The sequence below is a fragment of the Nycticebus coucang genome, chromosome 6 (assembly GCF_027406575.1).
Source record: "Nycticebus coucang isolate mNycCou1 chromosome 6, mNycCou1.pri, whole genome shotgun sequence".
NCBI classification, from domain to species: Eukaryota; Metazoa; Chordata; class Mammalia; order Primates; family Lorisidae; genus Nycticebus; species Nycticebus coucang.
The window spans coordinates 60,622,131-61,198,846 of NC_069785.1; the positions used below are offsets into that span (position 1 = coordinate 60,622,131).

General features: G+C 41.0%; 6 protein-coding genes, 1 long non-coding RNA gene and 2 pseudogenes across 18 annotated transcripts; 6 read left to right on the forward strand and 3 right to left on the reverse strand.

Annotated features, from left to right (window-relative positions):
• The first annotated feature begins 27,826 nt into the window (after positions 1 to 27,826).
• Positions 27,827 to 191,380, forward strand: LIPC (lipase C, hepatic type). Its single transcript, XM_053594723.1, has 10 exons — positions 27,827 to 28,053; positions 47,572 to 47,697; positions 162,962 to 163,149; positions 167,079 to 167,261; positions 167,798 to 167,915; positions 170,100 to 170,333; positions 173,064 to 173,306; positions 185,058 to 185,175; positions 186,792 to 187,013; positions 191,220 to 191,380. Exons 2-10 carry the CDS (start codon positions 47,613 to 47,615, stop codon positions 191,329 to 191,331), a joined length of 1,503 nt encoding a protein of 500 aa, XP_053450698.1. The 5' UTR covers positions 27,827 to 28,053; positions 47,572 to 47,612; the 3' UTR covers positions 191,332 to 191,380.
• LOC128588100 (uncharacterized) lies at positions 74,455 to 90,368 on the reverse strand. The gene is made up of 3 exons (XR_008380716.1): positions 89,588 to 90,368; positions 77,503 to 77,767; positions 74,455 to 74,553 (listed from the first exon to the last, which is right to left on the reverse strand). It is a non-coding gene; the product is annotated as an uncharacterized LOC128588100 (long non-coding RNA).
• Positions 191,381 to 200,879: 9,499 nt separating the features above from the next.
• LOC128588694 (pleckstrin homology-like domain family B member 2) lies at positions 200,880 to 209,340 on the forward strand (annotated as a pseudogene).
• A 5,671-nt stretch (positions 209,341 to 215,011) lies between these two features.
• Positions 215,012 to 396,804, reverse strand: ADAM10 (ADAM metallopeptidase domain 10). 5 transcript variants are annotated; one of them, XM_053594023.1, is made up of 17 exons: positions 396,544 to 396,804; positions 333,727 to 333,877; positions 314,026 to 314,144; positions 311,423 to 311,581; positions 281,332 to 281,432; positions 272,920 to 272,991; positions 270,240 to 270,389; positions 267,779 to 267,871; positions 264,551 to 264,734; positions 254,534 to 254,697; positions 247,703 to 247,886; positions 240,775 to 240,925; positions 233,498 to 233,681; positions 232,690 to 232,798; positions 231,999 to 232,219; positions 219,347 to 219,473; positions 215,012 to 217,265 (listed from the first exon to the last, which is right to left on the reverse strand). In XM_053594023.1, exons 1-17 carry the CDS (start codon positions 396,629 to 396,631, stop codon positions 217,171 to 217,173), a joined length of 2,352 nt encoding a protein of 783 aa, XP_053449998.1. In that variant the 5' UTR covers positions 396,632 to 396,804; the 3' UTR covers positions 215,012 to 217,170. The 5 variants fall into 5 exon arrangements, with proteins under 5 accessions (XP_053449998.1, XP_053450000.1, XP_053449999.1 ...); XM_053594025.1 differs by lacking the exon at positions 396,544 to 396,804 and adding an exon at positions 379,445 to 379,846; XM_053594024.1 differs by lacking the exon at positions 396,544 to 396,804 and adding an exon at positions 348,000 to 348,075.
• On the forward strand, positions 239,495 to 239,882 carry LOC128587644 (60S ribosomal protein L36a-like). Its single transcript, XM_053594038.1, has one exon. It carries the CDS (start codon positions 239,513 to 239,515, stop codon positions 239,831 to 239,833), a length of 321 nt encoding a protein of 106 aa, XP_053450013.1. The 5' UTR covers positions 239,495 to 239,512; the 3' UTR covers positions 239,834 to 239,882.
• LOC128587641 (60S ribosomal protein L7a-like) lies at positions 373,891 to 374,798 on the forward strand (annotated as a pseudogene).
• A 295-nt stretch (positions 396,805 to 397,099) lies between the features above and the next one.
• On the forward strand, positions 397,100 to 481,617 carry MINDY2 (MINDY lysine 48 deubiquitinase 2). Of its 2 annotated transcripts, none has more exons than XM_053594028.1 (9): positions 397,100 to 398,086; positions 414,028 to 414,085; positions 430,024 to 430,088; positions 433,948 to 434,106; positions 446,008 to 446,110; positions 455,767 to 455,909; positions 470,535 to 470,708; positions 472,641 to 472,835; positions 474,442 to 481,617. In XM_053594028.1, the coding sequence occupies exons 1-9, from the start codon at positions 397,247 to 397,249 to the stop codon at positions 474,568 to 474,570; spliced, it is 1,866 nt and encodes a 621-aa protein (XP_053450003.1). In that variant the 5' UTR covers positions 397,100 to 397,246; the 3' UTR covers positions 474,571 to 481,617. The 2 variants fall into 2 exon arrangements, with proteins under 2 accessions (XP_053450003.1, XP_053450004.1); XM_053594029.1 differs by having other exon boundaries at positions 474,445 to 481,617.
• Positions 416,709 to 417,169, forward strand: LOC128587643 (NADH dehydrogenase [ubiquinone] iron-sulfur protein 5-like). The gene has a single exon (XM_053594037.1). It carries the CDS (start codon positions 416,739 to 416,741, stop codon positions 417,057 to 417,059), a length of 321 nt encoding a protein of 106 aa, XP_053450012.1. The 5' UTR covers positions 416,709 to 416,738; the 3' UTR covers positions 417,060 to 417,169.
• A 19,437-nt stretch (positions 481,618 to 501,054) lies between the features above and the next one.
• Positions 501,055 to 553,449, reverse strand: SLTM (SAFB like transcription modulator). Of its 7 annotated transcripts, none has more exons than XM_053594013.1 (21): positions 553,157 to 553,449; positions 552,104 to 552,191; positions 539,997 to 540,061; positions 537,210 to 537,407; positions 536,272 to 536,319; positions 525,176 to 525,203; positions 523,374 to 523,788; positions 522,706 to 522,755; positions 520,265 to 520,383; positions 518,102 to 518,251; positions 517,782 to 517,885; positions 517,518 to 517,684; positions 516,971 to 517,056; positions 516,596 to 516,759; positions 513,729 to 513,909; positions 512,890 to 513,014; positions 511,102 to 511,272; positions 509,119 to 509,433; positions 508,874 to 509,021; positions 505,892 to 506,052; positions 501,055 to 502,114 (listed from the first exon to the last, which is right to left on the reverse strand). In XM_053594013.1, exons 1-21 carry the CDS (start codon positions 553,316 to 553,318, stop codon positions 502,006 to 502,008), a joined length of 3,054 nt encoding a protein of 1,017 aa, XP_053449988.1. In that variant the 5' UTR covers positions 553,319 to 553,449; the 3' UTR covers positions 501,055 to 502,005. The 7 variants fall into 7 exon arrangements, with proteins under 7 accessions (XP_053449988.1, XP_053449987.1, XP_053449986.1 ...); XM_053594012.1 differs by having other exon boundaries at positions 508,874 to 509,018; positions 523,374 to 523,842; XM_053594011.1 differs by having other exon boundaries at positions 523,374 to 523,842.
• Between the last annotated feature and the right edge of the window lie 23,267 nt (positions 553,450 to 576,716).

Sequence of the window (576,716 nt, forward strand, 5' to 3'; positions counted from 1 at the left end):
AGAATCAGCAGAAAACTCCAGGCAACATGAAGAACCAGTCCAGAACGACCCCGCCAAGGGACCATGAGGTAGCTACTGCAGAGGATTCCACCTATACAGAAATGTTAGGAATGACAGAAAGGGAATTTAGAATACACATGTTGAAAACAATGAAAGAAATGATGGAAACAATGAAGGAAACTGCTAATAAAGTGGAAAATAACCAAAGGGAAATCCAAAAACAGAATCAAATCAGAGATGAACGATATGAAGAATATAAAAAGGATATAGCAGAGCTGAAGGAAATGAAACAGTCAATCAGGGAACTTAAAGATGCAATGGAAAGATGCAATCAGCAACAGGTTAGACCATGCAGAAGAAAGAATTTCAGAGGTAGAAGACAAAGTTCTTGAGATAACTCAGATAGTAAAAGAGGCAGAAAAGAAGAGAGAGAAAGCAGAACGTTCACTGTCAGAATTATGGGACTTTATGAAGCGTTCCAACATACGAGTTATAGGAATTCCAGAAGGGGAAGAAGAATGCCCCAGAGGAATGGAAGCCATACTAGAGAATATTATAAAAGAAAATTTCCCAAACATCACCAAAGATTCTGACACACTACTTTCAGAGGGATATCGGACCCCAGGTCGCCTCAACTCTAACCGAGCTTCTCCAAGACACATTGTGATGAACCTGTCCAAAGTCAAGACAAAAGAAAAGATTCTGCAAGCTGCCAGGAGTAAGCGCCAGTTGACCTACAGGGGCAAATCCATCAGAGTGACCGCAGACTTCTCTAATGAAACTTTCCAAGCAAGAAGACAATGGTCATCTACCTTTAATCTACTTAAACAGAACAATTTTCAGCCCAGAATTCTGTACCCTGCTGAGCTAAGCTTCAAAATTGATGGAGAAATCAAATCATTTATGGATATACAAACATTGAGGAAATTCGCCACAACAAGACCAGCTCTACGGGAAATACTTCAACCTGTTCTGCACACTGACCACCACAATGGATCAGCAGCAAAGTAAGAACTCAGAAATCAAAGGACAGAGCCTAACCTCCACACTGATGCAAAAGATAAAACTAAGCAATGGACTCTCAACAAATAAGACGAATAGAACACTACCACACTTATCAATTATCTCCATAAATGTTAATGGCTTGAATTCCCCACTGAAGAGACATAGATTGGCTGACTGGATTAAAAAACACAAGCCATCCATTTGCTGTCTGCAAGAAACACACCTGGCTTCAAAAGACAAATTAAAGCTCCGAGTCAAGGGATGGAAGACAATTTTTCAGGCAAATGGAATTCAGAAGAAAAGAGGAGTTGCAATCTTATTTTCAGATACATGTGGATTTAAAGCAACTAAAGTCAAAAAAGACAAAGATGGTCACTTTATATTGGTCAAGGGAAAACTACAACAAGAAGACATTTCAATTCTAAATATTTATGCACCCAATTTAAATGCTCCCAGATTCTTGAAGCAGACCTTACTCAGTCTGAGCAATATGATATCTGATAATACCATCATAACAGGGGACTTTAACACACCTCTTACAGAGTTGGACAGATCCTCTAAACAGAAATTAAACAAAGATATAAGAGATTTAAATGAGACCCTAGAACAACTATGCTTGATAGACGCATATAGAACACTCCATCCCAAAGATAAAGAATATACATTCTTCTCATCACCCCATGGAACATTCTCCAAAATTGATCATATCCTGGGACACAAAACAAATATCAACAGAATCAAAAGAATTGAAATTTTACCTTGTATCTTTTCAGACCATAAGGCACTAAAGGTGGAACTCAACTCTAACAAAAATGCTCGACCCCACCCAAAGGCATGGAAATTAAACAATCTTCTGTTGAATAACAGATGGGTGCAGGAAGAAATAAAACAGGAAATCATTAACTTCCTTGAGCATAACAACAATGAAGACACAAGCTACCAAAACCTGTGGGATACTGCAAAAGCAGTTTTGAGAGGAAAATTCATCGCTTTAGATGCCTACATTCGAAAAACAGAAAGAGAGCACATCAACAGTCTCACAAGAGATCTTATGGAATTGGAAAAAGAAGAACAATCTAAGCCTAAACTCAGTAGAAGAAAAGAAATATCCAAAATCAAATCAGAGATCAATGAAATTGAAAACAAAAGAATCATTCAGAAAATTAATGAAACAAGGAGTTGGTTTTTTGAAAAAATAAATAAAATAGATAAACCATTGGCCAGACTTACTGGAAATAGAAAAGTAAAATCTCTAGTAACCTCAATCAGAAACGATAAAGGGGAAATAACAACTGATCCCACAGAGATACAAGAGATCATCTCTGAATACTACCAGAAACTCTATGCCCAGAAATTTGACAATGTGAAGGAAATGGATCAATATTTGGAATCACACCCTCTCCCTAGACTTAGCCAGGAAGAAATAGACCTCCTGAACAGACCAATTTCAAGCACTGAGATCAAAAAAACAATAAAAAAGCTTCCAACTAAAAAATGCCCTGGTCCAGATGGCTTCACTGCAGAATTCTATCAAACCTTCAAGGAAGAGCTTATTCCTGTACTGCAGAAATTATTCCAAAAAATTGAGGAAGAAGGAATCTTCCCCAACACATTCTATGAAGCAAACATCACCCTGATACCAAAACCAGGAAAAGACCCGAACAAAAAGGAGAATTTCAGACCAATCTCACTCATGAATATAGATGGAAAAATTCTCAACAAAATCCTAGCCAATAGATTACAGCTTATCATCAAAAAAGTCATTCATCATGATCAAGTAGGCTTCATCCCAGGGATGCAAGGCTGGTTTAACATACGCAAGTCCATAAACGTTATCCACCATATCAACAGAGGCAAAAATAAAGATCACATGATCCTCTCAATAGATGCAGAAAAAGCATTTGATAAAATCCAGCATCCTTTTCTAATTAGAACACTGAAGAGTATAGGCATAGGTGGCACATTTCTAAAACTGATTGAAGCTATCTATGACAAACCCACAGCAATATTTTACTGAATGGAGTTAAACTGAAAGCTTTTCCTCTTAGAACTGGAACCAGACAAGGTTGTCCTCTGTCACCTTTACTATTCAACATAGTGCTGGAAGTTCTAGCCAATACAATTAGGCAAGACAAGGAAATCAAGGGAATCCAAATGGGAGCAGAGGAGGTCAAACTCTCCCTCTTTGCTGATGACATGATCTTATACTTAGAGAACCCCAAACACTCAACCACAAGACTCCTAGAAGTCATCAAAAAATACAGTAATGTTTCAGGATATAAAATCAATGTCCACAAGTCAGTAGCCTTTTTATACACCAATAACAGTCAAGATGAGAAGCTAATTAAGGACACAACTCCCTTCACCATAGTTTCAAAGAAAATGAAATACCTAGGAATATACCTAACGAAGGAGGTGAAGGACCTCTATAAAGAAAACTATGAACTCCTCAGAAAGGAAATAGCAGAGGATATTAACAAATGGAAGAACATACCATGCTCATGGATGGGAAGAATCAACATTGTTAAAATGTCTATACTTCCCAAAGCAATCTACCTATGCAATGCCATTCCTATCAAAGTACCTACATCGTACTTTCAAGATTTGGAAAAAATGATTCTGCGTTTTGTATGGAACCGGAAAAAACCCCGTATAGCTAAGGCAGTTCTTAGTAACAAAAATAAAGCTGGGGGCATCAGCATACCAGATTTTAGTCTGTACTACAAAGCCATAGTGCTCAAGACAGCATGGTACTGGCACAAAAACAGAGACATAGACACTTGGAATCGAATTGAACACCAAGAAATGAAACTAACATCTTACAACCACCTAATCTTCGATAAACCAAACAAGAACTTACCTTGGGGGAAAAACTCCCTATTCAATAAATGGTGTTGGGAGAACTGGATGTCTACATGTAAAAGACTGAAACTGGACCCACACCTTTCCCCGCTCACAAAAATTGATTCAAGATGGATAAAGGACTTAAATTTAAGGCACGAAACAATAAAAATCCTCAAAGAAAGCATAGGCAAAACACTGGAAGATATTGGCCTGGGGGAAGACTTCATGAAGAGGACTGCCATGGCAATTGCAACAACAACAAAAATAAACAAATGGGACTTCATTAAACTGAAAAGCTTCTGTACAGCTAAGGAGACAATAACCAAAGCAAAGAGACAACCCACACAATGGGAAAGGATATTTGCATATTTTCAATCAGACAAAAGCTTGATAACCAGGATCTATAGAGAACTCAAATTAATCCACATGAAAAAAGCCAACAATCCCTTATATCAATGGGCAAGAGACATGAATAGAACTTTCTCTAAAGACGACAGACGAATGGCTAACAAACACATGAAAAAATGTTCATCATCTCTATATATTAGAGAAATGCAAATCAAAACATCCCTGAGATATCATCTAACCCCAGTGAGAATGGCCCATATCACAAAATCTCAAAACTGCAGATGCTGGCGTGGATGTGGAGAGAAGGGAACACTTTTACATTGCTGGTGGGACTGCAAACTAGTACAACCTTTCTGGAAGGAAGTATGGAGAAACCTCAAAGCACTCAACCTAGACCTCCCATTCGATCCTGCAATCCCATTACTGGGCATCTACCCAGAAGGAAAGAAATCCTTTTATCATAAGGACACTTGTACTAGACTGTTTATTGCAGCTCAATTTACAATCGCCAAAATGTGGAAACAGCCTAAATGCCCACCAACCCAGGAATGGATTAACAAGCTGTGGTATATGTATACCATGGAATACTATTCAGCCATTAAAAAAAATGGAGACTTTACATCCTTCGTATTAACCTGGATGGAAGTGGAAGACATTATTCTTAGTAAAGCATCACAAGAATGGAGAAGCATGAATCCTATGTACTCAATCTTGATATGAGGACAATTAATGACAATTAAGGTCATGGGGGGGAAGCAGAAAGAGGGATGGAGGGAGGGGGGTGGGGCCTTAGTGTGTGTCACACTTTATGGGGGCAAGACATGATTGCAAGAGGGACTTTACCTAACAATTGTAATCAGTGTAACTGGCTTATTGTACCCTCAATGAATCCCCAACAATAAAAAAAAAAATGGGAAAAAAAAAAAAAAAAAAAAAAAAGCCCATGATACTCCTTAGTTAGAAACAGATATGAGGCAGCTTTTCCTGTTTTCCCAGAAAGATATCTGTTGTATTAAATACTCTTTTCTTCCTTGACAAAAAAAAAAAAAAAGAAATATACCCTTGCATTGTGCACATTAGTTGAGATCCCATCAAATGCCCTCCCTCCTCCCATCAAACATCTCCCTTCCACTCCTTCCTCTCCTCCCTTCCCTCTTGTTAGACTGTGTTTTATCATTCATAAGAGAGTGCGTTTTTATATTGGTTTTATAATAATATTGAGTACATTGGATACTTTTTTTTCCATTCTTGAGATACATTACTAAGAAGGATGCCTTTCAACTCCATCCAGGTAAACATAAATGATATAAAGTCTTCATCTTCTTTTATAGCTGAATAGTATTCCATGGCATACATATACCAGTTTGTTAATCCATTCATGGGTTGATGGGCATTTGGGCTACTTCCACAACTTGGAAATTAGGAACTGGGCCGCAATAAACATCCTGGTGCAAATGTCTTTATTGTAAAATGATTTTTATTCTTCTGGGTAGATATCTACTAATGGAACTGCAGGATCAAATGGAAGGTCAACTTTTAGATCCTTGAGAATTCTCCATACTTCTTTCCAAAAAGGCTGTATTAGTTTGAAATCCCACCCAACAGTGTAAAAGTGCTCCCTTCTCTCTGCATCCATGCTCAAAAATGTTTGTTGATGGCATATAACTCGCTCATGTTCATATTAAGACAAAACAGAGAAAAAGAGAGATCAAAGTGGAGTTTGGTAGTCAGGGGATTCACAAAGGAGACAGGCTTAGTAGACACTTGTAAGTATGGGTAGAACACGGGAGGGCAGAAAGAATGGGAGACATTCCAGAAAGGAAAATCCACAGGAGCACTTGTGAGAGGTCCGAGGGTCAACCCCTAAAGAAACACTTCAGACCAAGGAGGTCTTAGTAGAACAGAACTCAACATCAAATCTGAATGAATGATATGATTTGGTTTTGAAAACCATTGGTATTATCTGTTGTAGGGGAGGGAGATTAGGAAAATAAATTAAATTTATCACCATTTTTATTTATATAACTAGCATCACTAATGTATTTTAGCACCATTTTACAGATGAAGGAGCTGAGACATGAAGACATTAACCATAAAGTTTGGAATATTTTTGCTTTATAATTTGATAAGTTTGCTTACAGGTGTCTTTTGGCATGAGTTGAGTGTTATTACTGACAATATTATTCACGTCCAGTATCACATGGTGTTTACAGCAGGGTCTCTGAGTGAGAAACACTGTTCTGGGTGTGGGAGAACTCAAGGGTGGCTTCTGATGGTGTTTCTCCTGCTGAGGATCTCATGGTCTTTTATGGGCTCAAAAGCTGGCTCCACCACGTCATAGCTCATGACCTTGAGCAAAGGGGTGGACTTATGAATACTAAGTTAGTTCATGCATGTAAAGCAGATAGAACAGAACTGGGCACATAGAACATGCTCAGTGATGTTGGTTGTTTTTATTACCTTCATTCTTTCAAATGCCATTTCCTCAATCCATGCCTATGTTTGAGTTTCTGCTGGATTCACCACCCAAATAAGCAGCATCAGTTCATCTGGGGATGGCAAAATGGGGGAGGAATGAGTGTAGGGGCAAAGGAGAAATTTTCCCCTTCTGAAGTTTTGCTGAAAAATCAAGTCACGAAAGGTAGATTAATTGGAGAAAAAGCATACAAAATTTGTTTGATTACAGTTTTATATGACACAGTAGCATTTGTAATGAAGACTCAAAGATACAGGGGAAATTTTCCATTTTATCACTTAGGTTCAACAAAGTATGGACAGCCCTGTAAAAATATGATTGGACAAAGAGGGTAGGATCTAATACTAACAGACTGAGTGGGGAAGCCCGGCGATGCCTGTCTAGATTCTTCTTGGCCTATCTGAGCATGAATTTCTTCCTTCTGAGTTTGGGGCAAGACCCTCTCTGGAATGGGGGTCTCTTGACCTACCGTCAAACAAGGTAGGTCAGATAACGTCTTTACAACCAATTTTTACACAGAAAGGCAGAAGAAAAGTTAAAGCATATTTTTAGGTTGGATGGCTGACTTTGGGGAAAAGGGCTTCTGTTTCTTTACTTAGCCCTGGAAGAGAATAGGGCAGAGAGAGCGAAGGGCAGGAGAAGGGCAGAGAAATACTTTTCCCTCTGAGTGTTCTGAGGGTTTGGTTTGGGGCTATTGTTTTCTAAACCTCAGCTTTAGTAAGTCCCTTTCAGAACTTCCCCAACTCTTTTCAATAGGATATTTTCACAGATTTCTTAAAACCATGAGATTTCCATGGCACCGTTTGAACTGAAGGCATCGTCTCCTGTTGTCTTCTTGTTAAACCTGTAGTTCAGACCAGGAAGCAGGAAAGCAAGAACGTGCAGGTGGCTGCTCTGAGCGCGGCCGAGCCATGACTCCTGCAAGAGAAGAGAGCATGTGTGCGTGGGCGTGTGCGTGTGTGTGTGTGTGTGTGTGTGTGTGTGTTTCAGAGAGGGGAATAAAAATGGATATACCCACCAGGACAACCCAAAGTTTCTGAGAACAGTGGAGACTGCAGGGGGCCGGGACCCTTATGGTTCCCAGCAATCAGCTTCTGTTTCCAATTTAAAAAAAATGACGTGGGCGGCTTCTCCATCAAAGTTACCTCCTTCACTTTTTTTTTTTTTTTTTTTTTGTAGAGACAAGAGTTTCACTTTATGGCCCTTGGTAGAGTGCCGTGGCGTCACACAGCTCACAGCAACCTCCAACTCCTGGGCTTAGGTGATTCTCTTGCCTCAGCCTCCCGAGTAGCTGGGACTACAGGCGCCCGCCACAATGCCTGGCTATTTTTCTGTTGCAGTTTGGCCGGGGCTGGGCTTGAACCCGCCACCCTCGGTATATGGGGCCGGCGCCCTACTCATTGAGCCACAGGCGCCACCCACCTCCTTTACTTTTAATGGCGCATTAAGTTGGAAAGGATCCAGAAGAAAGCCACCAAGCTGGGACCAGAGGCTCTGCCATTGAAAAGATCTGGGCAGATTCAACCTGGAGAAGAGAAAATAATGGAGCCCACGGCAGCTGCCTAGAAATATCAGCAGCGATGCCAGTGTGGATGGGAAATAAATATGTTGTGTGTGGAAGCAAGTTGCAGTGAGCAGGTTTTGGTACAACATACCAACGTCTTCCTGCTGCTTAGACTAGTCTAAAAATGTAATTCACTGTCAAGGAGTAGTGAGCTCCCCATCCTTAGAGTTATGCAAGCCGAGGCTGAATGATCGTTTGGGGGAGGATGTAGTAGACGTCAAACTTGAGAGTGATTTCCAATTATATAGTTCCCAAATGTAAAACTCACCTTGCCTGTATGGATGTGAGGGGTAGGCCCTGCTTCTTTCCTTCCCAATCTTCCCCAGGCCTGACTATTCCAGTGATAGAGTCTCCATCGCAAAGGCCAGAACTTGTTGATTATTGCTGGCTGACTGGAACACTCTGTTAGGAAGGTTTCCAAGGTTATTATGTAATATGACAGCTTAGTCATGTCTGCTAAGGGCAAAGAAAAGGAGAAAAAGAGGCCCGTTTTTCAGTTCTGTTATATATGCAGTATATGTAATAAGGATAATATTTTTGATATGATTTTTTTCCAAACAAGCAAAATGTTTCCCTTCCCATCATTATGTTTATGGCATGAGATTGACTGCCTAAGGGAAATGGCAGTTAGATCTCCCTAGAACAAAGAGTCTGTGGGATAAGGAAGAGGAAAGAGATAACACAGGGCCATTTCCAGCCGGCAGAGGGGACAGCAGAAGCCCTTCCCCAGAGGAAGCAGGGAGTTCTGGAGGAGGCTGGGAAGAAGCAGCTTCCTGAGCACTCCTCCCTCTCTGAGCTGAGGCTCAGGGCAAAGAGTGGAGCTGAGAGAAATCCTGGCCGGGAGGATCCATCACCCTTCCTCTTTGGAATTCCAAAGGGAGACCACCTCCCACTGCCCCTGCGCTGACACCAGGCAGCCACAGCAGGTAAAAATGACAGGGTGGCATGTTTAGGAAGAGAGAGGGCCAGAGTAGGTCTTCTGAATGTCTTGGCTCACACGTGGTGTGCATGTGTCCAGAAGTTCTCACGTGTACCCGGTGAGGAATGCAGAGTCAAGAGTGAGGGGCCTGCCCGGAATCAACCGACAGGGCTGATTGCCAGAGGACCCACAGGCCAGTGAGGGCTGAGACAGCATCACATCAACCAAGAAGACCACTGGGCCCTGAAGTTATCCCACCACGCACATGTCAGCAGCAGATGCACAAGGACAGAGGCTACGGCTGGAGAGAGTCGAGCCAGAGGTGAGAGGCAGCAGTGAGGACACAGAAGCCTCCCTTACTTGAAGGCGCAGGTGCATCGGGGAGGGAGAGGAGACCTCTGAAATCTCCCACAGGGGGCCTGAACTTTACATTGATTTACTAATTGCTGCAAAGGTCATGCTAACCCAGAAAAGACTGAGTTCCTTTTAATTGGTAAGTGTAAGTCCTGGTGTATGGCATGGCAGAGATGGAACCTCCCCTTCCAAACTTTAGTGTGGCCATTTCAGCCTCTCTACCGCCTTCCCCCTCAACACACACACACACCCCTAAGTACGTGTGCAGTCAGTTTCGAGAATCTGCTAAGGTGTAGCTGGAACAGAAAGGTCTGGAAGATCTCTCAAGAGCAGAAGGAAAGAGAGAAGATGATTGGGTGGGGAGAGATGATGGTAGCAGTGTAGGAAAAAAACAAAAGGAGGAATCCACCCAAAAGATAACAAACATTGGTAACTGACACTGTTACTGTTTCTCATGGGACAGTCACTTTACATCCTCACTACTCCGAGGGTGGTGCAGAGAGCAGCAAGTTATCACCCAGAACTTGTTAGAAATCTACCCTATACCTACTAAATAAAATCCTGCATTTTAACATGATGCCAGGTGATTGGAGTGCCCATTAGTGCTTGAGAAGCACACCATTACATGATTTAACACAATCAATTTCATGCAGTTCTCTGCGTTGAAGACTATTTTCCCATTTTCCAGATGAAAAAGCTGAGATCTGGCCAAGTTCACATATCTAATATGTGGTAAAACCTTGATGCCAACCCAAGTATCCTGAGTCTCCAGAGCCCACCCTCTCCACTGTACTGAAAGCATAGGCCACGTCACTGGTTTGTTTCTGGTCAAACATGGATTTACAGTTGTGCTGATGCAGCCCATAACATTTTGAAATGTTCCGTGAAGATACAGCAGTGACAAGATTTCCTTTTGCAGTTTATTTTCCAAAGTGAAACACCAGATATTCAATCCATGTCTGGCATTCTGCATGATCAAGTGCCCCCAGCATTTTAAACTTTTAGGTAATTCCTAGCTATAATGTCTAAATTGTTCTACTTGTTCTAAATTTTCTCTGCATGTGTACCTTTCAAGGTAAGTTCTTTTAGCTGATAAACTCCCAGTTTTAAATGCAAATGTGTTTTGAAATGTATCTGTTCAATCACCTCTCCCTCCAAATCATACTATAGCTGAATGACTCAAAAGGAATCTGTAATGAAGCACAGAACATTTTTAAGCATTAGCCTGTGGTGCTTTTCATCTAAAAAGGTGACTAACAGCTTGCATAAGCTTATAACCAGACTTAAAGCTTAAAATCCCTATGGAGTTTGCAAAGGGCATTGGAAAGCCAGCCAAACCTGGGAAACAGAAATGACTTTGCCTGCTGACTTATCTACCAGTCACAAAACCAGTCTGATTTTAAATTGCTGTTACTCATTTCACCTTCACAACCTCTATTTTCATGACAGGGAGTTGAAAAAGCACTCTTTCCTCTGTTCAGAAAAATAAGAAATGTCTCCTCCCAAATGTTAATTAGGTCATGCAATATGGTGAATGCACCCATATCTGGCATTGGATAGGTAATAATTAAACCTACTACGTTTGAAAAAAAAAAAGAATGACATCTAGTCCCAGGTCTGGAATTAACCAACTCTGTGTTCTTGAGGGAGGCATCTTCCTCTCTAAGTTCATTTTCCTTGGACTCAATGGTTTCCTATGAGTCCTTGCGCCACAATCCCAAATTTAAAGTCAGGTCTTAATTAGGTGCTAAGTAAAGTATAGCGTACTTAATTTGAAGAATGTCATATTGATAAAGATAGTTAAGATACCAAGACAGCATGGAAATTACTCATTACATAGTACGGAACATAAAATGTTGTTTATGCTCTCTGAAACTATGTAAGATTCTGTGCGCATTGGAACAAAAGGTGAAAGTTAAGAGGGGACGAGGAAAACAGAGTGAGATCACAGGGTGGGTGATGTTTCCTTATATTAATATTTCGATTTCCATTAGTTTTTTTTATGTTTAAAAACCATACTTTTAGGGAAGCATTTCTTCATGTTTTATAACTGTTTGCCTGGTAGTTCACTGTCATTGACTTTCGCAGCTTCCAAAATGGTGTTAGCCAGGTTGATCTCATTGCTATTTATGTACTGGGTCACCTTCCAAAGATCAATATTGTTTCCAAAGTTGTCACATGCCTGTGTCCCAGAAGAAGCAGCCCCTATCCTTTCAGCCCACACTCACAGGCACCACCATGACTCTACAGTTGTTTTTCTCTCCACTGCTGATGGGGACACAACAGGTATTAAAGAGAAGGGTCAAGTGGGAGCACCTCAGGGAGGAAGGGACCCCAGAGTTTGCATTGTCCTTGCTCTGAGGCAGTCCATTTAAAGCCTCACTGCCCCACTTCCATCACAGCTGAGGCCACAGCAGCCACTTTGGACAATGTGTCTCTGCTGGCCACCATGGCAGCATCTGATTGGACCAGTGCTGAGCACCTGACCCAAGATGACCAATCAGAGACCCTTCCCTGGACATTTGAAATTGAGACTAAGAAAAAGTCAATCTCTCTGGAGACAGTAAAATCCAAAACATGTCATTGTGGCAGCTGGGGTGCTATGGCGTATGGCCATGGGGACTGTAAAAGCAAAGAAAGTTCATACGAGGACTGTGATGTCAGATTGAGTCTGGAGGCCTTTCTGTGCCCTGTTCCAGCATCTTCCTATGGGACCGAAGCCCCTATCCTCTAGTCCACACCTACTAAAACAGCAGCTCTGTTGTCAGAGCCCAGCAACCTAGGTTTTAACGAGGCCTCCAGTTAACTGCAATGCATGCTCTAAACTCCTTATTACTCAATGTAATAAGCCTAAACAATTATAATAAAGTCCTCTTTTATCTTAAGCTAAGGCAAGTTGGGTTTTGTTACTTGCAATCAAAAGCCTGCTAATACAGATACCTCCCTCAGGTAACTGAGTGGCCACCTCCCAGCCTGCCAAAAGAGGCCTGGTCTCCATTCTGCATTTCCGCCCTGCTGGGCCCACTGGGTAGTGCTCTGGTCTCTGGGTTTTGCTGACTACTCTGCCTGAAATGCCGCCAGCCCACTAAGCTCCCTCCCCAGCCTCCCAGGCAGGTAAAAAAAACCTGGCTGCAAGGCCCGGCTTACTTCCTCTTTTTACTTTCAGCCTTGCATCTGATTAAAACACTCAGACAGACTGACCCCTGGGAGGCTGGAAACTGCTCTTTCTAGTCCATGCTCGCCAGGGCAGCCTTTGAGCTTGCAGAGGGCAGGCCCTCCTGGGGAAGCTGGGAGAGCCCAGTCTCTTCACTTCAGCCTGAAATGATGTTCTCATTAGATTTGGCCGCATTCTTTATTTATAAGGATTTCCTGAGCATCCAGGTTAAAGGCAGGCCATGCTCAGCTGCCCTGTGCTCACTGAGCACTCAGCAGCATGATGAAAATTCATGTGAGGACTTTGGCCTTCTACAGCACAGCACATGCAAAAAGAGAGCCCTTCTGGATATGCCTGGCGAGAGGAACACCTTGCCCCCCAAAAGATTTTCTGAAAAGCATCAGCAAAGGTGTACATTTTAAACACTGACCTAGTTGAAAGATGGTAACATTATATAACACAGACATAGTGTCGCACAGAAGTCATCCAGTGTAGGGAGGATTAGTATCCCTGACTTACAGATGAGGAAACTGAGGTACAGAGGTTGAGAAACTAGCTGAACTTACTCAGGGACAAAGTGGGACTCTAGATGCATCTGGCTCCAGTGACTAGCCTCTAACCCAGTGGTTCTCGAAGTGTGTTCCCTGGACCCACAGCAGCTGCAGCACCATTTTGGAGGCACTTGTTAACCTCAGTCCACACCAACTAAATCAGCAGCTCTGTTGTCAGAGCCCAGCAACCTAGGTTTTAACGAGGCCTCCAGTTAACTGCAATGCATGCTCTAAACTCCTTATTACTCAATATGAGTTCCAATCCAGCAGCGTCTGCGTCACCAGGGAACTGATTAGAAATGCAGACTGTCGGGCCCTGCCCCAGACCTGGTGAAGAGAGATCCTCATTTCAACGTCTCCAGGTGATCTGAATGCACATGGAAGTTTAAGAGTTAAAAAGTGCCACCCTTCCTTGTGAGGGACAAATGGTTGGCATTTAATAGAGTATATAATTTTAATTCTGTTTGAAGCCCGGAAAAGGAGGGGACGAGGATGGAAAGGTCTACTGTGAATCAAATCGATAAAATACAGATTAAGAGGCTAAAAAGGCATACAAATTTTATTAATGTTTTTAATTCACCATTCATGGGGGCTTCCCCAAAAAGAAGTGAAAAACTCAAAGAAGCAGTTAGGCTCAGGGACTTACATATCATTTTAACAAAAGGTGATGAATTGTGGAGACGTGACTAAACAAAGAAGGTTGATAAATTGTGGGAAATTGGGGTGATAAATTGTGGGAAAGTGACTAGGAAATATATGAGGAAAGATAAGGGCTATTTTAGTAAGGGTTCTCTCCGCCAGCCTTCCCTCACCAGTCATAAGGGTTGCTGTCCTTATCCTGGAACAGGAGGCTAGGTAAGGGGGACATTTATGCTCTGCTTCTGGGAAGATAATAAGAGGGCAGAGAACTTTTCCTGTATCTGTTAATTCCCAATTGCCTTCAGTTCAAAATAATCCTTATGCCAAAGTGGTGTATTTTAGGGAAGCAAATTCTGGACCCCTTCACAAACGAGATGAACAACCAGTAAGGCTCAAAAGGACAAAAAGTCTCCTGTGCAGCTTTCAATTCTGCTGCCACAGCAGTGAAATGGTCCGGTGGTGGTTAGAGTGGAAGTCCCCAGAATTAGTAGCTTATAGTGATCACTTTTCTTAAATTTTCCAGATGTTGCTGTGCAATATATGCTTTTATAAATAATCACTAAATTACCATAACCTCTTGGATGAGTGTTCATATCAAGAAATACAATGTAACCACTAAAATGATGCTGAAGAGCTTCACTTATTAACGTGAAAAATTTCTTGGCTGTGAGGCTAAATGCAAAGGAGAACATGGTGTGATCTAACATGTTAGGTATAGCGCCAACGAATTATAGATAGGTGTGCAGGTAGGTGACAGACAGATAAATAGTATCCTCATCTGAATACACAGGAAGACAAAGCGAAAGAGCCAACAAAATATTAACTCCAGTTATATTTTGGAGGTGGAGGCTATAGCTATGTTTTAGTCTCTTCTTTTTGCTTAAATAATTTTTAAATTGTCTTTTATTTTATTTTATAATAAAAAAGGTCTTTTTAAAAATCTTATGTAATAAGTTAATTCACTTTACTCCTGGATGTATGATTTTCCTTAAAGATTGAAGGTAATTCCTCATGTGTCTAACCTTTTTATTTTAATCATTTGGAGACAGCATATCCCTGAGCCCCTGCCCCTGAAATTTTCTCTACTGATCGTAATTGACAATGCTGATGACACAGTTTTGAGATTCCAGACTCCATTACTTAGCATATGTCTATGCTAAGGTAGTATTGAGGGCTAGCACACTTTGCCCCTCACTAAATGACCCCAGTTTGCTGTGTTTTTAGTTCTTGGATCTGCCTTTAATATTTTCAGTATTGTCAGGCATTGCTCCTTACGATGTCTGCTGTTATTCAGCTGTTTCCTCCCCTCTAGGCTGTGGCTACCAGTGTACTGAATCCTTGGGAATCAGATAAACTCTATGGTCATCACTGAATGTAAAGTAAAAGTAAACAATTCTGATTCAAGGCTCAAAGAAGCTTTCCTCTGATGAAGGCACGTGAGCTTCCTTGCCACCTCGCCTGCACACAACCTTTCATGGCTTGTCTCCCTGAGTATATTCCAAATTGGCGAAGTTGCAGGAAAGCTGAGCTCTGCGGACGTGAAGTGGTAGTGTTGCTCGTAACAAGTAGCTACTGGATTAAGAAATTGCAAGACTCTAAGGCTCTGGACAGCTCCCTCCAAGAGAAGAAGGCTGCAGGTGGCGAGAACAGAGCCAACCAGGGTCCTGTCTGCCCCCAGTCAAAGTGAGGCTATTTAAGTTCACCACCTGGTTACTGGATCTGCCAGATGGCGAGCCCGAGGAGCTGCTCGGAAAGGCAGTACCTCCCTAGTCCGTTCTCCCAACACAGTAGATACTGTGAATTTAACGTGGTGCGCGTAATAGTACAAAGCTTGGGTAATGAAGCACCCTGGAGCTGTCATCAAGGCAGCCATCTGGGCTTGTGGTGGGCAGCCGCATGCACGGTGGCCATGGGAACAGCCCAGCTGAGTTCTGCGGGGGCAGGAATGAGAAGGAGGTGTGGGTAGGGAGAGTCAGGTGAGGGAGGCAGGGAGCAGGGTAGGCGGCGACATGGGCTACATAGAAACAGTTTGGGCCACTGGAAAGCCAAGGCCTGCCTCTGAGACCTCCCTGACTCCTGCTCAACTTCACCTCGTTCCCAGGGTTGTCCTTTGTTATTTTCAATTTTTATGAGAAAGTAATGGCCTTTTTGCACCAAAGCAGAAAAAATAGAAATGTGACTGAAGTTAGCTTTGAACACTTTGACAGCGACAAAGGGGCTTTCCTTTAGGAAATGGTATGTGTGTCTGGGTGGGGAAGGGTCAGGGAAGGGTCATGTACTTTGGCTCTCCTCTGAAACAGGCTTGTGACAGAAAAGCTCCAATTGGTCCCACCAGAGCTATAGGTTGTGAGGCTGACAGCACAGGACCTGGGCAAGCACAGAGAGCAGGGCCCAGAAGGAGAAGCAGGTGAACCAGGCTAAGCCCAGAGTCAGCACTGTGAGCCTCACGAGGGCAGGAAGCATTTCTTGTCATCATCGATGTCCCTTTATATGTCCTCTTGTTCCCCAGGGAACCTGTATAGCCCTGCCCAAATCCGTTTCAGGTTCATGGTCACTTCATCTAGTCAGCAAATATTTACCAGCCGCTGGGCACTAGGAAAATAGCAGTAAATAAAGCAGAAATAGTTCCTTCCCTCCTGGAACTTAAAGCTGCAGAAGGAGGCTACAGACGGAAAGACTTGCAAGGAAAGAAAATGTAAGGCTGTTCTTTTTCTTATGCCTCTCTCGTACCGGGCACTTATCATAGATTATGGATGAGCCAATGAGTTTTTATTCCCACTTTACCGATGTGTAAAATTCCTATCTCTTTGAAAAAATATTCCCCCTTATGAGAATACGCCCTAAGGAAAACTCTTAGTGTGGTGGAGATTGCAGACAAAAAGATCTTCACTGGCGAGTTATTTATAAGAGCCAAAGAATGAAATCAAATCTTAGGTATTGTAGGCATGTTAATTATGGTATATCTATAAAATGGAATTTTATGTAGCAATTTAGAAGGTTTGTAAAGAATGTTTTATTTGGTTATACAAATGTTTATGATATAACATTGAGTAGTTAAGGGTGAGAACTGATTATTATAAATACACCAAAAGACCTGAGCTCACAGGTTCGAGACCAGCCTGAGCAAGAGTGAGACCTCATCTCTAAAAATAGCTGGGCATTGTGGTGGGTGCCTGTAGTCCCAGCTACTCGGGAGGCTGAGGCAGGAGGATCACTTGAGCCCAAGAGTTGGAGGTTGCTGTGAGCTGTGATGCCAGGGCACTCTACCAAGGGTGACAAATCAAAACTCAGTCCCCCCCCCAAAAAAAAAAGAATGTTTAAATATTAACAGTTATAGAGTGGGGGGCGGTCCTGAACTGCACAGTTTTCTGTATTGTCCACATTTGTGCCCCTCCACCCCCACCCCGTCTGCCTTATCCTTGAAGCTCACCTTATAGAAGGTGGGAAAAACTTCACTTTCACACTGTGGGTCCTTCTGATCATGAAACATAAGCAAACACATCTAATAAACATTTTGTTGTCCTGATATTTTTCTGTCCACTCAATTTTAATACTAAAGTAGAATTGGATGGATACATTTCAAAAATAGATAAAGGGGAAATATTCTAAAAATAAGTTTTACGGCAGTGAAGTCAGCCTGGGGAGGCTGGGAGGATGGAAGTGGGTGGAAGGCTGTGGAGGGGCAAGGCTGCCAGCAGGGAGCTGCTTCCAAAGCCAGGATCTCCCGTTCCTGGGAAGGTTTGGCCACACCTAGGTGGCTGCCTAGGTTTCCTCCCAAATCTTGGAAACTATGAGATGCTGATCTATTTTCAAAACCAGTTTTCCTCACTGGCTCTTTTTTCCACACTGACCTGTGACTACAGATTAAGAGCAACTTCATTCAGAGTCTCCACCCCTGCTTTTCAGAAGCTGGGTACTATTTCATGACCAAAGTTGTGAGACTGTCAGCTGGGGTGGGGGATGCTCTTGTGACCCACTTCAAGGAGCTGTCACTGTTCCTGACGCTGTCTAAAGAATGTCCTCCACCAAGAGCTGCTTCATGTTCCCCTCAAGACCAATAACTCACCACCCCTGGAAGAGAGGGGGAGCTTTAGGAGTAGAAGACAGTCTCCATCGTGTTGTATAGCAAGTATACAGAAAGGAACTGAAAACGCCAAGGAGAATGCAAGATACTCAACACTTGTATCATGGTTTCTATCGTCATGTACATGCTTACCTCATCTGCAATGCAGGTAACACCTGGAGTCCAGGGGGTCCCTGGACAGATGACGGGACACATAGGAGCACAGTCCTCCAGGATGTCAGAGAGGGTGGAAGGCCGAGTAGGTCTGCAACTCCCACCCTCTGACATGCGCCTCTTCTCTTCACACTCAACCCCACCGCGTCCAGCCCATGTTTACCCTTCTCTACTCAAAATGTTCTTTGCCTCCCCTCGCCTCGGCGGTACTCTCTCCACCAACCCCACACTTTTTCATCCTATTTTCATCACAGTTACACCATCTAGGTCTCAGTTCTAAAACAGTCTGTCCAACTTCTTTGTTACTCATTAAATCACAGGGAGCTGTGGGGTCTCCAGGCTCATAGTCTGATGCTTTCTAGATCCTGGGCAGCTGATTTCACTCCAAAATCATTCCCTCGGGGAGGAACCCAAAACAAGTCTCTCCCGGAGGCCAGCATGTCAGCTTCTAGCAATGTCTCTGCGTGTTTCTCATCTGGTGTGGTACAAGCACAGCAAGACCCAAACCAGGGAGAGCCTAGCATCTGCCAGCAGCAAGCGGCAGGCCCAGGGGTCTGGTTGGGACAGCAGGAGCTGACAAGTGGGTGTTTCTAAAGGTGAGCCACGGATGAGGAGCTGGGAGAGTAGATGATGTCACGGGGGCAAGCCTGAGGGAAGCCAATCGTTTCCTGGTTTGTCTGGCATGGGGAAGCTTTTAAAGACCCAGGTATAACTGTCTCCTTTTGCTCCATAAGGTCTCAAAGGCACCACCTGTCACCTGGCAGATGGTTGACTCAGCAGCCGGGGAGCTCGCAGGGGGCCAGCCTACTGTGGACACAGCCCTGCCAAGTGCACCCAAAGCATCTCACACAACAGTGCTGGGTTAGAGCCGACAGATGTCTTCACACCCTCCATCACAGAGAAATTTGGGATGAGAAAGGAATAATTGACAGTGTCCCTGCCCGAAAGAGACCATATCACAGCATCTTTAGTGGAAAATACATAAGAAACAAAAGCTGCAGGACCTGAGAAGAAGAAAGTATTTAATAAAATCCTTCAGGTTTTATCTGTAGTAGGTACTATATGGAGTAATTAAAAAGACCCAGCCCAACCCTCAGGTTGTGCACACCAACCCAACCAATGTTTACTGAGCACACCTGGGGTGTGCCAGGCACGACGCTGGACTCTGACATCATGCCGGAGCTGTCCTTTACAGCTCCCAAAGCAAGTTCACATACACACTCAACTGTGATCCTCATAAAACCAAGTGACCTGAGGTGGTGTTATCATATCCCCACTTTGCAGATGAGTAAATTGAAGCTCATCAAGGTCAGATGAATGATCTGAGGTCAGATGACTAGAACTTAGTATGACATCAGTCTCTGACTACCTAAACTTTTCTGCATTGGGAAAGAATCCCCAGGAGATAGAAAACAGAGAATCAGAGGACATCTTGAGATGATGTCTTCGATTCTGTGTCAATACCACTCGTGTTTAATAGTTCTAGATATCACCCAAGAGCTCCTTGTCTTCCTGCCCCTGAACACCTGTGGACTCTGGCCTACTCGCACCAAGAGCCTGCTCCTCGGCCTCCACAAGCTCTGCCCCAGATGCCTCTGCCTTCTGCCTACTGCACTCTTGGTGAGCAGCATTACGTATCAGTAAGGATGTGTTTGTTCAGCTCCGAACAACAGAAAACCCAACTGACATCGACTTAAGCAATAAGGGCATTTAAGTATCTACAAAACAAGGTTATGAAAGTAGCCAATTCCAAAGTTGACACCTTAGCTCAAAATCCTCATGGAAGAGCCAAGTTCTTTCCTTCTTTCCACTCCATCATCCTCAGACTTGTCACCGCATGGCTGTGGAATGGCTGCCATGAGTCGAGTTTCATATCCTCACAGGACTGTGGCCAAAGGCAGGTCTCAGTCACACGTCCACTCCAGCAGCATGAATTCTAGGATTTCTGACTTTTGGAGGGGTGGATGCATAAGGAGGAAAGTAGAGAGTGAGGTTATTAGATAGCTAATTAACAGTCTCTGCCACAGGTAATTTTCTGATTCCTAATTAGGGTCAGAACTGAAACTAATGCCTTCTGAGCAGAAATATGGATTTCTTGACACTATCCACCTCTTGCTGTATTCATTTTTTATTGCTTCATGATCAATAACCATAGACTTAGCAACTAAAGACAATATCCATTTGTTTTACAACCATTCTGTAGGCCACAAGTTTGGGAAGGCTTAGGAAAGTTCTCTGCTTAGGTACTTACTTACTTACAAGGCTAAAGTCCAATGTTAGGGGTGTCCAGCCCCTCACAGTGGGCTCTGGGGAAGAATCCACTTCCAAGCTCATTCAGGTTGCTAGTGAACCACAGCTCTTTACAACTGAACAACTGAGGTCTCCATGCCCTGCTGGCTGTCAGCCAGGGGATCAATCTCAACCTCCAAGGCCACTCTTAGTCCTGTCACGTGGCCCCCTCCATCTTTAAAGCCAGCAACAGTACATTGAATCCTTCTCGTACTTTGAACTTGACACCCCCTTCTGTCAAAGAAGGCTGTGTGCTCAGATTAGGCCCACCCAGATAATCTGTATTTTGCCATAATCACAGACATAACACAAAAGGTGAAGGTCATGGGAGCCATCTTAAAATGCTGCCTACCATACTTGTCACTAAAAAAAAAACAAAACATTTTTTTCTGGCATTCAAGATAGGATCAGCCTTTCCTGAATCATGACACAGGTCCGGCACAGGACCCCCCCAGTCAAAACTGGAATTCTGCAAGCAAAAAGTTAAAGGAGAGAATAGCTGTTGGGTGGGCAACTAAGAGTAACTAATTTGATTAATTTTTTTCTGTAAAACTGAAATATTAATCCTCATTTACTTAAACAGTAAAAAAGTCACCTAGCTGGTGGACATTGTTTTCTAAGAGAACGTGGTGTGTAAGATCTACTGATCGGGACAAGGATTCCTGCTTCATTTAACTTTCCCTGTCTCTCCTTCCTCCCACCCTCGCCCTCCCCAATCCTCTCTACAGCCTCCATCGTGCTCCCCCATGGAGTAGGAAGAACGCTGACTCACTGGGAGTTTAATAGGGTTTTTTCTCCTAAAGATAATGCAAGCTAAATTTTTCATGTTGATTTTTCACTAGTTTGTTTCTATCTGTTTAGAAAAACAGAAGCACAGGATTTATGGGAGGTGCATCTCTCAGTTTCCACGGAGTGCTTCCTAATGCTGCCCCTGGTGTTTACAGTGAGGCTTGGGGGGCTTTCCACGTTCTGGTGAGAAATCACGTTCACTCTCCTAGACTGCGATGCCTTAGTACCCGCTCTTTCAATGCATTGTTCTCTGTCCCAAGGCCTCCAACCAGACTCAGACCTCCTGTGTTCTTTATTTTGATTAGTTTTACCTGCTTTATCACATCTATTTGGATTTAACTTTTTTTCCCCCTCCACCAAAAAAAATCTAAAATCCCAGGTCAGACGTCTCCAAGGAGCTTATGCGTGTTTGCACAAACACGTGGAAATCCTTAAGAACTACAAATTATCAACCAGGAACAGCTCCGTGCCTCTCGGAATTCTTTACTTTGGCAGAGGCTTGTGTTTATCTTTTATTTTAAGTGCTGTCAAGCCGGTTCTCTTGAAGTACCTTGCCTTACCAGGAGCCCTGCTCGTTTGTTCTTGTTGCCTCCTTCATTCAGAAGATCCATCAATCAGTGTCTGAAACAAGCCAGCTCTGTGCAGAATCAAAAGCTGCCACATGGCAGCTGAAAGCAAGGGAATACAGTAGGCATTGTTATTTGTACACAGGCCTTCATCTCTTTGAGAAGTGTCTCTGTTTGAAATGAATGAGGCAGACAAGAGTATGGCTTCAAAAGCACCTCTCCCTCCCTGGGCTTTGCTCATTGGAAGTCCTGTGCAGCGCTGTTGCTAAAAGGTAAAGAGAATAAAAGGCAGGTTACAGGTCCCCAAGCAAGGGACTCAGCCCAGGTGTTTGTACCTGTGGACGTTTGCCTTCGCTTTGTCGATATGAGTTTGCTAGGTTAACATGAAAGAGGCTATTTTCTCCCAGTGATTATGCCTTAAAATTTCATAAACTCCCCTAGAGCCTATCGCAGAAATATGCGGGCTCCTGTCTTTGCTGGTGTCTCTGAAGGGTAGCATGACTGTTGCCCTGGTTACAGCTTCTAGACCAGAGCATCAGCTGATCCTTGGCCCAGCTCTTCCACCCAGCTCTCATTTCTTTTTTCTTTTTTTTTTTTCCCAGCTTTCATTTCTGCTGCACCAAGAAACCTCTTATTCCCCGATCCATTTTGTATTTGGCTGGAAGATTGGCGAGCACATAGTTTTCCATGGTGTTTATGACCCTTCTGTAGATTCTTAATGACCCTAATGTTGATTAGGAACTAAACTCTTAGGCTAATGGAAAAGTTAAAACAAAGTTCAAGACTCATATAGGTGATTATCCCAATAATTGGCTTGGAAGTCAACACCTTCGTCTTTTGTCTGCAGAGGGTTTACAAGGAGTGCTAGAGTTCAGAGCCAAAAATATCAGGCCGACAACTGGGAAGTACAGAGGATGGTACAACATGTACTTGATGTATCATTTCACCTACGAATGCACCACATCCTTTCCTACCCTCATTTTTCCACCTAAATTTTCTAGTTAATGTCTTGCATTCTTCCTATCTTTGAAAAGTATTTTAAATTCTTTTGAAGCAAGACTAAATATAAATAGAATATAAATCTTTTTATCAGAAATCCACTGGATTCTTCCTATTATAATGGGAGGAATAAAAGTATAAAGGCATTTGTGTCCAAGAAGGGAAGTTTGCTAGAACATACTCTGTATAAAATCAAATAGAATAATTTCACGGTATATTTTCTGTTGAAGAAAAACATATACACATGATTGGATTCAAGAAAACTAAGATTTAGATACCAATAAATAGAAATATATCCCAAAAAGAAAAAAAAAGAAAACTAAGATTTCTAGCCTGTAATCCCAGTACTCTGGGAGGCCAAGGTGGGTGGATGGCTTGAGCTCACAGGTTCAAGGCCTCCCTGAGCAGGAGCAAGACTACTGTCTCTAAAATTAGCCAGGAATTGTGACAGGTGCCTGTAATCCCAGCTAATCGGGAGGCTGTGGCAAGGGAATCGCTTGAGTCCAGGAGTCTGAGGTTACTGTGAGCTATGATGCCATAGCACTCTACCAAGGGTGACAAAGTAAGACTCTGTCTCAAAAAAATAAAGAAAAAAAAAGAAAGAAAACTGAGATTTCTGGAATAAGGGAGAGTTAAAGACTTGGCATTCCTAACTCAGGAAGCCCCCTGAATAATAAGAGGACTGATCAATAAAGTTGCCCACACAATAAATTTGGGCAGTTCCTTCGGAGCCTGGGATGAGCCATGTGAACACTCCTACCACCAGTGAGTTCTAAGAATCCCAGTGTTTTGCTCACAGTAAAAGCTTTACAAATATATGTCAAATAAATGGCAAAAAATAAAAATAAAAGAACAACAAACCCACAGCTAATATTTTACTGAATGGAGTAAAACTGAAAGCTTTTCCTCTTAGAACTGGAACCAGACAAGGTTGTCCTCTGTCACCTTTACTATTCAACATAGTGCTGGAAGTTCTAGCCAATACAATTAGGCAAGACAAGGAAATAAAGGGATTCCAAATGGGAGCGGAGAAGGTCAAACTCTCCCTCTTTGCTGACGACATGATCTTATACTTAGAGAATCCCAAAGACTCAACCACAAGACTCCTAGAAGTCATCAAAAAATACAGTAATGTTTCAGGATATAAAATCAATGTCCACAAGTCAGTAGCCTTTGTATACACCAATAACAGTCAAGATGAGAAGCTAATTAAGGACACAACTCCCTTCACCATAGTTTCAAAGAAAATGAAATACCTAGGAATATACCTAACAAAAGAGGTGAAGGACCTCTATAAAGAAAATTATGAAATCCTCAGAAAGGAAATAGCAGAGGATATTAACAAATGGAAGAACATACCATGCTCATGGATGGGAAGAATCAACATTGTTAAAATGTCTATACTTCCCAAAGCAATCTACCTATTCAATGCCATTCCTATCAAAATACCAACATCGTACTTTCAAGATTTGGAAAAAATGATTCTACGTTTTGTATGGAACCAGAAAAAAACCCGTATAGCTAAGGCAGTTCTTAGTAATAAAAATAAAGCTGGGGGCATCAGCATACCAGATTTTAGTTTGTACTACAAAGCCATAGTGGTCAAGACAGCATGGTACTGGCACAAAAACAGAGACATAGACACTTGGAATCGAATTGAAAACCAAGAAATGAAACTAACATCTTACAACCACCTAATCTTTGATAAACCAAACAAGAACATACCTTGGGGTAAAGACTCCCTATTCAATAAATGGTGTTGGGAGAACTAGATATCCACATGTAAAAGACTGAAACTGGACCCACACCTTTCTCCACTCACAAAAATTGATTCAAGATGGATAAAGGACTTAAACTTAAGGCATGAAACAATAAAAATCCTCCAAGAAAGCATAGGAAGAACACTGGAAGATATTGGCCTGGGGGAAGACTTCATGAAGAAGACTGCCATGGCAATTGCAACAACAACAAAAATAAACAAATGGGACTTCATTAAACTGAAAAGCTTCTGTACAGCTAAGGAGACAACAACCAAAGCAAATAGACAACCTGCACAATGGGAAAGGATATTCGCATATTTTGAATCAGACAAAAGCTTGATAACTAGGATCTATACAGAACTCAAATTAATCCACATGAAAAAAGCCAACAATCCCGTATATCAATGGGCAAGAGACACGAATAGAACCTTCTCTAAAGAAGACAGATGAATGGCTAACAAACATATGAAAAAATGTTCATCATCTCTATATATTAGAGAAATGCAAATCAAAACAACCCTGAGATATCATCTAACCCCAGCGAGAATGGCCCACATCACAAAATCTCAAAACTGCTGATGCTGGCGTGGATGTGGAGAGAAGGGAACACTGCTGGTGGGACTGCAAACTAGTACATACAACCTTTCTGGAAGGAAGTATGGAGAAACCTCAAAGCACTCAAGCTAGACCTCCCATTTGATCCTGCAATCCCATTACTGGCCATCTACCCAGAAGGAAAAAAATCCTTTTATCATAAGGACACTTGTACTAGACTGTTTATTGCAGCTCAATTTATAATCGCCAAAATGTGGAAACAGCCTAAATGCCCACCAACCCAGGAATGGATTAACAAGCTGTGGTATATGTATACCATGGAATACTATTCAGCTATTAAAAAAAATGGAGACTTTACATCCTTTGTATTAACCTGGATGGAAATGGAAGACATTATTCTTAGTAAACCATCACAAGAATGGAGAAGCATGAATCCTATGTACTCAATTTGATATGAGGACAATTAATGACAATTAAGGTCATAGAGGGGGAAAAAAAGCAGAGAGAGGGAAGGGGGGGTGGGGCCTTGGTGTATGCCACACCTTCTGGGGGCAAGACATGATTGCAGAGGGACTTTACCTAACAAACGCAATCAGTGTAACCCGGCTTGTTGTACCCTCAATGAATCCCCAACAATAAAAAAATAAAAAAACATTATGCTTGTATGTTAAATAAATTCACAGATAATCTTCAGATTAACCGAGATAGAAATGATTTAGTCCTACTGAGAAAATTGGATGTTATAAAGGGCTTTAGAGTTATTTTAATCCTCTCAGCAGCACTTAGAGGTAGATGTTTTTATCTTCAGATGAAAACATTCAGATGTGGCTAAGGAAGGTTAAATAATTTGCACAAGACCATATCACTAGTGAGTGAATAACCAGGATTTAAGCCCAGGGCCATGTGATTCTAAAAGCAGACTATTCCTGATGTCTACTCGGGTGTTTCCCAACTTAATGTTAAGAACATAAATCTTAGGCCCCATCCCAAGTCCACTGAATCAGTCCCCTCTGTCTGGGAGGGACTTGGAAACACTATGTGTAACAAGAGATCAGATGATTGTTACCAGAGATCTTTAAGAAAACTACTTGACATCTTGGCGATAGTGAACTGAGCTGCAATAACAATCTAGTACAAATGTCCTTATGATAAATGATTTTTTTCATCTTCAGGGTAGATGCCTAGTAATGGGATTGCGGGATCAAATGGGAGGTCTAATTTGAGTTCTTTGTGGATTCTCCATATTTCTTTTCAAAGAGGCTGTATTACTTTGCGCTCTCACCAACAGTATAAAACTGTTCCCTTCTCTCCACAACCATGCCAGCATCTGCAGCTTTGGGATGTGTTATATGGGCCACTCTCACTGGGGTTAGGTGATATCTCAGGGTGGTTTTGATTTGCATTTATCTGATGATCAAGGACAATGAGCATTTTTTTCATATGTTTGTCAACCATTCATCCGTCTTCCTCAGAGAAAGTTCTGTTCCTACCTCTTGCCCAGTGATAGATGGGATTATTTGCTCTTTTTTTGTTGAAACAACCTAAATGCCCACCAACCCAGGAATGGATTAATAAGCTGTGGTATAGGTACACCATGGAATACTACTCAGCCATTTAAAAAATGGAGACTTTACAGCCTTTGTATTAACCTGGATGGAAGTGGAAGACATTCTTCTTAGTAAAGCATCACAAGAATGGAAAATCAAGTATCCAATGTATTCAATACTAATATGAAGCCAGTAGATGATCTAATACATGCTCACATAAGAGAAAAACTCAATGTAATTCCAGTCGTGGGAAAGGGGAGGAAGGGAGTTTGGTATGTTCTCACTTAATGGGCACAATGCAAGGGTATATGGCACACCTCATGGGTGTGGGACACAACTACAAGTGGGACTCAATCTAAGAAATGCAAACATTGTAACCTAGTTATCTGTACCCTCACATTAACCTGAAATAAAAAAAGAAAAAAGAAAAACACTCCATTGTGATACAGATCTATTTCCCAACAGACCCATGTCTTCCTCTGAGTGATCACATAGAAGCCATCAGAGATTGAAGCTCATACAACTAGAAGTAAATCATGTCATTCTGGAGTTTATCAGATTATAATACAGACTGTTTATTCCTCAGCTTGTAATATAGCATTGTCTGATTTAATTTAAGGTTATCTGGATGCCAAAATACCAAGAACACTTTGAAAAATCAGAAATGGGTTCTCATGGCTTGGCGCCCATAGCTCACTAAGTAGGGCGCCGGCCACATGCACTGAGGCTGGTGGGTTCGAGCCCGGCCCGGGGCCTGCTAACCAACAATGACAACTGCAACCAAAAAATAGCCGGATGTTGTGGTGGGTGCCTGTAGTCCCAACTACTTGGGAGGCTCAGGCAAGAGAATCACTTAAGCCCAAGAGTTTGAGGTTGTTGTGAGCTGTGACATCACAGCAGTCTACTGAGGGTGACATAGTGACACTCTGTCTCAAAAAAAAAAAAAAAGAAAGAAAGAAAAGAAATGGGTTCTCATTTAAACTTCAGGCTTTTTGTTAGCTTTCCCCTCTACCTCTGTTTGGTCCTGAGGAGTAGAAGAGAATAAGAATTCATTCCCCGCAGCTTCCAGTGATACAGAGGTTCCAGCTGTGCAGGGGCAGGTCCCTGGGGAGAGAAGTGCTGGCTGAGAATCAATCCTCACATTTGGCTCCCCCCAGATCGCCTTTCACTAGATCAGGAAGTAGAAAATCTGTCATTGTGCTTGGCTGGGTCTTCTTAGTTTCAGTTTTTGCACAGTGAAGGCTGCAGCCTCAATGCCCATCATGAGAGCTAACAACTTATTTGTGCAATCTACACACTCAGTTAACTGCATGGAAGGCAGGGCAGTGATTCCTAACATGACAGCATTGAAATCAAGCTGTGATGCTCCCCAGTGTGGCCAGAAACGGAGAGGACTTGAACTGAAACCTGAGAACATCCAAGGGGCTTCGGACCGCTGCTCCTCAGCACTTTTTATTGTAAGTTTTTCCTTTTATCTCCGAGAGAAATTTAAGATATGACTGGAGAGCACAGAGCTGCTTACGCCCATTTTGAGCATAGATCTTTGTTTGACCATGTGCTTTTATATGCTATTGCCAAGAGAGAGATCTTCAGATATGATGCCTACAACAGCAAATATTGACAATTACATTTTATAAATGAGCTTAATGTGCTTTAATATGCTTCTTCTGCTCTTCCGTGTTCTTGGTCTCATTCAATCTTCACCACAATTCTATGAGGCTGGTACAATTATTAACATGATTTTACAGATGAGGACACCAGTAAGTGGCTTCCTCACAGGTTAATTAAGTAACTTGTAGAAAGTCCACAGCTAGTGGCTAAGTGCCCATCTCATATCACTACACTACCTGCATTCCAAAGGACATCTAGAATTTAGGCCATTCATTTCTGAAATGGCAAATCTTCATATTAGATTAAAACATTAAGACCCCAAAATATGTTAGTTGCTTAAAAATAGGTCTCTGTTTAAAAAAAAAAAATGCAGAAATGCTAAAATTTTTTAATTTCATTGAGGGGATTCATACAAAGAAAAGAAAACAATGGGTAGGGCAGCGCCTATGGCTCAAAGGAGTAGGGTGCTGGCCCCATATTCGGGAGGTGGAGGGTTCAAACCCAGCCCAGGCCAAAAACTGGAAAAAAAATAAAGAAAGAAAAGAAAACAATGAGTAAAGTTGATATCATATAAAGAGATCTTAAAACTAAAAACTGGGGGAGAAGGTGAAAAGAAGCTCCTGATAGTAGTAAAAAACATAAAATCAACTGTGAGGACATCAATGATCCAAGTTAGAAATGCAAACAGAAATAGAAGAAATTAAAAAAGAAACAATTGCGATGGGAGGTGTTAATTCATTTCAAGGCTAAGAAAAAAAAGGAGACAATCTTAAAAATGAAAAGACAAATTTAAATAGACAAAAATTTAGAAGATGTTAAAGATGTGACAAAAGTAGACGTAATTTAAAAACAATACAGAGGTTTGTACATTACAATTGGCATGTTAGAACCATTAGACATACATCGAACTCAATACCAACATAGATTACACAATATTTTCAACATGTAAGGCATTGGTACATGTATATGTACTGACTCTCAAAGTCCTAAAAAACGAGTCAAGAAAAAATAGTTTTCTCATTGCATGCAATAAAACTAAATGTTAATAATATAAGTAAAGCAATGACAGGAGCCTGAGCAATACAGCGCTCTAATGTGCAGCTTCAGAAGCAGACAGTTCGGGGTTTGGATTATAACCCCATCCCTTTGGAGATGGGCTGGTGTGACCTGGCCAGTTTATTGAACCTCTCTGAACCTTGGATTCCTCAGCTAAAAATGAGGCTGCTCTACCTTGCAAAGTCGTTGTGAAGATCATCCCTAAAGTATGTAAAGCAAATTGAGACTGAAAAGAGAGTTAAAACCGTCAGTCACACAAGATCCCACTTTTTAATGTACTCTTCTTGAAGTACAGAAAAAGTCTAGAGTTTCGATGACTAAAGGCAAAAGTCTAGAAAATATACATCTATGAACTAACAGTGATTATCTCGGGGCACTGAGAATTCTGGCAATTTTTGTTCTTTTGCTTTCTTCATATGTAATTTTCCTACCACGAATATATAGTCAGTACAAAAATATATATAGTAAGTACATAGTAAGAGTATGATAAATGTGCACTTTTTAAGAACAGAGTACAAAAATAAAATAAATATTTATATTTGGGTGTCCTATAGATGCACCCATCTCAGTTGTTTGTCATTTTAAATTCTAAAATCCTCTCAATCTTTCTATCTTTATATATCTAACACGATATTGGAATAACTGACAATTTGAATGTGGACTATGGGATTGGATAATCGTATTGGATCAATATGAAATTTCCTGATCTAAAGTATTAAATTTTTTCACTTTTATAAGAGAAAATGTCTATCTCAGGAAATACACACTGAAGTATTCAGTGATATATACATACGCAACTTATTCTCAAATGGTTCAAGAAAAGATACACATATGTAAAGACAGTGAAGGATAAAACAGTTAGGGGAAAATATAAACAAGTGATGAATCTGGGTAAAGGGTGTACGGGAGTTCTACATGGCAGTCTTAACATTTCTGTTAAGTTTAAAATTATATAAAAAAATTACAAACAAATAAATGGGTACCAACTTCCAACAACAAAAACTCTCCTAAGCAACAGGGTCAAGTAGGCAATTAAGAACATGATAATAGTTTGGGGGGTTATTATAAGATTGAAAACACAACATATGAAAAGTTAGGGGGATGTGGGTAAATCAGGGTGCAGAGGTAAATGTGTAGATCTATACGTACAAAGTAAGTGGAATAAGCATTTGACTTTCTTATGAAAATAAAACAGTCAACATAAAGGAAAACAGAAAGAAAATAATCTAGAATAAGGAAGAAATAAACTACAAAAGAGAAAATCAGTGGAAGTAATAAACTTAAATGTTCACCTCTGAAAAGGTAATAGGATAGCTAAAACCCTTGTAAACATAATAAATAAGAGAAAAGTTATATACCAACGAAATTAAAAACCAGACCAGTGATTTAATAATTGACATAAAAGATTTTAAAATACAAATGATTACAAGGCACAATTTATGGTAATCAACTTGAAATGTTTAGCCAAATGGACAACACAAAATGTGAAATTGGCAAGAAAAGACGTAGAAAACATGAGAATAATGATAGAAAAGAAAACAAGAAAAGTCATTAAAGAAAATCCTCATCCACCAGAAGAAATATGACCTATGTAAGTTTACTGAATGATAGTTCTACATGTTCAAGAACACAGATCTTCTCATATTATATAATCAGTTCCAAATCAGAAAAAAACAAGACCTGATATTCAATTCATTCTAAGAGATGAGTATCCCCATCCACAAATCTGAAAAATACACACAGGCACACACATAAACACATAGTCTTGGGATGGCAAATAGAATCGTGGCCAATACGACTGGTTTGTAAAGATTACTCACCAGGCTCAGGGATATAGCAGATTTTCAAAAAGAATTGTTGAATAGGGAATAAATGAATACATGGATATGTGAATGAAGTAAATAATGTAGCCAGTTAGCAACATGGACTAAGGGCATGAAAGGCAGGAATGATATGCAAATAGACCACATGGTACCTTTTATCATCACTTACTCCATGTCAGGCAGAAAACCATTTTTAACTGAGCTTATAGAATACAGCTCCAGCCAGGTGCAGTGACTCAGGCCTATAATCTCAGCACTTTGGGAGGCTGAAATAGGAGAAGCACTTGAATCCAGGAGTTGGAGACCAACCAAAGCAATATAGTGAGGTCCCTGCAAAAAATAAGAAAAATAAGCCAGGTGCTATGGCCTGTGTGAGGTCGATAAAGGTAAATTTTAGTAATGCCAGGAGATTACAACCAACCACAGAATACCTTTTATAAAAGAATTGCTGATTTTTTTGGTAAGACTTAAAAGAAAAAATGGAAGACACTAAGGATATTCCTGAAAGGAAAAAAAACAACTATAAATTTGTCTACAAGAAAATTTAAAATTCTTTTCAACAAAGACACCACAGGCAATGTGAAAAGACAAAATGCAAACTGGGAGGAGGGATTTGCAATGTATATAATCACCAAGAATTAAAATCAGTAATAAAATGCCAATGAGCTTATAATAATATGGACAGAGATATGAACAAGCAGCGTACAGCAGAGGAATTCTATGCAACCGGCGACACATATAACAAGATGTTCAACCTCTCCAGTAATCAGAAAGATGAAAATTAAAACAATGAGATTCCATTTCATACCCATGAAACTGGAGAAAATTAAATAATCCTACACTATCAAGTTTTGGTGATGATGTGCAAAAATGGAAGGAACATTCCTATTTTTTTGGTGATGTGTTCCCTGGGCTAGCCATTTTGGAGACTAAATTGTCAACATCTAGTAACACTGAAGGAATGCACATTATGCAGCCCTGCAATTACACTTCTAGGAATAAATTCTAGAAGCTTTCATTTGTGGATAATGCAATGTCTATGGCAACATGGTTTATAACAGCAAAACAAAAGAGTGAATAAATAAACAACACAAGTATCCAACAACCCAATGAACAAATTGTAACATATTCATACAATGGGACCTTTTATGGCCTTTTTATCAACAGAAATAAATCTCAACTATATAATGCTGAGTGAAAAAACAAGTTGCATGTTAATACGTAGAGGACAAAACTTTGAAAATATACAGAATAATGGTACAGTCAACTCTCCACATCCAAGGGTTTTGCAGCTGTGGATTCAATCCACTGTGGATGGAAAATATTTGGGAAAACAATTCCACAAAGTTCCAAACACCAAATTTGAATTTGATGCATGCCAAGTACTACATTCTATCCATAGGAATGACTATCCAGGAGGATGAGCATAGGTTTTATGCAAATAATATGCCATTTCATAGAAGGGACTTGAGCATCTGTAGATTTTTATATTCTTGGGGGATCTTGAAACTAATACCCCACTGATACTTAGGGATGACTGTATCTATTTCATACATAGCTCCATATATATGCTGCAAACATGGGTGAGGATGATAGACACCAAACTCAAGACAGATTTGCCTCTGAGAAAGGAAAGATGAGACTAGGTTTGGGAAAAGAAACACAGGTATCAGGTAACGTATTCTAATTCTTAACAAAACTGGGACATATATAAACCATACTATTAGGATCTGATGGAGCTGGGAAGGGAGTGATCCATAAGTATATTATGTGTGTGTTTAAAATTACTAAAATTTTTTAAAATGAGCATCTCAATTTCTAAACTATATTTTAAAAATATAAAAACCTATCAACAAGTATATAAAATATATAAATACACCTATCATGAACAGGTAAGTCATAAAGGAAAGACAGGCAATAAAAATGGGGCTGTGGTAAATTCAATTTTAACCCACTAATAAACAAAGAAGATTAAAATACGCACATGGCAACAAAGAGTTTAAATTCAGAAGAGCTGAGTGTTGTGACACCTGCTGTAGTCCCAGCAACTCAGGAGGGTAAGATGGGAGAACCCCTAGAGCCCAAGAGTTGGAGTTCACCCAAGCAACCCAGCAAGATCTCATCTTGATAAAAAATTTTAATTAAAATTTAAAAACTACTCATCATTTTGGCTTATTAACTTAGCATAAAATTGTGAAAATGTTAATAGATAACTTTAACAGGAATGAAAGGTTGGGCAGAAGGGGAGACCACACTAATTCACTCTTGATGAGAACATGAAATTATATAAACTTACTTCATTTATCGGTATACATGAAAAAGCGAAATATATTAATAGATATAGAGAAATGGAGGTATATAATAATAAAATCTCTGCCTCGGCAATTTTACTTTAAGAAATTTATACAGAGAAAGCAATCAGAAATGTGGACTAAGGGCCAGGTGCCGTGGTTCACGCCTATAATCCCAGCTACTCAAGAGGCTGAGGCAGGAGGATCGCTTGAGCCCAGGAGTTTGAGCTAGGCTGATGCCTTGGCACTCTAGCCTGGGCAACAGAGAGGTTTTATCTAAAAAAAAAAAAAAAGGAGGGCAGTGCCTGTGGCTCAGTGAGTAGGGCACAGGCCCCATATACTGAGGGTGGCGAGTTTGAACCCAGCCCCAGCCATCCTGCAGGAAAAAATGGGCATTGTGGCAGGTGCCCGTAGTCCCAGCTACTCAGAAGGCTGAAGCAAGAAAATCGCTGAAGCCCAAGAGCTCGAGGTTGCTGTGAGCTGAAATGAGATTCTGTCTCTAAAAAGAGAAAAAAAGGGGAAAAAAAGGAAATGACTAAGATTTACCTGGATTCTTATAGCATGACTATTCACAAGAGTGATATTATCCTGGATGCATTAAAGTTTGCAAAAAAACAAAAGAAAAGAAAGCCAATTATGATACATCTATAGAACATAATACTCTATTGTTATTTCAAATAATTTTTTTTTATGCAGAGCCTCTCTCTGTTGCCCAGGATAGAGTGTAGTGGTGTCATCATGGCTCATTACAATCTCGAACTCCTGGGTTAGAGCCATCCTTCTGCCTCAGCTTCCCAAATAGCCAGCCCACCATGCCTGGCTTATTGTTCCATTTTTTGTAGGGTTCTCCTACAAAAAAAAGAAGGGTTCTCCTCCTTGCCCAGGCTGGTCTCAAACTCCTGGCCTCAAGCAATTCTCCCGCTTTAGCCTCCTAAAGTCCAAGGATTATAGGTATAAGCCACTGTGTCCAGCTCTCAAATAATATTTTAAAAGATTATTTAATGTCACTGACATATGACACTAACATGTGTTAATACACAGCTTATTAAAGAATCTATACAGTCTGCTTATAGTTGTATTTTTAAAAATAAATATATACATAGGAAGAATGATTTGGAGTTATCCACATCAAACTGTCAACATTGGTTATCTCTGGATGTGAAATTATGGACCTATTTGTGTTTTTTTTTCCTTTTGTTCTTCATTCCTATTTTCAACAATAAACATTTATTGATTTTGTAATAGAAAACGTTATTAAAAACAAAACACAACAAAATAAGCTTTGGTTGATTAAAGATTTAAAGATAGAGTCTAATTAGGGAAGAATTTGCAGACAATTGAAAAAATATCAGCTTCTGGGAGAATTTTAACTTTCTCAGTTTTGAAGCAATGGAAATGATTGTACTATAAAAATTAGCATTACTAGAAAGTTTTTAAAAGAGAGAAAATATTTCTAACAAATACTACAAAAAATTAAGATCTATCATCAGTAGCTTATTCAAATTTGTAAAGTAAATGTTAAGACTCCAAAAGATAAATGAGTAGAAGACAGGACGATTCCCATAAGGGAAATACAATTAGTAGGCAAACAGAGAGAGGAAATGTTAATTCTCACTAGAAATCAAAGAAATGTAAATGAAAGCCGTCTGCAGATGACAATTTACATATTCTAAAGGAGCAACAAAAAAAATATGTTGAATGCTAGCATCCATTGATGGTGAAGCTGCCCAGAAATTAACCCATATATCTATTTATAACCCTATTGTTCCTATCCTTTTATCAGAAATGTTACCACTAAGAGTTTATTCTTAGAAATAATTTGCGACTGGGCTTAGTGGCTCATGTCTGGAATCCCCACATTTTAAGAAGCTGGAATTCCCATTAGCCAGGAGTTCAAAGTCACACTAAGCTGCGATCACACCTGTGCACTCTAGCCTGGGTAATAGAGTAGAACCCTGTCTTAAATAAATAAAAGAAAAAGAAAAGAGAAAAAAAGAAATAAAAGGAAGAGGAAGGGAAAAAAGACGAGAGGAGAGGAAAGGAGAGGAGAGGAGGAGAAGGGAAGAGAAGATAGGGGAGGGGAGGGGAAGAGGAAAGGGCAGGGAAAGGAAAAGGAAAAGAAAGGGGAAAACTGGCAAAAGCAGTAAGTTCCCTCCTCATCCCCTCAACTTCTAAATGGACACCCAGGGCTCAGTGCCTTGACGCTTACTTTTTTCCACCCACCTGCATGTTTGGGAAATCGTAACTACATACATAGGCCTCTCTCCTCACAGGTCTCCAGGGAGCAAGCAAACCAGAGAGAAATTTCCCTGGGATTAGGGTAGGGGGACCTTGAGGACATTTCAAGGACTCTGAACTCAGTCAGAGGACAATGAAGAAAAGAGAGACCAACAAAGACAGTCAGAGACCAGCAAAGATAGACAAAGATGGGCCTCATCATAATATCAACCCCTTGTGTAATAACTAAATATCCCAGGCTTTCTCTACTGGGGAGAGATCCCCAAGAATTCCCTAATTGCAGTAGCCCTGGGCTCACCTGCAGGCGGCCAGATCTCAGCTGTCTCTGACTCCCACCGCCAAAGTCTCAGGAAATCATCAAGAAACAGCCCGCTAAACAGCCCGCTCCTGTTAAGGCAGAAGCTATGACCACTGAAGGTTATGCCTGCTCTGATAGCCAGGCCCTGCTGGGAGCTAGACCTGTTCCTGGTCTGGTGGTCGCCCAAGTCTCTGGGGCACCAAGGTGTGCCCTGGTCTCAGACCAAAAGCAGAACTTCTTGGGCCCCCAGCAAGATCTCTTTGCTCCACAAACCTACTCAATCTCTAATCCCTGTCTGGAGCCTCTGCTTCACGTGGGTGAAGGATGCTTGGACTTTGACCATCTCTTCATCCTGGGGCTTCATAACCCCCGTTGTAGAAAGGTTACAACTTAACTGAGGCAGAGCTGGGCTCAAACCCACACATCTTCTGCCCTCAAACCCATGTCCCTCTCCATGGTCCAGGTTTGGCCCAGAGCTGATCTTGCCACACTTATCAATAGCTCACCAGTTCCCTCTTTGTTCATATATTGCCTGTGAAAAATGAACTAGAGCTAAACCAGCAGCTTTGCTCTGGAGATGATAATGGAAATAGTCGAGGAGGCAAAGAGCCCTCGGTAAATCTGCCTGCCTTCTCCTCTTGGCTCCGAGATCCCAATTCCACACTGGTTGACCTCTCAGATCTAATCATGCTATTTCTTAATGCATGGAAAGGATGTTTCCCTCTCTGCGTGTCCTCCACACAGCCCGAGAGTCAGAGTAGGTGATAGGAATGAAATTGTGGAGGGAATAATGGCTGTCTCCAGGGTATCACTCCAGTCATCATACATTTAAAAGAAGTCTGAACACAGCAACACAGTTGGTCTCCTTCCTATCCCTGAACTTTGCTCCTTCAGGACAAACCCTTGCTTCAGTGCCTGCCTCCCTTGAAGAATGCAGACCTCAGCACACTGTACCCCATAAATGCATTAATGTACACAGTTATGATTTAATTTGTTTTTTAAAAATGCAGACTGCTTAAGCAAAGGGGAAGACCCTAGGGGTTCAAACTGAGTCATCTGGAGGTTTCTCAGGATTCCAGAATTGAAATTGGGGCTGAAAGGGTCAATCCATCAGGCACCCAACCCTAGACATCCAGAAATTCCCCTCTGAGGTTGAAGACATCCCCCCTCCACCTGACCCAAAGATAAAAAACAAACTTCCCCGAGGCAGGTCTGTGACAGCTCTTCTGGGCAGGTCTGTGAGGACAGTTTTCTCAGCTGCTGGGGGTCTGAGGCATAACTTGGCCCCAGCCAGTCACCTCCAGCCATGGCATCCAGACCCTTCTGACAGCCTTTTCCTGTTCATCAACCTGTTTTGTCTGGCTATTGACTATGTAACCCAAGGAAATTAACCACTTGTTTAAATTTAAATTCAAGGCTTGGTGCCTATAGCTTAGTGGTGAGGGCACCAGACACATACACCAGGGCTGCCGGGTTCAAGCCCAGCCTGGGCCTGCTAAACAACAATGACAGCTACAACAAAAAAAATAGCCAGGTGTTGTGGTGGGCGCCTATAGTCCCAGCTACTCGAGAGGCTGAGGCAAGAGAATCGCCTAAGCCCAGGAGCTGGAGGTTGCTGTGAGCTGTGACGCCACGCCACTCTACCGAGGGTGACATAGTAAGACTCTGTCTCAGAAAAAATAAATAAATAAAATAAAATAAAATAAATTTATATTCAAGGTTAACTGGGCTAAGATAGGTAATAAGAATTACTCCAAAAAGGACCACGAATCCTGGGATGGGGATGCTTTCCTTTTACTTTTTTCTTTTTTTTTTTTTAATTTTGGGTTAATGGGAGGGTGCATATGATGAGGTTGATGGTTTCTTTCTTCAATAGAAAGGAATACGTCAAAAGGTAAATCATTTATTTTAAAATCAAGAACAGAAAACGTAGAGCCTATCTATAATTTTTTTTTAAAACACTGTAAATAATTTTCCTGTTCTTTACTATTTCAGTGAAATGAGCAGGAAAAGAGAAAGGGAAGGAACATGTAAGAGATGGAATGAACAAAAAGCATGTCAAACAAAACCCGGAGTAATAAATAAAAACAATAATAATTGCTATGCATCTTTCTGGGTACTATGGAAAGCCCAATTCATGGCTTTTCCCATTTAATCTTCCCCCAGATCCTATGAGATACATAATTGTATTATCCCTACTTTAGGATGAGGATACTGAGGCACAAAGATTAAATAATCCACCTGCTTAGTGAGACTGAGAAGGGAGAAGCCCAGTTTGGAAACTGAGTTCTCAGAGATCAGAAATTCTTCACTCAAGAGACAAAGATGCATTAGCTGGGCCTGGTGGCGAGCACCTGCAGCCCCGTGTACACAGGCGGCTGAGGCAAGGGGATCACACATGCCCAAGAGTGTGAGGTTGCTGTGAGCTATGACACCACAGAATCTCACACACAAAAAATGGGGAGGAAAAAAAAGGGAGATAAAGAGGCAGAAAGAAGAGATAGATTTTTCTCCCAAAGGAAACTTAGCCTGTTATCTTTAGAATTCTGTAGCTAACATTCATCATTTCATAACACTAAGAATTATAGGGGAAATTTTGTGTTTTGATAGAAAAGTACATTGTCTACACACAGCTCAGCCTTCCGGGCTGGCTGATTCTAACTTGACTCAGTCCCCCTGGAAGCATTTTATCCTTCTGCAAACTGGAGGTAACAGTCCTATCCTGCAGAAGTTCCATCGCCTTCTCTCCCGCGCTGTGGAAGAAATTAGGTTTGCTTCCATTTGCGTGTTCATTTCAACATTCCCTTATCCATATAAATTTGTGGGGGTTTTGACTTCTCCTTTGAACTGGCTATAACACCCTGACCAGTTTCCTCATTAATGACTTCAGTGAAATATTTGTCATGTGTTCATTTTTATATCTGAGTCATGATTTTACCTTCTTTAAAAAATTATCTGTTAACAGAATTATTAAAGTATATCAAAGTATCTTTCTTGTCACTTTCTCCAGGGCCCTAGACATGATCTAACTCAAATGGTTTCAAGAGTAATTGGTTGAGCAGTGATGGCATCTAAATTAAGTCTTTGGTAGCACAGCCTCGTCCTGACAACTTCCTGTCAAACAGGGCTCTGCCCATGACAAAGCTTCATGGGCAAAGGCTCTGTTCTCATCTTGGCTAATCTTCTTTACTGTTGATTGGAGAAAAGTAATCCGAATATAAATTACATAATTCTATCCCACTACGTCTTTATCATTTCTGTCTTCTACGTTTCACGGGCTATTTCCGAGTTACCTCCATTAAGTAGCAGACAAAGAGATTAACAACACGTGATTTTCAGATAATAACAATAAAGACTGCATTCATATGGTTACATTCCCAGGACCCCCAGATCTTTAGGGATAGATTAAGTAAATGGCTGATATGATCACGTCCAAAAGTGTCTCGAACCCAATGGAGCTTAGATTGAGAAACAAAGTTTATATTTTTTATCTTTTAATTGCATTTCTTCCACAAACTTTTTGAAGTCCACTCATCCATCCACCGAGAAATGGTTTATCCCTGGTCAAACGATCAAGCATAAGCCCCCAATACCACTATGATGATCTGCAATTATTTTTTGTCTTTATTTACCATTGTAATGTTTAAATTTTTTGTGAGACAATACATGTAAAAATTATCATGTTAGCTATTTTTAAGTATACAGCTCTGTGGCTTTATATATTCACATTTTTGTAGAAAGTAGTCACCACTCTCCATCTCTGGAAATATTGCATCATTCCAAACTGAACCTCTGTCCACATTAAACAATAACGCCCCATTCTCTTGTCCTTAGTCCCTGGTAACCTTTTCCCTACTTTCTGTCTCCATGAATTTGCCAACTCTTGGTACCTTATGAAAGTGGGATCATATGTTATTTGTCCTTTTGTGACTGGCTTGTTTCACTTGGCGTGGTGTTTTCAAGGTTCATCCATCCTGCATGATGTATCAGAATTTTGTTCCTCTTAGGAGACAAGTGATGTTCCAATGTGTGTATGTGGCACATTTTGTTTGTCCATTCATTTGTTGATGAATTCTTAGGTTGGTCTCACCCCTTGGCTATTGTGAATGATGCTGCTATGAACATGAGTACACAAAATAGTAACAATAATAAACACATGACCTACGTCTTCCTATGCAGTGCAAGAACATTACACAATGTTTTAACCTTAGATACACGGAGATCTGATGGCTCATCCCTACTATACTTGGCAGAACTACTTTTTATTGTATGGACTTTGAAGTCAAACATAGTTCAAATCCCATTCTACCACTTACTACAGTGTGGATCTGGACAATTCTGTAACTTCCCTGAGCCTCTGTTTCCCCCCTGTGTAAAGGGAATGATCATCCCTGCACCATAGGACTCTTTCTGCAGCTTAAATGAGATCACACGGAGAGTCTGGCATTGCTCACACACTTTGGAAGTTGCCCCTGGGTTGGTAACTCCTGACTTCTAGGACTGCCTAGGAATCAGTGACTGAGACCTCAGTAAGATACTGTCTTCAGAAGAATGATGAATCATTGGCAACGCCTCAGAATCTGAAACAGATTGTTGGAAATAATGGAAATTAGTTCCCAGGGCAGAGGGGCTTGGGCCATTTCAATCTGCAGATACCAGCCCTGCCCCATACCCAAAGTGAGGACAGTGTCCCTGGATATCCCATAGTCCGAAGCACCAGGACCCAGAGACAGCACCAGCATGTTGATGGCCCCCTTTCTAAACTGTGCTCTTGCTTTGCTATGATCAACCAATTCAATGACTGGCTTGGTTGGTCTCCCCAAGCAGCCCAGCATGATCACCCCTCACCAAGCCAAACCAGCACCCCAAGTAGCTGGAGGAAGCAGGCCCAGAGTAGGCAAGTGATGGATTCCAGTCTGCGCCCTCTTTCTCACAAAGGAGAAAATCCTTGGAAAACTTTAATGAAGCCAGCAATGCCCACTATCTATCTAGTTGTTCAAAGCCAACTTGAATCTTTATTTTCTTTTGCTTCCAAGCATAATACAAAGTGAGGGAAAGGGTCTTCCATTCTACTGGAACTAAAATCATAAGATGCATTCTTGGTGCCATGGTTCTACTTACAAAAAAAAAGACTGCTGTGGTTGGGGTGGTATTGCTTTGTTCTGTTTTCCTGATCATCCCACAAACAGGCAGCTGAAATCCTAATAGGGAGAGTCAAGAGGCCAACACAGACTAGGAGACATAAAAATAAGGGTAGAAAAGAGATCTCCGCTCTCTGTTGTTCAGCTGTGTAAGTCTTCACTTTAGACTTTGCAAATCCAGTTGACATTGATCAGGCATGTGACCCTGAACAAAGAATATTAGAGCCTCTGTTTTGTCACCTGTGAAATGGGGGAAATAATTCCACCTTAATTTTGTTACAAAAATTACATGAGACCTGACTATGCAGAGACTGCGTGATGATAATTTCATCTTCACAATCCCATTTGCCAAATGAGAAAACTGAGGCAGAGATAGGTTATAGAATTTGCTCAAGTTCACATAACTAGTTAGAGGCACCTCTAACTAGCTAATGCAAAGGTATCCCTAGTCACCAGGTGTGATTACCTTGGACAAATAAATACCTGCTTGAAATGCTTGAAACACTTAACTCTTTCAAATAGTCTAAACTATCCTCTGCAATCTTGTTTCCATCCTTCATTTGTTTGCATGTCTTTTCTTTTTTTCTAAAATAGATAAGGAAAGTCAAACCCATTTCCAAATGAGGACATGTTCCAAGCCAACTCAGATTTATGAAATTTGTCTACTTGTTTTTGCCGTATTCCACATGGCACAAGAATGTCCTTATAGATGGATCAATGACCCAATGAAAACTTGGTCATTCTCCCAGAGGCAGCCTGGCCCCAAGCAGGAGGAAGAATAGAGTCATTTTCCTATGGTATGATCCCTCAAACTTCATAAATTCCACCTCAAAAATGGAATAGTTTGAGGTATAGGAATGTTTAGTTTGGTGCCAAGGGAAGCCAGATATGCAGGGATTAAGGGCTTTTGGCCATTAAGGGAACTGACCCTGAACTCAGATGCCCAGATTTCCCCTCTCCCAGCCTTTACTGATGAGATAGTTTTGTGCCAGTTCTTAATCTCTTACATTTCAACTGTAAAATTAGGAAAATAACAGTGCCAATCCAAAGGGCATTGTTTTGATTACTGTTTTCTTAGAATGCCAACAAGAGCCTGCCTTTCTCAGGGGAGGGATCTCCAATCCCTGAAGAGAAAAAGAAGAAAACTCAATTCTGAATATAAAACTGTTTCTCTCAACAGTAAACTTCACCTTGGTCCCCTGGCTTCTCCTTCTTGAGATTTGCAGTCTTTATCCTTGTAAAAGGATATCTCTTTTCTCCTAATTAACTTTCTTATCACCATGACACAAAAGGAAAAGGTCTTACTCAGGTCACCAAATGCCAGTCTCTTGAAATCTCCGTTTCTTCAAGAAACTCTTCAAATTAAAAGAGAACAGGAACTGGGCAATTTTTAAAAATCTAATTATAAAACCATTATTACTTTAGGCCAAGGATTGCAGACCAGAGAGTACAGTGATACCCAAATTAGAAAAGTCTTGAAGAAATTGCAAAGGAAAAAGTCACCAGGCTGTGCTAACATGGCCAATGCTGGGAGCTGTGCTGGAGGCCCCTCTAAGATGCTTGGGCAGCTTGCCCCCACCTTTTAGTTCATGGAAATGAAAAGTCCTCCATAAACTGCTGGCCTTTCTTGGGCATGGAAATGACCAAAGATCCCATTAATAGATCTACTGACTGTTCAGATGCATTAATGAGGTCAACCACCTTCAGTCAGGTCTTGAAGCCATGGGAGCCATTCTGTTCCTCTAAGGCAGAGGCTTCACACTTTTTTGACAGATGCTCTTTGTAAGTTTTATTACAATTTGAGCACTCTCCCAAATACAGAGGGTGCCCCCAAAAATGCATACACATTTTAAGAAATAAAAAAGCATTAATTTGTAATACCCTATATATACCAATAACAAAAAATGAATACAGTCACATTGAGCAGTTCTTATAATTGCAAAAGTTAAATGTGACTTGAGTATTACAAATTTAATACAGATTTTTCCTTTCTCAACAAGTGTATACATTTTTTGACACCCTCTAGGTATGGATATTAATTTGCTTATAAATAATATAGCACTATTATAGATACTATGTACAAATTATATAGCCCTAATATATTAGAAACATTATGCATATACTAACAAAATTTTCAAAGGTAATGTAAAGAAAAATCCTTAAGATCTATTGTTTTCTTCTTGCACCCCAGGGGGTCTCTCAAGCCCTACTCTGAAATAATAGTTCTCAAACTGTGTGACCAAGAAACTTGTTTAAAATGAAGGTTCTCCAGGCCCAATCCTAGTTTTGATTCCATCATTCTGGGGATGAGCCCATAACTTGTCCTTGTCCTGAGCTCCTCAGCTGACTCTGATTCTGATACAGTTTAATTTTGAAACCACTGGTCTGGGAGCTTTTGTTTTTCTGCTCCATTTATTCATTTATTTATGTATTTATTTTTGGCTAAAATTATATCAGTGTGGTCTTGCCATTGTCTATGTTCTGGTGACCCTCATAATCCCCTACTTGAATTTGAGCATTAAAAATAATAATAGTAGCTACCATTTAATATTTCCTACTACCTAGGATTGCTGAGGACTTCACTGGCATTGCTTCACTCAATCAGATTAGGTAGGCATTATTCATCTCATCATACAGATGAAGAAAACCAAAGCTTGGAACATTAATGTCTGATCCAAGGTCACTCACCAGGGATTTGAACCTAAATCTGATTCCAACGCCTGGACTTGACCACCAAGTATGCCGCATACAAAATAAGTCACTATAACTTACTGAACCTCTCCTGTGAACCAGGTACTTGGCTGGACACCCCACACATAAATTTCTAATACTCGTGACATATATATGTTTTTAGAGGTATTAATTTCAGTTTAAAAATTTTGATGTACAGGAAATATCTTTATTTTCTATAACTGGTCTGAATTACTGATTCCAAATCCCTACTTCTAGGCCTTCTGGATTCCTTCTCCCTACCCCTCCTACCTCCAGTAAACCTCAGCTCTGCAGCAGACAAAATAGAGAGAAGGGCAAGTGAATTCTATCTAACCAGCCAAGACAATGGCTTCTTGGCTGGTTAGATAGAATGATAGCCGAGCATGGGTTCAGGAGAAGGAGTGTGACATAGTCCTCCATCATCCGTCCACATAGATGACCACTGAGAGGCCCGTCCTCCCATTATCATGACCTGCTGGCCCCAAGGCTCACTGTTCTCCCACGCAACTCTAGGCCAGAGGTATCTTTTGCCCAACTGCCAACACACACAGCCTTTTCCTCTCTGGATTGTTACCTTCCATCAGGGTTTCCGGGAAGCAAGGGACATCCCCCCCTGCTCTCAGACCCACGGACAAATCTCCCTGACCCCCGCTGTCTGTGAAGCCTAAGAGACCATCTTTCCAGCAGTGGTAAGGTGGAGGATTCCTTCTCCCTTGTGTCCCTTTAAAACATTTTAGACTTTTCCTTTTCTTGGCTGGTTAGCTAGAATTCACTTGCCTTAAGATCCTAAGATTTTGGAAGACAAAAGATGTGTAGTCTTCTCTCGATTTTGTCCCTCCTAAGTACAAAGGAGAACAAGGGAGACAGGTGGGGAGAAAAACAAAAGGTCAACATCTCAAAATATTATCTCAGGCAAAATATTATCTCTACCCACCTTGTCTAGGTAAGGAGCTGGGACTCACTAAGGTTATGGAAGTTGTTCACAGCTAGCAGATGGGAAGCTGGGGATGCATGTGCTCTGAAAACTCCACACTTTATGAAGTCTGCCCTCTGCTCTCCCAGGAGCCTCCCTGGCCAGTTTCAAGGAAACACAACAGAGCTTGTGTGTTCAAATCAGCATGGAAAGGTGGGAGCTGCTGATGGAGCAGGCAGCAAGAGCTTGGGTAGAGGTGAAAGCAGACACCAGCCTACAAGGGGACAGACATCTGCTCCTCCGTGCCATTTTCCAGGAGAGCCTCACAGAGCTTGAGTTGGCATGACATGGTAGAAGAATTTTTGGTGGTGCAAGTAATTATAAGAGCTAGAATGACTTTGAAGGCCTCTTTCCATGTAGAGAATGGTAAGAAAGTGTAATCTGCAGAAATTGGGGGGGTGGGGAGGGCAGTATTTCCCAGGCACTTGGATTCGCTGGTGCCTTTGGTGTGTAATTTTGTATATTTTGTACATAGAGCCAGACTCACTCCATTTTGCTAAGGACTTTGCTAGGGGCTTCCAACACTGTCCCTTTAAGCTCAGCTGAAAGCTGCTGAGTTTAACAAAAACTGCAAAATCCTGTGAAACCACAGCTCTCCCTTGTAAGCACTCCCCTTACCCTACAGATCTAACCTTGCAGGTGTTGGCTTTTATGAAACTCGGCTTGCATTAAGGACCCCCAACCCCACCCCTACCAAAAGCACCTGATAAAAAGTTTGTACCGGCCAATAAAGGACTCCTGCCTAATTCGGACTCTGTGCTGGCATTTCTCTATTCCACTGGCTTCGGGTATAACAGTTGAATCAACCTGCAGAGTGAAGTAGGGGCTGGGGTCCTTACCAGTAGAACCCAGAGAAGTGATGTGGGTAGGCCCAGGAGAGAGGCACCCAAAGCAGATAGTCAACTGGGTTTAGGTGCCAGCTTTACAGGTAAAAAGAAGTCCAGGCAGTGCCTGGGCTGTGGACAAGATAGTTTCTGTAGGTTTCTTCTTAAATTGAATTTCTATGTGAGTTGAAACAGGCACATTTAAAATCCTATTGTCTGTAGTAGCTCTGTTCATGTGAGTTGTTTGTAAGGCAGATGTTTGTAACTCAGGGACTGCCCATAGAACTTTCAGATCCAGAAGCCCTTGCTCAAAAATCCTGGGCCTGACAGGATATCCCCAAGTTGCAGCCCTTGGGAGAAGGTGCAACCACGGGTCAAAAACAGATGTTTTAGGCTGGGGACAAGAACGTCCAAATCTGCTTGTGGCTTCAGGGGGTCTTTTCAGTCAGGCTTATACTGACAATAGTCACCAAGTTATCCAACTGCCTGCTCCCAAATGCCACCTGGATGTCTAAGGGCTGCTCACACTACCTGTGGCCAAAGCTGATTCCGATCTGCCTCCGCCAAGCCTGCTTCACACGCAGTCTTCCCTTCTCAGCTGAAAGCAGCCCGTTCATCTACTCATCCACGCCAAAACCTGACATCCTCCTCAGCTCTGCCCTTGCTCCCCCATCTCACATCCCAGCTGCCAGAATATCCTATTGGATCCAGCACCCACCCACCACTGCCAAGTCCACTGTGGCCACCCTGGACCAAGCCACCACCCCTTCTCCCTGGGCCACTGCAACAGCCCTTCACAGAGCTCCCTGCTTCACCCTGACTCACCTGCAAACCAGAGTGATCTTTCACAACTATATTACAGATAATGTCACTCTGTTCTGAGCTCAGAACGGCTCCCCATATCTCACAGGGTAAAAGCCAAAGTCCTTAAAACGCTGGGTCCCTGCTCGCTGGCCTGCTTGCTATGTCTGGAACATACTAGGCAGGTTCCTACCTCAGGGCCTTTGCACCGATTGCCTGAACCTCTCCTCCCCATAATGTCCGGGGGGGGGGGGGCAAGTCCCTTACCTCCTTCAAACCTTTGCTCAAAGTTTAACTTCCCAACATGAGTCACTCTGACATTCTGTTTAAAGGTGCTAGCTGCTCCCCTGCCCCCTTAGCCCTGCTGTACCTTTTCTTTTTTGGCAGCTGTCCCTGCATTCTACTAGTCTACCCCACATTCTACCAGTCTAGACCCATCTAAACATTCTTTGTTGTGTCTGTTATCTAGTCCCTGACTGCTCCCACCCCTACCAGCGCACAAGCTCCACAAGGACTGGAATTTTTGCTTCCTTCACTTGTATATTCTACATGCCCCAAACGGTGCCTGGCTACTTAACACAGGGGAAGAATGAGAGTGTTCAGGCCAGCATCATCTCTCAGGGGGGCCTTCGCAGAGCTATCTTCGCTTCCCCGTCAGCTCCTTTTTGCACTGAGGTTAAGGGTTTTCTGCCCAGTTCAGCTGTAGAAATGTTGCCCCACCACACTTGGACCACAGGCATCAGCAATTTCACCAAACTCAACAGAAAATGGGCCGTCCGGGGGCTTTCCACAAAGGGGGAGGCCTTTTCTTTTGCTGTGGGCTCAGGCTGCAATTTCAAACACCACTTCCATGTGCCTGCATCCCCTCTGCGGTCTGCCACAGGGAGACTTAGGCAACCATGTGGAGGCCACTATCTCTGACCTTTGACAGAATTTCCAAATACAACACATTAACTTTAAATTGGTTAATTTGGAACATTAGCCCCAAAAGGTATGAATACATGACAAGGTATTTTGTCTTCAAAACATAGCAGGATAAAAAGTATTTTTCCCAATCTTTTTCTTTTTAATTAGATACAAGTAGATTTAAGGTTGGGGGCAGCTAGGAAAGCATCTGAACCTAAGATAACAGGGTGAAAGGTTAATTATTAATGGACAGCCTTCACTAGCAAAGTATCAATAGGCATTCTGGTCTCTTTGGTTTCAGAAATTAACAAGAAGACCTTGGACCCCAGTGAAACAGGAGAAATGGAAAGTATCCTGTGTGTCTCCATTTTCCTGGCTTTATGCATCTTTATCCAATCAAGTTCCCACGGACAAAGCCTGGAACCAGGTAAGAGCCTGTCTTTTCACCAGAGATGGGCATGGATTTTTGTTTTCTTTTTTAAATGCGTGGCACAAAGAATCCAAGGGTTTCTGACTGTGTGGGACAGAGGTTGCTTCAGCACACACCAGGTGGTTCTGTTAGCGGCATCACAGGGTCACAAAGACAAACAGAAGTCTGGAAACAGGACTGAAATTTTAGACAGTCACTCTGAGAATAGAAGTCTCCTACAGTGCCTGCAGCTGGCAGCAAAGTCGGTGGCGGATCTGATTCGGAAACTGTCACACTCAGACTTCTTCAGTGGAGAATGGTCTGAAAGAGTTTCACATCTTCCTGAGAGTTGGTTTGGCATCTGATTTGCAGTTGAGGAGCCCAACTTGCCATGAAATGCTCTGTCTTGTTGGGACTGGTTGCCTGATTCTCTCAGAAGAGCGAGAAATTTATGAGCGCTCTATTTTCGATCAGGTCTAAAGTAGAGATACCATTGCATGTTTTCTAAACATTATTTTCTGCCAAAGTTTCAGTTTGAGACTAAAGAATCCCACAGCAGTCCGCCTATTTTGTTTGTAAATTTGCCCACTAGGCTGACTGCCAAATGCTTCATCAGGTAGGTGGAGTCCAGGTTCCTGGATAGACAGTGCCTTTGACCAATAAATAACGGATGTGAAGTGAATGGAACAATTTGGCCAAAATAGGCCCGTGTTTGGTAGTTTGCTTTTGTGCTGGTTACTGGTCAGGAGGTAGTCAGGCTAAAGTAGAGACTTAGATTTTTCTTTCCTCAAAGTCTATGTTTAGAGGGAGAGTCAAAACGTTGAGAATCATGAATTGACTAACAGGAGATGTGCCTAAAAATTCTAGAAACTGTTTTCCTCCTTTGTTCCTTCGGTTTTTGGTTATTATTTTATATTCTTGGTCAGTTAATAACTTATTAGTAATATTAATTGTTACCATTCACTGAGCATTTTATGTGCCAAGTACTATACTAATTATTTGTCATACATCATTTCATTTATAAAGCTGTGTTCAAAAATGGCCCTTACATAATAATTTAGAGCCATCCAGGCAAAATTGCTAAAGGGTCTGAGCTGCCTTTTGTCCTTGCGTGTTGTACTGGCTTGTTTGTTTGTCTACCTTTTATTGAAGTATAACATATGTCTAGCAGAGGGCCTAGAGCACAAATCCTCAGTGAATTTTCATAAGCTGAACCGGTATCCCCTAAGCCTTCCTTGAGTACCCCCTTGAGGTTTAACATGAATTATTTGTCTTTGGGGAGACTTTGGGCGATGTATTCTGGAGATGTTTTTGATTGTCACAATCAGGGAGAAAGTGCTTCCCTTCTAGCATCGTGCGTAGAGGCCAGGTATGCTGTATAATATCCCACGGTGCACAGGGCAGCCCTCACAGCAAGGAATCGTCTGGTCCAAAAGAGTAATAGTGCAGACGCTGAGGAACTATGGTGTGTGCCAGCCTTCAACTGTCACTAGGCAAGGACCCTTCTTCCTTCCCCACCCCACCCCCAGCCTTCTTCTTTTGAGTATTTATTATTAATGACATTCTATTAATGGAGTTACTAATATACATGCACCCAGGCTGTGCCAGGCACTTGGCGAACATCTGAGTTCATCCTTGCCACATGGTCAAGTAAGCCAGTGAACGGACTTGCCAGAGGTCTTGTGGCGGGTCAGGGCAGGGCAGGAAGAGGTACCTGGAGCCTCCATCTGTCCACTGAGGCCACAGCCCCCTCCACTGTGCCCACGCCCAGTGATTAGACAGCCAGAGGTCCCCAGAAAGCCATTCTGCTCCGTTCCTCTCACATGGAGGCAGACTCAGACAGCTGATCCTGACCTTCTGCACTCAGGGGGACTGGATATGGTGAGCCTTTTAAAGCTCCCATGACACAGAGCTCCCGTCAGTCATCCCTAGTCCCAGCCCTCATTGCATGGGTGTTGTCATCAGAGCCAGCACCACTCCAAATGGTGGCTGCCATGCTAGACCTTCACGGGTCCCACTTTCAGGTGTCAGACCCACTGCCTACCAGTACCCACCGCTCCCTTCCATCCATTCCAGCCACAGGTGCCAACTCCCAGGACAGATGAAGCCCACCCATGCAGTCACTCAATAATGTGACAAGTGTCCACGAGCTTCTGGCACATATAAGGCAGAGCAACTCAAACATTCTCATCTCCAGATACCTTTCCTCTCTTAGAAATTATTGAGAGTCACAAAGAGCCTTTTTTATGTAAGATACAGCTGTCAATATTTACCATATTAGAAATTAAAACTGAGACATCTTAAGAATATTTGTTAAGGGCGGCGCCTGTGGCTCAGTCGGTAGGGCACCAGCCCCATATACCGAGGGTGGCGGGTTCAAACCCGGCCCCGGCCAAACTGCAACCAAAAAATAGCCGGGCGTTGTGGCGGGCGCCTGTAGTCCCAGCTGCTTGGGAGGCTGAGGCAAGAGAATCGCTTAAGCCCAGGAGTTGGAGGTTGCTGTGAGCTGTGTGAGGCCACGGCACTCTACCGAGGGCCATAAAGTGAGACTCTGTCTCTACAAAAAAAAAAAAGAATATTTGTTAATGCTTTTAAAAAGAACAATAATAAGTCCATTGCATGTTAACACATATAACATCATTATATGGAAAAATAGCTTATCATTTCCAAAGAATGATTTTTAAATGAGGCAGAAGAGTCACTTTGTTTTACAAAGAAACTTCACAACTCTCTTTAATGTCTGGCTTAACAGAAGACGGCTGGACTCTCTTATCTGTTTCTGTATTTCATCTTTTGTGATCTGTTGTTTTGTTCAAAGTATATGAAGAAAATCTGGTCTCCCTCGTAAGAAAAGGTGGGACATCCCTGGCAATCCCTTGGGGCCGTGGCCTGTATGCTGAAAACCACTGCATTTGTGTGATCAGCACTGTACATCCCGAGCCTATCCTGTAAGAACTTACGGTCACATCAGGGATATACACGGGTTGGGAGGAACAAGAAGCCAGCAGTGAGGGAACCACTGTCTGTCCAGAGAGGACTTAAAGTTGGTCTCGCTTTCATTATCACAATTCTGTTAGTGATAAAAACAAAATTCCTCCCAGAAAAAATATAATCTTTTTGGTGTAACTTCCATATACCATCTGTGGTTACTTTTGAGTTTTATGTTGTATATATGTAAACTCCAAATTATGGTAGTTCTTTTACTATGATGAAAATTTTGATTATGACTTATATGAATATTATGTTCTACATTGCCTTGAACTTAGAGAAGTCCCAGTCATGCAGTTGGCCCTTACACCCACACACTCAGTGACATATGCTTTTGCAGAAGTGAGTGTGCAATGGTTCAGAATCCTTCCATGTCCCATGTCTCCAAAGCCTGTGGTACTTATTACCTGTTCCAGCATTCAGACCAGTGGTTCTCAAGCTGTGGGTCGGGACCCCTTTTTAACCATGAAAATACATTGTGGCGTTAGGAAGGTTGAGAACCACTGATTTAGACAGTAGAATCAAAATAAAAAGTGATACTGGTGGGGTAGAGCAAGGAAAACACAAAAATAAATAAATACATTTTTTAAAAGTGATAATGTCATTATTCTGAAGACAAAAAAATCAGAACTTGAATGACTTCAATTCTGTCATCCTGTGTGGACCCCCTTAGAGTTTTTATTTCTATTTGGAATGTAAACAATAAAACAGATCGTAAACTGTGAGGTATAACATTTTATTTGGTAAATACAAAGGTAGGCTCATACAGGAAATATTTCTACTGCCTTTGAAAATCTTGAAGTTGAAATGTATTCATTGTTTTAATTGTTCAGTGCTTTTAAATTAAAGCACTCAAAAAAATAGCAATGAGGCTAAATTTTATTGAGAATACTTTTGTGTCACAGAGCAGTGAGCATTTAAATGATCCATTCTGCATGTCAAATTCAGTACATGAGGTATACCACTGAGTCTAATAAAGGAGATGAAACATGTATATAAATTTTTCCCAGCTAAACCGTGGCAGGTATCTCCTAACGAGGAGCAAGTGGAGAAGCAGAGACTTCCAAGTGTGGGGCCCAAAAAAAAGGCTTCTGGAAGGAGGCAGTATTTGGGTAGGGTCTTAGAAGCTAGTATCAGGACAAAGGAGCTGTCTGCATCCAGAAGGATACAGAGCTGATAAAGCATGTGTGTTTCCAAGCCCGAACACCTTCCAAAAATAAGCCATCTAGGAAAAAGAAGGAAAAAGAAAGGTGTTGATAGCAACAGCACTGGTTAAAATGCAATAAACTGGAAACAATTCTAGTGCCAACAATAAACTCTCAGGGATATGTAGTCCAGCTATTGCTAACTCCGTCACTGCACAAGCATTACTTTGAATACCTACTACTAAAAGTTCCAGAAACTTTTGAGGATAAGAAGGATGAGGTTCAAAAATAAACGGCTTATGGCTGGCCCTTAGACACGCATAGTTTAGCACGAGGATCTTCACCTAGCCCTAGATGGGTTTCAGAGAGTCCTTAAGCTTCTTTAGATGGCGCCAAGGCTGTTACGTATGTGTATTTTGAGTGGGGAATTGAGGTCATAACTTTTGGCAAATTACCAAAGAGATCTGTGTCATCTGAAAAGGTCCAGTAACAACCTTTTAAACCTTTTAACAACCTTTTAAAAGCTCCAAGAGCTTTTAAAAATAATAATGAGGAAATTTTTCAATGGAATCCTACTATTTTGGACAAAGATGCTTTCAGCATAATGTTTTTGAGATTCGTTCGTGTTCTTGCGTGAACTGTACGTCCTTCCTTGTTATTGCTGCGTGTTGAATGGCGTTCCGTTGTATGATTATTTCACTCTTTATCCGTTTTCCTGCTGTTGGCTCCTGGGCTGTTTCCAATTTGGGGCTAGTCTGAGTAAATGGATATAAACATTTTTATATCAAAGAAAGAAAAGGAAATTTTACAAGCAATAAGGTAGGGAACAAAACAGGATTAAAACACTTCCACATTGTATCATAACTATGAAAAAACTAGATACCTGGGCTGTATATCGTTAGAGATTAGAAATATATTTAAAGGTATATAAACCATTTTAAGGCCATGGAGGGTTTTTTTTTTTTTAAGTAGTTAAATATATAAGAAAATAAAATAAAATACCCTTAGCAGCTGTTTTAGATTAGGCCTAGATTTGCCATCCCAAGAGGGCCTTTGGGCAAGAGATCCCCCTGCCCCTTTGACCTGCCGCCTCCATACAGCCTCACGGGCTCTGCCAGGCCCAGAATGACTGCCCCAGAAGAATCTGCAAATTCCTGACAGGTGTCCACAATTGCAGTGAATCTCATCATGACTAATATTCGAGGTGGCATCCAGAGATGAAACTCATGTACCAGAGAGTGTACACAGATCTGAATCAGCAAAGGGCCAGCCTCAGCCTTCTAACCCTCTTTCCTCTGCATGAGACCCTCCATCCACTGCCAGACTTTGCAGCTGTGCAGCTGAGGGGGTCTGGAGCCCTGTACATGGAGGAGAGAGGGGACTCACTCCTGATCACCCCTGGAGAGGAGAGGGCACCCCTGAGCTGAGAGACCAGCAGTCTGCCTTCCACCTGCTTGCCTTTCACAGGGACCCAGGACCTGAACCCCTAGTCTTTCATTCTGAACCCCTAGTCATTTCCCCTGGGAAATAATCCATTTTACAGAGAGAAACTGCAGGGCTAACTGCAAAAGGCAAAGGGTGTGTAAGCTGACCTGAAAACACGGATCACACAGTCAGTGCCCAGCCAAAAGCCACCCTGGATCCCACTCATAGGTCCCCACCATGGCCTTCTCCCTGCCCTACATTCAGCCAGCTGCCACAGCCCTGCACGAGCATGCCACAGGGAGAAAGAGGGAGAGATTGGTCCAGGGGACAGGGCTGATGGGTCCCAGTGACATGATCCAAGGAGACATGACCACCTAACCTCAGCCTGGGTGTTCCCGACACCCATGAGGTCCATGAAGAGCAGAGAGCACAGCGCAATTCTCATGGCCAGGAAAGTGGCTGTGAACTGGTCCCAAGCAGGGTGGCCATTTGGGAGAGGGGCTCTTCAGCCAGGAACTGGAGAAAGGGCTGGCCAGGGCCAGACAGGAGCTCCAGGCCTCTGCCAACCAGGCCGTACTGCAGCCCCACTGTGAGACCCAAAACAAGGGGCAGAGCTGCGTCATCCTGCAGGAACTGGGGAGCCGTGATCAGGGGGGCGATTGGGGCTAGCTCAGGCACCCAGATTGCGGCAAGGGAGAGCCTCAGTCGTTCCCGCACTTGAGGATGAGGGCGCCAGCCTGGCTCCTCTGGGAAGAATGCAATTCTTAGATGTGGCCACAAGGTAGCGCGGTGACATCTCAGCTGCTCTGGGGTTGGTTCTGGGACAGGGTCTCAGGCTTGGGAGAATCCAGTTTCTGGAAGACTCTGGGGAATTCAGTGCTGTTGGCTAACCTCGCTTTCCTCTCTGTTTATGACCCTGTTTCCAGAAACACTCACAGTTTCAATTCTTCCCCAGAAGGGCTTGGCTGGGTGCTTGGGGTGCTTGGCAGGGGACCCTTGGGAAAAGCCAAGAGGATTGCAAGGTGGAGCAGGGGAGGTTCCTTGTCCGTCTGCAGAATTTTTACCTTGGTATAAGTTGTACAATGTACAAATTCACATTCTGAGTCTGGTGAAGGAAATTTGTGGCCCTTAAAAATAGTGAAGATATATAGGTGGTGATGCTGAATTATATTTATATTCCGACATTAAGTGGTAAAAAAGTCGTTTACCTAATTGTGTGTGTCCTGTGATTACAATTTTGTGAAAATACATGTCTTTGCTGGACGGAACTGTACAGAAATGTTTATACTTCACTGAACTTACATCTAAATTTTTGTCTCTTCCAAAATTTATGTAATGTTACAGGACATATGTGGTATATTTACTTAAATGACTTGAATAATTTAAAAAATACATTTGTTACAAAATAATGAAACCAAGGTGTTTGACTAGATCAGTGATTCTGTAACTTTAGTGTGCATCAGAAGCACCTGGGGACTTGTTGAAATAAGATTTCTGGGCCCTATCTACAGAGTGTCTAATTCATTGACCCTGGGATGAACCCAGAAATTTGCATTTCTAACCAGTTCCCAAGTGATGTTGCTAATCTAGGGAGCACAGAGAACCAAGTTAATGAAGAACCAAGACTTGAGCTTATTACAACATCTTTTGCTTCTGAATATTGACCTATCTCCTAGTAGCTACAACCCTGGTAACATAAAAACCCCAAGTTTTCATGAAAATGTATCCCTCCAAAATATCGGCATGCCAAAAAAAAAAAAAAAAGCAGCTCTTAAAATGAAGAAAAATTCCAAGCTGAGTGAACCTTACTTGTAATTGGTAGAAAAATAAGCACTGCAATAACTAATTAACTATCCACATTGAGCCACTCCTTGCCAGGCCTGAAAACATGATCAGAAAATTCTTTTCCTATGAGCTGAGCATGACCAAAGCTGGGCAGAGCCATGGGTTCTCAGTTCACTAAGGGTCGCCTTTCTATAACTACAAAAAGTTTCCAGCGACAAATGTTCCAGCTTCCTTGTCGTAAGAGAAACCAAAGTGGTGAAAAAAGCATACTGCTTTATACTAAAACATAACAAGATCAAGAGCAGCAAATAACAGTGTTCATTAACCACCTGCTGTGTTTTCATACAGGCCCCATGGTCAGTATGAAAATATATCCCTGAGGGTACAAAAATGGAAAAGCGTGCTTCCATTCACCAAGGAGCTCCCCCCACACAGGGTGTCCAGCCCTCCACTGAAATAGAAGGATGTTGCAAGCAGAAGGAAAAGCACGAAGCAGACTTTACTTGGAGCTTTGAAAATGGGTAGTGAAATTTGGAATCCATGAGACTTTGATATGGGTCAGGGTAGGACATGTAAGAAGAAGTAGCCAGAGGTGTGGGCCCTCAGGCCATCCTCAGGAGTTTGCCCCTCTCCTGGAGGCATGTGGACCACAGCTGAAGTTGATATTTGAAAAGAGGGTGGGAATGCAGGCTGGGCTGGTGGCCTTATCGCTCAGCCTGACACTCCCCAGTGGAGAGCAGACAGGCAGGGCTGGGGCTGGGCAGTCACTGGCCCTGTGCCCGCAAACACTCAGCTCTTCCTCTGAAGCAGACGTCAGCCACGGGCAAGTCTCGGAAGTTCTGAAGTTTTCTTGTTAATTGCTATACTTAACACTAAATCATAGGAGGGATTAACACCAAGAAACTGAAGCAGGAAGACATCATAGAAACTTAATAGGAATCGTCCATCTTAAAAACATCTTATTCTAAGTCTGAAAATAGAACCTTTTGGAAATTCCGTATCATACTAGCTTCTGGACCTGTACCAATGTCGACTTTGAAAATGTATTCCCACCTGCATGATATCACTTGATTCTCACAATAACCTGGTGAAGAGTGCAGGCAGGTATTATTCCTCTTTTACAAAAGTAAACTTTACAAACAAAAGAAACAACTGAGATGAAATGCAAGTTAGGTTTACTTGGCTTGCTGCGGCAAGGGAGAGCTGTACTCCAGTAAACCCGGGGGCAGCCCAGCAAGAGCAGGTGAGAGGTGCTTCCTGGAAGACCTGGGCTTGTGCTGGATGAGTCTAAGGAAGGCTGCAAAAGCGGAGGGGGGGGCGGAATTCCAGACTGGATTCCATCAAAAGGGAAGGCAATTCAGCCATTGGGTATCATAATAAATTAATAATGAATTATTGTTAACTAATTATTACTTAGTTTACCCTGTAATGACCTAGCTGATCGAGAGGTGAAAGTGAGGCTGAGAGGGCAGTGTTGATTCAGGAACACAGGCCACTCCAGTTATTCTGAGGAGGGGAACGGTCAGCCAAGCTCTTTGTTTTGGCCGTGGCCTTCCCTGTGTCTTGTTGCAAACACAATTGTGGAGGTCTGTGGTGCACATGTTCATACTCTGTGGGCAGTGTCTGTGTTCAGGGGGACACCATGGTCTGGCTGCCAGCAGGGCTGGTTTTTCTCTTTGGGTGGCGTTTCCAGGTTCTCTCACACAAAGGAATTTGGGTAATGTCTTTGAGCTCTCTTACTACCTACGTGCTAGCTGCTCAGCCTGTACCTCCTGCATCTCTGGTCTGAGTGACAGGCAGGGTTCCTTCCACACTAACAGTCTTGGTATCAACAGGACTAACGTGTGTGGTCATCACAGTGCCAGGTGACCTGCAGTGGTTACCATACCTGGTCCCGGTGATTTAAATGCTATCAGGAAACAGAAATACGGAGACAAAGTTCTATCCATTTTAAACATGAGACCTTGTACCCTAACTGAACCCTAGGTAACGGAATTGCCTTGAGCAATTTGAAGCTTCTACCACCAGGAAGACAGAGGCACAGTTCTGGAAGAACAACCCCAAGCAATAAATGACCATTATACCATTTCCTTCCCAGTACTCTTTTATATGAAACCAGATATACACCAGTTTTTGATCAAGTGCTGACAATGAAAATATATACAGTAGAACCTCTGTAAGTTGACCGTTCAACAGTTAACGAACTGGTCAACATACAGAGGTGGAGATGGTCAACAAAAAGAACTGGGCCTACTGTACTGATAAGTACATGAGGTGCATGTCCCATCTGTGAAAATTAGGTCAACTTAAGGAGGTGGTCCATGTGGGAGGTGGCCGACAATGGACGTTCTACTGTACTATCTATCCCTATTTTACAGATGGGGAAATTGGGGCTCAGAGTGATGAAGTCACTTGCCTTAAACCTCTCCAGAAAGCCAGAGAAATCTCCTCTCTGGGCAGCTTAAATGTGAACTTGCCTAATGGACAAAGGGACAGGAGAAGCTCCTAAGGTCCCTGTGATTCTCTGAGGCTTGTTTCTAGTGATGGGGGCACTGCCCTCAGAGCCCACACGGGTACCTTAGCCTTCAGAGATATCCCCTTAGGAGCAGCAGTACCAGGGAGCCAGGGACATATTAGCAGGCTCTCTGGGCTTCTAATTAGAAGTCTGTGCTCACCTTATACTACTGAGTGATGGGCAGGAGCAGCCTCATTGATCCAAGAGGGAACCCACACCTGGACACAATCCTGGTCCCTACACATCTCAACCTCTTCACAGCCCCTGGTTACCCAAAGTCAAGCTCAAAAACACAGGTGTGAGCCCAAACCCAGGCAGCCTAAAAGAGGCTCAAGCCTGAAAACTCTGAGCCAATTACAAGGTACCCAAAGATGTTCAAAAGGCTACAGCTTTTTCTTCGCCCAAGAGTCCTCCAAGTTCAAGGTTGTTTTTGTGAACTGAGCTGGGCTCTCCACAGCTTCTCTGTGGCTTGGTACTATCAGGACAACACCAGAGAAATCCCCTTCCATAAAAATCTCCTTCCTGCTAGAGACAAGGTCTCCGAATCATTAAGCCATATTGTTTCTGCCCTGGCCACCACCGTTGTGCCCCACAACAGAGGGGCTCCCCTTTCTGAGACAGATGTTGGGAAAGGGTGGGGGTCAGTGCAGGAAGAACTGCAAGGAGGGGCAGGTGGGGTCCAGCCTGTCCACCCATACCTGGGAGGTAACCAATCAGGTTCCCGATTCACACAGGGAAGCTCTCACTCAGAGGACGGCGTCTGGGTGTTGACTTACACGCAGATAAGCCACACACCAGCTCTGTGCCAGGCCTCATGCCAGGACTCCAGCGTGTTCATTCAGTTTTCTCACGCTATCTCAGCTGCTAGGGCTGCTGTGACAAAGGACCTCAGCCTGAGTGGCTTAAACAACAGAAATTTATTTTCTTGCCATTCTGGGAGCTAAAATTCAAAATCAAGGGTCGGCAGCTTCTCCCCGTGGCTTGTAGACGGGGCCTTCTCTTCTTTGTCCTCACACGCTCCTCCCTCTGTGTGTCCTGTGTCCCCAACTCCTTATCAGAACAAAAGTCACATTCAACTGGGGCCCACCCCAGTGACCTTATTTAATTTGAATCACTTCTTTAAAGACCATGTCTCTGAAAACAACTGTATTCTGAAGTACCCAGAGTTAAACTCCAACATGTGAATTCGAGGGGACACAATTCAGCCCCTCCCATCCCCCAAACACGGCTCAAGGCCCTGCTCTGACTCAATCCTGGGCCAGGCACTGGGGACACTGTGGACACTGCAAACTTATCTTTGTTCTATGTGAGCTTTACTACCTGGAGGGCTTCAGAGTTAGAGAAGAGGCTTCCAAACACACGAGAGTAGACAGCGGGCCAATCCCCACCAGGCCCAAACAGGGGCCTTTGCTGAGGGGGTGCAGGAAGCAATGGCCTGGCTGGGCCCACAGGAGCCAGCCAGCAGCTAGCGGGCGGGAAGGGGAGGGTGCCCCTGTCAACAGAGTGGTAAGATTTTCTGGCAGCACAAGCAGCAGCTGGCAGGAGACTAAGAAGGAGCTGTTTATCTGGCCGTGTGCGGCGAAGTGATAAACTCCCCCTCCGGCAGGCACTGAAGGAACCCTCATCTCTGCATGGACGTGCTTAGCGTGAGCCCCGACCTGCTCTCTCTGGCTTTGAGAGGTGTTTTTCCCACACAGGCTGACTTCGACCAGCCCGTGGCCTGGACTCCCCCTGGCCTTGGCCAAGGAGAAAGAGCCCAAACAGCTGCCACATCCTCACGGTGTGCCTGCCACCCTGCAGCCCCTCCACGCCCAGGAGAAAGGGTGCAGTGATGGCCTGTGCCCAAACTCAGGGCAGGGACCAGGGAAACAAACTCGTGGGCCGTGGGCTCCTGGCATGGGTCAGGGCTCTGGCACATCAGAATAAAGCATGGGCACCTGAGGGAGATGCTCAGCGAGTAAAGAAAACCAGGTTTGGGGTGGAAACACCTGAGTCCCAGCTACAGGCTGTCCCTAGGTTACCAATGTAATAGGTTCTGTAGGTTCTTAAATTGAATTTGTATGTAAGTTGGAACAGGTGCGGTTACCTATTACCAGTAATGTCCTCCGTTCATAAGTGAGAGTGGTACCTAAGTCAGATGTTTGTAACTCAGGGACTGACCGGACATCACTTACCAGCAGATGGTCTTGGCCAAATCCCTTAAGGTCTCCAGACTGATGACTAGAGACCCCTGGAGCTGTTCTGGGGATAACATGAGATCGTGTAAGTGGAAGCACTTTTGTAACTATTCATTGATGCTCATAAAACAAACATTTGTAAGCATCTATATACTTACTCCACTCCTGTCCAACTCCAGTGTTTTTCTCTACTTTTTATAACAAAGTGTGCAAATGGAGAACTGAGTTTAAAAGATGACACAATGAATCTTCATATTCTCCCCAGCGAGATTCGATAGTGGTTACCTTACGTTTTCAGGGGAGACTTGTGGTCTGGGGAGCGTCTCTCCAGATGCTCCTATACTCTATATAGTGCATATTTTTGTGTGCATGGGATTGTAGACCCATTAGGGAGAGGAGTGGGACAGGGAGAGGGAGAGTGACACACACATATATATATATGTATCCCTCAAGAGAGTTGTGGACATCCAGACACTTTGATTCTAAACAGGAGTACTTCAGCATTCATCTCCCTGTAAGGACATTCTCCCACATAGCCCCAAGGCCATTGCCATATATATGAAAATTAGAAATAATTTTGTATCATCCAATATCCAGTTCTAACTCAAATCTCCCCAGCTATCCAAGAATCTTGTCTGTGGTGTTTGCTAGACAAAGACCCAGTCAGTATCCTCCTGTTGCCCCTGCTTGTTGAGGCCCTAGCAGCTCCTCTGTGTCCCTGAGGTTGTGAAAGTCTAGGTCATTTGATGCCAACACTCACGCTCACCTGTGCTGTCCACTGTCCTGGGGCCTCTGTACACCTGTGCTCTGTGACACTTGACTCCTTGTCCCCGATTATCTGCCTGCACACTCACTAGAATGTGAGCACCTCGGAGACAGCGGGTCAGTTTTGGTCACTGTCCTATCCTCCGAACTGGCACAGTCCTGGTGTGGATGATGTACATGGAAAGTGATTTTCAAGGGTTTGAATCCTCCTAAGGTGAGTGAGTCTTAAGTGATTTCATCTAGCAAACACCACATTCCTGCTGGAGAAAATGGGAAACATCTTAGAGGTACAGGAGACCCAGCTCAGGTACGGCCTGTCTCCCCCTCTAGAAACATGGGGACTCTGCACTCACCTGGGCTCTTGGTTAGAGTCTGTCTCTATGTCTTTGCTAGGGCTGTGGGTTGAAAGGGAGAGATGTTCCCCAGACCACAAGTCTCCCCTGAAAACACAGCCAGGGTACGAGATGAGTTGGCTCTGTTCCTGCTGGGACTCTTACAGAGTGATTCTGAGTCCTTTGTGTTTCCATGGAACTGGGAAACCACTTCCAGACCGGTGAGAGTGGGATGAGGGGATGGGTATCATGTCTGCATTATTTCATTTATTTATTTATTATTATTTTGGAGACAGAATCTCACTTTGTCACCTTCAGTAGAGTGCTGTGTCATCATAGCTCACAGTAACCTCAAGCGATTCTCTTGTCTCAGCCTCTTGAGTTATTAAGCCAATTTAAGGGACTCCAGGGGCCCACCACAATGCCCAGACATTTTTAGAGGCGGGGTCTCACTCTTGCTCAGGCTGGTCATGAATCTGCGTTGTTTTCTTACAGAACAGTTCACCATGATACTCACAACCGTAGTGGGAGGCTCAGGCTTCTCCCAGCCTCAGATGATGCTTGCCAGAGTTCCTCAAGTTCTAATGTGCATGTGAAACACCTGGGGAGGCCAATGAATGGAATGTGTTTTTTTAAAGCAGATTTCAAATGGGCTCCAAGATCTAGCATTTCTATAATGTCACTGGTCCCTGAACTTCACTTTGAGAAGCAAAGTGGTAAAGGAAAGACACAAAACAGCACCTCCCTAAGCACCTCCTAGTAGATAGAAGGCAGTGTTCTAGCACTGGAGCAACAAGGCCAAGGCAAGAAATAAAAAGAACAAGGCACAGTCCTTTGACTCAACTCCAGCTGGATATTCCTTATTTCTCATCTAACATTTTGCTTAAATTGGCTCAATTCATAATCTGTACAGTGTATATTATTCTTCTCATTTTAACATGAGGAAACTGGGGCTGATGCAGCCTAATTGTCACGTCCCAGTTAGGGAAAGGATCAGTGAGGTTGGGATTGAGATCTGTTGTCCCAAGGCACGTCTCCAACACTTGAGTGTGACCCCCTGCTCGTCACAGCCTCAGATCTGAGGGAGCCCTGGGGAAAGGGTGGAGCTGGCAGCAGGCAGGAGGCTCCCAATAACTAAGAGACAGGGCAGCAGGACCTAGAAGGTTGCCCAAGGCTGCCCACCCCAGGCTCTTCTGTCTCTTCCAATAATACAGTTTCCTGACAAGGCTCAAACCCTTTGCATCAAGTCCCTAATATGGGGCTGCACTGCCAGCATTAGTAAACTCCAGCCATAAATAAGTTCCCAAACTTTGTCATCCAATGGCCATGTGACTTTAGATAGATCGCTCCCCTCAATGAGACTCAGGATTGAGAGCTCTTTAAGTCCCTCTGTCTCTGACAAGTTTTCTAAGCTTTCTTCCAGTTTTCCCAGCCTCATGAGAGATTGTATTGTGTCCCCACTCAGGGGCTCCCAGCCCCCTCTTTGCTCGGGGCTCACCCTGCATCCTTCCTCCTCTCCTCCCTGACCACACACACATTTATTTGTCCAGCACAAACTCTGCCTCAGACCGTGTGCTCAGGCCTGGGAAGGTGAAGGCAAATAAGATGCATTCCCTCCCCGGCAGGGGACCTAATGGAGTCCATAGGAGCCTGCAGCAGGGCCTGCTCAGATCCCAGGAGGGCAGAGAGGACCTTTCCCTGGAATACTTCACTGAATCTCCAGCAACCCTCTGAGAAAAGTACTAGTATTGTCCCCATTTTAAAAAATGAGAAAGCAGGCTTGAAGAGGTCAGATGGTCAGCCCATGTCGCGCAGGATTAAATAGATCTTGCATGCAAACGCCCCTAGCTGAGTGTCTCAGTGGTACCTAAAATGCCTTTTCCAACGGGCAGAGCAGGGCTGGGAGCCAGTGATCTGTGCTGACACCACAAACTGACCAGTGTCCCACCTAAGGACAAAGACCAGACTAAGGCCTAGGCCCAGCCACACATGTGATGAGAGAACTTTGGAGCAGAGAAGCAGAAGGGCCCTTGGCAGAGGGTTTGGCAGGCCCCAAGGTGCTCAGTGTACACACAGAGGGGCCACTGAGGCACTCTGGCAGAGGAGGAGCGGGTGGGGAGGGGAAGTAATCGTCACTCAGGGGCACTGCTGGGCCTCTGCCCTTCCTAGAGGGCTGCTCAGAGCTAGTCCATGTGCTCAGCTGCCCCACACTTCAGCCATCATCTGGGTAATGGAGCGCTGTGAAGCGTGCTGGGGGCCATCAATTAGTGCTTAACTTGTGGTCACTGAGTTGTGTTTCCAAAGATGCTCCACTAAGAGCTGCAGCAGAGGTGAATCTCTCTCCTTCTCATTTGATGGCTTGGAATTAAAATGCCACCCAACACTCCCTCCAAAAGAAATTGAGATTTATAGGTCACTGTCAATAGCAACAGGTGTTGTCCATTATGTGAAAGTCTCTTCACTCCTTGGGACTGATTGCTATTTACTCTGAAAGATAAATGTGGCTTCATCATCTGCGCAGGTTGCTGGGAGGAATGGGTTTTAAAGTGCATTTGTTTCTTCTCTTGGAGACTTTATTTCACGTCATTCTATTTTGTCTGGTGGTGTAAGCCCCACCCTGCCTCCATCCATCACATATTCCAATGTCCTCTGAGGCTTCTGAACAAAGACCAGAGGAGCCAGCCCAGGGTCACCAGGGTGACCTTAGCAGAAAATTGCCCGTCTTGTGGGCTGACACCACTAATATGTGCAAACCACTTTGAGAGATCACCTAACCCCCAAAACAATGGCCCACGTCACAAGATCTCAAAGCTGCAGATACTGGTGTGGATGTGAAGAGAAGGGAAAACTCATGCATTGTTGGTGGGGCTGCAAACTAATACACCCTTTATGGAAAGAAGTGTGGAGAATCCTCAAAGTACTGAAAGTAGACCTTCCATTTGATCCTGTAATCCCATTACTCAGTATCTACCCAAAAGAAATAAGGACATTTGCACTTGAATGTTTATAGTGGCTCAATTTATAATTGCAAAGATGTAGAAACAACCCAAGTGCCAATGGATTAGAGTTGAGACTTCCAAGGCGTTTGCTTGGGGAGCAATAGATGGTCCCCTCTTGAACACTTCTGGTCTTTTGTGTTGCTGGGTGTTGTGTGGAAACTGAGGCAGGAGCCGAATCACTTAGGTCACTGGTTCTCAAACTTGAGTGTGCATCAGACTCCTCTGAAGAGGTCTTTGGGAAGACGGGCTGCTACCCCCACTGCAGAGTTCCTGACTCAGTAGGCCCAGGCAGGGCCCAGGGACTTGCATCTCTAATGAGTCCCAGGAGATGCTAATTCTGATACTGGTTCTGGGTCCCACCTCAGCTCAAGAGTGGGAAGCATTAGAGACAAACCAGTGTTTGGCACTCTGGGAAAAGAATAGCGCTGTCTAAAATGGAATTGTATTAAGAATTTAATACCCTGGAATTTAAACCCTTTTTTACTAATCTTCGGTTTAATTTCCATCAATAAGCTGTGATATAAATTTGGATCTACCTATTTTGGAACTGTATTGAAGTTCTGAATGAGTCTGGGACCACCCAAGACTCACTGGTGGACTACTATGTCTAGGCTGCCCAATGGTGGTCCGCTATATCTAGGTTATTGGCAATGTCAAGGTACTGAACAGGTCACGGGCCTGCCATGGGGATGTTTTGACAACTACCCTGGGTTCAAGTTGTCAGAAGAGTCCAGTGTTGATAATGGAGCCTGCTGCGCCAGATCACACCAATAGTCCCTACTCAATTTTTCCCTGCAGTCGTCAGGGTTTGCAGGTGAATCTGGGCCCAGGACAATAACGGGGTACAGTCTAAAGGCTCTGGAACTTCCATCACAAACACCAGAAGGCCTTTGGGGGAAGATAGCAACTTTTTTCTACCAGGTGTCTCACATTATAAGTCATGAGAAGGCTGCATTTCCCCCAGGAAATGTGCTAAAGAGAACCATTATGTACTGAAGCCAGGCTGCCCCAAACCCTCCTCTTTAAAGCCCAGTGGACTGAGCAAGCGGTCACTTCAATTCATCATTTGGAGGTGGGTGTCCCCAGAGCAATCAAAGGCCTTGCCTCTCACAGGATTGGGCAACATTACTGCCAACAGTGACAGGCAGGGCTGTGGGGATGGAGGAAAGTCAACATATTTAGAGATACGATAAAGGTAGGTAAGAATACCCAGTGATTGCATTAGTTGGGACTTTGGGTCACAGAAAAAGAACTCCAACTCAAATTAAGGAGAATTTACTTACTTAACAGGGATATCTAAAATATAAGCTTCAGGTACAGCTGGGTCCAGCATGCTAATAAAGTCACCATGTCTCTTCACTGTTCCCCGCCCCCCCACCCTCCCACCCATAATGGCACTGGAGAGGCCCAGGCTTCCTTGGTCCTTAGAACTCAAAATTCCAAAGAGACTATACCTTAACCCATACCTCTGGCAAATGTTCCAGAAAAGACTCTGGCCAGGTGCTCGCCCCTGAAGACATGGCTGCAGGCAGGAGGATGGTTTGGGATCCACACCCACCCATCAGGTAGGATCAGCTTTACCCCAGCCAGGCTGAGCAGGATTCATGTAGGGCAGATGCTCCCTTGGAGGGTGGGTGCCGGTCAGACCATGGAGGGTGCTGCGAGGCATGAGGACAAGGCAGGCAAGGACAGCTCCTGCAGGGTGACTCCCCTGACCCTGCTCACATAGCCCTGGCTCAGCATATGGGGCTCCTGCTCAAAGGTGTGCTATTGAAGGTAAGCTACCTGGTAGAGCTGACCTCATGAGAATAGGGGAAATCTTGGATGGTATAACAGACTCTGCCAGTTGTAGGACAGAGGGATTTTCAATTAGTTCTGTTAACACATAGCAGGAACAACACTGCACCTCCCACAGGAAGCAGATGGGTGAAATAAATAAAATCAGCATCTTTATTGGCTTCCTAGGATGTTTAGGAGCCTATTTTCAAGGCTGTGTGTGTTAAATACACATGTCAGCAGTGCTCTAGTCAATTCCACAGTGGTTCTCAAATTGTGGTCCACAGATCAGCAGTGGCAACATCACCCAGGAACTTGTTTGAAATGCAAACTCTTCATCCCACCCCTGACCAAGGAACCAGCAACTCTGGGTGTGGGCCCAGCAGTCTGTGTTTGAAGAAGCCCTCAGGTGATTCTGATGCATGTACTAAAGTTTGAGAACCACTGATCTATGCATGTATTTGATCTAATCCACCAAGTTCAAAGGGACCACCTGCAAGGTTTATTCAGTCTGAAGTTAGAGGGATATGAACAGTTCTAGATGTCTGCCAGCCCTGCCTTCAGCCAGATGTTATCATCAGACTTTTCCATCCCTTATCAGCATCCTGAGCAGACTTCGTGAACTGGCCAGTTCCGTTATTAAAAGTCTTTTGATTTTATTTTATCCTAGAGCCTCAGTCTCACATCCGATCTTGCATCTTGCCTTCTTGTTCATGAACTAGGTTCAGGGAGCAGGGATTTGGAGGGAAGAGGGGCAGGATAACTCTACCCCTCCACCCTCCTTCCCAATTGAGCATGACAGGGTAGGGCGGGTGGGAGAGCAGGGTGAGGCCTGCTTCTGAGATTGTCGCCCCTCCTTTTTCAGGGCCTAACCCCTCAGGTTGGGAGCTAGTCATGCGGCAGACACAGAGTTCCTAACCCCTTGGATTGTCTGGTCTCACTCTGGTCCGCTCCAGTCCCATCTGCTTCTGGTGGCTTTGCCCTGCGAAGATGGTGAATGTAGTTGTCTGAGGGCCCTATCAGTGTGACCTCAGCCCATTTGTCACTGAGAAGGACAGCGGAGGCTTCTCCAGGGGTCTGTGCCCCTCCCCCTCTATCCTCTCCTATAGGCCCTCAGGAACTAGTTGGGGGGTCTTCTTCCCCACCTCCTGAGGACTGAAAGGAACTTAAATAGGGGACCCACTCCCCTCAGGCATGCACCCACAGTATCTTCTGCCCCATTGGCTGTGCCTTCTGTCTTCACATGGCTGAAGCCAGCGCAGCGTCCACATTCACACAGAGCCCCCCAACTCCTGCGGATACAGATCAAACTCTCCCCAGAACTCTGTCACTGTAGCCCCAACACCAGGTGGGACCAAGAGTTGCAACATCTCAGCAAGTGTCAAACCCAGAACGACACTACTGTTTCTGCCTCCTGCAGACCCCTTGCCCTGTATTCTTGATAAGTGATTCTGACCTCGTCCCCTAACTTTACCTAAGAGGAGACAAACAATGGGAGGGACAGAACTAAATTATTCTCCCAGTAATTCCTACTCCTCGCTTCTCCCGCTTGTCTGTGTACACGGGCAGGGAAGAGTGGCCCTGGCAATAGGGCCTGCTGCTTTGGAGTCCTGGGCTTGGGGAATCTGGCCCCAATCGCTGGCAGCTCTCACCAGCGATGTGGTTCCTTAGCACCTGGCCTTTTGATCAGCCCTTCTGAAGCCAGTCTGTCCTCACTGCCCTCTCGCTCTTGTGCTGTCATAGATTTCACATGCCTTATTTCAGTTGGCCCCATAACAATCCTCTGAGGCATTTAACTTACAAGGAAACAGGGCAGGGAGATAAAGTGACAAGCCCAAGGTCACACAGCTTCGTGGTAATAGTGGGATGGGAACCCAGCCTGGTGACTCCTGAGCACCTGTCCTCTCCCTGCTCTTTTCATGCAGATGACTCAGCCGCTCTTATCTTCCAGTTCTGGATGAACTTGAGGAAAACAGCCAGAGAAATGGCTTGTTTCCAAGGCCACTGAACAGCTATCAAGGGAGGGTCTGGGACATGGGATTTCCTTAGAGAATACACCACATAGTTCAGGTCAGTCGAGCCTAGAGGATGCCATGTGGGCCCTGAGCCTTGTCTTCCCTGGCCAAGGGTACATGCTCCCAGAGAACCCTGGGTTGGTTTTTAGTTGGCCAGTTCCTTCCTGAATGGGAGAAGTAGGGTGTATATAAACTGGTACTTCACTAGCAGAAAGCTGGGGTTTCAGGCTGCCAGGGCTGACTGTTGAGACCTTGTACTCAAGCTCCATAGAGAACCCAGCCCAGGTCAAATGGGGTGGGGGGCCATTTGTGCCATCTGGGTGCTCTGTCCGAATGATTCAGCTCTGCACATGGCAGGTGGAGGGTCATGGTTATCCTCCCCACATAGTGATCAGAGAGCATAGCCATTCTCTGGTCAGCAGATGAGATTAGAGCCCCTGCTACTCACAAGAGCCTTCTTTCTTCAAGTTTAAGACTTCTTATGAGCACGAGACACCCCCATGCTGTTATCCTGTGAAAAACCTCCCCACAGGACTGGGCTTTAGTGCAATGTGTCACCCACATGGGCTGGGAACATATTTTCCCCCACTGAAGGTCATAACCCTAACCCTTCACAAAGCCAACTGTTAAATTTTCAAGAATTGCACTAGCTGACTTTTAAACATGGCCATTATTTTTTAAATTAATTGTAAAACTGGCCAGGTTAGGTGGCTCGTGTGTAACCTGAGCACTTTGGGCAGCTGAGGCAGGAGGATCCCTTGAGCCCAGGAGTTTAAGGTCACAGTGAACATTGATGATGCCACTGCACTCTAGCCCAGGCAACAGAGCAGAAATTGTCTCTGAAACAATAATAAAATAATTTTTAAAAAATAAGTAATAAAACTTAAAATGCAATAAATGATGTTAAAAATCACAGTGGTAAATACTCAAAAGTCCTCTGCTCCTAATTATTTCACTCATTTTACTATTATCTCTGTCCCTAAGGTTGTTTACATTTGCTACCCTGTAGCTAACTACATGATGATGTGCCAAAGTGATCTCTTCTCAGCTCTGTGTTCAGTAACATCACACTGGGAGCTTAATAGCAGCTGTGATGGTTGTATTTACACATGGAGATTGGCAAACACTACAAATCAGGGTTTGATTTATTGTTTTGTTGATTGTGTAAAGCAAGGGTCAGCCAACTTTTTCTAAAAACAGGCCAGCCAGTGACTATTTTTCCCTCTGTAGGACCTAAGGCCTCTGTTGAAACTACTCAACTCTGCTACTGTAGCAGACGACAAATGAGCAAAGGGACCTGGCTGTGTTCCATTAAAACTTTGTCTATAAAAACAGGTGATGGGCAGGATTGTCGGGAAAATTGCTGGCCCCTGGGCTAGATTTAAGAAAGTGATAGAAAAAAAAAAAAAGTTACCAATGAAGATTAAACTTAGAACTATGTCATCTTATCTCGGTGCCTGTAGCTCAGTGACTAGGGCACCAGCCACATACACCGGAACTGGTGGATTCAAACCCAGCCTGGGCCCGCCAAACAACAATTACACCTACAACCAAAAAATAGCCTGGTGTTGTGGTGGGCACCTGTAGTCCCAGCTACTTGGGAGACTGAGGCAAGAGAATTGCTTAAGCCCAAGAGTTGGAGGTTGCTGTGAGCTGTGACGCCACAGTACTCTCCCCAAGGAGACATAGTGAGACTCTTTCTCAAAAAAAAAAAAAACTGTGACATCTCTATAGTGGTTCCAAAAACAATGATCTGATTCACCAAAAAAGTAGCTCATACCATTTTTTTTTTTCATTTTTTTGTGTTTTTGTAAGTTTTTTCAAAACTTACTGGTCTCACCCTGCAGCACAGGCTGGAGTGCAATGGTGTCATCACAGTTCACTGCAAACTTGAACTCCTGGGCTCAAGCAATCCTCCTCGCTCAGCCTCCCAAAGCGCTGAGATTACAGGCATGAGCCAGCACACTTGTCTCATGTCATTGTTGAATGATTCAACTTCTGATAGATGTCTTTTTGTTTCACTTTTGTCTTATCAATGTAAATAAACATATTGATCAATATCCATGTCATACACCCCCATAGGTTGGCTAGGGAGACAAGAACTCAGCAAAAATCAATGAAAGCTATAAAGTCTCCATCTTTTTATGGTTGAGTAGTATTCCGTGGTATACATATGCTACAGTTTATTAATCCATTTGTGGGTTCATGGGCACTTGGGTTGTTTCCACACCTTTGTAGTTATGAATAAGCTGCTATAAACATTCAAGTGCAAATGTCCTTATGATAAAATGACTTTTTTTCTTTTGGGTAGATACTGAGTAATGGGATTACAGGATCAAATGGAAGGTCTACTTTTAGTACTTTGAGGATTCTCCACACTTCTTTCCATAAAGGCTGTATTAGTTTGCAGCCCCACCAACAATGCATGAATTTTCCCTTCTCTCCACATCCACACCAGTATCTGCAGCTTTAAGATCTTGTGACGCGGGCCATTCTCTTTGGGGTTAAGCAATCTCTCGACGTGGTTTTGATTTGCATTTCTCTGATGATTAAGGACAATGAGCATTTTTTCATGTATTTTTTGGCCATTTGTCCTCATGAGAAAAGATTCTGTTCATATCTCTTGCTCAATTATCAATAGGGTTGTTTGCTCTTTTCTTGTTCTTTTATATCTTTTGTATTTACCTGGAAGGATTTGAAGAAGATTCTCCTAAGTAAAATATCACAAGAATGGAAAAGCAAGCATCCCATGTACTCAATATTAAGCTGAAACTAGTAGATTAACAACCACAGGCCCACAGAGAAAAACTCAATTAAATTCAAGAAGGGAGTAGGCTGAGGGAGGCCAAGACAAGTAGATTGCTTGAGCTCAGGAGTTTGAGACCAGCCTGAGCAAGAGTGAGACCCCATCTCTACTAAAAATAGAAAAACTAGCCAGGCATTGTGGTGGGTGCCTATAGTCCCAGCTACTCAGGAGGCTGAGGCAAGAAGATTGCTCAAGCCCAAGAGTTTGAGGTTGCTGTGAGCTATAATGATACCACACATGCTACCCAGGGTGACAGAGTGAGACTCTGTCTCGAAAAAAAAAAAAAGAAGAGGGGAGGGCATTCAGTAAGTTCCCACCTCTCGAGTATAATATACAGGTATATGGCATTCTTCCTGGGTGAAAAACACAACTACAACTCAGTCTTTACCTTACAAACAAAACAATGTAACCTAATTATATGTACCCTTGTATTAATCTGAAATTTTTGAAAACTCAACAAAAGGATTCTGTGAAAATAAATTGACTATTTGAAGCTTAAAGAATATTATGTATTTTAATAATATAGCATTATACATTTAATAATATACTATTCATTATAACGTAAGTAATACTCATCCTTGATAGCAATAAAATGTATAACATATATATATATATACATGTCTTCAAATAAATATGCATACACTTTTTTCCAGAGAGCCATTGTCAAGTATATACCAAGTCACCACTGCCTGAGGGGCAGCTGTATCAAAAGGCCCCAATAGCCCAGATCAGCACACAATGAGGACAGACCAGAGGCTGGTCCAGTGCTCAGGGAAGGGAAAGGGCTCAGGGACAGGTGGGCCATCAGGAAAGCCCTCCACGGTGGCCCTGGAAGGCTCAGAATGGAGGACAAAATAATGCACAGAGTGTGGCTGCGCTTGAGACAGGTGCACAGCACGCACACAGAGTGGAGGTGGGGGTTCCCTGGCTTGGGCAGGGGTGCCAAGAGAAGGGGGTAAGCCCGGGGAAGCAGAGGGAGATGAACGGAGGCCACATGGCGTTAACAACATGGAAACGTGCTATGAGGTTGGGTCCCAAAAAAAAAGGTTGTGAATTTTATGCATTTGTGTTAAGGAAAAAAAAATATATCCATCAGAAGAAAGTACACTTCAATGCAAATAGCTCCAGGTGAGAGGATTATAGCTGATTTTGTTTTCATCCTTCTTAACACTTTTCTATACCTTCCTATTGTTCTGAAGTAGTGTGTGTTGCTTTGATAATTGTAGAGGAAAAAATAGAAGCTTTTCGAGCGTGCAGGGCAAAACCACTGAACCAAACCTGAAGGTAGCCAAGGTCAGAGCACAGCTAGCCTGATGCAGCCGAGGCCCCGGAGGGAGGAGCTGAGGAGGGCAGAGTGGAGGCTAGGAAGTGACCTTCTCCTTCTGGGGGGATGGCAGGAGCACAGGGGTGGCCACCACCGATGACCCCCTCCTTCATGGGCCTGAATAGCCCTGTCTGTGCAGGGGACCTGCCCCTCACACCATAGCCTCAGGGCTTTCCTCTCTTGAGACCAGTTGGCAAAGTTTTCCACCACCACATTCACAAAGGCACAAGAAAGTGGGAAAAACAAGAAGGTCCACTATCGTTTTTTAAGTATACTTTACCTTGCATAGAATTAGAAAATGGGAAGGAACCCTAGGAATGTCTTGCCTGATTCATTAATTTTATTAATAAGGAAATGAAAACTGTGGAGGTCAAGTGGCATAGTCCAGAGCACAGAGGTCAGTGAAAACTACTCTCCAGCAGAGATGACACCGGACCCTGCCACCTCCCTTTTCAGCGGGAACATAACTGTCAGATGAGCTCAGGGCCTCAGCTGCAGGTGATGTGAGCTGAGCAACCCTGGGCTTCAGAGACATGACAGATTCCAATCCTTCCACAAAGTTACCAATGAAAAAAGGGATTGCCCCACACTTAGTAGGGCTACTTGGCCTCTCCAGGGCAGAGCTATAGCAGCAGTAATTTTTTGTCCTCTGTGCACCTTGCACCCTGGGAGTGCATAGGATCATTTCCAAGCCTCCCATTGTTAGATGAGAACAAAGGGATTAGTCACCTTTGTCGTTACTATCTTTACACCCTCCAAATCAGCCAGATAATCCCATCTGGTAATCAAAAGGGCTAGTAACATTGGCTCAGTAACATCCTTCATATAAACTTGACCAAACTGGATATAAAGTACAGATTTCCATCTTGCACGTAAACACCTATTCTCCTCTGCGATTCCCACAATCCCTCTTCCTCTTCATCCTGGGCCCATGTCTCCATCCTGCTGATGGCAGCTCTTTAGGCATTTTCTGAATGGCTTTCTGTGTATATGCCATGTGTTGCCACGTAGTTAATTTTAAATTATTTGCTTCTAGAGTCCAAGGGACATTCTGATTTATACTTTTCCTGATCAGGTGTATATGTAGCTAGAGGATTAAGAAGTAAGAACTAGATAATAAAAAATTAAATGGCAAAAGTCCTTGCTGTCCCCAGTAGCTGGGGAGTTATAAAAATAAATACATAAGCACCTGTTTCCATTTTTTACTCCTGCAGAGGCAGGGAAATTACTGGAGAAAAATTTGTGCCTATATATTCTGTGCTGCACCTCTTGGAAGAAGAATAAAATTCTAAATGGGGTCATCAGGAAGTGCTTATGAAATGTGAAGTTCACAAGCTGACCTTTGAAGTTTGGAATTGAACTTCCCTCTGAGCAAGGTCAGCATGCACTATTGTTAGACCAACAGCTGAGCCTCCCCACCATGCCTCACCACCTCCTGCAATTAAAGCGTAGCCCAGGCAGATTTTTTTAATGGGGTTGTTCTTTATATTGGTGGATATGTTGTTATAGTTAACAGCAAAGACATTATCCTCATAGCTGGCCTTTTTCCTCCAAGTCAAAACGTCTAGAGCCCAGCAAGGTGGCTCATGACTACAATTCTATCACTTTGCATCAGAAGTGGGAGGATCACTTGAGGCCAGGAGTTTGAGACCAGCCTGAGCAATACAGTGAGATCCTGTCTGTACAAAAAATAGAAAAAATTAACCAGGTGTGGTGGTGCACACCTATAGTCCAAGCTACTCGGAAGTCCAAGACACGACCTGAGCCCAGGAGTTGGAGGCTACAGTGAGTGATGATCATATAACTGCACTCCAGCCTGGGTGACAGAGACCCTATCTCAAAAACAGACAAGCAAACAAATCTAGGACAACATCATCCAAAGAATAAGCCTCCTTTGAGTCTTCCCTGTCTCTCCCCCTGCTGTCCTGGGTGCTGTCAACTTTTAGACTAGTTTTCCATAAGAGCTGAATAACAGTCTAGGGTTCCTTTCCCTGGGAGAACACTCAGAAAGCAAAGAACTCCCTGTTTCACAGCTCTTCCCAGAAGAATCTGGACACCCTCCTGTCCCCAGAATCATCCTGTAGCACCACTTCCTGTCCTTGTCCCACTTCCTATCCCTTGCCCTGCATCCTGGTTTCCCAATGGAAGTGGAAAAAGGAGATGATGGCCCCTTCGGCAAAGGGCCCCTTGCTGCCATCTCTCTGGTCTTTAGGAAATGACTAATTACGCCTTAGGTCAACCCCCAAACCTGCCATCCATTACACCCTGAGATCCTCAAGTCTATGGCTTTATTATTTTTCTCATCAATATTTCAGTGGAAAAAGTAATAGGTCATAGGCTGCGGAGAAGGCTATAAATCTCACTTTGAGAGGGAAAGACCGTGGGCAGGCTTCATAGTTTTTAGGTGAGGTGTGTATTTTCTAATACTGCTGGGACACAAACAGCCTTCAGTCATCGAAAGTCAATGGCGTAGTGGACATTCGGGGGGCTGGCTGCTCTCAGGACAAGAAGATTGCTAGGAAGTCTAGACAAAGCCTGGTGACAAACCTTCGACTTCTCCCAGCAAGCAGGAAGCGACACGGGAAGCATCTCTTAGAGACCTTACTTTGGAGAATTCTCACGGAGCAAATATTCGCTGTGAGCATATATTTTAGCCCTTTGCTAAACTTGAGTGAAACAATATTTTGGAGAACAGGCTTCAGTGTTTTGGTTTTGTTTTGGGGGGGGTGAGGGGGGGAGATCCCTGTTAAGGAATTAACAACACATACGGGAATCCAAGTTTTCAGGAAAGCAGCAGTTTCTGGAGGAAGTCGCACCCCATCCTGAAAACAGAAAAAATAAACCAGATGAGAGTCCGCTGGCAAGCAGTTGTGTGGTGTTCTCTCAAGTCACACCAATAGCTGTGTACCTTTATGGGGAAGCAAACACTGCCCCAAATTGGGATTGGCTCATACTGGGGCAGAAAACCCGGCGTATTTGTTCTGCGCTGTGTTCTGGCCACTTCTGCTGCATCACAGGAAGGGATCCACACCCCTTCCTGAGGACACCTAAGCTGGGACAGATGTCCACCCTGGGGAGGGCTGCAGTCTCGGGCCTCGCAGCCCCTGTGCAGGCTGCATGGCTTCCTCTCTGGCACACGGGCCCTGGGTAGGGCCACTGGGCGCCTCTGAGGTCAGACAACAACCAGATGGTAGATGCGGCTGACTCACGCCTACCAAGAACTGGCCTTTCCCTTTTTTCTAAGAGGGGAAAACAACTCTCAAGGCTTATCTGAAGGTCCCCAGGCCAGGCTGTGTGGGTCCCAGTCCAACTCGTCCCTTCAGGGCTCTGCTCTGCAAGTCCGGATCCATCCACCCCACTCCTAAACCCCTTCACGGCAGCTTCTGTCTTTAAGGATGTTTGAAACAGAGTTCTGAAACAAAGTGCTAGCTTTTTCCTGGAGTTCTAACTCTGTATGTGAAGCAGTGAGGTGACAGCTTTGGGGCACTCAGGAAGTGGAAACAGCTCATGGGAAAGGAGAGGCCAGGGCTGAGCTCAGGGGTGACTTAGAAAAGACCAGATGGGAGGCAGCGTGGGCAAGAAGTCATGGCAGGCCCATGGAACCAGGAATGGCCCACTGACCAGCAGAGGGGCTTCCACGGCTCAGAGTTCTGACCCCTGTGCCAGAGCACCCTTCACTAAGGTTACAATCTCATCTCCTACACTTATCCCCACCTGCAAGGAAACTGTTAGCATAACACCCCTCTCAATGACTGGGATGCCAGAGAGCTTCTTTTGTTCAAGGTCATTCCAAGAGCAGGGGGCAAGGCTCTGCTGCAAACTCGTAATGGCTGACTGTGCAGCTCCTGCATTTCCCACCCTCCACGGTGCCTCCCAGGGACCATCCAGAGAAGCTCTGGGGCTGGAAATAATGGGCACAGACAGGAGCTGGGGAGAGATGGCAGCCTGATGGACAGGCATGAGTGAGAACAGAGACAGAGGCTCAGAGCTCAGGCCCAGCCTCTTTGGGCTGGTCCTCTGGCGTCTCTGGCCCTCATTTTTCTCATCTGCAAGAGGACAAGGGGCCAGACGGAAGCTTCTCTGAAAGAGGACACACCAAGGCTTTTGAGCAAAGGAGTGACCAGAACATGATGCTTTAGGAGGCTCTGGTCAGGGTTGGTCCTCAAGTAGTTTGCAGGGAAGAAAGTAAGCCAGGAAGCCCAGCTCACAGGCTTGCAGGGACAGGAGAGACCAGAGGGGACAAGTCTCAAGTGCAAAGCTTGAGATCATTGTTGCTTTAAGGGGAGAGGTCAAAGTAAGACACAGGGACAACTTCAAAGCAACCACTAGCAGCATCTGGAGACTGGATACAATCATTCAATACTAAAAGCCGATGTCTACTGAGGGCTACACCAGTTACTCACCAATGGCTCAGCTACCGACCTTGATAACAGCCCCACTACACTGACTGTCATTGTCACCCCCCCTTTACAGATGAGAGAATGGAGACCTAGAGAGGCAAAGTGATTTGCCCATGGCACAGAGCCAGCAGCACCCAGAGCCTGTCTCAGTGCACAGCCTGTGTTCTTAACCCCCACGCAAGACTGCCTCCTCCCTGTGCCCAGACAGAGTGGCAGCACTCTCCCCTGGCCTCTGCCTCACAGGCAGGGCTTTCCTGGGATGCCCCCTCCCTAGTACAGAGTCCCTTCAAATTCCAGCTCCTTCTTAAAGCTTCCCACCCTGCCCCGTCCGCAGATCCATACCTGCCTCACACAGCCCTCTCCACAGCCCAGGCCTGTTCACGAAGGCCCCTCTCCTGCCCGGCGTCCTTACCCCTCCTCAAGCCACGTGACAGATATCTGTGGCCCTCTCTTTCCGCACTGGACCCACCTTACCTTCCTCTTTGCTTCTATCATCTCTTTTCCTACTACTTGGGTGATCACAATGTATTATACATTTTTTGTCTGCCTGTCTGTATGTTCACCTTCCCTATGGAATTGTGAGCACTTCAAAGGCAGAAAGAGGCTGGGCCCAGGCACAGCAGGCACTGGAGAAACACGATAGATGAATTTCCGGGAGTGATTGATTGGTTTGGATTGGATGAATGAACAGCTAGGCCCAAGAGAGTGGTCCTTCTGGCTCCAAACCCATCCTGCCCCACTAAACTGGATCCATTCAGTGTTTGTCATAAAGGCTTTTGGTGCCTTCCTGAAGAGTTGGTTTCACTGGTCCACTTTCCACCTTACCCTTCATCCATCCCATCAGCTTAGTTAGACACAATTCACACACAAACACACAGACACGATTTTCTGGACTCTGCACCATAAGCAAAGAAATAAAAGTCCCTTCCCTGCTTTGTTCCCACTTAGACAAATTAATTCTCAGCACAAGAAGACTGACCAGGGCTCACGGAGCTGAAGCCGGTGACTTCGGGCTCCTGCCAGCTTGGTCTGCGGGGCTGCTTGGCAGCTCCTGCTTCCCCCTCCTGTGTGGGAGGAGCACAGCCCCTCCAGCTTCTCTCCTTCTCCCCAGCAATCTTTAAAGCAGTGGTTCTCAACCTTCCTAATGCCGCGACACTTTAATACAGTTCCTCAGGTTGTGGTGACCCCCAACCATAAAATTATTTTCGTTGCTACTTCATACCTGTAATTTTGCTACTGTTATGAATCAGAATGTAAATATCTGATATGCAGAAGACCCCCAAAGGGGTCACGACCCACAGGGAACCCCCTTGCTGAGCTCTGGACAGAGGGACCCTTCCTAGACCCGCCAAGGTCCCCCTCTGGGCCCACCTGCAGAGACAGCTCAGCAGAGTTATTCTCAGAGCTCGCCAGCTCTCACTAGCTGTAGACTCCTTTAGTGCTAAGTGGCCTCAGAGCACTGCCGACTCATCCCTGCTTTTGAAGTCTTATAGGAGAATCCAAAAAGTCAATTCCCATCTCTTCTCTCCTGGTGGGACTCCCATTCTGGCTGTCAGAGAGGGTGGCAGGCGAGGGCCAGCTCTCCGTGGAAGGTGCCTCCTGGCCCGGCTGCTCTGTTCTCATCTTCCATGGGCCACTGAAGAGAGAGGGAAGATTGTGGGTTGTTCAATCCAGAGTCCTGCCACCCGCTAGCACAGAGCAAAGAAGGAAGGAGGGGCCTGTGGCCTGGGTTCTACCTTCAATGTGCTCTGTGACCTCAGGAAAGGGAGTCGGCCTCTCTGAACATCTGCAGGAGCCTGTGACTCAGACCGAACAAAATTGTAGGAGCATGCTCACTCTTTTCCTCCCTCCCTCCCACTCCTCTCTACCCTTCCTTTGCTGCGGTGCCTCCACAATGCCCAGGCTGACTCTGACTTCCTGCCTGCTGCTCCCCTTCAAGCCCCTGTACCCACTCTTGTGCCCCCAACTCCTGTATCCCATCAGACCCTGAACCAAACTGGGTCTGCCCTGCCCACCCTCTCAGCAGGAAGGAAAGAGAACCCATCCAGTCCCCCGTCTGTCTGAGAGTGAGCACGTATTCGTCTTCTCCTCCCATCTCCCCAACCTCGCTCCTTCCCTCTTCCTTGGGGACCTAGGCACAGGGCACTAACGAGCTTGCCCAATTTTCCTTCACTCCCTTAGGACCCCTCCACCGTTCTGCTCATCCGGGGAGAAAACAACCCCGTAAAAGTACTCCATCTTTAAATATCTGATTTTCCAGTACATCTGGCCTGACTCTCAAGTGTGAGGTCAACACAAACAAAATCATTTAAATTGCCTGATATTAAACATTTCTGACCTAAAAAGTAAAAATCCTTTAAAGTGATAGTTACATTGATATAAGCGTCACAATGACAGGTTTCAAAGATGAAAGTAATGGATCAGAAAATAGAACAGTAGAGAAAACACAGATGAAAGGCAAATAACCCCATTTGAAAATCCAAAGCTTTTATTTTTTTAAGAATAAAATTGCCAAAAGCACTATGCCACGTTGAGAAAAAACATCATGATGAAAGGAGCACACACTTGCTAACTTCCTGTCTCTCTATGTACTTGTCCCTTTCCGTCTTTAAGTGCCGTGGGTTTTGTTATGACCTTGTTAGCTCAAGTGTCCTAGTCTGGTGCTCCCCAGAGCCTGTCTGTGTCTTCCTAGGAGCAGTACCAGCAATGCAGGTGGCATCAAAACCTGTGGCCAGGCAGGCACTGTAGACACCTATAAGCAGGAGCTATGGACACCTGTGGGCAGGAGCTATGGACACCTATGGGCAGCTATCACCACCAAGGAAATGAATGAGTCTCCAAAGAGCCTGACTCCCCATCCACATGGTTAACCCAGTCAAAGACCAGCCTGCTTTCCCACACAACTAGAGTTCAACAGAGCTTTTCATTAAAACAACACATCATAATACTCAAGGAGTACAAATAAAGCATTTTACTTAGAGCAAGATATAAAGACGCAGGAACATTAAACATCAGAAACATATTGTTCTATAGTTGTTTTTCTATCACAGTCCTGGAGTTCTCTCAGACTTGGGCGGAATGCAATTTTCTAACTCACCTCCAACTTTCTTGGTGTCAGTTATTCCCAAGCTTCTTGTTTTTCTAGAACTTTTAGTGGCTCTACCACACATCAGGACACGTAAGGCTTTTTATCTACTTTACCTTTAAAGTCCAAACAAAGGACTATCATTATGACTGGTTTCCACTAGAGGAAAAAAGCCCATCACTAAATTCTCTCAGTTCCTTAGTGTGGAGGATTTGTCTGTGGTGTGCACCCTAATTTGCCAGTGTCACACCCCATTTTCCGATCAAAAACAGACCTTTCCTTCTCTTCACTGCCTCCTTAATCTCAGCTCTTTGTACTTTGGAGTAGGATGTGTTTAGTGATCAATGAGTATTTACTTACCATTGGTACCTCTTATGAATGCTACAGTTCTTACACTTGGCTTCTGACACAGACTATGTCCTTACATAGTCCTGGTGCAGACTGAACATTTTTTAAAATCATATTTATAGACAATTCCATGAAATTCCACATGAACCATGGAAAAGGTTTTAAATGGGACATTAAAGTGATCAATTAAAAAAAATAGTACGAAATTACTGGCATGCAGGATTGGGCTGGGCAGAAATGATAAAGACCAAATGTTTAACTAAGGGCAGAGATTGGGTGTGGATCATGGATCAGAACAAGAATGGATGGAATCCAAAGAGGATATAGTAAACTGGAGGGAACAGGTGAAAAGCGTGGGTCAGGCATTGCTGGGCCTAAGAAGTCAGCTAGGGAGGCTCCAACAAGTCCTGGGGGTGAGGAACCAGGAAGATGGCTGGAGAGGGCAGTCCTCACCAGGGACCCTCTCAGAGCTTCAAAGCTGGGAAGATAGCTGGAGAGGGCAGTCCCCCCCAGTGACACTCTCAGAGCCCCAAAGCTAGAAAGATGGCTGGACAGGGCAGTCCTCACCAGGGACGCTCTCAGAGGCCCAAAGCTAGAAAGATGGCTGGACAGGGCAGTCCTCACCAGGGATGCTCTCAGAGCTCCAAAGCTAGGAAGATGGCTGGACAGGGCAGTCCTCAACAGGGACCCTCTCAGAGCTTCAAAGCTGGGAAGATAGCTGGAGAGGGCAGTCCCCCCCAGTGACACTCTCAGAGCCCCAAAGCTAGAAAGATGGCTGGACAGGGCAGTCCTCACCAGGGACGCTCTCAGAGGCCCAAAGCTAGAAAGATGGCTGGACAGGGCAGTCCTCACCAGGGATGCTCTCAGAGCTCCAAAGCTAGGAAGATGGCTGGACAGGGCAGTCCTCACCAGGGACGCTCTTAGAGTTCCAAATTTCTGTGTCTTCTTTGCTCTCTGTGGTATGTTGTCAAACTAGGGATCAGCGCTCATAAAACCAGAGAGAGAATCATACCCCCATGTCTGTCATTTCTAATTAACTCAAGGGCAGAAGAGTTAGATCTTCTGCTGGAGATCTAAAAATCCTCTGAAGTTCTATCAAGCCCCATCTCCTGATGATTCAAAGCCAGTTCTAAAACAGGAAGACTCACTTCCAAAACCAACAGATGTTTGGGCTGTCAACATTATGCCTGTACTAAACTCAATTGTGTTTCACTGTCAAATCCCATCTCTGTAATTTATTAGGAATCGTTTATATAAGATTATTTGGTAGTTATGAGCTATCTATCCATCCATCTCAATGATTTGTCTTCTACAGCAATACAATGAGAAATTCCAAGGAAACCTTTGGTCACCCTTCCACCTCATCAACCTAAAAAGGTCTTGGAAATTCCCTACCCACACCCTTAAAGGTGGGCCTTTGTTAGGTACCTTAGATTCATGAAAGGTAGACTAATGTTTTCCATCTGGTATACAACATACATTTCCCCAAGTAGTTATAGGACCTTGGATAAGCCACTTAGCTCTCTGGGCCTCAGTTTTCTCATTTATAAAATGAAAGCAATCAGTAGATGACATGTTCTCTATGGCTTGTTTGTTCTAAGGATCTAGAGTTATTTTAAATATTTTGTTATCTGTCTTGACAAAAGTAGCATCACAGGAGAGGAACAGGCTGCAAGGTCTGACATTTTTCTCTGGCTTATACCCATTAGGTCAGAGCCAACCAGTTTATCTGTTGCTTAGGTTACTCTTCCCTGAACACACGATGGCTTTGTCTGCACTAAAGGTCATCTTCTATTTTTCTGCCCATTCATATGGCCCCATGAGACCTTCCATCATCTCAGTCAGTTGAGTATTCTACCTCCTGGAAACCACATGTATTCTTTCTTCTCAATTACTGCTTTTCAGATATCTTATCCAAATGAGTATTCTAATTGTTGTATATATCTTTATTCTAATTAAGAACTAGTTTTCAAAGTACTTCTCAGATTATCCATCGTTTTATCTGCCTCCTCACAATAACCTCATTTTTAATCATTTGTTTTACAACATTCTCACTCATGTATAATAGTTATAACAACTTCTTTTTTTCTTCTAGTGAACTTTGGCATAACATTTTGTCAGATTCTTTCTGACAGTTAAGTTTTGGTCCATTCACTGTATTCCTATCCCAGTGTTTACTGACCCTGGGAAACAGACCCAGTAGACCAATGAAGCATGAACTTGACTTACAGAGTGGTTAGAACTAAGGCCTAAAATGGACTTCTATACCTACCCACCCCTGACCACAGCTTTTGTTGGCAGTGACCAAGTCTCGGTGGGAGCTTCCTCACTTGAGAAGAAGAAATGCCAGATGGAAGGGTCCATATATCTGTAACTCCTCCAAGTTTGTCTTGAGCTCACGACATCTGATCTGCACAGATTGAGTCTGTGACTTCTCTTTGTCCGTTCACAGGAGCATTTTTTTTGCCCCTTTCTTCAAAGCTGCCCTTTCCCCATGATGGCTATACTTGCTCTGTTAATGAATCAGCTGCAGAGTTTGTGATCTGGTACCACCTTTTCTGGGAATTAGCTTTCCTGGGCTTAGATCCTGCTGTTAAAGAGCCCTCTGGTCTTCCCACCTTGCTCTGCAAACTTTTTCCTCTTAATTAATGCCTCTATCTTATCAGAGTGGCCCATTCTTACTGTAACTGAGTCACTGATGTGCTGTGTTTGTTGTGTTTTCTTTTGGGGCCTTTTGACCTGCCCAGCCCTGAATTAATTGGGTTTGCTCACTATTACACAGTGCCTCACACTCAGGTATCCTTTACATCCAGTCCTGACCACCACTTAGAAAAACCACAGTCAAAGCTTGTTTGGCAAGACTGAGTATTCACAGGGTGTTCCCACCAGGTGATATCACAGCAATTGAGAACTTGGGCTTGGGGTCAGCCAGAACTACCTCTAATAGATACAAAGACTGCCTTTTTCTTTTTTTTTTTTGAGACAGAGTCTCATTCTGTTGCCTTGGGCTGAGTGCCATGGCATCATCATAGCTCACAGCAACCTGTCTCTTGGCAGTTTTGAAGAAAGGAAAAAAGATCACCTCAAATGATCTTCTTGCCTCAGCTCCCAAGCAGCTGGGACTACAGGTGCCCACCACTATGCCACGATAGTTTTTCTATGTTTAGTAGAGATGGTCTCGAACTCTTGAGCTCAAGCAATCCACCCGTCTCAGCCTCCCAGACTGCTAGGATTACAGATGTGGGCCACCAGGCCTGGCCCAAAGACTGCTTGTAACAAAAACCAAAGCTTTGTGAATTTTAGTTTCTGAGTCTGTAAAATAAGAATAGTAAGACCTACATCCTAGAAAGGAAGAGAAGATTGATTGAAATGATGCGTGTAAAATGCCCAGTCCTTAACAAGAGCTCAATGAGAGTGTAGCTACTGAGTCTTCCGCTCAGCACTCAGGGACAGTCACAGCAGCTCATGGTACCTCAGATTATAGATGAGAACACTGGATGAAGAGAGATCACATGGCTCTATACTGGACACTGTGCTTACATGAGCCACAGAAAAGCCAGGACCAGAGCCCAGGTCCCTGCCACCTCCCAGACTCTCACTCCTTCCCCTGCCCCAGCGATGCCTCTCAGAGCCAAGACTGTGTCCTCCGTGACAGTGGTTCCCAAGTAGGTGCCCACACCAGAAGAATCAGCTTCACCTGGAGCTTCTTAGATGTGCTGGGGCCCAGCCCCGACCAAAGGAATCAGAAGTTCTGAAGATGAGGCCCAGCAATCCAGGTTCTAGCAGGCCCTTCAGGGGATGCTGACGCAAGTTCAGGTTTGAGAACCACAGCTCTGTGGAATAATAATTTGCTTTTGATCTCACTGTGCCATGACTCCAGAGGTGGGTAGTACACAAACCTCAGCATGATCCCTGATGTGAGTTAACCTTCCTAGCCCTGCAACATTGTCAGGGGATTTGTGGTTAATACGTACTGATATTGCTCGGTAGGCTCACCCAGAGAACCTTTAAAACAACACAAAAGCCCACCCCAGACCAGTCAGTGTTCAGTTCTAAAGACGCTCCAGACTGAACCACAGAGCACAGAGCCGCCACACAGACTCCACAGAGCTGCTAAGCCGGTCAGGTCATTACCTCATTAAGGTTTGTGTGTTTCACAATCCAGCTCAGTAAATTGGTTTCTCTTCCTCCTGTGAACCTTGGACTCTGCCTGGTCGAACCTCCACCCCATGCCCACTCGTTTGCACAGCTGCTAGCGCCCATGCAGAGGGGGTTATTCTGTACACCTCGGCTTCACTGCCCAGGCTTGTCCTGCCTGATCTGAAAGGTAATGACAAGGTATGGCAAACATCAAACACGGACTTGCCATCATTCTTGTTTTTCTTTTAATAACTTAGAAGGGCTTGAGGGAAAATAGTTTTACGGGCATGTCTGAGCATTAAGAGTCCTAAGCTAACCCCTTGGCCCATTAGGATCATAGCCGTACAGAGTACTAATACCAAGGAAAGAGCAATCTTTCTCTCCCTCACTATAGACAGATGGATTTGGCTTGGGCCTCAAACCATGGTAATGCTTTCTGTTCCATCCCCTATAAACTGAATATCACCAGCTTCCCAAAGACGGCCACCCCAATTTGCCCACCTGGCTCAGGCAGGGAGGCCAAGAAGCTCCCAGTCACTGGGGCAAATGGCCAGGTGAGAAGGCTGGGGACCTCCACGCCTGCCCTCAGGTGTGCAGGACCTAATCTGTGCAGACCAGACATCACGAGCAGAGGAAGGCCGTGGCCTTTATAGGACTCCTTGGGGTGAAGTGACTCAGTGGATTCCACTGACAAATAAGGTTCCTGGGGAAGAAGCAAGAAAGGGACAAAGAGAAAGGTAGGGGGTCCGCCCTGCAGCCTTTCCCCAACAAAACAGGTGTTAGCAGGCGTTGCTCATCCTTACCAATGCTGGGGGACCTTCCGTCATCCTGATCATCTTCATGGACTACATCCTTTGAATTTTAAGACTGTATAAAGAGAGATTTATTCACAGAAAAGGATGTTTCACATGTACAAGCTCAAAGATCAGCTTTCAATGTATTTTTTTTTTAATTAGTAGTATAGTCACATGGTCCACTGTTCACAAGATACAAAGGATCCATAATGATAAGGAACTTTTTCAATAAAATGCACTTTTACAAAATGCACCTACCTAAAGTAATACATACTTAACTCAAATTTTGAAAAAAAATATATATATAGGAAAAGTCACATTTAACTCCATCACCCTAAGCTGAAACTTGAGATCTTTCCAAATACCTTCCAAATGGGAGTAGATAAGGTGAGATGTGAACTTTTGTGTGCCTGCTTGTCATCTGCCTGGTACTTGGCACCTCTCTCATCCTGCTAGTAATGGATGAGAAATGGTCTTCCATAAGGAAAGGTAGAAAGAATGGAAGTATGGTAGTATTTTGTAGGGGAAATTATAAGCTTTGGGAATTTATAGAGGCCGCAGGAAATACCCAGTGCTCTAAGGTCTCAGCCAAAGTTAGTAAATAGCTTTCAGGCCAAGTCAGGCCTGCATTCATCAATGATGGCCTCTTTGCCGAGAGGAACTTTGAGATGACGCTAAGCTCAGGGTGACAGACACTGTCACTCATCAGCCAAGATTGTCATGGTTATATGAGTAGGGAGGGGCAGTGTGGGTGCCACACACTTCATAGTGGTCTAGGGGAGGCTGAATAGAGAATGGAGGTTTGCCTTAGAGAACCTTCTAGAGTCAGTGCTCCAAAAATGTGAATTGATTGAATGAATGAATTGAACCAAACAGATATGCATAACTATGCAGCTTCACTGTATAGAGAGGCTTAGAGAGGGTAGGCACCCGGATCCTCTCCCCCATCCCTGCCACCAGATCACAGCCGTCCTCACCACCCCAGCAGCCCAGCCCCTGCACTTTCCCTCTCTGGCTGGCCCTTTCACACCCCACTGAAGCTCCCTGCAGGACAGGGAGCCCAGCTTTGGAAGGCCTTAAAGCAGCAGTTCTCAACCTGTGGGTCGCGACCCCTTTGGGGGTCGAACAAGCCTTTCACAGGGGTCGCCGAAATACATCCTGCATATCAGATATTTACCTAACGATTCATAACAGTAGCAAAATTACAGTTATGAAGTAACCATGAAAATAATTTTATGGTTGGGGGGTCACCACAACATGAGGAACTGTATTAAAGGGTCGCTGCATTAGGAAGGTTGAGAATCACTGCCTTAAAGGTATCAGGCCACCCGCCTCAGCCCCACAGACACTGATGGGCACATCCTCTGATCTTTGTATTCAGGGATAAAGATGGTCTCTAGCCCCTTCCCTCAAGGGGCTCACAGTCTGTGGAGGAGGGAAAACACACCCCTAAATCATTATAATTAAATTGTAAACTAAAACTCTAAATGTTTTAAATACATTTAAAATACAATTATAATTAAATCATTATAATTATTTAAATTAGAATAAGAGCAGCTACGTGCCAGGCAGTGGGCTAGACTTTTACTTATGTACTGTGTTCCACACTCTCTTTACAATAGCCTTGTGGGGTTTACTAATATGATCCCCAGTCTACAAATAGAGAAACTGAGGCTTAGAACATTTGTGACTCACCACACTAAACCAATGTGGAAGCCGTGATTCAAACCCACGTATGTCTGGCTATGGCTGTTCATAAGAGGGCAAGAGAATCATTTCCATTTGGGTTTGACTAAGAAAGGAGCATGGCTTGCCACCACCACCCCACCCTCTAACATCAGCAAAGGGAGGCCGGACAGTGGAGGAGTCAGTAACAGCCACTGAGGTCCCAGCTGCTCTGACCCCGCCAACCTAGGATTGCCTCCACCTGGTCCTGGCCCAGGAGAGCCCACGTGGCATCAGCTCAGAGCAGAGAAGACCGCTGGGGCCCGCGCTTCCCGCACTTCCTGCGCTCATGCTGCTGGGGAGGGTGGGACGCAACCAGAGAGAAGCAGGGAAAACTGATGAGAAATCAGAGATCTGCCAGGGAATCGGAGATGAGCCACAGGAAATGCTATTGTCTAAAAATATGCCATTTCTGAAAGGAAAACAGTCATTAGAGGGTGTGAGAAGCCCCCATGGTGAGGAAAGCAAAACAGTAAGACTCACTGGGAGGCCAGTGGAACAACAGAGAAGCCCATTACCCACCCACCTTCTCTGTGATTAATGAGACTTTAGAGGATGAAAGGCAAGCAGACAAAATGACAACCCACAGACAGAACTCCAGGGGAAATATCCGGGGACAGCATCCGAAGCTGCAGCAGGGAGGTAGGAGGAGAAGAGACTGTTCCAGTTAATATTTTTCTGGCATCAGCTGGTTCAGCTATAGATTTGGCTCGAATTTCCTGTGCACTTACTATATGCCAGGCACAGCTAAGGGCTTTGCAAACAGCATCTCCTGCAATCCTTTCAACAATGCTATGAAGGAGGAAAGTGGGTCTTAGAGATTCAGTGACCTGTCCATGGTCACACCACTGGAAAGGGACAAACCTCATCCCAGGTCCCCTGACTCCAAATCTCTCACTCATTCCAATGTACCAAGCTGCCTCTCATAAGATTAAGACTCCTGACCATCCCCAACCTAGACAAGTGAGGTCCGGTCACCCCAATGTTCCCAGCAGACTGCAGCTGTTTTGCATTCTTTACTTTGTCTTGTATTAAAGCAAACCTGGTTAAGGAAACCCATCCCCTTTTCAATTAATGACTCATTGTCAGCTACAACACTTTGTAGCCACATCAGACACATGTATCCACCCAGAAAAGACAAAAAAACAGTGGGAAGGTAACATCTAAGCTTCTTGATCCAAAGTCCTTCTACATCAATCATGAAGCAGCCAACCCTCCTCTGCTGAAACTGCAGGATGGAGCAGGGAGCCTGGCACCTTAGGTGGGGAGAGAGGAAACAAAGCTGTCCTGATATTGAACCTGAATCCAGTTTGGCATTCAGGGACTCACAGAGATGTCCTCCACGGGGACACGTAGGCTAATGGTTAGATGACAGCTTTCTCAGGTCTTTCTAGGCCCTCAATGTTCCTGCTCAACGGGACAGGCTTTATTGGAGCTTATGCTTGAACACAAGGGAGATGGCACAAAGCAAAGAGGCCTCAGGCTCCCTGAGGGGAGTCCAGGGAGATTTTTAAAGAGGCCAAGGTAGGAAAGGGGAGCAGGTAAGCACTCCGAGGTGGAGGTCTGCTTGCACCTGCCTCATTCTATTACAGGCCTCTTTGAGCATTGCATGGCTCATTAGCATGTTAAATCTCCACCCCTGGGTGTGATTTTTAGCATTAGATGAGATTATAATGAGGGAAAAGTCAGGTTAAGGTTGTTATACCCGAAGCAAGTGGCATAGAGAAACGCCAGCACGCTGAGTCCAAATTAAGCAACAGTCCTTTATTTATCGGCCAGGCTGAAGGTCAGCTTATGCCTCAAAGTCTCTCAACCCCTAGAAGCAGGGGGAGAAAACCTTTTATAAGGTGCTTTCGGAAGGGGAGGCGGAGTTTCACAAGAACCAACACCTGGTAAGGGGAGTGCTTACAAGGGGGAGCTGGGGTTTCACAGGATTTTACGGTTATTACTGAACTCCTTCAGCTGAGCTTCCTGTTTAAAGGGGGAGTGTTAAAATCCCTTAGCAAAGGGCAACGCCTGTGGCTCAAAGGAATATATAGGAGTAGGCCCCATATATTCGAGGTGGCAGGTTCAAACCTGGCCCCAGCCAAAAACTGCAAAAAAAAAAAAAAAAAATCCCTTAGCAAAGTCTTTAGCAAGATAGAGTTAGGGCATAACAAAGGTCAGCTTGAGGGTGTCTCCCGGCTTGAGGAGGTGGGACCCAGGTAGGTCTGGTTCTTTTGCAGCCAGGTGCCACATTAGCCTGTGTCAGTATCTTGCCCCAGAGGCCCTGAACATCGTTACAAGGTTACGCTGCCCCATGTTGTCTGCCTTGGTGAGCAGTGAGGTCTGCCCCGTCTTGTCTCACTCTCGGCCCACGTTCTTCTCCACTCATGGGCCTGCCTGCCTCTCCTGGCTGTTCAGTCACCCTGCACAGAGGCGAGGAGCACTAGCCAGATCCCCTACCCACCGCCATGGACTCAGAGGGAGCAGCTTCCAGCTTTCCACGGCTTCAGAGCCTCTGTCCAGCTGCCAAAGGAGAGGAAGGCTCCATCTCCAGCTACTATCTGTTTAGCTTCTGGGGAAATTGATTTCTCAAATGCCATGTCCAGTGGCCCCTTCGCAGCCTTCATCCTGGGAGGCCTTCCCTTTGAGCAGGACTTGGCCTCAGTGGCAGTCACTGTGGGCTTCTCTCCCACCCCCAACTCCCTGCAGTCCTCAGCAAGTCCAGCCAACCCTCCTCCTGTCTGTCTCTCCAACATATCCCCTCGCTGTTCCCCCAGTGCCACTGCCCACTTCAGACTCCGGCCTATGCTGCCACTCTGAGACTGCAGCTGGCTGCCCTCTTTCACCCATCCTCCACGCTGGGATCCTAGGGATCTTTCTAAGAGACAGATTTAATCATGTTTCTTCTCTGCTTAAAATCTGTTGGTAGCTCCTGTCAATGCATCCAAAGAAAATGCAAAGTCAGCCTGGCCACAAAGTCATCTGCCCTGCCTACTCCTGGGCCATCCATCTCCCACGACCTACACCTTCCTGAATACACCCTCTTTCCCCACCCAGCCCCTCCTTCAAGACCCAAATCTCCATCAGACCTTCCTTGACCCTCCTGTCACGCCAGAGATGACTGTCCCCTCTGGTTTCCCATGACCACCCCTCAGGCGGTCTCAGAACTGCATTGCGGCCACTGGCCCACCAGTAAACCACTGAACTGTGAAGAGGTGGCCTCCTGAGCCGAGCCTTGAGCAATGAAAGGACCTGCAATGTAGAGAGGCATTGAGGGACCATTATTCATGGCATTTGGTCCCTAAGGATGGCCCAGGGCTGAGCAGGCTTGACTACGCAAAAAGTTACGTGAACAACAGGCACCAGTCTGAGTACTTACTATGTATCAGAAAATGTGTGAAGCTCTTTACACAGATTCCATCATTTAAAAGGACTGAAAGAGTTATAGGGCGGCGCCTGTGGCTCAGTCAGTAGGGCGCCAGCCCCATATGCCGAGGGTGACGGGTTCGAGCCCAGCCCCGGCCAAACTGCAACCAGGGAATAGCTGGGCGTTGTGGTGGGTGCCTGTGGTCCCAGCTACTCGGGAGGCTGAGGCAGGAGAGTCGCTTGAGCCCAGGAGTTGGAGATTGCTGTGAGCTGTGTGAGGCCACGGCACTCTACTGAGGGCCATAAAGTGAGACTCTGTCTCTACAAAAATAAAATAAAATAAAAGGAGTTAATTTATAAAGAGCGGGTGGTAGCACAGAGACTGACACAGTGTCAGCTCTAAACAAACATTAGCCATAAGTGAGCTCTCCTGCCAGGCAGCACGCCAAGGGCTTTCTGAGCACGGTCTCACTCTTCACAACAACCTGACAGAGAGGGGTACTCCTCTCTCTCCCCACTTGACTGATAAAGCTACTGAGTCTCAGTGACCTGCTCCACTCTTCAGCTCAGCAGTAGTGGACTCGGGCTTCCAGCCCAGACCTATCTGCTCCAGCACCCGAGTTCTCAGGGGCTCTAGGACAGCAGAGTTCCAGGTGCCCCCCCGAGTCCAGTGGAGAAGAAAGCAGGCCAACTGTTTCAGGCAGAGGCTAATGAGCTATCCAGGAGAAACACCTGATACTAGAGGCTTCCTTTTCTGTCCCCTTTAGTCTCATATTGCATTTCATCCTCCCAGGGACAGAATTCACAGGAAGCTGCGTCATCTGGTTCCTCCTGATTTCTCCTGTGTGCCAAGTAGTGACGCCTTCCTTCTGGGAAGCTGTGAGTTGGAGCCAGTCCCCTCCTTCATGCAGCTCAGTAAAATGAACCCAAAACAGTTTCAGTGACTCGTCACACAGAGCTCATGTACAGTGGGTTGATCGACCAGTGTGGCCCTCAGCTGGCTGGCTGCATTCCAAATGACAGTGCTGTGGAGCCAAGGCAGGTGCCTGGCGTGTGCAGCTGGACCCTCAGAAGCCCTAACTCTGCCAGGTTCTAGCCCCAGGACATCTTGGGCGAGCCGTTTAGCCTCTCTGAGTCTCCGTTTTCTCACCCGTGTAACAAGCCTGAGAGTTCGTTTCTCGCAGGGCTGTAGTGAGAATCAAGTGGACAGTGTGTGTCACTACGCTTGGGGGCTGTAAAATGTTCTGCAGTTGCCTGTTCACAGTGAGCTCAGAAAGCGTGTGGGCTTTCTGTTTCTGTCGGGTTGCACCGTGCTGGGGGCTCTCCCTGCCCTCTGACTCAATTCAGGCTCATCCTCACTCCATCTCAGATGCTCAGAACTGCTGGGTCTTGCACCAGGGTGACATCAAGCTAGGCTCCCATTCAGGCACTGTTTGCTCAGCTGAGTGGGATCTTTCCCCCATGCTCCTTCAGGCAGCCACGTTTTTCTTTTAAAGATACTTTCCCCTTCAACATAGTCCGCAAGCACTGGATGATGAAGCCAGCAGGTTGTCTGTGTGCAGACTTTCTTGGGGGGGGGGGGGGTGAGAATGGCTCTGCCTTCGCCTACCTTTTAAAGCAAAATCTGCCTTGATTTTCTCTGCCAAGATGTATCTTTGGATGGGTGAAGTGCTTCTGAGGCTGCGAGAGCTGTTACAGCTGAGGACAGATGTGAGAGGGGAAGCAGAGAGGAGACCACCACGCTTCCGCGGCTGGAGCCGGCTCCACAGAATCCCCAAAGGATCAGACTCCCGGAGACAGACCCGGAAAGGGTGAGGGAGAGGAAATGGGAGTGGAGTTCATAGACATTCCACCGGCCACAGTGACTTTGAAGTCTAACAATTTGAGGGGATATATTTGTTATGTCATCTTAAGGGGCGCAGAAGTCAACACGGACGAAAATGAAAGGGTTAGAAAATCATCACTAGTGTTTGTAGAAGACGCACGCGTCACCATGTCACCACCCACCCCGACTGTCCCCCTGAGAAGTCCCCACACAGACTTAGAGGCAGATGACGAGCAAGTCAGGAAATGCCTGTGTTTTCTGCTTGTTTTAATTTAGGTAATTGCCTAGATGAGAAGTGACTCAATTTGTAGTTTCTAGGATAAGATACATGATCTTCAAGGGAGCCGGGCTCGAGTGGATGATTTTTATCTTATCACTTCTAGACCTATGAGGACTGGCCTGATTCTTGGGGAAAATTCAAACTACTAGGCAGTCAGTCCACCAGTGCCTCTGTGATCTGATCTGCCTACCCCCCTCCTCCAGAGGAACCTGCATCCTGTACCCACCTCATGCCCACCAACCCCAGGCCCTGGCTTTAATTTCTGCCCCCTGAAAGACCCACCTCCTCCTCACAGCCTGGCCTATCCCATCCATTGCCTCTTACCTAGAAGTAATGGCTGAATTAAAATAAGAAGTAATCATAATGGCTCACATTTCTTGAGCTGAAAATCAAGCCCTTTACAAGCTCACTCTTATTTAATCTTCTAACAACCCTATAATGTCAGTATTACTCAGATTTAGCCCCACTTCACAGATGAGAAAATTAGGAGTTAGGGAGATTATGCAAAGTACCCAAGGTCATATAGTCAGTAAAGGTCAGAGCCAAGAGTTGAACTCTTGCCGCCTTTTCCAAGGACATCTTAGGCTACTAGAATTACCATTCAATTATTTTATAACATTTACAGGACTATAGTTCAGAGGGTGATAACTATTCATACCTGCAACAGCAGCGAACCATCAGGAATGTACAAATGAATGAAGAAATGCATGAAAAAAAATGCCCACCTTTCTAGAGAGTTAAGGCAACTTTTAGAAACCGTGAAAGGATATCGTGTTGTCAAAGATGCATGAAGCACCAACCATGTGGCCCACGTTCCAATGCAGTCTGGGCCCCAGCACTGAAGCCTGGATCCACTGGACTTTCAGATGGTCAATGAAGTCCCACTTCCCAACCTTGAAGACCCAGCCTTCCATCCAGCTCTGATTTTCAGTCTCCTCGCAGCTTCTCCGCTCATAATTGCTTGGCAAACAATGTGATTTATGCATGAGACACACACATTAAGATGCAAGGTAGTTATTCCAACTGTCATAACTACTAAATTGAATTGAATGGCAATCTGCTGATAGCTGAACCTCTGCAGAAAATAAAAAAAAACAATCAGCCTGAAAATAATCAATTCAATAGAACTGTAGTGACATTGTCGGAAACAACTGAACACTCGGTAGAAAAGGAGGTATCATGACTGCCGTTTGTTAATGCACAGAGTTCTGGTGTTCTGTTTGAGCTGAAGGCCGCTGAAATGTGAAGCTAATTTTTCCAAACAGAATTTTTAATAAATACCTTTGATTTTTCCTTTGTCCCTATCCTTTACTAGAGACAGGCAATTAGCAGCATTTGCAATATTACAAGCAAATGAAATTGGGTTTCTGCCTAACCCGCCTACAAAGGACTTCTATAGCCATAAAAATAATCAATTGGATTCTTCTTTTTCTCTGGGTTCATGTGATTTCCTTAATAATGTTAATGCAGATTGTAATTTGCAGGAAAAAATAAATACTGCTTGCATAAGGCATAACATTTCAGAAATGTCATCTTTTCTTACAGAATTGTTTTGTTACAAGGGTATGCGGCTTGGACAATTAGAATAGACCTCAGGTCTGGTGCCCAATTCATCTTTGATGGACTGACCTATATTTTATCTCCCAAATGTGTCTTTGTGTATTTCTCCCTCTTACCTTCGCTCTCCAGTGGGTAGGGAGGCAAAGTACAATAATCAGGTTCAGAAAACCAACATTCAACCTCCAGCTTGGCCAATCATTGGCCAGTCATTTAGCCTCCCTGGACTTTTTCCCTGTAAAATGAAGCAGAAAAATATGAAAGTGCCTACAGTCCAAGTAACCCAAGGCTCCTAGGACAATGCCTGGCCCACAGTAGGCACAAATAGCATGTATTGCTTGAACTGACCACGGTATCTGACATTGGCTCAGCACAAATTAACTGTTGCTTAAAACTTCAGAACATGTTCTTCATTTGTAACACCTTCTTCTTTTTGGCCCAGCAAAATACCCATTCTTCAAAGCAATGGCTGACTTGGGGCAGTGGGGCAAGAGGGCTTGGGGATCAGAGCAGAAGGAAACTTTAGACTAAATTCTTTAATAAGTGCCTGTACTATCTTTTCCTTAATTTAATGTTATTTTAACGAGGTAATACATTCACATGTATAAAATTATAAAAGGTACAAAGTGGTATGTGGTGAAAAGTCTCCCTCCTGGCCCTGTGTCCAGCCACCCCGTTTCCAGCCTCATCGTCCTCTCCAGCTCATGCTCTGTCCCTCTCTGTGTCCAGTCAAGTCTTTACACAGTTGTCTGCTCCTATGGAGTGGTGAAAAGAGTTTCCTCGGGCTTTGCAATTAGGCAGACCTGAGTCTTCACTATGTTATCTAACCTTTCTGGGCCTCATTGCTTCATCTGTAAAATGGGCAATTAATACCTACCTCTTAGGTCACTGTAAAGGTAAGAAACCATCCACAGAAAGCATGAGTCACTTGTTCCTAAGATCTGGGCACCAGCCCCCTCACTACGTGGGCCACGCACCCTGAGAAGAGTGTTCCAGGGGGCAGCCAGAGACCATGAGACCCCAGACATCCCCTCCAGCCCCCTGAGAAGTAGATCCCATATTTCTGAGTCAACACCTTACTGTTAACATCTGCAGCAAACAAAAAACTTGGCTGATGGTCAAGATCAGTCCCTCTCCCCGGGTTTGGGCGACTTTTGAAAGGGTTCTGGGTTAGACATCAGGAAACCTGTTTTTGAGGCCTGACTCTGCCACTCACTAGGCTTCCTTGAGCAATTCACTTCTCATTCCAAACATTCTACACATTGAATGGATGATTTCTGAGACCCAGACCCTAGCCAGCCACATCACCTGAGTCAAAGACGTGTTGGGGGGGCACTTTGTTCAGCGGGAAGGTAGCTGGGTGGGCCTTAGTGGTTTCCAGCCTCAGCTATGATCTTTCTACCAGGGATGTATAGAGCAAACTGAACTCTTTAAGGCTAACAAATTCAAGTCTTCAAAAAGGGAGTAAATATTTACATTCCTGAATTCATGTTAGCATGAGTGTTTAATGGAAATCACGTGGACGGCATAAAGCCTAGATACAACCCTTCCTCTGTCAAATACCAGGTTGCTAAAGTTATAGGGATTAAGAAATGGGAATGAAAGGTACAAATGCAGGCCAGTGAGTGGCAGCTGGGGAGTGCTAGTCTCAGATTCCTTCCAGCTCCAAGGGGCTCAGATCTGCTACTTGGCAAGCAAGCAAGTGACACATTGGCCCTGCAATTTACAAAGTGACTCCTAGGATTCTGAAGGCAGAGGGGAGTTTGCACCTGGCAGGGGCTTACTTGGAGCAGCACCACCACACACACACAAACACACCCCCCTGGTGACGTGGGTGGGAGTCGAGGAAGCCGCTGCCAGGGTGAAGGGAGAACCTCTGCTGCTTCTCTGTGTCTCCCTCACTGTCCTGTCACCATTCAGCATTCAGACGCCATTCCCCAAAATAAACCACAGAAACAAAATAGAGAGTTCTCCCATCTATTTTTTAAGTAAAATCTGGGGAGTTAAAGATCACAGCTGCCTCCAATAATACCATGTTCGTTGAGTAAAACTATCTCTTAGCAAGTTGTCCTCTATCAATTTTTTTTTTAATGAGACCTCTTTTTTTCCTACTTAGTATTGGTAATTTAATAGCTCTGCGAAAAGTGCTATTGAAGCAAGAAAACCGAGTATTTTCTCATTTATCTTTGGGAGATTTATCTGCTAATCAAGTATCTTCATTGGCTCCCTACTTAAAGGGGCCATTTTAAAGTGACAACTCTAGCCATTCCAGATTACTCCCGGAGTTTTATTGTCTGTTGTTTAATTTTTTTTTTTTTTTTTTGTAGAGACAGAGTCTCACTTTATGGCCCTCGGTAGAGTGCCGTGGCCTCACACAGCTCACAGCAGCCTCCAACTCCTGGGCTTAAGCGATTCTCTTGCCTCAGCCTCCTAAGTAGCTGGGACTACAGGCGCCCGCCACAACGCCCGGCTTATTTTTTTGGTTGCAGTTTGGCCGGGGCCGGGTTTGAACCCGCCACCCTCGGTATATGGGGCCGGCGCCTTACCAACTGAGCCACAGGTGCCGCCTGTCTGTTGTTTAATTTATGTGCAACATCGGCTCTCTTCTTGAGGACTGAGCTATTTCAGAAAATTTCAATAGAAAATTTGAGGGAATCTCCACAGTGATGTTCAATATTCCCAGGAAGGCACGTCAATATTCCCAGGAAGGCACGTCAATATTCCCAGGAAGGCACGTCACTAAAATCTGAAAGGTTTGACCCCAGCTTTTTGGCCTAGCATCTAACAGGTCTAATGCCAAGACTGGCGTTGGCATTTCAACTCCTCTTCAGATATGTTTCTTTCACCTCATGGCTCTAGTCCAAGTCCATCTGTTGATAATGCACTAGGCACCTGTATGGGTACCAAGCATACAGACAGGTACATGGGCATTAGGCACTGCCCTCAAAATGGCCTTTCAACCGAGGAGAAGTGAGTACAAGCCCCTCTGACTAAACCCAACACAACTTATGCTGCATCTGGGCGTGAGCAAATACTCAGGGGCAACTCTTCATGTAACAAATACTTAGATAGCCCTTACTGCAGGCCAGCTATGGTGCCGGTAAGCACCAATATTAATTCATTTAATCTTTACAACAACCCACCAAGATGGATACTATTTTATCCATGGGGAAACGGAGGCACAGGGCAGGGAAGGAACTTGCCCAATGTCACATAGCCAATATCAGCGCCAAGTCCTGGGCCCAGGCACTCTGGCTCCAGGGCCCATGCTCCCACCACTGGGCAACACTGTTTCTCAAAACCCTTTCTTCCCAAATTCAAAGACACTTACCCCAAACCACCTGCAAATGGAATCCCCAGACTGAGGATGCTGAAGGGTGGCGTTTATGCTAAAGCCTGAATGATGGACAGGAGTTAACTGAGCTAATTGGGGAGGAAGTGGGTTGCGAGCCGGGTTCTGGGTGGGGAAGGAGTGAGATGTGTTCCAGGAACTGAGTGAGGTCACCACAGCAGGGGTGGAGGACGAGGAGGAGGAGAAAAACAGCTCAACAGGGAGGCTGAAGGACGGGCAGGACCCACAGCACCCCACACCCACTCCCTACAGGACTAAGGTGGTGGTGTGGCCGGTCCTAAGAGTAAGAGGAATCTACCTAACAGCTTGGCACTACCCACAGATCACTCAGGCAGGTGGCACGTATGGGGGGACTAGGAGGGGGTGGTGTGGACACAGGAGACACATAGGGAGGCGGTAGCTCCCTAGCACAGGCTAGAGGCAGATAGAAGTGGACTCGAGAGCGATTTCAGAAGAAGCATCAACAGGAAATGCTGAGAGTTTGATTATGTTGGGTGAGGATGGGAAGGTGTCATTGACGGCTTGAAGATTCTAGGTACTCACAGGGTCAGAGGGCACTGGAGGGGAGGCAGGCTTCTTGGGCGGAGGTGAGGAAGAGGGTCCCATAACAGCCACACGCAGCATTCACCACCCCCCTTCACTCACAGGCTACTTGATGCTCCAGGACTTCCTCTGTGCCAACCCCCGGCTGAGAGCCCGCCCACAGTGGGCATGAAGTGGGAGGCTCCCGTCCCTTCCGTGCGTGAGCGTCCCTCACCCTGTGAGCATCTTGCTATGCTGAGTATGGCTCTAGGGCACGAAGACACTTATTTTTCATGCAACCTGCCCTCTAAACCTAAGGAGATGTCTTCATCTGGTAATCAGCTGGGAAAAACGCAAGCTGAGCCACATACTTGATGAGTCCTTCAGAGATCTGTACATCTTTTTTTTTTTTTGCATTACGAACCCCTGTGGGTGAAACTCTGGGTCTTCAAGTCAAACCCCCTGGCTGTGAGCCACAGCTGAATGACCTAGGAACTAAGCGATCTTAGGGAGGTAAATAACGTAGACCTCAGTTCTACTCTGGTGTAAATCAGGGGTGGTATCTGCCCCTCCCGGACTGACTGTGCAGATGCCATGCAGAGAAGGCATGCAGAATATTTCGCAGAGTGCCCGGCACACAGTAAGTGCTTAATAAACCAAAGCTATTATTTTTAGTAGTGGTAATAGCATTGCTTTTATTTGGCACTTAAAGCTGTGCAGCCAATCTGGGCACTCCACCAGGTTGCTGAAGCAAAAGACAGCCCCTTGTTAAATAGCTTCCAGACGGCCTGTCATTCAGAACTGACTGCATTTTTGTTCCTCCGTTATCGGTCATGTTATTTCCTACCTGACGGTCTTACCATCAGAGTGGCCCAAAACAAGCTGACTAATTATAGCAATTCCAGAGCACAAACCATCATTCAGAAGCAGCTTTCTCCAGAGCTGGGACTGAAATAAACGGGTAATTAGCAAGTTTAACAGGATTTTCTTTCTCCATCACTCCCCAAGTACCTCTAACACATTAAGCTGATCACAACAGTTATTTTAGGGAAAGTCAGCTGAGGTGTTTGTGGGGTTTGAGGTCATCTGTGTCCAGCATGGATATCTCACATGAGATCCTGCTGCCAGGAGCATCGCAGGAGTGTGGTAGGGAGGCTGCTGGTCAGGAAAGAAGCTATGTGGCTGCACCAGGCAGACCTTTGGGCCTCAGTTTTCTCAAGAGGAAAGTAAGGATCCCTAAGGTTCCTTCCAACTCAGGAATTAAATGGTCCTCAGAGACCGTGTCCATGCTGGAGCAGGCCACTGAATGACACAGAAGCATGTGCCTCGGTTTCCCTACTGATGCCTTTCACCCAACAGCTATTTATTAAGTCCCCATTGGGAACTAGTCCCTATGCTAGGTGTTTGGAAGAGTCACTCTCAATGTCCTTGCTCAGCAACCCATAGGAACACCCTCACTTTCAGAGTTAGGCTCCCTGGAAGCAAAACACTTAGTCCCAAATTCCTCCCTTCCCCTCTGTGTCTAGAACCATGAGGGTGGCCTCTCATTTTCTGAAATGTGTCACAAAACTGGAGCCCAAGTTGGGGTCTTCAGCACAAAGGGACCAGGTCTTGGGAGAGGGAGAAGTTTAAGGACAGAAGAAATCCTGGAATTTTTTTTTTTTTTTTTGGCCTCCCATTATCCAGTCTTACAGCAAAATGATTCTACAGATGAACATGTTCCTTCCCTTTAATAATTTCTATTGGCAATACCCAAGGACTCTGCAAGTCCTTGACAACCTAGGGATGAATTCTGTCATATCTCATTGCGGGGGAGAAAAATAGCATTTAGGAGACCTGGCTTTACCACACTTAACCTTGGCTTCTGGTTTTGTCCCATACAAAATGCATGCGGCCCTGATGGCTGCTTGATAAAGCTGTATGTGGGCCCAATGAGAGTATGCCTCTGAAAATGTGTTGTGAACTGCAAAATAATAATAATTGCACTCTCCCTTCGTGCCAATCCAGAGCTGACCACATAAATAAGCTGAAAAAGCGGCCACCTCCATAGCAAAATTTGAGCAATATCAGAAAGTTGCATCTCTCCAAAATTACCTTGCCTGGGGCCTGAAATTCAACCGTTATTCATTTCTTTGAAGCTTACAGGCTTCTCGGTGTTCAGCAGCCCCTTATTAAGTAGCTTTGACAGTTGTAACATGCTAAGACCATGAAGAAAATTTATATTTATTAGACCCTTGACATGTTCCAGGTCCCTTTGCAATACTATTATACCTGAAGCGAGTAGAATAGAGAAATGCCAGCACACCAAGTCCAAATTAAGCAGGCGTCCTTTATTGGCCGGAGGTCAAGAGCCAGAGCTGGCTCACACCTCAAAGTCTCTCAACCCCCAGAGACAGGGGTACAAACTTTTTATAAGGTGCTTTCTGTAGGGACGGGGCGTCCTTAATGCAAGCTGAATTTCATAAAAGCCAACACCTGCCAGGTTAGATCTATATGGTAAGGGGAGTGCTTATAAGGAGAGCTGTGGTTTCACAGGGTTTTGCAGTTTTTGCTAAACTCTGCAGCTTTCAGCTGAGCTTAAAGGGGGACAGCTGAAAGCCCTTAGCAAAGTCCTTAGCAAGACGGAGTAAGTCTGGCTCTATGCACAACATGGAATTAGAGCATCACAGTACTTAATTCTTTTCTTTAATATCAAACCAATCTGTGATACGTTTATTATTCAGTGCATTTAAAAAACTGGGAAACTGAGTCTTGAGTTTGAGAATCTTGCCAAAGGGTCATATGAGTAATGGGATCAAGGCTTAACCATGGGCGGGGTGGGGAAGGTGGCAGGTCCAGGGTAACAGGCCACTGGGTAACAGCCTCAGAGGTCTGAAGGGGAGAGGAAAGAGGTTCTAGTTCTAGCACCACTCAGACCACTTACCAACTTCCAGCCTGGTGCCCCTGTGGCCTGGGCAACACCATCAAGACAACTAGAACTGCTGCCGGGAGAGAAAGAAAACATCCACGCCGTTCATTTTCTGAAACAACGTATTCTCCAGCTAAGCTGAAAATATCCTTTCCAGAGCTCTCCAATGCCCCTTTGTAGCTGAGTGGGTGAATAAGCACATGGATATTGGGCCCTGCTGCTCCTCTGAGAGCCAGCCCCGCTCGCTGGATCATTACCCTGTTGTCTTCTCACCTCGGGAGGGAGTGCAAGGCGCCCTCCTTCCAAATCTGGCCCATCTCGCTTGCAACACTTATTTTTAGAAGCTGTTTATTCCTGATGGTTTCACAACCTCTAATCTGCCACTCTCCAGATGAATATAAATTAAAACACAACAACGAAATATGAAGAAATGTTTTCTCCCTCATCATCTCTAGCTCTCAACCCAGGGCCAGGAGTGGATGGAGACCCTGATTTCTCCCCCAAGCAACAGGAAGAGAGAGACAGGGAGGAGAGGTGCTACCTGGCCACTTCCAGCTCTGATGACGGCTGCCAACCAGTTATTAGGGAGGAGAGTGGCATTTGCTAAAATTTCAGGCCTTGAGAGTCCAGGGCCGGGGAAGTGCAGAGGGTTATAATTACACCCAGGTGGAAGCCTGACCACACTCACCTGCCAAGGAAAGAGTGATCCCATTAAATAGCAGGGAAGAAATGGAGTTCACAGGGGATTAGATTTCTAGATTGTGGCCTCAAAATCATTCTCAGATTTATCTCCTAAAATCTGGAGGTGAAAGAACAAAAGCACCCTTGAAAAACAGGTAGAAAAAGCCCTGTCTAAATTCTTAGCTCCTGATGCCGTGGCCGTGGGAGGACAGACAGCCCAGCCCCACAGCCAAGCCTCAAAGCTCGAAGCTGGGAGGCTGGCATTTCATAATAGGACAGCACCTGGCAAACACAAGGGAGCAATAATCACCTTGGTCCAGCAAGGCGGTTCCATAAAGGAGTCACAGCATGAGTCCGTTTCAGCCAAACAGTTGCAGGTTTTAATCTTGATTCTATTCTTAATACATATATCATCTTTGGTAAGTCACACAACTTCTCTGAGCCTCAGTTTCCTGGCCTGTAAAGTGGGTATAATTATAATACTGCTTTGAGGTGGAAGAGACCAGATGAATGCCGAGTGCCTAGCAGACTACTCGGAACAATGGGAGGTTTGAAAGCTGCTTTAAACTGTCTCTCTCCACCAGACAGGAAATTCCTAGTGGATTCCAAAATGGTATCTCTGGTAGATACTGGTGCCAGGTGCTGGGCAGGGCACAGTTTTGTAACCAAGTTTCAGGCAGCAATGACTCCACAGCCCTCCTTTACTTTTCAGTGTCTGATGCAGCTTCTGGGACATGAATCAGAAGCTGGCTTTCCTGAGAACCCACGAGACTGTCCACCCCAGTGAGAGCTCAGTGCTGCCAGCACACTGCCTGCCATGTGATTCCAGCAGATCCTACCTAGGGTGCCCACACTCTCACACGTGACCTGGAGCCAGGGACCCATGCTCCGTGGCCAAATTTCTGACCCAATTGGATACCTTGACTTGGTCCTAGCGGGCAATAGAGCACCCTCTGTGCAGCCTTCCCCAGCCCCAGGAAAGGACCAGTCCTGCCAAACCTAGAGGTACCACCCAGCAGCAGGGAGAGGCACCCCAGCCCTTCCACCCGAAGCTCAGCCACCTGCACCTTGGTGGCCTGGGGCCCACTCAGTTCCTGCACCATCCTCAAGCCTACCTGCTTTGCTGCTTGTGAAGGACGGGCAGGGTGGGTAAGTGGATAAAACCTAAACCATGCTCTCTGTTTATGGCCATGGAGACTTCAAAAGCATTATTATTTAAAAAAAAAAAAAAGCATTATTATTACCATCTAACTGTAATATGTTACTATTACTGCATTTAATTAATGGATATTACTGTAATATTGCTATTATAGCCATAATACAAGCAGATCATAAAGCTGTAATAGCTCATCTTTATTCTTACCCTGTGGAAGGTCTGTGCTAAGCACTCCCCCATTTTAAACTTCCCACAAATGTATTAGGTATAAACTACCCTTTGAACCCATTTTACAGATACAGCCAGTCCAGAGAAGCTAAATTACTTGCTCAAGGCCACAGTATGTACATAAGAACCCAAGTTCCCACTTGAGGCAGCCCAACCTCAGTCCTCCTCTCTCAGCGGCTGTGTCACCAGCTCTGTAAACGTGGCCTCCCAAACCCACAAGCCGATAGTGCAGGTGGCAGGGCTCTAAACACCGAACCTAAGGCTCTACCCTACAAATGTCACTCCATCTTGTCCTCACTTGCTTTCTGGAACTCTCTATTTATGTTCCTTTGTTTTAAAGCTTCATCCCCTGCTTACTCAGAAACACCCCTTGGAGAGGACTGAAATTCACAGCGATGCCTGAGCAGGACTTTACTCGCAGGCCTTTCCTCTGCGTAGCTGAGAGCAGCAGAGAGGGCCCTGGGCCAATCTGCCGTACCCACCAAAGCTTACTTCCCCTTTTGTGCTCTTCTCGTTTCCACACGTGCTTCCATTCTGCCGTGTTATCATCAGACCCAAAGTGCCCATACCCTCATCAGACGTGTTGTAGCAACATAAACTTCGTGTCATCAAGAAACTCACAAGCAAGGCAAGGAGGTTCTCTCCATCAGCCTCTCCCTGACACCCCCTACACAGCCTGCCCACTGTCTACCTCTTGGACTAGCACTGGGGTTGTGGGATCCATCGTCTCACTGCTCAACTTTAACACCACTGCAGTTGTGTCACAAAATTGGGCCACCATAGGAAACTTAGGGAAACCGTTAAGCAATAAAGATGCCATGTATACCTAGCCTCCAGCCCACATTTGGGTCTGGCCCAATATGCATACACTAGATCCTGGGGTTCTCAATTAAAAATCTGTGTAAATATACACTCACGTATATATGTGTTTATGTGTGTATGGGAATATATATGTGTATATATACATGGCCATATATAAATAGCTCACTGTAAAAAACAATCTGGAAGACTCTTCAAGCACTCTGATTTCATCTCCCAGGGAGGCTTTCCCTGTAAGAGGAATGCAGAGCTGGTAATGACTAACCCCAAAGAATGAAAGACTTGTGCGAGAACTTTGTTTACTAAAACAATCCCTAGTTGAAGAGGTTTGGGGAGATAAGAGGAGTTCTGGAGGAGTGGTTTTCCCCGCCTAGCAAAGAGGGTATATTAGTTCTCTATTGCTGCATAACAACCCCCAGATTTTGCAAATTAAATAGTAGCCATCTATCACCTCCCAGTTATTAAGGGAGAGAAATCTGGGAGGAGCTTAGCTGCGTTCTAGCTCAGGGTCTGTCAGGCAGTTGCAAGTGTGCAGGGACTGAGTTTGGAGGATCCCTGCGGGAGCTCCCTTGGGGGCTTGCTGGCAGGCCTCAGGTCCTTGCAAACTGCTGGGGAAGCCACTCCAGTTCTTTGCTGCGAGGGCCTTTCCCCAGAGCTGCTCACACACAGCAGCTGGTGTGCCCCAGAGATGGGGAAGAAAGGGAATCCAGGATGGAATCCCCGCGGTGTGAGAAGAGACCACACAAGGTTACAAACCCTGGGAAGCGGGGACCCTTGGAGAGTGGTTTCTCTAGAAGGGTACAGAGCGTGATGAGGACCGCAGCTGGAGGTGTCCAGATTGTACCGTATGGCAGGTCATCCAACCTCACTCAGGCTCTGCTTGCACTTACAGGAAGTCCCAGAGTTGCAGGAATCAATGATGTCTGTGAAAGCCCTTGAACAAAGTGAAGTGTGCTGCAGAGGGAAGGCGACGTCATTTCAGTTGTTAGTATTGGTAGCAGTAGCACACCGTCTGGAGACTCCTGCCCTGTTGAGCTAACAGGCCCAGCCCATCTGTACACCTCAGTGCTGGGGTGTGTTTCAGGTTGCCAGTACTCAACGTCAGATAATGAAGTGTTGCAAAATACAGCTTGGGTAGGATCTCTTTAATGACCTGTTAGAACTGATTTATAATTAGTCTTTTACCTGAATGCAAACAAGGAGAATGAAGTTCTTGCTAATTCTTGCTTAGAAATGATCTGTTATCTTTATTTGAATATCCTCTCTTAATCTGATTTACTTAGCAACCCTGGTTTTTCTATTTCAGTGGATAATACAAAAGTAAGCATCCATTCCGCCCCTCTCTGGGATATTGTGGGTTCCAAACCACCCAGCTCTGGTGCCACCAATCCCAGCCAAGACCCTCCTACCTATCCTCCGCTCCTCTGCTTGCTCAGGGCTCCCCTAAAGGCTCTTAGGGCAGACCTGTATAGGGCAAATAGGACAAAGGGAACTTTCTCACTTGGCAGTTCCTCTATCCAACCCCACCCCCAACCAGACAACAAGAGCACTGGACTAGGAGTCAGGAACCAGGGCACTAATCCTGGCTCCCCACGCCCCCACCCGCCGCCTGTCCTGGGCAGGTCACTTCCTGCTCGGAGAGATTTAGTTCTGATTATCAAAGACAGATGACTGTACTGTTATTCACCAAGCATCTCTAGGCCTTCTCTAACAGTTCCCTACTCCCTTGCCTGCCTGACGCTCCCCGGCAAAAACAAAGTCTGTGCAGCTGTCTGGGATTCTCCTCATACCTCTCTGTCTCCCTGTGGGCTTTTCTGCCCTTCTAAACGCTGGCAGGGTGTCCCTGTGTGTTTAGGCACAGCGTGTGAAACCACAAGGCCTTGTGTCTCACTTCACAACCACTTCAGCTAACCCTTCTGGGGCACTTGCCGTGCGCCAGGCACTGTGCTACCAAGTGAGAACTTCACAGCAGCCCTGAGGTGATAACGATTATCATCTCCATTTTACAGATGAGGAAACTGAGCCTCAGAGAGGTTAAGCAGCTTAACCAAAGTCAGTTAGCCCACGTGAGACAGAGCCAGGATTCAAACACAGGGAGTCTGGGACCAGAGCAGGCTGTCCTGGGGACTGGGATTTCTCTCCCCATAAAGAATGAAAACTTCTTGATTGCAGGCCCCATTTCTTTTACACACTGTAAGCATCTGTAAGTATTTGTTGACTGATTACAAGTTTTTGTCCTAAGCATGTGGAAAAGCATCAGCTCTGTCCTTATCTTTCCAGGGCATATGATTTCGTATATTACAGCAGATAAATCCAAAGTTTTCTAGAATCACAGGGTTTAGAAGGAATATTTTCTCAACTTTATTTTGCAAGTGAAAAAAGGAAAGCCTGGCTGGGCACAGTGGTTCATGCCTATAAACCCTAGCCCTCTTAGAAGGGGTAGGAAGGCCCAGGAAGGCCCAGGCAAGTGGATCACTTGAACTCAGGAGTTTAAGACCAGCCTGAGCAAGAGCCAGACCCCATCTCTACTAAAAATAGAAAAACTAGCCGGGTGTTGTGGTGGGCGCCTGTAGTCCCAGCTCCCCGGGAGGCTGAGGCAGAAGGATTGCTTGACCCCAGGAGGTTGAGGTTGCTGTGAGCTAGGCTGGCACCAGAATGACACCTTGCCTGGACAACAGAATGACACCTTGCCTCCTAAAAAAGGGGGGGAATGAAAGAAGAAAAGGAAAGGCTAAGGAGACTGCGTTGCTCTGACCACATCGCTTGCCTTCCAGTCCTGTCAGGAGTTCAGTCTGGAGCACTGGCACTCAGCGGCTCTCAACTGGGGTGATTTTGCCTCCTCACCCCCAAGACATCTGGCAATTTCTGGGGACATTTCTGGTTGTCCCATCTAGGAAAGAGGACGCAACTGGCACCTGGTGAGTAGGGTGCTGCTAGGTCTCCACCAGCACACAAGACAATGCCCGCAACAAGGGATTATCTGGCCCATAATGTCAATAGCTCAGAGGTCAAGAAACTCATTCTGTGGGACTCACCAGTTCCCATGAGGCTCTTTGTTCCTGTACGTTTCCATGTGGAAACCTACAAGTTGGTCACCTTGTCATAGTCATCTTTGGTTCTAGTGCTCAACAAAGTCCCTGGCATGTTGTAAAATCTCACTGAACAAGAGAAGGAGGAAAGGCAGGGGAGGGGGGCAGGAGAGATGGGTAGAAGGGAAGGAAGAGAGAATGACAGAAAAAGATGTCAGGCTTTCCTGGTAGACAAGGAAAGACCAGCACTATAAATCAAGACCTTCTGTTCATAAAGCAGAAGACTGCTGTCTGTTTGAAATCAATTCCTGCATATCTTCCCAGAGAGAAGACTGATTCTGAATACCTTAATTACGTTTTAGTACAATTTGAGCCAATACTAACAAAGTGAATCATGCACAGAACCCAAGTCCTGCTCCAGAAATTTTCCCCACCTCTTAAAGTAAGTCCTGACTGGCAGACGCAATGGCGTCGGTGAGGTACAAATGCGCTGTCTTTTAAAAAGACAACTGGTTCCTTAGAGGCGTCTCTTGGGAAAATTGCAGTAGTTACAGCTGCCACGGAGCAAGGCATAATAGACAGCTCTCATTCTAAGGCAGCCGAGGCTCCAGGGAGGCCTGGCCCCGAGTGGTCAGCAGCTGTAAATCCAAATACCCAAATGCAGTTCATGCTTCCACCCCCGACTGAATGACAAATGGCTCCCCTGTCAAACCAGGCTGGCAGGGGATGCACCACTCCTCCCTCCCCGCTACCCCACCATGGCACCATCTGTCAGCAGCCACTAATTCTCAGGAATGGACAGGGGAGGGAAAAGCCACTGGCGAGGAGAAGGGGTCTCTGGATGCGCAGACCTTCCTGGGACACGCAGCTCCTGCTGTTGTGGCAAGGCGGAGAGAGCAGAATTTCTCTGTATTCTCACCAGGCCTCACTCAGGAAGCACCTAGAAAATACCTCGAAACTGATGGGCGAAAGCATCCTCCTTCTTGAACTCCCAGCACCTGGAGCATAGCAAGGTCTTCCCTTCCGATCATCAGCAGCACGCTTCTTCCAAAGCCCTCGGATGCCTGCACCAGCTGCCTTTCCCAGCTCCCAGGTCTGGAGATGTGCTCCCCACACCATGCCCAAGCCCAGGTCCTCCCTCACAGGACCTCACCTACCCCTCAGCACCTAGCCTGCCCAGCCGCCTGCCTTCGTTCTGCCACCACCTGGGGGACTTCCTGGTGCCTGGCCTCCACACTATGGCTGACTTGCCATGGAGCCAATGGAGCTTAGGTTCCAAGATTCCTTGTCTGCACAAGCCCCTTCCAAAGCCCCCTACCTAATCATGTATCAGTGCTTTCCTTTAAGTGGACCTCCAAATTGCATCTAAGATTCAAGCCCCACAGAACCGGGCCCTTTCCTGCCTATGCTCTGATCTCCAGAGAGCCCTGTGTGCCTCGCACACACTAGGTGCTTCGTGGGGGCTGGAGGATTGAAAAGAGCGGATTCAGACTGTGCTTACAGTTAATTAGGAGTCAGTCTGTACCAGGAAAAGGAAGATCTCTGTTCCCTTCAGACGGATTTAGCAATTCTTCTTCTACCTACAAACTGAGAAGAACCTATAGCGTCCTCCATCTGTAATCCAGAACCCCTGGAGGGCTTGTTCAAACGCAGCCAGCAGGCCCTGCCCCTGAGGGTCCAGTTCAGCAGGTCTGGGGCAGGACTGAGAATCTGCATCTCTAACAAAGTCCCAGGTCCTGTTGCTGCTGCTGTCCAAGGCACCACACTTTGAGCCCATATTGCCCCCAGGAGGGTGACTTTGGTCTTTGGGGAGGGGTGAAAAACTCTTTTTATTATAAAGCAGATACACATATAGTACATAAATAGCTCTGGAGTAGGTGGAAAAGTCAGGGGGGAAAATGTCTAGGAAGACTCCTTAGAAGGCAATAATGAAAAAATACTGAGAAACACGGCCTGGCCCAACTTTCTCCCTGGTGCTGAGTCCGCAGCAGCCTGAGCCCTCAGGCCGGTACCTGGAGCCCCGACCAGAGCTGATGCAATGGAAGGAGCACAAGACTTGGAGTCAAAAAACCGGGGTCCAAATCCCAGCTCTGCCCACCCACCCAATAACTGTGGGCTCTTCCCACCCACATCCACTTTAGCTTCTGTACCGATAGAGAAAATTATATCGGCCACAAGTGCTGTGAAAGGGAGTGCTGTGCGTGGTTGGTGGGGATGCGTCAGTGAGTCATTTATGGGGAGGGGTGAGCGAGAGCCCAGAGGGCACAGCCGAGTAGCCAGAGTGGCACGTTCAGCCTCCCCCACGGAGCGTGGGCTGCCGACAGCCTTACTCTGCCGAGCTCTGGGAGCCGGAGAGCACGCATTTCAGGTGGAGCGGGACTCCTTGCCACGAGAGAGGTCAGGCTGGGGTGAGAAGGATGGAGGGTCAGTGTCTGGCGGTGACAGCCCAAGAGAGCAAGAACGCCACGCAACACACACATCAATCCTGATGTGGGCAGGTGTCCTGGGCAGCGGCGATATAAACTCCTTCTTCAACCCCCTGTGGAGTCTGCACCTTGTCTTGTCTTTAAATAATGCTCCTGGGGACAGTAGATTATTTGGGAATAGAGCCGAGAGTTGAGTCTACTTTAACGTTGCGCTGCCTCAAAAGCAAAGACTCACATGCAGGGCCCACCCGACTCCCGGGTTATATAGACTCGCCTACAGGGCCCACCCGATTCCCGGGTTATACAGAGACTCGCCTGCAGGGCCCACCCGACTCCCGGGTTATACAGAGACTCGCACGCAGGGCCCACCCGACTCCCGGGTTATACAGAGACTCGCACGCAGGGCCCACCCGACTCCCGGGTTATACAGAGACTCGCCTGCAGGGCCCACCCGACTCCCGGGTTATACAGAGACTCGCCTGCAGGGCCCACCCGACTCCCGGGTTATACAGAGACTCGCCTGCAGGGCCCACCCGACTCCCGGTTATACAGAGACTCGCACGCAGGGCCCACCCGACTCCCGGGTTATACAGAGACTCGCACGCAGGGCCCACCCGACTCCCGGTTATACAGAGACTCGCACGCAGGGCCCACCCGACTCCCGGGTTATACAGAGACTCGCACGCAGGGCCCACCCGACTCCCGGTTATACAGAGACTCGCCTGCAGGGCCCACCCGACTCCCGGGTTATACAGAGACTCGCCTGCAGGGCCCACCCGACTCCCGGTTATACAGAGACTCGCACGCAGGGCCCACCCGACTCCCGGGTTATACAGAGACTCGCACGCAGGGCCCACCCGACTCCCGGGTTATACAGAGACACGCCTGCAGGGCCCACCCGACTCCCGGGTTATACAGAGACTCGCACGCAGGGCCCACCCGACTCCCGGGTTATACAGAGACTCGCACGCAGGGCCCACCCGACTCCCGGGTTATACAGAGACTCGCACGCAGGGCCCACCCGACTCCCGGGTTATACAGAGACTCGCCTGCAGGGCCCACCCGACTCCCGGTTATACAGAGACACGCCTGCAGGGCCCACCCGACTCCCGGGTTATACAGAGACTCGCACGCAGGGCCCACCCGACTCCCGGGTTATACAGAGACTCGCCTGCAGGGCCCACCCGACTCCCGGGTTATACAGAGACTCGCACGCAGGGCCCACCCGACTCCCGGGTTATACAGAGACTCGCACGCAGGGCCCACCCGACTCCCGGGTTATACAGAGACTCGCACGCAGGGCCCACCCGACTCCCGGTTATACAGAGACACGCCTGCAGGGCCCACCCGACTCCCGGGTTATACAGAGACTCGCACGCAGGGCCCACCCGACTCCCGGGTTATACAGAGACTCGCACGCAGGGCCCACCCGACTCCCGGGTTATACAGAGACTCGCACGCAGGGCCCACCCGACTCCCGGGTTATACAGAGACTCGCACGCAGGGCCCACCCGACTCCCGGGTTATACAGAGACTCGCCTGCAGGGCCCACCCGACTCCCGGGTTATACAGAGACTCGCCTGCAGGGCCCACCCGACTCCCGGGTTATACAGAGACTCGCACGCAGGGCCCACCCGACTCCCGGGTTATATTGCTTACCCCCATTACTATGTGCCCAGTTGCCTGGGCCCCAAACCCAAGAGTCTCCACCACCTCCTGCTTCTCCTGTGGTTCCTTGTGTCCAGTCAGCCACTAATCCCTGTCTGAGGTTTGATTGAACGGGGTCAGGGCTTCTGCTCCCATCTCTCTGAGCACCTGGAACCTGGCCCTCTGTGACTCTGCTGGGAGCTTCCACTTCTTATCTTGGCTGTAGTTTTCACTGTCCAGCCCAGGAGCCTGCACAGACCCCAAAGCTGTCTTCCTGCAGCCCTGACAAGGATGAGTGTTATGTGGTAAATGGGAGGTGGACAAAATATTCCAAGCAGCAGCCCTTCTCCACACAGGTGGATGTCAAGGTCACAGGTCAAGGAGGTCTTATTTGATACAACAGATCCAGAAGTAATGTCCGGTTGGAGCAGGGAGGGGGTGTACAGCAGAGATGGGACAAGGTCATTGAATCCCAGAGGTGGGGCAGGGTGTAAGCTCTGGCTCTGACTGAAAGGTAAACATGGCCACATCCCTCAACAGCCCCGTACATGATGAGTTTGGGAGGCAGTAAGGAGGGGTGGGAAAAGTGTGGTTGGGTATCAGTTCTCCCTCAGGCAAACTGTGGGACCAGGGGCAATGCTGTTACTTCCCAAGGTTCAGTTTCCTCATTCGTAAAAAGGGGATGATAATGTCTGTTTCATAGGTTGGGAGATGTCTGAGTGCCATGTGAGCGCCCGATAGACCATAGCAGTGATGGTGCTGGGATCCAGTGACTGTCTCCAGCCCTTCTCCATCATGCTTGTCCCATCTGAACATGCTCCCATGTCTTAGGTTATGTCCACTAGCAAGTGCAAGGCTCCCTTGCCCCCTAACCAGCACTGAACTGCCACTTCCTCTCCCCAAACATGACACATGCTCCTGATGATGCAGTCTATAACTGTGTGACGGTTGGGAGAAAACCCTGCACAGAGTTTACTCCTGTTGGAAATTATGATCAACAGAAAAGCCCTGAGTCTTTTCTTTTCTTTCTTTTTTTTTTTTTTTTTTGGTTTGCACTTGTCATTGTTGTTAGCAGGCCTGGGCCGGGTTCAAACCTGTCAGCCTCAGCATATATGGCTGGTGCCCTACTCACAGAGCTACAGGTGCCAAGCTCAGCCCTGAGTCTTTTCATATGTGTGACTCCCTGACCTTGAGCAATTGGATTGAGGGTCCAAGTATAGCTGGTTAAATTTTTTCTCTTTCTCTCTCTCAATCCCTCCCGCCCTCCTCCCTTCCTTTCCTCCCCTCCTTCTCTCCCCTCTCACCCTTAGTGAAATTTTTAGATTTGGATTTTTTTGTTTCTGGTGTCATTTTTAGCTTCTCAACATCAGAAATTTGATGAACTCAGCCAGGCATGGTGGTGGCTTATGCCTGGAATCCCAGCACTCTGGGAGGCCAAGGAGGGTGGGTTTCTTGACCTCAGGAGTTCAAGACCAGCCTGAACAAGAGCAGAATGAGACAAGGATGGAAGGAAGGAAGGAAGGAAGGAAGGAAGGAAGGAAGGAAGGAAGGAAGGAAGGAAGGGAGGGAGGGAGGGAGGGAGGGAGGGAGGGAGGGAGGGAGGGAGGGAGGAATGAATGAATTTGATGAACTCATATCCTACGTTACTATTCAAGTCAATGGCCAAAGTGCTAAGACAAAGCCAGGAGCTGGACCCTAAGTCAAAACCCAGGACCCCTCCCTTCAAAGGCACACCTTCCCTTCAGTGGCACACCTTGGGTGCTCAGCTCCACTCAGGGGTTCGTTGGCCTCACCATACTTGCAGCCATCTTTCTGGATGGACGTTATGAAGAAACCTTATCAGATGTGCTGCCCAAGTCCTCTGCTCTGTCCTGTCCTACACTCCCTCATTGGATCGACCTCTGAGTCCCGCGGATCCCATCTCAGATGTCTCCTGCCTGCCCTCTCCTCTCCATCTCTACAGCTGCACACCTCACAGGCACTTTATCATCCCCCAGAGGCCAGTGATTCTCAAGCCTCCTAATGCCACGACCCTTTAATACAGTTCCTCATGTCGTGGTGACCCCCAACCATAAAATTATTTTTGTTGCTACTTCATAACTGTAATTTTTGCTACTGTTATGAATCATAATGTAAATATCTGGTATGAGGTGACCTCTGTGAAAGGCTCATTCAACCCGCGACCCACAGGTTGAGAACCGTTGCCCCAGACCATTGTGAGGGCTTCCTAATTGGTCTTCTCACCTTTAGATCTAGACTTTTTCTAGAAAAGACGTAAAACAGCCCAGCGTATGTATGTCCAAATGTCTCCAACTTGTCCCAGTGTGATCATTACCCAGAAGCAATTCTTACTATTTATTTAATGCCTTAAGCTCTTTGTTTTTCTTTTCTGTTTTTCAATTCTGCAATCTAGTATTTCTCTGGTGATGACAGATCTTCTCTCAAAATGGCAAAGAATTTAGGAACATTTTCAATTTATTTTTTTAAGTTTTTTTACTAAGTCTTTTGTACATAGATCATAAATACATTTATGCCATTTTCAGTATGTTGATTATTTGTACAAATTGGAGTACTTATTTTTAATATCTGCATCAGTGAACAAAGAACTCATGGTTGGTGACAAGGGATTAGGAGGGAGAGAGAGGGGAATGGAATAAGCCTTAGCTTTTCCAGGAACTTTCATCAGTGCTGGCTAAACTGGAATGTGACATCTGATTGAGTCTAATCACTAGAAGAAAGGGGACATTAAATTGCCGTGAATATATGTATCACTTTTTACAATACCATTTTTAAAAATTCTCTGCAGAAGCCAGTTTCCTTATGAGAAAGGAAATCTTCCTTACCCTACCAAGATACTTTTAGAATAAGCAAACCCAGAATTTCTTTTTTTTATTTTATTTTATTTTATTTATTTTTTTTTTTTTATTGTTGGGGATTCATTGAGGGTACAATAAGCCAGGTTACACTGATTGCAATTGTTAGGCAAAGTCCCTCCTGCAATCATGTCTTGCCCCCATAAAGTGTGACACACACCAAGGCCCCACCCACCTCCCTCCTTCCCTATTTCTGTTCCCCCCCCCATAACCATAATTGTCATTAATTGTCCTCATATCAAAATTGAGTACATAGGATTCATGCTTCTCCATTCTTGTGATGCTTTACTAAGAATAATGTCTTCCACGTCCATCCAGGTTGATACGAAGGATGTAAAGTCTCCATTTTTTTTAATGGCTGAATAGTATTCCATGGTATACATATACCACAGCTTGTTAATCCATTCCTGGGTTGGTGGGCGTTTAGGCTGTTTCCACATTTTGGCGATTGTAAATTGAGCTGCAATAAACAGTCTAGTACAAGTGTCCTTAGGATAAAAGGATTTCTTTCCTTCTGGATAGATGCCCAGTAATGGGATTGCAGATCAAATGGGAGGTCTAGCTTGAGTGCTTTGAGGTTTCTCCATACTTCCTTCCAGAAAGGTTGTACTAGTTTGCAGTCCCACCAGCAGTGTAAAAGTGTTCCCTTCTCTCCACATCCACGCCAGCATCTGCAGTTTTGAGATTTTGTGATGTGGGCCATTCTCACTGGGGTTAGATGATATCTCAGGGTTGTTTTGATTTGCATTTCTCTAATATATAGAGATGATGAACATTTTTTCATGTGTTTGTTAGCCATTCGTCTGTCGTCTTTAGAGAAAGTTCTATTCATGTCTCTTGCCCATTGATATAAGGGATTGTTGGCTTTTTTCATGTGGATTAATTTGAGTTCTCTATAGATCCTAGTTATCAAGCTTTTGTCTGATTGAAAATATGCAAATATCCTTTCCCATTGTGTAGGTTGTCTCTTTGCTTTGGTTATTGTCTCCTTAGCTGTACAGAAGCTTTTCAGTTTAATGAAGTCCCATTTGTTTATTTTTGTTGTTGTTGCAATTGCCATGGCAGTCTTCTTCATGAAGTCTTTCCCCAGGCCAATATCTTCCAGTGTTTTTCCTATGCTTTCTTTGAGGATTTTTATTGTTTCATGCCTTAAATTTAAGTCCTTTATCCATCTTTTGTTTTTTTTTTTTTTGTTTTTTTTGTTTTTTTTGTTTTGTTTTTTTGTAGAGACAGAGTTTTTTGTTTTTTTTTTTTTTTTTTTTTGTGGTTTTTGGCCAGGGCTGGGTTTGAACCCGCCACCTCCGGCATATGGGACCGGCGCCCTACTCACTGAGCCACAGGCGCCGCCCCCTTTATCCATCTTGAATCAATTTTTGTGAGTGGGGAAAGGTGTGGGTCTAGTTTCAGTCTTTTACATGTAGACATCCAATTCTCCCAACACCATTTATTGAATAGGGAGTCTTTCCCCCAAGGTATATTCTTGTTTGGTTTATCAAAGATTAGGTGGTTGTAAAATGTTAGTTTCATTTCTTGGTTTTCAATTTGATTCCAAGTGTCTATGTCTCTGTTTTTGTGCCAGTACCATGCTGTCTTGAGCACTATGGCTTTGTAGTACAGACTAAAATCTGGTATGCTGATGCCCCCAGCTTTATTTTTGTTACAGAGAACTGCCTTAGCTATACGGGGTTTTTTCCGGTTCCATACAAAACGCAGACTCATTTTTTCCAAATCTTGAAAGTACGATGTTGGTATTTTGATAGGAATGGCATTGAATAGGTAGATTGCTTTGGGAAGTATAGACATTTTCACAATGTTGATTCTTCCCATCCATGAGCATGGTATGTTCTTCCATTTGTTAATATCCTCTGCTATTTCCTTTCTGAGGATTTCATAATTTTCTTTATAGAGGTCCTTCACCTCTTTTGTTAGGTATATTCCTAGGTATTTCATTTTCTTTGAAACTATGGTGAAGGGAGTTGTGTCCTTAATTAGCTTCTCCTCTTGACTGTTATTGGTGTATACAAAGGCTACTGACTTGTGGACATTGATTTTATATCCTGAAACATTACTGTATTTTTTGATGACTTCTAGGAGTCTTGTGGTTGAGTCTTTGGGGTTCTCTAAGTATAAGATCATGTCGTCAGCAAAGAGGGAGAGTTTGACCTCCTCTGCTCCCATTTGGATTCCCTTTATTTCCTTGTCTTGCCTAATTGTATTGGCTAGAACTTCCAGCACTACGTTGAATAGTAAAGGTGACAGAGGACAACCTTGTCTGGTTCCAGTTCTAAGAGGAAAAGCTTTCAGTTTTACTCCATTCAGTAAAATATTGGCTGTGGGTTTGTCATAGATAGCTTCAATCAGTTTTAGAAATGTGCCACCTATGCCTATACTCTTCAGTGTTCTAATTAGAAAAGGATGCTGGATTTTATCAAATGCTTTTTCTGCATCTATTGAGAGGATCATGTGATCTTTATTTTTGCCTCTGTTAATATGGTGGATAACGTTTATAGACTTGCGTATGTTAAACCAGCCTTGCATCCCTGGGATGAAGCCTACTTGATCATGATGAATGACTTTTTTGATGATAAGCTGTAATCTATTAGCTAGGATTTTGTTGAGAATTTTTGCATCTATGTTCATGAGTGAGATTGGTCTGAAATTCTCCTTTTTGTTTGGGTCTTTTCCTGGTTTTGGTATCAGGGTGATGTTTGCTTCGTAGAATGTGTTGGGGAAGACTCCTTCTTCCTCAGTTTTTTGGAATAATTTCTGCAGTACAGGAATAAGCTCTTCCTTGAAGGTTTGATAGAATTCTGGAGTGAAGCCATCTGGACCAGGGCATTTTTTGGTTGGAAGATTTTTTATTGTTTCTTTGATCTCAGTGCTTGAAATTGATCTGTTCAGGAGCTCTATTTCTTCCTGGCTAAGTCTAGGGAGAGGGTGTGATTCCAAATATTGATCCATTTCTTTCACATTGTCAAATTTCTGGGCATAGAGTTTCTGGTAGTTTTCAGAGATGATCTCTTGTATCTCTGTGGGATCAGTTGTTATTTCCCCTTTATCATTTCTGATTGAGGTTACTAGAGATTTTACTTTTCTATTCCTCGTTAGTCTGGCCAATGGTTTATCTATTTTATTTATTTTTTCAAAAAACCAACTCCTTGTTTCATTAATTTTCTGAATGATTCTTTTGTTTTCAATTTCATTGATCTCTGATTTGATTTTGGAGATTTCTTTTCTTCTACTGAGTTTAGGCTTAGATTGTTCTTCTTTTTCCAATTCCATAAGATCTCTTATGAGATTGTTGATGTGCTCTCTTTCTGTTTTTCGAATGTAGGCATCTAAAGCAATGAATTTTCCTCTCAAAACTGCTTTTGCAGTATCCCACAGGTTTTGGTAGCTTGTGTCTTCATTGTTGTTATGCTCAAGGAAGTTAATGATTTCCTGTTTTATTTTTTCCTTCACCCATCTGTTATTCAACGGAAGATTGTTTAATTTCCATGCCTTTGGGTGGGGTCGAGCATTTTTGTTAGAGTTGAGTTCCACCTTTAGTGCCTTATGGTCTGAGAAGATACAAGGTAAAATTTCAATTCTTTTGATTCTGTTGATATTTGTTTTGTGTCCCAGGATATGATCAATTTTGGAGAATGTTCCATGGGGTGATGAGAAGAATGTATATTCTTTATCTTTGGGATGGAGTGTTCTATATGCGTCTATCAAGCACAGTTGTTCTAGGGTCTCATTTAAGTCTCTTATATCCTTGTTTAATTTCTGTTTAGAGGATCTGTCCAGCTCTGTAAGAGGAGTGTTAAGGTCCCCTGTTATGATGGTATTCTCAGATATCATATTGCTCAGACTGAGTAAGGTCTGTTTCAAGAATCTGGGAGCATTTAAATTGGGTGCATAGATATTTAGAATTGAAATGTCTTCTTGTTGTAGTTTTCCCTTGACCAATATAAAGTGACCATCTTTGTCTTTTTTGACTTTAGTTGCTTTAAATCCACATGTATCTGAAAATAAGATTGCAACTCCTCTTTTCTTCTGAATTCCATTTGCCTGAAAAATTGTCTTCCAACCCTTGACTCGGAGCTTTAATTTGTCTTTTGAAGCCAGGTGTGTTTCTTGCAGACAGCAAATGGATGGCTTGTGTTTTTTAATCCAGTCAGCCAATCTATGTCTCTTCAGTGGGGAATTCAAGCCATTAACATTTATGGAGATAATTGATAAGTGTGGTAGTATTCTATTCGTCTTATTTTGTGAGAGTCCATTGCTTAGTTTTATCTTTTGCATCAGTGTGGAGGTTTGGTTCTGTCCTTTAATTTCTGAGTACTTACTTTGCTGCTGATCCATTGTGGTGGTCAGTGTGCAGAACAGATTGAAGTATTTCCTGTAGAGCTGGTCTTGTTGTGGTGAATTTCCTCAATGTTTGTATATCCGTAAATGATTTGATTTCTCCGTCAATTTTGAAGCTTAGCTTAGCAGGGTACAGAATTCTGGGCTGAAAATTGTTCTGTTTAAGTAGATTAAAGGTAGATGACCATTGTCTTCTTGCTTGGAAAGTTTCATTAGAGAAGTCTGCGGTCATTCTGATGGATTTGCCCCTGTAGGTCAACTGGCGCTTACTCCTGGCAGCTTGCAGAATCTTTTCTTTTGTCTTGACTTTGGACAGGTTCATCATAATGTGTCTTGGAGAAGCTCGGTTAGAGTTGAGGCGACCTGGGGTCCGATATCCCTCTGAAAGCAGTGTGTCAGAATCTTTGGTGATATTTGGGAAATTTTCTTTTATAATGTTCTCTAGTATGGCTTCCATTCCTCTGGGGCATTCTTCTTCCCCTTCTGGAATTCCTATAACTCGTACGTTGGAATGCTTCATAAAGTCCCATAATTCTGACAGTGAACTTTCTGCTTTCTCTCTCTTCTTTTCTGCCTCTTTTACTGTCTGAGTTATCTCAAAAACTTTGTCTTCTACCTCTGAAATTCTTTCTTCTGCATGGTCTAACCTGTTGCTGATACTTTCCATTGCATCTTTAAGTTCCCTGATTGACTGTTTCATTTCCTTCAGCTCTGCTATATCCTTTTTATATTCTTCATATCGTTCATCTCTGATTTGATTCTGTTTTTGGATTTCCTTTTGGTTATTTTCCACTTTATTAGCAGTTTCCTTCATTGTTTCCATCATTTCTTTCATTGTTTTCAACATGTATTCTAAATTCCCTTTCTGTCATTCCTAACATTTCTGTATAGGTGGAATCCTCTGCAGTAGCTACCTCATGGTCCCTTGGCGGGGTTGTTCTGGACTGGTTCTTCATGTTGCCTGGAGTTTTCTGCTGATTCTTCCTCATGGGTGATTTCTTTTATCTGTTTCCTTGCCCTAATTTTCCTTTCACTTCCTCTTGCTCTTTAAGTTCTCGTGCCTGTGGAATTTGTTCCTGTTTCACTCAATGACAAAACTTACAGGACACCTGCACTATACCACATCGAGGATTTTTTCTAGGATCAAAGTCTTTCTGGGGCAACGCAGACACCGGTTGAGTGTGGTTGGGTAAGGAGGGAGGAGACTTGTGCCCAATTCTGAGCATCCCGCGGTGAGGAGTTTCTCTGCTGAAATGATCACAAACCAAATCTCAAGAGGGACGCAGTCTGAGGTTGCACTTAATCCAAACCCAGAATTTCTTTCTTAGCCTAACTCAGTTCATCTGCCTCTGAAACTGTGGTTCTCTGTGCAGACCCTGGTGCCATCTTGGAGCTCCTGGCTCTCCAGGCAACAGGAATTTTCTGCAGCTTGAAGTAGGCTGGAAAATCTGAGAATGTAAAGAAAAGCAAGACCCCCCCGGTGTCTCTTGATGTTAGGGGCTGGGAGTGAAATCCCAGCAAGGCCATACTCTTGGTTAGGCCAGACTTTAATGGGATCCTTGAGACATGTGGGCAGAGAGTGAAATAACAGCAAAGGACGAGAGAGCTGACCAAGTGACTGAAGGGCAAAGCCAGTGAGGGAGAGCCTCGCGTGGGCCCTAGTGACGGTCAGCTCCTGGACTGCAAGAGGAGGCTGACGCCCATGCTACCATCCCAAGTTTTCTCTTTCTCTGCTATTCCTTCATGCTCCTACCCGATTCAGAAACCACTGGCCCCTCCCTCCCCTCTCTAAAGCCCCACAGCACCTCGGCCCCCCTGGCGGCATTTCTACCTCCTGAGTAGCAATTCACAAGGACCCCACCTTCCCCACAGACTGGACACACCTGGACAACAGGCTTGTGACACACTCATCTGTGTAGCCTGCACCATGCCTGGCACAGGCCAAGTACTAAATGAATACTCCTTCAAACGAAAGGAAAGTTTGTATCACATCACTACTCAGCCCCTGCCCTGAGACTGGTTTATAAATTTTGTGTTGAATTCCATGTAACGTCCCCCTCTTTTCTTGCCAAATGCGTTATCATTTAGCTTGCCGTAAATCTTGCTTTGAGATCACAGATAGTTTATTGCATGTTGCTAATATGTGAGCATTGGGGTGTAATGTTCCCAAATCAGAAATAAGTTTTCTAAAACTCATGTTCTGATGCTGAAGAGACAGTAGAATATGAGCTGGGTCTGTCCCCTCCTTCATTGGTGCATTCGATGAGCAACTTTTGGGGCTCCCATGTGCCAAACAGCTTATTGGGCTTTGGGACACAAAGATAAAGAAGATAGGGGACGGAGGGAGGGTGATAGGTAGGATTACACCTGCGGTGCATTTTACAAGGGTATATGTGAAACTTAGTAAATGTAGAATGTAAATGTCTTAACACAATAACTAAGAAAATGCCAGGAAGGCTGTGTTAACCAGTGTGATAAAAATGTGTCAAAGGTCTATAAAACCAGTGTATAGTGCCCCATGATCGCATTAACGTACACAGCTATGATTTAATAATTAAGGGAAAAAAAAGAAGACGAAGATAGGGTCACTACGACCCCCAAGAAACACTCAGCCTCTAGACTTTTCCTAATTGTTCCACAGGCCTTGAATGAGCCATGAGGTGCCTCAACATCTCATGTGACCTTTTTTAATTTTATTAGAACACTCCTGTCACACGCGCCAGGCATCACCGAGGATAGTATGTAAACACTATAAATAATTTGCATAGCCACTTTATAAATATTAACTCATTTTATCTTCGTAGCAACTCTCTGAGCTATGGACAATTAACCCATTATTACACAAAGACGGTCTGTTCTTACCCTCACGCTGGAGTCAGGACAGTATTGCCAGTCCCATGCCGAAAATGAGGGAACTGGGGCTCAGGAAAGTTAAGTATCTTACCCACTGACTTTCAACTGGTGTGTCACAGCACGCCAGTGGGCCATGAAAAATTTTAGAGATCACTAATTAAATTATTTTTGAAAGAAATTCAAAGCGTAGTAAGTATATTCTTTAGTTACTCTTTTCTTTTTCTTGATTGACATTAAGTATGCCATGGAAGTGTAACTATAGGTTCAAGTGTGCCGTGAAATAAAAATGGTTGAAAAACACTAATCTTGCCCAAAGCCTGCTGAGTAATAGAAACAGGACTTTTTTTTTTTCCTGAGATAAAAGAATTTGGTCAGAATCTATTACAGGATTTACCAGCTGTTAATTTGGAGGCTGGCGGAGGAGGACAGAGGCCGAGGCAGAAAATTTGAAGGAGTCGGGGAGAGATGGTTTGTGATAGGAATTTGGAGGCAGCACAGCTCTTGGACAACAGGGACACTGTGGGTAGTACAAGGCGGCGCTGGAGGACCCACAGGAGGGCAGGGTTTGGTTTGCATGGGGTGGAGCCCCAATATTGGCACACACATGCCAGCCATGTTCAAACAGATACCAGACAGTGAGTGTCTCAGCACCTGCAGGTCAGCCTTCCAATTCACCAGCTCATTCAGGGCCAGTGAGGGGCAGGACTCAACAGGGCCATCAAGAGCAGAGGGCCCCTGAGTGCCATCAACACCTGTCTATGTAAGCCTGAGCAATAGGCCCCAGGGGCAGAGCCCAGAGCCTTAGGCACCTGAGGGCAAGGCCCCTGAACAGAGAAAGCAGTGGCAGAAACCAAGGGAAAACAGGCATGGTGAGCAGATGTCCCCAGGAGTAAGGACCCACACCAGCTGGACCCCAAGGATGGATGTCTGCACGCACCCAGACACACACACAGACCCCACACCAATCCTGTTTCCTCAGATGATCATTTTCATAAGAAAATCAACAAGCTATATTACTAAGCCCATAATCTGTTTCAAGATCTGACCAGGCACAATTTCTAAGTGAAGAGAAGAAAAGAAATTCTCAGAAAAGCCCTGTTTACCTACCACAGAACTCCATACACCAGCTCGACATCTTATTGCAAAAGACCAGGCTGGAGCGCAGGGCCCTGCAGCTGGGGTCAACGCACTCCCTCCAGGCTCCATCAAAGCTCCTGGCCCACCAGAATCAAAGGCTCCCTCGTTGATGGTGGGCCCATTCCAGCCTCACATGGGGTTATAACCTCTCAGAGAAGGGGAAAATAAATCTGCCAATGTCAGACACCCCAGGGCAGAAGTGGTAACAGCTGCTCATTCTGAAGTTTTCCTTTTTAGACCTTGGGGCTACCTTTGGACATTTCAGAAAAGAGATCATTTCTGAGCTTCAAGCTGTTGATTCTTTCAAGCTACAGAGAAATTCCCATTTCGACCAGTTCTACTCCTGGTAGCTAACGCCTCCCCTGTCTACACGTAGAAGGGGTCTTTCTCCCTGGTGGTCAGGAACAGCACGGGACAGGCTGGGCAGGTGGGACAGCAGTCTGGGGAACACTCTGCTTTGTCCACCAGCCCGGAGAGGCCGGAGCAGCCTGCTGTCCTCACTGCTCCCAACCACTTGTTTTCTAGTTTAGTTTTTTGGTTGTTAAGAATAAATTAGGATTTCTTTTCTTCTTTTTCTCCTCCCAGCAATCTCGAATGGGTCAGGAGAAAGGACATGTCTATCATTATTGTCAGAAACAAGACTGAGAGCACATGGCCCCATCAAACACCAGGATCCCTTTTACCAGACGGCAGCGCGCGGAGAGTGACAGCTCTCTGGGCACCGTCCATCACGTGTAAATCCAAATGGCCCCGTTATCATATCTTGAGGGGAGCTGGGCAAATTGTACTCTGTTATAAGGCCCGTCATGCTTCTTGCAGCAAAGAAATGATCTCTGTGTTCTTATGCAGCACTGGGGACACCAAGAATGGTTAGACAAAGAACAGAACTCACCTGGCCAGATGTTTTCAATCATACCAGGCTATGAAACCAGAGTCACACAGAAGTGGGGGGTCACGACTAAAGTGAAGAGAATGAAAACTCCCTGGTACTAGACATCAGAGGTCCCCAGTTTTCTGGAGCAGCTGAGACTTGATGTGACAACAGTCTAAGAATAGGCCAGGGACTGAAGAGGAAAGGATGTCACTCTACAGACATCCAGGGGGCTGCACCTGCTGGCCGAAGCCTGTGCTCCACCCTCACTAGTCCTGTGGCCTCAGGCAAGCAAGCCAGTCCCTATGCCTCAGTTTCCTCATCTTTAAGCAATGGGATAACGAAAGAGTCATGTGTTATTATTATTGTATATTAAAAGTGGTGAGAATGGGTCTCAACACATAGTAAATTCTCAATAATCCTGTTGTGACTGAACAGTCAGCCTAGCTGGTAGGCACGCCTATGGGGTGGGACAGACACTTCACACCTATGACAATGCCCTGTTCAGATGAGACGAGTCAACTGCTGTTTGAATGCTCCTCCCCTTGCCGTACCAAGATCTGTTCTCTTCATGCTCCACCCAGCCCCAACCAACTCTCCTCTTCTGTGAGTCAAGTATTCCTTTAATGAGTCCTCAAATGACAAAGTTTCCAGACCCCTCATTACTAGGTCTCCCTTTTTAGAGTAAGCTCAGATTGCTAAATATCCATCTTGAAAGCCGGTTCCCACCCAGACCAACGCCAGCACCTCCATCATGAGTTGAGTACACAGCTTCCGTTTTGAGGACCTCAGATCACACTCTTGGGGCTGAGGCTGATAGTCAGCCACGGGGAGCCGGCCCCTCAAGCTCCCTCCTCACAGGAGATGGCTTGGTGCCTCCTGGCCCATAATAGGGCAATTCCACCCTTACTCAGCCAGCATGAAGGACTTTCTTAGAGGGGGCCCCTGTCACCTCTGCTCAGTCCCTCCCCCTTGACCCTGTTGCATGCCATCTGCTCTGTCTAGGCTGTGCATGGACCCCCCTGTGGCACCTGTGCCTGCCCTGCTCTGGTCTCACACAGACCTGTGTGGGGCTCCTTCCCCAGCCCGGTGTCTTTCAACTGGGCTCTCCTTACCCAGGGGGTGAGAGGCCATCGAGGAGGGAGACTGCTGCCCTTCCTTCCCATGGCATTGTCAAGGGATGGGGGTGGTTTTGCTGCCTCTGTAGGTCTTAAAACCACACCTGTGCTGAAACACAGAAATGGAAGTCTCAACCAGCCTTCTTTGGCATAGGCACATCGGAGTGGGCTGTTCTGCTCTGGCTTAAATGGCCAGCTCCCTCAGATGCCACTTGATAGCTATTCTCGGGACAGCCACAGCTCAGAGGACAGGCCCTCATACAGGCAGGTGCTGATGCGAAGGCACAGCAAAGGTGGCCCAGGCTGAGAGGCGAAGGACCGAAAATGAGAGGTTATTCCAGACATGAACAAAAGGAAGCAGAGTCCAGATTCTGTGTGGGCAACATGGCCTTTATTCACTCAGTGCAAGCGGGCTGGGGTGGGGAAAAGAAGTCAGCATGTGGCTTAAGGCAGGTTGGGAATATAAGAGTTGGGGCGTGGGTAGGGATCAGGGATCGGCACACTCCTTCCTTCCTGGGCGGGACTTTCACGCACTTGTCCCTTCCTGGATTGGACGGTTCTATTTGGGTGGGTCCCTACATTTGTCCCTATCACAGGCAGCCCTGCTCATTCCCTCTCCTTCCTCTGTCCCCTCTGCTCAAAATTCCAAATCCAGACCTCTAGCGTCGGAAAAACCCACGCAGCACCAGTATTTTCTTTTCTTTCTTTTTTTTATTAAATCACAGCTGTGTACATTGATATGATCATGGGGCATCATTCACTAGCTTCACAGACCGTTTGACACACTTTCATCACACTGGTTAACATAGCCTTCCTGGCATTCTCTCAGTTACTGTGCCAAGACACTTACATTCCACATTTACCAAGTTTCACATACACCCTTGTAAGATGCACCGCTGGTGTAATCCCACCAATCCTCTTCCCTCTACCCACCTCTTCCCTCCCTCCCCTCCCTTTCCCACTTCCCCCATTCTTAGGTGGTAACTGGGTTATAGCTTTCATGTGAAAATCCTAAATTAGTTTCATAGTAGGGCTGAGTACATTGGGAAGAAGAAAAGCACCAGTATTGTCTTTCTCAAGATGAGACTGAGTGCTGAGTTTTCTCCAATAAAGCACCAGTTGATATACCTGAAGCGAGTGGAGTACAGAAATGCCAGCACACTGAGTCCAAATTAAGCAAGGGTCCTCCATTGATCAGCCAGGCCAAAAGCTGGCTCACGCCTCAAAGACTTGACCACTAGAAGCAAGGGCTGAAACCTTTTATGAGGGGCTTTCAGTAGGGGAGGAGGAGTCCTCAATGCAAGTTGAATTTCACCAGAGCCAACACCTGGTAAGGGGAGTGCTTACAAAGGGGAGCTGGGGGGTTTGCACTTATTACTAAACTCTTTCAGCTGAGCCTCCTCTCTTAAAGGGGGAGTGTGGAAAGCCCTTAGCAAGATGGGGTTAGGGCATAACACAGTGTTCTCATTGCACACACAGGCTTAAATGGTGTTCTGCTCAAAGCCAGCTCTGTCCCCCACTTTCTAAGCCCTGCCAGCTTCCTCCTCTGCAAAGGGAAGGTGCTACAGGTGTGCAGGCGACCAGGAAAACACCAGCACGTTTACCAGTTTCGATCAGCTTGAGATGAAATTAGTTTTCGCAGTGGCTAAATTGTTTAGAATTCCTTCTTTCTCAGTCCTCTCAAGAATCTTCTTAACCAAAAGAGAAAAATATTCCTGTTTTCTTTTTGCTCTCTCCTTCTGAAAAAAGAAAGAAAAAGAAAATATAAGCCAAACTGACTTAACTCATTATTAAAAATATGCACAGGATCATCATGGGATGATAGGATCTTGGAATGTGAGGTCTCATCTGCATGCAGGTCATGTGACAGATCTATGTTTAAATAACTTCTTTGAAAAAACATTTTTTTAAAAAATTACTTATTTGAATCAGGGGTCCCCCTCCCAACAAAAAGTATTGGTACTTGTCTTACTTTGGATAACCAAAAATGCTCACTGAAGGAGTCCCTCCTAAAATAAAGAAAGAGTAGCCCCAAGGGCAAGTTTCATTATCTACAGCTCTGGAACATAGATTGGTCAATTGGCCAGTAACTTTATTTTATTTATTTATTTATTTATTTATTTATTGCAGTTTTTGGCCAGGGCTGTGTTTGAACCCACCACTTCTGGCATATGGGGCCAGCGCCCTACTCCTTTGAGCCACAGGCACCACCCCACTAACTTTTTTTTATTTTTTATTGGCTGGGACTGGATTTGAACCCGCCACCTCTGGTATATGGGGCCGGTGCCCTACTCCTTGAGCCACAGGCACCACCCTGGCCAGTAACTATAAAGTCCAGACTACCAGGCATTGTGGAGGGACCCAGAGAAAATTGCCCCATTAGCCCTCTGAGGGTTCACTGGAAAATTAACTCACAAAAGGCAGATTAACAAGAGAAAAAGCACACAAATATAATATATATCACACAGGGCGGTTGTAGGAGAACATTGCCACCAACCCGGTGGGGTCAATGTTCATATACCCTTCTTCATAGAGGAAGGGGATATAGGCATTTGAGGTCGTTAATGGTTTGGAGAGAAATGAATAGACTTGAAGAATATATGATGGCCTGGAACAAAGTCTGCTGGGCTGGTAGATGATTCTCTTTGAAATACTGAATGGGACCAAAATAGAAGATGATGGTTTGCGACAAAAGTCTGTCCAGGTGCATTGGCAGACTTCAGTCCTTCTTCCTATGATGAGAGGTCGGTTAATGAACACTTAGGAAGAAACCATGGTCATTGTTTTCTCCTTTGATGGGTCTAGACTTTAGGCAGATAAGGAAACTTCAGAGAACAGCCTCATTCTGTGCTCTGAGAGAGGACTGGGGGACAGGCAGTGGCGTGAGGCCAGAGTCCTCGAGGCTGCTTCTTCAGTTCAGTGTGCCAAAGCATAGTATTTTGGGGTGGCAGTGTCTGAACCCCAATAACTGCCAAATAGTCGAGTTAAACCAATCATCCCCAAAGCAATAGTCAGCCCACCCCTTTCATGATGAGAAACCTGAACACAGGAATCAGCGAGTTCTACTATTCTCCGTGGTTACTGTGGGGACAGGTAGAGCCTTTACCCTTACACTCTGGTAAAACAGAAAATGCCTTTCCTGACCTGCTCTTTGCCTTTCCTGCAGGCCAGTTCCCCGCCTGCTTTATGAGTAATAAATCATGTGAGATTATGCTTTAATCTCATATGAACAGATTAATATAAAGAACATAGGGTGCATCAATTTTGCTCTAAAATAAAGATGTCTCCCTCCCTAAACACGGAGCTGAGTGCCGAGGGAGTGTCCTTGAGGCTGTAGTTGTTTCCGACAAGGTTCTCATCAGTTCCAGATTTTTGGACATTTTTTCTCCCCCTTCCTGTTCTCGTTCCCTCTCCAGCCTCTCAACCTGAGCCTGGTGAGACAGCTTTGGGTTTTTAAGCCCTGCATTCTTGCTAGTTGGTTTTTTGTTGTTGTTGTTTTGGTGTTTTGTTTTTTGTTTTTTTAAAAGAACGATTCTCCTCAGAGGTCTGACAATTGAGTTCACAAACTCATTTTTTTAAAAGTGCTACATCGTCATTGCCGAATACATATCACTATAGCTGACTTTGAAGTGCTCCCCTTGGCCGTCTGGTGACCATAGTGATATTCAGCAATGACGGATGCAGCACTTTTTCTAGGATGAGTTCTCCAACCTTAACATCTGACCTCGTGTCATCCTTTCTTCCCAGCTGGGCTTCCCACCCAGCGTGTCTCCCAAGTGCCCCTTGTAGACAGAGCCCCTTCGCTCATAACGTCCCCGTGCATTTGTCTTGTGTCAAGGCAGAACTTGTGCAGTCACTCTTTTAGCAACAGAGATGAAGGAACAAAAACAAGCCAAATAAGGGAAAATAAAGAGGACGTGTATGCAGGGAATGACTGGGAACGTGTCACCAGATCCTGTCATTGCTATCATACCCGAATCCAGAAGTTCTCCTCTGCGCTGTCTGAAACACCTCGGTCTACTGTGAACGGTTCAGGCAGGATAGACTCCACCAAGTTCACCAGCTTGACTCGCCCCAGACCATGAGCCACATTTTTCACTCTAATTCCAGCACTGGCCCTCATCTTCTCCAATGCCCCTCAGCTCCTAATAGACACTCGGAAAACCCAGGTTTTCTGAATCTGTGTGCAGTAGTTGGAAACAGATTAAATAAACCTATGCTAATTTTATAGATCTTCAGAAAATATACTTTTCCCTCCAAAACTCATTCACTGTCCTCGTTCTTTTATGCCTTTCTAAAGTATCATAGCCATCCTATCACTTGCCAGTTCTTCAGGGAGCCAGACTCTCCACGCATTCTGGTGCTTGTCACATCTTTTACATGGATGCAACACTGTCCCCTAGATTCCTGAATTACACTGCCTGGTGACCAAGAATCACAGGTGACATCATGTCTGTGTTTGGAAACTGGTAGTGTTATGTTAATACAAACCTACTTAGTAATATAATAATGCTATCCCTGAGAATCTATCACTATATTTACCAGTTACAATTTTAGCTCTTATATGGAGTAGTCAGTATTACCAATTAATTTAGAAGAAAGATGTTTTTTAAAAACAGCAGAAGCCATTTATACACTATTTTTCGTAAGATTTTAATCAGTTCCATAGTTAATAAAATGTACACGTACAGAATCATATTGATTCTTCCATGCATTTGACACATATTTGTTGAGTACCTTGGGAATGCCGACACAGGCTGGGTGCTGGGCACGTGGTCACAGACACAACTGACAAGGACTTGGCTCCCAGGGAGAGGAAACAAATACGTCATCAATTGTAAGGTGTGCCTTTGTTCAATATCTCTGAAATTGGAATATGTCTTACACATGCTATTGGGCCAAGATCGTGACATTGGTCAAAAGTGCTCACATAGCCATCATGTCACCTGAGTTGTGTGCATTGGCGAGGGGTATTTCATGGGTTGAGCTTTGTGAAAACTTTCTAACCTATGATTTACACTAAAAAAGGCCCAGAGACAGAGGTGAGGCACGAATTTGATATTCATTATCAGAGTGAGTGTCATCCTATATTTGTTTACAAAGTAACAGACAGAAATAAATAAATAAATAAATAAATAAATAAACAAAGTAACAGACAGGTGTTTTATGGAAAGATGATCACAATGGATGAAGCTGTGCTTTACTGCCCCCGTGCTGAAGGATTGTCCATCGTGCTCTAAACCAGGGGTTCTCAACCTTCCTAATGCCGCAGCCCTTTAATACAGTTCCTGTGGGTTGCGACCCACAGGTTGAGAACCGCTGCTCTAAGCAAAGCAACTGACTGTAGGAGAAACTGCAAACCCTTAAAGTGGATGAAAGAAATCACCAAACAGTGGCCAATTTATGCGCAGGCTATCATTAAGACATCATGTCACAGTTTAATCTGTGGCTTTCTTTGTTCCTTTTAGTGGTACATAAAACAATGGCATATCATACTACACATGGCATAGTAGATTCAATGAAATACTGTAATAATCAAATAAGCAAAATATAAAATCCTTACAGGTCCTCAAAGTGTTAGGAGACAATAAACAAGATGTTGTGATGGAGAATAACAGAAGAGCCTAACTCACAGAAGAATGGATACACATTTTAAGAAAAGCAAAAACTGTATTAAAAGTGTGATATCCAATAAATACCAATAAGAAAAGATGAATACAAGTCATGTCTGAACCCCTCTTATAATTGCAGAAGTCAAATATGACTTCAGGATTACAAATTTAATAAAGCTTTTTTCCTTTCTTAAACTGTATATACATTTTTGACACCCTCTGTGGATAGAGAGATCAAGAAAGGTCTCTCCCTAGGAAGGAAAGCCCAGGAGAAGCAGCCCTGAGAAGAACCAGCAGAATATTCCAAAGGGAAGCACCAGTGCAAAGGCCCTGTGGTGGGAAAGAGCCGGTGTGATCTGGGAGGACTTTCTCCCTGGCCATAAGGCCTGGCTTGCTTGCACAGGCATTGTATGGTCACAAGCCAGTCTGACCAATAGCAAACATTATGAAAACAATTGTACATTTTTAAGAATACTCATTATATCTCATCTGATAAATATGTGGCATCAAATATATCCTAATTATTCTGGCAAAGGTACCCTCTGTGGGCATTGCTGCCCTTGAAGAAATTCTAGAGTAAAGAACCATGGGGGGAAAGTTAAGAGCCAACTCAAATATGGCAAATCCCACTTTCTGCCTCTTCAGAGGGTTTTATTCTCCGAGTTTGTTTGGTGCCCTTATCTTGGTATCCTTCACGCCACACATTTTGCCAAAATGCCATAAATTCTTTCAATGAACAGATTGGATCCGGAGAGCGGCAAGAATTTAGAAAGACGTTAACTTCAAATTCATCAATGTACCTATAAATAAACTAGTTAATTTTTTCATTGCAAACTGATCTGCCACACCTCAATTGCCCCCTCTAGAATTCACTATTATTCACAAGGTTTTAGAGCCTCTTTTCGATGGCAATAAAAATCACTACCCAGGCTCGAGCCACAGCAGTTGCTGAAGCAGATTTACACACACCCTCTCGTACCATCCTCCCAACCTTTCCAGGATGCAAATACTAAGCTCCATGGAAGGACGAGGAAATCAAGGCTCAGGCAGGGCAAGGGACTTGCCCAAGGTCACACAGCCGATCAGAGCAAAGACGGAAGCCCAACTTCAGGGCTCTGTTCATTTCTTTAAGTAGGTGACATAACCTCAAAATTAAAAGAGTATGGGCTGTATCAGATTGGAGTAGCCAGATAATATACAAGACATCTAATTAAATTTGAATTTCAGATACACAATGAATGATTTTTTAGTATGTATGAATCCCAAGGAGTTCATGGGACATATTAATATTTTGAAAAAGTTTTCATTGTTTATCTGAAATTCAAACCTAACTAGATGTCTTGCATATTGATTGGCTGAACCTGGCAATCCTATCAACCCTGTCAGTTGAATGGATGTGGTCATTCTTTCTTCCTACCATTCTCCTCCTTTGGGCTGTCTGTGTAGTTAGACAGTTTCTCTCTTTCTCTTCCAGTCAAATTTCCTCTAAAGCAGGAACTCAGGCTACTGGTGCACTGCGTATCCATGGATAGAATTCAGGGAAGTTCATGAACTTGGGTGGGAACTCTCTATTAACCTCTAACTTGAATTTAACTTTTGTTTTCCATTACACATGTGGGCAAAAAAATACAGTAGATCACGTTACAATTGTTGCAGATATTCTTAAAATATCAGACATACTCACAACTACTTCCACATCATAGCCGTAACTAGAGTGGCCACTGGCTCTTAATTCATGATGCAGTCTTGATTCCCCAGGAAACAGATGTAGAGACAGAGGTTAGTGTGCGGGAGGTTTATCAGGGAGCTCCTTGGGGATGCTCACCTGTGGGGGGAAGGAGAGGGAAGAGAGGTGGGCAGAGGGAGAAATTCAGCTGCAGCGCAGGCTCAGCAGCCTCTACCGATCCCACCGCAAGATCCAGATCTGAAGAGACCAACAGAGTGTCCCACATTGGGCCAGATGGCTGGCCTTTAACTCCCCACCCAGATCGGTGAGGTGGCTCTCTGCAGCTGGAGCAGGCAGTAAGGACTCACAATTCGGGTGGCCCACGGACCACTCCCAACACCCAGGACAGCAAACCTTTCCTTGAAGGGGATCTGGGCAACGCATCACCATGACCCCCTCAACAAAGGAGCTCTGTCACCTTTCTCCTCTGATACTCTATTAGAACACCTATACCTGTCACATAGTTGCCACTCAATAAATGGCTTTTCCCATTGTTGCTGGTTTTTCCCCCCATGTGGCCCTGCCCCAGAAGAGCACCTTGTTTCCCTCCACTTCACAGATGAGGAAGTTTAGGTCCGGAGGAGGTGAAATGATTTGAAAGGTCACACAGTCACTAGGAGATCCTGCCTGGAGCCATGTCTCTCTTACAGGAAACCTAAAAGTCTACCGGGTGACTGTGGTAAGAGGACACTGCCCTCGCTATGCCCTTTGATCCAGTTTTTGATGACCTGCAACAGACAGGTCTAAACTCAGAGGCCCACGCCCAGCTGCCCTAAAACTCAACAAGAGCAATGCAGGTTGCTTCAGATTGAGTCGGTGCGGGTGTTGGCACTTCCCTCAGGGCACATTTTAGTATACAAAATGCTGACACACAAGAACGGCTCATTTCAGCATCTCAACAGCCACATCTGGAAGGCATGATTACTATGTATGTTTCACGGATGAAGAGCTGGGGCTCAAGTAGCTTGCGAGACTTCCCCAAGGTGACTCAGCTAATGCCTGGAAAGGCCAAAACTACAATCCAGAACTCCTGACTCCACATCTTACTTCTTTCATCTGCACTACAAGAAATGGTATAAAATGCAAAGTAATTTCATGTCTTAAGTTTAAATCTTTAATCCAGTGAGAGTCTATCTTAGTTAATGGTGAAAGGCGTGGGTCCAGTTTCAGTCTTCTATAGGTTGCCAGCCAGGTCACCCAGCACCATTTGTTAAATAGGGAATCTTTTCCCCACTGAATGTTTTTAATTGGCTTATCAAATAACGGTAAGTAGCTGGATTCATCTCTTGGTTCTCTATTCTGTTCCAGACATCTACTTCTCTGTTTTTGTGCCAGTACCATGCTGTTTTGATCACTATCGTTTTGAAGGCTATGTTAACCAGTGTGATGAAAATGTGTCAAACGGTCTATAAAACCAGTGTATGGTGCCCCATGATCACACTAGTGTACACAGCTATGATTTAATAAAAAAAATAAATAAATTTAAAAAAATAAAAAATAAAATGCAAAGTAAATGAGCGTCTATTATCTTATGTAATTGTGGCATGTCTCCAGCCAGCACTCCCCAGCTGTTGATCCGACTTGAAGGCATCCCTCAGCACTGCCCCCCACATTCCTCCTCAGCCCCTGGGCTCTGCCTGGGGAGGGAGTGTGGGGAAGGGGAGTAACTGAACCATCACTAAAGCCAAGGCCCTGGTCCAAGCAGATGCAGGCAGTCGCTCATCCACTTCACCTACCACAGGACGCTCCAGGGATGGTGGCAGGTGCTGCACAAGCATGAATGGTAAATACACCCCCAGGGGTTAAGTGCCAGGCAGGATCTCCTGGGAGACCTATAGGAACAGCTGGCAGCACCTACTGGCCAGAGGCCAAGGGCACCCTGTTGTTCGTTTGCATGAGTCCAGGATAGATTGGAGCTGACAGAAAATGAACCATTTGTATGAGGAGTCCTTCAAAGGTTCAGGTCACTTAACCTGGTCATTCTACTCTCAAGAATTAATTCAAAAAGTATTAATCTGGGATGCAGAGAAAGGTCTGAATGCAATTACATCACAATGTTGTTTACATTTTTTTTCTAAGTAGATGCAACTTAAATTCCAACAGTAAAGGATGGATCAAGTAATTCTGGCGTAACCACACTGGAATTCTCTGTGGTCAATTATTAACGTCATGGTCATTATTTCTGACGTTAACGTCAGAAGTGTTCATGAAAAAACACTAAGTTATAGAATCAGGACTCTAAATGAGAGGTAGAGTAATATATGCGTTGAGTGTGTGTGTGCACGCACACACTCATATGTTTACAGGCAGACACATATCCCATCTTTAAAACTAGAAAGAAACCGTAATAAAATTGCTCCTCTCTCTGATTAGGGAATTACAGGTAATTTTGGTTATTTTTCTTTGTATTCTGCTGTTTTTCTCTAAGTTGTCTACAGTGAACATTTTATTCCTTTTGGAATTTAGCAAAAAGCTTAGTTTCGCTTTTTGGCTTGTTTTATTTTGCTTTTTAGCAGAGGAAAGACCATACAAGTCAGAGGCAGAGAGCGATGTGGAAAACGAGGACAGGGTCTTTGAACCAGGAGCAGTATAGGAAAGGAAAAGAATGGCCCAGGCGGGCTGGATCTGGCAGAGGAGCCTAGAAAAGCCACAGGTAACTCCTCTAGGTCCAGCAAGCTTTGAAGAAGTCAGATGGAGTCTCAGGCCTGTCCCTCCTCATCTTAAAACACCCTGGCCAAGGTGTCAGAGCCTCAGCAGAAGTACATGCCCTGGGATGACAAATATGGGCTGGCTGTCAGCTGCTCTGGGGACCACAAGGCAGGGAGGAGGGTGGGGGGAGGTGACAAAAGGCAAACTGGCCCCTGTTCTCAAGGAACTACCAGTCAACGTGAGGAAGCCAGATAGCCGTACAATGATGACCCAGTGAGGGGTCATTCCACAAACATCCTCTGGACCCCGGAAGAAAACCTCCCTCTTGCAGCTCCATTAAGTTAGGCAAAACACAAAACACTTACAAATAAATAAACAAACAAACAAACGAAAGTACCTAGAAAAGGAGACTCGGAGGAATACAGAAAAGCAAATATCTCCTCCAAACTGATAAATGTTTCATGCCAAAGGACGCGCAACCTTTCTCGGGCATTCTGCCACAGAAGAAGTCAATTATTCACGGGCCACAGGCCCCAGATTCCGCCCAGCCCAGTCTGGAATCAAGGAGTTTATTTAATGGAAGCTTAACAGACTCAGATTTCTCTAAAATTCCACATCCCTCTCTGCCAAGAAGCTGTTTTGAAAGATGACACTCCCTTGATGTGAATTTGCAGCCTGCCCCATTAACGAGGCTTCAGTCAGAAAACATTTTTAGATCAACCCTGTTCCAGACACTTGCTCCCAAGGACAAAGTAGAAGGAACCCTGCACCAGCTCAAACCTTTCCGAGCTCTTTGATGATCAGAAATGAGGGAAAATATTAGAACGAATCTTATTAATCCAAATATTCTCAACAACCTTCAAAGCAAACCGTTCCTTTGTGCTGGGGGAAGCGGAGCTCATGCAGAGCCAGCCCCTTTGGCCCCAGCTCCTATTAGCCAAGCCAACCCCTTAAAAACAAACAGACCCCAGGACAGTGGGGGGACACTTTAAAAATCAAAGGTGAGGGAAAGAGAAAGGAAGAGGAAGTAGGTTAATGCAAAAAGAACAAGGATTGGAAAGCCAACTACAATTAACAGGCCTAATTTTATTCAAAAAAAAAAGCATAAAGTCCTCCAGGGACACAGCCCCCTGAAAAGAGGCCCCTTGATTCAGTCTTGCACAACTGAGAAATCAGGAGAAGCCCTGATGCAGCTGGCGTCTGCATCCTGGCCCCACTTACTGAGCACCCCAGAACTCTGCCCACCATATGCAACTACATTTCTCTGGGGTGTGGTAGGAGGGGTGCTTCTGTTTCCAAACCTCAGAGCCATTTGCTCTCATATAAACAAACATCTCCTTGGCCTTTGCCAACGTCGCCCAGCCAGAAAGCATAACATAGAATTAGTAGCATTTCAATCACTTGTGTGATGAGCTGGTGACAGGCTGGAATATGATGAGGGAAACCATCAGATGCTGTTACAGGAAAGGGGCCATGAGGAGAGGATGATAGCAGGGTGGCACAGTAATAATAACCACCGTAAAGGCTCCTGTTGACACGAGGTTTATAGGTGCCAGTCTGACAAAGCCAAGCAGGGCACCGTTAGCCACAGTTCCTCTCCTTTCTAGTGGTCTGACGTGGAGCTAGCTTCTAGACCTTTCTGAGCCTCTGTTTTTTATCTGTTGAAGGTGGATAACAACCTCTACCAATCTCTACTTAATAACATGTTTAGAGGTTTGCATCAAACGATGTCTGGAAGGCATTTGCAAAGCAACAGGAAAACCAGTAGCAGTAGAAAACAAAGATAGTGTTGGCATTATCAGTGGTATTTTCTATTATATCTACTAGTATTTTGTGCTATGTCATTTTCCCCTTACTTCAAATGGGAGGTATTTTTAACCCTATTTGGTTGAAAGTAGACAGAGACCCAGAAAGGTTAAATGTCTTTCCCAGGAAGTATAATAAGTTAATGGGGAAACAAGGACAGTACCTTGGTTTCCTGTTGCTTCTGTAACTGCACTACAAATTTAATAACTTAAAGTGACACTGTCTTACAGTTCTGGACGTCAAAAGTCCTAAAATCCAGGCGTTATCAGGGCTGTTTCCCCTCTGGAGCCTCAGGGAGAGTACCGTTTCCCTGCCTTCTTCAGCTTCTCAAGGCCACCCATTGTCTTGGCTCGCGGCCCCCTCCTCCCTCTTCACAGCCAGCCGCAAAACTTCAGTTTCTCTCCCTGACCCTCACTCTCCCACCTTTTTCTTGTAAGGACCATTTATAATTATTTTGGCCCATTCATATAAACCAGGATAATCTCTTTATCTCAGCATCTTCAACTTAATCACTCTTGCAAAGTCTCTTTTGCATGTGAGGTAACATTCACAGTTTCCAGGGATTAGGATAGGACATCTTTGGGGGTGATCATTATTCAGTGCCAAGTGCAAATTGGATCCTGTACAGCAGAATTTGGGGGGTTAGGTGGGTTGGGGGTTCTTGTTTGTTTTTGTTTTGCTTTAAACTTTTTTTTTCCTTTTCTTTCTTTCTTTGTTTCTTTTTTTTTTTCCGACAGAGTCTCACTCTGTCACTCAGGCTGTAGTACAATGTCACAATCATAGCTCAATGCAACCTTGAACTCCTGGGCTCTAGTGATCTGCCCAGCTTAGCCTCCCAATTAGTTGGGACCACAGGTGCATGCCACCATGCCTGGCTAATTTTTTTTAATAGAGACAGGGTCTCTGTCTCCCAAGCTGAAGTTCAGTGGTGTGATCATAGCTCACTGCAGCCTTGAATTCCTGGGCTCAAGGGATCCTCTTCCCTCAGCTCCTGAGTACCAGGGACTACAGGCGTGCGCCACCACACTGGCTAATTTCTTTTTTAATTTTTGTAGAAAAGGGGTCTCACTAAGTTGCCCATGCTGGTTTCAAACTCCTAGGCTCAAGCAATCCTCTTGCCTCAGCCTCCCAGAGTGCTAGAAGTACAGGCATGAGCCACTGTGCCCAGCCTCTTTCATGTACTGATTCTGCAAATGCTATAGAGCAACTAATGCACGCAGGGCATGTCTGTAACCTACCTGCTCCTGTCTACAGATAACCACGTCAGCACCAAGCTTCTTTACTGTGAAATAACAGAGGCCTTTACACATACATCCTAAAATCATTGATTGGAAGACCATTAGCCAATCCTCTTATTCTATTCTATAAAGGGGCAAACCCAGACCCAGAGAATTTCTATAACTTTCCCAACGTCAAACAGTGAGTTTGCGAGAGGTTATGAGGGCCTGAATTAGAATTATTGCGGGAAGCGCAAAGAAACTGAGAGGCATTTTGCAAACAGAATCGGTGGGCTCAAGTAGCCTGGCGATGGAGTGGGAGAGATGTAGGGGTCAAGGGTGCCTGGTGCTCCTGTCTTTGGGGTGTCATTCACTAAGCTGAGAACTGACAGCAGAGGAAGGCCACTTTCTAGGAGAAATAATCTATTTAATGTGTTCTAGAACATGGAGCTATTTTTAACATCACTGTGAAACATTCCATTATTCCTTCTCTCCTCACTTCCTAACAAGCATGGACAGTCATCGACTGACCAGCACTGTCCGTGCTCTGTGTCTTTGCTGACCCTGAGCTAGACTATGAAAGTGAAATTTTGTCCCCTCGCTTAGCAACTTGAACTTGAGCCCGAGGCAATGGGATTTGCTGCCCAGCTTGGGTTGTTCTTAAAGATGTTGCCCCACTATCTTCCGGCTTGCCTTGTTCCTGGGGAAATGACTATTAAGTTCTTATCTCTATCCCTTTGTATGCAGTGTGACTTTTTACTCTGGCTTCTTGTAGCATTTTTCTCTTATTTTAAGCAATTTGACTTTTCTGTGCCTTGGTGTAGATTTCTTCGTGTTTCTTGCGCTTTGGGATCATTGATCATCTTGGGTCTATGCATTTAGAGATTTCATCAGATCTAGACATTTCTCTGCCATTTATTTCTTTAAGCAATTTTTCTGTCCGCTCCCTCTTCTCCTTTGGAATCTTCGGTTACACAAAGGTGAGGCCTCTTAACATTGCCCCTCAGCTCCTTGATGCTGTTAATTTATTTTCAGTCTTTTTCTCTGTGTGTTTCATTTTGGGTAGTTTGTGTTACTGTTCCTTCAAGTTCACTAATCTTTTCTTCTCCAATGTCACATCTCACCCAGTGCGTGGCTCATCTCAGATGCTGTCTTGGCAATCTCTAGTTCAATTTAGATTTTTTTTATATCTTTCCTATTTCTTCTTAATATGCCTATACTTTCCTCTACCTTACTGAACAAGCAGAATGTAATGATAAGAACTGTTTTAATATTCTTGTTCACTAATTTTACCATACATAACAAAATATTCTTGTTGACTAATTTTACCATATATAACATCTCTAGGTTGATTCCAATCAATTTTTCTCCTTGTTATGGGTTCTCTTTTTCTGTTTCTTTGCACACCTAGTAATTTTTGATTTGATACCAGAGACTGTTATTTTTTCTTGTTGGTGCTGGACGTTATTGCATTGAACATTCTTTAACTTTGTTCTGGGGTGCAGTTAAATTGCTCAGAAAGAGTTTGATCCTTTTGAAGCTGGCTCTAAAACTTGGTTAGGTGGGACCAGAACAGCCTTTAGTATAGGGCTGTCACTCCTGGGGTGACGACCTTTGAGAAGTCTAGTCCAAGCCCTATGTTCACAAGGGTTTTTCACTCTGGGTGATGGGAACACAAACTCTCCTCAGCCCTATGTGAGCCCCGGGGATGGTTACAACCACTCCTTTCTGTCCCTGTCCTCGGGCAATTTTCTCTCACACCTAATCTTTACTCAGCTGAAGACTCTGGAACCCTCTGGAGATCTCAGGAGCCCACTCCCTCCAGTGCTCTTCTTTGTCAGCTCTGCCAGCCTGGTTGGCCTGAAATGCCAGCTCTATCTCCCATCCACAGAGAGGGGCCTGTCAGCTAGAAACTGGAGCAATTGTAGGGGTTTTCTCATTTGTTTCCCCTTTCTCAAGATCACTGGCCTATGCTGTTGCTTGCCCAGTGTTTGCAAAGTGTTGATTCATCTATCTTGTCTGGTTGTTTAAGGTCAGAAGATAACATCTGAACACTGCTGCTCCATCTTGGCTGAAAGCAGATGTTTTCTGCTAGTGCTTTTTGGATATTGAATATTGAATATTGAATTTGGAGTGGCTCACTTAAAAGGATTAAGGTCACCTTAATCTTGTTAAATTACTTGGAAAAGTTTACCTTTTGTTTTTCCATGAGACATAGTCATCCTGTCGCCCTGGCTAGAGTTTAGTGGTATCATAGCTCACAGCAACCTCAAACTCCTGGACTCACACAATCCTCCTGCCTCAGCTTCCTAAGTAGTTGTGACTACAGGCACCCGCTGGCTAAATTTTCTATTTTTTTCTAGATATAGGGTCTTGCTCAGACTGGTCTTAAACTCCTGGCCTCAAACAATTCTCCCACTTCAGCCTGTTTCAGACTTTTGAGGCTCTCTTTGAAACTTTGTTATTATAGGTATAAGAAAATGGGCTTTTATTCTTAGATTCCCAGGGTGACTGCTTATATTGTTAATAATTGCAACATGGTGACAACATATCCATGTCCTACATTATTCATTACTAAGTCTCCCTTCAACCAGTGTATTTGAGTAGAACTGTTTACTGTCTCACCTCATTCTCTACTAACTCACGGAGAAAAGTTCCCCGAGGTTTTCATAAACACTAACGTTTCTTTGGTGCTGGTTTTGCACAGCTGCGGGGCTCTTGGCTCTTCCTCCCGGGAAGTTGCACCCCTCTCTCCACTGCCTGGAAGAGCACACTGAGCTCAGTAATGTTCTGTTGGACTAACGCTGCCCAGACATATATACACATCCCCACCCAGGATGGGTGACAGCCCTAAGCCTCTCATGTGACAAAATCCAATCCAAAATTCAGCACTAAAAATACCTCGCTTTTCTGGAGAGACCCTCTTTAGAGGTCTCACAAGAATTTAAAAGAGAATTTCCAGACCACGAGTTCCAGCATGGAGAGCTGCAGTCTTAGGGAAGTGCAGGGATGCTTGAAGCCCCACCCACAGTTCCAGGAAACACCCTTTGCATGGGAGTTCCTTTCCCACACAATGGGGGCAGGAGGCCACAACCCTGGAAAGTGAACCCAGGGAATCAGAAACCCCGCTAAAACCATTCTTGCTCTGACATTAGGCACAAAAACACCCAGAGGCACTTGATTTTCTGTCACGATCAAATAAAATAATCACATGTACGCATTTCAGGGAGATTCCACTAACATTCCCACTCGTGCTCTCACAATAAGCCAGCAAGCAAGAAAGGCAGGCATCACGGTCCCCGGGTGACAGATGAGGAAATGAGCCTCCTGGAGGTGAAGCGGTAAGAGTGAGGTCAGACAGCCAGGTGGTGGCATAACAGGACCCTGAACCCAAGTCTTCCAACTCTTGGTCCAGAGCTCTTTCCATTCTTCCCACTTCCTCTTTTTCCATATTGGAAAAGGGAAGCACCACCAACTTCCTGTGTCAACCCCAGACCAGAGTTTCTAGACAGCAGCACTGTTGACGTGGGGCTGAGTAATTCTTAGTTGTGGGGGACAGTCCCGTGCATCAGAGGACATTAACCAGCTTCCTTGGCCTCTACCCACTAAGATGCCCCTAGTGCTCCCCTTGCCCCCAGTTTTGGCACCCAGAAACATCTCCAAGTGTTGCCATAGGCCCCAGGAGGAGGGGAGAGGAGGGAGGGGCACAGATTCACTGCCCTAAAGGATGCCAGAAGAATGCTTTCCACATGATCGAGACAGCAGCAGTGATGATGTTTGTTCTGTGAAACAAGAGACGAGATCAAAAGAGGAATTTGTGCTCATGCCAGTCCGTCTAGGACCATGGAACTCAGCAATGAGAGATGAAGAATTGTGCAGGCCCCCAGGGAGTTAGCTAAAAGTTCTCTTCTTAGCCATCCTCTGAACTTAAACTTTTGTATTCTCACTCCACCCTCTCAGGCTCAGTCAACTCTGCAAAACCCAAACCACTTTCTAAGCAACATTTCTGGAAGGCAACATGGTGTTAGTTAATGCGGCAAGGGGCCGTGTGGCACAGCGCTCTACATGCAACAATAGAGATGACACTCTCATGGATTTGGGAGAAAAGAGCCAGGTACGGATGAGCACCTACGGTATGCACACACTTCCACAAAGTCCAAGAACAGAAACAGATCAAACTCATCTCTGGTAATGGAAGTTTTGCAGTAGTATTACCTGAAGACAGGTGTGTAAGAAGGAAAACATTCTGTCTTAAGGTTTGTGTACCATGCTGTGTGTGAATACTTCATATAAATAAATAAGCTTCATCACCTTAAAAAAAAAAAAAAAAGTTGATTCTGAAACCAAACTGCCTGAGTTTGAGTCACATCATTATCATTATAATCATTATAAAGGAACCACACTTCAGCTTGGTGTCGGTGGCTCAAGCCACTAAGGCGCCAGCCACATACACCTGAGCTGGCGGGTTCAAATCCAGCCCGGGGCCCACCAAATAACAATGACGGCTACAATCAAAAAATAGCCGGGCGTTGTGGCGGGCGCCTGTAGTCCCAGCTACTTGGGAGGCTGATGCAAGAGAGTCGCTTAAGCCCAGGAGTTGGAGGTTGCTGTGAGCTATGATTACACAGCACTCTACCCAGGGTGACAGCTTGAGGCTCTGTCCCAAAAAATAAAAAAAAATACAAAAAATAAAAAGGAACCACACTTCTAACCACAGGCAACGAGGGATTAAGAGAGGAGCTTCTGAACCCCTTCTGCTGCCTGCGGCCTCACCCCACTGCACCCAGCACAGAGCACGTGTGTGGGAGATGGGCACCTGCTCACCCAGCCCCTGCCTCTGTAGGCATCCCCACCCCGGCCGGCGGACCTGCACCCGTGCAGCTGCCCTTCCCGTCTTCTTTAGTTCTCTCAGCCTCTCCCTGGAGGCTTCCTTGTGGGGGGCCCTATTTGCAGAGCTCTTCATCAATAGACTGAATATTTACAGAACACAGCAGTTTTGATTAAACAGTTCATTTCTCTGGAAACTGGGCCATTGTACTTTGTCTCCTTCAGAGTCATTTTTGGCATCAGCAGTCCTTGCTCTTAGCGTCGGTTTCTTTACATTTTAAGGCTGAGCAGAAGAACTGCAGTGAAACGGATCGGACGAGGGACAGATGGGATTTCTCTCCACCTTTCTTTCCCCCACTGTTTCTCGGTGGATTTGCAACGGCATCTTCACTGCTATTTGCTCCGCGCTGTCATTTACTCTTCTCTTTGGAAACCAGCTGAGTCAGAAGGAAATAAGCAACGCAGGCTTGTGTAGAAAGAGCGTTAGATGGTGCGGGAGACCTGGGTTCTGCACCCAGCATCCAGTTGTAGGATTGATTGGCGTATGTTTTATTTTTTCGGCACCTGGGTTTGGGGCTTTTTAAATGAAATGGTTGGTCCAGATTTGTGGTTTTTGAATATTTTCCTGCCATGGAAGCCTTCCCACAAACAGAATCTCAAGCAGAAAATGTTAAAACCTAAAAGTAAGGTTATTGGGGTTGAAATGGAGGTGGACAGCCAGGAGCCCACACTCTGATTTGCTGCACCCCCCTCCCACCCCCCCATAGCAGCCCCCTAAGTTCTGCCACGAGATCCTGGGGCTTGGGATCCTAAGGAGCATAATTTATAAACCATCATGAAACTTATCTATTAAAAACAAATCATTTCCTAGCCAGCTAAAATATTGCCCTAAAGTGTCCCATTTCTATTCATTCCACTAATAATAAGCAATACACACACTGTACTTTAAAAAAAAAATCATGTGTAAAATCCTACCTGACATGGAAAAGACTGGAAGGAACTACATAAAAAAGTAAAGTGAGGTCTCCTCTGTGTGATAGGAATGCAGCAACAATCATGACCGCAGTAGGATGCCATGAGGCTTTCGTTTTCCTACGTCACCACCTATAATAAGCATCACCCAAAGTGCCCAGACCTGTGTCCATGGGAGGCCTTGCCCCCATCAGAGCAGCCAGGACTAGCTCCAAGGCACCAGTGAACGGAGACGTGCGTACGCACAGGGCTGCAGGACACAGGCCTGATGGAAAGCTGTCCACAATCAAGATGTCCTCAAGTGTGTCCCGTGGACTGATGTCCCAGAAATGCTCGGCCCAGGAGAGGAAGGCAGAGGGCAGGGGTGACTTGCTCTGAGGTAATTAGGTTCAGAAGAACCACCCATCCTCTGCCCCCACTAGCGATTCCATGACAGTAGCTTCTTAGGGTTTCTCTCGGGCCAGTCGAAGGCCTGATGACTGCTGCTTAATACCACATGGTCCAATTTATTTTTTTCCTTTAACTAGTATTTTTTTCCACATATTAATTTTATTAATATCTCAAGAAACAGTCTGGGATCAGAAAAGGCTTCACAAGAGCCATTTTTAAAGAGTGAGTTATAAGGCTTAAAACAAACCAAGAATTACAGAGGAGGAAGGGGAAAGGGAGGATGCTGGTTTGGGGTCCAGAGCTTTGAGAAAAGGGCAAACAAGAACCACCCGTGATTCCAAAGAATGGCCAGGACTTTCACCTCATGTTAGTGCTTTTCCTCCCAGCACCTTCTGGGGGGGCAGACAGGGCAGGGATTGCTGCGTCAGTGGGCCGATAGCTCCTACCCCAGGAAGGGGCTCTGGGTATTGCGAGTGAGGCAGTGGGGCCCCTGCCTCTGCTCTCCCTCCCGGTGCTGGCTCACTGTGACAAGTCTTTCCGTAGGAAGGGCAGAAAAATGAAGTTACTGTGTTGAATCCATTCAGCAAATTACCCGCCTCTGTGCAGGCCTTGTGCTAGGTGCCAAGACGTGAGGATGTGTAAGATGCATTCTGAGCAGAGTTGTGAAGTCAGCAGTGAACAAAGAACCCCACCATGAGGTCGACCCGGGGCCTCCCCTGATGGCTGTCAGGAGAACTTTCCACATGTTCTAGTTCCTCAAGGTTGAGGGCCGAGGAGTAGGAAGGGGAGAGGGAATTGTAAGGGTCAAGGCAGGGAGGCGGCCGGGCCCTCTGCTCTGCTGAGCGGGTGGAGCCGGCGCGAGCTGCGGGGACTGGAGGCCGACCCTGCTGGAAACAGTCACATCGCACACACATGTTCATAGTAGGATGTCATGGGGCTTTTGTTTTCCTACGTCGGTGGCTGACGGCAGGAGGGGAAGAAAGAGGAAGAGGTAGTGGGAGCTGACTCATGGGGCGAGCGGCTGCCTGGAAGAGAGGGACGTGTGAGCAGAATGAGGAAGTTCGCACGAGCTGGCAGGGCTGGGAGGCGGGAAGACAGCTTCAGTCTTCAACAAGCTGAGAGGTTACATAAGAAGTCCAGGCATGGAGGATGCTGATGGTATCATGACGAGGATGATGACACAGACGACCGTGAACTCTCCTCTCTCTCTCCTTCCTGGTTGTGGGAGTTGTAAGGAGTGGGGGAAGCTGCCAAGAACAAGCATCAGAAGAGAGAATTGCATGTCTTTTACAGAAGGCATCTGGGCCAGGTAGAGTGGGTGCTAGCTTCTCCACCCCTCTCTGTCACCAACCCCCACTCATTTTTCTGCAGAAGATAGGCTGGGCTGGTCCAGCTGTGTCTTGCACCCCACCACCCCCACACCCCAGTGATCTGTATCTAGGATCCCTTCTCGCTGACACTCCTCCCTCCCCAGGACTGGCCTAAGCCACTGCCTCAGCCTCCCCCAGCCCCAGCCTCCAAGGGGCCTGTGAGGCAGAGAATCGGGGCCACTGCACACAGAACAAGGCTGGCTGAAAACAGAACACTCACGCACACTCCTCCTAGATGTCATCATCTCCAAGGCAGATGTTGAATTCTAGCAACACATTTCCTGGGGTGTTTTCAAATCCAGACATGCCAGAGCCTTGTTCCAGTCTCACTGTAGGCAGCCCCAGGCTCACCTCCAGCCTCCACCGGCAGCACTGAACAGGCCCCGGCTCTGAAGGCCCCAGTGCTGTGGCTGCAAGTTCTGCTGGCTCTGGCCTCAGGTCCCAGCTTGCCTGCTTCCCTGTCCATCCACTCCTGCCCCTTCCTGCCCTTGCTGGCTCTCAGAATGCCACTTCTTTCTGCCAAGACCTCAAGCATTGCCACGGCCCAGCCCCATCCTCACTGATCTCATGGTTCTTTGTCCCCTTGCAGAGCCCACCCCAATGCTACCCACATCTGGAACAGCTGGGAAGGAGCTGCCTGTTTTTAAGATGTCCCAGTTTCTTCCAAAGAGCCTGGCACATCTTAGCTGCCAGTGTGATCTATGAGCTCTCAGAGATGCCCATGGTGCTTTCCAACATTCATCACTTTTGACACATCTAAAATACCCTCATTCCCAGTGCTCTGTGAGCCCCAGCCCAGATGGACTGGCTACCGGGAAGCGGCAGTCTCTCCAGGCCTCTGGGAAGCCCTTGCAGGAGTGTGTGGGTGACTGGGGGTGTCCAACAATGCTTCCTGGCCAACAGCACCTGCTTCCTCTCGCTCCCTTCACTGCTCCCAAGCTGAGCCACAGAGTGGGCGCCTCTGTGCTCCAGCACAGCCCCCACATGACTTCCAAGCTCCAAGCCAGCTTCCTTCCATAGGATTCTTTGCACCTTGGCTCCCATGGCTTCAAGCACTTTGCCATCTGCTGGGTTCTGTTCTGCCAGAGAGGAAGATGCCTTCATGGGGAGTTCCCTGCAGGGCAACTTACCCCTTTCTCACAGGTCAGTCTTGGAAGGAGACTGAGCCTCTGACCTCAGCTGAAGTCAAGGGGTCCCAGGGCAGTTAAAGGCATGATGGTCAGACATGTAGCTGGACAGGCAGGGGGGCCAAGAAGACAAATGAGGCAAATAGAATTGTCTGGCCCCACAGCCAGGCAGTGACAGCCCAGCTCCTGGAGCCCTCAGGGGTGTGGGAAGGGGCTCCAGGGGCAGGTGGGCAGCAGCCAGCCAAGTGGACACCATGGAAGTGCCGGCAGCAAACAACAAACTAGGGCATTTTTCTTATTTAAAATTATAATCAAAAAGGTAAATCATTGCATGACTCATAAAGTAAAAGACTACAAAGTAGAATAGATTTTCAAAGGCTTCCCCTGCCCCTACCATGTCCCACCATGAGTAAGCACGTATATTAATTTCATCTTTATCCTTCCAACATCTCCTTATGCAAATACAAAAGCAAAGATGAATTTGTTTATTTAAGCCCCTTACCCTTCTGCAAAAGGTATCACCGTCTCTGGAGACCATTCCGTACCCTACTTTTGTCACTTAGCACTACGTCCTAGAGATCTTCTCAACTCAGCACAGCACAGTGTTTCCTCGGTCAAGGTGCAAAGTATTCCATTCAGGGATGTGTCCCAGTTTACTTATCTGCTGTCCAGATAGACACTCGGATGTTTCACGTATTTTACAATAACAGAAAATCCTGCCTGGAATGACCTTGTATTCCTTTCATTTCATATGTGTGCAGCTATATCCACAGGATAAATCCCCGGGCAGAAACTGCCAGGTAAAGAGTGCCCATCTCACCGTCAAAGTATGAGGTCAAATTTTGTAATGTTTACCCATCTGGTAGGTGAGACCTGCATTTCCGTAGAATTTTAATTTGTATTTTTCATCTTAGAGTGAGGTTGAAGATCTCTCCATATGCTAAAGCGCTATTTATATTCCTTTTTCTGTGAAATGTCTCTGCATCCTTGGCCCATTTTTTTCCTAGGTTGCTGGTTTTGTTCTGCTTGATTTCTAAGCCTTCTTTATGTACCAGGAAGATTAGTTCTTTGTGTTACAAGTTGCAGGGCAGGGGGGAGTAGGTTTTCACCTTATTATTCTTCTTTTGATTTTACTTACAGTGTTTTTTATTTTATTTTTTAATATACTTGGCCCTACAGAAGGTTTTGTTTATTTTAATGCAGTCTAATTGAACAATCTTATTCAGCCTCTAAATTTTGCATCACAGAGGGAGGTCTTTGCTCAAAAGTTTATAAAGGAATGTGCCCATGTTTTCTTCTAGTCATTTTATATTTTCATTGCTTCACTGAAAATTAAGTCCATTAGGAGTTTGCCCTGGTATATATTAATAGTAGGTAGTATGGATTCAACTTACATCTTTTTATCTTTTTCCAGGTCTCCCAATATTATATTTCTTTTAAAGTTCATCTTTACCCCACCTCACCAGTTTCCAGTTTGAGATGGCACTTCTACCAAACACTGAATTTAAATGTATACAGAGGGTGCCAAAAACAAATGCATACACATTTTAAATCTGAGTATTAAATTTGTAATACCTCAGTTCCTTTCACTTCTGCGATTAGAAGAGGTCCTCAACTTGTATTCACCTTTTGTTACTGGTATATATTAAATATTACAATTCTAATACAGATTTTTCCTTTCTTAAAATGCGTATGCATTTCTTTTTCTTTTGCGCCCTCTCTATATTTGGGTGTTCTGGATTTCTATTCTACTCTTGGGTCTGTCATTCTTGCACACAGTTTGAGTTATGGGACCATTATGATATGTCTTGATATCAACTAGGCCAAGCCTTTCCCCATGGTCTTTTTTTTTTCAGAGCTTCCCCGGCCATTACTGACAAACTGAGCACTGTCCCCGGCGCTTCCTTCTTGCTCATTGGCATGTTTTATTCCCCTCTGTTCTAAAAGGCAGCCAGGCTATACCTGTAGGCACCCAGCCAGAGGAAAGGCCAGCACAGCTCTCTCCCCCACCAAGTCAGAGACCGAGGAATGAGGCCTTTTAGAAGAGTCTCAGTAGGACATGTCTATGTACCTCTCTGAGGCTGGTACATTGGACAAAAGCCAAGTGGAAGACCTATATTTTCCCAGAGCCTTACACTATAGACTCTCAGCACTGATTTCCGGTCCATACACCTTATTTAAATGAAGGTGATCCCAGATTACCTTGACATGAAGACTTATCCCGTCTAATATTCTGTCTCCTCCTGATCTGTTACTGATGGGCTGTAGAAGGACCCCCACAAGGAGGCAGCTGTTACAGTAGCAACTTCAATCATGCCTTTGGCTATGGCCGATACCACCATGGCCACCTCTATTCATTGAGAACCTGCCATATACCAGACACCGTGGGAGGCACTTTACATATTTACCCCACGAGGAAACCATCTGTAAACTTGCCCAAAATTAAAGCTCATTAGTGTCGGAGCCAAGCTTTGGATCCCAGGCTGGTTCCAAAACTCATATTCATAACCACTGGGCAAGTTATTTTCAGAATGATGTGCCACCCTGGGATAATAGAAATTCCCAGTCCTCTCCAGATCTACTGAATCAGTTGCTCTGGGAATGGTGCCCAGGAGTCTGCACCTCAGACACATGACTCCATGAGAACCACTGCTCTCCAGTGCAGATCAGCTGAAGTAGTAAGGCACCTAGGAAGGGAAGTAGTCGCTTAGCAGTGGCACAGGGCAGAATGCTGGCTGGTGTGCTTTGCTGCCAGGCCATTATTTCCCTTCTAGCCTGAAGCTGCCTTTCTCTGACAGGGCGCCCCCTAGCTGGGCACCCCACTTTATACCCAGCTGGCAGAGGCAGGGACATCAGAGCTGCCACATAAAGCCAATAGATTTCCACTGCCCAGAAGAACCAGCCCAAGTGGGAGGTGGGAAGCCGAAATCCTCACTCCAAAGAGGGGCTTCCATTTCCTCACACAAATGCACGGCCCCGAGTCGTGCAGCTAAGGCAGAGCTCTGCCTAAAGCAGGAGCACAGAATCCACAGAGAGATGCTAGGTAGGATGGCAAAGACCTTGGTGGGTAAGTACCAACAAAGATCTGGAGGAAATCATGTCAGGTCAAGACGTGAGAAGGAAGAGCTCTCAGGTGAGTTTTAAAAGGAAAGGAAAACAGTTGCAAGCTCCAGACTAGCTATTTCATGAAGTTTCATCCAGTTCTCACAACAACAGCATGAGATGAGTCTTCAGATTTCTAATTGAGGGGAAGGAAATGGAGGCACCCACAGGCTAAGTGAGCTTCCCAGGGCCAAACAGTTAGTAAGCGCTACAGAGCAGAGGTGACTGACTCCTAACCAGTACCCTTAACCCCGCCCCACCCTGCCTCCACCTGGAAATTGTCAGGCTGCATGTCCGCTGTCTGAAGGGGGCAGCTGCAGGGCCTCCAGACACAGGTGGTGAAGGGGAGACCTGGGTCCAAAAGAATGTCTTAGAGGAAGTGGAGCCCATGCCCAGAAAAGTTCTACAGTCACAGAACCTAGACGTATGGAGAAATAGGAATCTGCCCTGGGTTGGGTTTTTAGCCAGCTGTGGGTCTTGGGTCAATCACTGAACCCCTCCTTATCTCTTCATACACAGGACAGGGATAGCTGTGCTGCAGACCCCAGCACTTGTCTAGCCTCAACTTTCTCATCTCAGAAAAATGGTCACTATTTAACCAAATAATCCCACACCAGGTAGTTAGTCCTAGTGGAAGTAATTCTCTCAAGGAAAAACTCTCTTTGTGAAGTTCATTTCAGTTTCATTTATAAAGGTGAAAAATTGGAAACACCCTGCTTATCCCGCGATAAGGAAATGGAGACATACTTTACCAAACATCCCCTCCATGGACTATTACTCAGCCTTTAAAAATGATGAGTAGGAACACAGAAAGATGTTTATTATGTAATGTGAAATGAGAAAAGCAAAAAGACAGTTATAGCTGCACAGTTACATGAAAATCATATTTGCTTCAGGATACAGAATAGAAACGCACAAAAAAAGAAGTCAGTCCATTAGGATGATGAGATGGTGAGTGCATTTTCTTTAAAATCTGGTTTTCTACTATTAGTCAGCTTTTGTGCAAATAGATTTTTAAAAGAATAAGGAAGGATGCTTGCTCCAGAAACAATTTAGCTGAAGGCAAGTTCCATCTGTGGAAAGACACCTGGCACAGAGCAGGTCCTCACGAAGTGTTGATGACTGACGAGAAGAGTGAGTAAACAGTGACTAAACGAGTGAGCAGAGAACCCCACCTCCGCGGGACGTTGCAGACCTAAGCCGGCACACACTGAGAGGAAGCACGTGCACAAGGCTTAGCAGACTGTCTAGCAAGCGGCAAACACTTGCACATACTGACCCCCCTCTGTGACCACCAATAGTGGACAGAACACACTGTTCTAGGACAGCCCCCCAGGGCCTCCCCTGCAGAGGTGTAGCATCATGGGAGGAAAGGCTGAATGGGGTGCAGAAGCTTCCAATCTCCTTGCTGTCCCTCACCACCTGTGTGAGCTCAGGCAAGTGAGTTCATCTCTCTGGGTCTCAGCTTCCCCATCTCCGCAGAGCACAAGAATTTATGGAGATAGTATTACGAGTTTACTTTCTCACCACCACCATCCTTCTCTAAGTTCAGAGGTGTTTTCTGGACTCAAAGCAGAAACCACGTGAATCTAACTTATTTTTCTATCTTCGATGAAAGCCTAATGGCATTACAGCGATATCCCAGGTATGACCGGGGAGATGAGAGAGAGTGCGGGGCTTAACTCCCTGACCAGGAGGGCCAGGGTAGCCAGAGTCCAGCCAGTGCTTCTGCATTACTCCTAAAGGAAGAGGAGTAGGGTGCCACCAGCCTCGCAGACTTCCTCACCACGAACACAGCCCAAACCTGGAGTGACTGCGCACTCCGACAATGGGCCTCTTGACTGGGCCTGATGTAAACAGTGACCTGCATAAACAGGCCTGTGCAAGAGGTTAGGGGACTCCCTGTCAGTACAACAGGATGCAGATTTAAATGCAGAGCCCCATTTAAGTTGCTATGAAGGGAATAAAGAAATGCACTCCTTGGGTTCAACTTACATTTTGGGTGCCAAGATCTTACTCAGTGGTGAGCTTGTTTTATAACTGGTGCTCTCTCTCCAAAAAATTAAATAGAAGTCAAAATTGGATTTTTAGCCTTTCCTGATTTCCGTAATGTAAACATTCCCACACAGCCCATTTCAAACTACCAACTTTAATTTATGGAACGTGGAGAGCTAGGAAGCACGCACACAATTGGCTCCTCTGGGCAGGGCCGGCCCCAGCACGCTACCAGGGCTCACACCACAGGAGCAGGTTCGTCTAGAAAGCACACAGGGGTCTTTCCGAGCATGAGGAATCCAGGATGCTAGGGGCTGATTAGTAACAATCAAAACTGTTCACTTTATCAAGTACGGTCTGCTGTTTTCATTGAAAGATGGCCTAGAGGGACTGTTTGACCCTCTTACTTCTGAAGAACACCCCAACAGAGCCAGCTCCTTTGTCGGTAAATAAACGTAAATGTTCCAGATTGAATCCATTCCTTCCTTTGATTAAGCAGTTTTGTGACTAAGAACAGGTCCTGTTTTGTCTTCATGGGTCACTGAAAGGACATCCATAAGTCATTCCTATAAATTCTTTAAAATGATATGTCTTACCTATATAGCTTAATTCAGTTAATTTGTAATAAGCTTGTAAGGTACATGCTATTGTTAGTTTCATTTCATAGGTGAGACAGAGAGCTGGGGTCCCACCAGGCAAGCTGGCTCTGGAGCCCAGGGGTCTAACGGCTCCGCAGAACTGGCTGTTGCCCTGCAGTACTGAGCCTCGCACGGGGTGTGGGTCTCTTGAGTCTCTTCCATCACTGGGGCCAGGTTGGAAAGCAGCCTCATCTGAGAATAGGTACCCAATTTTCCCCTTGGCAGCTGACCACAGAGAAGGGGGTCCTCAATTTCCTTTTATGGGTACCAGCACTGCCAATACTAAAGCAGTACCTGTCCCCACCTGCCAGCACTCCCAGTGTGTTTGTCTCCAGCATGACTCCCATATTCCTGGGTCCCTTGGCTGTGATGCCACATTAGGGCTAAGGTCCTCTGCCACCCTTGCCTTCCTCCTTGCCTTATAAGCCTCACTTGGCGATGGTGTAGATTGTGTCTGAGACAGGCAGGCAAGGGATAAGGAAGTCAACATCAGAGCTAGCACAGTGTTTTTCAACCTTTTTTATCTCACGGCACACTTGAACCTATAATTAAACTTCCATGGCATCCTTAAATTATGTTGATCCAAAAAAGAGAAAAGAGTAAAGAAAGGAATATACTTACTGTGCTTTGAACTTCTTTCAAAAATAATTTAATTAATGATCTTTAAAATTTTTGGCAGCACACTTAAGATCCTCTCACGGCATACCAATGTGAAAATCACTGAGCTGGAGCATCATTATAATACAATTTTGAAACAAGAACACAATTGAATTAATTTGCTAATGGAAACAGCACTTGGCAACTCAACTTTAAGCCAACATCCCCCATTGCAAAAATGGTTGAAAGGTCTGTGATTGTCCAGCTCCCAGGTGTCATAGGACTTTTAGTTTTTATTACCCTGATCACCCCACTTGTTTGACGATATTTCCCCCAGGTAAGAAAACACCCCAGACATTTGATTAAAGACACATTTCATCTTTGGCCACTGGGAGCTTTACTTGGAAGCATCAGCCTTTATAAGGGATGGAATGTAAGCCCACTGAGCTCTACAGGGTGATGGGAAGAGCTCTAACACATGGCAGGGGTGTGGATTGGGACTTCTGTCCCCCAGCACAGTAGAAAAATGGTAGGTAGTTTGAATGTCAGGAGAGCCCAGTGCTTTGGTTTCTGCTGTTAACTAGAGGCATGGTTTGGGACATGTCAGGTGGCCTCTCATTTTAAACCACAATGGTGTGAGCTACTGTGATGAGAGTTTGCCCAAGAGAAATTAAACATATGTTTACACAAAGATACAAGTGTTCATAGCAGCTTTATTTATAATAGCCCCAAATGAGAAACAACCCAATTACATCATGATGAAAGTTTTGAGATACACAAAAATCAAGAAAAGTAAAATCCATGTTGATGGAAACAAATGAAGACTTCCCAACAACACGGAAAAGCTGAGGAAGTTGAAATTTGCATGGGTGAATGAGAAAGGATGCGGTCTCAAAGCTTTCACAGTGACCCACGTATTTATCAACAGGTAGATGGATAAACATGTTGTGGTATATCCATTCAATGTAATACCACTCAGCAATAAAAAGGAACTACTGATATAGGCAATAACATGGATGAATCTAAAATGCAGACTTAAAAGGTTACAAACTATGTGGTTATAGACATTCTGGAAAAATCAAAACTACAGAGATAACAAAAAGACCAGTGGTTTTCTGGGATCCTAGAAAGGGGAAAAGGGAATCTTTTGGAAGGATGGAAAGTGATGTCTAAGAGACTCAAAGTGATGGTAATGGTTACAAAGGTGTTCAGTTAAAATTACATTGTAAGAATGATCCACTGTCAAGTAATAATGTGGTTTCTCCACGTTGCCCAGGAACCAGGGCTGCACCGTAGGCTGCATAGCAGGCTTTCTGTGGCAGTGATTTGCACGGTCTAGCCTGGGCTCGGCTGCTCCTGGTTTTCAGACCTGATACAACAGGCTGTTTCTGTTCCTCTGTAGGTTTGGGTCAGTTGCCAGGGATAGTTCCAGCGCTGACTTTGAACCAGAAGTCAAATGGGATGGACCCAGCTTTCATGGAGCAGAGTCCTAGGGAGATCTAGCATATCTGAAAGTCTCTCCCGGGTTCCTTCAGGCCAGGGATAGCCGGGGTTCCTGGAGCCGGGAGAAGGGTCTATTTTTTGGAAACTAAATTAACCAGTGAGAGGATTAGACATAAAAGAGACTCAGAGACCATGCACTGTTGCTGCACCCAAGCTTACAGAGGGCTTACATTCCATCTGTAAAGGCTGATGCTTCCAAATAAAGCTCCCAGGTGGGCAAAGAGGAAATGTGTCTTGAATCAAATGTCTGGGGCATTTTCTCATCTGTGGGAAATACCGTCATAGCACTCCAGGAAGCCTAGGCAGGAGGATCGCTTGAGCTCAGAGGTTTGAGGTTGCAGTGAGCTATGATGATGCCACTTTACTCTAGCCAAGGTGACAGAGAAAGACTCTAAGTCAAAAAATGAATAAATAAAATAAAAATTTCAAACTCCTTTCCAAAGTGGCTACAAGTAGTCTTCATTCTCACCAGCAAGCTATGAAGGGTTTTAGCTATTCCACATTCTCATCAATACTTGGTTTTCTCAGTCTTTTTAATGTTAGCCATTCTGGAAAAGGAGAAGTGATATCTCATTGTGGTTTAAAATTGGTACGCGCCTCATGACTGATATTAATCATCTTTTCTTATGCTTATGTGCCATCCACATATCATCTTGCTAATATTATAATTGGGTTGTTTGTCTTTTTATTCTTAAGTTATATGTTCTTTATAATTTGGCTTGGCTTTTCATTTACTAGTGGAAGAATTAAAAAAGCAGAAGTAAAAAATAAACATAAAACAAAGAGTAGAAGTATTTAATGATCATATTTTTTTCTTTCAACATCTGTGTTTCTTTTTTCTTTTTTTTTTTTGACATCTGTGTTTCTTGATGTCCTAAAAAAAAAAAAAAAAAAAATCTGTGCCCTCCAGAATGCCACAAAGATTTTCTCCTGTTTTCTTCTAGAAGTTTTATAGGTTTTTAAGTTTAGGTCTATAATTCATTTCAAGGTAATTTTAATCCCTCTGGCAAACAGATGTCTGTCACCACAGTGACCATTTATGTAGCACACACTTCATGCCTGTGGCTGTTATAGCATTTGACATGTATTAAGTCATCAAATACTCATAGCAATTCTACAAGGTAGTGCTATGATTTGAATGTCCCCTCAAAAACTCATGTTGAAACTTAATTGCCACTGTGACAGTGTTGAGGGTTAGGACTTTTTTTTTTTTTTTTTACAGTTTTTGGCCGGGGCTGGGTTTGAACCTGCCACCTCTGGCACATGGGGCTGGCGCCCTACTCCTGGGAGCCACAGGTGCCAGCTGAGGGGTAGAACCTTTAAGAGCCTTTATGAATAGATAAATGCTGTGGTTGCAGAAAAGGAGTTCCTTATAAAAGGCCGAGTTTGGCCCCCTCTTGCTCTCTCTTGCCCTCTCTTACCCTTCCACTTCCCACCATAGGATGACACAGCAAGAAAGCCCTCACAAGATGCTAGCCCCTTGATCTTGGACTGACCAGCCTCCAGAACTGGAAGGAAATAAATGCCTGTTGTTTATAAATTATCTGATCTGTGATATTACATTATAGTAGCACAAAACAGAATAAGACAGGCAGGTACTATTATTACTATGTATTTTACAGATGAGGTAATAAGAAAATTGAGTCACATAGTGGTTAAGTAGCTTGCCAAAGTCACACAAGTAGTAAGTTTTGGAAATGGGCTTCAAACCCAAGCAACATGGTTCTAAATCTGGCTGCTTAACTGCCATGCTTTACAGCCCCTGGCTTCACTGAGTGAAGTTTCAATGTGAGCAAAAACCAGACCAGCTCCTGCCTTTGTGTAGCTTACTACCTAATAGGGGAGAGAGATGATTCTATAATGACTATTGGAATATGAAATTACAGTTGTGAAAACACCTAAGAGAACAAATAATGAGATATGACCAAGTCAGGAAACGTGGAGAATTTCCCCTGGGAAAGGGAAGATAAAGTTTAGAATTGGGGAAAGAGTGGTATTAACTAGGAGAAGACAAAGAGCATTTTGGATTCAAATGACCAGACGGACAAAGACCTGGATAGGAAGGTATGTCTCACATTGAATGCTGGATGATCACCAAGAGGAGGAACAATTTCTATCATCTTTTTTCTTTTTTTTTTTTTTTTGTAGAGACAGACTCTCACTGTACCACCCTCCAGTAGAGTGCCGTGGCATCACACGGCTCACAGAAACCTCTAACTCTTGGGCTTACGTGACTCTCTTGCCTCAGCCTCCCGAGCATCTGGGACTACAGGTGCCCGCCACAACGCCCAGCTATTTTTTTGTTGCAGTTTGGCCGGGGCTGGGTTTGAACCCGCCACCCTCGGCATGTGGGGCCAGCGCCCTACTCACTGAGCCACAGGCGCCGCCCTCTATCATCTTTTTTCTCCGCACTTACTCACTCACTTGCCCTTGAACTAGAAGGACAGATTCATCCTAGTTTCTGGGATTTTCATGTTTGAACATTGAGAGCACTATGTCCCTGGAAACCCCTCAGTCTCCAGCAGATCAAAGGTTGTGGCCCTGTCTTGAACCTATCCAAGGGTGGAATGTGCCCATGACCTTGCAACCACCTTAGGGAAGTGAGGTTCCCAGAGGATTCCAGTACAAAAAGAAAGCATTTCTGAATGACATATTCTTTCATAACCAGATTTCTTGAAAGACAAAAATCACTCTGAGTCTAGCCAGGGTTGCAGGGGAATACAGGTTAAGATAAAAGTTCAGAGAAAGTAGAAGATTTTCTGGCCAAAAAAAGTCACCATAGACTCTAGTTACTTTCTTCCCTGGAATCCATAATAGAAGAAATCACAGTCTCAGGCCACAGGATGGCTAGAAAATCAGGCCAGAATGGACAAGAGAAGAAGAAATCAGACTTGTGAAAATGATTCTCCTTCCATTCCTTACTTCATCTTCTTGTTTGACAACTAAATGATAAAAGAAAAACAACAATAACAAATAATAGGTGAAACAGGAATGCCAAAGGGGATAGGAGGATGGCAGCCTCCAAAAGGTGATGTTATTTCAGCAGTTCCAGAACCCAAATCTGTTTTTAAAGAATAGCTAGAAGGGCGGCGCCTGTGGCTCAAGGAGTAGGGCGCCGGTCCCATATGCCGGAGGTGGTGGGTTCAAACCCAGCCCCGGCCAAAAAAAAAAAAGAATAGCTAGAAAATAAATCCACTCAAGACAAATGTAGCAATCTTTGCTGAGTTCAAGACAGCATCTTAATGACTAAAACGTTACCGCACCTTTACAGGGCACTTTGCTCACTTCTTAGGAGTGATTTATGCCTTGGGTAATTAGAGTTCAAAATTACAGACAAGTGATGCTAGAATGTCACGGCACAGGGGACGTTACCAAAGATTAGTAACTGTATTGTTCAGATTGAGAAATTGAGGCAGACAAATACTTGCGAGATAATAAGTAAATGGGAGGGTGGGATATACAGTTCAGGGCAAAATCACATTGGCAGGATGGGAGAAGCATTTCTTACCATGGCCCTGGGCAGAATGTTAATCACCAAACTTTCCCGATAGCCAGGAGATGAATCTGTGAAGGTCCAGCAGTAACTAAATTCACACACAGATTTTTCCATCCTGCCATATAGTCTAAGAAATTCTGAAGTGAACATTGCCCTTCTACAAACCATTGGCCTGACCACAGTGGCCAGGGACAGAGCTGTGGCTCCATTTATCTCATAGGATTGTTCCACCCTAAGCAGAGGACATGGCCTGGAGGGTTTTCAGGGCAATTATGAAATTATGGTCTTCCAGAGGATCCCTGCCAGGCCTGAGAATATTTCCAGCAGTGCATGTTTACAAGCAAAAGCACAAACACACACACATTAGCAGATCAAATAATGAATGTGAAGACGTCGTACAAAAAACTCAGAAAAGGGCGTAATAACACCTGAGGCTCCTGTCTTATGTACCTGCATCCCCAGAATGGACAAGAGAAGAAGAAATGTTTTTACAAAATATTGCCATGGATTTGAGCCTTATTGTTGATGCCACTGCTGATCTGTGCCGCAGGGCACCATTTCTCTCTCTCTCTTATGGTTCCCTCACACCACAGTCCCTGTTTAACACCTGTGCTGCTGATTCAGCACAGACTTGTAACAGCCCATGCCTCATCCATACCTCTTGAGAAAATGTGCAGGAGTCTAGGACCCAGCTTCTCCTTCTGACTAATTATGAAGATGGTTTTCCTGCCCCAGAGATTGCCGTCATTTAGCCAACAACTCCAGGCCTTCTCGGCCCATCATCTCCTTTTCTTTCCCCTTTCAAAACCACAATATCATCCCCAAATACTTATCCTCAGTGTGTCTTTATCTCTTCTAAAGACATGAGAAAAATGCCAGTTTCAGAAAATAGGCTTAGAAAAGGTGCTACTCCTATCTCAGACAACATGGAACCAATTTCTTCACTCATAACGGAATCATTTCTTTTCCTCACAGCTAATCATAGAGTTGTTGGGAGGTTTAAACAAGTCAGTACAAACAAGACTGTTAGAAAAGTGCCTGACACAGAGAAAATACTCAGTATTTATCAGGTTTAAAAGTGCTGAAAATCGGGCCAGGTGCAGTGGCTCATGCCTGAATTCCTAGTGCTCTGGGAGGCCAGGGTGGATCCCCTGATCTCAGGAGTTTGAGACCAGCCTGAGCAAGAACAAGATTCCTGTCTCTACTAAAAATAGAAAAAAAAATTGCTGAAAATCAATTTGGATATATGCATATATAATGAGAGATAAATAGCATCCTATTTAAGGAACTAATGATTCTACTTCTAGGAATCTATATTAAGAAAATACTCAGGGGAGGGAGGAGAATGGGTAGAGGGAGGGTATTGGTGGGACCACACCTACGGTACATCTTACAAGGGTACATGTGAAATTTACTAAGTGTAGAATATAAATGTTTTAACACAATAACTAAGAAAATGCCATGAAGGCTATGTTAACCAGTGTGATGAAAATATTTCAAATGGTCTATAAAACCAGCACATTGTACCCCATGATTGCCTTAATGTACACAGCTATGATTTAATAAAAAGAAAGAAAGAAAGTACTGATAGATTCAAAGGTGATCATCAAAGCAGTATTTGTAATAAAAAAAATCTGGAAACAACCTAAATTTCCAAAAATAATGGAAATAATGGAAATCCTCCTGTGCTACTGTAAATTATGCCACTTTTCAAAAGCATGTTTTTGAAAAATACTTGATACTGTGAGAAAATTATCGTGAAAGGTGAAGAGGGATATAAAATCGTTCATTTAATACGATCTCAATTATAGACACCCCAAATAAATATCTATAGAATAAGAATCTCCATAAGAAATTAAAAATATTCCAAATGTTAATTGTGTTTTTTCCCTAAAAAGATTTTTTATTCATTTCAGCATTTTTCAAATTGCCCATATAAAACAATAATGTAATAATTCTACAAAAAGAAAAATAAAATATAAAACAATTGAGTCTGTTGCAATACCACAATTTGGGCGGGAAAAACAAAAGGAAGAGGTCCCATATTAGGCCAGTGGTGGGAACAGAGAGGATAATTCTGAGGCTGAGAGGGTATAAGCTCTAAGCTTTCTGGCTTCAGCTACCTCATGGATGAATGATGGTGCTATAAACCACCGTAGAAAAATGTAGGAAGAAAGGAAGAAGGGTTGGGAGGAGGGAGAATAAATTCTCTGAGTGTGCAGGGCACAAAGAACAGGCAGGTAGAGCTGCCCAGGAAGAGTGTGCGGTACGCAGGGCTGAAGCTTGGGAGAGAGATTCCAACAAAAGTGCCAATGAGGCCACAGCTGGGAGTCCTTGAGGCCATGAGCTCAGCTGAGGAGGCCCAAGTGTTGTACGTGTGCCAGGAAGGGGCAATCAGACTGCTCCCTGGGGGGCTCAAAGACTCTGGTCCTGGGGCTCTACTCCCACCACCCAAAAGTGGCCCCAGCCTCCTTCCGTCTCAGGGACTGCTGTTTGATAATAGTGACTTAAATGCTATTTGGTAATGTGGCTGCTATTTCCACTGAGGATTGCAGAGCTTTCAGAGTTAACCACACAAAACTTGCTGTACTCTGTAAAAATGGTGTTCAAGATGACAGCCCCTGCCTCATCCAGTGACTTCATTTTTCTTTATGTATTCATGTATTTGTTTTTAGAGATAGGGTCTTGCTCCATCACCCAGTCTGGAGTGCAGTGGCACAAACACAGCTGACTGCAGCCTCCAACTCCAAGATTCAAGCCATCCTCTTGACTCAGCCTCCCAAGTAGCTGGGACTATAGGAGCACACCACCACACCTGGATAATTTTTCTGTAGAGATGGAGTCTCACTATGTTGCCCAGGCTGGTCTTAAACTCCTGGCCTCAAGCAATCCTTCCTTGACTTCCCAAAGTGTGGGGATTATAGGTGTGAGCCATGATCCCAGCCAGTGACTTCTTTTTATAGAAATGTATAGGGAAACCATCCAGGGTTTTAGGACCAGGAAAGTGTGGGCCCCTAGACACCATGAACCCTGCTCCTGTTTTCCTCTCTGATGTGGCTGACAGGATGCTTAGAACAAAATCTGTAGCCCATCTTCAGCAGCCTTATAGCTGATGCTATATATACGCATATACAGATGTAAGCTGGATCATACCCAGGGAACTAATGATTCTACATATAGGAACCTATAGCATCACACAGCGGCACATGGTGCGCATTTTAGGGTATTAATGCTCACATTGCTATCTGTGTTATTTTACTGCCCTTATTTACTCTTCATCTCAATTTTTCCAATGACACATTTTTGTGAACTACTTAAATTCAAAAATTTTCTCCATGTCATGCCTACCCATGGATTCTAACTCCTGAAATTGCACAAAATATCTCCAGTGCCTCCTCTCCACAACAGCTCTTCAAGTCTCATGTCATCCACTAAATATTATTTTTGGAGGTCCGAGAGCCCCACTTTCTTCAACAGCCTCTCATAAACTTGTGTTCCCAAGAATCTTCCTTCTAGACTCCAGTGATGATTCACCTTCTCTGGGTCCCTCCCCAGATCTCCTCCCCAGGAGATTCCTCCCCTGCAGCACAGCCGGCAGCCACTCTCCATAGCTGGTTTCCACACCTGCCTGCAAGACAGAGGCCAAGGCCTGCTGGACACCAGCTAGCACCTAGCCAGGGCCTGGGGCGCAATCCACACTTGCTCTGTTGTGGAAGTGAGTGAATGACTGACTGAGACTTAACTGTATTCGGCATGGCACACGTGCACAGCTTCCCAAGCAAGACATACCTGTGCACAGCACACGTTCCCCACTTCTTCACTCGTACACACGTCAAGGAAAACCAAAGTCCCCAAGAAGGGAGAAGACGGAGAGCCCGGCTCAGCTGTTTGTGGGCCTTTGCATCTGACAGCTGGCTCCCACGGTGGCTCCTGAACAGTGATGGAGCTTGTCTCACGGCTTAATCCAGAGTAAATACACATAAGACAGAGTTGGTCCTAGGAGGGCAACTGAGGAAAATTTTCACAGAAAGAAAGGATTTCACAGATTCAAAATGCAAGATGCTGGATGCTGCTGGTGGTGCTGATTTTAACAACGCACCCACTCCTAGGTGTTAATTACATGCGGAGCATTGTTCTGAGCGCTTTACTCTCTTATTTAACCCTCGCAACAACTTCCTGAGATGGGTACTATTTTTATCTGCATTTTATTTTCCTTCAGCCCTCTGAGCATTCCAGGCAGCTGTCTTGAACTGAAGAAAGGTGTAGCAACTATTCAGGTGCTGAACAAAAGAAAATCAGCTGCATTAGGTCCAAGGTGTGAATGGCTGTCGGGCAGCATGTTACCTTTGATCTGAGATCTGGAGCCTGTGGGACACCACGTGGCTTGCTCATGTTCAAGCTTGAGTGCCTCCCACATGCCCAGTTCTCCCACAGCTCACAAGCACACACCTGAACAAGCAAGCTGCCGCGCTGCAGGCAAGCACTGCAGGATCAGGAACGCAGGGCGGTGCTGAGAGCAGAGGGAGCCATCACCCCTGGCTAGATGAGAAGGCCTCACGGAGGTGTCAGTCAGCTTTAATGGATGGAACAGCAGAGCAGGAGAAAGGGTGCAAGGTCCAGGGTGCCAAGGGGCATTTAGGGAACTAGTGGGGGAAGGAAAAGAGGAATGAATGGGAGGGTATGGGATCACCATCCAGGTGGTGGCCGGGGCTGCCCTACCAAGAAGCTTAAAGTCACTAACAGGTAAACTCATTTCTGTTCTAAAAAGATTACTTGAGCAGCAGAGAGCAGGAGAATGGAGAGATCAGACAGAGAGACCAGTTAGGAGGCGGCTGCCATACACCAAGCAAGACACAGTGTGCACGGGAACGGGGGCATGGGATTTGAGGGATGCTTAGGAACTTCGAAGCTTTGGACTGGCAGGGAGGCTGGCATACGAGTACAAGGTGACTCCCCAGCTCTGACTTGGGTGGCTAGGAGGGCCGTGCATATAGTGACCTGGGAACCTGGGCTGGCAGCAGGCTCGCGGCAGCGAGGACAGGCTTAGGCAGTCTCTAAGCTCGGGAAAGCAAATGAGGCAGCAGAAATTATCTTCATTGTCTCTGAGAAGTTATTCAGATTCCTGCTCTCGTTTCCATTTAATAAAATATGATGCGTTTCAGTCTGTCATCATAGTGAAAAATCATTGCCCTTTCTGGGAATTAATAACCTTTTGAATTAATAACCTTTGGGTAGGAAAATTGGTTTCATTAATACCTCCCCACGGACTTTACAGGTTCATCATCACTCGGTCCTGCTGTCCCCTGAAGCCAAAAGCCCAAGACTTATTATTTGAGCAGCCTGAATGATTTTATGACAGAAAGAATGATCGGGGTCCTTAATGGTGCTGAACTGAGTTCACTGACCAAAAATGTCCATGTGGTCTTGTGTCTGCCCCTCAGCTGTAGGAAAACCCACCCTCCACTGGAAGGGGGATGAGCGCTTCCTCCCCCGGCTGTTGGCCTGATCCCTAATCCTGGCAGGAAAGATGTCACCCATCTTGACAGGCTAACCCCTGGAAACACAGTGCCTCCTCAGGCTTCTCTCTCCCTCGGAGCAGAGGTATCTGTCCCCAGCCAGCACCCTGGCCCTAACAGCTGTTGGGCTGCCTTCAGAATTGGATGACTACCCATTCCCACTCCAGACAGGCTCATGGTCAAGGTGAGCCTCCCCCGCCAAAAAAAAAGAGGGGCTATAAGACCCTTTGGTAAAACAACACAAGAGGAAATCTTCAAAACGATCTTTCTGTCTCTCTCTCTCACTTCCTGCACCTCTCCAGTCTATGAAAGACCACAAATGGATTTTCATCAGCCCTCTTCTGCTGAAAACCCTTTAGCAGCAGCCTATCATATAAAACATTAAGCCCAGACTCCTCAGCACCCAGAGCCCTCCAGACTGTGGCCTGCCCTGCCCTGACTCCGCGTACACAGTTTTCATGCCTCTAAGCCTCTGGGATGTCCTCAGTCCAGAAAGCCCTACTCTGCTTACCCCCTACCACGCACACACAAGGCTCCATCATCCTTCAAGACCAGGATTGTCAGGCATCACATCCCCCAAAATGGCCCCCCCAATGCCACCATCTCCCTAAGCAGAATCTATCACTCCCTGTGATCCTCCCCACACCAAGCCCACCTCAGCCTGCACCTTGCCCATACAAGACATGTGTGATATATTTTGTCTGCAAGTTAAGAACAAGGGAAGCCACATGAGATAATACATGGTGTCCTGATGAAGATTCTCTAGCCCTATCTCCCTGCCTAAGGATATACTGATGGGAATTGGAAACAGTGAGACCTGGGTTCAAATATTGACTCCATCACTTGCTGATAGAGTGGTTTGGGATGAGGTATTTGCCTTGTTGGAGCCTCCAAAGTTGCCTTATTTATATTCCTCATGCTTTCGAGTTACTCTAGTGTCTGACTGGCTGGTCACTGGGAGAGTAAGATGAAAGGATGGAAGGTCTGGCCCCTTTGACCTCTATGTTGGGTCCCCCTAAGTCACCCTCCATCATCTGGCCATTCCACTGGGAATGCTCTTTGGGGTGCCTCCAAGTTGGGCTCATTCTGATCTCCAGCACCTCACAGTAATCTCTTTGGCTTGAGCTCTAAGAGGCAGCCTTGGGTGGTCCCAGGCCTTGCAGAGGTGGAACAGAGGCCAAGAGAAACATCACCCCCAATCTTATATTCCAGAGTCTTTTGGGAAAAGATCTCAAGCTGTTGAAACAAAGAAAACACTGCAGGAGACGAAGACCAGGTTCCTGCTCTTTGAAGACAAAGCCAGCAAGGGCTGCCAGATTCAGCTCAACCTCCCAGACACGTTACAGGAGTGTGGCTTCAACTCCTCCCTGCCTTTGGTGTTGATAATCCACGGGTGGACGGTGAGACATGCTGACAGGCCTTTTTTCTCTCTGCCTTCACATTTCCTTTTGTTCTTCCTAGGGCATTCCATTTTAATAGAAAGACAGAGAGCTGATGATAACAACTCCATGCATGTTTGTAAAGCACGTTCTAATTTTCCAAGTGCCTCCCCACACACCGTCTCATTGATTGTCTCAGTACCATGAGTAAACAGAGTGGGAAAATATAATTGTCTCCATGTTTCAGATAAATTGTGGCTCGGAGGGGTCACACAGTTCACTGGGGTCTAGTGGGGATTACAGCCCACGCTGCGGAAGCCTCCCTACCCTGTATCTACACATTTTACAAGAGGAGATAGAAAGCCAGAAGATGTGGACTCCCAGTGAAATGTTGTATCAGTAAACTTTAAGTTCAGCTGCAAACAATGGAGACCCAAATTAGCAGTGGTTTAGATAAAATAGGTTCTTATCATTTCACACAATAGCCCTAAACTGGCTAAGCAGCTTTAGTGAATGAACTCTTTCCAGCTCACTGCTCTGCCAGCTTGAAGTGTGACTCTTACCTTCATTGTCCAAGATGGCAGCTAGAGCACTAGCCATCACATCTTTATTCCAGGTAGCACAATGTGGTAAAGGATGCACACAAAGGGGTCAAAAAGCAAGTTTTTTAATAAGATGGCTTTATCGAGATATAATTCACATGGCATACAATTCATCCATTTAAAGTATACAATTCAATGACTTTTAGTCTAAAAGAGTGTTCTCTTAGGCTTCCAGAGCATCTGTGGAATGCTTCCAATTACATGCATTGACCATACCTGGGTGGGTAAGTGGCTAGGGAGTATAGCCTCTTAAAGTAGATGTAGGCTGAGCACAGTGGCTCATGCCTGTAATCCTAGCACTTTGGGAGGCCTAGGCAAGAGGATCACTTGAAGCCAGGAGTCTGAGACTAGCATGATCATGAGCAAGACTCCCATCTCTACAAAAAAAAAAAAAGAAAAGAAAGAAAAATTAGCTGGACATGTTGGCACACACCTGTAGTGCCAGCTACTCGAGAGGCTGAGGTGGGAGGAATGTGAGCCCAGAATTTTGAGGTGGCTGTGAGCTATGAAGATACTACTGCACTCTATTCAGGGCAGCAGAGTGAGCCAGAGAGAGAGAGAGGGAGGGAGAGAGGGAGGGAGGGAGGGAGGGAGGGAGGGAGGGAGGGAGGAAGGAAGGAAGGAAGGAAGGAAGGAAGGAAGGAAGGAAGGAAGGAAGGAAGGAAGGAAGGAAGGAGAGGGGAAAAAGAAAAGAAAATGTACTCTTTTAATGATGCCAAAATTCTATTACTACACTACTGTAGAAGGAAGAGAGACAGGATACTGTGGGCAATGAATGATGTCAAATCACATGACTTTAGGAGGACACCCTGCCCCTTGGTTCCAAGTCTACCCATGATTTGAAGTTTAGTTCATGACTGGAAACCTAAGATTTTTTTTTTTTTTTGGTAGAGACAGAGTCTCACTTTATGGCCCTCGGTAGAGTGCCGTGGCATCACACAGCTCACAGCAACCTCCAACTCCTGGGCTTAAGCGATTCTCTTGCCTCAGCCTCCCAAGTAGCTGGGACTACAGGCGCCCGCCACAACGCCTGGCTATTTTTTGGTTGCAGTTTGGCCGGGGCTGAGTTTGAACCCGCCACCCTCGGTATATGGGGCTGGCGCCTTACCGACTGAGCCACAGGCGCCACCCACCTCCTAAGATTTTTGTGTCTATTTCATGACTTAGAAATCTTTCCCTGCCATCCAGTCAGAAAGTACTCTTGAAATTCCCACCTATCCTATCCTATCCTAGGAAAATGGGCCCATCCACCCACCTGCCTGCCCCTTACCTCTCCCTGCCTCCCCCATTTGATTCTGCAACACCCAACTCTTGAAGCTCTCTCCAACCCCACATGCTTTCTCTCTTCTTGGCCTTGGCTCAGGCTATGCCCTCTACCTAGAGTGTCCTTTCTCCTCCCTTCTCCTGTGAAGTCCCACTGTTCTGTAGGACGCAGTCACACACAGGCCCTCCTGGAAGCCTCCTTCAGCCCCATCCCAGCACTGCCCCAGGGGGCATCAGGTGTCCCCCAACCCAGAGCTCCCATGCCACCCTGAGCACTCTCTAGAGTGCTCTACTACTCAGCTCTGTAATGGTCTGTGTTTCTCTGCTCTACTAGGGTCCTTATTGGAAGGGATTCTGTCCTAGACTTGTCTAATTGACCACCATGGGCCAGTATCGTTATATTAGGCATTCCAAACTGTTTGTTAACTGACTTAATGATCAAATGAATGATTATTATTTACAAATACAGCATGAAGATCATGAGGTCCTCTTACCAGGATCCTCTTACCAAAATGCATTCTTCATTATCAAGATTCTATCCAGTCGAAAATATGTCTACTACTAGTAGTACTGATAACAACAACTGCAGTAACATTCACTGAGTCCTTACTGTGTTCCAGGCACTGTTTGAAGTGACCTACATCTATTAACTTATTTCATATTCACAATAATCCTAGAGGGAAAACATTATTATACCCATTTTCCAGATAAGGAAACTGAGGCACAGAGAAGTTAAATAATTTGGTTGAATCACTCAACTAGTAAAGGAGAAAGCCTGGATTTGAACTCAAGCGGCTACATGCATGTGGAAGTCACCTGAGGAGCATTTATTAAACAAATGAGTCCTACCCTGGAATGTCATGCAGGCCCTTGTAGAACTCCCCAGCTTCACTCCTGCAGTCCAGCCTTCAACCCACCCACCTTTCCTCCTCTCCCCATGCACCATGCTGCCTTTCATGATTCAGAGCCTCCGCAGCACCAGCTGCTCCTTCTGTCTGGACTTGCCCCAGATGCTGCCACCACCACCTCCACCTGCCCACCCTTTTTTTTTCTTTCTGCAGTTTTTGGCCAGGGTTGGGTTTGAACCCACCACCTCCAGTATATGGGGCTGGCGTCCTACTCTTTTGAGCCACAGGCGCCACCCCCTGCCCACCCTTCTACTGAATGCCTACTGAGTCTTAGAGACAAAGCACAAATGTCTGTACTCTGTGAGCTCGTCAGGAGTGCCCTACAAATTGGTTCTCACCAGCCACATACACAGAACTACCCTCCATGAGCATTTCTTTAGCTCCTATGATGTGCATGTTCAGTGCTTGTCCTGCCAAAACCAGCGGGATGCTGGGGGCGGGGGGTGGAACAAGCACTGTGACATTCAGAGGTGTCATAGGGCAGCCTCGTGGAGGAGGTGGTGTGGGGCTGGCAGTCAAAGGACAGGTCCACTTTCAGGACCCGATTTACCCAGACTTCAGCATTGATTTCAGGTGGGGAATATTTGGCAAAGTCTGAAGACATTTAGGATTTTCAAAACCTAATGGGGGAGTTACTGCTCCTGGCATCTAGTTGGTGGAGCCAAGGGTGCTGGCAAACATTACACAAGACACAGGACAGCCCCCCACAGCAAAGATTTATCTAACCCAAAATATCAGCAGTGCCAAGGCTAAGAACCCCATGGTGAGTCCTTCTCTTGGGGAGAAGGTTTCAGGATTATCCAAGAGTTGGAGAAGAAAAAGGGGTAAGGGAGAGAAAGGAAACTAGGGTAAGGGCTAGGCGAGGTGGCTCACACCTGTAATCCCAGCACTCTGGGAGGCCGAGAGGGTGGAGTGCTTAGGAGTTCAAGACCAGCCTGAGCAAGAGTGAGACCCCATCTCCAAAAATAGCAGGGCACTGTGGTTGGCCCCTGAAGTCCCAGGTACCTGGGAGTCTGAGACAAAGGATTTGAGCCCAGGAGTTTGAGGTTGCTGAAGCTATGATGCCACAGCACTCTACCAAGGGTGACAAAGTGAGAGATTCTGTCTCAAAAAGGAAGGGAGGGAGGGAGGGAGGGAGGAAAAGAAACTAGGGTGGTCCTTCTCCTGCCCTCCTCAGGTGGACGGCAAGCTGGAGAACTGGATCTGGCAGATGGTGGCCGCACTGAAGTCTCAGCCAGCCCACCCGGTGAACGTGGGGCTGGCGGACTGGATCCCCCTGGCCCACCAGCACTACACCATCGCCGTCCGCAACACCCGCCTCGTGGGCCAGGAGGTAGCGACTGTTCTCCGGTGGCTGGAGGTAAGACCTGCCCTCTCCTCCTCTGCCCACACCTCTTCGCCCCTCTCCCCTCCCCTAAGGTTGCATGAATTAAGCTGATCTCCAAAGCAGCCGGGCCAGGAGACCTGCTAATGCTAAGCTCGCAGGACCAGCCCCCAGGGCTCTCTTGGGTGCCTCCCTTGAACCCCATCTTTGTCTTCTCCCCCCACTCCTAATCCACTATTCCTTTTATGCTCACCCCCTAGGACATGCCAAGGGATCCAAACACACCCCGTCAAACCCCAGCACCGACAAGCAAGATCACTTCTGTAGGGTCTAGTATCCAAGGAAAGACAGGCGGGAGGCAGGAGGTAGTCAGATCCCGCAGGGACCCAGGTAGCTGGGCCTGAAAACAGGGCCAGCCGCTCTGAGAGCAGAGTCAGCCAGAAGAGAACCCCCTCTGGGTGTGGAGGATGAGGCAGGGGCAAAGAACAGGGTGGGTGCTGAACAGACGGCCCGCAAAAGGCCTTCACCCGGTGGCTCTTCTCCTCCTGTGACCGTCCGCCACTGTCTTCCAGGAATCTGTTCTGCTCTCTCCAAGCAAGGTTCACCTAATTGGGTACAGCCTGGGTGCCCACGTCTCAGGATTTGCTGGCAGTTACATGGGCCGAAAGCACAAGATTGGGAGAATTACAGGTAACCACGTTTGATAACTAACAAACTACTCTCCACAGCAGCACGGCGGTGTCAAGCGAGGAGCTGCTTTTCCAATAGTCTCATCATTAGAACGCCCCAACTTCTTTTGTGATGTGTTAGCATTCACAGGGGAACTTGTAACACTCCCTCAAACAGGACCAGCATCGTGGATTTCCGTTCCGAGAAATCTCAGCCTCTACTCCTGTTGCCTGTATGGGAATAAGTGCCTCTCAGAGAGGCTCCGATTTCTGTACACTTTTGTAGCAAGACAGAGTCTTATTTTCTATCTACGGTCTGCAAAGCCCAGTGTGGGCGAGTGAGGGAGAGAAATCACAGCCTTAATTTTCTGTAACACAGTGTCTCAGCTTCCATATTTGTAAAACACGTGGGTTTTTTTCTGTGACCGTTTGGGTTAAAGGAGGGAACTCTGCACCCAAACCTCACCCCAAATGCCACACTCACCCAGACATGGCCCTAGGTACCCAGGAAGAGCTGGACAAGTGTAAGAAGGTCCTTCTTCCCGGTGTCCCTGACACCAACCCCCTACACACAGCCCCGGAATTGGGATCTGAGGAACAAACAGCAGGTCAGAGTGTTCCCCAGCCAAAGTCTCTGAGGCCCACTGGTCCACATAGGGATGGACCCAGGAGACACAGGCACAGTGTAGTGACCGCAGAGTAGCCCAGCTTCTCCAGCCCATCCCTTCACTCCACTCTATGAACATACCATGACCTCTGAGGCTTCTGGGCCCTGGCATGGACTGTTCCCATCGCCCACCACGCATTCGCCCAGTCCTGTCCCACCTGCCCAACTTCTACTCAGCCTTCATGGCCTAGCAGGCTAAACACCATCTCACACCTAAACAAAGAACATTTTAGAGGAATGTCAGGGTTGTGATTTCATATTTTATCAAGTAAGAACATTTTAATAGCCGGGCGTTGTGGCAGGCGCCTGTAGTCCCAGCTACTCAGGAGGCTGAGGCAAGAGAATCGCTTAAGCCAGGGAGTTGGAGGTTGCTGTGAGCTGTGTGAGGCCACGGCACTCTACCGAGGGCAGTAAAGTGAGACTCTGTCTCTACAAAAAAAAAAAGAACATTTTAAAAACAACTTCACCCTGCTATTACCATTCCTTCATAAAATGATTTATTTAACATGAGTAAAACAGGAATAATGGCAGGCATTCAAACTGAATAAATCTGTCATTACGTGAACTCATTTCCTCGTTCCCCCACGGATTTAACCCTCAGTATCCCTCAACCCTGGGGATGAGCAGAAGCCCCACTGAGGAAAAAGAGTCAGAACCCCAGTGAGCTCCCCCACACCCCAGATCTCATCACACCAGGCATTACTAGCATAGGCCACCCACCTTAGAGCCAGCAGGAGGGTCCATTGCCCTCCAATCACTTTGTTGTTAGCCTGGTAAGAAAAGACTAGAAATCACACCAGAACACCTTTCATCTGTAGTAGGGTAGGAAGTCGGGGCTGAGGGGGACACCAGAGTCCTCCAGAGAAGGCAAAGGAAGACGGGCGGGGGCCAAACTTCAGTGCATAAATAGTCCCGATCTATAGTCGGCCAGGACCTGCCACTTAGTCTCATCTGTCATGTGAGGACCAGAGCTTTGAGCAGCCCTATTGTCTCACAATATTTTCACCCAGGAACAATGATGTCCCAAGGCTGTTCTGGACATTCCAAGGCAATGACATTAGTATAGGAGAAAAGACAGCTTGTTAGGGGAAATTATTGACAACATGTAAGCAAATAAATTCTTTCTTTGAGGGGTAGCTTTGAACTACTTATAATGAGCACATTGCCTTTTTTTTATTTTTACTTTTTTTGCACATAAACAGATGCTCTTGAAAGTAGCTTGAAGGGGACTTAAAATTGATTTGCTTAAAAAAAAAATCAAGCGTTTCCTCCTAACCTTATTTCTACCACTGGATAGTGTCTGCAAACCTCCTCCTCGCCTGGATAATGCCTCACCTGTGTCTAATTTTTAGGACCATGAATAACCGGGGTTTTACTGAGAATAGGTTATGGCAAGATTTTTTAGAGAAAGATTATGCCCTAGGTATTTCTTCTTCCTTCTGGCTTATCAATGTGTAATAACATCAAAAGGGCTAAAAAGCACCTTTCCCCTCCCCCCTCCTTGCTCCCCCTTAACCCTCACGCTTGCTTTCTAATCAGGGCTGGATGCCGCAGGCCCTTTGTTTGAGGGAGCTCCCCCCAGTGACCGGCTTTCCCCAGATGATGCCAATTTTGTGGATGCCATTCACACTTTCACCCGGGAGCACATGGGCCTGAGCGTGGGCATCAAACAGCCCGTTGCCCACTATGACTTCTACCCCAATGGGGGCTCCTTCCAGCCCGGCTGCCACTTCCTAGAGCTCTATAAGCACATCGCAGAGCATGGCTTACAAGGTAAGAGACAAGGGCAGCCACGGGCACTAGGGCACACTTCCATGGGGACTGTGGAATCTGGGGGGACTCAACAACTCTATGGTAAGGTGGGAAGAGTTCAGCAAGGGCAGGGGCCTGGGATGTAGGGGGAGGGAGAGTGGAGACCCCTGAGCAAGCTGGATCCCATGACAGGCCAAGCCCAGAGGCTGAGCAGAGGGCACCCACAGAAGCTCTGACTCCTCACCCTGGCCGGCATGCTGCAGCCTGGTCTCAGGGACACAGGCCCTTCTGAAAGTTGAGTCCTAACACCCCTAGTTCCCCCTCCTTCTCCAGAAGTCTCCTGACTCAGGGGGCATCCTCTGTTCTGAGCCACTCAGAATCTGCTCAATAGGTCACACTTCTCAACTGCTGATCTTACCCTTCACCGCCCTCCCCAGGAGGTTTAATCAGCTGATCCTCCAGGGCATGTCTGGGGTTCTTCCAGGGGGAAATTCTGCTTCAAATGCGTCCTTGTGACGTCCTTTGCCTCAGGGCAGAAACTGGGTTGCCATCACTTCTTCCTCAAATCCTAAAACCAAAATGTTAACGTGCACATTGATGACATGCACAGGATTAAAAACAAAAATGTCAGCAGAAACGGCACATTCCAGGGGCATTCCAGACCCCTCCACACAGGAAAATACCATCCTGATGAAAACTTGCCCATCACCCTAAGCTGACCAGAGACCAGCACCCCTGCACGTCTCTCCCCAGTCACCCAGTGGTGAGCCAGGATTGAGGACAGAAACATTCCCATGATGACATCACCACCCACCCCGCCAATATCAGAATGACCTTCACACTCCACAGAGTCTCATTTTGGCTGGACTCCCAGCTTCCACCCGCCCACGCCTCAGAGAGCCTTCTGGGAAGCCACCCATGTCGCCACTTACATCTGTGCCCTCCGGTCCCCACTGACCATGGGGCCCTCGGCACAAAGCCCTGTATAGACCCCAGGCTGATGTGTGGGCGCCATGTGCCTGGTAAACACACTCCAGACCCATGGTCACCCTTTGCTTGGTCATGCCAAACTTCAAAATGAGGGAACAAACTATTTGTGTTCAGCTTGCACAACCTTTAGGACAGTCATTCTCAGTTTCCTGCGTCCCTCTGTGTGAAAGTGTTCCCATTCCGGGGAAGTTCTCCCAGCCACACCTGACGGGTGGTCCCTAGATAACCACTTTCCCACCCTCACCACCGCCTGGCTGCGTAAGCCTGAGTGAGTTCATGGATGTCTCCAAAGCTCAGCATCTTTGGAGGCCAGCTGCCTCCAGGAGGCTCAGGGAAGACTCAGGGAGTGGAGGAGCGGAAGGTACTCAGCATACACCTGCCTCCTTGCAGGCGCTCAACATGCAGCACTAGTGAGCCCAGACGCCAGGACCAATCTTGGCCTTTAGCCTCCAGACGCCTGGGAGACAGCTTTTGGCCAAGTTACCTGTGCTCCACCTTTTACAGAGCTGCTTTTTTTGTTTGTTTGTTTGTGACAGAGTCTCAAGTGGTCGCCCTGGGTAGAGTGCCGTAGCATCATAGCTCACAGCAACCTCCAACTCGGGCTCAAGTAATTCTCTTGCCTCAGTTTTTCTATTTTTAGTAGAGATGGGGTATCATTTTTTGCTCAGGCTGGTTTTGAACTCATGAGCTCAGCCTCCCAGAGTGCCAGGATTACAGGCATGAGCCACAGCGCCCAGCCCCGGGGTGCTTTTTTTTGAGACAGAGTCTCACTCTGTCACCCTTGGTAGAGTGCTGTGATGTCATAGCTCACAGCAACCTCAAACTCTTGGGCTCAAGTGATCCACTTGCCTCAGCCTCTGGAGTAGCTGGGACTAAGACACCTGCCATGACGCCCAGCTAGTTTTTCAGTAGAGACAATGTCTCACTCTTGCTCACGCTGGTCTCAAACTCTTGAGCTCAAGCAATCCACCCACTTCAGCCTCCCAGAGAGCTAGAATGACAGACTGAGCCACTGCGCCCAGCCTGCATAAGGTGCTTTACACATCTTGTGGTGTGGTTCCTCAACATCCCTTGAGAATAATTTACTACAGGTTAGGTTAAGATTTGGAGAGGTGTTTTTTTTTTTTTTTCTTTTAAAATAAATGAAAGATCAAAGTCCACAGTAGATCCATATAAGCTTGCTTTGGGGGATTAGGGTTAGGCCTGTTCAGACCTGGTTACTGGAGCATGCCCTTCTAAATCCCATCCCCATGCTGGTTTTACAGGCCTACCCCTAAGGGGACACACTGGCTGCTTTGGGATATAAGGTAGGTATTACGGAGAGCCCTCAGCTTCCGCCAGACTAAGACCCACCGGCCATAGCAGTGCCTCGTGTCTCCAGCTAACTAACCCTCCAGGCATTTTTAACCATTTGAGATAGAAATAGTTTTTAAATGAACTACACTACCTTGCTTTCTTAAATAACTTGATTTTCTCTTAGTGCCTTGTGGTGCCTATTAAAACACTTGCTGTAACCCACTGTGATATAGGGGTGCCCCCAAAAGCCAGTGGGCCTGGGATTTTGCTCCAACACTAAACAACCCAGAGGAGTCCACTTGCTTTAGCTGCCAGTCGGTCGTTGCACCCTACTGCTGTCAGTGAATCGAGCTCAGCAAGCCCACCACTGCCTCCTCCGAGTGCGTCTGCTGAGAACTGAGACCACCCTTCCAGTGGAGGCTGCTTCCCATTAGGGGTGATAACATGTCTTGCCCTGTGTTCCAGCCATCACCCAGACCATAAAATGTGCCCACGAGCGCTCGGTGCACCTCTTCACGGACTCCTTGCTGCACTCCGGCATGCAGAGCACAGCCTACCTGTGCAGCAACATGGACAGCTTCCGCCAGGGCCGCTGCCTGAGCTGCAGGAAGGGCCGCTGCAACACGCTGGGCTACCACGTCCGCCAGCAGCCGCACAGCAAGAGCAAGAAACTCTTCCTCCTGACACGAGCCCAGTCCCCCTTCAAAGGTGAGTGCCCTGGGGGCCTGGAGCCTTCTGAAGGGCAGGATGCAGTCACTTGTCTGATAGGCTCAGAAGTTCCCTCAGCTCTTTTTCTGGAGGGGCTCTGGCTCTTCTGTGGGTGTTTTGGGAAGAACTACACGTGACACAGCCTTTTTCCTTTCCTAAGAATGTGGCCACCTTGCTGCCAAGAGCTAGGAGGAGAAACCGTGGTAATTTTCCTTGGGTGGGCCTCTCTTTGTCCACTTTCATGTTCCCCCTAGAATAATGATTTTCATGGTGTGCCGTGAGACGATCTTAGGTGTGCTGCAAACATTTTTAAAGATCATTAAATTATTTTCAAAAGCCGTTCAAAGCACAGTAAGTATATTCTTTTTTTTAATTCTCTTTTTTTCTTTGAGCAATATAATTTCAGTGTGCTGTAGAAGTTTAACTACAGGTTCAAGTGTGCCGTGAGATAAAAAAAGGTTGAAAATCACTGCCCTAGAATGTTAGATCCAGAAGGCCCAAGCAGTTGCCTTTAGCTGGACCACTGTGATCTCATTGCACGGCAACCTGGAGGGATCTCAAAACCCAAGCCAGAGCCCAGGCTTTCATCTCTGTTCATGGAGATGAACATGCATAAAAAGCTGGGTTCCAGCCGGCATTTCATTTCACCTAAGGTTTGAATCATCTGGTCTTACAGGATATTATTGTCATACTGAGGTCCTCCCAAGCTGAGATCCAGCTCCCAGTGTTTTCCAGCCAGATTGTTAACCTCAGGGCAGAAAGTGAGTCCCTGCCACTCTCTGGGTTGAATGAGGAGGTTGGATAAAGTGCTGTGGCCACGTCCTGGACTGAGGCCAGCAGAGAAATACTCCACGGAAACCTAAATCCTCCTGGAGGGAACAAGCTGACATCTGTTGCCATTAACATTTCTGCCTAATCCTTAAAACAGCTCGGGAGTGATTTAGCATCTTACGGTTTTCACCCACCCTACACCCTCTCCAGGGCTGGGAGAAGAAATCTGGTGTTGTGCTGTTTGATTATTACTGTGCAGATATTTGTGTCTGGAGGATGCAAACAGGCCATCACCACCACTTTGCATTTGCAGAGCATATCATGCAAAACATCAGATACAGCCTCCTGGTTCTCTCAATAGCCAAGGGAGGCTGGCAGGGCTAGTTATCATCTCATTTTAAAGAGGACGAAAGCAAAACTTGAGTGGAGTGCCCACAGCCACACGGCCTGTAAGGAGGCCTGGCACAGGGCCGCCTGACCCCCAGTCACAAGTTCAAATTCCCATGCAGCTTATTTTTTAGGAACAGGATTCCTCTGTTTACTTGAACTTTTGCTCTCTGGCCAGATTTGCCTTCCCAGGGCCATGCAGGTCCAGGAAAGACAGAAATCTGTGCTGGGCAGCAGATAATGTCCAGAGCATAGTTGGGGTGAAGGCGGAATCTTTGGGGCCAAAGTGTCCTCCACTGTGCGTCCCTCTGGGTTGGAGGGCCAGCAGCAGGGCAGCTTCCAGCAGGTGAGAAACTTTGGAAGGCCTCCTGCTTCAGGGAGCACCCCCACAGCAGGCTGCCAATTAAAGACTTATTTGGGTATACTAGCTCCTCTTTTAAATGGCAAAGCCACCTGGAGTGATTAAGCCTCTTAGATAATCACATTTCACTACATCTATCTTAATCCTGGAGTGTTAATACCCAAGGAATTGGTCGACCCACCATTTTAAAGATAGGGAAACCAAGGCCTGGAGGGAAAGTTCATTGGCCCAGGGACGCAGAGTGAAGTCTCTGAAGAGCCAGCATTTAGACCCAGGACCTCCAAACAATGAGTTGAGTGATTTTTTTTTTTTCATCAGTAACCTGCCCCTTCTGTGTTTGTGGGGCTTGGGGGGAGCAGAGGAGAAGAGGAGGGGGTTACTTGCTCCCTGAGGTCAGGTGTGAAGAAAAGAGGTCAGTTTTTGTGGTATATGTACACCATGGAATACTATTCAGCTATTAAAAAAAATGGAGACTTTACATCCTTCGTATTAACCTGGATGGAAGTGGAAGACATTATTCTTAGTAAAGCATCACAAGAATGGAGAAGCATGAATCCTATGTACTCAATTTTGATATGAGGACAATTAATGACAATTAAGGTTATGGGGGGGGAACAGAAAGAGGGACGGAGGGAGGGGGGTGGGGCCTTGGTGTGTGTCACACTTTATGGGGGCAAGACATGATTGCAAGAGGGACTTTGCCTAAAAATTGCAATCAGTGTAACTGGCTTATTGTACCCTCAATGAATCCCCAACAATAAAAAAAAAAAAAAAAAAAGAGGTCAGTTTTCACTCTCGAGGCTGAACTGGGAGCTTCACTTGGCAGGGAGGGGCTTGGTCCAGCCTGGACGTCTCCAGGACGCTTAGAGACAGGATCAAGAGAAGTAAGAGCAAGAGGCACAAGCCAGGCTGAGTTTCTCCCACTTGCCAGCAACTCCGGTGCCCGACCACGTGCTACTGGTGTGGTACTCCTAAAAATCCCCTTCCCCTTAAATAAAGACCAAAGAATCTCACAAGAGCACAGTTATCTCCCCCACCAGCTGCCAGAACCAATGTGCTCCCGCCTTCATGCATTCTTCCAGTGGAATCATACCCCAGGGGGCTCGCTGGAGATCAATAGATGTGAGACCCAGAAGATAAGATTTGTGTCTCTTTAGACCAACTATTTATCCTGCTCCAGGTATCCCTGGAGGACATCTAGTGAGGGCAGTCCCTGCTGGGCCAGGAAGATGAAGGCTACAAGGCAGGACTGCCTAAAACTGGTCAGGGTCCATGGCCCTCAGCCCCTGACGAAGCTTCTGGTGCTGAGCTGTGGCCTGTGCTGTATACCCCCATACCGTCTCTGCCCGCCCAAATTCTTCCCAGTTCTGCATCAGTCCTTCCAAGTGAGCAAAGTCCTAATCCCTTCAACCTAGTTCCAGCTGCTCTGTGGTCACATCAAGCTGCCCTGGCCACTGCTGGAAATCACACCCATGTGGGACTTGCCTGTTTGGAAGAGCCACTCCCTGGATGCTGCAATCTGCATAATGCTACGTTGTCCGATACGGTAGTCACAAACCATATGTGGCTATATAAATCCAAATCTAAATTAGTCTAAATTAAATAAAACCAAAATTTCCATTTCTCAGTCACACCAGCCACCTTTCAAGTGCTCAAATACGTGGCTGCTGCCTCAGAGGTACAGAAATAAAACATTTCTGTCCCCGCAAAGATGGTGCCGGGACGAAGTCTCTAATCTAGGCTGGGCTTCCGTAACTATGGGGTTCTCCACCCAGCACGGCCATCATTATCTCTGACTTGGGCCCCCAAAGCCTATTTTACTGGCCACCTCCAGCGTTTTGATGACTATGTATAAACTCTTCACAGAGCAGCCTCGCCCAGGCCTGGTCTGCAGAGAAACCACAATCCGTATTTTTCAAGGACATCTAATTGTACTATGTATTTTAGTTCAGGGTCTTGTTGGGCAAGATAAACATCGCCTCTTGATCGTAGTTTCACAAAGGATGACTAACTCGGTTGGCCCGCGTTCCTCTGGCTCCCAAGATAATTTTGACAAAACCACCAAAAGATCTATTTTCTCCAACCCAGTCGACCAGAACTCGGGTAAATACTGCGAGGGTAAAGCAGAGGAGAATTGGGAAACAGCCATTGAGTGAAATGAGGCAATTTGTCGCCCACTTTCACGCTCACTCCCTCAAGAAGAACCTGCAACATTTTGGGAGCCTGTAGTGACAGAGAAACTAATCTGTTTGAGTAAATCCTGTTTAGCAAGTGCCCCAGCTAATTTAATCCTCAGAGCAGTTGGTGCTGTCCCCGGGCGGAGGAAAGGGAAGTGGCATTGAGTGGGGGCATCTGCACAGGCCCCATCCTGGGTGCGTTCGCACAAATGGTCTCATTTATCGTCAGATCCTCACAGTGAGACAGAAGGAGACGAAGGGGGTGGAGATTGATGATGCTTAACTTTCTAGTGAATAAAGATCTAGTGATCTCCAGAGAGATCAGATCTTCCTCCCAAGGCCATACAACATAACACCGTATTCAATTCTTTCACTTCAAATGGGCCTCCTCGGGGTAGGATGAAGGCCTGTGGCTGAGTGACCTCCACTTCTGAGTCATGCCAGCTTGTGTCCCCTCCTCCTCCCTGAGCCCCTTCCCTGCTCCCTCTTTCTTACTCTCATCTGTTCCCCTCCTACCCTGACTCTGGGGAACTTGCTTCTGTCTCTCAGTCCGGCTCACACAACCATCTTTTTGCTAGTTGGACAGACGACCGGCCGGACTATGACCAGGGGAGTCTGTCTGGTGTTGGCTTTTCTCAGCTCCATTGGACAGTTGTCATTGATTTCCGAGGAGAGTTTCCAAAGAAACAGAGTGTCCCTGAGAGAGCGCAGGCTTGAGACTGCCCTGAGGAGCAACAAGAATCTTGGCTTTACTGCCAAACACTTATGGGCCTCTGACCTGATGACAAAACCTATGTGGGCCTCTGCTTTTTCAGCCACAGAGGAAGGGACATGGTCACACGTGGAGATGAACCACTAAAAATGGGACCTGCGGGTGGGACTCAAAACCTTGCCTGCTCAGTTCCACTTGGAGGAAGGAAGCGGGAAGCCCAGATTAGCACCTTCTGGGAGGCAGGTGCTCTTCCGGTGCCATCACATCACATCCTCACAACAACCCAGCGAGAGAGCTGTTGAATCCCCATGTCATGGATGAGGAAGAGCTCCCGAGAGGCTGTGCACACTCAAAACCATAAAGGAGCAGGTGGTAGAGAAGACTCAGTCTCTCAGTTGAGGTCTCATATTACACCCACGCCACAAAGAGCTGGCAGCAGGATGCCGGCCATAGGACACTCCTTATCTCACACACACACTCCCCCATCTCCACCACAGGCTGTCAACAGCTCACTCCCAGAGCAAGAGCCAAACCCCTGATCGCAGGACGTCAGAGCGTCACATATATGCACACGTGGTCGCCAAAATAAATACATACATACCCACACGTACACTGATGAAATGATTTGTTTTGGTTGTCCTTCCTTCGAGTTCTAAGTTAATTCATGCCACCCCCGCCAGCACTGGCTGTCTTGTTTTGTCATGCCCTGGACACCCCCTTCCTGGGGCCCCTCAAAACGCCATGACCTTCAGCTTCCCTTTGGGGTTAGAGCATTTCAGTTCTAGGAACAAGCCCTCAGTGATTCCACACACCATCTCCACAGGAGAAAATCGATACACTGAGGAAAAAAAAAAAACCCTCTGATGTTGAGTCATAATATCTCCCAAAGCCAATATCTAATGATTCAGAATCATTGTTGCTATAGACGAGAAAGGAAAGAATATTCTCTTTTCACAAATTCCGCAACTTGATGTTCATAGTAGTTGCCTTACAAAAAGAAATGTTAAGTTTTTCTTTTTTAAATGGCACCAGCAGGATCCACACAGGATGACAATCCTGGATTTTTCCCTGAGAGGAGAATCTCCTCACATTTCTCCTCTAGAGGAGTTTGCGTGATCACGTTCAGGGTCAATGGACTACTTCATGCCTTTCATCTTTAAGACCTGAAATCATTTCTCCTGCCAGAACTTGAGAATGTGTTGTACTGGTCTCTTTGCAGTCACAGGATCAAAAACATTTCCCCCAAATCATTTTTTAACACCCTTATTAAACATGTCATCAGCTAAAGTGGGCAAAATCACTCCCGCTCTTTCCCTTAGCCTTTATGACAGCATCATTGTGGAGGGAGTGAGGAGTGGAATATAGGCAAACTGTTTTGTTTGTAAAGAAAAATGCTTATGAAAATCCAAATAAAAACAAATAATTTGTTCTCGAGATGAAAGGCCATTTCATGTTTATTTTTTGTTCTTTGTATTGTTTTGCGTTTTGAGACAGGAACTCACTTTGTTGGCCAGGCTAGAGTACAGGGGCATCATCAAAGCTCACAGCAGCCTCCAGTTCCTGGGCTCAAACAATCCTCCTGTCTCAGCCTCCCAAGTAGCTGGGACTACAAAGCATGTGCTGCCACACCTGGGGAATTGTTTTTTTAACTTTTTGTGGCGACAGAGTCTCACTATGTTTCCAAGGCTGGTCTCAAACTCCTGGCCTCAATCAATCCTCCCACGTTGGCCTCCCCAAATGCTAGGATTACAGGTGTGAGCCACAGTGTTCACTTGCCCTTTCATATTTAAAAAAATTAATTTCATTTTAAGAGTTCTCAAAAAAAGTGACTTTCCTAGTGCAGTCATACAAGATTCCCTATGCAGACATAGAGTTTCTCAGGAATGCTACTGTAAACACAAGGGCACTCCAGACACCAGTACCGGCTCCCTCTAAGCCTTGCCTTGGTGACATCAGGAAGCAGCTTGCTTTGGCAGATTCTGACCTCCTGCTTACATCCCACTCCACGGATACACTTGGGGCAGGAAATTCTCATTCATAGGATATTCCAGCTAAAAGGGACTTTGCGCCCTCCCCCAGAATCCTGGAACCATAGCATCTCAGACATGGAAATCAATCTCTTCCTACTCACAATTTAAGAAAAGAGGAAGACAAAACTGCATCTCCAAGACACGGACCTGAAACATTTATCCCCATTCAGGAGACAGGAGGGAGGCCTCTGTGGCAGTGCTAGCCCAGGATGGATGTCAGTGGGTGCCAGCCAGCAGGCACTTTGTTTCGACCACAGCTTTTCTGCCGGGGCTGTTTGCTTTCAAAGGGCAGACTCAGCCTACAGAACCACAACACCAGGAGTCAGGGGAAAGGTCTTTTGGAATTAGACAGACACCTGTGTTTAAATTCTGTTCCACTTATGACTATCTGGGTAACTACAGGTCTGCAAACGTCTCTATCTTTATCTGTAATTCACCAGGCTAATTAACACCATGTCAGTCCAGGTCTCAGCAGAAAATAGGACTCCCCTGGCCTGAGTTGTGTGAAGAAGGAGAGTGGAACTTCTCACAGTGGGGTGGGTGGTGTTAAAGAAGCCACAAGCGCCTGTCACTACACCCCAACTGCAACAGCAGGGCAGGAGCGGAGGTGGGATGGCCCAGGGAGAACGGAGCCATGCAGGAGAGGCTGCTGCTAACCACGGGGGCACGGTTGCTGCACAGTCAGTCTCCAAAGTGGGAGAGAGCAAGGAAAGATCCCCTGGCCTCTCTCTCCTCTGCTCTGATCTCCTGCCAAACCCAACCAGAAACTATCCCACAGCCCAAGGGGTCCTGTTGGGGGGCACAGAGCTAGGCAAGGAGGGCAGAGTAGATGAGGGTAGGAGGGAGACACCCCAGTAGGTAGTGATTACGATTGTCTTGCTGTGAGGACAAAAATGATGTGCGCAAAACAATATCCAGCCTGATGCATAGTAGGACCTCAACACACGGAAGCTGTGTTATCATCCCTAGGGTCTTCAATGCAATCTGTGCCCTGAGTTGGTCCTCACACACAGAGCCCATGTTAAAGCACTCCTCGGCTGCCTAGTGTGAGCTGTGTGCCCTTGTGAAGTAGCAATGTGACCCCAAGACTGCCTTCAGGGAGATAAGACACAGACATTGATGCCCGTGAGGCAGAGGTGACAGATGTCCCATGAGTGACTCTGCTTCCCAGCAGCAAGCTCTTGCAAAGTCAGGACCTCAACTTCTAATTGTCTTGTTTTTGTTTCCAATTCTTTTAAAAGCTCTTTCTTTTCCTAATAAGATTCTAATTAGGACACCTGCTTATTGTGTAGAAAATGTGGAACTTGCAAAATACCAAGAAGAGATTAAAAAGTACTTCTCGGACCTTTCTGGAGGTCAGCACAAGATTTTTGTGACTTCCCCAATTTGTATGCATCCTCTTTTACAGTCGGTCTCATGCGACATGGACGATTTCATAGCCTGGTTTTTCGTTTTTATTTTCTTTTCACATCTTTCCTGAGCCTTGAAATCATTCCAACGATACCTTTCAGTGGCTTCTTAGGAGCACATCACGTGGTTGGAAACATGACCCGAGACCAGCAGAGTAACTTCTAATTACAGCGTCACCGGTTACTTAACTTTTCCTGAGCCTTGGCTTCTTCATTTATAAAATGATGTGGGGAGGAAGACAAAGTAGGCATCTTAAAAAGTTGTTGTAAAGAGAAACGAGATAGTTACGCGAAACTATTACTTGATGTCTGGGACATAGTAAAGAACCAAATGGTAATTACCATAATGGACATTATTAGTCCATAGTCATTCTTCCAGTATTGAATATGTCAGGTGTTTCTGGTTTATTTTTAAAGTACTAATTGTTATGACATTTTTTAACTTAAATCTCTTTCCACATTTTAACTTTTTTCTTAGGCAACATAAAGCTATTGGTCCTGGGTATAAAAGAGTAAAATTTCAGGTTCTGGATCCGGCTGCCTTGGCTGACACCCCAGCTGTGTGATCCTCCAGAAAAGTCACTTAACCTCTCTGTGCTTCAGATCTCTCTACTCTAAAATGAAATAATGAGATAACAGGATCCCTTGCCGTGAGGGTTAAGTGAGACAATAGATGCCAAAGCACCTGGCAACAACCAAAATAGTACTAGCCAAGGTTCCATTTTGCATGCCACCAATCACACTCTTACCGGTTCATCTTTAAACACTGGGCTGAGCACACGAGCGACTTTCAATTAGAACATATCATATTAAACTGAATTGAAAATTGTTACGAGCGTTCCTTACCTTCTCTGGAAGATGCCCTGTCTCTCCATGAGGTCAACCCCAAGCCAACCCTTGTTTTGTCCACTCCTCAGCCCCGCCCACCCTCATGCCTACAGCCCTGTCTTTGCCTTCAAGACCTTTCCTTTTGGCCTCAGCACAACTTGTAACATTGTTCACCTGTAGAGTTTCCTTGACTAACCTCCAAATAGTATAAAACCAGGGGCTTCTGAGATGGAAAGCTGGAGTCGCTTTCTCCAGGGTGTGACCCAAGGGTTTAGGGACCCTTCCTGGAGCTCGCGTCTGTATCTCTTCTCTTATTTCCCACCCACAGCCTTTTGTGCTGCCTTGAGAGCATCAGACTATTGTGTTCCAGGCTTGAGGAGCTGAACACCTATCATGTCCAGGCACTGTAGCAGATGCCAGGTTCAACCGAAGCTAACTCTTACTAAAAGCGGAAAATTCTAGGCCTACAGATTAACTCTCAGTATCTGGTTCTTGCTGAGAACATAACCAAACATTTGGTGCTTCAGAGACAAGCCCTTTAGTAATCTCAAGAGATATCTTCCCCAGACACACGAACAAATCCACCACAAAATCTGAAGAGGCAGCTGGGCATGGTGACATGTGTCTGTAGTCCCAGCTATACAGAAGGCTGAGGTAGGAGGATCAGTGGGTGCCTTGAGCCCAGGAGTAGCCAGCCTGGGATATATAGCAAGACCTTGTCACTAAAGAAAAAAAAAAGCTGATAAAGAAAAATTTGTTTGTGCCAAAGGATAGGATTGTATATATAATCTAGAAACCCAGCAATGCAGGCAACCAGGACACTGCACCATTGGCAGTGGCCACTGCTAGGTCTGCTGTGTAGCAACCAACTTCCGGTGGTGATGATGAAGAGGACTATCCAGATGCCAGGTACAAGGAACACTTAATGGTCAAGTGTCTAGGTCAGGGGTCCTCAAACTGTGGCCCGCGGGCCACATGAGGCAGGGTGATTGTATTTGTTCCCATTTTGTTTTTTTACTTCAAAATAAAATATGTGCAGTGTGCATAGGAATTTGTTCATAGTTGTTTTTTTTTTTTTAAACTATAGTCCGGCCCTCTAACGGTCTGAGGGACAGTGAATTGGCCTCCCGTTTAAAAAGTTTGAGGACGCTTGGTCTAGGTTATCATGATATAAGTATTCCAGAAGGAATTCTCCTGCAATTAAGCTTGAAACTCAGGACTTGAATCCTCACAGGTGATTTTCCATCTTGCTAGATGTTAATGCACATCCAGATACATCATGCAAGCAAAAGTGTATTAAGGTAGCTATTATATGCAAAACCTGATATGAGGATTAGTGGATTAACCATTGTCTGGGGCAGAAAATGCAAATGTGCAACAAGCATACATTAAATCCCCTATCCTTCACCCAAAGCAGACACCATCTTCCCAAGAGCCTGGACACAGTCTCAGAATCCATCTCGGCATAGGGCTGTCGAGGCAGTCACTGCCAATCAAATGGAATTGACATGTCAGACCAAAGCTGTTTGCAGTCATGGAGCTAGAACACTGTCAATGCTTAGAGAATATGAAGACGGCAAGAGAAAGAAATCAAAGCAGCAACCAGACATTTTGGAATGAGGGAGGATAATTTTGAAAACAGCCCCGCAGCTGGTCCGTGTAACAATACAGGCTAAGCCAACACGATCCAGGCTGAGGGAGGCTAAGAGCACAGATGCTGGTATGAGACCGTGAGCAAATCACTTCACCGAGTCCCAGTGTTCTTATTTATAAAATGGGGATGACGATAACAATACCTACATCTCAGGGTTGTTATGACGAGTGAATGAGCTGACGCAATGTGAAGTATTTAACAACGCCTGTCTAAGAGTAAACTGAATAAAATGAATTACCCTTTCCCAACCAACCCTGTAGAAAGACATCCTAGACCTTTGATAAGACAGACACATTTAGGGCCAAATTCTACAACTAGAGTTACGCACATCTTATTTCCATTAGGTAATGTACTGTTGAACCTCCCAGAGCTTGTTGCCAAGAACTGGCCCCAAATACGGAGACGTTGTCACTGGGGAGTGTATCTCTCAGCGGGCCCTCTGCTCCACCCTGATGAAATGGATCCTGTCAGACAGACGTAAACGTGTAACATGGCAGTGTATTTGCTCTGACCTCTGTCAGGTCCCTAAAAAGGAGACCCTCACCAAACACATGAAATGTTTCAATTGAACTTCTATCCAGAATTCAGCCAGATACATTAGACTCCTGTTCTAACACCTTTTATTAGTGAATACTTAATACTTATCATTATTATATCAAAAACACAATCTAAGTCTAAATGTTTAGAAAAGCCAGAGAAAGAGAAAGAAGAAGACAAAAAGCATTTATAATCCCACCACTTATAATCTCGGGATTATAAGCATTTATAATCCCACCACTTAGTGGAGAAAATGTCCTTAACATTTTGGTATCTATCTAATTTACCTTTGCAGTTTTCAATTTTAAAAATATGAGATTTTCCAAGTTGTGGAAGCAACCCAAATGCCCATCAATCCATGAATGGATTAATAAATTATGGCAAATGTGTACCATGGAATCCTCTTCAGCCATAAAAAAGATGGAGACTCCACATCTTTTATGTTTACCTGGATGGAGCTGAAGCACATTCTTCTTAGTAAAGTATCTCAACAATGGAGAAATAAATATCCAGTGTACTCTAATATGAAACGAATATATAAACAATTACATGCTCATATGAACAATAAAACACAATTATAGTCTAGTACAGGGGCAAGGGGAAGGAAGGGAGGAGGGTGACTGACAGAGGAGGCCATTTGCAACCACCTAATGGGCACATTGCAAATGTGTACGGCACGGCCCCTGTGTGAGGGGCTCTTTTGCAACTGAAACTTTACCTTGGAAGTGAGAACAATGTAATCTAAAAATTTGTATCCTCATATTAACTTGAAACAAAAAAAATATGAGATTTTTAATTAAAAATGCTTGCTTAAATTTATTCTCCTTCCCTTTCTCTCTTCCCCCCTTCTCACCCCTCTCCCTCCCTCTCTCTCTCTTCCTCTAGTTTATCATTATCAGTTCAAGATCCAGTTTGTCAACCAAACAGAGAAACCGGTAGAACCAACTTTGACCGTGTCACTGCTCGGAACAAAAGAAGAAATGCAGAGAATTCCCATCACTCTGTGAGTATGGGATGTAGCTCCCGTCCGTGGTGACGATCTGCTTATTTTTCTCACAGGTCTTCACTGATCCTCTACTTTTCCAGGGTCAGGCCAGACACAGCTACGTTATTCAGACTTGAGGACTCGAGTACCCACTCTGGGCAGGGCAAAATATGAGGTGCCAGATACTGCTTGAGCTGAGCTAGCTCTTACCTAAGAGGAAAACGCTTGGCCTACAGATCAACTGTTAGTGTTCCCTTCTCGTTAAGCATAGAAACAAACATTTGGTGCTTCAGAGACAACCTTTGACGTAAACCCAGCTCCTCCCATCTGGCTGCCCCAAACATCCCATCAGATGTCCTCCATCCAAGGCCAGCCATCCCCTCACATCCCTCCTCAGCCACGCGCACGCACACACGTGTGTGTGTGTGTGTGTGTCTCCGGGTTGATGCACCAAGGGCTGAGCAGATAGGAAAGCCAGAGGTGGCCCTGCCAGGGTGTGCAGCCCAGGAAGAAGGTCCAATCAGGGTTGAGTGGTGAAAGGGTGAAGCAAGTGTCTACAAGAAAGCCCTGAATTCCTTTCCAGAGAGTTCTAAAAACTTGGCGCAGATTTCCAATCTCAAGCAGACTCCCCGGCCAGTCTCCCTCTCTGTCCTTCACCCTGTTGCTCACTTGCTCACACACCGCAGTGGCCCTCATGACGCCTCACTTAGAGGCCCTCAGTATGGCCTCAGCCTGGGAAGTGACACCAGCCCCTGCCCCACTCCAGGGACATTCCTGAGCCCCAGCTTTGGGTCTCTGATCATCACACCGATTCAGTCCTTCAGCAAGTATTTGCTGGTGCTCTACCCAGCAAATGGAAGGCTATAGAGAGCCCATGCTCACGGCCTAGCAGTGTGGGTGGATTCCTACACGATTCCTCACAACATACTCCAGGGAGAGGGATGACAAACCTCTCCAGGGAGCCCTCCTCCATCCAGCGTTGCCTCTCCACTGTCTAAAATCTCTCCCCCAGGGAGTGTTCTCAGTCCTGGGAAGGGCAGCTAGCTGCTCTGTCACTGCTGGGATATTTTAATGGCTTGGAGATTAGTGAGTAAAGCTAATAATGATACCTCAAAGTCTGCATTTGAATGTGGTTCTAAACTGGTTCATCCCGTTCATATGTGGTCTTTCTGTTACTGTTATGCTTTGTTGTTATAATAGATGTTTCTATTTATACGAGAGGGAGCATTACGGAGGAGACAGAGTGTGTTGTGGGTGTACTGTGTTAATCAAAGCTACAGAAAGCTGATGTTCCAGAGGCCATTGCCAAAGCCCCACTGTCTTCTTGGGAGCTTCTTCCCAGAAGCTCAGCTAAAGAGAGTCAACTTGAGTCATCATAGCAGGATTTCTCGGAGCCTTTAATATGCCAGCACAAGAAATAGTGTGGTTTTCCCAATTTTCTTGCCTGGAAAACTCTTTTTATCCTGGCACACCCAATGTGCCTCTCTTAATTGTCAAACACCAGTTTGGGGAAAGCAGCATCAACAGCGTCCCACGTCCCTCAGGCAAACCTACCTAACACATCCCAAATGTGCCTAAACCTCTCTGCTGTTACCACTGGACTGACCGTGTCTGATTTTCTTTGTATCTTCAAGGGGTGAAGGGATCACTAGTAATAAAACCTACTCCTTTCTTATTACATTGGATTTGGACATCGGTGAGCTGGTCATGATCAAGTTCAAGTGGGAAAACAGCGCGGTGTGGGCCAACGTCTGGAACACAGTCCAGACCATCATCCCTTGGGGCACAGAGCCATGCTCTCATGCAGGCCTCCTGCTGAAGACCATCAGAGTCAAGGCAGGAGAAACTCAGCAAAGGTGACTGCTGATTCAATCTCCTACTAACTTCTAACATCTATTAGGTATCTCCACATGCCAGGTGGTTTCAGTTTAATACTTGCGTGCATCATAGGAAATGGGTGATATTATGCCCTAAAGATGGAGGATGGATGCTCAGAAAGGGGACGTGACTATCCTGAGTTCACACCACTGTAGGTGGAAAGACGAGGATTTGCACCCAGATCATCTGAATCCCTGTCTAGCCTCTTCCCACTGCCTGTGGTTAGCAGCCACCGGCCTCTGGAGCTGCAGAACCACCTCACTGGCCTAATGCTTCCCAGGCTTCAGCATGTGGATCTGTCACAAGCTGACGTCGGTGCTGCTAGTTCAAGGTGCCACCCCGGGGAAATGCTTCTAATAGATCACAACCTCAAAAGTCTCAATTTTCCTCTCTCTGTGGTGGTGTCTTTCAAATCTTAGATGCCAAAGAATTACTGGGAAGCTTAATAAATTTGCAGAATTTCTGGATCCACCTGCAGAGCTTCTGATTCACTGTTCTCTTAGGAAGGGCCCCAGGATTCGTGCTGTTTAATTAGAGCCCTAAGAAAGTCTGATGCTCATGAATGAACTACCCTTAAGAAATGCTGCTCTGGGCTCAGCGCCTGTACCTCAGCAGCTAGGGCACCAGCCATATACACCAGAGCTGGCAGGTTTGAACCCAGCCCAAGCCTGCCAGACAACAATGACAACTGCAACCAAGGACTAGCCAGGCATTGTGGTGGGCGCCTATAGTCCCAGCTACTTGGGCAGCTGAGGCAGGAGAATCGCTTAAGCCCAAGAGTTTGAGGTTGCTGTGAGCTGTGACACCAGGGCACTCTACCAAGGGCAACATAGTGAGACTGTCTCAAAAAGAAAAAAAAAAAAAGAAATGCTGCTCTGGGCCAGGAGTGGTGGCTCATGCCTGTAATCCTAGCATGCCGGGAGGCCAAGGCAGGTGGATTGCCTGAGTTTAGGAGTTCAAGACCAGCCTGAGCAAGAGCAAGATTCCATCTGTACTAAAAATAGCAAAACTAGCTGAGTGTTGTGGTGAGCACCTGTAGTCCCAGCTACTCAGAGGCTGAGGCAAGAGGATCACTTGAGCCCAAGAGTTTGAGGTTGCTGTGAGCTATGATGATGTCACCATGACACTCTACACAGGGTGACAGAATGAGACTCTGTCTCAAAAAAAAAAAAAAAAATGCTACTCTGTGGGAATGACCATCTTCCATGGCTCCAAAGCTCTGGGGCCAAGATGGGCTTAGGAGAGAGATAGAGAGTAAACAAAAAGGAGGATGATCTGGCTGTTCCTGCAGAGCTAAGGGCTGCCTTAGTAACTCTGCTTTTCTGTAGTTCTGTGGTTCTCCGTGACAGGAGAATTCTGCGCTCCCCAAGCCCTCTCCTTGTCCCTGCGCTTCTATATTCAGGAAACTTGTCTCTCCCCTCCCACCTCCTCTGCTGGGAAGGCCAGATCTCTCTTTGGTTTGCCCTCAGTAGAGAAGAAAAACAGCAAGCATCTCACCTCTGAACTGCCTCCTCCCTCGACTCTCAGGCTTCACCACCAGGAGCCTGCCCACGGCAGATTGATGTCCCCCGAGTCCCTTACACAACCACACTCAGGGACTTTATTTCCCTGGGATGCAAAGTCCTGGCAATTACTAAGAGCTCACTCTGCAGTCTGCCAACAGATTTCTCCACACGATCAATCTGAGAAAATTAAGCTGCTCCCTCTTCATTTGCTCGGAGCTATTTTGCAAGGCTCTTTGGCCTTCCGGAGCAGTACCCCTTCTGAGCACCATCCCCCCGACATTCTCTCACCCTCAGAGTGATGCCTAAGTTGTGGCAGCTGCTCACCATGATGGTCCCATGTGACTGGGACCAAAAGGTTGCATATAACGCACCTCCACCTTCTCTCCCAGCGCACACTCACATGGTGCTAAAGAATGGACTAATGGAGGAGGACGGGCAGGGGGTCGGCACTTCCAGAGTTCCCGTGCATGGCGGGCCTCGCACTAGGTGCTTCATACACTTAATCTCCTATAACCCCCCAGTGACCCGAAATGGGTGGTATTGGCTGTGCAGATCAGGGAACTGAGACTAACAGAAGTTACACAGCTTGAGGACATTGGTGGAAATCATCTCAATCCAGATCTGTCCTGAGTCTGACTGATGTGTCACCCATTTGTTGCCTGTGTACTGTTTCCAACAGTTCCTCCCTCTGTTAGATTTCATCCTGTTAACCTGACTGTCCATAATCTAATCTAGCAGAGTTGCAGTGCTAGATATTACAATACAACTGCATCAAACCCTTCCTCAGGACTGCAGGAGGGGCCTGCGAAACATTAAATGTGGGGATCAGGGGTCTATGGGATCTATAGTTTTTAAAGTTTAATGATCATGGGGCATCATTCACTAGCTTCACAGACCGTTTACCAAGTTTCACATATACCCTTGTAAGATGCACCGCTGAAATAAATAGGACTATGGTGCATCTTACAAGGGTACATGTGAAACTTACGAAACGTAGAATATCAATGTCTTAGCACAATTACTAAGAAAATGCCAGGAAGGCTATGTTAACCAGTGTGATGAAAATATGTCAAATGGTCTATAAAACCAGTGCATGGCGCCCCATGATTGCATTCATGTACACAGCTGTGATTTAATAATAAATAAATAAATAGGAAACTATTATATTAGGAATACCTCAATGTAAAGAAATGCTAAATGCACTGTGGTATATCTATACAATGGAATGTCATGCCAGAGGTGAAAAAGAATGAAATAGGCTTATAGGTACTGGTACCAACAAGTCACCAAGTACTTTATTTGGCGATAAGGAAAACTTGTGGGAAAATACAGTACAATCCCACTTCTATTGAAGAATCTTTATATTCATGTGTGAACACCAGTACTTACGTAAATGCATAGGAATAGGTCTGGCAATGCATAAACCAAACTATAAGCACCGTGAAGTTAGTACAAGGTGATGGGAAAAGAGGGTCTTAACATTTGGCTTCACGTATTTCTTTACCATTTGAATTTTTTGAGAATGCATTCATAAATTACTCATAGCACTTCTTTTTTTTTGGAGACAGAGTCTCCCTATGTCGTCCTCAATAGAGGGCTATGGCATCACAGCTCACAGCAACCTCAAACTCTTGGGCTCAAGCGATTCTCTTGCCTCAGCCTCCCTTGTAGCTGGGACTACAGGTGCCCGCCACAATGCTTGGCTATTCTTTTGTTTGTTTAGCAGGCTGGGGCAGGGTTCTGCATGTGGCTGGCACCCTAACCGCTGAACTTCATAGTACTTCTTTAATTTAAAAAGTCGAATTTAGTAAAGACTTGACCTTAGATGCAATGCAAAGAAGTCATAAATTAGAACTCTCTGTGACTACAGATATATGTAAATGTGTATATATACAGGGTGTCCATGAAGTTCATGTGCAATTTTAAATTTCATACTATTTTAAATTGCACCTGAGCTTTATGGCCACCCTGTGTGTGTGAGTGTGTGTGTGTGTGTGTGTGTGTGTGTGTGTATATATACATATATATATGTTTTTTAATAGATGTGGTTGTAGCTAGTACCATAAAACTGCATCTCAGGCCAAGCCAAAGGTCAAAGCAGTCTAGCAATTGTTTCCAAGAAAGACCCCAAACACACAGTGGTGTCCTCTTCAGTGGACAGAGAAGGGGACAGTGTCAGTAAGAGGAAGGGGCAGGGCTAACAGGCTGATCCAGGCAGAGACTGAGGATGGTGGCCTCGTGCCAAAGACCTTGAAGTACGGCAGTGACAAACTGGAGCATGTCCAAGGAAGGAAGGCTGGGAAGCTAAGCCGGCCTTGGGAGGAACAGCTGGGGAACTGTGTTTGCCCTGGAGTCAGGGCAAGGTAGCCAAAGAAGCAACAGTCACCCTCAAATCTCTGATGAGTTCTAAGGGAGGACAAAGGAGGGCTGCCCGGAGTTCTTACAGAATTGGAATCACCCCAGTACAGAGCCCCCAGGAGGTCCTGATTGCTTTCACTAGCTTAGGTTTTGACTTTCTCTGAAGTTATAAAAATATTTGAAAACATAAGAATGTAAATTTTAAAAAGACATCATACACATTACCTAAATTGAATAGTACTTGATAAAAGATGAAACAATCCCATGAGCTCCATCCATTCTAAAACTTAACACTGTGTTTGCTTTATGTTTCCTACTCAGAATGACATTTTGCTCAGAAAACAAAGACGATCTACAACTTTACCCAACTCAGGAAAAAATCTTTGTGAAATGTGAAGTAAACACTAAAAAATCAAAGCGGAAGATCAGATGAGTGTCAGTGAAGACCCAGTGTAAAGAATAAATGAATCTGATTCCCTGTCTGGAATGGTTGTTTTATTTGGAAAAATTACATAAAGAATCTCACATAAACTTTAAATAACGTTTAGATTTAATGGGGGGGGGATGTGCATTATTATAAACTGAGCTTTCAAAAACTCTATTATGTAACAGTTTCCAAGTATTAGTACAATAAAGATTTCCCAATTTTCTCTCTTGTTAAATGTTAATATATGCAAATAAGTACAAATGTAAGAGCCCTTTAGATCTGTTGTTCTAATTTACAGTGTCTTTTATGATTAAGTCAGACTTTCCTTATATCCTTGCAAGTTTCTTCTGAATGAGTTTTTGAACTGTGCTGGAAAGCTACTTCTTTATTATATAACTAATGCTTAAATAAAGCAAAATTCTGATTAATCACTAATTGTGTGTACTAAAGCCGTGGTCCCAACCTTTTTGGCACCCCCTCCAACACACACAGACTGGGATGGGAGCTGGCATAAGAGTCTCATAAGGCCCACGCAACCTGGATCCCTCCCATGTGCAGATTACAGTAGGATTCACGCCCCTGTGAGAATCTAATGCCGCCACTGATGTGATAGGAGGAGGAGCTCAAGCGGTGACGTGAGCAATGGGGAGTGCTGTAAATGTGGACGCAGCTTCACGTGCTCACTCAGAGCAGGCAGGTCTCTAACAGGTCCATAGCTCCACGGTTGGGGACTGCGGCACTGAAGTACATACTCTTTAAGACAATATAGCTCATAAAAGAAGAAAAATTGCATGCCCGTAGTCCCAACTACTTGGAAGACTAAGGCAAGAAAATCGCTTGAGCCCAAGGGTTTGAGGTTGCTGTGAGCTGTGACACTATGGCGCTCTACCCAGAGCAATAGAGTGAGACTGTCTAAAAAAAAAAAAAGAAGAAGAAAAATTTGAATCAAAGTAATAGTTATATTGTACAAACCTCACAATTATTCCACTGAACCAAACACATAGAAGTAGAATTCTACTAAAATGATTTACTAGTGATAATAATGAAAGCTGGAGAATTGATCATTTTGCTAATTAAGTTACTAATTAAATAAATTAGAATTCTCCTCTTTGACTATCGTGTCCATTTGTATAGCATTTTTTTTGTTTTTTTTAGGCAGCAACACTGGTCTTCGCAAAAAGAAAAAAGTTTTTTGTTATTTTTTTTTTTTTTGTAGAGACAGAGTCTCACTTTACTGCCCTCGGTAGAGTGCCGTGGCATCACACAGCTCACAGCAACCTCCAGCTCTTGGGCTTACGTGATTCTCTTGCCTCAGCCTCCCGAGCAGCTGGGACGACAGGCACCCACCACAACGCCCGGCTATTTTTTTGTTGTTGGTGTTGCAGTTTGGCCGGGGCTGGGCTTGAACCCGCCACCCTCGGCATATGGGGCCAGTGCCCTACTCACTGAGCCACAGGCGCTGCCCCAGAAAAAAAGTTTTTTTTTTTCTTTTGTGTGTTTTCCTCTCAGAATGCATAACATTTACAAAAATACACACGAGCAACAGTTGTTGCTAAAGTTGTCTGTACCTAGGCAAACATTCTGCCACCAAATAAATGCTAACGAATATGACGCAAATGCCCCATTATACCATGAAACACAAACCAGCTTATCCTTCAAATGAAGAAGTTACAAACCTGTTTCAAAATATAGAAACATATGACAAAAATAATGTCACTACATAAGACTAACTTTTTGCAGTTTGTTATATTCACAGTTCTACATCTTAGGGGTGAGGGAAGGGAGGGTCGAGGCAGGTGGGGGAGGGGCCCTGTGAATTGGAGAGGAGTTGGAATCCTCTCCAAGGATCCTCTCCATTGGAATCCTCCATGGGATGGTAGTTGAAGGTAATTAAGTTCTGAGAATGGAAACCTCATAAATGGTATTAGCGTCCTAATGAGGGGATAAAGGACTAGAGCTCTCTGCCATGTGAAGGCACCATGGGAAGGCAGCCAAGTGCAAGCCAGGAAGCAGACCCTCACCAGAAGCCACCTCCACCAGCACCTTCATCTTCAACTTCCCAGGCTTCAGAACTGCAGGAAGTAAATGTTAAGCCACTCGGTGGAAATCTGCATAGCAACCGAACTGACTGAGATAACATTAGATAACAACTCTCAAACTGATCAATACACGAAATACTGATACTTTGACCAGCAAATTCCATCATAAAGCCTGTCATGGGAACAGATACTAAGTATGAGTATGGGTTAGACATGTGTTTCACATGATCAGAGAGGAGGAACGTGTTCCACACATTAAACAACCTCACTTAAAATGCACACTGGCTCAGGGCGGCGCCTGTGGCTCAGTGAGTAGGGTGCCGGCCCCATATACCGAGGGTGGCAGGTTCAAACCCCGCCCTAGCCAAACTGCAACAAAAGAATAGCTGGGCGTTGTGGCAGGCGCCTGTAGTCCCAGCTACTCGGGAGGCTGAGGCAGGAGAATCGCCTAAGCCCAGGAGTTGGAGGTTGCTGTGAGCTGTGTGAGGCCATGGCACTCTACCAAGGGCCATAAAGTGAGACTCTGTGTCTACAAAAAAAAAAATGCATGCAGGCTCAGCTACATTCAGCCCATAATCCATGTTCTCTTCACCAGAGCAAGGTGAACCAGGACTCAGGGGAACAAAAATCTTGAAGAGACTTCTGACTAATCCATTTAAAATTATCTTGCATGATTCACTTTTATTTCCCTTTGAAAGACTCCAAAAACTAAAGAGTATGGGAAGAGGGAATAGGAAGATAAACTTTCAGGATGAAGCCTTCGGTTCCACATGCTATTCTTATCTGCAAAAAATATTTTGAACCCACTTTTAGGTAAAAAGTATGTGTGTGTGTTTAGAATTGGTAGATATTAAAATGAACAATATTTTCCATTATGTCTAAAATCTGAAGTTTATAATAAAATCATGTTTGCTTTGGATTTACCATTCACTATCCAAAAGGTATTTAAAATTTTATTTCTGCCAGGTGCAGTAGCTCCTGCCTGTACTCCTAGCGCTTTGGGAGGCAGGTACATTACTTAAACTCAGAAGTTCGAGATCAGCCTGAGGAAGAGTGAGACTTTGACTCTACTAAAAATAGAAACAAATATATTACTTCTTAAAAAACGACATGAAAACACTCTTTGCTCTGTCCTACAGAGTCTGTGCATATGTATTCTGGGAGACAGGTATAAGAATATTCCTAGGATCCTTGAAATCATCACAGCCAGTAAGAGCTGACATGTCTGCCAGGGCAATGCGTAAACAAACTGTGTTACAATCGTGCCGATGGAACATCACACAGCGGTGAAAAAGATGAACCACAGCTACACACACAAGACCAGCGCGAGGCAGCGAGGCAGCGAGGCAGCGAGGCATCCAGGGTGCGAAATTGAAGGAGGTACTGATCGGTTTTGCATTTGCACGAAGACACAAATAGTAGAGATAGTATGATACGAGCAAAACTTAACCTGTGTTGTGAGGGACGGATAAGCAGGAGGTAAACTTCTCAGTAAAAACAACAAAATCACTACCACAAAAGAGAGGCTTTGGTAACTCTCGGAAGGAGGAAGGGCACATCAGCGTTCCAGGAGCAGCAATAATTCTACTTCTTACTCTATGTAGTAGTTACACGGATGTTCACCTTTGTAACCACTCTACAAACCATACACATGCAGAGGGCGTCAAAAAAAGTGTACACTGGTAAGGAAGGAAAAGACTGTCTTAAAAATCATGATACTCAGTATCTATCAATACTGAAAGACGAATACAGGTCACGTTGAGCATCTCTTATAATTGCAGAAGTCACATTCGACTTGAGTATGACACTTTTAAGACAGTTTTTCCCTTTCTTAAAACGCGTACCCTTATTTTGGCACCCTCTGTATGTTTTCACGCACATTTAGTCTGAGTGTCACATTTCACAGTGTTAAAAAAATAAATAAATAAAGGGCAGAGTTAAACAAACATGTTTCTACTATAATGTCATATGTTTCAAAATGAACATAGAGTCACTAGAAATTATTTCATCTTTTCGAAGAAAACGTGGAGTGACACAGTACGTCATAACATTTGGGGCAGAGAACTCAGTAAGCCAGCAGCGTGACTGGAACATTTGAAACTCCTCCTGGCAGACCCAGATCTGGTTGCCAATTCTGTTGTCAGTGAATTATTTTCACTTGGCGAGATGTGTTCATCGACATCACATTTTCTTAAGCACATCGAAGTAGGGAAGTCAAATTGGGAAGCTGAATAATGCAGCCACATCTGTTTGTTGCACATGCAAACTACGGGCTGGTGAGCTGATGATACACACCTCTCTCCATAGAATCTGCATTTATGAGCCCACGCAGGAAAGATAACACTAGCATCTTTCCTTTCAGGCAAAAGCTTGTTTGTGCTTCTCCTTGGAGGACAGCACAAGGGAAGGAAGGCAGCATCAGTTACACTGCAGCTGGGCTCTTTGAGGTGAGCCCGAGAGAAGAAAACAAGCCCTCAATTCAGCATTGAAATGAATGCGCTCTGCTACTTTGCAAAGCTCCCTGTCCTCAGTGTTCACCTTGAGTAATAATGCTGGCTGCAAGGATTGCAAAAGCTTTGATTGCTTTACACATCTGTGGGGGTGGCAATGCTGCCCAGAGGGGGGCTTGCTCTCTGGCAGAGGCTGGACTAGGGGAAAGTCATATGAATGAGACAAGCAGGAGGAAGACTAAAGAAAGCAAGTCCTGAAAGTCACCACCTACCTGCTAACCTTCTCCTGGAAGACCTACTTCTGTTTGAATCCCACGGATCTCTACATAATTCATGGCCCCCAGCACACCTCATTCCTTCCCATCTCTGCGTTTTCTTTATACCTCCCTCCTCTCTTCTCCAGAATTTTCTCCTCACTGCCTGAGTCCCACCTATCTACCCAGGCCCAGTTATTTTCACCAGTTGTTTCCTAGCCCAGCCCAGCCCAGCCCAGCAAGGGGATCCTTCTCTCCTCTGCGTGCCCAGCTGTGACATCAGTGATGCTCCCTACTCCCCAGGTGGGTGTGAGTTCTCAGCACCCGCTGATTCTCCTCCGACCTCTCAGCCTCCTCCCTGCTCTTTGTCCTACACTCAACCGTTTGAGGGCAGCCCTTGGCAGGCGCAGGCCTCCTTCCTCGCTCCCTTGGTTCCCTCTTTCTGGCAATCTCACCCATCCTACAGCTGTCTTTATGACTGTGTGGGCCCATCATTTCTCACCCATCCTACGGCTGGCTTTATGACTGTGTGGGCCAACCATTCCCACGCTAGAGCTCTGGTGGCCCTCTTTCCAGAACCACACGCCCCTGTATCCAAGTGTCCCCTCAGCAGTTCCCCTAGGCCATCTCACAAACTCCAGATGTCCGAAACTGGATGCATAAAGCCCCTTCTTCCATAAAACCTGTCCCCATTCTCCTGGTCCTCTCTCTCAGCGAATGTTATCACCACCCACCCCGTTGCTAATGCTGGACTCTGGTGGAGGGGGAGGTCATCCATAACATTTCCTCTCTTTTGGCCCCTTGCAACTGAACAATCTCCAAATCCCACAAATTCAACTCTTATTTCCTATTAAATGTGCCTCTCCACCTCTGCTGCCAATAGCCCCGCCTTACAGGGATGCTTACAACAAATTTCTAACCACCTCCCCACCCCTCTAATCTTCCTTCTCAATCCATTCCCATCACAGTAGCCAGAACAATCATTTGTTTGTTTGTTTGTTCTTTGTTTGTTTTGGGTAGAGCGCTGTGGCTTGATAGCTCACAGCAACCTCAAAATCTTAGACTTGAGCAATCCTCTTGTCTAAGCCTCCAGAGTAGCTGAGGCTACAAGTGTCCGCCCCAGCTAATTTTTCTATTTTTTGTAGAGATGGGGGTCTCTCTCTTGCTCAGGCTGGTCTTGAACTCCTGAGCTCAAGCAATCCACCTGCCTCAGCCTCCCAGAGTGCTAGAATTATAAGTGTGAGCCACTGCACCCAGCTCAGAGCGATCTTTTTTAAAAAGATTAGATCATGGGCAGCGCCTGTGGCTCAGTCGGTCGGGCGCCGGCCCCATATATCGAGGGTGGCGGGTTCAAACCCGGCCCTGGCCAAACTGCAACCAAAAAATAGCTGGGCGTTGTGGCGGGTGCCTGTAGTCCCAGCTACTCGGGAGGCTGAGGCAGGAGAATCGCTTAAGCCCAGGAGTTGGAGGTTGCTGTGAGCTGTGTGAGGCCACAGCACTCTACCGAGCCATAAAGTGAGACTCCTTTTCTACAAAAAAAAAAAAGAAAGATTAGATCACATTATTTTCCTACTTAAAGCCCTCCCGATGACCTCCCAGGCTCTTTGAAAAAACTCCAAACTGGGCAGCGCCTGTGGCTCAGTGAGTAGGGCGCTGGCCCCATATGCTGAGAGTGGCAGGTTCAAACCCAGCCCTGGCCAAACTGCAACAAAAAAAAAATAGCCAGGTGTTGTGGCGGGCGCCTGTAGTCCCAGGGAGGGACTGGGACTGCTTGGGAGGCTGAGGCAAGAGAATCGTGTAAGCCCAAGAGTTAGAGGTTGCTGTGAGCCATGTGACCTCATGGCACTCTACCCGAGGGCAGTACAGTGAGACTCTGTCTCTACAAAAAAAAAAAGAAAGAAAAAACTCCAAACTACAGTAGGTTGACCACCCAAGGGACTGTAACCAACTGGTCAACACATGGAAGTGGTCAACATAAGGAAATAGGCCTGTTGTACTGACACGTAGTGGTGCATGTCTGGTCTATGAAAATTAGGTCAATTTAAGGAAGTGATCAATGTAGGGAGGTTGTCAACTATGGAGGTGCTATTGTAATCATGCTGGCCTTCAAGTGGTTATACAATGCGTAAGTCACATAATAGATAGAAATTAGTATGAAGAGAAAGGACCTCTTTATTATACACATAGGAGGTCTTCTCCACCAGGAACACTGTTTTCCATGTGCTCCAATCTTGTTTCATATCCTTCGATAAGACTGCATATTTTTTTAAATTTTCATTTATCCCAAAGTATTTCAATTTCTTGTCATTATTGTGACTCTGTTTCTATCCCATGAGACTTATTACTATTACTTATTATACTTATTACCTATTATAAAACAGATCTGGGTTTTTCTTATTCTTTATTTGTCCACCTTATTGAATTCTTATTTATTCTATTTGTTAGATTGATTTTTTTAGACTAGAATCTCTAGATTCTAGAGATTTAGAGATTCTAAAAAGAGATTGTGCAACTGCTCATCACCAAAAACCATAATCTATACTGATTATTTCATCTTTTCCACCATACTGGGTTTGCCAGAAGCTCCAAGGAAATGTTAGTTAATAATATCAATAGGACACATCACTGTCTTGTTTTTGACATTAATTTAAAAAGTTTTAATGATATGCCTTTTATTGTACTTTTTGTTTTCTTTTTCGTTTTGTTGTAGTAAAATAAATTTTATTGTATTCAAGTGATTTTAACATTTTTATTAGAAATGGCTGCTGAAATTTAGGAAATGTCTTAGTACTATATGGTTTTCCATCTTTAATTTATTCATGAAGGTAAGTTGATAGATTTCCTGATATTGACCCACATTTGCATTCTTCGAATAAACCTTCCCTGGCTACAATGTACTTTTAAATAACATTGCTGGACGTTACCTGCTAAGATTTTATTTAGAATTTTGCCTTTGTTTTATAAGTGAAATTGAGCCAACACCTTTTTTTGATCTATCATTTTTATGCTTTGATGGTCTACAGCTTTTCTCTATGCCCTTGGCCTAGAATAGTTTAGATAATATTGTGATCTTTTTATCTTTTTAATTAGAGAAAAACTCAGCTGTGAAACCATCTGGTTCTTGTGCTTTTGCATGTAATATTCTTAGATTTTTAGCTTTTACTCACCTATTGCATATAACATTTATTAAAATTATTTTTGTGACATATCTTTAAGCAAAAGAGGTAAAAAGTTAAATATGATCATAATAATGAGTAAATGGGGGCATACTATGACAAATCCAAACTGAGCTCTAAAATTCTAATAATTCTTCCTGGGGTAGTTGGAGCAAATGGACATATTTATCCTGGAAAATAAGATAAACAACAGGAACACTAAGGAATATTCTGTCCAATATTACATTTAGAAAGATTCCACAATTGGGGAAAAAACTGTAAAGTTAAATAGCACAGTTAACTCTCAAGAGAAACTACATCAGAAAATGATAATATTCCTCCTAATTCCTTGAGATATTCTTGTTAAGAGTATGATTCAATGCTACCCTTTTTGAAAGTACGTTTGGAGTGGCTCAGCGCCTGTGGCTCAAGCAGCTAAGGCACCAGCCACATACTCCTGAGCTAGCAGGTTCGAATCCAGCCCGAGCCCACCAAACAACAATGACGGCTGCAACCAAAAAATAGCCGGGTGGTGTGCCAGGCGCCTGTAGTCCCAGCTACTTGGGAGGCAGAGGCAGGAGACTTGCTTGAGTCCAGGAGTTGGAGGTTGTTGTGAGCTGTGATGCCACAGCACTCTACCCAGGGTGACAGCTTGAGGCTCTGTCTCAAAAAAAAAAAAAAAATGAAAAGAAAAAAGAAAGTACGTTTGGAGTAATTCTTTTTTTTTTTTTTTTGCTGTGATAGTTTATAATTCAAAGACATAGCCCAAAACTTTAATTTCTTAGGTCAATTTGCTCAAACTGCGGTCCAAAGCACATTCTTATGAGTCTATATATTTTCTTAAAAATTTTAATGGTGGAAGATAGAATTCTAATCTGTATCTTGAAGAAGTGGTGTGTTCTGATTGGTACCCAAAAGGGAGAAGGGTGTTTCTGCTAGAGAAGAGGGTTTAATATAAAGGATGATATTTGTGTACCAGGAAATTTTAAGGATACAACAGTTTCATATTTTTAAATTCCCCATCCTGACCACATGGCAATAAATTGGGCAACACCTTTTCCTCTGTCATTAACAGCCTCTTTCTGATGAGTGCAGAAGCCTTAAGTCTCCTTATTGAGAAGGTAATTCCCAGACCCCACATTTAAAGAACCAGCTTCCAACTCTCGTGTTAGTGATCAGTGTCTAACAAAATTTTTTGTTTGCCAAAATGTGAATTTTGTTTCCTTAGGAATTTATTTCCTAATAGTTAATGATTCTAATAGAGGTAAAAGGTCTATTGCATTGACCCTTTGGGCATTTGCTAGGCACTCAGGAAGGAGATGTCTTCCACGGGGTCGAACACTAAAGGGAAATTGTCTTTTTCTCTAGCCTAATTTTGCACCTGGACTTGGTTGGGGATTTGTTTCTTTCAAATATCACTGCTATCCTCTTGATTAATTTGTCTTTTGTACAGTAAACTTTCCAGATCAGTGGTCTTTATCCTTTTTCAATTTGAAGTACAGTTTTAATAGATTTAATAGCAAAATAGAGGTTGTGTTTGTTAGTTGCACTAGGTTAGACGGCAGGGTTATTTGCCCAGAGGCAGGCCTGACAAGGCGCTGTTCTTTTAAAATCTTTTTTAAGTAAAACTGTCTCTTTTATTTCTTTCCAGATTCCAGCAAGATCATGGCAGAGCATAGCCACACACTAAAGCAGCTGGATTTACAAAATGGTAGCTTAGAGGAAGACATTGGGGTGTCTTCTCTTGAGAATGATTCTCAAAACATGATAGAAAGCCTAAGCCCGAAGAAATACTCTTCCAGTCTTAGATTTAAAGCCACTGGAGATTATTCTGGCTCCTATTTAACCCTCTCACAACCTGTGCCTGCTAAGAGAAGTCCTTTTCCTTGGGAACCAGTGTCAGAAATAGCCCCTCCTTGGCCAAAATCCAGGGAAGCAAGCAAGTCTCTTGTGATGGAACTGACAAAACTATTTCCATGAAACCTCCCACTCCTTTACTCAGCACTGCACCCTCCCTCAGTGGATACCCCCTGGGGAGAGTGGACTTTAATCATTATTCTGGCTGGGATGGTGAAAGGGCCTTGAGGCTCTTAGAGAAGCCTCCCTATTCCAAATACAGCTCAAGGAATAAATCACATAACAATGTCTACTTTCTCGGAGGCCTGGAAGGTCGAAAGGCATCTGGCTCACTCCTGACCATGTGGAATGGAGGTCCTCTGAGTGATGCTGGCTCCTCTCCTGTCAGCAGATCGGGAGCAGCAAGTATGCCTTCAAGTCCAAAGCAAGCCAGGAAAACGAACATTCAGGACAACCCGACACTTCAGCCCAGGTTAACTAGTAACAAAGAGCTAACACCTGAAAACAGGAGCATAAGAACTAGGAAGTATTCAGGCAGCAGCCTGAGTCACATGGGAGCCAACAGCCCATCGCTTCCCAGGTAGTACAAAGCCACAGAGAACCAGCTGATGCCAGCTGGCCTCCAAGAAACTCTCTGGGCAATTCCAAAAGAACAAAACTTGGGGAAAAGGATCTACCTCATAACATAATAGACAATGACAATTACCTTAATTTTTCTTCTTTAAGCTCAGGGGCTTTACCCTATAAATTCTCTGCATCTGAAAGCAATCCTTATGTAAGTTCAAACGTCAGTGTCCCTGCCAGTCCCCGAGTGGCTCGAAAGATGCTTCTGGCTTCCACCTCCTCTTGTGTTTCTGATGACTTTGACAGGGCTTTATACTCAGGCTCGGGACAAGTCCAAGTCATTCATTTCTTCCTGGAGAGCCAAACAGAGTGTTTGCAGCCAGAAGGAACTTCTCTTGCGGATCTGTGGAGTTTGATGAGGCTGATTTGGACAGCCTCAGGGGAACGCCTCAGCCTGTCCGTGCACAGTTGCAGGGAAGCTGTTGCTCGGCCGCCATCTTGCTCCACCCTCCTCCGTTTGGAGTAATTCTAAGTTCATTCAATTCCTAGGGGATTGGTGAGTTCATTCCCTATGTGGCTATAAAGAGGCTATTCTAGTCCCTTTTAAATTGTTTATTTCTAATTTTATTGAATGTGGCTACAAAAGTCTCTTGCTTCTAAATTTGCTAAGGCTTCCTTTGTGATCAAGCACATCATCGATTTTTATAACGTTCTGTTGGAAACATGAAACATTTTATGTTTTTTACTTGAGATTATATATCTATTCAAGTATGTTGAGTGTATTACTCTTGTATATCCTCATTTTTGTAGATTACATCTGATTCTTAAAAAATACTTTAAAATCTATTTTTATCAAGTTGTGCTTGCATTTGCATGGTTTGGTATACATTAAGATTACTAAGCTTTTTTTGTTTGTTTGCTTTTTAAGTTTACTCATCTTAATTCTGCTTCCTAAAATGTGCCGTATATTGTTACGTAATACTGTAGAACCTCTATAAGCTGACAACCCAAGAGACAATAAAAAGCTGGTTAACATAGGGTGGTGGTCAACATAAGGAACTAGGCCTACTATCCTGACACGTACATGTGTGCAAGTCTAGTCTATGAAAATTAGGTCAATTTAAGGAAGTGGCCAATGTATGGAGGTGGTGAACAATGGAAGTTCTACTGTATTCCTCTTATAGTGACTCATACCTAAAATTCCTTCTTGTCTGACAATTTTGTTATATTTATTTTCTTTTTTATTATATTTTCCTGGTATTTTTGTCTATCCCTTTATTTTTAACTTTTCTTTATACTTTAAGTTTCTTTAAAACTTTGGGGTATTTTTCTTCTAGTAAATCTGGTTCATTTATTTTTTAACTCAATAGGAAAATCTAGTCCATTCACACTTATTGAAATGATTGAACTCCTTCTCCTATCTTACATTATCTATTTATTGACTTTTTTTACTAATCATTTCCTCCTTTGACTTGTCTTTATTTTTGCAGCATTATCAGATTAATCTTTCTCCTTTCTATCTTGTTAATACGATTTCTTTTGTAGAAAGAAATCTACAAAAGAAATCGTATTAACAAGATATGATTTCATTCTATTTCCAGGTTACTTTCTCTTTTCCTATTGCTCATAATCAGATAAATATTTCTTTACCATTATATGAAAAACAGGCACGTCTTTCACCAAATACTCTATTCCTTTACTGTTTCCACTCCTCATCTCAAACTTTGGAATACTGTGACTTCCATCACAGTTGCATACCACTGTCCAGATGGGAACTTTGGAACATTTCCCTCTTTACCACCCAGCCTCAATGGCCAGATTTGCTGAGATTCACTTACTATTTTTAGCAGCAGACTATTTTAAGAGTTGACAAGGCAGATGGTGATGTGATCAAGTCAGAATAAACTTTTACGGAGTGGAGGACCCCCAGCAAGGCTCATAGGCAGAGGGAAGAGCTTCTCTGACCTTTGAGTATCCAGGTGCTGATTCGGGCTATAATATATCTTTACTATTCTTCTAAGATTTTATATTCTTCTGGTCCTTCTCAACTCTTCTGGAGATTTTGACTCACAAAGTAAAAGGAACTGGCAACATATTCTTGAATGCTTTTTTAAAGATGAACCAAGTGCCAAGCTTCAGGACTGACTAGGTCATTTCCATATGGCTTTTTTTTCTCAGTGGTTGGCAGTTTTCCATATTGTAGCTTCTGGTGTTGTAGGTAAGCAGTCCAATGCCAAGATGATCCTTTCTTCTTTAGGATTAACTAGTTCTTCCCAAAGGAAACTTGTAAGCTTTTTCTCTATTCTTAAAGCTCAGAGTTTATAATAATGCCTAGGAGTGTATCTTTTGATCATCAGTCTTGGAACTCAAGACTCAAAGAAACTCAAAGGAACTCTGCAAGTGTCTCTTCATCTCAGAAACTTTTCTTATATTTTTGGCGGCCTCTTCCCAGGAGTGTCACATCCCTCACCCCTCCCTCTTCTGGATTTCCACTTTCTCCTGACTTCTATCTCTGTAATTTTGCTCTGTGCTTTGAGGTGTATCTTTCTTTCTCTGACACTAATTCAGACATCGACAGCAACTGCCTTCTCCTTCATCTCTTGAAACATTTCATTCAAAATCATCCTTCTTTGGTCCCAGAAAATCGGGGGTGGAGGGTTGTGGGGCACTTACATCTCCTTTTCTTATTCCTCGATTCAAGTTACCTATGCCAGAAGCTATTTCTATACTGCAGGTGCTGCTTGTGATTCTTCTCCCTGGCTACAGGGCCCCAGTAGGAATCTTCTTTTATTTTGTTCACTGGAGCTCTGTTCCAGGTCCTGAGGCATCTTACATGGCAGCCTTCCCTACATGGTAGAAGAAACAGTAGCATCAGCCTCCCCAGGCTCAAGCTTAGCACCAAGTGGGTTATGAGCCCTCTGGTAAGGCTTTCTGCTTCCTTCCCAGTCTCCTCACCTCTCCCAGACTCAGGGGCAAAGGCAACTTAGCCCACTTAGTGAGCGCCTCAAGAACTGGAAGACTCACACTCACAAGGACCTTCCCCCTGGTTGCCTCCTTAGGGCTCTCAGATTCAGTCTCCAGGAAGAGAGACAAGTCTTGCCCCAGCTCCCTCTGACAGGATTCTGAGATGACCTGCAGCCTCACCCACATCCCAGATCTTATCTGCCTCTTGGAAGCCCCAGCAGGTGCTTTGCTCAGAAGCAGCAGATGGGTCAAATTGCAAGTAGAAAAGAGGCAGGATGTGTTCAAGCTGTTATTTTTCCAGAACCCCTTGTTCCTCACATTTCAGAACTCCTTGACATCTTTATTTTTTGCATTCTGAAGTGCTCAAAATGCTACCACCCCTACCTCAAATCTTCTCTGGTGCAGATTCAAACAATTATGATGCTTTTGGAAGATACCTCAAACTGGCTTATTAAATAAGGAGGTTGTTTGAGGTTTTTTTTTGGTTGTTGTTGTTTTGTTTTTGTTTTAATCTCAAAAATATGAATTTCCAGGTAGGTTGGGCTTCAGGAATGGTTTATTCAGCATGTCAGTAATGTCACTAAGATGCAGTTTTATTTCTTTGCTCTGCTCTGCCATCTTGAATGCTGGCTTCATCCTCAGGCTGTTGGCATGGTGGCTGCTCAATTCCAGGCAGCAAACGTAGACATAACAACATGCAGAGAAAGAAAAGTAGAAATCACCCAGTAGACATCCCCTCATACCTTACTGGCCAAAATTGGGTGACATGACCATTCCAGAACTTGGCAGAAGCAACAAGATAAAACTGTAGACTGATCATCTCTACCCACATGGCTATTTGAGAAGATACTTGGAAATCAGAGAACACCTGCTCACAAGCTAACTGTTGCCAGTTCAATAAGCAGTTTTTCACACAAAAACAAGAATAGTTGGCATGAGTGCTTACCATATGCAGAGGGCCTCACATACATTCCCATTTAATCCTCATCACAACTCTCTGAGGTGGCTAATATTATTATTCTTGTTTCACTAAGGAGCTACCTAGAACTTAATTTTTTCAAGGTCCCAGTTCCCATGGCTGGTGGACCATCATTTCCCTCCTTATATTAACAGATCTATGCATCTGTGAATGCAGCCTAGCACTGTAGTCAGTGACAGAATGTGTCCTGGACACAGTAACTCCTTTGGACCCGTGTGGAGGCTGTGATTAGGTACTCTACTTTAAGACACTGTTTTTTCATGTTATGGAGCCTGGTAGCCAGCTAAAAGTGCAAACCATGTAGAGCAGACCACTGGCTAGGCCCTCCCTAGTGCAAGCTCAAAAATCCTATTCTAAAACAAGCCTCAAGATCTTACTTTGGAGCAGCTAAGCCCTACATTTTAAACACTCTTGGCTTGCACATGTATTTTGTATATTCCCTAAGGAACTAATATTTATGAATGTATTCATTTATTTTATTTTTTTGAGACAGAGTCTCACTCTCTTGCCCTAGGTAGACTGCTGTGGTGTCACAGCTCACAGCAACTTCAAACTCTTGGGCTCAAGTGATCCTCCTGCCTCAGCCTCCCGAATAGCTGGAATTACAGGTGCCCACCACAATGCCTGGCTATTTTTTGAGACAGGGTCTCACTCCTGCTCAGGCTGGTCTCAAACTCCTGAGCTCAAGTGATTCACCTGCCTTGGCCTCGCAGAGTGCTAGGATTACAGACATGAACCACCATGCACAGCAGGAACTACTGTTTATCTAGTGTAGAGAGCAGGCTGTGAGACGGCAGAGCCCTCACAGCCTGGGGAACATTCAGAGAATGAACCCCCAACTGCTTCTCCTCCATTCTCAAAACAGCCATATTCCTTTCTTCATGCTCCCTCTGCCAGAAGTCAAGTAGCCCTTTCTTTGTCTAGTTAACTATGCAGAGATCCTTGAGATCTCTCCCTACTTTCTCCTTGTCATATGCTAACAAAGTTAAGTAATAACCACTAAGTCACACAGTTCTTCTTTTGTTTTGTTAACTATGCTGGGATCATCGTGATCTCTCCCTTCTTGCTTCTTGTCATATGTTAACAAAGTTGAGTAGAAACCATTAACAAGATGGTTTGTCTTTGTTAAAGTCATTTACACTTTCCTATTGTACTGTAAGACCAAATCTGTCTTTTGTTTATGCTATTTCCCCATATGGTCTATTCTACCTCCCCCTGGACAACCCTATACAGATACTATAAAATAAAGTTGATTTTGTGCTTCGGCGCTGGCTGCAGCCATCAGCTCGGTCAGACCTCCCAATCCCATCCTTTGTCTCTGTGTCTTCTCTTATGCTGTAATTTCCTCATTCCCCACCAATTCCACTCTGGTTCGCGACAATCTAGGAAATCAAACAAGTTCTTTCTATTCCTGTCTACGCCTGTAACTTTGCACTGGGAGCTCTGGGGTGTTTGTGTGTGTATCTAAGTGGTTTCCCACTATAAAAGCAACGTAGACTCCAAAACATTAGAGGCAGAAGATATGTGACATCCTCTTCAACTCTCCTTTCCTTCTCCTACCCTAAGATAATCACTATTAACTACATGACATAATTCTATAGACTTTTTTTGCAACACATTTATTTTTTACTATGGGAATATTCAAATACACGTAAGTGTAGAGAATAGCAAAATAAAACTGGATATACCCATCACCCAACTTCAACAAACAACACTGGCAATGCATTGTAAAAATAGTTAACATCACATTTAGTGATTAAAAAAAATTATTTATTATAAAAGAAATCCAGTTCATAAAAAATTCAAGCAGTGTGGAGGGTATAAAACAAAAACTAAAAATCATTTTCCTCTTGCCAGACCCTTAATCCCAGTGCTCAGAAATAACTTAACAGCTTTTAAAGTATTGAGCTAGACATTTTCTACGAATAAATTATACATTTTTACAAATGGAAAATAAATTTACACAAGAAATCAGACCATGTATATGTATTATATATACTTGCTCTTCCACTTAGTATATCTTGGCCTTCTTTAGGAGAAAATACCTGGAGGTGGCCTGCATTCTTTTTTTTTTTTTTTGTGGTTTTTGGCCGGGGCTGGGTTTGAACCCGCCACCTCCGGCATATGGGACCGGCGCCCTACTCACTGAGCCACAGGCGCCGCCAGGCCTGCATTCTTAAAAGCAGCGTTCCACTGGAAAGCAAACTTGACTCACGGATTTGGGGAGGGGAACAGCTAGTTAGCCTGGAAGATACGTTCTGTCTTTACAGTTAAATTCAAGAGGGAGATTGGCATGCTCCCATCCAATGGGCACAATGTACGGGTATACGCCTCCTGTGTGAGGCGCTCAGCTACAACTTGGACTTTACCTAACAACTGCAAATAATGTAACATAATTGTACCCTCGTATTAGTTTGAAATTTAAAAAAAAAATACTGGAATTCTGTGGGAAAACTCAGAAATGTTTGTCTGGAGGTTTGCTGCTAGAAAATACCATTTCCAAAATGTTTAACTTTCACCTTTCATTATGAAATAGTAAAACAAAACAAGTACCATAGACTATTTAGCTGAAGAAAACATCCACAAACACAAAGCAGCCAGGGCGTCCTGTTTTCTGCGTTGGGCTTTCTGAGTATTTCTTCTCTCTGGAGTTATCATCGGTTAGTTATGGGCCCCATTGCTAAGCTGTGCTTTTCCCATTTGTGCAAAACATGGTGGGAATGTTTTATACTCTACAAATACAGGACATGTTAGATTTTGAAAGAAAATATCTCTACAGAGATGAAGGGAGGTTGTGCCAGGGGATTTAGAATCAGAGATGTTAAAAGTTAGAAAAAAGTCAGTAACACGTAATGAGACTAACTTTTGGACCTATCTTGTAAAATCAGCTTCATGGCCTATTTATAAAACACAAATCTTTTATTAAAACAAATGTTTATTGAACATCTATTGTAGCCAAGTGCAAAGAAATGGAAATTAATAAGGTACAGTCCTATAGAAGAACAAAGGAGGAATGGGCAGTCCAGACAAAAAGTAGGGCAGTGCATCAGTCAACTGCCCTGTAATTATATCATTTCTTAAAGTTTGCGGCAGTAAGTTTGGGCTAGTTAAAGCAAACTTTTACCAAAACTCCAAAACTTAGCTCCAGCTCATCCCTATGGAAATCATCTTGGCCTCTCCCCACTATCTACCAGGGTCAGTATGCATCTCTCCTCTGAGATTCCAGGGCACCTAGCGTTTGTAGGTTCCAACGCAAACCCCTCTGTATTTTAACTGTTGGTTTCTTTCCTTCCACTAAAACTGTGAGCTACTGAGACAGCCTGGATTGAAGGCCCTGGGAGGCTGTGAGAACAAGTTGCAGTAGGTGTGAATGGGAATTGAAGTATTACATTTTGCTGCGTATAATGTGCACTTTTTGTCCATATTTTTGAGAGAAAAAAAGAATGTGCGTCACATGAGGGTAGTGTGGCTCAGGAGCCCAGCGGGCCTCCTGGGGCTCCTGTGCCCTCCTGCCTGGGCCCACCAGGGACACTGGGCTGCAGTCCAGGACGCTCCAGGAACCAGTGCAGTGGGCGGGAGCAGCCTCCACCAAGCACCATCATCAGGGGAGGAGGAGCCAACATGTCAGGGAAGGAAGGGCTCAGGGGAGAGAGGGAAGGGGCGGCCTTCACAGAACAGGTGACTGCAAGAGGGCAGTGGGATCAGCACATTTACCAGGAGAGCTTAGCCCTCCCCCAGATGTGTCTCTCCTAGCTAAGAGCCAGCCACTTTCTTTTTTTTTTTTTTGTGGTTTTTGGCCGGGGCTGGGTTTGAACCTGCCACCTCCAGCATATGGGACCGGCGCCCTACTCCTTGAGCCACAGGCGCCGCCCCAGAGCCAGCCACTTTCTTGAGGGGCATTTTCCTGAAAGTTTGGGCCAAAACCCTGAGTGTACGTTAGACATGGGAGCACATTCTACATACAAAATACAGGCAGCTACGAGTGTAAATGGTGATTTCAAGAGTTGGCTTACATATGGCAGGACTGCCTTGCAATTTGCTAAGGGTATACAGAATTCCAGGGAGCAGCAGATCAGAGGGACACCTCATTCAGCTCAAGGTTCTGATCCCAAGTCTATGGCAGTCACGATACAGAAGTCCAGGTCTGAAAACTGAGGACCTTTCACAACTCCCTGACTATGACATCTGTCAAAGTAGAAGTCAGCTTTTCAGCAAGTGAATACAATGCTGAGCAAAAATTAAAAATCATTAAAAAAATTAACAAAGGAACCTGAAAGATAAAGTTTACATAAAATAAAATCAAGAGCAGAAATATCTTTCCCCAAAGAAAAATGATCGTATCAGCCCAGCATACAACCAATTAACATTATTTTTTTCTCTTTCTCTCTTTTTTTTATTGTTGCGGATTCACTGAGGGTACAATAAGCCGGGTTACACTGATTCCAATTAACATTATTAAAACTCCTATCTGAAGATTTTGGCTCAAGCGTTGCTTTCACAGGGAAGTATACCCTGACCTTCCCATGTCCTACCTCCTCCACCCTATCCCTGCTTTATCAGCTCTTGGATCACCAAAGACCTCCCCCACCCCAGCACCTATCATGGCCAGAATTGTACATTTACTCAAATAATTGTTCAATGAGTATCTGTCTCATTTACCAGACCAGAAGCTTCATCAGGGCAGAGACTCAGCCCACTACTGTATTATCATCCAGCAGAGGCCCTGACGCAATCAAGTGCTTAAGAGATGTCTGTGCAATAAATGACAGAGATAACTGGCCATGCGTATCAGCACACCACAGAAGCCAAAGAACGCCGCACACGCCCTGATAGGACTTCAAGTGAAAAGGGGGAAAAACGGTTATCAGGCCAGTTCACTTAACCAGAGATGCTACTAATAGGTGCTTATGAAAAAAGGAAAACTAAATATAATCACAAAAGTGAATGAAAAATTAACATACTGACATCTTAATTTATAAAAATTATCCTTTTGTGTTTGGAAATACAAAGGCTAACTCCCATGCTCAAAGGCGGTGGGAGAAAATAATAATAAAATGTACATTTAGAATGAAGAATAATGCAGCTTAATTTATGCAATATTACCAAATAGGCTTCATTTTTTCACAATGATTTCTAAAACCCATGAAAATGGAAGTACCTTTTATATCAGACAAGCTACACTCTATTAGGTTAATTCTAATTTTTTTACACTGCAAACAATTATAGGAGATATTTTTTAAAAATACATTTCCACCTCCAGGGATCATTATCATTTAAAAAAGAAAGGGAAGAAGAAATCTAGTTTACTGTACTGAGCTATTTATTTAACATTTATTCCAATGTGGGACACAAAAGTTTCAGTGGATGACCACACTCCCTGATATATTTAGCAGAAAACAAATATCTTTCTTAAATAGCTAGCAAGCCCCTTAACAATTAGAGAGCAAACAGGGACCAAAGGGCCTGCTTGCTAATACTGATAGCTTCAAGATTTCACCCTAGTCGTTGAAATCAATTAATTATTCATTGTAACTGGAGCAGAATATAATTATGTTAGCTTGACTGGTTCAAGTTTAATTCCATTAAAAAAAATTACAAAAAGTCATTATGAATATAGATTATCACGAATTACTGTTAAAATAAAAACAGTAATGAATAAACTTCTATATGAATTCAAATTCACATTTAAAACACTTTCATGGAAAATTTCAACTATAAACACAGGCGGAAAAAATAGTGTATCTCTTAAGTACCCATCACCCAGCTTCAATAATTATCAATTCCCAGCCAGTTTTGTTTCAACTATATCCTTACACACTAGCCAACTCCAAATCCTCAATTATTTTCAAGCAAATATTACAGGTATCTTTTTGTTTTTACATATGTCACTTCATATCTCTAAAAAATAAGAGCTCCTTGTAAAATATAACCGTAATACCATATCACATTAAAAAAAAATAACAGTAAAAATCCTTAATATCACCAAACATCTAGTCAATCTTCATATTTCTCCAAGGGTCTCTTAACAGTTCATTCAAGTCGGGATCCAAGTAAGTCCATAAATTATCTTGGTTAGCTGTATCTCTTAAGTCTCTTTTATTCCTTTTCTTCTTGAATTTTAGTTGTTGAAGAAATAGGGTCATTTGTCCTGTAGTTTTCCAGAGTCTGGACTTTGCTGACTTAATCTTTTGTAGTATCATTTGTTCCTCTGTCTGCTGTATTTTCTAGTGTAGTGGTAGTTAGATCTGCAGGCTTGATCATGATCAGATCTGACTTTTGGCAGGACTGCTTTGGAAGTGGTACTTCCAACATCAAACACAAAACCTGAGTCCTGTCTCTTTATATAGTTAGCAGTCACTGGTGGTTACTCTCTAGATCAGATCCATAAATTATTGGGGGATAAAATGGTGTTATCCTAAGTCTATCATTTCTCTGTAGCTTATTAGCTGGAATGTCTTTAAGAGCATATACCAAAGGTAACTACAATTTTGTTCATTATCATTAACTCAGAGTTAAATATGAAGGGAGAGTTTCAATCTCCTGTACATATTATCCTTATTGATAGTAAAATCAGCTTAGCTTACAACAGTGGGAACTTCTTCAAGGTGCCTCCTGAATCTTTTGGACAGACCTCTGGTATAACACAATGTTTTCTAGGTTCTCCTTGGACATTTTTTTCCCTCCACCTGGAATTAGTCATTAATTCAAGAAAGTCTGGTTTCTTTGAAGTAAACTGCATTTTTTTTTTTTTTTTGCAGTTTTTGGCTGGGGTTGGGTTTGAACCTGCTACCTCCAGCATATGGGGCCTGTGCCCTACTCCATTGAGCCACAGGTGCTGCCCAAAAACTGCATTTAGAAACCACAACTGGGGCACTAAATATGATATTTATTTAAATTAAAGCTAATAAAGTTAATTAAACAGGAGTCTTCTACTGTTGTTTCTAATAGTGGCTGCACATGTGAATTTTTAAGCATGAGATTCTTAGATGTGTCTAAAAATTATTCTTATGTATTAATGGTAAGGGTACAACTTGGTACATCTACCCGGAAGACAGTATCACAACTTGTATCAATGACCTTTTTTAAAAAAAATCTTTTTTGAGACAGAGTCTTAAGCTGTTGCCTTGGGTAGAGTGCCGTGGCATCAGAGCTCACAGCAACCTCAGACTCTTGGGCTCAAGCAATTCTCTTGCCTCAACCTCCCAAGTAGCTGGGACTACAGGCGCCTGCCACAATGCCTGGATATATATTGGTTTTTTGGGGGTTGTAGTTGTCATTGTTGTTTGGCAGGCCCGGGCTGAATTCAAACCCACCAGCCCTGGGTGTACGTGGCTAGCGCCCTACCTGCTGAGCTACAGGTGCCAGGCCTTTATCAATGACCTTTAAAAAAAATCTTTAACCCAACATTTCTACTTTTAGAATTTTATTATTAGGCTTAGGATTGTCCTCACAGGATTGTTTAAAATAATGAACCTGGAACCTAAAGGTCCCAACCAGTGGGAATGGGTTAATTTTAAAAATAAATAACATGTCCATGGAATAAAATATCTACAGTCATTAAAATGATATCGTACAATATCAATATACTGTTAAATATGGTAGGAAGGTTATAAAAGTATACGGATTATGCTTTTAGAAAAAAACATCTTGAAGACTATTTCTCCAAATCTTAACAGTGCAAACTAGCCCTCTGCGTCCACTGCTGGTTAAGGACTTGACTTCCCTGGCTCTGCCAAGTCAGACACTACTTCCCCAACCTGCTTCCCAGTTTCCAAAATTTTGCTCGTTCTCTTCAATCCACCTTGTCTTTGTTGGATTATCCCTGATCACTATCATTTTAATGGAGATTTCAGGAAAGAGCAGACGCTCATCAATATTTTTGCTCAACTCTCCTTTTTTACCTAGCATCCTATTGCTTTTTATAGGAGAGAACAGATGCTCTGAATAGTTTATCTATTATAAAACACACTAACTTCTACTGAAAATAGTATATATACGTAGGTATGTAAGACACACAAGATAGGGCGGCGCCTGTGGCTCAACGGGTAGGGCGCCGGTCCTATATGCCGGAGGTGGTGGGTTCAAGCCCAGCCCCGGCCAAAAAAAAAAAAAAAAAAAAAAAAAAAAGACACACAAGATAGCAATGTAAAGTACACAGGCTCAATTTGTATTCTAATCATATACAGATACAGAGTTGGCTACAGAAACAATAATGATAAAACTGGTAATAAATGGGAAAAGCTAATCAAATGGAAGTTGTCCATTTACTTCACTGATGCTCTGATACCTTCAATTAGAAATAATGAGAAAATGAAAGGCCTTCTCAAGCACAAGTGTCTACACTTTCACAGCTGCCGAAGATAACAATCACATCTTGGTAGAAATAATAATCATTAGGTTAGACCACAGGGACAAAGACAAGGTCTTTTTTTTTGTTTGCAGTTTTTGGCTGGGGCTAGGTTTGAACACAGCACCTCCGGCATATGGGGCCGGCGCCCTACTCGTTGAGCCACAGGCACCGCCATAGAGACAAGGTCTTAAGGATAAAGCAGTTTGCTCAGCTTGAACAAACTCTTCCCTGAAGAGCATAATATTGTCTGACACTGTGGGGAACACTAAGCCCAATAATGCTTAATAAATGTATTTTATTTCTGATTTTGTGAGTTGGTGCCTGAATTTAGAAAACTGAAAAAGAGAAAGAAAAAGAGACAAAGAGGAAAAAAGAGGGAGAGGGACATTGCTGTCTAAACAAAATTTAAGCATTCATTTACAAGTAAAATGAACACATTTATAATTACCTGAATTAACATTGATGGGTTCATGACTAAACTACATAACTAAACATAATATACATTTTTCTAAATTAGCAAAGCAAATTGCATATTTACTCATCTAACAAGTATTATTTATTTACATCTAAACTTGACTAGAAAAGAATTTGAGACAGACTACTTCATGTGGACCCTACCTTGAGCTTTAATTCCTTTTCTAGATAACACTAAAATGTCAATTCTCTCCTTATTTGCTATGAATTTGACAAAACAGGAAAGTGTTGGCTCAAAATTTTAAAATATACTTATTATTAAAGCAGCCTTTTAAAATAAATAAGTTACTTAGCATTCAAATAAATAAAACTGTAAGTTTCCAAAATGACTCATCTCTTCCACCAAGCACTGAATATTGATTACAAATGTAAAGCGTTTGAAGATTAGTAGTTTTAAAAATGTTGGCTGTCTGTAGATGAAGTATCTAATTGGAAATATTCTACATGGACTCCAAAGTAGGAATATAGATTATCTATACTTGTGCGGGAAGAGACAATCTTCTTTCTGCTTAACAATCTCTTTCATTTAGTAAGAACAAGTTGCCTTGTGGGAAGTTTTTTTGATAGTTCTCAAAGTTCAAAGACTATAGAACCTTCAAGTTGATTTCATCAAGTCTATTTATTAATGCATTTCAAGTTTCAAAAAACCTTACATCTTTGCACAATACTTTATTTTTTTCAATTTTTAGTAAAAATTTCCAAAGTGAACAAAAAAAGATACTGTATAAAACACAGTGGACATTAAACTGACAGTAGTATTAGATCTCATTTGTCTTGATCCTTTTGTTTTACCACACCTTGATTCGCAGTGGAAAGAATTCAGTGCACATATCTCTTTTCAGAAAACACTTAACTTAGACTCAAAATAAAATAGGGCAGTGTGTGTACCTGCCAAAACCCTACCACAGGATAACATTACAAGCAAAAAATTTACATGTCCCAAAGTCTACCACACTCAAGAAGTTACTAAGAACTCTTGCAGAATAAAAGTCACCATTTTAGAAATGCAAACCCACTTCCAACCTTTGCACAGTCCAAAAACAAAGGCATTTAAATGATTTAAAAAGCAATTGCATACATATCTACCTACTTGTTTGTTTAGAATTATTTATAGTCTATCTGGGATTTCATGTACAAAATTTGTCTCTAAATCATGTACAAAAAGCTGTATTTTGAAAAAAGTCACCAACATACTGTACAAGTTTACAAGGAAGAGATCCCATTGTTTTCTCTAGCATTTTTGGCCTTGCTGGCTTGCGTCACATTATGAGAATGATTGTGTAAACCTTATACTCTTAAAAAAAAAAAAAGGAAAAAAAAAAGCCATAACACAGAAATCTTTTCAACTTTCCCTAAATTTGAGAAGTCAGGAAAACCATAGCTGTTTACTTCTAATTTAAGCAATGGAACTGGAAAACAGAAGCAATAAATAAGTCACAAGCTTAAAATTTTTTTTTTGTAATGCCCCTTCCATTTCCTGCATAGCAATGAGCCTGTTAATACATTAACAGAAAGCTTTTGCTTTCTCTTTCTTTAAAATGCCAATTATTTACATCTGTCTTAAAAATAAATTTGGAATGGGACATTGTGCTGTTTCACCTTCATTATTATTAAAACATTTTTGGGAAAAAAGTCACAAAGTCTACCTACAATTTTAACTACTAGTTGAGCAAAGTACTCATCTTTAGTGGTTACCAATGATCAGTGATGATATGATGAAAAAACTTCAGATATTTTGATAAAGACACAGCTTTTCTTTTCCATATCAGACAAAAAACATAATTAGTATACTTTAGATATATGGAAAACAAAATAAGTAGACTACAAACAGAATAATTTCTTTGACATAATTATCTACCAAACCATGAATAAAATTTCATCTATCAATTCAAAAATGGAATTGAATTAGAAAATTTAAAATACACAAGCAGAAGTCAGACATTTACATAAAGAACTCTGAAGTAGTATGCTGCTAATGTCCAGTTTGCATAACACTTAACTGTGTTCTTCAGCATAGTCACTCATGCTCACAGCAGCCATGTGATAAAGAAAAAATGTATTAGACTCAACTCCATCATAAGAAAAAGGTAAATTGATTTTCATTTCAAAACTGCCTGTGTAAAGCATTACAGAAACCTGGACCACTGAATACCACCATTCTCTGTTATCCTGAGTATGTCAATTAAACAGTAATTTTTCATTAAGAGCGGAAAAATTTTATAATACAAAGAAACATCCATATTGCAATTTCTGTTTACAATTGCACACAGAAGTACAGTGTACGTAAGAAATACATGTCTGCATATAACAAGGTATGTACATTGGCAAGTGATGTCTCCAATGTTGAGGTGGTCGAGCCTCCTAGCCTATATTGGCAGTTGAAAAAAATATATATATATTTCAATTTGTGATAAAAGTTTATCGAGAGCCAAGTTTGCCTGCAAGTGAAGAAAATGCAGCAACGAAGAACAGGGAACAAGGGGCACATAATAAGATTCTAAGATTTTGTGCCATTAGGTTAAAAATATCTGTCCATAAGAAAATTGGGTTCCTTTTCCACCTCCCACCCCCAAATTGGAATTTTCAGGCTTTCAAATTTAAGTCATTCCACCTGATCTGAGGACATAATCTCTTGCCATTTTTTTTCTTCAACTGTTACTTGTGAGGGTTTAGTCTGGAGATGATGATTTAATAGTTTTCTCTTTGGAGTGAAGTTTTCCCATTGTAGGCACTAGGAAGAACCAAGGCAACAGCTGCAGTTAACGTCTCATGTGTCCCATCTGATAACTCTCTCGGGGCCTCTGACGCTGGGGCTGCTGAATGGGCTGTGGAGGTCTCCTCCTCTTTAAAGTGCCTGTGAGTCGCAATAAAAGAAAAACAGATTTATTATGAGCTATTTCATCTTTAAAAACAAAGCTGCTATTTTGACAAAGAAGGTTCTAGTTCAGTACTGTCCAATATAATAATATGAGTTGCCTATACAATTCTAAATTTTCTAGTAGTTATAATAAAAAAAAGTAAAAGAGAGGGGAAATCACAATCTTTTTATTTTATTTAACCTAATACAGCCAAAGTATTTCATTTCATATAATTTCAAAATATAATACAAAAAATTATTGATGAAATATTTCATTGTTTTATACTAAATCTTCAGAGTCTGGTATGTATTTTATACTTGATAGCACATCTCAATTGAGACTACCCACATTTCAGTGCTCAACAGCCACAAGTATTAGGCAGATTAATCTAGATTCATTTTATAGATTCTAAGGATACAATCCATGAGGAAATTACTAAGTGTCTTTAAGCAAATAACTTAAGTTCTCTGAAACTCAGATGCCTAGACTGTAAAATAAGAATGATAAATAACTCACATAGTCTCTTGTGAAGATTATAAAATTCACACAACAGTGCTTAGCATTTTTTGTGAGGGGTTAACAAAGTGACAGCTAGTTTTTTTAAAAAGTTGTTAAAAGTGCTATTTAGTTAAAATGAAACCACACACAAAAAATAACTGTTTCATTGAATGAGACCGTAATTGGTAACATTACTGAAATAGTATCATGTATCATGTGGAAATCCCTTAAATACTAATGAAGTCCCAGAGTACAAGCTAACATTGTGAATTTAAGTAATGATATTAAAATCAAATTTCCTCTGATTTTCCCTAAGATACTGTCCTAGCATGACTGCTGGACTTTCTTGCTCCAAGACAGGTAAATGCAGGTGAACAAGTGAGGGAAAATAGAGAAAAGATAAGAAATCTAGTTTTGAACTACTTTCTGTGGAGTAGAGAACTGGCCTGGGCAAGAGGTAGAAGAGGGAAATGGCTCCAGTTAGCTCTGGCTCTCCCCCAGCCACTGCTGGGGGACAATGTCTGCCCCAACATCTGCAGAGAACAGGAGTCCTGAGGGCAGCATAAAAAGCACAAATTCCTTCCAGAGGAGAAGGAACAAATAGAAACAGACTAAATAATCTGGAGCAGTTACTTCTACCTTTTCTCCTCCAAATGCCCACAGCTAATCTAAAGAGGTCCGCTAATGCTACGTCTCCCTGAGAGGTAAAATGTGGAGAGCAGAGCAGCAGTTGTTTTCAGGGATGGCAAATACTTGACTGTGCATAGCTGATGACTGAAGCCTCTAACGTAATACTGTCTCACAGCCTGGGATCTGCATTTCCCCATTAGCATTTCACCCAGGGAAAATGAGTTTATGTGCCAGAAAATATTGCAGGAATGCAAACATCAAAACAATTAAGAAAGCTGGGCACAATATGCCCGTAGTGGCAGCTACGTGGAAGGCTGAATGAGGATTGCTTGAGCCCAGGAGCTCAAGGCCAGCTCAGGCAACATAGTGTGATCTCTTAAAAAAAAAAAAAAAGGAAGTAAAATTGGGCGGCGCCTGTGGCTCAAAGGAGTAGGGCACCGGAGGTGGAGGGTTCAGGCCCAGCCCCTGCCAGAAACTGCAAATTATTAGCATATAAAGACCTATAATTTAAAAGTAGCTTAACTACTATAATAAAAATAAGGCAATATATTAGAATATGAAACAAAAGTAAGAAATACATACCAAGCAAAAATAAAAATTTGTAGTTCTGGGCGGCACCTATGGCTCAAGGAGTAGGGCGCTGGTCCCATATGCCAGAGGTGGCGGGTTCAAACCCAGCCCAGGCCAAAAACCACAAAAAAAAAAAAAAAAAATTGTAGTTCTAAATATTTTTAGACACTCAAGATAAATTAGCATTAAATAGGCAGTCACTGGCTACATTGTGCTGATAAAAAAAAGCACAAACATCAACTAAATCATTGACTTAGTAACCCAATTCTCAAGGGGAAAATCCTATAAAATTTGTCAGTAAAAAGTCATTTATAATTCAATTCTACCTCTTAAACAGTTCTGCGTTATATAAATGTATACCTTGCTCAAATACTCTTACCTGGAAGTGGTTTAGGAGGAGGCAGCTTTGGATTACTACTTGGAGTATGAACACTGCATATCTTAATAAATCCAGCCATTAACATGATGAGGGCAATTCCCATAAGTAATACTGCCCACCAATGAGCCTAGAAATAAACAGATTTTTTTCACTGAAAAAGCTATAAAATATTCTAGAATAGAATATCTTACATCTCAATTTTTAAAGAACATTTGTTGGTTGAGAGTTGTGCATATATATGTGTATATCATGTATGTCCATACATAATAATTTCTTTAAATATAAAAAGTTTAAAGGAGAAAATAGAAATACCCATAATTTCACCTCCTAGAGGAAAGCACAATCTTACTCTTCTTTCAGTCTTTTTCTATATAGAACTGTATTTGTCATATATACAAACACACATGCAAAACTGGAATCATCTTGCTATTGTTAAGCTACATTTGACTGTGTTACTAAATACTTTCTAGTTTAAAATTTAACATTTTTGTCTCTCATTCAAATTAATTTTTAAAACACTCTTTAACTTATACTGTTTCCTACTCAGTTAAGACCAAAATTCTCTTTTCTTCTTCCTCTCCTTATTTCATTGGAATTTGATACCCCGATTATTGTTATGAAATTATCATTACTTTTTAAAACTGCATACCTTGCAGCTTAATATCTGCTGCTAAGATATCTTAATATTAATATCTATAAAAATAGGTATTATTTTTATATTTTAGTTTTTATTATATTAAACATATATATCATAATATCTTTCTGTTCATTCATTCACTTATAGATTAACTATCTTTTTTAATATGAAAAATGGATATACACAGTATAGCAGCAGCCAGACTTTACCCAGGATAAGATGAAACCAAAAACTTTACTTTTAACTCATATGAAACAAATAAATTTAGCCCCCTCATCATTTTCAAAAACTATGGATAAAACCTTATTTATAGAAAAATTACTGTTTCCATTCTTAAGAAATTCTAAGTTTATTTTACAATTTCAAATATTCCAACTTTGTTTTAAGAGAGCATATACTAATAAATATAAAATATCTGGTAAGCTCTCACCTAATGTGCACAATGTAAGGGTATACACAGCACACCCCCTGGGTAAGGGCTCCATACAACCCGAACTTTACCTAACAAACACAAACAGTATAACCTAATCATGTGTACCCTCAATTAACCTGAAATTAAAATTTTTTTAAAGAAGATATCTACAACCTTAAAACTGTGAATCATCACATTGGCTTAACATGAATTATTATAATACATTACACAGTTACTGCTAATTATTTCTAGCAAAACTCCCAGTTAAATAGATTTTCTATGATCTGGGGCTTATAACAAACAACCTACTACTTTTATATTATTTACTTTATCCAGCAGTGATTATGTAATTGAACACTAATGCTAATTTGAGCATCAATGAAAGTAAAGCTAAAATAAAAATACATGTTATGGCAAAATATCCCAAGCCACTTTTTCTGTGTGTGCATAAAGCCTTTCCTATATTTTTAAACATTTGCTTTATTTTGAAAATATCTCAAACTTGTAGAAAAGTTGCGAGTACAATACAAAAAACTTTTAAAACTCTGGCAGCACTCAAGAGTTAAGTTGTTAGCACCATATTACCCCTTCCTATAAAAGAAGGCTGTTTTCCTCGATACAATACAATCATCAAAACCAGGGAACCAGTGCTGAACATTACTAACGTTTCATCCTCAGACTCCATTCAACTTTTGCTATTTGTCACATTACCATCCAGTTGAAAATCATGTGCTGCATTTAGCAGCCACGTTTCTTTAGTTGCCTTCGATCTAGAAAGGCTGGGGTCTTTCCTTGGCTTTTATGACTTTGACACTTTGGAAGATTTACAGGACAGTTGTTCTGTATGAGAATGTCCCTCAATATTGGTTCCTCCAGTGTTTATGATTAGATTCAGGGCATATGTGTTTGGCTAAGAATATCACAGATGTGTTCGTCTTATGGCATCCTCCTAGGTGACACGTGATTTTGATTTCATTACTGGTAATGTTAACTTGAACGCTTCATCACTTGATTAAGGTGCTATCTACCAAACTTCACCACAAAGACTCTTTTTCATAGTCAATGAGTACTTTGTAGGAATGTAATCTGGAACTATGCAAATATCCTGTTCTTCATCAACTTTCAGTGTATTCATTTATTTATTTCCTGTGGTTTCCTATTTTCATACAATGGTTATAATCTATTACCATCCTTATTGTGTCTTTTGGACACATCCCCATCATTCTTTAAGCACTTTCTTACTTTATGGCACAATAAGAAGTTCCAGATTTATCTCATTATTTCCCTACCCCAGCCCTGGAATCAGCCATTTCTTCAAAGTGCCCTGGTTCCTTCAAGTCCTGTCTCTCCTATGTAGACTCTCTTAACTCTAGATGTACTCTGATGTTCCAGACCAGTCACCCCCCTGCAGGGGCACACTTCTCCTTTGCATGGGCTCTGAAACCCTGGTGGTCTTCGCCACCCCACACCCTCCCAACCTAGTCAGGCTTCAGCACGTTGCTTTGTGCCACTACAGCTCCCCCTCCCCCACCTGGCATGGATGACTGCCTTGCTTGGCCTTACCTAATAGCTTTAGGAATGAACTGTTCAAGAAAAAAGATGGAATGAAAAAGATATAGACAAAAAAAACAGATATAAATGCATATACACACATACACATACATACATAGATACATATTTGATTTTAAAAGTAAACTTCAAGTGAAAGTCAAGAAAAAACAGAAAAGCAAACAGAATGATTTGTGCTTCGAGATAGTTTCACAAAAATCTTATATAATTCTCAGATTTTATCTCTGCAGGAGAGAGTCCTATAGCTACTTTCCTTCTCTTTATTATTTTCATTCTCCAGTCTGAAAAGTGTCTCACGTTTGTCCTTCCTGTTACTCATTATTGCAAGGATCACAAAACCAAATGCCTACAAGGCAGGTAAGGTGCAACCGATCCAATTTTACTGATTAAAGATCAGATTTTTTAAAAGAATGATAAATCTAAGTTTTTATGGGAAATATATTTTTAAGTGTTGGCAAACATACTCAAAATTTCTGAATTTCTAAAAACAATGTGTAGACCATACAAAACATGTTGACAGGGCTGATCTGGCCTGGAAACTACAACTTTACAATTTATTTTCCATCAAATGCTAGCAGAACCCCCTCAGTTACTCCAACAACCACTCTACACTTCCAAATACCCTCTGGGAAAACAGTTCATGAGTACAGCGGGTCAAGGGCTTCCCTACTACCTTCAGGTTGATGAGCTAGTTCTGTTACAGGGATACACCTCTATTTCTAACATTTCCTGTATTCCTGAACACATTTCCTTTCTTCTAGTCTTACTTGCTCAAAATCATTTTTCACATGGCCATCTGGGTTATGACTTCCTATAATATGGAACTGACCCTGTCACTCCTTTATGTAAACCCTTTTTCAAAAGCTTCTCACCAAAGAGCTCCAAGATACATCACTATGTGTGAGAGAGAAAAAAAGCAAAATCACATGTAAAACTGAGCACACAATAAAGTGCAGCAAAGTATATGGGACATAGTTCCACCCTTTTAAAAAAAAAAAAAAAAAGTATATTTTTATAGTAGTACAGTTTCTGAATAATATGTAAGAAATTCATACAAGAGGTTTAGGGTGAAAAGGGGTCTACTTTTAATGTATTACTTTGTCAATTTAAAAAACAATAATCAAACTTTTCCCCAAAGAGGGGAGAAAGGGATTTTTTGATTTGGGAAATTCATATTTGTATGAATCTTGTTTGTTCACTCTCCGTAAAACATCTCTCTCTGTACCCTGTACTTCTATAGTCCTTAAGAGAACTTAACTATGGCATCACCTCCTTAAAGGTCTGCCCAGTAGGTTCTCCTATATTCTGTGAAAACGGCATCGAGATTGAAAATGCTTCCATGTGTCTGTTTTCTGTGACAAACTGCAAGCACCTTGAACTTATATCCACCACACTTCACCATATTCCACCTAGCCCACAAAAACATATCCATTGAACTAGTTATTACAGGCAAGTCATTGTTCCAAGATGTTTTACTGGCAACGTGATAAGCAGTTTGTCAGAATTTACTATCTGGGGAAATGGAACATGGCAGAGGATAGAAGACAGCAAGAAAAACTAAACAAACAATGGTATATTTTGAGAGTGTTAGTGTGTCCACCTTTGACACGGGTTTTTTCCCCCAATGTTCCCTTTAAAAGAGAATGAGAGTGGGTTAAATGCTAAACTCCATTTTTTCTCTTTAATATATGCTATAAAATCAGAGAAAAGAATACGAACCAGGTTAGTAAACGCAAAACGTGTTTCATCTCAAAAGAAAAGATCACAAATTGTCTACCTGTTAGAAAGAAAGGAGAGCTGTCATTTCATTCAACGAACATTTAATGAGTTTAAACTGTGTGCCAGGCGCTTAACTGTCTTAGATACAAAGGTGCTGAGCCAAACTTAAGAGACCAGGAGAAGGGATATACAAAAGTTTAAAAAAGAGTCTACAAGTTAACCACCATTATATCAACACTGAGAAAATAAGTCTACATAAAATAGACATGTTGGTCAATACAGGCATTTAAATACAACCAATGATAAAGTAAAAGGTCAAAATTTACTAGGCTAATTTATTATGTAATAATTACAGAAACGTCTAACTTAATAATCTAAATAGGCTTGGCGCCTGTAGCACAGTGGTTACGGAGGCAGCCACATACGAGGGTGGTGAGTTCGAGCTCTGCCCAGGCCAGCTAAAACAACAACAACTACAACAGAAAATAGTCAGGTGTTGTGGCAGGAGCCTGTAGTCCCAGCTACTTGGGAGGCTGAGGCAAGAGAATAGCTCAGCCCAATAGTTGGAGGTTGCTGTGAGCTGTGTGACGCCACGGTACTCTACCAAGGGCGTTGAAACTCTGTCTCAAAAATAAATAAATAAATAATCTAAATAAACAAAAAGGACCTGTAAGATAAAATGATAAAACAGGTATCACCCAAAAAAGTACATGAATGGGAAGAAGGGAGGCACATATTCAAGTCTCTTTCAGACATAAAATAATCTGTTTTAAAGCTCTCCAGAAAAAGTCAAAATGCATGAACAATCTTACTGTCACCAACTGTACTCTGGACTTCTTGTGGTTCACAAGACCACATGAGGCCCACAGTTCCTTGTCATGGTACTGATTATGCCATCCCTACAGGTGCAGAAACCTTCCTTTCCATCCTTCAGAAGATGCTAGTCTGGACTTTTGACTAAATTATTCGTCTCCTATCCTTCAAACTACCACAACCACTGCCACTGCCACCGCCATCACCAATCTGCCAAACAGAAAACTACTGGCTACTAAACTTTTGGTTACTTTAAGATTAACCAGGGCAAGCTGGGTAAGATACCACTGAGGGGAATCTGATAATGTCACAGTTTCAAAGTTAAAGTAATATGTACAATTTTCATTCTTTTCTATATAAATTATTACATTTGAGAAATCTACTTTATTCATCTAGCAGATACATATCGTGTCCTTATCACATGCTAAGTTCTGTGACAACGTTGCATCTCTGTTGTTAAATTTTCATAAGTGATACCTATGTGGCCTATTCTACTAAGGTACGAAGGACACTACAGGCCCATAACCATCTTCCATTTCAACACATCAGGATGACAAAGTAGAACATTTCTAATACAAGTCTTTTCAAACAGGAGTTATTTCATTGCAGAAACTGGGGACAGGGAAGTTTAGCACGCACCATCATTGACTGCCTCGTGGGTCTGAGTGGGATCTGTGAATTTGCATTTCTATCGAATTCCTAGGTGATGCTGATGCTGCTGGTTAGGAAACTATGCGTTGAGACCATTGCTCTTGATTAGGGGCTGGTAAGTATTTCCTATAAAAGCCCAGATTAATATTTTCGGTTTTGTGAGGCTACGCAGTCCCTATCACACATACTCAAAGTGTAATATACGCAAACAAATGGTGTGACCGTGGTCTGCCAATGTTATTTGTGTACACTAAATTTTGAATTTCATATAATTTTTAGAAGAATATTATTTTGATAATTATATTTTTACTCATTTAAAAATGTAAAAACCATTAAAACTTGTGAGACACAAAAATAGGCAGAGTGCTGGATTTGGCCCATGGGCCTCAATTTGCCAACCCTGTTCTAGGTTAGTAGTTCTCAACCCTGGCTCTTCATCAGAATTAGCTAGAGAGTTTTAAAAGACCCAGATACTTAAGGCCAATCCGAAGAGATTCTGATTTAATTGGACAAGCGTGATTCTTATAGCTGGTACAGGGGTCATTATGAAAGTTTTAAGATACACAAAAATCAAGAAATGTAAAATCTGTGCAGATGGAAACACATGAAGTCCTCCCAGTAACAATGATAAGCCAAGCAAGTTGAAACCTGCATGGGTCAATCAGAAAGAATGCTGTTGACAGTGTATCTCAGAAGTGAAATAATGGACCATAACATAGTCTGTCTCAAAACTTTCATAGTGACCCATATATAAGCAGGATTGAGACCTACTGCAATTAATCAATGTTTCTTCAAATGACTTCCAAGGGTACTTAGGGTTTCATAAGCTTTACATCAGCAGTTCTCAAACCTTTTTAACAATGAAAATACACTGCGGCATTAGGAAGGTGGACAACCACTGCTTTCTATGAATAAAAGTTTCTGGGATTTGGTAAGATAGAAAAACGAAGTTTAAAAGTCTATAGTCCCAACTACTTGGGAGGCTGAGGCAAGAGGATCACCTGAGCCCAAGAGTTTGAGGTTGCTGTGAGCTGTGATAATGCATGGCACTCTAGCCTGGGTAACAGTGAGACTCTTGTCTCAAAGGAAAAAAAAAAAAAAGTGGACCACACTTTGCTTATACTTACATTTCAGTGGCAAAAGCAAGTTCTATGGCTCAGCCCAACTTCCAAGGGATAGAGAAGTTTGTGGAATGACTTGCAGGGCAGAGCTGTGAGTACCAGCCTTTAAGATACCCTCAAGAGCCTCACCTCCTGACATTCAGGCCCCTGTGCAGTACCCTCCATATGAAGGCAGGTCAGTACAGACATCACTGACATTGGCCTTGCTTGGGACCAGCCACACACCATGTTGTGAGGAAGCTCACGTGGCCTGAGGAGACATCCACGGGGAAGAACTGAAGCTCCTGCAGAGAGCCCCCATAGCACACCCTGCATGTGAGTCAGCCACTCCAGAAGTCAGACTCCGGGGGGCAGAGGCCACAGCTGATATTCTGTCTGCAGCCTTATGAGAGAGACCCTGAGCCAGTGCCTCCCCAAATCTGTGTGACGCATCTATTATGATTTTTAGACCACTAGGGTTGGGGTCTAATCTGTTACACAACAATAAGTAACTGATTTACAGGAGAAAAAATGTTTAAAAGATTTATGTATTGTAGGGCATCCCACAATCTTCTCACAAATCTCTAAGAGAGGACTACGGTAGACAGTGTTTTGCCATTTTGTTCATTTGACACCAAACCTCTGCAGCATCTCATGGAACTAGTGTTCTTTTAAGCATTAGGCAAACAATGCTCTAAATCTTTTATCCATAAAGAATACAAAATACTTAATAACTCAGATTTGTAAAGTTAGAGCAAAATATGACAGCAGAAATGAATTCAAACAAGAGAAAGTATTGATCCTTGATAGAAAAACAATTAAAAAACCAACTCCAGATAAATGTGAACAAATTAAGGGGGAAAAAAGCCACAAAATAGCAGACAATAATTTAAAACGAGAGGAAGAAACACAAGATTAAATTTAAAAAGAAATCAAGGTAAAAGATGGTCTTCTGTGATGCCAGATCTAACACAAAAGATACAGAAAATTAGAATATATTAACCATGGAAGAAACTGAAGAATTACTAATGCCCTTAACCCCCAATTAAAGAAAAGAAGATAATGGTACAAGGTCTCAACAGATTTGATAAGGAATACCCTCAAACTTTTCAAGAACTAGATGACTCCTTGATAAATCCAAATGATGCTTATCAGTATCTCCTGGCCAAACACATAGGCACTCAACAAATATAGTGAATGTATTTTGAAAAATCAAATCATGGCTGTCAAAAATAACTCTTCACAAAAAACAAAGTGTCATTTCCATGGCACCAGCAGTAGTGAATAATGCATGCCCTGAAGTACTGAACTGTCAAGGTTCTTCCTACTCTGCCTCGCATGAGGAAAGAAGTTGCCAGTGCACCATAGAAAGCTGGAGACAAAATGCCACCAGACACCACTGGAAAGGAAAGTCAGTGAAACTAACTCCTCATCCATTTCATAGCTTCTTGTACTCCAGCATCCTAATAATCTGTATTCCCAACTGGAACACAGATTATTACACTTCCCTAACATGGCAAAAGGCCAAAATAAACTTGGCTGTGCAAGTAAACTCTGCACATAATCATCTGAGACAAATAACTTATAGGAACTGGATTGGATGTCTGTTATTTTATGGCGTGGCCTGGTTAATGCCCACAATTGCAGGAAAAGCCTACTGGTACTCTTCAGGGATTATATGGGCCATGCTAGTCAAAAGAGCGGCATAGAAATATCAGCAATGATATAAAATAACAGCATGTGTTATTCACATTCACTTAAGGCAAACTTCTATCAGCTTGAATAATCAGTTCCAGACGACAACAAAGGACTTCATGTTGCTAATTCACTGTAAAAAGCATTTCATTAATCCTCAAATCTAAAATACGAAAAAAATATCAAAAATACTTAAAAGATGATGGATGTCTCTTATATTTTTGTAAGTGCAAATAAATGAGCTTTTGAAGTTTAAAATACAGGCAGTCCACAGGTTATAGATGAGATATGTTCCTGAGAGCATCCTTAGGTCAAATCATGTGTAACTTGAATCCTTAATGAACCGCGTGTCTACAGTAACAAGTATAATGGCTCATTTTTGGTAATAATAAGAATACTATAGTGTAATATGTAGTAATAATAATAATAATACCCCTATACTATAATAATAAGTTACAGAAAGTACTATGCTCTTTCATTTAATTAAAATAAACAGAACATAAAAACAAACTCATACAAAAAGTTTAGAAAGAACTTGGGAGAAATTTGAAAAAAGAATTATTAAAGATTAGCACTCACCTAATTTGCATCAGTGCTAAGCTAACCAGGATTGTTATCCTTACTGTAACCTTCTAACTGCATCAATAATGTCTCCATTTCAATAATTAATCTACTGTGTTGCTTAGTAATAACAGATGCTTTCGTTGGAGCATTGCCTTTCACATGTTTCATTATTTTTACTTTATCCTTTATAATTGTTCCTTAAGTCCAGCAATGGAGGCCTAATGCTTTCCCAGTGAACGACACTATCTGGTCTTTCTCTAAACACTTAATTATTCCTACTTCAGTTTCCAGTGCAATAACCTTTCTCTTCACTGTAGGCTCACCTAGACTTTGAACGGACTTTCACTTTGGAGGGATGATCATAAGGGTAAACACAGACTCACAAAACTGAATTAAAAAGTTAAGATGAGGCTCGGCGCCTGTGGCTCAGCAGCTAGGGCACCAGACCACATACACTGGAGCTGGCGGGTTCAAATCCAACCTGGGCCTGCCTAACAACAATGACAACTACAACCAAAAATAGTCAGGCATTGTGCTGGGCACCTGTAGTCCCAGCTACTCAGGAGGCTGGGGCAAGAGAATCGCTTAAGCCCAAGAGTTGGAGGTTGCTGTGAGCTGTGACACCATGGCACTCTACTGAGGGCAACATAATGATACTCTGTCTCAAAAAATACATAAACAGATAAATAAAAATAAAAAATTAAGACGAAAGTGATACTGTGTGCAAGCAAGAACATACACAATGATACTAGGCACTAGTCAAATAATGCTGTGCCAATGAACCCCTTACACCATGTGGGTTTGTTTACATGTATGGGAGCAACTAGTTCCCAAATCACTAATTTAATTATAAATTATCCTTATGGGGAGCCTGGTAAGGTCAACTACCAGCCAGGGATTGCCTATAATTCAATGAGTCAAAATTAGAGATAATGGAGAAAAATGAAAAAATACTATGTTCAGATGATATGATTTAATACCTAGAAAACCTAAAACTTAGAGCACAATATATACTCAGCAGAATGTAACTTTCAGATCCCCATTAACAGATTTGTTTTTATAGGCCAGTTGTGGTGGCTCACACCTGTAATCCTGCCTCTTCAGAAGGCTGAACTAGGAGGATCCCTTGAGCTCAGGAGTTCAACACCAGCATGGGCAAGAGTGAGACCCTGTTTCTACTAAAAACATTAAAATTAGCCACACGTTGACAGTGCACACCCATAGTCCCAGCTACTCAGGAGGCTGAGGCAGGAGGATCACTTAAACCCAGGACTTTGAAGTTGCTATGTGCCAGGCTGAGGCCACATAGCCTGGGCAACAGAGTGAGACTGTCTCAAAAACAAACAACAAAAAACAACAAACAAAAAAACCTTGAATTTCTTTTTCTGTATACACTGTTCACTATAGTAGACATGTAGACCAAAATTTCAACTTATTCTCAGAGATGATCACGGGGGAAAAAAAAAAAAAAAACAAAGAACTGGATCTGAGTTGAAAACAGAGAAGTAAAGGACCAAGAAAGGTAAGTTGTTTTAAGTCACAGAGTTGATAAATACCAGAAAGATCATCTGAAATCTTTACATGATTCTCAAACTTATGCTCTCTCTCCACTATACCAGTGATTTTCAACAGGTGTGCTGCAGCATACTGGGGTACCATGAGAGGATCTTAAATGTGCCATGAAAATTTTTAAAAATCATAAATTAAATTATTTTCTAAAGAAGTTCAAAACACAGTAAGTATATTCTTTTTTTTTGGAGACAGAGTCTCACTATGTTGCCTTCAGTAGAGTGATACGGTGTCAAAGCTCACAGCAACCTCAAACTCTTGGGCTTAAGCAATTCTCTTGCCTCAGCCTCCCGAGTAGCTGGGACTATAGGCACGGCCACAGTACCTGGCTATTTTTTTGTTGCAGTTGGCATTGTTGTTTAGCAAGCCCAGGCCAGGTTCGAACCCACCAGCCTTATTTGTATATGGCTGGCACCCTAACCACTGAACTATGGGCACCAAGCCAAGTATATTCTTTTTATTACTTTTTTTTTTTAAATCAACATAATTTAAGTGTGCTGTGGAAGTTCAACTATAGATTCAAGGATGCCATTATATCATAGCACTAGATGGACCTTTGGTTTAACAGATATTTAGGAAACAACTATTATACAACAAGCACAGGAATACAAAAATGAGAAACATGTTTTAAGGAGATCTAAATCAACTGTCCAACTATTTGGTTTAAAACCTAGGTTTCCTTTCCTAAATTCTTTCAATGATCCTCATTACACATCTAAAAATCACATATTCTAGCATGTAACATACAACAAACATTTTAATGCTGGAAGTAATCACAAAATTTTTATTATATGTTATTAGAAGACTGCCAAACCACACAGACAACACCTTTTGTACTTTGAAAGCATCCTTGGTCCTGAAGGGGTTCCTGAGTTCTAAGACAATTTCCAAAGCAAACTATATTTGGTTCATAGCACCAAATGCTATCACAAATACATCACTTACAAGTTTCCTGCAGACATTTTAATGTTATCCACTTAGAAAGTACAAACATTTAAGTGAATTGACACATTCTCAGTAATCTTTTAAGAAAACTTCGGGTAATTCAATGTACAACTTGGAGAAATGTGGGCTTAAAAATACTACAGTTAGGTGGATTGGTGTTGGATGAACATCCACCATCGCTAGCATATCTAAAAGGCTCTGTGTCTGATCATACTCAGTTAAACACATTTCTTATCACCGACAAAACAAAGACCTGAAATTATATTGAAAAATCAGAGAAAAACTTTAGAAAACCACCAACATCTCTTTCATCTCTCCACTTTAGCAAAGCAGAACCTGTCATACTGAGACAGGGAGAAGTATAAAAAGCAAGGAAGGCTTTCCAAAACAACTACAGGAAAACATCCCATGAATGCATTCTAATTATATGTCCCAAAAGAACATGCAGCCCATCCAGGATATGGACCAAAGAAGACTCTCATCCGCTACTAACCAACCTATGAATGATAAACACGTACAGTGTCTGATCACTTCAGAAGGTTATTAACTAGGAATATCTGCACTTTAAAAAATCTTCAGATAGGGCGGCACCTGTGGCTCAATGGGTAGGATGCCAGCCCCATATACCGAGGGTGGCAGGTTCAAACATGGTCCCAGCCAAACTGCAACAAAAAATTATCGGGCATTGTGGCGGGCGCCTATAGTTCCTGCTACTCAGGAGGCTGAGGCAAGAGAATCGCCTAAGCCCTGGAGTTGGAGGTTGCTGTGAGCTGTGATGTCACAGCACTCTACTGAGGACGATAAAGTGAGACTCTGTCTCTACAAAAAAAAAAAACAAAAAAACTTCAGTTAAAGTTAATGCCAGTCTAAACAGGAAAGAAGTGACTTTACTCATAACACTGGTGACTTCTGGCCAAATTAAATTATGATCAAAGCATTCTAAGTTAAAGTTTCTTTATAAATAAAAATTATACTTACCACAATCCATTCAGCAATGTTTTCATAGAGCTCTGGGCTAAAAATTGCTTTTTTAAGCCTAGCTAGAGGACCATCAGCATCTACTAATCTGCACCGCATGAAAACATCACAGTAGCCTCTAAAATCATTGCAAGGGGATCCAGGTTGCAGGGTGATGGTTCGGCCACTGAAATGGTTGTTCCATTGCACAGACCCTGTACTGGCACAAGTTGATGGGTCCACTGGAAAAGAAGTGCCAAATGTAAGTTGAAGATCAGATTTCCTAATGGACCAGTTTAGGGAAAGACAGAGTTTAATTAAAAAAAAGAAAAACTATCCCAAACCATCACCATGACATGCTACATAGACCTTCACCAGTTGGGCTAGATAACAACATTAGTAATTCAACTTAAATATTACAATATAAACAAATAACCAGCAACCTTGATTTCATGCTTACAACAGCTTTAAAACCTTATAACTGTTAATATAACTTATTGCCATAAAGCTGGCACTTTTTTGTCCAGTTTATCATTTTATAAACACTGTAGGGTCATGCTAGATACAAACTGCATTTAAAATTTTCTCATGAGAATATAGTTACTTGGAAACTGTCTCTCTAAACTATATGTCAAAGCTTAATACTTAAAATTTAGATGAAAACAATGGGTTCTGAAGTAAATTTTATACTCTTATATTTTAAAAGCCTTACTTTTCTTCATACAGCAGACATGGCATAACTCCTTATCATCTTTGCCATCAGAACTGGCACAGGTACATTCCTCCAAGCCATATTTCTCACAGATAGAACCTGCACATTGCTGGAAGAAAAATAAAAGACAAATTATTTAATCCCTATACAGTCAAATCTATTGTTCATAGTAATAGCCAGGCAGGTATAAGCTTCCAATGTCAGAATAATTAAGTGGAAATGGATGAAAAACAAACACAGATGAGTATCAGAACTAATCATAACACATTTGAAAAAGAATAAATGCAAATAAGATAGTAAATCTTGTAGAGCAAACTACTTAATAAAAAACACTAAAGTAAAAGCAGAGAAAGAGATTGGATGAGCATAAATTTATGTTGGTTGTTGTGGCTCCTCTATAAGGAGAGAAAACTTAAAATATTCTTCATGAAGAAAAACATGCTATTCAGCCATGAAAGCTTTAAAGACTTCACATTCAGAGAAAATGACCAGAAGAGTTTTCTTATTTAGGCTACTGAACTATTAATTTATAAAACTTAAAAGCAGCAAAGACAAGGTCACATGCCCGGGGACTATGTTTTCTCTAGAGAATATCAACCACATGTAGTTGGAAAGATGAAAGACAAGTTAGTAGCTAATTGCTACCTAATAACATTCACAGCTTTGTGGGAAATAGAGATGTTACTTAAACAGAGACCCAGATTCATTACTTTAACTATGTAGCTTCAAGTGTCATTAATTATCCTGAAAAACAGATTTCCTAAAATTAAAAAAAAAAAAAAGAAACATTAAAAAATCAGATGCTTACCCCATTAATGCACACTTGTGTGTGTCTATTACAGTCTGTGAAGTTTGGTTTAGGATCAGATGCTGGGCAGAGAGCTGTGTTGCCATTACATATTCCTTCTCTTGCACAATCTGAATCATCCCGACACTTTTCAGACTTTGACTTGAATGAACACTGTGCTGTACAGCAAGGACCTTGACTTGGACTAGAAGAAATAATAAGTGATTTTAAAAAGTAAACCAGTAGGTATTTTCTATATACTATTAAATAGATATTAAAGCAGATTAGATTCAAATTGTTAGATATGGTCCTATTTTATAAATCATAAAGTGCATCTTTTGAATAGCAATATTTAATGCTTGTATACAACTTCAAACATTGGAATAAGAAGTGACACCAGGAAGCTGGCAGACCAAAAGCCCCTAGCACTCTTCCTTTCCACAAAGATAGAAAAAACAATAGATAAATAACCACATTTTAATGAAAATAACTAAGGGGGAGCACTAGAGCGTATAGGAATAAAAGAAACCCTGGTGAGTACAAATTCGGGACAGCCAAATAGAGAATGGAAGGAAACACAGGAACTCCACTACTCCATCTCTGAACCAAAATCAGCTGGGAACCAGAAGGAATTTCCTGCTATGGTAAAAAGGTAGGCAAAAGGATTGCAGCAGCTCTTACTGACATTTATGGTCCTCACTACTGAGGTAGTGCACAGTTGATACCATTCCCTCCCTGCCCCCTGTGCCCTAAGAAAGAGCCAACACTCTGCCCCACCCCCTGTGGCCCACTTGGCAATTATGCTATGCAATCTTTGAACTGGAACTAATATTGAAGTGTGTCTTGTCCTGAAGGCACACAGCCACAGCACCCCTTCAGTACTCAGGCTAAACTGCCATCCCATGGCTTGACATCCCACAAGCTAAGCTGAGAGCAAATGAGACACTCCTCCCTACGGGGCCGAGTAGCTCAACCTACCCTACACTTCACCCTTTCAAGGAGATAAAGCTATGTACTCCTTCCCGGGGAGGGTGTTTTGGCAGAACAACTCCATTTACTACCTCTTTCAGTCACAGCTATCACCTGCCACCATAGGCTGAAGCTGAAACTATACACTCTTCTCCAAGGAGACTGCTTGCATCCCAGGAAAATGGTGTGTTGGCCAAAGAGAGCAGCTGAGCTGATGTAGTAACCCACATCCCAGAGCAATGCCTGAGCCATCATACCCTATAGGCCAAACAACTCTAGCACCCTGCTTTCCTCGAGGTAGACTAGTCCCCTGAGTCTGAACTGTAGAGACACTCTTCCTCCTGGAGAATAGAATCACTGCTGTAATGCTCCCTGCCCCCACGGCCCAAATGACAGCTGTGCTCAGCCACCCTGGGGTACTTGCTAGTGCTAAACTTGCCCTCACAGAGCCTTGGATACTGCCAAGCCCCACTATCCCAGAGTCTTCACTCACTACTGCATGTTCTCTTATCCCAAGGAACCTAAATTGCTACTGAACCCTATTGGCTAAGGTTCCTGAATTACAGACATATATTGTGCCACGACCAAATCTTCAGAGCACCTCTTCTTCCTTCAAGCCAGGCCATGGCTGTGCCCTAGCCCAGAGGGGTATAATCACAGCTATTACCTCACCTTCTGGGCCTGAGCTGCTGGAGTGTGCCTCAGAGCCACATATCCTAACACTGTGGGCAACTTTCATATAACCCTGCCACAGAGAGCAAGATGAGGTGACATAATAAGATTATAAGGCATTGAGCCTAAGACTCTAACCCCACAGTTATTCTGAATACTGGTACCTGAAACCCAGCACTGTGGCAGGTGCTTTAGGCCATGTCAGACCTGACACCAAGAGAAATCCTCTTGGCTTTCACCATTGTAGAGAAAATGAAAATGGGAGGGTTTTCCAAGAACATTAACAACTTATACCACTGCTGCCACTACCACCAATTTCAAGAGTGTAAGCCACTAAGGTGCCCATAGCTATTGCTGACATTGAACACAGCTAAAGAAGCTGCACAGAGACTATACCACTGAACCTAGCTGCCTGGAAATAAAAATACTTCTTTCCCAACCAGAACACTAATATCAAAGTACAGGTGAAAGTCTTCCTCTATGAAAGCCACGCTAGAAAGTTTGGAAGAGCCAACTGTTCCACAAGATGTACAAATATCAGTGCAAAGAAACATGAAAAGGCAAGTTAATCTGACCACAAAAGGAACACAAAACTGTGCATTAGGCTGGGCGTGGTGGCTCACACCTGCATTCTAGGAGTAATCTTAGCACTCTGAGAGGCTGAGGCAAGAGGATCTCTTGAGCTCAGGAGTTCAAAACCAGCATGGGCAAGAGAGAAACCCAGTCTCTACTAAAAATAGAAAAATTAGCCCAGTGTCATAGAGGGCACCTGAAGTCCTAGCTACTTGGGGGGCTGAGGCAGGAGTATCGCTTGAACCCAGGAGTTTGAGGTTGCTGTGAGCTGATACCATGGCACTCCAGCCTAGGCAACAGAGTGAGACTCTGTCTCCAAAAAACAAACAAACAAACAAAAAACTTCTGTATTTACAGACATCAATGAAAGGGAGATCAATGAATTGCCAGAAAAGGAATTCAAACTAATGTTTTTTTTGTTTTTTTTTTTGTTTGTTTTTTGTCTTTTTTAGAGAGAGAATCTTACTTTGCCACCCTCGGTAGGGTATTGTGACATCATAGCCGCAGCAACCTCAAACTCTTGGGCTCAAGCAATTCCCTTGCTTTAGCCTCACAAGTAGCTGGGACTACAGGCACCTGCCATCATGCCCAGCTAGTTTTAGAGATGGGGTCTCGTTCTTGCTCAGGGTGGTCTCAAACCCATGAGCTCAGCATCGCACCTGCCTTGGCCTCTCAGAGTGCTGGGATTACAGGCATGAACCACTGTGCCCAACCCAAAATAATGATCTTAAGGAAATTTAACACGATTCAAGAAAATACAGATAGATATTTGTATTTATAAATCAAAATCCGGAAAACAATTCATAAGAATGAGAAATTAAAAAAAGAGAAAGATATACAAAAAGCAATCAAATAGAAATCATACAGCTTAACAATTCAAAGAATGAAATAAAAAAATATAATAGAGAGCTTCAATAACAGACTTGATCAAGCAAAAGAAAGAATCTCTGAACTTGAAGATGGTATTAAATACTGAGTCAAAGAAAAAAATAATAAAGAAGAGTGAAAAAAGGCTGTAAGAGTTATGGGACACAATTAAATGAACACATTTTCATATTACAGAAGTTTCAGAAGAAAAAGAGAAAACATATTTAATGAAATAACTGAAAACTTTCCAAGTCTAGGAAGAGAATACAAACATCCCTATCCACAAAGCTCAAAAATACTCCAATATATTCAACTCAAAAAGGTCCTACCCAAGACACGTTATTGTCAAACTGCCAAATGTTAAGGATGAAGAGTTTAATTCTACCCTCTGGGCCCGTCAAACAACTTGCATTCCCTGATGGTCAATAAATCTCAAATCTCCACACTTTTGCCCATGCCATTCCCTGCTCCTTGTCTGTCACAGCTCTTCCAGCCAAGTTGGCCCTATTGTAAAGAATTGCAATGTTAAGGATGAAGAGTTTAATTCTAAAAACAACAAAAGTATCAAGTCACATCTAAGGGAATCTTCATTAGACTAACAAATTTCTCAGCAGAAATCTTAACAGACCAGGAGAGAATGGAATTATATATTAAAAATGCTGAAAGAATACCAAGAATATTATACCCAGCAAAACTGTCCTTCAGAAATGAGGAAGATATGAAGTCTTTCCCACACAAACAAAAACTGAGAGAATTTGTCACCATTAGACTGGCCCTACAAGAAATGTTCAAAGGAGTCCAGCATTTGGAAGCAAAAGGGCAGTAATTACCATCATGGAAAAAGACAGAAGTATAAAGCTAACTGACAGGACAGATTTATAAATGAGAAAATGAACGGAATCAAATGTTACTACTATAATAAAAAGTCCATCACAAATGTTACTACTATAATAAACTACCAAACTGTAAGATAAACAGTAAAAGAAGAAAAGGAACAGAGCATACACAAAACAAGAAAATGAACAAACTGACAAGAGAAAGTCCTCACTTATCAATAACTATGTATGTGAAACACTTAAATTTCTTACTTAAAAGATGTAGATTTGCTGAACAGATTAAAAAATATATATGATCAAACTATATGCTGCCTGCAAGAAACTCAATTCAACTGTAAAGACACATACAGACTAAAAGTAAATGAATGGAGAAAGATATTCCACAGAAACAGAAAACAAAAGCAAGCAAGAGTAGCTATACTCAGATAAAGCAGACTTTAAGTAAAAAACTGAAAAGAGACACAGAAGGTCATTGTATAAGGATAAGGAAATCAAGACAACAAGAGACTATAATAATTCTAAATCTATAGGTAACCAATACTGGAGCACCCAGATTTATAAAGAAAATATTATTACATCTAAAGAAGAGACAGACTCCAAGCCAATAATAGTTGGGAATTTCAACACCCCACTCTCAACATTGAACAGATTATCTACACAAAAATATTGAACAAAGACAAAATGGATTAAAATTGCACTTTAGACCAAATACAATAGACATTTACAGAAATTTAACAGCTGCAGAATACACATTCTTTTAATCAGTACATGGAACATTCTCCAAGACAGACCACCTATTAGGCCATGAAACAAGCCTCAACAAATTTAAAAGAACTAAAAATGCTATTAAGTATCTTCTCTAACTCAAAATCAATAACAAAGGAAACTTTTCAAAACTGTACAAATACACATAAATGAAGCAACATGCTCCTGAACAACCAAAGGTAAATGAAGAAATTAAGAAAGAAATTTAAAAACTCCTTGAAACATGAAAATAGAAACGCAAAATGCCAAAACCTATGTGATACAGAAAAAACAGTATTAAGAGTTAAGTTTACAGCAATAAATGTCAACATCAAAAAAAGCAGAAAGATAAACAACCTAACAATGCCACTAAAGGAACCAGAAAAGCACAAACAAGCCAAATCCAAAATTAGTAGCAAGGAAGAAATAATAAAGGTCATAGTAAAAATAAATTAAATTCTTGGTCAGGCATGGTGGGTTATGACTATAATCCTAGCATTCTGAGAAGCCAAGGTGGGAGAATCTCCTGAACTCCGGAGTTTGAGCAAGAGTAAGACCCCTATCTCTATTAAAAATAGAAAAAAAAGCTGCCGGGCATAATGGCAGGTGCCTATAGTCCCAGCTACTCAGGGGGCTGAGGCAGGAGCTATTGCTTGATCCCAGGACTTTGAGATTGCTGTGATGTTGTGTGTAATTTATTAATTAATAAATTAATTAACTAATTAATTTCAAAATGGAATTCAGACTAAAATAAACAAATACAAAGGATCAGCTAAACTAAATGTTGGGGGGGGGGGTTTGAAATGATAAAACTTACAAACCATCAGCTAACTAAACAAGAACGACTACCCAAATAAAATCAGAAAAAAAAAAGAAGATACCATAACTTACACCATAGAAATACAATGGATCATCAAACACTATTACAAATGACCACATGCCAACAAATTGGAAAACCTAACAGATGTGGATAAATTCCTGGAGACATACAACTTACTAAGATTGAGCCAAGAACAAATAGAAAACCTGAACAGACCAGTTACAAGTAAAGTAACTGAAATCAATAACTAAAAGTCTTCACTGCTAAATTTCACCAAACATTTAAAGAACTAATACCAATTCATCTCAAACTTTTCTGGAAAACTGAAGAGGAAGCAATTCTTCCAAACTCATTCTATGAGGCCAATATTATCCTGATACCAAAACTGGGCAAGAACATAAGAAAATTACCCTGATTTGATCATAAGACATTGTGTATGCATGCATCAAATTACCATGTGTACTCCATAAATATATACAATTATGTATACATTTACCAATAAAAATTGGAGTAAGAAGCTACTAAATTTAGGTTGCCGCTAGCGCTCGCGCAAACATGGTGAACGTTCCTAAAACCCGCCGGACTTTCTGTAAGAAGTGTGGCAAGCACCAGCCCCACAAAGTGACACAGTATAAAAAGGGCAAGGACTCTCTCTATGCCCAGGGAAAGCGGCGTTATGACAGGAAGCAGAGTGGCTATGGTGGGCAGACTAAGCCGATTTTCTGGAAAAAGGCTAAAACTACAAAGAAGATTGTGCTGAGGCTTGAGTGTGTGGAGCCCAGCTGCAGATCTAAGAGAATGCTAGCTATTAAGAGATGCAAGCATTTTGAACTGGGAGGAGATAAGAAGAGAAAGGGTCAAGTGATACAGTTCTGATCATCTTTTGTTTTATCATGAAGACAATAAAATCTTGAGATTATGTTCATTTCATCTGGCTACAGTTGGTCTTTGGCGAGGGAACAAGTGAGAGCCATCAATAAAATTACCCTTGGGGGAAAAAAAAAAAAAAAGAAGCTACTAAATTTAAACATTCTAATAAATGCAGAAAAATGTTTTGTTTTTATATCAAAGCATACAATACTACTCATTCTCACTCTATTTGTCTTTAGTGAACAGAGTAAGAAAAGTTACATTGGAAAGTGGATTCAATGTTAGGGAATTTATCAGTGTTTTTTTAATTACATCATCCATCAGTCAATTTATCAGTTGTTCATTTGTTTGTTTTGCAGAGACAGACATTTATCATTTTATTGCCCTCGGTAGAGTGCTGTTGCGTCACAGCTCACAGCAACCTCCAACTCCAGGGCTTACGCAATTCTCTTGCCTCAGCCTCCCGAGAATTTATCAGTTTTAATCACATTTATACACTAAAACCAAACTAGGATATACAGACCAGCCATTTAAAAAATACTGTACCAACAATATTCAATTGCTTATGCCTATCACTACTAAATATTAATAATTTGACAAGTGAAATAATTATGTGACACCATTATAAAAGTGTATGGACTCCATATTACCTAAATATTTAAAGTTAAGATTCTAAAAATATGAAAGATAGTCACATTTTTAAAGTCAGTAACTAACATTTTTTGAGCATCTTTTATATATTCTTATTAATACCTACCACACAAAATACAATTACAAATAGTTCAATCTGCCAAAAACAGGGCACTAACCAATACTATTCCAGAAAAATAAATAAAATAGCAATAAATAACCACATGCATCCCTTAATTTCAGTTTTAAATTTGTTATAACTATTTTCAGGTTACTTTACAAACACATTATTAACATTACTGGAATTGGCACGGTACCTGCACTCTTTTCCAGGTTTCAGTTTGCATTTTTTCCCCTCTGGTTGGTTTGCATCATAGCAGCACTCATCTTTACACTGGTCACTATAGCCACAATCACACTGCTCACCTTGTTCTACCATTCCATTTCCACATATAGGTTGGCCAGATTCTTAAGAAAGCAAACAAGTCAAGGTAAACATTATATGCACATATTAATTTTATTTAAAATTCACAAACTCTTTAGAGTTTTAAAACAAAGAAATTACATGAAAGAAGTAGAACAAACAAGGACTCTGGAAATCATGAGACCTAATTCTAACAGGGGATCTGCCACTAGCAATGCAACCTTGGGCAAGTCACTTTCTTTGGGGGCTCCTGACCTGTATAGTGTGGGGATCTGACTTGAAGCTCCCTTTTAGAAGTGGTCACGTACTACGCAGGCCATGCCACACTGCGCTTAATCCTACCATGACTGCACTATTTATATCACACAAATAAAAATTAAGTTAGTGCTTCATTAATCAGGAAAAAAAATTAAACCTTTTTTCTGCAGAAAATGGCAAATACACATAAAAATAATAAAAGAAGAGTCACAATGAACTCCCACGTACCATTTAGCTTTAACAACTATGGACTACGGACAATGTGCTGTTCTTATTTACTCCCACAATTTTTATTTTTTCTGGAGTAAAAACAACCCCCCTTAACACATGATTGCTCTTGTAATACTTTAGAATATACTAAGAGATAAGAAAGTTTTTCCTTTTTTTCCTTTTTTTAGACAGAGCCTCAAGCTGTCGCCCTGAGTAGAGACTGTGGCATCACAGCTTACAGCAACCTCCAACTCCTGGGCTCAAGCGAGTCTCCTGTCTCCACCTCCCAAGTAGCTGGGACTAGAGGCGCCTGCCACAATGCCCAGCTATTTTTTGGTTGTAGCCGTCATTGTTGTTTGGTGGGCCTGGGCTGGATTTGAACCTGTGCTCAGATGTATGTGGCTGGCGCCTTAGCCACTTGAGCCACAGATGCCAGGCCAGAAATTATTTCTTTTTTTAAACCTAACCACAACAACCATTATCACATTGAACAAAATATATGTAATAGCATCTAATAGCCAACCCAAGTTCAATTTTCCTCAACTTTCTCCTTACAATTGGTCTGAATCAAGTTCTAAACAAGGTTCTCCTGGTTTCAAGCCCCCAACCACCACCATGGTTGCTTCTGGTTGTCATGTCTCTTAAGTCCTTCCACTGTATAACAGATTCCTCTCTACTTTTATACCATTTATTTGTTAAGGAAGTTGGGTGGGATTTTGTCCTATGGAATCCATCACATTCTATTTGGATGATTATAATATAGGCTGTAAAATAATTCTCTAAAAATATACATTAATTTTGCTCCTTAGCAAAATTCTAAAGGGAGAAAATGTGTATTATTTAAATTTTTTGTATTCCCATAGAACCTAACAGTATTAGGCCAAATTTTGGTTGATTATGGTTAGACAGTCTGGTCTAAGCACAGAGAATAATTTTAGAAAATTTCTTCAGCTGTCTTCTAGAGTTCTTTGATTTTTTTCAATGGAATTTAAAATTGGAATAAGAATGTTCCCCTTTGTAAGACGATAAAATCAAAGAACTTTAGCACCTGTAGAGAATGGTAAGCATCAAATGCCTTCACTTTCTAGAAAAGAAAACTAACTTCCAAGCAGTATGTAACTTGCTAGAGACCATATTCCCCAGTATGGGCAAAACACAGACTAAACCCAGGTCTTCCAGGTCTACAATCTAGTGCTCTTTCTTTCCTACTCAATGCTGAAAACAGTCATAGTACAGGCTTTTAAATTCAGAAATGAGTAAGTAGAAGGGAATCACACCAACATAGGGAGCCCACATAAGACATATATGAATCAAAAATGTTGTAGAAAGTTTGGCTTTATATTCATAAAGTTCATTCTTATCCTTAAACACATCACCTAATTATTAAAAGAAATATTTTTTTTTTTTTTAGGTCTCACTTTTAGTCTCACTTTCTCACCCTTGGTCGTGTGCCATGGTATCACAGCAACCTCAAACTCTTGGACTCAAATGATTCTTTTGATTCAGCCTCTCGACTAGCTTGGAACTACAGGCGCCCAGCACAATGTCCAGCTATTTTTAGAGATGGGGTCTTGCTCTTGCTCAGGCTGGTCTCAAACTCCTGAGCTCAAGCAATCCACCCACCTCAACCTCCCAGAGTGCTAGGATTACTTACAGGCATGAGCCATGGTGCCCAGCCTATTAAAGGAAATCTTAAAGGTTACTAAAACTTCATCCATGTTTCACTAATTTAAACAATCTCTTCTGTTCTATAAAACTATAAGCATGTACATGTATGTGTACATATATACTAAGCAATGATGTTTTTCAACAGTCTGGTAATTTTATAATCCATCTGATGTGCAATTTAAGAGAAAAGAGAAAATGATAAAGTCGGAAAAACCTGAGAGACAATATTTACTACAAATTAATTTGCATCTCATATAGATTTATTACTTCAAATTAGCTATTTGCTAATAACTTAAACACAAAGTAAAGGTACTGTTTAAATGAAAAAACTGTAATAAACATTTCACTATAATTTAAAATACAAATTTCTTTCCCATAATACCTACAAAGCAATATGCTCATTTTTAAAAGACATCAATCAGAAAGTTTACTGTGAAAACCCCCATTGCAAATGAAGAATCTACACAGCACTTCTACACTAACAAGTGTTAGAAAAACTGCTAATGATAATAATAAAAATGATAACATCAATGCAATTTCAATCTGTCTTTTTAAAAGAAAAAGGCTTTCAAAGACAAAGCCAATCAATAAAAAGAAAAAACTGATCAATTGCAATTCATCAAAATTTCAAACCTCTTCCATGAGAAATATCTATAAAAGAACGAAAGAAACAAGCTTCAGACTGGGAGAAAATATTTGAAAACCAATTATCTGACAACTGACTAGTATCTCGACTATATTAAAAAAAATAAACTCTCAAAACTCAAAAGAAAAATAAATCCCATTAAAAATGGCCAAAAGAACATGAACAGATCTTTCATTTGAAGAAAATACAGAGATAGCAGCAAATAAGCACATAAAAAGATATTTAATATCATTAGTCAACAGAGAAATGCACATTACAACTATGAGATCATTACATACCTATCAGAGTGACTAATATATAAAATCATGAAAACACTAAATGCTGGTAAAGATACAGGAAATCTGATCATTCATATAATGCAGGTAAGAATGTACAATGGTATAGCGTCCCTGGAAAAGTTTGGCAGTTTTGTACAAAACAAACAAGCAAATATGGTCCATCTGTCGGATTTGGGGGCATTTATCCCAAAGAAATAAAAAAGAATGTTCACGCAAAAAACCTGTACAGGAATGTTTATAGCTACTTTATTAACAATAGTTAAACACTGGAAACAGCCCAGATATCCTTCAATAGGTGATTGGTTAAACATACCATGGAATATTACTTAAAAATAAAACAGAGCAAAATACTGATAAAGGCAGCAATTTAGACAACACTCCAGAGATTTATGCTGAGTGGGAAAAAGGCAATCTCATAAGGTTACTTACTTAGTATATGTTTTCATTTATATGGCTTTTTTTTTTTTTTTTGGAGACAAAATCTCACTCTGTTGCCCCCAGGTAAAGTGCCATGGCTTCATAGCTCACAGCAACCTCAAACTCTTGGGTCTGACCAATCCGCTTGCCTCAGCTTCCCAAGTAGCTGGGACCATAGGCCCTCACCACTACACCCAGCTAGTTTTTCTATTTTTAGTAGAGATGGAGTCTCAATTATTGCTCAAGCTGGTCTCAAACTTCAAAGCTCAAGCAATCCACCTGCCTCAGCCTCCCATAGTACTAGGATTATAGACTTGAGGAACAGTGCCAGGCCTTTATATAGCACTTCTCAAATAACAAAATTTTAAAAACAGAGAACAGGTTGGTAAGATGGAAGAAGAACAACAGTAGTCAAGGGCAATGGATTCTTATGCTAATGAAACTACTACATCTTGACTGCAGTAGATGCATAAACCTACACATGTAATAAATTGTATAGAACTAAATACACACAGGAAATTAGAATAAGAAAAACTGGGGAGGGCGGTGCCTGTGGCTCAGTGAGTAGGGCGCCGGCCCCATATGCCGAGGGTGGAGGGTTCAAACCCAGCCCCGGCCAAACCGCAACAACAAAAAAAAATAGCCGGCATTGTGGCGGGCGCCTGTGGTCCCGGCTGCTCGGGAGGCTGAGGCAAGAGAATCGCGTAAGCCCGAGAGTTGGAGGTTGCTGTGAGCCGTGTGACGCCACGGCACTCTACCTGAGGGCGGTACAGTGAGACTCTGTTTCTACAAAAAAAAAAAAAAAAAGAAAAGAAAAACTGGGGAAATTTGTGGAAGATTTAAGGATTGTATGAATGTCAACATCTTGATTGTAATAATACACTATCGTTTTGCAAGGTATCACCCCTGAGAGGAACTGTTTTTTTGTAGAGACAGAGTCTCACTTTATGGCTCTTGGTAGAGTGCTGTGGCCTCACACAGCTCACAGCAACCTCCAACTCTTGGGCTTAAGCGATTCTCTTCTTTTTAACAACTATATCTCAATAAATATTCAATTAAAAACAAAAAGGCAGGCAGTGCCTGTGGCTCAGTGGGTAGGGCACCGGCCTCATATCCTGAGGGTGACAGGTTCGAACCCAGCCCCGGCCAGCTAAAACAGCAGTGGAACTGCAACAAAAATAGCCGGGCATTGTGGCGGGCGCCTGAAGTCCCAGCAACTCAGGAGGCTGAGGCAAGAGAATCGCCCTAGCCCAAGAGCTAGAGATTTCTGTGAGCTGTGATGCAACAGCACTCTACTAAGGGTGACAAAGTGAGACTCTGTCTCAAAAAAAAAGCCATGTTTATCTGGAAATCTTCCCCAGTTCTTTCTCATTTATTTAACCCCTCTTTAAGTGCTCTTTAACATACAAAAATGAATAGGCCTCAGTGTTTTTCCGCAAGTAACTTATAATCTTGAGAAATAAGTCAGGTACACACTAAAAAAATGATAGTGCAAGGTTAAAATATTTAGAATATGTTTAGCCACATGGTTGAATATATTAACTTCCAAAAGAAAGGCATAACAGATGAATGGAAAAACAAAATAGGATCTACAATGGATTAGTCAGCGATAAAAGGGAATGGAGTTCTGACACATGCTACAACATGGATGAATCTCGAAAATATTACACTAAGTGAAATAAGCCAGACACACTAAAGAACAAACATTTTATGATCCCACTTACATGAGGTACCTAGAATAGACTGAAAATTCACAAAGACAGAAATTAAATTAAAGGTTACCAGAAGCTAAAGGGAGAAGAGAGAAATTATTGCTTAATGTTTATAGAATTTGTTTTGGAGGATAAAAAGCAGTTTGGAAATGGACTATGGCAATGGTTGCACAACACTGTGAATGTAACTAATACCATAAAATTGTGTATTTAAAATTGCTTAAAATGACAAATTTTACATGTATCTTAATACAATAAGAAAAAAATAATTTCATACCAGCTTTATTCATACACATATTAGCCCAACCCCAAAGCACAGGTGTTCATCTGCAGAAGAGCAGATGAGCAAACTGGGATAAATTCACATAATGTAATAATATTAAACAATACAAGGGAGTAAAATACCAATGGTGAATCTCAAAATATTATGCTGAGTTAAAATAAAGTAGCCTACCACAAAAGGGTACAAACTGTATGATTCCAGTTATATAGAGGCAAAACTAATCTATGGTGAAATAAATCAGAAAGTGGTTGCTTCTGGAAGAGAGACAGATATTGATTGGAAAGGGGAATAAAAGAGGGTGCTCAATGGTTGAACTAGGGTGAGTTTGAACCCTGCCTGGGCTTGCTAAAAAAAAAAAGATCCCCATTGTGGGCCGGATGTGGTGGGTCACACCTGTAATCCCAGCACCTGGGAGGCCACGGTGGGTGGGCTGCCTGAGGGGTCGAAACTAGCTTGAGCCAGAGTGAGACCTTGTTTCTAAAAATAGCTGGGTGTTGTGTTGGACCCGTATAGTCCCAGCTACTCAGGAGGTTGAAGCAAGAGAATTGCTTGAGTACAGGAATTTGAGCTATGATGCCACAGCACTCTACCAAGGGTGACAAAGTAAGACTAAGTCTCAAAAAAATTCGGGAGAGGAATAAAAGAATTTTCAGAGGTGGCAGAAACTATATCTTGATAGGTACTTAGTTTGCACAGGCAAACGCATTTGTCAAAACCCATCAAATAGGCTGAGTACAGTAGTTCATGCTTATAATCCTACTACTTTGGAAGGCCAAGGAAGGAGGATCACTTGAGGCCAGGAGCTCAAGACCAGCCTGAGCAACACTGCAAGACTTCATGTCTACAAAATATATTAAAAACCTACCCAGGTATGGGGCCACATGCCTGTAGACCCAGATAGTCAGAAGGCTGAGACAGGAAGATTGTTTCAGCCCCTGAGTTGGTGACTACAGTGAGCTACGGGTGACACCACTGTACTCTAGCCTGGGCAAGAAAAAGCCTGTCTTAAAAATGAAACAAACAAAACAACAATGCATCAAACGTACATTCAAGATTTATGTATTTCACTTACGCAGAAAGCAAAAAAAGAATTCCAAAAGAGACTGAACTTTAGTTAATGATATGTAGGCTGAAGTGGTATACTAATGGTTACCACTTACTTTAAATTGCAATAAAAACATAGATTGAGGGATGGGCAGATTAATAAATATGTGATAAAGCAAAACCAGCAAAGTTTTAACCATTATAAAATATAAGTGATGGGTATATGAGTGCTCACTGTATAACTTATTCAAGTTTTCTAAATGTTTAAAAATATTCATAATAAAATGTTGAGAAAAGATACATACCAACAAAACAGTTGTTTCTCTTCTTCTCAAGAACTTGGCTTATATTTCTAATACTACAGAGTGAAAATTTATTGTTGTTAAGTTTGTCCCCAGATGTTGCTCTTGCATACATGATGTAATTGCCATTTTCTTTTTGTCCTAAATTCTTAGATTCTCCTGGAGTGCACTCTGTTCCAGAATCATGCTGTCAAACAGAATAAAAAGTTACATAAATAGGAAGTAAAATAAGGTTTTCAGGTCATCTGATTAAATGTAATGTTCTCATGAGAAGAACAATAGAAGCTTTGGACTCTCCTTTACAAAGAATCTTACAATTGTTTTACACAGTAAGAAGGAAAACAATTTGCTCTTCAAGGAGCCACTGTCTTAGAAAGGAAAATCAGTGGAGGTCTAGCCCCAATAATTTATAGATTTCTAAGTTGGAAACAGAATTGAGGACAAACTGTCATAAAAATCTATCAAAATAAGCTCACCTACTTTAAAAACTAATAACAGTTAATATAAATTACTTTTAAATTACCAAATATTCTTTAAAATACATGCTAAATTATAGATTATAACTAGTTCAGGAAGATAAAACAATAGAACAGAAACATAATAGACTGGGATGGGACTAACCACACACATTAACAGAATAGGAATCAAAGATAACTAACTTCTTAACCAGCATGTACAAAAGAAAAGTAAAAACACTGATAGGGACAGAAACACAATGATCTGTTAATGAAATGAAAATTAAGAAACACCAAGAGGAAAAACAAAAATTTTGCTTTGTAGAATAAACTGGAGATGGAATTCTCTGTACGTGTAAATGCACATAAGTGGTATTTGGTTTTGGTAAATTTTACTGAAGTATCAGGTATGTACAGAAAAGTTCCAAAGCATAGCTCCCTGAATTTTCTCAAAGTAAACATGCTTATGTGACCAGTGCTGAGATCAAACAATAAAAACACTTCCCCAGCAGCCCTGCCCTCCTTAGGGCTAAACATTAAAACACACACAATGCTCCTCAAACAATCCAGAACACATTAGGAAGGGCAGAAAAAAGTCAGGTACTCAAGTAATAGTTCTATTTAGTATGATGTCTTATTTGGAGAAAAGGGAACCTTTTACACTGTTGGTGGGATTGCAAACTAATACAGCCTCTTTGGAAAGATTTAAGTATGGAGGGTCCTCAAAGAGCTGAAAGTAGACCTTCCATTTGATACCACAATCCCATTACTAGGTATCATTTAACCATTAAGGACATTTGTATTAGAATGTTTATCACAGCTCAATTCATAATCACCAAGATGTGGAATCAACCTAAATTATATACCATGGAATACTATGCAGCTATAAAAAGATGTAGACTTTACATCTTTTGTATTAACCTGGATGGAGTTGAAGAACATTCTCCTTAGTCAAGTATCACAAGAATAGACAAGCAAGCATCTAATGTACTCAGTACTAACATGAAACCAGTAGATGAACAATTACACACCCACAGAAGAGAAAAACACAAATTTTGTGAGGGGAGTTGGTTGGTGTGCTCTCACCTAACAGGCACAATGTAAGGGTATTCAGCACACGTCCTGGGTGAGGGGCTCAACTACAACTTGCACTTTACCCCCAAAATGCAAACAATATAACCTAATCATTTGTACCCTCCTATTATTCTGAAATTCAAAAATACTAAAATAATGAAGAAACAAAGAACAACAATCATTTGGGAATAAAGTCTTATTTTAAATACCCAACAACTCTACTCTCCAGAAAGAAAAGGACTGCCCAAGACATTGGTTTATTTCCCCCACAGCCAGTCTTTTCATTTTCTATTCCCCCATTCTGAGATGACTGTTAAAAATACGACCCCTGATACCCGTTAGCTTACTCCTGAAGCTAGATTCAGCACTACTATACTATTCTCCAGTATTATCTTGCTTTGTGCTTTCATTCCAGAAAATTCCATTTGGTCTTAGATAAGGTACAACAATAGAATTATTTTCAGCATTAGAATTTTCGAAAGGGAAAGAAAAACTCCCAATACTATATAACTCTTGACATCATTACAGAATATCTTATCACTTTTCAATTCACTAAATATTAGTGAATGTCCATTATTACACAAGGAGGCACTAAAATATAATATGAAAATGTAACTTTGAGAAAAGTATTATCTCTAGCCTTTAATGAATTTACATTCTATTTTTTTTTCTTTTTTGTAGAGACAGAGTCTCACTTTATGGCCCTCAGTAGAGTGCTGTGGCGTCACACGGCTCACAGCAACCTCCAACTCCTGGGCTTAAGCAATACTCTTGCCTCAGCCTCCCAAGTAGCTGGGACTACAGGCGCCTGCCACAACGCCCAGCTATTTTTTTGATTGCAGTTCAGCCGGGGCCGGGTTTGAACCCGCCACCCTCGGTATTATGGGGCCGGCGCCTTACCGACTGAGCCACAGGCGCCGCCCTTACATTCTATTTTTAAATGATGGCAAATTGTGACAGATCTGCCTAGTCTGACTTACTGTCCCATAAATATTTCAGACATTGCTAATCAATTATTGCTTTACCAGTCCAGGGGGTATTATAGGTCATCATTAACAGCATGGAATGGGTAATACACTTTAAACAACTATGTCAGGTATTTTCCATCCTCAGATAAGGGAATAAAACAAACACACAAATAAGTAAAACATAAAACAGAACATAAAAGGCCATCTTGCCTGGATGCCAAGAAGTGCTATGAGGTTCAACTCACAAGAAAGGTTCAACTCACGAAAAAACTATAATCTTAGTTTGACAAGAAAACAGAAACATTTCCAATTATTAAAAAATATGTACTCTTAAAATTTAGAAAATAAAGGAATGGATAAAGAAAAATTCAATCATAATCTATCATACACAATAAATATTAACATTTGGTCTATTTCCTATATTACACATCTAGCCATACCACAATCTAATATAAAATTTGTACTACAGCATGTGTATATATACATTTACCCCAGCTTAACAGTACAAGATATACACTGCAAAGCTTGAGTTTTAAATGACTATGGAGCATTAATCATAATATTTTCCTATTGTAGGATCATTTGAAACTTTTTGCTATTATAAATAAAACTAGTGGTTATATTTTCTTAACTTTCATTTTTCAAACAAAATAACTCCTTGATAGGTTCTCCATTTATTTTAGGTAGATTTCCAGAGGTGGGAACACTTTAAGGGTCCTGATACATATTGCCAAATTGCCTGCAAACTAGCACAATCTCTATGGAAAATGGTATGGAGATACTGCAAAGAATTAAAAGTAGACCTACTGGCTGGGTGCCCATGGCACAGTGGTTATGGTGCCAGCCACATGCACCAAGGGTGGTGGGTTCGAACGCAACTCAGGCCAGCTAAACGACAATGACAACTGCAGCAAAAAATATGGCCAGGCATTGTGGTGGATACCCGTGGTCCAGCTACTTGGGAGGCTAAGGCAAAAGAATCACTTGAGCCCAAGAGTTTGAGGTTGCTGTGAGCTGTGACGCCATAGCACTCTATCAAGGGTGACATAGTGAGATTCTGTCTCAAAAAAAAAAAAAAAAAAAAAAGTAGACCTACTATTTGACCCAGCAATCTTACTGCTAGGTATGTACTCAAAGGAAGAAAAAGGCATTTTATAAAAAAGACACCTGCATTTGAATGTCTATAGCAGCACAATTTGCAATTGCAAAGATGTGGAAACAATCCAAGTACCCATGAATATATGAGTGAATTAATAAAATGTGGTACATGTATATAGCATGGAGTACTACTCAGCCAGTTAAAAAAAGGTGAACTAATACTTCTTCTATTAACCTGCATGGAACTGGAGACCACTCTTCTAAGTGAAGTATCACAAGAATAAAAAACCAAACACTACATGTATTCACTGTTAAATTGAAAAACCAATCAATATTTATGTGCACATATGGAAATAACACTCATTAGAAATCAAGCAGGTGGAAGGGAGAGAGGTAAATTCACACCTAAAAAGTAGAATGAACACTAACTGGATGATAGGCACACTTATAAATTTGCCTCAAACTGTACAAAAGCAATTTATGTAACTAAAAACATTAGTGCCCCCATAATACTACTTATTCTGAATTTTTTAAATTAAAATAAATAAATAAATAAATAACAAATTACTCAAATGTTTATTACACATTGCTATAGTTGGACATTTGTTACCCAACCTCGAGTTCAAATTTGATCCTAATGTTGGAGGTGGGGCATAATAGGAGGTGTCTGGGTCATAGGAGCAGGTTCCTCATGATTAATGGCCTCTTTGGGGTGGGGTGAGTGAATGAGTGAGTTCACACTCTATTAGTTTGAACAAGAGAGCTGGCTAGTAACAAGAGCCTGGCACCTCCCACCTCTTTTGCTTCCTTTCTCACCAAGTGAGTCTCTGTATGTGCCTGTCCCCCTTGCCTTCTGCCCTAAGTGGAAGCAGAGTGAGGCCCTCACAAACAGCCAAACAGATGTTGGCATCATACTTTTTACAAAGCCTGAGGAACGGTGAGCCAGATACACCTGTTTTCTTTATGAATTACCCAGCTTGGGGTATTCTTTGTAGCATCACAAAACAGATGAAGACAAGCATCTCCTCTGTATGTAAATAATATAATTAACAACATGTACAGAAGATGGGTATATTTGAGCACGGTAGAGTCTTTAAAAGTAGCGTGGTATGATAGGAAATGACAGCAAGGCAGGCAAAGAATGTGAACCAATTTATCATTAAATAATAAGAAATAGTGTAATATTAATGTACATTTACGAATATGTAGTTCATATGTAGTACATACACCTCACTGACAGCTGGGTTAGAAAACAGAAGAGAGGTGAAAAGAGAATGGTGTAGATTCCCTAGTCTACTTGTGGTCCACAGACGAGCAGCAGCATTATCTGGGAATGTATTAGAAATATAGAAACTCAAGCAATGTCTAAAAAAAGAAAAAAAGAGAAAGAAAAGAAGTATAGAAACTCAGACATCATCAAACACCTACTAAAAATAGAATCTGTATATTAAGATCCTCAGGCGATTTATAGGCACATTAAAATAAGAAGCCCTGGATTAGAAGACAGAAGACTAGTTGAAAGGGGAGTACAATTCCCCAGTAAGACCTGGAACCAAGGTTTGTGTGGGGGACATTTATCTGTCCTTAAAAATGTAAATTAACCATGCTCAACAGTTCCTGCTCATCTCCAAAATTTCAAGTACTCTTTTAAGAAGAGATCACACAAGCAGTCAAGAGATAGATTAAACATATTTTAAGTACTCTATCCAGAAACGTTGATAATGACCTATCTATTTCTGATTAGGACTTACAACTTAGTGAGATGGCACATATTTGAAATACAGAAATTGGAGAAGTACCTTTGGAGATTTTAAGCTACACATATACAATTTAATTCTGAAATCATAAAATTATGCACTTTTACAAGTGATAAGGTGAAAGAAAAATAAATGTATATATAATTCAAGTGAAGTTTTCCAAAGTATTATTTTTAATAAGCTCTACCAAAATCACTAAGAAAGAATATCCATCAGTATTTGATATTTCTGTATTGTATGTTGATCTTTAGATCACTTAAAAATCAAGATACTATGCCAGGCACAGTGGCTCATGCCTGTAATCCTAGCACTCTGGGAGGCCAAGTTAGGAGGACTGCTTGAGGCCAGAAGTTTAAGACCAGCCTGAGAGAGACCCCCATCTCCACAAAAAATAGAAAAATTAGCTGGGTGTGCTGCTGTGTGCCTATAGTCCCAGCTACCTTGGGAGGCTGAGGCAGGAGGATCAACCAAGCCCAGGAGTTTTAGATTGCAGTGAGCTATGATGCTGCCACAGGACTCTAGCCAGGGTGACGGTGTCTCAAAAAAAAAAAAAAAACAACGCAAATCAATATAGGGAATTAGATATTAAATAAAAGCAAAAATTTCTGTTAATTCTATTAGGTGTAATAACCACACTGTAGTTATATAAGTCTATTTCTCAGAAATTCAGATCCAAAAATGTGAGGATAAATTAATTTGTTTTAAATAGCTTAGGAAAGAAAAAGAAAGGAATGCAGAAAAGAGATGTGGCAAAATCTTGGCAATTATTGACTCTGAATCAGAGATTGGCAAATTGTAGCCTGCAGCCTCAGCATAAGCTAAGAATACTTTTTCCATATTTAAAAAACTGCTAAAACAACAAAGAAGAATATGGAACAGAACTCAAATGCTGCTCCCAAAGCCTAAAATGTTTACTAACGGGCCCTTTACAGAAAAAGTATCCTGATCCTTCTTCTGGATGATGAGCATGTGAGAATTTATTATCCTATTTTCTACTTTTTGTATGTTAGAAATTTTTTATTATAAGACTTTAAAATATCATTCTCATTCTACATTAGAAAGAGACAAATTAAGTAAACCCCAACAATGCTTTAACAGAAATAAAGTGGGGGAAAAAAATTTCACAATTTGCTGAACATTCAAAACTAAAGAATGAATAATGATTCTCATTCAAAAGATACTTGAATGCATTATGTACCAGGCACTGTTCCAGGGCCAAAAGATATAGATATTATTTTGTCTGAATAAGCCAGACAAAATCCCTTACCTTCACAGAATTCTGGCATTGTTATGCTTACTTATTTTAATAACAAATATTCTATCTCCCTTTAGTATGGTCAAGTACACTACTATGTTCTGACATAAAAACTAAATATTCATATGTATATTTGTTTTCACTGTAAATAGACAAAAAAAATCAGTCATTATAAAAGTTAGTATAATAACTTTTTAAATAATTTCTAATAATTAGGCAATACTTACTGGAGATCCAAAGTTATGACCAACTTCATGAGCAAAAGTAATATGAGAGACTTTGGGAGGTACATGAGATCCATAGTTCTGAACAGTAATAATTCCAGTGTTTAACGACTTCTTCTTACCATCTGAATAGAGTTTGCTTTTTTCACATATTCCTCCAGAGCTTCCTAATTCAGAACAACAATAACAAAAAAGATTAAATTAGGATCTATTTCCCCAGCTCACCCCAAAATCTAACAAATGCTATGTTAAATGAAAACATTTTATATTTTGAATCTAAAATACAATTGGTACCCAAATGTATCACTCAAAATTATTTCTTTGGTCCATGATTAGGAAGTCAATTGAAATAAAAAGCAAAAATTTCAATGCCATTCATAAAGAAATTCCCAGGATTGAGCATACAGCCTTTATAAAAATTTTCTTCATTGTCAAAATGTCCCCGAATTTTTACTCCCATTAACTTAGCAATATTTTTATTTCTTTTAAATTCAAATAGGTTAATATTTACATTCAGTAAAAGCCTATATACTTTTCCATCTTTTAAAAAGAAAACTTATGATTTAAATCAAATAAAAACCAAAAAATATTCTCAGTAGATTTTGAGAAAAGTCACTTTTACAAATAATACTATAGGCCCAGTGTGGTGGCTCATACCTATAACCTAGAACTCTGGGAGGCCAAGGCAGTGGATTACTTGAGCTCACGAGTTTGAGAACAAGAGCAAGAGCAAGACCCATCTCTAAAAAATTAGCTGGGTGTTGTGGGGAGCAACTGCAGTCCCAGCTACTCAGCTTGCTAAGGTAAGAAGATTGCTTGAATCCAAGAGTTTGAGGTTGCTGTGAGCTATGATGCCACAGCACTCTACGGACAAAGCAAAACTCTATCTCCAAAATAATAATAATAATAATAATAATAATAATAGTATTGATATACATGAATACATGATTCACTCTCCTGATGCAACACATATTTGTAAAAAGAAAATAATTATGCCATGTGGGTAAAAAAAAAAAAGCAAGAGGAGGAGAAAAAGGAGAGAAGATAGGAAGAAAGAGAAAGCTAGAAAGCAAATATAGCAAAATGGAATTCAGTGTACTACTCCTGAAACTTTTTTTGGCAGGTTTATAATTTTTTTCAAACTAAGTTTAAAAATTAAATTATGATTTTCCAAAGTACTTGACAATACATTCAAATTTTTAAAAATTGTGCTTGTACTTCCATTAAACATATTAAATCATTTTGTTATTTAACTGTTCATTAGTATGAATTTTAGAGTTTAATGCCAAAACAACAGTGCTTTCACATCTAAAAGCAGTTAGAAGACTGAGGCAAGAGAATTGCGTAAGCCCAGGAGTTGGAGGTTGCTGTGAGCTATGACACCACAGCACTCTACCAAGGGCGACAAAGTGAGACTCTGTCTCTAAAATAACAAATAATTAAAAGCAGTTATAAGAAATCAGAAAAAGAGTAACAGGAAAATCAGAAACTGACAATCAATCCATGTCTTTATATACGAAATTAAGTTCACAAACTCATCCTAGAAAAAGCGCTACATACCTCATTGCTGAATATCACTACAGTCACTTTTGAAGTACTCCCCTGGGAAAGCTACTCACCAATGCCAGTGCTTAGGCTACCCTTCAAAGCAATTTTGGATCACTTTTTTCTAGAATGGCCATCAGAGCTGTCATATTACTCTTGATGTCCTAAATATCATTAAAATGTCTTCCTTTCAATATTTCCTTTATCTTTGGGTACAGAAAAAAGTTGCTAGAGGCCAAATCAGGTGAATAGGCAGGGTTGTTTGTTTACTGACTAAAAACTCCCTCACAGACAGTACCATGTGAGCTGCTAAGAGCCCATTAGTTGCTAGAGAAAAAGTTCAGGTCGTTTTTGTCATACTTTTCATGCAACCTTTTCACCACTTCCAAATAGAAAACTTGGTCAACTGTTCAACTGGTACAAATTCGCAATGAACAAGCCCTCTGATTATCAAAAAGGATTAGCAACATCATTCTGACTTCTGATTTGGACTGATGAAACTTTTTTGGTCATGGAAAACTGACTGACTTCCAATGGCACTTTGTTTCAGGGTCATACTGGTACCCCCCAGGTCTCATCACCAGTGATAAGGCTGCCCAAAATATTGCCTTGCCTCTCCAAAAGACCTTGTAAACCTTCAATTCCTCTTTGCTGTTACTCATCAGTGAGCTCCTTCACAACCATTCTTGAACACATCTTTCTCATGCTGAGATTTTCAGTTAAGATTTTCCTAATTGTTTCTCTATTGATGTTTACTTGGTCTGCTATGCTTCTCAAAACAGCCAATGATTCTGACACACAATTTAATGAATTTTTGCAATATTTTCTTTGGTTTTGCTTGTTACTGGCCACCCCAACCTCTCATCACTTTGTTTCTTTCCCCTTAGAAAAATGTTTAATCCATTTGTGTGCTGCTGTTTTCTTCATGGCATTATCCCCATAAACTTGGACTAACATGTCCCTGATTACACTCTTGCCAAGTTCAACAAGAAATTTAATGCTTGTCTGCTGTTCTAATTCAAGCTCTGATATTCTCACAATGAAACACAAAAACATACAACAATAATGGATGCTACTCAGCAAGGCACCACTCCATGTTGACAAGAACACAGCTATGAGACACTGATATACGCAGGTTATAAAACCTTACTGAGTTATCTGTACAGTGCTGCCAACCTGAGCATACAGTGGCAAGTCTGTAAACTTAATTGTCAGACACTACAGTGAGAACTGCACTGAGAACTATACAGTAGAACCTCTGTAAGCTGACCACCCAAAGGACTGCAACAAACTGGTCAACTTACAGAGGTAGTCAACATAACGAACTAGACCTACTATACTGTTAAGTACATGTGGTGCATATTTGGCCCATGAAAATTAGGTCAACTCAGGGTGGTCAATGTCAGGAGGTGGTCAACTTTGGAGGTTCTACTACGCTTTCTTTTAATTAATTTTATTACATAAAGACTTTTAATCTTTATGAACTTTTAGAAGTTCTTTAGTTTATATTTACATTTAAAAGGTGTCCCTGACAGATGTGGTGGCTCATGTTTAAAATTCCAGCACTTTGGGAGATCAAGGAGCAAGGATTGCTTAAGGCCAAGAGTTTGAGAACAGCCTGGGCAACATAGTGAAACCTTGTTTCTACAAAACATTTATTTAATTAGCCAGGCATGGTGGCATGGGCCCGACAATCCCAGCTAGTTGGGAGGAGGAGAGTGGTGGGACACTTGAACCCAGGAAGTCAAGATTATGGTGAGCTATGATCAAGCCACAACACTCTAGCCTGGGTGACAGAGCAAGAAACTGTCACTTGCTGCAGAAAAGAATCCTTATTTAATAAATGATGCTGGGAGAATTGGTTAGCCACATGTAAAAGGCTGAATCTAGACCCATAACCTCTCACCACTTATGAAAATTAACTCATGAAGGATAACAAATTTAAATCTAAAACACAAATCTGTAAGTATGAGAAAAATTCTTAATGATATCGGCTTGGGAAAGAATTTATAAAGAAGACCCCAAAGGTAACTTTCAGCAACAGCAAAAAATCAGCAAATGGAATCTGATCAAGTTTAAAAGTTTCTGCCCAGCAAAGGACACGATCAGCAAAGCAAAGAGACAATGTTCAGAGTGGGAGAAGGTATTTGCAAGCCACAAATCTGATACAGGGCTAATAAGAGAATCTACAAAGAACTCAGGCAAATCAACAAAAAAAGAGTAAACAACCCCATTAAAAACTGGGCAAGAGATACAAACAGAATCTTCTCTCATGAGGACAAATGGCCAAAAACACATGAAAAAATGCTCATTGCCCTTAATCATCAGAAAAATGCAAATCATAATCACTTTGAGATATCACCTAACCCCAGTAAGAATGGCCCACATCACAAGATTTCAAAGCGACAAATGCTGGTGTGGGTGCTGAGAGAAGCGAATACTCATGCACTATTGGTGGGACTCCAAATTAGTACAGCCTTTATGAAAAGAAGTATGGACAGTCCTGAAAGAACTAAAAGTAGACCTCCCATTTGATCCTGCAATCCCATTACTAGGTATCTACCCAAAAGTCATTTTACCATTTCCATTTGCACTCAAATGTTTATAGCAACCCAATTCACAAATGCAAAGATGTGGAAACAACTCAAATGCCTTTCAACACATGAATGGGTTAATAAATTGTGATACACACACACACACACACACACACACATACATACACACCATGGAATTCTATTCAGCTATACAAAGGTGGAGATTTTATATCTTCTGTGACAACCTGGATGGATTTAAAGAACATTCTCCTAAGTAAAGTATCACAGGAATGGAAAAACAAGTATCATATGTGATCACTACTAAATTAAACCCAGTAGATTAACAACTATATGCTCATTTGAACTCAATTAAATTCAAGAAGGGGGGAGTGTGGAAGAGGGGTCAGCAAGTTTTCACCAAAGAGAACAATGCATGGGTATTTGGCACACTTCCTAGGTGAAGGGAACAACTACAACTCAGACTTTGTCTTACAAAGGTAAACAATACAAACTAAGCACCTGTACCCTCATATTAATCTGAAATAAAACACCAAAAAAAAGGTGTCCCTATTAGGTATTTTAAAAAATATAATCACCAATTCACCTAATGAATATAGATGCAAAACTACTCAACAAAATCTTAGCCAACAGAAGAATAGAAAATCAAATATGCAATGTAGTCAATGCTAATATGAAGCCAGGAGACAAGCTAATTCATGCCCACATAGGAGAAAAACTCATTGAATTCAAGTTGGGAGAAAGTAGAACAAGGTGGGGGGAATAAGGGGAATTTGGGGTGCTCCCACTTAATGGGCACAATGTAGGGGGGTATGGCGCACCTTTTGAGTGTGGGACACAACTACAAGAAGGACTCTCTCTAACAAATTCAAATATTGTGACCTGGTGTTTATACCCTCATATTAACCTGAAATTAAAAATATAAATAAATAAAAATAAATTTCCCCCTTAAAATAAAATATAATCAAGCAAATTAGTGTATTCTGATAACTGACCAAATTATTTCAATACAAAGTTACAACTAACCTGCTAAACCATTTAAAAAGTCTAATATTTAGAATCCCTGATAAATCACATAATTCAAAACTGAAGGCAATTTAAAACAGATCTACAAGAAAGGAATAACAGTACAACTGTTGCCTCATTCCTATTAAATATAATGTTCGATAATAAAGCATAAATTTGAATTACTGGTACTATAAGATTTAGAAAGCTGAAATGAATAATGTGCTTCAAAGAAATCACTTTGAGATATCACCTAATCCCAGTGAGGGGTAATTTTGATGTCAGAAAACTCAATTAGTAATAAGAACTACCTGTAGTTCTCCCACTCTGAACATTGTCTCTGCTTTGCTGATCGTGTCCTTTGCTGTGCAGAAACTTTTAACTTGATCAGGTTCCATAAGTAAATTAAAAGTCTGAGCCATAGGCAGATTTAACCCAGAGAGGGATTGAAAACCTTGTGATATTCAAAACTTACTACCTTTTTCACATTGAAAACTGAAGAGAAAGAAATCACCAATCTGTGAACATTTAATATATTTTCTTAAGGTGATTCTACTTTTGAAGATGAGTCAGTCTCATTTCTAGAAACTAGAAAAGATATGAGTAAGTACCTTGTACATAACAATTACAGTATACATAGTTTTATTTATTTATTTTTTCTGAGTCAGAGTCTCATTTTGTCACCCTGGGTAAAGTGTCGTGGTGTCATAGCTCACAGCAACTTCAAACGCTTGGGCTCAAGCGATCCTCTTGCCTCAGCCTCCTGAGTAGCTAGGGAAATAAGAGCCTGCCTAGCTATGCATATTATCTTTTTTTTTTTTTTTGTAGAGACAGAGTCTCATTGTACCGCCCTCGGTAGAGTGCTGTGGCGTCACACGGCTCACAGCAACCTCCAACTCTTGGGCCTACGCGATTCTCTTGCCTCAGCCTCCCGAGCAGCCGGGACTACAGGCGCCCGCCACAACGCCCGGCTATTTTTTTTTTGTTGTTGCAGTTTGGCCGGGGCTGGGCTTGAACCCGCCACCCTTGGCATATGGGGCCGGCGCCCTACTCACTGAGCCACAGGCGCCGCCCAGCATATTATCTTTTTAAACAAATAGTAAACTTAGTATCTGCCTTTAGTGAAGACTTGTCATATGCAAATTGGTCAATACAGTACAGTCAAACTTGAATTAAGTATAGAAGACTCCACATTGCAAATCTTTATCAGTTTTTTTTTTTTTTTTAAGATAGAGTCTCACTTTGTTGCCCCTTGGTAGAGTGCCAAGGAATAATAGCTCACAGCAACCTCAAACTCTTGGGTTAAAGGGATTCTCTTGTGTTGGCCTCCCAAATAGCTGGAAATACTGGCACCCACCACAATGCCTGGCTATTTTTTAGAGATGGGGTTTCGTACTTGCACAGGAGGTCTTGAACTCCTGAGTTCTGGCAATCCATCCACCTCAGTCTCCCAGAGTGCTGGGATTACAGGCGTGAGCCACCCCGCCTGCCCCAAATCTTTATCAGTTTTATCATACTCTTAAAACTCAGATAATACCGTTCTGTATTTTTAAGGTGTAGCTAATTTAAAAAACATCATAGGCTCAGCGCCTGTAGCATAGTGGTTGCAGCACCAGGCACATACACCAAGGCTGGCGGAGTCAAACCTGGCCCCGGCCAGCTAAGCAACAATGAGAACTGCAACAGAAAAATAGCTGGGTATTGTGGCGGGCACCTGTAGTCCCAGCTACTTGGGAGGCTGAGACAAGAGAATCGCTTAAGCCCCAGAGTTTGAGGTTGCTATGAGCTGTGACGCCACCACAGTACTCTACCAAGGGTGACATGAGACTCTGTCTCAAAAAAAAAAAAAAAAACAACAGCAACATTAAAGTCATATATCAAACTGAGTGTACTTTTCTGAAATATAGCCTTTGTAATTTATAACTTTTTTATTTTCTTACCACCAGATCAACAGTTCAAGGAATATAATTTCTATACTCTCTGAATTATGATTATTGCTTATATGAAAGTTTAATGTTTGTTACAGACTCGGCTTGGTGCCCATAGCTCAGTGTGTAGAGCACTGGCCACATATACCAAAGCTGGTGGGATGGAGCCCAGCCCAGCCTGCTAAACAACAATAACAACTGCAACCAAAAAATAGCCAGGCATTATAGTGGGCGCCTGTAGTTCCAGCTACTTGGGAAGCTGAGGCAAGAGAATCACTTAAGCCTAAGAGTTAGAGGTTGCTGTGAGTTGTGATGCCACAGCACTCTATCCAGAGCAACACAGTCTCAAATAAATAAATAAATATTTGTTATACGCTAATAGTATATGTTGGAATAATTCAATTACATAGGAAGAAATAAAATACTATATATCTAATGCTGTAAGTTATGATTTAATTTTGTTAATGCTACAAGTAGTTCTGATGTCAGAAAACTCAATTAGTACTACTAAGACATCATAGATACTATAGCTAAACTATAACTCAAGATCAAGTAATTGTTTTATATTATAAATTTAAGACTTTACTACACATACTGATCATTGGAAAATACGAATTGTAAATGAAAGCTAAAATACGAATTGTAATGAAAAGAAAAATGCAAAATGGGAGGTGGCGGGACAGAAAGTCAACAATAGGAGTCTTTATTTTTCCACTTTGGTTGCAAAACACCTATCTTTGCTCATGAAGCATACAGAAAGTTTTCTGCTTCACCCTTGAATCTAATAATAAAAATACAAGTGACATGTCACACCATTTTTAATCCAGAACACTGCCTATTGCTACCTCAGCAAAATAAGCAAAATTACTAATGGTGGTCCAAATATCATAAACAATGAGACATAAATACGAAGTGTCCTCAAAACCCATAACCCCAGGCTAATCATGAGGAAAGCCATCAGACAGACTCCAAATGGAGGAGCATCCTATAATATGCCTGACCAGACCTCTTCAGAACTCCCAGGGGAGGAGGTAGGGATATGGGAATTCCCTAATCTGCTCAATTTTTCTGTAAATCTAAAACTGACCTAAAAAAATTAAAGCCTATTTATTAAAAAATTAAGTTGCTGATATTTGAAGACTTAGGAAAAATTTGACCAAGCTCCTACAAGGCCATTACATTCTACATGAACAATCTATAGTTAAAAACACAAAATAATAGGAGGTTTTTAGTTTAAGAACATAAACTCACTTCTTTAGGAGGAATTTTATGAGCAAACTTTAGAGACAAAAATATCAATCCTGTGGTTCTCAAAATTTAGTGTGCATCAGAATTACCTGGAGAGCTTGAACAAACAAAAATTATTAGGCCCCACCCCTACATTTTTTGATTCAATAGACTTGCACAGGGCCCATGAATTTATATTTTAACAAAGTCCCACGTGATGCTGATGTTGTTAGTCCATGGACCACACTCTGAAAACCACTTGCTTGCATGAGACTTCAGAACCACTATTAATAAATAATACACAAAGTAAAATCAAATCATTCCGAGTTTTTATAGTACTTGTTAATGAACAACAAAAAAAAAAGAAACATAACTTTGTGATAAAAATCATCCAAACTCGGGCGGCGCCTGTGGCTCAAGGTGTAGGGTGCCAGTCCCATATGCCGGAGGTGGCGGGTTCAAACCCAGCCCGGGCCAAAAACCAAAAAAAAAAAAAAAAAAAAATCATCCAAAGTCTTCAAGGAGAAAGGGTATAAAACATGAACTATCACAGGAAAGAGTAAGCTGTATAACCTGCTGACAATGCAAATAACAAACAGCACAGATTATCACAAAAAAACAAATATCCAAAAATATTGCACTATAATATTCAGCCCATGACATAAACTTGTACCTTAATGACGTCATGAAATTTGAATACACTTTAACACATGGAAGAAAAACAAATAAAGCCTTCGAAGTTGCAAAATGGATGTTCATTGCCAGCTTAAAAAAAGAGTAAGAAATAGGAAATACAGTACTGCTTAAGATCTTGAAACATGCATAACAAATCAAAGAGTAAACTAATTAGAATGGGAATAAGAAAAAGCTTGTCTTACTTTGGGATAAAAGTTAAATTTTTTTTTAAAGATAAAAATGAAATATCATAAGGAGAAACTGCTATATACATGTTTAGCTCAGAAGACAAGAGATTACTGATCAAACTCTGACTCAAAGAGTCAGGTCCTTACCATTCTTCTTTCAATAAATAAATTTTATTTCTCTAAACTAGACTACTAAACTTACCACGCTGTAAATCATAAGTCCTCCACCCTGTGGGTCTCCTACCCCCACATCAATAGAATGGGAAGGAGATTATCCTATTTCAGTGTTCTCAGTAACAGTACTTTTCAAGTCTAAAACAGAGACTTGGCACGGAGTTGGCCCAGGTGATGGTGATAGCAAAGCTGTGGGAACTGGTGGCTTCCTGCCTATATCTCTTTCCAGGTAACACTTCCCTTCCATTAAAATAAAGGCTAGAAACACAATAATAATAAAGGCAGGCTTTTTTTTTCTTTCTACCTGCTGCTCCTCACCTGAGTTTCTCCACACTTTATCTCACTACAGAATAGAAAGCAAGAGCACAGTTTTCTCCTTATGATTCTAAGTCCCCTATTTTAAAAAAACAAAGATTTATTAACTTTTGTGGAAAGATTATGTTTTCCTTTGGTTTTAGAAGTACCACTTTTTTCCATAAAATTATTTATTTTAGCTAGTGAATGGATATGGAAATGTCCATATTTTTCCCTGTACCAATTTCAAAATAAAAAGCTGTTTCATCTATTTTGCCATTTACATTATTTTTATGAAACTTACCTAACTCAAGTAGTGTAAATTAAGATATTGTACAGACTTTACTTTTTCCTATACTTGGAAAATTCATTCTGTCCTAAAAATTGCTTTTTGTTTCAAGTAGTAAGTTGAGACACAGTTAGATGAACTACCTGAAGGTGCTCCAACCCAAGCCAGACCAAGGACTCCATCATCAAAATCTCGGTCTGTGAAGACATAGGCCAAACAGTAGTCATCATGATTCTGCTCAGAATTTAATTCCAGGAACTTCTCCACACCAATATTTGGGAAACGGAAAGGATTTGTAGGGTCCTTCTCATCAGCAGTTGTATTGATCTAAAATCCAAAACAATAATTTAAATAAGCATTTAATGTTAGCAGAGCCTAGTGTCTCTCCTCACTTCCTTCTTCATTTATGTGGACAATATACTTAGGGCCTAATGAAAATCAGGTCTGAATTAAAGCTTTTTTTTGCAGTTTTTGGCCGGGGCTGGGCTTGAACCCGCCACCTCCGGCATATGGGGCCCGCGTCCTCCTCCTTTGAGCCACAGATGCCGCCCTGAATTAAAACTTTTGGTGTTGTTCCCACTGCCCCCATTCCTCAGCTGATCGCAGAAATCAAAAAAAAGAAAAAAGAAATGCAGGGTAAGAGAATTAAAATATAAGGTGTTAAATTTCTGAGCAAGTATTTACCAGATTCTTGAATACTAAACACTTAGGAAAAAGAACAAGTTTGCCTTTACAACCTCAAATAAAAGAAGTACAGTTTCTCAAATTCAATCATCTGAACGAGTCTCCTTCCATGCTGATCTCCTACATATGGTGACAAGTATAAAGATACAAAACTCTGTATTTTAAATAATTACTAGAACATAAGACAGATATTGAACTTGTAACAATTCTGCAGACAAATTATTTTCTTGGTTCTCCTAGTGTGAGGACTCACATGCGTTAAGTCCAATTAAATATCAAGTTCATTCTTTTCCTGAATGTGGGCAAGAATTTTATTTCCTAATTTCAACTTCTCTTACTATTTTAAGCTGAATTCCTCCAGAATATTTCTTTTGATACTTAGCTACTATACTCCTGGTAAAGGTTCCTCCTTCATCTGAAGAATATTTTAATACCAAACTTCATCAAAACAAAAGCTTTTACTTACTCTGCCTCCTTTAAGAAATCCCTGACTGTCCTCTGAAGTCCTAGAACAGTTTAGCTTTCCCCAGCTAAGCCAGGGAGTTGCAGTCAAAAGGGAAATGTATGAACGTAAATGGTTTTCCTAGAAAGCGAACTTTCAGTCTATCTGAAAATGTTGGTAGTAAAGGGATGAGATATAGTTGATACAAGGAGAACTAAAGCTTTTCTTATGATCTATATCCTCTAGTAAAACTAAGGGGTTCAAAAGCAGGATGGCAAAAACACCTTTGAGGACAACTGCCAAGAGAAGATTTCAGAGTGTCTGGTTTCTCCATTAAGAATTAACCAAAAACATTAGTTATGATAATTTAACACAAAAAAATTCATAAGCAAACACACTATGTATTATAGATAGCCCATTTTAATGACATACTGTAGATGGCTTTCCTCTACTAAATATGGAAATAAAATTCCCCGATAATTCTGTAATACTGGCTACAAATAAAAACTGCATCTAAATTTTAGTTACCTATATTAAAAATAAGGTGATTAATATTTAAATAGTTACTGATGATATGAGTTTTAAATTATTTAATGGGTCGTGAACAATCGTCAACATATAAAATATAAACCAAGGTTTTAATAAGAGTTACAGTCTAGAAACAACCAACAGTCACATTATTCATTTATATACATACATTTTTTCATAATGCAAATCATTTTACTAAAAAAAGTATTTCAAAAAAAAAAAAAAAAACTTTTAAAAGTGCTTCACAACATGATTGCAAGAGGGACTTTACCTAATAATTGCAATCAGTGTAACCTGGCTTATTGTACCCTCAATGAATCCCCAACAATAAAAAAAAAAATTAAATTAAAAAAAAAAAAAGTGCTTCACTACTAGTGAATGATGCCCCATGAATACATCAATGTACGCAGCTATGATTTAATAAAAAAAAAAAAAAGAAAGAAAGAAAAATAAAAGTAAAAAAGTGCTTCACTAAAAATTTGTTCTGGTGGGCGGCACCTGTGGCTCAAGGAGTAGGGCACAGGCCCTATATACCAGAGGTGGTGGATTCAAAACTGACCCCGGCCAAAAACTGCAAAAAAAAAAAAAACGTGTTCTGGAATTCTCTACTTTTCACTACTTAGCATTTTATTGCTCTGCCTACTAAACAGCAATATTTATGTCACTTATCACTTTTACTTGCTCACATAAGGGTTTAGTTGCTCTCAGGATACCTAAAAGCAGCTGACTCTGAACAGTTCTTATATTGTAAATCTATATTATTGAACAATCCAATTTGAGATTTAATCATACTACTTTTAAAAGTAAGACCTATGGCTATGTTATTAAATGTATGTACTTACTAAAATTTTCTAGCATATACTTTTTTTTAATCTAGCAACCACATTTTTTAGTACATGTGCTGCCAAAGCAAGCACATATTCAACCATATTTTTAAAAAGCTAGGAGAACATGAATGTAAAGGAACTCGATGGCAAACACTTTTTTTTTAACTCAGGTATTTATCTAGTTTATAAATTCTTAAAAGTTACACACAGAAAATTCAGAGAACTTTTGAAACAGTCAAATTTTATTAGTAATTAATACTTATTTGCAATTTATAACACTAAAATTATTCATCAGTGATCCTATGGCTCTGGATTAGCATTTCTCAAAAAGGGTTTTGCAGTATTTTAGAATTTCAGTTGTTATTTTTAGAAAAGTTTCCATGGTCAAAATAGTTTAGAAAAATACGAGAGTTTTTTTCCTGAAGGAATCCTCAAAACTTGATATATTTTAGTGTGAGCTGTGAATTTTGAGAAGATTACAATATTAATTGTTCATCCAACTTCCAATGTTATTAGTTTGTTTTTTTTTAAACAAGAGTCTCATTCTGTGCCCTGAGTAGAGTACCATAGCACCATAGCTCACAGCAACCTTGAGCCTCAGCTTCCTGAGTCGCTGGGACTACAGGTGCCCACCACAACGCCTGACTAGTTTTTCTATTTTTAGTAGAGATGAAGTTTCACTTTTGCTCAGGCTGGTCTTGAACACCTGAACTCAGGCTATCCACCTGCCTCAGCCTCACTGCGCCCACCCTTACAATGCTATTTGAACACTGGATCTATCCTCCTCCTCCTCCAAAGCACTGAGTGGGAAACACACTAAAAAAACACTCTGTAACACTATTCTAGTAGTTTTACTTTTTAAATGTTTGTAATTCTTTTAAGTTTCTTACTCTTATGCGTTTCACCATGAAACTGATGTTACGGATTCCAGAGAAGTCTGTGGTCTGGTAAATTGTATCAATTGCTTTAACGTGACTGGATATCTGTCGATTTAAAAAAAGAAAGTTTCAGAGGCAATGTTGAAATATGAAAAAGATTATGAATTTCCATTTCCAAACTCAAGAATTAATCATTCATATTCTACCACATTTAAATTTTAAAATGCCTACATCATAGATTAGATATATCACATACTGGACAGCTGGGCTGAGAAGAGAGATTCTGTGTCTTTTCCAAATTCTTCCCTGGACAAGTACAAACATGAACTCTTGTTTTTGTCACATAAAAATTTCGTTTCCTCATAAACATCCTACAATATCACACATCTATGCCTTTTCACATGCTTTCTATGCCTGTAGTATCTTTCTCTCGTTATCCTTTGAACTTCCCTGATAGTATCAGCATATTCAGTCATTCCCCAATTTTAATCTTTTTACTGCTATACTTGTACACATTCTGTAAGCTTTGTGTCTGACCACTCTCTATATACTAGGCACTGTTGTAGGTGCTGGTAATATAGTGGCGAACAAAATAGAAGTGGTCTTACAAATTTACAGAGGTTTACTCCAGTGAGGGAGGGGAGGGAGATAATATAAATATAAAAAAGGTATGTTCAGATTTTGCTAAATTCTAGGAGGAATAAACATGGTGACACACACAAAAGCAGTTGTCTACCTAGCTGACTCCCAAATAAGCTCTGACTTCTAAACCACTCTGTACACAACCGTCCCAACTTCATTTACAAAAAGCACTCTTGGGCGGCGCCTGTGGTTCAAAAGAGTAGGGCGCCAGCCCCATATGCCGGAGGTGGTGGGTTCAAACCCAGCTCTGGCCAAAAATTGCAAAAAAAAAGCACTCTTGCTACCATTTTTATGTGGAAACACGTATGTACCTTTTCAAAACTATTTTTTGAAGAAACTGTATAAATATAAAATAAAAGCATTAACAATAATTTCAAAGGTATCCCAGGCTGCCAAACATTGCTAATGAATGTCATAGGGTCCACCATAAATTCATGCTGTCCAGTCTTACCTGAACCTAGCAATCCCTTATCCAATTTTCACTACTTCTACTCCATTCCCAACAGTGGCAGCTCAAACATTTCTCCACAGATGATCATACTTCGTTTTTTTTTTTTTCAGAGTTTGTCTCAACTTTCTCCTCTTTTATTTCAAATTTCACTGTCTTTAATCATCTCTATCTTCCTCAAATGGTAACTCTTCCTTAAAGGATAACTTTTCTTTATTCCTGACTTCAACTTTTAACAAGATCTTCAAAGACATTGTTTTTCTTCAAAAGACATGGTAGATATTGAAGAACATCAGTATCTTTCTCTTATACATCTTACATTGTTCCTCTAATGAACTGTTTTCCTATCAACTTGTTCACATAATCTCTATATGCTCTAAATATATATATTATTACTCTATATACTCTATCCCTAAATATTCCATTTCATTTCTAAACCACCATTTTCCCCCTATTTTTCACTTTTCTTGAAACTTTTACTATCTCTGCCAAATTTACTGTTTTGGAATGTTTTCAGCCTCACAACTCTACTGAAACCTCACTTAAAGCTCAACAATAATCTTCTACAAACTAATAATCAACCACCTTTTAAAATCATTTTCTTTGATATCTCTACAATGACACAATTAACTATGTATTTTGTCTAAAACTTTTTCATTCTTTGGCTAATGCTACATAATCTTCTACCTGCTTAACTATTAAACTTTTCCTTACTAGTGTCTCTTCCTCATCCTATTCACTACATACAGATAATTTCCAGTTTTTTTCTCTTTCAATTTCATTCTCTTCCCTCATTTTTACTATCTCTTTAGTACCCTTCAATCTCATACAGAAAGCTCTGTATAAAAGCTAACCTTCCCCAAGCTTCAGTTCCACATTTTCAAAATCCTAAGGGAATGACCACCTGGCTTTTATACACATCTAACAATAAGCTCAACCCTACCACCTAAATGAATTCTATCATTTATACCAGTGGTACCTCCATCATCTCAGTCATAAATCCTTTGGATCAAAAATATATTCATCAAATTCTCACTAGGTACCTTCAACATGAAGAACATTTTGAAAGAAACCTTCAAAAACTTTATACTTTAATGAAGGCTGAGAACACACAAGTACAAATAACGACATTAACTCAGAAAATTCAACTCCCTTTCCAAAGTTAAGCTGCCTTCAGAAAATCACTTTCTTACACCTATCTTTTGAATGACATTGAAATATCCTAACTGATGTTTCAGTTACCTATTTACTTGTATATTTTATCACATCAAAACTGAAAATACTTTTCCCCCAAAATGAGACATACACTAACTCTTAAAGCATAGGCACTATAAAACAATAGAGAACATGAGAACTCTCCAAACAGTGCATTATTATAAATACCTGGGCAATCACAGCTTCTCGTGTTCCATAATATTTAAAAAATAAATGATCAGTCTGAATATAAAGCTGACATGTATTTTTTTCAGCTGAAGTTGTACGTTTTTTCCTCAGGAGTTTTGGACCATTAGCAGCATGTTCTTCTTGAGGTTTCTATACATCAGAAAGAGTCATTTCTGTAATTAGTGTTCTTCACTATTTTAATTTTATATAATTAATCCATATTATAAACAAGTTGATGTTCTACTTTATTATGTAACACCATAGGTATTTATGCTACCATAAAACATTCATAAACATCACTTTTAGTTTCATATTCTCCATATAGGTGATTTACTACTTACTCGAGCATCTTTTTCACTTTTAAATATTTTCAAAACAAAACTCTTAATATGTGTTCATTTAAATCTAAAGCAAGTTTATGAATTGCTTTCTTCTACCTCATATTCTAAAAGCCAATCTACTAACTAACCCTGTCATATTTATCTCTTGAATACCTAAGGAATCTGCCCATCATCTCTTCTCCCTACTCTTGCCCAAGCTACCAAGCTACTTCTTTACCTAGAATACTGCAATAAGATCAAATTACTCAATCCATATCCATATTGAACTTAAATCTATTCTCCATACTGAATCTTTCCAAAATTCAACTTTGAGGTTCGGCGCCTGTGGCTCAAGCGGCTAAGGCACCAGCCACATACACTTGAGCTGGTGGGTTCGAATCCAGCTCAGGCCCGCCAAACAATGATGGCTGCAACCAAAAAATAGTCGGGCATTGTGGCAGGTGCCTGTAGTCCCAGCTACTTGGGAGGTGAAGGCAGGAGAATCGCTTGAGCCCAGGAGTTGGAGGTTGCTGTGAGCTGTGATGCCACAGCACTCTATCCAGGGCGACAGCTTGAGGCTCTATCTCAAAAAATAAATAAAAATAAAATAAAATAAAATAAATTCAACCTTGAATATGTAACCCACACCTACAGTATATTTCAGTGACTTCCTATAACTCTGAGGATAAAGCCCTAAACTTTATATGCTCCACTAAAAACCAGCTATGCATGGCCTCTACTCACCTGTCCTGCTTCTCATTCTACATTACTTCATGAAGAGACCCTACGACTCTATTCTCTGTGGTATAGCTACACAAGCCTTCTTTCCAGTCCTCCACCACACAGTCTGTCTCCTGTTACAGGCTTTGTACATGCTGGTGCTGCCTCTTCTGATCTAGTTAATGTCACCCCTTATACCACTTCATAGTCCCATGTACAAATATCCCTTACATAGTGCAATTTTACATTTATCTGTGTGTTTGTTTAGTTAATTTCTGTCCCCACCCCTGCCACCATTATTTCAGCTACTAGAATATAACGTCTGGAAAGAAGAAACTATCTCTGAATTTCTTTCTAACTATACTATCACCTATCACAAATTTGGAAGCAAGCAGAAGACAGTATTTCTTTAAACAATTACTACTGCTGCAGAATGTGACCACTCAAAACTTGTCAACATCTAAATTTTGATGGCATAATATACAGAACCTAAATTGAATTTTTTTTTTTCTTTTTTTGAGACAGGGTCTTGCTCTGTTGCTCAGGCTAGACTGAAGTGCTATCATCAGATCTCATCTATTGTACACATTGTGAGGGTGTATAACATACCCCCTGGGGCTCTTTTACAACTGGACCTGTACCATGGAAGTGAGAACAATGTAATCTAAAAATCTGTACCTCCATATTAACTTGAAATAAAAATAATTTTTAAAAAGAAGAAGTGCTATCATCATAGCTCACTGCAACCTCAAACTCCTGGGGTTCAACCACCCTGCTGCTTCAGTCCCCAGGTAGCTAGACTACAGCTTGCACCAACATACTCAGCTAAATTTTCTATTTTTGGTGGAGACAGGGGTCTCCCTATGATGCCCAAGATGTTCTCAAATTCCTTATCTCAAGCAATTCTCCCACCTTGGCATTCCAAAATTATTGATGTAAGCCACCAAGTCCAGCCCTAAATTAACTTTTAAGCCACAACTCCTTCTCTCTTGACAGTTTCTTCTTCCTTGGATAATACCATGTGAACACATATCAAGTTAAAAATTGGTATTATACCTCTACACACACAAAAAGTATAACCATGTGAAATGAAAGATCTATTTGCTTCACTACAATAACCAGGTTACTATCTATGTGTATTTTATAACATCATGTAATAAATCTTAAATATACACAAAAAAGTAAATTTATTTTTAAAATATTTTGTATTAAAGATGAATACCAATACTACTGAAAAGGCTAGTTACTATAGTACTAAAAAGTACAACATTTGGGGGGCCCGTCCCCTAAGCATACCTTTAAATACTATTTTGCTCAGGATATTCATGATCTCTAGGTCTCCATAGAGTTTGTAAATGATTCGAACATTTAGAAACATTTCAAGTGCCCAGGTATTTGTTAAATGCAATTAGTATTTGTAATCATGTTATTCCACATAAAAAGCAATTATATGGGGCCGGGCACAGTGGCTCACGCCTATATCCTAGCACTCTGGGAGGCTGAGGCAGGTAGACTGCCTGAGCTCATGGGTTCGAGAGCAGCCTGAGCAAGAGCAAGACCTCATCTCTAAAAATAGCTGGGCATTGTGGTGGACACCTATAGTCCCCGCTACTTGAGAGGCTGAGGTAAGAGAAGCTTACGTCCAAGAGTTTGAGGTTGCTGTGAGCTGTGACGCCATGGCACTCTGCCAAGGTGACAAAATGAGACTCTGTCTTAAAAAAAAAAAAGGAATTATATGTTAATCTTGGCTGTTATTAAAGTTATGTATATAAAGCTCTCCATGCCAGAAAAAGAATGAACGCTTTAATGTAAAAAATACATTTTAAAGAAAGTTTTAAATTAAGAACTTTAAGAATTCAATCTGAAATATAAATAAGTCTCCCAAACAGAGAAATTAACATAAAGTCATCAAATTTCTTAATCAAGTGGTTCAGATCTTCCATATCTCATCTGGATTTTATTTTTTAATCTGTTACTTAATGAAAAGCGAAGTGAAACCTCCCATCATGATTTTTCTATTACTGCTTTTAATTTCATCAATTTTCGCTTTATATATTTTGAAGTTATGATATCATGGATATACAAATTTAAGATTGTTACAACATCTTGACCACACAGTCTCTATTATTAATGCTTCAGAGTACAGGTTCAATATTCACTTAGAATTATCCACTGTATTGTTCTTCACCTACAAGTTACCATTTGAGTCCACAATCTTTTCACTAGGAAGAAAACCTTTTAGTGTGTTCTGTTAGACTCTCAACTTGAAATGCTTTTATTTTACTTTTATCTATTTTCACTGAGGATAGCATTCTAGGATAGCAGTTACTCCATGTAAGAACATTCTGTCTTTTGGTTTCAACTGTTTCCAGTGAGAATGAGCTGCCGTTTTTACAATGCTTCTTGGAACATGATTTTTCCCACTGGCTGCTTTTAAGATTACATCTTTGGTTTTCAAAATTTCTAATAAAAATAATAAGGATGTTATTTTCTTTTTTTTTTTTTTTTTTTTTGTAGAGACAAAGTCTCACTTTATGGCCCTCAGTAGAGTGCCGTGGCCTCACACAGCTCACAGCAACCTCCAACTCCTGGGCTTAAGTGATTCTCCTGCCTCAGCCTCCCGAGTAGCTGGGACTATAGGCGCCTGCCACAACGCCCGGCTATTTTTTGGTTGCAGTTTGGCCGGGGCCGGGTTTGAACCCACCACCCTCGGTATACGGGGCCAGCGCCTTACCGACTGAGCCACAGGCGCCGCCCAAAGGATGTTATTTTCATTGTGAAGTATTTATCCTGCCCAAATAATAGGACCTAATGAATTTGTTGTCTGATACCTCCGCTATATTTGGAAAATTCTCAGTCATTGCCTGTCCTTACTTGACCATGTCCTTCCATGACATCAATTACACATATGTTAGACCTTTTTAAAGTATCATTTATGTTCTCTTAGAGTTTTTCCTGTATTTTCCATCCTTTTGTTTCTTACTGGTGTGGTCTATTTTCTCATAATATACCATCCAGATCTAAATCCATTAAATTCTTAATTTAAATTCTAAATTCTTAATTCCTGTAGCTGCATTTTTTTAATTCTAAAACTTCCATCATGTTCCTTTGTTAATTTTCAATTTTCTGCTGAACTTGAACACATTAAAGTCTGTGTCTGATAATTTCATTGCCTAGATATTTTTAGGTAGCTTCCATCGTCTATTAATTCCCTTGTTCTTCCACCATGTTATTTTGTTTGTTGATATGTTAGTTATTATGAACTGAGTGCCAGACGATATATATGGAAAAACCAGATATAAGTGAAGGCTTAAGGTGATGATATTTTATCTTTCTTAAGAGATTTACTTTCAATTCTAGTAAGTAGTTAGGGTTGGTGTGATAATTAATCCTGGATCACCTTAATCTGATAAAAGACTAAGAAGATGTGATGTAAAGTTTTAATCCCTGTGAGGGGAGGTTGAATACTTTCTGATTCACCTTTAATCTTACAGAGTAGCTATTCAAGGTCCCAACCTAAAGCTCTTCTGAGTAGACCCTGAACAACTTTTCTATCCTTAGCCTCATGAGTTTGGGCATTTCTACTTACCTTCTCACCTCTCTAAATGTACACTTTTTCTAAGATCTTGGTCCCATAATTCTGCACAGCTTTGTTACCTTTCCAATGCCTTCAAATAGATACATACACAATATACAACATGTACTGCAGACATACACACACAAAATTAACATATATTTTTAAAGTATTTCTATTTTGTGGCCAGGTTAGTTTTTATTAGTTGTTCTAATCAGAAAAAGGAATACTTTAAGAAATAAAGACAACTTTTTATTAATTTTATGCATTGTATTTCTCAAAGTTTACAACTTGTCTTTACTTTAAGGTGTCTTTTAGTTTTCATATAGTAAAATATATCAATCTTTTTTTTATAACCAATGATTTCATGTATTCAAAATGTTTCTCTACTTCAAAATCTAAAATTTTTATTATTTTCTTTTGTAAAATATTTTTTCAAATGCTTGGCCTGTTTTTTAATTGGGATTTGTGCATCTTGTTATGTGTTCTTTACATATTCTGGAGTGCTTTTGTCAAACAGATGTTTTATAAATATTTTCTTAAGTCTATGGCTTGTTTTTCAATTTCTTAACTGTGTCTTTGAGGCAAAGTTTTTGATTTTGATGACATCTAGTGTGTGTGTTTATTTGTTTGTTTATTTATGAGGGTATTTTTGTACCCTAAATTATCTTATCCAAAAGTCACAAAAATTTTTCCTGTTTTTTCCTTTAAGTTTTAGTTAACTTTAACATATAGGTCTATTTTCCATTTTTTGTTAATTTTGTATAAGGTGTGATGTGTAGGTGCATCTCAATTTTTTTTTCAGAATATCCAATTGTCTCGACAACGTTTGTTGAAAAGACCCTTCATAGTCCTCCTTTAAATATCTTTGGGACCTTTGCAACAATCAACTAACCGTGTGGACTCTCTACTCTTTTCCACTGATATAAGTGTTTACTTTTAGGTCAAGATGATACTATCTTACTTTACGGTAAGTCTTAAAATCAGACTATATAAAACCTCCAGTTTTGTTCTTTTATTTTTCAATTGTTTTATCTATTCTAAGTCCTTTACATTTCAATGTAACTCTAAGAATCAGTTTGTAAATTACTAGAAAGATCACCACTGGAACTTCTGATATAGACTGCATTGAAAATACAGAACAGGGCGGCGCCTGTGGCTCAGTCGGTAAGGCGCCGGCCCCATATACCAAGGGTGGCGGGTTCAAACCCGGCCCCGGCTGAACTGCAACCAAAAAATAGCCGGGCGTTGTGGCGGGCGCCTGTAGTCCCAGCTGCTCGGGAGGCTGAGGCAAGAGAATCGCTTAAGCCCAGGAGTTGGAGGTTGCTGTGAGCTGTGTGAGGCCACAGCACTCTACCAAGGGCCATAAAGTGAGACTCTGTCTCTACAAAAAAAAAAAAAAAAAAGAAAATACAGAACAATTTGGGAATAACAGACATTGAATCTTCTAATGATGAACACAGTATATTTCTCATTTCTCCATTTGTTTAGAGCTTTAATTTTTCTTAGCAATGTTTTGTTGTTTTTTCATGTACATCTCTTACACCTACTTTGTTAAATTTATTCCAAGTATTATTTTGTATTTTGATGCTATTTTTAAGTGATTTGTAAAATTTCATTTCTAAATGTTCCTTGCCAAAATATAGAATACAATTAATTTTTGCATACTAGTTTTTATTATATGCCCTTGACAAGTTTACTTACTGTTTCTAGTAACTTTTCCAACATTTCTTAGGATTTTCTAGACTCTTGTCATCTAAAATAAAGGCAGTTTACTTTCTTTACAATCTGTATACCTTTCTTTGTCATGTCTGAATAAAAGTGAGACTGGCATCCTTTATGCTTGGTTGCAGGAGAAAGGGATTTAGTCTCTCCCTAGTTTTTACAGGTTTTTTTGTTTGTTTGTTTGGTGTTTTTTTTTTTTGGCAGTTTCTGGCCGGGGCTGGGTTTGAACCCACCACCTCCAGCATATGGGGCCAGTGTCCTACCCCTTTGAGCCACCGGCGCCACCCTCAGCTGTCAGTTTTATATAGAAGTGTAAGGCTGTTTCCTTTTACTTTCAGTTTGGCAAGTGTTGGGTGTTGAAATCTGACATATGCTTTTCTACTAGTCTATGTAAACTACATAGGTGTTTCTCCTTTATTATGTTAATACGATGAATTATATTGATTGGTTTTCTAATGCTAACCAATTTTACATTTCTGGCATAAACCTCATTTGATCGTTATGTATTATATTCTTCATGTATTGCTAGATTTCATTTGTTAGTATTTTTTAAAATTTTACATCTCTACTCATGAGGGATATTGGCCTATAGTTTAGTTTTCTTGTATTGCCTTTGTCTGATGTGAACATTAAGTTAACACTGGCCTCATAAAATGTGTTAAGTTTTCCTTCCTCCTTTATTTTCTTAAGGACATTATGTAAAATTGATATTACTTCTTTCTTAAGTATCTGAAATTCAATAAGTATGTTACTTCTGGGCTTAAAGTTTTCCATGAAACAAAACTAATAAGTATCAATTTAATCTCAACCACATATAGTCACCTTTTTGTTTTTTTGAGACAGAGTCTCACTATGTCGCCCTTGGTAGAGTGTCATGATGTCACAGTCACAGCAACCTCAAACTCTTTGGCTTAAGTGATTCTCTTGCCTCAGCCTTCCACGAAGCTGGGACTACAGGCGCCTGCCACAACACCCGGCTATTTTTTTGTTGTAATTGTCATTGTTGTTTGGCAGAACCAGGCTGGGTTCAAACCTGCCAGCTCCAGTGTATGTGGCTGGCGCTCAATGAGCTACAGGCAACTGGCCACTCACATATTTCTTATTGGTTGTGCTATTTTTCTTAATTTGTGTCTATAAAGGATTTTTGTCTATTAAATTGGTATTATTGGATTTATTGGCTCCAGGTGTTTAAAATATGCAGTTAATGGGCGGCGCCTGTGGCTCAATGAGTAGGGCGCCGGCCCCATATGCCGAGGGTGGCGGGTTCAAACCCAGCCCCGGCCAAACTGCAACAAAAAAAATAGCTGGGTGCTGTGGCAGGCACCTGTAGTCCCAGCTACTCGGGAGGCTGAGGCAAGAGAATCGCTTAAGCCCAGGAGCTGGAGGTTGCTGTGAGCTGTGTGATGCCACGGCACTCTACCAAGGGCCATAAAGTGAGACTCTGTCTCTACAAAAAAAAAAAAAAAAAAAATGCAGTTAATGTCTACAGTAATATCCCCTTTTTTGTGTCTGACAGTATTAATTTGTATTTGTTCTTTATTTCTTGGTCAGACTAGAAGATTATCAATCATATTAATCTCCTGAATTAATTTTCTCTGTTGTTTTCTACTTCATTCATATCTACTTTTACCTGCTTTATTCCTTCTACTTAGTTATGATTTAATACGTACTTCCTTGTCTAGCTCTTAAAAATGGATACTTATGTGACTGATTATAGATCTTTCTTTTCTAACATGATCATTTAAAAGGTCTCAAGAAAGACCTAAAAACTATTCTGTATAATTTCAGTCCTTTGAGACTTATCAAGACTTTTTTATGGTCTAGTATATGTTGAAGAAATGTTCTACATGCACTTGTGTATTCTGCCATTATTGAGTGGAGAGTTCTACAAATGTCAATTAGGTCAGATTGTTTCAGAGTGGTGTTCAAGTGTTCTCTATCCTTACTAATTTTTTGTCTACTCACTCTATCAATCTATTCACTTGTCTACTCAAAAATGAGTGTGATCTCTAGCTAAAATTTGTACAGTTTTCCATTTCTCCTTTCAGTTGTTAGTTTTTCCTCCACATATTTCAAGCTCTACTACTAATAATAACTACATTATTAAATAACATTTAGAATTGTTACTGTTTTTTTTTTTTTGTAGAGACAGAGTCTCACTTTATGGCCCTCAGTAGAGTGCCGTGGCCTCACACAGCTCACAGCAACCTCCAACTCCTGGGCTTAAGCGATTCTCTTGCCTCAGCCTCCGGAGTAGCTGGGACTACAGGCGCCCGCCACAACACCCGGCTATTTTTTGGTTGCAGTTTGGCCGGGGCCGGGTTTGAACCCACCACCCTCGGTATATGGGGCCGGCGCCTTACTGACTGAGCCACAGGCGCCGCCCAGAACTGTTACTGTTCTTGATAAACTGATACTTGTTATCATTATGACAGGTGTCTCTAGTGATAAGCTGTGACCTGAAATATATTCTGTTTGATATTAATATAGTCACTCTATAATTCTTATATTAGTGCTTGTATGACGTATGTTTCTCATCCTTTTACTTTTAAACTCTGTGTCTTTACACTTAAATTACATTTCTTTTAAACAGTTTGGTCAGGCTTTCTAAATCTAACCATCTCAGCTTTTTAATTTATGTTTAGTCCATTTATATTTAATGTAATAACGTAAACTTACCATTTTGCTATTTATTTCCTATCTGTCCTATCTATACTTTGTTCCTTTTTTCTCTTTCTCTGCCTTTTTTTGAATTAGCCAAGTATTTTTAATTACATTTGATGTCTTTCATTGATCTGTTAACTGTATCTACTTCATTTTTTTCACTGGTTGCTCCAGGGAAGAAGACATTTCTGCAAACTTTTTCTTAAAAGACCAAATGGTGGGCGGCGCCTGTGGCTCAGTCGGTAAGGTGCCAGCCCCATATACCAAGGGTGATGGGTTCAAACCCGTCCCGGCCAAACTGAAACCAAAAAATAGCCAGGCGTTGTGGCGGGTGCCTGTAGTCCCAGCTACTCGGGAGGCTGAGGCAAGAGAATCGCTTAAGCCCAGGAGTTGGAGGTTGCTGTGAGCTGTGTGAGGCCATGGCACTCTACCGAGGGCAATAAAGTGAGACTCTGTCTCTACAAAAAAAAAACAAAATGGTAAATATTTACACCATCATAGAGGCCACATGGTCTCTGTCACAACTACTTAATTCTGCCACTACAGTGCAAAAGCAACCATAGACAATGAGTCAGTGAATGGATATGATTGTGTTCCAATAAAACTTTATTTACAAAAACAAACAGCTGACTATGGGTCCATATTGACCTCAGCATTATAGTTTGCAATATCCACCTTTTTCACAGAACAATCTACCTGCCAGAACTATACTACTTCACATGGTGTAAGAAACAACAGTATACTTCTATTCTTCTGTCTCTTGTGCTACTGTCATAAATTTTGATTCTCTGTATATTGTAAAACCTATTATACATTATTATTATTTTAAGTTAATAATCTCTTGAAGAAATTTTTTAAATAAGAAAAAAGTCCTTCATATTTACCTACATATTTACTATTTTATGCTCTTGACTCCTTGTGTAGAATCAAGTTTCCATTTGATAACCTTTTTTCTAACTGAAGAAAGTACGGTGAAAATCTTTTTTCAGATTTTTTGCAGTGAAGATCTCCTAGAGACAAATTCTGTCACCTCTTGTCTATCCAAAATGATCGCTAATTCGCTCATATTTTTGAAAATTATTTTCACAGAATATAGAAACTTAGTTTGCCAGGATTTTTTTCTAATCCTTTGAAGATATCTTTCTATGTGGCTCAGTGGGTAGGGTGCCGGCCCATATACCAAGGGTGGTAGATTCAAACCCAGCTCTGGCCAAACTGCAACAAAAAAAATAGCCGGGCATTGTGGCAGGCACCTGTATTCCCAGCTACTATAGAGGCTGAGGCAAGAGAATCACCTAAGCCCAGGAGTTGGAGGTTGCTGTGAGCTGTGTGACCCCAGGCACTCAACAGAGGATGATAAAGTGAGACTATGTCTCTACAAAAAAAAAAAAAAAAAAAAAAAAATTTTAAAATTAGCCAGGCATGGTAGCACACACCTATAGTCCTAGCTACACAAGAAGCTGAAGCAGGAGGATTGCTTGAGCCCAAGAGTTTGAGGCTGCAGTGAGTTATGACTATGCCACTGCACTCCAGCTGGGAAGGAGGGGAGTGGAGGGGAGGAAAGAGAAAGGCAGAGTTGTATTTTGGACCTGTAATGTTCTTTGACTAATACATATTTGTATTCAAATTTCAGTACCACTCCTTTATTATTGCAAATTACCTGGCCTGTTTGAGCATTAAAAAAATGTATATTATTTTCCTAGAGTGATGTATAGCTCTCAGAAATTCTAGAACATACATTTTTAAATGCAGAAACGAAACATATGCCTAAGTTTATTTCCATTTCTTTTTTTTTTTTTTTTTGTAGAGACAGAGTCTCACTTTATGGCCCTCAGTAGAGTGCCGTGGCCTCACACAGCTCACAGCAACCTCCAACTCCTGGGCTTAAGCGATTCTCTTGCCTCAGCCTCCCGAGTAGCTGGGACTACAGGCGCCCGCCACAACGCCCGGCTATTTTTTGGTTGCAGTTTGGCCGGGGCCGGGTTTGAACCCGCCACCCTCGGTATATGGGGCCAGCACCTTAACAATTGAGCCACAGGCGCCGCCCTATTTCCATTTCTTAAATGCATGCTAGTGTTAAAATTCTTACCTGTGTTATCTCCTCTACACCAGTCATCTGGTACTTCCTCATCCTTTCAAATACTGAATGATCTGCACAGCCCCCCTGTGGACCATATTTATGGGGATAGTCTAAAACAGAAAGAAGAACTATCATTACTGTCACATGTTTAGATATAACCAATTATCTTGTAAATGAAAATTTAACTATCATTAATTAATGAAAGCCATAAATTCTTACTGGGCACCAACAGGAAAGGCATTAAAGTAGGTGTTTTAATTTTAAAATCTGGCAGGTTCTTAAGTTCTCCAATAAAAATCACTGGTCTTTAGTTTTTTCTCACATGGATGATTTGTAATTCTAAAAAAGGACAATAATTGCTCATTATTCTAGATTTAACTTTTCCAGTCTTTCCTATTTAAGATACATAAAGCATCTTAAAACTGCAATTTACCTGATTTTTGTAATTTATAACTTTCCCTTCAGACACATTAAATTCCTATGGCGCAAATGTAAAGCTCTCTCAACCTGAATTACAGGCAAGTTGATATTATATTTGGTTTGAATTCCTTCCATGAATACCAACTGGCCTCAAGGAAAAGTGATCTAAAAACACACTCTAAGTCTAAGGCATGGTCAAAGTAGACTGAGTTTAAATTTATTCTATGTGTAATTCAGGTGATTCCTCTGCTTTACAAACCAGTACTTATTTTATCATTTGTTTTCCCTTAATAAAGTGATTAATTTGTTCGTAGCTGAACTAGTTCTAGTTCCAGATAACAGTTAGATTTAATTTAGTCATTTAAAAGTTCGTTAAACGGCCAGATATGGTGACTCACACCTACAATCCTAGCACTCTGGGAAGCTAAGCCGAGAGAACCCCTTGAGCTCAGGAGTTTGAGACCAGCTTAAGCAACATTAAGACCTGGTCTCCACAAAAAATAGAAAAGTTGCCTATGGCACATGCCTGTAGACACAGCTACGTGGGAGGCTGAAGCAGAGGGATCATTTGAGCCCAGGATTTTGAGGTCGCAGTGAACTACTATGATGACACCACTGCATTTAGAAGGGGCAACAGAGCAAGACTCTATCTCAAAAAAAAAAAAAAAAAAAGTTCATTCTACTTTCTCTGTTCTATATACTTCTCCCTTGTTAAGGTCTACCTTGATTCATGAATATATTTTGTATTTTATAATTCAATCTATTATAGTAACCACAAAAGATAACTGGCAAGATAAAACACCAGACATGAAGACATGGATATAAGAAGTCCTAAAAAAGTCCTCAAGTAGCTTATAAAAGTCATACACAGAAATAGAAACACTGCAGTTAGTGTCTTAAGAAGACCTAGAACAGAAGTGGACATTAAGGGACTACAGTTGTCCCTCAGTACATGTAGGAGATTAGCTCCAGGACATCCCCTCCTCATATCAAAATAGGCATACTCAAATCTCAAAGTCAGCCCTCAGTGGTATGGGTTTCACATCTCATGAATACTGTACTTTCCATACAAGTTCGGTGTTTAAAAATCTGCATATATGTGGATCTGCATAGTTCAAACCTGTAATGTTCAAGATCAACTATATTTCATTAGAAATGCTACCCTGCAACACAGATAAAACTGACAGGTGGGAAGAAGGGGTTACAGACAACCTACCTATGCTAACACAACAGCTCTGATTTAAACATTAGTTTTGTTTTTTTTTTTTGTAGAGACAGAGTCTCACTTTATGGCCCTCGGTAGAGTGCCGTGGCCTCACACAGCTCACAGCAACCTCCAACTCCTGGGCTCAAGCGATTCTCTTGCCTCAGCCTCCCGAGTAGCTGGGACTACAGGCGCCCGCCACAACGCCCGGCTATAAACATTAGTTTTTATTAGAGGTTAAGATTTTAACAGCTAAAAAAAAAAAAAAAAAAAAATTCTGGGCAGTGCCTGTGGCTCAGTGAGTAGGGCGCCGGCCCCATATACCGAGGGCGGCGGGTTCAAAAAAAATAGCCGGATGTTGTGGCAGGCGCCTGTAGTCCCAGCTGCTTGGGAAGTTGAGGCAAGAGAATCACGTAAGCCCAAGAGTTAAGGTTGCTGTGAGCTGTGTGACTTCATGGCACTCTACCTGAGGATGGTACAGTGAGACTCTGTCTCTAACAAAAAAAAAAAAAATTTTCTGTCTTTAAAAAAAGATTTTAACAGCTATAAAGTTCAATCAATAAATGTAAAAGGAGTGACATAAAATTATCATTTGGCAACCCCACATGTATAAACTGATTTTGGCAAGAGTTAGTGCTAAAATAATCGGGTAATATTTGTGAGGGAACAGGATATTCGGTCACAAATTACTTATTAATAATAGAGAAAAAGAGAACTTTCAGATTAAAGAGAGATAGCAATTACCACTTTATTTAACCAAGTGACCAAAATTAGCACTGCCAAATGCAGGACAATCTGACAGTATGTGCCTCCCAAAGCAATGCATTAAGAAAGGTCCAGCTTCACTTACACAGCACTCTTGTCACCATCTAACCAAATCTAATCATGAGTAAATAACCAAGCACACCGAGAATGAGAGGCATTCTGTAAGTCACTGATCTAGACACAAGGAGAAAAAGGTGATCTCATTTTAAAAAAAGAGACAGTGAGAAAGGTCAGAAACTGGGGATGAGGGAACCTGGTATAAAAAGACATAAGAAATGTAATGTCCCAAAAAAGGTATTTTTAGGACAACTGAAGAAATATGGATTTTAAATAATTGTACAAACTGTATATTAAATGATATTATTGAATTAATAATAATGTTTTAGGACTGAAACATTATTACAGCTCTTTGGGAAAATGTACATATTCTTAGGTGATCAATGAAGTTTCATGTCTGCAACCTACTTTCAAATGATTCCCCAAAAAAGCATATGAAAAGAAGGATGCAAAATGTTGGCAAATCTAGGGGAAGGCTACATGAGTTCTTCATGTAATTCTACTGACTATTCTGTAGATTTGAAATTTTCAAAATAAAGTTAGGACTAAAAGATTGCAGTATCTGTGGTACTCAAATTAATTCTGAAGTGGAAAACTAACAATACACAAGTGTTGGGCAATAAAAAAAGATATTTGGAGGCACCCATAGCTCAGTGGATAGGGCGCTGGCCACATACACGGAGGCTGGCAGGTTCAAACCCAGCCTGGGCCAGCTAAAACAACAATGATAACTGCAACAAAAAAAAAACTTGGGCATTGTGGCGGGCGCCTGCAGTCCCAGCTATTTGGGAGACTGAGGCAAGAGAATCGCTAAAGCTCAAGAGTTTGAGGTTGCTATGAACTGTGATGCCACAGAACTCTACAGAGGGTGACACAGTGAGACTCTGTCTCAAAAAAAAGTCTTTTTTCTCTCTTTTTTTGAGACAGAGTTTTACTGTTATCACCCTCAGCAGAGTGCTGTGGCATCACAGCTCACAGCAACCTCCAACTCTTGCACCCAAGCAATTCTCTTGCCTCAGCCTCCAAGTAGCTGGGACTACAGGCACCCGCCATAATGTCCAGATATTTTTTGTTGCATTTGTCATTGTTGTTCAGCAGACCCGGGCTGGGTTCGAACCCACCATCTCAGGTGTATGTGGCTGGTGCCCTACCCACTGAGCTACAGGCACTGAGTTTTATTTATTATTTTATTGTTTCAAAGATTGGCTTTGAGAAAGTGAAAATACAGTATCATTCAGCATATATTTAATAAGCTTCTAACACAAAGGCTAGGAAGTTTTCCAAGGTTTTTAATTTGTACCTTTTAGCAGATTTGGGGTGTTAGCAGCATAGTGTCTTCCTCTGCTATTAATTTTAACCTGAAAATATCCCAATAAGCCTTGCCTAGGTTCCTAACAAAACCTAGTTTGCCTGGACCATTATTAGTTCAAGAAGTTCCTCCATACCACAAACACTCAATTCAACCAACAAAGAAAAAATGCAGTATAGGCATACTCATGCCAAGTGTCCATCTACCTGTACATGTACACACATGTTCCTTACAAAGTTAATAGACTTGATCCCATGGTAAAAAAGCTAATTGTTTTACCTATTATATAAAGCCAAGTTAATAGTTTGATATTAGTTATTTATATATCCATTGTTTTGTGCTATTTTGCCCCAATATCTTGAAGTAACTAAAAATATGGCATGATTCTTCAGCTAGTTTTCCCTTAAATCATTAATAAGAAAATGGTTTATCTTCTACTTACCAATAATAATGTTTATGGTAATGAATCTGGCTGCTGACTCTTGTAGTGACTAGGCAAATAACTTAAAAATGCTCTGAAAGTATTAGTATGTTAAATATTTTCCATACAAAATAGATGAGACCAATTTTTATACTTCCAAAAATGTATTTTAATTTCTGTTCCAGTGCATGCAATAAGCAACTAAATTATGATTTACTTAGTATGTTATGTTCTTCCTTTTATGAGTTAGTTTGCACTGCCTTAATATAGATTTGTTAGAATAAAGTCAATACTTAAGTTAATAAGAACCAATTTTAACTTTATCATAGGATAATTTAAGTTTAATGAAAAAAACATATATTTAACAACATTTAATGACATCGTTATAGAGTTGAATTAGACATATTCTAAAAGTGTTACTTTTAACCACAGTTCTAATTTATCCTAAAGTTTCTTGAATGATATTTATAACCCCCATACCAAAAACTACTCTCTCACACACATGGACACAAGCACAGACACAAGAACATACAAAAATGAACCCACTTCCAAATAAAAAACTATTTAACTTAGACTTTCAAAAAGAAAAGCCCTGTGATTAAATCATTTACAGCCAGTTTTCAGGTCAACTCTCTGTAAATGTCAATCATGCTTGGTTCCCCCATCCCTTATACTTCACCATTACTATTCAGCTATTAAAAAAAACGGAGACTTTACATCCTTCGTATTAACCTGGATGAAAGTGGAAGACATTATTCTTAGTAAAGCATCACAAGAATGGAGAAGCTTGAATCCTATCTACTCAATTTTGATATGAGGACAATTAATGACAATTAAGGTGGACGGGGGGAGGAAAAGCAGAGAGAGGGAAGGAGGGAGGGGGCAGGGCCTTGGTGCATGCCACACCTTCTGGGGGCAAGACATGATTGCAAGAGGGACTTTACCTAACAAATGCAATCAGTGTAACCTGGCTTATTGTACCCTAAATGAATCCCCAACAATATTAAAAAAAAAAAAAGGAAGAAAAGAAAAAAAGATTCTATATTTGTTTAGGAAAGTACATTTGTGAAAATATTTGTTATAGTAAAATGTGCTTGTTCATCTAAAAAAAAAAAAAGTATCCTGGGGCGGGTGGTGGAGATAATCTGTTTATCAAAATACTAACCTTTCAAAGGCCCTTCATACCAGCATACCACTTAATCAGTTTTTAAAAAGCTTTTAAATTGTCAAAGATTGTATTTGAAAAAGCAAACAGTTTTACTCTTGGCACAGTTTGGCAGTCACTAACTAAAAAGGTTCTTCATTATTCTGGGCACAATCTAGACTAAATTTTGTACTTCAAGTTAGGTGTGGCGTGTAACCAAGTTCTAGCTTGAAAGAGTATAAGCAGAAGTGTAGTAATTAGCCAAGATCCTCCATGTTCTTTCTTCCTTCTGAATGGCTAATAAAAGACAACCTGGGAACTGCTGAATACTGTGTAGGCACAAGATAAAGGAGTCTTAATTCCTGAATCAGTTCTTGAAGAAAAGCTTCCTGATAAGGAATAATCACATGAGACTGTTATGTGAAAAATGAGCTTTTAGTGCATTTCCCACTGAATTGGGAGCTATTTGGAATTGTAGTTAGCACTACCTAAATTCACGATGAAAACTTTCATCAAACAGAATAAAAGAACTCATTTTACATTTGACCTCCACAAGCATTCGGCAAATTTTTATTATCACAGATAATTTCAAAATAATCTTGGCCTACCATATCAGAAATTTTTTAACAGTGTTAATCAAGTATTTTATTATCTTGTTTTCTGAAGGTTTTTGTTTATAACTCATTTTCACCCACCCCAAAATATAATTTTTACCACAAAAATATCAGTCATAAAGTCAATTTGAAGACTGATACTCTCAGTATAGCAATTCTTAAAGATGAAAGCTTTTAGACTCTACAACACTCAGATTTAATATTTTACATGCTTATAGAAGTACTATCATTGCTTTTCAAACAGTTTTCAAAAGAAAATTTACCAAATGTAAGATCTTCAGTTTTAGAAAGCAATAAGCTGTGAAGCTCATTAGTTATAGCCCACCACATAATGAAGATGTCAAAACAACTATTTTTTTGCTTCCATATATAATTTAGTTCCACAAACATACTTTAAAATATACTATATACCAGTTGCTGTGCCTGATTTTGCTTAAATTTGAGAAATAACATATTTAGTAATCTGATCACGATAGAAATTAGAATGTCTTCATTCAAAGCATATCATAAAATATATTTTGAATCTGCTCCTGCACAGACCCCAAAGTGCTACTACAATATATTCCTAGAAGGAAGAATGTTGTAGCTTCTACACACTTGAACAATTTCATGTGCAAGGCATTTAGCTGAACATCTTAATAAATTAAGGAAGGGAACAAAATGTCCCTATCTTAAACAATTGTAACATCATTTTCTTTAATATAACAATATAAGGGAATTCAAAAATAATGTATATGGGCTCGTTGTCTGTAGCTCAGAGGCTAGGGCTCCAGCCACATACACTGGAGATGGCAGGTTTGGATCCAGCCTGGGCCTGCCAAACAACAGTGACAGCTACAACCAAAAAATAGCCGGGTATTGTGGTGGGTGCCTGTAGTCCCAGCTACTTGGGGAGGCTGAGGCAAGAGAATCTCTTAAGCCTAAGAGTTTGAGGTTGCTGTGACGCCACAGCACTCTACCAAGGGCGACATAATAAGACTATCTCAAAAATAAATAAATAAATAAATAAAATAAAAAATAATGCATATATCTGATATGTAATTTGCAATTCCTATGATATAGTATCCCAATGAAATGTAAACACTACCTAGATATTAATAATACCAAACATATTGATACTCTGATGTCATCAATACATGGCACCAATACTAGGTATGTAAACATTAAGATTAAGGTAATCAAACATATGCGCCCTAATGGGTAGCTCATCTATTTGATAAAATGTATTTATTGTTACATTTACATTTCAGGTCAGACAATTAAGTTCACGAACTCGTCCTAGAAAAAGTGCTACATACCTCATTGCTGTATCACTACCTTCAAAACACTCCCTTTGGGAAGCTATGCACCAACACCTGCACCTACTATTCCACCCTTCAAAGCCCCTGGGATGAGTTCAAGAACTTAATTGTCAGACTTTGTACAACAACAACTCTGATGGACATTCAAAAAAAGAATTCCAAAATTGCTTTGGGGTGGTGGACTGGGTGCTGGCATTAGTACATAGCTTCCTTCAAAGGTGACCGTTGTGATATCCAACAATGAAGTATGTAGCATTTTCTAGGATGAGTTCGCAAACTTAACTGGCCATACATACACACACACACTTAGAACACCGTTTATGTACCTAATATTAGAGTTGTTTTTTTTTAACCACTCCTCCACACAGAAGTCCTAGGGTCAGTGTTCAGAGCAATACCACTCTGCCTGTCTACTATCAGTTAGAGTTGAGAGGAAGCCAGGAGAAACAAGCACAGGACCACAATCCACAGCAGGCTGCTACTCCCCAGAGTGAAAAGACAGCTTAGACTCAGTAATAAAACTGCTCTTACTCTACCTCATCACCAACAGATTGCTTTTGGCTATAATGAAGAGAGTATCTATGTTTCATAAAACTTACACTGGTACATCATCTGACAGGAGTCAAGAGAATTATTCTGCAGCATTCCTGCTCTCTATCAGGAGGACTCCAACAAGAATCAAAGAGAACCCCAGAACTCTTCCCATTCTTGGGAAGATATCACCCTGCCTCTAATTTTATAAAACACTCAAAGCTATCTACTACTTTGTCCCCTGGGCCATTAAGACTATTCTCAAAGTGGCTCAGTTTTTATAGTCATGAGACTATACTACTGATTACTCCAACTTACTATAGGCATTTGCTGCTTCCCCAAATCACTACTGCCCTTATTTTCTTATTTTTATTATAAATCATGAGTCAGTGTCACTCTCTCTGATACCATTCCATCATAATCCTTAATGATTCCAACATTCATATGCTTCAAATATGCTCATAACTTTTCTCCCATGAACTTTGCTTATCTCAGCTTCTCATTTCTATGCTTATGCTTCTGACTTATCTGAAATTTCTCATAACTGAAACTCCTTCTTAATCTCAACTTCCAGCATCCTACTTTGTTTCTACCACTTTATCTTTTCCACACATTCCCTCTAGACTCTAAATCTTTCAACACCAGTAAGTCCCCTCAGTCCATCAACACTATGATCTTGTTCACTGCCTTTCACTAGATATTCTTTCTCTTTCTTATCTGGTCTAAACCCCACAGTCAATTATTTAATATAATTACTCTATTGCATTCATCATAGTCCTCTGCCCTAAATCTCCAACCTGGACCCCTTGACTTTCAACCAAATCCTATTTAAATTCAATTCACTACCTATATTCCTAAAGCTGAATGGGGGTAATGAAAATTGGGCAACTGTGCTATTCTCACTCAAAAAATCATAATCTCAAGTAGTTCCCTAATGCCACTTGGCAACTAGCCTGTATTTCCAGAGTTGATTCCCTATTTTATTTACCTAGTTAACATCAGATAGTCCTTGCTTCACCACAGCAGTACAGGATAGCTGGTAAAACTGATCGTGCAAGCTGAAACTATGCGAAGCAACCCTAATAATCAATGGGGGAAAAAATGAAATTGTTTTGTGAACTTTAAATCTTTTGTCAAAATACTAAAACTCTCTTAGTATTGGTGATTAATGTATAGGGGAGTGAAAAATAATAAAACTTCAGTACACTATAATTTAAAACATTAGAAATATTTAATTCCCCAAGAATTAGAGAATTTAAAAATAGAATGTTTATTTCTTTGTAAATTACATTTTATACATCATAAATTAAAGATATAAACTCCTTTTGAAAGCTTGAAATTTAGAGTAAAAAAATTCTCCAAAGCAACATAACAGCATGTATATATGCTTCAAATTCTGTCAGCACAAAACTCTCTTGATTAAAAAAAAGGGAAGGATAACATTTTTCCCATATACTTTCAAAACTTCTAAAAGAGCCCATTTTCCCCATAACCACGTTAACTATAAAAATGGACAATGACATTTTTCCTCTAAAATTACTGACAATATAATCCTCATTTCCAGAAAAAGCCTTTGTTCAACTAATGAATAAGCCCTCATTGAAATGCTAAATCATAGGATGCACTGTAGTTCCCGTGAAAAGGCCAAACAGCATATTCTTTCACAAAGATGAGTCATGGGCGTAGGATATTCAGCCTTTTAAAACAAAGATCAGCTTTAGAACTATTGCCTCTCTTCCATTTCCTTTGCATGCCAACCTCTGGCTTTTGTTTTGTTGTAGGAGACACAAATATAAATAATACATACATTGTCACATCACCTCAAGTAGGAAATAGCTCTAGTTAACTCTGAATCATCCACTCCATCAAAGGGGAATATTTATATTCAGATTCTCAGCCCAACAGAACCACACGTAAAATGCCCACTTCTTGCAACCTCACTACTTCCAGCAGAGCCCCCCTCCCCTCTTTGTAGACTGGCAGATTAGGAACTTGACAGGATGGCCCAAGGCCTTGGCTACAAGACAACTCTCTAATAGTTAAAACTGGATGTAATCCCTCCAACAACATGTCATGAACCACCAAATCTAATCAAGCAATTCAACCTTCATTATATTAAATAAATTTAAAAGAGTGACTTCAAATAATAATTATGCATAGAAATTAATCTGTTAGCTAATTTATTAACTTAATAATCACTTTAAGTTAATAATTAATTTAACAAATTAACAAAGAGTGTCATGGAGTGACATGAAAATTGCCATTTATTCTCAAAGCCAAAGTTGCCAAAAATTGCCAAGGTTTCACTGATAGGAGAGTAAAAGAGTCGATTTTTTTTTGCCCCTGAAAAAAGATGAAGACTTTGGAAAGAGAGGTCTCCAAATGTTCCTTCCCCTTCTAATTCCAGTGTCATGAATCAGAGTCCCTTTCACCCTGTAGCTCTTCGCAATTACCACATCTAATTTCCATTTTTGTGAGGGAGAAGGAACATGAGAAGAGCACACATGTCCTTGTCCCTGGGAAGAGGAGGAAAGTGAAGATGGTCCCTACTGATCTCCCAAGAGATAGGAAGACAGCTGGGCCACGCACATCATTCCCCATCCGTGGTTTTTAGAAAGAAAGGGTTCATATTGGCAGCCAAAGGGATCATGAGTCAGGTCAACAAAAGAAATGTTGTTTTATTTTTCTGATCAATTACAAACAGAATTACTATAATCTTAAGTGCACAAGAAGAGAAACTTGCTCTATTCATCACTGTATCCACATTATCTAAAAAAGTGTCCTATACAGACTAGGGGCTTAAATAATGTTTAATTAACAAATTAATCAGTCATTAAACCTGTAAAATTTATCATGAAAGTTGGAATGATATCTCATAACACACAGATTTAAAGTGACCGTTATTTCCATTTATTTGATCTGGGACTAGACACCTATACACAGCAGTAACTGGGTAATCAGCAGTAACTGGGTAATTTCAGGCCAAAGAAGATACCAGTTTCTTTGCTTCCCTAACGTACCCAAGCTGTGATAGCTACAACAACGTTGTTGTAGCCAGAGTAATAACTACCCTTCTCCTGTCAACACAGACTCTTTCCTCTAGTGTCAGAAGTCTACCTGTTACCTTCAAGTCAAGTGCTGTATCTCCTGGGACGTCTTCCTTAATTTATCTAAAGCTCCCTCAGTGTGTACCACCCTCAGTGTTTTAGTGACATTTTTGGTACAGCATTTAGCACACACTATGACTATTACTAACAGAGAATTCTCCCTAAAGTTTAAAAAGAAAAAAGGTAAATCAATCCTATACATTCACAAACCACTAAATACTTCTTGAATTTAATTTTTCAGCTAGCAGCTGATTTCCAAGCCTCTTTTCAAAGGTTATCCTTTAACCAAAGAACTGTAAACTGCAAGATTCAATAACCTCCTTTTAGCCTTCATTCCAACTGTAACAATTAGGAATTATCTACTTTATTTCCACAGGAAAAGGTACTCTAAATCCCTAAAGACTTTACAGACTGACTATAACACAGGGCACATTCAAAATTAAGTAAGTGAGCCAGGAAGGCTATGTTAACCAGTGTGATGGAAATATGTCAAATGGTATATAAAACCAGTGTACGGTGCCCCATGATTGCATTAATGTACATAGCTATGATTTAAAAATACATAAATAAATAACAAAATTAAGTAAGTGAGGTGAAGGTATGTTAACCAGTTTGATGTAAGCATTCCAAATTGTATATAAAATCAACACATTGTACCACATAAATGCATTAATGTATAGTTATGATATAATAAAAATTAAAAAAGACAAAATTAAGGCCTGTATGCATACACATTTCCTAATTGTATGTCAGTGTTAATTCGTATTAGTTTATTTAGCAAACAAATAGTAAGAAAAACTACTATTTACCAAGCACCAAGTATACAAAAATAAATGACAGGACACCATACACCCTCTCAGAGCTTACAGTCTAACCGGGGTGGGTCGGACATGTAAACAAGTATTACATGTAGGTATTAACTTGCTAAGTTAAGCTCCCTCCCCACAATCATCCACACTCGAACACTAGTTAAATTTAATTTACTCCTCCATAACAGCTGATTTCCTTCCATAACTATTCTCAAAGATCGGTTATATGACCAATAACCTGTAAACTGCTATATTCAAACACAGGGAAGACTCACTAACATAAATTGTAGTGAAGAGAGGATGACCAGAACTGAAAGGTCAATGAAAACTTCTAGGCAATTATACCTAAGTGATATTTTTAAGAATGAGTATCAGTTTGGGCAACAGAGAATCTATACACAACTAGCTTAAAATGAACTTTCTTTCTGCTCTCTTGCTTCCAAAAAGCTTATATTAAATTTCCGAAATGCCCCCTTCCCTAGTGCGCAGGCAGCTAAGCAAGACTTTCTAATCACTTAGTATTTATTTCACCCTCTTGTCTCTTTTCAAAATTTATCTTCTCTTTACTCAACCAATACTTGATGAGTTAATATTAAAAATGTTACAGTTGTATTTATAAGAACTCTAAACTAGAAACAAGCCAAATGTCTATTAACAGGTGAATGCATAAACAAATTACAGTATCCATATAATGAGATACTAGTCATCAATAAAAGAAATGAATTTTTAGGCTAGGCACAGTGGCTCACACCTGTAATCTTAGCACTCTGGGAGGCCAAAGTAGGTGGATTGCTTGAGCTTATGAGTTCAAGACCAACCTAAGCAAGAGTGAGATCCTGTCTCTACTAAAAATGAAAAACTGAGGCAGGAAGATTGCTTGAGCCCAAGAGTTTGAGGTTGCTGTGAGATGATGCTATGGCACTCTACCAAGAGTGACAAAAAGAGACTCTCTCGTTCTTTTTTTTTTTTTGAGACAGAGCCTCAAGCTGTCGCCCTAGGTAGAGTGCCATGGCATCACAGCTCACAGCAACCACTAACTCTTGGGCTTAAGTGATTCTCTTGCCTCAGCCTCCCAAGTAGCTGAGACTACATGCACCCACCATAACGCCTGCTATTTTTTGGTTGTAGTTATCATTGTTGTTTGGCAGGCTCGGGCTAGATTACAACCCACCAGCTCTGGTGTATGTGGCTGGCACCTTAGCTGCTTGAGATATAGGTGCCGAGCCAAGAAATCAATTTTTAATACACTGATGGATCTCAAAATACTTAGGCAAAGTTAAAGTCAAGTTTTCTTTAAGGGTAAATAATATATACTGGTATTTACATAAAATTCAAGAAAATGAAAACTAACCTATTGATTAGTACCCAAGGAAAGGGGGAATGAGGTGGGTGGGAAGAAGAGAAGAATTACAACTGAGGAGAAGGAATTTGGGGAGGGTGAGGGACATGTTTAATATCTTCACTGGTAACAATTTCATCAAAACAAAAATGTCTCAAAAGTTACCCAATTATATACTTTAGTATGAGCAGTTTATTGTATATCAATTTTTACTCAATTACGCTGTTAGAAAAGTAATACCAACCAGAGAGATGTAACAACCAAATGCAACATGTAGACTTTAACTGAATCTTGTATTTAAAAAAATTATGAGACATTTTTTGTGGGCCAAGCTATGGACCATGTAAAAGATATTATTAAATCAATACTGAATTTCAAGCTATAAAAATATATAAATTTGTATAATCTCCTTATAGAGTCATCTGATAATATACATCAAAATTTAAATGTCTAAGGCCAGGCACAGTAGCTCTAATTTATAGTCCTAGCACTCTGGGGGGCTGAAGCAAGAGAATTCCCTTGAGCTCAGGAATTGCAGACCAGCCTGAGCAAAACTAAGGATTGCCTCCCCCATCTCTACTAAAAATAGAAAACTGAGCCTGCACTGTGGTGGCTGTCTGTAGTCCCAGGTACTTGAAAGACTAAGACAGGAGGATCACTTGAGCCCAGGAGTTTGAGGTTGCTATGGGCTAGGGTGATGCCATGGAAATCTAGCCTGAGCAATAGGGTGACACTCCGTCCAAAAAAAAAGAAAAGGAAAGAAATAAAATTTAAAAGTCTGAAAATATTACTTCTAGCAAATTAATCTTAAAGAAATAATCATAACAAATGTTATAGGGAGGAAATACGTCCATTAGTTGGTAGGCTGGTAAATAACACGTTCGCTGACGAAACAATGAATACTATGCAACTATTTAAAGGAAAAATGTAGAACTATAATTAACTTATAGAGCTAAGATATACTGTAAATGAATTAAAAACAGTAGATAAGTAAAATCTGAAAGGTCATTCACAAAAATGTTAATAATGCTAGACACTTTATTGTCTGTTTAATTTATATATAGTAGAACTTGTATAAGTTGCCCACCCAAGGGACCGTAACAAACTGGTCAACATAAGGAACCAGGCTTACTGTACTGATATATGCATGTAGTGTTATATCTGGTCTATGAAAATTAGGTCCACTTAAGGAGGTGGTCAACTATAGAGGTTCCACTGTATTTCTACCGTTAAAGAAAAAAGTAGTTTAGAACTGTTAACTTCTAGAAGAGGTTAAAATGAGACTGAGAAAATGTAAGTTACACATATAAGGTTACAAAGCTATTCTAACATATCACCCTGATATTAATTCTAACTTCTTTCTCACACACATGCCATGCTTCAGTTCTCTGACATACTACCTCTGGTGCTTTCTCCCTACCATGTCTGCCAAAACTTGTATGATACTGAGCAGATGAATTGAACCCGAACACAGTTTTGACTAGTTGATCTATAAGGTTGCTTTAAACCCATGATTCTGAGCCTCTCTAGTAGCTAAAATCAACATCTACTGATTCTTTTTTTTTTTTTTTTTGTAGACACAGAGTTTCACTTTATTGCCCTTGGTAGAGTGCAGTGGCGTCACACAGCTCACAGCAGCCTCCAACTCCTGGGCTTAGGCGATTCTCCTGCCTCAGCCTCCCGAGTAGCTGGGACTACAGGCGCCCGCCACAACGCCTGGCTATTTTTTTGTTGCAGTTTGGCCGGGGCTGGGTTTGAACCTGCCACCCTCAGTATATGGGGCCCGCACCCTGCTCAGTGAGCCACAGGGGCAGCCCCATCTACTAATTCTTAATGTTCAAATACAAATATTATAAGATTGGTTATGGAGATTATATGTCTAATCCCCAAATGTACAAACCATGAACAGAATTTAACAATTTAATAATAAACTACATCTCACAATGTCTCTTTAGAAGCAGCTCTTTGGGGGCCCAGAGTCCTGATCCAATGTCCTCAGGTATTCTCACAAAATCACTAGTATAAACATCAATTATTGAATTATGCTATAATAGATGTCAAAGACTGAGTTTAAGCTCCTCTTATCCCTAGAACATACACCACACTCCTAAATGCTATTTCTTCTACTTTTTCTATCATTTATTATTCACAAGAGTTAAATCTAAAGTATAAATCTTGGGGGCTGGAGCAAGATGGCGGCCGAGTAACAGCTTCCCTGCAACTGGGCACAGTGAGTCTGGGGAGGTAAGACTCCAGGCATCTCTGGCTGGTGGCATCTGCCTATAATCATCCCTTTGAGGATACAGGGAGTCACCAAGGGAATTCTGGACCCCAAGAGGAGGACAAAAACAGTGGAAAACTGGCAAGTGGTTGCATGTGTTAGATCACCTAATCCCGCCAGAAACCATAAGTACAAGCAGCAGTGAGACTGCAAACTGGAAAGGCCTTACCTGTGACCTGTTTCAGTGTTTTCGGACTTGGCACTCAGTTGAATTGCCTTGGGGAGAGCTTGAGCAGAAGTGCGGAGAATTTTGGGCATTGTCTAGGGTCCCAGACTGAGCCGCTGAGCTGGACGGAGCTAACTGTATCCAGCTGTGGGCCTCAGGGAGCCATTGTGAGAGAACTGCCCTGGCAAGCTCCGCCCTCAGGGTCGCAGAGCAAGGAACGGGCAGGAACTAGTAACCTAGTGACTGAGCAGACTAAAGGCAGGGACTGAGCTGCCTTACAGCCTTAACCCTTAGGGGCAGAGTGAGACCAGTCTTGGCACACTGGAGCCTCGGGTTGCTGCTCTGGGTAAGGTGCCATGGCATCACAGCTCATAGCAACCTCAAACTCCTGGGCTTGGCACCTCCCGGACCTCCATAAGAGCTGTGCCAGCCGGACCTACGCATGCCCTGACCAAGAACTGTAGGAACCGCACAACCCTGCATCATCCCTCCCTCCTGTACCCTCCCTGCCTCCACACCAGCCCGCTCATCTGGCCAAGGACACTGGTAGCTGCGTGCCCTCCAGAGCCCTCCCTGCCTCTGCGCAGAGCAGTTCTCCTGGCCAGAGACTGCTGGAGCCTTGGGCTCTCTGTGTCAAACTCACTGGGCACCAGGCATTCCCAGAACCGTGCGTACCACCTCCCACCCTGTTGCTGGATCCAGTTGTGTCACACTCCGGAGCTGCTTCCACAACCAGAACTCCCTAGCTGGGGCACCCGCAGAGGAACTACACAGGGTCAGTCCCTACAAAGATCCAGCAACAACAGAGTGATCCTGTTGAGGTCTAATCTTAGAGAGACACCTCCCCAGTTCTGAGGACGGCCAGAGGCAACAGTGAAAAACAATCATGAGGCGAAATCAACAGAGTAACTCTGCCAATATAAATAATCAGAGTAGATCAACTCCCCCAAGATCAATGGGGCAGACACAGCACAAGATCCCATGCACAGACAAATAGCTGAGATGTCAGAAATCGAATTCAGAATATTGACAGCAAATAAAATCGAATTAGAATTCCAAGCAGTAACCCAAAAACTATCTCAAGAATTCAACAAATTCAAAGACCAAATGACCAAAGATATGGACACATTGAGACAAGAAGTTGCAGCCCTCAAAGATCTGAGAAACACAGTAGAATCCCTCAGCAACAGAATGGAGCAAGCAGAAGAAAGGATTTCTGACACTGAAGACAAAGCTTTCAAACGCTCCCAAACTCGCAAAGAGGAAGAGAAATGGAGAGCAAAAACAGATCACTCTCTCAGAAAGCTCTGGGACAATTAGAAGAAAATCAATATTTGTCTTATAGGAATCCCCGAAAGCAAGGAGTGACTTCACAAGGCACAGAGTCTCTTCTCCATGAGATTATGAAGGAGAACTTTCCAGACATGCCAAGAGATTCTGAAATTCAGATAGCCGACAGTTTCAGAACTCTAGCACGACTCACCCCAAATCAGACATCCCCCAGACACATTATAATCAATTTCACTAAAGTTAATATGAAGGAGAAAATTCTGAAAGCAGTGAGACGAAAGAAAACCATCACCTACAAGGGCAAGAATATTAGAGTAACTGCAGATCTCTCTGCTGAAACCTTTCAAGCTAGAGAGGATGGTTATAGACTTTTAATCTCCTAAAAAATAATAACTTTCAACCCAGGATCCTGTACCCAGCTAAACTGAGTTTCATTTATGATGGAGAAATAAAATACTTCAATGACATTCACATGTTGAAGAAATTTGCCAAACCTAAACCAGCCGTCCAGAATATTCTCAGAACTATCCTCCATAAAGACCAGCATAATCCCCCACCACAAAAGTAAACCCACCCAGAAAATTTTGATCAAATTCCAACTTCCACAATCGCAAAAAGATTTAAAATGTCCACTGGACTCTCAAAAGGCTTATCAATATTTTCAATTAATGTGAATGGTTTAAATTGTCCTCTAAAGAGGCACAGATTGGCTGAGTGGATACAAAAACTCAAGCCAGATATCTGCTGCATACAAGAATTGCATATTACATTAAAAGACAAATATAGACTCAAGGTGAAGGGATGGTCATCTATACTCCAGGCAAATGGAAAGCAGAAAAAAGCAGGCATTGCAATCCTATTCACAGATACAATAGGCTTTAAACCAACCAAAAAAGGAAGGATAAGGATGGACACTTCATATTTGTTAAAGGTAATACCCAATATGATGAGATCTCAATCATTAATATTTATGCACCCAACCACAACGCACCTCAATTTATAAGAGAAACTCTAACAGACATGATCAACTTGATTTCCTCCAGTTCCATAGTACTTGGAGATATTAAAACCCCTTTAGCAGTGCTGGATAGATCCTCCACAAAGAAGCTAAACAAAGAAATTTTAGATTTAAACTTAACCATTCAACATTTGGACTTAACAGACATCTACAGAACATTTCATCCCAACAAAACTGAATACACATTCTTCTCATCAGCCCACGGAACATACTCCAAAATCGACCACATCTTAGGCCACAAATCTAACCTCAGCAAATTAAAAAAAAATAGAAATTATTCCCTGCATCTTCTCAGACTATCATGGAATAAAAGTTGAACTCACTAACAACAGGAACCTGCATACCCATACAAAAACATGGAAGTTAAACAACCTTATGCTAAAGGATAGATGGGTTATAGACGAGATTAAGAAGGAAATCACCAAATTTTTGGAACAAAACAACAATCAAGACACGAATTATCAGAACCTCTGGGATACTGGTTCTGATAAAAAGAGTAAAATCTCTAATTTCATCAATCAGAAATGGTAACGATGAAATAACAACAGACCCCTCAGAAATTCAAAAAAATCCTTAACAAATACTACAAGAAACTCTACTCTCACAAATATGAAAATCTGAAAGAAACGACCAATACCTGGAAGTACGCCACCTACCAAGACTTAGCCAGAATGAAGTGGAAATGTTGAACAGGCCTATATCAAGTTCTGAACTAGCACCAACTATACAAAATTTCCCTAAAAAGAAAAGCCCAGGACCAGATGGCTTACATCAGAATTCTACCAAACCTTTATGAAGAACTAGTACCTATACTACTAAACCTCTTCCAAAACATGGAAAAAGAAGGAATATTACCCAACACATTCTACGAAGCAATCATCACCTTGATCCCCAAACCAGGGAAAGACCCAACAAGAAAAGAAAATTATAGACCAATATCACTAATGAATATTGATGCTAAAATATTCAACAAGATCCTAACAAACAGAATCCAACAACACATCAAAAAAATTATACACCATGACCAAGTGAGATTTATCCCAGGCTCTTAAGGCTGGTTCAATATATGTAAATCTATAAATGTAATTCAGCACATAAACAAACTAAAAAATAAGGACCATATGATTCTTTCAATTGATGCAGAAAAAGCTTTTGATAATATCCAGCATCCCTTCATGATCAGAACACTTAAGAAAATTGGTATAGAAGGGACATTTCTTAAACTAATAGAGGCCATCTACAGCAAACCCACAGCCAGTATCATATTGAATGGAATTAAATTGAAATCATTTCCACTTAGATCAGGAACCAGGCAAGGTTGCCCATTGTCTCCATTGCTCTTTAACATTGTAATGGAAGTTTTAACCGTTGCAATTAGGGAAGAAAAGGCGATCAAGGGTATCCACATAGGGTCAGAAGAGATTAAACTTTCACTCTTCACAGATGATATGATCATATATCTGGAAAACACTAGGGATTCTACTACAAAACTTTTAGAAGTGATCAAGGAATACAGCAATGTCTCAGGCTAGAAAATCAACACCCATAAATCTGTAGCCTTTATACACACCACCAATAACCAAGCTGAAAAAACAGTCAAGGACTCTATTCCTTTCATAGTAGTGCCAAAGAAGATGAAATATTTGGGAGTATACCTAACAAAGAACGTGAAAGATCTCTACAAAGAGAACTATGAAACTCTAAGAAAAGAAATAGCTGAAGATGTTAACAAATGGAAAAACATACCATGCTCATGGCTGGGAAGAATCAACATTGTTAAAATATCTATACTACCCAAAGCAATATATAATTTTAATGCAATTCCTATTAAAGCTCCATTGTCATACTTTACAGATGTTGAAAAAATAATACTTCGTTTTATATGGAATCAGAAAAAAAGTCGAATAGGCAAAACATTACTCAGCAATAAAAACACAGCAGAAGGAATCACGCTACCAGACCTGAGACTGTACTATAAATCGATAGTGATCAAAACAGCATGGTACTGGCACAAAAACAGACAAGTAGATGTCTGGAACAGAATAGAGAACCAAGAGATGAATCCAGCTACTTACCGTTATTTGATCTTTGACAAGCCAATTAAAAACATTCAGTAGGGAAAAGACTCCCTATTTAACAAATGGTACTGGGTAAACTGGCAACCTGTAGAAGATTGAAACTGGACCCACACTTTTCACCATTAACTAAGATAGACTCTCACTAGATAAAAGATTTAAACTTAAGACATGAAACTATAAAAATACTTGAAGAAAGTGCAGGGAAAACTCTTGAAGGAATAGGCCTGGGTGAATATTTTATGAGGCAAACTCCCCAGGCAATTGAAGCAGTATCAAAAATACACTACTGGGACCTGATCAAACTAAAAAGCTTCTGCACAGCCAAGAACATAGTAAGTAAAGCAAGCAAGACAGTCCTCAGAATGGGAGAAAATATTTGCAGGTTATACCTCCGATAAAGGTCTAATAACCAGAATCCACAGAGAACTCAAACGTATTAGCAAGAAAAGAACACGTGACCCCATCTCAGGGTGGGCAAGGGACCTGAAGATAAACTTCTCTAAAGAAGACAGACGCACGATCTACAAACACATGAAAAAAAAGCTCATCATCCTTAATCATCAGAGAAATGCAAATCAAAACTACTTTGAGGTATCACGTAACCCCAGTAAGAGTAGCCCACATAACAAAATCCCAAAACCAGAGATGTTGGCGTGGATGTGGAGAAAAGGGCACACTTCTATACTGCTGGTGGGAATGCACACTAATACGTTCCTTCTGGAAGGATGTTTGGAGAATACTTAGAGACCTAAAAATAGACCTGCCATTCGATCCTATAATTCCTTTACTAGGTTTATACCCAGAAGACCAAAAATCACAATATAACAAAGACATTTATACCAGAATGTTTATTGCAGCCCAATTCATAATTGCTAAGTCATGGAAGAAGCCCAAGTGCCCATCGACCCACGAATAGACTAGCAAATTGTGGTACATGTATACCATGGAATATTATGCAGCCTTAAAGAAGTATGGAGACTTTACCTCTTTCATGTTTACATGGATGGAGCTGGAACATATTCTTCTTAGCAGGGTATCTCAGGAATGGAAGAAAAAGTATCCAATGTACTCAGCCCTACTTTGAAGCTAATTTATAGCTTTCACATGAAGGCTATAACCCAACTATAGCACAAGACTATGAGGAAAGGGCCAAGGAAGGGGAAGGGAGGGGGAAGATTAGAGTGGAGGGAGGGTAATGGGTGGGGCCACACCTACGGTGCATCTTAGAATGGGTACAGGCGAAACTTACTAAAGGCAGAATACAAATGTCTACATACAATAACTAAGAAAATGCCATGAAGGCTACATTGAACAGTTTGATGAGAATATTTCAGATTGTATATGAAACCAGCACATTGCACTCCTTGATTGCACTAATGTACACAGCTATGATTTAACAATAAAAAAAAAGTATAAATCTGCTCGATTTTCCACTAGTGAATATGGCTAACCGTCTGTAAAAATCAATGACACCAAAAATAATAAAGCCTTGGCTTTATCCTAACTTTTTAAAAATCCTCTCTGTAAATGTCTCTATTGTCACCCAGTCCTTTGCCTTTTCAGCAGCCTTTAAACTATTCCCTCCTAACTTAGAATGTAACAGAAGAAAAGCAATTAAGTGGAAGCCAAGAGACATGGATCCTTGTCATGACACTAAATTGCATAAGTTTTAGACTGGTTAAGCTTCAGTTTCTGTCATCTTTATTTTTATTTTTGAGACAGGGTCTTGCTCTGTCTCCCAGGGTATAGCACAGTGCCGTCATCATAGTTCACTGCAATCTCAAAATCCAGTGCTTAAATGATCCTCCTGCCTCAACCTCCCAAGTAACTGGGACTACTGGCATAGCCATCACAAGTAGCTAATTTTTTTTATTGTTGGTATAGACAAAGTCTTGCTCTTGCTCAGGCTGGTCTCAAACTCCTGGCCTCAAGTGATCCTCCTGCCTCAGTCACCCAAAATGCTAGGATTACAGGTGTGGGCCACTGCACCCAGCCTCAGTTGCCCTCATATTGAAGGCTGATGAATTCTAATCCCTTTTGTAATATTATAAATGAAATTATAGAATTTCTTATACCAATTTCCTTGTAAAATACTTCAGACACTGCAAAAACAAATGAGAGGACAGTTTACAGAAGAAAAAAACAAAAATTTTAAATAGAATTTTACATTTTAGGATGAGTTTCAAAGTTGTTTTACAACATAACTTTTACCACTGCAGTCCACAAAGCTCCACTTAGACAGTGCTGGGACAAATGACAGCCAAACAGGTACCAGGTAACTCTGTTCCTTGCTAAGGAAAAATAACTAAACATGAGCAAGGGAGAGCCTCAGATGCTTAGAGACAAAATGTCATCCCACGCATTCTTTGTACAAACTTGCCAGAAGGAACAAAAAGCAGCACCCAAATATTTCAGTCAGCTTCTCAGGTTTCTAAGAAGTGCTCAGAGAGGTGGAAGATCATGTCTGCTAAAGAGAAAAAAAATCTGAAGACATGGCAAAGGTAGACAAGGCTCGTTATGAAGGAGAAATGAAAATCTACATTCCCCCCTCAAAAGGTAAACAAAAAAGAAGTTCAAGGATCCCTATGTACTCAAGAGGCCTCCTTCAGCCTTCTTTCTGTCCTATTGTGACTATTAACCAAAAATCAAAAGAGAACACCCTGGCCCATCCACAGCAATGTTGCAAAGAACCTGGAAGAGCTGTGGAATAACACTGCTGCAAATGAGAAATAGCCTCATGAAAAGAAAGCTGCTAAGCTAAATGAAAAATACAAAAAAGGAAAGCCTGATGTAGCAAAAAAGGGCATCATCAAGGCTGGAAAAAAAGCAAGAAAAAAAGGAAGACAAGAAAGATGAGGAAAATGAAGAGAAAGGAAGAAGAAGATTAAGATGGTAATGGTGAATAAGTTGGTCCTGGCACAGTCTATCCCCCTTGTCTATAAAGCATTTAACCTCCCCATACATAACTCATTCCTTTTAAAGAAAAAAATTGAAATGTAAGGCTGTATAAGGCTTGTTTTTAACTGTACGGTGCCTTTTTTGTACAGTTAACACATTACCAACTGTATCTCTAGATAGCCCTATCCTGTTGACATTTTTAATAATCACTAACCTTGCCTAATATAGTATAAGGCTATAAATTGGGAAAAAAAATTAAAGCAAGTTCTTATTGGTGCATAGCACAAATTAGTTAAATATGGGGATAGTAGTTGTTGCATTTTCAGTTGTCTCCGATGCAGCTTATATGAAATAAATGTTGTTTTGTTAACTAAGAACAACACAGTGTTTTACCACTCTATAATTAAAAAAGAAAGATGCAACTGTTTCATTGACATTCTGAATGCTTCAAAGTAAATATTTTTATTAAAAATATATCTCTGGGGCGGCGCCTGTGGCTCAGTCGGTAGGGCGCCGGCCCCATATACTGAGGGTGGCGGGTTCAAACCCAGCCCCGGCCAAACTGCAACCAAAAAATAGCCGGGCGTTGTGGCGGGCGCCTGTGGTCCCAGCTACTCAGGAGGCTGAGGCAAGAGAACCGCTTAAGCCCAGGAGTTGGAGGTTGCTGTGAGCTGTGTGAGGCCACGGCACTCTACCGAGGGCCATAAAGTGAGACTCTGTCTCTACAAAAAAAAAAAAAAGAGTGAGAGCTGGGAAATAAAAAAAAATATATATATATATCTCTGAAATGATTCATTGTATTTCATTATAGCTAAAATATATGATAGCAAATGTAAAAAGTCCTTGACCTGAAATTTTTTATACTTGACTCCTGTTTAAAGTTTCTGACTGCGTAACAGGAAAAGGCTAGGCATAGTTTTTACAAACTTTGCCAAACAAAATTAAGCCCCCCACTGTCTCTGTTTATCTGATCTTTCAAAAGTATTTCTAATTTAGTATCATACATTTCTACTTAAATATTATTTTATATATATATATATATATTTTTTTTTACTTAAGTATTATTTTTAAATTAACTACCCTAAAACATATCATGGCCTTCTCAACTTTTCCACTTTTGTTCCTCTGAGTTGGTCAGAGAAATCAATTTATAATTAATTTATATTTCCCTAGAGATTAACTGAAGAAAAAAAGCAAAAGTCTACAATGGTAAATTTTTTTTTTTTTTTTTTTTTGTAGAGACAGAGTCTCACTTTATGGCCCTCGGTAGAGTGCCGTGGCCTCACACAGCTCACAGCAACCTCCAACTCCTGGGCTTAAGCGATTCTCTTGCCTCAGCCTCCCGAGTAGCTGGGACTACAGGCGCCCGCCACAACACCCGGCTATTTTTTGGTTGCAGTTTGGTTGGGGCCGGGTTTGAACCCACCACCCTCAGTATATGGGGCCAGCGCCTTACCGACTGAGCCATAGGCGCCACCCTACAATGCTAAATTTTTATATTTCATTCAAATACTACTCTGTAAAGTATGTATATTACTTAAGATTACTTAAGATCAATGCTAATTAAAGCATGTAAAAGTAGTAAAATTTACTACTCTATAAAGTATGTATATTACTTAAAATCAATGCTAATTAAAGCATGTAGCTGGATGCCTGTGGCCCAGTGGTTAGGGTGCGGGCCACGTGCTCCAGGGCTGGTGGATTAGAACCTGGCCAAGGCCTGCTAAACAAAAGAAACAAACAAACAAACAAACAAAAAAAAATAGCTGGGCGTTGTGTCAGGTCCCTGTAGTCCCAGCTACTAGGGAGGCCGAGGCAAGAGAATTGTTTGAGCCCAAGAGTTTGAGGTGGCTGTGAGCTTTGATGCCACGGCACTCTACCAATGGCAACAAAGTTAGAGTCTGTCTCAATAAAAAAATAAGAAATAGGGGTGGCACCTGTGGCTCAGTGAGTAGGGCGCCGGCCCCATATGCTGAGGGTGGTGGGTTCAAACCCAGCCCTGGCCAAACTGCAACAAAAAAATAGCCGGGTGTTGTGGTGGGCACCTGTAGTCCCAGCTACTCGGGAGACTGAGGCAAGAGAATCGCTTAAGCCCAGGAGCTGGAGGTTGCTGTGAGCTGTGTGATGCCACGGCACTCTACCAAGGGCCATAAAGTGAGACTCTGTCTCTACCAAAAAAAAAAATAATAATAATAAATAAATAAATCACATACTAAAGATATTAACCAAAACACTCTCATACACTATGGAGTTCTGAAATCACATCATCAAAGCACTCTATTCTATGACTTTTCCATTGTCTACCATAGCTTATCACAACTCAGTATGCACAGCACAAGCTCCACACTGAACTAAAGTACAGCAAGAACACTTTTTAAGGCAGTTTTCAAAATTTCCTGTTATTTATGAATGACATTATCAACCTGATAATATCAGATACAAACAATGTTAGCTATTATCAATATCTACCAATTCAATTTTTTTATCCCTCTTTTTCTTTTTGTCTCTCCCTCCCACTAACAGTAACACACACAAAAAATGAAAGACTTAAGTAATTATGAGAAAACTCATTTATGTCAACAACTTCAAAAACACCATATAGATCAAACCAGTAAAGATGATATTAAAAAAAACACACATAATATGGAGTTAATTGATTTTTTTTTTAAGTTTCAGAAGGAATATCCTGAAGTTTCCAGAAATAAGGAGGCTCTACTTGAATGAGGAAGCCTCCATTTTAAAAATGGTAAAATCAATTTTAACAATCTCAATTTTTCAGAAATAAGAAATAAAAGATCTTCCCATTGAAGCACAAGAGAAAGAAAAGACAAGTATAGCTGTGAGTAGCACACCTGCCGAAAGTAGGGAGCCCTACTACCAGAAAGCTCAAGCAAACTCAGGTTCTCTGTGCTTTCTTATACAAGAAAGTAAATAATAAATTTGAAATAAAAAGAATAAAGGCAAACACGCCTGTTCTGTAGTTGCTACATTAATTTTTTAATTCAGAAATTAAGCATTTCTAAATAGGTACAGCATAAAAAAAATTACTCAGACTTGTCTCTCGGATAAGCAGTACACAAAAGGGGGCAAGGGTATACTATTACAGCTAACAATTCCAAGCAATCATGCAGTAAGACATCCCTAAAACTTGTCTGCGTTAGTGAGATTACTATTACAGTTTATGAAACAGTGTTTTTCCTAGTTTCTTTAAAATAAACTGTGCGAAGGGCCAGAGGATTAAGTGATATTCTTACCCTGTCATAACTGTTCACACGTCTGTGTCCTAGAAGAGACTGCTTTTTACTATGTAAGTAAAGAATTGAACAAGTGTGAATTTTAAACTGATAACTATACATAGTTATTACCATCACATCTAACTGGATATCAAAACACCTAGCAAGTTATTAAATATTTTCACCGAAAACTGTCTCTGTGTTCTGGTACAGGCTCAGAAGTCATTCCCCAAGGTTCTCCAAAAATAGCAATTATCATTTTTCTTGGTAGCTTTTTATATACTGATAAAAACTGATTCCTACAGTTCCAGAAACAATATTAAGAGGACTACAGCCAAATTCTCATCAGAATCAATTTGCTTCTGGAAAGGGTAATATATATAGGGACATCAAATTCACTTAGGTATATACATAGTGATATAAACAATCATGTAGTACTTTGGTTGTAAAAATAAATTACTGGCACTTAAGCAAATTGTATGAAAATAATAATATACATTAAAGGGCATACTGTCTTGGCTCGGCGCCTGTAGCTCTGGGGTTACAGCGCCAGCTACATACACGGAGGCTGGCGGGTTCAAACCTGACCAGGGCCTGTTAAACAATAATGACAACTACAACAAAAAATAGCCAGGTGTTGTGGCGGTCACCTGTAGTCTCAGCTACTTGGGAAGCTGAAGCAAAAGAATCACTTTACCCCAAGAGTTATAGATCGCTGTAAGCTGTGACACCATGGCATGCTACCAAAGGCGACAGAGTGAGACTGTCTCAAAAAAAAAAAAAAAAAAAAAAAAAAGGCATCCTCTCTTTCAGTTTGCTGAAAAATAAAATATCCATTGCTAAATATATTAAGGAGAGAATTTGGCTTAGAACAGCAATAGATGCAAATGCATGAGTTTAGTTAGGCAGGCTTGGAGATTTCAGAAAGGCCCTAGAAATCCTTGGAATAAAATTAAAATTAACACCTTTCTTCTATGAGTAAAGCGGAGACAACAAAGTAAAGAACATGAGGTACACAATCAAGTGACTGTTTAAGTTTTCTAAGCCTAGTTTTCTCACCTATCAAACAGGGATAATATGTATACCTGCATCTCACAAGATTATTGTGAGGATTAAATTAAATAATGCAACTAAAAAACTTTATATAGTATCAGGTACACATTAAGCCATAATAACTACTTCTACTAATACTACTACTTCTAAAACCTTTGATACTCTACACCGAGAGCTTAAAGAACCAATTAAAAGTAAATTTATCAGACAGCGCCTGTGGCTCAGTGAGTAGGGCACCAGCCCCATATACCAAGGGCGGCAGGTTTGAACCCAGCCCCGGCCAAAACTGCAACAAAAAAAGAAAAAATAAAAAAAATAGCTGGGCATTGTGGCGGGTGCCTGTAGTCCCAGCTACTTGGGAGGATGAGGCGAGAGAATCATCTAAGTCCAAGAGCTGGAGGTTGCTGTGAGGTGTGATGCCACGGTACTCTACCAAGGGCGACAAAGTCAAACTCTATCTCAAAAAAAAAAAAAAAAGTAAAATTATCTATCCTATAGAATGGGGGTAGGTAAACTACAGCTGCAGGACAAATGAGTACTACCACCTGTTTTTGTTTGGAGTGCAAGCTAAGGATGAATTTTACATTTCTTTCATGGCTTAAAAAAAATCAAAAAAATGACATTTTCCAGGGTATGGTGCCCCATGATCACATTAATGTACACAGCTATAATTTAATTTAAAAAAATGACATTTTGTGTCAGATGAAAATTATATTAAATTCAAATTTAAATGTCCCATAAAGTTTTTATCAGAAACCAGTCATTTGTGAGTTTCTATGGTTGATGTTACGCTACAATGGCAGAAGTGGCTACAACAAAACTCACGCTACGGCTCCCAAAGCAAAAATATTTATTATCTGTCCCTTTACAGAAAGTTTGCCAACCCTTATTTACAATCTAAAATATAGCAACTATTTAAAAATTTAAAAGTTACTACATGGATGTTTTTGTTTCTTAAACCAGGGTTCACTTGACAGATTTTTTTAAATAGTCATTCAAAAATAATTGTCCACATTTGCAGACATTAAAAACTCTGTTTTTGATACCTTCAAATGGTAATAATACCTTCCCATACTCCATTCTCATATCACTACATTTACAAATACCAGAAAAGGGACAAACAAAATAACTTTAAACACTACTACTTTTAAGTTCTAGTAACACTATTGACATCTCCTAAAAGAATGAGAAAGGGCCTCCTTACAACAAACATATATTGAACAAGTAAATACATGTTTTATACTTGAACCAATGGTAGAGATTGCCATTGAGATCTAAATGCCAAAGAGAACAGAAAACTAAGTCACATCCAATGTCACTGATCCTCCAAGCTAACTCAACATCTTTGGGAGTGGGGAGGGAAAGGGTTGAGAAAAATTAAAGATATTTGGAACTGTAGGATGCAATGTGGGAACAATGCAATTATATTACAAGAAAGAAATGACAGTGAGAAAAAGAATATGCTTATTTTTTTCTGTCATCTATGGTTAAACTATATACAAGTAGATAACAAAGGGAGCAAAACAAATACAGTAGAAGGCACCAATAGGAACTGTAAAGCAAAGAAAAAAATTGTCAAATTACTCTTTTCCTCTCTTTCCTTCCCAAAAAGGCTTATCAGATTTTGAGATAATATTCCTGAAAAATATTCCAAGATTTCATTAAGTACTTACGAAGAATCTGCTGTACAGATGATATCTGGAACATTAAAAGAGCAAAAGAAACAAATTGTATTTGGAAAACTCACATATCCTGATAGGAGAGAAAAACCTGCAAAATAGACTATGTCACTAAGAAAATTAAAAAGGGCTCAGCGCCTGTAGCACTGTGGTTACGGCGCCAGCCACATACACTAGGGTGGCAGGTTCCAGCCTGGCCCAACCCAGCTAAACAACAATGACAACTACAACAAGAAAATAGCCAGGCATTGTGGTGGGCACCGGTAGTCCCAGCTACTTGGGAGGGTGAGGCAAGAGAATTGCTTAAGCCCAACAGTTTGAGATTGCTGTGAGGTGATACGCCATATCACTCTACCCAGGACGACAGCTTGAGACTCTGTCTCAAATAAATAAATAAACAAACAAATTAATTAATTAATTAATTAATTAAAATAAAGTAAGTATTCAAGAGACATATAAATTAGAGGAATGTATTTCTATGGAATTATGGCATTTCAGTGAAGCATTCCATGGCTGGATAACTACGAATTTATAGACAAAAGAATTAAAAGATGACATTTAAATATATTTTCTATCCTTAAACCACAAAAAAAGACCTCTTCCAACAGACTATCATATAAAGATGATACTAAAGAACAAAATCCATGACAAATTTGAACTCTTGAAGTCATAATTTCAAAATTCAAGACTCCAAAAGAAATACTCAAAGGATTTAGAAATCCTAAAAATACTTAAAATATCCCTTGTACACTGCACAAATACCTACACTGAAATTTACAATAAGAAGACAATAATGTTGTTCTACCTTCATTAGGCTACAAACATTAAACTGGCTGATACCAAAATACAGAATTTCAGATGTAGTTGACTCACGGTTCAAATAGAATTAGTTGTAGCATACGAACAAAGTCAGACTGCCACGAATTGACAAGAAAATTGTCCCATTATATAGATCTATTATTCTTTCTTTTTTGAGACAGAGTCTCACTCTGTCACCCTCAATAGAGTGCCATGGAGACACAGCTCACAGCAACCTCAAACTCTTGGGCTCAAGCTATTCTCTTGTCTCAGCCTCCCAAGTAGCTGGGACTATAGGCGCCCACCACAACACCTGGCTTTTTTTTTTTTTTTGTAGTTGTCATTGTTGTTTTGGCAGGCCCAGGCTGGGTTCAAACCCGCCAGCCCAGATGCCCTAGCTTCTGAGCTACAGGCGCTGAGCCAGACCTATTATTCATTAAATAGAGAGTTTGCTTGTGCAAACTATTTCCTAGCCTGGTAATAACTTAGAAAAGAAAATAGCTCAGGCTTCATATCTCTCCAAGTAGTTTTAACTATTCATATGCCTTTCTGCAAAATGCTACTTAATAAAATTTAAGTACTTACTAATATCATCTTCATGATAAATGACAGAGTGAAATGGTAGAGTTCGGTCTTTAATATATCTTTCTGCTGGCTCAACATAAAAGGTGCCACCACGAGTCTGGATGAATCCTTCAAATCTTCCATCAATAACAGACCCATGGCTAAAACTTCCTTCTTCACCTATTAATGAAAGCAAGAAATTCTTGAAAATTTAATTTGTGCACAAATTTTAAATTCATTCTCCTTTAAAAAGCAATTCAAATATATAAATTGGAATACAAATTTACTAGAAAGTTAATTTTTACATAAATTATATCAAGCTGAATTTGAGATGTAAACAATTAATATTTAGGTAAAACAGTTATCATTACTAACAGTAACAGTGTAAACTAGATTATGGTTTTGTTAACAATCACATTCTAATAGTCATCAATAAGTAACTGTTAAATTAACTTAAGCTTACTTAGAAAGTGGCAAGCAGAGCCACTGATAAAACGCACTTTTAGAATAAAGATATCCAAAGTATCTTTTTTTTTTTTTTGTAGAGACAGAGTCTCACTTTATGGCCCTCGGTAGAGTGCCGTGGCCTCACACAGCTCACAGCAACCTCCAACTCCTGGGCTTAAGCGATTCTCTTGCCTCAGCCTCCCGAGTAGCTGGGACTACAGGCGCCCTGCCACAACGCCCGGCTATTTTTTGGCTGCAGTTTGGCCGGGGCCGGGCTTGAACCCGCCACCCTCGGTAGATGGGGCCGGCGCCCTACCGACCGAGCCACAGGCACCACCCCCAAAGTATCTTTTGAAAATGTTATTTTACACATGACACTTTGCCCCATTTCTGATAGCCTTAGAAAACCTTTGAAATTTTTTTAGCTTTTTATGACTCCTATAATTATTCTGTTTTTCCCACACTAGGTCAGATGTAACTTCCTTTTTTTTTTTTTTAGAATTTTATTTATTTTTGTTGTTGTTGCAGTTTGGCTGGGGCCAGCTTTGAACCCACCACCCTCGGTATATGGGGCCAGCGCCCTACCCATGGAGCCACAGGTACTGCCCCAAGATGCAACTTTCTGATTAAGTTAAGTGTGCTCTCCATGTCCCCCAATACATCTTTATTTTGTGTTTTTAGGGAGAGGTCTCACTCTGTCATCCAGGCTGGAGTGCAATGGCTCAACCATAGCTCACTGCAACCTCAAAATACTGCTCTGCAGCGATTCTACCAGCTCAGCCTTCCGTGTAGGTAGGACTAGAGGCATGTGCCACCATGCCCAGCTACTTTTTAAGTTTTTTAATAGAGACAGGGTATTCTTATGTTGCCCAGGCTGTTCTTAAATTCCTGGACTCAAGTGATCCCCCCACTTTGGCCTCCCCAAATGCTAAGATTACAGACACAAACTACCACTCTCAGCCTCAATACATCTTTTAAGTTTGATGCCACTTAAAGGTCAAAATTTTAGACCTTTCAGAAGCCAGACATTCCATAATTCACTATAAAACATACATGGTACAGGAAAAGATAAGTCCAAAGTTCATTTCAATTTTCAAAGACTATTACCCTTTGTGATTAAATCAATCTCCTCTATATTTAAAAGTTTGAAGCCACTCAGAGGTTAGGGCGCCAGCCACATGCACTGGGGCTGGTGGGTTGGAACCTGGCCCGGGGCCTGCTAAACAACACCGACAACAACAACAACAACAAATAGCCAGCCACTGTTGGTGGGCACCTATAGTCCTAGCTACTTGGGAGGCTGAAGCAAGAGAATCGCTTAGACCCAAGAGTTGGAGGTTGCTATGAACTGTGACGCTCTACCGAGGGCAACATGGTGAAACTCTTGTCTCAAAAAAAAAAAAAAAAAAAAAAAAGGTGCTTGGTGCCTGTAGCATAGTGGTTGCAGCACCGGCCACATACACCCAGGCTGGTGGGTTCAAACCCAGCCCAGGCCAACTAATCAACAATGACAACTGCAACAGAAAAATACTCGGGCGTTATGGTGGGCGCCTGTAGTCTGAGCTACTTGGGAGGGTGAGGCAAAAGAATCGCTTAAGCCCAAGAGTTCGAGGTTGCTGTGAGCTGTGATACCACAGCACTCTACCCAGGGCAACATAGTGAGACTGTGTCTCAAAAAAAAAAAAAGTTTGATGCAGTATGAGTAATTTGTTAGAATTGTGAACAAAAGCAAATAGACGATAGAAAAGGAAGGTCTCAAGAAGATTTTCCTACAAGTGACTATTACATTATTTTTGTATGTTAAAATGATCTTTACAGTTTTCTTTTAGATTTTTCCTAATTTCTTATAAAACACAGAGAAGTTATTTCCAGTTTCTTATGTGGAAACTCAGAATCTTCTGAAAATTCTTAACAGATTGGAAGTATTACGAGAGTCAAAATTTTAGACCTTTCAGAAGCCAGACATTCCATAATTCACTATAAAACATACATGGTACAGGAAAAGATAAGTCCAAAGATCATTTCAATTTTCAAAGACTATTACCCTTTGTGATTAAATCAATCTCCTCTATATTTATACAACTTTACTGAAATATTTGCTTATACTTCAAAATATGTATTTCTTTGGGTAGGGAAAAAAAAATCAAACAAAAGGGTTCTGTTAAGGTTCAACTTACCATAAATATGTCCAGTGTAAATATGAGAGGTATCATAATCAAGTACTTCATTTGATGTTTCTACTTTAAATTCATCACTGAAAAGGGAAGTATCCCTCTTCATTCGTAGGTTGAAATGTCTGTAAAATGGAATGGGAATGGGAAAAAATCTGAAATTAAAAGGATCCAAATTTTAAACAATTTTTTATTTAAAAAGTCTGCAAAATGTTGACCCTGTCACACGATTTGTCTACTTGGGAAATACACTAACCAACCCTTTTTAAAAAAAAGACTCTGCTCTAGAAGTCAACCTAGTAGATGTTATATGATTCTAAATTATATACAATTGAACACTAATTGTCTAGGATATTTAAAAAATGCATACAGGCTGATTCCTACATGATAAAACACGATCATTCAAATTAGCAACTGAGCTACTTGGAGATAAAAACAAGCTTCCTGACCCAATTACTGTTACTCACCACAATCTGTCTTCCCTCTCTAGTACTTCTACATTTTCTCCAATTTTCTACAATTCAAGACAAGAAAATACACTGGAAAGTGGTATTTATATTAGATATTTAACATCTCTTTTCTGAAAGGCAAGTGTACATGCTATTTCCTTTACAGACACACATATACACAACCTTTCAAAACTTTAATTTTTCCCTAAGTCTTCCAATTCTTGCAAATTTAAGTTTGGGAATTCCAAAAGAGCAAGGTAATAGCTGAAATCATAGTCATTCTGGCTCGGTGCCTGTAGCTCAGCAGCTGGGGCACCAACCACATATACCGGAGCTGGTGGGTTCAAACCCAGCCCAGGCCTGCCAAACAACAATGACAACTGCAGCCAAAAAATAGCCGGGCTTTGTAGCGGGCACCTGTAGTCCCAGCTACTCGGGAGGCTGAGGCGAAAGAATCACTTAAGCCCAAGAGTCCGAGGTTCCTGTGAGCTGTGACACCACGACACTCTACCAAGGGTGACATAATGAGATTCTGCCTCAAAAAAAAAAAAAAAATATATATATATATATATATGTGTGTGTGTGTGTGTGTAAAATATATAAAATCATTCCTCAGTATCCAGAGGGGACTGGTTCCAGGATGCCCCAATGATACCAAAATCCACAGATGCCAAGCCTCTTATATAAAATGGTGTAGTATTTGTGTATCACCTACACACATCTTTCCACATAATTTACATCACTTATAATACCTGATACAATGTAAATGTTATGTAAATAGTTGCTACACTGTTGTTCAGGACTGTGTTCCCTCCCTACCACCAAGCCGGTACCAATCCATAGCCTATTAGGAACCAAGCTACACTGCAGAAGGGCAGGTGAGCGAGCAAGGAGAGCCTCATCTGTATTTACGGCTGTACCCCATAGCTCGCGTCACTGCCTGAGCTCCACCTCCTGTCACAACAGTGGCAGCATTAGACTGTCACAGGAGAGTAAAACCTACTCTAAACTGCTTAATGATCTGAGGCGAAGCTGAAGCAGTAATGCTAACACTGGGGAGCGGTTGCAAATACAGATTATCATTAGCAGAGAACTTCGGCTAAACACAAACAATAATAAATCAACTGCTTGAAGACACTTATCAAAACCTTATCACTAAGTAGTAAATAACAATAAAACTGCATCTGATGGCAGGCTTCATAGGAGCAACACACTTCAGATGTCACTGTCTCCCATCACCCCTAGATGGGAACATCTAGTTGCAGGAAAACAAGCTCAAGGCTTCCACTGATTCTGCATTACGGTGAGTTATATGATTATTTTATTATATTTTACAATGTAATAACAATAGAAATAAGGTATACAATAAATGCAATGCACTCAAATCATCTGAAAATCATCTCTCCCCACCATCCACATCCCAGTGTGGAAAACTTGTCCCCCATTAAACCTTGGTGCCACAAGGGTTGGGGACCATCGATTTAGGAAATAATAAGGAAAAAATTTGTACACATGCAGTATAGACACAACCATCCTAATTTTTTTTCAAACATTTTCAATCCGGCTCGGCACCCATGGCACAGTGGTTACAGTGCCAGTCACATGCACTAAGGCTAGCAGGTCTGAACCCGGCCCAGAGCCAGCTAAACTACAATGACAACTGCAACGACAACAATAACAAAAATAGCTGGGTGCTGCGGCAGGTGCCTGTAGTCCCACCTACTTGGGAGGCTGAGGCAAGAGAATCGCTTAAGCCCTAGAGTTTGACGTTGCTGTGAGCTGTGACCCCACAGCACTCCCACTGAGAGTGACATAGTGAGATTGTCTCAATTAAAAAAAAAAAAATTTCAATCCAAGGTTGTTTAAATCCACAGACGCAGAATCCATGCATGCAGAGGGGCAATTATTAATATATTTGGCTTTTGTTCCAGTTCCTGGCACAGAACTCCTATTCATTAGTCTGTTTCACTCACACATGAGTCAAATGAGGTAGCCTCAGGATCAGTACCTGTAAAACTGGTGAAATCTGAATAACCTCTATGCATATTACGAATATTAATCTTGGTTTTGATATTGTACTATAGTTGTTTAAGTTAATGACATTGGGAGAAAAAGGAAGAAGGATGCCCAAGACATCCCTGTACATTTCTTTGCCACCTCCTATGAATCTATCATTTTAAAATTAAAAGCTTTTTGTGAAAGTCCAGACAATATTACAACAATCAAAAAACTAAACGTCCAATGAAAAATCTTTAGATAGAAAAGAACAAGGGATCCCATTGCAGGCTGGGCAAGGGACTTGAAGAGAAACTTCTCTGAAGAAGACAGGCACGCGGCCTTCAGACATATGAAAAAATGCTCATCATCTTTAATCATCAGAGAAATGCAAATCAAAACTACTTTGAGATATCATCTAACTCCAGTGAGACTATAGCCTATATCACAAAATCCCAAGACCAGAGATGTTGGCATGGGATGTGGAGAAAAGGGAACACTTTTGCACTGCTGGTGGGAATGCAAATTAATACATTCCTTTTGGAAAGAGATATGGAGAACACTCAGAGATCTAAAAATAGATCTGCCATTCAATCCTGTAATCCCCCTACTGGGCATATACCCAGAAGACCAAAAATCACACCATAACAAAGATATTTGTATAAGAATATTTATTGCAGCCCTATTCATAATTGCTAAGTCATGGAAAAAGCCCAAGTGCCCATCCATCCATGAATGGATTAATAAATTGTGGTATATGTACACCATGGAATATTATGCAGCCTTAAAGAAAGATGGAGACTTTACCTCTTTCATGTTTACATGGATGGAGCTGGAACATATTCTTCTTAGTAAAGTGTCTCAAGAATGGAAGATAAAGTACCCAATGTACTCACCCTTATTATGAAACTAATGTAGGACCTTCACATGAAAGCTATAACCCAGTTACAACCTAAGAATAGGGAGAAAGGGGAAACGGAGGGGAGGGAGGGGGGAGGGAAGGGGAAGGAGGGGGATTAATGGGATTACACCTGCGGTGCATCTTACAAGGGTATATGTGAATCCTAGTAAATGTGGAATGTAAAAGTCTTAGCAAAATAACTAAGAAAATGCTACAAAAGCTATGTTAACTAATGTGATGAAAATGTGTCAAACGATCTATGAACCAAGTGTATGGTGCCCCACGATCATACTAATGTACACAGCTATGGTTTAATAAAAATAAATTAATTAAAAAAAATAATAAAAATCTTTAGATGTAAAGAGGCAATAAATGTAACCCAAATAAAAAGAAAAATCAATTTAAAAAAATCCCAGAAATGAATAATAGCAGAATTAGCACACAGGGATTTCATTGACTGTATATTATAAATGTTCAAGAATTACAGGAAAAACATCAGCATTAGAAGGAAACAGAAACTACAAAAACAAACTTCCAGACTTGAAAAATGTAATTTCTAAAATTAAAAAAAAAAAAAAATCAGTGAATAAGCTTAAGAGCAGGTAAAAGAGACTGCAGAAAACATTATCAGTGAACTTGAAGACAGGGTAAGAGAAACGATCCAAGTTAATGTATAGAGAAATAAAAGCCTTTAATAAGAAAAAAAAGGAGACTCAATAATTTGAGACAGTAAGAGAAAGGAGAAATAGATTGAAAAACATCTAATAAAATGAAGAACAAAAATCTTCCAAATTCATAAAACTATAAACCCATAGGTTTAAGAAGCTCAACCAACACCAAGCAAGACATGTACAAGAAAACACACCAAGAAACACCCTGTCACTGCTGACAACCACCAGTAAAGAGAAAAACCATAAAAGCCACCAAGAAAGAGACACTAATTACAGGCAGTAGAACAAAGAATGACTGCTGATTTTATCATCAGAAATAAGACAAGCTGGAAGTTACTGGAATATCTTTTTTCAAATGCTGAAAGGAAAACAATGTAACCTAATTCTATAGAAAATAAAAAGATCATTAAAAAATAAATTGCCAATGAGGGACGAAAGAGAAGACATCATTAACAGTACTGTAGCTGGTGTGGTGGCTCATGCTCGTAATCCTAGGACTCTGGGAAGCCGGGGCCAGCGGACTGCCTGAGCTCAGGAGTTCAAGACCAGCCTGAGCAAAAGCAAGACCCCATCTCTAAAAATAGCCAGGTGTGGTGGCAGACACCTGTAGTCTACTTGGGAGGCTGAGCCAAGAGGATCACTTGAGACCAAGAGTTTGAGGTTGCTATGAGCTATGAGAGCTGTGAGTATTCTACCAAGGGTGACAAATTAAAAAAAAAAAAAAATACCTACCTTACTGTAGGTATTTTAAAAATAATAAAGAACTATAAACTTTCAAATAAATTCAACTATTTAAATAAAGTAAAATTCCTTAAAAGGTATAAATTATGAAAATTATAACAAAATATAGAAAATGTGAATAACCCTCATTACCTATTGAAGAAACTGAACTCAGAAATTGCATCCTCATTTATAAGTGACACGTGTTTGTAATTTCCCCTTTATAATAATATATTTTCTCCAATTTTAATATCAGGTGTACCCAGATCAAGTAGAATGATTTTGAAGTATTTCTTCTTTTTCTATTGTCTGTAAGATTTGGCATGATCTGTTTTTCGAAATTATCTTTTACTTTTATTTATAAATATTAGTTGTCTATTTTTTGAGACTTAAAAATAACAAGTTAACTGATGACTCCATACTGAATCTCAGAGTCAAAGAATTCTATAGTAGAGTTACTCTTATTTGACAATGTGAATGTTACTTTCTTTGCATCATCATTATCATTATTGTTATTGCTTAATATTTCGATGTAGCAATTATCTGATTCCTTTTCTGATTGTATTTATGTTCATTTGTTCTTTACAAGGTTTTTGTTTCTAGTCCTTATCTGAAACATTATTGTTATTAAATTTTAAGCCTTTTTAATTCTGTGAAGGCAAAAAAATGGAAACCTAATAAATACATGTATATGTAAAAATAAAAAAATTAATTAAAAAAAATTGAACTGGACGGCGCCTGTGGCTCAGTCAGTAGGGCGCCGGCCCCATATACCGAGGGCGGCGGGTTCAAACCTGGCCCCGGCCAAACTGCAAACCAAAAAATAGCCGGGCTTTATGGCAGGCGCCTGTAGTCCCAGCTACTTGGGAGGCTGAGGCAAGAGAATCACTTAAGCCCAAGAGTTGGAGGTTGCTGTGAGCTGTGTGAGGCCACGGCACTCTACCCGAGGGCGGTACAGTGAGACTCTGTCTCTACAAAAAAAAAAAAAAAAGATGGTGACTTTACATCTTTTGTATTAATTTGAATGGAGCTGAAATACATTCTTCTTAATAAAGCATCACAAGAATGAAAAAGCAAGAATCCAATGTACTCAATTCTGATATGAGGACAACTGATACTAGTACATGGTAGGGGGTGGGGAATAGGGGAGAAGAGAAAGGGAAGGAGGGAAGAGGGTGGGGGCTACACTGTGTGACATACCTTTTGGGGACAGAACACTATTATTAGAGGGACTTTACTCAGCATACACAAGCAGTGTAACATGGCTCTTTGTACCCTCAATGATTCCCCAACAATTAAAAAAAAAAAAAAAAGTTTCCCATTAAGAAAACACCAGGGCCGGGCGGCGCCTGTGGCTCAAGGAGTAGGGCGCAGGTCCCATATGCCGGAGGTGGTGGGTTCAGACCCAGCCCCGGCCCCAAAATAAAAAAGAAAACACCAGGGCCAGACAATTCTCCCAATATCCTATAAAATTCTTTTAAGAAAAGATGAGGGGTTAAAAATAGCCAGGCATTGTGGCGGGTGCCTGTAGTCCCAGCTACTCGGGAGGCTGAGGCAAGAGAATCGCTTAAGCCCAGGAGTTGGAGGTTGCTGTAAGCTGTGTGATGCCATGGCACTGTACTGAGGGCCATAAAGTGAGACTCTGTCTCTACAAAAAAAGAAAGAAAGAAAAGAGGAGGGGGCTTGGCACCTGTAGCTCAGTGGTTAGGGCGCCAGCCACATACAGTGAAGCAGGCAGGTTTAAACCTGACCTGGGCCTGCTAAACAATAATGACAACTAAAAAAAAAAGAAAAGAAAAGAAAAAAAAGGAACGAGGAGGGAAGAGTACTCACCTCATTTTATGAGTCCCACAATACCCAATATCCCCAAACCAAAGACATTAAGAAAACTACAGACGTATACACCTTTATGAACATAAACACAAAAATCCAACCAAATATTAGAAAACGGAACAAAGTAATACACAGAAAGGACAATACATCATGAGTAAATGTAGTTTATTCCTGGAATGAAAAGATTGGGTTAACATTCTAAAATCATCAATGTAATTCACCACATTCCAAGGGAAGAAAAGCCACATAATTATCTCATTAAGTGTAGAAAAGGCAAAAAAAAAAAAGTGTAGAAAAAGCATTTGACAAATTTTAGCACCCACTCATCATAAAAATGCTCAGCAGTAGAAAAATAATTAAAAGAGAAAAAAACAAAAACAAAATTCTAACAAACCAAGAAAAGATCTGATAAAATACACCCACAAAACACCCATTAACATCACATTTAAAAATACAGCTGAATGCTTCGCTCCTAAAATTGAAAACAAGACAAAGATGTTCACACTTGTTATTTCTATTTAACTGTATTGAATGTCCTTGTTAGTGCAATAAGTCAGGAAAAATAAATAAAAGACATCCAGTTTAAAAACGAAAAAATAAAACTGCCTTTATAACCCAAGAAATCTACCCCAAAACTACTAGAAATAAGTGAGTTTAACACAAAGTCACAGGATACAAAACTAACATACCAAAAAGAAAAAAAAAGTATCTTTACATATTAGCAACCCAAAACTGGAAGATAAAATTTTAAAAACAATCTCATTTACAATAGCATTTAGAGTACTTAGGAACAATTTTTTTTTTTTTTTTTTTTTTTTTTGTGGTTTTTGGCCGGGGCTGGGTTTGAACCCAACTTAGGAACAATTTGACGAAAGATGTATAATATTTCTACATAAAAAACTATCAAGTATTGGGCAGCGCCTGTGGCTCAGTCGGTGGGTCGCCGGCCCCATGTGCCGAGGGTGGTGGGTTCAAACCCGGCCTCGGCCAAACTGCAACCAAAAAAATAGCCGGGCGTTGTAGCAGGCGCCTGTAGTCCCAGCTACTAGGGAGGCTGAGGCAAGAGAATCGCCTAAGCCCAGGAGTTGGAGGTTGCTGTGAGCTGTGTGAGGCCACTGCACTCTACCGAGGGCCATAAAGTGAGACTCTGCCTCTACAAAAAAAAAAAAAAAAACTATCAAGTATTGCTGAAAGAAACTAATGAAGACATAAATGGAGAGAAACATCAAAGTTCAGGATCTGAAGACTCAGTAGTATTAGGAATTCAACTGTTCCCAAATTATCCATAGATTCAACATAATGTTAATCAAAATCTCAGCAGGTTTTACTATAGAAACTAACTCTAAAATTTATCTTGGAAATGCAATGGACCTGTAACAGCAAAACAATTTTGAAAAAAAGAAAGAAGAACTACACTAATTTACACTTTACTATCTTGATGGACCCTGAAAACATTTCTACATTGCTAACTAGTGTAATAAGCTTTGTCAATAGAAGTAGCACTGCAAGGAAAAGTACTTTTCTTATTGATTCCAGGAATACTTCAGTTCCAGCTGCCAGAAGCACACAAGTGGAGCATCCTGCCTATGAACTGGCTGAGGCCCAGGGAAGTTATTCTCCTTTAAACTGCCATATCTTTGCCTGCATTTTCCTAACTTTGAGGAAAGGATCCTCACCCAAAATTATTTTTTTCAATACAGCACCCTAAGCTCTAGACTATTCTTTACTTTTTTCTTCCTTCATATCCTTTTATTTGCTAATTCTTTTTTTTTAATGTATGGTAAGTTTATTTTATTTACTTTATTATTTCAAAATGTTAAAGGTGTACAAATGTTTCTGATACATGGCTTGAGTCCAGGCTATAAATGTACCCATCCCCTGAACAGTGTCCATTGTACCTGTTAGGTGGGATCTTGCCCCTCCCCTATAAATTCTTAATATTAAGCTTTCACTCTGGGCTGGGAGCAGTAACTCACACCTGTTATCCTAGCACTCTGGGATACCAAGACAGGAGGATTACTTGAGATCAGAAGTTTGAGACTAGCCTGAGCAAGAATAAGACCTGTCTCTACTAAAAACGTAAAAATTAGCGGTGTATGCCTGTAGTCCCAGCTACTCAGGAGGCTGAGGCAGGAAGACTGCTTGAGTCCAGGGGTTTAAGTAAGCTATGATGACACCACTGCAAGGCTCTGTTCAGCTATTTTTAAGATGGGGTCCTGCTCTGGCTCAGACTGGTCTTGAACTGGTGAGCTCAGGTGATCCACATACCTCGGCCTCCCAGAGTGCTAGGATTACAGGCATGAACCACCACGCAGCCCCTAACTTTACCCTGTATAAGAAGAAAAAATAGAAAAATAACGTGAGCATTTTACTAAGGGGAGCTAATGGGAAGAACCTGTCATGATAGCATGACTATAGTACACATGATTACATGTATTATACACGAATACAGAATAAATAAGTTTAAGATAAAGATAAGCAAAATCTCCTCACATAATCCACATGCAGCCCATGGGCCCACAGTCAGGATGCCCCTGAGCTACATGCACTGGCTCACACCTATCATTCCAGCACTAAGGGAGGCCAAAGCAAGAAGATCACTTGAGAGAAGGAGTTGGGAGACCAGCCCAGGCAACATATAAAGACCACATTTCTACAAAAAAATTAAAAATTAAAAAATCAGCCAGGTATGATGGTACACACCTATAGTCTCAGCTATTCAGGAGGCTGAGGCAGGAGGATCACTTGAGCTCAGGAGTTTAAGGTTGCAGTAAGCTATGTTTGTACCACTCTAGCCTGGTCAACAGAATGAGACCTTATCCCTAAATAAATAAATTCATTCATTTGTTCATTCACCTACTAGAGAAAAAACAAGATTTCTGTAAATAGCTTCCAATCTCAAGCAACCATATAATTAAATAATTGCCAGGAAAATTGTTATATATAAAACACTGAAAAAAATGACAGAATATAAGAGTAGAGGGAGCCTTCAATTCTTCAGATAGCTAATGTAGATCAAAATATAACCCCTAAATTTACTAATTTAACAAATTAAAGAAGAATGACTTGATCAAGATCACATAAAATCAGAATCTGAATCTTAACAAAGGTCTTCACTTAGTCAACCAATGACCTTTCTACCACACCAAACTATAGTTCCCTGTTTGGGATACATAGTAGAACCTCCACAGGTGACCATCGCCATACAGTGACCAACTCCTTAAGTTGACCTGATTTTCACAGACCAGATATGCACCACATGTGCATATTATTAGTACAGTAGGCCTAGTTCCTTATGCTGACCACCTCTGTATGTTGACCAGTCTGTTACAGTCCTTGGACAGTCAACTTATAGAGGTTATACTATATAAGGAAGCACCAGAATAGCAAAATGCAGAACAGCTTTTTTTTTTTTTTTTTTGTAGAGACAAGAGTTTCACTTTATTGCCCTCGGTAGAGTGCTGTGGCGTCACACGGCTCACAGCAACCTCCAACTCCTGGGCTTAGGCGATTCTCCTGCCTCAGCCTCCCGAGTAGCTGGGACTACAGGCGCCCGCCACAACGCCCGGCTATTTCTTTTGTTGCAGTTTGGCCGGGGCTGGGTTTGAACCCGCCACCCTCGGCATATGGGGCCAGCGCCCTACTCACTGAGCCACAGGCGCCACCCCAACAGCTTTTTTTTTTAATGTAATTTTTTTTTTTTTTGAGACATAGTTTCATTATGTGGGTCTCAGTACAGTGCTGTCGCATCACAGCTCACAGCAACTTCAAACTCCTGGCCTTAAGTGATTCTCTTGCCTCAGCCTCCCAAGTAGCTGGAACTACAGGTGCCCACTACAACACCTGGCTATTTTTTTGTTGTAGTTGCCACTATTGTTTAGCAGGCCCAGGCCAGGTTCGAAACCACTGAGCTACGGCCACCAAGCCTTTTTACTTAATTTTTTATTAAATCTATATACATTTATAGGGTACAATGTGATGATCCGATATACAATGTGGAATGCTTAAATCAAACTAACATAACCATCACCTCACTTACTTATTTTTGTGGTACTACATGTATAATACACTCTCAGCTGTTTGATAAAAGATAAAAATAAAAGACTGACTTTCAAAGTGTAATCAATGGAATTACATCTAAAAGAAGATTGTGTCAATGAAAAAGAATCTGAAGGCCGGGCACAGTGGCTGATGCCTATAATCCCAGCACTCTGGGAGGCCAAGGCAAGTGGACTGCCTGAGCTCATGGGTTCGAGACCAGCCTGAGCAAGGGAGAGACCCTGTCTCTGAAAACAGCCAGGCATTGTGGCAGGTGCCTATAGTCCCAGCTACTTGGAATGCGGAGGCAAGAGAATTGCTTGAGCCCAAGAGTTTGAGGTTACTGTGAGCTACGACACCACAGCACTCTACCGAGGGCAACAAAGTAAGACACTGTCTCCAAAAAAAAAAAAAGGAATCTGAAAGAAAATCAAGTGAGTAAAACTGGCACTGTACATCCATGTCTCAGAAATGTCATTCAATATCAAGCTGAACAAGGTGAATGACCTCTAAGACCTCTCAAGATAAAGAATGTGAAAGAGTCATTCAGTTTGACAAGTTATTTGAGAAACTAATACACAATAAGATTTGGGGAGGCACATATACAAGATTTTGAGAGAACAATCTCACCATGGAGAAATAAATTGTCTGTATTTCACACACATAGAAAGGAATTTCCCAAGTTATACCTAACAGATAACTGGGAGCTTGCAATCACCGCAGACTTAATAGAGATCGTTCTTAAAGATATTGGCCCAAGAATGGAGAAGCAAGAATCCAATGTACTCAATTCTGATATGAGGACAACTGATGCTAGTACGTGGTTGGGGAAGAGGAAAGGGGGTGTGGAGCCATGGTGTGTGACACACCTCTTGGGGGAGGGTCACTATTAATAGAGGGACTTCACCCAGCAAATGTAAGGAGTACAATGGCTCATTGTACTTTCAATGATTCCCCAACAATAAAAAAATAAACAAAATAAAGATATTGGTCCATTATGCTCTTGTAACCAAAATATACTGGTTATTATGAATCATTAGAGACTCAAATAAAAAACGTTACTTCTTTATCCTTTATATGACTACAATACTTCCAAATACGGAAGTATATATACTAATATAATTATACTCTGTATAATTAGATTCAACAAGATAAATCAAAACTAGATAAATTCAAAGAAAGATAAATAACATGTAACATAAACTAAAATACTGGGAATGAAGTAAGAGGCAGCAATTGACCACTCCCATCCATGAAACTTTCTTCTCCTTGATTTCTAGGATATCACGCTCTCAAATTTTTTTTTTTTTTTTTTTTTTTGCAGTTTTTGGCCAGGGCTGGGTTTAAACCCACCATCTCCAGCATATGGTGCCGGCACCCTACTCCTTTGAGCCACAGGCATCACCCCACGCTCTCAAATTTTATTGTACTTTTCTAGCCATTCTTCATTCTCTATATCCCTCCTCCTCCTAACCCTTAAAATGCTGACATTTAGCAGCACTTTCTCCTAGGTCCTCCTCGTGAATTTCTTATAACATCTCCAAATTTACAATCTCTCCTCAAATTTACAGCTGCTCCAGTATTCCCTATCTTACTAAATGGCCCCACTAGCCACTAAGTTACTCATACCAGAAAACAGTATTAACTCCTTCTGTTCATACCTCATTACATATCAACCAAACCATACGATTCTTCTTCCTTCAAAATATCTTTTCTCAAATCCACTCATTCTCTTTCATCATCTCCAGTACCATTTAATTCAAGCCACAATCTCCCCTAAGGACTAGTGTTAATAGCCTCCCATATGCTGGAGGTGGCGGGTTCAAACCCAGCCCCAGCCAAAAACTGCAAAAAAAAAAAAAAGAAAAAGAAATTAGAGAAGAGGTTATGATACAACCAACCAAGGAATCAAATTCAAAAGCTATTTCAGGTCAGACATGGTGGATCCTGCCTTTAATCCTAGCACACTGGGAGGCAAAGAACGGAGTATCATTTGAGGCCAGTTCTACAGTAACCTGACCAAGAGCAAGACGCTATATCTCAAAAAAAAAAAAAAAATTAGCTCAGCATGGTGGTATGCACCTGGAGTCCCAGCTACTTGGGAGGCTGAGTAAAGAGGATCACTTGAGCCCAGGAGTTTTAGGCTGCCGTAAGCTATAATGACACCACTGCATTCTAACCTGAGTGGCATAGGGAGATACTGTCTCCACAAAAAAAAATTAAAAAAAAGCTATTTCAAAAATGAACTGTAAGCAGGATGACCAAATAAATTTTTTTTTTTTTTTTTTAAACAGAGCCTCAAGCTGTCGCCCTAGGTAGAGTGCCATAGTGTCACAGCTCCCAGCAACCTCCAACTCCCAGGCTTAAGTGATTCTCTTGCCTCAGCCTCCCAAGTAGCTGGGACTACAGGCGCCCTCCACAACACCTGGCTATTTTTTTGTTGCAGTTATCATTGTTGTTTTAGCTGGCCTGGGCCAAGTTCAAACCTCCCAGCCTCGGTGTATGTGGCGGGCGCCCTACCCACTGAACTACAGGCACCGCCCTGACCAAAGAATTTTTAAACATATTTATCAGCTTAAAATTATTTAAGGTTTACTGATGCTTAAGCAATCCAAATATGCATACTATAATAAAATCAATAAACTAAACATCAAAAGTTATGATAAAGGATTTTCAGGTGTAATGAAACAGGATAAATATTTAAATAACCTTTAGTCATATAAAAATCCCTACTGTACCCTTAATACATAGTACAATACTTTACATGGGGCTTAAATCACTTGAAGAACAGAAAAAATAACCAAAGTTCACTACGAATTTAGATTAAGTCTGAGGTAGGATGCTTATCCCACCTGAAACTATACATGCAAAGTTTCAGTATGAAATACAAGTTACAGTTTATTAAGGAAAATAATGGGTGGACTTTCTTACTAGGTATATACCTAATTTCTGACATTCACTGTCTAGGTCACCAACTCCAGAAACTCTGATGTTAAAAGCTGCACCACTACATAGGCTATCAGATAAAAATCTGTTTTAGATAAACTTTCAGAGGAAAAGATTTCTACAAAGAATTAAAAACAGTTAGAAATCACTTTTACGGGCAGTGCCCATAACTCAGTGGGTAGGGCGCCGGCCATATACACCCAGGCTGGCAGGTTCAAGCCCAGCCTGGGCCAGCTGTACAGCAATAACAACTGCAATAAATAAATAAATAAATAACTTTTTTAAAAAATCATTTAAGAAACAAAGAAAATCACTTTGATGTTCTTACTTCCATTCTTTTTGCAAAGCAGATGTGGGAAAGCTCAGTTACTATTTTTTCAAAACTCATTCCTTCTCTTCCAGGTAAACTGTGCTTAGTGCTCAAAAACATATGAAGTAAAAAATTGATATTTTACATTAAAATATCTAAGACACAAAAAGCAATGATCAGCTCCTAATACTCTTTAAAGTCATATAAAATTCCTATAACCTTTATTTACACAAAGTTATAGTTATTTTTAGTCATATAAAAATAACATGAACAAAGATTAGCTCTTCCTTTTTCTTACGCTTCAGTATATAATTCAAGGAGCTGTTATCCCCTTCAGATTTCTTTAAAACATATTTGAAAGGATAGGGCGGCGCCTATGGCTCAAGGAGTAGTTCAAGCCCGGCCCCGGCCAAAACTGCAAAATAAATAACATATATTTGAAAGGATTATATCAAGAGCCATCGCTTTTAACGCACTGCTTAAGAATAGTCTTTGGGCTTGGAAGAATCTAGACATTTCTTCATTTAACAATATTATCTGTAAAAGTGAGATATAATACACAGGTTGTTATTTAGGAAACTTGGAAGCCAGGCTGAAAGAGGTTTTCTTGTTTATATGGTTAGGTATAAAACAGACACCACAAAAAATTAATTTAATATTTAAACACATAAAAACGCCACACACAGAAACTGTGCTAGTCCCCAAAAATGGAAGTCATAATTGTCTAACTAAGCAGAACCTTTTTCAAAGGTATTCTTCTTCACATGCGAAAGTTAACTACACAGTATTTAATGTATTCTGTAATTAATTAAGATATAGTGATCCATTCTGGGGGACTATGCCCTAATATGGAATGGAAGAAACAAACTCTAGTTAATATTTTTAAAAGTATAAAAATCAGCTCAAGTGGCTAAGGCGCCAGCTAAGTAGCTAAGGCCCACATACACCATAGCTGGTGGATTCAAATCTGGCCCAGGCCTGCAAAACAACAGTGACAACTATAACCAAAAAATAGCTGAGCATTGTGGCAGGCGCCTGTAGTCCCAGCTACTTGAGAGGCTGAGGCAAGAGAATCGCGTAAGCCCAGGAGTTGGAGGTTGCTGTGAGCTATGATGCCATTGCACTCTACCCAGGGCAACAGCTTGAGGCTTTGTCTCTTAAAAAAAAAAAAAAAAGTATAATAACAGATATCAAAGCTGGGCACGGTGGCTCATGCCTGTAATCCTAGCACTCTGGAAGGCCAAAGTGTGTAGATTGCCTGAGCAAACATGTTAGAGACCAGCCTGAGCAAGAGCGAGACCCCATCTCTGAAAATAGTCGGGCATTGTGGTGGGGGCCTATAGTCCCAGCTCCTTGGAAGACTGAGGCAAGAAAATCACTAGAGCCCAGGAGATTGAAGTTTGCTATGAACTATGACGCCAAGGCAGTCTACTGAGGGCAACAAAATAAAACTGTCTCAAAAAAAAAAAAAAAAAGCAAACAGCAATTAACAAGTCTAACCACAATACATAAGATAGTACATATTTTACAAGCTGGGCTACCTCTAACTCTAGCCCAAGTCATCCCAAAACTATACTCAATAAATATAAATAAAAATATTAAAAATAAAAAGCTTGCAAAAATAAACTAGAAATAAAATATAAGTTATCATAAGTTGTTATTAACCAAATAAGAATTTGTATGTAGATATGAAACCTGTTAGGAAGGGTTACAGTATACTAAAACTAGTACTTGTTATATGGTAGAAGAGGAGAGACCCAGCAGGACATTTATAATTATAGGATTCCAGTCACATATTGGCCTATTTCAAGGGAAGAGAGAAATAAGACATCAGATTATTATGGTTTTGTTGTTGTTGTTGTTGCAGTTTGGGCTGGGGCACGTTTGAACCCGCCACCCTCAGTATATGGGATTGGCGCCCTACTCCCTGAGCCACAGGTGCCGCCCCAGATTATTATGTTTTTAACCAAGCTATGTTAGAAGGTAACTACAACGACCATGTTTTAGGGCATAAATTCTGAGATAGTGTGAACATATAAAGTATAATAACTGAGAAAACAGATAGTGTGAACATATAATAACTGAGGAAACAAAATATCTGAAATTGGATAAATTCTAGAAAATATACTAAATCTATATAATTAATTGAACAAACTCATGTTAAAAGTACCCTAAGATGACTAGTATGAGATTTAATATGAGATTTCCTGGTTCTACGTCTTTTGCCTCTAGAGGTGTCCAACATTTTTTTTTTCCTGCCACACATTTGAAAAAGAGGAGTTGTCTTGGGGTCATATATTAAAAACACATACAAAAGCTGATAAGCATAAAAAAGGTCCATGCAGGGGCGGCGCCTGTGGCTCAAGGAGTAGGGCGCTGGTCCCATATGCTGGAGGTGGCGGGTTCAAACCCAGCCCCGGCCAAAAACCACCAAAAAAAAAAAAAAAAAGGGTCCATGCAAAATGTTCATGATATCCAATACCACAGATAAGCAAAACAGGCCTCAGATAACCTGTATCTGAGCCACAGATTGGACACCTTCAGGCAGAAGCTCTCCCTCATTTAAACATCTACAGCATTTATCTATAATGTATCATATTACATTTGCCTCTTATACAATATGTAGATCTTACTGCTCCTTTTAGATCTATATTTGATTCATGTTTGTATCACTCACAGCCTGCCTATGTACTAGGTAACTTTTAACTAACTATCAAAAAGTATTTTGGGGGGTGGCGCCTATAGCTCAAGCGGCTAAGGCACCAGCCACATACACCAAAGCTGGCAGGTTCAAATCCAGCCTGGACCTGCCAAACAATGACAACTACAACCAAAAAGTAACCAGGCGTTGTGGTGGGTGCCTGTAGTCCCAGCTACTAGGGAGGCTGAGGCAAGAGAATCGCTGAAGCCCAGGAGTTGGAGGTTGCTGTGAGCTGTGATGCCACAGCACTCTACCCAGGGCGACAGCTTGAGACTCTGTCTCAAAAAAAAAAAAATTAAATAAATAAATAAAAAGTATTTTTGGATGACTAAATGACAATATGCTCACTCATGTGTACTCTCTTTCCCCTCTCTTACTCACTCACAGACACACAAAGGAACAAAGGATTTGGTTTTCCACATACTCAATATGAATTACATGAGAGATCTAACAAAAATCTAATTATGTGGGTGGCACCTGTGGCTCAAAGGAGTAGCCCCATATGCCGGAGGTGGTGGGTTCAAACCCAGCCCCAGCCATAAACTGCAAAAAAAATCTAATTATGTAACAGGAAGGTCGTATCCAAACCAAAAGCAGCTAAAATTGCATCTTTTCCTTTTGACAGTCAAACCGTACTTGGCATATAATATTAAGTATATTCTAACATGTTCATTAGAACTTTGGAAGGCTAATGATTGCCTATTGTTTCACAGTATATACTAATAAAGAATAATTTTCAAACATCTGAAGTCATAAAAATTTACTTGAATTGCTGCCATTAAAATTTTCATTTAGAAAAACAGACCCTTAAATGAATCTTTTTTCCTCCTTCAACATAAGATATTTTATAACTTGACAGTAACTTTTTTCTATGATGATCATTACTTTTGTGACATGGAAAATATATTATTATTCATGTGCAGAATACTTTTGTTTCATGGCATTTCTGATTATCTAAATTTCATCCCTTAATATCTTTCTTAAACACATTTACTATATGTACAATACAATGGATCATACTAAATAGTAGCCAGGGTGCCTTCCTACAAGGAACAAAAAACAGTCACAGAGTAATAAATAAGTAAGTAAGAAGTACACACATTAAAGTTCAGAGGAAGCAGTAAAGTGTCTAAGAGGCAGAAATTGAATTTTGCATTAAAAGATAATCAGGTCAAGTGTGATAGCTCATACCTGTAACCACAGCACTGTGGGAGACTGAGATAGGAAGACTGCTTGAGGCCAGAAGTTCAAGACCACACTGACAACAAATAGAGACCCTATCTTTACAAAAAATTTTAAAACTTAGCCAGGCATGGTGGCACAAACCCATACTCCTAGCTATTCAGGAGACTGAGGCAAGAGGATCACTTGAGCGCAGGAGTTCACGGTTGCAGTGAATTGTGAACCGATCACTGCACTCCACTCCAGCCTCAGTGACAGAGTGGAACCCTGTCTCTAAAAATAATAATTTAAAAATTAATTTGTTTTAAAGATGATCAAGATTTAAATTTAAATCACACAGAAAACAAACTATATGTTGTATATTCAGCAAACACTCCGAAGATCTTTCTGGGTGAAAACAGATACTTGATGATGGAAAGAATAATGTAACTTTAGAATAACAGACTAAGATTAATTATAGAGACACTTGAATTAAGAAATCTGGTTAACAATCACTAATTGAAGAAATTAAAGCAAAAGCTGGCATGAAAAAGGAAGCATTTAGAGTCATCTCATAGCAGTACATAGGATAGCTTTAATGATAAATAAGAGGAAGCTGGGAAACCTATTAGGAAGTAAACAATATAGGTCTTAATCAAGGTTACATCAGCAGAAAAAGTAAAAAAAGGAATAGATTTACTACGTACAGGCAAGACAGCTAGCTTAAAAAGATAGCAAAGATTTTGCATGTAAATACCCCTAAAAGAAAGGGAAAAAAAAAAAACGTGGACTTTTTGAGTCAGCCATATCTGGGTGAAATCTGTACTATGTGAGCTATTTAAGTTTTCTGATATAAAAAGGTTGGGTGTTGGCTCGGCGCCCGTGACACAGTGGTTGCGGTGCCAGCCACATGCACCAAGGGTGGCGGGTTCAGGCCCAGCCTGGACCAGCTAGACAACAATGACAAGTGCAACCAAAAAAAAAAAAAAAAAAAAAATAGCCAGGCGTTCTGGCGGAAGCCTATAGTCCCAACTACTCAGGAGGCTGAGGCAAGAAAATCGCTTAAGCCCAAGAGTTTGAGGTTGCTGTGAGCTGTGACGCCAGATCACTCTACCAAGGGTGACATAGTGAGACTGTCTCAAGAAAAAAAAAAGTTGGGTGTTGAGAAGATAAAATAAGAAAATACATACCACATATAAAGCATCCTAAATACAACAGGTACTCAATAAGTATAATTTTTTACTTTTCTCCTTTGGCTTCCCTTTTATTATCCCTTAACAATTTTATTTGAGAACTGAACAGTACAGCAGATCTACCAGATTATCATTTTAGAACTGGTAAAATTGAATTAATGAGAATCACATGATTTATTCAATGACACACAATTAGTTATCTTCATTGCTGGCCTGAGTAGATATATTGACCATAAAACATACAAACAGTAGTAGGAAACTGTGAACACTGACTCTTCCGTAAAGAACTTTTAATATTGTTAAGATGTGATTCATAGGCTTGGTGCCCAGTAGCCCAGTGGTTAGGGCACCGCCCACATACACCGAGGCTGGTGGGTTTTAACCTAGCCCCAGCCTGCTAAAACAACAATGACAACTGCAACAAAAAAATACCCAGGCATTGTGGCGGGCACCTATAGTCCACACTACTTGGGAGGCTGAGACAAGAGAATCACTTAAGCCCAAGAGTTTGAGGTTGCTGTGAGCTCTGATACCAAGGGCGACATAATGAGACTCTGTCTCAAAACAAAAATAAAGGTATGATTCATAAATTCAAAACTATTTAAATTTGACTGTTTTACCAACAATATAAAAGGGCAATCCATTTTAAAAGGTATTTTTTTAATGTTCATACCAAATTCCATTGGAAGCTGAATTTCCAAATAAAGACCCTTTACATTTAAGGGTATAAAGTTCTTCTCTTGCCTTAGATTGACTATAGGGGAACTTGAGACACAGCAATAAACTTACCTTCCATGGGCATGGAAATCAAGACGTAAAAACTGGTCCTCATGTGAGACTGCTCTTTTGGCACGCTGGTGTTTTTGGTGTAATGAATCCACATTGTAAGATAATCCTTCATAATGTCTAATGTATTTATTTAAAGGATTTCCATACTGACCTATAAAAAATAGGAAACAGTTGGAATTAGTATCATCTTGAAAGTCCCTTCTAGTTCTAACAGGATCAATGATTATTCAAATAACTATGAATATTTATAAAACTATCTCCCTAATCTCAATACTAATATTATAAATCCTTCACTAATATTATTTTTTTTAAATCTTAGTAGTAATTACAAAAGTACACAAAAGTTTGGATGTTAGCTGTAGGTTTGTTTCAGATGTCCTTTATCCGGCTGAGGAAATTCCCTCCTATTCACATTTTGCTGATTAAAAACTATCAGAAACATGTCAGTGCCTGTGGCTCAATGGAGTAGGGCACCAGCCCCATATACCAGAGGTGGTGGGTTCAAACCCAGCCCCGGCCAAAAAAAAAAAAAAGAAAGGTTATGTTTGGGTGGTGCCTGTGGCTCAGTGAGTAGGGTGCTGGCCCCATATACTGAGGGTGGTGAGTTCAAACCCAACCCCGGCCAAAAAAACTGCAACAATAAAAAAAATTAAAAAAAAAAAACTATCAGAGACAGATGCTGATTTGTCACCTGCTCTTATTGTATCTATTAAAATGTCACCTGCTCTTATTGTATCTATTAAAATAAGATAGTTTTTTTCATTTTAGCTTAATAATATGATGAATTAAACCAATTTTTGAGTGTTAAGCCAAACTTGCATTCCTGAGATAACCCCCCATTTGATCATACTGTTAGATTCAATTTGCTGTAATTTTGTTTAGAATTTTTGTTATCTATGTTCATGAGAGATAACTAGCTGGAAGTCTTCTTTTCTTGTACTATCTTTGTCAAAATCTGGTACCAGGGCAAAAATTATATTGAGAAGTATTACCTCTTCTTCAATTTTTTGGACAAATTTATGAAGAATTAGTATTATTTCTTTCTTCAATGTTAAGTAGAGAATTCACCATTAAAGCCATCCTGGCCTGGAGTCTTCCTTGTGCAAAGGTTTGTAATTACAATTTCAATTTCATAAATAGACAAAAGAACTATTTAAGTTATCTATTTTTTCTTGAGTGAATTTTGTCTATTTCACCCAAGTTCTTGAATTTTTGGAAATAAAGTTGTTCATAATGTTCATATATTATTTTTTTATATTTTTTAAATCTATAGTAATGTTATCTTCTCTCATTCTTGAATATAGGTGATCTATATTTTATCTTTTGTTCCTGATCAGGATAGCCAGAGAGTTATCAATTTTACTGATCTCGGGCAACACCTGTGGCTCAGTGGGTAGAGGCACTGAGGGTGGCGGGTTCGAACCCGACCCTAGCCAAACTGCAACAAAAAAATAGCCAGGCATTGTGGCAGGCACCTGTAGTCCCAGCTACTTGGGAGACTGAGGCAAGAGAATTGCCTAAGCCCAGAAGTTGGAGGTTGCTGTGAGCTGTGACACCACGGCATTCTACCAAGGGCGATAAAGTGAGACTCTGTCTCTAAAAAACAAAAAAAACTTTTACTGATCTCAAAGAACCATTTTTTAGTTCCTTTGATTTTTTTCTGTATTTTCCTTATTTTTCTGTTTCTATTTTGTTGATTTTCACACTGATCTTTATTTTTTCTTCTGTTTACTTTGGATTTTATTTGCTCTTCTGTTTTTAGTTTCATGAACTGAGGCCATCAATTTAAGATCTTCCTTCTTTTCTAACATAGGTGTTTAGTGCTATACATGTCCCCTAAGAACTGCTTTAGCAGAACCCCATAAATTTTATTGTGTTTTCCTTTTTACTCTGTTCAACATATTTTCTAATTTCCCATTTGATTTCTTCTTTAATTCTTCTATACCAGTGGTTCTCAACCTGTGGGTCGCAACCCACAGGAACTGTATTAAAGGGCCACAGCATTAGGAAGGTTGAGAACCACTGTTCTATACCCAAAGAACATACTTTGTATGACAATGATACTTTTTCTTTTTGAGACTAAGTCTCATTTTTTTGCCCTTTCTAGAGTGCTGTGGTGTCAGCTTAGCTCACAGCAACCTCAAACTCCTGGGTTCAAGCAATCCTTCTCCCTCACCCTCCCAAGCAGCTGAGACTACAGGTGACTGCCACAATGCCCAGCTAATTTTTTCAATTTTTAGTAGAGGCAGGGTCTGAGCAAGAGCTCAGGCTGATCTCAACCTCCTGAGCTGAGGGATCCTCTTACCTCGGCCTCCAAGGGGGCTGGGATTAAAGGTGTGAGCCACTACGCCCACCTGACAACAGTGCTTTTTAAATACATTGAGATTTCTTTTATGACTCAGAATATGGTTTATCTTTACAAATGTTTTGTGTGTGATTAAAAAGAATGTGTACTCTGCTGTTGTAAGTGGTCTTAGAAATGTGTACCTCTACTCTTATTGGTGAACTGTTTTATACATGTCCATGTTGGCCAGTGTTGTTCCAGTCCTCTATATCCTTATTGATCTCCTACCTGCTCTACACTGAGGGGTACTGAAATCTGTCTATGATCGTCACTTTGCCTATTTCTCCTTGCAGTTCCCTACTTCACGTATTTTTTGAAGCTCTGTTATTATACACATATGATCACTATGCCTTTTGGATTAATTCATGCTTTTATCATTATCAAACGGCCTTCATTATCTTTTTTTAATAGTGTATGCTCTATTATTTATTTATTTTTTTTTTTTTTGAGATAGGGTCTCACTCTGTCACCCAGGCCTAAGTGCAGTGGAACTATCATAGCTCAATACAACCTCAAACTCCTGGGCTCAAGTAATCCTCCTACCTCAGCCTCCTAAGTAGCCGGGACTAAAAGCACATGTTACCACACCCAGTTGACTTTTCTATTTTTTGTACAGATGGGTCTCAAACTCCTAACCTCAAGCAATCTTCCCTCCTCAGCCTAAGAGCTAGGATTGTAGGCATGAGCCACTGTGTGAAGCCTCTATGGTCTAATCTTTATTTTGTGTCTGATATTAACATAGCCATTCCATTTCTTTTTATCTTTTGACTACCATAGTGTATCTTTTTTTATCTTTTTACTTAGCCTGTTTGTGTCTTTACCTTTAAAGTGAGCCCCTGGCTGCACACAGTGGCTCACGTCTGTAATCCTATCATTCTACAAAGAGAGGCACAGGAGGACAATTTAAGCTAAAGAGTTCGAGACCAGCCTGAGCAAGAGTAAGACCCATTTCTATTCAATAGAAAAAACTGGCTCAACACCCATAGCACAGTGGTTACAGCGGCAGCCACATATACCAAGGGTCGCAGGTTCAAACCCAGATGGAGTCAGATAAATGACAATTTGACAAATGTAACAAAAAATAGCCAGACGTTGTGATGGGCGGCCTGTAGTCCCAGCTACTTGGGAGGCTGAGGCAAGAGAATCACATAAGCCTAAGAGTCTGAGGTTGCTGTGAGCTATGACGCCATGGCACTCTACCCAGGCCGACATAGTGAGACTCTGCCTAAAAAAAAAAAAAAAGAAAAGAAAAAAGAAAGAAAGAAAGAAAAAAGAAAAAACTAGCCAGATATGGTAGTACATGCCTGTAGTCCCAGCTCCTCAGGAGACTGAGGCATAAGGATCACTTGAACCCAAGAGTTTGAGGTCACCATGAGCTAGGCTGATGCCAAGGCACTATAGCCTGGGCAACAGAGATCAATCAATCAGTAAAATAAAGCAAGTTCCTTGGAAGGCCATACACAGTTGGGTCTTGCTTTTTAACCCAATCTGACAATCTCTCCATTTTAATTGGGGTGTTTATACCATTTATTTGTTTTTTCCTTTCCTTTTTTTTGAGACAGAGCCTCAAGCTATCACCTTACGTAGAGTGCCATAGCATCACAGCTCACTTAAGTCTCCAACTCCTGGGCTTAAGTGATTCTCTTGCCTCAGCCTCCCATGTAGCTGGAACTACAAGTGCCCGCCACAACGCCTGGCTTTTTTTTTTTCATTGCAGTTGTTGTTGTTTAGTAGGCACAGGCCGAGCTTGAACCAGCCAGCCTCGGTATATGTGACCAGTGCTCTATTAACTGAGCTACGGGTGCTGCCCATTCCACCAGCTTTTCACTTAAAAGCTTCTAACAAGACTCAACTGTCATCCTAAGCAATTTGATTATGATGTATTTTAGTATAGTTTTCTTCATACTTCTTGAACCTTGGTTTCAATGAACTTCCTGGATCTGAGAATTCATAGGGTTTTTTTTTTCCAGCTACTAGTTCTTCAAATTTTTTTCTGTCATCCCCCCTTCAAGGACTCTAATTATAAATATATTAGGCTACTCGAAATTCTTCCATGCCCCACTGATTGTATTTTCTTTCTTTTTCTTTTTTTTTTTTTAAGAGATGAGGTCTTCTAATGTTGCTCATGGCTGGAGTATAGTACACAGGCATTAAAATAGCACACTGCAGCCTCAAATTCCTGGGCTCAAGTGATCTTCCTACCTCAAACTCCCAAGTAGCCGGGACCATTGGCACATGCCACCATGCCCTGATGGTCTTTTCACACTTTTTAAAAAATTATTTTCTCTATGTTTCACACTGAAGAGTTTCTATTGCTGTATCTTCTAGTTCACTAATATTCTGCAACACCTAATCTGCATTAAAGCCATTCAATCAGTACACTTACTATCAAACACTGTCATTTTCATCTCTAGAAGTTAGATTTGTGTCTGTTTTCTATCTTGAACTATGTATGTCTACATTTAACTGCTTTTCTTTTTTTAATTAAATCATAGCCATGTACATTAATGCAATCATGGGGTACAATGCGCTGGTTTTATATACAATTTAAGATATTTTCATCAAACTGGTTAATATAGCCTTCATGGCATTTTCTTAGTTGTTGTGTTAAGACATTTACATTCTACATTTAGTAAATTTCACATGTACCCTTGTAAGATGCACTGTAGATGCAGTCCTATATAATTGGAGGAGGGTAATTGGTGAGATTTAACTTTTTAAATATGTAAAATATACTTCTAATTAAAATTTTTTATTTTCTTATTTGCTAATTCTATGTCAGTTTTTGGTTGTTTCCAACTCCAATTTCATTATGAGTTGTTTTCTGTTTCACTGCATTCCTCATACTCTTTTGGATACCAGACACAAATTTGAACTTCTTGGGTGCTGGACATTTTTCTGTATTATTATGAATATTCTTAAGTTTGTTCTGGGAAAACGTAAAGTTATTTAGAAATAGTTTAATCCTTTTGGGTCTTGCATTTATGATTTGTTAGGCAAGCCTGGAGTAGTGCTCAGTCTAGGGTTAAATATATCCTACTACTGAAGCAAGACCTATCTCAGTAGTCTATCCATTGTTCCAATTGTGAGTCTGTCCAGTCTGGCTGGAGAAAACAGGCACTATTTCCAGCCTATATAAGAGCTCAATCTAATATAATGTGTTACGCTCAATCTAATCTTTCTGGATGAATCCCTTTCCCTCAGGTCAATCTAACCTTTCTGGATAAATCCCTTTCCCTAGACTCAGGTCATTTCCTCACTTGTATAAAGTGATCAGAACATTCCAAGAGAAATCTCTACAGATGTCAGGGATTCTCACTATGCTGCTGCTTCTTCCTGATCTGTCTATAGTCTATAAAATATGACCATTTTGGTCTCCCTTACTCTTGACTCCATCTCCTCAACTCAGGAAGTTCAGTGGCCTCCACCTAGGTTCCCTATTATTTATACAGCACCATAACCAAGAAATTTTCCTAAGGCAGAAAGTTAGCACAATATAGGGCTAGCCTTATTTTCTCCCCATTTCAGGGTCCTTAAATGCCTGATGACCAAAAACTTAAAAACCATGTTTCTCTGGACTTTTCCTGGTTTTGTTTCATTTTAGGCAAGGAAGGTAAATTTAGTCCTTATTCCTTCACTTTCATCAAAAGTAAACAAAAGTGATTCTTTAACAAATCAAGTAAAATTTGTTCCTAAAGAAAATTGCCCTCTTTCATAAAACAGATTTTAAAAAACTATAATGGTTTGCCTATTGTGCTGCTTACAGCCTAAATGTTCCACCATTAAACTTTCTGTTTATGTAGTTAGGGGTTCTTTGTGTACATAGTTATAGGCACAAATTCTAAACTTAAGATTATTTAGGTTCTAGAGATTATTACAGAATAATGCAAACATATGTACATACAGTTCAAACACTATTGAACTGTACACTTAGAAATGGTTAAAACAGGGCAGCATCTGTGGCTCAAAGGGATAGGGCGCCGGCCCCATATGCCGGAGGTGGTGGGTTCAAACCCAGCCCTGGCCAAAAACTGCAAAAAAAAGAAATGGTTAAAACAGCAAATTTAACATTATCTTTTACTAGAATAAAAAAAATTATCTGGGGTTGACTATCATTACTTTCATTTATTAACTGTTACCTAGATTAAATGGAAAACCACTCAGCTTCAGTTTTCTATCTGAAAAACGGGGAAGCATAGAATAGCTCTCTCTGTTATGACTGTTACACAGACCAGGCATGCTGGCTTGCACCTGTAATCCTAGCACTCTAGGAAACCAAGGTAGGAGGATCATTTGAGCTCAGGAGTTTCAGACTAGCCTGAGCAACAGTAATACCCCAGTCTCTAACAAAACTAGAAAAACATAGCTGGGCATGGTGGCACTTGTGTATAGTCCCAGTTACTTGGGAGGCTGAGGCAGGAGGATCACCTGAGCGAGGAGTTTCAGGTTGCTGTAAGGTATGATAGCACCAATGCACTCCAGCTCGGATAACAGAGTAAGACTTCATACTACACACACACACACACACACACACACACAAAGGCTTGGCGCCTGTCGTTCAGTGGCTGGAGTGCCAACCACATATATCAGAGCTGGCGGGTTCGAACCCAGCCCAGGCCTGCCAAACAATGACAATTACAACCAAAACAATAGCCAGGCATTGTGATGGGTGCCTATAGTCCCAGCTACTAGAAAGGCTGAGGCAAGAATCGCATAAGCCCAAGAGTTTGAGGTTGCTGTGAGCTGTAACACCATGGCACTCTACCGAGGGCAACACAGTAAGACTCTGTCTCAAAAGGAAGAAGATTAAACAGATTAAATGACTTAAACTGTATGTGACAATTTAACAGAGGGCCTGCCATACAACAAAGGTTCAATACATTTTCCACCATCACCTCTTCCCTATTGTCCTACCTTTCTTCCTTCTCCCACACTTATCTTTGAGACCAATATATGTACATTCAGGCCATAAATTCAGGAATAAAAATAAAACTGGGTTTGAATTCTGACACTCCAGCCATGACTACAAGAGCTGCAAAACCATTTAACTTTTTTAAACCCCAGGAGTTACCATTAAAATGGAAACAATAATTCCTACTTTAAATGCATGTAAAATTCTTAGCACAAAAGATAACATAAAAAGACTGTTAAATTTAAACAATTATTGAGCTACTTCACCTTCCTCTTGAATGCATTCCTCTAGAGTCCAAAACTATGTTTGCAACTAGCAAAGAAAATACAGAGAAGCCAATGTGTTAAAATTATAAAGGTGACTAGTATAGAACTTTCAAAAATCAAGACTAATGGAATCGAATGTTATGCCAATGCATGCAAGCTCACCAAAGAGTTGATAATTTAAAAAATATATAATACATTAAGCCAGTGCATTTTCCAAATCCTTTAAAAATATTTTTGAATTTATATTTGGAGTTTTAAAAATAACCCTTGCAAAAAGAAATATCAAGAAAAGAAATCAAGAATGAGGAAACTGTAGTAGGAGAACTTTTGAGTAATTCTTCCCACTCTGAACATCAAATATAAGATTTTTATTAGATTACTGAATAGAATTTCTTTCTTTCTTTTTTTTGGGGGGGGAGGACAGAGCCTCAAGCTATAGCCCTGGGTAGTGCCACGGCGTCACAGCTCACAGCAACCTCCAACTCCTGGGCTTAAGCGATTCTCTTGCTTTAGCCTCCCTAATAGCTGGGACTGAGGGCGCAAGCCACAAAGCCCAGCTATTTTTTGGTTGTAGTTGTCATTTAGACGCCACCCTTGAATTTCTTTTAAGTAGTCTGAGTAGAAATACCACAACCTTGGCTTTGCAGAGTTGCATATGCACTCCTTTTTTAGTACCAAAAAAGTCAACTTTTTAAGTCGCAGTTCAGATAAAGTATTTTATCACTTCTAATAACAAAACAATAACTACTGCTGTTCTGGTGAAACAGTCATAACAAAAACTCAACTATTTACATAGATGGAACACTAACAGGAGAGTTATTAAACAAAGTCATCTTTTCTCTGTCCCACACAGAAGGAATTTTATAAAGCAACATAATGTTCACTTTTGCTGGCAAAGGACCTGAGTAACAATCTTCTGAATCTTTGTAACTGAGAACATGATTCATAAAGTTTAATTGGGAAAGTTACAAACAATACCCAAGGATACACAGTCACTAAGTCCACCTCATTATTATCTTCTACATAAGACCTAAAATTGTTTTTGTGTTAATTAGCTAAATATCAGTAGCTATATGATCTCAGTAATGTGGGGAAAAAAACTGATATTAAGATAATGTACTGAAACAGTATTCATAATTACTCTCCTCTACTTTATGAAATGAAGGGAGAAATAGTGTATGGGGGGGAAGGGGTTCAGCCTATCCTCCTCACCCACAAAAGAAAAGAACTAATCCTCAAGAATTGAAATCAAATAAGAAAAAGATAACCAGTGTATGCTGGAGCTGAGTGATACAGGCTCATGAGTTCCAACTGCTTTCCCAATTTCCTGCTCTGTGACATTATGTTGGTTGTCTGAATCTGAGTATTTCCACCACTGACACTGGGAAAGGCTACTAATCAGAGGATTTTTTTCCTTTTATTCTTTTTCCAAGAGAGCCAGAGTACTAATACAACAGTGAGTATAACCTAATGATGTAATCTTTCAAGCAGACAGCCAAAGAAATAAACAACATTTTAATGGAAAGGGTGCCAGGTGCAATAGATAATGCCTATAATCCTAGCACTCCAGGAGGCCAAGGCAGGAGGATTTCTTGAGTTCAAGAGTTCAAGACCAGCCTAAGCAAGCATCTGTATTCCCAGCTACTTGGGAGGCTGAGGCAAGAGGATTACTAGGGCCCAAGAATTTGAGGTTGCCATCAGCTGTGACACCATGACACTCTACCCAGGGTGACAGAGTGAGACTCTGTCTTTAAAAAAAAAAAAAAGGTGAAAAAGGAAAGCACACTGGATTTCTAATCCCTACTGACCCTAACCCTCAGACATCACACAATTTCTTTGTTCTTACAGTGATAATAAGAAAAAAGTAAGCCAGGCATTGTGGCGGGCGCCTATAGTCCCAGCTACTTGGGAGGCTGAGGCAAGAGAATCGCTTAAGCCCAGGAGTTTGAGGTTGCTGCGAGCCATGGCACTCTACCAAGGGTGACAGCTTGAGACTCTGTCTCAAAAAAAAAGAAAAGAAAAGAAAAGAAAAAAGTAAAAGCCACCATATAATTCATTTTTTAAATTTCAGAAAAGAACTCCAAAATTCTCAAAAAGCTTGTACACACTCATGGCCCCATGACTGCAGAAAAATGAGTACAACAAAATATTTAGCCCTCAAACTATGAAATGAGGGGAAAACAATACATTAGTCCCAGAGACAAAAGAAAAAGAAGCCAACAGAATTATATACTATAAAACCTCTGTATGTTGACCACCCAAGAACTATAATGAACTGGTCAACATGAGGAACTAGGCCTACTGTACTGATATGTACATGTGGTACATGTCTAGTCTATAAAAATCAGGTCAATTTAAAGACATGGTCAATGTAGGGAGGTGGTCAACTACAGAGGTTCTACTATAGAGCAAAAGGAACATCTAGTCAGAGAAGAGGCACACAACCATGAACATAACATTGTACAGACAGAGCAAAAAAAAAAAAACAACAAAAACATGACAGTAACAAAAAAGGAAAAGAGAAAAAGCATCTAATTGACAAGGAAACAACATTTAGAAACAATCCTGGGCAAACTGGAATAAGTCTAAGATGATATTAAGAAATTCTTACTGGTTGCAATCAGTGTAACCTGGCTTATTGTACCCTCAATGAATCCCCAAAAATAAAAAAATAAGAAATTCTTATTGGTTAGGCATGGTGGCTCATACCTATAATCCTAGCACTTTGGGAGACAGAGGCAGAAGGATCACTTCATGAGGCAGCAGTGAGCTCTGATGGCACCACTGCCCTCCAGCCTGGGCAACAGAGCCAGGCTACCTCTAAAAACTATCCCACCACAGAAAAATCAATTACCAGAAAGAAGTAAACAGAATTATCCTCAAAGCTCATACAAAGGCCAGGAAGCTCTTATTATTTCTACCATTCAGAGAAGAAAGACCTTGTGTTGGGTACAACCCTCAGAAAGATACCACCTTATTGGTAGGGTAAAAATAGCTATATAAAGACTGTTTTGGATCTATCCAAACAAAGCTTAAATATAATCTTCCAAATTTGAATAATAAATTGGACTAAACCTACTGTAAGTTGTAACTGTACACCAAAAAAGTCTGAAAATGCTTAAAGACAAACTCAAATACTCAAAAATGTTAAAAATCAGAATGTTCTGTATCCAATAAAAGTTACCATTCAAATAAAGAAGGAAAATATATTTTTCTCCTATAACTAAAGGAAATATCAGTCACTAGAAAGAGAAATTATAGAGATGATGGAATCAGCAGGCAAAGAAGTTAAAACAGCTATTTTAAATAGATTCCTTAGGTTAAGGGACACACAGGAAAACAAACATAAGGGGAAAAAAGTGAAATCTATAACTATAAATCTACAGAGCCAAGATGCTCAAAAAATCCTAAAGAAAATAAACATATTTATTATACAAATATATGTTATACACCAAATAAAGGCGTATCACAGGCTAACGACTAAAAACTAGGGACTTGGGGAAAAAATCTTTTAAAAAATCAGCTGTGGGTGCAAAAGCAAAAAGGAAGCCAGAAAAAAAGACACATGACATATGAAGGAACAAAGATTAAAATGATTCAAGGCAGGTTTGAACCTGGCCTCAGCCAGCAAAACAATAATGACAACTGCAACAAAAAACATAGCCAGGTGTTGTGGTGGGTGCCTGTAATCCCAAATACTGGGAGGCTGACGCAAGAGAATCCCTAAACCCAAGAGTTTGAGGCTGCTGTGAGCTGTGACACTACAGCACTCTACCGAGAGCCACATAGTAAGACTCTGTCTCAAATTAAAAAAAAAAACTTTCTCAACCTAAGATTCTATACTCAGTGAAAATATCTTTCACAAATGAAGGTAGATATGATAAAATGAAGCCTTTTTTGGACATCAGAGCTTAAAATTCATCACAAGTACACTTCTATTACCAGAAATGTTAAAGAAAGTTTTTCAGGCAAAAGAAATTACATCAGATGAAAATCTATACTGACATAAAGAATAGTTACAGAAATGGTGACTATGTAAGAAAGTTAAAAGTTTACTTTTCTCATTTTTTTAAACTCTCTAAAAGTGACTACATTAAAAAACACAATGTACTGTGAAATTTATGACACGTATGAATTAAAACATATGACAACAGCACAATGAAGGCTGGGTGTAGAGGCTCACGCCTTTAATCCTAGCACTCTGGGAGGCCGAAGCAGGAGGATCCCTTAAGCTCAGGAGTACAAGAACAGCCTGGGCAAGAGCAAAACCCCATCTATACTAAAAACAGAAAAAACTAGACAGGCATTGTGGCAAGCGCTTGTAGTCCCAGCTACTCGGGAGGCTGAGGCAAAAGGATCACTTGAGCCAAAGAGTTTGAGGGTGCTATGAGCTATGATGCTAAAGGGGTCTCTGAAAAGCAAAGAGCAGTCCCTGTCTATTATTCAGAGGAAACTCTGTAAAGCAGAAAGCAGCTATGAAGGATATAGTTAAAATTGACAAAACAAAGCATAGGGCCAGAGAAGATTAACATAGGAATGAAGGAATTCAAAGGCAGAGGGAACAACAGGGCAGGGAGTGCCAGTGCAAACTGAGGGGGTTGTGAGAAGGTAGGGGGAAGTCATTTTTCCTAGAGTGAATAATGCCGTTGTCTGAGACTGACTGCACAACAGATGTTGATCTTGCACCAGGGTGAAAACACATGTAGTGAGAATAAGATGGAGTCAGGCAGACTAAAGCGGACATGACACCACTGACCTAGTAGGTTTAGATTCTGCCTGACCTTTACCCCTAATCTCCCGTTTGACATAGCTGGTCTGGTTGGATGAAGTCCTGCCTGACCTTCACCTTCTGTCTCCCATTCTTACTGTTTTTTTTTTTTGTAAATTTAGCTCCCTAAAGAAGCCTATCTTGAATAGTGGAGGCAATCGATTTAGAAAATTAACTTTTGAAATGGAGTGTTGTAATAGGTCACTGAGTGATCTTTGCTTTGAACTATGCAAATTAAAAAAGAATACCACCTTGGAAAAAAGTAGCTTTGGGTATAAAAGAAGTAAAAATTTGAATAAAGATTGGTGAGCCATCTCAGCCACCCCTCTACTTTTAAGCTTGTCTTCACTTTTGTAGAGCTATTTTATGTCTTTCAATAAACTCTGAATTGTGTGTACTCTTTACTTCATCCCAGTTGTCCTGTCTGCTCAGAAGGGGTATGTCAACTAAATGCCTCTGGCCAAGGTACACCCTGGAGTGGTTTGAAATGCCTCCCTGGCAGAAACAGACAGACTGCCAGTTCGAGTAGCAGGTTTTCTTTTTTCTGGCCCTTTTCACAAAGGATAATCACCTATCCTGGTCTGTTTTTGTGGCTCTGTGTTTGTTAGTGGTATGTCTTTCAACTCTTTATCTGACCACCCAAGAACCCTCTATTTAAAGCTCCAACATGCTTTCACTACTATGGTGCTCTACTCGAGACAGAGTGAAAAAAATTAATTAATTAATTAAAAAATAAACTAGCACAATGTAGCAGAGAAATGGAAGTGTACTTATACTCTCATGTGAAGTAGAATAATACTATTTTAAAGTACACTATGCCAAGTTATAGATGTGTATTTTACAACTTAGGAACAACCTCTTAAAAAAACGACAGGTAGGGTGGCACCTGTGGCTCAAAAGAGTAGGGCACCGGCCCCATATGCCAGAGGTCGCGGGTTCAAACCCAGCCCCGGCCAAAAACTGCAAAAAAAAAAAAAAAAGACAGGTAAATCACACTGAGTCAATAGCAGAGATAAAATTAAATCATGAAGGGCGGCACCTGTGGCTCAGTCGGTAGGGCGCCGGCCCCATATACCGAGGGTGGCGGGTTCAAACCCAGCCCCGGCCAAACTGCAACCAAAAAATAGCCGGGCGTTGTGGCGGGCGCCTGTAGTCCCAGCTACTCGGGAAGCTGAGGCAAGAGAATCACCTAAGCCCAGGATTTGGAGGTTGCTGTGAGCTGTGTGAGGCCACGGCACTCTATCGAGGACCATAGGATGAGACTCTGTCTCTACAAAAAAAAAAAAAAAATTAAATCATTAAAGTAAATCCCAAAGAATGCAGGAAAAGAGGAGGGAAAAGAACTATGAAAAGACAGGGCGGCGCCTGTGGTTCAGTGAGTAGGGCGCCAGCCCCCTATACCAAGGGGAGCGGGTTCAAACCCAGCTCCAGCCAAACTGCAACAAAAAAATAGCCAGGCATTGTGGCGGGCTCCTGTTTTCCCAGCTGCTCAGGAGGTTGAGGCAAGAGAATCGCATAAGCCTAAGTGCTGGAGGTTGCTGTTAGCCATGTGACATCATGCCACCCTACCGAGGGCAGTAAAGTGAGACTGTGTCTCTACAAAAAAAAAAAAAACAACAACAACTATGAAAAGACAGAAGAGAAAATAGTTAAGATGGCAGTTTATGGGTGACACCTGTGGCTCAAAGAGGTAGGGTGCCAACCCCATATGCTGGAGGTGGCGGGTTCAAACCCAGCCCCGGCCAAAAGCTACAAAAAAAAAAAAAAGATGGCAGTTTAAAATTCAGCTATATCAATAATTGCATTAAAAGTAAATGATCTAGGTCAGGCACGTGGCTCACACGTGTAATCCCACCCAGTACTTCGGGAGGCCCAACGTGGGAGGATCACTTGACCAGGAGTTCAAGACCAGACTGAGCAACATAATGAGTTCCTGCCTCTACAAAAAAAATTTATAACTTAGTCAGGCATGGTGGCACATACCTACAATTCCAACTGAGACAGGAGAATCACGTGAGACCAGGAGTTTAGAGCTGTAGTGAGCTATGATCATGCCCCATACGAGAGACTCCTCCCCCCATTTCTTAGAAAAAAAAAAGTAAATGATAGAAATTAAAAGGCAAAAACCATCTTTTCATTATTTAAAACGCAAATACATGCTAATAGACACTTTAAACACAAAAAGATGAGTTTTTTAAAAAGGATAAAAAAGATATAAAGATATACCATCCAAATATTAACCCAAGGAAAGCTGGAGTGGCTATAGTAATATCAGAAAAAGTAAACTTAAAAACAAACAGTATTATGATACTATGATACTACAGATCATACTATCATAGATACTATCTATGATACTCTACAGATTTATCTATAGAGTTGGAAATCATAACACTTCTTTCTGAATAAGCAGACAAAATCAGCAGGGTTATAGAAAACTTGAACACTATTGACTTGAATACAAAGAATTTGAACTAATTGACAGAATATATATACTTTTCAAAGGCACGTGGAACACTCAACAAGACAGATCTTAGTCCTAGGCCACAAAGCATGTTTCCATAGATTTTAAAAGTCTAAAATCTTAGCGTATGCTCTTTGAGTATAGTAGAATTAAATCAATAACAGGGCAGCACCTATACTCAATGGGTAGGGCGCTGGCCACATATACCCAGGCTGGCAGGTTTGAACCTGGGACCTGGCCAGCTAAAACAACAATGACACCTGCAACAACAGAAAAAATAGCTGGGCATTGTGGCAGGCGCCTGTAATCCCAGCTACCTGGGAGGCTGAGGAAAAGAATTAAGCCCAAGACTTTAAGGTTACTGTTAGCTGTGCCTCCACGGCACTCTACCCAGGACGACAGCTTGAGACGCTTTCTCCAAAAAATAAATAAATAAATAAAAAGAATTAAATCAATAGCAGATATCCAAGAAAATCCTCCAATATTCATAACTTACACTTCTAAATGGCCCACAGGTCTAACAAGAAATGAAAAGGAAAATAAAATATTTCAAATTGACTTCAAATAGCTCAAGAAACTTCTGGGTAATGTTCTATATTATGATTATGGTGTGGCAGCCATATTTCTCAAAATTTACTGATGTAACCTAGTCAAAAGGCCCAGAAGCAATCAAAATTCATAAATTTGTATACATAACACTGGTTATTGTATTTTATTGCATGTAAACTATATCTCAGTAAAGTTGAATTTTTTAAAAAATAAAAACACCGAATCAGATGAATCACTGATTCTTGCCTGTAATCCCAGAGGCAGAGATGGGTGGACTGCTTAAGCTCAGGAGTTCAAGACCAACCTGAGGAAGATCAAGACCCCCGTCTCTACTAAAAATTAGAAAAACTAGCCAGGCGTTTTGGTGGGTGCCTGAAGTCCCAGCTACTGGAAAGGCTAAGGCAAGAGGATGGCTTGAACCCAAGACCTGAGGTTGCATGAGCTATGATGATGCCAGGACGCTCATCCCCACAGCAACTGAGACTCTGCCTCAAAAAAAAAAAAAAAAAAAAGAAACAAACAAACAAAAACATCATATCAAGTTACAGCACCAAAAGAAAGAAGAAAAACTAAAAATTCAAAGTAAAATTTTTATGAAAGTAATAGGTATATGGGTATTGGGCCTTTCTTTCTACTTTTTCCCTAAATTATACAATTTTTCATTAATAAAATCCAGAATTAAAAAAAGGATAAAAACAGAACTAAAAATATTCCAACTTATTCAGTGAGCCTTAATCATTGACCATCCACATTTTTGCAGTCTTCATCACGCACCCTTTAACCTCCTGGCATCATGGTCGCCCTCAGATCCCTTGTGAAGCCAAACACTGTCAAAAAGAGGACCAAGAAGTTTATCCGGCACTCGTCAGAACGTCAAAATTAAGCGAACCAGTGGAAACCCAGAGGTACTGACAATAGGGTTTGGAGAAGATTCAAGGGCCAGATCTTGATGCCCAACATTGAGAGCAACAAGAAAACAAAGAATATGCTGCCCAGTGGTTTCCAGAAGTTCCTCATCCACAACATCAAGGAGCTGGAAGTGCTGTTGATGTACAACACATCTTATTGTGTAGAGATTGCTCACAACGTTTCGCCAATAACTGCAAAGCCACTGTGGAAAGAGCAGCCCAGCTGACTGTCAGAGTAACCAATCCCAATTCCAGGCTGCACAGCAAAGAAAATGAACAGTTTGTATGCACATTTTATCTGTGTTTAAATAAAACCATAAAAACTACCTCCTAAAAAAATTCCAACTTGTCTTCTCATTAAATAAATAAAACTAACACTTCCGATAAACTATTGGCATCTTCTGTAGTGATTCAATATTCCTATATAACTAATATTTTGCTAATAGGACATCCTTTTTCACAAGGATGAGGAAAATAAACGATTAAATGACAACCAGTGATTACAAGTATCAAAAGAACACTAAGAGAAACCAATATCAAGGGACAGTAATAGCTGAGAAAGTAGCAACTCACTGTATCATTTGCAAGAACTTCTTAGAAGACTGGAAGGCCTAGCTCAATACTGCTGCTAAAAATCTAAAAGAAAATCTGGAAACCTAATACTCACCATGTGTTCAAATAACAAATCCATTCATACTATTTCCTTTGAGACTGGAAATTTGTGTTTACAGATTGTTTCCGTTGTTACCAATTAAATCTTTTTCCATATATAACATTTTGCATTTTCCTAAACACACAGAACCTTGCTATTTAAACTGTGTTTTGGAGATTAGCAGTATAGTTACTTCTGGGGAAGTTTAGCAATGCTGAATCCTAAAACTTCTATTGATCCTTAAAGTGACTTAAATAAGGCTCTACCCCAGCCCTACCTGATTACCACAGTGATACGTATACAAATTCAAGCTTAAGAAGCACTGCAACTTTTCCTCATACGGAAATTATGTGACTTCAGCCAGCAGCTATACAGGTTGAGTATAAAAAAATGGAAATTCCAAAATGCTCTAAAATTTGAAACCTTTTGAGCACCAAGATAGTCAAAGGAAATACTCACTGGAGCATTTCAGATTTCAGATTTTCAGATTAGGATTACTCAAACAGTGTGACAGAAAATTTCAGATTTTCCAAACATTCAAAATGTGGAACTCTTCTGGTCCCAAACATTTTAAACAAGGGATACACAACTTGTGTCCCTTTTTTTTTTCCTGCACCCTTGCTTTAATATAAGGATGTAATAAAGCTAGGTATTACAGGTGCTATCATTTCAGCAAAAAAATACCTTGACTGACAGCTCAGGTAATTTACTGAGTAGAAGAAGTTCCCAAATATGGCAATGTGTGAATAGAACAGGGGTTGGTAAACTACAATCTAAAGTCCAGTTTCAGTCAGCCACCTGTTTTTCCAACACTGCTATGCTCATTCACTTACGTATTTTCTACTGCTGCTTTCATACAACAGCAGAGCTGAACGTACAGACGAGGTATCCTATCTTTGGGAAGTCACTTAAGCACTTAGTTTCATTCGTGTTGACTAGTTATAACCCACCTTGTTTTTTCCTCTACCATAAGAATACACATGCTAATCTGAGATCCATGCACCTCTGTGATAGTAAATCTTAAGCGTCAACTTGACTGAATTAAGGAATAGAGACCTGTCAAAGCATTCTTTCTGGGTGTGTTTCTAAGGATGTTTCCAAAGGAGAATGGTCTATGAGTAGGCACATTGAATACAGAAGATGAGTTGGGGACCTGGATAGAATAAAAAGGCAGAAAGAAAGGCAAATTTTCCCTCTCTCTCTCTATCCCTTTGTCTCTCTTTACCCTTCTGCATTCCTCCTTCCTGCCCGCTCCTGCCCCTGGGCATCAAAACTTTAGGCTGAGGCTGGGCCCGGTGGCTCACCCCTGTAATCCCAGCACTCTCAGAGGCCAAGGAGGGTGGATCAGCTGAGCTCACGAATTCCAGACCAGCCTGAGCTACAGCGATACTCCATCTCTAAAAATAGCCCGGTTTTATGGCAGGTGTCTGCACTCCCAACTACTTGGGAGGCTGAGGCAAGAGAACTGCGTGAGCCCAGGAGTCTGAGGTTGCTTAGAGCTATGATGCCATAGTACTCTACTGGAGGCGACATACTGAGACTCTGTCTCAAAAAAACATAACTTTAGGCTCAGCGCTCATAGCACAGTGGCTACAGTGCCAGCCACATACACCGAGGGTGGCAGGTTCAAACCTGGCCTGAGCCAGCTAAAACAATAATGACAACCACAACAACAACATAAAAAAATAGCCGGGCAAGGGCGGCGCCTATGGCTCAGTCGGTAAGGGGCTGGCCCCATATACCGAGGGTGACTGGTTCAAACCCGGCCCCGGCCAAACTGCAACCAAAAAATAGCCGGGCGTTGTGGCAGGCGCCTGTAATCCCAGCTACTCGGGAGGCTGAGGCAAGAGAATAGCGTAAGCCCAGGAGTTGGAGGTTGCTGTGAGCTGTGTGAGGCCACGGCACTCTACCGAGGGCCATAAAGTGAGACTCTGTCTCTACAAAAAAAAAAAAAAAAAAAATAGCCGGGCATTGTGGTGGGCGCCTGTAGTCCCAGCTACTTCGGAGGATGAGGCAAGAGAATCACTTAAGCCCAAGAGTTTCAGGTTGCTATGAGCTATGACGCCACAACACTCTACCAAGAGCGACATAGTGAAACTCTGCCTCAAAAAAAAAACAAAAAAACACTTCAGGCTCATTCCAGAAACCCCCAGGTTCTCAGACTTTAAGATTTCAATCAAGTCATGCTACCAGCATCCCTGCATCTCCACTGTGCAGGTAACCTATTGTAGGACTTCTTAGTCTCCATAATCCCATGAGCCAATTCCCCTAATAAATCCCCACTCATCCATCTATCTACCTATCTATCCATACACACATACACACACACACGCATGTATATCCTATTGTTTCCTAATAAAGTTGATCCTCACTACCATAGGTCCTGCATCTGTGAATTGTACCAACTGCAGATTCAAAATATTGGGGGTGGAGGGAGATTCCACAAAGCTTTAAAAGACAAAATTAGAATTTGCCTCATACTGACTACTCTGTTGAATCCACCCAAATGAAGTATGTGTAAGCATTGTATTTGGTTGTACAAGTAATCTAAAAATGATGTAAAGCTGCAGTCCCCAATGCCCAGACCGTGGACCTGTACCAATGCATGGCCTGTTAGGAAGGAATGAGGCCATACCCAGGTGAGCTGGGGGACTGCCTATGAAGCTTCATCTGTGCCCCATTGCTGGCATCACCACCTGTGTTCTGCCTCCTGTCACATCAGCAGCAGCTTTAGACTTAGATTCTCAGAAGAATGAGAACCCTTAGCCAGGCATTGTGGCAGGAGCTGTAGTCCCAGCTACTGGGGAGGCTGAGGCAAGAGAATCGCTTAAGCCCAAGAGTTTGAGGATCCTATCCCCATGGGTACCAAAAAAGGACTGCACAGCCTCAACAGGGGATTTATGAAACTCTCAATCTTACATGTAAAATCCTGAAAATATTTCTCTTTTTTTTTTTTTTGAAACTTACTACACCGGGACTACCAAACCAGGCTGAACAATAGTGAATGAGGGCAGTTTTACTTTGTTCCTGACTTTTAATAAGAATATCTTTAGTTTTTTTCATTGTATAATACATTCAAAATATGATGCTAAGGCTGCTTCTTCCCAGTCCTATTTTAGAAATCTAGTATTTTAAAATTCACATGAAAATCTGGATAAAACACATTAAAAAATGTTTTTGAAAAAAGCTTCACATTTCACATAGTTGAAGGGAAAAATAATCCTATTTTTGCTATTATGGGGGGAGAGAGAAAAGGGAAAAATTAAAAATCCTATTATAGATGCTTATTTTTAAAAGTTTTCCAATTTTCTTAAATGTATTCTGAGAAATGTACAAAGAAATATATCCCAACTAGGTAAACAATAATGCTAATGGACTGGATATAAAATAACTAAAATTTTATCAAGCTCTTGCTATCTGCCAGGCTCTGTACTGCTATACTTTTTTTTTTTTTCATTTAATCTACTTAACAGACTTATAATGTAAAAAAAATTACCCATTTTTTAAAAAATTGAGGTTTGAGAGATACAAAACAAACTCAAGGCCAGAGTAAATCAGAGGCAGTGCCTGCCAAGAATGCAATTTTGGTTTCAGTGATTTCATGATAAACTCTACAATAATTCTGTTACCTTCGTCACAAACAAGGTATTTCATCATATTTCTGATGTGACTATAAAAAACTATAAAAAAAAATGAAAATATGATTTTGATAAAAACCTTTATAGTAAAGGTAAAGACCTTTCAAAATCTAAACTGACATCAACCTCTAGGACATGAGGAAAAAAATGTAATGAAATAGTAAAGAAGAATGCACTTCTTATAGACCAAAAAATATATATGTTTACCCTTGATTTCCACAGCTAGTGACTGAAACTGGCATAGTTTACTCCACAGGAGCCCTGGCTAATCTCCAATCCTTACACTACTTACCTCGGTCAGATACTACAAAATTGCCTGTTCCCACATGCAGGGTCTGGACCTACTAAACTGAGATTTGTTCTTATACTTTAGCAACCAGTCAATAGCTTAAAAAGTAAAGACAGAACACAGCTTGATCAACCAATCTCACTGAAAGATGTTAAACATTCACCCATCTCTGAACAGAGTTTGGCCTCTAATCCACTCACCTTTGAAGCTGATGTCTGCTTGTTACAGATTTTCCTAATTTCCTAGTTCCAAGCCACCTAAGTTTCTACTCCAGTTCCTAACCACTACTCTAGCCCTGATCCTTTGTTACTTGCTAGACTCTCCATAAACACATATGCCCTGGTACTGATACCATTGCTTCTTATCAATGTTCAAGCTTAAACCAAGAGAAATCAAAGACCAGGCAAAGAAACACCAGACTCATAGAAGAATACAAAATTTTGTGTTCCTTGGAAATCAACATCCAAATCCTACACAGGAAATTAACCCAAAATCCACAGATTTTCCATAAAATCTATAATTTCCATAATCTCCAATGTGATCTTTTGTTTTTTTGAGACAAGAGCCTCACGCTGTCACCCTGGGTAGAGTGCCATGGCATCACAGCTCACGGCAACCTCCAACTCCTGGACTCAAGCGATTCTCCTGCCTCCGCCTCTCCAGTAGCTGGGACCACAGGTGCCTACCACAACGCCTGGCTATTTTTTGGTTGCAGCCATCGTTGTTGTTTGGCGGGCCCAAGCTGGATTCGAACCCGCCAGCTCAGTTCTATGTGGCTGGCGCCTTAGCAGCTTGAGCCACAGGCGCCGGCCGATCCACTCTCCAATGTGATCTTATTCAATTTCCACTTCCCATGCATATTCCCTTACTTGAAGCAACATTCTATTACTTGATAATAATACCCTCTCCACTTTTATCTTCCTCAAGACTACCTAGGTATCCCCAAAACCTACAGTACCCCCCAAAATATGTGGAAAAACACCAACACTGCCCTGCCTTTCCAATGCTATTTTTTTTTCTTTTTTTTAATTTCAGACTAATATGAGGGTATAAACCATTAGCTTATATAATCCACACATGAAAGGTTAAAGTCAGAGTTGTAGCTGTGTCCTACACCCAGGGCGTGTACCATGTATCTATGTACTGTACTCACTGGGTGAGAAGCTACTGAACCCTCTCCTCTCTCCATCTTGAATTTAATTGAGATGTTCTCTCATAAGGGTCTATGATTGTTAATCTCCTAGTTTCAAATTGGGCTTGAGTACATGTGAGGCTTGTTTTTCCGATCTTGTGATACTGATGAGCATGTTCTCCAAATCCATCCAGCTTAAAGGACGTCCAATGGCACTTCTGTGCCATAAACTAAAAACAGCTAGGGGAAAAAAACATAATGTCTGAAAGAGGGACACTATTGCCAAAACTTCAGCAAGGAAACATGTCTGCTCAATTCAGAACTCAAGTCTCCAGTGATGTTTCTTACTAGAGTGCCTAGTTCAGGAGACTGGTTTATATACCTTGTGTCCTAGCTACTAATGAAAGGCCAAAAATTTGAATTAGGGATGAAATTCATAAAGGGTGAAAATGTGCCAAACACAGCAAGGTTCAAAAGATCCTAGACAGACTTTAAAACCATAACAAATGACTGGCCTACAGTATATTTACACAGCAGCTAGAGTAATATTGTTGAAGGCAAATCATATCATGTCGCTTCTCTACTCAAAACCTGCCAAAGATTCCCCAACTCACTCAAAGTCCTAACCACAGTTTAGAAGGTTGAATGTGATCCTCTGCCCCACTCCCATATCTCTCATTTTCTACACTTTTACTCTATGTGCTATGGCCACATTAGTTTCCTTATTATCCCTCTGCCTGAAACATCTTCTCCCAAAGCAAGAGTGACTGCCACACTGCATTCAAGTATCTTCTCAATTTCTTTCAAAGCTTTCCCTGATTGATCACTCTTGACTACTCTACCTGCAAGTATATATTACAGTCATTTTCATTCTAATGCCCTGATTTTTCTTCATACAATTTCTAACATCTAACCCTCGACTAACAGAATCCAAGCTCTGTGAGAACAAGAACTCTGTTGTGTTCACTAATGTACTCTCAGCACCTAGAGAAGAGTCAGATGTATAATAGGTGTTTCAATAAATATTAATATAAATAATTAATGAATCCACTAAATGTTCCAGGGAAACTTCTATTCTCATTTGTACATGGATTACTACCGAAGTTTTGGAGACAGACTGTGTTACAGTCCATTATTTTACTTCCAAGAAACAGAGTTGACAGCGTCCTTTCTGATTCACCCATCAAGTCTGAACATGCTCAGCTTATCCATGTTGCAAGAAGGGCTTCATTTGTTTCCGTCCAAGAGGATTTTATATTTCTTCATTTTTGTATATCTCAAAAATTTTGCAGTGACCCATGTATTTATAAAGAAATCATGAGTCTTACTTGGATAAACTGAAAAAGAGAAAAAAGTAAGGAAAAGTAGACTATACGGACTAGGCATGGTGGCTCATGACTGTAAACCCAGCACTCTGGAGGCTGAGGCAGGTGAATTGCTTGAGCTTAGGACTTCGAGACCAGACTGAGCAAGAGTAAGACCCCAACTCTAAAACTAGTCAGTTGTTTTGGTGGGCACCGGTAGTCCCAGCTACTCAGGAGGCTGAGGCAAGATGATCACTTGAGACAAAGAACTTGAGGTTGCTGTGAGCTATGATGCCATGGCACTCTACCAAGGGCAATAAAGTGAGACTGTCTCCAAAAAAAAAAAAAAAGACAGATTATACCTTACTGATTGATTAAAAAAAAAGCCATAAAGAAACCAACAACGAAATGTATGATACTCATCCAAATACCAGAATTTCTAGTAGGCTTTAGCATTTGCAAAATATAATTTGTTTTTGTAAAAAATTCATTATAGATCTATACACCAGATTTAGGGAGAAAAAATTCTTCTCCTGATGCCTTAAGGGCATTCAGATATTTGTCTCTGCAATTACTCAGTTTTCATCACCACTTTTTCACAACTTTCTGGACAGACTTACAACTCTCAAATTACTGTTCCATCAAGGTTTTAGTGATCAACACATTTTACTTTATACTTCAACAGTTTTGCCAACATTATCTTTATAAGTAGAACTAAATTTCATGGATCCCCAGCTTTGAATGATTTTTGGCAAGTTATCTACTTCTCTGCGCCTGTTTTCTGTGTGTTTCCTCGTCTGTAAAGTGAGAGATACCTGTGTCTAACAGGGTTGTTGTATGGATTAAATAAATATATGTAGTATAAAGTGCTCAGAATAGTGTAGTACATATACAATGTAAGAATTCAGTAAATTATGGCTCCACTAATTAATAAATATATTATTCACTTAATCCTCAAAACAACCCTTTGCAGCAAGTATAATTAATCTTAATATGAGGCTTAGAGAGGTTAAGTGATCTGCCCAAAGACTACAAAACTTTCTTCCAGTTCTAACATTCTATAAATCTAAATTTACCCCAAAATGAAAATTGGTTTTTAAAAATTTCATCTTAACAACAAAGTCTATAAGAAAACAAGAATACAGGCTCAGCACCCACAGCTCAGTGAATAGGGCTCCGACCACATACACGGAAGCTGGCGGGCCCAGGCCTTGCTGAACAATGACAACTGCAACCAAAAAATAGCCAGGCATTGTAGCAGGTGCCTATAGTCTCAGCTTCGTGGGAGGCTGAGGCAAGAGAACTGCTTGAGCCCAAGAGATTGCTCTGAGCTGTGATGCCACGGCACTCTACCCAGGGCAACATGGTGAGACTCTGTCTCAAAAAAAAAAGAAAAGAAAAGAAAACAAGAATATAACTGGGGCAGCACCTGTGGCTCAGTGGGTAGGGCGCCGGTCCCATATACTAAGGGTGACCAGTTCAAACCTAGCCCTCGCCAACTAAAACAGAGTGTCAACTGCAACAAAAATAGCCAGGTATTATGGCAGATACCTGTAGTCCTAGCAACTCGGGAGGCTGAGGCAAGAGAATCACCCTAGCCCAAGAGATGGAGGTTGCTGTGAGCTGTGACGTCACAGCACTCTACCAAGGGCAACAAAGTGAGACTCTGCCTCAAAAAAAAAGAAAAAAGAATATAATCAGATAACCATGAAAATACTCTACATTTCCCCTTTTAGGTTAATTTTTACAGTGAATTACAACTGATAAGTACTTCAAAAAAAAACAAAACTTTTTTTTGAGAACTAGAATACACAGTAGTTGCAAAAAATTTAGTTTTTATAGAGACAATTCCAACTCAATCTAATTTTTTAATTCACAGGGCATATAAAAATACTCCCTGAACAAAATAAATACATAACAAGAAATGATAGTTACATTGTATTTTAAATTCAATTAAAGCAAAAACAGGATCACAATGACCACTTTGTTTAGAGAGACTGGAGAAGGACAAGAGAAGCAGAAAGAACAGTTACAGAGCAGGTCTGACAGTAATCAAAGACATGGATGTTGGGTAGCAGCAGTGGAGCTACTGATAGGTAATCAAAATCTGCATATACTTTGTAGGAGGAGCTAACAATGTTTGCTGCACAGGATTTCTTGCATGCATGGTGTGAAAGTAAGAGAAGAATCAAAAATGATTTAGCCACAACGTACCTACCCAAACGTTTAATTAAACAAATTGTTGGTCTTTAATTAATTGAGAAACTGAAGTTAATTTTATTGAAAACTCCTCCATGTAATTTGTAAGATAAAAATATAACACAGTACAAAGAATCACTTCTACAACTGCAAGAGCTTAAATTTAATGTAGCCACAGAAATACTTCTCAGATAAGCTAGTACTTTAGCAGATCTGGACAGTGGAAATATGCAAAAAATCATTCAAGATGAATGATTTGTGGTCAAACCTCAGGAAGAATCCAAAAGTTCTACTAAGGAAGAATCTGAAGCCATTAAAAGAGAATTGGAGATGAAATTATTCAGTGAAACAGTTTCAGTAGAGGTTGCTTGAGGCTCATGACAACGTAATCGTTTTTGAGGACCCTATGGTTCTAAGGTAAACATTGGAGAACTGATGACATCAGAAATATATCTGACAAACAAGAAGACTTACAACATTCAGCTTGGAAAATTTCAGTCCCATTTAATACCTTCATTCAAGACACTCAAGAGTAACATGCCGGGCGGCGCCTGTGGCTCAGTGAGCAGGGCGCTGGCCCCATATGCCGAGGGTGGCGGGTTCAAACACAGCCCCGGCCAAACTGCAACAAAAAAATAGCCGGGCGCTGTGGCGGGCACCTGTAGTCCCAGCTACTCGGGAGGCTGAGGCAGGAGAATCGCCTAAGCCCAGGAGTTAGAGGTTGCTGTGAGCTGTGTGATGCCACGGCACTCTACCGAGGGCAATAAAGTGAAACACTGTCTCTACAAAAAAAAAAAAAAAAAAAAGAGTAACATGCCATACCACTCATGGGAACTAAGACTACTTGGTATAAATAAAGCACTTTTGACTGTGACTTCAGTATTTACTGAGATTCAAATACAAATGAAGGTTCCTTTGGAGGAAATGAAAACTTATCAACAAATGGCCCTACTAAGTTCTGCTTGTGCTTTTAGATTGTAATTCTACCTTATAGTTCTACCAAAAGTTGTATTTAAAGTAAAGGAACACTTTACTGAAAAATGTACTGAGAATACTAATTGGGCCCTTTCAATGTTTAATGGTGATAAAGCACAAACACTTTAGATCAAGGAAGATAGTGAGGCATTTTCTGAATCACTTAAAGAAGAAACTGAGTTTCACTCTATTTTATATCACATGATTGAGGATTTTGCTTCTAAAGAAGCAATGGAGAAAATGAGAGTTCCAACTGTCAGTTTCTTGACTCTGTATGTCAGACGCTAATTTTTATGGGGTTGCTCAGTTATTCTTAATTTCCACTTAGTTTAATCAATATGAAGAATCAAGCATGTTGAAAAAAATCAGGCATCTGTTCCATAAAATATGAAGTAAATTTAAAAAAAAAATGAATCAAAGTTTCTGGCCTAAGCAACTGAAGAATGGAGCTACCACTTACTGCAACAGCAAAGACTTCAGGTGAAAAGGTTAGAGGCAAGCAGAATCAGAGGTTTGATTTCGTATATCTAAAATCTAAGATGCCCATTAGACATCTAACTAGAGATGTCAAGCAGGTAGTTGAGATACAGGAGTCTAGAACTCAAGGTGGATGCCTGAGCTAGAGATGCAAGTATAAGGGTCATCGCAATATTAGGGGTTATTTAAAGCTACTAAATAGGGCTGAGTGGGGTGGCTCACACCTGTAATCCTAACACTCTGGGATGGATTGCTTAGAACTCAGGAGTTCAAGACCGGCCTGAGCAACACAATCTCTACTAAAAATAGAAAAAGTAGCCAGGCATGGTAGTATACACGCCTATAATCCCAGCTACTGAGGAGGCTGAGGCAAGACGATTGCTCAAGCCCAGGAGTTTGAGGTTGCTGTGAGGTATGATGCCATGGCACTCTATCCAGGGCAATGGAGTGAGAATCTGTCTCAAAAATAAATGAATGAAGGGCTGGACACAGTAGTTGACACCTGTAATCCCAGCACTCTGGGAGGCCAAGGCGGGTGAATTGCCCTGAGCTCACAGGTTCAAGACCAGCCTGAGCCACAGTGAGACCCTCATCTCTAAAAATAGCCAGACACTGTGGCAGGCGCCTATAGTCCCAGCTTCTCGGGAGGCTGAAGCAAGAGAATCGCTTAAGCCCGAGAGTTGGAGGTTGCTGTGAGCTATGATGCTACAGCATTCTATTAAGGGTGACAAAGTGAGACTGTCTCAAAAAATAAAAAAAATTAAAAAAAAATAATAAATGAATGAATGAATGAAGATACTAAATAAGTGCAAGCACACAAATTACTTCTTTAAAAGCTTTGCTGGGGTCAGCAATGTAGCTCAGTGGCTAGGGCACCAGCCCTGGCTGGTGGGTTCAAACCCGCTTTGCTGGGCTCAGCCATGTAGCTCAGTGGCTAGAGCACCAGCCCTGGCTGATGGGTTCAAACCCAACCCGGGCCTACCAAACAATCACAACTACAAAAAAAAAAAAAAAAAACATGGGCGGCGCCTGTGGCTCAGTCGGTAGGGCGCCGGCCCCATGTACCGAGGGTGGCAGGTTCAAACCCAGCCCCGGCCAAACTGCAACCAAAAAAAAATAGCCGGGCGTTGTGGCGGGCGCCTGTGGTCCCAGCTACTCGGGAGGCTGAGGCAAGAGAATCGCTTAAGCCCAGGAGTTGGAGGTTGCTGTGAGCTGTGTGATGCCACGGCACTCTACCGAGGGCCATAAAGTGAGACTCTGTCTCTAAAAAAAAAAAAAAACACACAGCCGGGTGTTGTAGAGGAAACCTGTAGTCCCAGCTACTTGGGAGGTAGAGGCAAGAGAATCACTGAAGCCCAGGAGTTTAAGGTTGCTGTGAGCTGTGACACCACAGCACTCTAACCACAGCACTCTACGGAGGGTGACATAGTGAAACTGTCTCAGAAAAAAAAAAGGGGATGGGGGGCGGCGCCTGTGGCTCAACGGAGTAGGGCTCTGGCCCCATATGCCGGACGTGGCAGGTTCAAACCCAGCCCTGGCCAAAAACTGCAAAAAAAAAAAAAAAAAAAAAAAAGCTTTGCTGACATTTAAATTAACATGTGATTTGTGATCCATAATAGATAGTGTTCTTCATCTAACTAAAGTCCTTTATATCTACCAGACAGATTTCTACAAAAGGAAACACAACCTACAAGTCTAGGAACAAAAAACAAAACAATAACAACAAAAACAAAGTACTGTTCTGTTTTCGGCCCTAAATATAGACCAGGGGCTTCTTTTATCATCATTTAATATATTATCCATGAAGGGCAAAATGAACAGGGAAGGACTCATAGGCTCAAAGCCAATCTTAATCCCTGTTACCCCTTCTGATAAAGAATAGAGATGCTACCTTAATATACCATCATTTCTACATAAAGAATTGAATAGAGATGTCTCTCTGTACCTATGGGAAATTGGTTCAAGGACATGAAAATCCATGGATGCCCAAGTCTCTAATATAAAATGGTATAGTATTACATATAACCTTCTATATACTTAAAATCATCTCTAGATTACTTATAATATCTAACAAAATGCAAATAGTTGTTACATTGTATTGTTTAAAGAATAAAGACAAGAACAAAGTCTGTGTATGTTCAGTTTCAATCCAGGGTTGGTTGAATCCATGGATACAAAGCCCTTGAATACAGAGGGCCAACTGTATTCACAAAAGGTACTCTCATGTAAAGAAAGACCTTAACAATGAAATAGATGTTGCCCGACAACGATGAAAATAAAATACATTAACCTAGAGTACAGTAAGATATTAGTAATCCAACATAAATAGAAAATGACAGCTTCCACTAAGAACTTTCTAGGTATGCCAGGTGCAGTGGCTCACACCTGTAATCCTAGCCCTCTGGGAGGCCCAGGCTGGTGGACTGCTTGAGCTCAGGAGTTCAAGACCAGTCTGAACATGAGCAAGACCCTATCACTCAAAACAGCCAGGTGTTGTGGCAGGCACCTACAGTCCCAGCTACTTGGAAGGCTGAGGTAAGAGGGTTGCTTCAGCCCAAGAGTTTGGGGTTATTGAGGCACTCTACTGAGGGCAACAAAATGAGACTGTGTCTCAAAAAAAAGAAGTTTCTAGATAACTGAATATCTTGCTATCTTTACATTTGAATCATTATTGATTTTTCCCTTTAACTTTTTTCTTCTTAAGCTATACTCATTTTTTTTTTTTTTTTTTTTTGTAGAGACAGAGTCTCACTTTAGCGCCCTCGGTAGAGTGCCATGGCATCACACACAGCTCACAGCAACCTCCAACTCCTAGGCTGAAGCGATTCTTTTGCCTCAGCCTCCCAAGTAGCTGGGACTACAGGTGCCCGCCACAACGCCCAGCTATTTTTTGGTTTGCAGTTCAGCCGGGGCCAGGTTTGAACCCGCCACCCTCGGTATATGGGGCCAGCGCCTTACCGACTGAGCCACAGGCGCCGCCCTACACTCATTCTTATTAACATCTTTATCAAGAGGCCACAAAGATTTAATAACCTCAAAGCTATCTTAATGTACCATTGTTTCTACTTAAGATAGCTCCACCCTCCAGCATATTCTGTCAATGTCATCTCCTTTCTCTTCTGTTACTTTATTTTGCCTATACAGAAAATCATACCAACAGTATTTTACTTTTTTTTTTTTCTTTTAAGAGATGGTCTCACTCTGTCACCCAGTGTGAAGTGCACTGACATGATTCTAGCTCACTGCAGCCTTGAACTCTTAGGCTCAAGTCATCTTCCCACCTCAGCCTCCCGAAGTGCTAGGAAAACAGGTATGAGTCACCCCATCTGGCCATTTTACTTTTCTGTCTTCGGTTGTAGTTGCCAGAAATCTGACCTTCACAAACCATGTACTACACTCACATGGTACCTAATACTTAAAAATCTCATGGAAAATGTAAACAGCTCAGGACAAAAAAAAAAATCTTAGTTGTACAGGACGACTCTCTACTCTTATGAGATGTATCAATACCGAAATATTTAGGGGTACAACTTACTTCCAACTGATTCAGAGAGAAAAAGAAAAGAGACTGGGCACAGTAGCTGATACCTGTAATCCTAACACCTTGGGTGGCCAAGGTTGGAGGACTGTTTGAGGCCAGCAGTTTGAGACCAGTCTAAGCAACATAGAAAGATCCCGTCTCTACAAAAAATTTAAAAATCAGTTGGGTATGGTGACATATTTTGTACTCTCAGCCTACTCTGGAGGCTGAGGATCACTTGCACCCAGGACTTGGGAGGTTCCCAATAGCTGGGACTATAGGCATTGCACCACCACACCCCACTAGTTCTTCTACTTTTAATGGAGATATGGTCTCTCTTACTCATGCTGGTCCTGAACTATGCTCAAGCAGTGAGCTATGATAACACCACCTCTAGCCTGGGTAACACAGCAAGAAGACCTTGTCTCAAATAAATAAATAAATAAATAAAAACATTCAGGTCGGGTGCACTGGTTCACACCTGTAATCTTAGCCCTCTGGGAAGCTAAGGTGGGAGGATCACTTGAGCTCAGGAGTTCAAGACCAGTCCAAGCAAGAGCAACACGATCTCTACTAAAAATAGAAAAAATTAGCCAGGTCTGGTGGCAGGCGCCTGTAGTCCCAGTTACTTAAGAGAGTGAGGCAGGTGGATTGCTTGAGCCCAAGAGTTCAAAGCTGGGGTGAGCTATGATCATGCTGTACTCTAGTTAAGGCAACAGAGATTCTTTCTCAAAAAAAAAAAAAAAAGAAAAGAAAAGAAAAGGGCAGTGCCTGTGGCTCAATGGCCACTGGCCCCATATGCCAGAGGTGGCAGGTTCAAACCCAGCCCTGGCCAAAAAAACTGCAAAAAAAAAAATTTATATATATATATATATATATATATATAAAAAAGAAAAGAAAATAGATCAGGGATGTGGTGCCAGACTCACTGTATTCAAATCCTGGCTTCTCCCAACTGATAAATATTTGACCCTTTTTTTCTTTTAAGGTGGGATATATAGTAGAATCTCAACGTTAAGTCAACAACCCAACAGACTATATCTGGTCAACATATGAAGGTCATCAACATAAGGAACTAGGTCTATTGTACTGATTGATTGATTCATGCATGTGGTTTATGTCCAGTCTATAAAAATTAGGTCAACGTTAGCCGGGCGTTGTGGCGGGCGCCTGTAGTCCCAGCTACTCGGGAGGCTGAGGCAAGAGAATCGCTTAAGCCCAGGAGTTGGAGGTTGCTGTGAGCTGTGTGAGGCCACGGCACTCTACCGAGGGCCATAAAGTGAGACTCTTGTCTCTACCAAAAAAAAAAAAAAATTAGGTCAACGTAAGGAGGTGGTCAATGTAGGGAGGTGGTCAACTATGGAGGTTCAACTGCATGTTTTTTTATTATTTCAAAGTATTATATAGCAGGGGTTTTTATTACATGAGTATCTGTATAACGCTTAAGTCAAGGATTATGGTGTGCCAAATATTTCACTTTTCTGACCTTGGATAAGTGACCTTCCCTGAGCCTGCTCCCTCATTTCTAAAAGGGGAATAACAGATCTTATAGAAATGTCATGAGGACTAAGTTAATACATAATACACAAAATGACCTCAGAACACTGCCAGGCACTAGTAAGTACTCCAATAAACTCCACTTCTACTCATTATGATTATTTTCCATATTCCATGGGAAGGTAGCATCTTACTTCCCAAGAATCCCCCTTTTTTTTCTTGAGATAGAGTCTCACTGTATCCTGGGTAAAGTGCCATGGCATCACAGCTCATAGCAACCTCAAACTCTCGGGCTCAAGAGATCCTCCACCCTTAGCCTCCCTAGTAGCTGGAACTATAGGCATGCACCACCCCGCCCCGCTAGTTTTTCTACTTTTAAGAGATAGGGTCTCTCTTACTCATGCTGGACCTGAACTATGCTCAAGCAATCCACCTGCCTGGGCTTCTCAGAGTGCCAGGATTACAGGCACAAGCCACTGCACCCAGCCCCCAGGAACCCTTCTACGCAAAAGCTTCCGTCCTAATACTTGAATCCAAAATTTGCAACTTTCTGTTCCAATCTAAATTAAAAATAATAGGGTAAAAAATACAAAATGAAATTTTCATTAAGATCACTAGAAAAAAACAAGTATATTTTACTGATGGTGGGTCAACATGATCATCTTTGTGTGAGACAGTGACACCATAAAACAAACTTTTCCCTAACTGTATCAAAAAAGTTGATTCTACAATCTTAAGAACAGAAGAAAATCTGCAAAAATGTTTTGATATTACAGATCTTCTTATTTACAGAAAAAAAACTCAATTACAATAAATGAGAGGATATGGAAGAATAAGCTAAGCGTGGCATATTTCCATTCCTCAAAAAAAAAAATTACTTGTAATCAAGTTGTTTTCAACAGACTTTTCACTTGTATAATTTCAAAATTAGGTACCAAAAGCATTTTCCCCTAACATCAAAGTACATTTCCTTCCTACTTGAGTCATCAACTTCATTTTAGGCATCACACTGTGTGGACCAATGCTTCTTATATTTGATATATATTCACTCTGATCTTGAGGCACTAACAAACTGTTCTCCCATATGACAAAGATAAACTTCCAGGAACGATCATGTCCTATAATTTCTTTTTTTTTTTTCATATCCTATAATTTCAACAATATACTGTATTTACGTGCCTTTAATAGATTCTTGGAAAAACTACTCCGTAATGTGACTCCAAACTTCAGTTAGTATCTGTTTCTTCACTAGAAACCAGTCAAATCATCTTCTAGAAGCAAACATCTATACTCAACAGTTACAAGTGAAAATTCAAGACAGAAGAGTGTGCCTACAATTAAATGCATATTTCGACACACCCACTTTTTAAAATAGGCTAGTCTCTAAGAAGTAAAAATAATAATGCTAACTGGCTTAGACGTCAAAGTAGCTGTTTTATAACTTATACACAAAGGGCAAAAACATGAAGGTTATCTATTGAATGTATTAAATTCCTATCACTAACTTAGAAAATGGAATTTTAATATCCAAAACTGTAACTGTGTATATAATATAGATTTATGCTGATTTGAACTCCTTACTATAATTTCTATTAAGTACAGACATAAATCCAGTACCAGAATATGGCTTTCGACCTACCTACATTACTCTTACATATTCACACAGACACAAAGGCTCCAGCAACCACTACACTGTTGCCATACATTTACCCACACCCTGCATATCATCCGAAATCCAGTCTCTTTACCTCACCCTTCCCTTCTCCCTTACCATACTCCAAAACATCTGCTTCTGCCCCATGGTTGAAAACTACTGCTCTGCAGCTTGCTCTAAAATCAAAGAAAAAGGGCTCCTCCTTACTGTTGCTAAGGATCCTAGAATCACTAGATTATCACTATCATATGAATAAAATTGAGGCCTCTTTGCCTACTTGCCTGGCAATGGCAGCCAGTTCACCCGTGACCAGATCTTGCTCTGTAAGCCTGTATTGTATCCTGCTCTTACTCTGTAAACCTACCTATCTCTTCCTTAATAAACTTTCTTCTATACTTGCCCTAAAACAAAATAAATAATAAATACAACTGAATTTCATAGGTTACCAGGAAAATTATTTTATAACATTAAATTCTGATTTCTGAATCAATTTATAAAAATGAATGACAACCTACATCCAAAGCTAGAAACAAAACTGTCGTCTCCATCTTGCTGGAATAGAACACCTAAGCCTTATCGTCATATACTTGAGGGTTCTGATAATACACTATACTAAGGGGGGGGGGGTCACTTTCTACTTTTACAACAAGAATATTCCAATCTTAACAAAATCATTATGACATTCAATTTCATATAATGAAGCTATTTCCATAATATAGCTAGCTGCTGGTACTACAATAGGCTGCTTCACTAGAATACAATTTCTGCTGAATGAAAATGGTTGTAACATGTATCCAGAAGTCCAGTCCATTTATTAAGCAATGCATTTAACAATTCTGTAATCTGGGTGCCGTGGCTTAGGCTTATAATCCTAACACTCTGCGAGACTGAGGCAGGAGGATCCCTTGAGCTCAGAAGCTCAAGACCAGCCTGAGCAAAAGTGAGACCCTGTCTCTACTAAAAACAGAAAAATTAGGCTGGGCATGGTGGCTCAACCTGTAATCCTAGCACTCTGGGAGGCCGAGGCCAGTGGATGCCTAAGCTCACAGATTCAAGACCAACCTGAGCCAGAGTGAGACCTCATCTCTAAAAAACAGCTGGGCAGGGCGGCGCCTGTGGCTCAGTCGTAAGGCGCCGGCCCCATATACCGAGGGTGGCGGGTTCAAACCCAGCCCCGGCTGATACTGCAACCAAAAAATAGCCGGGCGTTGTGGCGGGCGCCTGTAGTCCCAGCTACTCGGGAGGCTGAGGCAAGAGAATCGCTTAAGCCCAGGAGTTGGAGGTTGCTGTGAGCTGTGTGACGCCACGGCACTCTACCGAGGGCCATGAAGTGAGACTCTGCCTCTACAAAAAAAAAAAAAAAAAAAAAAAACAGCTGGGCATTGTGGTGGCACCTGTAGTCCCAGCTACTTGGGGGGCTGAGGCAAAAGAATAGCTTGAGCCCAAGAGTTTAAGGTTGCTGTGAGCTATGATACCACAACACTCTACTGAGGGCAACAAAGTGAGACTCTGTCTCAAAAAAAAAAGAACAAACAAAAAGCAAAAAGAAAAATTAGCTAGGCGTTGTGGTAGGCATTGTAGTCCCAGCTACTCAGTAGGCTGAGGCAAGAGGATACCTAGAGTCTGAGGTTGCTTTCCCATTTAATTCCTAGGAAAAGAGGTAGCAAATTAATAGCCCATCAATTCCTAAGTATAGGATTCTGTATGTATTCTTTTGAAAGCTAAAAATCCGAAGTTCAAAGTTCAAATGTGTGTGTGTGTGTGTGTGTGTGTATGTCTTGACATCCTCAATGCAAACAAAGATAAACAGAAAGAAAATTCAACTCCACAAATCATATACACACATGCTGAAAGTACAAATATCACATTATTTTTCTCTCTTTGTATTTGATAATGGCAAGCTCACCATTCACCTACCATCAAGATTTTCAAGCATATTTTTCTTTTTTGAGACACAGTCCACTGTTGCCCTGGGTAGACTGCCATGCCATCATAACTCATGATAATCTCAAACTCTTGAGACTCAAGAGATCCTCTTGCCTCAGCCTTCAGAGTAGCTGGGACTACAGCCGCCTGCCACGATACCTTGGCCCAGTTAGTTTTTCTATGTTTGTAGAGATGGTGGTCTCACTTTTGCTCAGGCTGGTCTCAAACTCCTGAGCTCAGGCAACCCACCAGCCTCGCCTCCCAGAGTGCTAGGATTATAGGTGAGAACCATAGCAGCAAGCTCTCAAGCATATTCTTGACCTGAGAAACCTAATTTTAACTTAAGTTAAAAACAGAAAACAGAAAAAACACTTGTTAGTGTATCTTTAAACCTAGTATCTCCAAATTCACTAAAATTCTGTAACTGAACTATCTAGTCCATTGCTTTGCAAATAACTATTGTGAAGATAACTGAAAGTTTGCAAAGTTGTAATTAGTCCCAAAGTATTAGCATGCAAGTACAATAAAATCTCAGAGACTGCTGGGCACAGTTGCTCACGCCTGTAATCCCGGCACCGTGAGAGGCCAAATTTGGCAGACTGCTTGAGCTCAGAAGTTCAAGACCAGCCTGAGCAAGTGCGAGATGCCATCTCTAAAAATAGCCGGGCCTTGGGGGATATCCACAGCACAGTAATTAGGGCTCCAGCCATATGCTCTGGGGCTGGTGAGTTCAAACCTGGACCAGCCTCCTGAACAAAAAAACAAAAACAAGGGCAGCGCCTGTGGCTCAGTTGGTAGGGCACCGACCCCATATACCTAGGGTGGCGGGTTCAAACCCGGACCCGGCTGAACTGCAACCAAAAAATAGCTGGGCTTTGTGGCGGGCGCCTGTAGTCCCGGCTGCTTGGGAAGCTGAGGCAAGAGAATCGCTTAAGCCCAGGAGTTGGAGGTTGCTGTGAGCTGTGTGATGCGATGGCACTCTACTGAGGGCCATAAAGTGAGACTCTGTCTCTACAAAAAAAAAAAAAAAAAAATAGCCAGGCATTGTGGCAGGTGCCTGTAGTCCCAGCTACTAGGGAGGCTGAAGCAAGAGAATCACTTGAGCCCATGAGGTTGCTGTGAGCTGTAACACCATAGCACTCTACCAAGGGTGACAAAGTGAGACTCTGTCTCAATAAAAAAATAAATAAATAAATATATATATATATATATATATATATAAATAGTCAGGCATTGTGGTGAGCATCTATAGTCCCAGCCACTAGGAAGGCTGAGGCAAGAGGATCACTTGAAGTCAAGAGTTTGACATTGCTGTGAATAATGATGCCACAGAAATCAACCCCGGGGTGACTGAGTGAGACTTTTGAGACTCCTATCTCAAAAAAGAAAAAAGAAAAAAATCTCAGAGTCTAACACCTATCCCAATCTATTAATATAACCTTCTATCTATCCTAGACTCAAAATCTTGGATATTTTCAAATTCCAAGACTGAGGTTTTCAAAGTTTCATGAAAACCACACTCTCTCCAATGTTACAGCCCCTAATATCTAAATTGAACCCTGAGTGAAACCCTCAATAAATCTGCTGGCTTCTTTTAGACAAGGTAGCATGAGGAAAGAAAAAAATTAAAATTAAATTTTGTTAGCTTCACATTAAACATTTGCCAAGCTGTACCAGCTTTTTTTCCATATCATTTTTTGTTCTACCCTTAGTTATTTTGGGGGATAGGGGTGGGGGGGGGGTTTTGAGACACTGTCTATGTCACCCTCAGTAGGTGTCACAGTTCACAGCAACCTCAAACTCCTGGGCTCAAACGATTCTCTTGCCTCAGGCTCCCAAGTACCTGGGACTACAGGCACCCATTTTTTTTGTTGTTTTTTTTGAGACAGAGTTTTACTTTGTCACCCTGGGTTGAGTGCAATGGCATCACAGCTCATAGCAACCTCAAACTCTTGGGCTCAAGCAATCCTCTTGCCTCAGCCTCCTAAGTAGCTAGAAGTACAGGCACTGGCCATAACGCCTGCCTAGTAGTTTTAGAGACAGGGTCTCACTCCTCTCAGGCTGGTCTCAAACTCCTGAGCTCTAGCAATTCACCTACCTGGGCCTCCCAGAGTGCTAGGATTACAGGCCCAAGCCATTGCACCCGGCCTATCCTTAGTTTGATAGCCACTGTTCTAACCCAATATTCAACCTCACAATTTAACAAGCAGCTAATTTATTACTCATTATACCATGTTATCATATCCCAACTCCTCCACGTGGACTCCAACCAACACTCCATAATATTCTATGTCACAGTTATCACAGCCTAGAACGTGAGTGATGAGTCCTGGTTATCATGGCCCAGTTAGCATATCTCCTTACTTCCTGTCACGCACTATGCATTCCAGGCCAAATAAACCTACAAGCATTTTACTAGACTGTAATACCATTCCCTTCTACCTCAAAAAGCTGTCTCCTCTAACTTAACAAATTCTTACTTTGGCTACAACTACATAATTAGAACTACATTTTTATATCTTGGCATTTCATGTACTCTGACAAACTCAGTATTTTTTACTTTTTCTACTCAACATTGTGGCTTCATGACTTTTTCTAGTCAAATACAATAAACCCAGTGACTAAACAGCAGTGTTCTTACTATACACATCCCATATTGTTTAGCTGAAATTTTACAGTAGGATCGTACATATTGTAATCAACTTATGATGGTTTGACTTACGATTTTTGGACTTTACAATGAGTTTATCATGACATAACCTCATTGTAGGTGGACTATCCCTATTAGTATAGTACTAAGGCAACGCCCTCACACTGCTATACAGTAACATGACTGCCCATGCAAGAATTCAATTGGTAGGATTTACTAGTCTTTCCACTTATCCTTAATATTGATTGCCCAGTGCAGTGGCTCACATCTGTAATCCCAGCACTCTGAGAGGCTAAGGAGAGTGGACTGCTTGAGCTCAGCACTTCAAGATCAACCTGAGCAACAGTGAGACCCCATCTCTAAAAAACAGCCTGATGTGGTGGTGGGCACCTATAGTCCCAGCTACTGGAGAGGCTGAGACAAGAGAATCACTTGAGCCCAGGAGTTTGACATTGCTGTGAGCTATGATGTCATGGCATTCTACCAAGGGCCTCAAAGTGAGACTGTGTCTCAAAAAAAATAAACAAATAAATAATACTGGCTTCCTTTTTCCCAGTATAAAAATTGATGGCTGGAGTAGTTAAAATTATTATTACTGCTAGGTTTTTATTCAGAATGAACAAATATTTTAGAGTTTCTTGGAAGATCATTAATAATCATTAAATGAATCAATTCCTCTTTTTAAAAATCTTAGCAAAAAAAAGAAAAGAACCTGGGGCTCTTTACCCCAGCTTGTCACACAGAATTCTCCATGTGAAAACCAACCAAAAGCAAATCAATTTCTATAATTTAGAGTAGCCACTCCTGTGATTTGGGGCTTGGGGTTCAGAAATAAATCTACTACATGTTTCTCTGTCCATGGTCTTTCCTATTTACTACTTATCTCCTCCAATGAGTTTCACATAGACCTCTCATTGAAACTTTGCGTTATCAGCAATGGCCAAAGACTGCTCTTGCCCTACCCACAAGCCTCTTCACAAACTACATTTCTCATACTCCACACAAATTATATTTTAAGCTAGGCCCTTCCAAAAATACACTCCCAACTTTAGCAAAAATTTTTCTAGCCATTATAATACAATTAATAAACAGAAAAATTAACTATATACAAATCAAAATATCACCAAAACTATAACACAGTTTACAGTAACATAGCTACTTAGTGCAAACTAAAAACAAACACAAGAGCCTGTCCTGTCATCCACCTTTCATCAACTTTCCTTTAAATAGAATACTTTTTTTTAATTTACAATTTCCATTACTGTATAAAATATAACAATGGGCATTTTACTATATGTTTAATTAATATCAATAATCTAGCAGGCTAATATGATACTAGAATACTCATGATTCAGATCTAGGACACGATCTACCTACAACCAAATGAGTGTGCCCTTTTTTTTTTTGAGACAGAGTCTCATTTTGTTGCCCTCAGTAGGAATGCCATGGCATCATAGCTCACAAGAACCTCAAACTCTTGGGCTCAAGTGATTCTTTTGCCTCAGCCTCCCAAGTAGCTAGGACTACAGGAGCCTGCTACAATGCCTGGCTATTTTTTTTAGAGACAAGGTCTCACTCTGGGCTCAGGACGGTTTCGAACTCATGAGCTCAGGCAATCCACCAGCGGAGTCAGCTTGCCAGAGTGCTAGGATTAAAGGCATGAGCCACCTCCCCTATTCAAGTGCGCATTTTATTTGCTGTGTCTTTCTTGTTGTTCATCAGTTTCCTCTCTCCAATCTACCCTAGTTCGCTTTACCAAACAAAACATTAGTACAACATCATCTCTATTGGTCAGAAAGTAAGAACAAGCAAACCTCAATATTAAATTCTACAAAGCCAAAATATATAGGTTACAAAGAGGAAGGAAAAGAAAGACCTCAAGCCCATGTACTGTATTTCATAGAAGACTTATAACTTATTTTTTCCACTTTACATGCACATGCAAGGGTCAAGTATGAATTCAAGTCTGAGTTTTCCCACAGAAAATAAATTAGAAACTAATTAGAAGGTGATATCCTCAATATAAGCAAGAAAGCAAAGAAGCCAAACCAAAAAGCTGGAAATACTATTAAAACGAGATTCAAGAATAAAAAGCACAGCTCCTCCAGCAGCTCAAGATGCTGAAAGCAAAGAAGGCCCAGGGGAAGAAGGTGGCCCCGGCCCCTGCCGTGGTGAAGAAGCAGAAAGCCAAGAAGGTAGTGAATCCTCTGTTCGAGAAAAGGCCGAAGAACTTCGGCATTGGGCAGGATATCCAGCCCAAGAGGGACCTCATCCGCTTTGTCAAATGGCCCCACTACATCCAGTTGCAGCGGCCCAAGAGCCATTCTCTACAAGTGGCTGAAAGTACCTGCCGCCATTAATCAGTTCACCCAGGCCTTGGACCACCAAATAGCTACTCAGCTGCTTAAGCTGGCCCACAAGTACAGACCAGAGACAAAGCAAGAGAAGCAGCAGCGACTGTTGGCCCGGGCTGAGAAGAAAGCTGCAGGCAAAGGGTACGTCCCCACTAAGAGACCACCTGTCCTTAGAGCAGGGGTTAACATTGTTACCACTTTGGTGGAGAACAAGAAGGCTCAGCTGGTGGTGATTGCACATGATGTGGATCCCATTGAGCTGGTTGTCTTCCTGCCTGTCCTATGTCGAAAGACGGAGTCCCTTATTGCATTATCAAGGGGAAGGCCAGGCTGGGACGTCTCGTCCATAGGAAGACCTACACCACTGTGGCTTTCACGCAGGTTAACTCGAAAGACAAAGGAGCTCTAGCTAAGCTGGTGGAAACTATCAGGACCAATTACAACGACAGATACAATGAGATCCACCGTCACTGGGGAGGCAACGTCCTGGATCCTAAGTTTGTGGCTCACATTGCCAAGCTGGAAAAGGCAAAGGCTAAAGAACTTGCCACTAAACTGGGCTAAACGTACACTGTTGAGTTTTCTGTACATAAAAGTAATAAATATTCAAGCCAAAAAAAAAAAAAAAGAATAAAAAGCACAACTGCCTTACAATAAATGTAAAATGATAGAATACCATGCCATTTCAGTTGCTTGGGAAAAAATAAAAATAAAGAATCTATAATAGGGCCCAGAGTAGTAACAGGTGTTCTCCATACTAAACCCTAATCACTAAGATTAAATTTTGTCCATTTTAAGGAGACATTAAACATGTAATATATTTTAGAAAAACTATCAAATATAGCCAAATTTTTAAAAGTCTGTTCTCAGAGTTTTTTTTTATATAGTAATCTTCTCATATCTGAACCACTGATCTCTGAAAAATGTTAGAAAAACATAGATTTTTGCATTTATTGCTCCATTTCATTTTCTTAATTTCAAAAGTAGAGTTTATGCTTGTACCCTATTCTAAAAAGATAAAAAAAAAAAAAACTAAGTTTATTTTTATTTATATGACCCTTAAGTAATTTTCTCCAGGTTCTCATCCCTGTTGAAAGAAAAAGCTCGGCGGCACCTATGGCTCAGTTGGTAAGGCGCCAGCCCCATATACCGAGGGTGGCGGGTTCAAACCCGGACCCGGCTGAACTGCAACCAAAAAATAGCCGGGCGTTGTGGCGGGCACCTGTAGTCCCAGCTACTCAGGAGGCTGAGGCAAGAGAATCGCTTAAGCCCAGGAGTTGGAGGTTGCTGTGAGCTGTGTGATGCCATGGCACTCTACCGAGGGCCATAAAGTGAGACTCTGTCTCTACAAAAAAAAAAAAAAGAAAGAAAAAGCTTTCTTACTTGTTCACTAAGATAAGGAGATGTGAAGAGATTATAATCACCCTTTATCTAAAACACCTTCAAACTGTTATTATTAATAGGGATTTTTTAATACATCTAATAACTTAATGCCAGGTAAAAGGAGTATGCCATGTTTTTTATTATCAAAGTTTTAAGACTAGGAAAAAAAATTACCAAAAAAATATTAAAAGTTGGATAAAAGGTCACAGTCAAAATAAACACTTTTAAAAAGTTGAAGCCATCTATACAAGATAAAGCTAAGGAAGAAATTTGAACAACATACCCAGAGGACCCAAAAAGGTAATAAAAATGAGTGAAACGGGCCAGGTGTATTACCAGCAGGAAGCACAGGCCCAGTTTAAAACGGGCAGCTACTGCCCTCATGCTCAGCTCCAGACAACAGGAATGCAGCCCACTAGTACCTGGATTTCCTAGTCTTCCAAAAAAAATTCAGAAATCCATGAATTTCAATGAGAATTTCCCAATTTTTCAATGTTGATCATTGGCTAAAATTTAAAGACACTACAAATAAAACAAAACACACCTCTAAGGCAGTTTAGTCAACAGGCCAACTCTAAACTAATGTGTGAAAACTGCTTTCAAAAACATTTGAGGGAGCAATGGATAAAAAGCTTGGGCTCTAAGGTCAAACTGGCTGGGGTATGAATGTCTAATTTACCACTTAACGATGGATTTTGCTAGAAATATTATCTCTTCAAGCCTCAGTTTCTTCAACTGTAAAATATCACCCCTCTCTCCTAAATGCTGAAAAGTGGAACTCCTAACACAATATCAGATACACAAACAGCATCACAGAAATGTCCCTTATGCTCCCCACTCAGCCTCTCAAGTCTTTATGAAAATTTTAAAGAAATCAGATAATACACACCCTTAAAGATCTTGTTATTAAAAGCACATTAGAAAAGAAAGAAGGGCCTGCAGAGTCCCTCAACCCCTCCTAACAGATATCCTGTACAAACACACAAAAGATACTACTAATTAACGTGGGGGAGAAACTCTGAAACTCAAGTTAAAGGGGATTGGTGGGATTACACCAGCAGTGCATCTTACAAGGGTATATGTGAAACTTGGTAAACGATCTGTGAAGCTAGTGAATGATGCCCCATGATCCTATCAAGGTACACAGCTGTGATTTAATTAAAAAAAAAAAAAAAGATGAAGAGTCAAAGTTCCTTAAAAGTAAAAATAAAAAGTGTGTCTCTTTCATCAGTCTCATAAACTCTTACCTACTGGTTAAGAGAAATAGGTTAAGATCAAGCTTTAACGTTTTTAATGTTCTTGGTCAAACTTCCAGAAAACTTAATTTCTATAGAAGGTATGGTACAAAGCAAAGCACTTACACCGCATTTTTAAATATAAAAAACAAGTTATATTCCAAAGTTCACGTATGATTTCATAAAACCAAAACACTGGTGAAATACCTTTTGACTTCTCCAACACACCAACTAATTTAAAAAAACAAAACCAAAAAAAAAAAAAAAAGAGAAGACATTAACTCTCCAACATTATCTGTATAAAATAAATATATAAGATACATAAAATGTGTTGGGCTACATTTACAAGAACAGTCCTACTAAATTTCTAACATAGTTAAAAAGAATAAAAACATTTGTATGTATATATCTGAGTACATGTTGATAGAGACAATCTGTGAAGTCTTCAAATGTTATACTTCAAAGAATACAAGGGATGGAACTGTGTTAGAAATGGACAGCACTATGAAAGTTTACATTTTATGATTCTAATTATTTTAATTCTCCCTTCTAACTCCCACCCCAGTCATATGTAGAGCCAGAAAAGATTCACACCCAACAGTCACTGACAAATCAGAAAGGGAGAAACAACTAAATGGGTTTATTAAAATACCTGAAAAAGATTTATACTTTAAAATCTGCATTTCCATTACTTCTTCTAATCTACACACACTTATTCCTCATATGTTAAAACAAATATATATTCAATTTGTACATACCATATGCTGCAAAATCATATAAACATCTCACAAACCTGACCATTAATAGCTCAGAATAGATGAAAACAGCATATACTACAATAAAATTATAAATATTTCCATGTACCCAAAAGTTGCAATCTTGATGCTTATTTTTAAATTAAAAAATTATATTTTTCTTGAAAACGTTCTGCTTATTCAAAACATCAAAAATTAGCCCTTTAACTAAATGTTTAATGCAAGAAAAAGGACTCAAGTTCTGAATTTAGAAAACTTCTGTATAAGGGTCTTAACCTCAAAAGATTATGCTGTCCAATTATTTTTTCTTCAAGTATCACACTAGATTAGTTTCTTACTATTTTTATTATTTTGGAAAGGACATTTTATGTACTACTCAGTAATTTAAAGTGCCTCCCTCATGTCTTTGTATTACCTCCCAGGGAACAGTATCTTAACTTCTGAATATAATCACAAAAAATGAAAAGATCCAGAAAAGCTGTTAGAAACCACATTTAAAACACAAATACAAAGAGTAGATGATGATAAAAGCCTTTAAGAGGGTCACCAGCACATGATCCTTTTAAAGGTGAACAAAACGATCTAACATATGAACACAACAAACTACAACGGAAGTCTTCCTACACAGTACCACCCTTGAACTAAGTACAGGACTGGAATATGCCTGGCCCTGCAGTCACAAAAGTAAAAGTGACTAAAGACAGAAACAATGCACTGTATAAAACATACAAATATTTTCTAAATTATCAAATTAAGCTACAGACATTCATCCTAAGCATTTCTGAAAAGTTCTCATTTCGATGCTTTTAAGCATACTTTGAGGTTTTTAAGTATACTTTGGGGCAGATCAAAAAGCTTACCTAAAATAAAGCTCTTCACACAGACCTAAATGACATAGCTGGTTCTGGGATACAATGAAAATAAAAACCACTGTCTTCAAAACATGAGTCAAGAAATCATATGCTTTTAGGATATTTAATATGTAGGGAGCAGGGGGGCACTGTTTTGACAGTCCGACTACACTGTACGTCTACTCCACCTGAGAGTTTAAGAAAACTCTTCAAGTTGGGTCACCAAAAGACCAAACTTCTACTCTGAGAAATCCAATCCTGCCTACAGATCAAAGAGCATCCCGAACCGGCTCACCCTTCCCACCAAATCCTATTCCCTGGACAAGAGAATGTTTTCACCCGAACACAAACACACCATCCTGTAATCGCCCTCCAAACACAGGGCACAAGGGGAGCCCAAGAGATGACAGTTACCACTCCGCGGGTGGCCCCTCTGCAGAACCGGGTCGGTCAGGATCCCCGCGCCCGGTAAAGAACAATAAACTAGCCCAGTCGCAAACATCACAACTTCCCACGAGTCTGCGCGGCGGTTCTCGGTGGCAGAGCGGACTTCGGAATCCGCCACGGGGCACGGGCTGGGGGCTGGGGGCTGGGGAAGGAATGGTGCGGAGGGTGAGCGCCGAACCAGGACAGCGAGACTGCCGGCGCCGGCGCGCGCCGAGCGGACCGGAGGGATGCGGCCACCCGCCTGGGCTCCACGGCTCTCGCCTAGCGACCCGGATCTCCCGACTTCTCTACTCTAGGAGGCGACCCCCGCCTCCCGGGCCGCCAGGGCGGTGGGGGGCGGGGAAGGCCTCGCCGGAGGCTCCGAGCCTCCTCGGCCCGCCACGGAAGAGAACGCGGTCGGTGCGCTGGGGACAATAGGGAGCGGGGAACGGGGAGCGCGGCGCGCCAGACTGGCGCCGCTGGCCGGCCGCGCTGACTGACGCGCCCGCCGCGCGGCGCGACTAGGCTCCGCTCGGCCCGGCCGCTGCTCCGCCGTGGTTGCTGCGCCCCCGGCGCTCGCGGTCGTGCCTCACCTCCCAGCCCCGCCGCCCAGGAGAGGAGCAGAATTAACACTCTCAGCAACACCATCTTCCGCTGCCGCCGCCTCCTCACGGGTTAACAGCAGCACATCGATCCGGAGGGAGAAGCTGAAGGGGCTTGGTCGGGAGCCTCCTCGGGAAGCCGGGACCTCCCCCGGCAGAAGAAACGACGAAGCACCTCCCTCTCGCTCCACTTCAGGGGCCGGCAACGCTCCTGGCGCCTCCAAAACAGGGACCTCCCTCCCCCTCGTTCGTTTCCTTTTTCCCTTCCCCGCGTTCCTTCCCTTGCTCCTTCCCTCTTCTCTACTCCCCTCCCCCGAAACCCGGACCTCCGCCTCCTTCCTCACCACGTGACGCCCGGGCACCCAACAGGCTCGCAGAGCCGCGCCCCTACCTCACGCCCCTCCTCGTCCCCCAGGCGCTTCAGGGGCGCGCGCATGCGCGCGGGACCCCGTTCCCGGGCAGCTAGGCCCGCCGCCGCTTCCTGTCCGCCGGCTGAGAGCCGGGATTGGGCTTGGGAGGCGGGGTTTCTCGTGGTCCCGCCTCCGGACAGGAGCGCTCCTACGCGGTGATAGTTCTCCGCTATGTCTTAGAGCTGCAGAGGACCGCCCTTGGGCTAAAATAGGAGTGCGGAGGATTAAGAAGCGCCTCTTTCCGCTTCTCAAGTTCGCAAGTAACAGAGGGTTCTGTTTCTTTTGTTTTTGCCTTTCGTTGTGTACTACTGCTTCCAAGTAAACAAAAACAAAGTCCCAACAAGCAGTAATTACAGCGGTAACTGCCACCAGTGATCGGAACATTAAAGACCTTCAAGCAGCAAGAAGAAAAGACGCCAAGCCTAAATTGTAGTTTTCGGAGCTTTTTACAGACTTATGTCACAGACTAGGCCCTAGCCGTTGTAAAAAGCATGCAACCTGACCCAGATGGTCCTAAATCTCCAACGCAGAAAATGCCTTCTTTACCTCTCTCATCTCCAAGCGTGCCCTTCCTCGCACATCTCCTCGCTAACTTCTTTAAAACTCATATTTGGGGGCGGCGCCTGTGGCTCAGTGAGTAGGGCGCCGGTCCCATATGCCGGAGGTGGCGGATTCAAACCCAGCCCCGGCCAAAAACCACAAAAAAAAAAAAAAAAAAACCCTCATATTTGGTTTCTTGGTAACTCTTCTTGATTCTTTAAACTTGAATTTCGTGAACAAGGCTTTTGGTGTTTAATTAGGTGTTCTTCACATATTTGGCATCCTGCTTGAATAGGCTGAATTAGGGAATCTAAGTATTAGTATTATTGATGCTAGTAATAAATTAGACTTCTTATACGTTACCCTGAATGTTTTATAGAACTTATTACCATTCAGGGTTTGTTCTTTTTTTTGGTGGGGGGGGGGGTGTTGTTTTTTGTTGCTTTTTTTTTTTTTTTAAGACAGAGACTCACTTTGTCACCCTGCGTTAGCTCTTACTCAGAGCTGGTCTCAAACTCAGCTCAGGCAGCCTAGCCGCCTAGGCCTCCTAGAGTTCTAGGATTACAGCACAGTATTTTTTATAAAGAGGCAGAGTGTTGCTGTTGCTTAGGCTGGAATGCAGTAACTGATCACAACACACTGCAGCCTTTGGAACTCATAGTCTCAAGCGATCCTCCTGAGTCAGCCTCCAGGGTGGCTGGAACTATAGGCAGGCACCGCCATGCCCAGTATATTTTTGTTTAACTTATGGGATCTCTCTGTTGCCCAAACCTGTTCTCAAACTCCTAGCCTTAAGCAATCCTCCTAACTAGGTATGCCAAATGAACCACAGAATCCAGCCTATTTTTTTTATAACAAATTCCAGTAATTAGAGACAAATGGCACTTTCCCTTAAATTTCAACTAGAAAAAAATACAAAACTGTATTTTGCATTACCAAGACGATCATTGAAAATTACTTTTAAGGCTTGGTGCCCGTTGCTAAGTGGTTAGGGTGCCAGCATTTGTTTACTTGCTGACTTGCTAGGCTATAAACTCCATGAAAACAAAGCCCAGGTCCATCTTGTTCTGAATGCTACCCCAATGCCTAGCACATAGTCAGCATTTTCCTAGACCTATGTACCGATCCTAAGACCTATATCCTAGTTACATCATTTCCTAGTTGTGTGACTTTGGGTAAGTTAGGACATCTATGCCACAGTTTCCTAGTCTTCACAATGGGGAATAGCATTACCTGTCTCCGAGAGTTACTAAGAGCATTAATAAGTTAACAGATGTAAAGCACTAAGGACAATGCATGTCACAACATAATAAAATTGTTAATTATTATTACATATCTAACACTAGCCATCTCCTTCCTGAAGTTATACAGTCACACCAAATGATATGTCCCACCCTGAACAAACCCCTACATCAACCTAGCAAAAAATTTTCCTCTTTTTTTTTTTTTTTTTTGTAGAGACAGAGTCTCACTGTACCGCCCTCGGTAGAGTGCCGTGGCGTCACACGGCTCACAGCAACCTCTAACTCTTGGGCTTAAGCGATTCTTTTGCCTCAGCCTCCCGAGTAGCTGGGACTACAGGCGCCCGCCACAACGCCCGGCTATTTTTTTGTTGCAGTTTGGCGGGGGCTGGGTTTGAACCCGCCACCCTCGGCATATGGGGCCGTCGCCCTACTCACTGAGCCACAGGCGCCGCCCTCCTCTTTTTTTTTTTTTTAATATCAACTTTTAATTATTTATGTATTTATTTATTTGCAGTTTTTGGCCGGGGCTGGGTTTGAACCCACCACCTCCGGCATATGGGGCCGGCGCCCTACTCCTTTGAGCCAAGGCGCCACCCAAAATAAAATTTTTCCTCTTAAATTCCCTGTTTTGGGCAACACTATCCACTCAATTACTTGAACTCTTCCCACATCCCAGAAGATAATCAAATCATCTTTTATCTCTATGAGAGATTTACTTCCACAACCTAAGCTTTGGTTTCCATCTCACCTATTCCCTGCCTGACCTTTTGCCCTACTTGTCTTTTTAAAAAATATATCCTCTCTCCAGCCTGAGCCAGAGCCAGACTTCATCTCTAAAAAGCCAGGTATTGTGGCAGTTGCCTGTAGTCTCAGCTTCTTGGGAGGATGAGGCAAGAGAATCACTTGAGCTCAAGAGTTTGAGGTTGCTGTAAGCTGTGACGCCACAGTACTCTACCAAGGACAACAAAGTAAGGCTCCGTATCCAAAAAATAAGAAAAAATAAAAATATATCCTCTCACTCAGGAGGCCGAGGCAGGTGGATTGCCTTAGCTCATGGGTTTCCAGACCAGCCTCAGCCAGAGTGAGATCTTCTTTAAAAATAGCCGGGTGTTGTGGTGGGCACCTGTAGTCCCAGCTACTTTGGAGGCTGAGGCAAGAGAATCACTTGAGCCCAAGAGTTTGAGATTGCTGTGAGCTATGATGCCACAGCATTCTACCAAGGGTGACAAAATGATGAGACTCTGTCTCAAAAAAAAAAAAAAAAAACTCTTATCCCCATGCTAAAATACAAGGTCTTTGTGAGAAGTCATTAACTTCCTTGCCAGCTTCATCTTCACTACTCTCTATCTTACTTTTTTTGGGGGGAGACAGAGTCTCACTTTGTTGCCCTTGGTAGAGCACCGTGGCATTGTAGTTCACAGCAACCTCAAACTATTGAACTCATGCAATCCTCTTGCCTCAGCCTCCCGAGTAGCTGAGACTACAGGAACCACCACAACACTCAACTATGTTTTTAGAGGTGGGGTCTTGCTGTTGCTCAAGCTGGTCTCAAACTTGTGAGCTCAAGCAATCTGCCCACCTCAGCCTCCCAGAGTGCTAGGATTACAGGCATGAGCCACTATGCTGGGCTTAATTTTTTTTTTTTGACACATCTTATTGTATTCAGACAGCAGTTTGATTACACATGATACAAGAACACTCAAATAACACATCAAATACAAGGCTAGGCGCAGTGGCTCATGCCTGTAATCCTAGCACTTCTGGGAGGCCAAGGTGGGCAGATCACTTGAACTTGGGAGTTTGAGACAAGCTCTGAGCAAGAGGGAGACCCCCATCTCTAAAACTACTAGCCAGGCATTAAGGCATGTAAAATGGCAGATGCTTTTAAAATATAAAGAGATAAATATATATATATATAAAGAGATAGATGCTTCTTCCCTTCTGTAAAAATCTTATTTATTTATTTATTAGTGATGAAATCTCACTCTGTTGCCCAGGCTGGAGTGCAGTGGCATGATCATAGCTCACTGCAACTTCAAACTCCTGGGCTCAATTGATCCTCCTACCTTAGCCTTCTTAGTAGCAGGGATTACAGGTGCTATAGCTGCTGCATGGTGCCTGGCTCCATCTACCTACTTCTAATATAACTTTATCAAACTATATTATATTTTTTATTCAATATCATCCCTCATTCTTGAGATAGGTATGAATCACATATTACAGCAGTTTTTTTTTTTGTTTGTTTGTTTTGTTTTTGTTTTTGTTTTTTGAGACAGAGCCTCAAGGTGTTGCCCTGGGTAGAGTGCTGTGACATCACAGCTTACAGCAACCTCCAACTCCTGGGCTCAAGCGATTCACCTGTCTCCACCTCCCAAGTAGCTGGGACTACAGGCGCTTGCCACAATGCCCAGCTTTTTTTTGGTTGCAGTCATCATTGTTGTTTGGCGGCCCAGGCTGGATTCCAACCCACCAGCTCAGGTGTATGTGGCTGGCGCCTTAGCCACTTGAGCCACAGGCGCTGAGCCATTATAGCAGTTTTAAAACAGAGCCTCACAGAGTGTAGCAAATATATATCTAACACATGTTTATTGAACCCCAATACTATTAATAAAATACGCTCCACTCCACTAATTTATTCAAAAACTAAACTGGGACAGGTAGCTCATGCCTATAAATCCTAGTATTTTGGGAGACTGAGGCAGAAATGCTTGAGCCAGGGAGTTCAACACCAGCCTGGGAAATAGTGAGACAGTCAGTCTCTAGAAAAATAATTAAACAATTAGCTGGGCACAGTGGCATGTGCCTCTAGGCCAAGGTACTCAGGAGGCTGAGGAAGGGGGATCACTAGAGCCCAGGAGTCTGAGGTTGCAGAGAGCTATGATAACGCCCCTGTACTGTAGCCCAGACAACAGAGTGAGATCTTGTCTCGAGAAAAAAAAGCCGAAAGTAAACAAAAATCCAATTAAGAATGGCCTCTCACTGCCCAACACAATGATATTTTATCAAATAGTCAATAAGCTTTACGAAAACAAGCTCATTTTCCAACCTTTTCTTTCTTCTGCTTTAAATGAATCTCCTATTCCATCCAGTCAAACTGGTCTACACTTGGCCTCAAAAGCGCCTTAAACTTTTCCCCATCCTTTTGGTCCCATTTCCTTTCTGCTGATTACAGTGTTACATAGCCTTTAAAGCACAGGTACAACCTGGCAGCTCACAAACCAGATTAAACTCACAGACATGCTTGGTTTGACTTGTAGTTAAAATTATTTTTCTTAATTATTCATCACTATTCAATAATTGGTGGCTTCCATGGTCAAACCAGCACTCCAGATTTTCTGTGAAAACTCAAAGGTCAAACAGACCTAGGTCCTTGCATAATGTCCATTGACAGAAACTGAGTAGAGGCTGCCCTCTTTGGACTGGGCTCGTGGAATCTTACTCCAGACAAAATTTTCCCTGTTAGGATTTGAACCTCTGTTTTAAGAAACCAAGTTCCAGATAGTCCTTAAAGTTATTTTGTAGACCCCTCAGACCCCAGTAATACCATTCACACTAGTCCAAACACCAATTATTTATATCTTTCATCTGCAATTAATAATATATTGCTTTATAGAAACATTATTACCCTGATATTGAAGAAAACAGAGATAGAAAGGCTTTGAGGCAAAGAGGGTACCCCACAAAACTTACTGGGTGGCAATAATTGTTCATTCATTTAACAAGTATTTATTCTGCTTTAAATATGGGGATTTGATAAGCACATAATATACATTTGGTCTTTGCAGCAATGCTGTGAAGTAGATATATTCTATTTTCCAGATGATGGAACTGAGGCAAACCAGAGTTCTAACCCCAATTTGTTTGACTCCAAATCTTGTAGTAAGTCCTTTTAATTACTGAGTAAATCCATCCTTATTATCAGTGAGATGGTCCAGAAGCTTGATTTTTCTCAGTGCAACCTGAGCTAATCAGCTGATAAAAACTAATTAATAGGAGCTAAACTCTCAAGGAATGTATGTCTTAAAATGTCATCTTATAACTTTATAAGTTAGAGATTGCTGTTATCAAGTCAATGTACTTTTTATTATCAATCATCAATACTTGAGAAGCTAAATTATAATTGAAAGTGGCTTAGTAAATAAGGCATCACTGCAAAAAAAAAAAAGATTAATCGAATGATTTTTCTGACTAATTCACCCAACTATTCTTTTTCTTTCTTTTTAGAGACAGAGTCTCGCTCTGTTGCCCCAGGCTAAAATGCCATAGTGTCACAGCTCACAGCAACCTCAAACTCCTGGGACCTCAAACTCAGAGATCCTCTTGCTTCAGCCTCCAAAGTAGCTGGGACTACCATCACCTACCACAATGCCCAGCTAATTTTTCTATTTTTTTAGTAGAGACAGGGTCTTGCTTTTGTTCAGAGCTGGTCTCAAACTCTTTTTTTTTTTTTTTGTAGAGACAGAGTCTCACTGTACCGCCCTCGGTAGAGTGCCATGGCGTTACACGGCTCACAGCAACCTCTAACTCTTGGGCTTACGCGATTCTCTTGCCTCAGCCTCCCGAGTAGTGGGACTACAGGTGCCCGCCACAATGCCCGGCTATTTTTTGTTGTTGTTGCAGTTTGGCCGGGGCTGGGTTTGAACCCGCCACCCTCAGTATATGGGGCCGGCACCCTACTCACTGAGAAACAGGCGCCGCCCATGGTCTCAAACTCTTGAGCTCAAGCAATCCACCCACCTCCGCCTCCCAGAGTGCTAAGACTACAGATGTGAGCCACTGCGCCAGGCCTAGTTCACACAACTATTCAACTTACTATGCCACAATACTGTGGAAAGAACAGGCAGATACCAGGCCATCCATCTGTCCAGGTGACCTCTACAACAAACAGTGATCAAAGCACACTGCGACAAATCCTTATGCTATGGGATCTTCTCGAGATTCCATGCAGATCATTATCCCCCTTTCTATTATTACATGCTTTCTTAAGAATAACATAATTGGAGAGGCGTGTCCAATCTTTTTGCTTTTCTGCACAACATTAGAAGAAGAGTTGTCTTAGAACATACATTAAATACACAAACACTAATGAAAGCAGGTGAACCAAAAAAGGTCCATGGATAATTTTTAAGGTATCTGTGACCACAGATAAGCAAAAACGTCCTTACATAATCTGCATGCAGCCTGTGGGCCTCAGGTTAAACACCCAGTTTTTAAGACTGTAATTTTTTGCATTTAATCAGACTTTGATTCAATTTCCAGACCTTACTTTTACTTATTTTAAACACTGAATGAATCCTATCTTCTAAGGGAACTATTACAAATTATTAAGCTGATTCATTTTATACTGATTTTGTTATTTAATTCCCACCCTGGAAAGCACTTCATAGTAGCCCTCATGCACGGCCTAGAGGTGTCATATTTTTATTTCACTTGTAGATACTTATGTTTTGTCTTCCTAACCAGATTGTAATCAGTTTAAGGACATTGAAAATAATAATAGATGTAAAGAGCTCTTTATAATTTTTAAATCCCTAATTATACATTCCCATTTCATTCACAAAACCACATAGAAAAATCATGCAAGCTAATATTCCCCCCCTTTTCTTCAAAATGTGAAAACTGAAGTTAAGAAAAGTAAATTGACCTACCTAAGCTTGTAAAATTAGTCAATGGCAAGACCAGGATCTTGGGGCTTTCCATCATACTTCCTGCTACATTACACTGCCTCCATGTGACAATGTTCAATATTCTCTTCTGGGGCGTCCCAGAGTGCCACCTTGTATTCAATAAATAATTATGGATAGCCAGGCGTTGTGGCGGGCGCCTGTAGTCCCAGCTACTCGGGAGGCTGAGGCAAGAGAATCACATAAGCCCAAGAGCTGGAGGTTGCTGTGAGCTGTGTGATGCCACGGCACTCTACCGAGGGCAGTAAAGTGAGACTCTGTCTCTACAAAAAAAAAAAAAAATTATGGAGGTTCATTTTTGTAATTATAAATCAAATTCATCATAATTCTTATTCTATAAATATTAACAATTACCTACCATGCTTTTCAACTGTGTAAGTGGTTGTTAGCTGACGTAGTTCTAGATCAGTGTTTCTCAAGGTATAGCCAAGGAATATCTGCATTAGAGTCGCTTAGAATGCTTATCAAAACTGCAGATTCCTGGCTTGGTGCCTGTGGCTCAAGCAGCTAAGGCGCTAGCCACATACACCTGAGCTGGCGGGTTCAAATCCAGCCCAGACCCGCTAAACAACAATGACTGCAGCAACCAAAAAATAGCCGGGCGTTATGGCGGGCGTCTGTAGTCCCAGCTACTTGGGAGGTGGAGGCAAGAGAATCACTTGAGCTCAGGAGCTGGAGGCTGCTGTGAGCTGTGATGCCACCGCACTCTACCCAGAGTGACAGTTTGAGGCTCTATCTCAAAAAAAATAAAAATAAAAAACTGCGGATTCCTAAGCTGGCCGCAGTGGCTCACACCTACAATCCCAGCACTCTGGGAAGCCAAGGTGGGTGGATCTTGAGCTCCAGAGTTCAAGACCACCCTGAGCAAGAGAGAGACCCTGTCTCTAAAAAAAAAAAAAAACAAAACAGGGCATTGCAGTGGACACCTGTAGTTCCACCTACTCAGGAGGCTGAAGCAAGAGGATCACTTGAGCCCAAGAGTTTGAGGTTGATGGAGCTATGACGCCATGCACCCTACCCAAAGCAACAGAGGGAGACTCTGTCTCAAAAAAAAAAAAAAAATACAAAACCCGCAGATTCCTGAGCTTTTCCTCAATTCCATGTCAGAAACAGACATTTTAACAGGCTTCCCACATATGAGTTAATGTCAGTAAAGTTTGACAACCCATGTTTTAAATAAATATAATAAGGGATGCAGTGAAAATAAAAGACCAGATTCCCTTGGGAAGTCTGTATCAACATACAAAAATAGAAAAGAAGATATATTTTCTTGATTCTAAGATACCCTCCATTGTAAGATATATCATTTGATAGGAGCTTTTGAAGAGGGGTTTTCTAGTTTTTCTAAAATGAGTGTATTTGGATTTTGCATTAAGAAGGAAAAATTAATTATTTACATTAAATGTTTAAACTTAGAAGACAGGACTTATTAATTGTGAAGAAAGTGAAACTAAATTACTTGAATGTTTTAAGCCTGAGTGACTGAGAGACTGATATTAAGATGAAAAAACATGGGCAAGACAAGAAAAGCAAAAAAACTGAGGTCAGGATGATAAACATAGTCTTAGACATTACTTTGAGGGTAAATCCGTCTTTTAATCAACTGATAAATCTATACCCACACACACCCACACACCCCTCATGTATAGGGAAAAAATGGCCAAAAGACGAACTTTGGAGCACTGCAGGGTTCTGGAAGAGTAATGAAAAATAACATTGACTATAGAAAGTAAATTTAGAAGCCTTTTACTCTCTATTGCTAGGGTTTATTTGCCATGCAAGTGGTTAGGAGTTACTTCCCTTAATGTTAGAATAGTAATTCTAAAACTTTACCATGGATCAGAATCATCTGGAGGTCTTGTTAAAACATACGGTTCAGGTTCTGGGCCTGTAGCTCGGTGGTTAGGGCACCAGCCACATACCCTGGGTCTGGTGACCTGGGCCGGCTAAACAAAAATGACAACTGCATTTTTCTTCAAAAAATAGCCAGATGTTGTGGCAGGTGCCTGTAGCTGCAGCTACTTGGGAGGCTGAGGCAAGAGAATTGCTTAAGCCCAAGAGTTTGAGGTTGTTGTGAGCTGTGATGCTACAGCACTCTACCGATGGCGACATAGTGAGACTCTGTCTCAAAAAAAAAACAAACAAAAACACACGCACAGTTCAGCTGACTGTGGTGGCTTAGACCTGTAATCCCAGCACTTTGGGAGGCTGAGGTAGAAGGATAGCTTGAGGCCAGGAGTTCAGGACCACAGAATGAGACCAATCTATTCCACCCCCATTTCTTTAAAAAAATAAGAAAAAATAGCCAGGCTTGGTGGCATGTACCTAGAGTCCCACTTACTTAGAAGGCTGAAGTAGGAGGATACTTTGAGCCCCAAAATTGGATGCTGCAGCAGGAGTTTGAGGCTACAGTGAGCTATCGCCACTGTACTCTAGCATGGGCAGCAAAGCAAGACTTCATCTTTACAAGGTAAATCTTTAAAAAATTTAGCGAGGCACAATGTCAAATGCCTACAGTCCCACCTACTTGGGAGGGTGTGGCAGGAAGGAGGATCAGTTGAGCTCAGGCATTTGAGGTGACGGTAAGCTATGACTGTACTATTACACTCTAGCCTGGGGAACAGAACAAGACCTTGTCTCTAAAAATAGAAAAGAAAAACAGCAACACATGCACACAGAACACATACAGAGAGAGTTCCTGATTCTGTAGATCTGGAGTAGGGCTAGAGAATTTTATTTTTAATAGGTTCCCAGATGATATCAATAGTGCTAATCCAAAAAATCACACTTTGAGACAACAGTACTAGAGTTGTTGGATTTCTGGCAAACTAGTGGGTTGGCAGGGCAGAAGTATTTTTTTTTTTCTTTTTGAGACAGAGTCTCACTTAGTCACCCTCAATAGAGTATTGTGGCATCATAGTTCACAGCAACTTCAAACTCTTGGGCTCAAGTGATCCTCCTGCCTCGGCCTCCTGAGTAGCTGAGACTACAAGGGCCCTTAAGGACACTAGGCTATTTTTAGAGACAGGGTCTTACTCTTGCTCAGGCTGGTCTCCAACTCCTGAGCTAAAACAATCCATCTGCCTTGGCCTCCCAGAGTGTTAGATTTACAAGCATGAGCGACTATACCTAGCCAAGGCAGAAGTACTCTTGAAGAGAGAAATCCTAAGGAAAGAAAGAGGCACGCATGATATACGTGTTCCAGTAACAAAACTTTAATTATTGGCGTAAGACCAAGGGAACAGGGATTCTGAATTGAAAGTGATACATGTTCCTTGAAATCATTTCTGGTACAAGCTACTGAGGCCCATATTTACGTCCCTCATTAAAAAAAGACGACATAAATAAAATTGAGAGAACTATTTCACTGGGCTATGATAAAAGGGAAGAGGAAGCTGTGTCACCAGTCACCATTCTGTGTCTTTAGCTTCACTGGGATAGAGGAGCATCTGGTAAAGCAGCAGGGAGGAGAAGCAGCACCATGGAATACCATAGGATTGGATTTGGTTCTAAACAAGTGTGGGACTCCCTGTGGGGACCCTCAGAAATAAATGAGTCGAGGCTATATTTTGCAGGAATATAGCTGGAATTTCGCAAGCAATTGAAGACCAGAGTCAGGGCAATTTGAGTTATATGGAAACCCTTAATTTTACCTTAGAATTTTCTCACGTATCTTGAATAGAAAGCTAAAAGAGAAGTAAAGTTATATATGCCCTGTGCCTATGCAATCTTCTGCTCAGAGTTAATTTTGCTCCAGCTAACAATAAAGAACCATTCATTTATTTTTATCGATATCATCAACATAATAAAAGCAAGATGTTTGAATTATAGCTCATTAAGTTTCATCAGGATAAACTGAGGAAGTGATCAGAGGCTGGGGAATAATTAGAATGCTGGGTGGCATCTGTGGCTCAAGGAGTAGGGCGCCGGTCCCATATGCCAGAGGTGGCGGGTTCAAACTTAGCCCCAGCCAAAAACCACAAAAACAAAACAAAACAAAGAATGCTGCTACACTCTAGTGGTGAGGAGATAAGGACTCAAGGGTGTCCACAGAAGGAGTGAAGAAAGGAAAGGGGTATATGGTATCAGTAGGACTTGACAGATGAAATAGCAATCAGTACACTAGGGTAAAAATTAAAGAGGGCACCAAGTTTTCTGTCATAGTAGCTAAAAAAGTTGTGATCCAACTAAGAAAAACAGAATTTTTTTAAAATAATCATATTGATAATTGGAGGTGTACTTTTTTGCATTTCTTAAACCTGAGATAACAATCAATCTCTTATTTTAATCAGGAGAGTACTGTATAGTTTAATTCTTCCTTATTTCATACTAAGAGATTTTTCATCTGAATTTTTATAACATTTATTGTTTGTGCCATTCATTTATTGTTAATTACTAAGTAACATATTATCAATGTCTTATTTCCCCACAATTTGCACTCCCAAAGAGTCAGACTGTTTTATATTTGTATCCCCCATATCTCACCCTCTAGAACTATCAATAATTATATGCAAAGGATACTTTTCTGAAGGATAGGTTCAGATATACTTTGAAAAATATAAAGGACACATTAAAAATAGAAATAAATAAGGGGCCAGGCATGGTGCCATGCATGGGTAGTCTTAGCTATGTGAGAAGCTGAGGCAAGAGGTTGCTTTAAAAAAAAAGAGGGAGGTGGGCGGCACCTGTGGCTCAAAGGAGTAGGGTGCTGGCCCCATATGCAGGAGGTGGCAGGTTCAAACCCAGCCCCGGCCAAAAAATGAGAGAGAGAGAGGGGAGGCAGAGAAAAAAGAAGAAAAATTCATCTCTGAGAAGTCTAAGGAAAAAGAAATTATAATTGACATTCTAAAAGATGTAAGGTCGGGATGCCATTAAAAAAAAATAAAGAGACAGAACTCTTAGAAATGAAACATAGAACAAAAAGAGTATAAAATCACAGAAAAGATAACCATCAAAGAAATAAAAACAAGAAATTTCACAGAACTGAAGGACATAAGTTTCCACACTGAACGTGATCACCAACCCAATGGATAATACAACACCCACACAAAAATATACCAAACACTGAAATGTCACAACATCAAGAATAAAGAGAGTGTCAAATAAACTTCAAAGAGAAGGAAGAGGTTATATACAAAGGTCTGGAGTCATAAAAATATCAGACTTCTCTGTAATCATCTGGAAACAAGAACACAATTGACCAATGACTTCAAAATGAGAAAAATTATTTTCAACTTTGAATTTTATACCTAGCCAAACTACAAAATGTAAAGGTAGAATAAAAATCTATCTTTTCAGACATACAAAGTCTACAAAAATTTATTTCCCCTGCACTCTTTCTCCGGAAGCTAATTAAGAATTTGCTCCATGGGCGGCGCCTGTGGCTCAGTGAGCAGGGCGCCGGCCCCATATACCGAGGGTGGCGGGTTCAAACCCAGCCCCGGCCAAACTGCAACAAAAAAATAGCCGGGCATTGTGGTGGGTGCCTGTAGTCCCAGCTACTTGGGAGGCTGAGGCAGGAGAATCGCCTAAGCCCAGGAGTTGGAGGTTGCTGTGAGCTGTGTGACGCCACGGCACTCTATTGAGGGCAACAAAGTGAAACTCTGTCTCTACAAAAAAAAAAAAAGGAAAGAAAAAGAATTTGCTCCACCTGGACAGCACCTGTGGCTCAACAGAGTAGGGTGCCAGCCCCATTTGCTGGAGGTGGTGGGTTCATGCCCAGTCCTGGCCAAAAACTGCAAAAAAAAAAAAGAATTTGCTTCACCAAAGTAAAGATAGAGGAAAATAGGAGATCCAAGAAACAAATCAATATAAAGGAGAGGATGAAGGAATTCCTAAGAAAATAATGAAGAAAAATCCCAGGATGTCAGCTGTGCAGGAGACTGATAAAATAAGAAGTGCAGATCAGAGCAAGAGAAGTGAGGCTGGCAGGACAGATGTATCTAAGATTAAAATGTACCAAAAAGACCCGGGCAAGGTGGCCCATGCCTGTAATCCCAGCACTCTGGGAGGCTGAGGCGAGTGGATCACTTGAGCTCAGGAGTTCTAGACCACCCTGAACAAGGAGACCCATCTCTAAAAACTAGCCATGCATTGTGGTGAGGGCCTGTAGTCTCAGCCACTTGGGGAGGCTGAGGCAAGAGGATTGCTTAAGCCCAAAAGTTTGAGCTTGTTGTGAGCTATGATGCCATGGTACTCTACCAAGGGTGACAAAGTGAGGCTCTGTCTCAAAAAATAAAAAATAAAAATAAACTGTACCAAGATATAACTTAATATGTTTGATTGATCATACTGGTAAGTCTATGGCTAAGTTGGTGGTAGGTGAGGAATTAACAAACAAAATAATGAGGCAATTGTCAATTCTAGGAAAAACTAAAAGTATAGTAAGAAATCACAGCTCGGCGCCTGTAGCTCAGCAGCTAGGGTGCCAGCCACATACACCAGAGCTGGTGGATTCAAACCCAGCCTGGGCCTGCCAAACAACAATGACAACTACAACCAAAAAAAGCTAAGTGTTGTGGTGGGTGCCTGTAGTCCCAGTTACTTGGGAGGCTAAGGCAAGAAAATCACTTAAGCCCAAGAGTTGGAGGTTGCTGTGAGCTGTGATGCCACTACACTCCACCATGAGCAACATAGTGAGACTGTCTCTGTCTCAAGGGAAAAAAAAAATCACAGTAAAATGCCTCATTTAGTGGTGAATATTTACATAATTCTGCTTTAAACATCTAGTACTTTAATCAAAAATTGTGACAAATAAGTGGGATATTAGAGCAATAGGAGGAATGATATGAGAGAAGGTATCTAAATTCTCATTTTCCAGAGGAATACATCAACAAACAATATCTATAATTTTGTTTTTTTTAATTGAGGAGTTAAAGACCAGCTATGAGGGTAAGCGCAGCACACCTGTAGTCCCAGCTACTCAGTAGGCTGTGGCAGGATTGCTTAAGTTCTGGAGTTAGAGGCTGTACCAGGGGTCCTCAAACTGCGGCCTGCGAGCCACATGAGGTGGTGTGATTGTATTTGTTCCTGTTTTGTTTTTTTACTTCAAAATAAGATATGTGCAGTGTGCATAGGAATTTGTTCATAGTTTTTTTTTTAAACTATAGTCCGGCCCTCCAACGGTCTGAGGGACAGTGAACTGGCCCCGTTTAAAAAGTTGGAGGATGCCTGCAAGGTAGTCCACCATGATAGAGACCAAAATAGCCACTGCACCCGAGTGTGGGAACATAGTGAGACCTCATCTCTTAAAACAAAAATAGCCAGGGCGGCGCCTGTGGCTCAAGGAGTAGGGCGCTGGTCCCATATGCCAGAGGTGGCGGGTTCAAACCCAGCCCCGGCCAAAAAATAAATAAATAAATAAAAATAAAATAAAAATTTCCAAACGTCTGCAATAAAATTAACATTAAAAAAAAAAAAAAAAAACAAAAATAGCCATAAGTTGAAAAGAACTCAAGGGTGTGGAGGGATATAGCAGGAAACTGCTTTGTCATTCATGTAAACTATTTTGCTTTTAACAGTATTACATCTGTAACTTTGAAAAGTAGTTTTTAAAATTTCACTAGTAACTATCTTTAAAATGGCTATCTTACTTCCAGGTTTGGCTAAAGATACATATAAACAAAATAAGAAGGGGACATTTATCAGTTTGTCCTCTGGTATTCTCCCTAGATACTGCTGCCTACCTCTCTTAGAAAAATAATATGTAGTGTGTACATTTTCATGAACTTAAATAACCACCTTTATTTTCATGGCTATTCATCTTGGTTTATGTAATTGTTGACAACATATGAAAAGAAAATTGGTTGTTTCCTTTAGTTACAAATATTACTTTATGCACATGAGCATTTGAAACATATACCAATAAAAACTACCACAGCAAGTACAGCTTTATCTAAGTAAAGTTTTTGAAAAATAGTGAAGGGCTATTATTTGAGAAATGTGCTCCATGATTTCTGGTTGTACTGTGGTCCACTGGCCTATAAATGATTTGTTCATTCAATTTATTCATATAACAAAACCTTATAGATCTGCTTTTCACATTTAAGGCATCATGCTAAATTCTGAATTTCCTGAAATCTATAATATTCTCTTTTATATTCATGAATGAAAAAACTATGAAATGCTTGATTCAGCAGTATACTAATACATCCTAATCTACTAACATCTGCAACTCTTTTGGGGGTAAAAAGAATTTAACAGCAGGATTTGCTTATGGATTGACATGGAGATCAAAAGCATACAAATTCAACATTCTGAAGCTCTCCATTAATCTTTTATTTTTTTTTTTTGTAGAGACAGAGTCTCACTTTATGGCCCTCGGTAGAGTGCCATGGCATCACACAGCTCACAGCAACCTCCAACTCCTGGGCTTAAGCGATTCTTCTTGCCTCCGCCTCCCAAGTAGCTGGGACTACAAGCGCCCGCCACAACGCCCAGCTATTTTTTGGTTGCAGTTCAGCCGGGGCCGGGTTTGAACCCGCCACCCTCGGTATATGGGGCCGGCGCCTTACCAACTGAGCCACAGGTGCCGCCCCATTAATCTTTTCTAATTATCCTGTTTCCTAAGAGTTGAAGAAATACAATAGTATTATGTCAATGTTAAAAAGGGGGTCAGAGACTGGTTTTCTGCATTCTCAGGAAAATGTACTTCTCAAGCAAGTACATAATAAAAATACAGCAATTAGAAAAATTCACCAAACAGTAAGCCCCACGAAAATAACAGCTCTGTGATCTACCATGGCGTCTTCACTGCCAAACAGTATCAGCAACGCACTTGTACTAAAATGTATTAAGTGAATAGATGAAAAACTACTTTGTTATTTTGTCTACCTTTTCTAATTAAGAATACAAAAACAACACATTCTATTACGTATCAAGTATTTATGTCTGTTAAGGAAGATCTGTCTTAATTTTTGTGTCCCCAAAGCCTAGAAAATTGAAAGTAAAAAGGGGGGGGCGTAGCTATTTTCCGGAACAACTCAGAAAGGACCCACATACATTTTATTTGTTACCAACAAAACTTTCAGATGTCAATCTTCTTTGAAAATTGCATGGCCTTAAAGGAGTCAATTCTAACTACAAAAAGAAATCACTTTCAGGAGCAAGCACTTTCCACTCCAAGCAAAGTGAAGCCAAGTTAGCAAAACACCGCAAAGACTTGGCCAATTCAAACACAAGCTAATTTATTATTACTGGCCCAAATCACCCACTTTCTTTTGCTTCGCAGGCCAACGTCCACAACCGCACTGACGCCTCCTGCAGGGCAAACGTTTCCCCAGTAGCTGGTGAGAAGCACATCACCCAGAACAGATCCCCGCCTTCAATCTTCCGTACTACAAGCTGGTGAAACAAGTCTCTCGAGCCCTTCAAAAACAAGCTCTTTTCCAAATGCTACAACCACCTCTAGCCCCTCCATACCCGAGCTTAAGGCTGGGCCACCCACTATCCAGCTAAAGCGTCACAGCAAAGCAGTTGGCCGCCAGCCTTGCCTTTAAAGAAGCCGCGTTCGGCCGGGCTGCCCGTGAGTTCAACTTCCGGCCACATAGTGAGAGGATGTTTTCCTACTGGAACCGAGCCGCGGGGGCGCGCCCCGGCCACGCCCTCCTGGGCACGCCCGCCACGCCCGGCCGTCAGAGCGCGAGCGCCGGCGAGAGCGCGGGAGGGGCGTGGCCCGTGGGTAGCTGCTGCCTGGTTCGCCTTCGCCGCGCGGAGCCGCGCGCAGTCACGCGGAGGCACGCCCCTAACGGGAAGGAGCGCGGCGGCGCGCGCGCGCTCACAGCCCTCCCCGGTGACGTGCCTGGCCGAGGCCGCGCTAGGGCGCTGTAGCTGCCAGTGCCGCTGTCATGGCGTCGGAGGCGCTGGCTGAGGAGCACCGGCCGCGGTCTCTATAGAGTGAGGGGCGGGAGGCCCGGCATGGAGAGCGGCCCCGAAAGCCTGCAGCCGCTAGAAAACAGGGTGGCGGCCGGGCCAGCTCCAGGGACAGGTTCTCTGCGGGAAGGGCAACCGGAGACAAGGCTCGCAGCTGGGGATGGTCCTGGGGTATGGGCGGCGGAGAGCAGCGGCGGCGGGAATGGGCAGGGGGCGGCGGCTGCCGAGGGGAGCCTCCCGGACTCGGCTTCTCCCGCCGGCTCTCTTCAGGTTCCCGGACCCTGCAGCTTCTTCCCGGACTTGGGCGTGCAGGAAAGCGCTTTGGAGAGTCTTGCTGCCGCCAAGCCACCTCTGAGAGGGCAGCACAAGGTGACCGCCTCTCCAGAGACAGCCGAGGCCGGAGTCAGTCATGGGTTGGGTCCGGCTGGAGACGCGGGAGCCCGCCCGGATCCTGCCGGCACCTGCCGGACAGAGCTGGCGACCTCTGGCTCCGAAGATCCCAGCAGCGCGGGCGGCCTCAGCAGCAGTTGCAGCGACCCGAGCCCTCCTGGGGAATCGCCGAGCCTGGACTCCCTGGAGTCGTTTTCTAACCTGCATTCTTTCCCGAGTAGCTCCGAGTTCAATAGTGAGGAGGGAGCGGAGAACAGGGTCCCAGAGGAAGAGGAGGGCGCGGCGGCGGTGCCCGGGGCTGTCCCTCTGTGCCAGGAGGAGGAGGCGGATACCGCTCAGGTGCTGGCGGCCTCTAAGGAACGCTTCCCAGGACAATCTGTGTATCACATCAAGTGGATCCAGTGGAAGGAAGAGAACACACCTATCATCACCCAGAATGAGAATGGACCCTGCCCTTTGCTGGCCATCCTCAATGTTTTGTTCCTGGCCTGGAAGGTACATTCTGCAGCTTTTTACTTCCTACAGCTTTTGGGGAGGGAGAAAACAGTGAGGGAGCTGCTGCATGTCAGGTGATGACTTCATCCTTTTCTTTTCTCATTCATCAGTCACCTTCTTGAATGAAATTCATTCCAGAACTTCCATGGTGAAATAATACTGTCTATCTATTTACCTATCTGTCTGTCTTTCTCATAAAGAATTGCCCCAACCTCAAGTCTCCCTGTAGTGTTTAAGAGTTCAACATTAAGTCGTGGTTGATTCAAACAAGAAGGACTTAAAGCATCTTAAACTTTATGATTATTTTAAACTTTATTTACTTACGTTATTCCTTCTTACTGATTTTACCACATATGCAAAAGAGTGAAGAATTGGAGAAAGTGATGTTCAGAAGTTAGCATCAATCCATTAATCCAACTTAATTCTGGATTAAGTTGTGATGGTTATGTATAGTCTATTTTCCAACTGATACTTGCCCCATTTGGGCGAAGATACTTCAGGAATGGTGATAGGGAAGATGTGGCTCTTTAGACAAATTCCATTTAAGGAAAAGCATTGGTCTGAGACCCGGTTACCATAACTTCTTGGTTTTCAAAGATTGTTTTCATTTTATGCATGATTTGTACTTGCCTCATTTCTTTGGCTCTACTTGAATGGTTTGGCATTATTACCAGTATCCATGCATCAGAATGTGATAAGGGAGCTAAAACTGTAACAACTGAAATAAGAAAAGATATATCTAAGGTGAAGGAGAAAAAGGGCTCTCAAAAAGTATGTATATTGAGGACTCAGAGTGTCTTGTTTAAGCTCACAGTTTTAGGGTGCTGAGAATGTGCATCTCATAACACATTTTATTTTCAAATTGTAATAATATCTTTGGATAAAATGTTCCCTAAAAAAACAAAATATCCTGGATTATTCTAACCAGTTAGGTAGAAAATCAGTAACAGAAATAGTATTTATTTCATGCTTTCATCTTCCTGTTTAACTAGCAAGGGCTGATACAAAAGAAACAAGATTAGAAACCTTGCCATTATCTGGTGCATAATGACACTGGGATGTTTTCAGTGAAGATAGTGCCTGCTCTGGAAGGGCTGGCAAGCTGTCTGGGGTTGTAACATTGACTTACTTGAAACTGTTAAAGAACAATAAATACTAGGTTATAGGAAACAAATGGAAACCCGTCAGATATCCAAAAGGAAATTTTCCTTTGGTCTGGCATAGAGAATTTGTGGGTCTTGAACCAAACTTTTAAGGAAGAGCATTTAGAACAAGGAAATGGAATTCCTTGGGGAAAGGAAGAGTATAAACAAAAGGAATTGAAAATAGAATGGATATTGTGTGCATATGTTTTTATTAAATGATGAGAGTGGTAAGTTTATATTGGAGAATAATAAAAAAATAAGATTGAAAAGGTGAAGAGCCACTGTATGGAAGCCCTTGATCAGGGAATTAAACTTGGTCCTACCGGGCAGTCTTTTTTTATAAAAAGGAATAACTATTAGTTTCCTTTAGGATTTTTTTATTTTCTTAGTTCCTATATAGTACTGCAGGAAGGAGCAAGTATTGTGATATAGACTTTGGGGATAGAAGAACATTGAGCTGAGTCATTCAATATTAAGTTCAAGTTCAGACATTCAAGAGAATGATCAAATGTTTGGGTTCCCACTATGTGTGAGGTACTAAAAAATGCAAAGATGTGTGTATGCAAGTCTGCTCTTATTTAGCTACTATCTAGTAGTGTGGCAGATACACAAACAGTCATTAACAGTGCAACATGAGAAACTAATGTGTTATGGTACTACAGCAAAAAGGGTAATTGGGGATGGGACAACTTCATAGAAGACATAACCTGTGAACTGGGTGTGAAAGATGAATGAGGGAAGGCCTTAGGATTCCAAAGGGAATAGTGTATTCAATGGTGCTGAAGCAGAAAAGGGTTTGTTCTATTTGGGACCACCAAACTTGGTTGAAATGCAGTGTAGGAAGAGAAGGAAATGGTAATAGCAGGAAATAAAATCTATAGGTTGGGTCAGACTGAGGGAGCAGACAAATCTGTGGTTCTCAGCCTTTTTTTCTGCCTCTAGCCTATTGATGCACACAAATATTAGTCATAAGTAATATTAACAATTGTTACGGAGATGGATAAGAGAAGCAAAGTAGAGCAATATTCGCAAAGTGAGTGAGGGGTTTTTAGACCTCAGAACTATTTTCATAATAATGCTAAGATGTTGTTTGCCTTTTTCATTCTCATTCTCTCAAGGGTCAGGCTGCATGATGTATGATGGCATTGCTGACAGTAGAATGTGTGCCTTCGTATTCTTGTGTTTTAACTTTTTCTTAATTTTAATTTCCAATATGGTAAATGTTGATAAATACAACTCACATTGACAAAAGCTCTTTGGGGTCTTCAATAATTTTTAAAACTGTAAAGGACTCTGAGAACAAAAAGTTTGAGAAATGCTATAGTAGGTAAAAATAGTAAATGTGAAGGTAGTTGCCAGATTTCAGAGGACCCAGTGGTAAAGGTGTTTAGACTTCATATATAGCTGATAATAGAGCTTTTAAAAATTGCTGGATAATGGAATGACATGAAGAGAGCGATTCTTTAATGTGAGATTAGACTAGAGGTAAGATTGTAGTGAGAAACATCAGAAACAGTTGATGAGGATAGCTCTTTTAGATAGGGAATTCTTTGCCCCCTCTCTTTGATGAGGATAGTATAACCAACCTGGTGATTAAATTCATCAATAACTGGCTAATAAGAAGCGTCTGTAATCCAACACTCTGGGAGGCCAAGGTGGATGGATTGCAAGCCAGACACTGTCTCTACTAAAAATAAAAAAACAGAGGCAAGAGGATCGTTTGAACCCAAGAGTTGGAGGTTGCTGCGAGCTATGACACCATGGCACTCTTTCTAGGGCAGTGCTTCTCAACCTGTGGGTCACGACCCACAGGAACTGTATTAAAGGCTCATGGCATTAGGAAGGTTGAGAACCACTGTTCTAGTGTGACAGCTTGAGACTGTCTCAAAAAAAAGAAGAAGTGAAGGAAATAGTGTAATTTTTTCAAAACTGGGTAATAGAGATTAGTTGTGTCTTTCAAAAGACAGGGAAGGAATGAAGGGAATAATTTTAGATGGGAAAGTTATTGCTCAGATTTGGTTGTGTCAAGTTAGAAATGTCTGCTAGTGGGACATAAAAATATAAATGTTCATTTATCCTGCTAGAAGCCTAAACTGGGTCTCAGAAAGAGGCCAAAATTATAGAGAAAAATTGAATTGGGGAATTATTGTATGTATGTACCTATGGTAGTTATGTTGGAGATGAACCACTCAACCAGGTTCATCTCCCCACTGCCCAAATAAAGCCAGTATCCAAAGACAGCAGGGTTCACAGCAGAGAAAGAATTTGTTCCTCATGGTGCTAAGTGGGTTGACAGGAGAATTCTCTCAAATCCACTTCCCTGAGAACTGGGGAGACAGGGTTTCTAAAGACAGTTTTGTGGGCAGAAGGTTAGGCAGTCACGGTCTGCTAATTGGTTGTTTTCAGGTTGGAATCATCCATTCTTTGGTTGGTATGGGCTGCTGCCTGGGTGGGTCAGCCAATCCACTGGAATGCAGGACCTGGAAGCTATCGCAAATCTACCTTTGAACTGGTGATGTTACTTATGGAGAAAAGTTAAATATCTTTACAGCCACCACCTGTGCCCTCTAGAGTAACAATTATAGAGAGGCAAACATGGGGACAGTGACTATCATCAAGCAAACGAGGAGAGAGTGACTGATTACTATCATTATTTTAACTAGGCCTGTTCTTTCATAGAGTTTTGGTACCCTTACTCTAGCTCTTGCGTTATACTCCTTTATCAATTTGTGAGTACAGTTCCATTAGGGGAATAAATAGGTTCTTAATAGATATTAGTAAGTAACAGTCTCAACTTTTTCCCATCTCTATATATGTGAAAAGTGACAAATTGCCAGCAGAAATCATCTCCCTATCTTGCCTCCATTTCTCCACTCTCTCTTTTCTCCTGCCCCATTCTCCAGTAGACAGAAAAAAAGAGGTAGAAAGATTAAAGAGTAGGGGAGAGTGTTAAGGGTAAGAGAATGAAAAACCAGCTTAAGCACAATATGGGATGTGGCATGAGAACTGGAATTAGCACAATATCGTGATAGTAGTCAGTGAAAGAGAATGTAATAAAAATGTGGTTCATTACTGTTGTCAAATCCAACAGCATCGAGGAGCTGATAGAGTAGAGAGATTTTGCCAAAAGGACAGATGCAGGGACAAACTCACTGAAAAGTCAGAATAATAGGGAATCCTCAGACTAGGTGGTAAACTCATTTTCAGCGGAAAGGAACAACAATCTCATTTTCTGAAGTAATGGGGCAAGGAAAATACAGTTGTGTTAAGATAGAGAGGTAGATGGAAATTTAGGCTTCATATTTTCTAATTTGGCAGAATAATTGTTGAACTCATCAGTAATAACTATTGAACTCATCAGTAATTAAAGTTGTAAAGCATTGAAGGGGTAGATTTTGTGAGAAAAGTATATTGCTTTTTAAAGTAGTTCTAATCTTAGTGGAGATTATGCTTAGGAATTTGAAGCAAAACAGAAAGATTGCCAGTTAGTAGCAATGGGGAAATTGAGGTATTTAAAAACTGTTAGTATGTCAGTTTTATCAATTTTCCTTTGTTTTTTGTCATTCTCCAGTAGTTCTCTTAATCCTGGAAATAGATGTAAGAAGAATGGCAAGGATTTTCAAGGGTTGACTCATGGAGGGTTAATGGAATTAGAGAGTTCAAAGTGAAACAATAGGACCGTGAGTGGTGGCTCACGCCTGTAATCCCAGTACTTGGAAGGCCAAAGCGGATGGATTGCCTGAGTTCACAGGTTCGAGACCAGCCTGAGCCAAAGCAAGACTCTGTCTCTAAAAAATAACTGGGTGTTGTGGTGGGCGCCTATAGTCCCAGCTACTTGGGAGGCTGAGGCAAGAGAATGGCTTAAGCCCAAGAGTTTGAGGTTGCTGTGAGCTGTAATGCCTCTGCACTCTACCAAAGGGTGACAAAGTGAGACTCTGTCTTAAGAAAAAAAAAAAAGTGAAACAATTGATCATCTCTTTTGCGGAGGGAATGAAAACATGAGAAAATAAGTAGACTCAACAAATTGGGAGGATTTGAGCAATTTGAAGGAAGTGAGTGTACTGGTTCTGGGTGAGAGGCAACAGTTAAAATTATCAAATGGGATAAATACTTAGTTTAGGACTGATAGAGAGTAGATGATCATTCATAATCTATGAAATAGTTAAACTGTAGTAATCCAACAAATCAAGAAAGTAGGAAATCTATTCATTAAGTCATGTTCAAATTTGTAATTCTGTTTAACGGACACCAGGTAAATCTACCCAAATTTATGTCATGTAGAATACATTTTCAGTTTCTTTTTTTATTTTAGACTATATTTGATTTTTAATAGTTTTTTAAAATCTTATTTTAGCTGTAAAAAATATTATGGGTATATTTGAGGGTATGATCCCTTTAATTAGGTCTGTTTATAAAAATTAAATCAGAAGATATATAAAATATTAATTTTCTGGCCAGGCACAGTGGCTCATGCCTGTAATCCTAGCACTCTGGGAAGCCGAGGTGGGTAGATTGCTTAAACTCAGGAGTTCTAGACCAGCCTGAACAAGAATGAGACCCCATCTCTACTAAAAATAGAAAAACCAGCTGGGCATTGTGGGCAGAGCCTATAGTCACAGCTACTTGGGAGACTGAGCCATCTCTACTAAAAATAGAAAAACCATCTGGGCATTGTCACTGGAGACTGTAGTCTCAGCTACTTGGGAGGCAGAAGCGAGAGGATTGCTTAAACCCCTGAGTTTGAGGTTGCTGTGAGCTGTGACAACACAGCACTCTACCTGAGCAACAAAGTGAGACTGTGTCTCAAAAAAAAATTAATTTTAGTTTCTGATGATATTGGTCTTATAAATGTTGAAGCTGAGCAATGGATACTTGGCAGTTACTTTTCTACTCGATGTATAATTTAAATTTTGCATATAAAACTTTTTTTTAAGAGACAGGATCTTGTTGTTTAGCCCAGGTTGGAGTGCAGTAGCCCAATCATAGCTCAGAGGAACCTTGAATTCCTGTCTCAGCCTCCTGAGTAGCTGAAACTAACATGTAAGTACATGCCAACACATCCAGCTTAAGACGTTCTTAAAAAAAATTTTTATCTTAATTTTTTTTTCTTTTTCCCAAAACAGAAAGGCTGGAGTGCAGTGGCAACATTGTTTTTATAATTCATTGCAACCTCAAACTTTTGGGCTTTAGCGATCTTTCTCCGTCAGCCTCCCAAGTAGCTGGGACTATAGCTACATGACACCATGCTAGGCTAATTTTTCCAACTATTTTTTTTTAATAGAGACAGGCTCTTGCTCTTGCTCAGGCTGGTTCGAACTCTTGGGCTCAAGTGATCTTTCTGCCTCAGCCTCCCAAAGTGCTAGGATTATAGGCATGAGCCAACATGCCTGTCCTTGCCTTAATATTTTTATATTAATAAAGGTATTACTTCAGTAGGGTGGCGCCTGTGGCTCAAAGGATTAGGGCGCTGGCCCCATATACTGGAGGTGGCAGGTTCATAACCGTCCCTGACCCAAAACTGCAAAAAAAAAGAAAAAAGGCATTACTTCAGTAATAGAGGGAATCCCTACTTTGTCATACTTACACTTTTGGAAAAAATGTTGTAGGTCCTGAGGCCAACACACATAAAAAAAATTACATTTAACTTATATTTAACTTATACATTGTGATAGAGGATATATAATGTTATAATATCTAAGCATTATGTAGGTATTAGCATTTTATTAGAAGAGTGAATGCACTACTCTAATTCAAGATGCCGGATTGCATCTCCTCACCTCCCTAACCCTTTAGATAGGGAATTCCTTTCCCCATTTTCTCTTTGCTTTAGGAGCTGAAACCATCTCCTCTCCCAAGTTAAGGAAGGAATGTCAGGGTCCTGAAGCAAGACTTTTTATATTAAACTGGTTTCTCCAAATATCAAACCATGAAACTAATATAAGGGATGATATGTTTGAGTCTGTAAAATACTGCAAAGTTTAATATTAAAGAAGACCCCCCCCCCCAAAACCCCATACCCAAAACCTGCCACCATGTAGGCCAATCTCTGTGGCTCATGCCTGTAGTCCTAGTACTTTGGGAGGCTGAGGTTGGAGAAGGGAGACCTTGTCTCTACTAAAAATAGAAAAAAATCAGCTAGGTATGGTGGTACGCATCTATAGTCTCAGCTACTCAAGAGGCTTAGGCAAGAGAATCCCTTGAGCCCAGGAGTTTGAAGTTACAGTGAGCTATGATGACACATGGTACTCTACCTGGGGCAACAGAATGAAACTCTGTTTCAAAAAACAAAACACTATAAACTGAGGGAAATATTTGCCAGATTATGTGCCTAAGGGCTAATTTCATAATTTGCACAGTCCTTATAAATTATAAAGAAGTAGATGAGCAACACCATAGCAAAATGAGTAAAAGGCTATTTAGAGAAAAAAGTTCAAATGAACACGTCCTCTGTCTTGTTATCACCTGCAGAGTGAGACATACTTGCCCGAGACCTCCTTGGTGATGTTTCTTTTCTCATGTACTTTTTCATAGACACTACTTGCTTGGGTTTTTTTTTTTCCTCTGACTTGTAAGAACATTATAATCACACAAATTTTCATTTTCTCTTTTCCTAAATTAAGCATAAAGCTCCTTTGAGGTTTTGCATGTGTGTTTACTTATAAAAGAAAAACAGTTGCTGAGCCAAAGGTTCCATCTTAGCCTCTGCCCACCCTGTTTTTAAATATAGATCCTGTAAGAAGAGATTAAAACTTCACACGATGGTGGATTTTTGTTTACACAAAAGATTTAAGAAACATTTCTGAGGCTTTCATTCCCAGTCTCTCCCAAGAATTAGAATTGGTGCTGCATCTTTGATTTATGAGTTGAAGTAGACAGGGCTGATGATGGTATGACTATTGCCAGTGAGTGGTCAGATAGATGTGCTCATTTTCTCTTCTCCGGAGATGAGTAGTCCTTCCATGAAAAACCTTTCCACACCCCATCCAACTTTGCTGTTGAGTCCCAGGTGAAGACTATTAGGACACAGGCAGTATCGGCAATCTTACGTCTTTGAATAATAATACTAAGTATTCAGTTAGTTTGTGTCTAGATATATATGCTAAGTATTTTATGTGCACTATATGTATTTTCTCTCCTAATTTTTCAACCACATCATGAAATCCTTATTTAGATATGGTTCCTGTTTTACACATATAGCAAATTGAGACATGTAAAGTTGAAATAACTTTCCCAAGCTCAAATTATCACCTACTCCAGAATCTGAGCTTTCACTCAGGATATTTGATTAGGATGATAAAGTTCCAGATACCAGTAAACATAGTGTACAATAGGTCTGGCGCAAAACAGGGTGGGAGAGCCAGTGATAAAGTCAGAGAAGCAGAAACAGACTTCACAGTTCTTTTGATTGAATCTCAGGGATCTGGTGCCGGTTGCTCTTTGTACACACTCCTTCCACTTTTAGTCCCTGTGCTTTATCAGATCCTGAAGTATCTGACACTTCTAACTTCATGGTCTTTCTTAACTTCTTTGGTGAAAAGCTTGCCTTTCCTGTCATAGTTTATTAAATACATGCTTGGATATTTTTCAGTAATTGCTAACTTAAATACTGTATATAATTAGTAACTTAACTTATAAATAGTTTCTGTCTCTACTGCCACTGCCCTAGGTCAAGCCGCCTTCATCTCCCACTGGACTACCTCTGTAGACTTCTAACTGGTCTCTTGTCTTAACCTATTCCTATTTGTCTTTCAAGCAATTAATGTAAAAGTTTCACTGTCAGTTTTTTGTTAGGGAGAATTTTAAACGTGGTAAACTTGCTGAGTTTGTTAATAGTAAGTATGAATTTTGAACTGAAGATGCTATCTTTTACTAGTAAATCTTTTATTTGTAAATCTTACTGTAACAACATTCTTCATGCCCCAAAACACTTTGATGTGAATATAAAATAGGATATTCTTGAAAATTTAATATGGATGACTATATCTGTAGTTTCTGACAATTTTAAATAGACAGTTTTAAATAGACCTTGTTGTTACTATGAGAATGGGGTCTAAATTTTGATAAAAAGGCATGGTGGTTCATGCCTATAATCCCAGTACTTAGAGAGGCCAAGGCAGGAAGCTTTTGCTTGAGGCCAAAAGTTTAAGACCAGCCTGGGCAGCATAGCAATACCTATCACTACAAAGAACCAAAGAAAAACCCCATGAGCTTAGTGTGTTGGCATATGCCTCTAGTCCCTCGCTACTCTGGAAGCTGAAGTGGAAGGATCACTTGAGTCCAGAAGATCAAGACTGCAGTGAGCTATAATCATGCCATTGCACTCCAGCCTGGGTGACAAAGACCCTGTGTCAAAAAGAAAAAAAGAAGGAAGAAAAATTGATGGTGATGGTGAAAGTGTTACAAATTGGTTAGTTGGAAGTTGTCTTATATTTTCCTGATTTGAAATATTAATGGAAAGTAGAAAGCCAGTTAAATTTACTAAAATGTTTGAACTTTAGTATTTTTCAATACACAGTATTCTTTTTTTTTTTTTTTTGTAGCTACAGAGTTTCACTTTATGGCCCTAGGTAGAGTGCCATGGCCTCACACAGCTCACAGCAAACTCCAACTCCTGGGCTTAAGCGATCCTCTTGCCTCAGCCTCCCAAGTAGCTGGGACTACAGGCGCCCGCCACAACACCCAGCTATTTTTTTTGTTGCAGTTTGGCCAGGACCGGGTTTGAACCCGCCACCCTCGGTATATGGGGCCGGCGCCCTACCGACTGAGCCACAGGTGCCACCCCAATACACAGTATTCTTAGTAAATGAATAGTATTAATAAGAAATTAAAACAATAGCCAGGCGTTGTGGCGGGCGCCTGTAGTCCCAGCTACTCGGGAGGCTGAGGCAAGAGGATCGCTTAGGCCCAGGAGTTGGAGGTTGCTGTGAGCAGTGTGACGTCACGGTACTCTACCGAGGGCCATAAAGTGAGACTCTGTCTCTACAAAAAAAAAAAAAGAAATTAAAACAATAAAGCATGATGTATAATAGCTTATAATACATACATTTTTATTTCTAGTTCTAGAATTAAGGCATGTTAAAGGATTCTCAAGTTTCTGAGTTCTTATTTTGAAAAGGCAGAGGAAGGCTGTATTTCTTCTCTTTGATTCCTATTGATAATACTTCTGGCATTTTCAAGGAATAATTTCTTTACAATTTGAACTCAAAAAATTGTGAAAGCTATATAGTCATGCTGAATATATGAATGCTGTATATACACAGACACATGCACATATGCTCAGATATACACACATATACTGTACTCAAAGTTAGTGAAATTTGAACAGTTATTTAGTTGGTCCATTTTGCCAGTAAGTATACAAAAGTAGACTGTAGTTCAGGCATCAAATAACATAAAAATGTTATCTTCTGAGTTCCAACTTAACTTCCTATTTGAATATCAAACTAAAGGTCACAATTCCAAAGTAGACATCATTTTCTTCTGGAAATTTATCTTTACTTGCCAAATTTCCTATTTTTATTGATTGCATAGATCCTAATATTTTGAGTCTCCTGAGCCTTGGAGTCAGCTTTGATTGTTTTCTCCCTATAATCCTTTACTTTTCATTGATCACAAAGTTCTATCAATTCTTTTTGATTGATTGACAGGATCTCACTTTGTCACCCAGGCTGGAGGGCAATGGCCCTGTCATAGCTCACTGAGTCCTTGAACCCCTATGCTCAAGGCATCCTCCCACTACAGCCTCCTGTGTAGCTAAGACTGCAGCTATCTGGTTAATTTTTTTAACTTTTTTTTTTTTTTTTGCAGTTTTTGGCCAGGGCTGGGTTTGAACCCGCTACCTCTGGCATATGGGGCCTGCGCCCTACTCCTTTGAGCCACAGGCACTGCCCTTTTTTAACTTTTTGTAGAGATGAGATCTCAGTATGTTGCCCAGGTTCATCTTGAACTCCTAGCCTCAAGTGATCCTTCCATCTTGGCCTCCCAAAGTGCTGGATTACAGGCATGAGCCAACTAACCCTGCCTACCAATTCTTTTTCTTTCTTTTTTTGAGACAGAGTCTCACTTTGTCACCCTTGGTAGAGTGCTGTGGCATCACAGCTCACAGCAACCTCAAACTCTTGGGGTCAAGTGATTAACTCGCCTCAGCCTCCCAAGTAGCTGGGACTATAGGCACCTGCCACAATGCCCGGCTTTTTTTTTTTGAGATGAGATCTTACTCTGGCTCAAGCTGGTCTCGAACCCGTATGCTCAGGCCATCCACCCCCCTCAGCCTCCCAAGTGCTAGGATTACAGGCGTGAGCCACCACACTCAGCCTACCAATTCTTAATTTGAGATGTTTCAGGCAGGGCAGAGTAGTTCATGCCTATAATCCTAGCATTCTGGGAGGCTGAGGCTGGTGGGTCACTTAAACTCAGGAGTTCAAGACCAGCCTGAGCAAGAATGAACCCTGTCTCTACTAAAAGTAGGAAAAACTAGCCAGGCATGGTGTTGGGTTCCTGTAGTCCCAGCTACTTGGGAGGCTGAGGCAAGAGAATCACTTGAACCCAAGAGTTTGAGATTGCTGTGAGCTATTTAAGACACCACCGCATTTTACCCAGGGCAACACAGTAAGACTCTGTCCCAAAAAAAAAAAGGAATATGTTTCTGATGATATTTTATATAAAATTTAATTGAATTAAAAGTGTTTTGCTTTTTTAAAAAAGTCTATAAATACTGGTATAACCGAAAGGGTAATTGAGTTTGGTGTGCGTTCTTAATTCACATCAGAGCTCTGCTACTTACTGATTACTTTAGATAAATTAACTAGAAAAACCTTAGTTTGGCCTACCAGTGGCTCATAATCTATAATCCCACCACTTTGGGAAAGTGAGGCGGGGGGATTGCTTGAGGCCTAGAGTTCGAGACCAGCCTGGGAAACATATCAAGATATTGTCTCTATTAAAAAACAAAACAAAACTTATAATTTTTTTTCCTGTCTTCCCTTTCCTAAAGAGTAGAGACTGGCAAATATTCATTTTGTTATTTCCTCAAGTATTTCCCCAACTTTAAAGAGGTTTTGAAATTCAAACTGCGTGTCTCTTGTGTACTTATTGATATTCTTTTTTTTTTTCTTTTTGAGACAGTCTCACTGTGTCACCCTCAGTAGAGTACCTCAGCATCACAGCTCACAGCAACCTCAAACTCTAAAGCTCAAACGATTCTCTTGCCTCAGCCTCCCAAGTAGCTGGGAGTACAGGCACCCACCACGATGCCTGGCTTTTTAAAATTTTTTTGTTATTGTTGTTTTAGTTGTCGTTGTTTGGCAGACCCAGCTGGGTTTGAACTGCCAGCTCTGGTGTATGTGGCAGGCGCCTTAGCTGCTGAGCTACAGGTGCTGCCCTATTAATTGATACTCTAATTAAGCATTTAACAGTGTTATTTGCCTAGTCATTTTACCGTTTGCCATTGCCTAGATAAGCTGCGTTTTTCTTCTTCTCTTTCTTATTTTTAAGACTCATCAGTGCATTAGTGAGAAGGGGGTAAAAAGTGGAACAAAGAGTTTAGTCTGTTAGTGACTGTGATCAATCAAGATAACTCATTGTCTTCAGACCAGCCTTATTTCTTATTTATTGCTAAATCTTCCTTGGAATATGAAAATCTTAGCTTTATCACTTTTAGGATGTTTTACATTCCTGTTAATAAGATTTTAAAATACTTTAAAGATTTTATTGTGTTTATTTTGGCATTGTTTGAGTCTGTCCTCAAATATACTTCACTTTTTTTTTTGTTTTCTTGAAAAGTGGGATCTTGCTTTGTTGCCCAGAGTGACCTCAAACTCCTGAGCTCTAGCAATCCTTCTGCTTCAGACTCCTGAGTAGCTGAGACTACATGCCACCTCACCTGGCTCTACTTCACTCTTTAAATGATTAAGAATTATAGAATAATTAGGTGAAATTAATGAGGTTTTGCCTTATAGTGGAATATTTGGAGTTGAACTAGCTAGCTTATTAGTTTAAATATTATTTTATTATTGAACTTAAAAAATAAAATAATGGTAAACATTATAAAAAAAGAACCGTTATGTTAATATAATAACCACTTAACATATGTTTGTTGAATGATAAATATCTCCTTGTGTACTGAAACAGACAAAAATATGCATGTTGAATCCTATTCTCATTGAATTTATTTTTTTTTTAGACAGTCTCAAGCTGTTGCCCCAGGTAGAGTGCTGGGGCGTCACAGCTCACAGCAACCTCAAATTCTTGGGCTTAAGCGATTCTCTTGCCTCAGCCTCCCAAGTAGCAAGAACTACAGGTGCCCGCTACCACCTGGTTATTTTTGTTGTTGTAGTTGTCATTGTTGTTTAGCAGGCCTGGGCTGGGTTCGAATCCCCAACCCCAGTGTATGTGGCCAGTGCCCTAACCACAGAGCTATGGGTGCCAAGCCCTCAATGACTTTCTTTACATGGGAGAGATGCTTCTGTGTTGGGGTAGCATCTCTGAGATTTAATAAAACCGCATGCAGAATGAAAGAGAAAAAACAAAGCAATAACTTCTAAATTTAAAAATATATATTCTTTTATGCTTATTAATAATTTCCTCAGGAAATCTAGTTAACACAATAAAATCTTATTTGTAGAATAGGATATTATTATTTTCCTAAATAATAAAAACTTAATTTTATTTGACTTCTATTAATTTTGAGCTATGTGTTAATACATGCTTTGCCCAAATTTTAGGAAGATTACTTAAACTACTCAAGAAAGTACCTTCCCAAGGTTTTTTTTTTTTTGAGACCGAGTCTCAAACTGTCGCCCTGGATAGAGTGCCATGGCATCATAGCTCACACCAACCTCAACTCTTGGGCTGAAGTGATCCTCTTGCCTCAGATTTTCTATTTTTACTAGAGATGGGGTTCGCTTTTGCTCAAGCTGGTCTCAAACTCGGAGTATGCTTGTGAATGTCAGTTAAAATATTTACAGTTATGGGCGGCGCCTGTGGCTCAGTCGGTAAGGTGCTGGCCCCATATACCGAGGGTGACGGGTTCAAACCCGGCCCCGGCCAAACTGCAACCAAAAAGTAGCCAGGCGTTGTGACGGGCGCCTGTAGTCCCAGCTACTCGGGAGGCTGAGGCAAGAGAATCGCTTCAGCCCAGGAGTTGGAGGTTTCTGTGAGCTGTGTGAGGCCACGGCACTCTACCAAGGGCCATGGAGTGAGACTCTGTCTCTACAAAAATAAAAAATAAAAAAAAAAATATTTACAGTTATTGATAGTAATATCCATGTAACTCATCCAACAATTCATTTGTTTGATAAATTAATTTTGACTAAATGTGTTTTTGCAGTTGTGTAAGTTTTAATGGATTTTTCCGGGGTTTTCAGCTTAAATATAAATGCAGTGCATTTATTTACTTTTAACTTTTCCGTTGTGAAATATAACATATACAGAAAAGTACATAACATGGATGTTCAAGCTGGGTGCAATGACTCACTCCTGTAATCCTAGTACTCTGGGAGACCCAGGTAGAAGGATCAACTTGCTATCAGGAATTCGACACCAGCCCCAGCAAGAGTGAGACCGGGTGCTACTAAAAATAGAAAAAATTATCTGCATGTGGTGGCCTGTGCCTATAGTCCCAGCTACTTGGGAGGCTGAGGCAAGAGTTTGAGGTTACAGTGAGGTATAATGGTACCACTGCACTTTAGCTAGGGCAACAAAGTGAGACTTTGTCACAAAAATACAGGCAAACAAACAAAACTACCCCAAACCACACAGATGTTCAGTTTAATAAATTGTTATAAAGCAAACATCAGTGGAACTACCATAGCAAGTCGTGATGTAGAGCCCTACCACTATCCAAAAACCCCTTATATGACCCTCTCCAATTATATTTCCTTCCTTTTACCCTTAGAGGTTGTCATAATCTTAATATTTTCATTGTTCATTTATTTTTAGTTTTATCAACTAAATGTGTAGTTCTAAACAATATAGTTTAATTTTGGCTTGGCACCCGTAGCTCAGTGACTAGGATGCCAGCCAGCCACATACACCAAGGCAGGCGGGTTCAAATTCAGCCCAGGCCTGCTAAACAACAATGACAACTGCAACAAAATAATAGCTGGGCGTTGTGGCGGGCACTTATAGTCCCAACTACTTGAAAGGCTGAGGCAAGAGAATCACGTAAGCCCAAGAATTAGAGGTTGCTGTGAGCTGTGAGACCATGACAGTCTATCGAGGGTGACGAAGTGAGACTCTGTCTCAAATATATATATTTTTAAATTTTGTATTATAAATAGAATCATACCATATACATTCTTTAATGTATGCTAATACTTTAATACCATATTCATTTTAGCCATTCAACAATAAAAGTAGCCAAAGTAGACTAAAGTAATGGCATATGAGCTATGTTCAAACCTGTCTTCAATAAAACTGCTCCATGTGTGATCTGTCAGATGTTTGGTGCCTTTTCTTGCCTTTTAAACACATTTTCTATCATGCAGAAAGAACATTGTTGTAGGTAGGTGCCTATTGACAATTATGGCAGGTGATGAAAAGTATAGCACTTGGCTTTGAAAACAGATTTCTCAACATCCTTTAAGACTTTCCAGCACCCTGCAAATTTTCTGGTGATAGGATTGATTTTTTTTGTATTTTATAAAAATTAGTTACACAGATTCTAATAAATGTGAATGTTAATGTGTAAATATAGTAGATATATTTGTGCACAAAAATACTTGTGTTCCTAATTGCAAGAAACACTTTAGTCACTTAAAACATTTGTTTTTATAGAAATAATACTTTGTTTTTCAGGTGAAACTTCCACCGATGATGGAAATCATAACTGCTGAGCAGCTGATGGAATATTTAGGTTAGTGTTGAAAAGTGGATGATTTTCTATCTCTTTCAAAATAAAACAAAGTTTTCAAAGCTAATATATGACCCAATCTCACTTTCCTGAAGTGTTGCTAAGTAATCTATTTTAGAATTATAGTATCTATTAACAGTTTTTTATCAGTATGTTACTGTTCTTGAATGTTATAGTCTTCTTACTGACCAATAACAAAATTCTGTAATATAAATAAGGAAACAGGGTGACATCTAGAAAACAAGATACATATTTCAGTAAATTACAGAATGGGAGATGCCACAGAACCTCTACATTGCATGTAGAAGATGTTCAAAAATAGTGGGTAGACTTGAATTAAAGACAACGGAAGTGATTTAAAGCATCCAAAGTATGATTCGTGGACCTGTGCTTGTGTGAAATGTGATCAGTCTTGAGTGAGATAGGAGCATGTTCTAGGATGTGAAAGATTTCTATTGGTAAGCATACTATTTTAGTTCATTTGAAATTTTTTCATAGCAAGATTTTCTTGATGAAGGAAGCAGAATATTGGATTCTTGTATAAGCTTCTTATTTCCAAACACACCAGCAATATGGTTTCTTTTTTTTTTTTGTAGAGACAGAGTCTCACTTTATCACCGTTGGTAGAGGGCTATGGCATCACACAGCTCACAGCAACCTCTAAATCCTGGGCTTAGGCGATTCTCTTGCCTCAGTCTCCTGAGTAACTGGGACTATAGGCACCCACCCACAGTGCAGGGCTATTTTTGTTTTTGTTGCAGTCTGGCCAGGGCCGGGTTTGAACCCACCACTCTCAGTATATGGGGCCGGTGCCCTACCCACTGAGCCATAGGCGCCACCCAGCAATACGGTTTTTAGACCAGCTATACTGAGTTGAATTTAGAGAGCAGATAGTTGTCAATCACACTGTGGTATTTTACAGTTTGGCAAATAAGAATTTATACTGATGCAAACTTTGATACAAAATTTCTGATTTGTACAAATTTGTACAGAACTTCTGATACAAATCAGAAATTTTAATCTATATTCTTTCTTCCTTTTGTTTTTTTTACAATTTGGCAAATAAGAATTTATACTGATACAAAATTTGATACAAAATTTCTGATTTGTACAAATTTGTACAGAATTTCTGATACAAATCAGAAATTTTAATCTGTATTCTTTCTTTCTTTTGTTCTTTCGGTCTCACTCTGTCACTCAGACTAGAGTGCAGTGGCATCATCATAGCTCATTGCAATCTTAAATTCCTGGGCTCAAGTGATCCTCCTGCCTCAGCCTCTTGAATAGCTGGCACTACAGATGTGTACCACCACACCTGCTAAGTTTTCTGTTTTTTGTAGATACAGAATCTTGTTCTTGCTCAGCTGGTCACAAACTACTGGCCTCAAGCAATCTGACTGCCTTAGCCTCCCGGAGTGCTAGGATTATAGCCATGAGCTGTAATCTATACTCTTATGATTTTTTTTTAGTAATTAAATTTTTATTTAAAAAAAGTCATGTTAACTGCTTAGTTTGTCCTTGTCCTCCCAGAAAGCTAACTAGCTGTTTTTTGTGAAATATAGGCTTACTTTAGGACAACTAGGATGGAAAAAAAAAGAAAAAATGAAATATATACTTAGTGAAGTAGTTGAGATTACAGCTTTTGAAAGACCCTTTTTAGGCTCGGCACTTGTAGCTCAAGCCGCTAAGGCACCGGCCACATACACCAGAGCTGGTGGGTTCAAATCCAGCCCAGGTCTGCCAAACAACAATGGCAACTACAATCAAAAAATAGCCGGGCATTGTGGCAGGCACCTGTAGTCCTAACTACTTGAGAGGCTGAGGCAAGACAATCGCTTGAGCCCAGGAGTTGGAGGTTGCTGTGACCTGTGATGCCATGGCACTCTACCCAGGGCAACAGCTTGAGGCTCTGTCTCAGAAAAAAAAGAAAGAAAGGCCCTTTTTAAAACTTAATTCATATAATTTAATTGATAGAATAGGGACCTCATTGTTAAGGGTAGGTTAATCTGAGTACCTAGGTATCTATAAATAGACTTTCTTTTTTTTATCCCTCTTTTAGTCTAGCTTATTAATTCCTAAACTTGTGATTCCTAGATTATGTTTTAGTAAGAAACTTGAAATATGCTTGGTGCTTTTGGGGAGTAGCCAGTATGAATACCAAGAAGTGCACAAAAGGGAGGTAATGGGAAATGAGATTAGAAAGTTAATGGAGTTAAATCATATGGGGCTCTATCAGTTGTTAGACTTCGACTTGCTGTGAGTGAGCCGGGAAAACATTTTTTTTTTTTTTTGGTAGAGACAGAGTCTCACTTTATGGCCCTCTGTAGAGTGCCGTGGCCTCACACAGCTCACAGCAACCTCCGACGCCTGGGCTTAAGCGATTCTCTTGCCTCAGCCTCCCGAGCAGCTAGGACTACAGGCGCCCGCCACAACGTCCGGCTATTTTTTGGTTGCAGTTCAGCCGGGGCCGGGTTTGAACCCGCCACCCTCGGTATATGGGGCCGGCGCCTTACCAACTGAGCCACAGGCGCCGCCCAAGCCGGGAAAACATTAGAGGATTTTGAACAGAGGACTGACATGATTTAACGTTAATATGTTAAAGTTAAACTTTAAGAATTCTCTAGTGAGAACAGACAAGGGCGCTGCGTCATGAGCCATGCCTCTCTTTGATATACAGAAAAGGCTGGGCCTTAATTTAGATCGCGGGTTGACAATCCAAAGTGCTGAACAACCCTACAAGAATCCTGCTCGATGCCATGCTTTTGAAAAAGAATGGATAGAATGTGCGCATGGAATTGGTACTATCCGGGCAGAGAAAGAGTGCAAGATAGAATTTGATGATTTCATAGAATGTATAACTCGGGTGAAAACGATTCAACGCTTGAAAGCCATCCAGAAACAGCGGGATAAGCTCATAAAGGAAGGGAAATATACCCCTCCACCTCACCACTTGGGCCAGGAGGAGCCTAGACCCTGAACAGAGAGCAGCTGCTGATGGCTGGAGACTGATTTTCATTCTCCACTGGAAAAATTGTTTACTGAAAACTTCTTTATCAAAGTATGTAAAAATAAAGGATTGTTCCATCTTGTTAAAAAAAAAAAAAAAAGAATTCTCTAGTTACGTTGAAGGACAGAAACAGGGAGACCAATTAGGAAGTTGTTACAACTAGCAGAAGATAATGGTGGCTTCAAACAAGGTAAGAGATGTGGAGATTATAAGAAGTGGTCAGATGCTGCATATAGAGTTGACAGAATTTGCTTATCAGTTGGATACACCAAGGCTGGTGGGTTCGAACCCAGCCTGGGCCAGCTAAACAACAATGACAACTGCAACAACAACAACAAAAATAGCCGAGTGTTGTGGTGGGCACCTGTAGTCCCAGCTACTTGGGAGGCTGAGACAAGAGACTTGCCTAAGCCCAGGAGTTGGAGGTTGCTGTGAGCTGTGTGAGCTTTGTTACTGAAAGCAACAAAATGAGACTCTGTCTCTTACAAAAAAAAAAAAAAATAATAAAATGTTTATAATAGTATTACTCATAATATCTAAGAAGTGGAAAGAACACATAAACAAATGTAGTACATCTGTACAATGGAATATCATGCAGCCATAAAAAGGAATGAAGTACTGATACCTGCAATTACATTGGTGAACTTTAAAAACAGTAAGCTGGGCTGGGCAGGGTGGCTCATGCCTATAATTCTAGTACTCTGGGAGGCCAAGGCCGATGGATTGCCTTGAGCTTACAGGTTTAAGACCAGCCTGAGCAAGAGTGAGATCTCATCTCTAAAAATAGGCAGGTATTGTGGCAGGTGCCTATAGTCCCAGCTATTTGGGAGGCTGAGGCAAGAGAATCGTTTGAGCCCAAGAGTTGGAGGTTGCTGTGAGCTATGGTGCCAAGGCACTCTACTGAGGGTGATGAAGTGAAACTCTTTCTCAAAAAAATAAAGAAAATAAAAACAGGTTCAAGACCAGCCTGAGGGAGAGCTAGACCTCTTCTGTAAAAATAGCCGAGTGTTGTGGCAGGTTCCTGAGGTCCTAGCTACTTGGGAGGCTTGCTTAAGAGAATTGCTTAAGCCCAAGAGTTTTAGGTTGCTGTGAGCTATGAGGCCACCAGCATTCTACCAAGGGCGACAAAGTGAGATTCTGTCTCCTAAAAAATAAAAACAGTAAGCTGACAAAGGAAACCAAGTCACAAAAGACAACATACTGTATGATTCCATTTATATGAAATGTCCAGAAAAGGCAAATATTTTGGGACACAAAGTAGATCAGAGGTTGTTTGGGGCTGGAGAGGAGATGGAGGGAAATGGGGGTTGACTGCTAATGGGTATAGCGTTTCTTTTAGGGAGGACAAAAATGAACTCAAATTAATAAGAAAAAAACAACCCCATTTCTTTGTGGGCAAGAGAGTTTAACAGAAAATTCTTTAAAGATGACATGTGAATGGCCAATAAACACATGAAAAAATGTTCATCATCTTTAATCATCAGAGAAATGCAAATCAAAACCACTTTGAGATCTCACCTAACTCCAGTAAGATTAGCCCATATCACAAAATCCCAAAACTGCTGGGATTTTGAAGAGAAGGGAACACTTCTACACTGCTGGTGAGATTTCAAACTAATACAGCCTTTTTGGAAAAAAGTATGGAGAATTCTCAAGGAACTAAAAGTTGACCTACTGTTTGAGCGCTCATTTCCATTACTAAGTATCTACACAGATGAACAAAAATCAAAGACAAAACAAAATCAAAGACAAAAACAAAACAACAAAGACATTTGCACCAGATGTTTACTGCAGCCCGATTCATAATTGCCATGTCGTGAAGCAGACTTGCCCATTAACCCATGAATGGATTAACAAATTGTGGTATATATATACCATGGAATACTATTCAGCCATAAAACAGATGGAGACTTTACATTTTTTGTGTTTACCTGGATGGAGTTGGAACATACTCTTCTTAGTAAAGTATCTCAGGAATGGGCAAAAGAGTATCCAATGTACTCAATACTATTATGAAACCAATATATAATCACACATTCACACAAATGATAAAATGCAAATATAGTCCAGCAAGAAGGAGAGGAGAAGAGGGAGGGGAGGGAAAGTGGAGGGAAGGCATTTGGTGAGATCTCACCTAATGTGCAGAATGCAAGGGTACATTTCTAAACAACTAAGAGTAAATTATAAATGTCTTAACACAAAAAAATAAGTGAGGTGATTGTTATGTTAATCAGTTTGACTTACGCATGCCATGTGGTATATCAAATCATCACATTGTACCCCATAAATGTATACAGTTATGATTTAATAAAAATTAAATTTAAATTTAAAAATGTTCCAAAATTAGATCATGATAATTTCACTATCCTGTGAATATACTGAAAAGAAAGAGTAAGGTAGAAAGGGTGTTAGTGAAAAAAAAAATTGAATTGTACAAATAAAATGGGTAAATTGTATCATATGAATTATATCTCAATAAAGCCTTTTTTTTTTTTTTGAGACAGAGTCTCAAGCTGTTGCCCTAGATAGAGTGCCGAGACATCACAGCTCACAGCAACCTCCAACTCCTGGGCTTAAGTGATTCTCTTGCCTCTGCCTCCCAGTAGCTGGGACTACAGGCACCCGCCAGAATGCCCATTTATTTTTTGGTTGTAGTTGTCATTGTTGTTTGGCAAGCCAGGGCTGGATTCGAACCTGCCAGCTCAGGTCTATGTAGCTGGCGCCTTTGCTGAGCCTCAATAAAGCTATTTAAAGAAAGAAAATTGAAGGAAAGGAATTGAAAAAGGTACTAGACAAATAGAAAAACTAGTTTTAGATACAACAGATAGATTGTCTATGGAAATAGGAGGAAAGACAGAATGTATTAATAGATGCAAGTATGTATGTAGATGTAGTTGTGTCTCGTACAAGGTCTCCTGTTTTCTTAGTCAATTAGGAAACCAGGTCATCAGCTGGGAGTGAGAATGAGGGAGGAGGAGTTGATGATAAGAGGGAAAGTATAAAATACAGTAGAACCTCTGTATGTTTAACACCCAGGGGACTATAACAAACTGGTCAACATCTGCAAGTGGTCATCATAAGGAGCTAGTCCTGGGCGGTGCCTGTGGCTCAGTTGATAAGGCGCCGGCCCCATATACCGAGGGTGGCGGGTTCAAACCCGGCCCTGGCTGAACTGCAACCAAAAAATAGCTGGGCATTGTGGCGGGCGCCTGTAGTCCCAGCTACTTGGGAGGCTGAGGCAGGAGAATCGCTTGAGCCCAGGAGTTGGAGGTTGCTGTGAGCTGTGTGATGCCATGGCACTCTACTGAGGGCCATAAAGTGAAACTCTGTCTCTACAAAAAAAAAAAAAAAAAAAGGAGCTAGTCCTGTTGTACTGATACATACACGTGGTGCATGTCCAATCCATGAAAATTAGGCCAACTTAAGGAGGTGGTCAATGTAGGGAGATTGTCAACTATGGAGGTTCTACTATAGTTATCTAGAAAAATAAGAGAATGAATGGTTTCAGGAGATGGGATGATTTGGGGGCAGTACCTTTGAGGTTAGTGGGCCCAGCCAAGTATGGTGGTATGATTTCTTTGACCACATTCAGCTGAATAATGGGACAGTAGGATTTAACAAGAGCTGAGTTTTTGCCTGGTGAGTATGTTGAAGAAAAAATGTAGTAAGGGTATGGAAGGTGGGTATGGAGAGTAATTGCCATAGATTTTAAGCTGCATAAAGAGAAAATAAGGTTATAAATGTGTTTGAAGGAAAATGTAAGGAGATGGATGGATTGTAGAACCTGATTCCCTATAGGGAATTTTTGGAGCCTGGTACGTGACAAGGCCATATTACCATGCGGAATGAATTTCTTGTTGTTGTTTGAGATAGGTTCTTTCTCTGTTGTCCATGCTGGAATGTAGTCAGGCCACCATAGTTCACTGTAACCTTGAATCTGGGCTCAAGCAATCTTCCCACTTTAGCTTTCAGAGTACTTGGAACTATAGGGGTTTGCCACTAAGTCTGGCTAACTTTTTTTCTTTTCTTTTTTTTTTTTTTTTGTAAGAGGAAGCAAACAGAGCAAGGATCCTCTTTTCTTCTCTTTTCTCTTCTCTTCTCTTCTTTTCTTTCTTTCTTTTTTTTTTTTTTTTTTTTGGTAGGGACAGAATCTCACTACAGGCTAGTCTTGAACTCCTGGGTGCAAACAGTGCTTCTGCACTGACCTCCTAAAATGTAGGGATTACAGGAGCAAGCCACCATGTCCCATTGAAATGAGTTTCTGAAATAAGGTAGAGTGTGTGATTTTTGTTAGAGAAGAGGTTAAAAAAACAGAGAAAGGAGGGTATTATTTGGAAGAATCATCTCCAGGAATATTGAAATTACCAAAAATTATAGTGGGATTTGTGTTGGAGAGACAGAATGAGATATGACTAAGGGGAATTGGCCAGGAAGTCAGTACATGACTACAAAGTGAACAGATAATGGGTAGTAGTATTTGATGGTATGAGTTTTAAAACTGAGAATGGCAATAAGAAGCAAGTAAGTTACCTGTTCTACTTCTAGGCTCACTGGTGAAAGAACTGTAAGAGAGAAAAGAGCTCTCGTGAGAGGGCTGCAAGTGTCATCAAGGCAGAGAGCCAAATATCATTTAGATGAGAAAGTGAAGGGAACATGCAGAGAAGTTGTTGAATACCTAGGAAATATTGCTAATGATAGGCCATGACTTCCAGAGGACACAGAAATCAAGATAAGAATTTAGGAGTCATCAGTATAAAAATGGTATTTAAATCTGTGGAAATTAAGATGATTAAGAGAGACAAAGTATAGGGGTTGTAGTAACTCAACGTATAATCTTAGCACTTTGGGAGAATCACTTGAGGCTAAGAGTTTGAGACCAGCATGGGCAAGAGTGATACCTCTCTACAAAAAAGCCAGCATGGAAATTCCAACTACTTGAGAGGTTGTTGCAGGAGGCTGGCCCAGGCCCAGGAGTTTGAGGTCGTAGGGAGCTATAATGACATCCTTGTACTCTTGACTGGGCAACAGCATAAAACTTGGTCTCAAAAAAAAAAGGGAGAGAGTGAGTGAGTGTAGAGAGAAGAGAAAAGGGCCCCCAGGATTGTCCCTTGAAGTTGCCCAGCAAACAGAGATTGGGTAGAAAGGTGTTTTAATTTTCTTTTCCTTTTTGGCACTCTGAGGAGCCTTTGTAGACATTTTTATCCTAATTTCCCATTCCAGGATATTTTTTCCTTTTCCTTCATCTTTTTTTTTTTTAATAAAGATGAGGTCTCTGTTGCCCAGACTGGAGTACAGTGGCACCATCATAGCTTACCATGACCTTGAACTTCAGGGCTCAAGCAGTTCTCTCACTTGGCCTCTTTGAGTAGCTAGGACTACGGGCATGCACCACCATGCCCAGTTAATTTTTAAGTTTTTTATAGAGACAAAGTCTTGCTATGTTGCCAAGCCTGTTTCAAACTCCTGGGCTCGAGTCATCCTTCTACCTCCACTTCCTATAGTGGTGGGATTACAGGTGTGAGCCACCATGCTCTGCTATTTTAGAACTTTTAATATTGTAGATGTACTGTATTTTTCTTTATGTATTGTGGCCCTTTGAAGGCCACATATAATGTCTAAGTTTTTTTTGCCCCCTCACTCAAGAATCAGTTTTTGCTCCTTTGGGGTCAATGTCAGCCCTGCTAAAATGTTTGAAGTAAAAGACAGAGAAATAAGGGTAGAAGTGGCCAGTAAGATAAAAAAGCCAGGAGAGAGTTGTAGAGCACAGCCAAGAGAAGGAGAGTGTTTGAAGGAAGGAGAAAAGGGTTAATGAAAACTGAAGAATACTTTCCTTAGGCTTTGTAAACACAGAGGTTATTGTGCTCTTCATGAAACAGCATTAGTGTAAGTGATGAGATGCAAATTGAGCAGTGGTTTGAAGAGCATCTGAGAGGTGAGGAATTGGAGATCTCAAGTACAGGTACATTTTTACAAATGTGACTGCAAATAGGTCTGATGCAGTGGTTCATGCCTGTAATCCTACCAATCTGAGAGGCCAAGGCCGGAGGATCACTTAAACTCAGTTCAATTCAGGACCAACTTGAGCAAGAGCAAGACCCCATCTCTACTATAAAATGAATGAGTTCTATAGTTGGTGAGTCTGCATGTGGTACAGTTACAGGGTTAGAGATTTGATTAGGTGAGTTGTGCCTAAAGAGTCTTGGGAGCCAGGCAGGGAGATTGAATTTACTATAGCAGGATGCTTAATCTCGTTTAGTTCCTTAAATGAGATAATGTTAAATGTATTTTTTAAGATGGTCTGGTTGAGTCTTAGGAAATAGTAAAAAATAGTGCAGCTATAGTGTTTATTAAGCAGATATTTCAGTGTCTAATCTGAATAATTTAGTAATGAGGACATGTATTTCTGAGCCCAGTTTCCTACCCAGCTCTTCCATATCCATCCACCCTCTGACCTACTACTTCCTTTGTTCTCAGACCATGACCGTAAGTCACCTAAACCTGCACTGAGCATTGTACTAGCCACGAGCAGACCCACATCACGTTGAGTACTTAAAACTGTGCCAGTGTGAATTAAGAATTGAGATGTTCTATAAGTGTAAAGTGCACACTGGATTTCAAAGATTTAGTTGAACCATCTTTAAATATCAGTAATTTGAAAACAGTGATTGTACATTGAAATGATAATTTTAATATACTATGTTAAATGAAATAAATGATTAAAATTTCAGCTGTTTTTGCCTTTTTTAATGAGATTACTAGAAAACTTAAAATTACATATAGGCTCACATTTGTGCCTTACCTCATATAGTATTTCTATTGGATAGTGTTTCTAAACTGTGCAGCCACTCCATAGCTTCTGTTTTCATGCTTCTTTGCCCTCTGAGTTATCACAAATTGATGTCATTTGCCTAACTACCTTCCCTGCTCACTATTACCACCCCTCTACTTGCCTTCGTCTGTATACATTCTGGGACAAAATGAGCTCTTTATAGCCCTTACTCCTATAACTAATGGCAGAAAACTGATAAGCAGAGTCATGAGTGCAGAGGTGCTAATAGTATGAAAGGGCGAAATTGGTACAAAATAAAAGCATCACAAAATTGTAATGCTTTGTTTGTTTTGAGACAGTCACTTTGTTGCCCTCGGTAGAGTGTTATGGCGTCATAGCTCACAGCAATCTCAAACTCTTGGGTTCTAGCAATTCTTTTTGCCTCAGCCTCTCAAGTAGCTGGGACCATAGGCACCCACCACAAGGCCAGCCTATTTTTAGAGGTGGGGGTCTCACTCTGGCTCAGGCTGGTCTCCAACTTGTGAGCTCAGGCAATCCAGTCTCCTCAACCTCCCAGAGTGCCAGGATTATAGGCATGCATGGCTCCCAGCCATAATGCCTTTCCTTTTTGACGAGGAAACCAAAGGTCAGGGAGGATAAATAATGTGCTCTCTTCATCTGAGGACCTTCTAATGTGATTTAAAGAATGCTAAAAAACTCACATACTCAAAAGTATATTTCTCCTCCATCTTCAGCACCCCAGAGTACTTTTGATATAATATTTGAAATTTCCTCTACTTATCTTTTTTTCTTTTTTTCTTCTTCCTTTTTGAAAATCTGGTAAATATTTACTGAGCACGTACAATGGGCAAGTTATTTGGAGATGTCAACATGTGGTCATGAAATGTGGCTACTATGAAAACATCGCCCTGGTATTTTTCTTGGAAAGACTAATATTAGAAAAAAAACATTTTAAAAAGTGTAATATAAGAAATAATGAACACATCTTGGTATATTAAATTTAACTCTTAGCTAGCAAAGCCCTGAAGAAGGAGAACATAGGATAGAGAATTTTAATAGAGAAAAGAATGGTGTAGAACGATTTAGATCTGGGGTAGCTAAAGAGGTTTAGTAGTCAAAGGTGAGAGAACTCAGCTGATAGGGAAAGCATGAAATACATACCTAATAGGAGGTGGGGGAGAAGTGTGCAAGAGTAATGTAAGGGAAGAGATTATGAAGACACTGCCTCACCAAAAGTGTACTTTATTCAGAGCCAAGCCTGTCAGAACAAATTGTTTACTTTTCTAAGCTATTTGAGTTTTCTCCTCTTGAGATTACTCCAGTTCTCTGGAGAAACCAGAGATGTTTTTGAATTAATAAGCAAACACTAGTGGAAGGATTGTAAGAGAAACTGTTAGTTGCTTTCCTAACACCTAGCTAAGGTACCCCAACAGAGTGGGAATTTTGATTGGCAAAGTTTAGAGAAGGAGGGAGGGCGTTTCGATCCAGACATGAATTGTTGGAGAGCTTTAGTGTAGAGAAGAGAACGTGACAAGCTGAGATACCTAGGAAGTGTTAGGAAATCTTTTAAAATAAGATGGGGAAGAAGTGGCTCGCCTTACCACCTGTGGCTCAAGTGGTAAGGCGCCAGCCACATATACCTGAGCTGGTGGGTTTGAATCCAGCCCGGACCTGCCAAACAACAATGATGGCTGCAACCAAAAAATAGCCGGGTGTTGTGGCCGGCACCTGTAGTCCCAGCTACTTGGGAGGTGGAGGCAGGGAGAATAGCTTAAGCCCAGGAGTTGGAGGTTGCTATGAGCTGTGATGTCACAGCACTCTACCCAGAGCAACAGCTTGAGGCTCTGTCTCAAAAAAAAAAAAAAAAGATGGGGAAGAAGTATAGGCAGAAGGCAGGAAATAGATAGGAATATAAATTTAAAAAGGTCAAGAGAAACTGGAACGTATACTACATCAATTTTATGATAATGGAACTAATAAAGTATTAAAGTAAGGAAAATAATTGTTGAGATGGTAGCATGGTCTGATTTTTATTTTTTGAGACAGAGCCTCAAGCTGTTGCCCTGGGTAGAGTGCTGTGGCGTCATAGTTCACAGCAACCTCCAACTCCTGGGCTCAAGCAATTCTCTTGTCTCAGCCTCCCAAGTAGATGGGAGTATAGGCACCCGCCACAAGGCCCAGCTATTTTGGGGTTGTAGTTGTCATTGTTGTTTGGCAGGCCCGGGCTGGATTCAAATCCGCCAGCTCTGGTGTATATGGCTGATGCCTTAGCTGCTTGAGCTGCAGGCACTGAGCCCATGGTCTGATTTTTTTTTTTTAATCCTCTTTTGAATATAAATATGGTATAAAGAGAAGTGTATATATATGTATATATATATACACTTCTCTTTATACTTTTATAAAAGTATATACACTTCTCTTTATACTTAATATATACTAAATATTATACTATATACTAAGTATATATATACTAAATATATATATACTTTTACAGCATATATATATTTACATATATATGTATACATATATACATATACATATATATGCTATAAAAAATATATATTTTTTTTTTTTAGAGACAGAGTCTCACTTTATCACCCTTGTGATAGAGTGCTGTGGCATCAGAGCTCACAGCAGCCTCCAACTCCTGGGTTTAGGCAATTCTCTCGCCTCAGCCTCCTGAGCAGCTGGGACTCCAGGCACCTGCCACAACGCCCGGCTATTTTTTGTTGTTGTTGCAGTTTGGCCAGGGTTGGGTTTGAACCCACCACCCTCGGCATATGGGGCCAGCACCCTACTCACTGAACCACAGGCGCCACCCTAAAGAGAAGTATTTTAATTTTGCCCAGGATTGCTTGTATCTCCTTTCTCAAATGTTCACCTGGAACAAGCTAACTACTGCCAAATCCCCTCTTCCATTTTCTTGGCCTAATATAGCTACCAGGTTTTTGTTTCTTTTTTCTTTTTTTTTTTTTTTGAGACAGTCTCACCATGTCGCCCTCAAGAGTGCTGTGGTGTCATAGCTCATAGCAACCTCAAACTTTTGGGCTTAAGTGATTCTTTTGCCTCCCCCTCCCAAGTAGCCAGGACTACAGGTGCCCCCCCCCCCAAAGCCCGGCTAATTTTTGGTTGTAGTTGTCATTGTTGTTCGGCGAGCCCAGACTGGGTTCAAACCCACCATCTCAGGTATATGTGGCTGGCGCCCTAACCGCTGAGCTACAGGCGCTGAGCCAAGTTTTTGTTTCTTGATTTCTGTTTATCTGAAATATCCCAAAAAAAGGTCTTATGGATTCTTTTTTGAAAATTTTCTCTCTCTTTATATACTGATACTTTACAACCTGATTTACTGCAACTGATTCTTCTGGCCTCCAAGTTAGCCTACATACCACTGTACTCTTCTTAAAGTATAATTTCATGCTTCATTCCTCTCCTTAAAAACATAGGCCAGGTTGGCGGCGCCTGTGGCTCAGCGGGTAGGGCGCCGGTCCCATATGCCGGAGGTGGCGGGTTCAAACCCAGCCCCGGCCAAATAAAAAAAAAAAAAAAAAAAAAACATAGGCCAGGCTTGGTGGCTCAAGCCTGTGTTTCCAGCACTTTGGGAGACCAGGGCAGAAGAATCTTTTGAGGCCAGGAGTTTGAGACCAATCTGGGCCACATAATGAAACTCCCTCTGTAAAGAAAAAATTAGCCAGGTGTGACGACATCATCCTGTAGTCCCAGCTACTCAAGAGGCTGAGGAGTGAGTATCACTGGAGCCCAGGAGTTGGAGTGCAGTGAATTATGATGGTGCCACTGTACTCCAGGGCACACTACAGAAACTCTGTCTCTAAGATAAAACAAAACAATAACAAAAGTAAAGATCCCTATGATCTTTTACAAGCAGATAAACTTATCAGCATATTATTTAGGATTTTCTTTAATCTGATCAAGTTTACTCATTCATAAATCTTCTTAGAGTCTATCCATATGACATGGTCTTTCTTATATGTGGTTTCTCTATCAGCCTTCCCCTCAAAAAATGCTTTTTCTCCCATTGCCTTTCCAAGTTCTGTTCATTTTTCTCAATCCAGTTTAGATGTTACCCCCTCCAAAGGATATTTCTAAGCCCAATAGGCTTTATCAGTATTTCTTTGCAAAATCATTTGGTACATAAGGCACTTACTATATTTATGTTATACTACAGTTTATCATAATCACATTCTTTTTCCCATATGTTCCTTTGCCCAACAATAAATTATTGTTTTTTTAAGAGTAATATTCAGGTCCTACTACCTTTTCTTTTTTTGAGACGACACCTCTATATATTGCCCTGGCTAGACTCAAACTGCCAGGGTCAACAACTGTCTTGCTTCAGCCTCCCTAGTAGCTGGGGCTACAGGCATGCACCACTACTACTCTTGGCCCTAGTATTTATTTAAACCCATTGCTAAGCACATAGTAGACTCTCAATAAATACTTTTTGATTGAAATAGTGTTATTGAGTGGCTAGATAAGCTAAACAAAATAGCACTTTAGGAGATGATTTATTTATGTCTATAACTAAAAGATACTTCCTTAGAAACTCAAACTCAGTCATTTAAGAATATCTGATTCTTCTATTACAAACTCAAAAAGTATATCTGGTTTGACCTTTATATATGTGTTAGTTATCTGCTGTATAACAAAGCACCCCCAAAATGTAGTGTCTTAAAATAATAAACATTTATTATCTCATAGTGTATGTGGATCAGAAATCTTGAATGTGGCTTAACTGAGTAGCCCCAGTTCAAAATCTCTTATGAGGCTGCAGTCAAGGTGTTAACAGGATCTGCATTTTCATCTGAAGGCCCGACTTGGGAAGGCCTACTTCCATGGTTGTAACCATGCTCACATGGTTGTTGTCAGAATTCAATTCCTTATGAGTTGTTGGACTTGAGGTCCTCAGTTCCATGCTGACTGTTAGCTGGAAAACTTTATTTCCCTGTCACGTGAGCCTCTCCAGAATAGGGCAGGTGGCTCTCTTCAGAGTGAGTAACTGAGAGAAGACCATGGCAAAATATTTTGTATTCTAGTTCAGAAACTGACATCTCATTACTTGTCATATTTTATTCATTTGATATGAATTAATACATCGGATCTACTCTCAAGAGAAGGGGATTATACAAAGATGTGAGAGTATCAGGAGGGTAAAGGTCCATCTTGTCTTACGTAGAAAAACATTTTCTAAGCTCAGGAAAGAGAAGTTGCTTGTTTGAGTGTTTCCCAATAATCATTCTACTCTTAATACCTAAGCTTTAGTCTATGTTAGCTTATCCGGGATCGCTTACTTTTGTATTATATAATGTTCTGTATTCTGACCCAACTAGAGTGGTAGTCAGGAAAGTATATATAGTCTTTTATCAGAATAAACATAGAACATAAATGTAATATAGGATTCAAGTATAGTACTTATATATATTCTCAATTATTTGACTGAACAATAACACTTACTAAAAATAAAGCATAGTTTTCAGTTAAATACTGTTTTAAAACCGCAACATATAGGCCAGGCGTTGTGGCGTACTCCTGTAATACTAGCAGTCTACAAGGCCAACCCAGGTGGATTGCTTGAGCTCAGGAGTTCAAGACCACCCTGAGCAAGAGTGAGACACTGTCTTAAAAAAAAAAAACTAGACAGGCATTGTAGCAAGCACTATAGTCCTAGCTATTCAGGAGGCTGAGGCAAGAGGAATCACTTGAGCTCAAGAGTTTGAGGTTGCTGTGAGCTTTGACACCATTGCACTCTACCCAAGGGAAACAAAGTGAGACTCTGTCTCAAAAAACAACAACAAAAGAAATATTAGCCTGGTGTGGTTGTGCATGCCTGTAGCCTGTAGTTCTAGCAACTTGGGAGACTGGGTGACGGAGCAAGACTCTGTGTCTCAAAAAAATCCCAACAATAAAAAATGCTCAATAGATAAAAAAAAGTTCAAAATAGGTTTATAGTGTAGAAAAAATACGTGAGGCAGTAGCAAACATTTAATGTTGATTTTTCTCTGGATAGAATGGGGGGGTCATATGTCACGTATTGCTATAATATTTAAAGATTTATAATTCTACACTTCATAATCAGAAAAAAAGTAATACTTTTAATACAAAAGACATTTTCACAATTTCTGTTTACAGGAGATTACATGCTTGAGGCAAAGCCAAAAGAAATTTCAGAAATTCAACGTTTAAATTATGAACAGGTAATAAATAATTTCTGTTATATTAAAATGTATAATTTTTAAGGTATGAACACATATATATACATATATATAGATCTCTATCAGTAGCTGGTGAACTTTTGCTATAAATGATTAGCTAATAAATATTTTAGGTTTTGCAGGCCACATATGGTCTCTATTGCATATTGCTTTCTTTTTTTTTTTTTTTTTTTTTTTGTAGAGACAGAGTCTCACTTTATGGCCCTCGGCAGAGTGCCGTGGCCTCACACAGCTCACAGCAACCTCCAACTCCTGGGCTTAAGCGATTCTCCTGCCTCAGCCTGCCGAGCAGCTGGGACCACAGGCGCCCGCCACAACGCCCGGCTATTTTTTGGTTGCAGTTTGGCCGGGGCCGGGTTTGAACTCGCCACCCTCGGCATATGGGGCCGGTGCCCTACCGACTGAGCCACAGGCGCCGCCCAACATATTGCTTTCTTTTTTTTACAGATTTTAAAAATGATAAACAATTTTTAGTTTACAGCCAGATTATCATGTACATCTATGTAGAGTGCTAACCTGGCATTTTTCTTCAAAGATTTCCCTTTCAAGTGAATTTATCATGGATTCATCTTTCTTTGTTTTATTTATATTTTATAGTTAAGTTATCTTTAAGAGAAAGTTGAGCAAATGATATCTAAAATGTGTTATTAGTACAAATTCTGCTGTTTTGTGATTTCAATATGTCCACATTTCTTGGCATGTCTTTTAGAGACCCTGGTCTGCATTATAGAGGGGTCACTAGGCTTAAAATTACTGGAGCTGGAAATAATCAAGCAGAGCTTCGTTGTCTTCAGTATTTTCCTTTGGTTGGCCATAGATGGCAAGAAAGAATTAGCTTCTTAGAGGGAGGAAATATCATCCTGAGAAGAAGTAGACATCACTGGAACCTTCATATTTACTTTAAAAGCAACCTTTCTAACATACTTTCACCAGACACCAGTATCAAATTGGTAGAGAAGAAGTATAACTAAGTATTGCAGAATTTCTTGAATTAGACTGTTTGTATAATCGAGTCCTAATAGAATTAAAACACCATCCTCTTGCCTTGCATCATATTATAAGATAGAAAACCTATAGCTAAAGCCAAATTTGTGTGGTTAGTCATTTAAATTTCATTTAGGGAATTGATAGCTTAATGTAGGGATTTCTAAAGATTATTAGCAATGCAAATCTCTTTTCAGATGAAATCTTATCCCAGCTTCTAATCTATAACATCAATAAATGATATATTTTTTTATTTTTTTAATAAATGACATTTTATAAGTATAGGGTGATAAGATTCAATTTATATCATTTATTTATCAAATTTTTATTAAAATCAGTGAGACTATTTTGATTAATGCTTAAACTTAAAATTAGAGATTGTGGATGATATTTGTAGTTTCTTATCATCCTCCAAATTCATTTTTCTTCTATTCCATAGTTTTGAGAAAATCCTGTTTGAAAAATTACTGCAAATGGGGCTGGACACAGTGACTCATCCTGTAATCCTGGCACTCTGGGAAGCTGAAGGGGGTGGATCTCCTGAACTTAAGAGTTTAAGACCAGCTGAGCAAGAGCGAGACCCCATCTCTACTAAAAATAGAAAAACTAGCTGGGTGTTATGGTAGATGCCTGTAGTCCCAGCTACTCAGAGGCTGAGGCAGGAATATCATTTGAGCTCAAGAGTTTGAGGTTGCTGTGAGCTATGATGATGCCACGGCACTTTATCCAGGGTGACAGAGTGAGCCTCTATGTAAAATAATAATAATAATGATAATAATTTAGTGCAAATGAGATTAGTATTTTGTTCAGTTGTTTCAAGTCCATCTTACAGTTTCAGGGTGCACTTCCACTGTGCTGAATTTTGAAGTGTGATTGGAAGTATTTTAAAGTTGAGACGAATGATCTAACGACCGATATGACAGTCGATATGTCTACATATCGACATAGTCGACCGATATGACTACAGGCACCCACCACAACACTTGGTTCATTTTTTTCTATTTTTGTTAGAAACAAGAGTTTTGCTCTTGCTCTTACTCAGGCTCACACTGGTCCCAAAATCTTAAGCTTAAAGGATACTCCCATCTTGGCCTCTTAGAGTGCCAGGATCATAGGTATGAGCCACTGTACCCAGCCAGTTTACTGTTAATGTTCTAAAATTATAACACTGTTGTTTTTTGTATAATTCTATGTGAGTAGACATTTTAAAAATCTAAATTTTAGACCAACACAGAGCTTCAGTGTTCCCAATTAAAACCTCTTTCCCAGAAAGAGGTTTGTAATGTACACAAAGCATATTTTTTCAGGTTTTGCCTGATGTTGATAGATAATCCTGACAGTACAGGAAAATACGGTAATATATGTGTATGTTCATGACAGGATTTTTTTCCTGTGGTTGTTGGACATTGTAGAATATATCAGGTTTTTAAAGGACTGCAAATATATTTTATATTTAAATTTAAAATAATTTCACCATGTTAAACATACCTTTGAAAAGAGTTCTAAGGAACAGTTTAACCACTGCCTTTAAAGGATCCAATAGTAAACCTTTCTTGTGATAGAGGCAGCCATCTCTCACCTTTACATTTTATAACTTAAGTATCATAATTTGGAATAAGGTGGCAAAATATAGTTAAACTTCTGTAAGTTGTCCACCCAAGGGACTATAACAAACTGGTCAACATATGGAGGTGGTCATGGACATGTGGTACATGTCTCATCTATGAAAATTAGATCAACTTAGGGTCAACAGTGTAGGGAGGTGGTCAACTCTGCAGGTTCTGCTTGTACTTACCCTTTTTAACGTGTTTATAAATTATTTTTTAATCAGTTTTACTAATCTTTATGGAGATTATCAAGTGATGTTAATTCAGGTATTTCAACACCAAATGGTCTATAATAAATATAGCAAATGTATGAAGGTATAAGAATGAATCTAAGGAAAAAAAAAAAAAGAATGAACTTAACAGCCAGTAGAAATCATACTATTGGGCGGCACCTACGGCTCAACTGAGTAGGGCGCTGGCCCCATATGCGGGAGGTGGTGGGTTCAAACCCAGCCTCGGCCAAAAAAAAAAAAAAAAAAAACTGCAGAAATCATACTACTGGTGGCACCTGTGGCTCTAAAGAGTAGGGCGCTGGTCCCATATGCCAGAGGTGGCGGGTTCAAACCCAGCCCCAGCCAAAAAAAAAATGGCAAAAAAAAAAGAAATCATACTACACCATGCTGGGCACAGAGGTTCATTCCTATAATCCCAGCACTTTGGGAGGCCAAGGAAGAAGGATTACTTTAGTCCAGGAGTTCAAGAACAGCTTGGACAACATAGTGAGACTCCATCTCTACATAAGAAAAATTTTGAAAATTAGCTGATTGTGGTAGTCCACACCTATAGTCTCAGCTATCCATATATCTCTCAATGTACATTGGGTTGCTCTAACCTCTTGGCTATTGTGAATAATGTTTCAGTGAACATGGGTGTGCAAGTATCTTTTAATTCTTTTGGATTCAGAAGTGAGAGAGGCCTTTAGAAACTTTGGACGTTAGATTTCCTGGTCTAAAATATGTCCTTTATCCCTCCCACTTTGTACAATCTCATCCTGTTCAAATTTTTTTACTAAAACTTGATATTATATATGTATGTGTCCAGCTATTTCAGTAGACTGTTAATTGCATGAGAATAAGAACTTTGTTTTATTCACTATTATATTTTTACAACTCAGATGATTACCTGGAACATAGTAGATATTTAATGGTAAAATTTTATTGAAGACATGAAAAAGTAAATGTGTTGCACTTTAATCTTTTGTTCTTGTTTAGACTTTTCGTGAAATATACCTTTTTCCTTTCTATTTTCAGAATATGAGTGATGCTATGGCAATTTTGCACAAACTACAGACAGGCCTGGATGTAAATGTAAAATTCACTGGTGTCCGAGTTTTTGAATATACACCAGAGTGCATAGTATTTGATCTGCTTGATATTCCTTTGTACCATGGGTGGTTAGTAGATCCTCAGGTAAGTAGAATTTAAATTTTTTAAACACAAATGCAAGAAAAATTTGTTAATTTGTTAAATTAATCTAAATGTATACTTTCTGATACTTAATATTTTTGTGTGTTCTCCTGAAATTAGCCAAGCTATGAGGTTAAGGGCATAGTTGTCCAGACTGTCAAGTCTGCCCAGTACACCTGACCCTAACTTTAAGGAGTTAGGGTCCAACTACAAAGTCAGAAAGAAAATTTGACCCAAGGCCCCTCTCACTTTTCACAGTTTAGAAGTTTCCCAAAACTATCCTGATTCAATAACTGACTAGAATGACACACAGAACTCAGTGAAACCTGTTAAATGCACCAGTATACAGTAGGAGCTCTGTATGTTGATCACCCAAGCAGCTATAACAAACTGATCAACATACGGAAGTGATCAGGACAAGGAACCAGGCCTACTGTACTGATACATACATGTGGTGCATGTCCAGTCTCTGAAAATTAGGTCAGCTTAAGGAGGTGGTCAATGTAGAGAGGTGGTCAACTGTGGAGGTTCTATTGTAGTTCATAGCTGGGCAAAGATAATAGACTGAAATTAACCAACTAAAAAGAGTCTAGGGCAGCGTCTAGGAGCAAAGCTTTACTCAGGACATGTTACCCTCCTGGAATTGATGTATGACAATTGCATGGAGTGTTGCCAATACTGGAAGCTCACCCTGCTTTCGGTGTTGAGATTTTTTTTTTTTAATCTAGGTTTCTTTTATGCAGATGTTCTTAAATGATTGATTGATCCTTCATGTAATCAGAAACTCAGTCTTCAGCCCTTCCATCTTTGGAACTAGGCTGACTCTGTGTTTCAGGGACCCACCCCGACTCGCCTTGTTAATATAAACCACAGGTGTGATCCAAGGGACCCACCATAAATAATAGTCTCTCCTATTGCTAGGGAAATGGCAAGGTTTAGAGGTTATCTTATTGTAGGAACTGGGCCTCTCTTTGGGTAAGGCCATATTCTTTACTGCACAACTTTTTTTTTTTTTTTTTTTTTATTGTTGGGGATTCGTTGAGGGTACAATAAGCCAGGTTACACTGGTTGCATTTGTTAGGTAAAGTCCCACTTGCAATCATGTCTTGCCCCCAGAAGGTATGGCACACACCAAGGCCCCACCCCACCTCCCTCCTTCCCTCTCTCTGCTTTTCCTCCCCCCCCCATGACCTTAATTGTCATTAATTGTCCTCGTATCAAAATTGAGTACATAGGATTCATTCTTCTCCATTCTTGTGATGCTTTACTAAGAATAATGTCTTCCACTTCCATCCAGATTAATACAAAGGATGTAAAGTCTCCATTTTTTTTAATAGCTGAATAGTATTCCATGGTATACATATACCACAGCTTGTTAATCCATTCCTGAGTTGGTGAGCATTTAGGCTGTTTCCACATTTTGGCGATTGTAAATTGAGCTGCAATAAACAGTCTAGTACAAGTGTCCTTATGATAAAAGGATTTTTTTCTTTCTGGGTAGATGCCCAGTAATGCGATTGCAGGATCAAATGGGAGGTCTAGCTTGAGTGCTTTGAGGTTTCTCCATACTTCCTTCCAGAAAGGTTGTACTAGCTTACAGTCCCACCAGCAGTGTAAAAGCATTCCCTTCTCTCCACATCCACGCCAGCATCTGCAGTTTTGAGATTTTGTGATGTGGGCCATTCTCACTGGGGTTAGATGGTATCTCAGGGTGGTTTTGATTTGCATTTCTCTAATAGATAGGGATGATGAACATTTTTTCATATGTTTGTTAGCCATTTTTTTTTAGACAGAGTCTCACTCCATTGTCCTTGGTAGAGTGCCGTAGTGTCACAGCTCACAGCAACCTCAAACTCTTAGGCTTAAGCTATTCTCTTGCCTCAGCCTCCCAAGTAGCCCGCCACAAAGCCTGGCTACTTTTTGTTGTTATTGCAGTTGCCATTGTTGTTTAGCTGGCACAGGCTGAGGCTGGGTTCAAACCTGCCAGCCTTGGTGTATGTGGCCAATGCCGTAACTGCTGTGCTACAGGTGCCAAGCCACACTCCACAGCTTTGAAAAAAAATTGTATATTACCCCAATGTTTATTCTTTTTTTTTTTTTAGCAGTTTTTGACCAGGGCTGGGCTTGAACCCACCATCCCCGCTATATGGGGCCGGCACCCTACTCCTTGAGCCACTTAAAAGGGGTAATCTCATGTTCTCATTACTCTAGCTGAACATTTCTAAATATATAGGGACCCTCAGTATACTATTCTAGCATCATAGATTTTGCCTCTTGGCAAATGCATCAGAGGCCTAGAAAGAAGTAGATAACACACCTGAAGATAACTAGTTTAAGTTATCTTCAAGTTTAAGGAAGAAACGAGTTGCAAAATGTGGGTAAAGTTAAGGGAAACAAGCAAAGGATGGTGAAGCATCCTAGAGCTAGAATCAGCAGAAGATTATTGCTGCTCCTAAGCCTAAAGAAACAAGGAGTGGGAGTAGTTAGCAGAACCCATCAAGACCAATCTCCAAAGGATAGGGCTCCTGGTCAGGGGCTATGGCCTTTGGTAGAGGAATGCTGTTACCACCAAGCTGTGTCCCAGCAAGGAAAGAGTATGGATAAGAGTGACTTCTCTCATTTCCACCAGTAATTCCCATTGTCCAAATTCAACTGATAGCTAGAGAATAAGAATTCTAGTTGCTGCAGTCCATAGAGTGCTATCTCCTGAGTAGAAAAGAATAGAGAGTGGATTTGGAAGGGTGAAAGGAAAAAGCAATTCCATTGTCAAACTAAATTTTTATATAGCCTAGAATCTTCTTTGCTCCATTGATCTGCATGATGTCTGTTCCTATAGTGTTTTAATATTATTACAGCTTGTTTAATTTTTTTAACATAAGGTAAAAAATCCTAAATATGTGTTAATTGTGAACTTAAAAGTAAAAAAATGAAAGAATCATACCAGTTAATAACTCTCAAAGTTATTTTGTTTCATGCTCTGAGATGTGGATTTACTTTTTGTAATTTAACTTTTTAGTTTGAGGTAATTATAGATCACATGCCAGTGTGAGAAGTCATACAGAATAATCTCTTGTACCTTCTACCCAGTTTTCCCCAGTGGTAACATTTTGTAAAACTTTAGTAAAATATCAAGACCAAGAAGCTGACATTTAAATAAAGTCAAGATACAGAACATTTCCATCATCATAAGAATCCCTTCTGTTGCCTTTTTATAGCTGCTCCTGCTTCTCCATTCTTACCCTCCCCTTAACCCCTCACAATCACTGATATGTTCTCCATGTCTATAATTTTGTTGTTTCAAAAATGTTATATAAATATAGTATGGAATCTTTCGTGATTGACTTTTTTTACTTAGCCTATGTCTGGAGCATTTTCCAGATTGTTGTGTATATCAATAGTTCATCCCTTTTTACTACTAACTAATATTCCGTGGCACGGGTATACCATACTTCCACCTATTAAAGAACATCTGGGCTTTTGAAAATTCCTAGCTATTAAGAATAAAGCTGGGCAGCGCCTGTGGCTCAGTCAGTAAGGCACCGGCCCCATATACCGAGGGTGGCGGGTTCAAACCCAGCCCCGGCCAAACTGCAACCAAAAAATAGCCAGGCGTTGTGGCGGGTGCCTGTAGTCCCAGCTACTCGGGAGGCTGAGGCAAGAGAATCGCTTAAGCCCAGGAGTTGGAAGTTGCTGTGAGCTGTGTGAGGCCACGGCACTCTACTGAGGGCCATAAAGTGAGACTCTGTCTCTACAAAAAAAAAATAAATAAATAAAGCTGCTGTAAATATTTATGTACAGGTTTTTGCTTGTATTTCTCTGGGTTAAATGCCTAGAAATACAATTGCTGGTTTGTATGGTATTATGGCAGTTGCTTGTATATGGTTTCTTTCTTTGTTTTTTTTTTTTTTAGAAACAAGGTCTCATTCTGTTGCCTGGGTTAAGTTGCAGTGATGCCGTCATAGCTCACTGCAACCTTCAACTCCTAGGCTTAAGCAGTTCTCCCACTTCTGCCCCAAGTAGCTAGGACTACATGCACATGCCGCCACACATGACTAATTTTTTTTAAAAAGTTTTTGTGGAAGGCCGGGTGCGGTGGCTTACACCTGTAATCCTAACACTCTGGGAGGCCAAGGTGGTTGTATTGCCTGAGCTCACAGGTTCAAGACCAGCCTGAGCCAGAGCAAGACCCCCATCTCTAAAAAATAGCTAGGCATGGGCGGTGCCTGTGGCTCAAAGCAGTAGGGCACTGGCCCCATATGCTGGAGGTGGCGGGTTCAAACCCAGCCCCAGCCAAAAACTGCAAAAATAAAAATAGCCAGGCGTTGTGGTGGGCACCTATAGTCCCAGCTACTGCAGAGGCTGAGGCAAGAGAATCACTTGAGCCCAAAAGTTTGAGGTTGCTATGAGCTGTGACGCCACAGCACTCCACCGAGAGTGACAAAGTAAGATTCTGTCAAAAAAAAAAAAAAAAAACCGGCCTAGGAAACATAGCAAGATGCCATCTCCACCAAAAAAAAAAAAAAAAATTTTATAATGATATTTACTTGTAGTTTTAATTTGCATTTCGTTAATGGCTAATACTCTTGAACATCTTTCTTTTCGTTTGCTTGCTTGCTATTTGTATGTCCTCTTCAGAAAATGTCACTTCATGTCTTTTGCTTTTTTGGCCGGGGCTGGGTTTGAACCCACCACCTACAGCATATGGGGCCGGCACCCTCCTCCTCTGAGCCAGAGGCACCACCCCTTTTGCTTATTTTTTAAGTAGATTAATTTTTAGAGTTGAATTTTGAGAATTCTTTATATTTCTTTTTTTTCCTTGTGAGGTATGTATTTTACCAATATTTCCTGTCAGTCTCTAGCTTGCTTTTTTTTTTTTTTTTGTTTGAGACAGAGTCTCACTATGTCACCCTTGGCAGAGTGCCGTGGCATCACGGCTCACAGCAACCTAAAACTCCTAGGCTTAAGTGATTGTCTTGCCTCAGCCTCCCGCGTAGCTGGGACTATAGGCGCCCACTACCCAGTACACAATGCCCAGCTATTTTTTTGGTTGCAGTTGTGATTGTTGTTTAGCAGGCCCGGGCTGGGCTCGAACCCACCAGCTTTGGTGTGGAGTAAGCGCCAACTGACCTATAGGGGCAAATCCACCAGGGTGACCGTGGACTTCTCTAATGAAACTTTTCAAGCTAGAAGACAATGGTCATCTACCTTTAATCTACTTAAACAGAACAACTTCCAGCCCAGAATTCTATATCCTGCTAAGCTAAGCTTTAAAATTGATGGACAACGGCACCTGTGGCTCAGTGAGTAGGGTGCCGGCCCCATATGCCGAGGGTGGCGGGTTCAAACCCAGCCCCGGCCAAACTGCAACAAAAAAATAGCCGGGCGTTGTGGCGGGCGCCTGTAGTCCCAGCTGCTGGGGAGGCTGAGGCAAGAGAATCGCGTAAGCCCAAGAGTTAAGAGGTTGCTGTGAGCCGTGTGACGCCACGGCACTCTACCCGAGGGCAGTACAGTGAGACTCTGTCTCTACAAAAAAAAAAAAAAAAAAAAAAATTGATGGACAAATCAAATCTTTTATTAATATGCAAACATTGAGGAAATTTGCTGCAAAAAGACCGGTTTAACAGGAAATATTTCAACCTGTTCTACACACTGACCATCACAATGGACCTTCAGCAAAGTAAACACCCAGAAATTAAAGGACAGAACCTAGTTTCCACAATGATGCAAAAGACAAAACTAAGCAATGGACTTTCACAAAATAATCACAAAATAAGAAGAATAGAATGCTACCACTCTTATCAATTATCTCAATAAATGTCAATGGCTTGAATTCCCCACTGAAGAGGCATAGATTGGCTGATTGTATTAAAAAACATAAGCCATCTATTTGCTGTCTGCAGGAAACACACCTCACATCAAAAGACAAATTAAAACTCAGAGTTAAAGGTTGGAAATCATTTTTTCAGGCAAACAGAATTCAGAAGAAAAGAGGGGTTGCAATCTTTTTTTCAGGTACATGTGGATTTAAAGTAACTAAAGTCAAAAAAGACAATGATGCTCACTTTATATTGATCAAGGGAAAAATACAACAAGAAGACGTTTCAATTCTAAATATTTATGCAAAACCCAATTTAAATGCTCCCAGATTCTTGAAACAGACCTTGCTTAGTTTGAGCAATATGATATCCTATAACACCATAATAATGGGACTTGAACACCCCTCTCTCAGAGCTGGACAGATCTTCTAAACAGAAATGAAACAAAGATGTTAGAGATTTAAGTGAGACCCAACTGTGCTTGATAGACGTGTATAGAACACTCCATCCCAAAGCTAAAGAATATACGTTCTTCTCATCATCCCATGGAACATTCTCCAAAAATTCTAGAACACAAAACAAACCTCAACAAAATCAAAAAATTGAAATTCTACCTTGCATCTTCTCAGACCACAAGACACTAAAAGTGGGACTCCCAACAAAAATGCTCAACCTGGGCGGTGCCTGTGGCTCAGTGAGTAGGGCACCAGCCCCATATACCAAGGGTGGCGAGTTTGAACCCGGCCTCCGCCAAACCGCAACAACAACAACGACGACAAAATAGCCAGGTGTTGTGGCGGGCACCTGTGATTCCAGCTACTTGGGAGGCTGAGGCAAGAATAGCTTAAGCCCAGGAGTTGGAGGTTGCTGTGAGCTGTGTGACACCACAGCACTCTACTGAAGGGGATAAAGTGAGACTCTGTCTCTACAAAAAAAAAAAAAAGCTCAATCTCACACAAAGGCATGGAAGTTATTATTATTTTTTTTTTTTGCAGTTTTTGGCTGGGGCTGGGTTTGAACCCACTACCTCCAGCATATGGGGCCAGTGCCCTACCCCTTTGAGCCACAGGCACCGCCCAAGGCATGGAAGTTAAACAACCTTATGCTGAATGACAGTTGGGTGCGGCAAGCAATAAAAAAGGAAATCATTAACGTCCTTGAGTATAACAACAATGAAGACACAAGTTACCAAAACCTGTGGGATACAGCACAAGCAGTCCCGAGAGGAAAATTTATCTCTTTAGAAGCCTACATTCGAAAAAGCAGAAAGAGAGCACATCAACAAACTCACAAGCCATCTGATGGAATTGGAAAAAGAAGAATAATCTAAGTCTAAAACCAGCAGAGGAAAAGAAATATCCAAAATTCAGAGATTAATGAAATTGAAAACGAAAGAATCATTCAGAAAATTAATGAAACAAAGAGTTGGTTTTTTGAAAAAATAAATAAAATAGATAAACCTTTGGCTACACTAACTAGAAATAAAAAAGTAAAATCTCTGGTAACCTCAATCAGAAATGACTGATGCCACTGATGCCACAGAGATACAAGAGATTATCTCTGAATACTACCAGAAACTTTATGCCCAGAAATTTGACAATGTGAAGGAAATGGATCAATATTTGGAATCACACCCTCTCCCTAGACTTACCCCAGATGAAATAGATCTCCTGAACAGACCAATTTCAAGCACTGAGATCAAAGAAACAATAAAAAGTCTTCCAACAAAAAAATGCCCTGGTCCAGATGGCTTCACACCAGAATTTTATCAAAACTTCAAAGAAGAGTTTATTCCTATACTGCAGAAATTATTCCAAAAAATTGAGGATGAAGGAATCTTCCCCAACATGTTTTATGAAGCGAACATCACCCTGATATCAAAACCAGGAAAAGACCCAACTAAAAAGGAGAATTTCAGACCAATTTCACCAATGAATATAGATGCAAAAATTCTCAACAAAATCTTAGCCAGTAGATTACAGCTTATCATCAAAAAAGTCATAAATCATGATCAAGTAGGTTTCATCCCAGGGATGCAAGGCTGGTTTATTCACCATATCAACAGAAGCAAAACCAAAGACTATACGATCCTCTCAATAGATGCAGAAAAAGCATTCGATAAAATCCAGCATCCTTTTCTAATTAGAACACCGAGGAGTATAGGCATAGGTGGCATATTTCTTAAACTGATCAAAGCTATCTATCTATGACAAACCCACAGCTAATATTTTACTGAAAGCTTTTCCTCTCAGAACTGGAACCAGACAAGGTTGTCCTCTGTCACCTTTACTAGTCAACATAGTCCTGGAAGTTCTAGCCAATACAATTAGACAAGACAAGAAAATAAAGGGCATCCGAATGGGAGCAGAGGAGGTCAAACTCCCCCTTTTTGCTGATGATATGATCTTATACTTAGAGAACCCTAAAGACTCAACCACAAGATTCTAGGAAGTCATTAAAAAAATACAGTAATGTCTCAGGATATAAAATCAATGTCCACAAGTCAGTTGCCTTTGTATACGCCAACAACAGCCAAGATGAGAGGTTAATTAAGGACTCAATTCCCTTCACCATAGCCCCAAAGAGAAGGAAATACCTAGGAATATACCTAACAAAAGAGGTGAAGGACTTCTATAAAGAAAATTATGAAACCCTAAGAAAGGATATAGCAGAGAATATTAACACATTGAAGAACATGCCATGCTCATGGCTGGGAAGAATCAACATTGTTAAAATGTCTATACTTCCCAGAGCAATTTACCGATTCAATGCCATCCCTATTAAAATACCAACATCCTACTTTCAAGTCTTGGAAAAAATGATTCTGCATTTTGCATGGAACCATAAAAAACCCCATATAGCTAAGGCAGTTCTTAGTAATAAAAATAAAGCTGGAGGTATCAGCATACCAGATTTTAGTCTGTAGTACAAAGCCATAGTGGTCAAGACAGCATGGTACTGGCACAAAAACAGAGACACAGACATTTGGAATCGAATAGAAAACCAGGAAATGAAACCAACAACTTACAGCCATCTAATCTTCGATAAACTAAACAAGAGCGGCCACTAGGGGAAAGACTCCCTATTCAATAAATGTTGCTGGGTGAATTAGATATCCACATGTAAAAGTGTGGAACTGGACCCATACCTTTCTCCACTCACAAAAATTGATTCAAGATGGATAAAGGACTTAAATTAAAGGCATGAAACAATAAAAATCCTCGAAGAAAGAATCGGAAAACCACTGGAAGATATCAGCCTGGGGAAAGACTTTATGAGGAAGATTGCCATGGCAGTAGCAACAACAGCAATAATAAACAAATGCGATTTAATTAAACCGAAAAGCTTCTGTACAGCCAAGGAGACAACAACCAAAGCAAATAGACAACCTACCCAGTGGGAAAGGATATTTGCATATTTTGAATCAGACAAATGCTTAATAACCAGGATCTATACAGAACTTCAATTAATCCACCAGAAAAAACCAACAATCCCATACATCAATGGGGAAGAGAGATGAATAGAATCTTCTCTAAAGAGGACAGACGAATGGCTAGCAAACATATGAAAAAAATGCTCATCATCCCTAATTATTAGGGAAATGCAAATTAAAACCACCCTGAGATATCACCTAACCCCAGCGAGAATGGCCAGAACTGCAAATGCTGGTGTGGATGTAGAGAGAAGGGAACACTTTTACACTGCTGGTGGGACTGCAAACTAGTACAACCTTTTTGGAAGGAAGTATGGAGAAACCTCAAAGAACTCAACCTAGATCTCCCATTTGATCCTGCAATCCCATTACTGGGCATCTATCCAGAAGGAAAAAAAAACTTTTATTATAAAGATACTTGTACTATTTATCGCAGCCCAATTTACAATTGCCAAAATGTGGAAACAACCTAAATGTCCTTCAACAGGAATGGATCAGTAAGCTGTGGTATATGTATACCATGAAATATTATTCAGTCATAAAAAATAGAGATTTTGCAGCATTTGTACTAACCTGGATAGAGGTGGAACACATTATTCTTATTGAAGCATCACAGGAATGGAGAACTATGAATCTTATGTATTCAATTTTGATATGAAGACAATTAATGACAATTAATGACACAGTGTGGCATGGGGGAAGGGGAGACCAGACAGAGAAGGAGGGAAGAGGTGAGGGAAAGGAAAAGAAGGAAGAAAAAAAAAAAGAAAAGAAAATAGTGACTAATTCTCACATAAATTGGATTTAATTTTGACCAAAGTACATTACTTAAATATTAATTTTTAATTCAACTTCTGAACATGTTATTTAGGATATTGCATCCTCATTTATAAGTGACATAGGTTTATAATTTCTCCTTTATAATAATATATTTTCTCCAATTTTAATATCAGGTGTACCCAGATTAAGTAGAATGATTTCGAAGTATTTCTTTTTTTTCTATTGTCTATAAGATTTGGCATGATCTGTTTTTTGAAATTATCTTTCATTTATAAATATTAGTTGTCTATTTTTTGAGACTTAAAAAAAATAAGAAGTTAACTGATGACTCCATATTGAATCTCAGAGTCAAAGCATTCTATAATAGACATACTCTTATTTGACAATGTGAATATTACTTTCTTTGCATTATTATTATTGCTTAATATTTTGATGTAGCAATTGTGCGATTCCTTTTCTGAATGTATTTATGTTCATTTGTTCTTTATAAGATTTTTGTTTCTAGTCCTTACTTTAAACATTGTTATTGTTATTAAAATCAACAAAGGTAAATTCTTTGAAAAGGATTTTAAAATGACAGAGGAGGTTTCATGAGGCCAGGAGTTTGAGACTGCAGTGAGCTATGAATTATGATTGTGCCTGTGAATAGCCACTATATTGAGACTCTCTTTCTAAAAAAAAATATATATATGGCCAGTCCTGGTGGCTCATGCCTATGATCCTAGCACTCTGGGAGATCAAGGCAGGAGGATTGCTTGAGACCAAGAGTTTGAGACCCCATCTCTACTAAAAAAAATAGAAGAATTAGCTGGGCATTGTGGCAGGCACCTATAATCTCAGCTACTCGGGAGTCTAAAGCAGAAGGATCACTTGAGCTCAGGAATTCGAGGTTGTTGTGAGCTAGGCTAATGCCACAGCAGCATAGCCTGGGCAACAGAGTGAGGCTTAGTCTCAAAAAAAATTTCCAGAAAGCTACTTGGGCAGATATATGTTGAGACATGGTATTCAAAGAGTTAAGTATTTACAATGTCATTTGGATGTGGAAAGAAAACATTGACCTTCTTATTTTTATTTATTTTATTTGTATTTTTGTTTTATGTGTATAATACAATAATACAGTAATACATATAGTTTATAAATGTACATATACTCTAAGAGATTAAAAAGCAACCAAATGAATTGTTTAGGCTGCAGAACCCTTTTTCTTCAATAGTCAAAGCAATGTACACAGCTATGATTTAATAATAAATGAATTTTAAAAAAATAGTCAAAGCAAAGTATAATGGAAGTTAAATAGAAGCCCAGTTTTATTTTCCTATAGCTTAAAAGTTTAAATTTACTCTTCTGCTAAACCTCTAAAGCTACAATGATTAAATAAGAATCATGAGACAAATACTGTCTCTAAGTAACAAATGTATTTACCTTTCTTCAGGAAAATAGTATTAATTTTCTCTATATTTCCATTATACTTTTCTAGGAACTAAATAAAAAAATGGAAGAACTCTGTTAATCCTATAAATCAATATCTTTATATTTGCCTTAGTTTAAATGTGTAACATTTTTTAGTTTTAAAAAAACTGCAAATTTTTAATTTTTCTATTAAAATAGTCTGTATTTAAGTGAAGTTACATGTAATAATCCCATTTCATTAATTTTTACATAATTGAAATACAACTGCAGTATTTTTCATAATATGTTAGACTGAGCTGTAAACAAAATTGGGAATTGTTGGGTATTGATCTTAGTACTGGTTTTCTTTCATAAACAACAATTTTATGTTTAGTATTATATTAGAAAAAAATTCCAAAGAGTGATATATGTTTCTTATTGTTTCTAATCTTATCATGATTAGTGAGACAGTCATTTGTTTTCTAGACTGATGACATTGTCAAAGCTGTTGGTAACTGCAGCTACAACCAACTCGTGGAGAAGATCATCTCTTGTAAGCAGTCAGACAGTAGTGAGCTGGTTAGCGAAGGTGGGTGAGTGCTGCTGTTACCTGATGTTTCTATTCTCGGCAAAATAACTTGTCTGATAGTTTAAGATGTTTCAAATGTCTTAAATAAGACTTCTAAAAAATACAAGTGATACTAGTAGGAATTTTAAAAAGTATTCATAAAGGTGCCAGTGAAAGATTTCTTGTAGAACTGTTTTCACTTGACTTACAAAATCAGACCTGGATTCTAGTAAAAATCTTTGGAGTCACTTGCTAATTTTGGTATGGTCAATTATTCAAAAGTTACTGATAATTATTCTTTTAAAAAACAATTATTATGTGGGAGTACTAAGTGGACTTTCTAATTTCTCCTAAATACTTCATTTGACTGAGATGAGTATTATGGTGCTCAAGTGTTCTATTTTATTAATAGTAGACTTAATGTTTCTGCCTTATGTTTCTGTACAACCCAATTTTTTAAACCCCATTCTCCCCATTAGAAATCTGTAGCTAACTGAAATTCCTAAATTCGTCACAAAAGCAGTTTAATATTTTTTCAGTTGTATTACAGTCAATGATGGGGAAAGGAAATTTCAGTCCAGAATGTTATCAGGAGGTAAAACTTTTAGATATACCTTTTTTATAAACACATGCAAATACTGAGGCCGCTATTCTCTTTTCTTTGAAGGATAAACAAAGAGAAATCATGAGATCCAGGGTATGAATCTCATCACTCTCAGACACACAGTTCTTTTACATGAGGTATAATAAAAGCTGATTACAATTACCACTAGTAATTAAAACCAGTGACTGTAAGAATATCTGCGCATATAAAAGATGTGTACATGAATCCCAGGTATACTTATTAGTCAGAGCCCAACTAATTATATTAATTATTCAGAAGTTTAACACATTCATGTGAAAGAAGCAAGTAAGAAGAAAATATGTAAGTAATTTAGTTAAAGTTTATCCTAGTATATTCCACTTGCAATAAGCACATCATCATACAGGGACATTGATCGTTGATTCGTGTGGCACCTCTTTTACTACAACTTAAGGCAGCAAAGTTTAAAATTTTAGGAGGGAAAGGAGCTATCAAAAGGTATTAGAAAAATATTTCCTCTCAATTAACAAAATTCCACTCACCAGAACTTTTCATTCCTTATCCAAGCTTTCATTATTGTAGATATATTCCTAGAAGGAGATTATAGAGAAAATTTCCATTTGTGGACTCTTACTTTCTCAGTAATGTGCAATATACTAGTAATTCTATACTAATTGAAGGAAAACAGGATTCAGAAAGTGGCCACAAATGAAATAATAGCTAAAAAATAATATTTGGGGTCAAAGCTTTGGGAACACTATTACCACATCTTTCTCAAGTCAGACTACAATTACAACAAGAGTAAGACTTAATATACTGGTTAACATAATGGACAAAAAGTCGTCCATCACTTTTTTCCCCTCAACCTGATATTACAACTATTATTACTTTCTCTGACATTTGTTTCCCAGGATAATGAAAAACTGTAGCTAATTTATATAGTACTGATTATTTGGGAAGAGCATCGTGGTAAAATCAAGGAAAGAATCTCCTTCTAAAGTGGTATAGATGGCTCGGCGCCTATAGCTCAGTGGCTAGGGCGTCAGCCACATATACCAGAGCTGGCAGGTTCGAATCCAGCCCAGGGCCAGCCAAACTACAACCAAAAAAAATAGCCAGGCATTGTAGCGGGCTCCTATAGGCCCAGCTACTTGGGAGGCTGAGGCAAGAGAATAGCTTAAGCCCAAGAGTTTGAGGCTGCTGTGAGCTGTGATGCCATGGCACTCTACCGAGGTGACATAGTGAGATTCTGTCTTTAATAAATAAATAAATAAAGTGGTATAGAATTTTCAGGCATGGGCGGTGCCTGTGGCTCAGTGAGTAGGGCGCCGGCCCCATATGCTGAGGGTGCCAGGTTCAAACCCAGCCCTGGCCAAATTGCAACAAAAAAATAGCTTGGCGTTGTGGCAGGCGCCAATAGTCCCAGCTACTCAGGAGGTGGAGGCAAGAGAATCACCTAAGCCCAGAAGTTGGAGGTTGCTGTGAGCCGTCTGATGCCATGGCACTCTACTGAGGGCGATAAGTGGGACTCTGTCTCTACAAAAAAAAAAATACATACCAGGCATATTTATTTTTATTTTATTTTAATTTTAATCTAATTTAATTAAAAAACTTTTTTTTTTTGAGTCTGGGTCTTGCTCTGTCTCCTGGGCTAGAAATACAGTGGTGTCATCATAGGTTATTGCAACTGCAAATTTTTGGGCTCCAAAACTTTCTGCCTCAACCTCCCAAGTAGCTGAGACTACAGGTGCGAGCCACCATGCCCAGTTAATTTTTCTATTTTTTTTGTAGAGGCAGGATCTCTCTGTTGCTCAGACTGGTCTCAAACTCCTACACTCATACAATCCTCCCACCTTGGCCTCCCAGAGTGCTAAGATTACAAGTGTGAGCTACTGAACCTGGTCCCAGACATACTTATTTTTTTTATTTATTTTTATTGAGACAAAGTCTCAAACTGTCACCCTGGGTAGAGTGCCGTGGTGTCATAGTTCACCGCAACCGCCAATTCTGGCTCACGCAATCCTCTTGCCTCCATTTTTCTATTTTTAGTAGAGATGGGGTCTCACTTTTGCTCAAGCAGGTCTCGAACTCGTGAGCTGAAAGCAATCCACCTACCTTGATCTCCCAGAGTGCTAGGATTAAGGTGTGAGCCACCACGCCTGGCTGTCAAACATTTATTGATTACTTCCTTGTCAGATAAATTTTGTAATGGTAAAAGTCTGCATATCAGATTTCCATATTAAGGAATTATTAAAATATATGTGGCATTCAGTAATGATAAAAAAGCTAAAACTCAATTTTTGGTATAAGAAACTACAAATATGTTTAAAATACTTATTCATAACCAACAGTTAACTTATATAAGACACTAAGAAATCACATTGGAAAGAAAAGGCCACAATAGATATTTTTACTTTTTCTATTTTTTTTATTAAAATTATACGGTCTTCAAATATTTTTACTTTTTTATAGCAATAAGCTTTCCGTCATCATTGTTCTTCATCATATTCTCTTGGTATAGTATTCAATTGAAGTAATCTGCTTTCTTTTTTATTTGGCCTATAATCGTACCTTTTCTTTTGAATCAATAAAATATCCCAAGCTGGTTTATTTAAATAAACATTTGGTCCTAGGTGATAGCTACTTTTTTAAAAATCTAAATATAGTAGAACATCTGTAGTTGATCACTTCCCTACATTGGCCGCCTCCTTAAGTTGACCTTAATTTTCATAGATCAGACATGTACCACATGTACGTGTCAGTGTCAGCACAGCAGGCCTAGTTCCTTAAGTCGACCAGTCATTACAGTCCCTCAGATGATCAACTTACAGAGCTTCTACTGTATTTCATTTTCTATCTAGGTCCGAGTATAAAAAATTCCTTTTTGAAGAGAAAGAAATGTTATTTGGCTGATAGTCAAATAGAATTAAGTATTCTTTCAATTTTTTTTTTTTTTTTGAAGACAAAATCTCACTTTGTCACCCTCAATTGAGTGCTGTGGTGTCACGGTTCTCAGCAACCTCAAACTCTTGGGCTCAAGAGATCCTCTTGCTTCAACTTCCCAAGTAGGGGGAACTACAGGTGCCCACCACAACTCCTGGCTATTTTTAGAGATGGGGTCTCACTCTTGCTCAGGCTGGTCTCAAACTCCTGAGCTCAGGCAATCCACACACCTCAGCCTCCCAGAATGCTAGGATTACAGGCATGAGCCACCACACCTGGCCCTTCTTTCAACTCTTAGATAACATTCATTTTCTTTTGATGCTAATACCTTATAAGTAAAAGTACAGAAGTTTTACTTGTACATGGAGTACTTATTTATTACTTCTTTTGGTGTCAGTACCTTTTTGAATGATGGGTTGTGGCTTGGCAGTGGAAAGCAACAAAGAAGAAAATGACCAACAAGGCCTGGTCATTTTATTCCAAATGCTGTCTCAGGAATGTTTCTTAACAGCTGTTTACACTTATAAAAATAATTATGAGATATTTATTCATTTGTTCAAATGTTTATTGTCCCTTTATTATGTACATTACTTGAGTTCACATATGTGAACGTTATTTGAGTTCTTTTTTTTTTTTTTTTTGAGACAGCATCTCACTATGTTGCCCTTAGTAAAGTGCTGTGGAGTCACAGCTCACAGCAACCTCAAACTCTTGGGCTTAAGCGATTCTCTTACCTCAGCCTCCCAAGTAGCTGGGACTGTTACCCGCCACAACACTTGGCTTTGTTGTTGTTGTTGTCGTCATCGTTGTTTGGCAGGCTGGGCCAGGTTTGAACCCACCTGCTTCAGTGTATGTGGTTGGTACCCTAACCGCTGAGCTACAGGTGCCAAGCAGAGTTTACATTTTTTGTTATTAAATAACAATTGGTTTCTTTTTCTCTTGGTGCATTTCTTTATTTATTCATTTGTGAGACGGAGTCTCACTCCATGACCCTGGGGTTGAGTGCTGTGGTGTCATCATAGGTCACAGCAACCTCAAATTCTTTTTCTTTTTTTCTTTCTTTCTTTTTTTGAGACAGTCTCACTATGTCGCCCTCAGTAGAGTGCTTTGGCATCACAGCTCACAGCAACCTCAAACTTTTGGGTTTAAGCAATTCTCTTGCCTCAGCCTCTCAAGTAGCTGAGACTATAGGTACCCACCATAATGCCCAGCTATTTTTTTATTGTAGTTGTCATTGTAGTTGTTTGGCAGGCCCCAGCTTGGTTCAAACCCACCAGCTTCAGTGTATTTGGCTGGCACCTTAGCCACTGAGCTACAGGCTCTAAGCCAACCTCAAATTCTTGTGCTCCAAAGATCCTCTTGCCTCAGCCTCCCGAGTAACTGGAACTATAGATGCCCGCCACCATGCCCAGCTAATTTTCTTTTTTTTTGTTTTTTTTACTGTTTTTAGTACAGACGGGGTCTTGCTCTTGTTCAAGCTGGTCTCAAACTCCTGAGCTCAAGCAATCTACTGCCTTGGTCTCCCAGAGTGCTAGGATTACAGGCGTGAGCCACTGTACCCAGCCCTCTTGGCAACTTCAATTTGGAAAATTCTCAAACTCATTTGAAAAAGTTAGGATGGCTCAATGACCATTTACATGCTGTTTACTTAAAATGACCAATTATTAGCATACTGAATGTTTGCTTTTTTCTGTATTGCTACACATGCTTTTTCCCCTAAATCACGTGAGAATTAGTTGCATATTGTCATAGTACTTTACCTATAAATGCTTTATCATTTGTCATCTAAAAAGAAGCAATTCTCCTGTATAATCACAATATAATTATCTGAGACAATTTAGCATTGATATTATTCTCTAATATATTGTTAATATTCAGAATTAGTTTCAAATAAATGCCCCTTAATAGCTGTTAAATTTTTTTAATGTAGGCTCCAATCAAGGATTAATTGTTTTATCTCTTTAGTTTCATGGAATCTAGAGTAGATTCCTAACCTTTTTTTTTTCTTTTTCCTTCCTTCCTTTCTTCCTTCCTTCCTTCCTTCCTTTGTGACATTTAGTTTTTCACATAGTCCAGGCCAATTGTTTTATAGAATAGTCCTCAATTAGGATTCTTCTGATCATTTATTTATGAATAGATTCAAGTTTTTAGTATACATGTATAGTTTTTCTTAGCATAGAAACAAAGTTTATTGAGAAAGAGAAAGATAGTTTACAAAACAAGAGCAAGATACAGGCTTACAGAGCAAGATACATTTGTCATAGACAAGGAATAGCCCCCTTTGTCAGGACAAAAAAGGCCAAATTAAATATTTTTGACAGGAATGCAACATTCCTGACATAGGCAACATTATACCCTTCTCTGTATCAAATCAGGGGGCACATGAGTCTGATTTTCTTACTATAGGTGATGTTCAAATTTGATAAATGAGGTATCTGCCAGATTTAATTGTAAAGGTGCCCTATTCCCTTTTTTAATTAATAAATCACCTGTGGTATTATGTTTTAAAACTGTGTGAACATCCTGTTCCTTAATTCTAAAATAATATTCTGCTCAGTAGATTTAGCATTCTTTCCTGAATCAATTATTACTATGGTGTTTATGATATTTTTGTTATTTTTTTCTACATTTATTAGATGTTATTCTTCTGTAAAAAAGTAGTTTTCCTGGGCTTGGTGCCCGTAGCTCAGTGGCTAGGGCATCAGCCATTTACACTGGAGCTGAATGATTCAAATACGCCTGGGCCTGCCAAACAACAATGACAACTACAACCAAAAAATAGCCAGGTTGGCTCAGTGCCCATAGCACGGTGGTTATGGCGCAGGTTATGGTGCCAGCTACATGCACCAAGGCTGGTGGGTTCGAACCCAGCCTGGGCCAGCTAAACAACAATGACATCTACAACAAGAAAATAGCCAGGAGTTGTGGCGGGCACTTGTAGTCCAGCTACTTGGGAGGCTGAGGCAAGAGAACTGCTTAAGCCCAAGATTTTGAGGTTGCTGTGAGCTGTGACGCCCTATATAGCTCTATTGAGGGCGATATAATGAGACTCTGTCTCAAAAAAAAAAAAAAGTTTTCCCTTCTCTTCCTCTATTTAAAAAAATTGTATCAGTATAAATTCATGAATTTGTTTTTACTCAGTGTATGATAATCCATTTGCATCATTATTCTTTTCTGTACTTAAATTGTTCCAAATATGGCGAATGGGATGTCCTCAAGCTGAGTCCTATGTTCTTTTGATATATCCTCATCATTCCATGAACAGTTATTTTCTTGGCACAATAAGATGTTCTGAGCACTCTACTGTACCTCCAGGAGTTAGAGGTTGCAGTGTGCCATGATCGTGCTGTTGTACTCTAGTCTGGGTGACAGAGCAAGAGTCTGTTTCAAAAAAAAAAAGATCTTCCTGAAGCAAGCACATAATAACACAAATATTATATACAGCAGTGATACTTCTCTGCACAGTGCTTCTTAAGTGATACATATTAGTAAATGCAATTTACTATAATATATGTAATAAATGCTATTAGTATATAACTAATACATTCTACTCAGTAACTTAAGTACTTAGCAAAGTAATGATAATCAGAGGGACAGAGCCCTTATTTCTAAATTATAAACCCAAGAAGTTGCAGGTATGCTATCAATTTCCTTTGTCTATAGCACTCTTTATAATTTTGTACTTTTCCTTCTACCACAGTCAAGAGCTTGGAATAGTATGATGTACTGGTAACTTTTACCACTTCTCAGCTTAAAGTACTATTACTTAAAAACAGGAGAAGGAGAGGAAATGGAATAAACCTACACTATCCAGCTACTTCTGGCTGTCCCAAGTTTTTTCTCAATTTAGTATTGACATATTAGTTTTATCTTTACTCTCTCTGTCTACATTTCTCAGATCACTTATAAAACTTTTTAGAGCATTCCCTGTCTCCTCCCCCCTCCTATTCATCCCATTGCTTCTGAGACATTTCTTTCCTACCAAATGAAGGAAGCAAAAGGAGAAATAAAGGTTTCAAGACCAGCCTGAGCAAGAGCGAGAGACCCCGTCTCTAAAAATAGCCGGGCGTTGTGGCAGGTGCCTATAGTCCTGGCTACTCAGGCTGAGGCAAGAGAATTGCTTGAGCCTAAGACTTTGAGGTTGCTGAGATCTACGATGCGACAGCACTCTACTCAGGGTGACAGTGAGACTGTCTGAAAAATAAAAAATTTTACACAGTTGATTTTCATTATTCTTGGTAGCTAGAGTCTACATAGTTGCCAGGAACACTGAATTAGTAAATAGTGAACGACTGTTTGGGAGGAAAATACAGGCTTAAGTTCCAGGGAGCCTCTACTCACATTTTCATCAACTGATCAATACCTAACCTTATTTAATGCATTTCTGTTTAAAGATAGCTTATTTAGGGCGGCGCCTGTGGCTCAGTCGGTAGGGCGCCGGCCCATATACCGAAGGTGGTGGGTTCAAACCCAGCCCCGGCCAAACTGCAACCAAAAAAATAGCCGGGTTTTATGGCGGGCGCCTGTAGTCCCAGCTACTCGGGAGGCTGAGGCAGGAGAATCGCCTAAGCCCAGGAGTTGGAGGTTGCTGTGAGCTGTGTGAGGCCACAGCACTCTACCGAGGGCCATAAAGTGAGACTCTGTCTCTACAAAAAAAAAAAAAAAAAAAGATATAAAAAAAAGAAAAGATAGCTTATTTAACATATATTATTAATTCATTAGCATTAAACTCATAGCCAACATCACTACAGGTTCAAAAATCCAAAATCCAAGATGTTCCAAAATCTGAATTGTTTTGATCACCAAAGCAGTGCTCAAAGGAAATGGTCATTGGATCATTTCAGATTTTGGATTTTCAGATTAGGGAAGTTCAACCGGTAAGTATAATGCAAATACTGCAAAATCTGAAAAAATTCGAAATCCCAAGCATTTCAGGCAAGGGATATTAGACCTGTGTAACTCCTTCCCAAATGTATCTAGCACATGTATTTTCATCATAAGACGTTTATCCACTTAGGAACACTAGCCAGCACTTTAATATTATGCTTAGGGGGCATTTAAAACAGAAAAACTACCAGAAAAAGCATAAAAATGTGAAAAACAAGGCACTAAATAGATAATGAAAAGAGAGTTGTTTACATGGGAGAGCTGAAACAAGAAGGTAGGATATTCCTTGTTTGACCCCAGCTGGGAATGTGTGCACTGGGCACCTTAAATTTGGGGGCGTGATCTTCACATATCCACAAATGGCCATGAAAATGCTGCAAGTATTGATTTTGGTGTTCTAAGTAAATCTTAGCTAGTAAATGAACTCATAAAGCCACAAGTAATGAGGATCAACTGTTCATATAACTTTTAAATTTGACCTCAGATAACTTATGTATATTTTATTATGTTTCAAAAACACAAGAGATAATTTCTATTTTTGAATATAATGTATCTACAATAATGAGTGGCATGTGTTGGAGATGAGAATAAAAATGGTGACAGTTATCCCATTGCTTTCAGTTTAGTCTTATGCTTTTAGTTTTTTAAAGGAGGGTTCGAGCAGTTTGTGACTTCAGAATTATCTGGGATCTTTGTAAAATCTTAAGCAACTCAATTTGTCAAGGCTAGTTTTAATTAATTCATTTATTTTTCTTTTTTAAATTTATTTTTTAAATTCAGATTAATATTAGGGTGCAGATGATTAGGTTAACATTGTGTTTCTAAGGTAAACGTCAAGTTGTAGTTGAAGCAGTTGAGCCCTTCCATTAATTTTTACTTTTAAACACCCAGCTATTGGTGAAGTAGTTTTTGACTGACATCTTCCTCTCCTACCCACTTCTTAAATTGCCTAAGACCTGCCTTTATATTTGCTTTAATGGGTTTTAGTTTTATTGCATCTGTGTCTTTTATTATAAGTTACCAGAAATCCTTTTTGAAAGCAAGTGAATTATAAGTAAATACCTTTATAGACAAAAAAAAAAATTTATGAATCTGCTTAGGATGAGAATGTCTGTAGACACATCTTCCCCATAGCAAATTTAAAATTTGGAGCCATCATATAGTAGTAGGTAAAGTCTTACAGTGATTACTTTTCTCCATACCTGGAACAATGTACATAAATAAAAAAGGATAACTTTTTTAATTTTGAACTTTGGTCTCATAGGCTTTGTAGCTGAGCAATTTCTAAATAACACAGCCACTCAACTGACATACCATGGATTATGTGAACTAACTTCAACGGTTCAGGAAGGAGAACTTTGTGTGTTCTTTCGGAATAATCATTTTAGCACCATGACCAAATACAAGGTATGAAATAGCAATAGCTACTTAATTGTCATTCTAAATCAAAGGAGCTTGATTTAGAGATGTTTTTTGATCTTTAGCATAAAATTCTTTTGCCATCAAATTATGAAGGTAATTATTAAATACTGTACTTCTTTATGATGGAATGGATTAGTAATTAAAGTATTCCCTCAAATCACTTATTGTTTTTTAATTCTCATCTTCTTCACAGTATATTGCATTAAAAAGTATTTTTTAGCTGGGCAAGGTGGCTCATGCCTATAATCCTACCACTATGGGAGGCCAAGGCAGGTAGATTGCTTGAGCTCAGGAGTTTGAGACCAGCAAGAGCAATATTCGTCTCTACTCAAAAAATAGAAAAATTAGCCAGGTGTGGTGGAACACACCTGTAGTGCCAGCTACTCAGGAGGCTAAAGAGTAAGAGTCTGAGTTTGAGGTTGCTATGAGCTATGACCATGCCATGGCATGCTTCCCAGGGCAATGGAGTGAAACTATCTCAAGAAAAGGAAAAAAAAAAAAAAAAGGAAGTCGTAGTATTTATTGTCTTTCCAAGGAAAAAATAAATAAATAAACCCTAGAGATAGAACTAGGATAACTTATAATAATGAAAGTTTATATTAACATACTAAAGGAATTTAGAAAAAATAATAGCAATAGTGTTTGCTTTTATTAAAGTTATCAGTGTGACTTTATATTCTTAGTATATAAATATATAAAATATATTCTCTGTCAAAAAATCTTACTGATTCACCCTTTTGGTTATCTCTTGTATTTCATCTTTTTTACTTTTACATCTATCAGTTTTAGGAGTTCATCAACTTATACCTAAATTTTGGCAGCAGAATACTATTCTGATCATGTTACTATTATAGCCAAAAATTACAGCAGCACCTAGTGCCTAGAGGGTAAAAATGCAAGATGTGTTCTATTCCCATAAGCCAACCCTTTGCTTCAGCCAAAATGGTATCTGTTCATTGATAATCCTCCATCCCATACATACTTTATCCTCTCTCAGTTTTGCACCATTGCTTCCATTTCTTACTCCTCAGTCCCCATTTGGAAAGCTTTTCTCCTTTTTGTCTGTTCAAATTTCAGCCATTTATAAGATGCATTTCAAATACTAAACTTTTGAATAAAACTATTTCATCTCTCCTAAAACTAAGCTTCACATGTTGCAGCAGCATCAAAATGTAGACATATCATAGGAGTCACATTCTATGTTCTGAAAATATAGCATGCAGCAGGCACAGTGGCTCACGCCTGTAATCCCAGCACTTTGGGAGGTCAAGGCAGGTGGACTGCTTGAGCTTGAGACCACCTGAGCAAAAGTGAGACCTCATCTTTAAAAATAGCCTTGTGGCATTGTGGTGGGCACCTATAGTCCCAGCTACTGGGAAGCTGAGGCAAGAGGATCTCTTGAGCCCAAGAGTTTGAAGTTGCTGTGGGCTATGAGGCCATGGCACTCTACCGATGGCAACAAAGTGAGGCTCTGTCTCTAAGAAATATATATACATAGCATGATAAACTGCAAGATTCTTCTCACTGAAAAGATCTCAGATACTGTCTTCATTTTGCCAGTATACACCACAGTTTAGAAGAATTTCAATTAGTCCTAATATTTCTTCTTTTACAAAATTGCCACAATTTTAGATGAATATGTCCTTACATAACTCTTTGACTAGATGTAGTTTCTGGTTTATAAACTTGATAATTACATCCACAGTTTCATTATCAATATATAATTAGAAAGCATCATAATAATAGCTGGTTGTCATCTCCCCTGATTCTTTGTCGGCTGTGAGTTTCATATCATTTCTGCTGGTACTGTCATCTGAGCCATCGGCTACTCTTACTTTTATAACTGGGCATGGTTGTCTTCGCTTGGGCTCTATATTTTGCATTTTTTCTTCTCCATCATCATCTTCTTCCTCTTCACCCTTCAGAATGAATAATTTCATGTTCCACCTCTATCAAGTCTTCTTGTTTGCTATCTGAACTAGTGAAAAATGTCTCATTTCCTTAAAAATCTGACAATATCAGTTCTTCTGTCTCTTCTGTCTCAGCTAATTATATTGCCTCTTTACCATGTTTGTATTTGTATCATAAGAAAAACGGATTTACAGAATTGTGAGATATTCAATATTTTCAGTCATATATAATGTGATCTTCACCAAACACAAATATACTGCTTACTAACTTCACTATGAAAAACACTTTGAGGTGGCACCTGTGGCTCAGTGAGTAGGGCGCCTGCCCCATATACCGAGGGTGGCGGGTTCAAACCCAGCCCCGGCTGAACTGCAACCAAAAAATAGCCGGGCGTTGTGGTGGGCATCTGTAGTCCCAGCTGCTCGGGAGGCTGAGGCAGGAGAATTGCGGAAGCCCAAGAGCTAGAGGTTGCTGTGAGCCATGTGACGTCATGGCACTCTACCGAAGGCGGTAAAGTGAGACTCTGTCTCTACAAAAAAAAAAAAAAGAAAGAAAAAGAAAAACACTTTGAAACAGCGGGGCACAGTGGTTCACGCCTGTAATCCCAGCCCTCTGTGGGTCGAGGCAGATAAATTGCCTGAGCTAGAGTGAGACCCTGTCCCTAAAAATAGCCGGGCATTGTGGTGGGCTTTGTAGTCCCAGCTACTTAGGAGGCTGACGCAAGAGAATCACTTGAGCCCAAGAGTCTGAGGTTGCTGTGAGCTGTGATGCCAAAGCACTCTACCAGGGGCAACAAAGTGGGACTTTGTCTCAAAAAAAAAAAAAAAGAAAAGAAAAACACTTAGAAAAAATGATTTTTTAAATAAGCACAACTTACTGCTGCCAGTAAGAGAAGCGTCAAGAACTGCTAATCCAGGACTGTTGACGTGTGGAAGTGTCATGGATGGGTGGGAAAGGGTCTAATAAGAAAAGTCATAAACAGTGAAACTGCACCTCTCCACATAAACAAATACACAAAAACAAAACCTCAGTGGGGTCAGTCCCTTTCCCCTCCCCACTAGTATGTGATTTTAATATGCAGCTAAGGTAGAGGACCATTGCTCTAACCTCCAGCTGTTGTTGGACACATCATCTTTATTTAGCCCTATTGATTTGCTCCTTTTTTTCCATGCAAATGTGTTGTCTTTTCTAAATCAAACCAGCTTACTGAAGTCATGAATTATATTTTCACTGCTCCTTCAACATTTTAATCAATGAATTACACAAAGAAGTAGAACATAATGATTTATTTGCTTCAAAAAGAATACCCTAAGGCCCTAGCATTCCTATTCTTAGTTATATTAACAGTTCATTTGTATTGCCCCAGCATTTTAGCTAGGCGTGGACCCAGAATCATGCACACTCCTCAGAAATCCAAGGCCAAGTGGCCTCAGAATTAGAATTATTGCTACGTAGTGAATACTGCTAAATAATCTTACTTTACCTGACTTAAGTTCAAGATTTAATTCATTTATTTAATAAATAGTTTTTTTAACATGTGTATGTCCAGGTGCTCAGCTAAGTACTAGGACTACAGCCGTGAGCAAGGCAGCTATAGTTTCTGCCTTTTAAGGACCTCCTAGTTTTGTAAGGAGTAGATAACAAATAATTACTAATTTATTTCTATTGAGATACATTCTGTAAAGGATACATACCATAAGCTGTTAGTGCTTTTGTCAGGACTCAAAACCTTGTTTAGGATGTAATATCTCAAGACTTCCTTGAAAAAGTCACATTTAAACTAAGACTGAAAAGTGGATCTTCTAGGCTAAGTAGATAGGCAGGTACTGGATCTTGTAAATTCCCAAGAGGAGAAACAAACCCTGGTCTCCTGGTGGTTCTAGTAGGTTTTTTTTGTTTTGTTTTTCCAGGCAAAGTATTGTTCTGTCACCTGGGCTAGAGTACTATGGCCTCAGCCTAGCTTGCAGCAACCTTAAACTCATGGGCTCGAGTGATCCTCCTGCCTCAGCTTCCCAAGTAGCTGGGACTACAGGCACCTGTCACAACACCTGGCTAATTTTTCTATTTTTAGAGGAAACAGGGTCTCACTTTGCTCTAGTCTCTAACTCCTGATCTCAAGCTGTCTTCCCACCTTGGCCTCCCAGAGTGCTAGGATTACAGATCTGAACTACTGCACCTGGACTAATTCTTTTTTTTTTTTTTTTTTAAGATGGGGTCTTGCTATGTTGCCCAGGCTGGAGTGCAGTGGCATGATCATACCTCACTGTAACCTCAAATTCATGGGCTCAAGCAATCCTCCTGCCTCACTCTCCCAAGTAGCTGGGACAATAAGCATGCTTATTAATTTAAAAAATGTTTTTAGAGATAGGGTCTTGCTATATTGGCTGATCTCAAACTACTTGTCTTAAGTGATCCTCCAGCCTTAGCCCCCCACAGTGCTAAGCTTATAGGCATGAGCCACTCTAGCTCAGCTGCTTTACTGCTAGCCATGAGTGGCTGGCCCCCTTTAATTCTTTTTTTTTTTCACTTAAATCATGGCTGTGTACCTTAATGCAATCATGGGGTACAATGTGCTGGTTTTATATACAATTTAAAGTATTTTCGTCAAACCAGTTAACCTAGCCTTCACAGCATTTTCTTAGTTATTGTGTTAAGACATTTATATTCTCCATTTAGTAAATTTCACATGTACCCTTGTAAGATGCACCATAGGTGTGGTCCCACCAATTACTCTCCCTCCACCCATCCTTGCCCCCTCTCCTCCCTCCCCTCTCCCCTGTCCCCATATTCTTGGGCTATAATTGGGTTATAGCTTTCATGTGAAAGCTATAAATTGGTTTCATAGTAGGGCTGAGTACATTGGATACTTTATCTTCCATTCTTGAGATACTTTGCTAAGAAGGATATGTTCCAGCTCCATCCATGTAAACATGAAAGAGGCAAAGTCTCCATCTTTTTTAAGGGTGCATAATGTTCCATAGTGTACATATAGTACAATTTATTAATCCATTCATGGGTTGATGGGCACTTGGGCTTCTTCCATGACTTAGCAATTATGAATTGAAATTCTTAATGTCATCTAATACCTAACCCATGTTCAAATTTCCCATTGCCCCCAAAATGGTTTTATGAATGGTTTGTTCAAACCAGGATCTAATCAAAGACAATGTATTGCATTTGATAGAGTAACTACATTTTAATATCATTCAAATCTTGTGTTTTCCAGGGACCTAATAGGCTTTGGGGCTATTTATTTATGCCCCACTATAATCTTTGGTTCTATTTTCCTATATCCCCATTGTACCATCTTTCCAATCCTGAGAGTCTTTAGATAGGACACTGCTTTACTGCTAGCAGAGTACTCAGTGAGTGCATTTTTTGTAAGAGTCAGAGACACTATGTCTTCATTGACTCAGTATTGATTACCTGATTTACAGTGGAATCATAACACTTTGGCGGTTGATGTAGGTCTAGAAGTTCTAAAGGAATATTTTTAAAATGCTAAAAAAAATTTATGGAAGGGGTTCTTTCAACATGGTATCCATTTGCTTGAGAAAGAAATAGAGTGGAGAAATGTGTCTGTCCTATTAAGTATGTTTGACATTAAAAGTATTGGTCTTGGCTCGGTGCCCATAGCTCAGTGAGTAGGGTACCAGCAACATACACCAAGGCTGGCGGGTTCAAGCCTAGCCCTGGCCTACTAAACTACAATGACAACTGCATCAAAAAAATAGCTGGGTGTTGTGGTGGGCACTTGTAATTCCACCTACTCGGGAGGCTGAGGCAAGAGAATCGCTTGAGCCCAAGTGTTTGAGGTTGCTGTGAGCTGTAACACCATAGCACTCTACTGAGGGCAACATAGTAAAACTCTGTTTCAAAAAATAAATAAATGAAGTATTATTTTCTCTCCCACTAATTCCTGGGTTGTTAGAGTGTTCATAGTTTTCTTTTTTTTAAGAGACAGAATCTCACTTTGTTGCCCTTGGTAGAGTGCCATTGTGTCACAGCTCATAGCAACCTCCAGCTCTTGGGCTTAGACAATTCTTTTGCCTCAGCCTCCCAAGTAGCTGGGATTACAGGTGTCCGCCACAACACCCAGCTTTTTTTTTGTTGCAGTTTGGCTGGGGTCAGGTTCAAACCCGCCACCCTCGGTATATGGGGCCAGTGCCCTACTCACTGAGCCACAGGTGCAGCCCTTGTTCATAGTTCTTTATAAAAACCCCAGGTAATCTGTGATCTAATAAGATATAAATAATACAGAAAAAAAATAGAAAACTGTTTTTTTCAAATAAGAGGTGGTGACTTTTTATACTACATTAGATTAGATCTTCCTAATGCCTTATAACATTTCCCTATTCAGAAATTCTGAGTTTTTAGGGCCATTTTATGCATTGATATTTAATGAACATGTCATTTCTCATCTTCCAGTCCCTGTACACTCTTTGGAACATCTATAGTATAAACATATTTCATCCCACAGAATTCAAGATATACTTTCAGCAAACAAATTTAACATCTGGATAGAATGCTTTTCTCCTGCATATAAATGAGGCTTATAATAATAAATTGCCAATCTATAATAAATTGGCAGTCATAAACATACTGTATATTATTTGATTATTATTTTCCAAAAGGATCTTTATGGTTTCTGGTGACCATGATCATATCGTATGTCATTGTCATTTCAGGACCTAGACCAAAAAGGAAAAAGTCCATGATGGCAGGACAAAAATGGTTATGAAAGGTCATCTCCAATTTCTTTATCAGTTGTACCAATTTCCTTAGGAATTTACTTAAATCCTAACTATTTGTGAAAATATTTTATATTCCAAAGTCTCTTGTGACTCTAGAGATGTATATGAGCTGCAGGTTTTTGTTTGACCAGAGGGGAGATCTATGTGCTTTCTGGTCTATTATGATATTCCCCATACTAGAATACATCTGTTTTAACTGCCTATCTCGAGATATTGGATAGAGACGGGCCAAATTCTCTGTCAGGTTAGACTTATTAGTGACCCTCTATATACTAAAGCATTGAAAAGTGTACAAGTATTTCCAAGACTTGTATCCAAAGCATTCTCTGTTTATTAACTTCATGATTTCATCTTTATAAACTTATTAGGCTTTTTGCCATCATAGGGTCGCAATGGATATGTTAATCAAACTGACTCATTTTATCCCCTAAATAATATCCACCAGTCTCACAATTCGAAACTAATAAAGTATGAACTGTGGCTTTTAGTGCACAAGACATTTTCTCTGACCACAGACATTAGTTGACTTTCTGTTGTTAGAAAGTCCTCTTATCATTCCTAATTTTGTAGTTTATCATTCCTAAATTCAGGACAAGTACGTCTGCTGTTTCTTCCATTACTAGCAAAGCAATCAAGTCCAGCTCTGTTAGTTATTACTTGTGATAGCATCCTCTAGGAATCCGTCATTAAACTTTTCATCCTCTTCTGTCCATTGGCAACGAAGACGTGTACTGCTGGTCTCTGCTATCATTTGTTACCTCCCTCTTTGTACTTGTGCCTGATCTTGCACAATTAAACTAAGCAGATCATCCTGGGAAATCCACCTTGAGCTCCCTGATTCTATAAATATCTGTCTGTGCTTTTCAACAGCATAACTAGATTAGTATCAGAAAGCAGGATGAAAAGACCATAAGAGAGCAGGTACTTTCAGGGCCATTCCTGTGGGTCTAGATCAGGGGTCCTCAAACTGCGGCCCGTGGGCCACATGAGGCGGTGTGATTGTATTTGTTCCTGTTTTGTTTTTTTACTTCAAAATAAGATATGTGCAGTGTGCATAGGAATTTGTTCATAGTTTTTTTTTAAACTATAGTCCAGCCCTCCAATGGTCTGAGAACAGTGAACTGGCTCCCTGTTTAAAAAGTTTGAGGACACCTGGTAGATGGTGAGATGACCATTTATCCAGGCAGGAAATTTGAAAGTGTAAAAACAGGTTGTAAATAAACTACCTCTTTTCTAGAAGCAGACCCTTGTAGGTCTGTTTTGCTTCTCATATCGTCCGTAGGATTATGACTACTGGATTCTTATCCTTCGCTAAATGTATGTCTAAGATGTGGTTATTCTATTTTATTTTTATAATTCTCCTATGCCACTTCTCCAATACCTTACACAAGATAAACTACTGATCACTCGGCCCTGTCTAGATCACATAGCTTCTAGATGGCTGGTTCATGTAATGATACCCTCATAGCTTTTTCCCCATCATTACTCCCTCTTGATTGTTGTTTTACTGTATCAGCCTTCATATTCATGTCATAACTGTTTTTTCTACCTCTTAGTTTTATATTACTGACAACTCTCTCTGGAATATATTCAAACTCAAGATTTTTGAGATAAGTTTTGTTTGCTTTTTTACATCAAATTTAGAGATTAGATACAAAAAGTAATATGGAAGGAGGTACAGTTCTGGATAAATACTAAAGGCATGTCTAAGCAATAAATTTGTTCATTTTGTTTCTTCTTTGACCAAGGCTATAGTGGGAATTTTTTCTCACAAATTGCTGCTACTTAAGTAACAATCTATTAAATTTAGTTCTTCTTAACATTGATTTATACATCAACAATTATCACTTTCTTTTAAAATTAAAAGGGGAGAGATGTGGAAGCAAGAGTATGGAAAGTGATAAGCATCCACAAGAACAGGCAGAGAAATTCATCTTTTTCTCTTAAGTAGGAGGTAAAAGAAGATAGATATGGAAACTATGATATATAGAGGTGCTATTTATGGATATCAAGTCTTCTGTTTATTAAGCGGTTATATGCCTTGCACTATACTAAGCACTTTATAGTCGTTATCTCATTTAATCTGCACAACTCATTGATGAGTGGTGCATGTCCTCACTTTAAAGTTGAGGGAACAGGCTTAAAGACCCTCACTAACTTGCCCAAGACCATTTAGTTTGTAAGCAGCTCCAGTCTGACTTGCAAGCCCACGTGCAGTTTGACTTTCAAGTCAACAACTATGCTTCACTGCTTCTGGTGGGTAGGAAAGCTCATCGTGGATAAGACTGATGTTTGTTAAGTAGGAGTAAAGTTCATCCCTCAATATATAAAATAAATGGGCAGCGCCTGTGGCTCAGTGAGCAGGGTGCCAGCCCCATATACCGAGGGTGGTGGGTTCAAACCTGGCCCCGGCCAAACTGCAACTTAAAAAAAAAAAAATTTAGCCAGGCGTTGTAGCGGGCGCCTGTGATCCCAGCTACTCGGGAGGCTGAGGCAAGAGAATCGCCTAAGCCCAAGAGCTGGAGGTTGCTGTGAGCTGTGACGCCACTACACTCTACCATGGGTGATAAAGTAAGACTCTGTCTCTAAAAAAAAAAAAAAAAGTATATATACACACACATACATATATATTATATATATATAAAAAATAACTTAGAAACTCTCTTTTAGAAATTCATAAAATTTCAAATTACAAAATGCCCTAGAAACTCCTAAGAAGAAAAAACTAAAGTCTACAGAAATTCTGTAAGTTAAATCTAAGCTAGTTAATCAGAAATGTTCAGGCGGTGCTTTTTATCCATATTGGATCACAAAAGAACACTGAAATAAAAACCTGTTCTATCTAAAAAACCTCATAATTGGAGTAACTTATATGAACAACATACCTAACAATATTGTCACAATTTGTAATTTGATAAAATAGGAGATGATTTGTTAAATTTAATAATATTTTTTCAATTTACAAACTTTGCCAACTGTCATTTTTATGTATTAGGTCATTAAATCTGAAAGATCTGATTTTGAATCAAAAATTTAGTTTATTGTATCTCAAAAAAATACAATTTATCAAACTATTGATTAATATACTTAAACTGTTCACACAGTTTTGCCATCTTGAAGCTGTAGTTTATAATATCAGTGCTGGACCACCAAACAGACACCATTGGCTTTTTGATGAGTGTTCGGTTTAGACTGTTTCAGCACTTCATCTTTATCCAGCTATTGTGGTGAATGCTTGCAATTGTCAGAAAGAATCCATTTATCAAACATGTAACAACACAGTGTAGAAAAGATTCACCTTCATGTCATGACAGCAAAGAAAGGCAAGCTTTGAGATGATTTCTCCTCTGATGCTCATTTAATTCATGTGGAACCCATCTAACCTAGCTTTTTACTTTGCTGTTTTGTGTCAAATGATCTGATATTGTTGAATAGTAACATCAAACCTTGCTAATTCACCCATAGGTTGAGTTGGATTCACTTCCACTCTGCTCATCATTATCCATCTTAGTCTCAGGTTGTCCATGTGGCTCATTTTCAAGATTAAAATCACCAGAATGGAACTTCTCAAACCATCCACATACTGTGTGCATTCACGAGCTGCATCCTTCCCGATCACTTTGTTGATATATCAAGCTGTCTGCTCTGCATTGGTACCACAATGGAACTCACTTTCAAAAATAACACTAATTTTTTACTTATCCATAGTTGCCCAAAAAGGCTCTAAAATTTTTTTTGAAAGATAATGATAAGCCAAAATGTGTGTTTGAAAGACTGAGGATTTACCTTCACAAGTGAAAGAAAAACCAAGAATGTCTGAGGTATCAGCTGTCAGACAGTACTTAAGGAAATCAGACATTTTTTTTTTCCAGACAGAGTCTCACTTTGTCACCCTCAGTAGAGTGCTATGGCATCACAGTTCACAGCAGCCTAAAACTTTGGGCTTAAGCTATTCTCTTGCCTCAGCCTCCCAAGTAGCTGGGACTATAGGTACCCGCCACAATGCCTGACTGTGTTTTTTAGAGACAAAGTCTCACTCTGGCTCGGGCTCAGGCTAGTTTCGAACTCATGAGCTCAGGCAATCCGCCTTGGCCTCCCAGAGTGCTAGGATTGCAGGCATGAGCCACCGCACCCAGCCAGACATTTCATACTTAATAACCTAACATGTATCAATATATAATTTAAGAATATAATGTTCTTATTCCATATTATTTTTATTATAATGTTCTTATTCCATATTATTTTTTATGAAATTATGTTTTTCAGTATTTTAAAGGCTGATGAGTGAGGTTATAAGCAAAAAAGAAAAGAAAGCTTTGACTAGATGATGTAACAAAAGTGCTAGAGTTTTATAAAACTTTCTTTTATAATAAAGAAATATTCTTTTTTTTTTTTTTTTTTTTTTGGAGACAAAAACAGTCTTACTGTGTCACCCTGCGTAGAGTGCCATGGCATCATAGCTCACAGCAACCTCTAACGCTTGGGCTCAAGCAATCTTCTTGCCTCAGCCTCCCAAGAAGCTGAGACTGTAGGCACCCACCACAATGCCCAGCTAGCAGCTAGTTTTTCTATTTTTAGTAGAAATGGGGTCTCACTCATGCTCAGGCAATCCACCCTCTTCGGCTTCCCAGAGTGCTAGGATTACCGGCATGAGCCACCACACCCAGCTAAAAGAAATATCCTTGATGATGTTTATAGACTCTCAGGATCAAACGTACCTAAACTATTTAGTACTACACTCATAGATATTTTGCTATTCTATGCTATAATTATATAAAGGAACTTTTGAGTAATAATCTGCATTGTTGACAGTAAACCAGTTATGGGGGTTTATTTTGGATAAATGTCAAGATCTAAAAGAGGAAGAAACTGAGGTTGAGGATCCATGAAAAAACAGGTCAACTATACCAAGAAAGGAACACTTTCGGTTAAAATTTATAAATATTTATGTGCTGTGGATGATAATAGCTTTCAGTAGAAATCCTCCAGAATTTCCCCATCCTGACATGTCATTTAGAGAAAAACTATTACAATTATGGCTAGCAAACATCCGATTTAATATATGATCTACATAAAATAAATCTTGAAACTTAGATATTATATAATGTTATAATATAGAATATGTTGAAATGTGTTGGGATAAGTATAAACAGAAGGATCAGATCTATTCAGTGGAAAATTAGCTAGAAAGAACTTTTCACTTTTCTCTTAAGTTGTCAGAGGACAAAGTAGACCCTAACTGGGTATTAAAAAATAGAGAATGAGGACATACAGGTAAATAAAACATGGCTCTGCAACTCAACTTGAAATGTATAAGAGGAAATAAATAAGTGAACAGACTACCATTCATTGTATAAAGTGCTGTGAGTCTATCTAATCACATAAATAAGTACCTAAAATCAGGGTAAGGTGTCATCTTTACTTTCCATGATATGAATCCCTAACCATAATGCTGAGCATATGGTAGACATTTAAATATTTGGTGAATTGGAATATACCTGATTTTTTTAAAAAACATAGACCTGGATTTAATTTTTTCTGAAAAAATATCTTGGCTTGGCGCCGGAGGCACAGTGGTTACAGTGCCAGTCACATACACCGAGGGTGGTGGGTTCGAACCCGGCCCAGGCCAGCTAAACAACTGCAACCAAAACATAGCCGGGCATTGTGGTAGGTGCCTGTAGTCCCCGCTACTTGGGAGGCTGAGGCAAGAGAATTCGCTTATACCCAGGAATTGGAGGTTGCTATGAGCTGTGACGCCACGGTACTCTACTGAGGGTGACATAGTGATACTCTGTCTCAAAAAAAGAAAAAAATCTTAAAATGTTTTACCAAAATGTTTTTCTTCATGAATAGTTTTCATGTTGCTATACTAATAATTTCAATGACCAGATAACTTAATCTGGTACTTACACCTAACGCTTGAACATACATATGGTGGTAGACAACAAGAAATATAACTGGTAGTAGATAGCCAGGTAGACTTTGTACTTTAGGAAGAGCTATATTTCACAATGCTGAACACATAATAAATGTTCATTCTCCATCAACATCACCAAACTCTTTTCAGGAATTTCTTTTTTTTTTTTTTTCTCTCTTTTTTTTTTTTTTTTATTGTTGGGGATTCATTGAGGGTACAATAAGCCAGTTACACTGATTGCAATTGTTAGGTAAAGTCCCTCTTGCAATCATGTCTTGCCCCCATAAAATGTGACACACACTAAGGCCCCACCCTCCTCCCTCCATCCCTCTTTCTGCTTCCCCCCCCATAACCTTAATTGTCATTAATTGTCCTCATATCAAGATTGAGTACATAGGATTCATGCTTCTCCATTTTTGTGATGCTTTACTAAGAATAATGTCTTCCACGTCCATCCAGGTTAATATGAAGGATGTAAAGTCTCCATTTTTTTTAATGGCATTTTCAGGAATTTCTTATTCTTTTTTTTTTTTTAGAGGCAGAGTCTCACTTTATTGACCTTGGTAGAGTGCTGTAGCATCACAGCTCACAGCAACCTCCAACTCCTGGGCTTAGGCGATTCTCTTGCCTCAGCCTCCCAAGCACCTGCCACAACACCCAGCTATTTTTTTGTTGCAGTTTGGCCGGGGCCAGGTTCAAACCTGCCACCCTCAGTATATGGGGCTGGTGCCCTACCCAACTGAGCACAGCTGCTGCCCAGGAATTTCTTTCTTTTTTTTTTTGAGACAGAGTCTCACTTTGTTGCCCTCTGTAGAGTACTGTGGTATCACAGCTCATAGCAACCTCCAGCTCTTGGGCTTAGGCGATTCTCTTGCCTCAGCCTCCTGAGTAGCTGGGATTACAGGTGCCCACAACACCTGGCCATTTTTTGTTGCTGTTGCAGTTTGGCCAGGGCCAGGTTTGAACCTGCCACCTTCAGTATATGGGGCTGGCGCCCTACTCACTGAGCCACAGGCGCCGCCCAATTTCTTATTCTTAATTACTAAGATTAATTGTGAATAATAAGAACATGAATAGTGTGATTCCTGATCTAATAAACAATATATTAACCAGTAAAAACTCTTAACAAATAACCAAATCGCATCCTTGGCAAATCTAAAAGAAAAATTCCTTATAAACCTCATCTGGTATACTGGAGACATAAATTTTAAACATTACTGGAGTCAGAATTAATGCATAGAAAAACTAGAAATACATAGAAAAATAAAGGTCAGTGCTACATTCTGTGGGAGTGACTGTAAGTACAAGATGAGTTCATTGATTTAATAAGTATTGGATTCTAGCTTTATGATATATACTGTATCCGGCCCAAAGATAAAGAGATTATTTTTTTCTTGAGACAGAATTTTGCTTCGTCTCTCTCGGTAGAGTGCCTTGGTGTCATAGCTCACAGCAACCTCAAACTCTTAGGTTCAAGCGATCCTTCTGCCTCAGCTTCCCGAGTAGCTGGGACTACAGGTGCCTGCCACAATGCCTGGCTATTTTTAGAGACGGGGTCTCACTCTTGCTCAGGCTGATCTTGAACTCCCGAGCTCAGGCAATCCACCTGCCTTGGACTCCTAGCAGTCTCCTAGTGGTAGGAGACTACAGGAATGAGCCACTCGTGTCTGGCCCAAAGCTGAAGAGATTTTAAAGACAAGAGACCACAGTGGGAGTACCCAGTGATTTGGTGCTACAAAGTACTATTGTTGTACAGAGCAAGAGCAGCTAATGGTGCAGAGAAAAAAAAATTAGAATGGATTGGATTAGTCCTATAAATTTATTTTTAAAAAGGAAGTGTGGTATCATTTTTGTGACTATATCCTACTTGTTATATTTTTTTATTTTATGAAATGAGATTATAAACCCCCGCAAGCTGTTTATAAGTCACATATTAATGACAAATTATAAAATTTTCCTTAAGTAGTATATTAAGTAGTTTTAATCAATTTAACGTTCCTTTTACTTTTGTTACTTCTTATTAAGGGTCAGCTGTATTTGCTGGTAACAGATCAGGGGTTTCTTACCGAAGAAAAAGTTGTTTGGGAAAGCCTACACAATGTAGATGGCGATGGAAATTTCTGCGACTCAGAATTTCATCTGCGGCCTCCTTCAGATCCTGAAACTGTATACAAAGGACAACAAGATCAGATAGATCAGGTAAATTTGTTTTGTCTTCCTCATATATTGTTTAAAGTGCTCATTCTTTTTGAAATGTCAATTCCATTATCTAAAACTTTTGAACTAAATATTAATTAATTAATGTACTTGTGAAATTTTCCTGATACTTTTTGGATAGGTAAGTGATCGTTCTACATGTACGTTAATTATTCAGTTTGGTTTGAAAGCCAGATCATATTGAACTGTGAAGGTCAGGGTAAGGAGTTTGAATTTTATCCTAATTGCAGTAGGGAAGCTATGCCAAGTACTAAACATGGAAGTAACATGATTTACTTTATTTTTGTAAAAGACCATGTGGAGAATGCATGGAAAGGGTCCAGGTCCTAGCAGAAACCAATAGTCTAACCCATGGCTTAGGCCTGAGTGGTAGAGATGAAGAGAAGCACACATATTTAAGATACATTTTGACTAGTCAGAAAAAGTGGGAAAAAAGGAATCTAGAAGATAGCACATACTAGGGAAAGATAGGTGAGTATTCTGAGCCTTAGTGTCCACAGGAGAAGTAAATACACCAGGAGCTGCACTAGTGAATAGAACTTTCACCTAGAACTGAGACAAAAAAACTTAGGCTGGCACCAGGGCTCACGCCTGATTTAATCCTAGCACTCTGAGAGGCTTAGTTGGGTGGATTGCTTAAGCTCAGGAGTTTGAGACCAGCCTGAACAAGAGTGAGACCGTGTCTCTACTAAAAAAATAGAAAAACTAGCTGGGTGTCATAGCAGGTGCCTATAGTCCCAGCTACGTGGGAGTCTGAGGCAAGAGGATCACTTGAGCCCAGGAGACCGAGAGTGCTGTGAGCTATGATGACACTGCCTCCCTCTATCCAGGGCAACAGAGACTCTGTCTCAAAAAAAAAAAAAAAGTAGAACTGAGCCAGATGAGATTTTTGCCTGCTATAGGTGGGCAGGGTTAGAGCCACAGTATGCTTACTAGAAGTAAACAGTCTTATGAGTAGTTGGGACAACAGACGCCTGCCACAACACCTGGCTATTTTTAGAGACTGTGTCTTGCTCTTGCTCAGGCTGGTCTTGAACCTGTGAGCTCAGGCCATCCACCCACCTCAGCCTCCCAGAGTGCTGGGATTACAGGCGTGAGCCCCTGCGCCTGGCTAATAAATTATCTTAGGAAAGTTAATTTTTAAACAAGACTTTTATGACATTAAATAGAAAAGAAAAATTATAATATATTTAAATTTTTGTGACTATAGGAAAATATTAGTAGATATATATTTAATATATATATGTATGTTAATTGTTAACAGTAGTTAACTCTGTAATGATATTATGGTGATTTGTGTGTATGTGTCCCTGAGTGGACATGAAGATATTTTAACTTTCTTATTTATTATGGTTTTCTGTTTTGTCTGAATTTTCTACAGGATGTGTTTCTTTTGTAAATAGGGGGAACTTTTTTTAACTTTCTTGAATGCATTATATACTGTTTGTAGAAAGAATTTCAAATGAGTTCCAAAAATTTTTAGAACAATGATGGCATCACTGAAATAAGTTCATAGCTCCCCAAGGGAAATACTTAGAAGGATAACTTTCATTTTAATATTTAATCCCTGGTGTGTTGGAGGGTTTGAGACAGAGTCTTGCTCTGTCACCCGAGCTAGAGTTGCCATGGCCTCAGACTAGCTCATAGCAACCTCAAATTCCTGGGTTCTAGCAGTCCTCCTGCCTCAGCCCCTCCAGTAGGTGGGACTATAGGCACATGCAACCACATCCAGCTAAGTTTCTGTTTTTAGTTGTGGTGGGATTTTGCTTTGTTCAGCCTGGTCTCCAACTCCTGAGTTCAAGATACCATCCTTCCTTGGCCTCCCAGAAGGTAGCATTGCAGTCATATATAATATATTCATTAGTTCTTAGATAAAATCTCATAGTTAACAATGGTTATAATTTTATTTCTTAGGACTATCTTATGGCATTATCTCTACAACAAGAACAGCAAAGCCAAGAGATCAATTGGGAACAGATTCCAGAAGGAATCAGTGATTTGGAGCTAGCAAAGAAACTCCAAGAGGAAGAAGACAGACGGGCTTCTCAGTACTATCAGGAGCAGGAACAGGCAGCGGCTGTGGCTGCTTCTGCTTCTCCACAGCCCCAGGTAAAATCTAGTGTTCTGCTTCTTAAATGTGATGATCAATTGAACTAGAAAGAAATTTATGCTCGAGAGAAAAAAAAATTTTCATTAGGAATTGACTCTTCAATTATATTAGGGTATTAGCACCCTGGATTTTATGACATTGTCCTAAGTTTTTGACTATTCTATTTCTCATTTTATTCGAATAAAATTATTTTTCCTCACGTTCTGATTTTGAAATTTACTGTTTAAGTTCCTCGTATCTGCAAAGAAAACAAACCAATTTGAACAAAGTCCTTTCTAGCAACTAGAGGGCAGTGTAAAGTATTACTGGAAAGAATATAGACGTGGGAGCTGGACAGAGGTGGATTGTGTTTCTTCCTTCTTGGTCTCCTGTCTAGCTAAAACACCTTGGACAAAGTTTTGTACCTCATTTTTCTCTATCTGTGAAATAGAAGATAATACTTAATTTTTAGGTTGTGGTGAAGAACAATAACGCTAGCACTTAACCCAGTGTCTTACATTAGGTATTCAACAAAGATTAGTGCCTTTCCACCTTTCTCCAGTGAAATGTTTTTTTGTTTTTTTTGTAGAGACAAGAGTCTCACTTTATGGCCCTCGGTAGAGTGCCGTGGCCTCACACAGCTCACAGCAACCTCCAACTCCTGGGCTTAGGTGATTCTCCTGCCTCAGCCTCCCTTGTAGCTGGGACTATAGGCGCCTGCCACAACGCCCAGCTATTTTTTGGTTGCAGTTTGGCCGGGGTCGGGTTTGAACCCGCCACCCTCGGCAGATGGGGCCGGCGCCCTACCGACTGAGCCACAGGCGCCGCCCTCCAGTAAAATGTTTTAAGCACCAAACATATGATGGTGGAATTCTATATATTAAATCTCATTTAATTAAATCAACTGTTCCCCTTCTTTTATGTTTAACTGTACCATGCCAGAATTGTTCCTTTTGATTTAAGTATACAAGAAATTTTCATTTGTGTGTACAAGAACGCAAGATGCCCCTTAAGGTCTGATAAAACTTATATTGATTTTTATTAGGATTCTTTATCAAAAAAATTGAAAAACCGAAATATAGAAATCCCCATTAACATACATATAAAATTTCTATCAAATATTGACTACCCCTAGTTTAATAGTTAAATCCTGCCATATTATGGTTACCTTTTCACTCAAAAAGGCATCTTATTTTACTGAATACATTTTTTTCTACACTGTCAGTTCTCAGGAACCGAGACTGTCTTTTTCCTTCTTTTACAATCTGTTTATTATGGTATTTAATGAGGTCATGAAGAGCTATTATAGTTCACCAAAAGGCGTTACTTTCTTTAGCATTTTCTAAGCTTTAACATAAATGCTTGTACTTCTTAAATTTAAGGCATCAAGCAATATAGTCTTACATATTATTGTTTGAAATTCCATTTATTTAGAATAATGAATACATTAATTATATTGAGACTGGTAAAGGCAATTGCTCAGATAGTGTGTAATATAACAGATCTATACACCAGCAGCTTCTTGTTCCATTAATGATTTCCTTCAGTCTTACAGTCTTTCTTGATAGATAACTGTAATTAAGCACATTAGCACAGTTAATTTCCTCCTGTGTATTTTTCATAAAGCAGAGCCAGCCAGCACAACCGTCTCCGTCAAGTGGAAGACAATCTGGGAATAGTGAACGTAAACGGAAGGAACCTCGAGAAAAAGATAAAGAAAAAGAAAAGGAAAAAAACAGCTGTGTCATTTTGTAACAAGTGTTGGATTTTGTTGGAATCAGCTAAATGTCTTGAGAAACAAACCATAGGAGGAAAGGAAGAAAAACCGATAAATATACCGTCTGTGCCTGATTTCCCAATGGATTTTGTTCATGTTTTTCAGGGGAAAGGTGGTTACTTAGTTACAATCAGACTTTTTCAAATCACACAATATACTCTCATGAGCTGGAGTTTCATGTTACAAGTTGGAAGTGCTGTGTGTTGTCATTCATGAAAAAATACTGCACTTGTAGCCAAATAAGCAAATCACAGCAAATTTTGTGTCATAGTGACATTCATAACTCATATCAGTTAGTAAGCTATTTTATCTTCTGTTCTAACAACGAATGGAGGTAATTGATTTAATCTGATTCCTTCCTGAAATCTAAATATTAGCACAATAGTTTCTGAAATTTTTACATTGTTAAATTATGATCTAATCCATGAGAAACCAGGGATTTAATATAGGAATTTAAAAAGCAAAAAATAAAACAAAAACAAAAAAAAAGAATAGCAGGAATAAATAACCCTTAATTGTATATTGGATTAGTTCAGCCCTTGAACAGCTTTACCTTTCTTTAGGAATGTACATTTTAGATATTATGTTAAGAACTGATAATGGAGCTTGGATTTAATTTAAATAGAAAAAATAAAGATTTGTATTTCTTTTCCAGTAGCAAAAAATTACATAACACTATTACTTATAACCTGTCAAAATCAGATATTAATGACTTTGTAGTGTTGTAAAATTTTGAGGAATTTTGCAATCTTTAATATAGGTAACCTGGACCACAGTTACTATTTATTGACACAATGTGGGAAGTGACTGTAATGAGGAAACCACAGTGGATGCTAGGCCTTGTAAATATGGGGATGTGGAAAAGCAGATAGTTCGATGTCTACCTTTTTCTAGAATTACCTTGAACCTTAAATTTTAAATCATGTCTATTGCTAGAAAATTAAATATAGTTGTTAAAACCAACAACAAAAAAAAGCACATTTCTGAAAAGAAGTTGGAGATAATCTGAGTCTAGTGAAAAGACAATAAAACCTGTTTGATAGTAGCTAAGAATTTGAAGGAATTCATGTAAAAGCAATCAGATTTTTTAATTTACAGGAGCCAAATAAATCTATAACATCTTAGTATTTATAGGATTCAGAAAGAATATTTATTTAACTTTATTATGAGGCAACACATATTTTCCTGTATTTTTAGATATAGTTTAGAAAACTATCCTTAATAGTCCTTTTTGTATGCTTTATATTTAAAAATTTATTTTAGTCCTTTTGAAAGACTCGCTGCTCCAAGTAGTTGTATGATTTACATTCTAAGCTTCCTCCAGTGTGTTCATTTAAGGGCACCGTCATAACCTGACCTGAGCATCCACTTAGAGAATGTTTTTTTGTGGTCTGGAGTGACAAAAGAGTACATGAGAGTGTGGTCTAGATTTTCTAAGCTATGTCATTAACTTTCCATGACCAAGACCAGTTATTGGATGAGTCTGTATGTAAAAAGTAAAATCTTATTTATGGAAGATATTATTTTAAGGGAAAAATCCAGGGTCAAGCTATATCTTTTATGTCCTTCTATATTGCATGTCTATTTATGTTATAAAATTTGTTATTGCTTCAAATTTCCTATCCTAGCATGATAAATCACCAGAGAACCTGTTTGGGGTATAAAACTTTCATAGAAAATATTTGGTGAGTATCCTGATTATAATCCAGAATATGTGTACATTGGTAAAATAATCAAAAATACTGCAAAACTCTGTTTTCTTAAACAGGTCGACTTTAATCCTAATTTACTCTTGATATCACTCTATTGAGTGAGGGAGGAAACTCAAACCTCAGCTTTGTTTTTCCCAGGACAGATGGTAGTAATAATGCATTATATTTTAATAAGAAAAACAAAACAGTTATCCTTGAGAATTTTTCAAAAGCATATTTGAGGCACATTTTTTTCATAATTATATGCTTGTCTATTTATTGCCCTTGAAAAATATATGTGTAGAAGTTATTCTTCGGTTATTTGCTACTATCTTCTTAAGTTGTTCCAAAGATAATACTGCCATTCTGCATTCCCTCTGGAAGAAAAAAAAACTCAAAACCAGCAGTGCTGCTATCAGATAAGTAGATGTCAATGTATACTTATCAGTAAAAACTAAAAAATGCAATGTGTTTGTTAATCCAACCTTTTTCTATGTAATATTTCCAAGTCAGACTTTCTTACATTCCTGGAATTCAGTTTGATACACCAAGAGTAATAATGATAAAATGTTCACTTTGACTACTGTGGGGAGAAAAATTAAGTGTTCAATTCTATTAAAACTAACTTCTCAGAGATACTGGTTTCTTGTCCTTGAAGGTTATGAAGAATTTAGAGCTATTGTGTCTTTATTTTTTTATGTTTTGCTCAAGGTGAATTATATATTCATGCATTTCATTGCTGGTTTGGGTACATAGGAATTCGTTGGTGGTATATTAAAGTTTTTCCTTCACAGTATTTTATAATACTTGAAAATTATTACATGTACACTGCTAACAGAAGTTAGAATTTAAACATTTTTGTTAATAGTTATAGGCTATATTAGGGGCACATTTGCATCCACCAAATCACTATCAGCACTTAACAAAAGAGTCAGATGAATGGATGGATATGGTCACTGCACCTTCCCTTTATTTCATACATTTTTTTTTTTTTTTGAGACAGAGTCTCCCTATGTCGCCCTCGGTAGAGTGCTGTGGTGTCACAGCTCACAGCAACCTCAAACTCTTGGGCTTAAGCAATTCTCTTGTCTCAGCCTCCCGAGTAGCTGGGACTACAGGCACCCAGCTATTTTTTGGTTGCAGCAGTTGTCATTGTTGTTTAGCAGGCCCCGGGCTGGGCTGGAACCCACCAGCTTTGGTGTATGTGGCCGGTGCCATAACCACTGAGCTATGAGCGCTGAGCCCTGCACCTTCCTTTACTTCTAAAGCCTATTCCTTAGTGGCTAGTCTTTATTAACAACATGAAAGTTTTCTTCATTTCTAATCCCATTGTATCAACAAAGCATGATTTACAAGAGATTATCAACACTTGTTTTTATGACTTTTATTAGATTCTCAAAGGAATCAGGAACTTTCTCTCAAATTGTAGGAATTGCCATTTTAAGAATACACACACACATACAGTAAGAACCTCCACGGTTGACCACTTCCCAACATCAACCACCTCGAGTTGACCTAATTTTCCTAGACCAGGCGTGTTCCACATACACGTATCACTACTGTAGGCCTAGTTCCTTATGTTGACCACCTCTGTGTGTTGACCAGTTTGTTACCGTCCCTTGGGTGGTCAACTTTATATCCACGCTAAGCAGTGTGGGGCGGCTAAAATTGGCATTGATATACACTAATCCTGTGTGCTTGGATGAAGCAACTTCTTCCATGTTTCAAGGTCAGGTTAGTTGAATGAGACATTAATTTAGGATTAGCTTTGCAATATATCTTGTTTTTATTGTCTCACATGTCTAGTATTTCACTGCTTATCCCATATTATGTTTCAGATTCTTCGTCATACTTGATCTTGGCTTAACTAAGGAAGCTAATATCAGAGATTACTTGACTAAACCCAGATTAACAATTTTGTCCTTTTACAACACCTTAGCATTTTGTTTTCAATGAATCATAAACTCAATTCACTAGGGAAAGATCATGAGAGGTAAGAGAAAAATTGCGGCCAGTAAATTAATGTTGGCATATGAAACAGATATTTGTAAAAATCGTGCTGGAGAAAAATCCAGGCAAGAATTCCCAGAACAGGCGGCGCCTGTGGCTCAGTGAGTAGGGCGCGGGCCCCATATGCCAAGGGTGGCGGGTTCGGACCCAGCCCCGGCCAGGCCCCATATGCCGAGGGTGGCGGGTTCGGACCCAGCCCCGGCCAAACTGCAACAGAAAAATAGCCGGGCGTTGTGGCGCGCGCCTGTAGTCCCAGCTGCTCCGGAGGCTGAGGCAAGAGAATCGCGTAAGGCCAGGAGTTAGAGGTTGCTGTGAGCCGTGTGACGCCACGGCACTCTACCCGAGGGTGGTACAGTGAGACTCTGTCTCTACAAAAAAAAAAAAAAAGAATTCCCAGAACAGTCTTCAAACAATCTCATTTATTTAAATTCTTTTTTCAAAAGCAAAAAGCAAATTGATTACGTTTTGATTAGCTTTCCTATTCCAGTACCACTTACTTTAAAACATGAAAGAGCTCATAGACGTTACCTACCACATCGTACTTAGGCATACAACTTACAATTATAATCTTATTAACATTGATAAAATGAGACAGAGGCATTAAAGATAGTCTATAATTTGTACCAAATTAAGGAACTGGACATATGGAATTCAAGACCATTTGTGTCCCAAAACATGACTATCTTGCATTGGGCAAACTTTCTATGCCTCAATTTACTCTTTAAATATGGAAGGATGCTCTTTTTTTAAGTGTTTATTACTTAAATTATCACAAATATTACCACATCCTTTGTTCTTGAATATCCAGACTTTTTTCCCTAATGACATAATTTGTCTTAAGTCAGTTTTTTTAATGTGTCAAAATGTGTAGAATTGTCTTGTCTTTGAGTGTGGCATCATCTCTTCCCAAAATATACTTTATAGTTGCTCTTGTGTTTCGTAGACTATAGAGTCAAAATCAAGAGTATTTTGGGAGTTCAAAAGCATTTTGAAATCTATTTTTTCCAATATCTTTCACAGCTCTAAATAATTAGATTCTTTTTCCTCCATGGAACAGAGTACAGTGGTATCGGGTTACTAATACTACACGTAGTCTACACTTTTCAGCACTGGTGGAATTCACTTAGATCTCTCAAGTACTATCCTTTTAGAGCTGTTTAAAATATTTGTGTTTTTCAATGTAAAATATCTGATAATGTACAGTTAAATTTCTTTTAGAAAGTGACCAAAAATAGTAAAGGAACATATTGGAATCTTAAGTTCTTAGGTTCTCTGATACTGTAGTGTCTTGTTAGCAATGTCCAGTACTTCTAAAACCGTTGGAAAAATTGATGTTACTCTTCTCAGGTAACACTTTGAAATACACTAAATTTTAAAGTCAAAGGCTTCCTGAACAAAATGAATTGCAAAATAGAGATATTGGATATGAGTGACAAATTGTAGCGCTCTAAGGAGCTTAATTTACTTTGAAGATCTAAATTTTATTTCATGCATGTCTCTCTTAGTGTTTCTGCTGTTAGAAATTAGAGTTTAATAAATTGTGATATGCATATATATTTTTTACATGAAGGATTCTAGTTTCTAATTTCACTTTTCTGATCTCAAGAAAATTAAACTTGAAAAACAGGGTAAAATTCTTCAACTATTGCCTCAAGCTCAGCTTTGTCCTGTCATCCTGAGAAAGGAGGAGATTTAAACTTGTCTACCTAATACAGATATTTTTAAGGGCATGGTACTATCCCAGAGGTGGTGTTGAGATACCATGTTAGAAATACAAAATCTAAGCTCCGAACCACATTTAGATTTAAAAAACAAAAAGATGATTTATTATATAAGTCTGTCTATCTAATATTGTAAGGACTTCTTCAAACCAGTAAATAACTTGTCACCATTAACTTTAATAACCACTTTAATTCACACTGTAATATTCTGCTTTGAGAGGCGGGGATGCCTCATGAATTAGAGGATGCACCAAGCAAAGTCCTCTGGAAGGGGATGGTGGTCCCTTTGGCTCTCGGAGTTGTTTTGTGTCTTTAAGTAGACAGTCGAGAAACTGAAATGCCCATTTAAATTCTCGAATCAGTGACCTATCCAAATGGACATTGTAGCTGAAATAACCTACAAAACAGTTCTAAGTAATATAAGGTGTTTTAAGACTAAGATTAGTATTTAATCTTTGAAGATCTGTCTTGTATGTCTCACAACGTTGTTAAGAGTTTTTATTCTTTTTCACATACGAGGTGTATAAAATAACTTTTTTTTTTCAGAGTACATAGGGTATCTTAGCTTTACAGATACTTAAGGTAAGGCTTTGAAAAGCCTCTCACAGTTTTTGTTAAAAGATCATATCTTAATAACATGACAACTTCTTAAAGATCCACACATCACCAGTAGGACGGTATAATAAAAGACGGGTGTATAATTGCTACACAATTGTCAGCAAAAGGGATAATTTTTGCTTGTGAAACTTCAGAGGTATCTGAAAGTCATTTCCTAAAGCTCGTGCATGTGGATATTTTTCCTTGAATTATGCAAAATAATTGGATTGAGGCACATATTTGTGGGAGTAGCAAGTGGAATGGTATCATGACTGCTGGGAAAAATAATCTTGAAGCAAGAAAGAGAAACAAGTTTTTTTTTTCCGCCACTTTACTGTTGGACTAATTGGTTAAGAATTTGCTATGACATATCATAGATCTCTTTGTGCTGGGCCAAGATTGGCCAGTTGAGTTCTCAAAGAGTTTAAATATATAGATTGTATATGAGTGCCTATGTTTTTCTCCTTTCGTTTTATATCTTATTTACCCTTTTTACTTAAGAAGTTATCTGTTTTGGTTTGTGATCAGTTTTAATTTCAATTAAAGAATAATAGCAACCCTAGAGATTAATAGGAAAGAGCATTGAAATACTTTTTTTAATAAAGACACCTAAAACCATCTACCCAGCTTAGGCTTGAACTGAATTTCTGTGAAATAAATTTATCATTTTAAATGCTAATTAAGCTAAAACTATTTAATTCTTTTAAAAAAAAAAAACAAAAAACAAATAATTCTGAAGTTTCGTAAGTTTTGCTTTGGGAGGATATTCCTGAAAAAGCTTTTTGAACATAGATGGGAAAGTATAAACTATTTCTGAGGAAATTGTTCAGTATTATTCAGCATTTAATTTCCTGTTTGTTATTGTACCACAGGATAGTATCATTGTTGGATTAAAATGTTGGATGTTTTGTTAGTATACTTAAAACTGTAACCAGTGAATAATACCCGTAGTATTTTTTATTATAGATTATATTTTATTTCAATAAACTTTGATATTTAGACCAAACCGTCTTTCTGCTACGTATATTTATGTCATTGAGCTACTTCCTACAAAGTTAAGATGACTGCAATTGAGAACTGGCGTATCCATTCACATTTATCTAGGATTAACTATAAGAATACTTGAACCAACTTTTGATAAACACAGATTTCTCCCCCCACCTGCTGAGTCAGTTAATTAAACCATATTATAGTCAACCGCCTGATCCCAATGGGCAATTTTTTTTTTAATTTTTTTTTTTGAGACAGAGTCTCTGGCACCCTCAGTAGAGTGTGTCATAGCTCAGAGCTACCTCAAGCTCTTGGGCTCCAGTGATCCTTTTGCCTCAGTTTTTCTGCTTTTTTTTTTTTTTTTTTTGTGGTTTTTGGCCGGGGCTGGGTTTGAACCCGCCACCTCTGGCATATGGGACCAGCGCCCTACTCCTTGAGCCACAGGCGCCGCCCGAGTTTTTCTGCTTTTAATAGAGACAGGGTTCTTGCTTTTGCTCAGGCTGGTCTCGAACTCGTGACCTCAGGCCACCCACCTGCCTCGGCCTCTCAGAGTGCTAGGATTACAGACAGGTGTGAGCCACCACACCTGGCTAGATGATTTTTTTTATTTATTTATTTTTTTATATCTGACACACTTTCCTCCTCTTGGAGGACTAAGTTAGGAAGAGTTGAGAAGAGATCATTTTCTCTTTACACTGAGCCAACCCTAAGGTAAAGTTTTTGTCCAATATTTCAATGTAATATCATACATTTCTTTGTGAAGGCTCTCTTGGATTCTCCAGCCCTCTAAGCAGAATGAGTCATTCCACACAGTGTTTTGCTGACCTCCCTCAGTTGTAGCATCTAAAGTAGACTGAGAGCCTTTGAAGGGCAGAGATCATGGCTTCTTATTCATCTTGATTTTCTTGGTACATTACATGATGATTGACACTTAGAACTGAAATGTCTAGGGGGATCTTTACAGATACTACACTATATAGTTATTGCTTGCCTATCCTTTTAATATAATGAAGTTGGGTTATTGAATCAGTTTCTCCTTTGGCATAAAAGTTACATAGATAGAACTAAAATCCCTAATCCTTCATGCCCCCTCTGATTTTCCCTGGTATCATCCTGCAAGCTCCTGGAGAAAATGGAAGGACACTTGGACAATAGTAACCTCTGCAAGACAACGTCATTCTTCTTCCTCCATTCTGTACCCTATTGCAGGGTCTCTGTTCTCACTTTTTATTACCCCATTAAATAGATACCTCTTCATTTGTTGGAGCTGAGATTTGAAGCCAAGCAATCTGACCCAAGAGCCAGCACTCACCAATACATCTGGAAGGAGACAAATCTGGGCCAGATCTGTGGTAAAATTCTGACTCTGGACTTTTAAGATCGTATCTGTTGGCTGGGCACAGTGGCTCACTCCTGTAATCCCAACACCCTGGGAGGCCAAGGCCGGTGAATCACCTGAGCTCACGGGTTTGAGACCAGTCTGAACAAGAACAAGACCCCATCTCTAAGAATAGCCAGGCATTTTGGTAAGCACCTGTAGTCCCAGCTATTCGGGAAGCTGAGGCAAGAGAATCGCTTAAGCCCAAGAGTCTGAGGTTGCTATGAGTTGTGACACCCTGGCACTCTACCAAGGGTGATAAAGTGAGACTCTGTCTCCAAAAAAAAAAAAATCCTGTTTCAGATCCTGCAGAGAATTTAATAGGGAAACTGGTTCGTGTGATTATGGAGGCTGAGAGGTTCGGCAGTAGATGACCTGCAAGCTGGAGACCCAGGGATGCTGGTAACGTGGCTCAGTCCAAGTCCAAAGGCCATGGAATCAGAGGAACCAACGGCATAACTTTCTGTCTGAGGCCAAAGGTCTGAGAACCTGACAGCCACTAACGTGAGTCTTGCAGTCCAAAGGCCAGGGAGCCACGGCCAGGAGAGGAAGGGCATACCCCAGTTCTGGCAGAGAGTGGACACATTGCCTTTCCTCTGTTTTTGTTTTCTCTGGACCTTCAGCAGATTTGCCCACCCTGAGGGCAGGTCTTCCCCCCTTTTCCACTTTTAACCACCACTTTTAACCTCCCCTGGAAACACCTTCACAGACATCCCCAAATGATACTTTACCGTGTAATAATCACACTCATTTTTCAAGAATAAAATATGTCCACAGATTTAGGAAGCTTGCCAGACTTAATAGGAAGGATATATTTGTCAATGAACAGAAATTTAAGTAGTGGCATTAAATTTAAGCACAATGGAAGTCAGGAGCATAGGATCAAGAAAGGCAGCTAAGCCAAATCAGCACCTTCAACAAAGCAAAGGCTAACACCAGCAATCGTTGACAGCCAAAGACCAGCCTTATGTAACCATTGCTTTAAATAATTCTTTATCCTTTTGAATACCTTTCTTTGGGTCTCCAACCTTGCTAAGTAAGTTAGTATAAAGAAATGATGATAATAGATAAAACACTCCAGTCCTTAAAACAGAACTGACTGGTTACTGATTATTATAGTAACCACATTTCCCATTTGTTGGGACATTACTATGTATCAGACATTACACTGCTTATATTCTTTTTTTTTTTTTTGTAAGACAGCCTCAAGCTGTCACCCTGGGTAGAGTGCTGGGACATCACAGCTCACAGCAACTTCAAACTCCTGGGCTTAAGCGATTCTCCTTCTTCAGCTTCCCAAGCAGCTGGGACTACAGGTGCCTGCCACAACGCCCGGCTAGTTTTTGGTTGCAGCCGTCATTATTGTTTGGTGGGCCCGGGCTAGATTCAAACCCACCAGCTCAGGTGTACGTGGCTGGTGCCTTAGCCACTTGAGCCACAGGCGCTGAGCCTATATTCTTTTTGTTGTTGCAGTTTGGCCAGGGCTGGGTTTGAACCCACCACCCTCAGTATATGGGGCTGGCGCCCTACCCACTGAGCCACAGGCTCCACCTAAGCACTGTTTATATTCTTATTCTTACTAACCCTCACAACAATTTTAGGAGATTAATATTGTCACACTTAAAGAATGGAAAGACTAAACAACTTGCAGAAGGCTTGTTGAAATTTAAAACCAATTTAACTCAGAAGTCCATTCTCTTTGCCTCTAAATTATGGAATTATTCACAAATTGCATAATAGTCTTTTTTGGAGAGTCTCACTCTGTTGCCCTGGGTAGAGTACTGTGGTGTCATAGCTCACAGTAACTTCAAACTCATAGGCTCAAGCGATCCCCTTGCCTTAGCCTCCCAAGTGAGCGGCTGGGACTACAGGTGCCCACCACAACACCTGGCTAGTTTGTTTTTGAGACGGTTTTACTTTGTCGCCCTCAGTAGAGTGCTGTGGCTTCACAGCTCGCAGCAACCTCAAACTCTTGGGCTTAGGAGATTCTCTTGCCTTAGCCTCCCGAGTACTTGGGACTACAGGTGCCCACCACAACACCTGGCTATTTTTTTAGTGCAGTTTGGCTGGGGCTGGGTTTGAACCTGCCACCCTTGGTATATGGGACCAGTGCCCTACCCACTGAACCATAGGTGCCGCCCTAGTTTTTCTATTTTTAGTAGAGATGGGGTCTCGGCCTCCCAGAGTGCTGGGATTACAGGTGTGAGACACATGCCCAGCATGTTACTCTTCACTCCCTTGAAGTGGAGAATGGTCGTCAGTCCCACACATCAGTATTTGTCTGAGAGGCAGGCTACGTTTGACAGAACTGGAATTTCAGAAGAGGGAGCTAGAGGAAATCTTTTAAAGTCAGAGTCTAGGACTAAATATTTGAATCCTTGCCTCAACAGGCCTCCCACCCCACCCTTACACTGATGTGAACATGGGGTTCTGGAATCTTCCATTAAAGGATGAGAGGGCCTGCCAGGCCTGGTGGCTCACTCCTATAGTCCCAGAAGTCTAGGAAGCTAAGATGGAGGATCACCTGAGCCCAGGAGTTCAAGATTAGCCTAGGCAACATAGCAAGACCCCATCTCTAAAAGTAAAAACCCTCAAGTTTTCCAAATATGATGGTGCATGCCTATAGTCCTAGCTACTTACTTAAGAGGCTGAGGTAGGGGGATTACTTGAGTCTAAGAGTTCAAAGTTAGAGTGTGCTGTGATTGTGCCACTGTGTTCTAGACTGGGCAACAGAGTGCGAATTTGTCTAAAAAACTAGGAAGAAGCCGGGAAGTGAGGTTGGTTAGGCCTGTGAGTGGAACTGAGTTACCCGTTAGAGCTGGGATTTCCTAACACCTAAAGTTAAAGCTCCCTTTTAGTGGAGTGGCTGTTCCTTGGAAGGAATATTCCTGGTATTCCCAGATGAAAGTGCTTGGTGGTTGGAGGTGTTGGAAACAGTGTATCACCCTCCCAGGGCTGGGAGGTCCCCAAGCACACTATTACATTAGTGAACCTCCTAACATTATTCTCAACACTGGCGTCCCATGAACACGGTTTGAGCGATGTTGGACTTGATAGTCTTAAAACTCCAAGTTCATGACGCTGTGATCCCGTAATGTGTCTTTCTCCCAAACTGATGCTGAGCTGTCAGCGTGCCCCTGAGCTCATGGTGGTGTTCTCTGGTCTTGCACAGTCTCTAGTTTGGGGGGGGCACACCGTGCCAGAGGCAAGGTGGGACCACAAATGAAGACACACACTGATCAACCCCCTTTGGGCTCCAACATGACAACCGAACTGGGGGTGATCAGAACAAGAGCTGCCTTGGGGATCTTGACACCTTAAGCTCTAGGGGAAATGTCTTCTCTCCCATTACACAGCAGAGTGGCCGAGGGGTAGTATGGGTGGACTGGGCTGGGGCACAGTCCTCTGTCATGCTTTCCATAGCCCACCTCAGGGCAGTGGGAGTCATAGGCCATGGAACTGAGTTCCAGGGTCCAGAATTGAGTGTTTCTGTCACTGCCCATGTCTGGCAGAGGCCCCCACTTCACCAGTGTCATGGTTTTTTTTTTTTTTTTTTCATTATTATTTAGGGCAGAAACTGGTTTGTCTGTGTATTTTTTTTTTTTTTTTTTTTTGTAGAGACAGAGTCTCACTGTACCGCCCTCGGTAGAGTGCCGTGGCGTCACACAGCTCACAGCAACCTCTAACTCTTGGGCTTACGCGATTCTCTTGCCTCAGCCTCCCGAGCAGCTGGGACTACAGGCGCCCGCCACAACGCCTGGCTATTTTTTCTTTTGTTGTAGTTTGGCCGGGGCTGGGTTTGAACCCGCCACCCTCGGCATATGGGGCCGGCGCCCTACTCACTGAGCCACAGGTGCCGCCCTTGTCTGTGTATTTTTGGTGACCTGTGGAGGAGGGTGTTGATGGGCTTCCTCATGGTGGAAAAATGTCACCCACGTTTCATCCATGTTGCTAAGGTCAGGCCATGAACTAACCTGTCTTCTTTGCTCCTGCATACCTGGCCGCTATTGACAATGAACTTCATGCTTCCCAACTCTCAGAGGTATCCCAGTTGCAGCCTGGAAGACCAATCGCCCAGTCCAAAGACAGCCTCTGGGGCAAGGGGCCAAATACCTTATCCTGGAAGTTCACCCCCCACACTACCCCTGGAATACCTGCAATGTAACCCAATTCCTTAAGGACCAGTGTCCTTAGGCCTTAGTAAGGTGCTGCTGCATATCAACATCTGTACACAGATCAAGCACATGGAGGCCTCACACAAGGGGCTCACCACAGTGTTGCCAGGAAAGGCTCCCATAGTTCTCATAAGTCCAAACCCAGATCCCTGAGAGATGGACGGAGAAGCCTTGGAAAGCGCTGGAAGGAACGACTGCAGCTGAAACAGGCCGGCCGACCCTCTAACTCAGCGATTTTCAGCCTGTGTGCCGTGAGAGGGTCTTAGGTGTGCTGGGAAAAATTTTAAAGATCATTAATTAAATTATTTTCAAAAGTTTAAAGCACAATATATTCTTTTTTCCCTCTTTTTATCAACATAATTTAAGTGTGTTGTGGAAGTTTAATTATAGGTTCAAGTGTGCCGTGAGATAAAGGTTGAAAAACACTGCTCTAGGCTCAGCGCCCGTAGCACAGTGGTTACAGCGCCAGCCACATACACAGAAATTGGTGGGTTCGAACCCGACCTGGGCCAGCTAAAGAACAAGGACAACTCCAACCACAACAACAAAAAAAAAGTAGCCAGGCGTTGTGTCAGGCACCTATAGTCCTAGCTACTTGGGAGGCTGAGGCAAGAGGATCACTTGAGGTTGCTGTGGGGTGTGCTGTGCTGTGGCTCAAAGGAGTAGGGTGCCAGCCCTATATGCCAGAGGTGGCAGGTTCAAACCCAGCCCTGGCCAGACACTGCAAAAACAAACAAACAAAAAAAAGAGTTTGAGGTTGCTGTGAGCTGTGATGCCACAGCACTCTACCCGGGGCAACAGCTTGAGACTCTGTCTCAAAAAAAACAAAAACAGGGCGGCCCCTGTGGCTCAAGGAGTAGGGCGCCAGTCCCATATGCCGGAGGTGGTGGGTTCAAACCCAGCCCCGGCCAAATAAAATAAAAAAAAAAAAAAAAAAAAAATTTAAAAAAAACAAAAACACTCAACAAGCTTTGGGCTGTGGGGCCAGTCCTCCACTGCTATGCTACTCTGCCTCTGTTGTTAACAAAAAAACCTAAGCCTCTGTAGTGCGGTGGCTCATACCTATAATCCTAGTACCTTGGGAGGCTGAGGCAGAAGGATCCCTTGAGTTCAGGAGTTCCAGACCAGCCTGAGCAAAAGCCATACCCCATCTCTGTAAAAGTGGAAAAGACATTGTGGAAGGTGCCTGTAGTCCCAGCTACTTAGAGGCTGAGACAGGAGGATTGCTTGAGCCCACGAGTTTGAGGTTGGTATGAGCTAGGTTGGGTGACTATGGCACTTGACCCAGGGTGAGAAACTGTCTGAGAAAAAAAGTAAAGAAAAATAAGTATGCCTCACATTAACTATAGCTTTGCTTAAGATTTGCATAATTTGGGGCTGGGCACGGTGTTTCACACCTGTAATCCTAGCATTCTGGGAGGCTGAGGCAGATGGATTGGTTGAGTTCAGGAGTTCGAGACCATTCTGAGCAAGAGCGAGACCCACAACTCTAAAAATAGCCAGGCATTGTGGCAGACGCCAGTAGTCCCAGCTACCTGGGAGGCGGAGGCAGGAGGATCACTTGAACCCAAGAGTTTGAGGTTTCTGTGAGCTAGGCTGATACCACGGCACTAGACCCAGGTTGGCAGAAACTGTTTCAGAAAAAAAGGACAGGAAATAAGTATGCCTCTCATTAACTATTGTTTTGCAAACTAAGATTTGTATAGTTTTACCACCTATGTTTAAGGTGATGGCTGTCCCAAATACACTGATTTGATCTTTTGTGTGTGTGTGTGTGTGTGTGTTGAGACAAAGTCTCACTTTGTCACCCTCAGAAGAGTGCTATGGGTTCACAGCTCAGAGCAACCTCAAACTCTTGGGCTCAAGCGATTCTTTTGCCTCAGCCTCCCTAGTAGTTGGGACTACAGGTGCCCGCCAAAACACCCAGCTATTTTTGTTGTTGTTGTTTAACAGACCCAGGCCAGGTTCAAACCCACCAGCCCCTGAGCATGTGGCTGGAGCCCTAACCACTGCTATGGGCACCCACGCTGATTTGATCTTTAAAAATGAAATGACTGGCCCGGTACAGTGTCTCATGCCTGTAATCCTAGCACTCAAAGAGGCCAAGGTTGGTAGACTACCTGAGCTCACAGGTTCTAAACCAGCCAGTCAGTAAGACCTCTAGCCAGATGTTGTGGTAGGCACCTGTAGTCCCAGATACTTGGGAGGCTGAGGCAAGAGAATCACTTGAGCCCAAGAGTTGGAGGTTGCTGTGAGCTATGACATCACAGCACTCTACCGAGGGCGACAAAGTGAGACATTGTCTCAAAAACCAAAAATAAAGAAATGATTGCATTAAATTATTACATGTATCCTGAAAATATGTACATCTATCAATAATAAAGATTAAATTAATAAAAATTTTCCCATAGTCAGAGTACTCATTCCCCTAAAACATCCCATAGTGAGCATAGATTCTCTGACACAATGAATAAGAAATTACAATTAGATTAAATCTTTGGCACTTACAATTTGTCCTGACAAAACAGGATACCTCATGGACCCCCTAATAATATAATACAGTCCTGTGTAAATTAAACACAGAGCCTGCAAGTATGGAAACTATGTAAGACCTAATTGATGAATGAGGTGATTATCCTCACTGCCTCTGCATTTGACAGGGTTATACCTGAAGCGAGGGACATAGAGAAACTCAGGCACACTGAGTCCAAATTAAGCAAGGGTCCTTTATTCATCGTTGGGCTGAGAGAGGGCTTATACCACAAAGTCTCTCGACCCCTAGAAGCAGGGGTGGAAATCTTTTATAAGGTGCTTTTGGTAGGGGAGGGGGAGTCCTTAACACAAGCCAAGTTTCACAAGAGCCAACAGCTGGTAAGGAGAGCGCTTACAAGGGGCTACTGGTGTTTCACAGGATTTTGCAGTTATTACTAAACTCTTTCAGCTGAGCTTCCTGTTTTAAAAGGGGAGTGTTGAAAGCCCTTAGCAAAGTCTTTAGCAAGATGGAGTTAGGGCATAACAATAGCCCAAGGTTGACTGTTCTTTTCCCGCCATAGAGAAGTGGTTTCTCTTTAATGCCAAGGCTGGTCTGGAACTCGTGGCCTCAAGCCATCCTCCTACCTTGGCCTCCCAAAGGGCTGAGATTACAGTCATGAGCCACTGCATCCAATTTTGACTGTTCTTAAGTCTGGAGAGTATAAATAACGCCTCATCATGGATGACTACATCCTTAACGCTGTGGTCCTATCCATCCAGGCCCTCCTATGGCTTAAACGTTCCTCCTCCAAAAAAACTTGGTGTTGAAATTTACTTCCCTTTGTGATGGTGTTGGGAGGTGGGACCTTACAGAGGTGATTCGGGCATGTGGGCTCTGCTTCATGAATGGAGTTATGCCCGCATCTCAGGAGAGGGTCCTCACTAAAGGATGTTTCTGGCTCCATTTCTCTCCCTGCCACTGTGCTCACTCTGCCTTCCGCCACGAGATGACACTTGCCACGTGCTGGTACCATGCTCCTGGATTTCCTGGTTGCCAGAACTGTGAGCCAAATAAACTTCCATTTATAAATTATCCAGTTGCAGGTAAAAAACAGGCTAAAACAGGCCCCCGTATCCAAATACCCAACATTACTGAAATTACTAACTCCATCCCTTCAGAAAATTGTTAATATTTTGCTACTATGGATTTGAATAATGTGTTTTATTCAGTACCTATTCCCATGGCCTCTCAGCTGCAGTTTGACGTTGGAAGGGATACTACTATGCAATTTACTAGATGACCCATGGGTACCTCAATAGATTTGCCATCACACACAGTAAGACTCCGTCTCTAAAACTAGCTAGGTGCTGTGGCAGGCACCTGTAGTTCCAGTTACTTGGGAGGCTGAGGCAAGAGGATCACTCAAGCCCAAGAGTTTGAGGTTGCTGTGAGCTGTGATGCCACAGCACTCTACTGAGGGTGAAAAAGTGAGACTCTGTCTCAAAAAAAAAAAAAAAGAAAAGAAAAGAAAAAAAAGAAAAAAAATTCTGGTCAATAGTGCCCGGCTATTTTTTTTTTGTTGTTGTTGTTGTTGTCATTGTTTAGCAGGGCCAGGCTGAGTATGAACCCACCAGCCCCAGAGCACGTGGCTGGCTCCCTAAACCACTGAGCTATGGATACTGAGCTAAGAAAAAAATTCTTAAAATTTTAGCAAATCAAAAGCCAGGTGTTGTGCAGGTGCCTGTAGTCCTAGTTACTCGGGAGGTTGAGGCAAGAGAATTGCTTGAGCCCTAGAGTTTGAGGTTGCTGTGAGCTGTGATGCTATGGCACTCTACCTAGGGTAACTGAGTGATACTCTTGTCTCAAAAAGAAAAAAAATTAGCAAATCAAATCCAGCAAAAATACACACACATGCATGCGTGCATATGATTGTATTGTAGTATAAATTTTCTCCAGTATGCAAGGTTAATTTAACATGTTAATATCAGTCAAGGTAATTCACCATATTAACAGTGGTCCCATTGACCCCAAAAGCTAAAGCAGGAGCATCACTTGAACCCAAGAGTCTGAGGTTGCTGTGAGCTATGATGCCATAGCCCTCAACCCCAGGGTGACACAGTAAGACTCTGTCTCAAAAAAAAAAAAAAATTAAAAAATTTAAATACCATTTATAATAGTTTCAACAATATTAAATTTAACAAAATTTAATGAAAAATGTGAAAGACTTACATGATAAGAATTAGAACATGTTGCTGAGATATTAAAGAAGGTCTGCTAAAAGAAGAGATAATTATAGATTGGCAGATTCAATATCGTTTGTTAACACAGCAATACTCCCCCAATTCATTTATATCTGACATGATTATATATCAACACAAATGCATTTAAAAATCCCAGCAGGCTTTTTTGTGGAAATTGATAAGTAGATTTTAACACTTACATGGGTCTGGGCACAGTGGCTGTTGTAGCATCTGGAGGGCTGAGGTGGGTGACTGCTTGAGCTTATGAATTCGAGACCAGCCTGAGCAAAAAGCGAGACTCCATCTCTACTAAAAAAAGAAAAAAACTGGGCAAGAGGATCTCTTTAGCCAAAGAGTTGGAAGTGGCTGTGATCTGCGATGATGCCACGGCACTCTACCTGGGGCAACCGCTTCAGACTCTGTCTCAAAAAAAAAAGAAAAGAAAGAAAAACTTACATGGAAATGCAATGGAGATCAGCCAAGGCAATTTTTAAAAACATAAATAATATGGGAAGAGTTACATTATCTGATTTCAAGGCAACATAATGCTGTAGTAAGAGAGCATGGTATTGGTTCAAGTATGGACAGAAAGATCAATGCCATAGACTGGAGTCCAGAAATAGATTCACACGTTCAGGTCAACTGATTTTTTTTTTCTACAAAGGTATTACTTAGCTGGGTGTTGTGATGGATTCCTATAGTCCAGCTACTCAGGTGGCTGAGGCAAGAGGATGGCTTGAGCCCAGGAGGTTGCTGTGAATTATGATGCCACCGTACTCTAGCCTCTGGCAACAGGGTGAGACTCTGTGTCCAAAAAAAAAAGGAAAAGAAGAAAAGATTTACAAAGGTGTCACTGGGAATGTTATACCCGAAGTGAGTGGCATAGAGAAACGCCAGCACACTGAGTCCAAGGCAAGGGTCCTTTATTTATCGGCTGAGAATGAGCTTATGCCTCAAAGTCTCTCAACCCCTGGAAGCAGGGGTGGAAACCTTTTATAAGGTGCTTTTGGTGGGTCAGGGGAGTGTCCTTAACACAAGCTGAGTTTCACAGCCAACACCTGCAAAATTAGATGCAAAGGGCAAGGGGCGTGCTTACCAGGGGAGCTGTGGCTTTGCAGGATTTTACAGTTTTTGCTAACCTCCGCAGCTTTCAGTTGAGCTTCCTGTTGTTGAAAGCCCTTAGCAAAGTTCTTAGCAAAATGGAATAAGTCTGGCTCTACGAACAAAATAGAGTTAGGGCATTACAGGATCATTTCAACAAATAAAATAGGAAAACTGGGTATCTATACAGATGAAAATGAACCTCTGGGCTTGGCACCTGTAGCTCAAGCGGCTAAGACCCCAGCCACATACACCTGACCTGGTGGGTTCAAATCCAGCCTGGGCCCGCCAAACAACAATGACAGCTACAACCAAAAAATAGTTGGGTATTGTGGCGGGTGCCTGTAGTCCCAGCTGCTTGGGAGGCAGAGGTAGGAGAATCGCTTGAGCCCAGGAGCTGGAGGTTGCTATGAGCTGTGATGCCACGGCATTCTACCCAGGGTGACAGCTTGAGGCTCTGTCTCAAAAAAAAATAAAAAAAATCTCTGGGCCGGGCTCAGTGGTCATGCCTATAATCCCAGCACTAGGGGAGGCCGAGGTAGATGGATTGCTTGAGCTCAGGACTTTGAGACCAGCCTGAGCTAGAGTGAGGCTCCATCTCCACCAAAAGTAAAAAAACTCCCAGAGTGCTAGGATTACACGCGTGAGCCATAGGATCACTTCAGCTCAGGACTTCAAGACAAGCTTGAGCAAGAGCAATACCCCATCTCTGCCAAACTTAGTCAGGCATGGTGGTGCACACCTGTAGTCCTAGCTATTCGGGAGGCTGAAGCAGGAGGATTGCTTGAGTTTGGGAGTCTGAGGGAGGTTGCAGTGAGTTCTGGTCACAGCACTGCACTCAGAGCCTGCTGTCTCTCAAAACACACACCCCCCGCCCCAAACAAACCAAATCCCAGCCTAAATCTTTAACTTATGCCATATGTAAGTTAACTTGAAATGGATTTTATCTAAATGTAAAAGCTAAAACTAATAAGTTCTAGGAGAATAACCTATGTGATCTTGGGGTAGGAAAATATTTCTTAGGACAAAAAAAAAATTTATGAAATGAAAAAAAATATTTAGGCTGGGCAACAGGGGCTCAGGCCTGTAATCCTAGCACTCTAGGAGGCAGAGACCAGTGGATTGGTGCAAGTCAGGCGTTCAAGACCAGCCTGAGGAAGATCAAGACCCCCAGCTTACCCGCCCTCCCCGCCGCACTGCTGTCTTTAAGTCTCTAAAAATGAGCCTGGCGTTGTGGCGGGCATCTGTGTCCCAGATCCTCAGGAGGCTGAGATAAGAGGAGATCACTTGAGCCCAGGAGTCAGAGGTTACTGTGAGCTATGACGCCACAACACTCTACCCAAGGCACCATCGTGAGACTCTGTCTCAAAAAAAGAAAGAAAAATATTTATAAATTGAACTTGATCAAAATTTTAAAACCATTCTTCATTTTTAGTCAGCAGGGAAATGTAAACTAAAACTACAAGTAAACAGCACTGCACACTCGCTAGAAAGGACTTAGAAAAGGCTAACCTTGAAAAGATCAACAGTACAAAGTGATGGTGCATCTGTAGAGCAATTAGGGCACTTTACCCAGCTGGTGAAAAAGGTATAACCACTTTCAAAAATTCTCTGACTGTTTCCTATAATGTTAAATATGTGCTACCATATATATAACCCAGCAATTTCACTCCTAGATATCTACCCCAGTGGAAACAAGCAAAGACTTGTTTTTTTTTTTTTTTCTTTTTTTTTGAGGCAGAGCCTCACTCTGTTGCCCATGGGTAGAGTGCCGTGGTATCGTAGCTCATAGCAACCTCAGACTCCTGGTTCAAGTGATTCTCTGCCTCAGCCTCCCGAGTAGCTGGGACTACCTGACCCTTCACAATGCCCAGGTAATGTCTTGTATTTTTAGTAGAAATGGAGTCTCCCTCTTGCTCAGGCTGGTCTTGAACTCCTGACCTCAAGCGATCCTCCTGCCTTGGCCTCCCGGAGTGCTAGGATGACAGGTGTCAGCCCCATGCCTGGCCTACACAAAGATTCATAGCAAGTAGTTTTTCTCATAGTAGGCAAAACCTGTCAGCAACCCAAATTTCCATCAGTAGGTGAATGCACAGAAAGTTGTGGCACATCTGTACAATAGAAACCTACAAAGCAACAAAAAGAAGGAGCTATTTATACACACGACAGCATGGCTAAATTACAAAAACGTTATGCAGAGTGAAGGGAGCCACAGACAAAGACAATTGTGTGTTATTCCTTTTTTATGATACCCTAGAAATCTCTAGTGATTGAAAGCAGGTAGGTGGTTGCCCTGGGCGAGGTCTGTGGTTTGGGATGACCAGGAAAGAACACAGAAAAACTTTTAGTGATGAAAATATTCTGCATCTTAAAAATAGCCAGGCATAGAGGTGGGTGCCGGTAGGCCCAACCATCAGGGAGGCTGAGGCAAGAGAATTGCTTGGGTCCAGGAGTTTGAGGTTGCTGTGAGCCATGATGCCACAGCGCTCTACTCTGTCTGAATAAATTAAAAAAAGAAAAAGAAAAGAAAAGAAAAGAGGGCGGTGCCCGTAGCTCAGTGGGTAGGGCGCTGGCCACATGCACCAGGGCTTATGGGTTTGAACCTAGTCCTGGCCTGCTAAAAACAAAAAAATAGCTGGGCGTTGTGGCGGGCGCCTGTCGTCCCAGCTACTCGGGAGGCCGAGGCAAGAGAATCACTTAAGCCCAAGAGTTGGAGGTTGCTGTGAGCTGTGACGCCACGGCACTCTACCCAGGGCAACAAAGTGAGACTCTGCCTCAATAAAAAAAAAAAAAGAAAGAAAAGAAATTATTCTGCACCTTGATCATGATGTATACATCTGTCAACACTCATTAAACTGTACACTTAAAATGTGTGTGATATATGCAAGTTTTACTTCCAAAAGATTTTGTTTCAATATACTAGCAATGAATAATTGAAATTTAAAAATCTATAATAGCATTGAACCACATATTACTTACAGATAAATTCAACCAAATACATGCAAAACCTATTCATTGAAAACTAGAACTTGAGTTATTTCATTTCTATCATTAGGTGTTACCACTTGGGAGTGTTCAAATTTTTTGTGTTTAAATTTAAAAAATAATTAAACAGGATAAAACCTATTTGGAGAAAATAGCAGAAGAGAGTATGATGAACTGGAAAGTGTAATACTTGTGCTTTATTTATTTATTTTTGAGACATTGTCTCAAGCTGTCACCCAGGGTAGAGTGCCGTGGCATCACAGCTCACAGCAACCTCCAATTCCTGGGCTCAAGACATCCTCCTGCCTCAGCCTCCCAAGTAGTCGGGACTATAGGTACCCGCCATCATGCCCAGCTATTTGTTTTTATTTTAGGTAGAGACAAGGTCTCACTCTTGCTCAGGCTGGTCTCGAACTCCTGAGCTCAGGCAATCCACCCACTTCAGCCTCCCAGAATTTTAGGATTATAGGAGTCAGCCCACTATGGTTCTTTTTTTTTTTTGAAACAGAGTCTCAGTATGTCGCCCTCGGTAGAGTGCCATGGTGTCACAACTCACAGCAACCTCAGACTCTTGGGCTTAAGTGATTCTCTTGCCTCAGCCTCCCGAGTAGATGGGACTACAGGCGCCCGTCACAATGCCCGGCTATTTTTCGTTGCAGTTGTCATTATTGTTTAGCTGGCCAGGCCAGGTTCGAACCCACCACCACTGGTTTATGCAGCTGGTGCCCTAGCTGCTGAGCTACAGGCGCCGAGCTGGCCTATCAGCCTCTTAAACACCTTTCCAAGGTGATTTTCTGGCCTATTCCTCCACTTTGCGAAGCCTATAGTCTTTAGACTGGACAACCCTGCAAGCCGTCCCAGCTAGGAGAGCCTTGACTGTAATACAATCTGTCAGTAGGGTTAGAATATTCTTAGAGCAAAAAAGAATATTCTTAGAGCAAGCAGTTCAGTGGAAGTCAGATGTCAGCAGATCCTGCAGGCTGCCTTTCCAGAGGCCAGGGATGGCAGATGCGTAGGGAATAAAGTAAAAGTAATTAAAGAATTAAAGAAGAGTTAAAAGGTAATATGATAATAGAAAAATTAAGATGTTTTGGGCGGCACCTGTGGCTCAAGGAGTAGGGCGCCAGTCCCATATGCCGGAGGTGGCGGGTTCAAACCCAGCCCCAGCCAAAAACCACACACACACAAAAAAAAAAAAAAGAAAAGAAAAATTAAGATGTTTCAGAAAAGCAGTTCCTTATGTTATCAAAATTCTTTAGAAATTCTAATCTTATATCATTAAATTCTTGAGAAATGCACCATCTTTTTTTTAAAGACAGAGTCTCACTATGTTGCCCAGGCTAGACTCAAGTGATCCTTCCACCCCACCTCAGCCTCCTTAAGTAGCTGGGATTACATGCACACCACCATGACTGGGCAATTTAATTTTTTGTAGAGATGAGATCTTGTTATGTTGCTCAGGCTGATTTCCAACTCTTGGCCTCAAGTGATCCTCCTGTCTCGGTCTCCCAATGCGAATTAATAAACTTGTATATTTTGATGGATCTCACCAGAAACTTAAGGAAAACTGTCTCTGACCCCTATTCCACCAGATTGGTCCCTCTATAAAAAATTCTGAATCCCCTATGTAGTTATTCATCAAATATTTATTGAGTAGCTACTAAGTAGCAGGTGCTGGGGATACAGCAGTGAAAATAAAAAATAGATAACACCTGCTGTCCTGGGTCCTCACATTCAAGTAGGAAAGGGCAGATTATAAATTTATCAGATGGGGAGGGTGAGGAGTAAGAATGTGGCAGTTCTAAATAAAATTAGGGAAGGCATCACTGAGAAAATGGTATTTTAGCAAAGACCTGAAGCCAGTGACGCTGAGGCCCGTGGGTATCTGGGGAAGAGAATTCCAGATGAAGGAATCAGTAAGTGCAAAAGTCCAAGATGGGATGTGTTCGACCAACAGGACAAAGCCAGGGTGAGTGAAACCAAGTGAGCAAGGAGGGGAGTAGTAAGGCACTTGAAAGGAGGCCGCAGTTTCAAAGGATTTAGGAGCAGAGAAGGCGGTCTTCTCGAAGAGAATAGGTGTAGCCATGTGGACATAGACAAAGGTGATTTGCTGCAGAACATACTGGTGAAAATTATGTGTGAAACCTCACCGTTGGGCTCGGCTAAGTCTAAAGGACAAGGAAAGAGAATCTTCTTGTAGGAAGCACTTATAAAGATTCAGAACCATTTATTTCGGGTAAAAATAAGCAGTATTTGTTGAGTGGTGCCTTTTAAGGAATGTAGGAAAGAGACATTAATTTTACTAATATCCACGGCAGCCTTACTGACTTGAAGGTGGTGACTGCTTACTTTGGGGGGTAGCTGAACATGTTAAATTTGGGGGGTGCTTGATGGAAATGCTAATTAAGCTTTTGTTGGAGGGATTTGAAGAGAGATTGATCTTTAGATAAGGAGATGAGATTAAAAATGCAAAAAAATTGACAATTTTTTCAGTAAGGAGTCAGTACCTCATTTTTGGGATGGAGTTAAGTATAGAGGAACTAAGTTCAGTGACAATCTAGCAAGAGAAACAAAGGCAGGCAGGCAAAAGGGTATTTATGTTTTTCATTACTTTATGTATTTAAGAGCTTGGGAATCTTTCTCAAGTAATTCCTAAGCCTTTAATTTTCTTTTACAATTATTTTTGGCTTTTGTAGTTTCTGACTTCAAGTGCAGTTATCTTGCCTAAACTTAAGTGCAGTTGTCTTGTCCAAGACTGGCTCTTACTTTTCTTGAACCTTGAGAGTTGGCTATTTCTAAATCACTGAAACCTTCTACAGCAGTGGTTCACAACCTTCCTAATGCCTCCTAATGCCGCGACCCTTTAATACAGTTCCTCATGTTGTGGTGACCCCCAACCATAAAATTATTTTCGTTGCTACTTTGTAACTGTAATTTTGCTACTGTTATGAATCGTAAATATCTGATACGCAGGATGTATTTTCATTGTTACAAAGGGGTCATGACCCACGGGTTGAGAACCGCTGTTCTACGGGGTGGGAAACATTTGGATCGCTCATCGAATACATCAAAACTCAGCAAATGTTCCTCCTTTCTCTTGGCTTTGAGGAGCCCATCTTCCCTCACAAAACCTCTAAATCTGGTTTCCATGATTGACCCCAAGCCAGCCAGTTCTTTGCAGGCTGGTGTCCCTGAACCTTGACAGTTATTCTCAACCTCAATGCCAAAATTTCAGATGGTTTTGTTCGGTTCTCTGAACGTGAGAAAGCTATAACCATGGCAACGTGAGGAAAAAATTACCTTTATTTTTTATAGTGTAGCGTAGGCATAGAAAAAAAGACTGAAACAAGTCAACAATCTATTTTTTTCCGCAATGGTACTTCCAAAGGCTTAAACAATTTAATTTTTTTTTTTTTGTAGAGACAGAGTCTCACTTTACCACCTTCAGTAGAGTGCCATGATGTCACAGGACTCACAGCAACCTCTAGCTCTTGGGCTTCAGCGATTCTCCTGCCTCAGCCTCCCGAGCAGCTGAAACAATTTAATTTTTAAAAAGTAAATTACTTCTTAGATTCCCATCTGAAATGTAGGTGAGTAGTTCTACCCAGGGCTAGTAAGATTTTGAGTAGCCAAGCAATACACTTAAAATGCTTAGTACACTGCCCAACACATAAAGAGCTCAGGCAATGTTAGCAAGTGTATTAGAATCCCTTTTTTAAAGAAGTATAGTCCCATTCTACAAATGAGGAACCACAATGACATAATGAAAAGTGACATAATAACAAGTCACAAACACGCAGGGCTGAAGCTAGAGTTAGTGTATCCTGTATATATTGCAAAATGTTAGAGAACAGGAAAATCTATTTTTATTTTTTTTGGAGACAGAGTCTCACTTTGTCACCCTCAGTAGAGTGCTGTGGTGTTGCATCCTACTTACTGAGCCACAGGCGCCGCCTGGAAAAAAAAATTTTTTTTTGAGACAGTCTCAAGCTTTTGCCTTGTATAGATTGCTGTGATGTCAAAACTCACAGCAACCTCAAACTCTTGGACTGAAGCGATTCTCTTGCCTCAGCCTCCCAAGTGGCAAGGACTACAATGCCTGGCTATTGTTTTTTTGGTTGCTATAGTTATCATTGTTGATTTTAGCTGGTTGGGGCTGGGTTTGAACCTGCCAGCCTTGGTGTATATGGCTGGCACCCTACCCACTGAGCAATGGGCACCGCCCTAGAGAACAGGAAATTAAGTAGACCTCATACCCACCCTCCACCTGCTCCCGCAAGGGTAGGGCCAAGAGTGACAGAATGGGCTATGGAATCCACACAAAATACTAGCTCCCCAAAGGGCCAAAGAGGATCCTCGCTGCCCACAGCAGTCAGAAGTCTGAGCTGTCTCATGGGCTTGACTATACCCACTCAGGGACAAGTACATATGTATGTATGTGTTTATTTGAGACAGAGTTTCAGTTTGTCACCCTCGGCATCATAGCTCACAGCAACCTCAAACTCTTGGGCTCAGCGATTCTCTAGCCTGTCTTCCTAAGTAGCTGGGACTACAGGCACCTGCCACAACGCCCAGATGTTTTTGTTTGTTTAGCAGGCCCAGCTGGGTTCGAACCCATCAGCCCTGGAGCATGTAGCTGGCACCCTGACCACTGAGCTATGGGCACCCAGCCAGGGACAAGTATTTAGAAGGATTCTTCCTTACATCAAAGAGGTAGCCTCAGAATGACCACTTAGCCCAACTTTCACTTTGTATGGGCATATAGACAGCTGAATTTTCCAAGAATCTAGACTATTTAGATTATTTGTCACTGATTTCTATAAAGAGACACAAGAAGTTTTTATGAAAGTGGTGGTATTCAGATTTTACCTTGAAGGACTTTCCTAGAAAAAATGTCTTTTTAAAAAGTACCATAGAATTAGTGGGTAACTTTCTAACATGTGTTGCCAGCTGAGGTGAAGCGTCAAAGCTAGATTTCCTAGGAACAAACACCAAAAAAAACTGCCTTTATAGCTGTATATCTAGTCAATGACTTTGGGTTTAACCCCAGAAAGGGCTGGAGTAATAAAACCTAAAAAGCTGGAAACAAAGACACATACACTTCCGGGTGTGGTTTTTTATTTTCACAAAAAGACAACAATGTCTTCCCACATACAAGTATTTACAAAACCCAACTGATTCACCAATCTAGAACCTGGGTTTTTTTCCACTTCTCAACATAGTTGGGAACATGGAAACATTAATAGCCACACAATTCCCCGAGATGGAATTTATCCATCAAACAGTGCAGATTACCTAAAAGTGCACTTACCTGCACAACTCAGTCTAAGAACCTTGGAAAACAAATCTCATGGCCAAGGTTTCATTACTCTATTTGGTTTCACTCCATGCAAACCTGAACGAGTGTGCTGCTACACTAAACTGAAATCTGGTTCTCACTTTACAATTAAAAAGGTTCTCAACACTTTAGCAACTATACAGAATATGAAGGTTTATTTCAAAAAAGATTACATTTTTTTAAACCAGGATACACAGATGCACTTAATGTAACAGTACCTTCTGCAAAAATAGGTTACATAATACTCAGAAATGCAAGGAACAATCTTATTTTCTAAAAATTAGACAGCAGACTTTTTAAGCTTAAACAGCCTTCAAAATGGAGGCTGGAATTGCTTGGTGGTAAGAAGCAAGTCTAGAGCCGGACACCACAGAGCTAAGGCTGCAAATTAAACCACTACCACGCAGCCGCACACTACTCCTTAAATTCACACCGCATTCAACAAAACGGGCTCAATTCCAATCTTTTCAAATGTGTCTTGGTGCTGCAAGAAAAAAAGTTGAATGATACACAAAACTATTAAAAGTTACAACAAAACTATTTAAACATCTTTTCCAAAATTGAGAAAAGCAATCATGTTAAATTTTAAAAAAGAAAAAAAAAAAAAACAGTCTGACAGAACTCTTAAGCAAGTCAGAGGTCCTCTTCATAAGTAGTCAAGTAAGTTTACAGATTTCAATAAATTATCTTAAAACTGTGGCAGAAAGCTCATTTTCAGAATCGTCGTGGAGGTCCACTCTTAAATGGCTTAAATCCAGAGCCACTTCCTCTTGGCATGGAATTGCCACTGATTTGTACAATTCTATTAATTGGGGATGCATTACTAGAAAAAATTTAAAAGAAGAAAATGTTAGAGAAGAACAATCACAGAAAATATAAAACACTTACCATTTGCCAGGCACTATTCCTGGTGCTTTATATATATTAAATCATTTACTCTTTCAACAGTCCTGTGAAATAGGTATCATTTGTCAGTCCCAACTTTACTGATGAACTGAGGTATGGAGGTTGAGTAACTTGTCCAACCAAGGCCACAGAGCTAATAAATGGTGAAACAAGATTTGAGCTTGACCAATCTCACTTTAAAGCCTCCTTCTTCACAAGCAACTTGAAGACATCTGCATGGACTGCAGCAGTAGACCTCGAGGTGTGGACACCAGATCAGCAAAAGCAACGGCACCAACTAAGAGTCTGGTAGAAATGCAAACTCTTGCCCTCCACCTCAGACCAGAAGTCCTAGGGTGAGGATCTGACTGCGCTGCATGCTACAGCCTGACAGCCTGAACCACTGCAAGTCATGCAAGAAATATTTTCTGAAATTGTTACTTATATAATGAATCAGAGCAGATACCAGAGATGCAGAAAAAACAGACCAACCCCAAAAAATCCTGTAAGAAAAACTAAGAAATAAAAATCAGTGGTGAAGGGCTGGGTGAGGTGGCTCATGCCTGTAATCCTAGCAGAGGTGGGTGGATTACCTGAGTTCACAGGTTTCAGACCAGCCTGAGCAAGAGGGAGACCGTGTCTCTAAAAATAGCTGGGCATTGTGGAAGGTGCCTGTAGTCCCAGCTACTATGGAGGCTGAGGCAAATGAATTGCTTACGCCTAAGTGTTGGAGGCTGCCATGAGCTGTGATGCCATGGCACGCTTCTGAGGGACACAAAGTGAGACTCTGTCTCAAAAAATAAATAAATAAAATAAAATAAAATAAAAAGGGAGTGGTGCTTGTGGCTCAGTGAGTAGGGGGGCAGCCCCATATACCTGGAGTGGCGGATTTGAACCCGGCCCAGACCAAACTGCAACAACAACAACAAAAAATAGCCGGGCGTTGTGGCGAGTGCCTATAGTCCCAGCTACTCAGGAGGCTGAAGCAAGAGAATCGCCTAAGCCCAAGAGCTGGAGGGTACTGTGAGCTGTGATGCCACAGCACTCTACCAAGGGTGACAAAGTGAAACTCTGTCACTCAGAAAAAAAAAAAAAAATCAATGAAGTGGTTTCGGTAGAAGAAAACTAGATTATAAAAATGTTTCGATGCTAAGGTGAGAAACCAGGGGTTAGAGACTGTGCCCTAGAGAAGCTGCTTGTGGTTTCTGAGCAAATAAAATAGTATAATAAAATGCGTGTTCCCATTCTTCTTAGTAAAGTATCACAAGAATGGAGGAGCACGAATCCAATGTACTCAATACTAAGATGAAGCCAGTAGATGAGCTAATACACACCCAAGTAAGAGAAAAACTCAAACAAATTCAAGGTAGGGGGTGAGGAAAGAGGGAACAGGACAAGGGGAGGAGAGACGCAGAGAGAGGAGAATGGTGTGCTGCCACTTAATGTGCGCAATGTTACGATGTATGGCACCTCTTGGGTGTGGGACACAATTATAAGAACTCTACCTAACAAATGCAAATAATGTAACCTATTTCTTTGTAGCCTCACATTAACCTGAAACAAACAAAACAAACAAATAAAAAACGGGTTTTCCGACAGTTAAATTTAGAAATACTATGAACAGTGGAGCAAGAAAAGACTAACTTGGGAAGATCAGATAACTGCCTAAATGTTGAGGAATGGATAGCTACTAGAAACATTAAAAAAAAAAAAAAATGGGGCTGGGCGCTGCAGCTCCTCACACTCTGGGAAGCTGAAGCAGAAGGATCATTTGAACTCAGGAGTTGAAGACCAGCCTGAGCAAGAGCAAGACCCTGTCTCTACTAGAAATAGAAAAATTAGCTGGGTGTCATGGTGGGCTCTTAGAGTCCCAGCTACTCAGGAGACTGAGACAAGAGGATCACTTGAGCCCAGAAGTTTGAGGCTGCAGTGAGCTATGACGACACCATGGCACTCTTAGTTGGGTAATGGAGTGAGACTGTGTCTTAAAAAAAATTAAAAAAACAAACAAAAGCTAGAACCACACTTAGACATTTATGTTAGGAAAAAAGATAAAGATGAGGCCCCTGTTTTCCAGTTGTGGGGAGTGAGATGGCTGGTGGAATGGCAAAGTAAGAGAGGATGGTGGCAACAAACGGAACACAAGGGCCTGGGCGGTGGCTCACGCCTCTAATCCTAGCACTCTGGGAGGCCAAGGCGGGAGGATCACTTGAGCTCAGGAGTTCAAGACCAGCTTGAGCAAAAGTGAACCCCGTCTCTACTAAAAATAAAAAATCGTAGGCAAGAATTTGAGGTATTGCTGCGAGCCATGATGCCACAGTATTCTACTTAGGACGACAGCTTCAGACTGTCTCAAAAAAAAAAAAAAAAAAAAAAAAAAGAAACATGAAAGTCTGAAAAGGGGAGGAAAGAGTTGGTTGTGACCTTGAATTCATGCAAATGGCAACACAGAGCTGAAAAGAATAATCTAAAGCTCAGCCATGGGAAGGAGCCAGCAAAGGCGATCACAAAGACAGACAGTAAATGATGATGCCTTTAAAAAGGAGACAGCTTCAAAGTAAAGAAAAAGCAATAGCATGAAGCCGTGCTTAACCACCAAGGAGACTGAGAACTAAGAACTAAGAAATAAAGGAAATCTATATTTATCAGGACAAAAGTCATTGGTGACCTTTAAAAACCAGACAGAATGAGTGATAAGGCTACACAGGCACAAGTAAAACACTGTTTGGTGGTAGCAATGACCAAGAGAATAGCAGTGACAGGTCACTGAGCCAAGCCAGTATCTGAGAGATGGGCCTGGCAAGGAAAGAAGGACGTGGAGTCTGAAGACGTGGCCGGTGAAGGGCCACACTGGACGCTGGTGTGAAGAGAAAAACAGCTCACCTCTTAGCATATGAACAGGCTGTGACATAAATGTCCAAAAGTTTTCTAAGAGTTATTTGGAAAAAAAAATTTTTTTTTTGAGACAGAGTCTCAAGCTATTGCCCTGGGTAGAGTGCCGTGGAATCACAGTTCATAGCAATCTCAAACTCTTGGGCTTAAGCAATTTTTCTAAGAGTTATTTTAAAAGGGAGCAAACAACATACTTTGAATATCTTCCTTTTAAGAATTTTAGGAGTTCTAGGAGTGAATAATGATGGTTCCAACATGAGGTTACCATACCTATATCCTGGATCAACTGGCCAGATGCCAATAGATTAATTTACAAATCAGGAATATGAACTAACAAATTACTATCAATTGCCCCGCATACAATCTCTTGGAGATTTTGAGTTAATACAGGTAATGTTCAGGCAGAGGTTGGGTTTTTACTAGTCACAATCCAATCTCTCAGAAACTGTAATGACCTTTAAAGAAAAGGATAAATGTTTGGTTGTGTATTGACAAATAAATAAATAAATAAATAAAAAGAAACAAAGAAAAAGAAATTAGGGTGCTCCCACTTAATGGGCACAATGTAAGGATAGACGGCATACCTTTTGGGTGTGGGACACAACTACAGCACAACTACAAGAGGGACTCTACCTAACAAATGCAAATATTGTAACCTACTTGTTTATACCCTCACATTAACCTGCAGGTTAAAAGTAAAAAGCCATGGGTGGCACCTGTGGCTCAAGGAGTAGGACGCCGGTGCAAACCCAGCTCCAGCCAAAAACTGCAAAAAAAAAAAAAAAAAAAAAAAAAAAAAAGCCGTAACTGATTAGTTGTTTACCTTGAATGTTGGGTGATCAAGCCTGCTCCTGCTCGGCCATCACCCATTCGTCTTGCTTCATGATAACTAGGCCCTTGAGAAGGAGGACCATGCCACTCTTTCCTTGGTCCACTTGTGTCTCGTCCATGGCGTTCAACCACGTGTCGTTCTTCAGGATAGTGCTACAGGAATAGCATATTAAATGAATAGTCATGACATCCCCGGTGTCATCATGCCAATACAATTATACTGCTGTGCTTTTAATGTTAGAAGCATATTAATAAAGCTGCCCGAGAAGATAAAAGGATGAATAATACAACCGTATATAAAAAGAGTTTTTATCTATCTTGTAGTGAGAAGCCACTCAGGCTTCAGGGTAGGGTATGAGGGAAATGATTTCGTACTGTAATTCTTATTTTGGTACCTCTAGCACCCAAGCACCTTTTGACCTTCAAATATTTCAAATGCTTAGACCTAGATGTCAGTAAGAAGGCACAGCCAGTGCTCAAAACCTTATGGCAAAGCAGCGTAGGGCATATAATCAACCTGTCACTGTCAGGACAACATGCAAATGCACACAGAAACAGGGGCTGTTATCCTTTTATACACATTAACTGGTGCTATGGCTCTTAATAGGTGCCACATCCATGACTATAAAAAATGGAGTGATGGAGGGCACTTGTGGCTCAGTGGGTAGGCCGCTGGCCCCATATACTGAGGGTGGCAGGTTCGAACCCAGCTCCAGCCAAACTGCAACAAAAAAACAGCTGGTGTTGTGGCGGGTGCTTGGGAGGCTGAGGGAAGAGAATCGCCTAAGACCAGGAGTTGGAGGTTGCTATGAGTTGTGACACCACAGCACTCTACCAAGGGCTATAAAGTGAGACTACTGTCTCTTAAAAAAAAAAAAATGGAGTGAACATACAGAAACAATAGTCATGGAATTAAGGATCCAAGTGGAGAAGAGTCCAGAGTTGTGATACTTAGCCTATAGAAATAAAGCTGAAGGGACCTCACAGAAGGGCTTAAATATTGGCAGAACAACTTACAGATTAACACTGAGAAAAAGAGAATTTTCAAGGCAGGATATAGGATCTCCTCAAGTACACCTTTTCCAAACAAATATCTGAACGCAGGAGACAAATCTATGAGACTTCCTTAAGTTTTACTTTTTAAACAAGGCAGAAGGCTTGGTGCCTGTGGCTCAAGCGGCTAAGGCACCAGCCATGTACACCTGAGCTGGCAGGTTCGAATCCAGCCTAGGCCAAACAATGATGGCTGCAACCAAAAAGTAGCCAGGCGTTGTGGCGGGCGCCTGTAGTCCCAGCTACTTGGGAGGCAGAGGCAGGAGAATTGCTTGAGCCCAGGAGTTGGAGCTTGCTGTGAGCTATGATGCCACAGCACTCTATCCAGGGTGACAGCAAGAGGCTCTGTCTCAAAATAAATAAATAAATAAACAAGGCAGAATATCTCAATTATATACTTAGTTTAAAAATTGTGTTCTGTCCATAAACTTAAAGATAAAATCAGAACTTATCAAACATTTCTATTTCTTAGAAATATTAAAATTTATGTAGCCAGCCAGGCGTGGTACCTCATGCCTATAATCCCAGCACTTGGGAGGCAGAGGTGGGTGGATTGTCTGAGCTCAAGGGTTCGAGACCAGCCTGAGCCAGACCAAGACCTTGCCTCTAGAAAAGAGTCAGGTGTTGTGGCAGGTGCCTGTAGTCCCAGCTACTCAGGAGGCTGAGGCAAGGGAATTGCTTGAGCCCAAGAGTTTGAGGTTACTAGGAGCTATGTCGCCACGGCACTCACTGAGGGCAACAAAGTGAGATTCTGTCAATAAATAAATAAAACTTATATAACCATCAGGCCCAAATCTGTTTTATAAATGTTCTGGAAAGAAATGAAGAGTATATAGCAATATGCAATATTAGCTGGAATGCCAAGAGATTAAAAAATATTCTGGTCAAAAACACTGTTATGAAACACAGTCTGTATTCAAATGCAAACCAAAGAACCACTGTACAACAGAGACACACATAATTAAAAATTCACTTTGGTACGTAATTTACAAACGTATATTTTATCTGTGCTTACTGTCAATCCACATTACTAGCTTTTCACCAGTACAATGATTTTAAATTAGGCAAAAGGTTTTTGCTTATCTGACTTACTAGGAGATAAAGATCACTTTCCTTTGTCCAGCTCATTAACTTATAAAATATTTAAGGCATTATATAAAGTGTCACAAGATAAAAAGCATTTAAAAAATATAAATCATTCCACTCACCTACCTTTAGGAGAAGACAAAAAAACAAAAGTTTTACTTCAATTCTACACTTTATGTTACTTATTGAACTAGAAATATATTTTTAAAAAAGGGCAGGGGTGGTCAGCACCTGTAGCTCAGTGGCTAGGGTGCCAGCCACATACACTGGAGCTGGCAGGTTCAAACCCAGCCCAGGCCTGCTAAACAACGACAATTACAACAACAACAAACAGCCGGGTATTTGTGGAGGACACCTATAGTCCCAGCTTCTTGGGAAGCTGAGGAAAGAGAATCACTTAAGCCCAAGAGTTTGAGGTTGCTGTGAGTTGTGATCCCATAGCACTCTATGGAGCAAAAAAAAAAAAAAAAAAAGGAAAAAGTGAAATGGAGACAGAGGGGCCAAAGATTTCTGATCCAGTTAGAAAGCCTCAATTTCATAAAAAGATACAAAACCAAAGTTATCATTAAGAAGTCTCATTTATAAAATATTACAATTCTTAAATTCCAGGTTTGATTAAAGTAAAATAAAATATTTTCAGGCTAGCATCCTACCTCTTTGAATTACTAATGTTCAACTACTGATAGTATCATATGAAAAAAAATTAAGATCTTTTAAAGAAGCTAGTCTCCCAGTCATTCCAATGTAATTTAGGCCACATCAAAATTATACTGTTACCTACAAAGTAGCTCTTAAGTTCTCCAAGTCTCTTTCTAAAGATTTACTCAGCATTTACCTGTGTTCCACTAGCTCGGTCTGTGATGACTCCTCTGTCTCCCTCTCTGCTTCCATAGCCGGACGCATTACTGCGACTCCCAGGGGGAGCACCTCTCACACTGTGTCCTGAGACTTCTCTCCCAGATCGTTCTGGCCTTTCAATTCTGCTAAACAAAACACAAAAACATACATGATCAAAACTTGCGTAGCAGTCTTTTTTGTTTTACCCAAATGCATGATACTCTACTAGGAAAGCACCAATACCTCGTTTCCCGTTTGTCAGTGGACATGCCTCCTTCACTCTTCCAGGCAGTTGGTCTAGAAGGGTTAGGCCCTGCTTCCCGAGGATGTCGAGGGTGAGCAATATCAGGCCTGTCATGAATGATCACTGCCCTCCTTTCATCTCGCTCCCCACGTACGTCCCGCCTGTCTGATTCTCTAAGTTCATTTCTTGGTGGCGGGGGATCATTTCTTCTGGAGTCACTGAAATTTTTCGGATACCTTTCAAAACTCTGATCTTCTCGGCGTGTAGTAGGTCGTGCCTTTTTTCCTTCACTTTGACCAACAAAGCGTTCCCTCCTATTGATTAGAAACAGAGAACACAGGTCCAAAGAAGTACTTACTTGACCTTACTTCTTAACTATTTTTGCATAGACTATACCAGCGGTTCTAAACCCGTGGGTTGTGACCCTTTTGGACTGTATTAAAGGTTCGCGGCTTTAGGAAGATTGAGAATCACTGGACTATACTGATGACACCTGTAAAATGAAACTCAGGCAAAGCCACCAAAAAAAAGCTATGTTATTGATTATAATGATTCATTTTCTTTTAAACTGGGCTAAATGCTTGGCATGAAGGGTTGCTTTTTCCGAATGCAGGAGAAATGACATCAAATACTCAAGCCACTACCTACTTGAGGGTGTTTTACTATTCTTAATAGATAAGGCACATCCCAAGTGAACAATGCTCCCAGTTTTTTGTTTTTTTTTTTTCTGCAGTTTTTGGCCAGGGCCAGGTTTGAACCCACCACCTCTGGTATATGGGGGCGCCGCCTACTCCCACTCAGTTTTAAAGTTAAAAAGGTAAAGCAAACTTAAACTTGTTATGGTGGCCTATTTAATTCTGAATATAAAATTGCCATTAATAACACACACATATAATTTTGTTGAGAATATTCCGTTCTAACCTGTACTTCTTCACTTTTTCTTAGCCAAAGAAGCTAACCTGTACTTCTTAATTAAGATTTTGCAACATTATCTGCCATGTGAGTTGTCTTTAACTCATGCTGTTTTGAGCCTGGGGCCTCCTGAAGCATACAGAACTGCTGGAAGTTCCACAGCAGGGGAAGGTGGGAAGGTCCATAGCATGCCTGTGCACCATGAAACCTCTGCTTGTTTTCTCTGTCAATTTGCATGTCTCTCCCACCTCTTATCACTCTGCTCCAGTCAGCCCGTCCATGCAGGCCACGTGTGCCACACATGCTGGACTGTGTTCTCCCATTACCATTACTTCTCACTTAACGTTTCCCCTTGAATGTCTGCCTAGTAGATCTTTGAACAAAACTGATGGGAGCATGCTGTAAGGGACATTGTTGCACATACCTAGGGGGTATGATTCAGAGGTCCCAGGACAACCCAAGGACCACTTTAGACACAATACTTACAGAATGAAGAAAGACTCAATTCTCAGAAACAAATTCAGTAAGTATGTCACAGGATACATACAATTTATGTGGCATGCAGTGTAAAAATTGATTCTAGTGCTGCATGAGTTGCATATAACACACAGAAAATCAACAAAATTTTCATTAAATTAGAAACGATCATTTTTGTCTTCGAATTTTTTTTTTTGTAGAGACAGAGTCTCACTGTACCGCCCTCAGGTAGAGTGCCGTGGTGTCACACGGCTCACAGCAACCTCTAACTCTTGGGCTTACGCGATTCTCCTGCCTTAGCCTCCCGAGAAGCTGGGACTACAGGCGCCCGCCACAACGCCCGGCTATTTTTTTGTTGCAGTTTGGCTGGGGCTGGGTTTGAACCCGCCACCCTCGGCATATGGGGCCGGCGCCCTACTCACTGAGCCACAGGCACCGCCATCTTCTAAGTTTTTATTGTTTTTGTAATTAAATATGGTGGCCCCAAGGCAACAATTATTTTTCTAGTATAGCAGTCACTGTGTTAATAGAATTAGAATTATCACTAGCAAGGTTCATACACTAAACATAACAATTTTCAACATACTATCTACCTTTCGAAAGATGAAGACTGTACTGCTGAACTTTCAGGAAACCTGCCTCTCTCTCGGTGATCAAAGTCATTAAATCTATTCTGTTGGCGGGAGTAGTCAGATCCATGGCTGAATCGTGCATCTGTATCTAGAGACAACTTTTTATTCTCGCTCCAGTAAGGATCATCTCGCCTTGAAGAGAAATATTTGCTCATTTATATAAATTAGTTTTACAATAATCAAACAATACTTACTTGGAGTCATACATACCACGTTAGAACTGTGAACACAAGAGGGCTAATAAACTCAAGACATGACACATTCGGTTAGGAATATAAGCTAGCAAAGAATTGATTATTAAATTAAGTAAAGTCATATTGTGTTAGAGGAATTTAACAAGAGAGAAAAGCAGGGTGGCGCCTGTGGCTCAGTCGGTAAGGCGCCAGCCCCATATACCGAGGGTGACGGGTTCAAATCCGGCCCCGGCCAAAATGCAACCAAAAAATAGCCGGGCGTTGTGGTGGGCGCCTGTAGTCCCAGCTACTCGGGAGGCTGAGGCAAGAGAATCGCTTAAGCCCAGGAGTTGGAGGTTGCTGTGAGCTGTGTGAGGCCACGGCACTCTACCGAGGGCCATAAAGTGAGACTCTGTCTCTACAAAAAATAAATAAATAAATAAGTAAGTAAATAAAAGAGAGAGAAAAGCAGTTTAAAAGCCGCCTATTTCAAAATTATTACATGGGAAAAACAGTAAGATAAAATAATCAAAACTAGGGCGGTGCCTGTGGCTCAGTGAGGAGGGCGCCAGCCCCATATGCCGAGGGTGACGGGTTCAAACCCAGCCCCGGCCAAACTGCAACAACAACAACAAAAAATAGCCGGGCGTTGTGGCAGGCACCTGTAGTCCCAGCTACTTGGGAGGCGGAGGCAAGAGAATTGCGTAAGCCCAAGAGTTAGAGGTCGCTGTGAGCCATGTGACACCACGGCACTCTACCAAGGGCGGTACAGTGAGACTCTCTCTCTACAAAAAAAAAATATATATATAAAAAAATAATCAAAACTATTTTATTAACAATTCTAATCACTAGTCTACAACCTTGTTAGTTACCCTCAACTTTGGAAAAGGTCAGAGAGCAAAGTTGTAAGCACAAATCATTTATTCCATTTATTTTTCCACAAAAATCAATTCAATCTCATAAATCAAACGGATATACAGGGTGGACATAAAATTTGTGTGTAATTTAAATAGCAAACTACTTTAAATTACACACAAATTTTATGTCCACCCTGTATTTATATTTTGTTTGTTTGTTTTTTCTTGCAGTTTTTGGCCGGGACTGGGTTTGCACCCACCACTTCCAGCATATGGGGCCGACATCCTAACCCTTTGAGCCACAGGCGCCACCCTATATTTTTAAATTTATTAAGCAGCATGAATGCAAACAACAGAATGTAGATTTTAGTCCTCTCAAGTTTATGGCTTCCATTTTAGCACTATCTGTACTAATCTATAAGAACTTTCAACATGGTTCTGAGTTTGAGAACTATCACTGGAGCCCACTATGACAATGTATTTCCAGTCCCAATGAGAAACATTTGATATTAGAAAAGGGAAGAGGGAAAGAAGGGTAGACTGTTCCTACTTAACAATGCACCGGTCCACACCAGTACTGTATTCCGCCCCCTTCTCCCCGTTCATCATGCATGACCTTTGATCCCAGTGACTAGAGCCTAGACTTTCTACTTCTCCATCTTAGCCTGAAGGGAAAAAGATATCAAGTGTAACCATGAAGGAAGAAAGTAAGCACCTACCTATGATCTACATCACGTGGGCGTTTCAAAGAATTCCTTTTTTCTTGCTCATAACGAAGCTGCTGCTGTTGCCTTCTGAGTTCCTCTCGCTCTCGAGCAATCCGTTCAGCTTCCTTACGACGTTCCTTCAGACAACACAGAAGGAAGAACCAACCAATGCAAAATGAAAACAGAAGTTCAGTACATATGCAACCTTGTTTTAATCCTGCTACTAAGAAACTTCATAGGCCAGCACCAGGCAAAACATACACCTGGGACAAATAAATAAATTTGATTTCAATAATCTAAGCTATGGCTATTGTTCTACAACATTAGAATAACAAGGATTGAGTGGTGAAAGGTGTCAAGTGTTTGGAAGGTTAGTTTTAGTTTAATTATTTGACTAAAACAAAAACACCTAATGGGAACTAGAAATAAAGTTCTTAATATGTATGGAGACTAAGTGTCTTAGAAATGCTGAGTTGCAATTCTGCAGAGAGGCATTATTTCCTTCCAGCCTTGAGAAATCATTCCCACTAAAATACATAAGGAAATCGAAGCCTGGGATAGTGACAGAGCCTGGATTACAACTACTCTGGACTCATAGTCCTATGCTCAGACTACTAGGCTGCCATGATATTCCAGAGCTAGAGCTATTACCAATTATCTAGAACAAAGTCACTACTAAATGTATTTTAAAGTAGTATCTAATTCATTGTTACCTTTCAGGGATACTTAAATGATCATTAACTAAACTCATTCTAAAGTAGCTTTACAACAAGTAAAGCAAAATTTAGGGCAAAAACCACAGTGTTTGAAAAAGGTGAGTTATTTAAGATGAAAAGATTTTCTGACTGCACCTGTTCAATACGAATGCGTTCCCTTTCCAAGCGTTCGCGTTCCATTCTCTCTCTCTCTAGTTTTTGCCTTTCAATTTCTAGGCGCTCTCTCTCTCTCTGTAAGCGTTCCCGTTCTTCCCGTTCACGAATTATTCTAATGCGTTCTCGCTCTCGACGCTCTCTTTCTGCAATCTCTCTTCGTCTAACAAAAATCAGTATTTAGAAAACTTAAATTATGCTAGCACTGTGTGAAAGAAAATAGTTTTTGAATTTTTCCTTCAGGTTGGCAATTTTAAAGTTCAACTCAATCTAAGTATTTTAATGTAATTGGAAATAGAACTCAAAATAACAACTTTAAACAGATACCAGTAGTCACTTAGAAGACTGTCAACTGAGCACTGAATTTTATAGAGTAATTGCCTTTTAGATGATTCCTGTTTAAATAAAAATACTATAATAATAGCCCACTGACATTTTGAAAGTAGATATTTTGTATATATGAATTTATAAAACTATAACTTCTATCAATTGTTTTTGACAGAAAACCTTCCAGTGTCCTTATTACATATTTTACCTCCTTAAACAAGATATATAGTTTATTTTGATGCCCTGGGACCATAATCATGAACATCAGTTATAGCAAATGCTACATATAAAAAAAAAAAAAAATGATGCCCTCAAAGGCTCTTTTGGGATGTTTACTGGACCATAATATATGGCTCCAGGTAACATGCTTTTCCAAGTCACAGGGATGCTGAACTGTGTCACTATGTTAGACTTTTGGTAGTGTTTCTTCTTTCTTCTTTTTGAGACAAAGTCTCACTTCATTGCCTAGGCCAAGAGTGCCATGGCATCAGCCCAGCTCATAGCAACTTCAGACTCCTGGGTTCAAGTGATCCTTTTGCCTCAGCCTCCTGAGTAGCTGGAACTAGAGGTGCCTGCCACAACATCTGGCTAATTTTTCCTATTTTTAGTTGAGATGGGATAGGGCTCTTGCTCAGGCTGGTCTCAAACTCTTGAGCTCAGGCAATCTAACTGCCTCAGCCTCCCAGAGTGCTGGAACTACAGGCCTGAGCCACCACACCCCGTCTTAGTAGTGTTTGTCATTTTCTTACTCTAACGTAGTGTACTTTTCCCCCTCTTATCAGCACGTTTTGCTCTAACGACCCAATGGTTCTCAATGGGCCAGTACTACTCCTATGGAAACAGAGGAATTATTTCTAATTATCACAATGATTATGGGGCTGATGCTATACCACTCAGTGGGTAGAGACCAAGTAATCAAAATATCTTATGATGCATGAAATCATCAGGATAGTCCTACATGATGAAAACTATCCAATACTCCTCAAACTTTTCAGATGCTACAATGGTTATTCATGTTATTAAAAACAAAACACGTTAAAAAAAAATACCTGGCTCAAAACTTAACTCCATTTCTAAGAAATGCTAGGTTTGTTGTTTGTTTGCTATGGGTATGAATTTATATTTCCAATAATGCATTCCATGTAAATAGAGAGACTATACTTTTTTGAGAACTTTACAAAGAGTTGTTCATGTCAGAAATCATGTCACATTGTCAACACCACTCCTGGCATCTGACTCACCAATACAACATACCAGTATCAGTCTGTATTTGTAGTTGTCACATTTTCAGTGATTCTAAACAGGGATATAAACATGGGGCTACTTCATTAAGTCTTCTAGAGTCATGCCTAAACATTCACATCTGGAATATGTATTTCATTATAAATTAAGTCATTATATCAATTTTGGGAAAATTATTTGTATGAGTAAGCTTGTTATATGTCAATTTCATTTCAGGAGGGTAAAGATGGCACAGCAACATTTTTTATATAAAAAACAAGTTAGCCAGACAGGTTTGAGAATTGCTGCTCTAGCTGCCCCATTCCAACTCTCCTCCTAATCCGCTGTCAACTAAATAATTGGGAAGCTAAGCACATTGGAATTAAAAAGGGGGAAATGGGTTTTGAGTGCTGCAAAGATTATTTCTTTTTAGTAATGTTGTATGGTAATCATTGTACAGTATTATCTAAGATGCTACAAGTATCTCTAGTAATTCCTAATACTCTTATAAATAAACTGGTAAGGTTCCATGATAAGTGAATCTCTGAACAAGACAAGTTAACATTTGAAAAAATCTACCATAAAACACATTCACAAGAATATTTTAAGTGGCATTCAAAAATTGATATACAAAAGTAAACAGGTGCTCGTGATGAACTGCTGAGTTATTGCCACTAAAAATCGAAAAATCTTGGTTTTATTTATGTTTTCAGTTTGTTTTAAAGAGAATGCCTGCTTTAAGAAAGACTATGAATATCATAAGACTCAGAGGGCAAATCTTTCTTTACTTGGGCACTAATCCAAATAACCATCAATTTTTGCTAAATTTGTTGTTAAAATTTCAACACAGTATTTGAACACTGCAGCTTACTTTTAAACTATCTCATCTCAAGATCAAGTTTTCCTTAAAGTCTTTGTTTTTAAATGGCAGCAGTTGTGGAGTAGAGGAAAGAGCATTGGACTTGGGAGTCAGAAGGCTTGGGTCTGAGTCCTGACTCTGCCACTCATTAGCCATGTACCACGGGAAGAGTCATTTAGCCTCTCTGGGCCTCCATTTTTCAACTACATAATGGGCACAATTAGCTTTAAAGAATTGTTGAGCTGGAGGTAACAGACAGAAAAGCACTTTGTAATTTACAAAGTAAATCATGAGATTTACTCAAATATCATGAGATGCTACTGTGTTTTTTTATGTGGCAAACAGTTTTCTGTGGAAGTACAATTTCCAGAAATCTGGCTTATGTCAATGTTAAAGATGCACCTATATTTAAAAACAGGTATAGAACAGACTCCTTTCATACCTCCGAAGTTCCATTGCTCGTCGTAGTCTTTCAAAACGAACTAAATGTTCTCTCAATCTTTGTTCCTTCATCTTTTCAAAAGGTAAGATCTCTTTCCTTCTGTAGTCTTTGTCCCATTTTTTGTCTAAGCTAGCTCTCTCCTTTTCCTTGCTTCGTCCATGAATCTATACGAAAAAAATATAAGAGGACTAGAAGTTAAAGTACTTTTGAGTTTTATTTTTAAGTGCAGCCTATCATTTAAGTTCAAATGACTAGTAGCAGTTCCCTTTCCGCAGGTTTTCCAACATAGAAGCAAAAATGTTCAGAGAAAACCAGAATGAACTTCTTTTATAAACAGATGAAAGAGTACAGTTAGTATTCCTCCCAGAGACTTACTTTCTCATATCTTCCTCTTCTCGATGGCCTACAATGATCTCCTTTAGTTTGGTCTAAAATTACCATATGCCCTGGGCTCTTTGAACCTAAGAAAATAAAATTCAGATAAACATTTTTCACTGAAAAAGAAAATATATATGTAAAAATGTTGAATTCTTATACAGCCACATATTCACAAACCAATCCATGAAATAAAAACCCTACTTACTCTATAAGAACTTAAATACAAAGAGTTACAGTTCAGTCTGCTAACATAAATATTTTTCATGATACCAAAACTATACTCAGTACTATAAATCAATGACCATTTTAAGTCAGATCCAGACTTAAAGTAAAGGAGCTCAGCTGGAAGAACACAGCTGTTTCCCAAGAATAGAAAAGGAGAAGACAGTTTTTCCTACTAGCCTTCCTTTTCTACCACAGTTGACACCTAACAATAACATTTAAATATTTACCGAGATAATAATTTTAAGTTTTCCCTCCCACTGTAAAAATTAAATAGTAAGATGCATTAGAAAGGCATTAGAGAGAAAGATCCATAGCATACTTATTCTCTTCTTTTCTTCACTTCTTTTTAATGAGTCTGAAGTTTGGCCACTTGCTCCATTATCATTTGTCTCATCTTTACTTTCCATTTTCTTAGTATCCTTGCTTTCCTTTTTTTCAGATTTCTCCGACAACCTTTTCTCTTCTTTTTTGACAGAGGCTTGTGTCCTGACCATACCAACCCACAGAAGAAATTATAATGAGTACTCCATAATCTACCAATAAATATCTATCTGCTTATCAAATTAATAAGTAGAATCCTTACTTGCTACTTCTATCACTTATGTTTTTTTTATCTCCAGAACTTCGTGAACTACTTTTTTCATCATTTTCTTTCTTCATTTCTTTCTTAGAAGGATCACCTTTTACCTGAAAGGTGAAAACCACAAAAAAATTACATGCTTTTTTATGATTATAAAAGGTATCTTGATGGCAAAAAATTTAGAAAATTATAAAGAAAGTAAAAAACAAGTACATAAACATAAAAATCATTGCTAATCCACTCTCTGCTAGTGTTAATATCTTTAAGTTGAGAATTACTAGCCATCAAAGAAACCTCACATTGATAAAGTTAGGTGAGCTTACTTTTTCAACAGAAATCAGCTGTCCATGTAGCTCAGTGCGATGAAGATGAGCGATACATCTGGACACCTCTGTGCTGGAAGACATAGTTACAATGCCATAGCACTTTGCCCCAGGACTTCGAGCATTTGTAACTACTTTTGCACTTAGAACCTATAAAATGAGATTACACTTTAGAAGTTTTACAACTATACACATTTCTAAATAGATGAAACTTCAAAACTAAGATGTCTAATTCAGAATGTTATTTTGTTCTTGTGATTATCATTTACCTCACCCAGGACTACTTTGTAAATATTCAGGGGAACAAGTGTCAAAAAGCAATTTAACATCCTTAAAAAATATACAATGTATGCATATGTATTATTTACTTATTTTCTCTTCTCAAATATACAGCTGAAACACACTACTCACACCAGTGAAGTATTAGTACAATTAACAAAAGCAAATAAATTGGATATCCATCCCTGTCATAGCCTCACCCTCAATCTCCTAGAGGAAAAAATCAGTTTCTAAATATTTTAAAAATAAGTGTTAACAGTTTTCCTATAATAAACTACTTTACATTTCAAAAACTAGTAAAGAACCAGTCACATGTAAAAATACCACCGTAAAAATATACCATGTGCTTTTAAAATTTATAGCAAAATAAAAGTAACACATAATTTCAATTCTGTAAGATGGATAGTTGAGAGAGACAAGGCAGGGATGGATGAGTGAGAAGAAAAGTGAAATAGAACAACCTAGTGCTGAACAAAGAAGAACACAGACAATGCCAGGAATGGGTAAAACGGGAATTTATGAGGATTTAAAGTGTGGGTGTCTGGAATCCATCAGCTTTTATCTCAAGTCTAAAAAAGGCTGACTTGCCCCATCGCAATTTAATTTTTGAGACTAAGGTCTTGTTATCAAGTGAATGGTACCCTTAAATAGTTTAAATCTTAAGAAATACCACGTCTTTACCAATACATTATTAAAAGCAGAATGAAAAATAGCCAATCATGGGACTATAATTCTGTGTTCTATATAAGAGACCTATAACAATCTTCTTTATGTTTGGGCAATTTACTAGTTTAAAAAAAAAAACCCTCCTAAAATCAACAAGACAGATTTTTGTGACATTCATTAAGGCCTATTTACCAATATTAATTCAAAAAGTATCTGAAAACCTATGATGTGCACAAAAATACAGTAAATAAGGTTCCTGCCTTCTCAGACCTTATGCTGAAGTCAGTTGAATATATATGAAAAACTATAACAGATGTAAAAGTATTGAGTGCCCTAAGGGATACATTTCAATTGCAGTTCAATGCAATAGCTATTAACTAAATATTCTTTGACTACTTCCCTTTGTCTCACCTTAACTACAAGAGAAATGCTTCCTAAATAACTAACCATAGGCTTGGTGCCCGTAGCTCAGTGGCTCAGTGGCCACACACACTGGGGCTGGCAAGTTCAAACTTGGCCCAGGCCTGCTAAACAACAATGACAACTACAACAACAACAACAACAACAACAAAAACAGCCGGGCGTTGTGGCAGGTGCCTGTAGTCCCAGCACTTGGGAAGCTGAGGCAAGAGAATTGCTTAGGCCCAAGAGCTGGAGGTTGCTGTGAGCTGTGACACCACAGCACTCTACTGAGGTGACATAGTGAGACTCTGTCACACACAAAAAGAGAACTAACCATAGTAAAGCTTTTCTTAACATCCTGTACTTTTTCTTCATAGCACTTACAACAACTTCTTATTAAGTTTATATATATATTTCTTACCAGTTTTACATTTTTCTCCATCAGTGGACTGCAATCACTATAATGACAGGGATTATATCTGGTTTTTTTCTCCCCAATCCCAGTGCTCATTTAGTCTAACTACATTTCTGAGAAGACCAAATCAGCTAGACTGCATGTTAGATGCTAAAAAATCATGATGAATTAAAACTTAGTTCAAGCTTTAGAATAAGAAGATCTCCAGGGCTCAGAGTGAGATTAAAAGATGAAAGCCCCATGTAACCCCTAACCCTAATCTACCATACCACAGAACTCACTAATTATGTCTGCAACAGGTCTAAGAGATGTAAGAAATTAGAAGATTTTTACATAATACTAATCCAATACAATCCCTGTTTTAAATGTAGACACTAAAAAGATGGATAAAAAGAATGTACCTTTCCATATTTGCCAAAGAGGTTCTTCAAATCAGCAGCTTTGGTATTAGATGAAAGTCCACTAACCCAGATATTTCTAGTTGAGCTTCCACTGCTACCACTAGTACTACTTGTACTTCCTAGAATAGATTTAATATCAGACGTTTACATTTCTTAATCATATTTTTTGCATAATTATAAGGGCCATGTTATTTTAAAACTATAAAATCTTTTCATTTAATTTTGATAGTATGACCTTATCCAAAATCCTATGAATTTGCTATTCTTAAAATTAAACATCATATAACTAGAGAGAAAACAAATATGAATTATTTGTACACTTCCTACCATTTTGAGTTTTAAGTCAAAGAAGACATATACATATCTTGGACTTCTGCTGTTAAGTTTTAATAATTTATATTCTACCACTAGACTGAATACACTCAACCAGGAAGCAGTCATTAATGAACGAACAGACTAACTGCCACGTGTGTTGTGGGCTTTAGATCCACAGAAATTGAAGTAAAAGAAGGAAAAAGAGCAAGGGATAAACTTTTTAAGAATTTACATGGTTAACAACAAAGACTAATAAAGTTCATCTTCATTCTCTATTACAGAAAAGGTAACAGAAAATGGGAATTATATGAAGCTGGATAACTCTGGATAGAAAAAAATCTTCTAAAACAAAATAACTACAAACTTAAGATGAGAGATCGCAAAATCCTATATAATAATTAAATAATATGAATCATTTCTGTACTATTTCCGCACACAAATTATGGTTTCATACAAGCAGAGATGCCCCATCTTACATATAAAATACAAGCCTACTCAGTCACCCTTGTGATAGGAATTTCATTTATTTGACCTTATTCAGAAAACAATTCTTACTCTGAGACAGGATATAAGCAATTAAAAGGAATAATTTCTATAACTTCACTTTATGATATGTGGAAAGAGAACAATTTACAGTGCTTTAAAAAAATTGCACAACACAAATGTTAACAGTTGAAAACTACTCTCAATGAGACTTGTAGGGGAGAAAAGACGATACTCGACTCAAGTATTTTAAGTATTTTTTTTTTTTTTTGTAGAGACAGAGTCTCACTGTACCACCCTCGGGTAGAGTGCCGTGGCATCACACGGCTCACAGCAACCTCTAACTCTTGGGCTTACGCGATTCTCTTGCCTCAGCCTCCCGAGCAGCTGGGACTACAGGCGCCCACCACAACGCCCGGCTATTTTTTTGTTGCAGTTTGGCTGGGGCTGGGTTTGAACCCACCACCCTCAACATATGGGGCCGGCGCCCTACTCACTGAGCCACAGGCGCCGCCCATGGCTGATGTTTTCTAACTTGCAACAAGGACACTCATCAAAGGACCTGCTTTACCTTATGACATGTTAACTCTAAGTTTGTATAACTTTTATGTCACCAATGGCTCAAGTAATTTTCTAATTACAGAAAAACAATTTAAAATAATATGAAAAAAGGTAGTATTTAAGCAAGGCTACTAGCTTTCTAAATTTAAAAGAGAAAGTGTATAAAATTATTATATCTTATTCATTAACCAAAACAGTTAAGAAAGGTGGTATTGCCATTGTCGATTATTAAGTCAAATCACCGTAATTTCCAACTACTAAAATATACCAATAAGACACGCTAAATAAACCAGAGAGGACAATCCTTCCTTCAACTCTCAGAAGGTATTTTAGAACTTTGTAGTACCAAAATGGTGTATTTCCCCTTAAGATGCTTTTGTAGAAAATCAGTATTTTTCAAGTAGACAGTACACGTACAAGATGAAACTGCAGCTAGCTCATGGGCAGGAGATAACCAGAGATTTCCCAGTAACAGAAAGCAATCAAATGTCAAATCTTGAAACTTACGAGAATTTAAAATAAAATCACTTCCTTACATAAAACGACACCAATCCAAAATCAGGAAATAAATTCTCAAGAATTGAAACACACTGAAACAGAAGTGTGCCCTGATTTAAAGAATGAAAAAAGTAAAACCAAACGTTACAGTGATTTTCTTTTAAATACTATATTCCACAAACACAACGCAAGTATTATTTACAGCACATCTCCTATTACACAAAACAGGGAAAGATACTGTGATATCCAGTGGTTACAAATGAGTGCAACTAAAATACTAAGATAAAATACTTCTGAAACTGTAACATTAGAAAACAAATTATCGATTAATATCCAACATAGTTCCTTAGAGCACACAAGATAAGTGTTTCCTAGTAAATGAGCTTTTAATATACCCATACCAGTTCATGAAATTAAAAAGTAATGCTTTTGTCACACAGGGTTTGCTGTAATCTATACTAATTGCATAGTTTACTTAAAGGTCATCCCAAGTTTCTAGTCCATCAAAAGAAAACATCAGGCGACTATTACTTTTTAATGAAAATATGCAGTTACCACTGAAAGATAGGAAAAAAATCCATTACCTTTGTCATCTTTAGATGATGTCTTGCTTTCTTTAGATTCCTTTGAAGAGCTAAAGAAGTAAATCACCAGAAGAAAATTGAAAACAAAAAAAACAAAACAAACAAACAAAAAAAAAATCGAACAGCTTGATATTGACTATATTTCAAACTAGTGCTATTCACACAAATTAAGAATTCCAAGGCCTAGATTAGGTTATTTGAATAAAAGACTCCCTTAGGATTCTTGCACTGATTTTCCCCAAGATGCCTGAAGATCTAGATTTTCTGACAATTCTATTCAGTGGATATATGGCCATCTTCTCCAGATTTCAGGACTGGGACTTGACTTCATTTTGTGTTCTTAGAACTGATAGTTGTTCATTAACCATCATCACAAGGATTTTTAAAAATAAAACAAAAAAATTGTCAATTTGAAAAAAAAAAAACAAAAAAACAACAAAAAACCAAATATATGCTGACAATTCGACAATGCAATCAGTAGGACACATTGCATATTATGAAGATCTTGAAATTTTTTTTAAAGTAACTTATGACGGTCAAAAATATTATAGGCAGGATCATAAGACACTAATTACTGTACATGTTCTTGAAGCCACCCCCTTAATGTAGAGTGATCTTATTGAATGCTGGAATTCAGTATCGTAAAGAACTGACATAGAAAAACAAACCTCTTTGCTTGACCAGAGGCCCCAGTAGACGAGGGCCCTTTCTTCAAAGTATCCTTTTCTTTGTCTCCAGATTCTGCTTTCTTAGAACCTTCTCTGGCTTCCTTCTCGACAGGATCACCCTTCACGCAGTCTTCCTTCTTACCATCTTTATGGTTCGCATTCATCTCATAATCCTTGCTTTCCTTCTCCGGGCTCTGTGCAATGGTGTCCTGCCCATCTTTTGGCTTACTTGCTTCAGAATCTGTAATTTTCACATTTTTACCTGTTTCTAGGAGGTCATCACCATCAAAATCCAGAGTGATGGCATCTTCAGCCTGGATTGTGACCGAGATGTTGTCATCCTCAGCTTCTTTCACAGTCGCATTAGCTTCCATCTCTTCATGAGCTGTGTGATCAGCCTCAGCTAGGTTCCCTTCTGAAGGAAGAGGTTTAGATACTTCTTGTGTACCATCACCAGAACCTGCTATATCTAAGAGGATTTAACAGGAATAAATATGGCAAAACAAGAAGTTTAAACAATTTCATATTCATAAGCTAGAATAGGACCTAGAAAATATAAAGCCAGTTATTATCACTGATGGAAGGTTAGAGAAGAAAAAAGAACACAAGGGTATTAACTAACATAAACAATCCTTTACCCAGGATCACTTATTCTTCATGGAAAAAAATGACTGCTATATACAAACACCAAACAACAATAGTGAGAAAATGGTTCCATCCTGAAGATACCAGCTCTTCATTTCTGGTTATAAGTTAATGGCATATGGAAGATTGTTTTGTTCCTCCATGGGACAGTGGCAAATGTGCAGATTTGTTCTTCAATGTTGGAATCACCTGGGGATTTCACCCTTGTGACCTTCAGAACTTCCATGGTGACTTCTTGAAAGGTCACAGTCTGAGGATATCCATCAGTCTTCAAAGTATTTCAGGGCCCCATCTTTTTCACTCTTCAATGCTTGAGTAGTCCAGAATCATCTGGAAAACTGCTACAGAAGGGTCCGAAGATGCTCCTGCTCCATAGCATTCAGGAAATTGGTTATTTCCAATCTTCATCCTGTCAGTCTGCAGTTACCATTTTCAAAGATGTCTTGTGTTCTCCCAAAATAGAAAGGCTTCGGGCATGTGAGATTTTTCAGTCAGTAGCTTATTTCATCTTTGCTTCTAGCCTTTTTATTCTGCCTTGCTTAGAACCCTGCTCCATGTCCTTTCTAGTCCATAGTAGGATCCTTTGGCTTCTGTCCAAGAACTCTTCCATACCCTCATACTGACCGTGTGTATTGCTATTGTTGTCCCTGTAATTGTACTGGATGGACAACTTTCCTCAACTACTGAAACTGTCAGAAGACTTTATAAAGTTTCTCTAAGCAGCAAACATAAATTAGCTTCCTGATAATTCACCATTTTTAGAGGTAGTTGTAAAATTCATTATGTGTTAAGTAAGCACTGGGACCCCAATAAGCACATATGAGTTACTGCAGTGTCAGTCTGAAGAATTTAATCAACTTACCGTATGCTACAAGTTATTTTAAAAATAAAATTAAATTGGGTTAAATAAAAAAAAGTATTGTCCACTACAGTAACTGATATGTACCATTAAGTTAAAACATACCTTAAGTTTTCAAAAGAAAATTAAAATCAATTGAAAAATAAAATTAAGTTACTAACTTAATCCACTAAATAGATAAATTTTAAAATAAACTCATTTCAAAATTAAGATTTCAAATAAGGAATGTTTTATTTTCAAAATTTACTATTTTTATAAATGTCAGCAATTTTTAAACTCTACTTAGCATCAAACATACCTTTCTCATTTTCTTCTTCCTCACCATCCTGAAATTCAAAGAATAATCAAATGTAAAATGAATTCACACAAACCAGTTTTTAGTAATAGTACAAAATCAGTCAAGTTAAATTGGTAGATAATTTAATAATATTAATTAGGAATACCTCTCACTAACAAATAGGATCTTCCAATCAAAACCTAAGCCCAATTACAGATGTGTGGCAGAAGTCTGATATACACAATTTTAGAAAAGAAACAAGTAAATCTGTTAACCATGAAATCAAGCACAGATGGTACTATTCAGTTTTAGTTATCAAAACCAGTTTATATAACCCAACTCTTACTCATATCAAGGAGCTGCCAATAAAAAGACTGACCTGATTATGTAAGTTATGTCACTGAGTTGATAGGTACTCTTAGGGCATATAATTTAGAACACTACCAGAAACCTGTAGACATATACTGTCAAAGGCTTACATGCACATTAATAAACAAAACACTTGGTTTTAAAGCATCTCAGATGTAACAAGGATGATTAGTGGTCACTTTCAAATTATTCATTCATTTTATCTGTTAAAAATGAATTCACAGCTGTCACATATATGCTGGAGGCCAGCTGATTTTAAAAGTGCTTGTGCTATCATTAAACAAAACAAGTAACCCACACTCAATTAAAAAAAAGAAGACTTTAATTTTAAAATATGTGATAGTTTTGCTACATCTAATATTAAGAATGTACTAGCTGAAAAATAGGAATGTCACCAAGGGGAAGAATTTTTTTTATGCTATTGAGCAAAAATCACTGAAGCAATCCTACCAACCAACGTAAGACTATATAGAATAAGTAAATGCATTATAATCTCAATAAGAAAACCATTTTAAGGACTGGTTTAAGTTTTGATTATAACTTTTTTTTTTTTGAGACAGTTTCATTATGTCACCCTCGGTAGAGTGCTGTAGCGTCATAGCTCACAGCAACCTCCAACTCTTGGACTCAAGCGATTCTTTTGCCTCAGCCTCCCAAGTAGCTGGACTACAGGTGCCTACCACAATGCCCGGATATTTTGTTGTTGTAGTTGTCATTGTTGTTTATCAGGCCCGGGCCAGGTTTGAACCCACCAGTCCCTGTATGTCGCCAGCGCCCTAACCACTTATGGGTGCTGAGCCATTGATTCTAACTTTTAAAGTAAAAGCTGAGTAGAAGCAGATTGCTTTAAGTGGTATGAAGCTTGTAAATTACCATATACAAAACCTAAGAGTGGTTGTTCTCAAAGTTGAGTATCAGTATCCCCTGGACGGCTTGTTAAAACACAGATTGCCGGGCACCAACCCCAGAGTTTCTGATTCAGAGGTCTGGCGCCAGGCTTGTAAACGTGTATTGCTAGTAAGTGTCCAGATGATGCTAATGCTGCTAGTCCAGAGAGGACACTTTGAGAACTACTGCCTTACAGCAACACCCTAGCAGTGAAAGAAGACTATAAACACAATCTCAGATTCGTAAAAGCACACATTCCTTAAAATTTCAAATATTTTACCATATGCTCAAAATTACATTTGGATAACAATCATGATTTCTAAGAAAGCACTTACATGTTTTGACTAAGTTAACATGTAAGTGCCCAGTTACCGCGTGAACAATTGTTTACAATTAGACTGATTCTAACATGAAGGAAACTAAAAATAACTAAAAACTAAGCCACGGTTCGGCGCTTGTAGCTCAAGCGACTAAGGTGCTAGCCACATACATCAAAGCTGGTGGGTTCAAGTCCAGCCCTGGCCTGCCAAACAACAATGATAAGTACAACCAAAAAATAGGCAGGTGTTGTGGCAGGCGCCTGTAGTCCCAGCTACTTGGGAGGCTAAGGCAGGAGAATTGCTTAAGCCCAGCTTGCTGTGAGCTGTGATGCCACAGCACTCTACCCAAGATGATGGCTTGAGGCTCTGTCTCAAAAAAACCCCAAGAACTAAGCCACAAGCCCAGAAGTAAAATAGTCTAGAACAAGTAAATCACTGACTGACAGCAATGTAAATCTCAGTATTATAAGTCCATTTTATTATCCACTAACAATATCTTAAGTTGTTTTACTGGAATTTACTTTTAAACTTTATGTCTCTAATCCGCAAAGGAAAGAAAAGAAAAATGCTGTAACTTGAGTAAGGTGGTAAGCAGTAGCAGCAAGGGAAGTATAAATTATGTTCGAATTGTGGATAAATCTTTTTTTCTTTCAAACTCTTAGTGATTTTTCTTAAAGGATAATTAAATGAGGACGCCTTAACTTTTACTTAAAAAGCAAAACAAATTAATTTAAAGAATGCAACGTTACACTCCTTATCTACCTATGATGCCAACAGCAAACCATTCCAATTAATGTTTTTGGAGATACAACATTGATAGGTTCCCCAAAAAGGTCCAAACACTTTTTTTTTTTTTTTTTTTAGAGATTGAGTCTCACTTTATCGCCCTCGGTAGAGTGCCATGGTATCACAGCTCACAACAACCTCCAACTCCTGGGCTTAGGCGATTCTCTTGCATCAGCCTCCAGAGTAGCTGGACTATAGGCGCCCGCCAGAACACCCAGCTATTTTTTTGTTTCAGTTTGGCCAGGGCCAGGTTTCAACCCGCCACCCTCAGTATATGGGGTTGGCGCCCTACCCACTGAGTCACAGGCGCCGCCCCAAATCCTATTTTTAAAAGGACAACTTAAAAATGAAATTCTGTTGTTGTTCTTATCAATTAGAATGTTATTTCTAGTTGCTAAGGTAACTGGTAGGCTTATCTTATTTGCTGAATAAGTTTTAAACATTTATCTTAATAAATCAACTTTCTTCTTAAGGGCTTCATAATTTAAACCACTCCCTATAGTGGTTACACTAGCTTTATTACCACATTCTTAAATGTCCCTAGGAAAAGGGCCTGACCCAGCTTCCAAAAAACAAAACCAATTACAATGCAGGTGAAACAACTATAGTAAATAGAAAAGATGAACCACATATAAGGCAGTCTGAATAAGCCCAATACCCTTGCAATAAGAAAATAAACCAAGAAGTATAAAAAAAGGAAATTTTTCTGTCTAAATGACATCATGCATAGACATACTTAACATACTTGAAAATAATTTTCTCCCCCCACTGAAACAGATTTTTTCCTAGATAGCAAATAATTATATGTAAAACATTTCCTTATTAAATGTAATATACCCTTTTAAATCAACCACTCAAGTGGTTGATTGAACTGTACTTCATATACGAAAACGAAGCAATTGCTCTATAAGGCAGGTACTCATTTTATCTTTGTAGCAGGATCTTAGTCAAATACTAAAAGACATATAAAAGTTCTTTTATTATTTTCATTCCATCCTAGGAGCAGCAATGCCTACTGAGAAATAAAGACAAATCTAGGACTTAATTTTAGTTAATCCAAGTATTTACTATGTACCCAATTCTACTACCTTCTGACAGATTATCTTATGATAAATGTACATATAGGTGCTAAATAAAGACTTCCTCCGACTTGTAATCTAAACACTGCATTCAATCTGATTTAAAATAAACCATCAACATAACCTTAAACCCTCTGGCAACATACTAACATGATGGAGAACGCAAAATACTTGGCACACAGTAAGTACTCAATAAACATTTGTTGAATTTACTGAATAAATGTAATGTAAAAAGTGCTGTTTTTAGCTAGAAAGACTGAGCTGCTTGTTTTTATGTATCTAAAGGGCTTGACTTCAGCACTATATTAAATACAATAGAATTCAGAAAGCACTTAGTGATTTACTGACAAGAATACAGTCATCGTGAGAGAGACCTAGGTATTTATCCTGTCTTTATTAATGAAACAGTTTTTTTTTTTTTTGTAGAGACAGAGTCTCACTGTACCGCCCTCGGTAGAGTGCCGTGGCGTCACACGGCTCACAGCAACCTCTGACTCTTGGGCTTACGCGATTCTCTTGCCTCAGCCTCCCGAGCAGCTGGGACTACAGGCGCCCGCCACAACGCCCGGCTATTTTTTGGTTGCAGTTTGGCCGGGGCTGGGTTTGAACCCGCCACCCTCGGCATGTGGGGCCGGCGCCCTACTCACTGAGCCACAGGCGCCGCCCTATTAATGAAACAGTTTTATTCTGTGGTATGTCATCTATCTAGATGAATTTGTCTAAAATAGAGAATCTACCATAAAATAGAGATTACGTGTGATACATGCAAAATAACGGACATAAGACATTCTTACATAGGACAAAGGTAATAGAGAAAGCTTTGCAGAAGAGATAGAGTTAAATCTGCCTATAAGAAGTATATGGTTTTACAGGTGGTGCCCATGGCTCAAAGGAGGAGGGCACCAGACCCATATGCCGGAGGTGGCAGGTTCAAACCCAGCCCCGGCAAAAAAATAAATAAATAAATAAATAAAAATAAATAAATAAATTCAATTAAGTATATGGATTTACTTCCTCTCTCCCTTTCTTTCTTAGACAGGGTGTCGCTGTGTTGTCCTAGCTACAGTGAAGTGGCATTACCATAGCTCATTGCAACCTCAAACTTCTTGGCTCAAGCAATCCTCCTGCCTCAGCCTCTGGAATAGCCAGGACTACAGGCATAAGCTATCACGCCCAGCTAATTTCTATATTTTTTGTAGCAATGAAGTCTCACTGTTGCTCAGGCTGGTCTTGAACGCCTGACCTCAAGTAATCCTTACACGCTGGCCTCCCAAAGTGGTAGGATTACAGGCATGAGTCATTGCATCTGGCCCAAGAGGTATATATAGATTTCATATGACAGAAAAAAGGGAAGGTCCTTCAGGTTAGTGAAACATTAGAAGCAAAGGCAAATTTAAAAAGAAATACATTATAATGTTATCAACTACAGAAGTCTGTTAGACTAAAAGAAATTTTTAAGAATGAAATCATTAGCAAACAACATTTTAGGGGAACACTTGCAGAAAATTCTGAAGCTAGTAAAATAACTACAAATAACCACTAACTGTACATGTACTACAAGCCAAGATGTATGATCAATCCCTACGTAAATCTAGGAGCTAGGAATAAGAAAGTTCTTTTTATAGACATAGAAATAGACTAAGAGAATTAGCCCAAAGTCACAATGTTAACTAATATAAGCAGAATCTGAACCAAATTCTATCCACTATAGCAAACTGCCTAGAGGCTAAAGCCTAAAGATTTAAGGACTAGCCTGAAATCCCTAGACAAATATGCTGCTTATTTATATTTTTAAAAGAAAGGAACAGAAGAATAAACCATGAACTTTTAAAAGGTTACCAGGGAACTGGATGAAGAAAACTTTTTAAAATATCTCTTATCGAGAGGAGCACATCTGGATCAGAAGATGGCAGGCGCGGAGAAGCTTCCGAAAGGCAACCACGAGATGCATTCACACAGGAAACGAACCATTTTCACTGAGAAGCAACTGGAAGCTTTGAAAGTCTTGTATGATAAGAACCCATACCCAAACCCCAGCCTTCAGAAAGAGATGGCCTCCGAAATAGACACACATCCAACAGTACTGCAGGTTTGGTTCAAGAACCAAAGAGCAAAACTCAAGAAAGCAAAATGCAAGGACCTTCAACAACAACCTCAAGCTCAACAGCAGCCAGTGCCCAAGAGTGGAGTCAAGACAGTCCCTCCCAAGAAGATACAGACACACAACCCAGAACTCCCAGCGACAACTATCCAATAGCCCGTGTTTATGCAGATTCCCAGGCACCCTCATACCAACTGAGCCTGTACCCCAGTGTTAAGGACCCTGCAGATGTCTTCCTTGGTCACAGAATAGTCCATTTTGGCTGCTGTCAAGACCCCAACATTTACTGCCTACATCCCATTGTAGAATCCCAGGTCGGTGCCCCCTGCTTCCCTTCTAATGTGCTTGGCTGTAAACGTCTGCAAAGTAGGGAGAGACCCTAGATATAAAAGGTCACATGTAATGATTCCCCCTCAAGAATCCTAGCGGTAGACAGACACCACACAGACAGGTGGAGTTCAGAAACCGTGGTACAAGGGAAAGGCTCGTGAGGCGACATCCTGTGTAATTCCATCTGAGTGAGTTCTGAGAGAAAGCAGGGAAAACTCTGATTAGTGGCTGTTCATGTGAGCAGAATTAAAAAAAATGCTTCGTGTCTTAAGATGGGAGAAACCTGGGTGAATACAGTCATTAAAACCCTAAGAACTGTGCATTTTATTTTACATAAATTAAGCCTCAATAAAAATATATAATAAATAGTAAAAATAAATAAATAAAATATCTCTTATCTCACTTTCACTTTGGAATCCTATAAATTTTTAAATAATTATAAAATCGGATTAAATTTTCTAACTTAATATTGGTTCACAAATTGCAGATTAAATTTTAAAAGCAATACCTAACTACAGAAAATAAATGCAACAAATCAACCTAAATGTGTAACAGTTGGTGATACAATCATACAGAGTATAACTAATCTATAACACAGTCATTTGTTCATCCCTACAGGGGAATATCCTTACAAGAAGTATAACTAGGAAAAGTCTTATCTTCCTTCAGTAACCATACTGGTGGTGGTGTTGGCAAGGCCATTCTGAGACCATTTTATGTGTATTATTGAGGTAAAGAAAATGATTACTTTGGTGTTGTTTGTAAGAACTAAACATTTATTCTAGAATTTAAAACAAACAGCAACAAGGGCAGCGCCTGTGGCTCAGTTGGTAAGGCGCCAGCCCCATATACCAAGGGTGGCGGGTTCAAACCCGGCCCCGGCTGAACTGCAAACCAAAAAAATAGCTGGGCGTTGTGGTGGGCGCCTGTAGTCCCAGCTACTCGGGAGGCTGAGGCAAGAGAATCGCTTCAGCCCAGGAGTTGGAGGTTGCTGTGAGCTGTGTGAGGCCATGGCACTCTACTGAGGGCGATAAAGTGAGACTCTGTCTCTACAAAAACAAAACAAACAAACAAACCAAAAAAACAGCAACAAAGAAAACAAAAAACTAAAACACATTCTATAGTTTTGTACATTGAAAAGACCTAGCAACAATGACCAACTCAATAACAATGAGCACCCTACCACCCAGACTGTTCTGTCCATTTATCAAGAAAAGGAATAGGTAATTATAGTTATGGAGCATGAAACAGAACATCTCTATATACCAAAAGGCAATAATAATCAATCAAATTAGAGTCAACCTGAAGAGACTCTCACCAGCTAAAGATGGAAAAATCTGAGCATTAGTAAGGATAGTAACTGCAATGAACTGAAATACATTCAATACATTCAAATCCTTAAGTTCAAAATAAATCTAAGGAAAGAAAAAAGAAAAATTCACTGGCTACTGTTAAAGATGCTAGTGAAACAGCTTATTATTCTAAAGATCGGTAAATATAGGGAAGAATCAAACATATAGTCCCTGGCTTTCCTTTGTTAACTAAGTAGTAGATACAAGTTCTCTTTCTAGGAACATTCCAGCTAATAAAGAAAGAAGAAATGATAGAACACCATCACTTTGCAACCTCTAATCGGATATGGATCATCATTGATTTGCACCATCACAAAAAAATACAACTAGGTATTATGGGCATCCAAACGGAAGAATCCAAGAATTTCCACAAGGTGGCTGTGTGTGTGCTGTGGTGACAGTAGGGGGTAGTTGTATCTGATAGCAAGCCTCTAGATTCTATAACCAATTAACCAATTTACAAAAAGTACAGTAAACAGAAAAACATATTCAACACCACTAATCAGCAAAATCTAGGCTTTGGGAGCTAGGGGGTGGCAAACTTCACAAGACGCCTGTTTTTGTAAATTGGAATACTGAAACATGCCCATTCTTTTACGTATCGTGTGCAGCTGATTCCATACAATAGCAGAGTTGAATACTTTGTGACACAGACCAGATGCCCCATAAAGGCTAAAATATTTACTATCCGGCCCTTTAAGAAAAACTTGACCAACCTCTGCTCTATAGGATAAACAACTCAATTCTGGGCGCCTGTGGCTCAAAGGAGTAGGGAACCAGCCCCATATACTGGAGGTGGAGGGGTCAAACCCAAACCCAGCCCTGGCTAAAAATGGGGGTCGGGGGGGAACCAACTCAATTCTTTCAACAAATGAAATAATGGGGAGGAAGAAAAAGAGGAGAAAAACCTACAGATTAAAAGAGATCTAAAAACATTTCAATAACAAAGCATATATCTTATTTGTCTGGAATCACACAACAACTGTCACCCCCTAAAAAAAAACAAACACAATAAACAATCGAACATTTGAATACTAACTCTATATTTAATGATATTAAAATTTTTACTTTCAGAGTGATAATGTATAAAATTCGAGTTCTCTCTTAGAGATATATACCAAAAAATTTCAAAGAAAATACACCTAGATTTGTTTCAAAATAGCACAGGACAGAGAAGAAAGTGAACAGAAGTATATAGCTAAAGCTGGGTGATGGTTACTCCCTTCGCAATGTCCCTTAAGACACACAGTAATGGATCCAGTAAGCATGTTTAGAAGCATTAGATCATGATGGAACTGAGATACACTTACGTTTTTTGATGTTCCACTATCTATTTCATAGAAAGAAGGAAAAGGTCATTTTTACTTAAAAAAAAAACTTCTCTAAAGATATAACCTCCCTATCTTTTCAAGAGACACAGCCCTACGGTAAGAAATAACTTTTTTTTTTTCTTTTTTTGAGACAGTGTCTCAAGCTGTCACCCTGGGTAGAGTGCTGTAGCGTCACAGCTCACAACAACCTCAAAAGCTTGGGCTTAAGCGATTCTCTTGCCTCAGCCTCCCAAGTAGCTGGAACGACCAGGTGCCCGACACAATGGCCGGCTATTTTTTGGTTGTAGTTGTCATTGCGGTTTGGCAGGCCAGGGCTGGATTCAAACCCGCCAGCTCGGGTGTATGTGGCTGGCACCCTAGCAGCTAAGCTATAGGCAACAAGCCAAGAAATAAGTGTTCTTACATTAATAGATTGGAATAGGAGCATGACCATCTTTAAAAATTTATGACAATTAGAAAAAGCCACTATTTTTCAAATACTTTATATCTGTTTTAAAAAGTTTTTGTTAAAAAAGTTTACAACAGGGCGGCGTCTGTGGCTCAAGGAGTAGGGCGCCGGTCCCATATGCCGGAGGTGGCAGGTTCAAACCTAGCCCCGGCCAAAAACCACAAAAAAAAAAAAAAAAAGTTTACAACAAAAGTCTATTATGTTAAGTGGAGATCCTAAGGCATGAGGCCTCACCAACTCATAACCTGTATAATTGTGGAAGTGGCCTTTGAAGTTTAAAACAAAGCTAGTTACCAAATAATATAAAGATCTCAAACTTTTTTGAATCTAGAAAAGGTACTTTCCCAATTTAAGAATTTTCGTCATCTATTCTTTATCACTAGGAAATAAATGTACTTAGGGACAGGATAGAGGTCAGGCTTACACAGTCCTAACATTTCCTTCCCTAAATATTTGAAATGACCAGAAATACTTCTCACAAATGCTAATTCTTTCTACTGTAGAATCCAATTTCTCCTCCATGGCAATAACCGGAGTCAATATATAGCCTCACCAGGATTTCAAAGGATAGAGATCTACAGAAAAGGCAGCTAAACAGTCCTTGAATATGAGCCCCTCTAAATAATCTTCTAGCATATACCAGAGAGGAAACAACAAACCTGATCACTGTTTTTGCTAAATCCAATAAATAAGGGAGCCACTATCTCTACCTGAAAGTATACCATTTAAAGAGGGCATATGAACAGTAGGTGCTTGAGTAGAGATGAGAAAAAGGATAATTTTTGAAACTGTATAAACTGAGTTATAAATATCTGTTGGTAACATCTGTAAGTCATGCTTTAAAATGTGCACTATGTGTATCACACATATCAACATAAATATTGTTATACATTGAAGTACAATCATTTTCCACATACCAAGCAAATTTTTGTCATTTTTAGACTGTTCATCCTAGGAGTGTTGAATTAACAAAATTTTAAATAACACTTTGAAAAAGATATTAGCATTTAAAAAATTTTTTTTATTTTTTTGAGACAGGGTCTTGCTAAATTGTCCAAGTTGGTCTTAAACTCCTACACTCAAGCAATCCTCCTGCCTCAGTCGCCCAAGCAGCTGGGATTACAGGTGTCTACTAATGTGCCAAGCAGGATATTAGTACTTTTAAATGATTTATTTTATACCAAAGTGACAAAGACAAAGATCAATGAAAGTATTAATTTTTTTTTTTTTGGAGACAGAGTCTTACTATGTCACCCTCCGTAGAGTGCTGTGGAGTCACAGCAACCTCAAACTCTTGGGCTTAAGCTATTCTCTTGCCTCAGCCTCCCAAGTAACTGGGACTACAGGCCCCCGCCACAATGCTTGGTTACTTTGTTGTTGTTGTTGTAGTTGTCACTGTTGTTTCTTCAGCTGGCCCAGGCTGGGTTCGAATCCGCCAGCCTCGCTGTATGTGGCTGGCGCCCTACCCACTGAGCGATGGGTGCCGCCTACAGAGTATTGATTTTTACAAAGACTGGTAACTAGAGTTATGTTTTACAAATAGAATGGACTTCTTTTAAGAAAAATTAAATGCTAGGAACCTTATAACAACTCCCAGTTACCTTTGTGGCAAAAGAAATTTTATTTTATTTTTTTAAATTATTATTATTGTTTTTTTTCCTGAGGAAGAGTCTTACTCTGCTGCCCTGGGTAGAGTGCCATGGCATCATCATAGCTCACAGCAACCTCAAATTCTTGGGCTCAAGTGATCCTCTTGCCTCACCCTCATGAGTAGCCTGGATTACAGGCATGTGCCACCATGGGCAGCTAGTTTTTCTATTTTTAGTAGAGAAGGGTCTCACTCTTGCTCAGGCTGGTCTCAAACTCCTCTGAGTTCAAGCAATCCACCTGCCTCAGCCTTCCAAGAGAGCTAGGATTACAAGCGTGAGCCACTGTGCCCACCCACCAATTTTAGCTCTCAATAGTTTCAGTATTTTGTACACATCGCATAAATAACTCAATACTAAATTTAAAGTTATTTTATGAATTAATTAATTATGAAGTCAAAATAAGATTCCTTTTCCAAGCCCTTCCACCCACAATAACAAATTCACAGGACTAAATATAAACTTACTTGGGCTGTTAGAAAGGTATCATCTTCACCTTCTTGAGCTTCAATTTCCTAAGTAAAAGGGTATACAATAGTTTTGCTTTACAAAATATCTGGGTAACATGAGAATGCTTTTATGTTTACACCTGATTAATTAGCCTCATGTTCTGTAGAGTCTATGATACTGTGGATACTAAATTAATGCTTAATAATTCAGACTATATTTTTTATGACAACATAAAAACATCAGTCATGTTGCTGGAGAATTAGAGTAATCTTTCTTGAGCCCCTCATTTTTTAGGCTAGGTAGAAGGGAAGAGTTTTAAGCATGAACTATATAATAACTCTGACTCCTTAACCCACTGATTTTCTTAAGAATAACTAATAGACTTCAAAGCAGGACAAATGATCCATTCCAAATGTAAGATTTGAAAAATTATCTGCTTTAAAATGAAACTTTCGTAAGTAATTTCCCCACCCTTGTTATAACTGAAGAAATATAATGCAAAGCAAGCTTTTTTTACCTATTAAAGTAGTAAAAGGGGGGGAAACCTACCAAGTAATGTTGGCAAGGTCAGAGTACAATTGGTACTGTCATTCTTAGTGGGGTAGGAAAAAAAAAACCTTAAAAGTCAAATTTCCAAAATTAGAGGAGTGGCTATTAAACACATAGAAAGCAGTCTAATAAACTTTGGTGTAACACATGAATTATGAAATTATATTAAGTGAAAATAGAATATAGAATAGCAACTTATGGTACAACAACTCTGTAAAAATACACATACGTGGAATAAAGAGAAATTTAAAAGGACACCTTAAGTGGTAGGATTCTGGGTGATTATAAGTAATTTTACAAGTGTATTTTTTTTAAAAATTCTGACTTTTTAATTGAACCAGAAAAAATACTTATTATTTAAAACTTAATTTATCTGTGTCATGTTTTAAGAAAACTGGCTAAAGACCTGACTTTCGATGTCCTCTTTTTCTATATCTTCTATTGCTTCTGCCTCTAATAATTCATGAGCTCTCTTGTTCTCTTCTGCAGAAAGAAACTCCTTGGAATGCACATTTTCTTCTTCATTTTCACCAAATTCTTCAGAGTCCTTTAGTTCGTCATTTCCATCTTGTTCATGTGCCTCTTGATTCTCCAATTCACAGTCCTTTTAATGGTAAGAAAATTTGGTACAACTAGAAGCAAAGTAGTGTAGGCTATCCACCAAAAGTTTCTGGTAATTTACATCTCTAAATGTGGCAAATTTTATCTTATTTGCTACTATTCCCAAAGCCAAAGTTCAATTATTTTACCTTACATATTGTCTTTAAAAAAATGACATCATTAAGCCAGGAATTTGAGTTGTCTAGATTCTCTCACACTGAAACCCAAGCTTACTAATTGCTACTAGTGACACTCTTAGTCACAGTTATGTAATATTTACCAAGCCACATTCTATGTGACCGTAAGATACGTCTTCCAAGAAATGACTTGATTTCTTCATATGCCATTGGCCATTTTTACTTCAAAGACCTTGGAAGTCTCAAATATTAAAAAAAAGTTTATTCTGAATTAACAAAAAGGAACTCCCAACTGCTACATCAATATCTGTTCTTGAAAATATGTAACTTAAAGAGACTTGCTTTAAGGGTATTGCTGTACCACAATGCCAGTTAGGCAGGGGAACACATGCTGGGATTGGGTCTGTTTACCTTCAAAGTTTACAGGCAAAAGGTACCTCCGTGGAAATAAAAACAGTAATCTACTTAAATTTCCTCTTTGATTAATTGCAGAGAAAGGTCTGAAAACAAAAACCATTCCTTCCCCCTCTCCTCTCCTATTCTTATAGTAAATCTAACAGATTTAAGAAAAGGTTTCTATGTTAAAAGATAAAAAGGGCAGAGGCATGACTATTAATTATTCATAGCTGAAATGTAGTGAAGAAACAAAAATTTCTCCTGAGGGAGGTAGGCACAGAGAAGGAATATGATTCCTTTGGAATGTGGGCTATTTGGGAAGGAGAGCATCTTCGGTTTGACCAACTTCCTCACTGTGTAAGTGGGGAATGCCAGTGGTTGAAGATGGAGTAGGTGATTCTAAGATGGCAGAAGAACAGGTACAAAAAAGATCGAGACGTCACAAAGGGAGCTTTACCTATTCTGAATATCAACTCTGACCCATCTCTTCACTTATACACAGAAGTAATTTCTATACTATTCATAAATTTAGGCAATAGGTGATATGTAGCTGCCACCATAATAGAAATTCAAAAATTAACCAACTCTGGGAGCCAAGGAAAATATTTTACTTTATTTTTATTAAACTCATCAGATATGCTGATACTTCCAAAGTAAAATCAAAGAAACTGAAGATATATTTAAAATAGGATATTTTAAAAAGCTCTTTTGCTCTTCTAGACATTATAACAAAGTTTATTTAATAATACAAAGGCATCCTTTGCACCACATAAGAAACATTATTATATTCTTCTAAGTAGAAATCTGTATTTCCTTATAATACTTCGAATGATTGTTTAACATTTTTATAAAGAGCTGAAAGACATTTGAAAATTAAATTATTTTTTTACTAAGTCATAATGTTTTTCCAGCTTACAGATACTTTTTGCTTAATCATAAACTTAATAGTGAAGACAACTGAAGAAAATAAGAACAAAGGAACAAACCTAATGGGAGATATACCACAAGGATAACAGAATTTCAAACCTGAAGAGCTTGTACAGGCTCAAACAAAAGCTGATTATAGGCATGCAATCAACAATTTTAATGAGTCAATCCCTGGGCAAATATTTTCTAAAAGTATCTGCTTTCAGGGTTAACTCCTCAAACTTTTTTTTTTCCCTCTCCATGCCTAGCCTCAAAGTGCAAAGTGCAAAGTGTGAACTGTGTGTGTGTTGGGGGGGGAGGGTTAGAAGGAAGATAGCAGAGATGGGTAAGTGGATCAACATAAGATGACTTCATGGTGGAACACACAAAACATTCAAACAATATGGACTAAATGAACACAGAAAACAAAGTATGTTGGGGTCTGGGTGGTAATGTATACAATTTAATAACAACTATGTTCATCAAATAATTCCTGCAAATATCACAATATTTAAGACCTAACAATGAGGGTAGCAGTAGCAGATCATTTTTCATTAAAATATAAACAAAAAAACAAATCCAACTACAATAAAACATAACTTGTTCTATATTTATAGCATACAGAATTGCAACAGCACCAATAAAAATTATATACTTTATTTTTCTTGTAGTTTTGAAGTACAAGCCTTTTCAGCCAAAAGAGACCTTGCTTATTTATCTTTCAAGGCCAAACAAATTTATTAATTTGATCTTTACCAAGTATCAACATAATAGCAATTTTCTGTTTTAAGGTCTACATTAAACTAAGATCTATAAATTATGTATAAAAGCTAAATACAATGAGGAGATAAAAATAAATTAGCAATATCCTTCATTATGGTATCCTTTCCAGGAATTAACACATCAATGTCTCAATATGTTCCCCTGGCCACTATGTCTTGGATTTCTGCTTAGGCACCTGGACAAACAGATTATTATTTTTAGCTTTCTATCTCATTTAACTAAAGAAAAAGCTACTTAACGAGTTACTAAGATTGACAATATTACATAAGCATCTTTATTTAACCTACATACTTCAGTGTCTATTGTTCAAGTAAAATGCACAAAATTCATTATGCAAAAAAAAATCTCAACCTGAGTAATTAACACTTTACCTTGACAAAAGCATCATCTTCCACAGACGCATCTCCGCTCAACTCATCTGCTTCTTGTTTTTTACCTGTGGAAGAAGGAAAATGGGCTAACAACCAATATTTAATATTACTTTAAGAGCAAAAAGCATTCAGTGTTTACCTCGCAGTATCACTCTCCACACCCAAATCATCTGACAAAGCTAATGCCAACTGCTTATAAACCACCTAGTCACAGATGCCCCAAATAAAAAAAGCTTTATTAGCAATGTCATGCTTTTCCACTGAAATACACTGCACATACGAACCTATCATCTTAACTGACTTGATGTATATGTACACTTTCCTTCACACTGCTTTACATCTCTATCTTTAATTCTCTCGAAGTTGCAGTACCTTTGAATGGCATTCTACTAACTGTATATATAACCAGACACCTGATAGCTAAGTTCAAGACTCCTATCTTCCACAAACTTCTAAGTGCTCCTCTTCAACAAGCTTTCTCTGAAGTAAAAATCCTCATACTTTATCTCAGATTATATATTGTCTCGTACTCTGTTTCAAATACATCTTGCCTTCTCACGTAGAGAAGAAATTCCTTAAGTACAGTAACTACTTTTACGTTCTTTATCTCCAAAAGTCTAAATATAAATAGTGCTGGTCACTTAACATAATGACTGATGTAAGTGATCTAAGGAGTAGAAATTACTTCAGACTGAAAGCTGTTAATGGCTTCTAGATAGAGTACAGATGTTCTCTGCCCAACCCTCTTCAAAAGTTTGCAAACTGGTGGCTGGAACTTTAAAAATGTTTTCCACATTAAAAAAATTTTTTTTCTACAGAAGCAATGGTAATAGTTTATTATGTTTTAAGGCTACTTAAAAATCAAATGCCGTAAAAAGCCCAGCTCTTGGGCAGTGCCTATGGCTCAGTGGGTAGGGCACTGGCCCCATATACCGAGGGTGAGGGATTCAAACCCAGCCCCGACCAAACTGCAACAAAACAATAGCTGGGTGTGTGGCAGGCGCCTGCAGTCCCAGCTACTTGGGAGGCTGACACAAGAGAATCACCCAAGCCCAAGAGCTGGAGGTTACTGTGAGCTGTGACGAGGCTGACACAAGAGAATCACCCCAGCCCAAGAGCTGGAGGTTACTGTGAGCTGTGATGAGGCTGACACAAGAGAATCACCCCAGCCCAAGAGCTGGAGGTTGCTGTGAGCTGTGAAGCCACAGCACTCTACCGAGGGTGACAAACTAAGACTGTCTCAAAAAAAAAAGCACAGCTCCTACTTAAAAATCTATAATGTGGGCGGCGCCTGTGGCTCAGTCCGTAAGGCGCCGGCCCCATATACCGAGGGTGGCGGGTTCAAACCCGGCCCTGGCCAAACTGCAACCAAAAAATAACCGGGCGTTGTGGCGGGTGCCTGTAGTCCCAGCTACTCGGGAGGCTGAGGCAAGAGAATCGCTTAAGCCCAGCAGTTGGAGGTTGCTGTGAGCTGTGTGAGGCCATGGCACTCTACCGAGGGCCATAAAGTGAGACTCGGTCTCTAAAAACAAAAAAAAAAATCTATAATGTACCAGAAATGCTTTACAGCTCCTGGAAATTTGCTATTAAAAATTTTTTTTTTCTCATTTCTTTTGAAATGTGAATGGATGTTCTTTCACAAAGCCAAGTAACAAACTTTTCCTTTTTTTTTTTTTTTTTGGTAACAAGCACAGTGGTACTACCTTGCTCAAGCTTCAGTGACCCAGAGTTAGCTGTTGGGATGAATGTAAACTTACTTAGGATAACTTCCTTTCCCTAGTCTCCTCACTAGTCCCATCTGTCATTTCCTTCTAATTCTAAACTCTTGCCATGAATGAGTGATAAAAAGGGAAACCAAATATAAGTCCTCTCAGATATGTGAAAAACAAGATCAAGAATGAGGATTTTTCTTTTTCCTAAGTAGCGCCAGGAGACTTTGGAGAATCAAACAAGAAATGAAGCACAGAGCTTACGACGGTGTTAATTTTCTATTTAGAATGTTGGTGTTTGTGTTTTAGGGAAAACAAATTTTTGGTTTACTATACCCTTTGTAGATTAAAGCTTTGTACTGTATCTAATTTTACCATCATCATCCTCTTTACTATGAAATTTAATTAGTATATGAGAATTTCACAACAGAAAAACCTATCTGATTTTTGTCCTAAAGTCTAAAATTAGAAGTTACTAAAAAGGCAATCACTAAGAAAGCCTATTTATCAGAAAATGTTTATTAATCTATTAAAGAAAAAAAAATGTTCCTTTCCAGAACAACAGTACTGTGAGAGAAAGAGCTCATTAAATTCTTCCAAAAAGAGAAAAGTTCCATAACATAAAAAAAAAAAAACCTTAAAAACACTATCTTTTGGGAGAAAAAAATTTTTTTAAATATCAAACGCATACACATGCACCACAGAATAACCTGCAATGCAGAGCTTTGGAAGGTACCCCTTTAGATCATTCAGAAATGCTATTTACTCCTTACAAACTACTTTACAATCTGCAAAGTGATTTAAAAAAAGAAATTCAAGGAATTTTTCCAAGCACTCTACGGTACATGGAACAGGTAATCACAATTTTACAAAAAAGAGAGTGAGCCTGAGAGGTTAAAGAGCTTGCCTAAAACTTGAAAATGGTGTTGTCCTAACTGGAAGCCAAGACTTCACATTACCAGTCCTAAATTCTTCCCACTACATCTTACTATGACCTACTTAATTGACATTATTCTCATAAGGAGTGAGAATTAATTATCATAAATTAACTGAATTTAAAGATATTATCTTCAAAATGGCAGCCCTCATCATGATGACAATCTACATATACCATGCACACTCCGTGATGAATTTCACTTGCTTTGCTTTACTTACAGGTAAAATCAAATCACATTTCAGCAACAAAACAATGCCAGCAATCACTAACACTGACATGTCTTCTCTCTAGGCCCCAGAATAAATTCTTTACATACATTAATGTACCTGTATTTACTTATTTTATCCTCATGACTACACTGAAACCATTATCTACATTTTACAAAAGAGGAAGCTAAGACTGAAAAATACATTAGATTACAAAGATAGTAAATGGTACTGCTTCAATTTAAAACCAGACCCCAGACCCATTTCCACTCCTGAAATCATTAGCTCCTCAAAAGGAGCTACAATGTGCTTTTAAAATATTATCTTCTAGTGAAAACAAGAGGCTCCAAAAACACACACATAAAATTTTAAAATGTGAGACAAAAATTAAGTAACTTGACCCGTGACATATAGGCAACAAGAAGCTGGGTGTACAGAAGCCCAAATTTGCTATTCTATCCTGTTCCTAATAGTCATCATGATACAAAAACACTAGAGGCTGAATGTCACCAGCCTGTGAACTTACAAACTATTAGGACAAGATCCACAATAGTGATGAAATTGGTGGTTATTCCAAAATTCCAGTGTTAAAAATATACACTAGCTTTAGCCTGCTTTCATAATCTGTAACTTTGGGCTTGTTTTACACATGTTGAATTAGAAGTTATATTGTAATTTCTTTTTATTTATTTTAGAACTGGGAGTCTATGTTGCCCAGGCTGGCCTGGACTCCTGGGCCCAGCATTGTAGCTTCCCTAGCAGCCAGGGCTACAAGCATATGTTACCCACCATGCCTGGCTTGTAATTTTTTATTTTCTGAAGAAACTATTATCCCTCCCCCACAGAAAATAGAACATACTTTTAGAAGTTAGGATGTTTATCATCCAGCCCAAAACCTAGTATGACACTATACTTAGCAAATACTTGAGCATTAAGTATTTCCTTACTGATGATGGAGTAAGTCCCAGGTTGGAGGTTAATAGTAAAGAAATGGCAGCCCTCATCATGATGACAATCTACATATACCATGCACACTCCGTGATGAATTTCACTTGCTTTACTTACAGGGAAAATCAAATTACATTTCAGTAACAAAACAATGCCAGCAATCACTAACACTGACATGTCTTCTCTCTAGGCACCAGAATAAATTCTTTACATACATTAACGTACCTGTATTGGCCCTTCCGCGACAAAGGTAAGAGGCCAAATGGCAGTTGAACTAGTCTTGTGCTCTACTCCATCCTATCAGTAAGGACTAGATGCTCCTAACTTTGATGAAGCACAAACTGTACCTATAGGTCCCTAACTCTTGTGATGTCACAGATGAAGAATTAAATCATCCTTAAATTGCAAGAGCAACCCTAGGCTCAGCACATTTTTGTATAATCAGTAACTATTAAATATTTATATCTCAGCCAAATTTAAGCCTGTGCTATCAAAACTCCTGCAGCAAATTACTTAATCAACTAACAGTTTCACCTCTCTAGTTCTTCGGGAAATCTAGCATGTGCCACAAAAATATGAACTGACCGAAAGAAAAGTAGCAGGACCAAGGAGGGACCTGAAGGTTTAATGGAGACCAGTGGTTCTCAACCTTTCTAATGCCGCAGCTCTTTAATATAGTTCCTGTGGGTCACGACCCACAGGTTGAGAACCGCTGATGTAGACTGATACATAACTTTAATGCTTTGAGAAATAAAACCAAAAAATAAATTGGACAGTAAACATAATCTGAGTAACAAAATAATAGAAGCAAAACTAACCTATCACATTCTAAACTATCATAGTAGTAAATATATGGATATTATGAAATTACATAAAATACAGTAAAATGTGCTTTGCATTATTTTAGGATCTGAAATAAAATAACAAAGTAAAAATGTATGTATCAACAGAAGACAATGCTAAGAACACCTCTTGATTTATGATGCAATGTAAGTCTGTATAAGTCCACAAATTCTTATGAAAACCCTTGGAGCCAGATGTTTTAGAATTCAGAATTTTCAGATTTTAGAAGAGTAAGATGGTACATACACCATTTATTAAGTTTACCCTCCCAGCAACTTCTGAACAATATCTCACAATCATAGAAATATTTGTGTAATGAAATGTATGCATATTCACATCAAATGGTATAGCATCACTTTTGTCACCAAACTTCAGAATTATGAATAAAGGATTTGGAATGATAAACTGTCTTACACCTTCAAAGACAAATCGGTCCTTATAAGGTCTTACAATCTCTACCCCTGACCCTAAGATCAGAAATAACTACAAAACAAAGAGACAACCCCCCCAAAAAAAAGTCCACAAAGAAAAAAACACAAACAATAAGTAGATCTTAAAAGTAATTTTGCTGAAATACTTTTTGGCTGAGCAGCTTTCCACCTCAAACATTCACAGAAGTTACTATGGAATATAAAAAAATGCTTAGTCATAAAGTTTGTTAGAAAAGAGGGGAAGATTAAGTAGATAAGCCAAACTGAACATTAGTGTTTCCAGCAACAACCTCTCCCCAATTGCATGTAACATCTTAAAATAATAAATTATGCCTTGTAATTAACTGTTTGCATGTGTTTTAGCTTCTTTTTTATTAAACTGATATTTTACTAATGAGATCATTTTTTTCTAATAGGCCTTTTACATTGTCTTAAACATAGCAGTCATATAATAGGTCCATTATTTTAAAAAATCTATTATGAAGAATTCACTTTCATTATAACAATTCTGGAAAATAACATACATTTTTTTTTTTTTGTAGAGACAGAGTCTCACTTCACTGCCCTCGGTAGAGTGCCGTGGTGTCACACGGCTCACAGCAACCTCCAACTCTTGGGCTTACGCGATTCTCCTGCCTCAGCCTCCCGAGTAGCTGGGACTACAGGCGCCCGCCACAACGCCCGGCTATTTTTTGGTTGCAGTTTGGCCGGGGCTGGGTTTGAACCCGCCACCCTCGGCATATGGGGCCGGCGCCCTACCGACTGAGCCACAGGCGCCGCCCAAAATAACATACATTTTTAAAAATCATTTAAACAAAATCAAAATAAATATTTCTGACATGCTTATGCACATAATTTTAAAAAATAGCAAAAACTTAACTGGGCTCTTAATGGGTTATTACTTTATATTCTATCAATAAAAAGAAAACAGTCCTACTTAATCTCAATACTGCTTTGAGAATCAAATAAAGCAATGCGGAAGTTGTTCTGAAAACTATAAAGTATATAAAACAATCTGGAAATTGACCGGTGGATAGACATGAATGAAAATTATGTTTTCATAATTTTCACCAAAGTTTCAAGCTTTGGTCTAGGTCAGTCAATTCTTTTTTTTTTTTTTTTTTTTTTTTGTGGTTTTTGGCCGGGGCTGGGTTTGAACCCGCCACCTCCGGCATATGGGACCGGCGCCCTACTCACTGAGCCACAGGCGCCGCCCGGTCAGTCAATTCTTAACTCCAGGTGCAAATGAGAATAACCTGGGGAGTGTCTAGAAAATGTACACAGATCCCAGAGGCCCAAACAGAGCAACTGAAACCTACTCTCTGGGGGGTGAAAACTTCCTGTGCTCAGCATATTTTTTAAAACTCAAATGACTCTGATGCAGAGGGTAGACTTTCATGCAGGTGTAGAACCACCAAGATGACTATATATATCTAAAGAAATCAGACAGATTTTCAGATTCTCCAGACTAGAGAACATTTTAATTCAATCTACCTTTAATAAAATACCATGTATGCTGTGAATCTATTTTAGTTGTTTGGAGGGTAGGGGGATAACCTCAAACATAAACCTCCTCTGAATGCTTGCACACATACCTACACACCTTAGATCAACAAAATGTTATCTATGATAAATTCATTCAGGGTGGGGAGATTATGGGTAATGTTTATTTTGTACTTTTCTGAAATGTCTAATTTTTAAAAATGAAAAACATTTGGCTCAGTGCCTGTAGCTACACCAGAGCTGGCGTGTTGGAATCCAGCCCCAGCCTGCCAAACAGCAATGACAACTACAACCAAAAAATGGCTGGGCGTTGTGGCAGGCAACTGTCGTCCCAGCTATTTGGGAGGCTGAGGCAAGAGAATCATGTAAGCCCAGGAGTTGGAGGTTGCTGTGAGCTGTGATGCCAAGGCACTCTACCCAGGTTGACAGCTTGAGGCTCTGTCTCCAAAAAAAAAAATTTATTTTACTTTTATAATCTGCCAAACAATATTGTAAAGCCATGATTGCAAACCACTATTCCAGTGTACTAGTTAGTAGTTGAACAGATAATTCCTGGAATTACACAACACTGAGGCTCTTTTTCTGCAATATGTCAACAGGGAATAGTTGATCCAGGAAGTCAATAAATTCCCCCCTTAAGCTTTAAGGCACCACTGTTCAACCTCTTCATTAGAATCTTTTTGTAATGCTATCAATAATGATTTTTTCCTCCAATTCCTACAAAATTAGCACTTTATTTCACATGGATTCATGAAAAAGGAGAAAAAACCCTAAGTCCTCTAATTCAGAATGTGTAGAAAATGACCAACTTGGGAGAAGCACATTGTCTTAAAGTAACAAGAATGTTTCACCTATCTCCCAACCAATATCCTTACCACACATCATGTTAGTTATGATAAAACATTTCAAAAATTACAAAAGTACTTCTGCAATAAATATATTTCACCATATACAACTGCCTAAGGTAAATGCAGATTTTAATGGCTCAGATATGAGGGGTGATTTTATGAAATGTAAATAACATATAACTCAAAGGTAAACAATATTCCAACCAAGGTTAGGAAGCTTTCCAACACAGCAGGGACTTGGTAAGGAATAAAAGGATGATGCAACATTGTTCTAAAAGTATACTTTACATGTCAATATGTAAAGAGAAGCCACTAGTGCTCTTGAGGCACCTTAAAAATTAGACTGTTGATGTGCTTCTTATAGAGAGATGAAATTAACATATGCACCCAAAGAGATATTTCTGAAAGCAGTTGTTAAGACAACAAATGGCCCTCAGTATTCATTCAACAAGTATTTTTGAGCACTTATAAGACATCACTACTCAACCTTTTGGCTAAGATCAAGTCCAGGGGGTACCCAAGAAATAACTACAATAATTCTATGCTCAAAGTCTTCCTCAATGCTATAGTTCCTGATTAAAATGTTCCCTAACATCTGAAAAACTACAGTTGGAAAAAAGTGAACAGACAAGAATTATAGTACATTATCATACTGTGTTATAAGAAGTGTGCTTTATGTGGTTGCTTACTATATTGTCCCATTTGATTGATATAAATTTTAGACAGCTTTACAGAGTAAACATGAAGTTTGTAGCACTTTCCAAAAAAAAAAAAAATTAGACATCAGATGTTTGATCAAATCTAACACTCCAAATTATACTTGTTTATATAGAAGAAAAATCAGATTTTAAATCAGCACTTTCAATCTTTTTAAAACCAGCATACATCACAAATCAGTTCCAACACAATACCGTATTATACATAATTCTGACTACTGAACTGATTAATCACTTAATTTTTGCTGAAGTTTGTAGGTGACTTTAAGATCTAAAAGAAAATTATATGCCATTGTCAGGAGAACCAAAAGACTTTATTATCTCTAAAACAAGCTAATGAGGAGTTAGCACTACCTGTTCAACTACTTTCTTAATACACACCCAATTAATATGATAGTAAATCTAAATGGGCGAAGCTTTCTTCTATGTTACTTAAAAGACCATAGCAAAGAGAGTATAAATAAGACAGGAGAATCAATCTAAGATATAAACTGTTCTACCATGTTAACCACATGTAAACAGATTTTATATGTGTGTTGATTATAAATATCAGAACCCATTATAATATTAACATTTATTAACAAGTCTATGCTCATAATAATTTCATTTTTAAAAATTTCTAAAATAAATTTTAAGACTTCTCAGTCTAAACATAAACATCATAAAATGATGTCTAAATATTTTAACATAGAAAAATTTTATTTTATTTATTTTTTGGTTTTTAGCAATTTTTTTTGAGGATTTTTTTTTTTCCAAATTAATATGAGGGTACAATATTTAGGTTACATTGTTCTCACTTCCTGGATAAAGTTCCATTTGCAGAAGAGCCCCTCTCCTGGGGCATTATACACCTCTCACAATGTGCACATTAGGTAGGGTCCAGCCTCATGCCCTCCCTCTTTCAGGCAAACGTTATGGTCGTTTCCCCTGCACCCCCCACCCCCACCCCCCGCTTCCCTTTATCCCAGAACTGGGTTATATTAGTGTTTTATTGTTCTTATGGGCATAACATAGAAAAAATTTAAAAGAAATAGTTACCTTACATTTATTTTATGAAAAAAAAGTTTCAATTATTTTTCCACACCCATGAAGCTTCTCTCTTGTTTTATTAACATCATTTAATTTTTAATCATTACCTTAAGATTATTATAACAATGACTTCTTTTCCTGATAATCTAGCACATCCTAAACTATTATAGTAACATACAGCTATTTTCAAATTACATAAAATATGCTAAAGTGTGCTTTGAATGACTTTAGGTCTAAAGTAAAATGACAAAGTAAAAATGTACACACTAAAGAAAGACAATGCTAGAAACATCACCTTATTTATTCAACATAAATTTGCATAGGTCCATAAATTCTTACTGAAATCCTTGGGGCCACATATGTTGTGGCTTGCTGATGTCTACATAACTGTCTTCACTCTTTTCCTTTTCTAATAATTTGTGCAGAAGAATAACCATATTGACTGAGTGCTTATGAGTTTTCCTGTTCCTTCCTAAGACATCTAGGTAAAATAGAAAGCATTTTCTTCTCACTTCTAGCTATATAAGATTGTTAAATTTCAGAACTAGAAGGGCCGTACAGCTAATAAAATTTTCAATTTTACAAAACAGAAAACAGACTGAGGAAGTGTCTTGACCAACATAAAATTATTTTCAAGGTAGACACCAATAGTAAAATAAACCTGGCAAAAAGAACTTAATGTAGTAATTTAACAATTAGCTGAAAAACTGACATCACATTAAAGCAGTATTTAATTCCTTATATCCTTGGTTTTAAAAATCTGTTAATTACTGATATTCTAACAAGTTTCCCTATTCAAATTTGATTTCTAGAAAATATTCTTTAAACTTAATTTAAAATAATCTTACTGATAAGCACCTTAATTGTAAATTAATCCAAACCAGGTTCAGAGTAGCATTATGTTTTTTGTAATTCATGGGATTTTAGTAATAATGATAGATGGAATTTGAGGAGGCTCAAAGTACTCAGTAGCCTGCTATGATTTAAATGGCACAATTTCTAAATGAAGACATTAAGACACTCCTAACATCAGAGTTATGGAAAGTTCAAATATCTTTATAATCAATATAAAAGAAAAAATTAACATATTGATAAAAATAAATGTTTATTTTAAATGCACTGAAAAATTTGGAATTTTATATCGCTGAAATTGTTAGTAAGATAAATGAAGTTCTCATCAAAACTGAAAACAAAAGGTACATAGAGAAATTAAAATAGGTGAAAACTCAATAAATCAAATAAAGTTTGATTTAAATGCTAAAATCATTGTCAGTCCAGATAACTAGGACTAGGGTCAATACCCAGCATTTGTCAAACTATTACAACGTGCTAAGTAAATGATACGAATCAAAACCACTACAACAAACAGTTATTCCTAATATATTTACTTCTGAATTTTTGTTTCTCCATTTAGAAATAGCCTCTGGGGCGGCGCCTGTGGCTCAGTGAGTAGGGCGCCAGCCCCATATGCCGAGGGTGGCGGGTTCAAACCCGGCCCCGGCCAAACTGCAACAAAAAAATAGCCGGGCGTTGTGGCGGGCGCCTGTGGTCCCAGCTACTTGGGAGGCTGAGGCAGGAGAATCGCCTAAGCCCAGGAGTTGGAGGTTGCTGTGAGCTGTGTGACGCCACGGCACTCTACCGGAGGGCAATAAAGTGAAACTCTGTCTCTACAAAAAAAAAAAAAAAAAAAAAAGAAATAGCCTCTGGTTTGCCAACAGAAAAGCTTCTCAGCCCAGGCTTCTCTAAAAGCCAGGAAATATATCTTGAAGTGATATAAATGTATCTCTCAAAGTGATACACATAAGAGTCAGAGTTACACTAAAAGTGAGAGACCTTCAAGATAACTCTATTACTCTTTTAAACTCCCTCTCCACCTCTCCCAGGGAATGCATCTCAGCCCTTCTCAATTTCTTCTAGCAACTATGAAGACTCAAATAGTGAGTCTGGTTCTGAGACTCAAGAGTGTTTATACTCAAAATTAAATATTCCCTTCTTTTCAAAATTAATCCATTTGATCACTAATTATAGGTACAATCCTTTGATGGCTGGGATAGCAAATGGATCACTTAAACCAGTAACGAAAATTAGATTACAAAAAAAAGGCTGCAGCTGCCCATGATATACCCTGTATGACAATTTAAGTAGATACCAGAATTCAGATAAATTATGTCCCTCCCCACTATCCTTATAGGAGTAAGAAATTTGCAATTATTCAAATAAAGATTTTTCTAACCAGCTTTTAAAAATACCTAAGTCTCATTTACATTGTCAAAATGTTCATTTAAACCCACTTTTAGCTATTCACAAAATCACCATATTCTGGAAATACATTCTGGCTTAGTTTAAAAGTTACAAAATAAAAATCTTTAGCATCTCTATAATTTAATTTTTTTTAATGATGGATTCCCCTCCCCACCTTGTTAGTATGATTGGTGAGGTCTTTTTGTATTTCACTGAAAATTAGAATGTATAATGGCATAAATGCAAATTAAGTTCACCAAGTCAAACAGAGTACTAAATATGAAAGTTATAGAATTTTAATATGCTAGAGAAAATAGCAAGAAGCCAAGGTGAAAGATTTGGTAGGAATTCCTTCAATACTCTGCCAATTGTGGGGCAAGGTAGACATGTATTAAACTGTATTTGATTCTTCAGGTGTTCACACTACGAAGGATCATTATACAACTTGACTTTCTAATTTTTTCGGATGCATTAAAAAACTGTTCTCACTTTCTGGTCAGCTTCAGCCGAATCTTAAGGGCTACCAAGTCACCCAGAACCTGGCAACAGTAACTTTTCTTCCTTGACCCAAGAAGGCAGAGTGCCAGAGGGAAACAGCAAAGAGTAGCACTATATAAACAAGGCAAGTGGCATAAGAGCAGAGGCAAGTTATATAACCAAAATATATTTTAAAATATGTTCATAACTCGTAACAACCTTTGCCTTTGGTTGGTTTCTTGTTTGGAGTATCAGTTGAAACAGTTAATTCAATATTATCTGGATCGCCTCCTTCCTCTTCAATAGCCTACATTAGAAAGAGAAGTTAATATGCTACACAATCTATCTAGACTTATTTTATAAAAACGAAATGAAAAAAAAATTAGCAAACCTCAAGCCTCAAGACATTAGAATTGCCAGTCATTTCATAAACCGACTTCAAAAAACAGCAATTAAACTACACGAAAAGAGTGAGAGAAACTTTGGGGGTGGGGGGGATCGTAAAGTATCAAATTCACACGGAATTTTACATTCTACCGAGTCGAGATAATTAAATATCAGAGATTTATCATACTGCACAAAATTATAAATGCTCTCTCGCAGAAAAGTTGCTAGCTACTAGAGTTTTCCTAATTTCTGTAATACAAACTTACTGCTACTCCACTACAATTCCAACACTCACTCCAAATTAACCCTGAAAGCTGGTCAGGGATGAAAAAGCAGATTATTCCGCTGATGCAAAAACTAAAAAGCCCAGTGGAAAACAAAACCTCTCTCTCACCCCACCCATCAACTCCCCCTATCAATTCCCCGCAAGATGAGGAGGAAACGGTTGGGCACAATTAAACGGTAACTTCACAGAAGTCACCAAAGTAACCATTCCCACCGAGGACAAGAAATGCACGCGCTCACCATGGCTAAAGGCTGCGGACCGGGCGCCGCACACGTCTCCACCGTCGCCCTTGGGAGGCCGCGCCCGCCGTCCGCAACACTCGCAGCCTGGCGGGGACGTCCCGGGGAAGGCGGGGGCGCGCCGGGCTGCGGCGGCCGGTCCCGGGCGGCTCGCGGGCTCCTCGCAGGCCGTGCCCGGCGCGCGGGGGCGGGAGCGCCGCGGGAGGGTCCTCGCCCTCCACGCGCCGGCGGAGGACGCCGCCCGGGGCCTCCTCCAACGCCGGTCCGCGGGCAGCGGCTGCGGGCGGCCGGGGGCTGAGGCGGAAGAAGGGCGCAGAGGCGCGGCCTAAGCTCCCCTTCCTGGACCTCGCCGGGCCTCACCTGCTTGAGTCGAGACACGAGCACAGTCTTGACTCCGGTGATGTCTAAGTTCCGCCGCTTCAGCTCGGACTTGAGATCGATGACCCGCAGATCGGTAATCTTTTTACCTTCCGCCTGACCTGAGGCGGCTGAGGCTGCCACAGCACCGGTAGCGGCAGCCATCTTAGAAGAGCAGAGCGCCGCCGAGGCAGCGAGTGGGCTGCAGGGCGGCGGCAACAGCGCCAACTTCCACCCAGGCCTCGGCGGCCGGCGGCGCGGCGCTGCGCGACGCTGCGCACAATGAGCCGCTGGCCCCGCCCCCGGCCCGCCACCCTAGCGCAACCTGCAGCCGCAGCCAGCACCCGGATGACGGGTGAGCGTGCGCACTGGCGCGGGGGACGGCGGCTACGTGTTCTGCCGAGCCGGCTACGGCCACCTGGGCGGTGCGATTCCTTGCGTGGACCCGGAGGTCAGGCGCGTTCAACCGCACTAACGTCCGCTGCGCCACCGTTCCCCCGCCGCTTCATTGGCCATTTTCTTGCGGCCTCTCGAGTCTTGAGCAACAACGGTGAGCTAGGCGCTACACAGCATAGGCGGTTCGCACGTTACACAAACCAAGGGGGCGCGTGCGTGCGCTGAACCTCTCACTGGAAATACTTTCATCAGTTCAGCTAAATAATCAAAAAATGTGGCCAGTGCGCGCTAATTAGGTTCCCTGAGTTCCATTCAAAAGGCCTCAAAGAGATCCTGTGGCTGTCAGGCCAAAATATGTAAAGCGCTGGCCTTTGTGACAAGTCCCACTGGCTGCCTTTGGCCCATGGAAGCTTAGTTTATTTAGGGCTGCCCCTCAATAAAACTTCCCCTTTTTACTGACATCCGTTGCCATCCTCTCTGGTGAACCTTATGGCTCAATGTGAAATTGTTCGAATGAGGAAACTGGTTTCTATTCTCATATACTGTGTTCTCTGTTTTGGGATCTCGAGAACAGTGACTACCTTTTTATAGATACTCTATATAACCGAATTACCTATTCGTAATTTTAGCCTATATTATTAATCACCAAATTATAAGTATTTATGGAACTTTTCTGTAAATTATATAAAGTGATTATGATGCATAATTAACCATACTGGCTTTTTCTGATTTTTAAAACTTTAAGTCATGAGGTCTGACTCACTTTAGGTTACTTTTTCTGTTTGACTAGCTCAGGAGGAGGAAGACTGGACGTTATAAAATAATACCTGACATTTGGATAGTTCTTTACAGTTTATGAAGCACTTTGACGTGCAACACTCACTTAATCCTTCCCAGATCTATGAAGTAAATCTCTGTTAGGCTTAGAGATTAAATGACTTGTCCGTATTCACAGAGCTGGTCTGTGGCAGAGCTGTGCCCAAATCCTGGCCTCCTGATTCCAAATCCAGCTCTGTTTTTACTATAAAGTTGGTTTCACAATCATAGGATTTTAGAATTCAAAGGCTCCTTGGAAATCTCCCAATCCTCTTTTGTTTTTATAGATGGAGACTTTAAGAGATTTACCCAGGAGCCCACAAGTAATTGTTGGCTGCATTTGTACTAAATCTCAGATCTTGCAGGACATGGTGCCATGTACCTGTAATCCCAACTATTGAAGAGTCTGAGTTAAGAGAATCACTTGACCTAGGAGTTAAAAGTCCAGCCTAGGTAACAGCCAGACCTCATCTCTTAAAAAAGAAATAAGAAGAAAAGAAAAAGAAAAAAAATGGGTGGCACCTGTGGCTTAGTGGGTAGAACGCAGTCCCATATACTGAGGGTGGTGGGTTCCAACCTGGCCCTGGCCAGCTAAAACAGCACTGGCAACTGCAACAAAAAATAGCCAGGTGTTGGGTGGGCGTCAATAGTCCCAGCTACTCAGTAGGGTGAGGCTAGAGAATTGCTCAAGCCCAAGAGTTGGAGGTTGCTGTGAGTTGTGACACTACAGCACTCTACCGAGGAAAACAGTGAGACTCTGTCTCTAAAAAAAATAAAAGAGAAAAATTTGTAAACCTCAGGTGTCAGTCCTGTGTCTTTCCCACTCAGCCACCTCCTGTGGACACTTTTTTAAAAGAGTTAATACTAACCAAAAGCTAATGGTATACTTAGTGGGAACGAATTCTTATTTGGCTATCTTCTTTAAAAATCCAATAATGGACTTATCTTAAAATGGAAATCTACACCTGCTGATGTGATGCGCTTGAAAGGGACACATCACTTGCAAAATGCCAGGAGTTTTTTTTTTTTTTTTTTTGTAGAGACAGAGTCTCACTTTATCGCCCTTGGTAGAGTGCCGTGGCGTCACACAGCTCACAGCAACCTCCAACTCCTAGGCTTAGGCAATTCTCTTGCCTCAGCCTCCCTAGTAGCTGGGATTACAGGCGCCCGCCACAACACCCAGCTATTTTTTTTTGTTGTTGCAGTTTGGCCGGGGCCGGGTTTGAATCCACCACCCTCGGCATGTGGGGCCGGCGCCCTACCCGCTGAGCCACAGGCGCCGCCCAAATGCCAGGAGTTTTTTTTTTCTTTTGCAGTTTTTGGCCAGGGCTGGGTATGAACCCACCACCTCCGGCATATGGGACTGGTGCTCTACTCCGTTGAGCCACAGGCGCTGCCCAATGCCAGGAATTTTTGACCTGAATCTGATCATGAGAGAACAATCAGGCAACCCTGATAATAGAAAATACCTGTTCTGGACTCTTCAAAAGAGCAATGTTATGAAAATAAAAGTAATAAAGCTGTTCTAAGATAAACACGACTAAAGAGACATGACAGCTAAGTTTCCTGTGTGATTGTTGTTTGGATCCTAGAGAAAGAATAAAAAAATTAGACCTTCTTTCTTGGTTAGGTTGGCAAAAAGGAAAAAAGAGAAAGGTAGAGAGAGAAATAAAAGGAACAGAAAAACCACTATAGAGACACTTGGGAAATTTGGTACAACTGAGAAATTTGATTTATATTAGATTGAACAATGTACCAGTACACACAAATACCTGGGATGTGATATAGTTGTGTAGAATGTCTCAGTTGTTAGGGATATAGTATCATTCTGTCTGCAATTTACTTGAAGAATGTTTGAGAGGAAGAGAGAAAAAGCCAATGTGGTAATAGTTTATAAACCACTAAATATAGCAAAATGTCAAATAATTGCGGAAACAAACGTGGCAAAATGTTAATTAGAAAATCTAGGTGATGGGTATAAGGATGTTTACTGTATACTGTTTAAACTTTTTATTAAAGTTTGAAGTTGGTCAAAATAACTTGGGCGAAGACCCATACACAAGACTAATTTTTTGTAATACAGAAAAAATAAAATGGAGATAGTGTATTACTTCACTTTTATAGGATGTCTCATTTTGTCACTTAACCTATAATTCTTGTTTTATAATTACTCATCTAAATAACTTTTTCATGAATGTTTCTTGAATACTATATATGTTCTGTTTTCATCTTTTACTGAAAATACATTTAGATAAAGGAAGACGATAATTTAGAGTATTGTCTGGATATTTCACTTCTAAAGCTAGCAGTCCTATTTCCCATTCTTTAAATGAACTACGCAATGTTATGGATAACAGCAAGACTTGAGCTGCTGTGACTACACTTACCTAAATTTACCTATAGATATTTCTTCCTAATGGGAACTGTTCAAAAAATAATGGTAACCTATATATTTTTTTTATAAAGCTTCTTGACCAATTATTGAGTACCACTGCACTCATGATATTATTTTGTTTCTATAAAAGCTCATTCAACAAATATTATTTTGTATCTTAAAGGCATGCCAGGCTCTCAGAAAATAATGATTACTCATCTATCTGGTTGATTATTTTCAGGGTTCCTAACATAGTTTATACTCAGGAAATACTGATTGCTTGAAGGAAGACAGAAACCAGACTGCCCTTCTGAAGCTTACACCCTTGATGGCAAACTGACATTAATGAATCATAAAAATACATGTAAAACTGCAATTGTAGCTAGTTCAATAAAGGAGAGGAACACAATGATCTGAGACCCTATAGTAAGAAACTTTAGCCCTTGAGGATGGGTAGAATCATCCTTATAAATTATGGAAGAGAAACCTGAGGTAAAGAAATATCAATAACTGGCCAGGCGTGGTGGCTCACGCCTGTAATCCTAGCACTCTGGGAGGCTGAGGCGAGTGGATTGTTTGAGTTTACAGGTTCAAGACCAACGTGAGCAAAAATCAAGACTGCATCTCTACTAAAAAGATAGAAAACTGAGACAAGAGGATCACTTGAGCCCAAGAATTAGAGGTTGCTGTGAGCTATGATGCCACAGCACTCTACCCAGGGTGACTGCTTGAGACTCTGTCTTAAAAAAAAAAAAATTATCAACAACTGAGTCAGGTGTAGTAGTTCATGCCTGTAATACCAGCACTTTGGGAGACAAAGGCAGGAGGATCACTAGAGGCCAGGAGTTCAAGACCAGCCTCGGCAGCAGGAGACCCTGTCTCTACAAAAAAAAATTTTTTTAATTAGTGCCTTACACCTGTAATCTTAGCACTTTGAGAAGCTGAGATGGGAGGATGGGAGAATTGCTTGAGGCCAGGAGTTCCAGTCTCTACAAAAAAAAAGAAAGAAAGAAAAATTACCCAGGCATGGTGGTACATGCCTATAGTCTCAGCTGTCAGCTACTCAGGAGGCTGAGGCAGGAGGATCTGTTGAGCCCAGGAATTTGAGGTTGTAGTGAGCTACGACAATGCCACTGCACTGTAGCTGGGTTGATGGACTAAGATTTGTCTGAAAAAGAAAATAATAATCATCATCCATGATGGAGTGAACCTGTAGTTCCAGCTTGAGGCAGCAGGATCCACATGAGCTCAGAAGTTCGAGGCTGCAGTGAGCTATGATCATGCCACTGTGCTCCAGACTGGGCAACAGAACAAGACCTTATGTATATAAGGGTGCCCATAAAGTTCATGTGCAATTTAAATTAGTTTACGATTTTAAATTGCACACGAACTTTATGGGCACTGTGTATATACATCTATACAAAGTCAGTAACTAATCCAAGAGTATAATAAATGTATGTAAACTATCCAGTGATTCCAAATCTATTGTATTTTTAAATTATTTTATTTTAAAAAAAAATTGTTTAGGAATGTTATAGGGGGCTCGTCGCCTGTAGCTCAGCGGCTAGGGTGCCAGCCACATACACCAGAGCTGGCAGGTTTGAATTCAGTCCGGGTCTGCCAAACAACAATGACAACTACAACCAAAAAATAGCCAAGTATTGTGGTGGGCACCTGTAGTCCCAGCTACTTGGGAGGCTGAGGCAAGAGAAATTGCTTAAGCCCAAGAGTTTGAGGTTGTTGTGAGCTGTGACCCCACGGCATTCTATCAAGGGCAATATAGTAAGACTGTCTCAAAAAAAGAAAAAGAAAATTGTAGGGGTACAAATGTTTCACTACATAAATTACTTTTGTACTGTTTGAGTCAAAGTTGTAAGTGTGCCCATCACAGATAGTGCATGTTGTACCCATTAGGCATGAATTTACCCATCCCCTCCTCCCTTCCACCTACTTGATTTTTGATGAGTGTTATTTCTATATGTGCACATAGGTGTTGATCAATTAGTTCCAATTTAATAGTACATTGGTGTTTATTTTTCCATTGTTGTGATACTTTACTTAGAAAAATGATCTGAAGTTCCATCCAAGTTAATACAAGAGGTTAACAGAAGAGGTGAACAAGAGCTCACAATTTTTTTTATGGCTAAGTAGTATTCCATAATATATACACAGCACATTTTATTAATCCACTCATGTGCTGATAGGCACTTGGGTTGTTCCACATCTTTGCAGTTGTGAACTGTGTTGCTACAAACATTTGAGTATAGGTGTCTTCTTTATAAGATGTCTTCTTTTCCTTTGGGTAAATAGTAGTGGAATTGCTGGATCGAATGGTAGATCTATTTTTAGTTCTTTGATCTATCTCCATATTACTTTCCATGGAGGTTCCTAATTAAATGAAACAGCTTCTGAACAGTCATTAGAGCAAATAGACAATCCACAGAATGGGAGAAAATCTTTACATGCTATACACCTGATAAAGAGCTGATAACAGCTGGGCCTAGTGGCTTATGCCTACAATCCTAGCACTTTGGGAGGCTGAAATGGGTGGATTGCTTTGCACTCAGGAGTTCAAGACCAGAGAGACTTCATCTCTACTTGGAAAAACTAGCCAGGTATTGTGGTGGGTACCTGTAGTCATAGCTATGTGGGAGGCTGAGGCAAGAGGATCTCTTGAGCCCAAAAGGTTATTATGGGCTATGATACCACAGCACTCTACCCAGGGCTACAGAGTAAAAGACTGTCTCAAATAAATAAATAGACTGATAACCAGAATCTACAACGAACTCTAGCAAATCAGCAAGAAAAAAATCAAACAACCCCACTTAAAAGTGGACAAAAGACAAACAGAAACTTTTCTTTTTCTTTCTTTTTTTTGAGATAGAGCCTCAAGCTGTCGCCCTGGGTAGAATGCTATGGCATTACAGCTCATAGCAACCTCCAACTCCTGGACTCAAGCGATTCTCCTGCCTCTGCCTCCCAAGTAGCTGGAACTACAGGTGCCCACCACAGCACCCAGCTGTTTTTTAGTTACAGCAGTCATTGTTGTTTGGCAGGCCTGAGCTGGATTCAAACTCTCCAGCTCAGGTGTATGTGGCTGGCACCTTAGCGGCTTAGTCACAGGCGCCGAGCAGAACTTTTCAAAAGAAGACTGACAGCAAATAAACACATGAAAAACTACTCAGCATCTCTAATCATTAGGGAAATACAAATCAAAGCCACGATGAGGTATCACCTAACTCCAGTGAGAATACCTTTTATCAAAAAATCCTAAAACAATGGGTGATGCCTGTGGCTCAATGAGTAGGGCGCTGGCTCCATATACCGAGGGTGGTGGGTTCAAACCCAGCCCTGGCCAAACTGCAGCAAAAAAATAGCTGGGTGTTGTGGCAGGCGCCTGTAGTCCCAGCTACTCGGGAGGCTGAGTCAAGAAAATCTCCTAAACTCAGGAGTTGCAGATTGCTGTGAGCAGTGATGCCATAGCACTCTACCGAGGGTGATAAAGTGAGACTTTATCTCTTTAAAAAAAAAAAAAAAAATCCTAAAACAACAAATGCTAGGGTGAATGTGGAGAGATAGGAACACTCATACACTGTTGGTTGGACTGTATTTTTAAATTATAACCTCTTGTTTTCCATCAAAGTTTATTTGCATCCCCAAAAAGCGCTTTCTTCTTTTCTTCTAGATCTAAGCCTCAAATTATACTGTTCGTTCTAATTTTTTTTTTGAAAGAACTTAAACTGCTTACCATCTTCCTGTCCAACATCATTCCACCATTCATTGTTCCTTACCCCTGCCTTCAAATAGGCTTTTAAACCTTTATTTTGAAACATCTTTATTTGATTCAGCTATTTCCTGTTGGCAACAGTTGAAGTTATAATGCCCTTCTCCTGATGAAAAGTGCATAGCTGTTGATGATGACAGAGGAGGTAAATCAAATAGATAGCCCTTTATGATAACAAAAATACTTGACAATGTATTTTTTTAAATCTTTTTAAAACATCAAAACCATCAAAGAACTGACAAGGTAGTGATAACATTCCTAGGAGAAAATTTAAGAGAAGACTGAAATCTAAAGAGATTTGGAATAGGAGTAGGTTATTTGCTACTGCTGAAAGGCAGCTGAGATAGTGAGTACCCCTTTCAAGTGATTTGGGGGACAGGAAGTATAAAAGTTGAACTCTAGGGTCTCCCAAAGGAAGAGGGCCTGATCAGCCATCCCACACTTAGTTTGGGGACTTTAAAGCACTGCTCTCTAGAAGAACAGGCGGATTGTAGCCATGTTTGATGCCAGGCTAATGACATGAAGTTAGTGTCACTGCTACCCGGCTGAAGCAAATGTACCACTGAAGGAGATACGAACCTAGTACCTATGTCCACAAATTGTTTCTACATGTATTTTTAGGGTCATGGGGGCTATCATTCAATCAAGCTTACATGGATTCAAGATGCCATAAATGGAAACTTAGCACCAACAGACAATAGAAACAAACCCTTAGTTCTCTGAACAAGAGTATTACAACACACAAATTGTGAACAAGCAAATAACTAAAACTGGAGGGAAAAAAACTAATTTTAAATTATCAAGTGCCGTTACAGATTTGAGAAAGAATCAAGTAGAATTTCTGAAACTAAAAATTGATATAAATGAAGCTAAGAAATGAGTTAATGGATTTTTCAATGGGGTAGACAGAACTGAGGAGAAATTTAGTGAGCTGGAGGATGGTCAGAAGAAGCTATCAAAGGCAGAGTGCAGTGGCTCACGCCTGTAATCCTAATACTCCGGGAGGATGAGGAAAGTAGATCCTTTGAGCTCAGCAGTTCAAGACCAGCCTAAGCAAGAGTGAGACCCCCTCTCTAGTAAAAATGGAAAAACTAGCCAGGCATCATAATGGGTACCTGTAGTCCCAGCTATTGGCGCTGAGGCCAGAGGATCTCTTGAGCCCAATAGTTTGAGGTTGATGACACCATAATACTCTATCGAGGGCGAAACACTCTCAAAAAAGAAAAAAGAAGAAACTATCAAGAATGAATCATGGAATATTAGCCAGGGCTTTGGAAAGAGAGTGCAAACTCGAATAGTTTTTTTAAAGAAGTTTAATAAAGTGATTATTTACAAAGGTGTGGGCAGGATTTAGTGAAATCACAAAAGATAATACATTCGGATTAAAATCAGTTACTACCTCAGAGCCTAAATAGGCAAGCAAGGAATAGTTTCTAGAACCCAGAAAAAGTAGCTGTATGGAGAGAGCTGCATGGCAGGTCTGTGTCTCCAGCAGAAAGATACAGCCCTGGTAACTTCCCAGCAAGGAAGCCATTGTTGGGGGTAGGTGGTAACAATACACACACAAACTCCAGTCTTCTTCCACACTTTAATTTCCTACTAGGGCTCCCACTGGTGAAACCCAGCTGGAAGCCTGAGGTGATAGTAAGGAAGCCAGTTAATTTGGTCCATTAATATCTGTCTCTTGGGGGCGGCGCCTGTGGCTCAGTCGGTAAGGTGCCGGCCCCATATACAGAGGGTGGCGGGTTCAAACCCGGCCCCGGCCAAACTGCAACCAAAAAATAGCCGGGCATTGTGGCGGGCGCCTGTAGTCCCAGCTGCTCGGGAGGCTGAGGCAAGAGAATCGCTTAAGCCCAGGAGTTGGAGGTTGCTGTGAGCTGTGTGAGGCCACGGCACTCTACCGAGGGCCATAAAGTGAAACTCTGTCTCTACAAAAAACAAACCAAAAAAAACTGTCTCTTGGGGCACAGAATAGAAGACTGCAAAGTGAGAGACTAGAGATACCCAGAAGAATAAGAGACAGGATACAGAGAAAGTCTAACATAATTTTAGCTGGGTTTTCAGAAAGAAAAAATGGGGCAGAACCAATCTTTGAAATAGGCAAGAATTTCCCAAAATTATGAAAGATAGTGATCTACAGATTTGAGAACTTCAACAGAACCCAAGCAGGACACATTTTATTTGATTTTTTTTTTAACTAAAGAAGCATTCCTTTATTTATTTTATGTATTTATTTTTGTTGTTGTTGTTGCAGTTTGGCTGGGACCGAGTTTGAACCTGTCACCCTTGGTATATGGGGCTGGCGCTCCACTCACTGAGCCAGAGGCGCTGCCCCCAGGATACATTTTAAAGTCATACACCAAGACATGTCATAGTAAACCTATAGGAAAATCAAGGAGAAAATCTTAAAAGAAAGCAGAGAAAATAGTATTTGCCTTCAAAGGAGCAAATACAAGACAGCATGCTAACTTTTCAATAGCAAAAATGGAAACAAGAAGATAGTGTATTAATATCTTACCCGTACTTAAAGAAAATAATTGCTAATTATTGAACAACTGAGATAATTAACCATGAGTAGATCTGCATTGACGGAATTACCATAATACTAATACGAGACAGAAGGAAAGGTAGTCACAGACGAAAGTCCTAATTCCTAGGGTAACCAATAATCAAATTTTTTTTTTTTCTTGAGACAGAGTCTCACTATGTCACCCTCAGTAGAGTGCCACAGCAACTTCAAACTCTTGGGCCTAAGAGATACTCTTGCCTCAGCCTCCCAAGTAGCTGGGACTACAGGTGCCCGACATGACGCCCGGCTATTTTGTTGTTGTTGTAATTGTCACTATTTAGCAGGCCAAGGCTGGGTTTGAAGCCGCCAGGCCTAGTGTATGTGGCTGGCACCCTAACCACTGAACTACGGGTGCCAAACCTAATCAAATATTTTTTTAAATGTATACTTTCAAATTAACAGGGAATAAAAATCAATCTTAAAAGAATACAAGACAGGAGCTAAGACAGCGGGATAATAGAAAACATGTTACAAGATAAATGCTGAAATACAAACACATACATAATTGTATTAAACATTTGTAGGTTAACTATTCCAGGTAAAAAAATGATTGTTGGTCTGGCTTGGTGCCTGTAGCTCAGTGGCTAGGACACCACCCACATACACAGGAGCTGCTGGGTTCGGATCCAGCCTGCCAAACAAAGACAACTACAACTGAAAAAAAAAAAAAAGATTGTTGGTCTATGTTTTTTCTTTCTTTTTCTTTTTTTTTTTTTTTTTTTAAGAGACAGAGTCTCACTTTGTCCCTTGGTAGAGTACCGTGGTGTCATGGCTCACAGCAAACTCCAGCTCTTGGGCTTAGGCGATTCTCTTGCCACAGCCTCCGGAATAGCTGGGACCACAGGCACCTGCCATAACGCCCGGCTATGTTTTGTTGCAGTTTGGCTGGGGCCGGGCTCGAACCTGCCACCCTCGCTATACAGGGGGCTGTGCCCTACTCACTGAGCCACAGGCAACACCCTAGATTTTTTTCAAAAACGATATGCTGTTTAGAAGAACACATTTAAGAAATACACAAAGATGTTGAAAGCAAAAGTTTGGAAAAGACCATACTTTGTAAATATTAGTCAAGAGAAAGCCAGTTCAAGTTGAGTATCCCTTATTAGAAATGCTTGGGACCAAAATTGTTTCATATTTAAATTTTTTTTTTCAGATTTTAGAATATAGTTGGCCACTGAATAATTCAGAGGTAAAGAGTACCAAACCACTGTGCAGTCAAAAATCCATATATACTTTCTTATTCCTCCCAAACTTAATACTACTAATACCTCACTGTTCACAGCAAGCTTTGCCAATAACACAAGTTGATTAACACATATTTGGTATTTTATATGTATAGTATACTGTATCCTTACAATAAAGTAAGCTGGAGAAAAGAAAAGAATAAGGAAGAGAAAATATATTTACTATTCATTTAGTGGTAATGGATCATCAAAAATGTCTTTATCATCATCATCATCTTCATGCTGAAGAGGCTGAGAAGGAGGAGGAAGAAGAGGCATTGGTTTTGCTGTTTTGTGAGTGTTGGAGGCAAAAGAGAATCTGTATATAAGTGGACCTGCTCAGTTCAAACCTATGTTGTTCAAGGATCAACTATATTTGCATTATATTCATCAGTTGAGCATCCCTAATCCAAAAATCTGAAATCCAGAATACTCCATTGAACGTTTCCCTTGAGCATGAAGTTGGTGCTTATGAAGTTTTGAATTGTGAAGCATTTCAGATTTTGGATCGTTGGATTATTCAACTTGTATACCATTTAAGGGGAAAACACTAAAGATAAAAGGCTCATTTAATATCAATGAGTAATTACCCAGGAAAACATAATAACTATATGTCTGTATGCACCTAATAGCAAAGCCTTAAAACATAACTTAACATTTTGAAGTCCTACAAAGAAAATTAACAAATCAATGATCTTTATGGGGGAGTTTTAACAACAGTGTCTCACAGTGACTAATATAACAAGCAGACAGAATATCAGTAAGTATGTAGAAGATTTGAACAACACAGTTCACAAATTTGACCTAATAGACAAACATACAGCACTGGTCCCAACAAATGTAGAATATGCTTTGTTTTAGTTTTTTAAATGAAGATTTTTTTTTTTTTATTGTTGGGGATTCATTAAGGGTACAATAAGCCAGGTTAGAATATGCATTTTTAAAAGCATTGATGAACAGTTATAAAATTTGATCATATACTGTCCATAGAATCAGTTTCATTATCATTCCAAGGGACCGAAATTATAGAGGATATTTTCTGACCACATTGCAATGTAACTAGAAGTAAAAGCCAAAAAGATAGTTAAAATCAGCATATATTTGGGAATTAATAAATACACTTTGAGACCAGGTGCAGTGATTCAAGTTTGTAATCCCAGCACTTTGGAAGGCCTCAAGGAGGATTGCTTGAGCCCAGGAATTTGAGACCAGCCTGGGACACATAGGGACACCCTGTCTCTACAAAAAATACATTAAAAAAAAAAATTAGCCAGGTACAGTGGTACATGCCTGGAGTCCCAGCCACTCAGGAGGCTGAAGTGGGAATCTATTGAGGCGGGAGTTTAGGCTGCAGTGGGCCATGATGACACCTCTGCACTTCAACCTGGGCAACAGAGACTCTGTCTCAATAAATGAATGAATGAATGAACAAACTAATCTTGAAATAAGCCAAGGGTCAAAAAGAAATTACAGTGATGATGAAAATACGGCATATCACAATTTGTGGAAAACACCTAAAAAACTGATTAAAGAGAGACTTATAGAATTAAATGCATTCATTAGGAAAGAAAAAAGATTGAAAATAAGCCAAGCATACTTCTCAGTATATTAGGAAGAATAAGAAGGGGATAAAGGTAAAAGAAGAAATGAAATAATGAAAAGCTGGTTTTTGGATAAACTTATAAAATTTAAAGACTGATAGCCTAAAGAAAAAAAGAGAGACGGTACAAATAATATTAAGAATAAGAAACAATTTCACATATCCTACAGATACTAAAAATAAGTATTAGGAATAACTTTTGAAAATATCGATGAAAGGAAAAATGCAATTTACAAAAAGCTGATTTAAAATATTAGCACACTGCACACCTTCTGGGGCAAGACATGATTACAAGAGGGACTTTACCTAACAAATGCAACCGGTGTAACCTGGCTTATTGTACCCTCAGTGAATCCCCAACAATAAAAATAAATAAATAAATAAATAAATAAAAATATTAGCACACTGAATATAGCAATCTATTAAAAAGGTCACTCATTAAGACCAAATCAGCTTTATTCTCAGGATAGATGGTTAGACATTTGAAAAATCAGCTAATAACATTTGCAATATTAACAGATTAAAGAAAGAAAATCCAGGCACAGTGGCTCATGCCTGCCTATAAACCAACCTTAGGAGGTGACTTGGGAGGCTTAGGCAGGAGGATCCTTGAGGTCAGGAGTTCAAGACCAGCCTGGGCAGCATAGTGAGACTCTGTCTGTACAAAAACTTGAAGAATTAGCCAGGCATGATGGTGCATGCTGTAGTCTCAGCTACTTGGGAGGCTGACCCAGGAGGATCAGGCTTGAGCCCAGGAATTTGAGGTTGTAGTGTGCCATGATTGCACCACTACCCTTAACATGAGGGACAGAATGGACCCTGTCTCAATGTTTATATATAATTAGAATTTATTAGAGAGTTTTGCTTGGCATGGGGGTACAATATTAACATTGATTGCATTTCTATTTATCAGCCTTAAATAAAATTTTTAACCCTTTCCAATCCAACTTTTCTGCCACCTGCATACTCCCCTGCTCTTATTTGAGTGGGAAAGAGGTTGGTGGACTACTTACAATTATCCCACAGTTTTAAAAGATACAAACATAAATATGAAGTACACCGGTGATTTTATTATCTGTTTTAGATTACATAAAATAATTAAAAGTGTTTCTGTTTATAATTTTCTTTTCTTGGGTGTGGTACTTGAAACAATCTCCAGGATGAAGCCAGGCTTCCTCTTGTATGTCTCACAGTGAATGGTTTCTCTCCTCCACTTTTCTCATTTCTTCTGCTGCAAACCATGCAATCCTTTGTTGTCTTTTTCCCCCTTTTGCATCATAAAATGCATCTTCCTATTTAGCCTTTCCTCAGTGTTAGAAGATAATGGTCTTCGGCTCAGCGCCTGTAGCTCAAGCGGCTAAGGCACCAGCCACATACACCAGAGCTGGCCGGTTCGAATCCAGCCCGGGCCCGCCAAACAACAATGACAACTGCAACCAAAAAATAGCCAGACATTGTGGTGAGCACCTGTAGTCCCAGCTACCTGGGAGGCTGAGGCAAGAGAATCGCTTAAGCCCAGGAGTTGCAGGTTGCTGTGAGCTGTGATGTCATAGCACTCCACATAGAGCAACAGCTTGAGGCTCTGTCTCAAAAAAAAAAAAACAAACAAAAAAGAAGATAATGGTCTTCCCTTCTTTCTTGAATTTATGTTACTCACATTGTTCACAATCTGAGTGATGAGATTTCTCCTGTAAGAAGGGTGTGTCTGCACTGTTTCCCCAGTGGAGCAAGTGAATACACATGACCAAAAACTTGTGTCAAACATCTTCTGACACAGGATCGGAAAGGAAAAAGTCTCATTATTTAAAATTATTATTATTCAATCAAATATAAACTAGTTATATATTTCTTTTCTTTTTTTTTTTTTGAGACAGAGTCTCAAGCTATTGCCCTGGGTAGAGTGCCGTGGCATTGCAGCTCACAGCAACCTCAAACTCCTGAGCTTACATGACTTAGCAGGCCCAGGCTGGATTTGAACCCACCAGCCTTTGTGTATGTGGCCAGCGTCCTAGCCACTGAGCCACAGGCACCACCATCAACTGGTTATATATTTCTACACAACAAAGAATAACATAATAACAAAAATCTAGTATTTAGGGACAAAAGCCAAGTATCTAGGGACAAATCTGATAAATATGGGAAAGACCTTAGATGGAAAACAAAACTTTATTGGGAGAATTTTAAAAGGCCTAGGTAGGCTCGGTGCCTGTAGCACAGTGGTTACAGTGCTGGCCACATAGTCTGAGTCTGGCGGGTTCAAACGAGGCCCAGGCCAGCTAAACAATGACAACTGCAACAACAAAATAGCCAGCAGATCCCAGCACTCTGGGAGGCCAAGACTGGGGGTGGGGGTGCAGGGGAGAAGGAATCACCTAAACTCAGGAGTTCAAGACTAGCCTGAGTAAGAGCGAGACCTCATCTCTTAAAAAAATAGCCCGGTATTGTGGTGGGCCCCTGTAGTCCCAGAGGTTACCTGGGAGGCTGAGGCAAGAGGATCACATGAGCCCAAGAGTTTTGAGGTTGCTGTGAGCTGTGACAACACAGTACTCTACTGAGGGTAACAAAGTGAGACTCTGTCTCAAAATAAATAAATAAAATGGAAAATGTGGGTGGCGCCTGTAGCTCAGTGAGAATGCTGGCCCCATATACCGAGGGTGGTGGGTTTGAACCCGCCCCTGGCCAAACTGCAACAACAACAAACTGCAACAACAAAAAATAGCCAGGCATTGTGGCTGTAGTCCCAGCTACTCAGGAGGCTGAGGAAAGAGAATCACCTAAGCCCTGGAGCTGGAGGTTGCTGTGACCTGTAACGTCACAGCACTCTACTGAGGGCGACAAAATGAAGCTCTTGTCTCAAAAAAAAAAAAAGAAAAGAAAAGAAAATGTAAGTGTAAAAACAGAAGTAAGCAGAGTATACACAGTGAACCCTGGAAAGGAATCCAGTAGGCAAGGACATCACTACCTTAGTGCTTAATATTTTTCTTCTTCTTCTTTTTTTAATTGAGACAGAGTCTCACTTTGTTGCCCTTTGTAAAGTGCGATGGCATCACAGCTCACAGAAACCTCAAACTCTTGGGCTTAAGCAATTCTCTTGCCTCCAACTCCCAAGTAGCTGGGACTATAGGCACCTGCCACAACGTTCAGCTATTTTTTTGTTTTAGCAGGCCCGGGCTGGGTTCGAACCCACCAGCCCTGGTGCATGTGGCTGGTGCCCTACCCGCTGAGCTACAGACACCACCAATGCTTTATATTTTTCTAGGGCAAGTGGGGACAACAGTTAGGCTACTGTGTGACAGTGAAGATTCTTGGCCCAGGAAATGGTCTGTTTTACAAAAGAGGATCTTTTGGAGTTGAGACTCTGCTGTTGCTTTGCTTTTCCATTGAGCAAAATTACCAGAGGGAGGAGTAAATCAGCCTTCAGATTTACTTCCCAGTATTAGGAGACTATTATTACTTTGGTTTAGAGAAATATTTATTTATAAGGACACAAAAAAGCACCAACTATAAAGGAAAAGATTGATATCAATGACTGCATTAAAATTAAGAATTTTTGCTCATTAAAAGATACAGTGTGGGAGATACTTATAACACAGATAGCCAACAACAAGTTCATAACCAGCATATACAAAGAACTCCTGTAAATCAAAAGAAAAGGCTAGGCACAGTGGCTCATGCTTGTAATCCCAGAACTATAGGAGGCTGAGGTGGGTGGATCGCTTGAGCTCATGAGTTCAAGACCAGACTGAATAAGAGGGAGACCTCCCTGTCTCTACTAAAAAGTAGAAAAACTAGCCAGTGTAGTGGCAGGCACCTGTTGTTCCAGCTACTCAGGAGACTGAGGCAAGAATATCGCTTAAGCCCAGGAGTTTGAGACTGCTGTGAGCTATGATGCCACAGGCACTCTATCCAAGGTGACAGAGTGAGACTCTGTCTCAAAAAAAAACAACCATAGGCCAGGCATGGTGGCTCACGCCTGTAATCCTAGCACTCTGGGAGCCAAGGAGTGTGGATTGCTTGAGCTCACCAGTTCAAGACCAGCCTGAGGAAGAGTGAGACCCCCATCTCTACTAAAAATGAAAAACTGAGGCAGAAGATCTCTTGAGCCCAAGAATTTGAGGTTGCTGTGAGTTATGATGCCACAGCACTCTACCAAGGGTGACAAAATGAGACTGTCTCAAAAAAAAAAATAATAAATAAATAAATAAAAAATCCAAAGAAAACAATGATCAGGATTTGAAAGGGGCTAAGTGCAGTGGCTTATGCCTGTAGCCCCAGCATTTTTTTTTTTTTTGACACAAAGTCTCATTATGTCACCCTTGGTAGAGTGCCATGGCATCACAGCTCACAGCAACCTCAAACTCTTGGGCTTAAGCAATTCTCTTGCCTCAGCTTCCCAGGTAGTTGGGACTACAGGTGCCCTCCACAACGTCCAGCTATAATTTGTTATTATTGTTGTTGTTATGGTTAGCAGGCTCGGGCCAGGTTCGAACCCACCAGCCCTGGTGCATGTGGGTGGCGCCATAACCAGTGAACAATGGGCACTGAGTCAATTTTTTGGGGGGGTCACTTTGTCACCCTCAGTAGAGTGCCATGGCATCATAGCTCATAGCAACCTCCAACTCATGGGCTCAAGCTATTCTTTTGCCTTAGCCTCCCAAGTAGCTGGGACTGCAGGTGCCTGCCATAACACCTGGCTGTTTTTAGAGACAAGGTCTCTCTCTGGCTCAGGCTGTTCTCCAACTCATGAGCTCAGGCAATCCACCCTCCTTGGCCTCCCAAATGCTAGGATTACAGGCGTAAGTCACTGCGCCTGGCCCTAGTCCCAGCTTTTCTGAGACCAAGGTAGGGGGATCACTTGAGGCCAGGCGTTTGAGATCAGCCTGGGCAATATAGTGAGATCCTGTCTCTAATTTTAAAAAATAGTGAGAAGGAAGAAAATGTTGAGCACAGTGGCACAGTGACCAATTCAGCTATTTGGGCAACTAAGACAGGAGAATTATTTGAGCCCAGAAGTTTAAGGATGTACCGTGTTTTGAATCACACTGTCTCTATTTCCAATCACACTTGGAAATAGCTACTATACTTCATGGTAGTGAGACCTCATTTCTAAAAGTAAATAAATATATGTTTTAAAACTTAAAAAAAAAAAAGACTTGAAAAAGCACTTCAGCAAAGAGAAAATTCAATTCAAATGGTATGAATGTACATGTGTGTCCAAAATTCAGATATATAGGCCAGACGCAGAAGCTCATTCCTGTAATCCCATCACTCTGGGAAGCCAAGGCTGGTGGATCGCCTGAGCTCACAAGTTTGAGACCAGACTGAGCTAGAGCAAGACCCCATCTTAAAAATAGCCAGGCATTGTGGTGGGCACCTATAGTCCCAGCTACTCAGGAGGCTGAGGCAAAAGAATCACTTAAGCCCAAGAGTTTGAGGTTGCTGTGAGCTGTGATGCAATGGAACTCTACTGAGAGTGACAAAGTGAGACTCTGTTTCAAAAATAAATAAAATAAAATAAAATTCAGGTATATGGTATATGAAAAATAGATCAAACTCATTAGTGATTGGGATGTTGCATATTAAAACTGCAATGATATATCCTTATACCCCAGCAGAATGCCTACATCAGAGAAATGAACAATGCCAAGTTTTGGCAAAGACATGGAGCAACTAGAACTCTTTAAAATGTGAGAAAAAAATGGGTAAAACCACGTTAGTAAGCAGTTGAGAATTATCTAATAAAGTTACAGAACTACATTTCTTCCACCCTGAAATTCACATCTACATATATGCTCTATAGAAAAACAAATATAGCCGGGCATGGTGGCTCATGCCTGTAATTCTAGTGCTCTGGTTGGCCAAGGTGGGAGGATCGCCTGAGCTCATGAGTTTGAGACCAGCCTGAGCTAGAGCAAGACGATGTCTCTAAAAAATAGCGGGGCATTGTGGCGAGCATCTGTAGTCCCAGCTACTTGGGAGGCTGAGGCAAGAGAATTGCTTGAGCCCAAGAGTTTGAGGTTGCTGTGAGCTATGACGCTGCAGCACTCTACCGAGAGTGATTAAAAAAAAAAAATATATATATATATATATATCAGCATTACTTGTAATAGCCACAACCTAGAAGCCAACCCAATGTCAATTAACAGTAGAATAGGTAAATTAATTGTGGCATATTTATAAAATGCAATATAATAACTAATAGAAAGCAATTGCAATTTCATGCAATAATATGGGTAAATCTAACAATAATGATGTTGGAAGAAACTAAATGTAGAAGAATACATATCATACACCATTTCATTTATGTGATTGAGGTATGAGAAAAACTAAATCATAAAATTTAGCAATATATACCAAAGTGGTAAATCTGTAAGGGAAAGCAAGGATGTGAATGCCATGGAGGTCAGCATAGTGCTTCATTTTAGTTGGGAGGTACAGGGTAGGGATTAGGAAGGTCATGTGTAGGGTTTCTTGAAGGCTGAAAATAGTTCATTTCTTGATTTATATGGTAGTACGTGGATGTTCACCTTATAGCAGTTTCTCTATCTGTATATGTTTTCTAAAATTTCTCTATGTGAAATGTATATCATATTCACAATCGCAAAAGGTTAAAAATCAAAAGCATGGGCTATGGGGCCTTAAAGCATGTATTCAAATTCTACTTCTGAGGTTAACAGATAGTGATATCCTTTTACTTTAAAAACATATTAAATAACTTATGTAAAAGTGTTTAACATGTAATTATGCTCGATAATTGTTACTTCTCATTTCCTTCGGGTATCCATTAAACCCATCAAAGGATAAATCTGTGTATACTAATTTTCAAAGAAGGCATGCGGGCCTGCAAGATGGTCTCCCATGATCCTTCTTCTCCAATAGTCACACCTTCAAGCGGCCCCTTGCAGGCTTAATGGAGCTGATCCGTGCAACCAATAGAACACTGAGAGAATTATGGAGTTGAATTCCAAGGCTATACCATAGAAGAGATGTGGCCTCCATCTTCCCTTTCTTGGATCATTTGCTCTTGAAGAATTAGCTGCCATATTGTGAGGAGACTTAAGAAGTCCACATGGCAGGCAGCACCTGTGGCTCAGTGAGTAGGGTGCTGGCTCCACATACCAAGGGTGGTGGGTTCAAACCCAGCCCCGGCCAAACTACAACAAAAAAATAGCCGGGCGTTGTGGCAGGTGCCTATAGTCCCAGCTGCTCAGGAGGCTGAGGCAAGAGAATTGGTAAGCCCAAGAGCTGGAGGTTGCTGTGAGCCGTGTGATGCCACTGCACTCTACCAAGGGTGGTAAAGTGAGACTCTTGTCTCCACAAAAAAAAAGTCCACATGGCAAGGAGCTGAGGCCTGACAACACCTGCAGCAGTTCACCATCCATTTGAGTCAGCTCTCTTGGAATGTGATCCTTCAGCCCTGGTCAAGCCTTATCTGACTGCAGCCCTAGCTGACATCTTGGCTGCACGTTATGAAAGACCTTGAGCTGCAACCACCCACTTACGCCACTCCCAACTTCCTGACTCACAAAATTGTGTAAGATGATAAAGGTTTATTTTTATGTTATGCTCATAAATGATTTGTTATGTAGCAATAGATAACCAATACAAAGGAGCAAGAGAGTAGGAAACTGAGGAACCTGTGACTTAATCTGAAGCATGGCTTTAGGGGAGAGATTTCCAAGGAATTAGCTAAAGAGCAAAATGTGGGCTGAAATACTGAGGCAAAAAGGAAAGGAAGAGTTCTCAGAGCTGTACTGAGCTAAGAAAGGGCTATTTATTGAAAAAGCCTCAGCAGGATTCCCCAACAAGGTTTTATCAAGGACACAGCTTTTGCTCTCAAGACATATGTATATCACTGTAATCCCAACTCTATACCATGCATGGACATAGAGTTAAAAACATACAAGGTGCTAAAGGGTACACATCTGGAGAAACAAGAAAACTAGCTTTTGCAATGCAATAAAAATACTGATCTACTATGAAATATATATATATTTTTTTTTTTTTTTGGCCGGGACTGGGTTTGAACTCGCCACCTCCGGCATATGGGACCAGCGCCCTACCCCTTTGAGCCACAGGTGCTGCCCGACAGTGATATATTTTTTAAAAAGAGCTATTGCCCCTGAAATAAATTTGGGACACTTCCTAGTGAAGGTGACATCTCAGCTGAGTTTTGAAAGATGAGAGGCATGGAGGAAGTGGTAATGAAGGAAGGAGCAGAAAAGTCAGCATGTGGGACAAAAAGAAGATGTGAAAGAGCATGTTGCAGTCAAGAAGTTACAAGGATGCTCCAAGAGGAAAAGAGTGGTGAGGGGTAGGACTGGAGAGGTAGCCCAGCATTTCCCATACATGCTGTAGTAAGAAAAGAGGCTGAGAGACCAGTTAGGGATCTACTGGTGTGTTAAGAGTGAGGTGGAGTTGGAAGGGATAAATTACAAAAGTAGAAACCACAGGTCGTAGTCACCAGATGCATTTAGGATTGTGACATTCACTGAGATACAGAATACAGGTGGAGGAACAGAATCCTGGTGAAGGAAGGATTAGAGTTGAGTTTAAAATTAGAAACCTAGGCTTGGCCCCTGTGGCTCAAGCAGCTAAGGTGCCAGCCACACACACCTGAGCCGTCGGGTTCGAATCCATCCCGGGACTGCCAAACAACAATGATGGCTGCAATCAAAAAATAGCTGGGCCTTGTGGCAGGCACCTGTGGTCCCAGCTACTTGAGAGGCGGAGACAGGAGAATCGCTTGAGCCCAGAAGTTGGAGGTTACTGTGAGCTGTGATGCCACAGCATTCTACCCAGGGCGACAGTTTGAGGCTCTGTCTCAAAAAAATAAAATAAAATAAAATAAAATTAGAAACCTAAGCAAATATGACCCTGCTCCCCAAACCAGGAAAGGACCCAACAAAGAAAGAAAATTTAGACCAATATCATTAATAAATATCAATGCAAAAATATTCAATAAGATCTCAGCAAACAGAATTCAACAACACATCAAAAAAATTATACATCACGATCAAGTTGGTTTTATTCCAGGGTTACAGGGTTGGTTCAACATACGCAAATCTATAAATATAATGCATCACACCAATAAAATAAAAAACAAAGACCATATGATTTTCTCAATTGATGCAGAAAAAGCCTTTGATAATATCCAGCATCCTTTCATGATCAGAACACTTAAGAAAATAGGCATAGAAGGGATATTTCTTAAACTGATAGAGGCCATCTACAGCAAACCCACAGCCAATATCATATTGAATGGTGTAAAATTGAAAACATTTCCACTCAGATCAGGAATGTGGCAAGAATGCCCACTGTCTCCACTGCTATTCACATAGTAATGGAAGTCTTAGGCATCGCAATCAGGCAAGAGAAGGCGATCAAGGGTATCCAAATAGGGTCAGAGGAGATAAAACTCACTCTTCGCTGATGATATGATCCTATACCTGGAAAATCCCAGGGACTCAACTTCAAAACTCTTAGAAGTGATCAAAAAATAACAGCAGTGTCTCAGGATACAAAATCAATACTTACAAATCAGTAGCTTTTATATATGCCAACAATAGTCAAGCTGAAAATACAGTCAAGGACTCTATTCCTTTTACAGTAGTGCCAAAGAAGATGAAATATCTGAGAATTTACCTAACAAAAGACGTGAAATATCTCTATAAATAGAACTATGAAACTCTGAGAAAAGAAATAGCTGAGGCTCAGATCTTGTAGCTTAAGTGGTTAAGGCGCCAGCCACATACACCGGAGCTGGCAGGTTCGAATCCAGCCCAGGCCTGCCAAACAACAATGACAGCTATGACCAAAAAATGGCCGGGCATTGTGGCGGGTGCCTGTAGTCCCAGCTACTTGGGAGGCTGAGGCAAGAGAATGGCTTGAGCCCAGGAGTTGGAGGTTGCTGCGAGCTATGATGCCACAGCACTCGACCCAGGGTGACATCTTGAGGCTCTGTCTCAAAAAAAAAAAAAAAAGAAAAGCTGAAGATGTCAACAAATGGAAAAACATACCATGCTCATGGCTGGGAAGAATCAACATTGTTAAAATGTCCATACCACCCAAAGCAATCTACACAGTTAATGTGATCCCTATTAAAGCACCATTGTCATACTTTAAAGAGCTTGAAAAAATAGTGCTTCGTTTTATATGGAATCAGAAAAAACCTTGAATAGCAAATACATTACTCAGAAATAAAAACAAATGAAGAGGTATCACATTATCAGACTTCAGGCTATACTATAAATCAAAACAGCCTGGAACTGGCATGAAAACACAGAGGTAGATTTATGGAACAGAGTAGAGAACCAAGAGATGAACCCAGCTACTTATTGTCATTTGATCTTTGACAAGCCTATCAAAAATACTGGGGGGAAAGACTCCCTATTTAACAAATGGTGCTGGGTGAACTGGCTGGCAACCTGTAGAAGACTGAGACTGGACCCCCACCTTTCACTATTAATAAAAATTGATTCTCACTGGATAAAAGATTTAAACTTAAGACATGAAGCTATAAAAATACTAGAAGAGAGTGCAGGGAAAACAACTGAAGAAATCGGCCTGGGAAAATATTTTATGAGGAGGACCCCCCAGGCAATTGAAACAACACCAAAAATACATAGGATCTGATCAAACTAGAAAGGTTTTGCACAGCCAAGAGCACAGTAAGTAAAGCAAGCAGACAACCTTCAGAATGGGAAAAGATCTTTGCAGGTTATGCTTCTGACAAAGGTCTGATAACTAGAATCTACAGAGAACTCAAACTAATCAATAAGCAAAGAACAAATAACCCCAT

Bases quoted from the DNA above. Each gene is read 5' to 3' on its own strand.
- LIPC (XM_053594723.1), top strand. From the start codon at position 47,613: ATGGAAAGTATCCTGTGTGTCTCCATTTTCCTGGCTTTATGCATCTTT. The intron at 173,307-185,057 runs GTGAGTGCCCTG...CTCTTCCTCTAG, and splicing joins AGCCCAGTCCCCCTTCAAAG to TTTATCATTATCAGTTCAAG. The intron at 185,176-186,791 runs GTGAGTATGGGA...TGTATCTTCAAG, and splicing joins CAGAGAATTCCCATCACTCT to GGGTGAAGGGATCACTAGTA.
- LOC128587644 (XM_053594038.1), top strand. From the start codon at position 239,513: ATGGTGAACGTTCCTAAAACCCGCCGGACTTTCTGTAAGAAGTGTGGC.
- ADAM10 (XM_053594023.1), bottom strand. From the start codon at position 396,631: ATGTGCTTCTCACCAGCTACTGGGGAAACGTTTGCCCTGCAGGAGGCG. The intron at 264,735-267,778 runs GTAAGAAACTTA...TTTGGATTTTAG, and splicing joins TCATGGTGAAACGCATAAGA to ATCAATACAACTGCTGATGA. The intron at 217,266-219,346 runs GTAAGAGTATTT...TGCGACTCACAG, and splicing joins TCCTCCTAAACCACTTCCAG to GCACTTTAAAGAGGAGGAGA.
- MINDY2 (XM_053594028.1), top strand. From the start codon at position 397,247: ATGGAGAGCGGCCCCGAAAGCCTGCAGCCGCTAGAAAACAGGGTGGCG. The intron at 430,089-433,947 runs GTAATAAATAAT...TTCTATTTTCAG, and splicing joins AACGTTTAAATTATGAACAG to AATATGAGTGATGCTATGGC. The intron at 446,111-455,766 runs GTGGGTGAGTGC...TTGGTCTCATAG, and splicing joins TAGTGAGCTGGTTAGCGAAG to GCTTTGTAGCTGAGCAATTT.
- LOC128587643 (XM_053594037.1), top strand. From the start codon at position 416,739: ATGCCTCTCTTTGATATACAGAAAAGGCTGGGCCTTAATTTAGATCGC.
- SLTM (XM_053594011.1), bottom strand. From the start codon at position 553,318: ATGGCTGCCGCTACCGGTGCTGTGGCAGCCTCAGCCGCCTCAGGTCAG. The intron at 552,192-553,156 runs GTGAGGCCCGGC...TTTCTAATGTAG, and splicing joins TCGTGTCTCGACTCAAGCAG to GCTATTGAAGAGGAAGGAGG. The intron at 522,756-523,373 runs GTTTGTTTTTCT...TTACTTCTTTAG, and splicing joins GCCTCTGGTCAAGCAAAGAG to CTCTTCAAAGGAATCTAAAG.